This window comes from Podarcis melisellensis (assembly GCF_964234715.1).
Source record: "Podarcis melisellensis genome assembly, chromosome: 14".
NCBI classification, from domain to species: domain Eukaryota; kingdom Metazoa; phylum Chordata; class Lepidosauria; order Squamata; family Lacertidae; genus Podarcis; species Podarcis melisellensis.
In genome coordinates, this window is record NC_138546.1 from 42,590,671 (window position 1) to 43,099,894 (window position 509,224).

The 509,224-nt window shown below is 43.9% G+C and overlaps 8 protein-coding genes and 2 long non-coding RNA genes across 26 annotated transcripts in view; 4 read left to right on the forward strand and 6 right to left on the reverse strand.

Annotated features, from left to right (window-relative positions):
• Positions 1 to 8,124: 8,124 nt before the first annotated feature.
• ARPP19 (cAMP regulated phosphoprotein 19) lies at positions 8,125 to 17,411 on the reverse strand. Its single transcript, XM_081888833.1, has 3 exons — positions 17,101 to 17,411; positions 14,371 to 14,493; positions 8,125 to 11,306 (listed from the first exon to the last, which is right to left on the reverse strand). Exons 1-3 carry the CDS (start codon positions 17,143 to 17,145, stop codon positions 11,136 to 11,138), a joined length of 339 nt encoding a protein of 112 aa, XP_081744959.1. The 5' UTR covers positions 17,146 to 17,411; the 3' UTR covers positions 8,125 to 11,135.
• A 3,617-nt stretch (positions 17,412 to 21,028) lies between these two features.
• On the reverse strand, positions 21,029 to 73,728 carry ATOSA (atos homolog A). Its single transcript, XM_081888471.1, has 12 exons — positions 72,849 to 73,728; positions 40,346 to 40,530; positions 39,348 to 39,550; positions 38,618 to 38,743; positions 36,534 to 38,376; positions 35,284 to 35,394; positions 33,437 to 33,516; positions 31,170 to 31,278; positions 28,703 to 28,861; positions 24,251 to 24,319; positions 23,434 to 23,633; positions 21,029 to 22,035 (listed from the first exon to the last, which is right to left on the reverse strand). The coding sequence occupies exons 1-12, from the start codon at positions 72,862 to 72,864 to the stop codon at positions 21,882 to 21,884; spliced, it is 3,255 nt and encodes a 1,084-aa protein (XP_081744597.1). The 5' UTR covers positions 72,865 to 73,728; the 3' UTR covers positions 21,029 to 21,881.
• Positions 73,729 to 124,198: 50,470 nt separating this feature from the next.
• On the reverse strand, positions 124,199 to 127,641 carry LOC309356968. Its single transcript, XR_014162975.1, has 3 exons — positions 127,489 to 127,641; positions 125,991 to 126,423; positions 124,199 to 125,515 (listed from the first exon to the last, which is right to left on the reverse strand). It is a non-coding gene; the product is annotated as an uncharacterized lncRNA (long non-coding RNA).
• Positions 127,642 to 127,808: 167 nt separating this feature from the next.
• PKM (pyruvate kinase M1/2) lies at positions 127,809 to 149,475 on the forward strand. 2 transcript variants are annotated; one of them, XM_081888599.1, is made up of 11 exons: positions 127,809 to 127,953; positions 133,218 to 133,378; positions 134,368 to 134,459; positions 137,935 to 138,066; positions 138,671 to 138,857; positions 139,133 to 139,403; positions 139,814 to 139,964; positions 141,266 to 141,418; positions 144,783 to 144,949; positions 147,540 to 147,721; positions 148,395 to 149,475. In XM_081888599.1, the coding sequence occupies exons 2-11, from the start codon at positions 133,237 to 133,239 to the stop codon at positions 148,499 to 148,501; spliced, it is 1,584 nt and encodes a 527-aa protein (XP_081744725.1). In that variant the 5' UTR covers positions 127,809 to 127,953; positions 133,218 to 133,236; the 3' UTR covers positions 148,502 to 149,475. The 2 variants fall into 2 exon arrangements, with proteins under 2 accessions (XP_081744725.1, XP_081744726.1); XM_081888600.1 differs by lacking the exon at positions 144,783 to 144,949 and adding an exon at positions 145,474 to 145,640.
• Positions 149,476 to 158,374: 8,899 nt separating this feature from the next.
• On the forward strand, positions 158,375 to 230,303 carry GRAMD2A (GRAM domain containing 2A; the record flags this gene model as incomplete). Of its 7 annotated transcripts, XM_081888684.1 has the most annotated exons (13): positions 158,375 to 158,456; positions 158,745 to 158,859; positions 197,526 to 197,621; positions 206,692 to 206,752; positions 207,807 to 207,879; positions 209,510 to 209,613; positions 213,555 to 213,653; positions 216,644 to 216,715; positions 220,922 to 220,984; positions 222,346 to 222,502; positions 225,956 to 226,055; positions 226,166 to 226,273; positions 228,014 to 230,303. In XM_081888684.1, the coding sequence occupies exons 3-13, from the start codon at positions 197,536 to 197,538 to the stop codon at positions 228,015 to 228,017; spliced, it is 927 nt and encodes a 308-aa protein (XP_081744810.1). In that variant the 5' UTR covers positions 158,375 to 158,456; positions 158,745 to 158,859; positions 197,526 to 197,535. The 7 variants fall into 7 exon arrangements, with proteins under 7 accessions (XP_081744810.1, XP_081744807.1, XP_081744806.1 ...); XM_081888681.1 differs by lacking the exon at positions 158,745 to 158,859 and having other exon boundaries at positions 158,388 to 158,456; XM_081888685.1 differs by lacking the exons at positions 158,375 to 158,456; positions 158,745 to 158,859 and adding an exon at positions 160,739 to 160,982.
• A 12,177-nt stretch (positions 230,304 to 242,480) lies between these two features.
• Positions 242,481 to 252,173, reverse strand: SENP8 (SUMO peptidase family member, NEDD8 specific). Its single transcript, XM_081888791.1, has 2 exons — positions 251,843 to 252,173; positions 242,481 to 243,512 (listed from the first exon to the last, which is right to left on the reverse strand). The coding sequence occupies exon 2, from the start codon at positions 243,468 to 243,470 to the stop codon at positions 242,835 to 242,837; it is 636 nt and encodes a 211-aa protein (XP_081744917.1). The 5' UTR covers positions 243,471 to 243,512; positions 251,843 to 252,173; the 3' UTR covers positions 242,481 to 242,834.
• Positions 252,174 to 252,369: 196 nt separating this feature from the next.
• MYO9A (myosin IXA) lies at positions 252,370 to 427,293 on the forward strand. 10 transcript variants are annotated; one of them, XM_081888335.1, is made up of 45 exons: positions 252,375 to 252,592; positions 254,723 to 254,804; positions 288,679 to 289,591; positions 296,465 to 296,559; positions 300,009 to 300,071; positions 300,823 to 300,922; positions 302,902 to 302,958; positions 305,116 to 305,213; positions 306,980 to 307,106; positions 315,766 to 315,855; positions 320,554 to 320,670; positions 321,012 to 321,146; positions 322,987 to 323,108; positions 326,328 to 326,469; positions 327,597 to 327,792; positions 333,193 to 333,300; positions 338,286 to 338,361; positions 338,518 to 338,661; positions 339,564 to 339,603; positions 340,512 to 340,634; positions 342,270 to 342,350; positions 343,579 to 343,689; positions 344,712 to 344,834; positions 345,904 to 346,053; positions 347,357 to 347,676; positions 348,235 to 349,872; positions 350,935 to 351,022; positions 351,792 to 352,007; positions 364,080 to 364,192; positions 365,768 to 365,928; positions 366,653 to 366,861; positions 368,260 to 368,376; positions 369,101 to 369,289; positions 371,025 to 371,072; positions 372,444 to 372,555; positions 373,124 to 373,185; positions 376,173 to 376,365; positions 377,054 to 377,182; positions 378,633 to 378,738; positions 379,404 to 379,535; positions 382,969 to 383,092; positions 384,278 to 384,331; positions 387,837 to 388,039; positions 388,370 to 388,512; positions 399,054 to 402,378. In XM_081888335.1, the coding sequence occupies exons 3-45, from the start codon at positions 288,749 to 288,751 to the stop codon at positions 399,536 to 399,538; spliced, it is 7,983 nt and encodes a 2,660-aa protein (XP_081744461.1). In that variant the 5' UTR covers positions 252,375 to 252,592; positions 254,723 to 254,804; positions 288,679 to 288,748; the 3' UTR covers positions 399,539 to 402,378. The 10 variants fall into 10 exon arrangements, 9 of the variants coding, with proteins under 9 accessions (XP_081744468.1, XP_081744467.1, XP_081744461.1 ...); XM_081888341.1 differs by lacking the exon at positions 254,723 to 254,804 and having other exon boundaries at positions 252,373 to 252,592; positions 399,058 to 399,173; XM_081888334.1 differs by lacking the exon at positions 254,723 to 254,804.
• Positions 334,239 to 338,275, reverse strand: LOC309356963. Its single transcript, XR_014162967.1, has 2 exons — positions 337,473 to 338,275; positions 334,239 to 337,114 (listed from the first exon to the last, which is right to left on the reverse strand). It is a non-coding gene; the product is annotated as an uncharacterized lncRNA (long non-coding RNA).
• NR2E3 (nuclear receptor subfamily 2 group E member 3) lies at positions 415,280 to 423,494 on the reverse strand. The gene is made up of 7 exons (XM_081888844.1): positions 423,326 to 423,494; positions 422,834 to 422,937; positions 421,876 to 422,154; positions 420,845 to 421,026; positions 419,352 to 419,592; positions 418,880 to 418,985; positions 415,280 to 418,616 (listed from the first exon to the last, which is right to left on the reverse strand). The coding sequence occupies exons 1-7, from the start codon at positions 423,439 to 423,441 to the stop codon at positions 418,484 to 418,486; spliced, it is 1,161 nt and encodes a 386-aa protein (XP_081744970.1). The 5' UTR covers positions 423,442 to 423,494; the 3' UTR covers positions 415,280 to 418,483.
• A 40,192-nt stretch (positions 427,294 to 467,485) lies between the features above and the next one.
• Positions 467,486 to 509,224, forward strand: part of AP3B2 (adaptor related protein complex 3 subunit beta 2) — a 59,518-nt gene continuing 17,779 nt past the window's right edge. Inside the window, exons 1-20 of the mRNA XM_081887519.1 lie at positions 467,486 to 468,031; positions 475,021 to 475,096; positions 476,768 to 476,842; positions 478,261 to 478,356; positions 480,399 to 480,559; positions 481,838 to 481,904; positions 483,775 to 483,957; positions 486,400 to 486,576; positions 487,762 to 487,859; positions 491,571 to 491,625; positions 491,880 to 491,951; positions 492,063 to 492,125; positions 496,073 to 496,205; positions 497,124 to 497,233; positions 497,362 to 497,538; positions 499,841 to 500,027; positions 500,853 to 500,971; positions 504,891 to 504,947; positions 506,892 to 507,003; positions 509,186 to 509,219. Of these exons, the coding sequence (XP_081743645.1) occupies positions 467,796 to 468,031; positions 475,021 to 475,096; positions 476,768 to 476,842; positions 478,261 to 478,356; positions 480,399 to 480,559; positions 481,838 to 481,904; positions 483,775 to 483,957; positions 486,400 to 486,576; positions 487,762 to 487,859; positions 491,571 to 491,625; positions 491,880 to 491,951; positions 492,063 to 492,125; positions 496,073 to 496,205; positions 497,124 to 497,233; positions 497,362 to 497,538; positions 499,841 to 500,027; positions 500,853 to 500,971; positions 504,891 to 504,947; positions 506,892 to 507,003; positions 509,186 to 509,219 (2,288 nt within the window). The 5' untranslated portion in view covers positions 467,486 to 467,795. The remainder of the gene's footprint in view (positions 468,032 to 475,020; positions 475,097 to 476,767; positions 476,843 to 478,260; positions 478,357 to 480,398; positions 480,560 to 481,837; positions 481,905 to 483,774; positions 483,958 to 486,399; positions 486,577 to 487,761; positions 487,860 to 491,570; positions 491,626 to 491,879; positions 491,952 to 492,062; positions 492,126 to 496,072; positions 496,206 to 497,123; positions 497,234 to 497,361; positions 497,539 to 499,840; positions 500,028 to 500,852; positions 500,972 to 504,890; positions 504,948 to 506,891; positions 507,004 to 509,185; positions 509,220 to 509,224) is intronic.

Here is a 509,224-nt window from a genome sequence, read left to right on the forward strand (position 1 = left end):
CCAGGGCCTGATTTAGGTTTCATGAGGCCCTAAGCTACTGAAGGTAATGGGGCCCTTTAGATGTCCAGCTGTCATTTGTCAACAACAAATTGTCGCTGTTTTTTGTGCTGAATATATGCTATATGGTCGTTTATGGACCTAATAAGTATATAAAGCCATTTACGCATGCAGAATGTAGGCACCCTATATACAAAGGTAAAGGGACCCCTGACCATTAAGTCCAGTTGTGGCTGACTCTGGGGTTGCGGCGCTCATCTCGCTTTACTGGCCAAGGGAGCCGGCGTACAGCTTCCAGGTCATGTGGCCAGCATGACTAAGCGAACCAGAGCAGTGCACGGAAACGCTGTTTATCTTCCCGCCAGAGCGGTACCTATTTATCTACTTGCAATTTGATGTGCTTTCGAACTGCTAGGTGGGCAGGAGCTGGGACCGAGCAACTGGAGCTCACCCCGTCGCGGGGATTCGAACCACCAACCTTCTGATCCACAAGTCCTAGGCTCTGTGGTTTAACCCACAGCGCCACCCACACCTTATATATAGAAATGAGCAAACCTTTGATATTTTAGAGAGCCGGTGGGCCCCATTACTTACATCATAGGAGCCTACACAACACAAAACACTGCTGCTGCATGTAGGTTTTATTTTATTTGTTTTTTATCTTCTATTTTGGAAATGTACATCCAGGTTATTTTCCTTTAATTTTTGGGGGGCCGCCAAGAGAGTGAGGCCCTAAGCTATAGCTTGTTTAGCTCATGCGTAAATCTGGCACTGTCCATGAGGCTCAGCTGTGCCTTACTGCGCCCAGATAAGTTCAGCAAGCAATGGACGGGGCCATGCGGCGTCCTTGAACAGACCAAAAAGTACAGTCGAGTCATTGACTGCGCTGTTTGCATTCTGTTGCCATTTGATCCCCTGGATGCTGGGAGCCAGCGAGAGTGGCTGGGGCAACCCTGTCAGATGAGTGGGGTTCAAATTTATTATTAATTTTTATAAATATATTTTTTTTCTGTACACTCATGCCTGTGTGTGCTTGATGGATATATTTGTGTTTTTATCTTGTATTTTTATGCTGTGAACCCCCTTGATCTACGGTTGAAGGGCATAATAAAGATTTAATAAATAAATATGCATATGCACACACATCTGCCAAGCGAAGGTAATGCTTCATGCAACTGATGAAGGGAACTCCAGGAAAAAGGTGGGCTACAATAAATTGGTTAGGCCTCAAGCTGTCACAAGACTCCTTGCTTATCTTTCTGCAACAGAAACCCAGCTAGTCTTTTGAGAGTTATTCCCAAGTCTGTGTGCATAGGGCTATAGATGCACAAACCACAAAGCCTAGGGCTTGCCGATCAGAAGATCGGCGGTTTGAATCCCCACGACGGGTTGAACACCCATTGTTCGGTCCCTGCTCATGCCAACCTAGCAGTTCGAAAGCACGTCAAAGTGCAAGTAGATAAATAGGTACTGCCACGGTGGGAAGGTAAACAGCGTTTCCGTGTGCTGCTCTGGTTCGCCAGAAGTGGCTTAGCCATGCTGGCTACATGACCCGGGAAAACTGTCTGCAGACAAACGTCGACTCCCTCGGCCAATAAAGCGAGATGAGCACCGCAACCCGAGTTGTCTGCGACTGGACTTAACGGTCAGGGGTCTCTTTACGCATGACCTTTAAACATGACCTTTACGCTTTACTGAAGACAGTGGCATTTATGAGTATACCTGGTTACATAGTATTACTCTGTTACAGTGGAATCCTAAGGATATTTACTCAGGAATAAGTTCCAATAAAATTCATTTCCCAGGTACATTTAGGATTGCAGTCTTTTGAGTGGGGGATGCTTTCAGAAACCTGTTAGAGTCAGCTTTAAGCAGTTACACAAAATGTTAACTTCAACTAGATCTGGGCAAGTTTCTGCAAGATTTCAGCTTCATGGAGATAATATTTCATCTCAGGAAGTTGGCTCTAGTCCACTAAAGTGTATGCCATACTTAGTAGATTTGTTACAGGACATTCTTAAGCATTTTACTCAAAAGTAAGTGCCATTGAGTATATAGAGATTTACTCCATACTAATAAGCTAACACTTGCCTTCTAATAACTATGCAGTCCAAACCCACCAGGTTGGAGAGGATTAGGCTATGGAGCAACCACCCCTTCCCTTGGCAATGGGGAGCCCCCACTGGCAGAAATACCCTCACCCTAGCAGTGGAAAACATGCACAATGTAGAAATCCATTCACTTACTGGCAGACAGAAGTCTTGCCTGCTTGGAGTGATGTCGAAAACAAGGAGACATGAAGGGGATGCAGCATGCACAGGCGTGAGGGATACATACATATTAAAATCCTGCTCAGACTGCTGCCATGTCATTACAGCCAGGCAGATCCATACTATCCAAAGGAGGGGCATATATGGACATACCCCAGATAAAATAATGGGCTGGGCCTGATTCAGGCCCCTGCCCCATCTGGTGGCCATGTGTATGCCAGCATGAGAACCTTTTCTGGATGTTGAGGGGGCCCCACAACCCAAAATGCACAGCACTGATAGGACATAAACCCCATATCACCAGTCACAAATACTAGCTGCCCCTTGCAGTGATTCTGCTCTTTTCTGGAAGGCTGGTCTCACCTAAGTGACATCAAACAGATGGTGGCTATCAGTGACAGGACTTTTTTTAGTCCAGATAGCAAGATTGTGGAATACCTTCCAAGCAGAAACCCACTAGGCACCTCCTCTTCTAGCTTTCAGCTTTATGCTTAAAGAGCCTTTATATTTCAATGCCATGCTTGCCGTTTTAAAAAAAGTGTTAGATTTTTTGTTTGCAGAATTGTTCTTTATCTGCTTATTAATCCTTTTAAAATTTAGTTTTTCCATACTATTTCCTTATTTTATTGTTTTGTTAACTCTTGGAGGTGGCTTTGTGTGTGTTTAACAGAAAAGCAAGGTAATAATAATAAGCATTTATCCCCAAGTAACTGCACATATAATCATAACCGTTGCTGCTTCCTCTTAAGAACCCTCTCTGATGACAATCTCCAAATAACTATCAGATCCTGTGTTTCATCAGTACGTTCCATTGCTGTCAATGTGGGCTTCCTGTGGAAGTATATTTTGAATTGATCACTGCGTAAGATTACACACTACAGTTGCAATGCATTTCAGGCATGCAGACTAATCCTTTGCATGCTTACACAAGAGCAAGACCCCGTGAGTTCAGAAGGCTTTCTTCTAGGTAAGTAGTAGCGGGTCAGTAGTAGCTTTACATCCCTTTCATTTCAGCTTAACTTACTCCCAAGTAAACCTGCCTAGGGTCAGGTTGCAAAATGTCCCACTCCAGTCAGACATACTTCTTAGTAAACAGGCTTGATATATAGCCATGTGTTTAAGAGCTCAGGGATAGCACAAAATGTTAATGGTATAGTGAATATATAGTGGTTGCCTCAAAATGGAGAGGCATTCAAATAAGCTGTTGTGGGAAATTAAAGGAGCATCCAGCTGCTGTAATTAAGAGGGGGTTTATGTCCAGGAATACAGCATGCTAGCAGTGAGAGTGGCTATAAAGCATATACCTACTTAGGGAATCGTCAGTTCATGTAATTTAGAGAAATGGAGACTTGAGGAGCATCCAGTCGCTGTAAAAGACCAGACTTAAGACTCTTATGCTAGATATGTTTAAAATCCAGTCCTAACCACTTATTCGTAAGTAAATTGGGCAGAAAGTGGCACTTGGAGGACCCTCTGCATCCTATTGGTTTCAGAGGGACTTGTTTCAAATACAGTATGACCAGGGTTGTAGCCATGCAGCTTATTCCGAAGGAGAAGGATGTTCACTTCATAGGCCTTTGGACCGTATTGATGGAACTGTCTTTGAAATGTATGTTATCATGATTTGTTGCTTTAGGTAGTAATACAACACTCAGGGTGGCACTGTGGTCTTAGGTAGACTCCAAATGCTAAAAGGGAGAGCAGATTATATAGGCTAATCATCCAGTTCTTCTATGTGGAGTTCAACTGCATTTGTAGGAAGCAGGCAGAAGATCTGGAGAGATACAGGTAGAGCACAAAGGCGGCATGGTCTCAGGTTTCCATAGTGAGGAAGTTATAGGATAAAGGCACATCCAGCTATTTTCGGAAGCAGAGAGAGAGGTAGTGGGTATCAAGCCACTACAAGGAAAATTGACATGTTCTTAGGACTGTTTATTTAGCAGTTGGGCGTCATTTGTTTCATTTCTACCATAGAATTAAAAGTACAATATATTCAGTTCCTAGATGGTCTCTTTTCAGAGCTTCTTAGCTTCAGCAAATTTGGAAGACAGCTGTTTATAGTTTGTTTTGTAACAACTAGCTGGTTAGAGAGAATGTGTGTGCACCACCACCTTTTCTATACAAGCTTATGTATTTATAGAAGTCTGTTCCTTTTAAACAAAATATGAACTTTCGCAGAGATCTAAGCATTTTGTATCGTCACATACATGTTCTGTGTGATGCAGCAGTACTGAAATCCAGTGACATCAAAATGGCTGGAAAGTAGACCAAGCAACAACAGGGCTCAGTCTGAGTGGGAACTTCCTGGGGGGGGGACTGCTCCGGAAGTAGTTACCACTGTGCAAGAGATGCATCCGATAGAGAAGAGCTCCACCTAACAGCATCAAGGCAACTTATTGTACCTGCAGTTTGTTCCTTGCATTCAATTGAACTGGGGGTTCAGGAACTGTGAGACACTCTCAACTTACCTTCAAGGCAGAGTGCAGAAAGTATATGGATGCATTTTCTTGGCTGCCTTCTCTTAATAACAGAATGACAAGAGTGTTTAAATATTAACTTGCATAGATTTAAGGATTTGCTTTCATGCTGGAACCAATCCCAACCATGTCTGACCTACCCAAGGAGGAGGATGAAGGATGTGTGCCATTTACAAAGAAGGATTTAAAATCATGCCTTTTTTACTTTACACCATGAAATGTGTTGCCCCCTTTTTAAGAAAAATGTATTTATTATTCAACCTCTTTAATAAAATGCCTTCCATATAGAACGTGCTTGGAAATAATCTGCGTTATCATATAAAACCAGGCTAGAATGTGGTTAATCTTTTCAAAACCTCTCTCCAATCCCCAAACACATTTTCTAGATTTACCTGGAATAATTCTTATCAATTTAGATGTTTTACATGTGTAATATGTCGCAAAGGAACCTGGTCTCTTGCCCCATCATTTCTCTAAGCCAGTTTCCAGTTCTGTGGAAATGCACCAAGGTACCATATTCAGAAAGCCTACTTGGGAGAGCTGATAACCTATCTGACTGGCTGTCATTGGCCAGAAAGAGCCAAAGGACATCAAACGGCAGGGGATAGACTGAGCCTTTAAAGGCAGATGTTCCCAGAGCCCCCTGACCTCAGAACATGGGAAGATACCTCCAAAAAAATTCATAATTTGGCATATTTGGACTGTTTGATTACTGAATATGTATAATTTGGAATATTTAATATTGCTTGATTGGATTGTTAAAGTGGAAAATTTAATAAATAGTATTTTTTTAAAAAACAAAAAACTAAAGGCGGAGGTTCCCTTGCAGCTTTGTTCACTTTCTCACCAGTAGGCATCCAAGCTGGGTCTTCCAGGCTTGATATTCCTCCACTTCAGCCAACTGATAAACAGACTAGAAATACCATACTACAGTGTATAGGCCAGGACTAATCTTGTTTTAGAGCCACAGTGCTCTGGTTTATCTGCTTTATCACTACCTTTGATTTCTAATGAAGTTTCAAAATTGTACAAGTGGCATCAGTGTGTGATTGCCAATATTGGGATTCTGCAAATCCCATGTGCCTAGATTGCTTTTGGTTCCACTATTGGAAGTCTAAGACTATAGTGGGAAAAGTCAGGAATTTGTCCTATTCTCAGTGATAAGCAGAAGGCTGGAGAGCTGGTTTTATGCTCGGTGAAAATTGCAAGTGATTAGCTGGAGGCACGAGGTAACGTTGCTCTGGGATCCCAAGATTAAACGTTTAAGTGCCTATCCTCAGTTTCCCCCTTTACTTTTGGGGGGCTTGGTGGCAACTTCTACCAGGAAGATTTAGCTGGCAGCACTGCAGGGCTGTAGTGCAGCAGCAGTAGGGCAAGGAACAAGGGTAACAGCTGCCTTCAACTCAACTATAAGATTCTGAAAGACTATGTAAGCTTTGGCAGACTACTGACAAAAATAAGTCGTAGCCAGGATGACCAAAAATAACACGCCTAGCGTGAGTTGTGGTGGAAAGCAAGGTTAACACAGATTATTTTGCATCAAGGTGTTTGAGATATTAAAACTAGTCACTGATAAGAGTGTTTGTGGTTTAAGTTTTTACTTCTTGGGATTTTCTCCAGAAATGGCAAATCCTTTGGGGGGGGATATATAGACTGGCATTTTGATACCAACATCATGTAGATGCTGCAAGGAGCATAAATTCCACAATAAACACCAATTTGCAAGTACTCTATGATGATATAAATGCTATAAACCCCTCTCAACTTACCTTTTGTATTTGGCGTGCCTCAGGCCTTTTAGAGTTAACGATAAAGCCTCCAAGTCTGATCAGCTCAATCTTCCCATTATAGAAACTTGTTCATATAGCTATATTTAAACAGTGTAGGTACAGTGTACATCTATTTATAGAATCAAGCCCAGAACTGTAATACACCATTTCCTATACCCTGTATAAAAAAACCAAGAGACTGCTTGCATCAAGTGGCGTTTCACCAGGTGCAATGCATATTATATTTTAGTCAAATTGTAATAAATGCTTGGGGTATGAAATCAATCTAGTCCTGAACTGAGTTTGTAAGTTTATCCAGGTACTTTGAGATATTGATACAAGACGGCTGCCATCACATGGCTATGCTCTGCCCTACGCAAAGCAGCCTTACTCTGTTGTGTTTAGCTATTTTGGTCTTGCTCCCCCAACAAAATATATTGCATTGTGAGAGATCAATCACTCAGTTGGCAGCATGAGTGTGTGCAAGACTGTGGGCACTAAGCATCTCATACAGGTGTCTCAGCCTCTGCAATAGCCTCTGCTGGGGAAGGTGTCATTGACCCAGTTTAGAACACAATAAGCCTGCTGGATCAGACCAAAGGCACATCAAGGCCAGCATTCTGTTCTCAGTGGCCAACCAGATGCCTGCGAGCAGGACCCCAAGTACAACAGCACTCTCCTTGTGATTCTCAGCAACTGGTATTCAGAGACATACTGATTCCCAACAGTGGAGGTAGAATAGAGCCATTGTGGCATAAGGTAAGGGCTGGCTGCCATATTTCTTCATAATGGTATCTCTACTATTCAGGGCTATAACCTGTATTTGGTTGACCAATACAATTTATTAAAGAAATAGGTAATCATTGGGCAGCCCAGGTGGACATTACTCAAACAGCCTTACAAACCTAAGTTCCATTGTAAACAACTGATAGACCGGAAGGCGCAGGAGATGAAATGCGTTCAGCATGGCAGAGAAAATGTGCAGTTGCTTTCATGCTTTGAATGCAAGTTCCAGGTTCAAACGCCATTGTGCCCAGTAAAAATATAACAGTCGCTACCAGTCAAAGTAGACAAGACAGGACAGATAGAACGCAGGTTGGATTATGTTCTTCGATTGTGAGCTGAAGCTGCAGTTTGCAGATGTTTGCATTCTAAGGCAGTCTTGGTGATCAATAAACTTCCAGCCAAGTTGTATGCTAGAGGTTGTTGGGCACCTTGGTTTTTGTATTAGAAAGCACCAGATTAACTAGGCATTAAAGGGCTTCTCCAGCTCCTGCTTTAGGCCCTATAATAAGAATCCCATCTGAAGGATATTACTGTTCAGTTACAAGTTCAGGTTAATTACCACAAACAACACTTACATCTCATAAGCATAGAAACAAGCCTATTATGGAATTAAAGTCAAACAATAAGCTTTAATACTGTTATTAGAAAAATAGGTACTGATGTATATAAAGGTAGTTACAATAAAGTATGTTATATTTTTGTAGTTGTACATACACTACAAAAACAGGCCTAGTCATAGAAGTGCAAAGCAAGTTCTACTGGGACTTTTTAAGCTAAAAGATTAAATGAGTTGTGGAAGTAAACACAGTAAGAGACCAGACAAACTTCTACAGAGCGATGAAAACTAATTAGATGAATTTATTATGCATACTATACAAGGTGGATGTTGGTAAGGAGCAACTAAAATTTTCACCACTTCAGCATCAAAAATGCATTAAGGAATATATCAAACCAAACAGTTCTTTGTGGCCTCTGCACACACACTCTCCTATGACAATGAATAATGAATGGATGGGATGGGAGTGAGGGGAAGAACACTTCTGAATCACTTAATTACTCCACTAGTTAACTACTGGGAAGAGTTTGGGGGTTACAACATACTGTCTTCATTATAGACGTACTCAAGCACTACTAATCACTGCATAAAGCTGATCGATTGCTAGACTATAGTGCAGATAGATCTCTGAAAAAGGTCATTTTATCAAATAGTAAAACTCATATTATACAGTATGTACACAAGTTTTACAGCTTTATCTTGTTGGAGTAAGCTTAGAGTTGAAAGTTAGTAATCCACTTGCTCTTCTATAAAATGATTGTTGATCTAGCTCCTTGTCCCCTTCACAGCATAGATGATCAAACTATCTTCAGTTGAGGTTTATCCAGAGACACAGGTCCAACATCAGACTGAACTGGTTGGTACTGTAGTATATATTCTTATGGATCACCAGCTTATGTTCTCTTTACAGTCTTTAACATTTTAATTCATTGGTGGACACGGAAAATTTGCACAGTCACAACAATAATATAAAATAGCAAACTGTAACTGGGGGAATGGAATGTTTAGATTTACATGGCTATTTATACCTCCCTATATGTCAAACCAGCTCATCTAACTATGATCTGTGGTGTAGTAGCAACTAGGAAATATTCCAAGTCATTTGCTGTTCAGAACTACTACTTTTAGGCCAGTCACTTTTCAGAAAGCCTAGCTTTTACTTATTTCTACAAAAATAAATTGTGAATGTACATTAGCAGCCTTCAATAAAAAGCCACTTAATGTTACCTTGTTCCTCTTGCATTAAACAGAGGGCTGTTCTCCTCAACTTCACTTCACTAATAACAAGGTATTAACTTCGCTATTAAGTCTGTTTCAGTGAATATATTCATGTTACAGGGAGATGAAATCAAAATTAGATACAACCAATTACTGAATTACTTCCCATAGACAAAAACTGATATGCTAGAGACTTTGCAAGTATTTTCCTCATTTAAGACAGAACAGAGAATGAAAAAAACAGCCCTAATCTCCAGTATATCTAAACCTATCACCTAAATATTTTAATATACCCAATTTTTATATGGAAACGAGGTTAAGATTTTTTAAAAAAAATTAAGAGAGATGAAGACAACGGGAGTTAGTAGTAATCAGTACCTTTGAAACCAGGCCTCTTGATTAGTATTATAGGTCAGAACCAACATGATTATATTATTAGCTGTATTGTCTCAAATTTGCTTTGTAAAGGGTGGGGGCTTTGCAATACAAAAAAGGTAAGCTCTTTTGACAACTTTCCCCCTCCCCCCAAAAAAGAATCCTCTTGGAAGAAGCCAGCAGAGTCTTGTTTCTTTTACAGTGAAGGTGTCAGGCAAAAAGAATATGGAATTCCTTTAGCGCAGACAAAAATACCACCATAGATGCTAACTAGTTTTAACTGTCATTTCTATCCAATATGCAAGACAAATAGGTCAATTCACTGAACCACTCCTGCTGCAGTATTAATAACATGCTCTGACAAATAAAGACTTTGAATGTTTATCATGAATCACTACAATATATGTAAAAAAAAATTCACTAGCACTTCCCAATCCAAATGTATGGATTACTTAACAACTACTGAATTAGATGTTCTTTTATGTGTCAGAGACCTCTAATAGCATCAAAATATACCCATATTTTCACATTCCAAAATATCCTGCATAGATTTTAAAAGATGCAAAAGTTGTAGTAGCTTTGGAATACCCTAGTTATCTACAAGTTGCTTAATGTGATATACTTGCCTTTAAACTAATTTAGCCCCCTTGAAGTACTTTGCCTTAAGGTATACTAGCTAAAGTGTTTTGTATCTATAGTATATATTTAGACTAATCATTGTAGGTTACTGTTGACACAGAGAAAGGATATACTAGCAAAGCCTTTCTATTATAGTTCTTTTAAGTGATTTCCAGATTTTAAACGCAGAAGTCTGTTATTTTCAGTAACATAGTTTGACTCAAATGAGGATTATGACTTTCAAAGGTACAGAATTATTTGTGCTTCCAGTTGGCACATTTTTTAAAAATGTAAAGTTAACAGATATTTGCAAAAGTTGTGCAAAACCATCTTATTTACAGAAATGGCACAAAAGTGAATTCAGTCTATGCACATGCACACTTCATTCACTTCAAAAATGTGTTCTACACTACAGGACCAAAAGGAATACCAGCTTCAACAGGCAGTTGTCGATAAGCACGAGTTTTACAAGAATTACACCAAAATGAGCAAATATTGCCCAAGTAAAAAATCTATTGTTAAAGCTGAAGTAGGTTTAAGGCCATTCAAGTTCAAGAGCAGATACACAAATTAAGTCAGAGCCCCATCTTTTTTTTCTTTTTTTTAAATACATGCTTTACCTTCTAGCAACTTGCGGTCTAAAACCTCTAGTTTACAAAACCAAACACAAGAAACACAACAGGTGGTTGTATTCAATAGAAACATACTATGCTGTAACTAAGGTGAACTAAAGAAAGCAGAAACATAAAAAAAAAAATTGTCAAACCTGCTATGTCACTTGCTGGAACCAGCCCTACACTAGCAAATAGGTAATATGTACATTTTTCAAGTAGATTACTTTACATTGCTCTAACAAAACGTGTCCTTTTTTTAAAATCAGTGCATTGTTCTCAATTCTTCCATGGACTACACAACTTAATTCTTAACAGGACTCTCTTACAATAGCAGCACAAGCTACCACTACCTGCAAAGCGGTCAGTCAATGACTTAGTGGAAACAAAAAATGTGAGAAGTAACTATTAAGGAAATATTAAGGGAATGAGAAGATTCATGCAGTTCTGCCATCTAGTCAGCCAGCCAGCTTGCTAGCAACAAGAGAGGGTTTCCGCTGTGGAAGGTCCTGTGGAGTGGGAATGTGGTCACCTGTAACTTCGGTCTTATCAGGAGCTGCAGTAGGGAGTTGCTTATTCTTCATCTTTGCTTTAGCCATATTGTAATCCCCAGAATCAAAGTACTTTTGCTGTAAGGCAAGAAAGAATTGGTGAATTGAGTACAACAGGGACACACACTAAATATACTACTTTCCCCAAGAATTACCTAACTGTGTGACATTCTGGGCTTACTCTAAGAACAGTCTACTGCAGGGGTCTGCAACCTTTAAGACAAAAAGAGCCACTTGGACCCGTTTCCAAAGGAAAAAAAAAATTTGGGAGCCGCAAAACCATTGCGACATTTACAACAAATATATCTCCGGAGCCGCGATCTGACAGCGGGCGGGAAGGTGACGTCGGGACGGTGAGTGACTAACGCACGCACCGCCCCCATGCGACGTCACAGCCAGTACAGCGCCCGCCACAGTGGGGAGTGTCGGGGCGCACAATGCGCCTCCTCCCCTCGCTAGTATCCGCCCCGGAGCCGCAGCAAAGGTGTAAAAGAGCCACATGCGGCTCCGGAGCCGCGGGTTGCAGACCCCTGGTCTACTGGATCAGGCCATCTAGTGCAGCATCCTGTTTGTTCTCGCAGTGGTCAACAAGATGCCTGTGGGAAACCCTCAAGAAGGTTTTATATAAGTTGAGACAGGAAAAGGAAACTTATACCTGATCAAATAGTTATGACCCATCAAATGTAGCCTGTTAGTCCAAGACCAGATATGTAAAGGCTAGGGAAGTTTAAGAATATCGCTTAAAGCATGTTATCTATCTTAATGAACAAGACAGGCGTCTTTACATTGCAGCCATGTGAGTAATTAGCACCTATGAACAAACAGAGCAAAGTCTGAATAAAACTATTTCAGCCTTGCAGAATTATAAATAGAAATAATATTCAAAGAATATTATGGGTTACATTTATTGCTAGCATTTTCTTGCCATCAACAAGTGAAATTGTTGTCTATTAGTAAAGGTGTTAAGCATTACAAAATAGGCTTCTCTTAATTGGCACGTCCACACTTTTAAGACAGATTATACTACCGTAGAATCCGGCGTATTATGCGACTGGGCATATTAGATGACCCCCCAAATTGGCAGCTGCCAATTTGGGGGTTCTTCTTATAAGCCCAGTTGCCTAATACGCTGGGCAGCTCCGAGCCGGGAGAAAACCGACCAACGCGGAGCGGAGCCCGCCACCCCTGCTGCTGCTTCCAAAGCAGCAGTGAGCAGGCTCCGCGCCAGGCTACTCTCTCATGGCACGGAGCAGGGGGGGGAGCGGCTCCGCTCTGCGCCGCCCATACCCAGCGTATAAGATGACCCCCGGCTTTTTAACCTCTTTTCCGGGGTTAACAAGTCGTCTTCTACGCTGGAATCTACGGTATTTGTTTAGGAAACCATTTGTTTATATTTCAGACAGTCCTGGTGGTGAAGGGGTTAGTATTGACATATGACTACAGCAAGTATGTTTCTAGAGTACAGGTCCCTGACGATTGGCCATGCTTACTGAGGCTAATGATAGCTGGAGTCCAGAGGGTCGCAGGCTCCCCATTTCTGAACCAGAGAGATGAAGTTTTGAATTCCTGCTCAGACACTACGCTCACTGGAATGTTACATTGCATTTCTTGGTTCTACCATGGTTCTACCATGATTTATTATCTTCTGCTCATTTTAAATTAGATATAATCCAATATATTTTAGAAAACATATTTGGTTTATTTTCTGTTAACTTTTTTCAAACTTTGCTCTGTTTAATATTTGCTTTCAACCAAATGTGATTAAATATGTTCTTATTTGTATAAACTGGGGGAAAGGAAGTTGGCACTGTTTAATAATCTGAAAGGTTATCCTGTAGCAAGTTAAATACAATCTAATCTTAAGGGGTTGTTAGAGCTGTGTAGTAAATTTCTTGGTGATGGAAAACAAGAGTACTTGCCAGACCTTTTGAAAAATGCTGTATAATGTTCTAATTTCAGAAAGCCTTTTTTAAAATTCACAGTATTGCTAAGGCATTGTCCACCACAATATTAATGTCACTTTTAGTACTGCTGCCCATTTGTGGTTTATAAATATTTGCTTTAGACATTTGCTTTATGCCTGTTAATTTTTTTGCAGAGAGACAGGACAAAAAGTTCATGTATAATTTAAATAAATGATCACTAATATTGAGTACGTGAACACTTGAGCATGTATGCTTTAACTGTTCCAGTTTAACAATCCCCACCTTCACAACCAAGTAGGCTACAAAATACTCTGTGTTCCCTAAAGCCTTATTAAGTCTTTAAAACTAAAGGAGAATCTGTACCAATGGACCAATTTTAGTTTTCAAGTTAATGTAACTCAGTGTTTGAAACTAAGCAGGCACCAGTCACATTTCACGATTGGCATCTGGCCTTTTGTGAGCAAGTGGAGATGTCTGGTAGCCACATTTGCGCCTAACATTTCCATCTGGCTGGCTGGTACTGCTGCGATGCTTGCTGGGCAGCTTGCACTAAAATACACGACTCTTTTGCTGATGCTCTGCCCTGCAAATCAGCTGGCTTGCAACACCAAAACACGCTCCAATGTAAAGAGGCTGTTTGCTGGATGCCTGATCTGCCGCTGCAGGTGAGTGAGGGTTAATGCTGCCTTGCACACCTCACATGTAGAGGGAGAACACAAGGCACTGCCAGGTACAGCCCAAGGGTAAGTGTCAATGGTGGGGACTGAGGCAAACCAAGGCAGAGATGCCTTGGTCCCAATAATGGTACTGCCCAACTGTGGATGCTGGTTTTTATTTTCTTGTGGATCAACAGTTACATTTGCTTTTTATTAAACTGTGTGTTCTTGAAGAAACAAGTAATTCACGCAACATATTTTCACAGCTCTTTTAAGCAAAGTGTGAAGAATGCCTACTTTTAAAAACACAGATTGGAGGGAAAATGTCAATTTAGAAGGCACCATGCACCATTTGTGGGCTCTGATATGAAGTGAAGTATGCTTTCACTGAATCACAACTGAAATCGATAGGCCTTTACTGCCCAGAAAGTATGATTGAGGTGTTGGTTTCAAAGCAAACTTCTCATCCATATGAGCAAAACCGGCATCATTGCAAGCAGACAGATTAAAAGGCTTTACTTGCTTAAACAGACTAACTACACATGGTTCAAGCTTACTCACTCCTTTCTGGAGCCGCTTTCTCAAGAAATCTGAGCCCCCAGGCTTTTGTCCCAGATGAGGATATCTGGCCTTCAACTTTGCTTCTTCAGCTTTCTCAGGACTAATCACCTTGTCTTCCATTTCCTGAAAACACAAGGAATTAGTATTTCTACTACATTACTTATGCCTTCCTCTGAATAATCTTGCAATTTCACAAAATGCCCATCTTTAAATATTCAACTTTTATTGGCTAACCAGCAATATATGATGTGATTAGCCCTATCAATTTTCACATCCAACATATACCACACTTAATAACTGTTTTCACTAACTGAATAATACCAGGGTTACTGCCCATTTTACAAAAATATGTACACTGCTTTTAAGTTGGGTAAAAATGCATGAACACCTAGAGATTAGACCTGTATATTTTGTGATCCACCCAGCTGAATAACCCTTCAAAAGATGTATACCCCATTTCTCAGCCAAGAATGGTTCTCAAAGCAGCTTACAGACAATTACAACCACACACAAAGGTTCAGTATTTCAATAATACTTTGCCTCTTCCCTCACTCCAGAGTAAGAGTAAAAGGCACTGCAAGTGGACTCAGAACCCGGCTAATAGCCCTTCCACTGACACGCATGTAGCTCTTCTGCAGCCTACGAGAGGTACAATAACCTTGGTCTGCAAACATAGGGGTTGTCAAACAAGCTATAATACAGCTTTGTAGGTCACAAGTTATTTGTACCCAGCCTACATTTATTGTCTGCTATTTGAGGAATCAACATGAGCCACAACCTGGGATTATGTGGCCAGAAACAGAAAAGCATCAGAATATCCATGTGCTGACCCCTCAGATAACAAACAGATGCTGGACAGTAGTTTTCAATTCAGTTCCAAAGCTTCACTCTGATAATGACCGCCTGTAATATAAATGGTGCTAATATGAACACATGGAATAATAAGGAAACAATCCAAACCATGAAGGTATGCTTAGAATCCACTGATTTATTGGGTTAAAGCAGGCTTCCTTAAACTCAGCCCTCCAGATGTTTTGAGACTAAAAATTCCCATAATTCCTGACCATTGGAGGGCTGAGTTTGAGGAAGCCTGGGTTAAAGTATCTTCAAGTTGCATGTGTGAAGATATTGTTTTTATTAAAAGTCAGTAAACAAAATGCAAAAACAGTTAATCGTTTTATACTTATAATACATAACTCTTAAAAAGAACCCAGACCAACAAACAACTTTATATCCCATGGTAAGACTTCTTCACTGCAGGCCAGTTCAGAACAAAAAAAAATTAGTTACAAGGTCTCCCCCCTCCAATGCACTTTCAGCCCAATCCTACGCATATTTCCTCAGAAAATCACACCAGGTTTAATTCTGTCTACTCCCAGGTATGCCCGTGTAGAAATGGCATATTGACCCTAATTTTTGTTCTTTATAGGCTAAAGCAGTATTTCCCAAACCTGGCAATCCAACTGTTTTTTGTTTTGTTTTTTTTGGACTACAACTCTCACCATCCCTAGCTAGCAGGACCAGTGGTCAGGGATGATGGGAATTGTAGTCCAAAAACAGCTGGAGACCCAAGTTTTGGAACACTGGACTAAAGCATAAAACCGGTCCATTACAGCTTCTTTACTGCACTAAAGCAGCATCAAAGCCTGCCTCTTTCATATATACCAGCGATGGCCAAACTTGGCCCTCCAGCTGTTGTTGGGCTACAACTCCCATCATCCCTAGCTAACAGGACCAGTGGTGAGGGATGATGGGAATTGTAGTTCCAAAACAGCTGGAGGGCCAAGTTTGGCCATCACTGGTATATACGAAAGAGAATGCTGGCAAAAAACTAAGGTTCACACCCATGACGTGTTTTCCAAGCTGGGCGTGAAGCGAGGCGGGCTAAGGGGGCTCACGAGCCGCGTACGCGGCCTCCACGCTGCACGTTGCGGGGGAGCGAGCGAGCGTGATGAGGGGCCGATGTCGTCACATTCACGCCGCGCTTTCCCCGGCTTGCTGCAAACCAGACAATACGGGCCCAAGGAGGCGCTTGCGCCCTCGCCGGCGGGCACGCCCACCCCGGGCTCCCTCCCTGCAAGCTCGACACCGCGAATGGGGGCAAGGCGACCCGGGGGCCTCATCAGCCCGCCCTATATGGCCGGCGTTGGGGAAGCACACCGTCCCCGCGGACCAAGGGAAATAATAAATAAATGATAATAATAACAAACGTGAGGGGAAAGTGGCGGCGCCGCCACCACACGCGCTGCGGAACAAAACGCCTCGGCGGCGCCCCTCAGCTTTCGCCCGCCCAGCGCAAAGTTTTGTGGCTCCTGCTGCGGCCGTTTCTCCACGAAGGAGGGAAACTCGCCTGCCAGGAGCGGGAAGGGAGGCTCTTGAGGCGACGGCAGGGATACCCACACTCGCACCCACCACGGAAAGTAGCAGCTCACATACATATACATACACAGAGAGAGAGGCCTTTCCCTAGACTTTGCGCCATATAACGCGCGCGCCAGGCGGCTGAGGTGAACCAAAGCTTCTCTCAGGAACCGTCCCCCTAAGCCCCCGATAAAAGAATTTGGGCCCAGAGAGGAAGGCAAGCCGGAGTGTGAGGGGAGACTCCCCTGACTAAACTTTCCCCCTCAGCCAAGTCGCGGCCTAAGCTGCCTCCGCCGGCTCCGGACATGGCGCCTGAGATGCTCTCCTTCCCTCTCGCACCGCCTCAGGCCCGGCAAAGCAACGCCTCACCTTCTGCTCCTCCGCCGAAGCGGGCTCCGGGCTCTCCGCAGACATGGCTTCCACACAACCGCGGCAGCAACCCACCGGAGGAGAAAGGCCTGGAGCCGGCGATCAGCTGCTGCTGCTGCTGCTCCTGCTGGTGGTACCACAACCGCACACAAGATGGCCGCCCGCGGACGACGGCGAGCCGGCAGGCTCAAATATCTGCTCGCGTTCCCAGTTGCCCCGCTACCCTGCCGCCCCGCTGCAGAGCAAGTGGATGAGGCCGGAGAAGGGCAGGCGCGGGATATGCGGCTCTCTCGCAGGAGGATCACGGCTTGCAGCTTGCGTGCGTCACATTGCGCTCCCCTATGGGATCCCGCTCGTCCGCTGTGGCATTCTGGGAGATGTAGTTTATTGGTGCTTGGGGCTGAGCTTGATGTTCTCGGCAGCTCTCCTCTAATGTAGACGCGGGTGTTGAGAAGAAGGGTGCCGTCCTAACCCCAATTACACGGGAGTAAAGCCCGTTCTTGGGAGAAAAGCAATGACAAACCTAGACAGCATCTTAAAAAGCAGAGGCACCATCTTGCCAACAAGGGTCTGTATAGTTAAAGCTATGGTTTTCCCAGTAGTGATGTATGGAAGTGAGAGCTGGACCATAAAGAAGGCTGATTGCCAAAGAATGGATGCTTTTGAATTATGGTGCTTAAGGAGACTCTTGAGAGTCCCATGGAGTGCAAGATCAAACCTATCCATTCTGAAGGAAATCAGCCCTGATTGCTCACTGGAAGGACAGATCCTGAAGCTGCGGCTCCAATACTTTGGCCACTTCATGAGAAGACTCGACTCCCTGGAAAAGACCCTGATGTTGGGAAAGATTGAGGGCACAAGGAGAAGGGGACGACAGAGGACGAGATGGTTAGACAGTGTTCGCGAAGCTACCAGCATGAGTCTGACCAAACTGCGGGAGGCAGTGGAAAACAGGAGTGTCTGGCGTGCTCTGGTCCAGGGGGTCACAAAGAGTCGGACACGACTAAATGACTAAACAACAACAACAAAACTCCATTCAGTTCAGCATAATCCTAACTTGTAGAGTTGGAAGGGACCGCATGAGTCATCTAGTCCAACCCACTGGGATGCAGGGATATTTTGGCCCAACATGGGACTCAAACCCAGGACCCTGAGATTAAGAGTATCATGCACTAACGACTGAGCCAGCCCAGTTTGGCTCCATCCATTGGCCGGCAAAGGATGAGAAACAGCAGCAGCCTCAAGGAGTTTGCTTCCCCGCTCCCTGCCTAAAAGAACGCTTGCAATCACTTTGTGGGTGCGGAGTTGGCCTTGCAACACCACTGAACCCTTTGAGAAGAAGTTGCGCCATTTCAAGTGGGGCTCAGAGGACAAAACCTCCGCCATAGTAAAAATAAATCATGCTAGTGCAGGCTGCTGGAATTGCAGCACTTCGTTCCTCCCGCTATTGCTATTCCTATACTGGGAAGGAAGAAAAAACACTGCATGGCTTGTTACTCAGTAAACATATATTCACTTCCACTTGTGGTTTGTTCTAAGAGAAACAAATCATAAGCCCAGATTCCATGTAATGACAAGCCAGATTATGGCTTGTTTCTTCCCTTGGCAGTAGGGGAGGAATGAAACGCCTGCAATTGCACATCTGCTTGTCCATATTAGACCATAGTTTAACTGGTTCAATGTGGTGTGTGAACCAGGCCAGTCTCATAAGTAGTCTAGGAGGAGGAAACCAAAAACCCTTCAAAATTAGCGTAACATGAGCATCTAAGGGAGCCCCTTGGTGGCTGTGTTTACAGGGCTGTGGGGAAATTTAATAACTTGCCCAAAGGAGTAACACCCTTTGGTATCAAAGCAGTGCTTCAGTTCTAAATTGAGATGTGTTGATTTTCAGGACTGCTGGTCACACCCCTGACCTAGAACCTCAAATTGCCCTAATTTCAGATATGGGTGTGGTAGCTGCAGTTAACAAAGATGAAAGACACTCTTAGGCCAGTTGGTACTATTACAGCTTTCATGTGGAGGCAAATTTAAAGTAATGTGCTTAGTGAGCAGTTGCCACATGGTGAGCTGTTTGTATGCAGTAGCTTATAATGCCAGCTTGGTTATTTCTTTATATGTATTGCAAAACCCCAAAAGGAAGAACCAGTTTATGGTCATAGGCGGCTGCACGCAGATTGCTATGAGTGAAATGCAACAATGTCTGTCTGCCAATGGAATAGACACTATTAGCAGAATAGATTCTGCAGCCTTCCCCACTCCTCCTAATCTGCTCCAGAGGGCTGGGAGACTCTTAGGAGTCAGATTTGGGGGCACAAAGGACAAGAAAGGGAAGTTCTGTTACATGAGCAGAAACCAACTTTCACAAGTACGGAGCTACAGTTGGTAAAAGTGTAACAACCTTGAGTTTACCTTTGTGTAATTGTTTGTTGAGACCAATGGGGCACTTTCCAATAAATTTAAATGACATTAATACAACACACACAAAAAGCCTTTGCTACTAACTGATGGTTAAATCATTGGCATTAAAATGCCTATCAGCAAGCTATTTTTCAAACAGTTTATTGAACTCAGAAAGGTTTCAAAGCCATCTTGAATCTGTAGAAGGTATTTGGGTTGAATGATTTACTTGAAGAATTCAGTTTTTTTCTGCATATGACATTTCTGGTTTTTGTTCCTGCCACAGTTCTAGCACCACAGGACTCAAGTTCTTTGGAGGTACTGGCTTATAATCTGTTGCAGTTTCCTTAACCAGCTCCACACTCTGGAATACTGTACGTATTTTTTGGAGACTCCTCACAATCCATACAACTCCAACCACAAAATTCATGGTGATTTCTCACTCCCTTTTCAAAAATATCTCCCCCTCCAAATACTCAGAATCCTGATTTTGTGGAACTGTTGCACACAAGCAATATCCCACAATGCCCTTTATTGTGTTGGAATGTCTGAACATTTATTTGCCAGTATTAGAAACTGCTTTGCTGGAGTTTCTTGTGGGGGAAGATGGAAGGAGATCCTAGTGTCTTGGAGATTGGTGAGTGAATTGTTTCAATTTTTTCAAGGTACAATAAAAGGGATGACTTTCTAGAGCAGCTTTGGGGAACCTATGAACTACAGGCCAAGTTAGGCCCAGCAGGGATTCATATTTGACCTGCAATGTTGTTTTCCCAAAACCGCACCCAACAAAGAGAAGCCTCAAAATGCTTGCTGTAAGTGCTGGTCAATGGATTGGTGCTTGCAGCAAACCTTACCTGCCAGGGAACAATCAGGAGCATCAAAGTGTGCTCCTGGTTGGTTTCCAGGAAACAATTGTTTGACCAGCACTTACAGCAAGCTTCAGAGAGACTGACTGCACTATGGAGTTCCCACAGTGGCACTTATTCTAAGCCCTGCAGGGAAAGGCTTCCTTTGCCCTCGTGGATATCAATCAAGTTGTTCAATGGTGGCTACAAATCTCACTTCCTTTTCCTCCATGGTTTGCTTCTCACAGTGGGCAAGCAGATGTCTACTCGCTGGTTTCCCACGGACATCTGACTGGACTAGATGCGCCACTGGCCCGATCCAAAAGGCTATTCTTACATTCTTCTGATTTATGCTGGCAAAGGAAAAGGCTTCATCTGCAGTCAGGTGATGTCAGATGACTGAAGGGTGGGCAATCCCACCCATCAAAGTTGTCCATGGGTGCTGGGAAAGGTCTGGATACAGCCCACCGGCCAGGGCTTTTTTTTTCCAGCCAGAACTCACAGGAAGTCAGTTCCAGCACCTCTCAGGTGGGTTCCGGCCCCTCTTTTTCTGGAAAAATGACACTGCCGCTGGCTACCTCCAATCCCCCACCTCTGTTCTAGACTCAGCTAGTGGCCTATGGTGGACAAAAACAAAACCCTATTAAGAGCACAAAGACCATCTCAAAATAAAACCAATACAAATGTTGCTGTTTTCACATATATTTAAGATATAAATACTACTTTGTTTTCACAGTACATCTTTTTTTTTAAAAAACACAGTCTGAGAAAGTCAGGTATGGGACAGCAGTGTTATGTAAAATTTTGATACTGATTAGAACAATGTGAAAGGCTTTGATGAGGGGGTCTTTTAGGAGGGAAATGGGTGCTATTATAGGTTGGGTCCATGATTTGAATGAGTAGTCCCACAGTTTTGAAGTATGGTTTCATGTGTTATCATGGGGTGGGGGTGGGGAATTAGCAATATGGTGGGGGGAGGAATACACAACCCATCCTGCCCTACATGCTTGCATAGTATGATAATGCAATGGAAGTTTAAAATCCCATCCTTATTTTAAGCAGCTTACGTATCACTTAAAAACACATCACACAAAGTAAAGACTTCTGTATATATTTCAGATTTCAATAATAATGTCAAAAATACGTAGTATGATTTTACATAGGATTTGTGCTACATTAGAACAGTAAAGACAAACATCACTTAAGTAAAAGAAACATTAAATATTAAATAACCAAAAAATAAAATAAGGTGTAAACACTAAACTAATTTGGGAATCTGCTATTGCAACACGTCCAATGAAGTGGTTTATAACCAGTATAAAAAGATTAGGACTAAGTATGTTCCAGTCTACTTGGAATACACAAAGCTCATTCCAGAAGCATTTTTTAAAACTGGTCCAAGAGCCTAGAAGAGCTTTGACTCTCATTTGACCACCACCTCACTTTCTTCACTTTTAAACAGTTTAGTTTATGCCAATTGTTCATCTTATTCAATAGTAATCTGGTAACTGAGCAAATACTTTTCATTGTTGCATCTTGCTAACACCGGGGAGAAAACTGAGGGTTTGTTGGAGATTCAGTGTAAGATTTGAGTTCGTATGCAGCGCCACTGTCAACTTCCATGGATTTTCGAGAGAACAGGAGTCTTACATCTCTGTAGAGGTAGATCTTTCCAGACTTAGAACTCTGGAACCTAGGAGAACAGATGTCAGTATTAGTCATTGCTGAATAAAGCACATGTAAGAAATGTCACAGAAGAACGAAGCTTGGAGAAGAAATTTCTTCAATAGTCTAAACTGTTACTTTTTATCTAGTTCAAAAGGAAGTAGGTGTTTTTCCATTTATCCTTATATAACCACTGCTTGAGGCTTGTACTCTAAGGATCAGACTGAGACATTTTATTTGAAGTAGGAAGAACAGATGATGAAACAGTGACTGCAATTTTCAATTATGTTTATGGCACATTATTGAATCAGAACACATTAGTGCATATATTTAGGGTGATGAGCCTATTTGTTTGATATTTTTATAGCCTGTATCTCATTCTTTCAAAGCCAATGAGAAAACATGATAAATCTTTACTGCAAAACTGAGCATATCTCTCAGATTAACATCCTCTTGGAACATGCCAAGAAAAAGTGTTAAAGGATCTAAGCTAAATCTGGGCATGAGCTTGTTTAAAAATCTTACAGAAGCTGGCTAGTCTCTAGACAGGCAGCTATGGTTTGCGTATCAGCAGAATGTTATCCATCTCACAAGAGAAAATTATAGGTTACGTTTTCAGTCACATAGGCACAAAGTACAAAAGCAACCTGCCAAAACTTACAGGAGTTTTGATGAACACACAAACATGGACATGAAAAAATGAAAAAGCAAACTGACCCTTAGGTTTTAAAGGACTGCTTTTGTTTTTTAAAAGTCTGAATGGCAAGTTTCAGCCCTAGGCAAATGTTTCTGCTGACAACCTCTTGCTAAGGGGCTTTCACAATGGAAGCGCTGACACAACTTTAATTAGGGCCTTCTAAACAGATGCTGCCACAAAGCAGTTTAGAGTTGTATGACTTCATTTGTTTGGGAGAGAATGTGTATGGTTTCAGCAACTAAAACTTGAGTCACTTGTTTCAAATCTATTGTTGGAGCAAAGAATGAAAAACCAATACATGTGGCCCATTTGACTTTTTATCTGCATAAGCAAAAGGACAGTTAACAGGGTCCCTGTGCCTTTTTCCAAAAGATTTTTCAGCACTAATTAAAAAAAAACCAAGCTGTTGTTTTGATTCAAAGAATTATCTGCACTAAGTAACACATAAGAACATTGGGATATATCCAACATAGCACTAAGTCAAAATCACTTAGTAGGGTATTTCTTCCGCTGGTGACATGCAGGATGTGGTTGCAAAGAGGATGCCTAAGCAGGTTGCTGTTAACTTTGCCCAATCTGTTGCACAGCAAGTTTCCACTAGCACAGCTGCAGTGCTGGACTCCTCTGCTGCGTAATATTCAACTCCCAACCCCCCGGTCCTCTAGTGCAACAGCCCTTGCATTAGCAAAAAGAGAACGTTGGATACAGCCCTTTGCTCAGCAGCCTTACCTCAGATGAATGAGGTAGCGTAGTAGTCGTTCTTCAGTATGTCGAATATTTTCTTTATTAATGCTTCTCTTTGTTTCTCGTCTCACAGGGACAGAAAAGGTTCTTTGCCGTAGGAATGTTTGATGATTGGCTGGCATCTCTCGTAAGTCATATATCACCACAAACATCTTCACCACAGTCTTGTTGGGATTAAATAAGGTCTGAAAAGGGCAAACAGGTGCTTCAGAATGGCACTATTCTGTCGAACCAACAAACATTTGAAAATTCATGTGTCTTCAGTAACTGCACTTTCATACACAGCTTTTGTTTCTGGAAAGAGGAGACTAAGAACTAATAAGCTTCTCAATCACCTTCCATATTATCCAAAAGTGACTGAGACAACCTCTGCAGTTGCTAGGTAACTGCTGGCTATCTTCTCAAATATGATCTTTCCAAATACTTTCTGCTCTTCTAGCCTGTGGCCTTTGGACAAAGAAAGGAGCTATCTAACAGCTCATATCCAAGAGGTCCAAGTGATTAGCTGTACAGTGGTACCTCGAGTTACAAACACCTCAGGTTATAAACGCTTCAGGTTACAAACTCCGCTAACCTGGAAGAGTTACCTCGAGTTGAGAACTTTGCCCCAGGATGAGAACGAAAATTGTGTGCCGGCGACGCAGCAGCAGCAAGAGGCCCCGTTAGCGAAAGCATGCCTCTAGTTAAAAACAGTTTCAGGTTAAGAACGGACCTCCGGAACGCATTAAGTTCATAACTAGAGGTACCACTGTATGTTGGAAAGAGAATTGTTAATGTAACTCTTATGTCACAAAGTACATACCACTTGTATCGTTCCTGAAGGAGGTACCCGATAACCCCTTTTACCAAGTGACTCTAAAGCAATTACACCCTGTAAGGATCAAACAAGAAATGGAAAATTACAAATAGGCATCTTAATGTAAGCATCAGTATATCAAAGTGTTTAACTTTCAAAATTATCTGCAATAGAAATTTCAAAAAGTTTTTTCACATGGGTAACACACCAGTTAAGTTAAGTTAAAGGTAAAGATAAAGGTACCCCTGACAGTTAACTCCAGTTGTGAACGACTCTGGGGTTGTGGCACTCATGTTGCTTTACAGGCCGAGGGAGCTGGCATTTGTCCGCTTCCGCAGACAGTTTTTCCGGGTCATGTGACCAGCATGACTAAGCCGCTTCTGGCGAAACCAGAGTTGCACACAGAAACACCTTTTCCCTTCCCAATGGAGTGGCATCTATTTCTCTACTTGCACTTTGCAATGCTTTTGAACTGCTAGGTTGGCAGGAGCAGGGACCGAACAATGGGAGCTCATCCCGTCGCGGGGCCTCGAACCGCCGACCTTCCGATTGACAAGTCCAAGCAGCACAGTGGTTTAGACCACAGCGCCACCCGCATCCCAAAGTTAAGCTAGGAGTGCACAAAAATGTGGCTTGTAGATGACAGTTTAGTCTCACTCACTCACTCTGGTACGTAGTTTCCCCTTTAAGCATCTTTTCAGGACGGACAATTTATTATTGTAACATCTGCATTTAAATTGATCATCAAAGGTGAACAGTATTCGCATACCCCTAACTTGAGGAGTAAAGAACAGTGTCAATTCCACAGGATAATAATCACAGTGCATTTATTTGCAGGTAGGAAGACAGGACAACCACAATAGCTTCCTTTCCTAACTAAAGTGACTGGGCTATAATGGGGCCCACATAGTCTTTTCAATTCAGTCCAAAGCAGTTCATGTAATGTATATTGGATGTTTTGGCTGCCACAGGAGTGGGAACCAAGAATACTTTTGGGTACTGTATATGTGTTTTCTTTTTGTGAACGTACGTACCTATTTAGTTAGGCTGGCACACAGGAGACAAGTGAATATAACTTATCAAAACAAGATGTTAATTGGTAGCTTATATAAAGGGCTGCTTCACATATGATACTTTCCCCACAAAAACAAAAATGTGCAAAACTCCAAAGGAGTTATGTAAAGTTGTAAAGAAAAACAGAAGCCACCAAATGGTGGAGGTTGGTATTGCAGTCTTACTGTAAGGCACCCAAAATAGAAAGGAGCCTCATTTGAAAGTTGGGTGAAGCTGCAACATATCCTTAATGATATGTTAACCAACAAATGGGTGCTTGGGACACCTGTGCCTCCTCCCCAGCCACCTTCAACAAGTAAGAAAAGTAAGGGTCTGCTGTTACACTCGGAGCACAAGGGGCACTCAAAGTACAGGGTAAAAGATCTGGTCAGGAAAGGAGACCAAGACCAGGAGTCACTTTCTTCCTTGTGAAGATTTAAAAGCTAATTCAAGGTGCATCTTGTCTAAATGTCTAAATGAGCTGCCCTCCCTAGACCAACTAGCAATGGCCTTACTTATATCATAGGGAAGATCTAAAGTGTTATTTATAAATGTTTATATTCCTCCAACTAGCTTAAATATTGACACCGATAGCAAGTGGCAAAGATTAGAAACCTTCGTTAAGTTGCTGATTTTGGATTATCCAGGGGAAAAGCTCCTGCTGGTGGGTGATGTAAATGCAAGGCTAGGGCCAGATGACTCCAGTTTAGCAACCAAATACAGGTGCAAAATCAGGTTTCCCGAGACATCTAGCCCAGAAGCCCACCAGACCCCAAGGCTATCTAAGGACCATTATTCAAGCTATGCCGGCACCTGCCTTTTCAAATTTTCGAGGCAGCTAAGTTTACACATTCTAAATGGCCGCACAAGAGGTGAGATCCCTGGGGAATATACATTTCTGTTAGGGTAAAAACTAGCACAATAAAGTACATATTGGTCGATAGCGAATTATTAGCAAAAGCTAATTCGGTGCTATAGTTCTGCTGAAGGAGAGATTTGCTAACCTTTACAATAAATATTTTACAACTCCTTTTGGCTGAAATTATGAGCAAGCAAGTTCATCCTACCTGGATGAGATCAGTTCTAGGATGTGACGTTTGTAAGCCAAACCAGCTAATAATAATAATAATAATAATAATAATAATAATAATAATAATAATAATAATAATTTATTATTTATACCCCGCCCATCTGGCTGGGCCCCCCCAGCCACTCTGGGCGGCTTCCATAGAAACCAGGAAACACTAAAATATCATACATTAAAAACTTCCCTGAACAGGGCTGCCTTAAGATGTTTTCTGAATGTCAAGTAGTTGTTTATCGTTTTGACATCTGCTGGGAGGGCGTTCCACAGGGCGGGCGCCACTACCAAAAAGGCCCTCTGCCTGGTTCCCTGTAGCTTTGCTTCTCGCAATGAGGGAACCGCCAGAAGGCCCTCGGCACTGGACCTCAGCGTCCGGGCAGAACGATGGGGGTGGAGACGCTCCTTCAGGTATACTGGGCCGAGGCCGTTTAGGGCTTTAAAGGTCAACACCAACACTTTGAATTGTGCTCGGAAATGTACTGGGAGCCAATGTAGGTCTTTCAAGACCGGTGTTATGTGGTCTCGGCGGCCACCCCCAGTCACCAGTCTAGCTGCCGCATTCTGGATTAGCTGTAGTTTCTGAGTCACCTTCAAAGGTAGCCCCACGTAGAGCGCATTGCAGTAGTCCAAGCGGGAGATAACTAGAGCCTGCACTACTCTGGCGAGACAGTCTGCGGGCAGGTAGGGTCTGAGCCTGCGTACCAGGTGGAGTTGGTAGACAGCTGCCCTGGATACAGAATTGACCTGTGCCTCCATGGACAGCTGTGAGTCCAAAATGACTCCCAGGCTACGCACCTGGTCCTTCAGGGGCACAGTTACCCTATTCAGGACCAGAGCTACTGGGCTCTGATTGATTGGCTGACGCTGCAAGGCCAAAATAACTACAGGAGGCTCTTTGTAGCCACAATCTGATTGGAATATAAATTTACTGCCACCAATGATTGGCTGCAGTCATTAACTACTGACACCTTGCCATTGTGTTCATGTTAACTGTGCTAAAGTTTTTGCACCTTTGTGCAAACACACAGCATGCCACTAGATTCAGGTAGGTAGCTGTGTTGGTCTGACGCAGTCTAAATGAATGAATGAATGAATGGTCCAGTAGCACCTTATAGACCAACTAAGTTTGTTCTGGTATAAGCTTTCATGTACATGCACACGTATCTGAAGAAATGTGCAAGCACACGAAAGCTTATACTTATACCAGAACAAACTTAGTTGGTCTATACAGTGCGACTGGACAATTTTTTTTATTGTTTTGACAGCATGCCACCTCACTGACTTCATTCTTGAATTAATCATGGGAAAGGCCACTAGCACATCTAGACCCATTGAAGAAGTAGACAGTTTTGCATTTTGTCTACGTTGCCAGTCTCTTGTTAATGCAGATGTTGTTTGTTAACTTGAATAAATACTGTTTAGCCATACCAAGCTGAAGTCCCAGGTTTTCCTGGGTGGAGTCAGGAGTCAGAAATGAGTACAAAAGGATACTAACACCTAGAGGCTGAACTCATCCCTGTGCGCTGATCAAAGAATTATAATCATTTCCTATCTTTTAAAAAATTATTTATAATTTTTATTTTACAAGCAAAAAGCTCTTAAAAATCAATTTGTTACATTTATCATATTTAGACTCTCATTTCCCTCTTTCTGCAGCTTCTTATGTTTACAATATTTTTACTGCATTTCCAAATCAAATTCATGCATTATCACATATAATCAATAGTTGTTTCATATCACTGCATGTTTTTACATTAATCCTGCTAATGTCTTAATCTGTTCACAATATTTTTGTAAATATTCAATAAATGATTTCCACTCTATATTAAAAACTTTTTCCGTCCTGATTTCTTATTCTTCTGGTAAGCTTCGCCATTTCTGCATAATTCAATAGTTTCTGTTGCCATAATCATTCCCTATCAGCCGAAATGAGTTACAACAGGTTCTTATTTTCTGTATAAATGCTGAGATACATAGGGAGTGTCAACAGCTGTAATCATGCATTTGCATTTAAACTGCTGAGATTCCACACAAGAATGAACGGAAGTGGTTACTAGGCAAGAACTAGGTTGCAGTCTCGTGTTTATTGCAGGAAAACCCAGCTTAGCTGAACACGTAGTCTGCCATTAAAAGTTCAAAAAGTAAAAGTGTGCACAGGGGACAGCAGGGACTACGAACTGCTACCAAAGCTGTGGTTCTGTGCATGCAACAGAAGTATGCTTTGGATCCAAGGCAAGCCAACTATCTTTACAAATGTATCAGGATTTAATTCAGACATATAAATGTATTTCCATAGCTAACTGTAACGTTCAAATGTTTACCATATATGGAGAGGGTGCATTGTCATCAGAAACGCTGTAGAATGAAACTTCAACCGGAAGAGTCATGTGCGTTGGACAAAAGACCCCACTTGCTCCCACTTCAGCTGTGAAGCCATCTACAATGCCCAGGGGATCCAAACGATAGTTCAGCACAGACTCCTGGAAAAATGGAAAAAAACTCTGTTGAAAAAACTACCTATGAAGTGTACAAATGGATGACAGGAAGATGCCCGCTATCAGGTCAGATTACTTGCCCATCTAGAACAGTATGGTCTACGCCAACAGACTTTTTCACATCACCTGTCATTGGACTCTTAACTAGGGATGAAGGATTTCAACCTGGGGTCTTCTGCATGCAAACCCAACACTTCACCACTCGGGTTACAGACGCTTCAGGTTACAGACTCCTAACCCAGAAATAGTACCTCGGGTTAAGAACTTTGCTTCAGGATGAGAACAGAAATTGTGCTCCAGCGGTGTGGCGGCAGTGGGAGGCCCCATTAGCTAAAGTGGTACCTCAGGTTAAGAACAGTTTCAGGTTAAGAACTACCTCCAGAACGAATTAAGTTCTTAACCCGAGGTACCACTGTAGTCCCGATGTGGCAAATGTTATCACTAACCTAGTTAACGCCAAGCTGCCATGTGAAGCACACTGACTGGAGTAGAGATTTGAAATGCCTGGCTTAAATTGACTTAAGTCAGTGGGTTTTTTAATTTACACATATTGGGCCGGATTCAGTATAAGCCCTGCCCAAGGACTTCTGCCTGTGTGATGGGGTTGGCTCTGGGGGGTTGGCAGAAAATATAGTATTGATTCTGTAAAACCCAGAAGAATTGTTCAAATTGGCTTAAAGATACTAAATTTAACAGGGTTTGGCAGAATTTTGGCTATAAAAAATTAGCATTATGCCCCAGGTCTTGTTTTTATTTTTAACCATAATGTTATAGCTGAACCTAATAAAAAAATGGCAAGAACTTCTGCTTAAATTTATTTGGGCAGATAAAAGATCTTGAGTTACATCACAAACTCTCTACCAACAGAAAATATGAAGAGAAATGGCCTTTCCCAAAATAAAATACTATAATAATTCTTCTATGCTTAAGTCACCAGAAAATCTGGTTTATTTATATATGCTTTAGCCTAATACAAAAAAAGGGGTTTTTAAATTATTAATGCAAATCCTCTCACACAAGATATATACATCATGGGGTGGGGATCAAAAGTAAACATAGTCCAGGTCTATAATCTCAAACCACAGTTTACTACAACAAGGAATGCAAAAAAAAACACCAAAAACCTTTTAGGAGACATGTCAGAGTGGGAGGCAAACAGACAAAGCAAATTAGGATCAATGATGAAATAAACTTTAGGCAAATTATACCATCAAGTAATCTATGAAATGGGGCAGCAGCAGGCAGCCCTGAATTCAATTCTGTAGATGCAGCACATAATACTATCTTGGGATCTTCGGATGAACAATGGTATACAATTGTAAATAACAACCACCACCAATTAAGAAGATTTTGTACTGTTGAGGAAGCACAAGATTTGAAATTTTAATTTCAGAAAGTGACCAGTCAAAAGGAACCTTAAGACAAATATATAAAATAATTACAGAACTAGAACCAGCTCAGGTATCAATCAAAGTGGAATGCTGATATGCCTAGCAATATATGCCCGCCTCAAAATGGACCTGGGTCTGGAAATATGTTTTTAAATTTACACTTTGTATATATTTAAAAGAAAATTCCTATAAAATAATGACTCCAGCTAGGCTAAATAAAATATAGTCATCTGTTTGAGATGCAGAGCCCCTGCTCTGCCCCTCTTCTGGCGCGGTTTTTGGCATGCATGTCAGCAGGAGCACCCGTGCTTATTGCATGCAACTTTTGAGATGTCTGAACAACTATTTCTGTACTTATCTATTCATATTATATTTATTAATATTTTTTAAAACTCTGCAAAAAAACAAAAACAACTACCCCATTTATCTTTAATTAAAAGTCTGTACACAGCCATTTGCATCTGGCACCAGAAAATGAAAATAACAGGCACTAAGTGAGCTGAGAATCACACTGGGCATATCATAGTAGTGCAGGGGTCAGGAAACTTTTTCAGCAGACCTGTCCCTCAGACCTTGTGGGGGGCCGGACTATATTTTTTGGGGGGAAATGAACGAATTCCTATGCCCCACAAATAACCCAGAGGTGCATTTTAAATAAAACCACACATTCTACTCATGTAAAAACACCAGTCAGGCCCCACAAATAACCCAGAGATGCATTTTAAATAAAAGGGACACATTCTACTCATGTAAAAACATGCTGATTCCTGGACCGCTCACAGGCCAGATTTAGAAGGCGATTAGGCCGGTTCCGGCCCTCGGGCCTTAGTTTGCCTACCCATGTAGTAGCGCATCAATACATCAATTGCAAGAAGTAGAGTATTTTAGGAGCATGTACATACCTCAAAGTTTCCAAGGAGGCTAAGACTTGTTACAGGTGGTGCACTGGAACTCAGAAATGGTTTCTCGTGAACATCTGGATCACTCTCTCTCCTTATACACCCTCGTGGGCTATTTAAAAAGTTTTTTTAAAAAATAAACCAAGAGTCACTACTTATAACCTCCACAGTTACCGTATTTTTCCATGTATAAGACGATCTTTTTTCTGAATATTTTTTTGTGATAAATTGAGGGCCGTCTTATACACGGGCTAATATGCTAAGGGGAGGGACACAGGTGGCGCTGTGGGTTAAAGCCTCAGAGCCTAGGACTTGCCGATCGAAAGGTCGGCGGTTCGAATCCCTGCGGCGGGGTGCGCTCCCGCTGCTCGGTCCCAGCGCCTGCCAACCTAGCAGTTCGAAAGCACCTCCGGGTGCAAGTAGATAAATAGGGACCGCTTTCTAGCGGGAAGGTAAACGGCGTTTCCGTGTGCGGCTCTGGCTCGCTAGATGCAGCTTTGTCACGCTGGCCACGTGACCCGGAAGTGTCTTCGGACAGCGCTGGCCCCTGGCCTCTTAAGTGAGATGGGTGCACAACCCCAGAGTCTGGCAAGACTGGCCCGTACGGGCAGGGGTACCTTTACCTTTACCTTTTTAATATGCTAAGGAAGCGAGGGCTGGTGCTGCGACGGTAGCAGGGAAATGTCGCAGAGGAGGCTGCTTACCGGTTTTCCTGGCTTAGGAAGTGTATTTGGTGAGTGCCAGTATGCGGTGTATTACGGCACCAGTTCCGTCAGCCAGATCGTCGAAAAGCTGCTCAACAGCTGGGCAAACTTACAAAAAAAGCTCAACAACTGTTGAGGGCTCCCAAAATAGAGGTCGTCTTATACATGGGGTCGTGTGATACATGGAAAAATACGGTATATGCACACAGACATTTTGCATTAAAGCTGCCAAGTTTGAACTACGTATGCCAGGAGTGACCAACATGTGGCTCTCCAGATATTGCTGGACTACAGCTCCCATCATCCCTTGCCACAGGCTATGCTAGCTGGGGGCTGGTGGAAACTGTACTTCAACAATATCTAGAGGACTACAGATCAGCCCCCTCCACTGTCTTATGCTTTGAAGTTAAACTAATGTACATTTCAGAATGTATAAACACCAATTAAAGCTACTCTTTAAAATGGCAGTTTGACACGAACTTTTCATAGATTCTGCTTCCACAGATTTGAAAAATTGCTAGTTTGACATTGCACAAGGTAACAGTCTAGCATATATCATCTAGGCATCTTTCTGTGCAATCACTGGGAAGTTCCCAAATGTTTGGATTCATCAGCATTCCACAGAAGGCCTGTGTGCATTCAGCAACACAAGTAAGGCACAAACTTGTCTTAGCCTGCCAGTTGTCTTAGCCTGCCAGTTAAAACAATGACAAGATACCCAGGCCGTATTGTTGAATCTGGGAAATGCACCATTTTTGCCAAGAAATTAAATAGGTGTAACTAAGTGACTATACACTAAGTGATCGTGATTAAGTTGTATATATATTGTTGAAACCGGGACGCGGGTGGCGCTGTGGGTAAAACCTCAGCGCCTAGGACTTGCCGATCGCATGGTCAGCGGTTCGAATCCCCGCGGCGGGGTGCGCTCCCGTCGTTCGGTCCCAGCGCCTGCCAACAGTTCGAAAGCACCCCCGGGTGCAAGTAGATAAATAGGGACCGCTTACCAGCGGGAAGGTAAACGGCGTTCCGTGTGCTGCGCTGGCTCGCCAGATGCAGCTTGTCACGCTGGCCACGTGACCCAGAAGTGTCTGCAGACAGCGCTGGCTCCCAGCTTATAGAGTGAGATGAGTGCACAACCCTAGAGTCTGGCAAGACTGGCCCGTACGGGCAGGGGTACCTTTACCTTTATATTGTTGAAATAAATACATCTGTACCTTTTAGAAGTTTTTTCTAAAAAGAATTTCATGTCTTGCTCAGGGTTACCTTTTTATTCAGTTGGTTTTTAAACCAGCTAGATTTTAAATCAACTAGAAGGTTGCAGTGCTAGTTACTGTATGCATAAAATTAATATAATAATAATAATAATAATAATAATAATAATAATAATAATAATAATACATTTTATTAGCTGAGTCCGAGGAGATCTTGTTGAAGATGCACATTTGTGCTTTCTTCGTAATACTCTCTCATGCACACCCACAGTTACAGATTACATTGTAAAAACATACAAATATTATAAACCTTTTTGTAAAAGGTTTTTGGAGGACAAACATTTGGAGGACAAACCTTTTGGAGGACAAACATTTCAATTGTAATAATGATGTATCTAAATCAAAGCATCCCGATCGTGTTTTTCTTTCAGGAACCTCGAAGGAAGGAGATTGGGGAGAAAAACAGACTTAGGTTTTGACCACAAGACCTTAACAGAGTTTGAAATCTTAGTATCAAACATTTTAAAATGTTTTAAGGGCATAATGGAAGCAAATGGATATAATGAAAGCAGAGTGTATCCAGCCTCCCACCATTGGCCAGCTGGTACATTTGTCCCAGGCATTAGAACAGAAAATGAACTCTGTAACAGGGGTTCCCAAATTGTGCCCATGTGGACCACCAGTGGACTGTGAACTTCATTCAGGTTAATGGTTGTAAAACATTCTGCGTCATGTTTGTGAAAATGCAATTAAAAACAATACTGCCTTATAGCACAGTGTGTTACAATCGCTGCAGCAGACAGAAAAATAATTTAAGTGGTCCTCCAGCACCTTTATTAATATTCAAGTGGTCCACAGGGGTATGGGTGACGAATCACTACTATATAATCAGTAGTTTGAATAATATTTATTGGCTTGCTTTTTGAATTAAATCATTTGATATGGCAGATAGCCATCTGTGATGCAGATAGGCTCTCTCAATTTAAATTAATTGCCAACAACGCACGTAAGCAGTACGTGCAAATTCGAACACAAATGTATTTCCACATCAGAGTGCAATCTAAATCTAACATTATGTAGTTAAATCTAAAATTATATAGAGAGTTAAGCTAACAACAGCCCTAAATGTGCAACAGAAAGCTCCAGTTTTCTTGACTTTGATCTATTGTAACCGTTTTTTAATATTTTGCTTTTGAATTGTTGTAACCCACCCTGGGACCTCATGGTATAGGTATTATTAATAATGCTGAACAAGAAGTATTATCTGTGTGAAGCTTATCTTTTTGGAGGAGATCCTGTTTAAGCAAAAAAGTAGCATGCAAAAAAAGAATAAAAGGGACTATCTCTTACATCCAGTGTCTGGGATTACATACACACAATGACCCAATGTTGTGTGCATTTTGTTCAACAAGTTACCATGATACTGTCACTGACAGTAATTTGTACGGGAGGAAAACGACCCATTCAAGTTTTCTCCTTTCCCAGCAGGCAATCAATGCTATCTAAGCTGATTGCATTGACAATTCATTTTGTAGGAAGATACTTTTTTTTGGTAGTGTTATCTATGGATCAGAACTAGGGTCTATGAGTTTCTTCTCAGTCGCTCCTCCCAGACTTTGGAACCCTCTCCCTAGGGAAGTTAAGACAGGCTTCCTTCTTGATGTCCTTTAACCAGAGAGTGAAGACCTTCTTGCACCAACAGGCTTTTGGGAACTGACCATTTTAAATGATAGGGTGGGTGCTGTGATTGTCTATATGTTTTTAATAGGTTATAAATATACAATATATAGATATATAATTGTTTTTAACAATTTCTCCCCTGTGTGTTTAGCTGTTCTTCTTTATCTGTAAGCTGTCATGAGTCCCTGTCAGGGAGAAAGGTGGGTTATGAAGCAGCAGCAGCAGTCCATGTGAGCTAAAAATATGCAGTCTAAATTCTGATCCTTTTTTGGTCATTTCACAATGCTTTCATTTGCTCTCTGAAGCTATAAAAGAGACGACTATAATTGTTATCTCCCACCCACCAACTGAGGCTAGCTTTTTCTAATTTATTGCTTTGTTTCTACGTATAAATATTTTAATAGGTAAATGCCTTAACAAGGGGTAAAAATAATTTGCAGGCAAAGTATCTAAAATACAGCACCTTCTGAGTTTTTAAAATATTATTATGAAACATAACAAAACTATGTAACGGCAACTTACAGGACTTGAAAGTAGAGGCAATCCAGTTCGAGGATGGAAAGCCTTCGTAGAAGTCCCAACCAAATGGTGAAAATTGTTCCTATGCAACACATGTTTGAGTGGTGCTGTGCGCTGTCCACAAAGGAAAAACAATCAGTTATAAATAGGAAACCTATCAAGTTCAGTTCTCTTGCACATTTTAAATTATATTTGCACAGGTGATTTCTCAGGGAAAATGTCTCATCCTAAGTACACTGAGCTTCCAAAATTTGTAATTAAGTGACAAGTGCAACTTACTCCATGCTGGTTCTCCATATGTCAGGGCTACAGACATATGGCAAAAGTCATATATCGGGAGCAATGACAAATCAATGCAGGTAGCATCTATAGTACAACACCAGTAGAAATCCCATTAAGGCAGGCATCCCCAACCTTTGGCCCTCCAGATGTTTTGGACTACAATTCCCATCATCCCTGACCACTGGTCCTGTTAGTTGGGATCATGGGAGTTGTAGGCCAAAACATCTGGAGGGCTGCAGGTTGGGGATGCCTGCATTAAGGGATTCTCCAACAGCAAGTTCCTTGCTTTGGGCTAAAGAAGAGCCTATCTCCATGTTTCTGATTTAGAACTAAAGAACCAGACTGAAAGCCTAAGAAAGCTCCTTTGCGGATGTGCCTTCAGCAGCTCATTTTAAGATTACAGCTCAGTTCAAACAGCTAAATTGTCAAATTACAGTTCACAGAGCAGCTCACTTACATTCCAATCAAAGTAGATACTGCATGCTGACTTGTTTTTTACTTGCACTATTGCACAAACAGGCGTTGTTTATTTGTAGAATCAAGCATGCATTATGGAGCATTGATGCTAGGGTAGCCGTATCAAAATTAAGGGATACAATGGAATCAAGGCGCTTTCCCTTGGGAATTAAAACAGCTTCTGTTTTATAGCAACATAATGTTTTGGAAAAATAGATAATCTTCTAGATAGAATAAGCCACAGCGGGCAATCAGAGTTTTGGTACATAAGTGCATTATTAGCAAAGATTATAAAGAATCTACAGACATTCCACATCACATGCAAGGGTACAGCATGAATGTGCTTTTGACTGAAGTACTGTCAACTATAAGGATTTCAGTTGACCCACAAAACATTGAAAGTGTCAACTTCAGGACTTTATAGTGGGGCCAAGTATGATAGAAATTAAATGTATGAGTAGTCGGATACGTTTAAAAAAGCAAAAACAAAAACATGCAAGTTAACTAACACCCACCAGCATCTCTGCATTCTTCTTTTGTTCAAACAAAGCCACTGAACCTTCTTCAACCAGCTTCTTCTGAGAACGTTTTTGCACTTCATAGTCTGTTGGGTCTTCATTCTCATCGTGTTCATTTTTCACTTTGTCTTGTTTATTCTTGCATTTGAAACTTTCATGATCTCTATGTAAATAATTTTCAATACTAGTCAGTTGGGAGCTTTGTTCACAAATATTTGGTTGTTTAGAGTCTTTGTTTAAGCGCTTAAGTTCATTTCTGTGCAAACTATCCGGTGCCTGTGTTACAGTCACTTTTATATTTTCAGGTATTTTGGACTGATCCCACGGTGGATTTGAACAGTCTGGGGTGTTGTTTTCGCTAGTGATTGTTTTGTCCTTATGTTTATCTGTGCAAACTACTTCATCAGTGCTACTGAAATCAGAACATTGCTTGGCAATACCTTTCTTTACTACTTGAGATTTATGGGAACAACCAGAAATCACAGATTCTAATTTATCTGCCAGTTCAGATTTATAATCTTCTTTGCTACATGATTGGTTTGTATAGGTTAATGGACTTTTATTTCTATTGACAGGAGAAGGCTGAAATGTGTTTTGGACTACTTCATTAGGCTCTGCTAGCAGGAGTTTTCTTCTTGCTTGGGATTTTGGAGATAACTTCATTTCAACATCGTATCTAAATGAATTCAAAGGGGTTGCTGGTGTTTTACCTCTTGTTTTTTGGTTGTCTTCCAAGAAAGTCAATTTTGAACTAGAGAAGGAATCTGAAAATATTCCCTTTCCTTTCTTCAGTGGGCTGTCCTCTTCACAGGAAGTGTGAAAAGTCTTTGGATTAACTGAACTAATTTCATGAACATTAAACACTGGATGACTAACATGAGACACGGGTGGATCACAGTGAATCAGGTGTTGGGCAATCCTTGCTATGACCTCCTGCCGCTCTTGAAGTAAGGAGCTTATCAGAGGGTTAGTTTCCTCTACAGTTTGGCGAGAGCACTGGTTCATTGGAACATAGGCATCACACAATGGTGTTTCTGGTATTATTTGAGGTTTTCCAACATTGCTATTTTCTGATGAAGGAAGTTCTGAATTAGCAGTAGAAGAAGAGAACAATTCTCTTCCTTTCTTCTGCAAGCCCTCCTCTTCGTACGCACAACGTGCAACTTTCGAGTTAACCAAACCTGCATCATTTGTGTTGAATGGCCGCCCTATGGTGGGTGACGTTGCTGGATCACAGTGAATCAGATGCTGGGCAATTCTTGCTATAACTTCATGCCGCTCTTGGAGTAAGCAGCCTATCAAAGGAATAGACTCTCCTAATGTCTGGCGGGAAGAGTAGCCATTGTGTACGTGGGAGTCAGCTAAACAAATTGATTTTAACGTTCTCTCTGAAGGTTCCTGCGGTAACCTCTTGCTGTCAACAGAAGCCGTGTAGCACTGAACTTTAGATTCCGATGCCCCAGAGTCAGACACAGGCCCAGTTGGTGGGTAAAGTTTCATATTTTTAACAGCTGTACTAAACTCAGGGCCTTTTCTCACACCAAGCAAACCTTCAGTCCTCATTATTCTGCCACAAGCACGCTGTGAGGTGGGCACAGTGCATTGCTCTGCCTTGATGGAATCACAGTGCTGATGTACATTATGATCTTCTATCCCCTTTTCATAAAATCCAAGGTTGGTGTGAATACTGCAGGTCAGGACTGGATAGTTAGATTGTCTAGGCAAAGACTGGACACTGACTTTCAAGGCCACGTTGTGAGAAACGTTGGGAACAGGGAAAAAATGCTCAGTTGGGGGCTGGGAAAATGTCCACTGAAGATCCACATGTGCCGCACTTACTCTGAAAAATTAGAAAACATATGGGATTTTAAATGCCAACCAATTCTTTATACACAATCCAATATAGTTGTGGGGGGGGGGGGGGTTTCTCAGCTCTCAGCAGACATATATTTTCTTTAAATAAAAAACCTCAATTTTATCCCAAACTAGGTCATACAGAGAAACACAACTAGAAAAATCATTGCTTCTCTCTAATCACCAGATGTCTGCTAAGTGAGAGGTAATGTCTCATTAAGGCCTACCTGTAGAGTATATTACGAGGGACTGCTCCATGTGATACACTCAGCCAAGCGCTTAACTGAGAAAAGAACACAAAAGAGCGGACAGCCAACAGGAGGGTCTTCTCTTCAATAAATCGATCACCACTTCTAAAAATACATAAAATATAAACAAACATCTGTTTATTAAAAACATTGTATGGAAAAGAAAGCAAAGCATTAGTTTGGCTTTGATTAGATTATCCAAAAAGAGAGTAAAAATACCCTCCCATACACACTTTTGCTACAATGATTCCCTTCATAAAGGGATTATTTTGCATCTTGCTAGAGCTGCACAAGGAACCAGAATTATTAAAAGCCAATAGCAATGAGTAGCAAAATCAAGCCTGCTTTCCAATTTCTACTGTACCTACAAAATATATCATTAAACACTAAGGTAAGAAATTACGCACACCCTTTCAGTGTCATCAAGAATAGAGAGCCTTGTGAATTCACTGAAATCTATTCTAATTACTCACAATCCATTAGCACACAAAGCTGGAATGCACTATTTGCAAAGTCAATGAGTATGTAAAATTACAGAAAAGTAAAAATCAACTTCAATTTAATATTTTCCTTGTACAATAGAAACAATCTGACAAAATGTAACTAATGCCCAAACCAAATAAATGAAAACATAAACACAAGACTGTTGTAGACTTAAGATTCTATGCCAATTGCTATATATTTCCCCAACCCTCATATATAAACTTACTGTCGTGGAACTGGCTCCAAAATCCACCTTTCTAGTAACAATGCATCTTGCTTGATTGCAGGATCATTTAAGTCATTTCCTTCTGTAGTAGACCCTTCATCACTATAACAACAGTCTGGAAGTAGCATAACTTCTATCATGATCGGAATATTGTTCTTCCACAACAACGTAACCTCGGACCTAGTGCGCCTAGCTTGACGACACTTGAAAAAAATATGAGAAAGCAGTATGTTAGATTTAAATCTGCTTCTTATGTACAAGACACACTTCTGTAAGATACAAAGTTTATAATGTGTTTTTGAAAAGGTGACACAGCTTAGCAAAGCTCTTCTTGAGCTATTTCCAATTCATCCAGTTTCCACTTCATCCTTGATTAAAGCATGCAAGTTTCTATGGCCAACGGTACCCAAGAGGGTAACATGGCCAGAATCAAACGCTATAGCTTTCTAAATTCAATGACTTGTTTAAGTTTTAAAAAAGTGATTAAACTAGCTCAGATCCAATAAATGATAAGCGCTGAACTCAAAAGCATTAGGAATACAGTCATATTTGCTCAACAACATGGCCATTGTATATCTCCACTGTATATTTGATTTTTGCTACTCTTTCAGTTTCTGATATTCTACGGCCTCTTAACTATTTGAACGTTAGGACATTAGAACAGTTTATTCCCTAATCAAAAGATGCAAATTAGAATGTTCTATTCTCTATTTCTCTCCTGCAAGTTGGGGGAGCTACTATACACTGATTCTGGTTAAAACAGATAAATCTTATCAGAACACCAACCAATATTTGACTATTGTGCTTTAAGAAAACTAGGGATTCTAGCATTTTATTGAATGACAAATACCGATAAGATTTAAGCAAAGTGTCATTGTACTATATAGGTGATTTTTTTAAGGCATTAAATACAACACACACAGTAATATATACCATTTGCAATTTAATTTATTGGAAGAACAACTTTAAACTGTAGAAGAGTCTATTGATCATTATACCTGGGCCAATTTGTCACTGCATTCATGTTTAGTTGTTACGGGCTGACTTGATTGCGCTGGAGGGCAGTGGAAGCCTTCGGTCCTACCCTTCACAGAATATTCTGGTGTTCTACCTTCAGTAATCAGCAAGGCTAAGTTGACGAGGAATTCCTCTGCTTCATATTCGAAGTATTCGTCCAGAGTGTCTAAGAGAAACCAAAACATCCACTTATATAAGAATACCAATATGCACAAAAGTTCAAAATCTATTTCTTTGTTACATACACACACTTTACTTTGACAAAATTCAATCATATTTTTAATTCTTTTTAAAATTATAGTATACAAACTGCATCATAACACTCTTTTTGCACATCACAGAATCAGAAATTGTGTTCTAAATGTCCTTCTAAATTTTGCCACTAGTTCCAACAAAGGCCAAGCAGCTTTCTGTATCCCAGTGCTGATTGGCTACACAGAAGCAGCCTTTCCGCTGGACTGACAGGGAAGTATACAGGGCCAATGTCAAAAATGAAATTTGTACAGTTGTATGAAATAGTTCCCACAATATCATTTCTGCCATCTAAGTTTTCAGTCTTCTCATGCTTGCATATGCACAACAGTGGCTATCAGAATATTCTGAATAATGCTAAGGTGTGCAGATGGGAACTAATGGGAGGGAAAACTAAGGTGGAGAGAAGTAAAATTCACAAATTAGCCCAAACTCATTGACATTAAACTGAGAGATTGAAAGGAGGGGCATGACAACCAGGTGACAAGTAGGAATGGGCAGGAAAGGAGGAAAGGACACAAAGATATAGAAATGTAGATTTTTTACAAATCTCATCACCTGGATAGGTCATTTCCTGGTATATACTAAGAGGTTATTATAAATTCTTCTTGGACGAGAGCTGCTCATAGACACCAAAGAGAAAACACAAATACCTCTTTAAAAAGATCCCAAAATGGAGAAAGCCAAAATAGGTCAACAAGACCAAACCCAATCAGTTGGTACAAAATGCTGACTAATGAATAAAATTAAAAGGAACATGGCGGGGTGTGGAATAGCATTTTTGGGACTCTGAACAGGAGCACTCAGCACAGCAAATAGTCTGCTGCTCAGCCCCCACTCGTTTACGATGATTTTTATTATGAATGTTTTAAAATCTTTTGTTCCTAAAAATCTTTCAAAGAAATATAAACTTCAAAAGATTTCTCTGAAGAACTTTTACTGAAACCTGGTATTTCTGATCCCTCAAAAAAATTACTATATTTTGCTGGATTAAATTGAAGTGGCAAAAAACCCAACCCCTTCTAGCCAGGAACAGCAAAAATTATTTTAGTAACACATGGCAAGTTTGAAAAACAAGCATAATTTTATAACTTCTCCTGAAAACTGCCTTTGCTTCTTACATTTGAGAGGCATGGAATGTGTGACTATGATACTCTTGGATTTTATGTCATCTTACCATTTCATGAGGGAAAGTTTTGCTTTAGAAAACAATCTCACTTTTCTTAATGAAACCCTTCAATGTTAACTTGTTCCTTGTTCAATTCTGCTTTTTGAGCAGAGTGGATAAAAATAAATGATTTTTTTTAAATAAAAAAAATCAGATTTTTTTATTTACGGTAAATTGGATTTTTTAAATTTAAATTGGATTTTTAAAAAATTTAAATCGGATTTTAAAAACAAAATGCTTTGGGAAGAAAAATCTTTCTAAAGAAAGTTTTCTATTTAGGTTACATTATAGTCCAAAGGCTATTCATCACGAAATAAGGATTTGTTTTAAGTTTTTCATGTGTGCTAAGTTGTTGTTTTTTTTAAAGTTTAACCACATCAGTTAACAAACATGGATACATATGCTATAATGTTATTGCTTTAGTTAAATAAATTGTTTAAATTGTTAGTAAGGAAATGATTATTTTTCTCCTTCCAATAAAATACTGCAGAAAAGTTGTCCAAATATAAACAGTTAACTTATTAAACCTCACAATAATTTCATAATTACCGGTATCTGTCTATGTATTTCTAAACAAACAATCTTTATTACGGTCCAGAGACCAACAAAACATTACAAATCAATACAGAGTTCATACAGCCTACCTCCAGGTTAATCAAGCACTTTGTTTGGAATATAGGGCTCATTTGTTCTTGCAACCACCAATAAAAACTTTGCCACTGCCAAAGTTCTAGCTTTTGTCCGGTCTTCCAGTAGGAACCTGACATAGTGAGCCTCTGACTTTCCCGGGAAAGGCACCAGCAAGGGTAGTATCAGTTCAGCCCTGGCATGCTCATACTTTGCACAATGTAACAAAATATGATTTATGGAATCGATGTCTTGAGCACACGAGCAAAGTCTGTCCTGGTAGGGAACTCCTCTCAACCTACCATCCAGCACTGCAGAGGGGAAGACATTCAGTCTGGCCTTGGTGAAAAGGCTTCGATAGGTACTGTCAGGTTTTTGATGTAAGGTGTTAACTCAAAGACATACCCATACAGTGGTGCCTCGCAAGACGAAATTAATTCGTTCCGCAAGTCTCTTCGTCTTGCGAGTTTTTCGTCTTGCGATGCACGGTTTTCCATAGGAATGCATTGAAAATCAATTAATGCGTTCCTATGGAAACCGCCTTCCCCCGACCTCTTCTGGCGGGCGGCATTTTAAAATCGCCCGGGACAGCGGAGGACTTCTCCGCTGTCCGGGGCGATTTAAAAGCCCCTGGGAAGGCAGGCAGGGGGGACAAAGACTTTTGCCCCCCGCCTGCCTTCAGAAGAGGTCCAGGACAGGCTTCGCGGACCTCTCCGCAAGCAGCGGGAGCGCTCCTTGCGGAGAGTTGCCAGCGCGCCCAGGCTTCGCGGCCCCGCCGCCGGGCTTCAGGGCATCGTTCCGAAGCCGGGCGGCGGGGGGAGGCTTTCCCGCCCCGCCGCCGGGCTTCGGGACATCGTTCTGAAGCCGGGCGGCGGGGGGAGGCTTTCCCGCCCCGCTACCCGGCATTGAGACGATGCCCCGAAGCCGGGCGGCGGGGGAAGGCTTTCCCGCCCCGCCGCCCAGCTTCGGGACATCGTTCCGATGCCGGGCGGCGGGGGGAGGCTTTCCCGCCCCGCCGCCCAGCTTCGGGACATCGTTCCGATGCCGGGCGGCGGGGGGAAGCTTTCCCGCCCCGCCGCCCGGCATCGGGACGATGCCCCGAAGCCGGGCGGCGGGGGGAGGCTTTCCCGCCCCGCCGCTCGGCTTCGGGACATCGTTCCGATGCCGGGCGGCGGGGGAGGCTTTCCCGCCCCGCCACCCGGCATCGGGACGATGCCCCGAAGCCGGGCGGCGGCGGGAGGCGTTCCCGCCCCGCCGCCCGGCATCGGGACGATGCCCCGAAGCCGGGCGGCGGGGGGAGGCTTTCCCGCCCCGCCGCTCGGCTTCGGGACATCGTTCCGATGCCGGGCGGCGGGGGAGGCTTTCCCGCCCCGCCACCCGGCATCGGGACGATGCCCCGAAGCCGGGCGGCGGCGGGAGGCGTTCCTGCCCCACCGCCCGGCATCGGGACGATGCCCCGAAGCCGGGCGGCGGGGGGAGGCTTTCCCGCCCCGCCGCTCGGCTTCGGGACATCGTTCCGATGCCGGGCGGCGGGGGGAGGCTTTCCCGCCCCGCCACCCGGCATCGGGACGATGCCCCGAAGCCGGGCGGCGGGGGAAGGCTTTCCCGCCCCGCCGCCCGGCATCGGGACGATGCCCCGAAGCCGGGCGGCGGGGGGAGGCTTTCCCACCCCGCCGCCCGGTATCGGGACGATGCCCCGATGCCGGGCGGCGGGGGGAGGCTTTCTCGCCCCGCCGCCCGGTATCGGGACGATGCCCCGATGCCGGGCGGCGGGGGGAGGCTTCAAAAGCCGTCCGGGGGCTTTTAAATCGCCCCGGACAGTCCCGGGGCGATTTAAAAGCCCCCGGTTAGGCAGGCGGGGGGGCAAAGACTTTTGCCCCCCGCCCGCCTTGGGAAGAGGTCCAGGACCTCTTCCCAAGGCGGGCGGGGGACTTTTGCCCCCCCTGCCTGCCTTCAAAAGCCGTCCGGGATAGCGGGAAGCGCTTCCCTGCTATCCCGGACCGCTTTTAAAATGCTGGCGGTGGGGAGCAAAGCCTTTCGCCCCCGCCGGCCTTCCTGGACCTCTTCTGAAGTCCGGAGGGGGGAAAAAGGCTTTGCTCCCCACCGCCAGCATTTAAAAAAAGGTCCCCGAGATTTCCCTATGGGCTTTCGTCTTGCGATGCAAGCCCATAGGGAAAATCGTCTAGCGAAGCGTCGCAAAAACCGAAAAACCCTTTCGTCTTGCGAGGCATTCGTCTTGCGGGGCACCACTGTATTGAACTCCTGCTGCCAGTGGACTACAGACTGCATGTGATCGAGATCGCAAGTCACTGTGTGCATTGTCCCATAATCTTTGCTTTAAAGCCTTTTGGGCGCCTTCATAGCCCAGGTAATACAGATGGGGGGGGAGACAGACCAATAGAGGTGGCTTTTTTAGCCATGGTTTTCTGCCATTTGCTGACAAATTCCTCATTGGTCAAATGTTGGTACAGACCTTCCCTAGATTAAACACTGAAATCCTGAGCCAATGTCTTAGGGCAGCCCACCACGCTCTAGCTGAAATTGGGCATTCACCAGCTTCCAACAGAAGTACGGAGTTGGGGACGCAGTTAGGTACCTGCAGCAGAGATCGTATAAATTTTGCCTGAAAGCCATCTAGCTTTCGCAGGTCCCCATTATGCCAGACATTTGCTGCATACAGGAGTTGGGAAACGGGCTTTGCGTTGAAAACCCTTAAGGCTGCTGGAACATATTTGCCGCCCTTTGTGAAGAAGAATTTATGTATGGCTAGCTTTGTAATCTCCGCCTTTTGAAGGGAGGTTTGCCAATGGTGCTTCCAAGATCTTGTATGATGGAATGTGAGCCCTAGGTAACTGAAGTATTTTACCTGTTCGAGGTTATGGCCATCCAGCACCCATTTAGACTGGGAGAATCTTCTTTCGAAGACTAAGATTTTAGATTTTTCATAATTAATGGATAAACCATTTCCAGAACAGTAATCAGAAAATTTCCTCAACAGATAATTCAAGCCCGGCCTGGAACGCGAGATGATGGCTGCGTCATCAGCATACAACAACAAAGGGGTCCTTCTCATTCCTATTTTTGGAATGTGTCCATCTGGGTCCATTAAGTTCTCTTCTAGGTCATTTAGGAATTGGCAGAACAATGTGGGGGCCAAAATACAACCCTGTCTCACCCCCCTAGTCATCTCGATGCTGTTCGATAGCTGTCCCTGTCAACCGCATCGGACCTGCAGTTTGGTTCCATTGTACAGGGCTTTTATAAGAAAGAGAAGTCGTTTGTCCTGCAAGATCAGACTCAATTTGGACCATAGCTGGGATCTGGGGATGGAGTCAAATGCTGATTTCAGGTCCATAAAGGCCACAAAGAGTTTACCCTGTAGGTGTCTGGTATACTTCTCAGCTAGGAAGGACAGCATTAGACAATGGTCTGTTGTTGAATGATTCTCACGGAAAGCTGCCTGGGCTTCAGATAGTATATTATGTTCATTTAGAAAAGTTGTCAATTTGCTACTGAGGAAATGGGTATATAGTTTCCCAATTATTGAGAGCACGCTAATGGGCCTATAATTGGAAGGTACATTTGGGTGGCCTCTCTTAAATATTGGGACTACTATAGCATGTTTCCAGCTATATGGTACCTTACCAGAGTTATTTACTACCGTAAAGAGTGCTGCCAGAAGCGGGGCCCACCAGTGCTGGTTTGATGTAATCATCTCAGCTGGGATAAAGTCTTTCCCCGGAGCTATGTATTTCTAATAGTATAACCAAATCAGTGATGTTTGATATAACTGTAAAAACTACTCTGAAAATTTATTATTCCAAAAATGATACCATCTGGTTGTAAATATTAAGATTATACCAGCAAGAATGAATCTTTCTGTAAAAAAAAATGGCTGAAATCAAGTCTTACTGACCAGTGATTTAAATCAAGTCTTACTGGCTAGCGATTTAAATCATGATTTTAATTGATTTGATTTAAATCAAATCCACCCTGTTTTTGAGTAAAGTTTTATAAATTTAAAGAACTATCAAAGTGCAGCAAGTTACACTGTTTAAAACCTAGGCCCAAGAAATACTACTAAGTTTTACAGAAGCATTAATTCCAGACTGGAGATTTGTATTTGTATCAGTTTGTTTACAATCTGTCTTTTTTCTTCATCAAACGATTCCAGGGCGGGAGACAAAAATGTCAGTGTAATCATGTATAATTGAAACACAACTGAAAAAGCCTACAAACAACCCATTCCGTCCCACCTCTTTTTGTGATATTTTTGTGATGTTTTCAGGTCACTTCCAGGTTTTGCACAATGTGCGGTCACGCAAATATTGAACATAAAGAAATGGGGGGGGGTTGCCTGTATGTGCATTACAGTATTGTATATATTGTTTTATTGAATAATTACTTTGCAAAATTCGGATAAATTCAAATCTCAAAAGACACCAGTGTTTTGATTTGTGTGTTGGTTTGAGAAGTGAAAATTAGATAGTTTCTCATTAAAATGTAAATAAAATCTAATTCCTTCACCATCCCTAGTTCCATGCTAGGGACAGAAAGCATTAGACTAAATAATTAATATTCACTGAGCAAGAATCAGTACATAAGCTTAAAAAAAATTCTTTTGGATAGGTTTTGAAGAGCTTCCACCCCTATATTACAGAAGAATTTTTTAACAGCAGCTTCGAATAATGGACACCTCTTGTGCCAAGCAAGATTTACAAGGAGCACACAGAATATGCATTGTTACAGCACAAGTCCAGGCTAAACTAGTATAAAGAATTAAAATTCACCAACTCTCAGTAGATAAAGCAGCAGCTGGCTGTGCTCTTCATAAATTACACTTACTTGATTTCAGCAGATGCATAATGTAACAAATTCCCTTGTTTTATGCTTCTATCACAGAACTCCCCATTGTGAAAAACTGCAGGCCTCATTTGCATTCTGCTTCAGTGGTACTGTGTCCAAGCATTTTTAAAGATTACAACGTTTAAAATGTAAGTTTATGTTTCACAATGGTTTAGTTACAGCAAAGACCAAACCCATCTACCACCCACTTTAGCTGAATTACCAAAGTTCAAGCTGAATAAATAGCAAAAAAAAAACCCCAACAACCCTATTTCCATTTAACTTATATAAGGAAATGTTTTTTAAAGACTTGCATCTTTAGAAAACATTGAGCAACAAGAAGGAAACCCAAAACAGTAGTTCAGGTTTTAGAAACTCAGGCATTTGAATAGTTACTCAACCACCAAGGTAAGTTTACTGAAACCTATAGCTGAAGGCTGAAACTTTGTTCAAGAGATATTCTAGAATTTAGTTTCGGGGAAGAGGAATGTAAGAAAGGAGACCAGAGCAGCAAAATACTTCAAATTTGCTTGTGCCTTTCTAGAGTTCTCTTTCCTTGGAATAGTCAAAGAAGACTGAGTTTTCTTTAGGATATATGGTTTTATTTACATACATATACAACCTGAGCATACAATGGAAGAGCTCACAACATTAACATTTCAACAGATATTGCCTCCCTATTAGGTTTCCAAGAACCCAGGAGCTACAGCTTTGGGTTCCACACAGATCAAGACAAGCCTCTGGCTATTATTCTTCATCCTAGGAAGATGTGACACCCAGCTAAGTTAGGTGGGCTACCTCTTTAAGATGCTAAGGACAGGTACTTAGCTGAGCTGCTAAGGCCATTATCTTAACAAAGGAACTAGTTTGACTGCTTCAGCAGGTTTCCTCTTATAGATTCTTAACTCACAAATATAGGATCAAAGATTTGGAAAGGATCCATGGGTATCATCAAGACTGACCCTATAACTAGTGAAGTTTTTAAACAGACAGAATCTCTGAATGGTAAGCAAGGAATTCATTGACTGTATGGAAACTCACAACTAGAACATAGGAAGTGGCCTTCCAATTTTTGTTCTATCATTTATGTAGAACAAGTTTGGACTGAAGGAATTTAGAAAGGAGCTGGTGCCTCCCCTAGCAACTGTGAGACAAAATGAGACAAAAATGAGACAAAATGAGACAAAAATATACGTTTTGCCCATTTTTACAACACCATGTTATTCATTAATGTCAAAAGCAAGCAGCTTCCAGAACATCAAGGTACAGAAAATAAAATATGCTGGTACAATTAGACAAATCCATTTCCCTTTTGAGTGACTTTGTGAGGGGAAGAGAGAGGGATAAACCAAGTCCACCTGCCCCCCCCAAAAACCCTTTGAATTGTGTCTTCATGATTATTTGTGTTCAGGGTAATATTGGGGTGGCTGGGAGACAATGCCATTTTCAATACTGACTGTGCCTACAAAAGTTTTGGGGTGGTCATACTGCTTTGTTTTCAATTGGTGACATCCTTCAATTTTCCATACCACTGTTGTTTTTTTCTGTGTGTGTGTGTGTCCTGCTTCTGTTGCACTACAATGCAAGAGTGGCCCTCCAGATAGAAATAATGCAGGAATATTGAGGAAGTATTGCAGAAATAATCAAGTGGAATGATGTATGAACAGCATAGTATAAAACTACCACTAATGCACTATTGTTGCATCAATGACATGTTGCAGAATACACCCGTCTAAAAATACCAGTTTGTAGGGGCCCTCATGCAACATTAAAAAATTAAAGCTGGTGTTCAAAATAGGATGATACCCAAAACAAGGAGTTGCTATATACCTCAACAACACATAACATTCTCAGCTAACACCCCTTTGGTTCCCATTACAACAAATATTATGTCAAGCATTATCCAAGATGCCATGCACACTATAAGATACTAAAATTTACATTTCTATTTAGCAAGATCTAAATCACAAACAGGTCTCAGCAATTCAACAGGACTTATAGTGCAAAGGCAACTACCATAGTCCAACTAACTAAACAAATTCACATACTTTGCAATGTTTACATGCTGGGATTTTGTCAGGTTTGGCGATTATTCTGGTTCAAAATAATTCAGAATATAAAATAGTTTGCAAATGAGTAAAGCTAGAACTTGCCCAATGCTTCTGTCTTTTGCTAGCAGTTATACAATGGAGTTATTAGAGATTTATGCAGATACCCGCCCAATCAGGCACTTGCCAAAAGTGTGTTTTTAAAAACTTTCCATTAAAACAAAGCACTATGAAAAATATTACAACATTTAAAACAAAGGGCAACAATTTGACAATATACTCCCTCGACAGTACTTGGGAATTGAGGTGGATTTCATAAAGAAGTTCCATGGGCAGAAAAGGATATTTGATAGAGATTCAACCTTGGAAGGCACTGGTTGTGAGCTCAGCTTTGGTAAAATACCTATGTTTTGTAATCAGGTCATCAGACATGTTGAGTCCCCGACAGCTACAACTAATGAAACTTGAGAAGGTCTATTTTAAATTCTGTAACTTTAGACTATCAGTAAACATACACAAGTTCAAAGTCAGCACAGCTTAAGCTCATATCCCAGGATAGAGTGTTTTCAGTACAGTATGTTTTACTGGAACTGTATTACAGATCCAGTTTTTAAGCAGGTGGTAAAATATTCCCACAGAAATTTTATCTATTTGATTCTAAGAACAACTTTTACTTTCTTGATTAGGTGAAAGTTATAGTCTTTCCGCGGTCTATATATAGCTATATATGGCTAAAGTGTTAACCCATATATGGTAGAAACTTTAGGCATATCTACTTGACTGTCCCAGGAGTCAATGGAGCTGCCGTCAGGTAAACATACTGAGAACAGAATACTAATGTGCATAAACATCAAACTAACAGACAAGGGAGTCCTTTACATAGGTATCATTTAACCAGTGGTTAACAACTCATACATTTGGTGAATGTATACTCAGTGTTTTCTTTAAAAAAAAATCTTTAGGAGTACTCTCATTTTCCTACTCATACTGAAATACTGCCCCACAATGAGGCCAAACTTAGATTCACAAAATGTTTAGGGGTATGCGTACCCCTGCGTCCTCCCAGGAAAAAGCACTGTTTATACTTATTTATAGCATTTGTTTATTGCAACAATTTTACTCCAAAGAGGACACGGTGTGATTTGCAACCCAAAACCCTAAAATCCAGATTGTAAACACACAGACACAAGAGTACATGAAACAGTATTTAAAAGGAGATAATTGCATGAAATATAGCATTATCTGGAGCCACAGAATGTGCAGGCTGATCTCCCATGGTATATTCGCACAGCTCTGACCTAGTTTCACCCGTTATCCCAGAGAGTTATCCCAGTTGCAAGCCTCTCCTGAGGGGAGGTTATTGTTGCATGTGTATTTTGTAACAGCCTGTACTGTGTATTCTTAGAACATATTTTTTGAGGGCCAGGATTCACAGCTCAAAATATACAACTCCAGCGTTAGTCCCACCCCCGCTCCCTTGCAATCAAAACAGTTTAACAGCTGCATGGCTTTTCTAATAAAGTGCTGCATTCTTCCAGTCCTGAATAGGGAAAAGGAAAGGAGACCCAGGCACAATGCTGATATAAGATCTAATAAGGAAGCATTAACATGGGGGGGGGCAGGTTCTCTTCCTAATAACTACTCAAGAAGTTTCATATAAAAATTGGATTGAATTAATATTAAGGCAGACAATGGCCTAAGTTTTTTTTTTTTTTTTTTAGGTCTTTTGCTGCCAGTGAGTGCTTTCCTATGACTATCAGGTTGGGCCTAAATGCAAGGCTGTTCTACATTCTTACACATAAGACTCTGAACATAGGAACAGATTTCATGACTACAGATTCAGCTGACAGTGGGAACCTCTTGTTTTGTGTGTGCTGCTGCTTCGCTCCACTCCATACTATGCTTGTTTCTCAAGGCTTAATACTGAGGGGAAAAGACAACATACTGGGGTAAAATTGATTCCAGTGCCTTGTTCCCTAGAAGTCTCTAGCTCAGGTAAGGGAAACCTTTGGCCATCTAGATGTTGCTGAACTACAAAGCTGATCATCCCATGCCATTACTCATGCGTGCTGGATGGAACCGATGGGAGCTGCAGTACAGCAGCTCCTGATGTGCATTAGCTTCTTGGGACAAGGGCTTAAAAGAATAGCAGGCCCACCATCAGTAGCAGTACCACCAAAGAAGCCACAAAGGATGAGGGCACCAATCCCCTGTGTCTCATCAGTCTGGTTTCTGGGTGAGAGGCAGAAACAACCAAAAGGGGAGGCATGGACTTAACCCAGTTTGTCGGTAAAAGGTGGAGTGATGGGGAGTGGTGACCTAGGAAGCCATTCATGGACACATACTCAGAGTACATAATGATTACGGAACGGGTGCCAGTGTTGGAGGCATTTCTTTTGGGTCTTTATTCAGGGTTCTGGGTATTCAGGATGTACCTGGGTAGAGGTAGTAGAAGGGTCAGATTCCCTTTCTTCAGGGGGTAAGGTAGAGTAATCAGTCAGATGTAATTGCATACAAGGACATGGAAGCACTTCCACAAAACTAGCCAATGCTCTTCCATCCAGAGGACATGTCGCTGTGATAGAGGGCTCAATCCCAGAAGCCCCAGTACAACCCGAGCCTCCCCTGCTCCTTCAGACAAAAAGCCTGCTAGAGTGGGCTGAAACCTTTTAACTGAAAAGGCACGTGGTTGTCTCTGAAGAGTTTGCAACTGGGCCAACCGACTCAAATCTGCTGCTCTCATACGGGGCTCAAACTTAAGTTTGTTGCTAAAGCAACATTTGGGTTCTGCTTTCCTATAGCCTTGTTGGAGTTGAGGTCTGTGGCTGTAGGACAGGGAGACCTACAGGTACTGCAACTGGACATAGGTATGGGTAGGTCTAGATGACTACAAAGTGTCTCTTCTACCAGCCCTATCTGTATCTCACAGGTATCTGGGTTGCGGCATCTATGGCAAGGTGATATTGCTTTCAAATGCCAGGTCAATTCATAGCAAGATCTTGCTCATCTGTGACATTCTTATATAGACGAGGAAGCTGATGTGGATGGGTGGGCTGGGTGGAGCTGATCTGATTCAGCTTTGCCCACCCAAGTACTTGGTGCAACATCAACCTTGGCTACAGGGGAGGGTGGAGGAAGTTGTTGTGGTCCATAAAATTTCCATATTGCTCACCATAAAACCTCTCCACCCTGTGCCACACCTATCTTAACCTCTGCACATCAAATGCTGGTCTTAACCAACATAGCTTAACATAAATTGCAGGTTTCGGATGATGGACTGAGGGAACCAGATCCTACAGATATCAGAATATTCAGATACAATGAGAGAAGTCAAGCAACGTTACAATTGACTGCACTGCTAGTTGGCAGATACTGGAAGTTTATATTGATCTCTCCCATTTGATGAGATCAGCCCCACTGCCAGCCCTGTATTTCCAACTAAATGTCTGCTTCACATGGCAATAGGGATGAAAAGAAAACTTCTGTGGTAATCTATCCCAAAACCTCTCTTGCAGCCAAAATGGATAGTGGGGTACCATCCTCCTGGATGCGTTTAGAGCTGAGAGTATCCCACCCCAAAGGGACACTCACATTAGGGCTGCTAGTGGCAAAAGATTAGTTGGTACCCATTTCTGACACCTTTGAGTGTCCACCAACACACTGGCCCTGTGGTAAGCTCCAGTTCAAGGAATGCAAAAGCCCTTCTTCAATTGGTTAACTGCATCCCCCCTCCCCCGGAGGATAATCATGGAGGGGAAAGAGCCCCAAAGAAATGTATGAAATAAAGCACTGAGAGGCTTCAAATATCACTGTGAAATGTATATAAAGGACTGCCTCTCTGAACAGAAATAAGACTAGGCAAAACATTTATTTTGACTATGTTGACTTTGTCCCAGAGACAGTTGTGTCCACCTGTCAAGGTCTAACCTTGCTTACACAACTATTCTTTCCACTTTTACCTTTCAATTTCTCAGTATGTTAAGGCTGTAGGATGCAAATAAAATTGCCAGGAATCATAGAGGCTTCAGGGTAGGATTTTGTTTAAGGTCTTGAGTTCTGATTTAGACCAGTTAATGCTATAGCTCAAGAGCAATCAACCTTATCCATGTGGTTTGGATAGGTATCATGCTTTCTGAAAGTAGCATGTCATCTACATATAAGATAATCTTGTCTCCTCTCATCCAATGTACATCCCCTTGATGCAATGGTTCATACAGATTGCACAAACCAGTGACTCTAAGCAGAGATTTAAAAATAAGACATGGAAGAAGGACTACATCTCTAAAGCAAAGGAAGAGAGCACTCTTTTAATCATCACTCGCAATGTGGGTACCAAACAGTAAAGTTCCACCCAAATTAACATTTCCCAACATACTAACCCAAAGGCCTTCTATGCACTAGTGTCTGCAAAGGGCCAGTGTACTCTAGTGAGTGCTTTGTCTGCATCTGGCAAGATGAGGGCTGAAGGGGAATCCTTACATTTATTCAGAGTCACAAATATAACATTATCAACCCCCAGGTTGAGTTTTAGAACTCTCACCTGATTTGGGTGGTTTAGGGTTGCTATCGCCTCCTATAACTTATCCTCCAAATCACTGTAAAATTTTTATCAGCATTAATCAGTGACATTGGCAGACAACTTAAAGTACAATATTTGCCTGGTTTAAGAAAGAGATGTGTGCCTTATATAGGGAGAGGGGTAAGACTTCTGTTCTACAGCTCCATAGTAGGCTGAAAGTAATATTGGTGCTACTGCTATATGCCTTTTGTACCATTCAACTGGAAACTTCTCCAGACTTGGCGCTTTACCATTTTTCATTTGCTTAATGAAGGGACCTGCAAGAAATATCAACTGGTCTGCATTCAACTGTGGCAGCCCCAGCCACACAAGAAAAGTCAGTTTGCTGACACTATAATTCAAAATAAATTAAATTGAGCACTAATTTCCTTTGGTGAAAAATGTGCCTTATTATATTTATCTTTGATTAGAAGAATGTGGCTTTTGGGGGGCAGGTGGATGCCAATAGGTGGCTGAGATGTCATGTTCTTGCAAGGGATTAGAAATATATTCCATGAGTAAGGTTTTCACCCTCTCACCCACACTTGGCAAGCCCTTTCTTTCTGTTTATAGGGGATAGTGTGGCCACACAAAGACTTTGCTGGCGTTCCATTCTACTGCATAGGATATTGTGGTGCCTTTCTACAACTCCTCCTTGGAATTTAAGTGCTAGTGGTAGTTCTGCTGCAAAAGCTTCTTGAAGGAAACCAGATTACCTGTGTATTGACACATTTTAGTCTGGGTTTTGGTTTAAGTACGTGTTATATGGAAGTTTCCTATATTGTTGCTGCTTGCCTTTTGATATCTCCCCTCACGCCATTGGAAACCTTACTGCTTATCGGGAGTTCCTCAATCGGATCAGTTACAGCAGACAAGTTCAATGAAATACAGCTTCCCCACCACTACTGATACTCACTTCCTACCCTGGGCCTGGTGTGAGCGGAATGGGCACCCTAGAATATGCCTCTTGGCATACATTCAGCAGTTCTCTGTGGAAAGCCTACTCTAAGATTAAGATACAGGAAGTTTGCATATCATTTTCATGAATATATGGAAGCCCAAACCACAGCTGGTAGCTTTTACTTGACTCTTTAATCTGGAATTAACTTCTAATGTAAAAACTGCGACAGCTGCATTAGAAAAGATTTCTAATGTACTTGAAAACACACGACTATGTTTAGAAGCCTTTCTATTTGCCACCTTGAATCTGAGTGCTTCTATTTTCAGACTTAACTAAAAAAAGGCATACTTCAAAAAACCAAAACAGAACGTAACCAAAGAATGTTTTCTTTAAAAAACTGATTAAGATTAGATTCTGAAGAGCCCACTCCTGTGGAGCATTGAAGTCTATGTTTGAATAATGGACAATTACAGCACAACCCACATTTTCTGTCTAATCATGACTTGTGGAATATATTAATTCCACTGTCCTGAGGTTGATATGGAAAAGGCACTGAATCATAATTTTCAAAATCAGAACAGGCACATCCATGTTTATCAAACTAGGATACTGATATGTTTTCCAGTTCCCCACAAATTACAGGTTATTAGGCAAAGATTCCAGAATCAGAATGTGTTAAATTTGTACCCAATAATGCAAAGCCGTTGTACAAGGAATAATGAAATTATATTAGTTGAGTTGAAAGGGAGAAAGCCAATAATTGACAACGTTCTTGCTCCTGCTCCCTTTCCCATCCACTATTTTGCATTTTTATTTACTATTATTTATTTCGCTCAATAATTGCTTCGTATAAAACAGCCCAAAGTGATTTAACAAGAAAAACATTTCATCTAATACCGTTACCAACTGGAAAAAAGCCTCTAAATTCCTTTTGAAAAATGGTTTTCAATGAGTGCTGAAAAGACAGGACCGGTCCACCCATGAAAAGGGTGAAGCAGCTGCCTCAGGCAGCGGAAGTCCTGGAGGTGGCACCCCTCTCGCCCCAGTGGGGTACTTCCCATTTATCCTCAAATGGTAAAATGGGATGTGTGGCCCTTGTGAAAGGGTAACAGTGACAGCACCTGCCCAATAGGCAATGGCAAGAAGTTGTAAAGCAGAGTGGTTCAACACACAATAACACAAAGCCTTTTTTGGTAGCCCTTGGCAACATTTGACTCGCACTCCTAACACCTGTTTGGTAAGATTGAGTGATCTGACAGGGTCCTTGAGTCTTCCTGCCTCCTTCCTAAAGTCTAGTTGGCACTTTCTCAGCTTAGGGAAGGAGGACGGAGAGTTCTAGGACCCTGCCAGAGCCTCATGCCTCCTTCTCAAAGCCCTCGCTTAGCTGGTTTTGGGAAGGCAGTATGAGGACTGAGAAGGGAATCAAGTTTTGGCCTCGCTTCCCCCATGCGACAAGGCAGTGTGTGGCCCACAGGTTCCCAGTCAAAGTACTCTTGTGGCCCACTTGGTATGACAAGTTGGACTGCCCGGTTCTAAAGGACAGGTGTTACCACACTATAAGCCCACTTCCTACATCATACAGAACACTTCTCCTGATGAGGGGATATTTGCAGAAGGCCCTCTCTGGCAGAGCACAGTGACTGGGCACAGAAGGGGTGAGACAAAGCTTTTAGATATCCTGGTCCCAAGTTGTAGAGGACTTTGTACACAAATACCAGACCCTTAAACTGTTGGCCATTTGAGGAAGCATCCTTGCATCTCAAAGCTGCTATTTAGCGGTAGCTGAGCCTTTTACAGTGGTACCTCGGTTTGCAAACTTAATCCGTTTCAGAAGTCCGTTCTTAAACTGAGGCGTGTTTTCCTGCTGCCGGTACCCCTCCACCGTTCAGCTTCCATTCGTAGACTGAGGTAAAGTTTGCTAACCAGAACACTACTTCCAGTTTTGCGGAGTTCATAAACAGGGCTGTTCTTAAACCGAGGTACCACTGTACTTGAGATTGTATGGCTAGCATCATTCAGTAGACGTACTGTCATGAATCTCAATTTAAACAAATAAACTTTTGATTATAGCTCCCAGGTTCTTGCTAAATGACAATTCACTGTTTTAGGTAACTTTCTAGCTAACGTGCACAATTTTAAAGCTTCCACAGCTTATTGAATTAAAATTGGAGTTGCTGAGGGCACATACATGGGGTGGGGAGTTGTTTACCCAACTCAAATTGCTGCACAATGATTGGTATACAACTATTTTCAGTCCGGTCTTTTTCAAGTACAACTCCAATGACAAGCACATTGGAATCTGCATTACAAGCAACTTTTGATTGATTTTAATTTTAATACGTTCTCCAGGGACCATGACGATATCTAGTTGCAGGAGGATTTACAGAGTGCCTTGTCAAGGTAATATGATGGCTTGGATTGGTGGCACAATTTTATGGTGCCTTCTGTATCGTTCCTGGAGGATGGATCTCAGAATGTAGTACCAATGGCCTTTTAGGTTCTAGAAGGATCGTCTTGTTCCATTTGTTAATTCTCTCAGCCTTTCATTTAATTATTTAGGTCATCTGGAGTACAGTGTTGTCAGCATGCTCATCACTCCTCCACCCACACTCTTTCTACCTAGTTCCAGGGAAACTGTGGCAGTTCTGAATCCATCTGAGGTCAACTGAGGACTTGATGTGGCCTAACAAATTAACCTTAATCCAAATAAGATGGAAGTACAGATGGTAGGAGGGAGGGCAGATCTGGATAGTGGTACTAAAACAGTTCTAGAGGGGGCGGAACTCCTCCTGAAGGATCAAGGATGCTGAAGGATCAAGAACACTAGGTCTTGACCTTAGTCCCAGACAGAGAGGTAGTGTCTGTGTCCAGAAGCACCTTTGCTCAGTTTCAGCTGGTGCATCAGACAGCCTTTTCAAGGGTGTGGGAACCATGATCCTGCCACATTCCCTGATCATATCTAGATTACTAGAATGTGATCTACATTATGCTGCCCTTGAAAAAGAAATGTCCAGAAGCAAAAAAATGCAATAGTGGTGTTATTGACAAGAGCCTAGCCTTTTGACTGTATCACATCAGTTGCATTATCTCCCTACTCAAATAAGAGATTTCTCAAATATACATCTGTGTTTAGTCTTTTATAGCAACTACCGAGGTAATAATGATCCGTAGGATTCTAAATCTTTTCATACCTTGTGGAAAACTGTAGCGACTCCCACAGTTAACAAACCATAAACTCTTTGAGACAGCATGAAACCTTACTGTTTTTATTTAAAGTTTTCTGGGCACAACCAGAACAACTCAATCTGCCCAAGCTGCAAAGATACAACTGAAATCTTGCCGCTTAAGAACATACTATCCTTACCTGGGCAGTGTTTTGAGAATTGCTTTTAGCATACCTGCAAACCAAACACAAGAGGGAAAGAAGAGTATACCGAAACACATGTAGACATATTGTGATATAGAACTTTGGGTTTTTTTGCCCAAAGAAGTCAGTCACACTTATTGGTGATTCCATTGCCAAGTCTGTTAATGTTGCCCATGCTTCAGATAGAAAGTCCACTTTAAAATATTATTCTGAGTGCCACCTGTACTTTATCACCTCAAGTTTAATCATTGCTTTAGCAACAGCAAAAGTTAAAACACTGCAAAACTGCTCCAGTGAGATAGGGAAATGTCACAAGCCCCAGCCAATCAGCACTGAGCACGGCCTGCTGCTGAAAGCTAGGAGAAACAGTTTCCCCTGAACTTGTTCTGGCAAAGAATTAGGTACACATCACATGTAGCAAATACACTGTCAAGAGTTCAGCAACTCCTCTTGTGTGTACATCTGCATACAGCATTTGCTTGAAAATGCTTAGCTGGAAGAATACAAAACCCACACTTCACCATAGTAGTTTTCTTTACAAAGAGGTTATTATGAATAAATATCTGGCCTCTATTCACTTTTAACACTCGTTAGTGTGCTGTTCAAGAGACTTGTGCTCGCTACACATTTTTGCCACATTTTCCTCCTACAAGACTCTTGGCATTACAATGATCAGAGAAAAAGCGCCTCATGGGATTTTAAGATTTCATCTTGCAAATCCTTTTGTAGAGGAGTCAGAGAGTCAAAGTTAAATCAAGCAATTGCTACCAAGTTTTCAGGGAGTTGCTTTTCGAATTAGTTGCCTTTGGATTGAACAGTACTATAGGAAGTGTATTAAGCATTGCAGGTGACTATTTCTGGAACAGGTATGATCTGCCTCAACCTATATCTAAAGACATGAAACATGTTCTTATCAATATGATCTAATAGTTCCTAATAAAACTAAATATATACATTGTATAGGAAAGATGCTTGTCATATATAGAAAAGATAATACTATCACCAAATGGACTAGACCGGAAATGGGAAGAACCTGTGGTTTTCCAGGTGTTGTCAGTGCCTGGAGGGGTGACTGCCTGGGAACAAGTACACTGTCTTGGGCTCCATGGCAGAAGGCAGGTTATAGATGTAATAAAGTAAAAACACAATTCGCAAGTGATGTAGAGTCTAGAAAGCAGCATAGTTAGGAGAAAAAGAATGTAACTAAAGCAAATGCAAAGGTTTCTGAGGAAAGGAACCATTAAAATAAAATAACTGGAAAAAGAGGGAGGGTAACTGGCTAACCATGACAGATGATGTGACACTGAAAACAGGTCAGTGACTTGAGGCTAATGCCATTTTAGATTATATACACAAGAGAATAATAATAATAATAATAATAATAATAATAATAATAATAATAATAATAATAATAATATATCTTTATTGTCATTGCCCCCTCTCAGGGACAACGAAATTACTTGGCTGCTCCATCCACCCAGATAGGGCACTCCACTCAAAATCAGAACAACTATAAAAACACTAATTAAAACAATATAATATAATACAGCAAGGAAGATTAGATGACTTTCAAAGTCCAGGTTTCCCATTCAGGGCCGAGATCGCTCTGGAGAAGAAGCTGTTCTTGAGACGGCTCGTTCTTGTCATCATCGTCCTGTATCTCCGTCCCGATGGCAGGAGCCATTTTCAAGACTTGAGAAGTAGTAGGAGGCAAAAGATTAAAGCTTCGGTAAAAAGTCTCCCATTTTGGCCACGACCAAAGGGCAGGTATGTGAAAAAGTGAAGAAGAAAAATAGTTCAATTGGAGTGACGGTGGGAAGCATTACCCACATTCTGAACTGGATTCATGTCATCACAAAGGTGTTGTAGTATCAAACTCATTGCATGAATAGTAACAGAATGAGACCATTCAGGAATGGATGGAAACTGGTAGCAGAGAGGAAGAACTGTTGAAAACAGAAAAAGATGCAAAAAAAAATTTCTCTTCCCCTAGAAGCCCCCCTTTTGCCCTACAAATGATGCAGACAAACATTTTGCTCAGGTCTAGTACCATGTTCACTATTGGTTTGTTACCCTCAAATATGCATTTCTCATGTGATGCAGAAATGCTTGGTCTTCCCTCAAGGTAATAAAGCAGATCACATCTCTACAAACCTACCATCCCAGGAATCTTTAGTTTATCCTATTGGTCACTAAGGGCATGTAAATTATTTAAAAACTACAGAGGATGTTAAAGACATTCCTAATCATCATGATAATTTACCACTAGAACTATCATATTGCAGCTTATGTAAAAAGAAAAAGATGCATTGGAAAATGGTACCATTTCCTTCCTTGGAGATTTTCCAGAAAAGTTTGGGCAAACATCCACCATGAATGGTTTAGATACAGATGTTCTGCCTTAGAGCAAAGAATGGTCTTCATCAGAGACAGAAAGCATGCGTTCTTTCAAATGTTGCTGGTCTCCTAACTCCCATCATCCCTGACCACTGGCCATGCTGAGTGGGGTTGATGGGACTTAGAAAGCCACAAGTTCCTTGTACCTGGTCTACATATACCTTCCAACTCTGTGAGAATTATATAAAACCCAAATTGTATAATCTATGTGTAAAATGTGAAAAGATACATATATTTTAGCTTGAATTCATATATTTTATTGTATTTATATCCTGCATGATTCAATCAATTTCTGAAACTAGCAAGCCTATTTCTTTCAGTTACAATGCATAAGCTTGCATAAAGGCAAGTATAAATTGATTTGCAATGACATTTAGGAGAAATCCCCTGTGAAGGTTTGTGAGAAACAGAGCATATATACATACAGATCACTAAACAAGGGTTTGTTGCCATTCAGTCTGGCTATTTTAAGGGATACTGTATCATAGAATTTATAAAAAGGGACGCAGGTGGCGCTGTGGGTTAAACCACAGAGCCTAGGCCTTGCCTATCAGAAGGTCGGTGGTTCGAATCCCCACGACAGGGTGAGCTCCCGTTGCTCGGTCCCTGCTCCTGCCAACCTAGCAGTTCAAAAGCGCATCAAAGTGCAAGTAGATAAATAGGTACCGCTCCGGCGGGAAGGTAAACGGTGTTTCTGTGCACTACTCTGGTTCGCCAGAAGCAGCTTAGTCATGGTGGCCACATGACCCGGAAGCTGTGCACCAGCTCTCTTGGCCAATAAAGCGAGATGAGTGCTGCAACCCCAGAGTCGGTCACGACTGGTCCTAATGGTCAGGGGTCCCTTTACCTTATATCATAGAATTTACCTTTAAATTGCCTTCCTCAAAAATGTATTTATTCTATTTCTAAATAATTTCCCATGAAACATGTACAATGTACTTACATATTTTATTATATTTATATCCTGCATTTTTGCCATTATGGAATGCAAGGCAATATGTAAGGATTTCCCATTTCAGCACTGACCAGACCTAGACCTAACAAAGGAGTCCATCATGTGCCCTTAGACCACAAGTGTGCATATACTGAGCAATGATCCATAAGGTGGCCATAAAACTGCTATTTTGTTTCTTTCTAATATCTTTAATTGGCTGGCCTGATTCATGGAGAATTTCTTGTAGCTTTTTCTTCTTCATATGAGTCATTCTGAGACTTTATAACTAATTTGAGAAGTGGTAAAAGCTCCCAGAAGTTCCACAACAGAAAGACACACACACATATACATTATTTTTATTTGTTTGTTTATATAAAGGAAGTTGATATAGATACAGATAACTTCAAACAAGACAGCATAACATTATAGAGGAATCCACTATAAAAAGTGCTAAATCAGGGCTGGCCCAACTATTAGATAACTGGGGGAAAAGAACAAGGAGCTGGAATAGCAAGTGTCGAAGGACAGAGATGTATATGCAATGTGGCCTACCCTGTATCCCCATCCCATTGCTACTTTGACCTAAGATTCAACTATCAGTCCCGTTAACTTTTGTACATGAAAAAAAGTCCGCCAACATGTCTCTGACCTCAAGGCAAAATCTCTTGAAGCAACATTGGGTGTTTATCGGAACATTATGGCCTGGTCCAGTTATTTGAGCACACTCCAATATGCATATAGAACTCCTGTGTGAGTGGACTTTGCTTTCTTCTAAGGAAGTCAAATGGCAACTCTGTTCATGCAAAGGAATGGGCATGCAGAGTTGCCCCACTCAGTAAATGGAACAGGAAAACTGCTTCAGGGCAGAACTATTTGTTGTGCACATTGAAGCTTCCAAAATGAACTTCAAGCCTGATCACGTGTCCGCAGTGACCAGGGCTACACCCTCTCAAATTTACCATAGTCTTCTATGGAGAGAGAAACTAATCAGGTGTGTGATGCACATGTAGAACCTCCCAACACCTCCCCACCCAACCCCCCCCCCTGAGAAATCCATGCTCCTGTGCCCCCTTTCTATTGCAGGATGATAACTCGGTTTTGGAACTTATCTATAAATATGCTGGATAGCTTTAAAGAATAGCTACTCTGAAAGAACCTTCAGTCCCCTTTGCTATCCCTAGCTGCAACATTCTTTCATAGCAAAGCATAAGATTTTCCTAGACAAAAAAAAATAGAGCCCAGTGAGAACATTCTTCTTCCTTCAGAGGGCATGTTAGATACCACCATGATCACGTAAATCAAATGGTTTTCCCTTTCTAGGCTATCAAGAGATGCTCCAAATACAACTAACATCTGTGTTACCAGGTCACAATTAGACTCTTGTGTTTCTCAAAAACCTCATCTGACTCACAATAAATGAAAAATGGTGAAAAATGGTGTGGGGGCTTTCAGTGTTTTGTTAACTGGCTTTGCAGAGCAGTAGCTTAAAAAAGGTACATATCACCTTATTTAATTCCAAATTATTACTGTTTTTTTATTAGTATCATTAAAATTTGCTTCTCAAAACGGCCAAATGGCTGGGTGTTATTTTTATAACCTCTCTTTGGACCAATACAAGCAAATGGCAAGAGATTGATAATGCTGTATTTACTAGCACTAGATATACTAGTAGAATAATGTAATCATTTCCTTGTGTTCTGAAAGAACTTTGACCTATATGAACAAAAAGCACACACAAAAGAAATACATTGTCAGCCAAGTCTTCCATTTTCACTGTGAACAATAAAGCAAGCATTATGCCTGGCTATTAGGGGGTCTTCTATGGCAAGTAATATACATCTCTGATATCCAGTATAAAATGCCATATAACAGGGAGGATATGCCCAAAATTCTGATACTTTTAAAGTTATTCTGAAAACCTTTAGTTAGTTTGAAAAGGTGCATTACTGGAATACTACAGGAAGAGAAAACATGAAGCCATGCAAAATATAAACTTAGTATATGGTAGTATAATTTTCATGGCATTAAAACTGAATGAGCTTTGTGATCAATAATGGAGCTGTTCAATAATCAAACACACAGAGACTAAATTTCACTACAGTACCTACTACTGGAAGTGGCTTTTTTTGTGAAGTGGTAAGTTCCTCTCTCTCACATATCATTTCTCCTTTTTCCTTTCCACCTCTGTTCGGAATCAACAATTAAATGATTTTCATTATTGTTTATCACCACAAGTGAGTTCTAAAACTGGCACAAGGAAATTATCCCTGTGTAAGATTTCCATGCATACAAAAGACAAACTGCAGCTTATAACACCAAGTATACAGAATAGGGAAGAGAAAAGAAGAAAAACAGTCAGGGTTCATAAACAACTTAAGAACATTTAAGAATTACTCCTTTCTTTTTACACACCTTCTCTGTGCAGCCCTTTGTTTCCACTGTAAACCATACTGGAATCGGGCGGAAAAAGTAGTTGCCTTCTGGCAGCAAAATGGGCTACACTGTCAGTATCTCGGGAATCCAGATGTCTGCAGTGGCTAACACAAAAATGTTCAGCTTTGGCTACATATTCAGCCTCTCTGTGCAAGACATTTTTTCCACAAAGAAGGCAGAGTAAGAGTGCACATAGCAACAGAACTCGCAGCTGATTGGACGGAAGGCGTGCTTCAACCCTTCACTGCTCACAAGGTCTACTACAGTTTCCTGTCTGTTTGGCAGTAGTATCATGTTTTCTTTTCTCCTCTTATGAACCCAGCTGTGTTTGGGCAATTTGAGAGCAAAGAAAAGCAGAACAACAAGAAGCAGGACACACTAAATGTGGCACTGAGTTGTTGCTATTATTACAGTTCAAATATAAAAAGATAAATGGCATTTTTAGCTCAACGTACCCAAAATGTGTACATATGACAAACACAAGACCATTTGTTTTGAATAGTAGTTTTGCTCACAGTATGTTAATAGTTAAAAAGAGGGGGAAACAACACATACACTGTTGAGAGATGTCAATTGAAACTACTATTTCTATTTCTACTCGATTGGAAATTACTTCTACATGAATGTAAAGTTAACAAAGTTTGTTAAAGGTTCTTCACATTCTAAACAGCCAGGATTTTTCCAGAGTCAAAGACTGAGGAACAGAAACATGCCCTCTCAGTGTACAGAAATTTTAAGATTTTAAAATCACACAACTTCATATAACATGAAGTCTGTAAAATTTAGAAAGTTGCAATGTTCTCACACAACAGTTGCAGCTTTTAAAGCAGGCATCCCCAACCAGCGGCCTTCCAGATGTTTTGGCATACAACTCCCATGATCCCTAGCTAATAGGACAAGTGGTCAGGGATGATGGGAATTGTAGTCCAAAAGATCTGGAGGGCCGAAGGTTGGGGATGCCTGTTTTAAAGTCACATGGCCAGATAGCCAGGATGAAGAACAAGCCTCTAAAATTTGGTTGCAGTTGAGAAATCATATCATCGACTAGACATTCTGTTTTGGTGCCCACAACCCAGGTCCCAGAAGCCATTTGGCTCCTAGCCTTTCTACCCCGGTTTCTACCACTGGCTGGAGCAGATGACAGCTTTCCATGTGGTACAAGGAAAGAAGGGCCTTTGTGAATCTTTTATGTCCAGGGCATCAGTAGATAACAACGGGGGTGGGAGAATAATGCTGAATCACCGTCAAAAACCTTTATCTTGTTAGGATTCAGTTTCAATTTATTGGGCCCCATCCAGCCAACGACTGCACCTAGGTACTGATTCAGCACCTGCACATCCTCACCTAACTCAGTTTGTAGAGAGTGGTGGCAGTTCACTTCGAACAGCTTCACATGGGTGTTAACACAGCAATGGGGACAGAAACAACTTTGCAGAACCCCACAACCCACGTGCCATAAAGTGTCACTCACTGCTACTCTCCGATAACAACCCTTCATGTAGAACTGCTGCAACACAGTGCCTCCAACTCCCATCCCAATGTATCGCCCCAGGAGGATATCATAGTCAATGCTATCGAACATGGCTGAGAGATCAAGGATAATCAATAGGGTCACACTCTTTTGTCTCTCTTCCAGTCAAGGTCACTCATCAGAATGACCAAGGCTGTTTCTGTCCCAACTCTGACCAGAACCCAAACTGTAACAGATCTAAAAAAAAATTTGCTTCTTCCAAGATTATCTGGAGTTGTACTGCCACAGCATCTCAAATACTTTCTCAAGTAGCAACCAAGCAATAGTTGTTGCAACAGTGTGGCTGGTACAAAACCAGGTATAGCCCCCCAAACCCATGAAAGGCTTCATGATCACCGTACTCAGGTTGTCGAAGCTGGGTCAGATCAATGATCCAAGTCACTTAGTTTATGAACAACACCAGTCCTAGAACAGAAACCTGCAGCGCCCCACATTACTTTTTGACAGGGCAGTGAGGAACATTTGTTGGTCACTTTTTAAGTTTGGTCAGTTAACTAGTAACATTGTCCAGGCCACATTTTACTAGCTTCTCCAGAAGAATATCATGGAGGACTTTGTCAAAATCTTTACTGAAATCAAGATACAGTACATCTACAACATGCCCCTGATCCACCAATATTGTAACTCTATAAAATAATAATAATAATAATAATAATAATAATAATAATAATAATAATAATAATAGTCTGGCATGAATTGTTTTTGAGAAACCCATGCTGGTTCTTAATAATCAAAGCATCCCTTTCCAAGTATTTGCAAAACAACTGTTTAATTATCTGTTCTAGGAACTTTCTTGGTATCAGTATCCAGCTGACTGGTCGGTAAAGTAAAGGGTAAAGGGACCCCTGACCATTAGGTCCAGTAATGACCGACTCTGGGCTTGCGGCGCTCATTTTGCTTTATTGGCCAAGGGAGCTGGCGTATAGCTTCCGGGTCATGTGGCCAGCATGACTAAGCCGCTTCTGGTGAACCAGAGCAGCGCACAGAAACACCGTTTACCTTCCCGCCAGAGCGGTACCTATTTATCTACTTGCACTTTGACATGCTTTCGAACTGCTAGGTTGGCAGGAGCAGGGGCCGAGCAACGGGAGCACACCCCGTCACGGGGATTCGAACCGCCGACCTTCTGATTGGCAAGTCCTAGGCTCTGTGGTTTAACCCACAGCGCCACCCGCGTCCCGACTGGTCAGTAGGTCAATATAAAATACAGTGGTACCTCAGCTTAAGTACTTAATTCGTTCCGGAGGACCGTACTTAACCTGAAACTGTTCTTAACCTGAAGCACCACTTTAGCTAATGGGGCCTCCTGGTGCTGCCGCGCCGCTGGAGCACAACTTCTGTTCTCATCCTGAAGCAAAGTTCTTAACCTGAAGCACTATTTCTGGGTTAGCAGAGTCTGTAACCTGAAGCGTATGTAACCTGAGGTACCACTGTAATGGCAAATGATCTCTCATTCTAAAAAAAGCCAGAAATATGTTTTAGCAATAATTTTTAAAAATAGATTAAAGAAATAAAATTATAAAATGGTACCTTAACTCAGACTGCAGTAGACTTTTGATGATGAGCTGCAAATCACCCCTATATCATACCTGCTGATGTGAATATCACACTGCAGGATATATACATAGAAAAACTGCAATACAGTCAGACCTCATGTTGCATCCGCTTCAGGTTACGTCTTTTTAAGTTGCGTCCTGTGGCAACCTGGAAGTACCTGAATGGTTTCTCCGGGTTTCACCACTTGCACATGTGCAGAAGCTCTCAATCATGCTTTGTGCATGCACAGAAGCACTAAATTGCGCCACATGCGCAGACGTGGCGCTTCTGAATGCAAAGGCTTCAAGTTGCAGACATGCCTCCGGGATGGATTACGTCCGCAACTCGAGGTTCCACTGTACTGTACTCCCAATAGCATGGAAAGTAGATTGCAATTCCACTTATAGCTTACAGCACTAGAAGCCACATATCTGGAATCATCTTGCTTGATAAAGGACAAACTAAAACTGGTTAAACAGCCTCTTCCTTTGACATGTGAATCAATCTGTGTCAGAGCTAGGGACTAGGTGTTGCTGGACTACAGATCCCAACATCAACCATGTTTACTGAGGCCAATGGGGGTTAGGAGTCAAACAAAAGCTGGAGAGCCACATGCTCCCCAGATCTGGTCTACACAGTGGTCTGAAGAATATTTCAATTCCAAGGCATAAGAGTAAATTTGAAAGCATCTGGGTAACAGAAAATGAGTCACACACATTTACACTGTCATGTGAATTATGAGTTTCTTGCCCATTATTGTTTGAAGTATCCGATTCATTACTATTCTAAACTAATTATTTCACCTTATTATTAATTTGTTTTTATAGTTAGCCTTTTTGTTGCTTCCCACAATCAAGGAAGTCTCAAAGGTGAAGTCATGGGTTGTTTTTTCATACTATTCACTCTGAAAGTGACGGATCAATATCAAGTCCCATTGCTCCCAGAGGCACTTGTTGTATTTTCATTCAAAGTCCAGTGTGGCACCATAAAAAACTGATTTTCAGAACTGAAATATTAGAGCGGTTTCTGACTAGATCATGCTTAGAGCCGACCCACTGAAAGACAGTGGACAACTTAAGTCCATTGGTTTTTCAATGGGTCTACTCTTGAGTATGGCTTATACCACTCATGCCTTTTTCTACCAACAAAGATGGTTCCATTCAAGGACTACAACCATGAATCCAGAATTGTGACAGGACTACTGCCATAGATCCAGCTAGGCCTCATATAAAGCCATAAAAATTAATCAACTACAAGGATGCACTGTTGAGTGGAAAGAGATAGGTCACAAACTTAACAGCTTAAAACCTTAACTGAATAAATTACAGTTGCTATTTCCCTTTTTACTTTCAGTACAAGATGAAAGCACATAATTACTACTTTATTATAGTTTGTACTTCACTTAAGATGTTGTCTCTAGTAAATGCTCAATTATATTTTAATCCACATCCTCCATTTTCCACCCAAGATTCTTCTTCATCATCAAGTTTTCACTTAATCTTTGATTACTAATAAAAGGTCAGTAGTACTAACAACTATGCAATTTTGTTTGGCAGCAACAGAGCAGGTGAAAATTAATTAGGAACTGAAACACCAGAAAGTCCTTCATCTACACACACAAAATCAAAGCAACTTACCATTCTTTTGTCTGTACACTATATACTACAATGGCACATCTGTTTTTCCCATAATTAAGGCTAGATTCCCCACATCATTATCCAAACCACCAAACAATAAGATTGCCATCTGAGCCATCTTTTTCTAGGATTTCCTAATCCTCACATTTCTTATAAAGTAATCCAACAAACATCACAGATCTCTCCCTTATATTTACTTTTCAGGAGTACAATCCAATAGCAAGAAAAACTGCCAGAACAGCTTCCCTGCTAGAACAGGATGCAGCATCACTACCACTTCATTGCCTCATCCCTGCATTTACCTGCGGCTTCTATAACTAGAAGCACAATTTAGGCAATCTTCAGAACAGCTGCCGCCACCCTACTAAACAGGAAGTAACATCACCTGGAGCACATATGCCTCTTGTTTATTATTCATCATCCTAAACTGAATTTTGCACCTCTTATCTGCAAAGATGAACACAATCCTATGCATGTTTACTTGGGAGGTAGTCCTGCAATCTTCAAAACAAGCTTACTCCCTGCTAAATCTATCAAATATGCCTGTTGGCTATTTACAAAACTCTCAATCTACAATTACAGAGTTTCGGGTTGTATGGGATAAAAGTTGGAGATGATACATCAGTGGGCTGGAGTTGGAAAGTTTCAGTTGTCATAAGCAGTTTTACTTACAAATTAATGGGACGTATTTCCAAGGAAGGAGCTTTAAGGCTTCCCTGACACATGACAACAAAAAACGAGTCTCCACATTTCCACAGTAGGTAAACCATCTATTTCCAGCAACATCTGAAGATGGGTGATAACACTGCCCAGGACTTGTTATAGATATGCATATCCACTTCTTCCCTTCAAATTACTAGATATAGTAAGTAAATTGGAACTAGTTTTTTGTGGAAAATATTGTTGGAGGAGGGAGGGGGCCCTATGGGAGATGAATGGTGACAAATCCCCAAGTTTCTTTCTTCTCCCCTCAGGGCAAAATGAATTAGGCTACAGTCTTATACCCTCATATCTGGAAGTAAGTCTCATAGAATCATAGAGTTGGAAGAGACCACAAGGGCCATCGAGTCCAGCCCCCTGCCAAGCAGGAAACACCATCAGAGCACTCCTGACATATGGTTGTCAAGCCTCTGCTTAAAGACCTCCAAAGAAGGAGACTCCACCACACTCCTTGGCAGCAAATTCCACTGTCGAACAGCTCTTACTGTCAGGAAGTTCTTCCTAATGTTTAGGTGGAATCTTCTTTCTTGTAGTTTGGAACCATTGCTCCATGTCCGCTTCTCTGGAGCAGCAGAAAACAACCTTTCTCCCTCCTCTATGTGACATCCTTTTATATATTTGAACATGGCTATCATATCACCCCTTAACCTCCTCTTCTCCAGGCTAAACATGCCCAGCTCCCTTAGCCGTTCCTCATAAGGCATCGTTTCCAGGCCTTTGACCATTTTGGTTGCCCTCCTCTGGACACGTTCCAGTTTGTCAGTGTCCTCCTTGAACTGTGGTGCTCAGAACTGGACACAGTACTCCAGGTGATGTCTGACCAGAGCAGAATACAGTGGTCTCCATGAACTCAATGAGATTTCTGAGTAGAAATGTATATATATGACTGTGATGCTGTCAGCGGTACTTTAAAAAGTGGTTAAACTTTGAATGATTTAAAAGCAAAACAGAAATGTTGGCAGTTCCCCAAGTCTGGAGACTAAGATCTACTAAACTCAGTGATGCTTAAGGGATGCAATGGAACACTATTTACTGCATACCTTAAGCTTATATAGTACAAGCAGTTGGGGGGCAGAGCGCTCTCTCTGACCCTGACCCCTATCTTATAAATATAAGATACCTCATACATTTTGAATAATGTTAACCGATGCCCTTTATTTCAGAGCCAAGTTTCTAAACCTCCATCAACCCATCTTTTCTGCTACCAAATCAATGAAAATGCTTCTCAGTGTCACTGACAGAGAATTAGCAATAAGTGCCCCCTTTCACCTGAATACAGGAAGTTATCAGATTCACTAGCACATTGTTTAAAATCAAGAGTTTCATTCTATTTTTACTTCTAAATGCATGTTTTTCTACCCAAAATCCTAGATCGGACAATCACTTTGAACTTAAGTTCAGCTATTACTACTACTACTACTACTACTACTAATGAAAAAGACAAAACTGCTACTGATTAACCAAGAATATCATCTGGAGAAACAAACAAAACATTTCTCCTTTATAGTCAAGTGCAGCACAATTTTCCTCCTATCTGTCCAGTATTAAACAGACTGTACTGCAGCTTAGTTAAATGCTCTGTTCATCCTGTGTCCTTCACTATTAATTTGCAACTAATGGAAGCAGGTGATTTCATGCTTCCCTGTGGTGCAGCTGCTTTTGAGTGGAGGGGGGGAATCACATGTAAACATTTGCATGATTATGCCTTAACAACTGCATTGGTAGGATGAATATGGCATTTAGGCCACAGTTTAACCCTTTGTAGATGGTTCACAAAGAGTAACAATTTGTGGAGAGTTAAAACAATGTGCATTGGAATTATAGTTCTTATTTGCTTTCAAAACTGCAACTGGCACTTAAAGTTCCAACTTCACCTTGCTGCTGCAAAAAGTAAGGCAATTTAAAGCACATTTTGCTACTGTTACGCGGCCTGATGTGTCTCAGAGACATTATAATTTCAATATATCAAAAGTTGTTTTCTGCAAGAAGCCTTCATTCACCTTTATTTCAACTGCATTACACTGGCTGACTACTCTACAGCTATCTCACCATAAATCACCACTGTCTCATATCAGATCTATTGTGCCAAAGCTTTCATAGTGTGAAAGGAGTTACAAATACTGAACTTCTGCTTTATCTCAGTATATTTAGTAATTCCTGCTTTCCCTTCGAGTATTTAGGCTGCAAACCTAAGAGCACTTATTGGGAGTAAGTACCATTGAATACAGTCAGCTTTACTTCAGAGTAAACAGGTTTAGAATCATATTGCACACGACACAACTGAAGTCAAATAAGGATTCTGCAAGTAGTTGTCAATACACAATGCTCCTTTGTTTGACCGTATCCCACCAGTTTCTTTTCTTTCAAGATCAAGCAGTTTTAAAACAGCCATGACACATGTACTTTTGTACATTCACTTATTTAATATATTAATCAGAAAATAACATACTTTTTGTAACAAAAAAAGGATACTCAATAAGCAACCATCTCAAAAAACAAAGCACTTCCCAGGTAAGTGCCTATAGGATCACAGCCTTGATACTTTTACACATCCTCAACCACTTTAATATATAATCTTACATGCCTGAAATGATTCATATAGTAACTGACGGTGTATTTAAAGTTATGGAAGTACAATACAGTAAAGCAAAGATATTACTCCCGAGTGCTCATTGCTCCAATGTGAGATATGAAATTTAACCTGCAATCCTGCAGATGCTTGAGACATCGGTAGTACTTACTTCTGAGTATACATGCATAGGATTGCACTGTTCACTTAAAATAATGTTCAGGCTAGTTACAACAGTGAAATACATTATTGCAAGCAATAACTAATGATGAATACACAGTTAACATTAGAAGTCAGGACTTGCTTAACTCTAGTGGCGTGAACCATTTTTACAATAGCTACACAAGTTCTGAATCAGTAGAACGATGCTATCTGACCCACTGAATTTAACTACTAGCCACAAACACAATTAAAGGAACTAGAGCAGATTCTACTAGAAGTGGTCAGGAGAATATAAATAGAATGAAAGTTTTAGCTGCTTTGCATGAGTTTCAATGCTGTCCTAACCTGTGTTTATATCATCCATTTATACAGAGATTGAGTTGCTAACAAAATTCCTGATAGCAATCTCTGACAGATTTTTTTTTTCATGTTGCAATTGTATGATAATAGCCTAAGCCTAAGCACAACACTGTTCTGACATTTAAAATGATCCTCCCAGGGCAAAGGGTATTTTTCACAATGAGTTTCTGTCTTCCAGTTCTTGATTGATGAAGTAAACCCAGCTCTTTATTGACAAAGTCAATCCAATAAATTTTCACAACCTCCTTAAAAAAATAACACTACAGACACTAACAATAATTATCAATTTCAGGCATTAATCCTTCCAAAACCCTCACTCTCCCCCCCAAAAAATGGACCCAGTACCCACCTCATCACAATATTATCACCACCCATTAAAAAAAAAACATCTATCCAGGATAAAAATGTTAAGCATAGGATTTTTTATTGACTCATTTACCTCGGTCAGGCTTCATTTTCAGTCCAAATCTTTCTTCTTCTTCTTCTTCAAGGAAAAGGGGGGTGGAAGGGCTTATCCGGGCTATTTTCTCTCCCTCTTCTTTGTAGTCTCACTAATGCTGTCTGCAGCTAATTTCTCTCTCTCTCTCTCTCTCTGCTATTGTTACAGGAATAATACAATAAAAATCCCCCCCTTATCCTTAACAGCTCACAAAAATCTGTAGCAGCTAGGCCTCCTCCTAGCATTTATTGTGGTGGCAGCAGATGTCTGCTGGGAGGGGGGGGAGCTAGACCCGGCCAATGCCTGCCTTCTTCCCTCCCTCCTTCTCTCTCTCTCTCTGGATCTTGCCAGTGTGTCCTTCTTTAACACGGCGTCTGAACAGGTCTATTTATAACCTGCCTGGGCCAAAGCTCAGACAACAAAAAGTTAAAACTTCCCCCCCCCCCGACGCGTATGCAACACACTCGCCCGAATCCAAAGGCTCTGAATCACAGAGCCCCAGGGCAGGGTCAACCCAAGCTGGAGTCCATTGCGTTTTACCTGTTCTACGGAGCCAGGCAGGAAGGAGGAGGAGGAGGGAGAGGGAGAGAGGGCAGAACTCCCGACCTCCTTCCCCCAAATTCCCTGCTCGCGCGCCGAGACTAAATAAAAACAGTCTGACAACAGCCGCCGACGCTCATTGTCATAAAAGGAGGGAGGGCTTTAAAAAAAAAGAGGAGGAGGAGGAGACGACGGGGAAGCCGCGCAGCGCAATGGTCCACTTTGTTCCTTAAGTCCTCGGAAACGCGCAACAACAAAAAAGCCTTGCGCTTTTCGTGGTAAATTAAGCAGCACCTGGATTGAGCTCCGCGCAAGGAGAAAAAACAACAACCACCACCTTCCTCCTCTCCCTTTTTCCTTGGCTCGGCTCGACCCTCACCTTACACAACCCGGCCGAGAGGGGGATAGAGGGGGAGGGAGGAGAGAAGAGGAGGGATGGAAGGAAGGAAGGAAGGCGACTTCTTCTTCTTCTTCACCGCCCCATCGCTCAAGTCCCGTGTCAACGGCAACCGCCAGCCCCTTTCGGCGCTCCGGGCCCTCCGAGACGCCCGCCTCTCGCGGCGCGAAGACCCGCGGAGATCCCGAGGCGCCCGAAGGTGCCTGACGCGCGCGGCGGCGGCCAATAAAAGGCTCCCGGCTGCTGCCGTCGTCCTCCTCCTCCCACCCGGCCCCTCACCTGCCCCGCATGAGCCTGGCTCGCGGTCCCGCTCTCGCGCGCGCACCTCAGCGGGTCAAGGCAGGCTGTCGCAGCAGCAGCAGCCGTCGCCGCATCGCTCCCGCTCTCTCTCCTCCCCACAACCCGCGGCGACTCCGGAGAGGGAGGCGAGCGGACACCCGCCGGGGCTGCTGCTGGGCCTCCTCAAGCCCTCACGCAAACAACGCGGCGGCGGCGGCGGCGACGCCACCCGGACCTGGCCGCCTCAGTCCAGTCTCGACGCGCAGGCTCTCCCTCCCCGCCAGCCGGGCTGTTGTTGCTCTGGCGGCGGCTGCCGAGGGTTTTCCATGACTCCGCCGTGCCCTCCTCCGCTGACTAACTCTCCTCCTCCTCCTCCTCCTGACACTTCTCTGCCTCCCAGCCAAGCGGGCCGCCGCCGCCACACGCTCCCCAGTCACGGGCTGAGGCGGCGTCGTGCGAAGCGGGCGAGGGAGGAAGAGTTGGGCAGACAGACCCGCACGCGGGGAAGCTTAACGCGCGAGGAAGAAGCGGGGTGCGGGGAGAGTCGCGAGGGTCTCTGCCCCGCCTCCCATGCCCCGCGCAGCTCTAGGACCCTCCGGGAAGCCGGCCTCAGCCGCCCCTCTCCTCGCCTTCCCAGGCGGGCATCCCTCCCTCCGTCCGCCCGCTCCCCTCCTTCCTCGCTGTCGCTATCTGGTTTATTTTGCCTTGTCAAAAAAAAAAAAAAAAAAGCCACACGAAAAACACGGCCGACGTCACGTGGCCCGCCCGTGGCCAATCCATTTGCAAGCTGCTCTTGCCTTCCACTTGTTTCTAAGCCTGGCGAGGAACTGCGTTGTTATGGCAACCGAAGCCCAAGTAAAAGTTGGGCCTGTTGAGTAGTGAGAGACCAAAACAGGCCCTGTATGTTTTTTTTCTTATTTATACAAACGCACGCACGCACGGCCGTATTCCCAGGATCATAGGAGAAAAAAACTAAATGCCGATGACGGCTTTTCCTTTCCTACTTTTGTGGGTTTTCGCCTGAAGCTGAACAGAAGTTGGGAAAGTTCTAATGCAAACAGTGTTTGCCGGTGCAAAGTTCCGCAGTCTGAGCTCTTAACTTGGGGCAGAAGTCATTGTTCTTTAACTTCCTTACTCCTGCGTGCAAAAATCATCCAGACTTCCCATGCCCTCTTCAGTGTCAGGCTTCATTGGGAAATCTTGACGTGAAATAAAGTCCTCGTTTTACATGCAATCATCTCTTCTCATTCTAGTTCTAAAACCCAAACCTTGGGGGTGCAATTGCACTCTTTAGCTGTACTGCTTATACAGAAGTAAACCTACTGTGCAAATTCTAGAACGTTCTCACTTGCATAATAGTGAACAATGTCCTCAAATTTCAGCTGCTTAGCATTCAGTTTTCTTTCTGTTTATAAAAAGGGTACTGAAAAGGCATGGGGCAAATAAAAGCCAGAAAGACCATTGATTGTTTTCCATAGAGGTGTCATTGAGTTCCGAAAATAACAAAACCTGATGCAAATGTAGGTGATCAGTTTTCTTTTTTGAAAAGTGAAAAAGGGCCTGGGCCAAAAAACACACCCAAAGAAATCATTGTCACTGTGGTGATTTCCCCACCAGTTATTATTAACATATTGGGGTTTTTTTAATCTCCTGTGGTATTTTTCAAACAAAAACTGATAGCAGTCTGAATTGCCTTTCTGCTTTGGGACATTTTACATCTCCAAGATGCACTGGAATTTAACCTGAAGTAGAAAAATGTCTCAGTTTTTAAAATAATGTTTTGTTGGGGTTAATTGCATTTGACATCCTCTGAATAATAGTTTTGTGTTTGGTAGCTCTGGAACACTTTACAGAGAAAAATGAAATGGCATAGACAGCCTGATTCTATGCATCTGAAGAAGGTATCTGAAGAAGTGTGCATGCACACGAAAGCTCATACAAAGAACGAACAGTTGGTCTCTAAGGTGCTACTGGACTTTTTTATATATTTCTGATTCTATGCATGTTTACGCAGAGGTAAGTCTCACTGACAATTCAATCTTATGCAGCATTTAGCACACACAAACCTATTAAAATAAATTAATTCAAGTTCACCCAACTCTGCATAGGATCTAAAGGAATTAACTGTGCATATATAAATAAAAAACACCTTTCTACATGGCAACATGATTTCCCCATTGATGCTATCGAATCAACAGGACTGCTGAACATCACACAGCAAAAAATTAAAAATCTTGTGTGCCTATAGTTCCAGAAGTGTAGCACTATTAACTAGACAAAATGTAAATAATATATACATAAACTGCAATCCTAAACACAGTTACCTGGGAGTAAGACTCATTTTTTTCAATAGGTCTTACTTATGAGTAGACATTGTTACGATTGCCCTGATAAATATCTGATTCAAAAATCCAAATTAGGATATTAGGCATCACATGTATTTTTTGTGGAGGTGGTTGGGTGGGATGAAACATACTTGGAGTGTAGGAGCTGCAGTTGTACACTTGGAAACAATTGTATTTCAAAGGGAGATAAGGAGAAGGGTTGGGCTTTATCTCCTGTGGGATCTTTCTTCAAAATGTGGTAAACAATGTACCTGACTATCTAAGCCCCCTTCCCCCCATTAACTCCAATCCAATCTAAAACTACCCAGCTGCATCACTGCCCTGAGGGAATGCACAAATTGCTCTCTCCCTCTCCAAAACTGCCAGCTGCCCTTTGGTGTGCATATGAGAATCTGCCCCCTTCCCTCAGCTTACTTTCTCCAAAGTTTAATAGGTATCTCACTGCAAAAAAAAAAAAAGAGCTTTCCAAGTATAAGGAGACAGACTACTAACCACTAGCTCCCATTAATGAAACATCCACTGAGGATCTTCCTGGGCTATTTACACACCTAACAAAGAGGGATTGAAGCAGCCCTATTCATCAGTGTACAGTATTGTGTTTCACTTCACCTATTTGCTCCCCATATGCTGTAGCAATTTTGAAATACTGTTACAGGGTTGGAGGGTTACTTTTGATGATGGCTATGAGGCCCCTCCAACCCTGTGGTTTGTTATCTTTAAGATGGGAGTTTGCAATAGAAAGGACCTCTGATTTAATCAAACCAGGCTCTTTGTTAAGGTACTGATGCTCTTCCAGGAGGGCATGGGCCTCCATCCCTCACCTGACTGGATACCAGTCATCTTAGGGGTAGTAGAACAATAGGCCAAGAACTACCCATAGTCTGGGCTGGACCTGGGAAAACACAGAAGTTTGACTTGCTCGCCTTGCTAAATACAAAGCTATGGCTTGGGGGACCCCACTAGAAACCTAACAGGGAAGTGGCGTCTCTTAGAGTGTTGATCTTTTGAGTCCTACCATCTTATGCTCAAGTTGTATATGTAAAGGTAAAGGTACCCCTGCCCGTACGGGCCAGTCGTGTCCGACTCTAGGGTTGTGCGCCCATCTCACTTAAGAGGCCAGGGCCCAGCGCTGTCCGGAGACACTTCCGGGTCATGTGGCCAGCGTGACGAAGCTGCTCTGGCAAGCCAGCACCAGCGCAGCGCACGGAAGCGCCGTTTATCTTCCCGCTATAAAGCGGTACCTATTTATCTACTTGCACTTAGGGGTGCTTTTGAACTGCTAGGTGGGCAGGAGCTGGGACCGAAAGACGGGAGCTCATCCCGCCGCGGGGATTTGAACCGCCGACCATACGATCGGCGAGTCCTAGGCACTGAGGTTTTACCCACAGCGCCACCCGCGTCCCCAAGTTGTATATAAGTTCAAGTAAAACCTTATGTTCTAAAGAAACAGCAGTCTCCAAAGAACTTCAGTCCAAGGAAACCAAACCCTGGGTTAGCCCTGGAGTCTCTCGCTGCCCAGAGATTGAGCTGCATGTTACAACACCTTTCTAAACAATATATCACTATGTAGAAAGAGTTCACAGTACAACCCTTCAGCATCAAAGCACATTGCCAAACACACAAAACTACTATATTTCTCCAGCCTTTCATGCAGTGTTCAGTTACAGTGACTGGAGGTTTTTATATACCTCCTAAATAATTAGAGGTGTGTGACATCATATATGAGCATAACCTTTCTTCATCCCAAAACTCTTTACTGCTTTTACCATCATCCTACATCCTGTAATCAGCAAGTGCAAAAAAAAAGGAATCTCACTGAGCAACAAGGATTACAGATGTATGAATGTGACTATACTCTCTATGAGTCAGCCACCCTCAGAGGGCTTAATATAAAGAGTGACATCCTTTAGGATAGGGCTGATTAATATTTTTCAGACTGAGGAATGCATTCCCTTTTGGTTAACCTTCTGGGAACCACATGCCAGTGGTGGGCAAGGCCAGAAGGCAAAAGTGGGCAGGGCAATGAAGAGAAATTTTATATTTGTATAGTAGGCTAGTTTCTACACATGTTCACACAGCTCTCTAGCCACGCAAACAAGAGTCATCATTAGAATGCAAGGACACATTCCGGCCAGGCAAAAACATTTGGGGTACAAAACAGGGACAGTGGTCTACCTGCATATGGGACCTTGTTGTATCAGCCATGCTAGACTGCAGTGGGCATGACTTGCAAACACAGCTCAATAAAGGCATTTAAGGAAGCTTGGGGGAATTTGGTCAGATAACTAGCTTTTAAATGCTTTGCTCTCAGGAGTGAATATCAAGGGGGGGAAATGGGTGCTTCTGATCCCTTTTGGATTCCATTCAGAAGAGTCAATCCCTTTAGTTGACACTTATTCAAGGTCAAAGCAGAGTTCACTTCTGGAAAATAATAATAGCTACTTTCCAGAGTTGGCTATCTTCCAATTCCATATAATACAGAGCAGGAAAATGCTCAATAGGCATAGTGGCAATTTTAAAAATATACGGTACTTTAACTGAGTGCAGTCTGCTCTTGCCTTAATTGTTGGCCACACAGATTCTGTAAGAAGAGCTGCTGAGATTCTTGGTGGTAGAGAGTATAGCTTCCAGGTGGAAATATTCAGCTCAGTTGGTAGAGCATGGGTCTGAGCCCCACACGGGGCAAAAAGATTCCTGCATTGCAGCGGGTTGGACTAAATGTCTCCCGTCATGCCCTCCAGCTCTACAATTCTATGATTCTATGACCCTTTCAATGAGGCTTTCATTAAAGAGTATAGCCAGGTATCTAAATGAGTTTGTTCTATAGCCAGTCACCATCTATACCTAGGACTGTGTCTGCCCAAAATCACAATCTTGGTATTAAATTTATAGGTAGGTTTTCCTGTTTACAGTAAGTAGGGGCACCGGCTTGCCCCCCCCCTCCCGTAGGTGCCCAATGTCAGTGCACAATGGGCCACACCATAATGATGTTGCAATGTGACGTGATGCCATCACGTCACGTTCTCATGACAGTGCGGTGCACATGCTCCAGTGCCACAGCAGCGACTGGACTGGGGGGCCCTGCTGAGTTTCCTTCAGTTGATATGAGCGTCTAAAAAACTTTCCTTATCAGCTAAATGCTACGTCAAGTCAAAACAGCTGCTCTCCCAGTGCCTGTCCTCCAATTAAAATATATGGCTTTCAAGCCCACATAAAAGTAAAGCAGATAAAGCAGATATGCTCCTTGCCAGCATGTTGCAATTAATATTAACAGCTGACCCAACTGACTTTAAACTTATTCAAAATAAAAACAAATTTAAACAGACTGTGGAGATCAAGAACAAGCAGCCTTACTCCTCGCCCCTGTGAATCTAATAGCAACCTCAGCAGGAGGATATAGATTAGATAAGCAGCATGGAGAAAGGGTTTGACCAATTACATGGCTGCTCTGATAAATTTCAGATTCCCATGCACCTGTTTTAAAAGGTGTTTGTTTTTTAAGTCAGGAAATGTGAACACAGATCTCCTTTGTGTAATTTGGTCCTGTTTCTCTGGATCATGTCAAGTGGCCAGAATGTGCTCTGTGTTCTCCCACCATACACACACACACACACACACACACACACACACTCTCTACTGAAATCATTCAAAGGTTCATGATGTTTTGTCCACTTTGATTCATAAGTTACATTGGCCATAACCTAAAATCAAGACTGACATTAAATCCTCATCATCTTTGTAAAAAGAATGCCTGAATCTTTCCTTTTCAGAACTCATTTTCTTCTGGCCACTTATATGTAATTTGTTGAGTGCTCTATTTCAGATTCACTGCACTTGGGCACATTCAAGGAAATGACGTACAATGTTGTAGGTCTAGATTCTTGTGATTCCGAAGGATAATTGCTCCTTCTTAAGTGATGTGGCGCTTGGAGTCAGAGTTAGTATATGTCTGCTGGCAGGGATAGACAAACTTTGAAAAGGTACTTTGAGATGATTTGCCCAAACTTCACCCCCAGCCTCCTCACAGTAGTCTGACTTCCTGGTCAGTTGAATCCATTGCAGTTGCTGTTTCATTTGTCTTCTTCTGCTTCTCCTCTGCTCCCACTTCTAGAACATTCATTCATTCATTCATTCATTCTTTAATTACATTTATAGCTCACTTTTCCTCCAAGGAGCTCAAGGCGGTATACATGGTTCTTTCCTCCCTGTTTTTATCCTCTCAACAACCTTGTAAGGTAGGTCAGGCTGAGAGACAGTGTCTGTGACCCAAGGTCACCAAGTGAGCTCCACAGTTGAGTGGGGATCTGAACCCAGATCTCCCAGGTCCTAGTTCCAACACTCTAAACATTACACCACATGGCTGTGCACAAGTAAAAGGTAAAAAAAGGGGGGGGTAAAGGACCCCTGAGCAGTTCAGTCCAGTCAAAGGCGACTATGGGGTTGCAGCGCTCATCTTGCTTTCAGGCCAAGGGAGCCGGCGTTTGAAAGCTGTGCACAAGTAATGTGCAGTATACAAAGCACACACAGAAATAATGTGATCAGACCACAGGTGTTCTTGAAAAAGTACATCTGGTGGTTGGACAAGAAGTAACCATGTGCTTTAAGATTTTGATTGTACCTGAAGAAAAAGAACTTTGATCTATTCCATCCAGGTACAAGGTACAGCATCACACTGCAACGGCCCCAACTCAGCGGGCACAAACCTTGCAATCAAAATAAACACTGGTCTTTTTTTTTGTAACAAGGCAAGGCAGAGAACTGGTAGGGTTTCTGGCCAGTGGGCAAACATTGCATAAGGGAAGTGGGCCTGGAGTGGAAACACCTAAAGGCGAATTTTTCACAACCCTGTCCTACTAACCAAAGTGAATGTGAATCATCTTCTTTAACAATTCAATTTGATGTCTGCAGTGTTTTTCTGCTACCTAGTAACTCCAACTTGTCACTGTCTCGTGGGTTGCCTCTCTAGAACAGAGATAATCATAGAGTTGGAAGGGACCACACGGATTATCTAGTCTAGTCCAATTGCCTGCAATGCAGGAATCCTTTGCCCAACGTGGGACTCAAACCCACGACCCTGAGATTAAGAGTCTCCTGCTCTACTACTTGAGCCATGCTCCTTAAAAACACTCCTTTCATTCTTCTTTTTGAAAAACCTAGGAAGCACCAGTTTAAGTATTAGACTGTTAGAATGTCTACAACAGGACTGGCTCCAGGGCTGAAGGCTCCCCAGCAGTGGCAGCAATTACACCGGGATCTGTAGGATGTGGCAGCATTTAAACTTCCCAAATTGCCCTGGATCAGGCATAGGCAACCTCAGCTCTCCAGAAGTTTTGGGACTACAATTCCCATCATCCCTGACCACTGGTCCTGTTAGCTAGGGATAATGGGAGATGAGTCCCAAAACATCTGGAGGGCCGCCGAGGTTGCCTATACCTGCCCTGGATCAACTCTCTATATCTGAGGTATTACAGGTAATCAAATGGATGTCTCAGAGATCCAGGCACTCACATCGACAGACCCTCCAGGTGTCCCTATTTTCCAGGGACAGTCCCTTATTTACAGAAGCTGTTCCAGTTTCTGTTTTGAATGGATGCCAGGAACAGATACAGGCTTTAATCTACAATCTTATCATTATGACATCCCATAGTACACATGCACTGCTGTGCTAGATCTGGCCAAGGTCAATATAGTCTACCAGCCTGGTACCGGCAATGTCCAACTAGATGCTTCAAGAAGCTGAATACGAAAGTGGATTGCTTTCTCTTGCTGTTTGTCCCAGGCAGCGATTGGTATTCAGAGAGGTGCTGCTTCTGGACGTGGATGTTTAATTTAACTTTCCAATAGACACGTCATCCATAAATTTGTTTAAAATCCCACTTTGAAAACAGGGAAGGGAGAAAACTATTCAGATCAGAGTGATGGTATTATACATTGCCGCCGAACACAGCAAAGGCAATCAGAATGCAAAAATAAAAGTCAGTTGCTATCACCCCACAAGAATCACAAATCAATATATTTTAAGGGCAGCAGTACTCTGTTTTAGAGAGGGCAGTCCTCTGAAGGGCTGTCTGACCCAATGAGTGGGAGAGCCAGTGTGGTGTAGTGGTTAGAGTGCCGGCATAGGACCTAGGAGACCTGGGTTCAAATCCCCATTCAGCCACGAAGCTTACTGGCTGACCTTGGGCCAGTCCCCAACACTCAACCCAAACAACTTCACAAGGTTGTTGTGAGGATGAAACGGAGAGGCAGAGAACCATGTATGTCACCTTGAGCTCCTTGGAGGAAAGATGGGATACAAATGCAATAAAAAAATTGGTAAAAAATTAAGAGGTGCAAGAAGGGAGAACAGAGACATTGAAGTTGCCCATTTGGGCAGCATACGGAATAATAATTAATTAATTATTATTATTATTATTAATAATAATAATAATACCCCAGCCAAGGCCGGGCTCAGTAAGCACATTGGTGGCCTGACCACAGTTTTCCCCACTATGGCAAGATGTATTTTATTTCTGTTAAAATGATATTGGTTATTTCTAAATCTTGCCTTTCAAAATAGCATATGTAAACTGGTATTCCATTTTTTCCGCTTTTTTTTTGGTGATGCATAAGAGGCCACCCTAAATATATTTAAAGCCAGAATGTTCTTTTGTTGGCTTGTTTTTTGCTTGAGCATCTATATACCATACCACATGCTTACCATGTAGAAATTGTGACCAGCTGAGAGTTGTTCAATTGCTTTGCTGTTTTCGCTTGTGCTTATGCTATTATGGAAGACTTTGCCATAAGAAATAAAATTGTATTCATATGGCCTGTCTGCTCTGTAAGTGAGGCAGCTTATAAACCTGAAATAAGAAAAAATCCTCTAAAATGAATGTTTATCATGTGTATAGATTTGAGTTGTGTTCCCCAGCACACATTATTATAATTGCTATTGATTTATTAATTGCCTTGTCTTGAGGTGACTTACGTATAAGATCATTAAAAACAGTTAAACACACACACCACACACAAAATAAGTAATAAGAACAAGTAATAAGTTCACACTCATGGCAAAGACCCCATTTATCCAGCTGGGAAAGCCCATCAAAACAAAAATATATTCAGGTGTAACACCTATTTGTGTTGCACCAAAGGGAACAAACCACAAACCCAGCAATTGCAACAAGACTTGATTAACAACTGTGAGAGTTTCCAGCCCCTCACTAGGGATCCCAGGGATCTTCAGAGCCCTAGAGGTTCTCTGGCCTCTAGAAAACACCTGGTAAGCTCTTCCCCCTGGTTGAGTTTAGAGTCCTTCTGATATGTCTATTTAGGCAGTCTGGTTTCCCCTATAATCCCTCTCTTATCAAGTGCATCAGCGTTGTCTGACCTACTTCAGCAAACCCATTCCTTCCTTGGCTTGCCCCTGAGGTAGCTGACCCTAGAATTGTCACCTTCACCATTCTCCCGCCCTGTCCAAAGTCAGCGGGCAAGGCTTGCCCATAGCTTAGCTCTTTACTTTTTTCTTTTTCTGCTGCTCCTCCTCCTCCTTCACCCTCGTTCCCTCTCTGCTTTGGACTTACCATTGTCCTCTGGCTGGTTGAGCATCTCTCCTTCTCCAGCAGGGCTGTTGTTCTTCTGGTCTGTTCAGCTCACCTAGCCTGCAGCTGATGGTGTGAGGAACTGCAGCACTGGGCCACTTCCTATAGTCCTCCTGGCCTGGAAAGTCAGGTGATACTGGGCGGGGTGGGCAGGGGGCATCAGCACAAAGGCTTTCAGGCTTTCTGATGTCCTCATTTCAGGCAACTTGTTGCTGGGGGGTGCCATTATCTGGTTTTCCCATTGTGTACCTGCTATCATCTTTCCGTCTGCCCACCTCCAAGATACCCATCTGCCCTCAGGCCTGTAGGCCTGACTATGCCTTTGTTGCTGAATAGTCACATGCTGCCAAAACAGCAACCCCACCTTGGGGAATGCTGTATATATCCAAACACAGAGACTTTAGTGTGGGAACTGCATGTATGGTTACCCATAGTTCAAGGAGTATTGCAACGTCTGTAACTCCACGTATGCCAATAATTTAAAAGGAGAAAATGAAACAGGCTGCTTTCCTTTGTGATGGGGAGAATGCCCAAATCATCATAATAGATTTTAATAATAAATTTTATTTATACCCCACCCTCCGCGGCCAGAGCAGGGCTCAGGGCGGCTAACACCAGTAAAATTACAGTAAAAACATAATGGGGGGAACCAATTTAAAATACAGGTTAAAATGCCATTTAAAATGCAGCCTCACTTTAAAAGTAGCCCATAAATTGGCTATTTATCAAGCAAACAACTAGTTTTGGAGCAGATTTTCTAGGGCCCCTGCAGACTGTAGTGTTGAGCACCTTTCTTCAGTGTTTCAACCAGCCATGCCCTATGCCAGGATACTCCATTCCCTTTCTCTTCCCTCCCTGGTTTCCCATCTCCCACTCCCTGAGAGCCAGCCAACATTTTATAGCCCCTCATGGGGCTAGTTTCGTGGTCCTGCTCCTCCCAAATATTCATTGTTGTTCTACAAAACTTAGGGTTCTCCCAGGGCCCAGGCCTACTTATAACCCCTCAGGTGTGTGGACGGTGCCATTTGTGGTTATCCATGCTCAGATAATGAGTTTGCAAGCACAAAGTCCCAGGTTTAATCCCTGACACCTCCAATTAAATGGACCTCTGAGTCTGACATAGACTCCTCTGTGGCTGAATACTTGGAAAGTCATTGTCAGAGTAAATAGTGTTTGGGTAGGTGGACCAACAGTTTGACTCTGTATACGAAAACTTTGTTTTTTTCTTCTTCAAAATGTTTGCTGCTGCTATGGAACACCCTGGTATTTAAAGGGCATGAAAAGCCAGTGCTACAAAGATGCATTCTCAAAGGAGAATAAGTGTGTGTCACCGGGGAATTATCTTCTGACCACAGTTCAGTTTTCAACCCCTGGAAATTTTGCAAGCCTATTGGGTGTGTTTGTTCAAATGAGGCAGGTTAATGATCAGACTGTTGGGTAAACAGAAAGGGGTTCCATACGTATTGGCATTAGTAACCTGCCAAAATTTGTGCTCCTCACACTCTCTCCCCAGCCTCAAGGCTTCTAGCATCTGCTAAACTTTGGAGGCACTGGGATTACTGCAGGGACTTGCTCCAACTTCTCCTTCCTCCACCAGCTCAGACTAGGGGGCCTATTGCACTCACATTTGGAAGTGTCCCCAGCACATCCAAGAGCCAAAATAATTCTGGAAACAAAGCCCCCTTGCAACTATTTCCTGCTATGCTCACCTTCATTCTTACCAGAGAGCCATTGTGATGAATGAATTTCTGGACCCTGATTACTATTTTCTTTTTCTATTATTGACATTATTTGTATCAGCCAACCTGGTGGCCTCCATCTTTTTGGGACAGCAACTCCTATCAGCCCTAGGGCTGGGCTAGGGCACCCGCTGGGGCTGATGGGAGTTGTATTCCAAAACAGATGGAGGGCACCAGGTTGACAAAGACTCATTTATATTTTCGCTTACAACAAAAATTTTCTGGGTGACTTAGGTTGCAACATTAAAACAATAACAGTACTTTGAAAATGCAATAAAAGCAATCAACACAATCATATCAATAGAATAAAATAAAACATTATTAATATCATTAGAAATAAAAGCATAAACCTGATCAAATTAAGGAGACAGCACTTTAAAAGGCACATGATCAGGAACTGGGCGGGGGAGGGTCACATAATTAGCTTTGCTAACAATTTGCTTTGCATACAATTACAGGTAATTCATTAATCTGATCAAGATTTCCTGCTGCTTCTTTCCAAATCTGTTCACTTTACTAAGAATAGCTTTGTTCTTTGGGGCAGCGGCTGTGAAAAGTTAATTGAAGTGAGAGGTCCTGTTGTGTTAACCACTTTGGAAGGCTGTATAGTAGAAGTTTTCAGGCTGACAAAACTAATCTTCTCCGTCTTTAGGCCACTACTGAAAAATCAACAGTGGATATATAGCATTTGAAATATGTTCCTCCTCCTCCTTCTTCTGTGATCACTCGTAGTCAAGTAAGATTGTCTTCCATAAACACGGTTTTAACAATGAGTCTGTAAGTGACTGTGGAGTCCAATTCTGGATCCACACGTCCTTCCACAGTGGGGACATTGGTTTCCAGGCAGGAGTTGATCACAGTGTGGATTTGCCAAGTGTGCCTTCCTCTTAGCATGTTTCTCCCTTGTGTCCTGAGTTCGAGTGTCTTCAAAGCCCACGACACCTTTGGTAAAGGCTGTTCTCCAATTGGAGCACTCGCGGGCCAGTGTTTCCCAATTGTTGTTTATACTACATTTTTTAAAAAATTGCCTTGAGACAGTCTTTAATCCTCTTTTGTTGACCACCAGCATTACGCTTTCCATTTTTAAGTTTGGAATAGAGTAGTTGCTTTGGAAGACGATAAGCAGGCATCTGCACAACATGACCAGCCCAACGAAGTTGATGAATGGTTACAGGGGCAGGATCGTGAAATATGTACCTAATGTAACCATCTTTGCAGTTCCCACATGAGCAGAAGAGAGGTCATTATCCTGCCAGTTCATGGATTACCCAATTTGATGCAGTGACCATTGGCTGAGTACTAGGTTGCTAGTACTAGGAGACACAGCACACCAATATTGCCTGTATGATTTTTTTAACTGACTTAAGTTTGGTTCACTTTGCAAGGAGGTTGCTTGAGACCTGATGGAAATTCTGGACACAAAAGTTGTTGAGCTTTTTTTAACAAAGTTGTTTGTTTGCTTTTGCCTAAAATTTGTGAGCTTTTCTTTGCAAAATGAAGTTTTTGAGCTATTTTTAAGGAAATTCACCAAAATCTATACTTCCGATGTGGGTTGCCATACATCCAGATTTTCCTCGACATTAAAGTAATTTCCACCCAGGCGCTGTTTCCAATGGCCAAAACCTGATTATGTCTGGGAAATTCGGGACGTATGACAGCCCTAGCTTAGCCATGTCACTCCCTCTCACCTATCTTTTCCTTTTATTGTACCATGTTGTCAGGGACTGGTTGGATGAAGAGCAGCAGTGGGAGGCACCAGTCAAAGAATCCTCAAGGGAACCCCCAGGGAAGAAGGCTCAGAGCCAGGGGGTTGTGGTGGGACACAGAGGAGAGGTCAGAGGGAAAAGAGTGGGACGGCTTGTTTCATGCTGAAGGGGCAACTTCTCTGACAAACTCTACTTCTTGCTTGCTAACCTGCATCCGACTCCAGCCCTGACACATGTGAACCCCTGCAGGTAAAGGTCTGAGCTGGTTGCTCCAAGCTCCGTCCACATGGCTTTCTACAAATCATCTTTGTGTACCTGTACAAATAATGGGACGCGGGTGGCACTGTGGGTTAAACTACTGAGCCTAGGGCTTGCTGATTGGAAGGTTGGCGGTTCGAATCCCCGCAACAGGGTGAGCTCCCGTTGCTCGGTCCCTGCTCCTGCCAACCTAGCAGTTTGAAAGCATGCAATGCAAGTAGAGAAATAGGTACCGCTCCAGCGGAAAGGTAAACGGCGTTTCCATGCGCTGCTCTGGTTCGCCAGAAGCGGCTTAGTCATGCTAGCCACATGACCCGGAAGCTGTACGCCGGCTCCCTCGGCCAGTAAAGCGAGATGAGCGCCACAACCCCAGAGTCGTCCATGACCATACCTAACGGTCAGGGGTTCCTTTACCTTTACCTTTACCAATAATTTAGGAACTTTCATCACTTTGGAACTAACCTAAGTTTTGCTGCCTGTGCTTTCTGAGTACTGTATGGAAAGGCGTATGAATCTGACCTCTGAAGAAATTGTAAGTAAACAATTTTTAACTTCTCAAACATGTGGTCTTTTTCTATGCTGGGGAAGTGGGAAACTTTGGAAGGAACTTAAAAGAGCACATTTTAAAAGTTTAACAGCCTGTAATTTCATGCTTTACTTTGCTGCATGTTTTCTGATTTTAAATCTCTGCTAGGGTTCTCTCACCAAAGAGTTCTTGCTCCTGGATCTTGGCACGCAGGAAATTCTCCATTTTATACCATTTTTTCCTTTGCCAACCAACACGAGTTCTAGGCCCAGGGAAGTAGACATGACTAAATTCTTTTGTTGTTGTTTAGTTGTTTAAACGTATCCCGCCAGGCACTTCTGCTTCCACTGCCCCCCACAGTTTGCTCAAACTCATGTTGGGGCTAAATTCTTACTCCTTTACCATTTTAATTGGCACATAGTGGGGACACAAGGACTGTAAACACCACAAGCAGCCTCATAAGTACTATTAAAGAGGTAACAGAAACAAATAATAGATATCTGAAACCTTGAAGCAGTAGTAACATCATCCTTTGCCTGCAAAGAATTCACTTGGACTGGCATGTGTTGACAGATGGATTTATTTGTCACATGCCTTCTTTCCAACTTGTCCAACCTCTCACGGCTTTGGATCAACACCTTTTTAAAAATGACGCATACACTGTGATGCATATTCCTCTGCAGGTATTTGGCACGTGAGCTGGCGTGCATAGCTGGGTACGGATGATTCAGATTGGAAAATTGATGCCTAACCTGAATTAAGGATGACATGTAGCTGAAATTTGCAGAAGCAGATAACTTTTAATGCAGACCAGCGGTCAAGTTTGTATAGATTTTTCCTTGCCAAGAAAGTTGGGGGTGGGGAGGTCTTCATCTGTTGTAGGTGGCTGAAATCTTGGAGGGACCTCTGTTCTGTAAACGGCAACAAGCACACTTACAATGGGATTCATATTACAGGCTCTACATTTTAGACAGATGATGCAGCGAAGTATATAATACAATAGACAGAGAGTTTATAATGCTCAGATACAACAAATCTTGCCCTGGACTCCTTTCAGGAAAGGTGCTTCAAGAAACTGATCCTGACAACCGTGGTCAAAACACAGGACAAAGGTGCTGGCTAGGGTTAAATCTTATTTAGCCTGATTATTTCAGAAGCAAATTAGATGCCCATTTCCCATTTTGATTTTTTTTAAATAATGGTTCTAAAAATGAGTGCAAACAAAACCATACAACACCAAAGAAAAACAAATTGTAGAGTATCACATCAACGACGGTTGCAGTTTAATAAGTCACATTTCAGAGTCAAATGAGCATCTGTTACATCTCATTAGCTCTCCTGCATATGAGTCCTCGCAGAGGAACACATGTGAAAGCAGACATGGGGGTACATGGCTAAGTTTCTCTTCACAAAACTATGGAAGGAAAACCACACCTTTTCGAATTGGGCTTGCTTTCCCAAACCTTGAAGCCAGGGATGGAGAACCTATGGCCTTCCAGATGTTGCTGGACTACAACTCCCCAATCCCTGACCACTGGCAATGTTTGTTGGGGCTGATGGGAGTTGTAGTTCAACAATATCTGGAGGACCAAACGTTCTCCACATCTGCTTTAAGCACTCCACCATGTTGTATTATACATTCAGACCTTGCTATTTCCCATAAATAGTCCACCAAACCTTTCACTGGGAATCTGCCCTAATTGTCCAGTGCCTTGCTATCTCCATATAAGCAAGCACAGGGCTGTAAGTCAAGATCTAAGACATAATCCAGAGACTAGGCCCAGTTCAAGGTCAAATGGGGAAAGGACGCTAGGAGCAACGAAGCAGAGGGACACAACTTGGAAACTAGAACTCTGCATTCTTCCCAGAAACTGGAAAACTTAAGAGGTAGGCCCTGAATACTCTAGCCTTGCTCTCAAGGAGACCCCTACTTTGAACAATTGGGTCACATGACTCTGGGTCTGTAGTTGGGTCTGCCACCAGGGAGTACCCTGGCATGCTTAGAATCTTTCTCATGATTTGGTCCCTGACTTGTTTGTGATCTCATGTCCCCTCTCCACTTTAGTGTACCCACGTTCATGTTAATGCCCCAGCAGGGCTGATTGTCGCAAGTGCACAGGGCCATCTTAAGCATATGCGGTGCCAAGGGGCAAAGATCCACCCGGCGCCCCCTTCCCCAGGTCGCCCAGAGTTGTCAACCTTTTTTTATAATGCTGTACTGTTTTTAACACTCAATTGAGAGCCGCCCAGAGTGGCTGGAGAAACTCAGCCAGATGGGCTGGGTATACATAATAAATTATTATTATTATTTAGGGGGGAACCCCAAAGAAGTTGTTGACCTTTTTTTTAGGGTGGGCTGGCAAGGCACGCATGGCAGAGCTGGCCTGGCCGGCTGTCTCAATAACCACAGAGGAACCTGAGGCAGCAGTGGCAGCAGAGCAAGGCCAGGGCCTGGGGCCTGGGAGGGTGGGCAAGCAGAGCCCAGCACAACAATGGTCGAGCCTCAGGCGGTGGCAGCGACTGAGCGAAGCCGGATGCCTCATGTGAGCAGTGTGCACTGAGCGAGCCTCTTAACGTCCCGCCAATCCCAGGCCCGCAGGATGGTGGAGCCGGACGACTTCCTCAGCGCCTCACCCACCCGCAGAAGAGCAGCGGTGCACCAAAGGGCTCTGCTCTGCTTGGCAGCGGCTGTTGGCTCTTCCCAACCACCAGACTCCAAATCTCGGCCCCGGACTCTTGGCCTGGCGCCCCTGAGAGCCCAGCGCCCTGCACTCCTAGCACTTATGGGTAAGACGGCCCTGCAAGTGCAGCAGAGTTTAACCAGAAAATACATTCCTTGCTGTCCTTTCCGGACTAGAATGTCCTGGTCAGGGCTAGAATGGAGCCAGGGATATCTGTTTCTGTGTGCTTATCATTGTGTATATTTCTATAGCCTATCCTTCACCAAGCGGACTGAGGGTTTCATGCAGCTCGCTGCAAGAAATATAACCACATCATGCTTATCTCTAAGCCAACAATAAAAAACAGCACATTTTGGAGCGATCAAGTCAGCAACAGCACTGCAATAGGGAATATTTTTCCCTAGATGGGGTTTGCTGCAAGTTGTTGTGACTAGGGAGCAGACCTAACATGTTATCCATCTGATTGATGCTGCTCCGAAAGGAAGATGGTTGCTGTGGAGTCAGTAATCAGGTCGAGGCTGAAGAATCAAGGTCAAGCACTTTGACTGAGGGCGAGGCGAGGTACTGAAGTAATGCAAGATAACTGAACATACAAACCAGAACTGCAAGAGTGAGGGAATCAGGAAAGGAACTGCTCTGCTGAAGAGGCAAGGACTGAAAGCCAGGTTCCTTGTATTGGTAGAGGCCTTTTATTGGCTGCCTGTAAATATGGTTAATATTGGAAATCTTTGTACTTTACTAAGCTTCAAGGCTGGGGGTGGTTTACCTGGTTCGCTCTTAAGGCTCTGTTTGTTTGCCTTTAACACTCAGATGAGGTAGAAAATGAGTGCTAAATCTCAGCCCAGCTATACAGTGGCATCTCAGGTTAAGTACTTAATTTGTTCCAGAGGTCCGTACTTAACCTGAAACTGTTCTTAACCTGAAGCACCACTTTAGCTAATGGGGCCTCCTGCTGCCGCTGCGGTGCCAGAGCACAATTTCTGTTCTCATCCTGAAGCAAAGTTCTTAACCTGAAGCACTATTTCTGGGTTAGCGGTGTCTGTAACCTGTAGCGTATGTACCCTGAAGAGTATGTAACCCGAGGTACCACTGTACTTGTTTTGCTGGAAGCCTGCTGCTTCCTTTTGGGGGCCATGGTACACAAGAGGTCTTCATTTTAATCCACAGGTCAGCATTCTTCTAGTAGCTACAAACTGACAGGTACTCGTCTCCAGCAGTAATGTCACTATGTAGATACGGTTACCACTGCCACCTCAACTATGGCCATTGATTTAATTGGAACTGGAGCATTAGTAATTTATTACATTTATACCCCTCATTCCCCCCCCCCCCATAGTGTGACTTCCCTCCATAAAAATCATACATTAATCACGTTTTTAATAGGTGAAAAAGTGGACTTTAAAATTGATTTAAAGGAAACAGTGCTTTATATGTGGGGTGCTTGCCTAAAATCGTATGATCAATTCTAGAGTCAACTACATCTCAAATGTCTCATCTGAGCAATCCTACTCAAGCCATTAATCATCAAACAAACAGCAATTCTGTTAATCATCTTTTCAAATTAGTGACCCTGGGGGCTGCTTCTCAGAACATTATTTCCTGCACCAAGATAATCTCTGTACAAGACATCATGTGTACAATATAATGTGCAACGTTTAGCATGACATTTCAGTCCACTTCATTTATTTCCTGTATTTCGGAAGTAAGATGTTGTTGGGCTCCAGTTCCAGTCAGCCCCAGCCAGCCTGGTCATGTTGCTAAGTGCTTAAAAAATTCAACAGGCAAGCACATGGCACATTTTTTCATAAAATTAACATGTGCAAATTTTCATGCATAGATTCCTCTGGGAAAAGTAAAATGGTGGATAACTGAGACCAGTGGCGTAGCGTGGGTTGTCAGCACCCGGGGCAAGGCAAGTAATTTGCGCCTCCTAACCCGTGGATTTGCGCCCCCTAACCCTAACCCCCAGATGTTGCTCCCGGTGCGGCCGGGCCCCCCTGCACCCCCACGCTACGCCACTGACTGAGACCACCAGAGCTCTCAGGGTTCTTCCTCAGAGAGCCCCTGTGCCACAATGCTGGCAAACACTGGTGAGGAGGAGAAGGAGCAACAGTGGTGATGCAGCATGCAAATTTATTGTGACATTCCTATAGTATTTCAAGGGATTCAAGGAACAAAGCACATATCCAGATATAAGGCAATACTGTATTACAAGGCAGTAATGAGGCTGCTTTAAACCTGCAGTTTATCCATGGAGTTGGCAGATCAGGGTTTGTAAGATGAGCATCAAGGATAGTGCAAATTTATTCTGACTAAGCTGCTGGGTAATTATTTCCTATGTTCTTCCAAAGCCCTTTCATTGTGATGTTATGCCATTCATTTTTTATCACGCTCATCCAGATCTGCTAAATGTTGGATTTTGTGCATCCAGCTTTCCTTATCCTTGCATTTGCAATAAAAAAGTTGATGAACTTATAAGAGCAATAAAGCTGGCTTCACATCACACCATAGTCGTGTTAGATACATAGTGCTGAAGGATGTTAGGGAACAATAATAAACACATGCAATCCTGATTTCTTTTAAATTAATATGGCAAACTGGAGATCACATTTCATTGGGCTGAAAGTGTTTATACTGGAATCGTGCCTTAAACTGTGGACTATTTTTGGAACCCTGTTTGCAGCATTATTCGTACTCAGAAATGATTAGTCATTGCAACTCAGCTTTTCCCAAACCTCTGATAATTTCTCATTTCTTTCTGAATTATAACTGAAGGCAGTGCTTTTTTTCCTGGGGAAACACAGGGGGTTTCATACCCCTAAACATTTTGTGAATCTAAGTTTGGCCTCATTGAGGGTCAGTATTTCAATAGGAGTAGGGAAAAGAAAAACATTTTTTTTGGGGGGGGGGAGTACTGACTGAGGGTATAATTCATTTTTACACCCTAAAAGGTTTACAGGATATTCTGGTGGATTATTGGAAGACTGGCAATAGATTGCCAAGCGCATATGCCTCTCAATGTAACAACAGGAATAACTCCCCCTCCCCCACAAAATTAGGATATTAGCATCCCTGCTCTGACCTCAGACACAGATTTGTACTTGTATATGCAGGTCACTGAAATGTAAGGGTCATGAATGGAAGTAGGCAACTTCTATTTAGTAAACAAGCAAGCAAACAAAAAAGCATGCAAGGCCCAATTTCTTGCTTAAAATTGTTGTTGTTGTTGTTATAATAATTGTATACCACCTGTTAAGTTGTGGGTGAACATATCAGACGACACAGCGATTCTTCAAACAGCTCTTGTTTATTCACAGACTAGGACAGAACTGAACTGAAGGGTTCAGTCAGCCTGCTTATATAGAGCTCCAGTACAACGTTACTGTAACAACTTTCTAAAACTATTCAATCACTGAATGTCACTTTCGATCCCTTATTTGCATAACTATCTACAGTATCCCCCTGCCGGCCCAGGGTGAGAACTTCAGTACATAACACCACCCTTCATCCATAGATCTCAAGGTGGTTCATAACATAAAAATACAAAATAAAAACACAATATATAAAATAAAATGAAGAACAAAGAAAAAACACAAACCGGTAACCTCCCCACCCCCTCCCACAAACACATTTAAAAGAGTATTGGATGTAAATCAGCCAAAGGTCCGGTTGAAGAGGAACGTTTTCACTTCTCTGGTGAGAGCATTCCACAAACAGGGAGCCACTGCAGAAAAGGCCCACTCTCGTGTTGCCACCTTCCTGACTTCCTGTAGAGGGGCCATACAAAGAAGGGCCTCAGATGGTGTTTGCAGGGTCCAGGCAGGTTCATATGGAGAGTGGAGGTCCTTGAGGGATTGCGGTCTAGTTTGGCTTGTGGAAGTAGAGACAGGTGACATCCATAGCATACGTTGTTGTTGTTTTAACGGCTTTCCCCTGGAAAGTGTAGTTTGATAGGGGTCTGATAATTGCAGCTCTGTGAGGGATGAATTACAATTCCCAGGTTTCTTTGGGGGAAGTCATGTGGAGGTAACTAAAGCTGTGAGTCGGCCTGCCTCTATCAACCTTCATGTTGACGTGATACTAAGGATGAGATCGGGACTTGAATACTTATCAAGCACGTTCTGTTGCAGGACCTTTTCCTAAGGTTCTACTGCCTTGTTGCAGCAGTGCCTACTTGCCTCTATTTATTCTCCTCTTGTAAATAAAGCAAAGATTACAGGGGCAGTGGGTCCCTGGATGCCAGTTGCTGGAAATTACAAGTAGGTAGTGTTGCAATCAGGTCCTGCTTTGGGGCTGGCCACTGTGAGAACAGGATGCTGGACTGGGTGGGATCCTGCCATGATTCAGCAGGCTCTGATGTTCTCAGCCAGTGTGGTGTAGTACAGTAGTCTCGTAATCTGGTGAACTGGGTTCGCGTCTTCGCTCCTCCCCATGCAGCTGCTGGGTGACCTTGGGCCAGTCACACTTCTTTGAAGTCTCTCAGCCCCACTCACCTCAGAGTGTTTGTTATGGGGGAGGAAGGGAAAGGAGAATGTTAGCCGCTTTGAGACTCCTTAAAGGGAGTGAAAGGCGGGATATCAAATCCAAACTCTTCTTCTTCTTCTTCTTCTTCAGGAAGATGTATCGTGTCCACTTTGCTCTAATCCAAACAGACCCCGGTAGCCCTGAAGATAGAAAAGTGGGGAGTGGTAAGCAGCTAGTACAGTGGTACCTTGGGTTACATACGCTTCAGGTTACAGACTCCGCTAACCCAGAAATAGTACCTTGGGTTAAGAACTTTGCTTCAGGATGAGAACAGAAATTGTGCTCCGGCGCCGTAGCGGCAGCAGGAGGCTCCATTAGCTAAAGTGGTGCTTCAGGTTAAGAACAGTTTCAGGTTAAGTAGGGACCTCCGGAACGAATTAAGTACTTAACCCGAGGTACCACTGTATTTATTTAAGTAGGTCAGAAGAGTTGCGTTACTGTGAGGTCCACTGTGCTTGACACAAACACACAGTCACCAAGCTTGTTTCAGTTTGTTCTCACAACAACAAAGCCCTTGGCTGACATCTCTTCCTCCAGTGTGACTCACAATTTAAATTTTTAAATCTGCTTTGAGGTGCTCAGTATAAGCAGCTCACACCCAAAATGGTATCCCCTGGTATCTCCTCTTACTCTTCCTCATTGCTTACCCATATGCCTTTTATAATTTTAGAACTGTAATCTAAAGAATGCATGTAAGTCCAGTTCAGCAGAACTTACTTTCAAGTCAACAAGCGTACACTTAAGATTGGAAATATCCTAAATATGAAGAAATCTGGAATGGATATTTAAGCGATAAGGCGGGTAGTGGGGGGAAGTGGGGGGAGGAGAGAGAGGTGGGAAAATATTGTTAAAAGGGTGCAGTCATAGGTATATCAGTGTATTTAAATTTGAATTGTCAAATTGTGTTATTATTGTTATTATGGTTTGTTGTTGTAGTGACTTTTGCGGTTGTTGTTTGTATCGAAAAAATGATTAAATAAATAATAATAAAAAGATTGGAATATCCTGAGACGTATCTGCCCCAATAAGCTAGTCAATCCTTCTACCACTGCCCCAGCTTTTCTTATGTTCTCCTTGTCACACTATAGACCCAACTTTCTCAGCAAAGCCACCACAGCCAGGTAAGCCGTCCAGGAGGTGGCTCATCAGAGAGTGAGCCAGGAAAACCTAAAACCCAGAGCTATCCTTGGGCTTCCTGTTTGAGCGAGGGTTTTTCTTGGGCAATATAAGTGTTCTTTGTTCTGTGTTGTGTTTCACCTTTGATTCCTGACTTTGTTCGCAAGCTCTGGGTGCCAGTTTTGGCCCTCTGGCACAACTCCTGACATGTGACTCCCAGCTCCTGTCTTGACCATGACAACTGCCTAGAGACTGGCCCTGACAACCTGTCCATACAGTTGCCTCTTGGCTATCCCAGCTGAGTTACAGGCCTACCAGTGACCCTGCATGTCCCTAAGGGCCAAGATAATAATAATAATAATAATAATAATAATAATAATAATAATAATAATAATAATAATAATAATAATATTTATACCCTGCCCATCTGGCTGTGTTCCCCAGCCACTCTGGGCGTCTTACAGCATATATCAAAACATTATAAAACATCAAACATAAAAAACTTCCCCATACAGGGCTGCCTTCAGTTATGTAGTTCTTTATCTTCTCCTCATCTGAAGGGAGGGTGTTCCACAGAGAAGGCACCACTACCAAGAAGGCCCTCTGCCTGGTTCCCTGTAACGTTGCTTCTTGCAGTGAGGGAACCAGCAGAAGACTCTCGGAGGAGGACCTCAGTGTCTGGGCTGAGCGATGGGGGTGGAGACGCTTCTTCAGGTATACCGGGCTGAGGCCGTTTGGGGCTTTAAAGGTCAGCACCAACAATTTGAATTGTGTCTAGAAAGAGATACCTTGGGCAATTCTATGCATCTGCAAAAACACGTTCACATTTAGCATTTTTTCGGTGTACGCTCAAAACATCTTAAATATCCATCTAAAATGCAACACATCAAGTATTCCTTGTGAATGTGGAGCTTGTTCATTGTTAGAATGCTTGAGGAATGATGTGAATTTGCCTGATTTGCACCTTGAGGAGGAGCTGTGCAGCTTGGAGCATCATTATCCTTCAGATTTCACACTTCTCCAAATTCTGCAGTGCAGTTCTCAGCTAAACTGCCCCCCCCCCCCAGAACAAAAATCATTAAGAATTCATATTTCAGAACAGAACATGTTTAGAAATATATCAGTTGAAATAAAATATGTATCTTATGCAGCGCTTTTTTTCAGGGGCTACTCAAGAGTATGCAATGCCAGCACCTCTTTTTGTTTTTGTTGTTAAAAAGTGTGGCATTTGTTGTAACAACTTCATGGAGAATACCGGCACCAGTTTTTCTAGAAAAAAGCATTGTACCTATGATAATATACTGTATATATATTTATATGCAAATTTGTGCGTAGATTCTTTAACAAGTTGCAGATTTACATGAAAATGGAATGGAACAGACTTATGAATGAACATTTGCAAAACTGACATGGACTGGAAATAAGCTAATGTGTACTGTATTTTTCCATGTATAAGACAAGGTTTATTTATTATTTAAAAATGTTAAAAATTGGAGGTCGTCTTATACACGGATAGTGCAGAGGGGTGGGTGGGCGATGTTTGGCAGCCGCAAGCAGGAGATATTCAGCGACGATTGGGCGGGTGATTGGTGGCTTTGGAGTGACTGTCATTAATCTCCCCCAAAAGAAGCTCAACAACTCTGTGCATTCCCCCAAAAAACAACTCTGGGTAATTCCCCACCCAAAAAAAGCTTAACAACTGTGGGCAATCTCCCCCCAGTTTCTTAATTTGGAGTCCCAAAAAAATAGGGTTCGTCTTATACACGGGGGAGGGTGTTGTACGTGGAAAAATATGGTATGTCCTTAGTTTATTGTAGGTTACAGTAACATAATTATTATTATAACATTACAGGTTCCAAAGTTGAGCCCTAGTGTTGACAACAGTTTTTGAGGCTGAAATCAAGCCCTGGATAATATATTAAGGAAAGTCTGACTAGGGATTATAGGCAGGGAGGGAAAGGGCAGGATATGATTCATCAGACAAGAAAGGAGTTTCATAATTTCATGGACTAGGTTTTCCCATGTTGTAATGATTTCCTATTTTGATGACAACTTTAATTGACAGTTTTTCAGTTTGGATGGACTGCCTCAGATAAACTGGCATATCCTTCTACAGAAACCATAATAAGAAGGATATTCCAAACACCCATTTTTGAAACAATATTAATATGCACAAATCCTATATAGCAGTGGTGGCAATTCTTTAGAAAATAAAAACTGTTTCATGATCTACATTATGTTTTATATTTTTCTACACACTTTTCGGCTAGTGTCTGAATGCAGAGCAGTTTATAAATTCTCAGATCAATCAATCCTTATGCTGCATATTCAGGCTGAAACTCTATAGTTCACATTCTCAAGCTTGATCTCTGTACAGTGGTACCTCAGGTTAAGTACTTAATTCGTTCTGGAGGTCCGTACTTAACCTGAAACTGTTCTTAACCTGAAGCACCACTTTAGCTAATGAGGCCTCCTGCTGCCGCCGCGTAGCCGGAGCACGATTTCTGTTCTTATCCTGAAGCAAAGTTCTTAACCTGAAGCACCATTTCTGAGTTAGCGGAGTCTGTAACCTGAAGCGTATGTAACCTGAAGCGTATGTAACCTGAGGTACCACTGTACCTGTTTACCAGAGGGCCAGGAGCTATGTTAAAATACAGAATCTCCCTTGATGTATCACCATTAAAACTTGTGTGTATATGGTCATAGTTTTCCATATGAAGTTTGGACGCCAGAGCAATTGCCTGCCCAGCCACCTGTTTTACAGCAGGGGAAGAGAAAAAATCTGATACAGTGGTACCTCGAGTTACAAACGCTTCAGGTTACAGACACTTCAGGTTACAGATGCTTCAGGTTACAGACGCTTCAGGTTACAGACTCTGCTAACCCAGAAATAGTACCTCGGGTTAAGAACTTTTCTTCAGGATGAGAACAGAAATCGCACGGCGGCGGGGGCGGCGGGAGGCCCCATTAGCTAAAGTAGTGTCTCAGGTTAAGAACAGTTTCAGGTTAAGAACGGGCCTCCAGAACGAATTAAGTATGTAACCAGAAGTACCACTGTGTAGTGTTTCAGTGAAGTGAAACCCCCTTGAACCATAGAAATCAATGCAGAAATGCAAGAATTGCACATACTTCCTGGGGCTGGAAATAAGTGTCTCCCTCTCAAACCTGCCTTCAAGCTCTAAAATGGAGAAGGAAGCTTCAGAACAGCTTGTTAATGGCCGAGCATGCTGGGGGAGCATGAAATGCTAATTGATGTTTTGCAAAAGGGGGGGGGGGAGAGAATGGATTGCAGGGTCTGGAATTCTGAAGAGAAGCTCTGCACACTGCAACATTTTGTTGCAAGACCTCACATTGAACAATGGATGCCATTTTCTTGGGAGCAACAGCAGGAGAGGACCATTACCTACAAATCCCATTTGGGGACTTCTCAGAGGCAACTGGCTAGGCACTTAGGGAAATAGGATTAGATCATGGATTGGGAACCTGGCGCCTGCCAGATGTTGTTGGTCATAGGTAGGCAAACTAAGGTCTGGGGGCCAGATCTGGCCCAATCGCCTTATAAATCCAGTCCGTGGACTCTCCAGCAATCAGTGTGTTTTTACATGAGTAGAATGTGTCCTTTTATTTAAAAAGCATCTCTGGGTTATTTGTGGGGCCTGCCTGGTGTTTTTACACAAGTAGAATGTACCCTTTTATTTAAAAAGCATCTCTGAGTTATTTGTGGGGCCTGCCTGGTGTTTTTACATGAGTAGAATGTGTCCTTTTATTTAAAATGCATCTCTGGGTTATTTGTGGGGCCTACCTGGTGTTTTTACACGAGCAGAATGTGTCCTTTTATTTAAAAAGCATCTCTGGGTTATTTGTGGGGCCTGCCTGGTGTTTTTACATGAGTAGAATGTGTCCTTTTATTTAAAATGCATCTCTGGGTTATTTGTGGGGCCTGCCTGGTGTTTTTCACAAGTAGAATGTGCCCTTTTATTTAAAAAGCATCTCTGAGTTATTTGTGGGGCCTGCCTGGTGTTTTTACACAAGTAGAATAAGTAGAATGTGCCCTTTTATTTAAAAAGCATCTCTGAGTTATTTGTGGGGCATAGGAATTCGTTCATTTTTTTTCCTTTCCAAAATATAGTCTGGCCCCCCACAAGGTCTGAGGGACAGTGGACCAGCTCCCTGCTGAAAAAGTTTGCTGACCTCTGTTGTTGGTCTACAACTCCATTTGCCCCAGCCAACATGGTCAGTGATCAGGGATGATGGGGGCTGTGGTGCAACATCTGGAGGGCAATTGGTGCTCCATCCCTGGACTAGATGAATCTATCTGACCCAGCAGACTCCTCTAACCCTCTCTACCACCTTGTGCCATACCAAGACTGTCTTATTTTATTTGGTCCCTGTGTCTTGAACTATCTTTTAAAAAAATATTTTTTATTATTTTTTCTGTTTTCCAGTTTAAAGTACTCCTTTTTACATCCTTCAGATATCAGTGACTTCCCTTCTTCTCTTTCCATGGTTCATTTTACATATAAATCCCTGCATATTTTACAAAAACTATACCATTCAGTATTCCATTATTGCAGCCATCAAAACTCATTTACACTGTTGAAATTATCTTAGTGCTGCCAGCATTTTCAGCTGTACACAGTTATTTCTCATATATTCAATAAATGTTTTCTGATCTTCTCTAAACGTATGTTCTTCCTGTTCTCTTATTCTATATGTCAAGTCAGCAAGTTGTGCATATTCTGTCAACTTAAGTTGCCATTCTTCTTTGGTTGAGACCTCGCTCCTTTTCCATTTTGGGGCTAATAAAACACAGGCCGCATACATAAATAACCTTTTTTGACACCTGGGAATTTCAGTCTGAATTATCCCCAATAGAAAGGGCTCTGTTTTTTGGGAGGAAAGTACTTTTAAACACTTTTTTCAATTCATTATGGATCATTTCCCAATACTCTTACCCTTTTACAAGTCCACCACATATGAAAAAAAGTTCCTTCTAACTCTTTGCATCTCCAGCCTGCGTCGTGAACTATCTGTGCACCATGTACAACTAACAAACTGTAGTTTAGTAAATTCTGTAATGCGTTTATTAAATTGTTTCTGGATATGCTACAAGATTATTTATAGGAGAAATGTAAAAGCCTGGATTTCTCTTATTGGTTCGGCTACTGCTATCAAGGTGCAACTAAGTGGTCTACTAAAACTGATTATCCACTACACTAAAACAAAGTAAATATGATACAGTCTTAGAGTGTGTGTGTGTGTGTGTGTGTGTGTGTGTGTGTGTGCGCACATACCACATTTTTGCTGCTTTTACGGATTGTTAACTTCTTATCCTAGGATGGTTACACAACAAATAGGTGGTGTTAAATTACTGGTAGGGGTGTTTTCTTCTGTTACATAAATACAGCTCACTGGAGTTTCAAACGGAGTAAACAAGGTAAGAAATCTGCTCAGAAGCAACACTGACTAAAAGCCCACAGAGATTAAAAATAAATCAATCTTAATGTTACACGAATTGCACAACAAAGGGCTTGCTCACATAAAATACAGAATGACTTCACAGGCGACACAAGGGACAGAGTGGAGCTACAATTAACATGTGGCTTCTGCTAAACATGGCATCTCCGTGTGAAATCTTTTCCTCACTTTTGTAAGATCACTTATCCTGTGTTGCTGTGGCTAAGGATGGAAAGACCTGCCAATTTTTGTTCTCTTGGCTTATCATTTTCCCAATCTCAAATTCAGTTTCCCCCATTTCTGCAGCAATTTGATAGTTCTTGTTTTTTAAAAAAACAAAACAAAACAAATGATCATGAACCACATTTTTTGGTTCTGTGAAACACCCTGAGACTACCGGGTATAGGGCGATATAGAAAGTCAATAAATAATAAAATAATAGTAATAATGAAAACTTGTCAGAGTTTTAGGGTGCGTTTCTCCTAATAAACACATTTTTTTTGTACGCAGTTTTGCCTGACATACACACATTTTTTGTAAAACAATTTCTCCCAATATTATGCATCTCTGTATTTTATTTTCACTAATAGATGCATTGAGAGCTGGACCATAAAGAAGGCTGATCGCCGAAGAATTGATGCTTTTGAATTATGGTGCTGGAGGAGACTCTTGAGAGTCCCATGGACTACAAGAAGATCAAACCTATCCATTCTGAAGGAAATCAGCCCTGAGTGCTCACTGGAAGGACAGAAATCGTGAAGCTGAGGCTCCAGTACTTTGGCCACCTCATGAGAAGAGAAGACTCCCTGGAGAAGACCCTGATGCTGGGAAAGATGGAGGGCACAAGGAGAAGGGGGCGACAGAGGACGAGATGGTTGGACACTGTTCTCGAAGAGAGCAGCATGAGTTTGAGCAAACTGCGGGAGGTAGTGGAGGACAGAGGTGCCTGGCGTGCTCTGGTCCATGGGGTCATGAAGAGTCGGACACGACTAAACGACTAAACAACAACAAAATAGATGCATTTACTTAGGTGGAGAACTGTGTTGCAAATTTCAAGGAATGGCTATGTTTTAGGAAAATGTGGATTTGGTAGGTTCACTTTTGAATGTGAGCAGGCACCATGACATTGTGTTCATCGCTCATCACTGGCTGATACCAGTGGTGACAGGGTGGTTCTGGGAGACACATTATGTGATGATGCCGCAACAAAGGACTAGTTATTATTCAATTGATTCTCCATGTAAGGAAAGAGACAAAGACAAAAAACGGAGATACAGTTTTTCAGTAGCAGCCCTATCTGGAACCTCCGTAGAGAGAGCATTTCAAAGTTGAGTTGCCACCACAGAAAAGGCCTTGTAGATACATAATGCACTTCATCAACTGATGGCACTCAGAGAAGGATCTCATTTAAAGAATTTAATGCATGAGCAAGCTTGTATGGTCTGAGGCATTCCTTCAGGTATTTGGGTCCCAGGCCATGTAAGGCTTTAAGGCAGGTCTTGGCAGGGGCATCGCAAGAGGCGTGCGGGGGGCGCGGTCCGCCCTAGGGGGGTGTGACAATATCCCCCCGAGCGGATTGGTGTGCAGGCGGATTTTTGCAATTGTGATTATACAACATATAGAAGACATCTGAAGGCAGCCCTGTATAGGGAGGTTTTTTAAATATTTAATAAAAATAATAATTTATTATTTTCTCCATCCATCTGGCTGGGTTTCCCCAGCCACTCTGGGTGGCTTCCAACCAAATATTAAAAACAATACAGTTTTTACATACGGGTTACATACGCTTCAGGTTACAGACGCTTCAGGTTACAGACTCCACTAACCCAGAAATAGTGCTTCAGGTTAAGAATTTTGCTTCAGGATGAGAACAGAAATTGCACGATGGCAGCGTGCATTAGCTAAAGTGGTACCTCAGGTTAAGAACAGTTTCAGGTTAAGAACGGACCTCCGGAACAAATTAAGTACTTAACCCGAGGTACCACTGCACAGCGTCAGACATTAAAAACTTCCCTAAACAGGGCCGCCTTCAGTTGTCTTTTAAAAGTAAAATAGTTGTTTATTGCCTTGACATCTGCTGGGAGGGCGTTCCACAGGGCAGGCGCCACTACCGAGAAGGCCCTCTGCCTGGTTCCCTGTAACCTCACTTCTTGTAGTGAGGGAACATAATATTTTATTATGTTTTTATATATCTTGGAAGCTGCCCCGAGGGGCTGGGACAACCCAGTCAGATGGGCAGGGAATAATAATAATAATAATAATAATAATAATAATAATAATAATAATGGAATGGGACATCCCTATTTTCATCGGAGAATGTTGGAGAGAAGGGAAGCTACCTCATTTGCAGTCTGACCACTGTTCCACCTTGCCTAGCACTTTCTGTCCTGAGGAGTTATAGTTCTCCAGGGTCTCAGGATGAAATTTGTTTGGATACAGGTGATGAAATGTAGAACCTGATACATGCACAGCACGTGCCTTTTCCAAGAGGTATGGCCCTGCCCACAAAAGCACTCAGCACCAATCTTAATAAGAGGTTAGGCAGTCTTTTAATTAGATCTCAGCACTGTGGTTGAGTGGCAGGAAGGTGTGTTCACTGATGATACAGGAAATAGGAAATGAGACCAAAAAATAATCCATTGCAGGCATGCATGCCATTCTTCTTAATTGTTTTTGTGATCCATCTTTCACGAGGAGCAGAAGGCTTTTGAGCCTCACAACAATGCTATGAAGAAGGATGGACTAAAGCAGAGGGACATGTTTTTAAAGCCACCAGGTGAGCTTCATAGCTGACCAGTGATTGGAACCTGGGTTTCCCACATTCTGGTCTAGGAGCCTAGTCGCTGAATCACATTTGCTTTCACTAGTAAATGCCACAGAGAGAAAGAGAGCTGCTTAAGGCTGTATACACACACTAGGTAAAGGTAAAGGGACACCTGACTGTTAGGCCCAGTTGCAGATGACTCTGGGGTTGTGGTGCTCATCTTGCTTTACTGGCAGAGGGAGCTGTGGCCAGCATGACTAAACCGCTTCTGGCGAACCAGAGCAGCGCATGGAAACGCCATTTACCTTCCCACCAGAGTGGTACCTATTTATCTACTTGCACTTTGACATGCTTTCAAACTGCTAGGTTGGCAGGAGCTGGGACAGAACAACGGGAGCTCACCCTGTCGTGGGGATTTAAACCACCGGCCTTCTGATCAGCAAGTCCTAGGCTCTGTGGTTTAGACTACAGCACCACCCGCGTCCCTTGTGTACACACACACTACTGTACCTTTAATAACAATAATTTTATTATTTATATCCCACCCACCTGTCTTGGTTTCCCCAGCCACTCTGGACAGCTTCCAGCAAGATTCTCTCAAATAATTTTGGGCTTGTAGTCTTTACTTACTGACCCTTGATATGAGATGTATTTATTATATATTAATTTGGTGCATTTATAGCTTGCCCTTCGCCAAATCGTCCAAGCATAGGGGTGCATATAATATCAAAGCCACAATCAAAAGCATTTCTAAAGCTAAAATGTGGAACATAAAAACACTAATATAAATCTGCATGGCAGCAAGGAGGGACAAAAACAGTTAAAGGAGTCGTTTCACTTAAACCAGGGATGGGGAGCCTGTGGCAAAAGTTGATGGACTTCAATACCCAGAAGTCTCAGCCAACAACACGGCCAATGCTCAGCGATGGGAGTCAAACTTCTGTAGCTTTTGGAGGGCCGCGGTTTCCTCAGCCCTGATTTAAATGAAATGACTCGTCCCTTGCTAAGCATGTTCATTTGGAAATGGTGCCATCGATATCAATGGGACTCCTTTCTTCCTAGGTCAGTGTAATTAGGTGTAATTTATCATTTATGTGTGGGCAAGTGTTTGTGTACTTGCCTGGTTTCCTCATTGAAACTTGATCCAGTGACATACATTGTCCTCTTCCACCATGAAGTATGCCGTGTTTGCCCTCTGCTGGCAAAACTACACGGTTGCACAGGAAAGATCCTGCCTCACTTCTGAGTTTCTGTTTCTAAATCTTTCCAGAAATTGGTTAGGAAGGCTTCCCATTACAGTGGTACCTTGGGTTAAGTACTTAATTCGTTCCGGAGGTCCGTTCTTAACCTGAAACTGTTCTTAACCTGAAGCATCACTTTAGCTAATGGGGCCTCCTGCTGCTGCCGCACCACTGGAGCACGATTTCTGTTCTCATCCTGAAGCAAAGTTCTTAACCCAAGGTACTATTTCTGGGTTAGCGGAGTCTGTAACCTGAAGCATATGTAACCTGAAGCGTATGTAAGCCGAGGTACCACAGTATCACAAACAAGAAATGTTCGCAAATTATTTTCCTGTGTGACCCACATTGCTCATTTTTATTAACATTAACTGTTAATGATACGGTAAAAATAAAACCTCTGTTCTATAGCAACAAATTATCCCTTTTTTTGTTTTGTCTAAGCTGGCATTTTGTGCACGTGGGAAGTGCTGCAGATAATATTGCAAGGAAGAGTTACCAGCTGCATACTTCCTAAGATTTCAAAGGGAAATGTGAGGTTGGTATATTCATTTATTCCTTCACCGATTCAAAAGCCATAGGGTGTTTGTTTGGGGAAGGGCACTGCATCTATAGATAGCCAACACCTATGAACCTGCCCATATTTTAAGATCAGTTTCCGAGACCCTCCTTGGGTGCCTGCCATTAAGATCCATTAGGGTGGTGGGCACTATAGGCAGGGCCTTCTCAGTGCTGGCTCCCACCCAACATATGCAGCTAGTTCCTTCATTTCAGGTTTTATACAAAGTTCTAAAAACTAATCTGTTTTTGTCCTTGGCTGTTCAAAATTGTTTATTTATTTATTTATTTCGAAGTAGAGTACAAAAGTACAAAATCAGCTGTCATACATCAATGTTATATCTATATCAATGGTTACAATTCATTTTTGCTCCATCTTAGAACTGATGGGAAATGAAGAAAAGAACGCACCTGCCACGCACAAGAAAATCAGCAGACATTTATATCCATGTGATCCAGGAAACAAAAAGTTCAACATCCAATTTGGGTTAAAACTCTAAATATACAACGACTCTTTCCTTCTACCCCCTCCCCCCAAAACCACTGCATGTATCCAAGAAATACAACTCAGGAATGCAAATGGAAGTTTCATGGCGTGCAATTTTGTGTGGTATGTGAGCAGTGCCGGATTTACGTACAGTGGTACCTCGGGTTACATACGCTTCAGGTTACATACGCTTCAGGTTACAGACTCTGCTAACCCAGAAATATTACCTCGGGGTAAGAATTTTGCTTCAAGGTGAGAACAGAAATCGTGCAGCGGTGGTGCAGCGGCATCAGGAAGCCCCATTAGCTAAAGTGGTGCTTCAGGTTAAGAACAGTTTCAGGTTAAGAACAGATCTCCAGAACGAATTAAGTACTTAACCCGAGGTACCACTGTATAAGCTAAACAAGCTATAGCTTAGGGCCCCAAGACAGTGGGCCCCCCTAAAAAATTAAAGGAAAAAAGCCCTGGATGTACATTTCCAAAATCTAAGATAAAAAACAAACAAAATAAAACCTACATACAGCAGCAGTGTTATCTGTTGTGTAGGCTCCTATGATGTAAGCAATGGGCCCCGCCTGCTAGCCTGCTCCCTAAAATATCACACATAAAGGGCCCCATTACCCTCAGTAGCCTATGGCCTCATCAAACTTAAATCCAGCCCTGTATGTGAGAGATAACAAAGAAAAGAAAAATGGGTTGCAAATAAGAAACAGTCCAGCCCTCAGAATTCTAGCATAAATTTCTGCTTAAAAACCTCCAGGGAGACCCCATTACCTTCTTCGGAAATCCATTCCACCATCAAACAGCTCTATCTCACTGTCATAACATCTATGCTATGTTTTCGTTATGGATTGGGCTCTCCCTACTGGTTCTCTTTCTGACTCCAGATTTTTGTGGGGCGGAACTGCTCCTTTTCTTGCAGCCTCTTGCACTGCAGGAGTTTGGACCAGATGACCCTTGCGGTCCCTTCCATTTCTGCAATTCTAAGATTAACAACACAGTTCTAATCATGTCTACTCAGAAGTGAGTCCTATTAACTTAAGCTTTACCTTTACTCAGAGGTCGTTGTGCTAGGTTTGCAGCCTTGTTGTTGTTGTTGTTTAGTCGTTTAGTTGTGTCCGACTCTTCGTGGCCCCATGGACCAGAGCACGCCAGGCACTCCTGTCTTCCACTGCCTCTCACAGTTTGGTCAAACTCATGTTAGTAGCTTCGCGAACACTGTCCAACCATCTCGTTCTCTGTCGTCCCCTTCTCCTTGTGCCCTCCATCTTTCCCAACATCAGGGTCTTTTCCAGGGAGTCTTCTCTTCTCATGAGGTAGTCAAAGTATTGGAGCCTCAGCTTCAGGATCTGCCCTTCCAGTGAGTACTCAGGGCTGATTTCCTTCAGAATGGATCAGTTGGATCTTCCAAGAGTCTCCTCCAGCACCATATTTCAAAAGCATCAATTCTTCAGCGATCAGCCTTCTTTATGGTCCAGCTCTCACTTCCATACATCACTACTGGGAAAACCATGGCTTTAACTATACGGACCTTTGTTGGCAAGGTGATGTCTCTGCTTTTTAAGATGCTGTCTAGGTTTGTCATTGCTTTTCCCCCAAGAAGCAGGCGTCTTTTAATTTTGTGGCTGCTGTCACAATCTGCAGTGATCATGGAGCCCAAGAAAGTAAAATCTCTCACTGCCTCCATTTCTTCCCCTTCTATTTGCCAGGAGGTGATGTTGAGCTTCAGACCATATTTTGCGCTCTCCTAGGCATCAGCTATGTTTAAACCACTAGGTGTCAGTATCAACATTTTAGATGCCTTGATAATCAGGCAACTGGGATTTCCCAGGCTAGGAAAGTATGCAGAGCTTTCCTTCCCCCTCTGCAAAGATTCACTGAGCTTAGTCAAACAGAGATCTCATGCGGTACTATAAGAATGACTTCCCTGGGGAACAAGCTTGACGCTTACAACAAAACTTTCCTCCAAGGTGTGCATAGCAAAATCCCCAAAACTACCAAGCAAAGGTTCCAATGGAAGAGCTTGTCTGGGGACGATAAATTGTGCAAGTTGGTTTGAGAGATTTGCCCGAATTAAATAACAGGAACAGAGACACAATTTATGTGACTCTACTACATTCCGTTTCCTAGCTTTGTTTTCGTGAAAGGCATCCTTTGTTGTATTTGCATCCAGAATTGAAGTTCTTTTTCATTCATGCCTAGTAATCAGGCCAAAAAGTTTAAGAGAACTGCATATCCATATCAAATTGGCAAAAGCTAAAATAAGCATAAACAGCACACAAGCAACAAAAGCTAAAACAGATAAACTGAACAAATGTTTATCTATAATTAGATAGAAGCAAAAATAGCCATAGTGGTGTCCTTTAGGAATTTGGCAAGGAGGAAAAGGATGGGGCATAACTAGAATGAGTTTGGCGCCACCTACTGGTGACCTCCATTCTTTTTGCCCTACCAGTCCCAATGGACACCAATCCCCACTGTATCCAATGAGCAGCAGTTATTCGTTAAACCTATTCCCTGCTTTCCAGCCAAGAATGGCTCCCGAAGCAGCTGACAATTAAAATCCAAATGTACAATATAATTTGGAATGTATTGGTGTGTGTATGACCCTATCAGTCCTGATGGACACCAGCTGCCGCCACAACACCTGTTCGCTATGCCCCTGGATTTGCTTTCTTCTGTGTTGTTAGAAGACTGTCTCTTTTTCCAGCCAGGTCATTACTGCTTTATAGTACATTTACTGAGCCTTTCCTACATTAGGCCTTTAGAGTAGCATATAGAAATTTAATAAATTCAGCCCAGACACTGAGGTCGAGCACCAAAGGCCTTCTGGTGGTTCCCTCACTGCAAGAAGTGACGCTACTGGGAGCCAGGCAGAGGGCCTTTTTGGTGGTGGCACCTGCCCTTTCGAACACACTCCCATCAGATGTCAGGGAGATGGGTAACTAAATAACTTTTTGAAGGCATCTGAAGGCGGCCCTGTATAGGGAAGCTTTTTAATGTTTAATGTTTTATTATGTTTTTGTAGATGTTGTAAGCTTCTCAGAGTGACTGGGGCAACCCAGTCAGATGGATGGGGTAGAAAATAATAACAATAATTCTGCTGAGGCAGTGGGGGGGGGGGAGGAATGGAACCAGGGGGTCTCAAGATAAACCGTGGAAAAGTTGGCCAAGCCTGCTTTTGGCTTGCAGATCTTTGTACTAAACATCTGCAGTGCCGAGAAGTCCTTTTCAGAAAGAAGACACAGAACAGTCAAACCCACAGACCTGCTGCTGAGAGAGAGAAAGGCAATAATCAAAATGATTCAGAAAAAGACTCGGGAAAGGACATGAGCATGAGTCATAGATAGACTCAGGATGACTGTGTTAGCTGAGCTGTTCTCCTAAACCTTCAAAGTCCTGTGATGATTTCAGCGCTGAGTAAAAGAAAACGCTGGTAGTCAAATTTCTGTTGGTGTGAAACTTCTACATTCTGAATTGTATGGTCCTATGGGAAAGCTACACATCCCCTTGGTAAAGGCAAGTTTCCATTTAAAAAAAAAAAGAATAAAATTTAATTTGTTTTGCTTTAGGCCAAATGACATATTGCATTAACTACATATCTGTTGCTGTATCCAATGTAGCGCTAAGCAACCTTCCTGTCACTGCAAGGATTTAAACTTGAACAATAGGACTCCTCCTGCTGCTCCCTCACATTCCACACCCTCTCCAAATCTGCTCTGGAGGGTTTATAATAATAATAATTAATAATTTTATTATTTATAGCCTGCCCATCTGCTCTGGGTTTCCCCAGTCACTCTGGGCGTCTTACAGCATATCTAAAAACATAATAAAAACATCAAGCATTAGAAACCTCCCAATACAGGCTTGGGAGGAAACCGCCAGAACAGATTTTAGGAGCGCATGAGAGGACAAGGTGAGAAACGGCATTGATGGGATGGCTCCACAGTGTTACAGTGACTACAAGTCTGTGATTTTAAGTGCCGGCAGGGATGTACCTTGGGATGCGGGTGGCGCTGTGGTCTAAACTACTGAGCCTCTTGGGCTTGCCGATCAAAGGTCGGTGGTTCAAATCCCACCGATGAGGTGAGCTCCTGTTGCTCTGTACCTGCTCCTGCCAACCTGCTCCAGCGGGAAGGTAAACAGTGTTTCTGTGCACTGCTCTGGTTTTGGTGTTCCGTTGCGCCAGAAGCAGCTTAGTCATGCTGGCCACATGACCTGGAAAAACGGTCTGCGGAGCGGACAAACGCCGGCTCCCTTGGCCTGTAAAGTGAGATGAGCGCCGCAACCCCAGAGTCATTTGCAACTGGACTTAACTGTCACGGGTCTTTAACCTTTTTAAATAATGGAATGCTGTATGGTATAGTTTTTGTAAAATATGCAGGGATTTCTATGTAAAATGAACCATGTGACTTTTATCAGTTTCTTTCCTTTATATTTATTTTTTTATAAATAAAAATAAAAAAGAAACCCAATTATCTTTAAAGCTATTTTTTATCCATTTAAATTTTATTAGAATTTTAAGTGAAGAGTGCCTGTGTCCATTCAGGTCCATGATTCTAGAATGATCATGGGCTGGTTCCATTCAAAATGGAGAGTTTATGTCTAGCCAATGTGGCGTTATGTGACTAAACCATTCCCAACCCCCCTCACAAGCATAAAACCACAACCTCAAGGGTTTAATTGTTAAGGAGGAAGTGACTGGGCTTTGAATAAGATGGGGGAATGACTATTATGTAGAAGTGGAAATATTTCATTCTGAGCTCATTTTCAAAAGTAGCATCTGAAAAGGTTTTCAGTTAAGAGAAACAGAGCTGGATATGGTACTTGAGCCCCATCTGCAGTAAAGTGCAGATTTAAAGCAGTATCATGCCACTTCAAGCACACATGGCTTCTCCCAGAGAATCCTGGGAACTGTAGTTTGTTAAGGGTTCAGAGAGTTCTTAGAAGAATTCTATTCCCCTCCCATAGCTAATTCTTGGAGTTCCCTGGGAAGTGGACTAGGCTCTGGGAGTTTTAAAAGATAAAGGTAAAGGGACCCCTGACTGTTAGGTCCAGTCGTGGACGACTCTGGGGTTGCAGCGCTCATCTCGCTTTACTGGCCGAGGGAGCCGGCATACAGCTTCCAGGTCATGTGGCCAGCATGACGAAGCTGCTTCTGGTGAAACCAGAGCAGCACACAGAAACGCCGTTTACCTTCCCGCCGGAGCGATACCTATTGATCTACTTGCACTTGGTGTGCTTTCGAACTGCTAGGTTGGCAGGAGCAGGGAACAAGTAATGGGAGCTCACCCCGTCACGGGGATTCGAACCGCCGACCATCTGATCGGCAAGTCCTAGGCTCAGTGGTTTAGACCACATATAATGCCCTCCAGATGTTGCCGAACTACAGCTCACATCATCTCTGGTCATCAGCCATGCTTGCTGGGGCTGAAGTTGTAAATTCAGCAACATCTGGAGGCCCAGTGGTTCCCCACACCTGGGTTAGCGGATTGGACTAGGGCTGGAGGAACCAGGATTAAAATCCTCACTCAGCCACTAAATTCGTTTTGTGCCCTTCAACCAGACCTTAGCTTAATCTACCGCACAGGATTGCTGAGACCACAAAAATGGTGGAGAAGGGAAATATGTTCTCTGAGGGAATGCTGGGATAAAAACACATATACTTAATATAATTATCTTATATGATATACTTAATATATGTATAATACTAAATCATCCAGGGGTCCTTCACTTTTACCTATAATACATATAACCCGACCATACCTTATTCACACTGCAGTAAAAAATCATGTTTATTTTGAAGTAAATCTCAGTGAGTTTAATAGAGCCCCCACCTTTTCATAGGAATGCAGTCTTAACTGTCCAATCCTAAAGGTGCTGAATCAGAAGAAAAGTCCCATTAAGCTTATTGAAATTTACTTTCATGGAAGCAGGCTGTCAGGAGCAAGCCAGCAATAAATCACATGGGGTACGTGAAGTTAACTCTTTAATAAAAGAAACAAGATCTGCTCAGGAGTACCAGGTCTAATGAGCACAGCAGCTCTTCTCTGTAGGTTTTACCCCTTTGAGGAAATTGTGGGGGCCCACAGTAGCCAAAGGCTACTCCTCTCCTCTTCTGCCACTCTCAAATGTTTTTTGGGGGGCGGGTTTCGAACCCTAAGTTGTGGAATTCCCTCCCCACAAAGATGCACCTGGCACCTTCACTGTACAGTACAGCATTTAGTGAATGTTGAAGACACACCTCTTTATCCTTGCATCTGATACCTGAGCAGAGTTAGAAACTGAGATAAATGGCACCTTAAACCTAGGTTATGGGCGCAACAATGGAATGTCTAGGTGCACTTTTTAATAACAATAATACAAAGCTGAAAATGAGTGAACTGCAGCTTATACGGTCATACAGTCTTATACAGTCATACCCACCGAAACCCGGAAGTACTGGAACGGATTACTTCTGGGTTTCTGCAGTCGTGTATGCGCAGAAGCGCTAAATCGCACTTTGTGCATGTGCAGAAGGCCAAATCGCAACCTGTGCGTGCACAGACACGCTGTGGTGGGTTGCAAACACTGTGGGTTGTGAACGTGCACAGATCACGTTCGCAACCCGAGTATCCACTGTATTCATTTTTCACATGGTCTAGTCCACGTCTGAAGATTGCAAAAAACAAAGCCATGCTTCCCCTGCCTGCCTCCCCCCCCTAATATTCTTAAGAGGGTCTCTTCTCCAGTCTTCAGAGAATGGCTGGAGGTGGGGAGGCAGAAAAAGCTCCTCCTTTCCTTCCACTCTGCAGTTTTAATCTAAAATCTTAGACTCAGTACTGCGCCCAGAGCTCAGAAACTGCTCACGCTAATGAAATTCCTTGTTGCAAAACGTGCCTAGAACAATGTGTTGTAAGAAAATTTCTCTGTCTCCCTTGTTGGGTTTCTAGAGCCCCGTAGAGAGTTCCTCACAAAGGTCTCTATCGGTTGGAGAGAAGAAGCAGAGGCCAACCAGAGTATATGGAAGCAAGGCGGCTATTAAGCCTGATCTTTATTAATAGAAATAAGCTGCTGCTAAAGGTCCCCACGCACCACAAGCAGGAGGGAGGAGAACCCAGAACAAAATAAAACCATAATTTGTATACCTTTTGATCCACAGGCAGATCTTCCTGTGGCCCGCCCAGCAGTGGCGTAGCGTGGGTTGTCAGCACCCGGGGCAAGGCAAGTAATTTGCGCCCCCTAACCCGTGGATTTTGCGCCCCCTAACCCATGGAGCTCGCCCCCCCAGATGTTGCGCCCGGTGCGGCCGGCCCCCCCTGCACCTCCCATGTTACGCCCCTGCCGCCCAGCAAGAATGTCAGTCGTATATCAGAAATACAGTACATCATAGAAATATCAATAACATGCTAACAATTACTTGTTGTTGTCTTTTGCAGGATCAAACAGTGGAGAGCACATTCTTAGGAATGTGAAAAGGAAGTACCAAAGGACTTGGAGTTTTTCTAGCTTAACAATTTATAGAATGTTGTAGTTTAATGTTGAATTTTGGATATAATGGAGATGTAAGAGATTTGGATTATTATAAAAGATGCAGGAGGAAATGGTTAACGAAAGGACCGACAAAGGGGAGGGCATCATGCAATGTGGGGCGGGGGGGGGGGGAAGAAACACCACTTAACAGCTTATGAATCCAATGCATGAAGTGGACTGACATTGTGAACTGGTGTTATTCATTACAGACACAGTAGATGTCGCTGTGTAGCTGTCAGAGCTCCTTCGCTGCTTCTAAAAGGAAAAAAACCTGTTTCTTACCTTTTGCCAGATGCAACCTTATACCCAAGTATCAATTATTATACCTAGTTTCATTTGGCTTAAGATAGTTTCTTCTAACAAATGGGAGTTTTGAATGCTGTGCCCGAGATATGTGCTTTCAGGGCCTGCCCTATTCCGGTGATTGTAATTGTTTTAACTGTTTTTAATACCCAAGTTTAAATTGTTGTAACATGCACTGGGACCTGCTGGTGAAGGGTGGGTAAGAAATTATTATTAATTTGAATAATCAGGGCTATATTTCTAGAGAAAGAGATGCCGGAACTCACCATGAACGCCTCCTTTGTTCTCTGAGAATGGCAATGGCGCCCACCTGAGAGGTGCCAGAAATGAGTTCCGGTGAGTTCAGGCTGAAAAAAAGCCCTGAGAATAATAATATTAATAAGAATATTTGGGATTCAACTACAGTGGTACCTCAGGTTACAGACGCTTCAGGTTACAGACTCCGCTAACCCAGAAATAGTACCTCAGATGAGAACAGAAATTGTATGGCGGCGGCACGGCAGCAGCGGGAGGCCCCATTAGCTAAAGTGGTACCTCAGGTTAAGAACAGTTTCAGGTTAAGAACAGACATCCAGAACGAGTTAAGTTCTTAACCCAAGGTACCGCTGTAATGAGTCCTGTCAGTGGTTGCCCAGTGCAAGGACTTCCATTTGCGAGACAGGGTTCCCCCCCCCCCATATGTTCCCCTCAAATTGGCCCTGTGGTGGTGTCAGGGAACTGCCATCGGAGCCAGAGGCGGAGGGAAGGCTCCAGAGGGATGCCGGAGAGGGTCCCAGTTGGGAGAGAGGCAGCCCATCTGCTGGGGAAGGAAATCAGCGTAACACCGGTGGAGAAGGGGGGCAGATGAGGGAATCGGTGAGGAGGCTCCAGGACTCTTCGCCGGAGACCAGCGAGGAGAGCACGGGTCCTCCGCTGCCCACACCCTCCCTGCGCAGAAGACTTCCGCGCAGGGAGAGTAGGAGGAGACTTGGCGTCAAAGAACTTCTTTGCTGGAAGAAGTTCAAGAAACGCCCACTGACGGATTCTGCCAGCGACTGAGACAGCCACGGGTGTGAGGCTGTCAAGACAGAAAGGGTTCAACCAGGGAACCTAGCCAGGAGTGGCAGCAACTTATGCACGAGCAACCCCTAGAACCATTACAGGTGGGGTCAAGAGAGCTCCTGGAACAGCACACAAGGGGAGGAGAGGAGGATCATTTCACCTGGCAAGCTGAAAGGTTCGTGATGATGGAACAATCCTCGAATTCTTCCTCCTCCTTTCCCCAATAATAATCAGTGCTTCCAATCCTTCCTTGGCAAGCAGAGAGCCACTGGAACCGGCTGGGATCTGAAGCTTTCCATCAATAACTCCCTAGTGTAGCCAGGGAGGTTCTTGGTTGAGAGCCATTCTTCTGAAGACCCATTTGCAAGTGGTTTGTAAGCCTTAGTTCATGGGTAGGCAAACTAATGCCTTCTCATTCTGGCCCATGGACGGTCCGGGGATCAGCGTGTTTTTACATGAGTAGAATGTGTACTTTTATTTAAAATGCATCTCTGGATTATTTGTGGGGCATAGGAATTTGTTCATTTCCCACCAAAAAATATAGTCCGGGCCTGCACAAGGCCTGAGGGACAGTAGACCAGCCCCCTGCTGAAAAAGTTTGCTGACCCCTGAGCTTAGTTTATAGATGCATGGCAAAGGACTTAGCAAGGTTATAAAGTTTATGACCACACTAAACTCTTTTTGTTGTGCCTCTGCATTCTGCCCTCCAGCATCTCCTGAGGGAAGAATACAGCTACACAATGAGGGACTTAAGTTGGCTAGAAAGTTTATAGCCATACTTAACTCTTTGTTGTGCACCCAGGCCTTCTCTCAAGAAAGGTTGGAAGACATGCACCTGAAGCAGTATGGGGGTAGAATTTCAAACTGTGGTGAGAAAGTGGTCTGTGTTGCGTTTAGCCAGCTCTATGCAGCACAATCCCATCCATGTACCCTCAGAAATAAGCCCAATTATGTTAAAAAGCAGAGACATCACCTTGCCAACAAAGGTCCGTATAGTTAAAGCTATGGTTTTCCCAGTAGTGTTGTATGGAAGTGAGAGCTGGACCAGAAAGAAGGCTGATCGCCAAAGAATTGATGTTTTTGAGTTATGGTGCTGGAGGAGACTCTTGAGAGTCCCATGGACTGCAAGAAGATCAAACCGATCCATTCTGAAGGAAATCAGCCCTGAGTGCTCACTGGAAGGACAGATCCTGAAGCTGAGGCTCCAATACTTTGGCCACTTCATGAGAAGAGAAGACTCCCTGGAAAAGACCCTGATGTTGGGAAAGATTGAGGGCAGAAGGAGAAGGGGATGACAGAGGACGAGATGGTTGGACAGTGTTCTTGAAGCTACTAGCATGCGTTTGACCAAACTGTGGGATGCAGTGGAAGACAGGAGTGCCTGGCGTGCTCTGGTCCATGGGGTCATGAAGAGTCGGACACGACTAAACGACTAAACAAAAACAACATGTTAAATAGGGCATTCTCGCAACAGCCCTATGAGGTAGGTATGGCTGAGAGGAGACTTCAATCCAAAGCCTTTACGGTGGAGATCTAAGATTGTTCTACAGTGGGCTGTGGGAAGACAGGTTTGGAGGGGATCCCAGAATCTGGGGTTCTTTCCTGTGTCTGAGTCTCTTCCATCCTACCTTAGACTCTCCTGCAGTCACAAACATTTACATAGGTGCAGGCTTTGGGTCTACATTTCTGCATCTTCTGAAACTCTTCCGCTGCTCTGAGGCTCTGGGAGTTGCTTCCTTTCATGGAGGAAGGCATTATGTGTGTTCTTTGCAAAGGAGGAACATCCTCTCCGTCATGTATGACTCAAGCATTTTGTCTGGTTTGGTTTCCACGTCTGAGATATTCTCTTTATCTTGTTGATAAAAGAAGTCTATTGTTTAAACAGGTCATGCAGTTACAAGGACTTTTCTTTCATAACCTCAGACATAATTTTCCATCTTGTTATATAACTTTAATTTATTCTTCTGCTGTGAACTGACCTACTGGACTGGAAAATAAGACTGTAGGATGCTCTCCCACTTCCCTGGCAGCGAGGTGCTCCTGGGACAAGGATGCCTGATCCACAGTGTGATCCCATCTTTGTTCTTACAGATATAAGTCCCACTGAGTTCAATGAGACTGACTCCTTTCTTTGGGTCGCAGCCTGAACAGAGCAATTTTGGCATCTTTACTTGAGGGCAAGGGCTGCTCTTATTCAATAGTGCTTGCTCCCTTTTCTTCCATTCGAGATTGCATTTTTACAATGCAATCCTAACCACGTCTAATCAGACAAGTAAGGCCTATCAAATTAAATGGGAATTGCCCCCAGGTAAATGGGGCCAGGATTGCAGCCTCAGTATCATTCAGATTAGAGGAGACTAAACGTGCCTTTGCAATGTTACACACAGCACAGAGACTTCAGGGGTGCCAGCACATACCCCGGCTTTGATTTCCTTGGAATTAAGGTCACCATAGACTGTGGTGTCTTTGGGGTGTATGGTTTTACCTACACAGATACGTGAGCTGAGTGTATGATGAAATCTTCATAGAATTAGCATGCCAACAAATCTTGCTCCCCCATTAGGTTTCTAGGGGGGGTTCCCAAATATAGTTTTGGGTTCAGCACAGAATGCAAGGTCTTCCCAGCTCCAGAGGAGACCATGCAAGACGGGCCTCTGGCCTGTTGTTTTCCTTTCACTTGGAATGACCTTGCCTCCTGCTAGGGGAGAGGTGAAGACCTGCAAGTCCAGCAAGTCTAGGTGCTGTATGGTCCCAGCTCCAGAGACTAGACCAGACTCTGTTGGTCCGCAGTAGGACATCACCTCCAGCCAAGAGAGGAGAAGGAAGAATCACATGTGTGATGGCCAACTCTTTAGTCATATAAAGAGATACTTTATTATGAAACCTTTAAGATAATATTTTAGTTTCCTATTAATTATGTTGCTTTGAACGCATACATATTTGACTTCTTTTGTAATGCTTTATTCTATATTGTTTTATTTGATCACAGAATCATAGAGTTGGAAGGGATACCATCTAGTTCAACTCCTTGCAATGCAGAAATACTGTCCACATCTGTCTCTGGGTGGGCTTGAAACACCAACCTTCTGGTTCACAGCCAGACGCACTAAACCATGGTGCCACTGGGGGCTCCTTAAATGATGTCTTACTGTAAACCGTTTGAGATTTTTTCTTAAAAATATAAAGCAGTATATAGTGGAACCTCATGTTACGTACCGTCCCCCTTATAAACGTTTTGGGTAACGAGCTCCACTAACCCGGAAGTAGATGCTCCTGGTAGCAAACTTTGCCCCAGGATGTGAGTGGAAGTCGTGTGCCAGTGGCGCGCCAGCAACAGGAAGCCCCATAGCGAAAGCGCGCCTCATGTTAAGAATGGTTTGAGGTTAAGAACAGACCTCTGGAACGAATTAAGTTCATAACCGGAGGTACCACTATAGAAATGAAAGGAATATGATGACAATGACTAATGCTTAATGGGTTTGGCTACACTGGTTTGACCACTGCAGCAGTTCATTCTGCTACAAGAATCCATTTTATATACATAAAACCACAAGTTTGGATGGGCCCAACAGACAGCATCCAGACTAATCCCCCCCCCATCCTATTTGCTTTATTCACACAGCTACAAGCACAGCACAGCTGCATGCAAATATTTTTAGAGGGGTCTCTGTGTTAGTCTCTTGCAACAAAAATAACAATGGGTGTTAGCCTTTAAAATGCCACAAAACTCCTGGGATTTTTTTTGGAAGCAAAGAGCCACTTGAAGGACTGTTTGTTACCTTAAGTCAGACCCCGAGACAGAGTCCTGCACCCACAAGGTGCCTTTAGACTTCTTACAATTCTTTCTCTTTCTCTGAGATTTCAAATGCACCCCAGCTCTGCAGCCGCCACTGCTTACTGGTAACTGAAGTTCTCCAAACCTCTGCTGGGGTATCTCATTCAAGAAACAAGACACTTTGAACTGTGAGGAAACCATCACTGACCTGACCATTATCCCCCATTCATTAAACATCCTGGACCATTAACCAGGAATGTGCCTAATAGAGCCATGAGACCTTCAACAATACTCAGTTAGAAAAGGAATACAAAGGAATTAAGTGCCCTTCTTAAGCTCTTTTAACATAAGTACAAAGATGAAGCCTCTGAGGAGGAATCCCTCTCCTTCAGAGATGGGGGTGGCTTCCTGGGGAGTGGGGAACAATAGCATAATAAGGGGATGGGGAAACTGTGTCTTGCCACTTGCTGGACTGCAACCTCTGCCACCCCTGTAAAACGGCCATGCTGACTGTTGAGGCTGCTGGGAGATGGCATCCAACAACATCTAGAAGCCCAGAAATATTCCCTCCCCATCATGGGCATAAGACATAGTTTTTGGGTGGGTTTTTCTTTCCTATGGACCAATGCAGCTGCCTTGGTAGGTGTTTTGTTGCTGCTGTTATTTTGCAAGTGAGAGACTGTTTTTCACCCTTCCCTCGAAGTAGATTCATCCCAGTGCTCCTTCTTAAGAACATGAGAAGAGCCTCTGGATCAGGCCAATCTAGTTCAGCATCCTGCTCTCACAGTCACCAACCAGATGCCTATGGGAAGCGCAAAGGCAGGACCTGAGCGCTTTGTGCAATTCAAGGCAGGAAGCCACTACCTGCGGCGACAAGGAGAGACATTCCTTCTCTGGGTAAAAACAGGGCTAGTGCAGACACACCTTAAGTGAATACCGTACATCCTGTGTTACATGCAACACTGGGGTGCTTTGCCTCAAGAAAGCTGCACCCAGGTTTAGTTTATTAGTTTCTGCAATGCATTACTGGGAAGACTGCTTGCCAACTGCCATGATACATTATTACATTATCCTTCTAAAATATCACTTTTAAATCTCATGGGGAAACAAAGCATCCTTATGTTTTCCAACTGTACAGTAATTTTTCAAGGAACAATAAACCCTTTCTGGTTCTGCAGATGGAAAACAGACCTTTGTGGCAGATGACTGCCATTCATTCATTATATTTATCCTCTGCTTCTTTCAGCCAAGATTAACTCAGCTGAAAATCCACACATATGTACAATATTTTTATGAGGATTATTTTGGGGGGGGGGGGGAAGTAAGCTATATTCCTGAGTCCTCTAATGAAATCAATGGACATTATTTGCATCCTGGTGATTAACTGGATGGGTCTACCCTAAGTAACACTTTGTTGAGTGCCATCCCTGGTGCCCTTCAGATGTTTAGGACTACAAACTCCTATCAGCAGGGAAGCTGAGACAGAACATCAGCTGAATCAAGTCAGGCTGCTTTATGGTGGTAAGTAACTTTTAAATCCTTTGACTGCTAACAGAATAAATATATTTTAAAATTCCTTCCAGTAGCACCTTAGAGACCAACTAAGTTTGTTATTGGTATGAGCTTTCGTGTGTGTGGTATGAGCTTTTCGTGTTTCTAAGGCAGTGGTGTAGTGTGGGGGGTGCAGGGGGGGCCGGCCGCACCGGGCGCAACATCTGGGGGTTAGGGTTAGGGGGCACAAATCCACGGGTTAGGGGGCACAAATTACTTGCCTTGCCCTGGGTGCTGACAACCCACGCTACGCCACTGTTCTAAGGTGCTACTGGAAGGAATTTTTTTATTTTGTTTCGACTATGGCAGATTAACACGGCTACCTACCTGTAACTAGAATAAATATATGATACTGCCACCTCTGTGCACCTTAAACCTCTGTGCACCAGTCTGTACATGGAGGCAGGTGATCACAAGGAAGGAAGCAGACACAATTTCCTTCTTTAGAAACTCTGGGGCTACCCAGCTGCTCCATATGGTAAGCAGCTCCTTGCTAAGGAGAGCCACTTGATTTATCTCCCAACTCCTGACAGATGATTCTCCTCTCCACCCCCTCACCCCCCGGCACCCATAGCAGTGCCACTTCCCTTTGCCCATGGATTACTATTCTGGAGTTGACATTTTGCTGGCCCATGGATTTAGCAGCTGCTTATCTCTGCCATCTGAAACTGCTGCTGCTGCGGGGAGTCTGGCCTTAGCAGATGCAGGAGGCAGTGCAGCCAGGGACAGAACATACGGATATGAGACTAACCCAAGTTGTCTGTTTCTGTCAGGATTGTTCTGTTGTTATTTGTAAGGTGCTTAAAATCCCCGACACTATATAAATAATCTAAAACGGGATCCCTCCTCTAAAAAACAACAACAACAACAACAACAGCTTATAAGGTAAAGGCAAAGGACCGCTGGATGGCTAAGTCCAGTCAAAGGCGACTATGGGGTTATGGTGTTCATCTTGCTTTTCAGGCCAAGGAAGCCAGCGTTTGTCCACAGACAACTTTCCAGGTCATGTGGCCAGCAGGACTAAACCGATTCTGGAGCAATGGGACACCGTGACATAAGTCAGGGTGCATGGAAACACTGCTTACCTTCCCACCACAGCGGTACCTATTTATCTACTTGCACTGATGTGCTTTCAAACTGCTAGGTTGGCAGGAGCTGGGACAGAGAAATGGGAGCTCACTCCTTGCAGGGATTCGAACCGCCGACCTTCTGATCAGCAAGCCCAAGAGGCTCAGTGGTTTAGGCCACAGCGCCACTCGTGTATAGTAAGGGAGGGCAACCAGAGGCCTCTGGCCTAATTTCTCATGGGTGGCAATAATGGAAATATGGTGCAAAGCAGTATGCTTCTGGATACCTGTTGATTCCTAGCAAGACAGAGAGGCACTCTGTGTGAGAGTTTCCTATGTTTGAGAAAATGGTCACTTGTACCTCCCCTGAAGGAGAAGGTTTGCAGTCTTGGCTCCAGACTGAAGGGCCAGGCCAGTGGCGTAGCATGGGGGGTGCAGGGGGGGCCGGCTGCACCAGGCGCAACATCTGGGGGTTAGGGGGTGCAAATCCACGGGCTAGGGGCGCAAATTCACGGGTTATGGGGCACAAATTACTTGCCTTGCCCCGGGTGTTGACAACCCACGCTACGCCACTGGGCCAGGCCATTTCAGTGGTTAGAATTGACTTTTACCAGTTGAGACTCGTCCACCAACTACGATTGTTCCTCAGCCAGGAAAACCTGGTAGTTCATGCACTGGTTACTTCAAGACAGGATTACTGCAGTGTCCTCTTTGCACAGTTAGTGCAGGATGTTGCTGCCCGATTGCTGACAGGAGCAAAACCCTGTCTACTGCTGCTCGAGAGTCCTGTACTGGTTGCTGTTCTGCTGCTAGGCCAAGTTCATGGTGTTACTGTTTATTATACGAAGGCTTTAAAAGCTCGGGACCAATTTACCTGTGAGATTGCCTTACTCCATACATGCCCACAGGACTACAGTGCCCACAGGAGCTGGCACTGTTATAGGTACCACAAAATACTCATTCTGTGTTTGTAAGAAATTGATATTTCAGTGTAGCAGTGCCCAAACATTGGAATTCCCAGCCTTTTGACATCAGGTATATAGATGCTTTCACTGTACACTTTTGGGGATCTGCTAAAAACATTTAAAAATATATAGCCTATCCAGACAAGTAGAATGTTAATATGTGTTTTCATCTGGTTTTTAGTTTATCATTGATTATAATTATTTTTGAATGCTTTATAGTTGTTGCTCTTACTGATGATTTTAGTGCTCTATTCCTTTTGTAAATGACTTTAAGGCTTTATTACAATCCAGTGGTATATCCATCTTGCACAATAAAATAAAATCAATTCAAGACAGATGCCAACAGGGACAAAGATTTTAATAACTATTGTTGAAAGAGGAAAGTCTTTAGCAGGTGTGTGAAAAGACAATGGACAAGACACCTGTCTGATATGCAAAGGGAAGGTAAGTGCCTTCACACCAACATCTTTAGTGGGTAGGATTATCCAAATAGCTGGTTTGCAGGAGATTCAGGGCAGGGAACAAAAAGTGTGGTGCATAACAAATGCATAGAATTAGCTGTCACAAGATGTGATAATGGCTATTAGCTAGGGCTGAGGAACCAGTGGATAATAGCCTAAAGAATCTTGTAGTGTCTTAAATATTAAGTCTGAAAATTCACCTTCCTGGGAGTAAGCCCAGTTGAATTCAATGTCTTACTTGAGCACAAAGAACTAGAATTACACCAACACATTTAAAGTGGCGTACTCTTTAGTTATCAACAAATATTTCTTTCACGATTACCCAGTTAACTATGACCACTGTCTGTACTTTTCTGCATTTCATTTCATTCTTACCTCACTGTTTATAATTCCACACACACACACACACACACACACACACACACACCTGCAACTCAGGATAACACTTCATGCGCATGATGAAGCATGGGGCAATTGTTTGAAGGAGTTTTCTAGGAACTCAAAAGGCCGCATTAAGAACATGTAAAAGAGCATTTTTAATAATTTTACATTCACAATTATTTTAATAGTAAATGATTGCTATTTGAAGAAACTTGGCATTTAAAACTTAACAATAACAACAAAAACCCCTCTACAACTCCAAAAGGTGGTTTGTTTTTGTTTGTTTGTTTGTTTGTTTGTCAAAATCCCACTCAGCATAAATCTTTGCAACAGGCCTCCTGTCTCCGGTTGAAAGGAAGTGGACAACAGCAGGCCAGGGATCATAATAGGCTGTACCAATCTCATTCAGAGCTATGTTTAGCCCTACATTAACAACCATACTTGTTCACATGCCATCCGCCAGTAGATTAGGCAGAGCCACAACTCTTTCAGTTTGCCCTCAGTGGGGTGGTTTTTTTTTTAATTGCTGACAGTTATGGGCAAATAGTGAACATCCTAAATCACTCCCACATGGGAGATGTGGCGCTTCAGAAAATACTTGCCATTGTTTGCATGCATCATCTACAAATGCACCATCTATCCCTAGGAAGACTCTGGTGCCCACTATAAATCCTGCTTTCGCAAACCATGTGAGTGATTGGGTTGATAGCAGGTATTGGATATTATTATGGTTCTTTATTCATTGCCTTCCACATATATGTCTTAGGGTGATGTGAAAAAAATAACAGAAGCAGCTAAAAACGGTATAAAACAGCACAAAATGAATTTAAAAACAATGCAAAGCAGACCCCCATGATACAGACCTATCCATCCATCATGGGAAAGCATGTCAGAAAAAAAGTCTTCAATTGTTTCCAGAAAATGCAGATAGCAGGTCTCTGTCATATCTCAACGGACAGAAGATTATCCACAGACAAGTTCTATCCCAGGCTTCCTCAACCTCGGCCCTCCAGATGTTTTTGGCCTACAACTCCCATGATCCCTAGCTAGCAGGACCAGTGGTCAGGGATGACAGGAATTGTAGTCGCAAAACATCTGAAGGGCCAAGGTTGAGGAAGCCTGTTCTATCCTATGTTCCCCTATGGGCAAGCATAGTCTCCCAGAGCAAGTGCCTGATGTAAAACCTGGCAAAAGCAAGCTCACACCTCTGATTTTGTATGCATACTTAAGATACATATGTAAGAGACTCCTTTATCATTATGTTTTGGGAATGATTCAAGCTTTTATGTAGCTGCATTATTTTATGTTTTCTGGCTGTCCCTTGATCATATTATAAAGGAGTTGTGTTCTATGTTATAAATCAAGTACTGTGAGCTGCTTCTTTTGAATGTATTTCTTATCATTTAAAAAATCCTGAAAGTGTGAGAGTCGGTGGAAGAAGATTGGAAGAAATTCAAAGACTATTTGCAGAAACATTGTAAAATTAATGAATGTTAAAATGATGTCGGATTGAAATGAAGCGGCCTTAGCAACAAGGTTAATAAGAACATGTAAAAATGGATTGATAACGGATGAAAATATAAAGTTATAATATGTTAAGATATAGAACTAAGATAAAAACAAAGAGGGTAAGGATTTGCTGAATTAACCATGTGAACTGGAATACAAAAAAGGGAGGTGTGAGGAGGTCAGGGAAATAAGTAAATGAAATCTAAGATATGAAAAGATTGATTTGTTTTTAACAGTTTTCTATTTATTTTCTTTGTATTTTGCATTTTTTTTCTATGTATTTTTGTAATTTTTGTATTTTTCCGTTTCCTTCTTCTTTATTCTGTAACTTTTTTTCTTTTTGTAAAACTTTAATAAATATCTTTAAAAATATAATAACCCTGAAAGTGTGGCCCAGAGAAAAAAGTTTGTGAACTGCTGCTCTAGATAAATCAGTCTCAGACCTGCAGTTGTTCCACAACCATCCGCTCCACCACCTTTGCCAAGAAAGGGGTGATGGTGACCAGTCTGTACTTACTCTGTTGGGTCTAGGGTGGGTTTTTTGAGAAGTGTACACACTGCTTCCTTTTTGAGGACAGTGCAAAAATGTCCATTGTGCAAAAATGCATTTACTACACCTCCAACCCATTCAGTTGCCCCTACCCTGGCTAGCTTTAATAAGGCAGGGTAGACAAGGATCTAATGAAACATCACTGAAAGTTTCTTCTGCAGGCCACGTTAACTGGGGATGATCCCACAATACATGCCTTCAAGGTTGCATTGGTTACCTCGGCTGGTATTGCTGCAATCATGGCCACTGGGCCCATCACCTCCTGGCAAATAGAAGGGGAAGAAATGGAGGCAGTGAGAGATTTTACTTTCTTGGGCTCCATGATCACTGCAGATGGTGAAAGCATTCATGAAATTAAAAGACGCCTGCTTCTTGGGAGAAAAGCAATGACAAACCTAGACAGCATCTTAAAAAGCCGAGACATCACCTTGCCAACAAAGGTCTGCCATGGTTTTCCCAGTAGTGATGTATGGAAGTGAGAGCTGGACCATAAAGAAGGCTGATCGCCGAAGAGTTGATGCTTTTGAATTATGGTGCTGGAGGAGACTCTTGAGAGTCCCATGGACTGCAAGAAGATCAAACCTATCCATTCTGAAGGAAATCAGCCCTGAGTGCTCACTGGAAGGACAGATCCTGAAGCTGAGGCTCCAATACTTTGGCCACCTCATGAGAAGAGAAGACTCCCTGGAAAAGACCCTGATGTTGGGAAAGATGCAGGGCACAAGGAGAAGGGGACGGCAGAGGACGAGATGGTTGGACAGTGTTCTCGAAGGTACCAGCATGAGTCTGACCAAACTGCAGGAGGCAGTGGAAGACAGGAGTGCCTGGCGTGCTCTGGTCCATGGGGTCACGAAGAGTCGGACACGACTAAACGACTAAGGTAAAGTTAAAGGGACCCCTGACCATTAGGTCCAGTCGCGGACGACTCTGGGGTTGCAGCGCTCATCTCGCTTTATTGGCCAAGGAAGCCGGCGTACAGCTTCCGGGTCATGTGGCCCGCAGGACTAAGCCGCTTCTGGCCAACCAGAGTAGCGCGTGGAAACACCGTTTACCTTCCCGCCGGAGCGGTACCTATTTATCTACTTGCATTTTGATGTGCTTTCGAACTGCTAGGTTGGCAGGAGCTGGGACCGAGCAACGGGAGCTCACCCCATCGCGGGGATTCGAACTGCCAACCTTCTGATCCACCACTCCTCTGTGGTTTAATAAACGACTAAACAACAACAACAAAATTGCTGCGGAGCTGAACAACTTTATCCTTGATTGCATCTAATTATCGGGTACTCCACAAAGGTCCTCCCCACCCCCCGTTTGAAATTACATTTACAAAGAAAAGCGGGGTGCCAGCAACTGATGTAACTATATAACTGATGGGCTGCAGCACGACAATCCGGCTCGTGTTTTTCCTCCCACGGCTGGCCTTTATCACGTCCCCTTTAAGAGCCGCTTCATCACGTCCCCTTTAACCGGCCGCTGCCGTTGTCATTCAGGCGCCGCGTGCCCGACGGCTGGCCGTTACCCCATTGGTCCGTTACTTTCTCTTGTCTGCCGATTCCTGCTACGCTGCATCTTATAAGTCCGCCAAACGGAGAAAAAATAAGTCCAGTCGTCCCGCCTACTACGGAATCTTTACGCGGGATTGGAGGGCGAAGGAGGACTGACGTCTGGCGGAAGGATCTTGGGGGCGGTGATGTGCCCTTGCTCTCAACTACCTTAAACGCCGTTACCGGCAGCTCGGCTGCTCAGAGAGGTCGAGACTCTCCGAGGTGACTGACATTTGATAGCCGGGCAGGTAAGGCGGGTAGGGCGGGGCGGGTTATCCATCAGCCGCTGCACGTAGCTCCTGCAGAGGCGTGAGGAAGAGTCTTCCTCTCTCACCTCTCCCCAGCGCCTCACTTCTTTCTCTGCCCCCCTTTTATTCACCTACGACATAATTCTCCATCTTTAGAGCCGCCTCACCCAAGGCAATTTAACGTGGGTTTTTTTTAAAAAATAAAAAACCTAAAGCCGTATGATATATACTTCCCCAAAAAGAAAAGCCTTATTGGGCTTGCGAGCGTATGGGGAGCATTCTCCTCACACACACCCCTGAGGGCGCGGGGCTGAGGGCGGTTAGGTAACGGCCTGGCACGCGGCCTAACTGTCTGGAGGAAACCCCAGGAAATGAGGGGGAGCTCCTGAGGCGCCGAGGTTTGCGAGGCACAAAAGTGGCCCCCCCTTTCCGTCTCCATAGAAACGCGGGGGGGGGGAGAAGAGAGGGCCAGGAAGCACGCACGTGGGGGGGGGGTAGCTGCGCAGGCGGGAGCGCACTTTTCGAGGTGCCCATCATGGCTTCCTTCATCTCAATCTTCACGCTCTTCCTACCTACCCCCTTTGATTTACTTCCTCGTTCTTTTTCCACGCTCTCTCTTTCTCTCCACCCCCTCCTCCCCGAAAGCCGCCTCTGCGCATCCTTGAGCGCCGCGGATTCCACCCGCCGCCCCCCCTCCGCCTCCCTCTCTGCTGGTGGAAGCGGGAGGTATCGAGTTTCACCGCATGCCAATTGTGGCCGGGCTATCATATTGCCAAGGGCCTGGTGGTTTCATGAGCGTTATCGGGTCGCACCGATAAGGCAATCGGAGTTTGCTATTTCTTTGCTTTCCTCCCGGATCTAACCCCAGTACCACGCAGGTTTACGCCGCTAAATCACAGTGGGTTGTAACCTAAGTTGTATGCAGAAAAGGTCCGTTGAAATTAATGGGCCCGGGTTACCCGCGTTTTAAAATGGATCAGCCCTTGAGAAGGACCAACACCCCATAGTGCTTACTCATTAAAAAAAAAAGCATGCGTAGCATTTGCAGCCTTATTCTGACCTTCTCGAGTAAGGATGCTTTTCTCTAGTTGCCTAAGGTGGTATTTTAACTCCCGCGTGCCTTAGAGTGAGTGCAGAGAAGGCAAGACTTCCTTGGGAGCACAGTCTACCATGAGGCGTTTCTCTAGGGTGACCTTGGCTATTGCAGCAGCAGCAGCTCTGTGCAGGCCAAACATTTCACGCTTGCGGGAGTAGGAACAAATACTAAGAGATTCCATCAGTGTGGTTGCCTGCACCTATTGTTGCTTTTGTGACAATACTGGGGTGGTTTTTGGAAGAGGCATAACTAAGGAACCATAGCGTATCAGGTTTTTTTTATCTGGAAGCAAGTTTCACCTTCATACTGGTTTGGTGGGGAATCAATAATTGCAGCTTGTGATCAATATTTCTCAGAATAGCAATAAATAGTGCTGAATGAAAACAATAATGGGCACAGAAGTTGTAGAGAAACCGTTTCACATAGGTAAGGTTGTCTGAACCATAACAGGGTAGGAAGCTGTCCAGTAGTCACAGTACTGCTGCCACACCAGAAATAGGTTCTTTATTGTATTCTATACGGTATTCTGTACAGGGGTCCACAAACTGGCTACTAACAGCAGGTATTGATTTAATAGCCATGCTTCAGGCAGAGGTTTGGTGGTGCTTCCAAGCAGTATCTCCAAATCTTGATGTGAAATGAGATTGCTTCCCATTTTTCTGAGACATGAAAATTTAGAAGGGGAGGAGTCATTACTAGCTGCTCAACTGCTCAACCCGAGGGCTTTTCTACAGATGTGATGTAATTTCCATTTACTGGAAGAAGGAAATGACTGAGCGATTAGCACAGTTAATGGAAATTTAAGTAACTAGCTTAAGTTGTTGCTTCTTATTTCAATTCTGCCTGCCTGCTGGAAATACTTTTAGATAAAACAGCTAGGGGAACAACCATTTATTTCAGTTTAACACGTTCTCTCGGTATCATAAAGTAGTACAAACCTGTGTCTAACCTGTAGCAGCTTTCCCTTGACATTTGTTGCCATCATGTACAAACATGTCCAGAAGCAGACTCTTCAGAGGGGAGAAGCTTTGGCATGCAAAATAGGGTGCTGTAGCCCTTTTATTTGGCTATAATTTATTTGAAATCTCTGTAGCTGAGTCATCTTACATTGCCAAGGCCAGTTGGAACACATGCAGTTGGTGCAAATTTTTTCAACCAGGAGATGACTTAAACTGGAAATGCTCGTATATGGAATTAGCTTAGTTTTTCAGGGAACAGAATTAATGACAGTAGCTTTATATATGTTTATAATTGTTTTATTCAAATATGTCTATAGATGTTTAATCAGACATATTAAGAACTCAGCTTTTCCATGATGCTGTTGGCTTGCTGCAGTATTCTGTGACTTCTAGCACGTAGGATTTGAATGAGACTGTAGTAACAGCCTATCACCACTACTGTCTCTGTGCGCAAGAAAGCTTCAGGCAAATGATGCAGCCAATGAGGGCCCAACCAATGTGTCTAAATTTAGCTGAGGGCTTACACTTTTGACTGGGAATAAATTCATTCATTTCACTTGGTCAGCAAAGTAGTCTTTCCTTTCTGAAAATGAAGGACCATTAAAGCAGCACATCCTAGTGAAGTGGTAGTTTAAAAATTATGTTGGAAGTTGATAGAGATTAGATAAAGGCATATTTTAGATAAAGACATATTTTAGTGAATAGTGCATCTGTTCTTAAAATAGTGATGATCCACCTTTTTGCAAAAAGAATAGCATGGGGCTAAAATGTTTAAAACCACTTGCCCTGGGATATCCCAATCTTATCTGTTCTCACTAACAGCTCACAATATACTTAGGTTTAAAGCTTATCACATAAATAAACCTTTCTTTGTTAGTGAGGTTATATTAGATTATATTGCCCTGCCTGCTTGTTCATCTGTTCTGTTTTGTGTTGAGGGCCCATGTGATCCTCCATTTAAAATTGATCTGCACTAAATTGAAATCCATCACCTTAAGAGTTGTAGACTACAGATAACCTGGTTGGATCAGAGTATTTAAAATGATATTTGGGGTAACTTGAAGTGTGCGTTTGGTGTTTTGGCATTGGTACATTTCCTAAAACTATTGGAATGTGCTAACGCAGTCAGGCTACTGTCTTGTACAGATTATAGGGAAGCATTTATATACTGCTTAATCCACTAAGTTTTTGGTAGATAAAATGTGATAAGAATTTAAGAATTAGATTCTCTAAATTAGGTGATAGACGTGATGGGGGGGTCACCTCAGTCTGCAATAATGAAGAGTGTTTAAAAGCCCGATTATGAGTTGGGGTGACATATAACTCTGGAGTGGCATAATTTTTTGAGGTCTAGGCAAATTCCAATACGTAGCTGTCAAATTTCTTGGATACATTGATTTGATTATCCTGTTCACTTTAAAACAATAGTCTCCTTCTACTTGGCAAGAAAAGAAAATGTGGATTCAGGAGATTACTGTTAAAGTCTTTATTGTTTTTATAATGTTACCTTATGTCTAATTGTAACATACATTGTAATTGATAGGCAGCATGTTACATTCCTTGTACAAATGACTGCTTTAATGTCTGGATTTAGTAAACATACTGTACTAGGACCACCTTCCTAATTTTCAGAGGGATGCTTGTTCTACCCCCAAATATTATATAATGGTTTTGTAGTTAGGCCAGCATATGTTTACTAATGTATGGGAAGGTGCAAACTTTTATATTTCTTTATTGAAAAATTAAAAGTATAAAAAAGGGCACAGGGTAAAATAAGATGTGAAAAGAAAAAAATATGTAAAAAACAACTCATTAGTTTTGTGTCGTGTATTGAAAAAGTGGAGCAGTACCAAATGTGGCAGTAAATGGAGAGTAAGAGTCCCAAGTTTCTTAATACTGTTTCCCATTGCAGTGTTGTGCCAAAGTTTTTTGAAGCCCAATGTAAACTGATGTCATTGGAGTAGGGGGTGGCCTCCCCAGAAACAAGATGATAGTTTACCCCATAAGAAAAATGCTAAGCTAGACTAATTTAGTAAAGAGTTGGGGCAAGCTTAAGCTGAAAGAGTGCCATTTTAATAATACTTAAATAGATATTTGCAAAAGGTTGTATAAATATGAACCTGGTTGCATAAGAATCTTCCTGTGCTGGGAAGACATTGGTCTGCATCACTGCAGCAGCTATTTCCTGTCTCTCTCTCCCCCCAGCATACTTCTGTTAATTTGAAAGTGAGTCAGCATCTTCACTGAGGCTAGAGCTTGTATTTCCTCTGAGAATTGGCTTATTCAAAGGGAAGGTGAGGGATGAGAAGGGAGAATGATGCTTGCAATAAGCTGAATCTGAATCGCATGAGTTAAAGCTCTGACTACGAGGGAAGCTGCACGTACTACAGAGGTCCTAACCAGAAAGGGTGGAGCTAATGCACATAACCTAAAGCTGCTGGGAATAACTATACAACAAAAAGGGGGAAAGGTTTTACTCTTTGAGAATAATTAGTATAAATCAGAAGTGCTTGCATTGTAGCTTGTTGAGCACAATATTAAGAACACATTTCTAGTGACAACCATTTGTTCCAAGGATAGCATGTGAAGCCAACATCTTGTATAGTCAAAACACATTGAGTTCAGTGGTAGGTCTTTTTTCCTGGATGCCTGTCTTATTTTTTTTAGCTAGCTAGCTATGCGCAGAAGTTAAATGTGTGTAAGTTGCAAGTTACTTATATAGGCTGGCTGCCAAAGTGCAGTATTAAGTGTAAGTCTATTTAGTTCAGGTTTACTGGGTTAGTTTTAAACTTCTATTTAGATTAATCCATTATATGTTTGGTAGTTCCTAAACATTAGTTAAATAAGTGTATGCAATATTGTGGCTCTTTTATGATAATACGGAGCAGCAAACACTCAAATTGCTCCCTCCTTGGTTGAGCACGCATTAATGCAATACTGTGCATATGTGCAGTTTATATACACTCCATAGTAGTAAGTTGATTTGCTGGCTGGGACAGACCTCAGCCTGTTCAGTCTGTCTCTTTTCCAGTCTGAGCATGGGCTGAAATCTTTCCCTTGGAGTTAATCAATTTGCAATGAAGGGCTTCAACCTATCATGTAAGAATCTCTTCTGCATGGCTACATCCCAGGAATGTATTAAATGGGAAACATGTTCAGTTGATTGCTGCAAGGTCAAGCAGATGTATTTCCTTTATTTCTTTTTTTAGATACCAAATCTCAGCAGCCATGTCGAAACAACACGATGCTTTCATCCAGACCCAGCAGTTGCATGCTGCTATGGCCGACACATTCCTGGAACACTTGTGCCGTCTGGACATTGACTCTCCCCCAATCACTGCAAGAAACACTGGCATTATCTGCACAATTGGTAAGTGGAGTTCAACCACAAATTTAACAAAATTTGAACACTATTTGCTCTGCCATCTTACGGTTTTTACTAGCCTACTCTACATATCAGCTAAGTCAATTGCCTACCTGAGTAAAGTTTTGAAAGAAGCTTTCAGATAAGTATTGGAATACAATGGAACCCGGAAGTAAAATGTTGCGGTACTTCTGGGTGCGGTGCGCAACCCGAAATTGCATAACCTGAAGCATCTGTAACCTGAGGTACCACTGTACAAATAGATCTTCATATTAGTTGTTTTTATGATATTTTGTACATAATCTCAATATATGTATGGAAGGCAAGTAACAACAACCACAATAACCGCTGCTATAAAAATGAGCATATTTTCCAATAGATAATTTATGTGTATTTCTTCTAGCAGTATTAGTGAGAAGTGAAAAAGTAATGAATGTAGCTAGCAAACTAGAAGATGGGAGTTAGTCAGGTACTTAGCTGTGTTTGAACAGCCTCACCCTTGCCCTGCACAAGATTAAGGAAGTAAAACCCTGTATGCTGTGGACAACTTACTTATTACATTTATATCCCACTCTTCCTCCCAAAGGAGCCAAGGGGAGCAAAGAACAAATAATAAATATTTTATGGCTGCTGTGAATATTTTAATAGTTAGTTGAGAGGCTTTCTCAATAAACTTGATCATTTTGGCTATATGCCCCTCTTCATGTTATACCAGCTAGAAGGTCAAACATAGGTTTTAAAAAATGTTTTTAAGACTTAAAATGTGCATTTCTAACCTATTATTGTTTACTAATAGTTATTTTGCAGACAAGAAGACAAAGGCGTAAAGTAGTAGAATAGTCGTCTTAAGTAGCTCTGGACAGTTACCTGGACTAATACGCTGTTAGCAATGATTTCAGTGGATCTGCTCTAAGTATGACTTAGTTGAATACCACCCGTAGACTTGTAGCTATTAACTGGCATATGCTAAAGAAACTTCATTTTCAAATCTCTAGGCCCGGCTTCTCGGTCAGTGGAAATGCTAAAAGAAATGATTAAATCTGGAATGAATGTTGCTCGTCTCAACTTCTCTCATGGAACCCATGAGGTAAGAGCAGATTTGAGGGCAAATATTGTACTCACTTGAGAAAGAACTGTTCCCATTAGATCAATCCTATGTTTTACCTTGGGGCTAAAGACTTGAGGCCTCATTTCTCCAGTCTGCTGTTAAAAAACACACACACTTTAAACCAAACATTCAAACAAATATGGATGCTAAGAGGTTTGTATATCTAAAAGTGCTACTGAGTCCTTGTTAAAAGGCTGGTAAAATACATTTTCTTGTTGGTCTTCAACTTTCAGATAAATGTGGTAGTCCAAACCTTAAATGAACAGTTAAAACTGCATGTAGCTGGAAAGCAAAATGATGAAGTGAGTTAACCAAATAATTTCTCCAAGAAGATCGTGGCCATCTTGAATACAGAACTGTGTCCATGCAGCCACTGTGCAGACTTTGGAGACAGAGCAAATGTCAGAGGCTGTGGATCTCAAAAAAAGATGCCTGTTACAAGTACAGCGTGTCCATTTCAGTATTCACTGAAAGTTCACCTGTTAAAGGTCACTCCTCTGTTACCAGATACTGCTGATGCATGCCTGACTTCCAAACAAGATCTTGAAACATGTTCACCCTTGTAGCCACAAACATCTCCTCCTGTTAGGAGTGGTTAAATGAAACTGCTATGCTCTGGTTCATGGGGTCTGCTCAGGTACAGTGTCATTTGAAGCTGCTGCTCCTTTATTAAGGTTATAGCAGTACCTATATTAAGAAAATTTAACCAGCATTACTTTTTAGTATATGTTCTAGTTATTTCCCTGCAAAATTATGAGATCTGCAGGGAGCCAGTTAGATATGACTGAAATGGAGTTGCCAGTCGGGTAAGATACAGCATGTCTGCAAGGCTTGCAAAGTAAGATTTGGGAATAGAATTATGTTGTTAGGATTTTGGCACTTTAAAAGCAGAGTGCTTAAGGTCACAAGACTTGCAAGTAACTTGTAGTAGAAGGCAACCCCCCTTCTATAAATAAAGCAGCATTCTCACTATTGCTACAGGATGGGAGGCTCGCAGGCTCCCATTCCCAACTGCAACTTTCCTTAAAGGCCATCTGAATGCCTTTGGGCTGGCTGCTGTTAACTCTTTGAAAGGTCAAGCTGCAATCTGGGCAGCAGCTTGCAAAGTTATGTTAGCTAAGAAAGTGTTTTGGCCTCTTCTATTGGTCTTCTCTTTAAAAGGCATCATGCTGAATGTGCATAAAATACATCAACACTCCTAGACTGTTTTATTTTAGAAACTACTGTATGTGATGAATTACAAGTGATCATTTTTACGCGTGCACACACTACTGCAGTATGTGCACATAAGTCTTATTGGTGGTGGTATTATTAAATTTCTATACCAGTCTTCATTTTAAAATAAAATGGGTATGCTTTTAACAGGCAGTGGAAGCTCACCACAGTAGGTGTGTGCCATATCTTAAGTGGGAGAACCATTTCACAAAGTGGGCCCCTTTGGAGAAGGCTGCCTTGCACCTCACAATTCTGCAAGACTGACCCAATAGGTTCACTTCTCGAGTTCTTGGTGAATGAGCAGATCTATATGGGAGAAGGTATTCTTTCAGATTGCCTGGTCTTAAGTAGTTTAGGGTTTTATGAATTAATGACAAAACCTTAGACTTTGCTTGCTAGCAGGGTCATGATCAGTTCAATCTCTAGCACAGGTGTTATATGTGCATGGTAGGATGCTTCACTTGGTAATCTAGCTGCTGCATTTTGTACCACGCAGCTTCCATACCAGCCTTGAAGGCAGCCCCACCTTGGAGTGTATTGCAGTAGTCCAGTCTCGAGGTTATCAGTGCATGTGGCACTGTAACTAGGCTATCCTCTTCCAGCAACAGTTGTAGTTGCCACATGACCTAAAGGTGCAAAAAGTACTGCTAACCACTGAGCCACTTAGATCTCCAATAATAAAAGTGGAGGAAGGAGTTCCCTCATCTAAGTACCTATTAACAGAAATAAGGCTGGCTATCACCAGCATATTGATGGTACCATGCTCCAAATCCCCTAATCCTGTTCCCACTTGCTTTATATAGATATTAAAGAATGTTGGGAACAAGATGGTTCACTGTGGCAGCCCACAGGACTACTGTCTGGGAGTCAGAAACAATCACCAAATGCTCTCTTCAGCTAACACAGTGCCTCCCAAGCAATGGAGACTGTGTGGAGGATGCCATGGTTGATGGTATCAAAAGCTGCTGTGAAAAGCAAGCAAGAGTAGCAGATCACACTACCTTTCATGAAAGGCACCCATCTGGCAACAGAGTGAGATTTACTCCCCAAACCTGATCTGAACCCAGTGTGTAATGGGTCTAAATAATCAGCATCCTCCAAGACCATATGTAGCTGAACTGCAACTAGTTTCTTGAACTCTTTGTTTTCAAAGAGCTACTCAGCAGTGGTAGCTGAAAACTGGGTTCAGGAGCAAACACACTACTGTCTTCTTACTAAAGTTTCACCTGGGATCCTAATGTCCCACTGTTAATGCAATTACAGTACTTAATTTCTGAACCTGTGTTAATGCTGATTAGTTAAACTGCTGTTCTGTATGGTGATCAAATGAGCTAGTTAGCCACTTCTCCTGTTTCTTCCTGCAGAAACTTAATATTTGGCATGGCATGGTACCTTGCTGCTTTCTTTTAATAGCTGTAACAGTAAAAGTTTACATAACCTTGATTGCAAACTTTGCCTGTCTTCTATTGCTGTTTGATCAAGATAAGCAAACAGTTTTCATAGGCTAATCTGTGAAGTGAAACCTATCTGTTAGTGAGGATTCAGCTAATCTGACTTTGACTAGAGGTGAAGGCTCTTTTCAGCAGAGCCCTGTGGAACTGATAATTCTGGTGCTAGATGAAGATGAGAGCTTGGTTACCACCTAACTTCAGTCAATCAGTCAGATCTTTATTACAGTCATAGACCAACATACACCTAACTTCATTTGCAGTTGGCTGTATCTGTCTCTGATATACATTGCTGTCATTGAGCAATGGATGAAACAAACTGAGTTTGTAACTCGCAACTTGCATTTTAACTTGTGTGCATTCAGCTTTTAAGCACTTAGCAACTTAAGGGTAAAAAATGGAAAGGGGGAGAGACTTTGTCAGTCCCACCTGCCTTTAAATCCAATGTGTTTTGACTATACAGTTTTGGTTTATGCACTATCCCTGGAATGTAACACTTGTAAAAGTTGAGAATCTCCTATATTGTGTTAAGTTTTCAAAATAAAATGTGGAAGTCTTAGGCCATATTTGCCTGTGCTAGAAACTGTTCTTCATCATATTTGACAAGATGGCAGTAAAAGTTATAGGATGTATTAATAATGAATATATATAATTGTCCAGCTTCTAGACAGAGCCCAGGCAAAACAAATTGTAGTGTCCATTGCATCTAGTTAGCCAGACCTAAGGCAGCCAGCTCTGTGTCAAGGTAAGTGATTATTTCTGTTCTGTAACCATTGTATCTTCTGTATTAGTACCATGCAGGAACAATCAAGAACGTTCGAGAAGCTACTGAGAGCTTTGCTTCTGATCCTATTTCGTACAGACCTGTTGCTGTTGCACTGGATACTAAGGGACCTGAAATTCGCACTGGACTCATCAAGGGGGTAAGTGTGTCACACTGTTTTGTTCTTTGTCTTATTACTCATTGTAACAGATAAGATCACTCCCTTTCAAGAAACATCAGTAATAGACTCCCAGATGACAATGCTGCAGTTTCTTATAGTATTGTGCAGTCTGCTGCTCCATGCAAGGATCTGTAGTCAGGGGTACCAATCAAACACTGGTAGCCAAAGGAGAATAGAACAGTTCATTTCCTACCCATCTAAAACCATAACACAACTGTATTTAGAACACAAAGTTGTTCATTCTAAATCAGGCCAGGATGTAGTCTTCCCCACAAATCCAACAAGAGTCATCTGCCAGAGGGCATTCATTCTACCTAAGCCTTGGTGGAAGAAGGGAAACTTAATTGAGGATCGTTTTCTGCCCTTTAGCTTCATGTTTCCGCTTCCGGATGTACAATGCCTGGTTTCAGTACTTGTTCTGAGATTATTGTTGAAAATTGAGGGAATTATAGGGTTATCCTAGTATGGTTAGCCTTTCTGCTGCACTTGTTGCATTTAAACCGTGGCAGCAGTCAGGATGGCTTGATTCTGAAGGAAGGGGATATCCTCTGGCAATGCCAGTAAACGTTGTTTGTCCTTCCAGAGTGGTACAGCAGAAGTGGAGCTCAAAAAAGGTGCAACTTTGAAAATGACCCTGGACAATGCCTTTATGGAGAAGTGCGATGAGAACACACTTTGGGTGGACTACAAAAATCTCATCAAAGTTGTTGATATTGGCAGCAAGATCTATGTGGATGATGGACTCATTTCCCTGAAAGTTAAGGAGAAAGGTGTGTTTGGAAGGCATTCCTGTTATTGTGGCCATACCTTAAATAGGAATACATATTTATGTAGTGATGCTACTTGTTACAACAGTGTGGTATTTAGAAACTGCATAAACGTAATTGCTTTCAGCATATTAGAAACTGATACAAAGAAACCAGGTGTCTGCATCTTGACAGATTAGGAAAGAAATTGGGCACAATTATTGTGGACACAAGGGGATAATTATTGTGGAAATGAGGTTATTTTGAGTTATAATGCTGATTCTTGGAACTCTGTGCAGGTGCTGATTTTGTCATCACTGAAGTTGAAAATGGTGGGCTACTAGGCAGCAAGAAAGGTGTAAATCTGCCAGGTGCTGCAGTAGACCTTCCTGCTGTTTCTGAGAAGGACATCCAGGATCTAAAATTTGGTGTGGAGCAAGATGTAGACATGGTGTTTGCTTCCTTCATCCGAAAGGCAGCCGATGTTCATGCTGTCAGGAAAGTGCTGGGAGAAAAGGGAAAGAATATCAAGATCATTAGCAAGATAGAAAACCATGAGGGTGTACGTAGGTAAGTTGGTTATTAAATTTGTAACATCCATTTTGACACGTGACTTTCCTTGGAGTTAGATATGTTTCTTGAAAAGTGAGCTGCATGCCAGGTTGCACCTCCTAAAATGGCTCAGTAGCTCTGTACTTGCTGTTGAATGTTAACAGTACGCTGTGAAGGATGCAGATTGTGAAATTCAGTGCTTAGAAGCATCCTCCTTGTGTGCTCAAATACAAGGTGGCAGATAATTCTCTGGAAGTGGGCTTGTCAGTGACTTCTTTCTCTTGATATCTGTGACAATGTGTGGTTTTGGTGTGCTACAGTATTCTGGAAACTCCATATAAGGTAGATAAGCAGTTTGACTCTGACCCCTTGCACCCGCATTCAGTATCACTTTCACAAGAAATAATTTTGTCTTTTGTGCATTTCAGGTTTGATGAGATCATGGAAGCTAGTGATGGCATCATGGTAGCCCGTGGTGATCTTGGTATTGAGATTCCTGCTGAAAAAGTCTTCCTTGCCCAGAAAATGATGATTGGTCGATGCAACAGGGCTGGCAAGCCAATCATCTGTGCTACTCAGGTACTCGAAGAAAAGTTGACTCTGAAGGCCTGTCCTTCCTACACATATGGGCTATGTGAAACCTGAATTATTTTATGGTATTAAATGATACCTTCTGTCACAATCAGTATACATGGAAAATGTTAGTCTAAAATGCTGAGGTCGATTCCAATCTCTGATTGGATCCAACACTGTTTGAAGAAAGCTTCTTGAAGCTTCTTGAAAATCTTAATCAGAATTTTTACGGGTACTGCAACAGTCTAGTTGTAAAAATGGTTTAAAAATGGAGGCTATAGTAATTGGAGTAGTTACAAGTACTAAATAAATTACACAGTTCACCATTGTTTTCTCCTGCTGGTTTTGAACAAGTTAGTTGAAAAAAACTTAAATGCGTGGTTTAGGAAACATAACACATCATTTTGACAAGTCTTTGAGCAAGCAGAATTGAGATTTGATAGGTTTGCATTTTTGTTACAGAACATTCTGTGATTAAACATCATAGAAATTGTTCTTTTATAGAGTGTATATGAATACTAGGAACTAATGTGAGTTTGGATACCGAAATAATTGCAAGCAAGAGAGCATGTTCCTGTGGTGCTTTCATTGGAAGCAAGTCTCAAGGAGTTTGCTCTTCATTGTGCAAATAAGATTGCAGTTACCGTATTTTTCGTCCTATAGGACGCACTTTCCCCCCACCAAAAATGAAGGGGAAATGTGTGTGCGTCCTATGGGGCGAATGCAGGCTATCCCTGAAGCCTGGAGAGCGAGAGAGGTCGGTGTGTACCGACCCCTCTTGCTCTCCAGGCTTCATGAAGCTATCCGCAAGCCTTGGGAGCCCGCGGGAGTTCCCTCCGGTCTCCCAAGGCTCGCGGAGAGCTGCCTGCTTCCTGAAGCCCGGGGCGCGCTGAGAAGTGCGCTCCGGGCTTTGGGCAGCTCTTCAAAAGCCATGGGAGCCTGGCGTGACTTCCCGCCGGGCTCCCACGGCTTGTGGATAGCAGCCTCTTCGGGGGGCTGGGGTCGGGGGAATCTCAGGCTTCCCCCGCCCCTGCCCCGCACCTGGGGGGGAAATAAAAATTATTTTCTTCATTGCCCCCCCCAAAAAAACAACTAGGTGCGCCCTATGGGCTGGTGTGCCCTATGGGGCGGAAAATACAGTACTTTTAGTTTCTTAACATGTCTTTAACCTCTGGATTTTATAATGTTGGCATGGTTACCAAGGATTCTGCCTTGATGAACAGTACAGAAACAAAGCATTTCAAGTTTTATGTAAATAAGATGATTATCTTGCAGTGAAACCTATTAACTTCACCTTGTCTCATTAGATGTTGGAGAGCATGATTAAGAAACCACGGCCAACACGTGCAGAAGGGAGTGATGTAGCTAACGCTGTCCTGGATGGAGCTGACTGTATCATGCTTTCTGGAGAGACTGCCAAAGGAGACTACCCTCTGGAGGCTGTCCGCATGCAGCATCTTGTAAGTGATAACCATTCAGTGTTAAAAGACAGTACCTGTATACCTAGAAATATTAGCATAGCTTATTCCCTGTTACCCAATTTCCCATCTGCTCAAATACCATCCAGGTCTGGTGGCTAGCTTAATGTGTTATATATGATGTGGCTGTTTTCTCACTATAGCTTGCTATATGCCATAGGTCCCTCAGGCTGCCATAGACTTCTTTAATGGCAGTGAAACACAAAGTGCTTTCTTGCACTGGCTGCAAGTATAAAACTTTTATGCAAAGGCAAGTGGAACAAATTCTGAACTGTAGTGATTAGTTTTTATAGCCTTAAGTGTCTGAAATTGTCCAACTTAGTGTATATTATATTCTGAGACAACTTCAGATACTGTATATGGGATTCCAATTATTGAATTGTATTGTTTTGATGAATTTGTTGTTTGATTTATTTATATGCTGCTGTGTTAGATATTATAGTGATTGCAATGCTTGTTTTTTTTAATGCTACTGTGATTGTTGTGAGCTGCTTTGAGTTTAACATTTGTTGTTGGAAAAGCAGAATACAAAAATTAAATCAAAGCCGAGACAGATCAGGAGTGGGCCTGGAGTATGTTCTCCGTTTCACTCCTCATAGGTAAGAGAACTTGTGAATTGGGGACCAGTCTATATTTTAAGTTCTGTAAGTGGCATGGGGGAAAGAGTGTGAGCCCAAGGCCCACTCCCAATCTCATCCTGAAGGGAAAAGAACATCTGATTCACACTCTGTAATTTACCTTTGGGGTTGGAACAGTTGTTTTATGCACAACAGTTGTGCCCTTGGAACAGCGTTTATTTTTTTTAAGTGCATGACTGACAATTTTTACATGTTTAAACTGCCAGAAAACTCTCTGCTCTGCTTTTGGAATTCTCCAGTTTCTCATTGACAACATGGCACTTCGTGCCAGAATTAAAGTACTGATTGTGTTGACGGTCTGCTGTGAATTACAGCCTTGATAACCTACTAGTTTGAGAGCTGCAGTTCAGGTTAGCTAGCTTACTCCGAACAACTCTCACATAATAGTATGCTAACTACCTCTTTGCTTGGACTCATCCTTCTGTAACCTGGTCCATACTGTCAAGGAGTTGAGGGAACCAGTTCCTGTGAGCTGGTGGCAGATAAGCATGGTTGTGTTGTAATGCAGCCTGATTTCTAGCCATCTTGAACTCCCTTTCATTGAAAGGGTTGACTTTACTGGCCTTTGGTATCTTGCCATTGTACTCATACCTTGCTATTTGCTTGAAGCATGACTGTCTGAAAAAAATGGGGTTTCGTCAGTGCTCTTTAACAGCTACAAAAATTACGTATTAAAGTGTCTTCAAAATGCCTAGATAAACCTGGTTTTCCTGTGGAGTTCAAATGTTCTTCTTTAATTTTCATAATGGAGCTCACCACCATATTAGTGCATGCAGGATCCCTGGCTGACTTAGTAGTTCTTGATGCATTCTTCTGAAGTAGCTAAGAAAAATGGGATACCTGGAAGTTGAACCTGGAACATTGAAAAGATCAGAAGTTAAGTTCAAGACCCTGTCCCTGCTACTTGAAAAACTAATACATGCAATTAATAGATGTAAAGAATGCCTTACTTTTAAGAGCACATGCATATAATTCTAAACTTAACCCCTCCCAATTATAAGCTAGATTTTAAACCTCATTTGAGAAATGTACAACAAGGTTGTAAGAGTGTTCCATGCAAGATTCAGCCAGTACATGCTGAAATGGACTTACTATTGGGTCGTTCTTGGCCTTCTCAAAGCAGTTTTGCCTTTTTATGTTACCCTAATGACGTTCTTAAGTATTCCGGGGGATTTTAAATCAAAGTTTAGTGCAAACAAACTTCTTCCTTGATTCCCATTATGTCGGACATATAAATGTTGACATAGATGCCCTTCTGGGGGAAAAATAAGCGATACTTTAAATAGGAAATAAGAGGAGGGGGAAGAAAGATCAGTCAGCTTTGTGTTGTGCAAAGCATCTAACATAACTTAACTACTAACCCAGAATCTTGTTCAAGACATGTTGCTCCTTGTTTTTAGTGCTTGGTATGTGTCTGAGATATAGTTCTTACAGATGGGGTTGTAAACCTGTTCCTGGACTGTACCTAGAACAATTTTCACCAACACGCCAGTTTTCTACGTGGGATGAATTTTTCTTCCGTATGGAAGAGCATTCAATCATGTGAGCCTCCATCTGCTGAAGACCTGGGTTTACCATTTCATCTATGAAAACCAGGGCATACTGTTGTGCCACACTGCATAAGATCCCAAGTAACATGCTGCAGCTATGCAACACAGTATTCATTGATTCTGGTCATCTAAATAATGATGGGTTCTCTGGCTTTGTACTTTCTTTCACGTTCACCTACTGCTCTTCTATAAAATATGCCTAATACTGCCTAATGGGATTGAATGGGAATAAACTGCACTTCTTGCACAGGTGGTCCTAGGAAAGTATCCTTAATATGCCATGCTCTTAACTCCATCTGATCTTATCTAGACTGTCTAGATGCAATAATTCTTGCATAGACCTGTCTGCATGCTTTAAAAATGCTATGCAAGTCTCTGGCTGGTAAGGACACATGTAGCCCCCTCTATTGAAATATGACGGCGTAAACCAGTATATGCTGGTAGAAAGCACATTGAATTCAGTGGTATTCCTGAGTGTACATAAGATTGTACACTCAGTTTTCAATCCCAAGAAGTTCCATCTGAACCCAATGTGGAGCATATAAGCCAATAACCTGGACATTAGCAATTATCCTACATGTTGCCTTCCAGCTAACACTTACTCGATTATACATGAGACTTGTATTGCCAAATGTGAGAGATTTTATTTCTAATTAAAGGGTAGGGTGGTGCAGCAAAAGAATGAAGCTGTCTGGAGTCAAACCATAGAGGCATTAGCTACCAAAAACCGAGGATTATAAGCTTTGACCCAATTAATTGATGTAGTGATTCTGCTTCTATAATCTTAACAGTGCTCAGACCTGCAGAAGCAGAACTTTGAAGTCATGGTCTTAACAGTTGGGGGCTTCTGTCTTCTTTCTCTGCTTGACAGAATAAAGAAACATGTTTAAATTATGAGGCAGGATGCTTAAGGGCTTTTTCCGGATGACCACTAATCTGTGCTTATCTTACATTAGGCCTGTATCATGTCCAAATTATGGCTCTAGTGATTATTGAAAACCAGGTAGTTGCACCACCCTGCCTTTAATCTTGCATGACTGACAAATAAGCAATTAACTCTCCTTGCAGATTAACTTTTATCATATCACTCTGGTGAATTTCTTTCCTTTCTATGTTGCTCCTCTTTTTTTCTTCCCTCCCTCTTACTCTGGCCTACAGATTGCTCGCGAGGCTGAGGCTGCAATCTATCACCGCCAGCTGTTTGAAGAACTTTTCCGCCTCACTGCTAACAACAGGGACCCTCTTGATGCCATGGCTGTAGGCGCTGTGGAGGCCTCTTTTAAGTGCTTAGCTCCAGCTGTGATAGTTTTGACAGAGTCTGGCAGGTAGGGTTCAGAGTTAGGTACACATCTAGGATTTGTAAGGTAACTCATAATTCATTCTACAGTGGCTAGAGGTTTTAAAAGCAAGCAGTTGCTTCAAACCTATACTTGATAAAACCTGTTCCTCATACGGCATTCTTCCAAAACCAAACCATCAGTCTGCCTTCATCTTTCTATCAAAGCAGGATTTGAGGTAGGTAGAAGCAGAGCAAGAGTGACTGGCAGTTGCGCATGGATGAGTGTAACGATTTTGGCAGAATGGAGTGGGGGCGACATGGCAGGTGTTGTCTTCAGAAGGGAAATGTGTGTGCCCAGTGGGTGCAGTCCAAATAGCATGTGCTAATTTTGCTTTTGTTGATGGTGCGCAAACAGTATTCTTGGCTGAAGTTCCCCATCAATCGCATTACTAGATGCTCATTTGGGTTTGCTGCTATAAGCACTCTGCCAAGTCCAGACCCCACCTTCACTCATGCCGCTAGTGATGACAGATGTGAATGTTGTCTTCCGAACGCGTGTTGCTCTTATAGATTGCTCGCGAAGCAGAGGCAGCCATCTTTCACAGGCAATTGTTTGAAGAGCTCCGACGGCTGGCCCCGCTGAATCGGGATCCCACTGAAGCTGCCGCTGTTGGCGCTGTTGAAGCTTCCTTCAAGTGTTGCAGTGGGGCTATTATCGTACTCACCAAGTCTGGAAGGTAGGAGGTGGAAGGTTCTGGCAGAAGTCACACGGACTTCACGTGTTTAAGTAACACACAACATGAACATCTGTCTCGATCAAATACTGTATTTTTCATTGTCTGTGTGGAGGAGTGTCTGTTACATTACTACTTACTTGGATTTACCCGGACCTGAGTAGTTAATTGCACATTAAACGTTTTTATATTGTCTTTCCAAAGGAAGTCTCAAGATAACTTAAAGCAATTAATTTAAAATAACTTTTATAGGAAAAACTAAAAGCAACACCCAGATTCACTCTACTGCGAGAGCAGTTAATACTGAAACAAGATTGTAAAAACAAGAACAAAATCAAAGTGCAAACCTCAAATTATATGTAAAGCCAACCAGCCTGTAAGTTGTGGGCTTACTGTACTAGAATTTCTCTGGCACAAAGGAAAATGGGTGGGAAAATATATGTATGCCCCATTAATGTGGGTTTGGCACTAATTCTATATTTTTGACACATATTGAATCGGTTGTCAACGTGCAGATCAAAGGCTTTGTGCAATACTAAGTAGCTTCTGTTTTGCCTTTAAATATAAGGTTCCTTAGTGCCTGGCTGCCTGAATGTTCTGTAACTGAACCAGACAGCATGAGACTTTCACTTGAGTTCAGTTTTGTTTATCAACATACAGGAATTGTATTGTAAATGTACATGGCCATTTATCAGACCAGTAATATCTACATTAATTGAAGCTAGGATCAGTGCAGAGTTCTCATGCCAAATTGTGTAAGGAGTAACAACTGCACAGAAACACTAGGTTGCTCAAGGAAGACATTGCTTTGCACGTTTCATATATTTAGATCTTGTAAATTATAGGGTGCGTAAGGGGAAACAAAGTGCACACCGTGATAGGTCATTGTAGATGGTGCTGCAGTGATATTTCTGCACAGATTCTCCTTGAAATTGGGTGGAGGTTTTAAGCTATGGTGCAGACATGCTCTGAGCTGTACCCTTAATATCATTACTTGTTTGTAAAGGGTTCTTCCCAGCCTCATGCCTGACCTTTCTGAAGAAATCTGAACTTGAAACAAAATCCAGAGCTAAATTAGACTTTCCTTCTAACAGTACTGCTTAGGTCTCCTTGAGCAACTTAAAGGTTTCCAATACTGTAAGTTTGCATTTGTGAATATCAAATAGTTTGTAAAGCAACAAACTGAAAAAGGTCTAAGACAGTTTTTCTGTTTAGATTTATTAGTCATGGTGCAGCAATGAGAATATGGGGCCTGCTGAAACCATAATGTGCACATCTTAAATCTTGGGATACAACCTTTTGGTAGCTTTCTAAAGAAAAGTAAAAGCAATAGTACTTCTTACTCCATTTCTGAGTAGTGTGATTTAGTTACATTTCTTCCCTATTTCAAGCATTTACTACATGGTCCCTGTTCTGTTCAAAATGATGATCTCTTAGCACACTGAGCTCTTAGAAGGACTGAGAAAATTTATAAAGTATCTTCTTCACTGCTGCTTTTGTCACCCAGGAGGGAGCAAACAAAGCACTTTTTTTTTTTTGCTAAAATGTCTGGGGAATTGAATGAGCTTCCTGTTTGCTACTGACTTAACAAGTTTGTTTACTGTGCTGAAAATGCAAAGGCATCCTTTTATTATAACGGCATTTGTCAGGAGGCTACAGCACTAGATTATACTTGCTAAATATTGTCTGGGGGTATTTCCATATATCCAGAACTTGAGGAGTATAATACCATATAATCTAGAGACTAGTGTGATGTAGACATCAAAAGTTGGTATATTAAGTCTCTGCTTGGAAGCTGCCGTGACTCCTTTGTACGCTGGATTCATTGTACACACTGAAATAGCATATCCCAGTGATCTAGTTGAGATGACAATTGAACCTGCCACATGTTCTCCTTTGTAGATCTGCTCACCTGGTGTCAAGGTACCGCCCACGTGCTCCCATCATTGCTGTGACCCGTAATGCTCAGGCCGCACGCCAGGCCCATCTGTACCGTGGTATTTTCCCCGTGCTGTGCAAAGAGCCAACCCATGATGCCTGGGCTGAGGATGTTGACCTCAGAGTTAATGTGGGCATGAAAGTTGGTAAGTTAATAAATGTTGGTATCCTTTGCTCTCTCTGGAAGCTTCAAAAAATCATACAGTAATTTTACCTGGCAGCTGGAAATATCCCAGAGTTTTGAACCAATATTTGACAGTTTGGTGTATTACAACAATCTTACATGAGATTTTAGGGACGCGGGTGGCACTGTGGGTTAAACCACAGAGCCTAGGACTTGCCGATCAGAAGGTCGGCGGTTCAAATCCCCACGACGGGGTGAGATCCCATTGTTCGGTCCCTGCTCATGCCAACCTAGCAGTTCAAAAGCACGTCAAAGTGCAAGTAAATAGGTACTGCTCTGGCAGGAAGGTAAAACGGCGTTTCCGTGTGCTGCTCTGGTTTGCCAGAAGTGGCTTAGTCATGCTGGCCACATAACCCGGAAGCTGTCTGCGGACAAACGCTGGCTCCCTCGGCCTATAGAGCGAGATGAGCGCGCAACCCCAGAGTCTGTCACGACTGGACCTAATGGTCAACAGTCCCTTTACCTTTACATTTACATGAAATTTTAGGCTACAGTTGAAGCTATTATAGCTTTAACTAGTTTCAGAATGACTTCGTCATTTTGGGTTGTTAGGTGTTACCAAAACCATTGCTATGCAGTTTTATAATTTATATGTTTTACGACCCATTTTCTTACTGCTTTCTTTTTCTTTCCAGGTAAAGCTCGTGGATTCTTCAAGTCTGGTGATCTAGTCATAGTACTTACTGGATGGCGTCCTGGTTCCGGCTATACCAACACCATGCGTGTTGTGCCAGTTCCATAAAATCAGACCCAGCAATCTCAACCCTCATTTTGTCTCACCACCTTCCCCTTGCATTAGATCAGCAAATTGCTTGCAAATATTGTCTTAGCCTGTAGAGTGGATAGAGGCTGCCAAAAACCACCAAGTGCAGTAATTGGGGGAAGAGAGACTAAGTCTAGAAATACTTGAAATAGTTCTCTGATAATTAGAACCCCTCCCCAAACTCTCCTGCCTTATTTGTTGGGAATCAGCGTAAAATTGTCTAGTGTGGCAACTTGGGCTGCCCAGTGTTTCTTCTTCGGCTCTCTGGAGTCCAAAGAAACAGGAGGACCTTCATCCAGCTAGTAAGGCATTTTATGCAGTGGCAATACCTGCCAAGTCCCTTTTTCTGTAGTTCTGTACTGTCAGGTCTCCACGCAAACACTCCGGATTAGGATCTACATAGACCGACATAGCTCTGTAACATCTCTAGTCTTGCTGTGTCCCTGTGGGTATACAGGGGTTTTTGGTACACTGTAACCGGAACTCTACAACACAATCACTTGGATATCTTAACTGTACACTCCAATAGGTAGTGACAGAAAACATCACATGCTTGTCCCTTAAAGTTCCAGAAAACCTGGTTTTAAAAATTGGTTGCTGTATCTTATTGCCAGCACAGCTAGAGAATAGCAATGGAAAGGAGTGTCTACAGGGTTCTTTTGCTCCCAGAGTCTACTCAGGTACAGATTGCTTCAGGTTTGATATAACAACTAAAAATGGCATATTTTGTGAATGGAACTTTAAAGGGCTGAGCAGTGCAGTAAAAAATTCACCTGATGCACTCCCCACATCTCAAGCTGCTTGTGCGCCTGTTGCAGTGTTGTGTTTTGTGTTCAAGTTGAGTCGTGTTTCCTGAGCACTATCCTCTATAAATCAGGATGATTTACCTACTGTAACAGGTGTATCGGGTTGTAGAGTACAACTTTGTACATCAATAAAGCAGAGCTCACATACCTATCTGTGCGTATTCTGTTTTTCTGGTTTAATGGTTCTTTTCAACTTGCCTATGTCCTGATGCCCTGGAACACTGGTGTTTAGAAAAAATAGCTGCTGTTCTTTCAATCTGGCTTATCACCAAGGTCCCTGAGAATCGTAGCTTCTTATAAGGCCTCATGACAGATGCACATTACAGCAAAGGTGGCCCTCCACGTTTGGACAACTCCTCTCATCCTAGGATGGCTATACTGACCAGGGTTTGGAGTTCCAACATATAAAGGGACACAGGTTGGCTCCTCATTATTCTGTCCAATCCAATAGGACATTGAAAACAGCTGCAGATGTTTCCAAACCTCTATTAGAGACAAAAATCTTTGCACACACTGCTGTGCTTTTTTATATCCTGTGCAGCATTTTCCATGAACACATTTAGTCTGCCATATCCTAGAGAGTACTGGCTGTTCGTTCAAGGGGATCTAAAGCTTTGTACCAAATGTATAATTCTTAGTATTTCCTTAACACAGTTAATGATATTTATATACTACTTCACACAAAAGGCTTGTCAAAATGGTCTGGAAGCCAATAAAATTTGAGTAAGAAATTCATTGAACATACAAATTGAATGTATATATTTTTTTAGTATTTCAGTTGGGCTGGAGTGATAGCAAATTATTGTGCCCCTGTACAGACATCTCCCCACTAAACACATGGATCAACTCTTGTGTGGTTGTGTATATGTCTGGTGCTGGGAAATAAATTCAAGCTGGGAAATGGTGAGGAGACCCAGGAGACTGAAAAGGAGTTCAGCGACAGTGGAGGAAGCCCCAAAGAGACCAGAGGCACAGCAGGGCTTTCTTTAGTCTGCTCAGCCTAGCAGCGGATGCACATGGTAGCAAAATAAGTCTGTGAAGCTAGTGAACAGTTTATTGAACTGCACCTTTAAAACTACTAGGAGAGAATAAAGTTATGGTGCTAATTTTAATACAATCCCTTTGCCACTCATAATACAATTGTTTTCACATTCAACACATGATCCATGTTAGGACCAAGTGCTTTTGCACTGAATTTGGGAGCTATTTTTTCCATACAAATAAGCGTCTTCAAGAACTGGCCTCTGGGAACTTTTTCAATAAGCTTGCTGTCTCTAGTTACCTATAATAAAGGAGGCCCAAATGCCCATCCTGTTAAGAACGATCAGCAAACTCAGCAGGGGGCTGGTCCACTGTCCCTCAGACCTTGTGGGGGGCCAGACTATATTTTGGGAAGAAGAAAACACACTAATCACTATGCCCCACAAATAACCCAGAGATGCATTTTAAATAAAAGCACACATTCTACTCATGTAAAAAAACACTTGATTCCCAGATCCAGCCCCCGGGCCTTAGTTTGCCTACCCATGTGTTAGAACCTAGGAAGCCCAGGATTTCAGAAAGGGAGTGTTTTCTGCAGTTTGAACTTGAACCACTGAGCTACAGCCCTTCTCTGAAATTCCTGCCGCTTTGAATGCAAAGCCTCTAGTACTGCTAGTGGGTGCAGATTTTATATAGTCTCCCCCCACCCCCAATTTCCTTAATCCTAAAAGTGCATCAAATTTACCCCATTTTACAGTTAAGCTGGAAGCAGTGGGTCTAGACGCTACATTGTCACTGTTGGGAATTTTTGTATTTCACTGAGTGCACTTACTAAATCATCCACTAGAGGGGGAGCTTTCTCCAGAATTCCTAGTAAATATTTTCCTGCAAAAGGAGGCTTGGATTCAGAAACTGATGGCCTAGATTCAGAACTGAACTTTTTTCTTATAACTGGCAAATTACTGATGCGTCAACATATGCAGAATAATCAAATCAGACTCCAAAGTTAAAAGCACTGGTTAGGTGACCTTGACAGAACTTTTCCCCCTAGAGAAAACAAAACAAAATGACTCCAAAGAACTGTCCTTTTGCGACCTACCTGAATGGCAAGTTGTGCGGAAGACTGATGGTTTGTTTATGAATCAAACCGCTCCTGTTTAGCCAAACTGATGACAGGAGGAACAATCTGCACTGCTCCTGCAAAGGCATAAGTCATGTCAAGTCATATTTGACTGGTCTGAGAAGCTTGTCAAGTTGACAGATCCATAGCCCACCTCCCTTTATGTGCCTGTTTTAGTCAGTTGCAACACTTGAATAGGTGACAGTCCTAAGCCTCTGAGGGGTTGTATTAAGGCAGGACACTTGAATGTGGGTGGTGCTGTCGCCAGTTCGAATCTGCGACGGGGTGAGCTTCCTTTGCTCTGTCCCAGCTCCTGCCAATTTAGCAGTTGGAAAGCATACCAGCACAAGTAGATAAATAGATCTACCGCTGTAGCAGGAAGGTAAACTTTCTGTGTGCTGTGGCTTCCATCACTGTGCCTGTCCTGTTGCACTAGAAGTTGTCTAGTCCTGCTGGCCACATGACCTGGAAAAGCTGTCTGCAGACAAATGCAGCAGAGATGAGCATTGCACCCCATTGTCAGATTTGACTAGACTTAACCATCCAGGGGTCCTTTACCTTTGCTTTTTTTACTGTAATATTATTTTATACTATGAGCTCATTCAGGATGATTTCTCTGCTGTGGAATTAGATCAGAATAGGGATAAGAAAAAATTGTGTTCATGTGGTGCTTATTGGGGATACCTTTTCCCACTTCTGGCCAGCCAGGATATTATTATTATTAAAAAGTAAGCAAGGTTTTGTGTTCTCCAGAACTCTCTAGCCTTTAAGATGCGGTGTGTAAACCTAAACCTAACAGGCCAGGTTCCCCCAGGTCCTGTGCAGGTTTATGGTCACACCTAGAGAGGCTGGGATGAAGTAACTATAGTGGAATCTCGGGTTGCGAACATGATCCATGCAGGAGACACGTTCGCAACCCACAGCGCCGCATTGTGCATGCGTGGGTTGCAATTTGGCACTTCTGCACATGCGCAAAGTGCGATTTAGTGCTTCTGTGCATGCATGAGTGCCAAAACACAGAAGTATCCCGTTCTGGTACTTCCAGGTTCGGCACGGTGCACAACCCGAAATGTCTGTAACCCGAGGTACCACTATAATTGTCTGTAATGTCTGTAACCCGAGGTACCACGGTGCACAACCCTGAAGTGTCTGTAACCCGAGGTACCACTATAATTGGTTGGTTCCTTAGACCTGTCTTCTCATTTGACTAACTAGAAGATATTACTGAGGGGGGGGGGGGTGGTGAGCAGCTAAGTTCTGGATATTCGCTTTTGCCTCAGCAGCTCTTCAGTCCTGGTCTGTGGAAATCTGGTCTGATTTGTGTATCAGCCTTTCACAATGTGCTTGTCCCCCTTTGCAAATGCACCAGGGTGGCACATGTGGTTCTGTCAATGTGAAAACCTTCCATCTGGTCCCATAAGGGCAGTGTGCATATGCAGTCTGGCACGTAAGAGACTTGGGACATTCAGAAGGAATAAAGTATTCAATCTCTGGCTTTAAGTGCTTATCCTGAATCTCTCCTGTAAGTTCTGGATAGCTTTGTGGCCAGGACTTCATGCAGTCAAAGGTTCTGTGATATTATTTGTCAGGTGCCACCAATATTAGCAGAACGAGGCAAGCAGTTACCAGATTTGCAGTCTTCTCCATCATTTTAGACTTTGCTTCCTATATATCAGTTTTCCACAGTAGCTTATTTGACTAGAACTAGCTCAGTTGTCTGGCGTGCTCTGGTCCATGGGGTCACGAAGAGTCGGACACGACTAAACGACTAAACAACAACAAGCTCAGTTGTCAATACGTCTTCCTTTATATATATAAAGTAAGGCTGCCACCACACAAGCCATAATGAAAGATATACAATGCCACGTTATAATCCTGGATTTGCATGAAGTCAAGAGCGCAGTCTCCACTAAAGGATCTGTAGCACCTCACCATCAATCACAACGCTGGATTTCAGTGAAGGCACAGTTGGAGGAAGAGAGATGGCAGGTTATAGAAGAGCAGCGGCCATGACATGGAAGGGAAGGGCCCTTGAATGGAAAACAGTGGGGGAGATTTGAATTGATCGGGAAGGGAGGGTTATTTTATTTTTTAAAGGGAGAAAAAACAGAGATGGGTACAACATAGATGCTAACATGAAAAAGGTAACACAACAGCCTTTCCCAACTCCTTTCTGTACTCAAACTTTGTTTTAAACCACAGCTTTAACCCTCAGTGCTCTGCTCAAATTTCTTTCCCATTGTTCAGCTGCCTTTTGTGAGAGAAAGGATACAGAGCCCTCATATATTCCATTGTATTTTCACACAATGTATTTTCCTGGTACCCTGTTGTTTTCAACGTAAAAGTTCCAGATTTGATGTAGCAATTTATAACCAGCATATTATTAACAAGCAAATACCCACATATGTGCAACATCCTATCTTATATTCCCCCTCCCAATAATAATATTTTGACATTTTTGCAGCAATTAAAAAGTTAACAGCCATTAAAAAATGTTTATAATACACTTTAAACATTCAAGTAACACACCTTTTGGGTCAGTAGAGCCTATATTATTCCTAACTGATTCATTGTTAACCTGACAACCTCCTTGTGTTATACGAGATGCCATCAATATTATAATTTGCAAGTCCCATTATGTTTTGTGTGATTTTATTCCGGATGCCCTTCACATCCTCATATGCACTCCCCAATTTCTCTTAAATCACTTTACTTTTCCTGGGAGATTAGCAAATGGTAGAGTCTACCCTTTTGTTGCTTTGGGTTACATTAAACGAGGGAAACGTGAAGGAGAAGGCAGATTCCTATCAGAAGTACTGGCAGCAATTGGAGCTGGCCCTGCGTCCTGAGGCTTGTTAGAGCATCATTTGTTGTGCAGGAGGAGGCTGGATGGGCCATGGGGAGCTGGAGGAACTTCCCTGGGGATCTGTTAATGAGGCAGGTGTCTGCTTTAGAGTTTCCGGCAATGCTGCAGGCTGGCCCTGTAACAGAAACAATGATCTCAGCTGTGCCAGAAGAATGAGGTACACTAAACTCCCTGCTACAGACTCTCCCTTCTCACTAAACCCTGTTAACTCCTCAGCTTCCAGCACCTCCTCTTCCTAGTCTTCTCCTTCTGACCCCTCATGGTTGTCCCACCATCAATCCCTGAGCTCTGAGCCAGTTCCTCTCACCATTCCTCTGCGTCCGTGACATCAGGATTGGGCCCTGAAAACTCAAGGTCCGGGATACTTGTGCCCCGGCAAACCTAATGACAGTTAGTGAGGCCTGGTTAAGTTCCTGCAAGTTCTCATTAGAGAATAGTCTCACCTGCAGAGAAGACCAAAAGGGTTAGGAAAAGCTCACAAGGTGGCTTTGATGTCCAGAATTTACTGCCGTTTGATACAGTGATAGCCTTGGGCATGGGCGTAGACAGGATTTGGGGGAGGGGGAGGCCTTTTTGGGAGGGGCAAAACCTCAGTTTGCTTTGTTTATTGATTTTTATTGATTTGGGGGACAGCTTGGTATCTACATGCTGTTCTTTTCGTTGCCAATAAATACCATTTTAATACTCCTGGACATTTCAAACTTAATTATTTTTTAGAGTAGCATCTACTTTATTGAGCTAGTCCATTGACAATATTAAAGAACAAAATAAAAAGATATTTAATCAAAAGTATACTCAATAAATGTTTTATTTTGCCAACTACTGGAAGCCTGTGGCTGGAGATTAGCAAGACTATTGATCTCTCTAGGTCTGGACCAATGCTTTAATGGAAAATTTAGCAACACACCCAAACCCTATGCAATCTGAAAAAGGGACAACTTTTCTGAAGTTTGGCATCCATTTATTGAATACATCAAAGTTAAGGAATATGACTGCCAGCCACCCTCTTCTCATGGATTCCTATGGTGAAACAACATTGGATAATATGATTTTGAGGGACAATTGTCTAGAACTACCGTGGTACCTCGGGTTACATACGCTTCAGGTTACATACGCTTCAGCATACAGACTCCGCCAACTCAGAAATAGTACCTCGGGTTAAGAACTTTGCTTCAGGATGAGAACAGAAATCGTGGAGCAGTGGTGCAGTGGCAGCAGGAGGCCCCATTAGCTAAAGTGGTGCTTCAGGTTAAGAACAGTTTCAGGTTAAGAACAGACCTCCAGAACGAATTAAGTTCTTTGAATGCTACCACTCCGTCCTCTCTCCTCACATCCTTCCTTTCCTTTCTTGCTTTGATCTTTTCTCTTAATTGTTGTTGCTATTGCTTTGTGCATACCAGAAAATAAAAAATAAAAACAATTACCAAAAAAGAAGTATTTCATTTTTTAAAAAATTGTAAAACGAAACTAATAAGCAAACATAAATAAATCGGGGGAATTAATGAGAGAATGAATTTATACCCCAAGAATCTCCACCACACTTGGCTGAAATGGATTCTAAATATCTTTCCCTTAGGTGGGAAGCCCTCACTGCAAGAGAACAATCTTACAGTGGCGGCTGTTGAGACTGGTAGGACGGAATGCAAGGAGACCAACAGCAGGTGGCGCCAGAGCCAAATTCTGGCAGACCCAACCAATTCTAGTTTTGTTCCCATCCACCTCCATGTTATAGTTCCCAGAGAGGGGATAGAATTTAAAGCACACAATCATGAATTATGGGAACTGCAGTTTAAGGGTGCCGAGAATTGTGCCTCTGTGAGGGGTAAACTATAGTACCCGGGAGTGGAGGCTAGTCCATTAGGGCTAATGGGGCACTGCCCCACCAACAACAATCTGCTCTCAGACAACCCCCATCTGCCTGTCTTCTAACTTACAACCAGTTCATGGGGTGGTGCTGCCCTGCGGCTGCTTCACCGTCCAGCAGATATCTTCGTAAACGCAGGAGAGAGTGAAGGGAAAAGCTTCCAGGATCTCCGGTCTCCTCCTGGGTGCCTTTGATTGAGCCGATGTTGTTTTAGTGCCTCTGTGTGTGTTTTCCCAGTTTGTGCCAGAGTGGGCTTAGCAGTGCCGGATTGCGAAAGTTCATTTTCGTGGCAGATGCCCAGAGCAACAAGGCTGGGTGCTTTGTTTGTTTTAATGAATGGAAAAAAATAACATAATGACAGGCTGAAGGAACAAGAAAGTCTCTCCACCGCGCTGGCTTTGTGGGAGTACGGAGCCTGGTTGGTATCAGCACATACTAGAAGGTAGGAATGATTATCCAAGGAACTCATGGCAATGCTTGGAGGCAGCGAGGAGATTGCCTTGACCTTATTTAATGCAAGCTGCAGAATGGGCATCACTCAGAGCTGGAAGGGACCACAAGAGTCATCTAGTCTAACTTCCTGTAATGTGGGAATCTTCAGCCCAACACTGAGATTAAGAGTCTCATGCTCTGTGACTGAGCTATCTAGGTGTGTAGTCAACTCACTCAACTCTGACCTACTTTGAATTAATAAATGGGGCATGTTGTGACGTGGTTGTAGGCGTCAGTGGAATCATGGAAGGCGGTCTCTGAGGTCATCAGCTCCCTTGCTCAGTGCAGGATCTGCAGTTCAGTGCACATTGGAACAGAAACAGTTCAAGGATGGGAGGAGCCACATGTAGCTGGTTCCTCAGCAGAACCTTCTCTGCAGATGAAATGGCAGCTGCCAGGTTGGACAGTTGAGGGAGGCCACTGAATGGTCACCACCACACCACATGGAAAGCACATGGCTCCCCCACAAACAACCATGGGAACTATAGTGAAACCCTTCTCGGAGCTGTAATTCCCAGCACCCTTACCAAACTACAGCTCCCAGGATTCTTGGGGTCAGCCGTGTGGATGTGATGAGAAACTGTCCTTTTTGCATATCAGCACCCTTTAACATCTAACTTGCACACTGTTTTCTTTTACACCCATGTGCATGTATATACTATAAATATATTCATATGAGGATTGCTTTTCTGTTGCAGTGGACTTTAGTCCCCAAAGGTTCATGTCAGTCTTTATGGTGTCACGTGATTCTTCATTGTTTTTCAATGGGGAATAACCCCCATTTAACTGGCGCTGTGGGTTAAACCAGAGCCTAGGACTTGCCAATCAGAAGGTCGGTGGTTCGAATCCCCGCGATGGGGTGAGCGCCCATTGCTCGGTCCTTGCTCCTGCCAACCTAGCAGTTCAAAAGCACCTCAAAGTGCAAGTGGATAAATAGGTACCACTCCGGCGGGAAGGTAAAGGGCGTTTCCGTGCGCTGCTCTGGTTCACCAGAAGCGGCTTAGTCATGCTGACCACATGGCCTGGAAGCTGTATGCCAGCTCCCTTGGCCAATAAAGTGAGATGAGCGCCGCAACCCCAGAGTCAGCCACGACTGGACCTAATGGTCAGGGGTCCCTTTACCTTTATCTAAAGTACGTAAAGGTAAAGGTAAAGGACCCGTGACAGTTAAGTCCAGTCGTGAACCACTCTGGGGTTGCGGTGCTCATCTCGCTTTACTGGCGGAGGGAGCCCACGTTTTTCCGGGCCATTTAGTAAACGTGCACGAGCCGGATTGCGGCAGCAGGGCAATCAATACTCCTATGCATGCTTCCTTTGCTAGGAAGCAAGTCCCACTGCGATCGGACTTACTTCCGAGTAAACCTCAAAAGGCTCAGGCTGCAGGGCTGCAATCTTTTGCACACTCACACAGGAGTGGATCCCACCGAACTGCATAAAGATGCTGCTACCAGAGTGTCTCATCTGGAGCGCAAACCGACGACACGCCACCAACCCCACATTCCCTTGTCACCGGAAAGATCTCCGCCCCGTCCAGCACAGGACGCGTCCCCTTTAAGAAGCGACACCGCCGCCGCTGCGCACCCCGCCCAAACCCGGGGGGAGGGACTTCGCGTGGAAGGTCAGCGAGCAAGCCAATGAGAGCGCGAGGTTGGGATAGCGCGCGCACTCGGGGAGGGAGGGCCCCGCGGCCGCCGCCGCTGCTGCCGCCAATAGGCTGGCGAGTGGGCGTGGCCTGTGCCGGGCGATCGCGAGCTGCCGGGAATGACGGCTCCGCGGAGGGGGGATCGCGAGGGGCCGCCGGGCAGGTATGCGGGTTACATCATCCCCGTGTCAGACTGCACGTGGGAACGCGGGAGGGATGCGTGGCTGGGACCCGGGAGCGGGGAAAGAGGCTCCTCGGCTGGGACGCGCCTCGGGCAGGCGGGCGGGGGGCTCCCTGTCCTGCTGCTGCCCGCCTGGGGCTCAGGAGCCGGGGGAGCAGCAGCCCTTTCCCCGCGCCTTCTACGTGCCGAGGGTCGGCCTGGGGAGAGAGCGCGACCCGGCGGCTCCTGCCTTCGCTCTCGTTCTGATCAGCGCAAACGGTTTCCCTCCAGGCTCGTCTCTCCTGGATCGGAGCGCTGGTGGGATAGAGGCGGGGAGCTTCGCTGGCGCCTTGGCTTATGCCGTCGTCTGGAACCTTTTGGGCCAGGGCAGCCCCTCGAGGAAAGGGTAAGGGGCGCCACGCCTGACGGGGGTCGCGAGGGAGGCGCGGGCCGGGGCCAAACCGGCGTTTGAGACCCTGGGCTGGCCTTGGGGGCCGGAGGGGGAAACGGGGGCTGCTTTAGATGGTCGCTGAAACTGTGACAAGCCGCCCAGAATCGCTGCTGCGTTGCTTCTCCTGACTGCAAGCCGCTTTAAAACGCCTTTACATATTGTGATTTCCCCTTGCTAACCAGCCCTGAGACCTTAGGAATGATGGAATTGTAGAGTCGGAAAGGGGTCCCTAGGGTCATCTAGTCCAACCCCCTCGCCATGCAGGAATCTCAACTAATTGGGAAGGGTGTGTAGTTAATAATTATAACAGGTGGATCCCATTTGCTCATTCTGCCCTAAAGTCCTGCCTTGATGGCACCACCAAGTACGGTCGCTGAAGTTGCATCTGCATGACTAGGGCTGTGGCAGCATCCTGTCGGGGACTGAGCCTGGTAACAGAGGGACTTGGTGTATCTCCCTGATGGCAGCCAGAGTCTGAAGGGGCCATTCCTCCACAGCCTTGGTGTGGGTCTCTAGGCTGAGGGGCAGCGTTGCCCAGTCTTAATTCCTACAGCACAGGATAATTCCCCCTTGCCAATGGGATCCCAACTGCTGCTATAGCAGGTTTTCCTCTCTAAAGCCAGGCTGAGGGAAATAGTGTGTGGCACTCTGGATGTTGTTGACAATCAAGAATAATGAGAGTTGTTGTCTAGCGACACGTGGAGACCTGTGGCTTCCTTAGCCTTATTCTGAAGAAGGCCTGCGTGGTGTAGTGACGGGGGAGACCCAGGTCCCACCCACTTCATTTCAGTCATTTGTGAAGCCCACTCTGTAGGCTGGTCGTATCCTAACCCACCTCACAGGGTTGTTGTGATGGTAAAATGCACATGGGGCTAGAGTGGGAACGGCTACATACATTGCCCTGACCTCTTGGGAGGAAACATGGGACCGAAATGCAATTTAATAAATAAGGTTATTGTGCTGATTACTGCCAGAGTGAGTGTGAAAGCTGATTAAATTGCAGCAGGACGTTTCAGAAATTATCCCTTGGGGGTTTGGGAACATTGTTTGCACTACCTGGTGTAGTAGAATAGTTAAAATAAATAAACAAAAAACCTGTTTTGCTGATGAGAGAATTATAGTTGAGAGACTACTTGCTTGATGTCACTCAATTGGTGAGCCAGTCAATTCAGGCACAATTCTCAAAGGCCTTCTCTGTGTTGGCACCATGTTTACAGGGTGCATTCTTTTCAGTGGTACGGTTGTTGCTGATTCTTTTTCTTTTGGCACCAACTTAAGGTGGATCTATCTACTCAAGCTTTTGGAGGATGCTAATTCAGCCAGCCTTGTGATAGAAGTTAGGAGCTATGCTGCAGTCTTAAAGATTCTTAATGTTTGGTGTGTTCTGATTATGATATGTTATCCGCTCCGTTGCTTTTGTGACATGGAATGTTTGTTTGTGGTTGTCCTGGGGTCATGAATGATAAGGGGTGAGTCAGAAATATTGTAAATAACAATCAAAGCGTAAGGCTGGATCCTAACCCTTTTCACTCTTACAAAGCTAGGGCATTATGAGGATGAACAGGCTACAAGAATGAGTTCAGTTTTTGGAGATGAGCTGATGATGTCTGGACTCGAGTGCTTCTGCAAGGTAGCAAGGAACACTTCTAAAAATATTTGGATCTGGTGGCCTTTTCGGATGCTTGATCTATTGCTAAAAAGTTTATTTTAACTCTGGAATTAAAGCCTTGATGCTTCCTGTCAATGCTCAACTCCCCTCCAGGTTTAAGAGTGATGTCTGCTGTCCAGAGACACACGTCCCAGTTGCTAAAATTGCATCATACGGCTGTGTTGGGCAGGGAGAGGTTGAGTGTCAGATTTGGAAGCCGTGGTGGCTTGCCATTTCTCCATACACAATCCTGGTTTTGTTGCTGCTGAGTTGAAGAACTGAACTGACGAGGAAGCTTCTGCCGTTTCTGATTCAGTAGAGCCCAACAGGGAAGGTCACGGGAGACGAGTGAGGCGTGTTTTGCAGCAGACACATGCAGGCTTCTGTATGTTAATGATTCCCAGGTGGAAGTTTTGTAAGCCTGTGTCTGGTGAGTTAGACAACTTTTATTTCAGGGAGTGCAGTTATGCTCTCACTTCAGCTGGTGCTTGGGGAGCCTCTGCTACCCTCTGCCCCCTTTCCCTTTCGATTTGCCTCTCCTTTGGGTCATCTGCAGGTTAGATTTGCCAGGTTCCTGGGGCTGCCAGCTGACGAAGCTCTTTATGGCATGATTCTGGAAATTCTTCCCCCTGCCCTGGGTGGGATTGCGTGGATGAGACCGTCTGGGAGGCCTGCCGTTCTCTGCTCTAACAGGCCCGGCATTGTTTGCTTTGCACTATTACACATCTATCTCTGCCAGTGAGGACAGAATGTCTGATTTCCCTCCACCTCCCCTCCTTTTCTTTCCTTTTGCTGTGCTGTCTTTTGCTACACTTGGGCCTGCTAATTATTTTTGGTGTTTTGCTCTTCCCCCACCCTGCTGCTTGCCAGAGTGCTTTCTTTTTCCCCTGTGACATATGCTGGGATATGAGAAACCGGGGCATTGCGTGACCTTGAAGTTTGGAGGGAAAGCTATGCAGGGTGGCTGCAGCTCTCCCAAAGGACTGTATGTTTCCAAACATCTTGTCCACTTGGCTCTCGACTGAATGTAGCTTTGTCTCTGGATCTGTGTCCAGAAGCTGCTTTTGATGGTGGCAAGGCAAAGTAACAGAGGCTTGGAGGTGGGACTTAATTGCTCTCTGTAGGTGGGCAATGCCTCTACCCCCAGTGCTAAAACGACAGTAGGTCCCAATTTCCCAGGTTGATTTGATTCTTGGATGCCAGTCTGGTGGGTATTGTCTTGGAAAATTTGATTGTTTTGCTTGGCTGGCTGGCAAATTGCTGGTAAACCCCCTAGAATATTTGGAGATCTAGGTTTGTGGAAGGACTATTGTAGAGTACTGTACTAGAGCCACATGCTGTGCCTGAAGAAGTTCCTTGCGCTTGGTCTCCAGATAAGGCTCGGAAAAACTTCTCTCCCAAATTCTGGGCAGATGAGCTTTAACACAGATGATACTGAATTGGATCGGCCGATGCTACAAGGCAGCTTCCTGTGTTCCTAACCTGAGTATGTACCGGCTATGACGTTTGCCTGCATCAATTCTGATCAATGTCTTGTCTTTTTTTTTTTTTTTAAATTTTAATAATCCAGCAAGGACGGAGTATGTTCAGAGACCACAGAAATGTCTTGTCTTAAATGACCCCAGATTCTTCTTGAATGTGGCCACTTCCTCCCAAATGTTTATCGTTGCTGCTAGCACGTGTGTGCGGTGGATGAATAGCTTGGGATCCGTCCATGGAAGACTATAGTGATTGCTTTTTGAGAACATATGACCAGTGTTCGAAGTTCCCCAGGCGCCAGGTGTGTTTTGCTTCTGGCGTGGGTCCAGTTGCAACTACCTGGGCACTGGATTGGTGACCACAGTTTAAAAACCTTTGCATTAGTCCATCAGAAATATCACTTCAGTTTCCCCTGTGTGTGTTCCTCCTTCTTGCATCCAGGGACAAGTGAATGGTTGTAGGAGAAGGCAACAAGTCAAGCAGTGTAGCTGAGAATTGTAGAATCGTAGAATTGTAGCATTGGATGAGACCCCAAAGGTCATCTAGCTCGCTCACCTGGCGAATAGCCATTTCATTACAGCCGGTTGTGGCGGCTGTAACCTAGATTGAAGGTGCCATTTGGAACCTGGCTTATATATCTGAGTTTATAACATTGCATATAACAGGGTGAATAAAAATAAATGATTTAAATATATATATATATATATATACACACACACACACACACACACACACACACAAATCAGATTTATTTATTTAAATCAGATAATTTTGATTTATATCAGTTTTTTTGATTCAAATCAGATTTTTCAACTAAAATGCTTTTGGAGGAAAAATCTTTCTAAAGATAGTTTTCTATTTTCTATTATTGTCCAAAGGCTATTCATCAGGAAATAAGGATTTGTTTTAAGTTTTTCATGTGTGCTAAAACTCAGTCTAAGTTTTTTTTTAATATACCATTTAACCACATCAGTTAACAAACATGGATACATATGCTATAATGTTATTGCTTTAGTTAAAGAAATTGTTTAAATTGTTATTAAGTAAATAATTATTTTTCTCTTTCCAATAACGTACAGCGGAAAAGTTGTCCAAATATAAACAGTTAACTTATTAAACCTCACAATAATTTCGTAATTATCTGTCTATGTACTTCTAATAGTATAACCAAATCAGTAATGTTTGCTATAACTGTAAAAACTACTCTGAACATTTATTATTCCAAAAATGAAACCTCCGTCCGGTTGTAAATATTAAGGAGTCTTTCTGTAAAAAAATGATTTAAATCAAGGCTTACTAACTAGTGACTAGTGATTTAAAGCAAGTCTTACTGACTAGTGATTTAAATCAAGTCTTACCGACTAGTGATTTAAATCGTGATTTAAATCAAATCCACCCTGGCATATAACAAGTCCTGCTGCATTAGGTCAAAGGTCCATGAATTTTAGAATTTTTCATGGCCCTCCATTGTGATGAGAAGCACCAGGCCATGTGTCAGAAGCTTAATTACTTAATTACTCTTAATTACTCCTAATATCTCTTAGCTCTGCCTTGGATGCACACAGTGTTGGAGGTGGGGCCCAGAGGCATTTGGGACAATGAAGATGGCGATGGCCACTGTAGCTGCCTCCTCCACCCTTTTCCTCTGCCACTTTGGGCTGAGGGAGTGCCAGGAGTCTGGTGCTGGGCTGCTTTCATCATCCACTGGAGCACGAGGACCTGCCTTATACCGCGTCAGGCCATTGGTCTGTGCAGCTCAGTGTTGTCTGCATGGATTGGCAGAGGCTTTCCAGGGTTGCAGACTGGGGACATTCCCAGCCTTAACTGGGGATCCCAAGGATTGAACCTGGCGCCTTCTGCATGCAAAGTTGAGGTGGGGAACCATCTGTGATGCATCGCTGCTGCAGCCTCCCTCTGCACACACAACCCAGTCAACTTTGGAAGGTCCCAGTCATGAGCTCCTTGCTCCAACCTTCCCTAGACCAGCTGCTGCCAACTCCGTCCAGCTATCCTTCATATGCACTCATTTTTTAAGATCCCACCAAGTTCTTTGGTCGAACCAGTTTGGCAGGTTTCTGTTGCACTTCCAAGACGTACCTGAGGAAAACCAAAACGAGCTCTCAGAGGTGACCTGAGTACAGCAGCAAGAGACATTCACATTTTTGTGTGAGCATTGTGGTTGTCGCCATTATACCCATGATTGAGGCCCTCTTCTGCCGTCTCCATATAATTTCTAGTTCCTAGAGCAATTTGGTTTTTTAAAAACACCCAGAAGGATGGACATTGAAGTTATTGTGGGGTGCATTAGAAAAATGAACCTAGCAACACCTTGCAGGAATGCACTGCTGTCCAAGGACTAAGAAATCAATAGAAATCATTAGGAGTTAAATTGATTAGATCAGAAGTTGCTTGCCCATCTGGTTCAGGTTATTTCATCACTGTTTATGAAAGTGGCTAAGAGCAGCAGTTGTAAATAGGAAAGCCCAAGGAACATTCAGCCACTGTAGTGAGGCTCTGTCCTTCCTCCTCTTGTGTTTTGTGTAGTGAGGGTTATGCCTTTGGCATGGTAACAGCTAAAGAAGAACTCAGTCCCATTGCTCCATAGAAGTAACAGTCTGTACACTGCTTAGGAAGCAGGATAAATATTGCCCATCCTTGTAGCTATTGCTATATCCTATTGATGTAAGACATGCTTTGCCAAAGGTAAAGTCCTTATTTCAAAGCAATTGCTGTATTCTGTGTTCTTGGTAGTTTTAGGGGGAAGGTATTCACTAGGGGGGCCTTGGCGAAGTGTATTCTTATTTTATTAATCTGTGACTGTTAGGAGAAGACAGAAGTGAAGGCTGAAGGAAAAAGGATAAAACTCCTGGGTGCTAGATCCTCCCCCAAAATTCCTGGGTCTAGTGGGTGATGGAGTTTAATCAGTGGTTGGAGTATTAAAATGGGCTGCCAGGTGCTGGATTTAGCAAAGTGTTAAAATACAGGTGAAACCAGTTTCCCGTTCAGGAAATTGCCTGGGAGAAGAGCCATTACGGAGAACAAAAGAAAGGTAATGGGCGATTAACAGAGCAAATACTCTGTGCCAGTAGATGGGTCTGAGCCCCTCCTTCAAGGGAGAGATAGTTAGAGACAAAGCAGTTGAGTCTTGGGATTGCAGTTGGGGATGATGTGAGCTGGAGGAAAAATAGTTGCAGGCTGTAAGCATCAGCAAGCTGGAGAGAAAAGTGGATGTCTTAAATGCAGCAAGCTGAGCAGAGTCAGAGCTATGGGAGAAGCAAGACGCTTTGGAGTGTAACGCTGGCAGCCCTTCCATCGCTGGCTCAGGTTGTATATGTGTGTAAATAAACCATATATCATAATGATAGCACAGTTTCCACTGTGCCTCATTTCCAAAGAAAACACGAGCCCTGGGTAAGTGCCTGGAATCCCTGGAATCTCTCACAACTCAGAGATTGCAGTGGCACCTACAGAAATATATTCTTATTTTATTAATATCTGGCTGTTTAGGAGGAGGCAGAAGTGAGGGCTGAAGGGGAAAAAAATTAAGCATCCATAATGGGGGGGGGGGGGCTAATGGAGAATATGTGATATACTAGAGGTGGCCAACATAATGCCATCCAAATATACTTCGACTACAAGTCCCATCATCCCCAGCCATAGCTGGGGCTGATAGGGGTTGTTGTCCAATAACATCTTGAGGGGACCACATTGACTACCCCTCCTATGAGTTCAATTAATATTGGCCTCATTATTTGAGTGTGAACCTCTGTGTAGCCAAAATGAGGAAGGTGTAAGCAAGCACAGGGGAGCCCAACATTTGCAGCAGTACAACATACCCCTCAGCTGTCCTGATAAAACCAGGACATTCCAGGGTTTTTTGTGTGAGAGCACGGCGGCCATTTTGGGCGCCATGACCTCATGCCATCTCACACCGTAAAAGTGCAATTTTCAGGGCTGCAATCTCAGGTGGTGACCCAAAATGCGCATTTTTGAGTGCCCTGAAGAAAACACACCTTTTGGGGCTGTGATCTCATGTGGGTCATGTGACTTGTGCACCAGAAGATGTGTGCCCTGTTTTTTCACCTCAGCATTGGGGAGAGTATGGTATAACACAGGGGTGGTTGGATATTGGGGCTGTGGCTCCAATCTGGTGGAACGCTCTGTCACAAGAGACTAGGGCCCTGCAGGACTTGACATCTTTCTGCAGGGCCTGCAAGACAGAGCTGTTCCACCAGGCCTTTGGCCAAGGCACAGCCTGACCCCCTCCTTTGATAATTCTTCACAGAACTCTAGCCCAATGGTTGCCATCAATTTGATTTGGACTGATTTTATAATGAATTGTTTTTAGAATGCTGTATTATTTTACTGTTGTTAGCCGCTCTGAGCCCGGCTTCGGCTGGGGAGGGCGGGATATAAAAAATAATTTATTATTATTATTATTATTGCCTGGTAAGAACAGAGCATGCTCAGTAAGCTGGAATACAGACAGAGATTTGGGGTGGGGAGAGAAAACAGGAATGAACTGGGAATATCCTGAGAAAGGTAGTATTCATTGGCTGGCTGGCACCCTGCACAGACTCATGGCATTTTGTTGCAGACCCACTTGCTGTATAATATTTTTCTTGTCTGCCTCAGATCCCTACAAAAAGGGACTTTGCTTAGCCTTTTTCTTCCTTGCTAGCATAGCCCCACCCCCTGCAACACCCCCCCCAACTCCCTGTGAAATAAATATGACTCAAAAAGCTGCCTTTAGCATTTTAGTTATTTCATATTTGCCGTGCTTTAAGCAGGAGCGCAGTGTGACTTGTCAAGTCTTCACTGCCTTCGTTCTGAGCATGATTTCGCCAACAAAGGATGCCCTTGCTTGCTGCGTGTGTCTGTCTGTGTCCGTCCCCCGCCTCCGGCTGTAGAGAAGCGTAGCATTTCTCCGAATCCGCACGCAAACAATTTCCACTGGAATGCAGGCTGGGGCAATGCAGCCGTACCCATCTAGAGCAAGGAAATGAGGTCACTGCTGAATGAGGGCTGTGTCTCGGAAATTCAGGCTGGCTGCGCGAAACTCTCGGGACCTGGCGTGGGCATTCTCCAGCAAACCTCTCCTGGGAGTTTGACTCAACATGCAGCAACGTGACGGGCTGCCTACAGCTTGACTGGGACTCTGTCGGGCATGTCTCTTGCATAAGCTGCCTTGCTAAGTTCTCGGAGAAGCCAGGGAGGATGGTTCTCTGATGAGGAGCTGCTTCCCACATTCATTTTCTATGGGTGGCTAACCCATGGTTAGGGACACGGGTGGCGCTGTGGGATAAACTACAGAGCCTAGGACTTACCGATCAGAAGGTCGGCGGTTCGAATCCCCGCGACGGGGTGAGCTCCTGTTGTTCAGTCCCAGCTCCTGCCCATCTAGCAGTTCAAAAGCACGTCAAAGTGCAAGTAGATAAATAGGTACCGCTCCAGCGGGAAGGTAAACAGCGTTTCCGTGCACTGCTCTGGTTTGCCATAAGTGGCTTAGTCCTGCTGGCCACATGACCCGGAAGCTGTACGCTGGCTCCCTCGGCCAATAAAGTGAGATGAGAGTCGGTCACGACTGGACCTAATGGTCAGGGGTCCCTTTACCTTTACCTAACCCGTGGTTCCTGGACTGCAGCTCCCATCACCCCTGACGGTTGGCCATGCTGACTGAGGTTTTCAGTGATAGAAGATAGCCAGGTGCACTTTGTGATGGCGCGGGTTCAACTGCGACCACGTGGAGATCTCTGGATGCCAGGCTGGCGACTGGGGAAAGCAAAATGTCCTTTCGAGAAGGATCTGAAATATTTTCCTTGAAGCTTGATTTATTCTGGATGGTTTCATTTGATGTTTCAGTGTGTTATAAACCGCTTTGAGATCTGTTCTTTAAAATATAAAGTGGTATAGAAATGAAAACACAACAACAACAACAACAACAACAACAACAACAACAACATTATTGTTGAAAAAAAGGCACTTAGACATTCTGTTGTGGCTACCATAACCCAGGTTTAAGGTGCCATTTGGCAATTAGATTGTATATCTGAGTTACTAACACTGGCTGGTGCTGTTCTGTTTTTATTGGGATTCTTGGTTTTCATAGACTTTATATATGTACAGTGGTGCCCCGCAAGACGAATGCCTCGCAAGACGGAAAACCCGCAAGACGAAAGGGTTTTCCGTTTGCGAGTTGCTTCGCAAGACGAATTTCCCTATGGGCTTGCTTATGGGTTTTTTAAAATGCTGGGGGTGGGAAGAAAAGCCCTTGTCCCCCCCCCAGCCTTCAGAAGAGGTCGGGGGACAGACTGTCCCCGGACCTGGTCTGAAGGCGGTTTCCATAGGAACGCATTGATTGATTTTCAATGCATTCCTATGGGAAACCGTGCTTCACAAGATGAAAAACTCGCAAGGAGAAAAAACTTGCGGAACGAATTAATTTCGTCTTGCGAGGCACCACTGTATATAATTTTACTTTTATCAGTATTTAATTGTTTATTAATGATTGTTTCCCCCGGTTCTTATAAGTTGTCTTGAGTCCAATCGGGGGTATATAAATAAATAAATAAATAAATAAATAATAAAAAGTAAATTAATTACAACCTTAACTGCTGCCCTACTGGATCCACCCCAAAAGTCTGCCTAGGCCATGGTTGTTCAGACGCAGCTGGACTAAGACTCCCCTCAGACTTGACCCTGGGGCTGATGGGAATCTGGAGGGCCACTGGTTCTCCAACTCTGAATGGGCCCTCCCAGAATATAACAGCCATTCAGGAGTGAAACCCTTGGTGCTCATCTCCCACCTGCAAATAAGAAATGGTCACCAAACCCCCCCACTAGCAGCGTAATCTTAGTACCACTGAATTTGTGGGCAGGGCTTTTTTCCAGCCGGAACTCCCCGGAACTCCGTTCCAGCACCTCTCAGGTAGGTGCCATTGCCATTATGAGATGAAAAGGGAGGCGTTCATGGTGAGTTCCGGCACCTCTTTTTTTCTAGAAAAATAGCATTGTCTGTGGGTAACTGGTTTTTTAAAATCCAGGTCCTAAATGCTCATAAAGCGGGCGCCAGGAGGCTTGCTGTGGAAAGGGAATTTCCACAAGTGGACATTGCCACAAGGAAAGCCATCTCCCTGGTAGCGAACGCTCCTAGTCCAAACCTCTGAGCCGACCTAGATCACATCCCCTAATACCCAACTTAAGATTCGGGTAGGTTCCTGCGGGAGCAGGTGGTCCTTCAGATTTGGGAAGTGAGTTGTGCATCTTCATCTCCCTGTGGGAGGGGGCCATCTGTGAATCGGTTCTGAAATTCTTGCGGGCAAGATGCAGCGACGAGGATGGGTATATTTCGAGGGCTCAGCCATTCAGCCGGCAGCCTTTTGCGGAATGAGGCCAACAGCTGTTGGCCTCCTAATCAGGATGAACTTGGTGTTCTAAAAACGGGGAAAATATATCGGCCTTCGTTTTAAGCCTTGGTATGTCTCTGATGTGTTTATGTAACCACATCACCCTTGATTTCGGGTGGCGTTTGGGGGCTGATGGCATTAAATTGCTACTGTTTTAGTGTTGTTGCTTTTTTTAAATAATATTTATTACTTTTAAAACTTACAAGAAAAAAAGAGAAGAAAAAAGACAAGAAGAAAGAAAAAAAGAGAGAAAAACAAAGACAATACAATACAATATAAACAGTACAAAACATAACCTATACACACTAAATTAAAACAAAGCAAAACAACAACATTTTAAAAAACCATACATCATACCATTTCATTACTCTATCTTTCATTCCCTTGTTTCATCGACCTCCTCTCACCTCCCTTTTTGTATTCCACTTCTATTAATTGTTTCAGCAAATCCTTTCCATCTTTCTCTATTTTTTGTCATAAAAATATCTTAACATATTTTTAACCTTATTTTCCATTAATGCTAAAGTACTTACTTATGCTTAACTACTGTTTTAGTGTTACAGAGTTTTGTGCGTGGTGAAATGTTTTTGCCAGTTTTTGAAAATGAAAACCAGCTTTGCTTGGCAGAAAGGGAAATCTGAGCACAGAGGTCACAGGGATGCTCTCAAAGCAAAGAATGAGCGAGTCATTCTTGTAATTGTTTTGCATTTTTTAAATTATATATTGTGTTACTTTGTGTTGTTCTGGGAGGCTCTGAGGCTGCCTCTTGTGGCCAGAATGCTGTCTAAAATGGTACTTCAGGCTTATGTTCAGCTTGGAATCACCTAAGACCACCTGGACAGCCTTTCTGGAATCCAATAGTTTTGGATTCTGGAATCCAAAAGAAATTAATAAAATAACAAGAACAACAACAACGGGAAAGTCTAACCAGAATAAGCTTTATTAAATATATTTCTAGACAACAATCTGGATTCCCATAATAAAGAGTTAATAAGCCATTTATTACAAATGACGAGACCCAGCATAACCAGATACTGTACTGGAAATGCCTTTCTGGCACAACGATCGACAACTGACACAAAACAGTTTGGGAAACAGCCCTCCTGGAGAGATTAACAAATAAAGTGTGGTTGACACGTGAACAGATCAAGAAAGATGGCTTTACCCCTGTGTGATTTAATTGCATAACATATGCCAGTACTCCAGAAAATGAACAACCCCCTGCCTCCCACATTTGGCTCAGTCTGGTTGATCCAAATTACATTTAAACATAAATTATTATATTTGAACCCCACTTCCATGTTCATCAATACACCAGCACTTTACAAGCAATGACCGTTTTGCACAGGAGTTGAGTTCCTGACCCACACGCATATAAACCCATTCCACCCTCTTACGCCTCGCCCTGCCCCCTTTCCCAGCCACTTCTGGTTGAGGCGATGTCCGCATGCATGGTTGTGCATTCTTTGAACGTGTGCAAAATGGGAGTTTCCTGTATATTGTTTCCTTAGTCACATAAGAGGAAAAGTGACTATTGCTCATACTTAATCTAAGCACAATCACAAGGGCATTTAGCTATGCAACTGGGCGTTTAGCTATGCAATTTTGAATATTACCCGTTAATTCTGTTCTATCCTGTTTCCCCTTTGTTTTTGTTTAAATCAAATGACAAACCAAGAACCTATACATTGACCACTAATTATGCACCAGATGTTGTAGATATTGCTGAAAATTCATTATGCTATTTTTGTTATGTACAACTGATGTGAGATTTCAGTGTTTATTTATTATTCCTATGGTCTTTGTTTATAAAACCCAATAAAAAGTTACTAGATCCTTTCCACTTACAGGTAGGCCAAACTGCATCCCGCAACATTTTTGATCATCTTGGTTGCCCTCTGCACACATTCCGGCTTGTCAACGTCCTTCTTAAATTGTGCTGCCCAGAACTGGACACAGTATTTCAGGTGTGGCCTGACCAAGGCAGAATAGAGTAGTACTATTACTTCCCTTGATCTGGATACAAGACTTCTGTTGATGCAGCCTAGAATAGCATTAGCTTTTTTTGCTGCTTTATCACACTGTTGACTCATGTTAAGCTTGTGATCACTAAAACCCTCCTTTTCACATGTACAGTCGTACCTCCACTTTCGTATCCCTTCGGTTACGTAAATTTCAGGATACGTAAATGGCAAACCCGGAAGTATATTTCTGGGTTTCTGCCACGCGCGCATGTGCAGAAGCAGTCTCTCCGGTTGCGGAAACCTTGGGATCTGACCGGAACGGATCCCATCCCTGTGGAACGCCCTCCCACCAGATGTCAAAGAAAATAACAACTACCAGACTTTTAGAAGACATCTGAAGGCAGCCCTGTTTAGGGAAGCTTTTAATGTTTGATGTATTACAGTATTTTAATATATTTTTGGAAGCCGCCCAGCCAGATGGGCAGGGTATAAATAATAAATTATTATTATAATTACAGTGGTGCCTCACAAGACGAAATTAATCCATTTCGTGAGGCTCTTCGTATAGCGGTTTTTTCGTCTTGCGAAGCAAGCCCATTGACAGCTTAGCGGCTTAGCGCTATTAGCGGTTTAGCGGCTTTTAGCGATCAGCTGTTAAGCGGCTTATCAGCGGATCAGCTGATAAGCGGCTTAGCGGCTTAGGAAAAGGGGGGGAAAGGGAAAAAAACCCGCAGGAACTCGCAAGACATTTTCGTCTTGCGAAGCAAGCCCATAGGGAAATTCGTTTTGCGAAGTGCCTCCAAAACGGAAAACCCTTTCGTCTAGCGGGTTTTCCGTCTTGTGAGGCATTCGTCTTGCGGGGCACCACTGTACTATATCCGCAACTGGAGGTACCACTGTACTACTAGTAAGCCAGCTGTCCCCCATCTTATATTCTTCCTGCCTAAATGCAGAAGCTTATATTTGTCCCTATCAATGTCAAGTTCACTGGTTGGTAGTTTCCTGGGTCTTATTTCCCTCCCTTTTTGAAGATGGGGACAACATTTGCCCACCTCCAGTCTGTAGGGACCTCCTCTGGTTTCTAAGATTTCTCCAAGATCATAGGCAGAGGCGCTGAGCTTATATTCGCTATCTCCTTTAGTACCCTTGGGTGAAGCTCATCAGACTCTGGAGATTTGATTTAATTTATAGAAGCCAGGTGTTCCCTTACCATCTCTCTTCCTATCTTGGGCTGCAGCTCCCTTCTTACGTCATTTATTATGTTATTGGCAGGTTGGGCATTGCTCTCCTTTTGGGAGAAGACAGAGGCAAAATCAACACAGGAATTACATTTGTAAAACATAAAAAGAAAGAATATCACACGTTGGGTTTTTTCAGGCTGGTGTCCCAGCTTGCCACGAGGGTTTTAAACTTTGATCATAGCTTGTATGGTGTTAGCTGTCCTCTCCTATGCTAATTTGTTAAGCACCCCCCATGCCCTCCTCCAAGCGGTTAATTTAAAAAAACAACAACACAGGGCCTGACAACGGAAATATCCTCCTGGTGTTTGTGTGAGAAGAAGTGGTCCTGGATAGTAAACGCACGGCATGACTGGGCAAAGTTCGTAAGCTAGAAATGGGCCATCTGGAAGAATAAAGCGAAGGGTTGCCAGCATAGAGAATTGAGTTTTGCTGCAAAAGGTGATGGACTGTGGAAAAGTGTCACATTGAAAAGGTACTAAAGGGCAAGTCTGTGATGTACTCCACACACACACACACACACACACACACACTGTTGTTGATTACAGCTTGTACAATTAAAAAAAATAATACAAATAAGTGCTTTTAGAAAAGCGCTTGGGATTTGAAATGAGGGCAAAAGCCGGCAGATGGATTTGCAGTTTGATCAAAAAATGGTTTCCTGTGCATCCAAGGCCACGTTAAAGACTTGTTTGTGTAAGTATTCAGATAGCTCAGAATGAGGCAGCCTTAAAGTAGCTTTTAGGATAGAAACGAGTGGCTTTTGGCCCTCCATATGTTGCAGAATTTCATCAGCCCCAGCCAGCATGGGCTTGTGGGGAGGAATAGCAAAAGGTCAAGGCTCTCTCTGCTTCGTGTTGTTGTTTTTGAATGCGTAAGGTTTTGTGCTCTTGTTACTGGGGGTTTTTAAATTTTAAAATGTGGCCTTGGGTTGGGCTATTCTTTGGCTAATTTTGGCTAAATGGAAGTACCCAAAAGAGATTCAGTGGGAGCTGCTAGTTGAGGATACCGCCCCAAACCCAGGCAATCTGTGTGCTGATTTTACTTGGCTAGAGATCCAGCGTTGACTCCCTCCCTCTTCACTGGCTTCCTGCCTGGGAAGGGAGAAATGAATCTTCTGTCTCCTGTGGACTTACCTCAGGACCATCCAAAGTGAATGGAGTCTTGTTCTTGTTTAACCGTTTCTAAAAATACAAGGAGCCAGGAAAACGTTCAGTGCAATGAATAGGCTCTAGATTTTAAGGAGAAGAAAGCAAAGCGTCTTCCTTCAGTGCTGGGGATGCAACGGCATCCTTCGCCATATGTGACAGCAACTGGCTGGCTCAGATAATGGGTAGGCAAACTAAGGTCCAGGGGCCGGATCCGGCTCGTAGATGGTCCGGGAATCAGCGTGTTTTTACATGAGCAGAATGGGTGCTTTTATTTAAAATGCATCTCTGGGTTATTTGTGGGGCATAGGAATTCGTTCATTATTATTTTTTCAAAATATAGTCTGGCCCCCCACAAGGCCTGAGGGATAGTGGACCGGCCCCCTGTTGAAACAGTTTGCTGAACCCATGGTAGATAGAGGGTGCATGGCAATCCGCCATTGGCCCACAGATCTGTTATCCAGCACCTAATCACTTTTCCCCAATGCACATCATCTATTGTCACTTTGCTTAATGGTAGGGCTGGCCCTTTGAAGAACTGTTGTAGAATATGACTTGTGGTGTGGCGACCAGTGGTATGGCACTTTCAAGGATTGTTTGAATTCTTGCAGGTTAGGAATAATAATAATAATAATAATAATAATAATAATAATAATAATAATAATAATATATTATTTATACCCCACCCATCTGACTGGGTCTCCCCTGCCACTCTGGGCGGCTTCCAACAAAATATTAAAAATACAATAAAACATCAGACATTAAAAACTTCCCTAAACAGGGTTGCCTTCAGATGTCTTCTAAAAGTCAGATAGTTGTTTATTTCCTTGACATCTGATGGGAGAGCGTTCCACAGGGCGGGCGCCACTACCGAGAAGGCCCTCTGCCTGGTTCCCTGTAACTTGGCTTCTCGCAGTGAGGGAACTGCCAGAAGGCGCTCGGAGCTGGACCTCAGAGTCCAGGCTGAACGATTGGGGTGGAAACACTCCTTCAGACCCAGTGTGGTGTAGTGGTTAAGAGTGGTGGACTCGTAATCTGGTGAACTGGGTTCGCGTCTCCGCTCCTCCACATGCAGCTGCTGGGTGATCTTGGGCTAGTCACACTTCTCTGAAGTCTCTCTTAGTCCCACTCACCTCACAGAGTGTTTGTTGTGGGGGAGGAAGGGAAAGGAGAATGTTAGCCGCTTTGAGACTCCTTCGGGTAGTGAAAAAGCAGGATATCAAATCTAAACTTCTTCTTCTTCTTCTTCTTCTTCTTCTTCTTCTTCTTCTTCTTCTTCTTCTTCTTCTCCTCCTCCTCCTCCTCCTCCTCCTCCTCCTCCTCCTCCTCCTTCTTCTTCTTCTTCTTCTTCTTCTTCTTCTTCTTCTTCTTCTTCTTCTTCTTCTTCTTCTTCTTCTTCTTCTTCTTCTATACTGGGCCGAGGCCATGGGAGGGGGGGCTAGGGAGGGCTGCTATTGGGCAGTGACTGGTGGTCTGACTAGCTAGCATGGGGGCACCTTTTGTTGTTGGTGTATTGTTGCTCTACCTCCAGCCTTCCTTTGAGGAACTCAGGTTGTGGGTCTCCCTCTTTTTTATCTTTATGGCATACGTTGGATAGAGAAATGATGATATTCTCCCCACTGCCAGCTGATCAGGGATTTGAACCCAAGTCTCCCTAGTCCTAGTTTGGTTTTCTAGCCCAGGGTAGTCAACATGGTATTCTCTGATCTTGTGGACTACAACTCCCATCAGCCTGGTTACCTCTAGCAACCCAACCTTTCTGGCTGTTGCAGTCTATGCATTCCAATACCACCACAATTGGTTCAGCAATCTGGAAAGCTGCAGGTTCACAGCTCCTTCACTAGGTAGTCCTAGGCAAGTCACCATTGTCACGTTCTCAAGCCCTGCTCTGTAAAATGAGGATAATGATGTCGGTCTGCCTTTCTAGGCTGTTGTTAATGGGTTCCTGCCTGAGAAACTGGACATGAGGCCGTTTGAGCTGTCATGGAAAATGCTGCATAAACGCAATGTGTGCTTTTACTCTTACGATTCATTATCCATGCTAACCTTTTCCATGAGGGAGATCTCAATGCATTCTTTGTTCAGATGTACATATCAAATTGTCATATTGGTACAGGAACAAGGCGTGTCTCTCCATCTCTGCCCACTGCCTTAATCAGATTGCCTGGTGATCAGATTAAGGCTCTTTGCTTTTCTCTCTAGCATGCCAAGGTGGCGGATTGTTGGCAGCCATCTGGATTTAAGCCTGATAGAAGTTATACTTGATATTTGCCCTATATAGCCAGACGCGTACACCTCTTTGCAGCACACTGTGCTCAGATTGACACGTGTTAGATGTGCAGGGCTTTGGAAGCAACTTTCGCTGGAGGTTCTTGGCTGGCAGGATGATCAGCGCTTTGGGACAAGCGTGGGATCTGTCTTACTGCCACTTTCATAGGTGCCGCCTAATGTTCATCTCACGCTTGCAAGGAGTGAACCTTTAGTGTGCAAACACCTACACTATGGAACTCCCTGCCCATTTATATTAGGCAAGCGCTTTCACTGTATTGTTTTCAGTGCCTGCTAAAACCCTTTTTCTTCCAGCAAGTCTATCCCAACATGCAATTTTAACATATGATTTTAGCAAGTATAAGTGTTTTAAAATAGCTGGTTTTATTTTCTATTTTAAAACTTATATTTTAATTTATAAATTTATAAATAATTTTATTAAATTTTGAAATTATATATGTGTTGGAAGCTGCCCAAAATATCAAATATTAAAAACTTCACTATACAGGACTGTCTTCAGATGTCTATGAAAAGTTATATAGTTGTTTAACTCTTTGACATCTGCTGGGAGGGCGTTCCAAGGGGCGGGTGCCACTACCAAGAAGGCCCTCTGCCTGGTTTCCTGCAATTTCACTTCTTGCAATGAGGGAACTACCAGAAGACCCTTGGAGCTTGACCTCAGTGTCTGGGCTGAACGCTGGGGTTGGAGATGCTCCTTCAAGTATACAAGCTGTTTAGGGCTTTTAATGGTCTGTGAAGATGGGTAAAGGTAAAGGTAAAGGTACCCCTGACAGTTAGGTCCAGTCGCGGACGACTCTGGTGTTGCACTCTCATCTCGCTTTAGTGGCCATGGGAGCCAACGTTTGTCTGCAGACAGCTTCCGGGTCATGTGGCTAATATGACTAAGCTGCCTCTGGCGAACCAGAGCAGCGCACGGAAACACCGTTTACCTTCCCGCTGGAGCGGTACCTATTTATCTACTTGCACTTTGACGTGCTTTTGAACTGCTAGGTGGGCAGGAGCAGGGACTGAACAACAGGAGCTCACCCCGTCGTGGGGATTCGAACTGCTGACCTCCTGATCAGCAAGCCCTAGGCTCAGTGGTTTAGACCACAGCGCCACCCGTGTCCCATGAAGATGGGTATTGGATCTCAAAACATATGGAGGGCACCCTTTTCTCCCCTGGCTCTTGATACCTATAGACCAGGCGGTGCTTCGTGTTCCTGAGCCCTTGGCACCCTGCTGTCAGTGCCCTGCCTTGCACATGTTGGAGAGGGCATTCTTCTGTCTGTCGGTGAGCAGCTTAAGGAGATCACCCAAAGGCTGTGGGTCTTGAGGTTGACCTGCCAGGAATGCTCCTTTTTAAAAGTTGCCAGCTTCCTGATTCAGAGCTTGTATACTTGCCGTTGCTTGCCGACACAACGGCAGCCTTCAGCAGCTGAGTCCGGCAAGCAAGGAGGCGCCATGGAGAATGTCTCTGCTCTGGGCAGGTAAGGCAAACTGCTTGGAAAGCGCCACTAAAGAAAACGTCTGTAGTAGGGAGAAGGGGAGTTAGCTGGAGAGAAGGAGGGATTTGGATTTCAGAAGGCGCTGGAGGGAGAACTGAATGAACGAGGGCAGCCCACAGCTGAAGATGGGCGTGTTGGCAGCTTCTAAGGAAAATAATACTCATGCACACAATGTTAGTATTATTATTATGATTTGCATGCAGGATTGTGTGTCCAAAACTTAGGTTTTTTTAAAAATAGTTTTTAAAATTGATTTTTCCAAAAAGATGCAAATCCAAGAACAGTCAAACAATACAAAACAAACCACAAAAAATCAAAACAATACATTCTATAAGTACATTTAAGGGGGATTGGGTGGCAGAAGAGCTGGTGGTCCCAGACCCACCCAGTGCTCAGACGTACAAGCAAATAAATCTGTACATGGAGTTCACGCAGGTGAGAAATCCCCATCTTCCTTGTGCTTATGGAAGATCACCTTCTCATAAGCTGCCCATCAAGTCATGTCTTCTGTCCATTGTGTGACTGTGGGGTGTATTGAAGCATATTAGACATTTAGCCATAATGAAAGCTAATTTTAGGCTGCATACATGCTGTACCTTTGAAGCACATGCTTTCCTTCAAAGAGCTGTAGTTTATCACTTCTGGCCAACCTTAGCAATCAACAGTGCCTAGCATTCTGTGTGTGTCTCTGTGTGTGTGTGTGTGTGTGTGTGCGTGCGCGCGCCTCAAATGTGCCATAAAGTGTGTACGCAACTCAGATTGACTCTTGTATATCTGCCTCTTGCGGTTTTGTGCATAATTTGTGTATTAGCCCTTGGGGAGATACTGCCAGGCTAGCCAGCTCATGTGTGTGCTTCTCCCTTTGTGTGTGTGGATGTTGAGGCTTCATTTTGCCTTGGGGTTGCTCAATGGGCCTCTGTTCTGGATGGGAGTATGTAAGGTGAAGGATGGATCCTGAACCCTCCTCAGTACACTGCCTCTTCCCTTCCCTGCTTTATAGCTGTGGAATCCAGCCTTTGCCCAGACAGGCAAATCCTTCTCTTTATCCGCTCTTGAGAAATCCTAGCTTAAAGTACGCCTGAGCAAATCTCTGCCTTGTCTGTTTGAGGCAGAAAATCCACTTAAGGGATGTGTGTGTGTGTATGTGTGTCTTTGTCTAAGCAGACCTGGGCAGTTGCTGCTTTGTGGGTTGGGGCTTCAGAATGGCTTAGAGGGTCAACTTGGCACTTTGAAAGCAGAGGAACTGCGAGGTTCACAACTCCAAATCTTGTCTTTATTTCTATGATGTTAGATTTGTGGAGTTGGGGTGAGCTGTTGAGCAGATGTGTCACACGTATTGGCCTAAGAAGGACCTGCAACCATATCAGCAGTGGCATAGCATGGTGGTGGGGGTACAGGGGTGGTTGCCCCAGATGCAAAATTGTTAGGGGATGCAAAATTTCAACACCTGGTGCTGCCTCAATACAGCTGCACACTTCCGGCCCTGGGCTCCATTGAAAACTGCTTCTACGTGCAAACCAAGAAGTGACCTCTCCAGACAATGGAACAGCTCTTATTTTCTTATTGCCACGGCTGCAATCTCCTGGTTGTTATGGATGCCATTAGGCAGTTGAATGCACATGTGTACTCCATCCTTTTCCTCCCGCTCCTTCACATGATCCCAGGCACTGGCAATCCACGCTATGCCACTGCATGTCAGAGTATTAGTGGAGGCAGGGATAGAAAATAGCCAGGTGCCAGGCGCACTTTGTGACTGGCGCAGGTCCAACTACAACCACGTGGAGATCTCTAGATGCCAGGCTGGCGACTGGGGAAAGCAAAATGTCAGGGAAGGACCTGAAATATTTTCTGTGAAGCTTCAATTTGTTTTATTCTAGATTATTTTAGTTGATGTTTTAACGTGTTGTAAACTGCGTTGAGATTGGTTATTTAAAATATAACTAACATAAAGTGGTATAGAAATGAAATCATCATCATCTTCATTGGAAAAAGGCACCTAGACATTCCATTGTGGTGACCATAACCCAGGTTTAAGGTGCTACCTGGGTCCTAAATTTTGTGTGTGTGTGTGTGTGTGTGTGTGTGTGTGTGTGTGTGTGTGTATATACACACACACACATACACACACAGTGGTACCTCGGGTTAAGTACTTAATCCGTTCTGGAGGTCCGTTCTTAACCTGAAACTGTTCTTAACCTGAAGCACCACTTTAGCTAATGGGGCCTCCCGCTGCTGCCACGCCATCGCGCAATTTCTGTTCTCATCCTGAAGCAAAGTTCTTAACCCGAGGTACTATTTCTGGGTTAGTGGAGTCTGTAACCTGAAGCATATGTAACCTGAAGCGTATGTAACCCGAGATACCACTGTATGTATATGGGGCAAAAGCTAAATAATAATGGTGCTATATACACCTTTGTTCAGGAGGGAATTTTTAGCTTAGGGGCTGCCACAGAGAAAGCCATCTCCTGAACCATCACCACCCATAACTTCTGAGGGTGGTGGAATTACTAAGAGGGCCTGTCTCTGATCTCAACTCCAGAGGCTATTTAGGGAAGAAAGCAGACTTTTGGAAATATGGGGCTTTAAACACTAAAGCGAATTGAATTGGAGCCAGAAACAAGCTGGCAACCAGTGATGTCTAAAGTTGCCCCTCTCCCCAGCATCTCCCCCGTCTTGTCTGGGTTCAACTTCAGCCTGTTCGCCTTCCTTCACTTTCATCTGACTACACTCCCAAGCTAGGAGTTACCAGCACAGTGTGCAAAAAATAAAGGCCGTTCTTAATAGTATTTCTTGTTTATATAGCACCAGTGATGTGCCTGTGCTTCATAGAGCGATACAAGGAGAAGACTGGTTCATGGAGTATTTACACCCTGACAGACCCTTAGGATAATACGCCCTTACCTTTTGTTCCACACTTTTCAGGCAGAGGTCCTCAATTTAAAGCTCTGTGTCCAAGCGCTTCCCCGCTGCAAAAATCTGCTCTTTAAAGCTGAAGTAGAACAAATAGCAAGAAGAGGAAGAGGAGAAGGAAGGTGTGCTTGGACAAAGAGCTTTAAAGCTTAGAAAATGCCTGGAAAGTTTGGAGAAAAGGTAAGTAGGTGTGTCAAGTTCCAAAGAACGAGAAGCACACGCCAAAAGGAAGTGTATTATTGCACCAGTCCCACGTTCAGAGCGCCTAAAGGAAACGGTTGAAATTTTGCAATGCTCTCCCAAGTGCAGAGAAGAGAAAACAGAAAGTAAAATGACCGTTAGGTGGTCTGGGCCATTGCTTAATCAGTGAAGTTGAATGCTTTTGTTCTTTTTTAAAAAAAACAAAGCACCAGGAAGTGGCTGCACTTAACTGGATTATAACCCAAGGGGTGGAGTGGCCCCGTTGCGTGGTGCTCTCACTCTCAACAATGTCCGTCCCCTGGAAACGCATTCCTGTGCCAACGCTGGAGTGCCAAACATAACATCCAAAAATAAATGCAACAGTCAGGCTACACAAGAGGTTGACTTTCCCCCTCTGAAGCCAATTCCGTCTTTCCTTCCTACCTCACAAGGTCATGTGTTGTTCTTTAATGTGTGTGTGCCTGTGTGTACACACACACACACACACACACACACACACACACAGTTCCTAAGGACTCCTATCTTGCTTCAATTCTGTCCTCACAATGACCCTGTAAGGCTGGTTAGGTGAAGGTCAAGGTGAGTTGCCCAACAGCTTTGTGGCTCAAGAAAGACCATAGCCAGCTGCTATTTATCCACAGAATTCTGTCCGTTTTGTCCATAGTTAAGCTGCCATTTGTCCAGGCTTACGTGCTCTGACCGGCAGGGCTGCCTTTACCTGTTCAACTGCAAGGGAACAGCCACAGCACCAGGCAACAAAATGCAACCAGAGTGTGTGTGGAGACAGCTTGGGCACCCATAGTGGCATGCACTGGAGGCCTATGTGGACCACAGGCAGCTCATCTGTGCCTTAGGATCTCAGGCACAGAGGTCCATAGCACCTGCTCTGCATGCAGAAGGCCCCAGCTTTGACACATAACATCTCCAGGTGTCTCCTTCCTGAAACTAGTGTAGACCAGGTTGGCAAGGTTTACCTCGCCTGGGCTGGTTCACTCCAGCGGAGATCCTTCAGTGGGCTGGATCGCGCGCCTGCCCGCGATTTCCCACATCTGCGCAGACGTGATTTTTGGCATCTGCGTCCATGCAGACACGATTTTTGGCACCTGCACATGTGCAGATGCGATTTCCAGCACCGCAGAAGTGAGTCCCCATGCCGCTCCATGCCGGTTTAGCGCAGCACATGGGGACTAGCTGAGCAGGCGGCTCGGTTTGGGGGCAGCTTGTGGGCTAATTAAACGACCCCCGTGGGCTGCTTGTGGCCCATGGGCATTAGGTTGCCGACCCCCGTTGAAGGCAATAATGAGCTAGATCAGTGGTTCTCAACCTGTGGGTCTCCAGATGTGGTTGGACTACAACTCCCATCATCCCTGAGCTCTGGCCTTGCTTAATCTCACGGTCGTGGGTTTGAGCCCCATGTTGGGTCGTGGGTTTGAGCCCCATGCATCGCAGAGGGTTGGCCTGGATGACCTTCATGGTCCCTTCCAACTCTGCAGTTCTGTAGGCTTGGATCTGATGTGCCCCAGCTAGCTTTTAGGTGGAGCCACCAATGCCTAATAGAGTGAACTTCCCATCACCTGCTTTCCCACCACCGTGGCCTTGTTTCTGTAAACAGCAGTAACTCAGGTGTTCTCTGATAAGCTATGCAAACATCTGTGCCATTGGGGAGAGAGGCTTCATGGAGGAAGCGTTTGGATGGTGGTAATGGGGAGGAAACTAGGCATTTCACACATCTTCTTGTTAGTACTTCTTGCGTAATGTATGAATGTTTCACCTTACTATAGTGAGATGCGGAAAGCCTGCCCTTGTTTGTAGCACAAGTCCCATCTCAACACCATGGCCTGGGAGCCGTGATTTCATGCTTACATGAATGAGAGAAGGGCAGCATGTCTCTGGACCTTCTGGAGAGACTGCCTCCTTCCCCAGTTGCTAAAACGCCTTGCTCGGATGTTTGCCTAGGACAGGTATGGTGAACCTTTGACCCTCCCAGTGTGGCTGAACTAGACAGCTCCCATCAGCTCTAGCAAACATGGTCAATGACCAGGGATGATGGTTCAGCAACATCTTGAGTTCAAAGAACTACCACACCTAGCTTCATAGCCGCTTGGGGATTTGTACTGTTCATGCCTATGGACTTCCTCCCCCTTTCCCTACTTCTACCCAAAGTCTCTGAAGTGCTGTCCTTTTGATCCCCGGGGCCATATCCTGGCAGGGCGGATGAAGCAAGTCCAGTTGGTGCATTCCTTTCCCAGTCTCAACATCTCCAGGACGAGCTGAACTCCTCTTGCTGACTTGGCCCTGGGAATGGCTAAAAGTAGCAACAAAGCTGACCCAGAAATAGCTCCAAGATTTCCAAGAAAACAGCGGCATGCTTGAGATCAAAAGATTTTTCTCTCTCTCACTCTATTTCTCTCCCCCCCCCTTACAAACCTCTCTTCAGATTGTTCTTGATAGAGAAGTATCTTGCATTGCCCTGGCTTTGAAACAGTGCAGTTTCTGGAAAACAATCAGCTTGGGGGTTTGGAGCAAGGAAGGTGGCATGTTGCTGAGTTAAACCATGATTTGCTGGTCCAAGTCTCCAAACCTGGTTATTGCATCTGCTGCTCATGCTGCATTGCACACTGGTGTCTTGGTCCTGGGTGCCACGTGCCTGGGATGGAAGCAGTCGTGGCCATCACAATGTGCACTGGCTGAGAAGGAGGCTGAGTGATGCTTAATAATAATAATAATAATTTATACCCCGCCCATCTGGCTGGGTTTCCCCAGCAAATTTGGGCGGCTCCCAACATAATAATAATAATAATAATAATAATAATAATAATAATAATAATAATATAATGTGATCAAACATTAAAATCTTCCCTAAGCAGGGCTGCCTTCAGATGTCTTCTAAAAGTCAGATAGTTGTTTATTTCTTTGACATCTGATGGGAGGGCGTTCCACAGGGCAAGCACCACTACCGAGGTCCTCTTCCTGGTTCCCTGTAACTTGGCTTCTCTTAGTGAGGGAACCACCAGAAGGCCCTCAGAGCTGGACTTCAGTGATGGGGACAGAGACGCTCCTTCAGGTCTACTGGGCTGAGGTCGTTGAGGGCTTTAAAGGTCAACACCAAGACTTTTTGAATTGTGCTCAGAAACATACTGGGAGCCAATGTAGGTCTTTCAGGACTGGTGTTATATGGTCCCAGCGGCCACTCCCAGTCGCCAGTCTAGCTGCCGCATTCTGGATTAGTTGTAGTTTCCGAGTCACCTTCCAAGGTAGCCCCACGTAGAGTGCATTGCAGTAGTCCAAGAGGAGATAACTAGAGCATGCACCACTCTGGCGAGACAGCCTCTGGGCTTGAGCTTCAGGCCTTTTGGAAGAAGTAATTTGACTCAGGGGTAGAGCATCTTCTTTGCATGTAGAAAGACCCAGGTTCCATCTTCATCCATCTCCAGGTAGGGCTGGGAGAAAGCCCTGTCTGAAATCCTGGAGATGGACCATTGGTTCTGATTCTGTAGAAGACAGCTTCCTAGGCTCCCCATATTTGCCTGCGTGGGGCTGTTTTGTTCTCCTTCCGCACGAGTGAACAAGCCAGGAAGTCACAGTTAGCCATCGCTTCCCCATTGTGTCCAAACTAAGGAACCAAAGTTAACGGCTTCCAAGCAAGCCAGGATGCAGAAGCCAACTTTCAACCACAGTGTCACAATTTGGTTGGAATGGGAAGGTACGGTTAACAGCAGCGATCTTGCTTGTTTTGCTCAGTTGTGCAAAGTGCCTGTGTGCAGGTGCCTGAAGCTCAGGCACATTTCAGTTCGTCAGAGCCAAGATTTGATTGCCTAAACATGGATGTTGTGAGTTGTGGGGGGAGGTGGGAAGTAATGATGATAGATGAAGCAGTGAAGGACAAGGAGGAGGACCTGTAGGAAACCTGCTCCGCTGAGCCACACTTATCAATCAAGGATGTGCTAAAGCTTCACTTTAAAAATGTTGCTTGGCTGTGCTTGATTCTCATGCCAATAAGTACAGCAGGTTGGGTTCGTCCCCACTCAAGCGCTCTGTTTTGTGTGCTCGACGGCGCCACCTTCCTACCTTGTTGGACATTGCAGCTCTGGCCTTTTACTGTGGGTTATGCCTGACCAAAAGAAAAAAATGGTAGCTGTGACAAAATGTTGTAGCATGGAGAACTCCTGTTCCTGATTCCACCCAGAATCCGCCTTTTCATGCCTTAACTGGACTGTTTTAGTGTCCCCATTTATTGTGCCACCAGGTATCTTATTTGTGTACTTCTGAAAACGTTTGGGTTTCTTCAAACCTGCCGATACAGATCCCTTAGATATTAATGATGCCATCTTGCTTTTGAAGGGTGAAATCTTGGAGAATGAGTTTGCTAGATGGTTTTTATTTTTAAAGCAAGATACCTAAATCAGTCTCTCTACCTCACCTCTATGCCACCTTTCATTGTCTTCCTTTATTTATTAGACAAAGTGCTAATTCATAACTTACTGGTTAATTAAATTCACAGGATGAAAGTCAATCTGTGATTTAGTCTAGATGTGTGTGTGTGTGTGTGTGTGTGTGTGTGTGTGTGTGTGCGCGGTCCATCATTTCTCCTCCGGAATGGAATCTCTGGTTCAGTATTAACCTGCTGGAAGAATATATAGTAATCTTGGCTGAAACATTCCCTCACTCCCTTCTATGTACTTGACCTAGTTTGAAGTTCGACAAAAAGAGAAAGTGGGAGAGAGAAAGAAAGAGAAGGTGATAAGAAAAGAAGTATTGGGAAGAATGTATCATATGAGGACAATTCAAGGAGGTTATACAGGGCAAGCTTTTCAGCAGCTACAAACTTCATTATGGCTTTTTGCTGCTGCCTTGCAAGATTTTATCTTTCTTTCAGCTTAGTGGCAGAGTACGTGCTCGGCCTGGAGGAGGCCCCAGTTTTAATCCCAGGTATCTCCAGTTAAGATAACCAGGGAGCAGGTGATGGGAAGGACTGTTCTGTGCCCAGGAACTTGGAGAGCGGCTGCCAGCCAGAGCAGACAGCACTGGGCTAGGTGGGCACATCGTCTGACCTGCTATAAAGCAGCTTCCAATGTCTCAGCAACATAGGAATGTGGGACAGCTGTCTTGTACTGAGGTAGACCATGACTCCATCTCTCTGAGTATTGTCTACACTGACGGGCAGCTACCAGGGACTGAAGCTGGGTCGTTCTGCATGCAAACCAGGCCCTCTGCTGCTGAGCTACAACCCTATCCCAATAGCAAGGTGGATATATACAGCCTAAGCCCAACATATCTCATAAAATCATAGAGTTGAAAGGGACCCTGTGGATCATAGTCCATGGGTAGGCAAACTAAGGCCCGGGGGCCGGATCTGGCCCAATTGCCTTCTAAATCTGGCCCACAGACAGTTTGGGAATCAGCGTGTTTTTACATGAGTAGAATGTGTGCTTTTATTTAAAATGCATCTCTGGGTTTTTTGTGGGGCATAGGAATTTGTTCATTTCCCCCCAAAAAATATAGCCCGGCCCTCCACAAGGACTGAGGCACAGTGGATCGGCCCCCTGCTGAAAAAGTTTGCTGACCCCTGATCTAGTCCAGCCCCTGCAAGGCAGGAATATGCAGCTGTCCCTTACGGGGATCGAACCTGCAACCTTCGTGTTATCAGCATGCCTTATTTATTTCCTGCATCTCATCCAAGGTGTACAGAGAGCGCTGTTCTAGCCTCACCACAGCCCTGCAAAGTAGGTTAGGCTAAGAGATCTGTTATAAGTTTGTGCAAAACTAACCTTCAGCTACAATGCCATGCTGCGTCTCCTTTCCCCCTTAAGGGCTGCCTCCTCCGCTATGCCCTGTTGCAAACCCTGAGATCAATTGTGGGCGCCCCCTAAGTGCCCCCATGTGCCACGTTCAGAGAACAGTACTGCTGCTGTGTATTGTTGCTCACTCCCCCCTCGACAATAGGAGCCACGGTTTTCAGCAGCGGCTGGAAGTAAATCAATAGAAGAGTTGGCCGCAGTCCCTAGAGGTTTTTAATCTATTTTTATTATTGCTTAGATGGCACCTAAGGATCTGCGGTTGCGTCAGTCCGCTCACATGCTTTGTACCTGAAAATACTTAAAATAGCTTTGCCGGCCTCTGCCCCTTCCCGTTCCTTGCCTGCTTTTCTTTTGCCAGTTTTGGCTAGTCAGGCCACCTGGGAGATTTTGGCCGCAGCAGTGCAGATGTTGGGAACTTCAAGACTGACTTACTGAAATGCACTTCTGTGGATTCTGTGGAAATGGTAGTTAGTGCAGAATTCTGCAGCACGGTTGCTGACCTGAGTGAGGTCCTGTCGGCGTATTGCACCTCTGCTCAAACATCTGCGCTGGCTGCCATTTTGTTACCAGGACGGGTATTGGACTATAAAGGTTTTATTATTGGTAAATAAAACCCTTTAAGTTTACTTAAAGGATTGCCTTGCCCCATATGTTCCTACATGATGGCTTCAACCAGCAAAATTTGCACTAGTAATGTTTGTTCCACAACTGGGAATAGTTTTATTTTATTGCACTTTGGAACTTCATTTAGATTTTTTTTTAAAAATTAAGTGTTTCAAATGAAAACAAAAATATATATAAATTAAATTAAAAATTAAAAATAGTCAAAGCACCTAATAAGGGCACTGACTTTGTGATATCTTATGTCTTGCTTCCAATGCTCCTAATTCTGACCTTTATTCCATGGGATAAGGCTGCAGTCCTCAACCCAGTTACTTGGGAGTAGATTCCATTGAACTCAGCAAGGTGTCCTTCGGAGTAGACCTGTATAGGACTGCACTGCAAGCCTCTTCCCCTTTCTAGCAGTTGCTAATTCGTTCATTTCATATTTGGGGATTGAGAACTGACCTGCTAGAACCCCAGTAATTTGCATACTGGTGTGATGTAGCTGTAAAACTGATTTAAACTGAGCTGGTTCCCTCTGAAGCAATATGTATTAGTAAATCGGCCATAGCAGGTTTCTCGCTTTAAAAATAAATATTTAATAGAATTATTTAGTTCACGATGCATCTGATCATGCATATTCAGCAACATTTACTATCTCCATCTACTAACTGGGTTGTGTGTAGGTAAGGTAAAGGGACGCCTGACCATTAGGTCCAGTCATGGACGTCTCTGGGGTTGCGGCGCTCATCTCGCTTTATTGGCCGAGGGAGCTGGCGAATCAGAACAGCGCACGGAAACGCCATTTACCTTCCTGCCAGAGTGGTACCTATTTATCTACTTGCACTTTGACGTGCTTTCAAACTGCTAGGTTGGCAGAAGCAGGGACCGAGCAACGGGAGCTCACCCCGTCACGGGGATTTGAACCGCCGACCTTCTGATCGGCAAGTCCTAGGCTCTGTGGTAATTGTAATTTTGGGGACCGCCCTGTTAGATGGCAAAGTTTAATTCTTCACTTCCTTCAGAATGGGGTCAGCTCAGTCCTGCTGCTGCTGCTGCATTTAGAGCCTCGCTGCTCATTCTCCTGAGTTGGGGTGGGTGCGGTAGATTTCTGCCCCCCAAAACCTTGCTCTATGATCACCGTTCTGCCTATCTGTGTGTGCATGCATGTTTGCATGAGTGCAGACACGAAAGAGAATAATTTTGAACCTAGACAGCCCAAGGACCAGCTAGAAATTGCTCACAGTTGTGCATAACGGCAGTGGGGCACACTGCCAGCACACTGACCGTGTTCCTTCCTGAGCAACTTTCTGGGGGCCTCAAGCCAGTGGCGTGTGGGGCCATAGAGCAAAGTTGGCAGAGTAATGAGAGTGAATTTTAGCTTTGTTGAATATAGGCTAGTTTCTGCACAGACACACACATGACCCCTCTCTGTCTTCAGTCCAGCCAAGCAAGAAGCATCATGAGACACAGTCTAGCCAGGTGAAAATACTGGCCTGGGGAAATAGGGAGGTTAGGGGGAACTTTTGGCCCCTGGGACTGAGATCCCACATCTGTAGGTACTGACCAAGCAGATGAACTACTTAGCTTGTATCTCTGAAGGAGAAGTGGAAGTATTTCCTCACTGGTTCTTACTCAATTCAAAATGCAAATATATGTATTTATAGTTGTAAATGTGATTCTGGAGCTTCAGGGGTCTGTGGGTGGAGGGAGTTTTTGAACACAGAAACAGTCAGCAAGGCAAAGGTTGACACCTCCCCTGCTCCGCATAGCTGTCAACTTTTCCCTTTTCTTGCGAGGAATCCTATTTGGAATAAGGGAATTTCCTTTAAAAAAGGGAAACGTTGACAGCTATGCTGCTCCGCAACCCACCACTCCCCTCCCGCCTCTTCTGCTCAAAATTACCATCAACCACTTTTCATTTACACTCACCTGAGTACATTTTAAAATAAATAAATAAAACTTTACCCATAAAAAGGATATATCTACATAGCTAGGAGCAAACGCCATTGAACTGAATGGGACTTGCTGAGTATCTGTAGGAAGAGGCTTGCAACCCAGTTCTGATCAAGGACAAAAGAAAGGTGTGTCTATTGGTTGGGTTAAAGATGTACTAGCAAACCATAATTTTCCTATAAAATAAAAGGAATAAATAAAGGTGTGTGTATTTCTTGGGTTAAAGATATACTAGAATATACCACAATTGCCCCTATGAATTGTTAACACCCAGAGCAGCTTGGAATGGCAGGAACAGTGACTTGCAGTTCATGTGCATGCGCTAGAGGTGAACATGCAGCCGTTCAGGTCTCTTAGCTTCTAGAGATGTTAAGGAAGGCGCCCCTTAAACTCTCCCCCTCGGAAGCAAAATAGGGGCAGTAATTTTCTAGGGTCCAACAGTTTGACCCATGCAGCATCTCCCTACCCTGAAGCATTGCGTGGGAACCAACTGGAAGCAGCTCCCACGTTATGGGGATCATATTAGTCAGCCCTCTTTCTTTGTTTTTTGAAAGGGAGAAAGGCTCTTCTGCTTTGTGAGCTGCAGGACGGGTTGAAATCCAGCAGTTTGATGCTATATACCCCAGGCACTTGGGATTGCTTGTGTGATGGCATACTTCTTCCAAGCTTCTCCTAAGCAACTACACCAGGCATAGGCAAACTCAGCCCTCCAGGTGTTTTGGGACTACAACTCCCATTATCCCTGACCACTGGTCCTGTTAGCTACGGATGATGGGAGTTGTAGTCCCAAAACATCTGGAGGGCCGAGTTTGCCTATGCCTGATCTACACTGTAAATTATGCTTGTGACTAAGCTTGCTTTATTCAGACTGTTGGTCTGCACCGGGGGGGTCGCCAGCCTTTTTGGACCAGCAGGTACACTTCGAATTTTGAGGAAGTGCTGCGGATATTAATCACAACATGGCAGCCGTGAGCGGGTGTGGAATAACACAAGGTGACTGCCAAGCGAAAAGACTCTCCACAGATGAAGGCCTGTCATTTCAACCCTGCCCCGCAAACCCCTCCCCCCCAAACCCCCCAAAGTATTGTTGTTTAGTTGTTTAGTCGTGTCCAACTCTTCGTGACCCCCTGGACCAGAGCACGCCAGGCACTCCTGTCTTCCACTGCCTCCCGCAGCTTGGTCAAACTCCTGCTGGTAGCTTTGGGAACACTGTCCAACCATCTCGTCCTCTGTCTTCCCCTTCTCCTTGTGCCCTCCATCTTTCCTAACATCAGGGTCTTTTCCAGGGAGTCTTCTCTTCTCATGAGGTGGCCAAAGTATTGGAGCCTCAGCTTCAGGATCTGTCCTTCCAGTGAGCACTCAGGACTGATTTCCTTAAGAATGGAGAGGTTTGATCTTCTTGCAGTCCATGGGACTCTCAAGAGTCTCCTCCAGCACCATAAGTTTCAGGTTAAGAACAGACCTCCGGAACGAATTAAGTTCTTAACCAGAGGTATCACTGTACAGTACTTTGGCATGGAACCCATGGGCCGCACACTGCCTTGTACATTGGGGGGGGAGACAAAAAATTGAAGCCCCGACCCCAGCCCTCCTTCTGCCTTCACAAAGCAAGGCTCTGACAGGGTCCTAGAGCTGTCCCACCTCCTTCAGAAGGAGGCTTTGGGAAGGAGACAGAAGGACTCTAGGACCCTGTCAGAGCCCTCGGTTCTGCTTGCCAAACCCAGCCCAGGTTTTTTGGGGGGGCATCAAAAGTTGACTAGAGCTGCCAGAAAAGGCCCTGAGGGGCCGCATGTGGCCCTTCATGTTGGAGCACTCTGCCCCAGATTGTAAACTCTTGAGGTAGAGATTTGTCCTTTTGCACTTTGGGGATTGTAAGAACATATGTCTGTGGCTCTCTAGGTGCTTATAGTCTGAAATTCAACGCAAGGGAAATCACAAGAGGAGAGGAGAGAAAATGGACCTGGGGATTTAAAGTGCCATGCACACTGATGGCTCGATATGAATGAAAAAGAAACGAAAAGCGCTGTTTTGGGACCAGGGCCTACATAATCTTTTCTGTGTTAACACAGAAATCAGTTCCCTGCTTCTGTGAAACGATATCCTATTTGCGTCAGTGGAAAATCCCTCAGACCTCTGATATGCTCTGGCATGCTGGGGTGTGCATGTGTGTAAAATCCCTACTCTTTCTTTAAAATAAACAAGTTTTAAAGCTTGCTGTGGTGTGGTTTGCATGGGGCTGCCTTTGGAACCCACCCAGAAGCATCAGGCAGAACAAAAAGCAGCAGCTAAGCTTTTGACGGGAGTGGGGAAGGGCACTTCTTGTTGGGCATGCCAAATAATAATAATAATAATAATAATAATAATAATAATAATAGTAGTAGTAGTAGTAGTAGTAGTATTTATACCCCACCCATCTGATTGGGTTGCCCCAGCCACTCTGGACAGCTTCCAACACACACAAAAACATAATATAACATCAAACGTTAAAAACTTCTATCCCCTAAATGCCTTTATAATCCTACCTTGTCAGTCATGTCATCTGTGGAAACCTTCCTGTGGGTTCTGCCGCCAGCTACAATGAGTGTGTGTGAGTTTGTGTGGTTCCTGGCCTTTGGAACCCCCTGCCACAGGACACCTGTGTGTCTCCCTCTCTGATCTTCTCCTACTGCCAAGTGAAAAGAGTTTTCTTTTCCAGCAGGCTTTTATTCTGAGCTCCGTTAACTTTACCTGACTCTCCTTTGTTCTAGTTTATAACCTTGTTCTAGTTTATACCTGCTCCTTCGTTTTGTTTGACTCCTTTATGGCCATCTTTGCATCGTGCTGGGTTAGCCATGTGATTTTTCATTCCAAAATTGGATAGGCAGTGGGGGGGGGGGGGGAGATGAAAAAACTAAAATCCTGGGAGATCCAGAATTTGATTTCCAAATGTTGCAAGGTGATAGAGTGCTGATTACCCAGGAAGCAGTCTCCAGTTTGGAAAAAGCGGAAGCAAGGACAGAAGTTTGCACCTTTTAAAACCTTTATCTGTTATCGTAAATCTGTTTATAACCTAACACTTGTATTTGCACTGCCACAATGGTTGCAGATAAAAGGTAGACTTGGGGGAAAGAAATAGGTCCTCCACTTCCCTTGATGAAAACCTGTTTAGTGTGTAAGAGTTTAACAATCCAAGTACAGTGGTACCTTGATACTCAAACTTAATCTGTTCTGGAAGGCCGTTCCAAAACCAAAGCGTTTCAAAACCAAGACGTGCTTTCCCATAGAAAGTAATGCAAAACGGATTAATCCGTTCCAGACTTTTAAAGACAACCGCTAAAACAGCAACTTAACATGGATTTTACTATTTAACAAGACCATTGATCCATAAAATGAAAGCAATAATCAATGTACTGTACTATAAAATAAATAAGGCAGTATTGTAGATGATAAAAATTAAAAATATTTTTTTTCTTACCTGCATTGATGATAGTCATTGTTTGGATGGGGGGGGGCTTTTATCCATTTCCACAGTCACACAATCAGTCAATCAGTCAGTCAGTCAATCAATCAATCAATCAATCAATCAATCAATCAGTAGCTGAGCTGGGTTCCACACAGTCACAAAAACAAATCAACCGAAAAAGCCTCAAAAACAAAAATGCAAAATAAATAGCAAAAACAAAAGCGCCAAACTTAATCTGTTCCAGAAGTCTGTTTGACTTCCAAAATGTTCAAAAACCAAGGCATTGATTGGTGCAGGCGCCCCGGAAACAATAGCCGACAGCCGCATTGGATGTTCAGCTTCCGAAAAATGGTCGAAAACCGGAACACTTACTTGCGGGTTTTCGGCGTTTGGGAACCAAGGCGTTTGAGTACCAAGGTGTTAGAGAACCAAGGTACCACTGTAGGTGGGTTGTGACCTCAGAGGTGTTGCACACACCGAAAGGGAAAGGGATTGGTGGTTTATTGACTGCAGGTCATGTTTGAGGGGACTTGTAGCTTGCAACCTGTCTTAGATGGGGATGAAGAGTCAGGTGTGCAGCCTGGAAGTTTGTGCTCCCGGATTCGCTCCTCTTGATGGGGAGGCACTTGGAAGGAGTGGCCAGGAAGACTTTTTACTAGCTACAGCCCTCTCTTGGGGAAGGCCTTATCCATTCTTCTGCTTCTCCTGCCACTTTCCCCCAGGGAAACCTGATCTTCCCTCTGAATCAGGTTTTTATAGATTGATTTTTGCTCTGAATCAGCAACAAAGAGCAGATTTTCTTGGGGGAAATGGTGAGGCAAATGAAAAACCTGCTCAGACTTGTGCTTTTCTGAAGACGGTTCAGAAACTTCAGTTGGTACAGAATGTGCAGCAGGAATGCGGATAGGGGCCGACAGAGAGCCTAGACCAGGGGCCAGCAAACGTTTTCAGCAGGGAGCCGGTCCACTGTCCCTCAGACCTTGTGGGGGGCCGGACTATATTGGGGGGGGGGAATGAACGAATTCCTATGCCCCACAAATAACCCAGAGATGTATTTTAAATAAAAGCATACATTCTATATAAAAACACGCTGATTGTCAGACCATCTGTGGGCCGGATTTAGAAGGCGATTGGGCCCCCAGTCCTTAGTTTGCCTATCCATGGCCTAGATGGAATGTGGCCCCTGAACTGAAAAAAAATCCCCATATACATATTTTTTAAGTTTTCTGATTTTTAGAACAAAGCTGAGTTGGGGGCAGATAAGGAAGTGGGAACCACCTTCAGGATTGCCTGTCTGACTTTGCTCATCATGGACCATGGGCACCTTCCTATCTCCCCGTTTTGCTCCTTGGAAATTTTTCCTGGGTCTCAAACACAAGACAAAAGCTCTTTGAGCCTGTGGCACTTTGCTACACGGAACAGCTCTCCCTGGCACCATGCCTGGCTCCTACTGCAGGCTGTTTGGTTTTCTGGGGCCCTCTTCACCGTTTAGCCTCTCTTATCTTGAATGGTTTGTCTATTTGGGGCGATTCCTTCCCCTCTTGTGAGTTGCCGCTCTATCAAGGCAGCTTTGCTAGTCTCTCCAGTGGGATAACCTTTTGGCCCAACTGCTGTTTGCTTTGGGTTTTCCAAAAGCCTCTTGCTGACCTGGTTAACTGATAATCCAGCCTATTGCGAGAGAGATAAAGAGATGCAGGCAGCAGCAGCACTGTTACTTCAGGACTTAAGCAGCTGTGTAACAGGATAAATCCCCAAAGCCCAGTGGCTCTCTCGCCTCCCTCTATACCTGATCACTGTGGTGTGGTTTCAAGATCTTAGGGCCTTTCCTTCCTTTTTATTTATATATAATTAATTTTTTATTAGGTTTTTTTTAACATACCATTTTCAGCAGTAATTAAACATACTTTTACATCTTATTCAAATTTTTGACTTCCATCAATCCTGTCTCAGTATGCATTTCTTATCTTCCCTATTATGTTTCAAACTCATAACCAATATCTCTATCTTTTTCTGCTTTGTAACACTTCCTATATTTTTCCTTACAAAACATATTGTAGTCCTACTAGCGTAATTTGTTGATTACAGTTGCTCTTCAAATAATTCATATACTTCTTCCAATCTTCTGTAAATCTCTGGTCCCGCAGGTTTTGAATCCTTCCTGTCATTTTGTCCAATTCTGCATAGTCCATTAATTTCGTCTGCCATTCTTCTTTCGTCGGAATTTCTTCTTGTTTCAAGATCTTAGGGCCTTTTCGAGCTGCCAGCCCTGGTTTGCAACGAAGCGTGGCGTGACCACATCGACACCAAACATTACAAAATGATACTATTCCACTTGGGCAGTCATGACGTCCCTCAAGGAATCCTGGGAACCATGGTTTGCTGAAAGTTGTTAGGCGACCCCCTATTCCCCTCACAGAGCTACATTTCCCAGAGTGCCCTGGGAAGAGGGATTCCCAGCCTGGGAATTGTAGTTCTGTTGCAGGCGGGTGGATAAAAGGTAAAGGTACCCCTGCCCGTACGGGCCAGTCTTGACAGACTCTAGGGTTGTGCACTCATCTCACTTAAGAGGCCAGGGGCCAGCGCTGTCCGCAGACACTTCCGGGTCACGTGGCCAGCGTGACAAAGCTGCTCTGGCGAGCCGGCACCAGCGCAGCGCACGGAAACGCCGTTTACATTCCCGCTATAAAGCGGTACCTATTTATCTACTTGCACTTAATTGTGCTTTCGAACTGCTAGGTGGGCAGGAGCTGGGACCGAACGACGGGAGCTCACCCCGCCGCAGGGATTCGAACCGCCGACCATGCGATCGGCAAGTCCTAGGCGCTGAGGTTTTACCCACAGCGCCACCCGCGTCTCAGGTGGGTGGATAGGGGTCTCCTAATAACTTTCAGCATCTTTAACTACATTGCCCAGGATTCTTTGGGGGAAAGCCATGACTTTTGAAGTGGTATTACCGTGTGGCCCGCCAGGGGGCTGCATCCAGAACCGTTAGCCACAATCACATCCCCATACCTATGCCAAAGTTTTGTGCCAGAAATCTCAAGTTCCACAAATCCTTGGAATAGTTATTGAGGGAATATTGGATATCAGGTGGGGTTGTAGTTAACGCAGCTGTTGCAGCTGACACCTGACTCTCGGTGTGCCTGTAGGGTTTTGCACTCTTTCCAAACAAGTCTTTGCCTTAGTGGCTGGTACATTTTTAGGTACATGATCCAACTCCCATTTTGCTTGTGTAAGGTGGAGGTGTGTCTACAGGTGGCATGTGTGTGTGGCTGGGGGGGGGGGGAGAAGAGGTGAGGTGAGGGAGATTCCCTCTCCCCAGACAAGTAGCTTTCTTTCATAGGCAACAGGAAGACCCTCATTCCCTGTAGCTGAGGGGCAGACCATCTGCTTTGCATGCAGAAGGTCCCAGGTCCCTTTTTTTAAAAAAAATAATATTAAAGTTTTAAGGGTTACAAAAGTAAAAGTAAAAGTAAAAACACCATATTAGACAAAAACAAGTCAACACATCACAATGAGTAAAAAAATAAAAAGAACAGAAAAATACAAACAATTAAAAAAACACAGCAACTCTCCCTATAACTAATCTTTCATTAGCTTGTTTCCTTGACCTCCTCACACCTCCCTTTTTTGTATTCTAGTTCGGTTAGCTATTTCAGCAAATCCTTCCCATCTTTTCCAATTTTTGTCCTTTAATTTATCTTCATATTAATGTAACTTTACTTTCCCTCCTTTCACCAATTAACAGTCTGTTTTTTCCTAGACCTTTATAACATTTCTGCTAAAACCACATAAATTCATTCCAACATCATTCTAACATTCATTAATTTTACAATGTTTCTGTAAATAGTCTTTAAATTTCTTCCAATCTTCCTCCACCGACTCTTCTCCCTGGTCTCGGATTCTGCCAGTCATTTCCGCCAGTTCCATGTAGTCCATCACCTTCACAGAAGGTCCCAGGTCCAATCCCCGACAATCTCCAGGTAGGGCTGGAAGAGACTCCTTCCTGAAACCCTGGAGAGATGCTGCCAGTCCGTGTATGCAATACTGAACTAGATGGAGCAATGGTCTGACTTGGTACAGTCATACCTCGGGATGAATACGCTTCAGCTGAAATATTTTCGGGTTGCGCTCCGCAGGGACCCGGAAGTAACAGAGAGCATTACTTCCGGGTTTCGTCGCTCACGCATGTGCAGATGCTCAAAATGACGTCATGTGCGAAAGCAGCGAAACGTGACCCACGAACACATAGTCGCGTAGTCGCGTCTTACATTCGCTTCAGGATGCGAATGGGGCTCCGGAAGTGATCCCGTTCGCATCCAGAGGTACCACTGTATAAGGCAGCTTTCCCTATTCCTATATTCCTTCACCTCATTCAGCCAACATCTCTCCCCCTGCTTCCCTGACCACATCTTAATCTCCCAGGTACGCTTCAAGAACAACACATGTAATGACTTAAACTCAGCCTAGTATTAGTGTGCTATTTATTGATTTTGTTTAGGTTTTGTTTTTTGTTAGATATGCCAATTCCCCTTTGAAACAGCAAGTGGATTCACCTTGGAAAGAATAGATTTCCCTTCTGATTTATTTCTTTTGTTTGTGTTAACTCTTGGAGTACCTCCAGGTCCCAACATCAAACGATCCCTAGAACTGAGTGTCTGGATTGCATGTGAGAATTGCAGGCATGTGTGTACACTGCACACTTAGTAACTCTTGGCAGGTTTTGTGTCGCTGAACATAACACGGGCTTCCAGCCGGAGCATTTTGTAACCTTGCTTTCTGTCAAGATCTAGGGATCTAGGCCCTAGTGGTCGTGCATCTGCTTGGCATGCAGAATGTGTCCCAGCCCTCCGTTCCCAGGTGGGTCTGGGGAAGGCCCCCCGCCTGAAACTGGACAGCTGCCATCCGTCTGCCTAGACTCTTATGAGCTGGACGGGATAGTGGCTTGGCTGTGTCCTGTGTTATGTGCTATGATCACCACCTAATGGCTGCTTTTTCGCTTGGGATACAACCTGTATTATTTTGTGTCTCCCTCCCCTTCTTTTTCTGCAGCACGAAACCAATGCATGAGAAAGCAGGGCTCATGCACAGCCTGGACAAACTGGAGGCATTACACAAGGGAAAGAGCTTGGATTCTCCAAATGGCAGGTGAGTGCGGTTGCATTTATTTACATTTTGCTTTGCTTTTTAGAGGGACTGAGTTCATCTCTCTCTCTCTAACACACCTACCCACACCCATCCACACCCACATTGCTTTCCCTTCCCTTTCTGCTGGGATCATATCTAATAGCTACCATCTGGGTGTTTGCAAACTGAGCTCAGTTGACATTAGGCGTCAGTCTGATGTGCTCTTACTTGGGAGAGAGCCCCATTCAAGCGCATGTGTCACGGCCACCCAGGATGGGTCCCAGCTCACAAGAGACCTCACTCCGTTGCAGTTTATTTACAGGAAAAGTTTATTGAAGATTTCTGCTTCTCATACAGTTCAGCATTGTGGCCGTACGTCTGTCACGTTAGACCGCTGAAGTCCCCTCTGACTCCTCCCCTCTTCCACACCAACTTAATAGCCTGGCTCTAGACCACCTCTTCCTCTCCTTTCTTTTCCGCAGGGTCTTCCTGCCCCCCTGGGTTCCCTCTCTCCGTGACTCGCCTGAGGCTGAATCCTCTGCCGCCTCTTCCCCCCTCCTTCTGGCTTTGGGGCCGGGCTCCTCCCCTGAGCTCTCTCCACTTCCGCGCGCCTCTACGTTTGAACTTGGCGCGCGTACGTTGCTCCTGACCTTTCTTTCGACCGCTACACCACCCTTTGTTCTGCTCTCCACCCTTTCCGGCTGAACACCTTGCTCCAACCCCCTTTCTCTGTTCTCTCCTAATCCTGCTCCCTCCGAGAGGCTGACGACTCCACCCCCTTTACTCCGTTCCAGCTGAGACGCCTCTTGCTGCGTCTGTCTTCCACTGGGCTCCTCTCCGCTTCTCCCTTCTCCTCCCTTTTGCTTGATTAAGGTAACCCCCTTTTGAGAATCCTCTGACTCGCTGCTCAGACTCGTGGATTCCCTTAGAATTCCGTCATCTTCTTCCTCATCCTTCTGCCCCTCCTCCCACTCGCTCTCCGTCTCCTCTGTCATCTCCTCCTCTCTCCCAGAAACCCTGACATCCATCCCCCCCTCGAAGCCCCCCCTTCCCCCCTCCCGCTCGCCGGGTGCAGGTTGAGGAAAACGTGGTTCTTCCGGGGTCGGTTCAGGATACAGGTTGTCCACTTCAACGTTCTCCTCTGGCAGCTCCGTATATGTGTGTTCGAACTCGGGTTCCCCACCCAAAGACATCACAGTCTCTTCCTCCATCACTGTTTCTCCTGGCGCTGCCTGCCAAGGACCTACCATCCATCTCTGACTCCATGCCTCCCTTGGCTGATCCACCCACCAACAAGGGCCTGTCTCCTCCCCCCCCAGTCTCGGATCCCTGGTCGGGCTTGTTTCGGGCGTATGGCCCTCGGGCGAGGAGAAACCCTCGAACGTGCTGTCCGACAAAGTGGGCGTGAAAAGCCAATCATCAAAATACTCCTCGGGCATGGGCTTGTGCGGAAAAAGTGCATGGAACTCCTCCTTCAACAGGGGTTCGTCCAACGCGTAACCCGGCACCCAGCTATTGGCAGAGGCCGGAGTGCCTTCCCTGGCGAGAAAATATTCAACTCCCTCCTCCCCCCATCTCGAGTCCAGTATCTCTGTGACCTCGTTAAGAGGTTCTGGTCTTGGCGATTCCCCCCTCTCAGGCGCCCTCCTACGTGGCTCTGGGGGTGCTCCTGACTCTTGAAACCTGTGTGGGGTTTTGTAGGGAGTGAGCACCGACCTATGAAAGACCGGGTGCACCCTGGAACCCTCCGGAAGGGCTAGACGAAAAGCCACCGGATTGATCTTAGCCTCAACTTGATATGGCCCTAGCTGCCTGTGTCCTAACTTCTTCTTGGCCAATGACCTGGCCGGCATCGCGTGGGCTGCTAACCACACCCAGTCCCCAACCTGGATGTCCTCTCCCGCCCTCCTGTGCTTATCGGCCTGCACCTTATACGCCTGTTTTGCCAGCTCCAAATGTCTCCGCAGCTCCTCGTGCACCTCTTGCAACTCCGCTGCAAACTGGTCGGCATCTTGAGGCCCCCCCCCTCCTGGTGCCGCAAATCTCGGGAAGGTCCTGGGATGACGGCCATTGTTCGCGAAGAAAGGCGTCACCCCGGTGGATGCGTGTTTCGTGTTGTTGTAGGCGAATTCAGCCATCGGCAGATAGTCCACCCACGCCGCAGGTCGCTGGTTGGCGTAGCACCGCAGGTACTGCTGCATGATCGCGTTGACCCTCTCCGCTTGACCGTTGGTTTGTGGATGCCTCGCCGATGTCAGGTTGATTTTGACGTGCAAGATGCCCAGAAGCTTTCGCCAGAAAGTGGAAACAAACTGGCGCCCCCTGTCGGACAAGACGGACTGCGGAAGTCCATGCACTCTGAAGACGTGATCGATGAAGAGCTTTGCGGTCTGTTCTGCCGTCGCCACCTTGGCACAAGGGATGAAGTGCGCCATCTTGGTGAACAAGTCCACCACCACTAACACCGCCGTCTTACCTCTGGAGCTGGGCAGGTCTGTAACAAAGTCCAACGCTACCCTCTCCCACGGTTGCTGCGGTGTCTCCAGCGGTTCTAGCAATCCCGCCTGCTTCTGGTGCACTGGTTTGGACCTCTGGCAGATATCACACCTGGCGACGTAGTCCGCCACCTCTCCTCTCATCTGGGGCCACCAAAAGTCTCTAGCCACCAACTCCATCGTCTTCTCTTTGCCGAAATGGCCTGCACTAGGGGCGTCATGCAATTGTTGCAGAACCTTGGCTCGAAGCTCGTCGGTGGGCACGTAAAGGGCACCCTTACGAGTCAAAAGTCCATCTTGCAATTGAAACTCATCGTTGTCTCGCGACCCTCCGCGTAGCTCCTCCATCTTAGACTGTGCAAACTGATCCCTTTGCAACGCGCGTCGCACCGCGTCCAGGTCGACTGCGATGGTAGCGCACGTCCACGCCTGCGGTGCGAAAATGTGCTTTGCTGCGATTGGAGCTGCTTCCTCCAAGTATTGCGGCTTTCGGGATAGCGCGTCTGCAATAACATTGGAGTCTCCTGGGATGTATTCTATTTTGAAGTCGAAGTCCGCGAAGAACTCCGCCCAGCGCATGTGTCGCTGGGTCTGCAACTTAGCCGTCCGCCAATACTCTAAGTTCTTGTGATCCGTGCGGACCTGCACCGTGTGCTTGGCTCCTATCAAGAAGTGTCGCCACGCTTTGAAAGCTGCATGAATGGCCAACAACTCCCTGTCCCATATGGTATAATTGCGCTCCGTCTTGCTGAGCTTCCGGGAGTAGAACGCACCCGGTCTCCAGTTGCCTTGTGAATCCTCTTGCAAGAGAACGGCCCCAACCGCTCTGTCTGACGCATCGGTCTCTACCCGCATGGGTCTGCCGGGATTCACGTGGAGCAGCTGCTCTTCGGAGGCGAAAAGACCCTTAAGCGTCCGGAAGGACCGCTCCGCTTGTTCGGTCCAGACGAACTTCTTCTTCTTGGAACTGAGGGTGTCAGTGATAGCCGCCGTCGCGTTCGCAAAGCCTTTAATAAACTTGCGGTAAAAATTGGCAAAGCCGATGAACCTCTGGACCTCTTTCCGATTTCGAGGGCTTTTCCAGTCCAACAGCGCTTGAACCTTAGCCCTGTCCATGGCCAGTCCCTCGTCGGACAACTTGTAGCCAAGGAAATCAACCTCTCTGACATCAAACTGGCATTTTTCCAACTTGGCGTACAGCCTGTGTTCCTTCAGCCTCTGCAGGACCTCCCTCACGTCCTTATCGTGATCCTCCGGCGATTCCGAGAAAATCAGGATATCGTCGAGAAAGCAGACACACTTTTTGTAGAGGAGACCTGCTAGCACGTGGTGCATAAATGCTTGAAAAACGTGGCTGCCATTTTGGAGGCCGAAAGGCATGACTCTGTATTCGTACGTGCCCAGAGGGGTGAACATGGCGGTCTTCCACTCATCCCCTTTCCGGATGCGGATGAGATTGTAAGCTCCACGTAGGTCCAGCTTGGTGAAAATCTTGCCCCTCCTGACGGTCGCTAAAAGGTCGTCAATCTTGGGCATGGGGAAAGCTTTGGGCTTAGTCAAGCTGTTTATGAACCTGTAATCCACTATAAGCCTTTTTTGGGGCGTGTCTTTCTTCTTCACAAAGAAAACAGGGCTGCCTCCCGCTGCTTTAGATTCCTGGATGAAACCGCGCTCGAGGTTATGGTCTATGAACTCCCGAAGCTCTTGCATTTCGTCCTCCGACATGGAGTACAGCTTGGCAGCAGGCAGTTGCGCCCCTGGCACTAAATCAATCGCGCAGTCGTAAGGTCTGTGAGGCGGCAACTTGTCAGCTTCCTTCTCACAGAAAACCTCCAAGAAGTCCTGGTACTTGTGAGGCACTGTTTGCACCATACCCAGATGCAACTGCTGCTCGGCTTCTCCTCCCTGATCGGTCTGAAAGCAATGCTGAGCACAATACGATGAACAAAAGGTGATCTGCCGCTGATACCACGCAACCGCGGGACTGTGCCTCTCCAGCCAACTCATGCCTAACACGATGGGCGTGTCCGATAAGTGGGTGACATTGAAACTAATAAGTTCTCGATGGTTGCCAATCTGCATCAGCATGGGAGGGGTTTGCTGCACCACTTGCCCCCCCAGCAACTTCCTGCCGTCTACCGTGACCACGTTCAGAGGCGTCGTTGCAGGCAGGAGCGCCATGTTGTGCTGCTTAACGAACTGCAGTCCCACGAAGTCGGCGTTGCTTCCCGAATCGATCGTTATTGGAACCTCGAGGAGTCTCCCATCAGGCAGCTGGAGTGTTGCTGTGAGCAGAACTGCCGGTTTGGGAGGCAAAGGGTCCACGCTCTGCGGCGATGCTGGGGGCTTGTCTACAGATCCGCCTGGCTGAGCCCCAGGAGCTCTGCTTCCAGCCAGGCACTGTCGTTTCCCTGAAGTCGCTCCCCTGGTTGCACCTCTGCTGTCACAGTTGCCAGTGCCGCAGTGTGCTTCTGGAGCCTCTGGGGGCACTCTTTCGCCATATGGTGCGCACTGTCACAGATGTAACACTTCCTGGTTCCTCTAGGAGGCTTCGCTTTGGCTGCACCAGGGACAGGGCTCTGGGATGGCTTCTGAGCCCTAGCACCACCAATCTCCATTGGCTCCTCGCTGTCCTTCCCCATTGGCGAGGGGTGCGCACGGCTGAAATCCCTGTGCACAAAAGGGAGAGTCCTCGCTTGCGCACGCGCTTGGGGCCCGTCCTCCTCGTGCCACGGACGTCCCTCATGTCGAATTCCAATAGCTAAAGCCCGTTGCACCACGTCTTCTAGGGTCTGGGGTCTGTCCCCTCTAGCGATCTCATCCTTGATGGGGGGGCTCAATCCCTCCCAAAAAAGATCTCTGACCGGTTTACTGTCCTTTGGCCAATCTAAGGCGGTGAGCAATGCAAAAAATTTAGAGTGGTATTGGCGCACAGTCGCTTTCCCCTGCCTCAGCCCGTGCATTTGACGGCGCGCAATGTCCACATCCACAGAGGATTGAAAACAAGAATCCATCGCTTTGATGAACGCAGTTGAATTGCGACGGGCCGGTCCATCTTCGCGCCACAGATTGCGTAGCCAAGCCCTGGCCTCCCCATGCAGGTGCGAAACAATGAACCCCACTTTCTCCTCCTCATCTTTAAAATCGTGACGGAGTAAATGCAGTGCATACACGACGTCCGCTCTGAAATTGGGATAGTCTTGCAAGTTGCCATTAAAATGCGGAACCAGGGCACCCCCCCGCCGTCCAAGCGCAATGCCCTCCGCTCTGGATCCTGGGGCCCCCGCCCTGTCCGCGTGTTCCCACCTTGCCTGCAAATCCTGGCACGTCTTCTCCAAGTCGTCATTCTTCTTCTGCGAAGCAATGACTGCCGATGTGAGAGCGGTAACCTGATCCCGCAGTGCAACCAGCTGCTCCTCAGCGCTCATGGCTGCTCCCGTTCGTGAGCTTCGCAAAAAAAAAATTTTTTGCTTTCAGTGAGGGGACTTACTGTCACGGCCACCCAGGATGGGTCCCAGCTCACAAGAGACCTCACTCCGTTGCAGTTTATTTACAGGAAAAGTTTATTGAAGATTTCTGCTTCTCATACAGTTCAGCATTGTGGCCGTACGTCTGTCACGTTAGACCGCTGAAGTCCCCTCTGACTCCTCCCCTCTTCCACACCAACTTAATAGCCTGGCTCTAGACCACCTCTTCCTCTCCTTTCTTTTCCGCAGGGTCTTCCTGCCCCCCTGGGTTCCCTCTCTCCGTGACTCGCCTGAGGCTGAATCCTCTGCCGCCTCTTCCCCCCTCCTTCTGGCTTTAGGGCCGGGCTCCTCCCCTGAGCTCTCTCCACTTCCGCGCGCCTCTACGTTTGAACTTGGCGCGCGTACGTTGCTCCTGACCTTTCTTTCGACCGCTACACCACCCTTTGTTCTGCTCTCCACCCTTTCCGGCTGAACACCTTGCTCCAACCCCCTTTCTCTGTTCTCTCCTAATCCTGCTCCCTCCGAGAGGCTGACGACTCCACCCCCTTTACTCCGTTCCAGCTGAGACGCCTCTTGCTGCGTCTGTCTTCCACTGGGCTCCTCTCCGCTTCTCCCTTCTCCTCCCTTTTGCTTGATTAAGGTAACCCCCTTTTGAGAATCCTCTGACTCGCTGCTCAGACTCGTGGATTCCCTTAGAATTCCGTCATCTTCTTCCTCATCCTTCTGCCCCTCCTCCCACTCGCTCTCCGTCTCCTCTGTCATCTCCTCCTCTCTCCCAGAAACCCTGACATCATGCTTAGGATGACACTTCAGCTGTAAGAAGTCAACACAAAGGGCCGAAATAAGTGTAACGTTAATTGCACAAATGCGATTGGGTGCTTAGCTTTTGTAGAAATCTTGTGTTTCGTTTTTCCCATCTAAGGAGCAGCTGCAGGGAGGCAGCACAGGATCAGGACCGTGGCACATAGGGAAGGAGAAATCAGTCCTCCTTCCCCATGCTTCATTACCATTCTGCCCTGCCACCAAAATTGGTCGGCCCTGGGAGGGGAGACTCTGTAGAGCCAATACAGAATATAGGGCTGTCGCTGGCCACTATTCACAAGGTGTATGTCTGGACCCACAGGATGTGGGTCCAGACCACATGTGGATCCAGACCACCACCCACATGTTCCCTATGCACACATCCTAGAGATTTAGGATCTTTTGCTGGAGTCAAAATGCGCATTCCTTACTAATGGGTGTTTTTACTCATGACCTTGTGCCTAACAAAGGAGTTCACGCACCAGGAGAGAAAGAACGGTTGGTTTGTTACATGAAATAAAGGAAGCAGCGAACACAGATGCTGCTTTTTTCTTCTTTTTTTTGCTGGATCTCTTTTTTTAAAATAATTTTTTTATTAGGATTTTTACATTACAAAATAGAAAAAGAAAAAAGAAAAAGTACAAAATAAAAGTTGTTAAAAACAATCAATCTTTCCATCACATTATTTTTCATTTACTTGTTTCTCGGACCTCCTCGGACCTCCCTTTTTTGTATTCCAATTCAATTTATTTGCTCAGCAGTTTCTTTCCCTCTTTATTCTACCCAGATCTTTAATCTTAAATTTTTATAACCTTGAACTTTTACTTATAAAAAACCATTTTTTCATATTCTTTTATACCATTACAGCTAGAAACCACTTAATTTCAATCCAACATCATTCTAAGATTCATTAATTTTACAATATCTCTGTAGATAGTCTTTAAATTTCTTCTAGTCTTCTTCCACTGACTCTTCTCCCTGATCTCGGATCCTGCCAGTCATTTCCGCCAACACAGATGCTGCTTTTTGACAGCCTGGTTGCACATAAACAAGCAGGGAGTCATACACAGTACATACACACCTTAGATCTAAAATGGATTTCTAGCTACCCAAATGCCTGGAGAGTAGGCGCAACAATCTTCCCACAGACCCATGCTAAAGAAGGAAGAGGAAGGGGGAGTGTGTACCTGTCCTGAAGTAAGTGGAATGTAAGTTAGGGGTCAGAGATCTCTGCCTTCCTTGCGAGAGTTATGTGGCCCCCATTAATATCCTGTACAAACAAAGCTCCAGCATCTCTCTCACCTGTTTTCTGGTCCAGTGAAGCTGGTGTAGCTTGTGAACTACCCAACCATGCAAATCTGAAGTTTAAAATACTATCTGGGGCAAATGTAACTACGAAGAGGAGAAGGATCTTTGTGGATGCATGTGTGTCACAACATCTTCATGCCGCTTTTTAAATTTCCCTACAAATTCTTAGTGGCTTGCTATTTTGTTTGACGTGGAAAAGGACACAGCCCTCATGAGATATGACTAACAGGAAACATACAGATAACCTGTTAGTCATTTCTCACGAGGGTCACATCCTTGCAACTTCAAACGTGACTTTACTTTTGGGAGGAAGATTCCATTGTCTACGCGGAACCCGGTTCTTTCTTACAGGAGGTGATAGCGAAACTTTGCCGGTAGAACGTAGGACTAGTGTGCTAATCTTTTACAGTAAGGGTTAGGGGGGCAAAATTAATAACCTGCCTTTTCAGCACGATACGGTCAAACAGAACAAAATGCAGCATAAAAAAGGAATGGAAAACAGAAAGACGGAACAGCAGCCAAAAGAATTGATTAGGTAAACTGAACGTCAGAAACCTGTCATGAAAGTGCAGGTCTTTTAAAGCCTGTCTTAAAAGAACCAAGACCTCTAATTTGGCAGACCTCAGTGGTACCTCGGGTTAAGTACTTAATTTGTTCCGGAGGTCCGTACTTAACCTGAAACGGTTCTTAACCTGAAGCACCACTTTAGCTAATGGGGCCTCCCGCTGCCGCCGCGCCGCTGGAGCCCGATTTCTGTTCTTATCCTGAAGCCAAGTTCTTAACCTGAAGCACTATTTCTAGGTTAGCGGAGTGTGTAACCTGAAGCGTACGTAACCTGAAGCGTATGTAACCCGAGGTACCACTGTAAGTTGATTATGTTTGCAGACCCCAGAATGCCCTCTTGACAACCGCCACCAGCCTAATTGAGTTTTGAGCGGGATCTTGATAAAAGTGCAGGGTGTTTTTGTGAGAGTATGGCCGTAGGGGTGCCCATCCGTGGAATCTCCCTTTGTCTTCCAGCCTGCACCTGAGTGATGCCATCAAGGAGGAGGAGTTAAAGAAATGCCGCAGCGAAGTCACGGTGAGTCGGGGAGGGGCAGGCTGCTGGTTTCCAGGGCTCTGCAGCCACTGCCCTTGCTCAGGGGCAAACTGTCTGGCCGGATTCTGCTTGCTTTCCCATTGTAATCTTTCCTCCCTGCTGGACTGAAAGCTGCTCTTGCCTCCTGGTCCTGCTGCTCCACCTTCTGCTCTTAGCTTAAACTTCACAGGAACTCTGGCCTAGTGACACCTGCTAGATACAGTATTTACCTTTGATGGGCTCTCTGCATGCATGTTTTTATTGTTATTGTCATCGACTTCTCTCTTCAGGTGCTCTTCGGCGGGGGGCGGGGAGGTGTCTAAATCATTGTTAGGCGTTGCAGAAGGAAGCAAGCTTTGAGCAAACAGCACAGGAATCTTACCATATAAAGCAGGAATGTTTTCCAGCTCAGGGGCCGCATTCCCTTCTGGGCAACCTGCTGAGGGCCACATGCCAGTGTGGGCGGGCCAGAGACAAAAGGAGGCGGAGCAACAAATGTCATTGTTACCTTTGTGGAGGAGGAGGAGGAGGAGGAGGAGGAGGAGGAGGAGTTTGGATTTGATATCCCGCTTTATCACTACCCGAAGGAGTCTCAAAGCAGCTAACAATCTCCTTTCCCTTCCTCCCCCACAAGAAACACTCTGTGAGGTGAGTGGGGCTGAGAGACTTCAGAGAAGTGGGACTGGCCCAAGGTCACCCAGCAGCTGCATGTGGAGGAGTGGAGAAGCGAACCCGGTTCCCCAGATTACGAGACTAGCACTCTTAACCACTACACCACACTGGCTCTCCAGTGTAGACTAATGGGTTTTACTTCCCAACACTTTACTATCCGGACAGTGTGTTCTTTGTCTCTTTTCTGAGCTCTTCATAACGGGTCCTGGGAGGAGGTGGACATGATGGTGATGTTGATGATGAGGATTTAAGTGAAAAGGCTGCAAGAATGGTAAACCTGTGGTCAGACTATTTTGCCCAATATCTGCCTGCTGCCAGTACACTCGGGCATGACCTCTTTGATATCCTGAGCTCTTTTTTATGTCTGTTTTATTTTTTTGTCTAGCCTCCTAATAAATACAACTCTCAGTACCACAAGTTGTTCAAGGACATCCCTACCGAGGAGAGTGTGCTGAAAGGTGAGTGGTAAACATTGCTTAAAGGGAGGAAGCGAATCGTAGAGATGGAGGTTAGTATTGGAGCCTGGCTACTCTGGCCTGGCTGTTAATTTCTGGACGAGGCTCTCAACAGCCAAAGTCATGGTTTTTGAAACAGGCTTGTCGGCCATTGGCTGGCGAAATCAGCTGGCTGTATTCTGGCTGAAGCCCCCTCCTAGAGGGCAACCTTAGCCCAGAGTGTCTAATCTACCTGGTTTTCTGAAGGCCAAACTCGATGCGACACAAGGGCTAAGGGAGCTGGGCATGTTTAGCCTGGAGAAGAGGAGGTTAAGGGGTGATATGATAGCCATGTTCAAATATATAAAAGGATGTCACATAGAGGAGGGAGAAAGGTTGTTTTCTGCTGCTCCAGAGAAGCGGACCTGGAGCAATGGATCCAAACTACAAGAAAGAAGATTCCACTTAAACATTAGGAAGAACTTCCTGACAGTAAGAGCTGTTCAACAGTGGAATTTGCTGCCAAGGAGTGTGGTGGAGTCTCCTTCTTTGGAGGTCTTTAAGCAGAGGCTTGACAACCATAGGTCAGGAGTGCTCTGATGGCAGGGGGTTGGACTTGATGGCCCTTGTGGTCTCTTCCAACTCTATGATTCTATGACAATAAATGTAATTAGTAATCACTCGAATGCTTTTTAAAAAGTAAATTGCAGGAGCAACATGGACCTGGATCTTGGAATGGGGGCTTGTGGTTGCCAGTTTTGCCCATCACTGTATCCCCGTTGCAGCAGGGGGAGAACCTCAATTTGCCTTGTTGGTGAGAAAGAACAGGGCTGAGGAAACTTTGGTCCATAGGCCAGTCTTGGCCCATCAGGAAGTCCAAGCTGACCGTTGAGGCTATTTCCTCCAAACCACACCCACCTTCCAATCAGCTGGTGTCACTGGGTGGCAACAGCTGATGGGGTGCTGCTTTTCCAGCAAGTTCCCTTGGGGGAATGAGATGGTGAAGCAGACTCTGCCCCATGGGGGAGCTTTTGACCACTGGGTGGAGCAACCCACCTATCAGTCTCCTGATGTCATTGTGGCAACACCCACCTGTCAGAGTAAACCTGCAGTGGTGGGGAAAGATAAAGATCTGATTCCTGCCTCCTGTAGAATAATAACGACACCTTCCTTAGAACTAACAGAACATCATAAAGTAGTAGGCAAGTTTCAAGTTCCCTTCCATTGTGCCTTTTACAGTGGTACCTCGGGTTACATACGCTTCAGGTTACATACACTTCAGGCTACAGACTCCGCCAACACAGAAATAGTACCTCGGGTTAAGAACTTTGCTTCAGGATGAGAACAGAAATTGTGCTCCGGCAGCGCGGCAGCAGCGGGAGGCCCCATTAGCTAAAGTGGTGCTTCAGGTTAAGAACAGTTTCAGCTTAAGAACGGACCTCTGGAACGAATTAAGTACGTAACCAGAGGTATACCACTGTATTTGATTTGTAACCCCAGTGGCATATTCCGAATCTCCTTTTGTTTATGTACAGCCGCTGCCACCAGCAGGGTGCATTGAATCTTGACTGGGGGCAAACTGCTTTGGGAGGTGATGTCCCCCCGCAAAGCAGGACCAGCACAGCCTTTCACACGATGCCTTTTCTCTTTGCAGTCTGCTCCTGCGCTCTCCAGAGAGACATCCTCATCCAAGGTCGCCTCTACATCTCCCCAAACTGGCTCTGTTTCTATGCAAACCTTTTTGGGAAGGATATCAAGGTGAGTCAGTAAACATTAGCAGACTAAAAGAGGAGCGTGTTTGACGGAGATCAAATGAAGTGGCAACAGTAATAAAAACCACCCACCAAATGCTTGAGCACAGGAAAGTCTGCCTACTTGCTTTTTCAAACTTGTTGGCCAGTCAAACATTGATTGCAGCATTGGGCGTGCCTTCTCCAAGTGTTGCCTCTCAACTGCAGAATCTCAAATGTAGCACAAATTTCGGGGGAAATCTGATTCTCTTTCCAAAGCTATTCTTGGAGCTGCTGGCTGCAGGGTGGGGGGAAGCCTTTTTCAAAATATATATTTATTTTTGTTAGTTTTCCAAATTACTACAAATCCGTCTGAATTACTTTAATTTAATACAATTTCTTAAAAATCAGGTTTCCCGCTTCTGTTGCAAACATATGTTCATTTCTTCCTCATGTTGCCACATCTTTAATTTCCATTTCAGTCATTACGTCTCATTGTCCATTCTTACAGCAGCCATATTTTCCTCCTCACCGACAGCAGCTCTGTCGTCTCTTATAAATACAAAATCCATTTTCGCGTGTGCACTCTTTCATAATCTTCATGCTGTCTCAAACCTAGAGTGCTGGAAGAGTTGAATATTATCTTCCTTTGTTCATTCTTTGCAGCACATTCAATCTAAGGTCCCAGGGTGCGATGTTTGCCAAATGTTTACATTCCCACTTCCACTGCCCGCCCCTTAGATACAGGCCCTTGACCCCTCATGGTTTGCGGGTAGAGACTTGTCCTGCCTCTATGCTTGACAGGTGCTCTGAATTTGGGGTGCCCCTTGGGCTTGGCCCTAGAGGCAATTCTGTTCCTCGGCTTCTTTAATTCAGACAGGAGGCCCAGCTCTGTCTCTGCTCCGAGCTCAGAACACCACTTGGGTCGCTAGAGGCCACCTCTGCTACCTGAAGACCTGAGCTGAGGTTGGCTTTTGGGATGCACACCAGCTTGCCTCTGCCTATAGCTCCAGATTTGAGATCTCACTCGCCTGAGCCCGACTCCCCACTTGCCATGGCGAGGGGGAAAAGCAAAATGGTTGAACCCAGCTTTCTAAGGTGCAAGGACATCTTATGGAAACAAATGTCGCTTTTTCGTTTCATTTTGTTTTAAATCCTCCAAGCAAGCTGCTTTGGAGGCAAGGCCTGTGTCTGTGGCATAAGAGAAACCATAGCTGAATCTGATAACGGTGGAGAATTCCTGCTGCTTTCCTTGATTTACAGTTCTGGGGTTATCTGGTAAACACTGCCGTTGATGGGTAACGCTCGTCCATATTTAGAACAGACTTCCTTAAAATGGTGCCAAACGGCTGAATTATTTATATCCTGAGCGCTACCTATTTAAATAAACATTGCTCAGGAAGAAGGCTGCTTCCAACTCCACAACATTCAGCCCATTTAGCAGGACTCTTCTGTCGTTACATTGCAATTTATCTAACTGCAGCCTTAAACTTTTCCCTCCGACTGTTTATTTTCCTTAGATTGAGGGTCATGTCCACAATCCGTGGCATGTTCTTCTTTCTCCCTCATGTGCTAGGCACTAAGTAAAGGAGATGCCTTTTCTGCCTTGATGTCAGGAGCCAGAGTCAGGAATAGCTCAGCAATAAAAACAACAACACCGGAGTCAGTGAAGTTAACTCTTTATTAGAAGAAACCCAAACAGCACAGGCCTAGTGATCACACCAGCTCTTCCCAGTAGGTCTTGTCCCAATGAGGCAGTTGCGAGGCCTGAAAGTCCCCACCTTCCCACCGCTCTCTAAGGCTCCTCCCCTGGTTCCTCCCCCAGCAACCTAAGGCTCCATCATCTTATCTCTCGTTGCTCCTCCCTCTTCATTCCTCTATGTGTTCTGGGAGACCAGGGGGGAAGGGAGCTGGTCCCAGCAGGAGGGGGAGACTCCCTGGCTTCTTCAGCAGCCTGTCTCATCTCTGTCTCCTAGCCCCACTCCTCTCCTGCCTCTGATTCTGCACCGCTCTCTGCCACAGCCTCTTCCTGCTCACTAAACCCTGTTGCCTCTTCAGCTTCTTCCAGTCTCCTTCCTCTGACCATACATTTGTCGTCCAACCCCCTGTCTCTGAGCTCCTTCCCCTGGGGGTTCTCCAGCTAGTGTCTCCCACCACTCCTCTGGATCCAGCCTGCCCATGACATTTGAGAATCTTCCTAGGCCTATGGGTACGTTTGCTGAATGCCAGCCCCTCCTTTACTGCATCTGTGGTGCTTGCTCTGACCCAGCAGCCAGCATAATGACAGCCGTACAAGCCCAACGCAGGAGAGAGGAAACCTTGCCCTGGGAAAGGCTTGGTCCCTTTCTTCTAATCTCAGCCATTTCCCTGGGGCTGATGTGTCACTGCCCTGCACTCCCAGGCTGCTGCAAGGGGCTCCCTTACAACAGCGATGCCTGCTGGGGCCCTTTGCCTGCCCGGGCTTCTGCTGTGGGTCCCCAGCAGCTTCATTTGTGGTCACTGTCCTAATTCTTCTCAAACGCATTGGTCTGGAAATTGCACCATTACAGAGCATTTGTAATTTGTACCAGTGTGGTGTAGTGGTTAAGAGCGGTAGTCTCGTAATCTGGGGAACCGGGTTCGTGTCTCCGCTCCTCCAGATGCAGCTGCTGGGTGACCTTGGGCCAGTCACACTTCTCTGAAGTCTCTCAGCCCCACTCACCTCACAGAGTGTTTGTTGTGGGGGAGGAAGGGAAAGGAGAATGTTAGCCGCTTTGAGACTCCTGAAGGGGAGTGAAAGGCGGGATATCAAATCCAAACTCTTCTTCTTCTTTGGAGACAACAACAACAACAACAAATGGCCCTGCCATGAAACCTGGCATCCCGCACATGCTTATTTATAGGAATTCTTGGTTTCCCCCCCCAGGATACATAGCAATCTGCCTCTGCACTGTGTCAGACTATTGATCTATCTAGCTCTGGGTCATCTACATCTGCAGCAGCTGTGCAAAATTTGGGAAAGGAGCCTTTCTCAGTTCTTCCTGAAATGGGGGCCTTCTGCCTGCTCTGCCACTCAGCTATGGTCTTTTCCTGCAGCTTGGAATTACTGTAAGAAGTTGCATAACCGATTTCATCAGAGCCCATGATGGGGCAGAAAACGTGTACTGCAGGCAAGAGCAATTATCTGATGCTTCATTTCAGCCTCTGCAGTGCCTTCTGCTTCATCTGTTCACAGCCTAAGTATTTCCAGCCTTTGTTGACAGTGAGCAGAATGTGGGTAGGAAAAGCTACTCGTGGGTTGTTGTTGTTTTTAAACACCAATGTTTGACTGGCCAATAAGGTTAAAGAAGCAAGTAGACAGACTTTTCTGCTTGCAAGCATTTGATGGGTGGTTTTTTTTAAAGGTGCCCGGAGTTGTTAGGTGACCCCCATATTCCCCTCAACAAAGCTACAATTCCCATACTGGTTTTAACAGCCACTCCCTCTTCCCAGGGAACTCTGGGAATTGTAGTTCTCTGAGGGGTCTCCTCACAAGTCTCAGCACCCTGAACAAACCACAGTTCCCAGGATTCTTTGGGAGAATCCACAAATACTTAAAAACTTTTGGATGGCAGGAGCTGTTTGACAGTGGAATGAACTCCCTTGGAAGAAGTTGGGTGGCCATCTGTCGTGGGTGCTTTAGTTGAGATTCCTGCCTTGCAGGGGGTTAGACTAGATGACCATCGGGTCCCTTCCAACTCTACAGTTCTGTGATGCTAGGAAAGTGAAAGGAAACGGCTTTAAATGCATAGTGGAAGTGGGGTCTTACTCCCAGTTGCGCAAGCCTCCTCTCGTCGAAATCTATGTGGCTTGTTTGCAGACTGGATATGGTTAGGACTTGGGTGATGATTCTGCAACCAGAAATTAATAACCCAGGGAGTTATTGTGTGTGATCCCATGACTTCAGCTCTTGGCTCACGCACAAACTACATCCATTCTTCTCTGTTTCAGGTTGTCATTCCTGTTGTCTCTGTCCAGCTGATAAAAAAGCACAAAACAGCTCGCCTGTTGCCGAATGGACTCGCTATCACCACCAATGCCAGCCGAAAGGTAAGAGACGCAGGCAAGAATCTGTACTATTTGAGGTCAAAGCTGTGAACATTTTCACCTATAAATACTTGGCCTTTTAGCCTCTACAGCAATAAATCTGATGTATTTGGGAGTGGGGGTGGGGGGGGGTCAAGGACATTAAATGCCCATGTGCAGATATCCATGTAATCTGCATCTAGGAATGTACGGAGTTGCCTTATGGCCCCGCCCACTCCAGGCCTGCAGCTTCTGATAGGTTACTCCCAAGGGAATATGGCCCTTGACAGAAACTGGCCTAAGGAGTGGGAGCTTGTGGCATTCCAGGCATTGTTGTGTTCCAGCACCTATCAGACCCAGCCTTCATGACCGACAGCTAGGGATGATGGGAGTCGTAGTCCAACAACCTCTGGAAGGCCACAGATCAGCCACCCTGGCTTTGAGCCTTGGGGCTGCAGCGCAAATCAGGACCTCTCCACATTTCCACCCAGCCCTTCAGAACTCCCCCAGTGCGAATCGTGTCCCTTTATGATGTTGGGTTCAGTCCCAGCTTGCCCTCTTCATGGGTTACGTCAACTCGGAAAGGAACGGGAAGTTGCTGGTTGTATCAGCAGAGTCTAGTAGGCTCCACGTCAGCGGCTAGCAGGTTCTAGTGCACTTGAGGCACCCGTCGACTTTTGCTGGTGAAAGTTTATGATGCAAATAAATCTGTTCGCCTTAGATGTGTCATGCAATTCCCCCCCACTTCATGTCCTTGGCATTTAGGTCTGGAGGCGATGATTTCCCACTCAGTACTTATACTGTATACGTTTTTTCTTTGTGTGTAAAAACCTGCTGCGTTGTTAATTATTATCTAGTGCCCTTTACTCCTTGTGTCACATCGGGGATGGAGAAGCTGTGGCTCCCTGGATGTTGACTCATCAGCCCCAAGCAGCATGGCCCAACTGCCCAAGGATGAATCAAGCTGTAATCCAGCTTCTGGAAGGGCCACAGCCCACCCATCCCTGCCCCACATGAAAGGATTGCCAGCACTTCTACGGTCACTGTTTCCTCACCTTTGGTTCTGCTAGCACACCCTCTTGAAGGCGGATGGGCCTCCTTACATCGCCTTGCCGCCATGCTTCCTCAAATCTTGTGCCATGTTGAGTTCAGTTGATATCTTGTTTGAGATGAGGAAACTGGAGCTGGAGCTCCCATCTTCAGCCTGTTCATGCACAATGTACCCACCTGCTCCCTCTGGCCAAGTGTGGTACTAGTTTGCCACCTTTTCTTGGACAGGGTGCGTGTGAGAAGGGTGCTCGGAGCACAGAGGGAAAGGCAGATGGAACTACTACAAATGTGGCTTGCTTCTCCGGTGAGAGCAGGTGCTCACAATATTTATTCGTTTAAAACAGGCTTGGGACTCCCAATGCCCACCAGCCCCTGCCAGCATCAGGGATTTGGGGAACTGTAGTACTCCGACTGGGGCAGGGAACCTTATTCCTCCAAATGTTCCTGAACTGTCTGTGTGCTTTCTGAGGTTCATGGGAGTTGTAGTCCACCTACATCTGCAGCATCAGAGGTTCCCCACGCCTGCCATACAACATCTCACGGGACACAGGTTCCCCATCCCTGGTTTTAAAACATTCTAACCCTGCCTTTCGATTAAGAAGAAGTTAAGTTTTGTGGCAACAGCTTACGATTCAGAATAAATAACATGAAACAATGTCCATAAAATTGCACAGAAACTTGAGCACAGGAAATGAAGGCTACGCCTCTGGTTGAAACCCTAGAAGAGCAGGGGTGGATGGAATGTGGTTTTTCGAACTAGGCATGTTCACCACGGCTAAATGAACTTTTGCTATTTTGGCAGCCGCCTGATGGGTTTTCCAAAACTGAAACCCATGAAACTCTTCCAGATGCATGCGTGGCTTCCATTTCAAGCCACCCATTGCGGACGGGCTGCTGGCATTTCAGAAAGAGGCCCTAGGAGGCCTGGCGTAATGCAGCCTTGCTGCGTGGGGCCTTGGCCTTCTGGAGCCTTGCTGGATTTGCCAGAGTCCCATCGCAGGCTCAGTGAGCCCTGGTGATGTCCTTGCAGGGCAGCTGGTTACAACGGTCCCTTGGGGGTAGGTGACGAAGGTGGCAGGTAGTCATGGGCCTATTGCTACTTGGGTTGTTGTGAGGATAAAATAGAGGGGAGCATGTTCCCTGAGCTCCCTGTGCGAAAGGCACCATTAAAAATAGAATAAATAAGATATTCTCTCCATCAGAGCACTATGACAAACTTTAGCCCAGGGGTCAGCAAACTTTTTTTAGCAGGGGGCCAGTCCACTGCCCCTGAGACCTTGTGGGGGGCTGGACTATATTTTGAAGGGGGGGGGGGGAAATGAACGAATTCCTATGGCCCACAAATAACCCAGAGATGCATTTTAAATAAAAGCACACATTCTACTCATGTAAAAACACACTGATTCCCAGACTGTCTGCAGGCCAGATTTAGAAGGCAACTGGGCCAGATCCAGCCCCCGGGCCTTAGTTTGCTTTAACCTGTCATGGCTTTCCCCCAGAGAATCCTGGGAAGTGTAGTTTGTTAAGGGTGCTGGGAGTTGTTAGGACTCAGTGAGAAATCATTCCCAGAATTCTTTGGGAAGAGGGATTGATTATTAAGGCACTCTGGGAATTGTAGGCATGCAAGGGGACTAGGGAGTCCCCTAACAATTTTCAGCATCCTTAACAAACTACACCTTCCAGGATTCTGTGGGGGAAGCCACGACAGGTCAAAGTGACATCATAGCGCTTGAAATGTTTGTGGTGGATATGACCTGTATAAAAGGTTCTATGAAACCTCTGAAGCTTGCAGGCTTACCAGTTCTTTGCAAGTGCCCTCTGAAGGGGGCATGTTAATATCTGTGTGTGTGTGTTTGTGTCTTTAAATGTGCAAATGCTGAATCAGCCTGGCCAGCTGCCGTGCTTCAAACTTTGCTGCTTGCACCATGATTATTCACTGCTCCTGATTTTTGTTTTGTTTCCAGTACATCTTCGTGTCCCTGATCTCTAGAGACAGTGTGTACGATGTGCTGCGGAGAGTCTGCACCCACTTGCAGGTACTTCCACTCCCTCCCTGACGGCCCTCATGGTATCACTTAAAAGAATTGGTCAGCTGGTCTCAGCAAATGGTCAAAAGATCCAGGTTATGGAGGAGCTTGCTTTTAAAAGTCTGTCCATTGGGTGTCCTGAGAGGTTGGTGGCAACAAGAAGGGAGAGGGTTTTCTTGGTGGTGGCACCCCCAAGTATGGAAACCTCTCCCTGCTATCCTTTCTGTTGCCAGGCAAAACCCTTCTTATTATACCATACCTTAAAAAAACCCAAAAACCATTTCTGTTACTTGATGGTTTTGGATTTACAGAGTTACTGTATATTCTGAATTGTGGTATTGTTGTTAGTTTGGTTTCGCAAGCAACAATTCTGCAAAAACTTAAAAAACAAAATCAACGTTTTGTTATAAATGTTATACAGGATTCAAAAAGTTACAGGGTTTGAAAATAAAAAGAGATTACTGAGTTGGGATCACTTACTGCATGTAGCCCTTTTGCAGTCATTATATCCATGGGATTTTAAAAAAATCTTAGACATGATTTTCCTCATTAATGGCTTCCCCAAAACTGTTGCCCAAGGTGAGTTGCGTCTCTCTAATAGAAGGGCTAGCTTTGAAAGCATGGCACTTAATCAGTTAGAGCAGAGCGGGGGGACCTGCTGCTACAGGACACCTCCCATTATCCCTAACCATTATCCACACTGAATGGGGGTGTTGCTGGGAGTCCAACAAAGATTTGAAGGGCCAACTAAAGGCTGTTTTTGTCTATTTGCCACTCCTCGTAAGTTTGCATTTGTGAGCCCCGTGCAGCTATCTCTCTCCATCCTGGGTAAAAAGTAAGTGGGGATCACTTTGCAGAAGCAAAAACAACTATTTTAAAACTCAGGTTTTATCCCAAGACTCTTCCCCCACTTCCCTCTCACGATACCCAGAGAAGAACACACAGAGTCCTGTAATCTTGAGAGAGAATCAGGAGTTGGTGGCGATGGCATCTTGCGGGATGCCTTAACAACCCAATGTTTGGGTTGCACTGGCCTGAAGGTCTGCTTTCGGTAGGTAACTAGGCAATTAACGCTCTAAAAGTCTGTCTGATTTGTCTGCAGTACATTTCGTTCCTTGCTCGGCCGGCAGAAAGAGAGGGGGGCACTTGGCTAACATTTTGTCTTTCCCTCCTTGCTTCTTCGCCGGCCTGTCTCTCAAACGGGCACTGTGCCATTTCCTCACTTCACAATCGGTAGTCACAGGACGTGAATTAGATAACTCTCGTCACAAGCTTCAGCTGGATCTATTTCTGGCTGATGTTGTGGCAGAGAAGCAGATCGTCTTACCAGCATCTTAGGATCAGCCCCTCGCTCCTCCCAAGCAGTCCTAGGGTGTTTTTGTTCAGGGAAAACTCTCCTTTTGTTTGTCTGGATGAGGCTTTTGTTTTGAGGTTTTCTTGAAATACAGCCAGGCCTTTCATGACTACAAAAGCATGCTAGCTGGGCGACAGAATGCACGGGAGACACTTTAAAATGCCTTCTGAAGGACAAATATTACTTTTCCAACTTTGCTCTTGATGGCCATGTGAGTGCATGGAATTGTCAAGTTGTAAACAAAATCTGCCCTTTTTCCCTTATGGGGTATCCAAGAGCCCGTATAGAGTCCTTACGTGGGTTCCTTATTGGTAGGAGAAAATAACAGAGGCCAACCAGAGAATATTGAGAAGCAAAGCAACTAGTAAGCCTGATCTTTATTGAACTGTTGCAACAGGGTGCTCCCCTCACACGCAGGAGGACAGAGGAGGACCTAGAACTAAGGTGTGTCTGCCCTTATATAGACATTTTAAATTCCCTGTCCTGGAGCTCAATACCACCCCTCCATACATCATACATACATCACAGAAGGGGTGTAACCCAAGACCACCCCCACAAACATCATACTTTCAACACGGAAAAGGTGGTCTACAACAGAAATTTGAATGTTGTTATTTTTCCTGTCTGCCAGGTTATCTGATAATGCCTTATCTGATTGCCTTTCCTGGTAGTCTGCCCATTCCTTTGAAATAGTGATTACCCAATTCCTACCCTCCCTCCTTGCAGAGAAAACATTTGGTCAGTTTGGGAGTCAAAATGGTTTCAGGACGGTCTTCCTCTGCTGCTCCAGACATGGGGTCCACATATTTATGTTTGCGCTTGGCTGGTACATTTACGAACATTTATTACATATATTTATTACATACATGAGACCTTAAATTTATTATTTTGTTTACAACAGTCAAACCACCGGACCACCTTTGGCCCCACCCACACCACCCATTTAAAGCACATGAAACCCCCCCCCAAGAATCTTGGGAGCTGTAGTTTGCTAAGGGTGCTGCGTATTGCGGCTCTGTGAGGGGCAAATTACAGTTCCAGGGATGATTTGGGGGAAGCCAGGTGTGGATGGAACCACAGGGCTGTGCGTGGCAGTGGCTCTCTGGGGTCTTAAGAAAAGGGGTGTCCGATTCTCTGGTCCTCCTAACTCAGGAATGGGGAACCCTTTTCAGCCATTTTTTGCCTCATGGACATTTGGGGGGGGCATAGGATCCAACTCCTAGGAGCCGAGGTACCTTTGGTCCCCCCAATAAAAGATTTGAGGGGGTTGCCCCCCAAGTTAATTGCCATTGCCATTCAAATGGTATGCATGTGCTGCATCTTGTGATCGATTGTGCAGGGTGGGGTCTGCCAGCCCCCCAATATTTTATTCAAGTTAGCACCCCTGGGGGGCAGACAGGCACATGTAAATGGTTTGTGTGGCCAGAGGCAGAAGTGGGTGGAGCAACCAATTCATTGCAGCACCTTGTAGAGGAGTCAGCACTGCAGCTATGGAAATAAGTCAGATTTCGGCTCACACACGCCCTCTCTCCAGAGGCATAGTTCAAGGTTCCATGTCAGCCAGGAAACAGCACTCAGGAAAATCATGGTGCAGGGCTGGGAGAGGTGTGGCCGGCGAAGGGTGTTTGTGATCTGAGGAGAGCTCTGAGGGCCACATGGAGAGGCCTGGAGGGCCACATTAGTTTCACCTTGCTGAGGTTTCCTCCACTCCTGGAGTTGCATGTGCTCTGCCACTGAGCTGTGGACCTCTCAGTTCAGGAGCTCAGCATGGCTTTCTTTCAATTATTGCTTACTGGATTTGTGGTGCAATAATACAGAGACCAGTTAAAATGCAAAAAAGTATAACTCAAAACAAAGGCAACTTTCCATGACTTTCTCTTATGAAACAACGAGGACTTTTGTTAAGCCTGCTAGATACTGGGCCATGAAATAGTTTGTGCCCCTCGTTTAAGCTAGACAGACCCGTTCTGAAGTTACCGGTCCTACTCAACGATATACCTGGGAATTAAATCAGTATTTGAGGTGGTTTCATCTGGTGCATGTGTGGAATGGCAGCTTTGAGAGGGGGGTGATTTTGGGCAGGGAAATAGGACAGAAGGAAAAGTCAACCCTTCCTCCCCGTCTCTGGTCCTGATCTGGATCAGCTCTCCCTGGCTGATGATTTTAAAAAGAAGGGCAATAATGAGAGAGGTGATGTCGAGGTTTATCATTGCAGCTAGAGAACTAGCAATGTTACTTGCACTGCTTTCTGGGCCAGATTTATTACATACACTATATAGTCTGTAGGTGCAGCACAGCCTTGGGTGCAGAAGGGGAACGATGCTGGTATTTTCCTAATGTGGCTAATAGTTAAAATGCTACGAGTCTTAAGAGAGATACCGTATTTTTCGCTCTATAAAACGCACCAGACCATAAGGCGCATCTAGTTTTTGGAGGAGGAAAACAAGAAAAAAAATATTCTGAATCCCTGAAGCCAGAACAGCAAGAGGGATTGCTGTGCAGCGAAAGCAGCGATCCCTCTTGCTGTTCTGGCTTCTGGGATAGCTGCACAGCCTGCATTCGCTCCATAAGATGCACACACATTTCCCCTTACTTTTTAGGAGGGAAAGAATGAGCCTTATAGAGCAAAAAATACGGTATGTGGGGTTAGGTCATGACAAGAATCTTACAGTCCCTGAGAACTGGTGATGCAATACAGGCTGCTCAGTCAGCTCTTGGGGGCAGAGGGAGTGGTTGAAGCTTCAGGATCCAACCCACGAGAAACTGCCCTTCGGTTCGTTTGCACATCCTTCCGGAGACCCTTAATGCAAGTGGTGCCTCCGTAGAGAAACTCATCTGTTAATGCCTCATTCTCTCTGCAGGTCTCAAGCAAAAAGAGCCTGAGCTTGAAGGAACTGACTGAAGAGCCTGACACAGTTTCACTGGTAAGATGTTCTCTTCACTCCCCACTACAGTGATGAGCTCCCATTGCTCTGTCCCAGCTCCTGCCAACCTAGCAGTTTGAAAGCATGCCAGTGCAAGTAGATAAATAGATACCACTACAGTGGGAAGGTAAATGGCCTTTCCATGTGCTCTGGCTTCCATCACAGTGATCCGTTGCACCAGAAGCAGTTTAGTCCTGCTGGCCACATGACCTGAAAAGCTGTCTATGGACAAACGCCAGCTCCCTCAGCCTGAAAGCAAGATGTGCTCTGCACCCCATAGTCGCCTTTAACTGGACTTAACCGTCCAGGAATCCTCTACCTCAGGGGTCAGCAACCTTTTCCAGCCATGGGCCAGTCCACTGTCCCTCAGACCTGGTGGGGGACCGGACTATTTTTTTTGGAGGGGGGGATGAATGAATTCCTATGCCCCACAAATAACCCAGAGATGCATTTTAAATAAAAGCACACATTCTACTCATGTAAAATCACGTTGATTCCCAGACCATCCGTGGGCCGGATTGAGAAGGCAATTGGGCCGCATCCGGCCCACGGGCCTTAGGTCCGTGCCCTACCCCTGCTCTATCTTTACTTAGGTCCAAACCGTACCATACCATGATATATACAATCAAGACATACTATCTGGATATAGTAAGAATATTTAGGATGGTATTCAATGCTAGTCCTATTCAGAACAGACCCACTGAAGTTAGTGAACAAGCCTCTCTTAGATCCATTAATTTCAATGGGTCTACTCTTGTGTAGGACCAGCATGGGATTATGACCCATACTGTCTGAGTATGCTGTATATATATGTTATGAGTTGTATCCAATGCCGTGCTAAGTTAAATATACTGAGTTGTATCCAGCATTAGTATTACTCGGCGCAGAATCATTGAAATAAACGGGCATAATTAACATAGACCTATTGATTTCAGTGGGTCTCCTTTGAATAGAATTTTAGTTGGCTGCAACCCCATTAGCAGCATACTTGTTTTGCACAGGTGAGCCCGCCGACTGCTGCTATCTCTGAACCACGTTTATTGGCATAAATGATAACTACTAAAGCCAGGGCAATGCTTGGCTAACTGCATTGCCTCAAAGTACTGAAGGGCACCTTCTTTAAGGGATTGAATTTGGGACTATCTGCATGCAAAACCTGTGCTTGGCCACTGAGCGATGACTTCTCAAGGAGAAAGCTCACAATGTCCAGGAGGGGGCAGTGTTGCACTGGGAAGAACTAGCCTAGCAGCCTTTGTTGACAAACCTCTTGCTGTGTTAGCTCTGCCTGTAGGTTGACACGGCAGTGAAAGATTGTGGCTCTTTCCTGCAGCCAACTAACCCGCATTCCATGCCTTCCACAGGAGGTGATTGTCCCAGAAGTGAAGTGGAGGAAGGGCTCGCCGGCTTCGTTGTCCCTGGCCCTCCCAGATGCAGGCTTCCAGTGCATTCACCGGGCATCTATCAGCAGCCTCAGCACAAAGGAGAGCTCTTGTAACTCGGAGGAGCCCCTAGTCTCAGGTACGGGGCAGCAGGAGGCTGGGAAAAGACCCTTGGTGCCGCTGCATGTTTTTTGTCTGGCACCTGTGGACTCTCTTTTTTATTTTTTTAATTCAAAATTATAACAAGACATATTATCCAAAAACATGTTTCCCCCTCCTTGTTTCCCCCCCCCATTTTTCCTCCCTCCCCCTTCCCACACAAAACCCCCCCACCCCCACCCCACCCCCCGACTTCCCTCAGTTCCAGTCTTTGGTTTCTCTAAGAATGCTGTTTTCTGCATGTTACACAGTTGTATAGATCCTCAAACTATTTAGCTGATTATTATCAATAAAAGGTTTGTGAATGTTTATTCAAAACCTGCCAAGGAGTCCAGTTCGCTTTGTTGCGTCTTCAGATACTTGTAAAGGGTTCCCATTCATCCTTAAAGTCACAGTTATCCTTGTCCCGTAGCTTGTATGTCAGTTTTGCCAGTTCTGCATAGTCCATCAGTTTTTCTTGGCATGATTCTTTAGTTGGGGTTTCTTCAGTCTTCCATCCTTCTGCTACCAGAACTCTCGCGGCCATTGTCGCATACATGAAAATGTTTTTCAACTTTTTTGGCAGGTCTTTCCCTACAATCCCCAACAAAAATGCCTCGGGTTTTAAAACAAATGTTAAATGGGACATTTTCTTCAATTCGTTGTATATCATTTCCCAAATTTTTAAAATTACCTTACAATCCCACCACATATGATAAAATGTCCCCTCCTTTTCCTTAGAATTCCAACATAGATTTGAACTAGTTTTGTACATTTCCCCTAACTGCACTGGTGTTGTGTACCATCTGTACATCATCTTCATGTAATTCTCCTTCAATAGGGAACAATCTGCAGACTCTCAGGCAGAGCTTCCTCTGCCCTGCCTGATCTAACAGCTGTCCTGGCAGCAGACCAACTGTTCAGCTGTCCCAAGGACATAAGCTGCGTCTCGATTGCCCCATGTAATCTCCGTCATGCCAGCCGCCCCATCACGTCCCTCCTGAGTGCATCCATGTGTCGGCTGCGCACAGATGGCCATGCTCTTTGTTCATGCTCTTCTTTTCCATTTCGCTTCAGATGCCTGGGGCAGTTCATCCCATCAGCGGCCACATGGATGCAAACAAACACCATTTCTTTCTCAGAATTCTTGTACAAAACTTTGTTTTAGATGGCGGGTTGTTACTGTCCAAAAACATATAGCCTTCATGTGGGCCTTACTTGCGCCTTCTGAAGCCCCAGTGACCTTTGCCCAGTAGTAGGGACGGCTACCATCTCTCCCCCCCCCATTATGTTTGTATTGTAATTTTACTGGTGTTAGTCACCCTGAGCCCAGCTCTGGCCATAGCTGTCAAGCGTCCCTTATTTGGCGGGACAGTCCCTTATCCCAGGGCCATGTCCCGCTGCTGTCCCTTATTGATGATGTCCCTTAAGTAAGCTACTGAAGGTAATGGGGCCCTTTCTATGTCCAGCTGTGCTTTGTCAACAACAAATTGTTGCTGTTTTTTGTGTGTTGAATATATGCTATATGGTAATTTATGGACCTAATAGGTATCTAAAGCCATTTGCACGCAACAAAATATGTATTTCATCAAAGTAATTGTTGATCCCTTATTTTGGCTGCTGATCCCTTATTTTCAAATCTGTAAGTTGACAGCTATGGCTCTGGTGGGGGCGGAAGGGTATAAATATTTCCAGTTACAGATAGGTAGCCATGTTGGTCTGCCATGGTCAAAACAAAATAAAAAAATTCTTTCCAGTAGCACCTTAAAGACCAACTAAGTTAGTTCTAGGTATGAGCTTTCGTGTGCATGCACACTTCTTCAGATACACTGAAACAGAAGTCACCAGACCCTTCTATATAGTGAGAAGGTGGGGAGGGGTATTACTCAGAAGGGTGGTGGGAATGGGTGATTGGCAGATAGCTGTGATGAGCCTGTTGACGACTCGTAACGACTGCAATAGGTCTTACAGGAAAAAGCAAGGGGTGAGAAGGTGAAAAATGGCTTTGTCATGTATAATGAGATAAGAATCCAATGTCTTTGTTCAGACCAGGTCTCTCCATGGTTTTAAGTTTGGTAATAAGTTGCAATTCAGCAGCTTCTCTTTCCAGTCTATTTTTGAAATTCCTTTGTAAACTAACTTAGTTGGTCTTTAAGGTGCTACTGGAAGGAATTTTGGTATAACTATTATTATTATTATTATTATTATTATTATTAGTTGCTGGGTAGCCCACAAAGCAGCCTTTTCTACCAGGGCAGAAGCACCAGTCGGAGTTTCTACCCAGGCACAAATGCAATAGTTGGCTTTAAGTCTCTGTGCTGTGTTCTCAGCTGTGTGCAGCTGAGCTGCAAATGCACCCCTTGGATCCACCAGGAGCTGTGCACTCAGTATTGTGGGCCCAATTTTATGCAACAACCTTTTATTGTTATAGGTAGCTTTTTAAATTTCATCTCTAAACTATTTTTGTCCCGTGTCCATGTCGTTCAAAGGCAAGCAGCAAGGCAGTATTAACTGCTTGTTGAAGGAGGCGTGCTGCGGCAACGAAAATTCAAATATTTGCTAGCACATTTTGATTGGCTTTTTAATATTCTGCATATATAAACAAATTCCTGTCTGAAAGATAGGATTTAATCTAATTAATCTCTACCTTCTGTATTGCTCAATGTGTAACCAAAACCATGCAATGGGTATTCTAACCGCTGTTTTACCCAGTCTTTAATTTGGTGAACCTCCACACACTTCCATGCATGTGTGGAACTAGCCCACTGTTGGACTGCTTGCAATTTCATTTGGCTATAGTTAAAAAAAATAAATCTGAAAATAAACCTCTCTTCAAAAGCACACCAGTGCAAGTAGATAAATAGGTACTGCTGTGGCAGGAAAGTAAATGATGTTTCCATGCACTCTGGTTTCTGTCACGGTGTCCCGTTGCACAAGCGGCGGCTTAGTCTTACTGGCCACATGACCCAGAAAGCTGTCTATGGACAAACACTGACTCCCTCGGTCTAAAAGTAAGATGAGCGCCACAACCCCATAATCGCTTTTGACTGGACTTAACCGTCCAGGGGTCCTTTACCTTTTACCTTACTCTTCAACAAAAATATTTCCCCAGATCTCAAGTGTCTCCTAACCTTCCAAAGCAGATGTTGCAGGGGCATAGAAGGCATAAAGGTCGGAGACAACAGCCCTGTTGGGCTAGGGCAGAGATGGTGAGTTTTTGCCCTGTCCGCGCATCAGATGTTGCTGAACTACAACTCACATCATCCCGGGCCATAGACCATGCTTGCTGGGGCTGATGGGAATTGTAGTCCAACAACCTGGAGGGCTAAAATTTCCCCAGCACTGTGCTAGCAGATGCCCACTCACGCTGCATTGGATCTCACCCTGTATGTGTGTGTGCATTATATATAGTTTTAATTTTCGAGTACCTGATGCCTTTTTATTATTATTCCAGAAAGTGCAATAAACACTGAAGAGGAGTTGGAGGTGGAGCAGAGCTACCAAGCAGAGTTGAGGCCATCTGATTATCAGCTGCTGAAAATCTTCATTGTCTTGTAAGCCTGCAGGCACCCCACCCCACCCCCCCAATTCCTATCCTATCTCCGGGTTGGTTTTCTGACACTGAGCTCAATGGTGCCTCTCTGTTTTGTCTCTGCTTCCGCAGGATCTGCCTCCTGGTGGTCTCCTCCTCCTATCTGGCTTTTCGCATCTTCCGCCTGGAGCAGCAGCTCTGCTCTTTGAACCGGGACTATCTCTCGCGTGTGCCCCGGAGGTAGGAAAGCCTTACGAAGCCCAGCGAGTGTCTGCAGAGGAGCCCTTTCTCGGGGTCTGGAAGATGGGATGGATACCTTTCTCTTCTCATTATGCCAATATTGAAAGATGCCCTTGGTCGCCACATGAGGAAGGGATGGGGACCCTGCAGGGGTGGTCTGGATGCTTTTGGACTTCAGCTGCCATCGTGCATGGCCAGTGGTCAGGGATGAGGGGAGATGAAGTCCAGCGACAGGTCTGGAGGGCCCCTCAGGCTTCCTATTTCTGCTATAAACAAAGGTTCAGCATTGCTTAATGTAGCTTGTGAACGTCTCTCTTTTTTAAGGGCCAATTGACACCAGCTTTAGTGGCAGCAAGGGACGCGGGTGGCACTGTGGGTAAAACCTCAGAGCCTAGGACTTGCCGATCGCATGGTTGGCGGTTCAAATCCCCGCGGCGGGGTGAGCTCCTGTCGTTCGGTCCCAGCTCCTGCCCACCTAGCAGTTCGAAAGCACCCTTAAGTGGTACCGCTTTATAGCGGGAAGGTAAACGGCGTTTCCGTGTGCTGCTCTGGTGCCGGTTCGCCAGAGCAGCTTCGTCACACTGACCACGTGACCCGGAAGTGTCTGCGGACAGCGCTGGCTCCCGGCCTCTAGAGTGAGATGAGCGCACAACCCTAGAGTCTGTCAAGACTGGCCCGTACGGGCAGGGGTACCTTTACCTTTACCTTAGTGGCAGCAAAGCGTGGCCCATGGCCAGCATTACTACTACTACTACTACTAATAGTTGGTGACTTGTGGAAGCCCCATGTTGGGCAAAAGATCCCAGCATTGCAGTGGGTTGGCCTATATGGCCCTTGCGGTCCCTTCCAACTCTACAATTCTACGATTCTGTTCTTCTGCTTAGACTGCTTCTAAAAATCCCAATTCTGCAGTTAGAATATCCCTATCTTGGCTGGAATAAATTGTGCACATTTCAATGAATGTTTACTGGATTCCTGCTCCTGCCACTGCCAAAAGGCAATTCTGCATCTGGACTTGTTTCCTTTTATGGACTGGGATGTGGGTGGCATCATATTCCTCGAGGTGGGAGCACAGATGTTAGGCATGGACAAAGACTTGGGTTGTACTGAGTTGAGTTGATTACTGGAATTTCCCTCTCTCCCCCCAAGTGAGCTTTAGTTCCCTTGAATGTATATCATTAATTGCCTTAAGAAGGTCCTTTGACTTGAGTCATTAACCCTGGAACTTTCTTTTAATGCACATTTGTCCATGCCGGACTGGTCCAAAATATTTTTGCTGCAGAGGTGGAGCAGCAAATTGGGACATATCTCCCTTGTTTTCACTCTGAGTTAAGGTGCAGAGAACTCAAGGCTAGCCAAGTTGGTACCTTTTAGATATTGCTGTTGTCTTGTGGTCTTGCAAACCACCTTGATTTTGCTTTGAAATGAAGGACGGTGTACAAATAACTGAAGTAAGTAAGCAAGCGATGCCATAGGCACCTCTTCCTTCTTCGTAGCAGTAAAAATGCAATAGTAAAAAATTAAGTAACTAACAGCTTGATGCCTTTTCATGGTGGCTCGCATCAGCTTCATTAAGCAGACACTTCACTCTGCCTAATATTAGGGCCGGCCCTGAACACACACAAACAAGGAGCTGCGTTAAATCAGGAGAAGTTCTCTTGCCATTTGTGGGGCAGTCAGGTTTCCCAAAGGATTGGTTCAGAGCCTGCTAACAATGGCCTCTTTGTCTGTTTCTGACAGGTGACTGTGGGCTCCATAGAGACAACAATGGAGAAAACAGCGCCCGCATAGATCTGCGCTGTGTCCAAGGAGTCAACACGCCTGCTGTGAAGCCAGAGCAAATGAGTCCCATGCTCTGTGCTCCTCCTGGACCAAAGCTCCTCTTCCAGTGGCAAAATCTAGAAGTGTTTTCTTGCCATCAGCAACCCATTGGGACGCTTGGCCAACAGTAGCCAATGCAGCAGCTTCCAGATGTTGTTGGGCGATGACATCCATCGTCCCTGGCTGTTGGCAGGAGTCCAGCAACATCTAGAGGGGACCGTGCGGCTGCCGAACTGGCTGTACATGGGCAGCAGTGGTGCTTGTGACAGTTGCCAAGGGTTGCCAGTGCAATAGTGTCTCCATTGATGGTGTCTCTGGCCATACCTTCCAAAGGCTCTTCAGCCACTGAAGACACTGGGTAGCTTGCTCTCTAGAGCGGCAAGAAAATTTGGAACTGCAGGGCTTCCTCTGAGGCTCCCCTTTATATTTCAAAACTGCAATGTCTTCCCGGGGCTTTGCTCCAGAAGGGCTGACTGTTACCACCAGCTATCTGTTGCGGCTGGTCCTCTTTCGCATCCTAATGCATCCTAGCAAGGTCTGAAGAAGTAGCTGGGTTCTCTTCTAGGAGGACTCTGGACTGCTGCTAGTTCTCATTGCTTTCTTTCCCCTGGAGGAAAGGGGCACCAGGAGAAAGTTGGTGTTGGATTTTTTTTGCTGCAGCGAAAAGCTCTGCCTTGGAAGGAAGACGGAAGTATCCTTTGCCCAGGGCAGTGAAATCATCTCCATTAGAATCCATCTTCTTGCACTAACTGGATTCCTGTTGCCCAGGGAATGCTGCTGGAGCAATGCTTGTGGCCCTGCAAAATTACTGTAACCGCTGCAGCAATGTTCAGCTAAGGGACCCTGTGAACTTCCAGGCAGGCCCTGAACACTCATGGAAAGACGCCACGGGTATGCACTTTCTGGGGACAGATATGACTGTGGCCCTCAAAGCACTTTACGTGGGTCTGCCCCACTTAACCCAAGGGCTTTGCAGCTTGGCACTGACATGAGGAAGCAGAGTCCGGGGGCTTGGCTGGGAGAAAGCAAGCTGATCGCTCCATTTCTTTGTCATTGGGGAGGTTTTTGGCCCTTTGCAGATGCGCCAGCTCTCTCCGCGGAAGCAGGTGGGGCCAAGGCCGTGCCGCCTTCCATCTTTCTGCAGCACAACAACACAAGGCAGCTCTCTGAACCCCAAGCCCTTGAGAGGCCAATTCATATGCAGGCTTGGAGTCAGCCATCTGCATCCCTAGCCATGGAAGCCTTGAATAGCTTGTATAGATGACTTGGGCTGTGGTTGGGGGCAGGGGGAGAGGGTTTGTCTGCTCCCATCAGTGCTACTGCTCTGGACAAACTGGGAGAGTTGGCCAAGGGTAGAATCATGGAGGCAGAAATCCAGGGAGCAGTTAAGAACATCGGAAGAACCCTGATGGGTAGCTGTGAGAAGCCCCACAATGGATCACCAAGAAGCCAGGATCCTGGCCCGTGAGAGTGAGGACTATGCTGAAGAAGCTGGTTGTCTTCACAAGCAAAGTTCTCCAAGGTGGACTTGGCCCCATGAAAAACGCCTCTCCAGCACAGACTGAATGAATGAATGAGTGTGTGAGCTAGTGTGTGGCCTCTGAATATACAGAGCAAGCAGACCACTTTGGGAATGGTCCCTTTCAGGAGGATGTGGGCCCTGCCTGTGGGACGTTAAGGGATCTCGGACCCTCTTGGGGTTTAAGGGCATTGCTTTTCAAACTTCCTGATTTCTGGGAACCCTTTCCTTGTGGTCTGGCCTGCCGGGAACGTTCCTTCACATCTTCCAGAGGACCACTTTGAGTGCCGTGTAAAGATTTCGGTGCATGTTCCTGGCTCATCTCGGGTGACATGTACTGGTCTCAGGGCTCAGTGTGGCGACTGTGCAGCAAGCCAGAGGAGCTGCTTGGGGAGGGGGCAGAATTTAGCTGGGGGTGGGGGTGGGGTAGATGGAGGCAGGGGGGCGTGTTAGCCCTTTGGGTTTGGTGCTTCGCTTCAGATAGCAACATCTTGGAATTGCACCAGAAAATTGCATCCACGTGCCAGCAACTTGCAGGGAAAGGAAGGCCGTCCTCTAGCCACGCTTGATCTTCTTATTGAGGGAACGCCTGGGTCCCGCAGCACACAGTTTGAAAAGCACTGCATTAAAGGAACATGTTCTTATACCTAGGGGTTGTTCCAGGTTTGAAGGGGCTGCATTCTGATGGGAGCCACATCCGCACCAAATCCTTTTCAGAACTATGATAGCAGTTGTGGCTTCCCCCAAAGAATCCTGGGAACTGTAGTTCGAGCACTAGAATAGGACCAAGGCCCCTCCTCCTTCTTATAGAGTTACTGTTCTTAAGAGCTGTTTAACAATCCCTTTCCCCTAGGAATTCTGGGTAATTGGAACTCTGTGAGGGGAACAGGGGTCTCCCGACAACTCTCAGCACCCTTAACCAACCCCAGTTCCCATGTTCCTTTGGGGAGGAATCCTATAAAGTGGTATTAAAGTGCTTTACATGTGTGGTGCGGATGTAAAGGGCCTGAGTGTGTTTATCTGGCTGTGGCGGTGCTTGGATCAGTGACAGAGCCTCTGGAAGATGCTGTCGAAATTTCCCAGAATGCCCTGGGGTGACACTGTTGTATGTATTCTCGTGAGTGTGTCTGTGGGAAATGGAAGCTTTCATACAGTGCTGACCTGATGACTAGGGATTTTTTTTGGTGGGGGGCAAGGGCAGGTATTGTAATTTCTGCAGCTCCAGGACTGCTTGAATGAGCAAGAATGGAGGGTTCAGGAGGCCCAGCAGGTCTGGCTGTGGCATGTCGTTCCGAAGAAGCACACCGCGTCTGTGTTCTCCTCTTCTTTCCCTGCTCCCAGTGCCAGAAGTTTACTGGGCTGCTGGACAGCCAGTTGGCTTCTTTCTTAGCAATAACGTCTCAGGTGTTCCTCTTCTTTTTAATCAGATCTCCCATCTCGTGGGAGGTAAATGTAATATTTGTGCTGATTACTGGAGAGTTGTCTTGACTGTGGGGTCCTGGGGCTCTCGGCAGTGGGCACCACAAGGTGTGTTTGTGTGTCCAGGGTCTGAGGGGCAGGTGGAGCAAGCAGGCCCAGGAAGTGCCAAGAAAACCCGATTTCTAGCAAGGCGGTTGTGCGCTGCATTTTCTATCACTTCCTGCAAGTCTGTGCTCGGGCATAATGGTTCGGAGCATGAGCTATGAGCCACAAGGCCGCAGTTCAAATCTCAGCTGAGCTATGAATTTGCTGGTTGGCCTTTGGTGAGCTGCTGTCTCTCAGTTCTTGGGAGCCCTCTTTCTTTTCTCTAATTTTGGGAATAACAGTACTGGCCTACCTTACAGGGATGTTGTAAGGATTTCAAGGTAATGTAAAGCGCTTTGAAAAAGCGCTCTATAAATACTAAGTATTATCATTAGTGTTATTCAGTGTAAGCAACGATTCTATTTTTCCTTGTCCTTTCCTTTTCTAAAGTTCAGAACAATTGCACAAATATCCTACAAGCTTGTTGTTTTCTGGCTTTGTTGTCCTGTAAGTGACATGTGTTCATAGTTGTGGGAGGATATAAACACCAGCAGAGGCACAGCAGACCTTGAAGCCTCTTTAGTCCCCTTGGAATTCTCATTAAGGCAGTGGGAGGGAATATGTGGCTCTCTAGGTATTGTTGGAACTGCAGCTCCCATAAGCCTCTGCCAGCAAGGGATGATGGGAGTTGAACATCTGAAGAACAGATCCTTGGTCAGCAATGAAAGTGTTAAGCACATACACACGCACACCTCCTCTTGTTTCTTTTACCCTTCTGGACACAGCAGCTTTTCCTGCTTTGAAAAAGTACCCCATGTTACACAAGTTACTTCAGTTGCAGATAACTCGTTTATTTATCATCAATCCTTATTTGTTTGCACAAAGTCGGAAGGGTACACCCCGGGTGTTTATTGAGCATTCATTCTGATTCGCGTGTGGGGAAGGTCCCCACATCAAGCGATTGCCATTCCACACACTTTGTGCCTTTTTGAGTCACTTTCCTTTACAGCAAAAAAAGAAAAAAAGTGTTGTTTTGTTTTGTTAGTAGGTGTGTTGCACAAGATTGCCAAACCCACTTTAATCACATAACCAGAATTTCCTGGCATGTGATTTAATCCCACCTGCAAAAGAGCAACATCTGGAAGCACCTGCAAGCCTGCCTACGCTGTCTGATTTGGCCCTGCAAGAAAATAGGGAGTTTTTCGGCAGTATCCGGGCACATAGAACAAAGCTTGAAGGTGTCTGGCAAAATTTACCTGGCAGCACAATGTGACTCTGATTTGCCCATACATCCACAGCCCCGATTTCTGATTTGATCACAAAAGATAATGTGATCTTACTGTGGGCCAGCTTCTACTGTTGACTAGCTTATTCACAGAGTTGCAGGCCCAGATGTCCGTCATGGCACCAGCCATAACCTGAATCCACCTGTTCTATTAATGGAAAAAGCAAGGCTGCTGAGAAATGCTCAAAAGGTTGAATTATCTGAATTGATCCCAGAGGCACGGAATTGCTCTAGGCAAGGAACGGACATCTGCTTGGTTGTCACAGAGCAGGCATGTTGCACCTACAAGCCTTCCAATTGTGGTTTGACAAAAAAGTCCCGTTTTCCCTCACCAGTGGATATTCGTGGCTGGAAGCTGACGTCCAGTCCCATCTGGAGGGCCACAGGTTCCACATCCTGGAAGAGCACAGGAGTTAGGCTTTCCTGATTTCAGCTGCCATTTGCAGAGCTGTGATCATGGCACTGCTTTTGCTAAGACAGGAGGGAAATGTACAGTCAAAGGTCTGTGTTGGTTTCCCAAGCCTGTGTGCATGCAGCTAATTCCATTTTAACGGCTTGAACACACAGCTGTCGGGAGTTCAGGAGTTCACATTTCAGCTGTTGAGAGCTGAAGTGTTGAGATTCTCTTGTGGGGATGAGCCAGGAACCTCTGCCACCCAAGGCCAGGAGAAACAGTCCTTTAGTGTTTTGTAAATCCTTTTTCGCATGTGCCACGTTCCCATCGAGGCAGAGGCATCACGGATCAGCTATGCTTGAATGGGACACATGCCTAGCAGTCTGCCACTACAAGCTATGCATATTTGGGCAAAGTATTTCGGATGTAGGGCAGAATGAATGCTGCTGGGAATTGTGGCAGCGCTGGCTTTCGCAGCAATGCAAGTTTGACACTGAATACTCCTACCTCTGCCTCTTGCACAGTGTGCTGCTGACGCATTTTTGCAACAAAGGCTGACTCTCCAGTGTGATTCTCCTGAAAGATAAAGGTGTTGTCTCGTCCAACCTTGACTCCCAGATGCTGTGCTGCAACTTGGCAGTGTAGGGTAAACCACCTCACCAATATCTTAAAAAGTATTGATGTCCTCAAATGTCTGCAGTGCTTCAGCAAAGTTTTGGGTTGCCAAATATTAAAATGCAGGCAGTGTTTTTTGTTTTTAAAACTGAATCTTATAGCTGAAATTGCTTTGCCTTCCAGCCTGGTGATCCACAGGTCCCTTTGCCCCTCCATTTCTTTGCATGCTTAAAAGGTAAAGGGACCCTGACCGTTAGGTCCAGTCGTGGCCGACTCTGGGGTTGCGGTGCTCATCTCACTTTATTGGCTGAGGGAGCTGGCATACAGCTTCCAGGTCATGTAGCCAGCATGACTAAGCCGCTTCTGGCAAACCAGAGCAGCACATGGAAACGCCGTTTACCTTCCCGCTGGAGCGATACCTATTTATCTACTTGCACTTATCTACGTGCTTTCGAACTGCTAGGTTGGCAGGAGCAGGGACCGAGCAATGGGAGCTCACCGTGACCTTTTGATCAGCAAGTCCTAGGCTCTGTGGTTTAACCCACAGCACCAACCGCGTCCCTTTGCATGCTCAGGATACAGCAATTACCGGTATGTTCTGCAGAAGAAAAATGTGAACAACAGGAACAATTGAGAAACCGTGGCCCTCCAGGGGTTACTGGACTCCATCAACCCCAGACAGCATGGGCAGTAGCCAGGTGTGATGAGAGTTGGGAGTCCAACACCTAGAAGGCTGTAGGTTCCCTATCTGTGTCTTAAAAGTACAGGTACAATGGTTTGACATATGACAACCTTCTGCAAGAATCTGAGATGGGTCCTTTGCCAATCTACAAGCCTAGGAGAAGCTAGCCCATGTGACCAACTTCTAGTGAGGACTACGACAGAGCTGACTGATTCCTAAGCTGACTGATTCTCCTGAGGACTTTTGGGGGGCCTATCTGGAGCTCCCCCGCCAAACAGGAAAGCTGCCATCTGGGCATTTCCCGATTTGTGTGCACCAAACCCCCAGGTCTTGGCCTTGTGGCTTAATCAGCTTGGTTTTTGCTGGGGGAGAACTGCAGGTTACGACTTCTGAGGTTCCGCAATTGCAACGAGGACAGATTAACAGCATCCTCTCCTCCTGCTAGTTCAGTGCCAAGCAGCTGCTGAGCTTTCTGACCCCATTCTGACTGAAAAGCTCCTGTGTTTGTGAAATTGCAACCTGGTAACATCTGCTGCCTTGCTGGGGCGGTGGGTGGGGAGGGGCTTGCCTGGATGGTGGTGCTGAGAAAGAGCTCAGAGCACTTAGCAATATTTCATAGAATTGTAGAGTCCCCTTCCAGGCTTATGTTTGAAGTGGAGAAGGTTTCCTCCAGATTATTCAGTGCCAGGGAAATGAATGTCCTCCACTATAAAGGGCAGCATGGGAATCTCCCCCCCCTCTCCCCCAAGTATTTCCATGTTTGGCCACAGAAATACTTCCATAATCCTCTTATTCTAGTTTAATCACTACATAGTCTGTGGTAGCAATTGCAGAGATTAGAACTGTCACTCTGCTGTTTACTCGTTCTTTCAAAGGAAGGCTGCATTTGTGAGAGGATCCAGCCAAACATAAGGACTTGGCTGTGTATCACTTACATAGGGATGAGTGGGGAACCTGTGGCTGTTCTGGTGTTTGTTGGACGTGAGCTCCCATCAGCCCCAGCTAGGGTGGCCAATGGTCCATCAACATTCTGGCTACTCCTCAGTTAAATAATCTGTTGCCTTTCAGCACGGTTACAACTCCAGATGTTGCCCAGCATTTGTCATGCTTAAGGGGTCTAGAAGCTCCCTTGTGTCTCTTGCTTCCCACAACCATTTACTGTCTAATATAGCAAAGTTAAGAGAAGAGGAAGCTGCCCCTGGGCTGAAGAAGGAGGATGCCTGCTGCTCGTTTTCTCAGGATGCTTATGAACCAGCTGTGTCCCTCCAGGGTCCCTGATCTGTGCCACTTTGTGTGTTGGCTACGGGGCATTTCCAGGGGGAATAGATTGCACTCGCTTCCTGTAGGGTGAAATACTGTTTCACATAAAAACTCAACATTTTTCGTAAAATGCTAGAGCCAGGCAAGCAGCTGTTTTTTCACTGTGCTGCAACACTTATGCTGTACAAACGAAGGTTAATAATGCTGGATGCTACCATCTCATGTGTGAATGATACACATCCTAATCTCCTGTAGTCCCTTCTTGCCTTGAAGACCTTGCGGCAATTCAACAGGATTCTGCAAAGCAAGGGCTTTGGTGCTTAAAGCATGAGGTAGGAGGGGAAAACCTCTCTGATTGTTGCTAAATATCAGGGACCATTGTTGATTTCTCATTTTCCTTCCCTGATAAACCACTGTCTGTGTTTTTGGTTTCGGGGAGTGCCGTGTTAAAATGTTGATAGCGCACAATGCTAACACTGAGTTGAATCCAAGGTTTTTCATACTCGGAGACCAATTACAATTAATGGGCATGACTAATTTAGGTCCATCCAGTTCCATGGGTCTGAGTAGAACTTAGCTGGATACAACCAATTGCTATTTTTCAGGCTTCGGCTCTCTCCCCAGGGTCCCTACAACACCTTTTAAGTCTCAGTTTGAAAGCTCCCATGCACGAAACACTCCCTGGAAAGGCAGTCAGCTTAAAATGCCTCTTACCGCTTACCCTTAGAGCCCCCTCCCCTTTCACTGCCTCTGCATTCTGAGGTGCTAAAATCTCAGAAGCACTGGGAGACTTGCCTCCCCCACTACCAAATGCTGCAGCAAAAAAAAGCACAAAAGCTGTGTGACCCTTTTTAAAACCAGAAAAGTAACCTAAATGAAGGAAAGTGGAAACGAGAGTAAATGTATCAGGTAGCAGATGCAGGGAAAGACTGGGCCCTGAAACTCTAGGCAGCTGAAGCCAGTCAGAGTACTGTACTACTGAGCTAGACAGATAATTTTCTTGGCCTACTATAAGGCTGGCTCCTGTGTGCCTAATGCAGATAAAAAGGAAAACAGAACTGATCTGGGCATGGGGATGTTTGGTGTATGTATGTCATAAAGACAGCTGCTTTTCTGGGGTAGATAATGGCAAGAGGCTCTAGCTCAGTGCAAGGGCAGCTATTTTGCTTGCAGAATGTCCCACTCCCAGCTTCAGTCCCTTAGCATCTCCGCTGAAAAGTTGGGATAGGGGGAGAGAAGGTGTTTAATGCTTCCTCTACTGTGCTGTTTTCCTGATTTAAATACCCTGCCCAGCTGCCACTGATGCCTTGGCGCAAAAGCTAGATGTACTAGCTGGCTCCATCAATTGCGTATTCTTCCATTTATGTGACATTTAAATGCGAGAACAGTAGACAGGCCAGGAAGGATTTTAAGAAACAACAAGTGTGCTCTATCATATAATGCTTTAGGTACTGCTAAGACTCATCTCTTTCCCTGCCCCATTTCCCCCTCTCTTTATGTCTTATGCCTCATTTCACCACACACCAATTATGCTGCCGGCCGTGTGCTAGCAAATTTAGATTTAGCACGGTTAGAATGAACTGCAGAGAGGGTAGATTTCAGGGTGAAAATGTATGCCTGCCAATGATAACTACGAGCTTTCTCATGATTACAAATATAACACTAAATCTGCTGCAGCCCTTGCAATGTGGGGAATCTCTGGCCCTACAGTTCAAAAGCTGTGCTACAACATTTCAAAGTAACAAATGTGGGGACATCATCATTAATTAAAATAAACCATTAAAGCTCCACCTGAACAATAAGAAAGTGGAAGAAAACTAGTGCAGCAGAAAATCTCCAGCATCAGTGAATAAAATTGTTTAAGTATTCATTCTGAAAGGTCTGGGCTAATAAAAAGGCTCATCATTAAGCAGGAATATTTGCCACTCCAGCACCAGTATGAGCCTGCCTGTCCGTCTATCCAGAGACTTCTCTACCTTTTCCACAGCACACTATGTGCTGGTTCTTCTTGCTGCTGTCAATCACCACATCAGGAGACTTCCAAAGGAAAGCACTGGGAGCACTGCAAGCCGTTTGTTTTCCTTAGAGGTGTTCAGCAGTAAATGCTTAAATGGAAGTGTTTTATCATTCTTATGTACACAAGAGGGCAGTAAAATCCTCCACGCGCATGCAAAAGGGAGGGGGGATACCCTGAAGAAGAAGAAGAAGAAGAGTTTGGATTTGATATCCCGCCTTTCACTCCCCTTCAGGAGTCTCAAAGCGGCTAACATTCTCCTTTCCCTTCCTCCCCCACAACAAACACTCTGTGAGGTGAGTGGGGCTGAGAGACTTTAGAGAAGTGTGACTAGCCCAAGGTCACCCAGCAGCTGCATGTGGAGGAGCGGAGACTTGAACCCGGTTCCCCAGATTACAAGACTACCGCTCTTAACCACTACACCATACTGGCTCTCAAGGGGGGAACATCACAGCCAAGCTACCATCCCCAGCCTAGATGCTGTTTCCATTCTGCTGTCCAGTTTACCTAAAGAATTAGCAGTGCTGGAAAGTAGAGAAAGGTAGCTTGCTAGTGTGACAACTGGAGAACATGTCCCATTTGAGCTGCCCCTGGTTTTCTCCTGAAGGAGCTGTGCTTCTGCAGTGCCAGTGAGACACACTTTGCAATCTCACCCAGCTTATTCAGCAACGACTATCTTTGCAGTAACTACAAACAATAAAAACACATGCCTGTGGAGGAGGTGGGAATTGGGTGGGCTTCAATGAAATAAGCAAGATCTATAAAATGTTACCCATTGATTCTACCCTCCCCCCTACCAACTCTCTCTCTCTGGAACCTGCCCTCTGTCTCCTGCAAGTGATAACTTCCCACTTCATTATGAATGCCTTCTTTAGCATGGAGGCTGTGTCATCCTATCCCAAGCCTGCCACCACACCAGCTTCTCCATATAGTTAACTCTTTTGTAGTGGTGAGAAATTGTCCAAATAGCACAGGGAAATATAAGTTTGGTTTGTATCTTTTTCACGCAGCCTGCAAAAGTGCTTTAGCCTCTTTGTGGCTTTTCCAGCGCTAGCTGCTTTAGCTACCGTGTCCTACCAAAACGGGGTTATGCGCAGATCAGAGGCAGCTGCTGAGTTATACCAAGTCAGATTGTTTCTCCAGGTATTGCCCACTGTGATGAGATCTGGCTTTCCAGAACCTGTCCCATCTCCTGTCACCCTGGAGACTCACTTTCTGCATGCAGTGTGTGTCCTTGACCACTGAATTGTGCTCCTTCTCCATATCCTGCAAAGCAGGAAAGGGCCTTGATGTATTTGAACCAGCACATGCACAAAACATCCATATGTAAATAAGGAATTCTGAAGATATCTAAATGAGACTTGACAGACACTCTCAAAAGGCAAGCCATAATGTTTTTGTACATCTATGAACTTCGCCTGAGATTGTCAGCATGTATGATAGGTGCACAGATAACAGCAGCTGTAGCCAACTCCTCTATGATCTTCTGTACCGTTTGGTTAAATGGCACAACTATCCACTTTTAGCATTTCAAAAAGTTGCTGTGACCAAGTCAGGGCAAGAGGTTAGTGGAGCAGTAAAAAGGTAAGGTAAAGGTACCCCTGCCCGTACGGGCCAGTCTTGACAGACTCTGGGGTTGTGCGCCCATCTCACTTAAGAGGCCAGCGCTGTCCGAAGACACTTCCGGGTCACGTGGCCAGCGTGACATCGCTGCTCTGGCGAGCCAGAGCCGCACACGGAAACGCCGTTTACCTTCCCGCTGGTAAGCGGTCCCTATTTATCTACTTGCACCCGGAGGTGCTTTCAAACTGCTAGGTTGGCAGGCGCTGGGACCGAGCAGCGGGAGCGCACCCCGCAGCAGGGATTCGAACCGCCGACCTTTCGATCGGCAAGTCCTAGGCGCTGAGGCTTTAACCCACAGCGCCACCTGCGTGGAGCAGACCTCTGGCTTAATCAATAAACCAGATTAAGAGCTGGTGTTGTGTGGGTGCTTCAACTCCCTGCTCACTCGTGCAACTCACTGGCTGAACCTGGGTCTGTCCCTACCTGATCTCGGCCTGATCTGCTTCACAGGGTTATTGTAAGAAAAAATGGGGGGCGGGGGCGGGGGGACCAGGTGTACAGCCTTGAATTTTTTTGCACTAAGAGCAACATAAAGTATCTAATTAAAACACAGCCCTTCCTCTCAATGGAGGAAATAGAATGGTTAGGGTCCTGCCCATCCTTTTCCCTCTCCCCAGCTGTTACATCAATATTCCATTAGAGATGGCCCTGGCTGCACCCAGAAAAGAGCAGGCCTTTGGCCTTAGCTCCAGTAGCTGTCCAGCAGGTTTTTCTGGCACTGCGAGTATGCTATAGATTTTTAAGGCTATCAAAAACACAATGCATGGATTACAGTGTTTACAGACTGGGCTTTAACAATCCATTCATGAAAAGTGGAATAGGCTAAGGGTTAAGAAAAGTGGTAGTGCAGTTTCCTGGGTGAAATTTTTCCGCGATCAACATGACACTTTGAAAGATAAGCCTGCTGGTATGCCCAACCCCCTGTCCCACTCCAGAGGAAGAAAGGTGTGTAGATCAGAGGTCAGCAGAAAGCCTCCAGAGGTTTTGCCAAGATATCGGCTGGAAAGCCAAGTGGGATTTTGACACTCCCAAACAGCAAAGTTGTTTCACTTACGTTGGTAGAAAGCCTTAGCTTTTCCTCTATTCCCCTGTGCAAGAAGTCTTTCTCCAGTTTCCTGAAAAGCTGCTCTGCAAGATTTTTTTTAAAAAACGTGGGAAAACAACTCATTCCACACTTCATGCACACTGAAACTGCCTCTTCTGTATTTAGGACACATGCCACATATAACGGTTGCTATGAGATACCAACTACAGACAATTTGGGATTTTCAAATTAAAGGTTCTTTGAAAAGATGTTTTTTTCCCATTATGTCACTCTTTAGAGAGGAGGCATGTAAGTTTTTTGAACACCTACCAAATTGGGTGCAACCCAACGTGCTAGTCAGCTAAGTTTATCCTTTATCAAAACAGGGCTGGCTGTAGCACACAGCCAGATTAGATGGATACCTTGAGCAGCAGAATACAGGCTTCCTGTTTCAATTTGGAGATTATTGCTCATACCTTCCATATCTATATACAGTCCTTAAGCCAGCTGCATGTCTAAAAGATGTGAGAGGTGCTTTCACACCTTCCCTTTCTAGCAGCCTCTTTGAGCGTTTCCACAACCTCCCTGAGCAACTTTTTCCATTGTTGATCTGTTTAAACGGTTAAGTTCTGAACACTGAAGGCTCCCACTGGCAAAGCATCATATGGCAAGCAGTGAGCAATCTTAACTGGATGCACCGCTGCTTCCCTCTCTCCCCACCCACACATCACACCAACCTTTGTGGCTTATCTGACAAACAGTATATAAGCAGCTCCCATCTTACAAAAAGTGTTTGTCTTTCTCTTTCTACTTGTTGACGCCCTTGCTATTTTGAAATTGTTTGCTTTTCTCCATATATAAAGAGAAGTAGTTTCACCTGAAGGCTACTGTACTAAACCTCTCTAGGCATATTTACCTTGGAGAGAGTTCCATCAAATATGGTGAGAACTACTTCTGGGCGAATGTGCATAGGACCACATTGCAAGTTTCCTAGTCTTCTGTAGTATGAAGGGAGAGATGGGAGAAAAAGAACCTTCCCCAATGCTCAGGATCATGTCCTGCAGCATCAAGCATTTCAAAACAAACAGCTCAAAGTCACCTAAACCTTTCTTGGCAATTTCTTGTGAAAGTTTTATCCCACCACCAGCACCTGTACTTACCTTCCTAGATGCTAAACTCCTGCTGCCCCTTCTTCAATCCCAAATAATTCCATTAGCAGCAACTGGAATCAAAGCAGAAAGCAGACATGTGGAGGAACATATAGCTATTTACTAAACTTTTATTAAGTCTTAATTTGTTCTGAACATCCTCCCTACTGCAAAAATGAATCATACACTTTGCTTTCACTGTGATTCAGTTTTTTATGTTACACTACCGTTTCACAAAAATTTTGACAGGCTGCTAGATAGGCTCCTTTTCTTTTGGGGTAACAAGAAACAAATGGAAGGGGCTCGAGTCTAATGACTTTGTTCTAGCCAGGCACAACAGCAGGTTGACAGCAGGTATGCACAGAGCAGTTGTTCTAGGGATGCTTGCTCCAAGACCTTCTTTCTCCTCCTTCCTGTTATGTATGTATCCTGTGCATCCTTTGCTTATTTAAGGGAGCTACGAGAACAAAAGCCCCCATGATAAACCCGAACACAACTCTTTGAAGTGACAGTTCTCTTTATTTTTGGCTGCAGATTTTCCCAAACAGAGTAAAAGTCATCAGGCCTCCTCTCTACACATGTGCAATGAAAAAACGATTAAAGCTTTTCTGCCCCAACAGTGCCATCACACACTTGAATAATTGAAGAACTTGTTTGCTGTGTTTCCTCGTGCAGCATTAGGAAATAGGACGTGCGGCTAAGGCATCATTCCTTGGTAAATAGCAAAATAAATTAAAAGCTAGCAGGAAAAACAAACGATACAGCCATTTAGGCTCCACCACCCACCAGGGTATGCTATCCAACAGGACAGGTCCACTTACTTTTTTAAAGCAAAGCTGCATGTTTCACAGAAGGAAGCAATCCAATGTTACCCAGCAATAGAAGAGTTTCATATGCAGCTGAGGATAGTTCCCCTACCACCCCACTTATTGTTACTGGTGAAGATCAGCTGCAAGCAGGAGACACATCAAGAGGACTAATGAATCCATTGCTTCCTTTTGTTACCAGTATGCTGCTTTTCTAAGTTGCAGATTCCCAACTTACTCCCCACAAGGCATAGAGCAGAATGAAGCAAGGTGCTGTGCACTTGCTGTTGTAGTGGAAATCAAAGCCAATCACAGCAGAAACTACCGTATTTCTTGCCAGCAAGGTTTACAATATAGAAATTCTTTGTCATCATACTGATGTGTACAGTTTTCTCAAGGTAGCCAAAACATTTGATACAACAATCCTTATTCAGAAAAGCAGGAACAATATTTTGGGGAGTTCTGAAACAAGATGGCTGGTACCATTATAACATCTTATCTGACTTCTGATGGTTTCTGCATGAGTTTTGAAAGATGGCTGAAACAATTGAATAAAGGCAGAAATATACAATGTCACTGACATCACTGAAAATTGATCATACACAAAGAATTTGGGTGTGTTGTGAGAATTTTTTGGGATATTGGAAGGGGGTGGGATAAATGGCCAAAGCCAGAACTGCCCAACACTTCAGGGAAGACATGTAACTTTCCTACGACTCAGCTCTATTCTGATCAGCAGCAGAATAAGGCAGTGCAGAAACACAGAGGTAAATACATTCCTTCTGTTGGGAAAACCCTATGTACAAGCTTCCCTCCCCTCAGGCACTGAGAGCAAGACAAGAACAACAATAATTGGAGATTGGCAGGTCACTTCTGGGACAGCTTAGCAATGAGTTCCTTCCATTCTTCTCTCTTGCCTGTTATGTAGGAGGGAGTAAGGAGCTGAAGCACTGGCTCCTGCTGTCCCCGGAAAAATTCCTGACACAGAGCTTCTGTGTTACAGATTACGTACATCCCACAGTCATAGCTATTCTGCTGGGCAGGGGCCTTCTCCTCTACAAAGGCAACTTTGCCTTTCTTGCCGAGAAAGACCTCCAAATTCCCTGCTACCCGTCTGGCATGGGCAGAGTTGCTCCTGGTGTGGGAATCATAGTGAGCAAAGCGGTTTTTGTCTTGGAAGTAAACTAGTAGGCTCCAGTGTGTGCCGCCAGCAGCCTGGCTGGAGTTGTCGTTGATGGCCAGGAACACTATTTTCTTGTGGAGGAGGTTCAAAGGCTCTAGAAATAGGGCCAGCTCCTCTTGGCTGCTCGTGCACTTGATGAACTGAGCCACCTCGGGGCCAACGAAGCACACTTGATCGGAGAAGTCTTGGAACTGGTCGCTGGCAAAGTACTCAAAGGCAAACCCGATGATGTGGTCGTTGAGCCAGCAGGGAGGATCCAGCAACAAGACATCTGATTGTCTCAGCAAACTGTCCATGTAACTTAGGACAACAGGGTCCATTCTATCCAGGCAGACTCACGGCGGCCAGAGAAATACCAACGCCTAAAATAATCAAGGGTGAAAAGAACAGATTACTATTAAAATAGGTTGGGCTTTTCTCATTGCTGAAGACGACCAACTCAGTCATGGAATTGTGCCAGTTAACCTGCTGAGGGTCGTCTTAGCCTCCCTACGTGATTATGATCGCCACCAAACATCCCCCCCCCAAGTTTTCTGGCACATGCAGAAGAGGAAGAAACAGCATTTAGTCTCCCTGAATTAGGGAAAAGGTAAGAAACAGTGAGAGAAGAATCCTTTTCATACTCAAACCTGAGCACAGGTGAGGGAAGATCCCGTCCCCCTCTCAAATTCTGGGAGCTTGCTGGAGAGCTTGAGGGTACTGTACTGGACTACAGAGAAGGAACAAACAGCACAAGACTCTGCTGTTTCTTGCCTTCTCTAAACTTCTGCTTAAGTGGGACTGGATATGTGCAGTTAGGCATCCTTCTTATTAAAAGACCAGGGATTCTTTCCCCAACCATCATTTTTGTGGATGCTTGTAACTGATAAACATAAACAGGAGAACCAATTTGTTCAGCTACAACCAAAATAAAAGGGACAGGTTCACCTACAGTTGCCATATTTCAGCCTAATCTAACTTGCAGGGTTGTAGTGAGGATAGAAAAGGACATGTATATCACTTAAGGCTCTTTGGCAGAAAGGAGGAATAAAAACTTAAATAAACTACATACCAGAATAACAGACCAAAGAAACAAGCCTAAGTATTGCAAATAAGGCCATGTAAAACGGGTGGCGCTGTGATCTAAACCACTGAGCCTCTTGGGCTTGCCGATTGGAAGGTCGGCGGTTCAAATCCCCGCGACGGGTTGAGCTCCTGTTGCTTGGTCCCTGCTCCTGCCAACCTAGCAGTTCGAAAGCACATCAAAGTGCAAGTAGATAAATAGGTACTGCTCCGGCGGGAAGGTAAACGGCGTTTCTGTGCGCTGCTCTGGTTTCACCAGAAGCGGCTTAGTCATGCTGGCCACATGACCCAGAAAAAGTGTCTGCAGAAGCAGACAAACGCCGGTTCTCTCGGCCTTTAAAGCGAGATGAGCACCATAACCCCAGAATCGTTGGCAACTGGACTTAACTGTCAGGGGTCCTTTACCTTTACTGAACTATGTAAGTACCACAATACACCACTATAAGCAGTAACAACCCATTACAGTCCACGGGAGGGGATGAGGTGCAGCTTCTATTTTTAAGCCAATACTAGAATCTGCAAGGCTGTATATGTTTTGTGCCTAGTACCAGAGACACTACCTGTACACTTCCTCTAAGATGGACAAAAAGGCAAAAGCAGGGGAAAAGTCACAGGTATCAAACCACTTTAAAGTAAGTAGTTTTATGGCATAATTTACCAGCTAGATCTGAAGTAAGATATGATATAGTTGATGATGCACTGATTCAAATACCAACGCTTGCTTAAATAGAACACATCTACTTAGTCGATCACTAAGATGGCTCCTTTAAATATCCAAAATTATTTTTAAAACACAAGAGGACAGCCCATGGCACTATAGAATATACCCTAGCAAGTGATGGACTTATGATGCATGGTTTATTTAAAAACAATTCCAGAGAACTTTCCGCCTTTCTTCTAACAAACCCACTAGGCAGCAGGAGAGAAAAATTCCACAACCGCCTTCTCTTCTGTTCAATAGACTTTTTCAAGATTTGCCTTCAGGCTGCAACTAGACATTATGCCAGGCATGGGGCTGCTGCTGAAAATGACAGCCCCATGCAGAGTCTTCTCTCAAGAACATTTATGCACACTTACAGATACCTTTCCTCCATTTCTTCAGTTCCTGCCAAAGCTGCCAGTTGTATGGTGCAGGAATGAGGAAATGGTGGCATGCTGCCATGTGTAAATGTACCTAAGGAGTGCAGGACACATGGCTGCAGTTTTTAGCAACTGTCCTGTATCCAGTATAACTTCTAGTTCCATATTAACTGTGGCATCCAACATGCTCACGCTGCTTCTCTAAACTGAACTGTATTTCCAGATAAACTGGAAGGGATTCTGGAGTGCTCTCGTTATGAGTAAGGTTGGCAAGAGTGCAATAGGAAGTGAAAGCAGAAGCCAGGTAGGAAACAATAATCTGATATGCAGGGTGCTCCATGACAGGTGGTCTAACATCAACTGGACTTGAGAGCATATTTTTAATTACCAGTACTAATCAGCCCCAAATTAGCCCTGAAATCAGAGACTTGTAGAGTTCAACAGAGCTTACTGGAAAATTAATGTAGCCGTGAAATTATTTGAGGCTTCATGTTCTGTAAATATCAATTCTTTATCACCCAGGATCTGGTCCAGCCTTCTGAAAGCACAGCCTGCGCACTGCAAACACTGTCCCTCTGGCATGACTCAGTGCAAACCAGGGAGCACCCACCCAATTCAGCAGGAATGAAATCAAATGTGCTGGTTTATTTACTCATCAGGAAGGAAGTGGGACGCTTCTAACTGCAGTATAAATGATTATGGGACAAAGAAAAGTCAAATTTACCCACTACTTCTTCAGATGAACCAGTGAACCTTGTCAAGCTTTGTTAGGTCAAAAATTAAGCAATATCCTTTTAAGATCTGAACAAGGAAACTAAAGTGATATACCGTACATGAAACATACTGGATGCATATACCAGTGGGAGGGAAGATCTCCAGGGAACCATTTTTTTTTTTTTACTCTTTTAAGTGTCTAGAATTTTCCACGTATGTCAAAATGAAATGTCTTACCAACCAATGCACAAGGCACTGATCATTCCAGTTGAACGTTATCAAACATATAATAATAAAATATAAGGGGAGCAGTTACAGTTACCTAACACAACTTGACACTCAGCCAGCTCTATTCTTAATCATCCTTGAGATTCAAAATAAGAAAAAAGGCAGGGCTGGTTCTGATGTTTATGGAATTATCCTTTGGCTGCAAAACATCCTTTAATACACATGAGTAATCCTCAGAGTTTGCTAGCAGATAATACTGGAAACTACTGCTGGAGTCCTGAACTGCTGTGCCTTATGGAATCGAACACAAGACTATCTATTCTCAATTTCCCCCCTCCCAACCACTTGAAAATTGTGGAGGATCTTGGTGGATTACTCAATCATCTTTCTTAATGCTGAGTGCACATATTCACAGGTGAAAAACAACCCAAAGCAATCTCAGAGAAGGGGTGCTGACCTCACTGTTCTTTAACTCTCTTTGCAGGTGAGGATATGGGTTCCACTGAAAGTCCAAGTACCAGGTGGGTTAAAGGTCTGAGGCAGATGGCTGAGAGTTAATCCTGCAAAATTCCTCTTGTGCCTCTCCGCAGGCTGAGAGTTAGACCAACTTGATCGCCCTGTGGCTATGCACAGCTACTCAAAATCATCAGCAGAAACCCCGTTGCACCCTTAGCCACCAGGGATTCCACAGGTGGTTCAAATCACATGACTTCACTTAACGCTGGGGTTTAGTACTGACCGGTGGAAAGACAGGGCCAAGGGAAGGAATAGCTAATGTGTTCAGATGCTGGCTAACTTACTGACATCTAGCTGTCGTCCCCGCCCCCTCCACTCCTGCAGACCACCTGAGTGGAGCTCGTGGACCACTGGTGGTTTACAAACTACAGCTTGAGAACCCCTGTTCTAAAGAAAGCTGAACAAACAACCCATTTCACAAAAGAGGTTGTTTCCTAATTGCAGCCATAAGTGTAACTTTCAAGACAAGCTTTCAGTTTTCAAAATCCTTAGTTCTTATTCTCCCCGAGACCAGGCATTTTGCACTAGGAGAGGATCCCTTAATTCTACCACAGCCTGATTTTTGAACAAAATACTTCAGGAATATCTAATGGCAATGGTAGAGTACTTAAAGTCTAAAAAGTGATAGGATACAAACCCTTACCATTAATCCAAGATGTGACATTGTTATTATTACTATCATTATAAATAAGATGTGAGATGCCTGCTTGCCACTACATACCAATGAAAGATAAACTACACACATTTTTAAAAGCATTATCAATGCTATGTGTGTCTTGGCTGTGAAAACTGATGAGGGACACTGAGCAATGTGTGACGATCCAGAAATAGAAACATGAAAGCAATTAAGTCTTCCATGGATGCAAATATGTTGTCTTGGACCAGGCCCCAAGAAATAATTATCAACCTTACCAGTCTTCACAATTAAATAATCTACCATTTTCCAAGACGATTTGAAAGGGAACGTCCGGCATTGAATCCTAGAAGATTATGATTACAATCTCTTCTAATGTATGAGTAACCTTGAAATGCCATTATAATCTATTCCTGTGTCAAGTGTGGTGAAGAAGTCAAGTCAAGGAAGTTATTAGAGGCAAGAAGACTTCCTTCAGAAAATGGAAATCTTCCCTAAATTAGAAGAATAATTGAACTACAAATATGCACCCGCAAAAAGGTAAGCAGGTAATTAAGGATACAAAAATAGAATTTGATGACTATATTGCTAAGATCATTAAGACCAACAATAAAAATTAGTTAAAAACAACAGAAGCAGGAAACACTCTGGTGAGGTGGTTAGACTGCTGGACAAAAAGGAATTTAAAAGTTGTGCTGAAGGAGAATAAAGACATTGAAGAAAACCTGATGAATTATTTGCCCCTGCCTTACATCTTGTGGAGTATGAAGGGCAGATACCCGTACCTGAACTGACTTTTTGGAGGATGGGAGGCTGAAGAACTGAGGTAAATAGTGACGACAAAATAAATGAACTTCTAAACCTTATTGACAAATTAAAAATTAACAAGAATCACTCCTGGGATTTTGTCTTTTAACACTTGCTTATAAATGATTTAGAATTAGGGATGATCAGTAATGTAGCCAAGTTTGCTGACAACAGAATTTTAAAAATAAAGAGATTGCAGATTGCCCCTAAAGGATCCTTCCAATTTGAATGAATAGGCAATAACATGGCAAAGATGTTTCAATATAAAGTTAAGTGTAAAATGATACACACTGGGTCAAAAAGCTCCAATTTCACACACATGCTGATGGAGTCTGAGCTGGTGATGACTGGCCAGGAAAGGGATCTTGGTCATGTGGAGAGTCCAAAGAAAAAAATGCACCAGTGTGCAGCAGATATGAAAAAGGTTAATTCCAGGCTAGGGATTATTATGAAATGAATAAAAAACAAAACTGCCAATATTGTAATGCAATACAACTACGTCTCAAAAAAGGATATTGTAGATCTGGGAAAGATGCAGAAAAAGGCAACCAAGATAAAATGGGAGGTGGAGCAATTCCCATATGAGGAAATGAATATTTTGGGGGTTTTAGGTCAGAAGAAAGGTGCGAAAGGAGGAAAGATGTTAGAGATGTGAAATTATGCATGGTATGGAAAATGTAGATAGAGAGTTCTTCTCTGTCTCATGGTAGGAGATTCAGGTCAGACGGAAGAAAGGAAACCATTTAGAGGTTTTCTTACAATCAAGTGCTATGTACATTTTGTTAAAGAAAAATAAGTAGCACTTCACACGGCACATAGTTAACCTATAGAACTTGCCGCCACAAGATATGCTGATGGCCAATGGCCACAAACTTCAAAATTTAACCACCAGGCCTTGCACAGCTACAGAATTAATCTGCATTCTGTTCTTTGCTTAAACACCTGCAAACTCATGTTTACAGCAATGCAGTAGCTTTTCAGTTTTCTCCCAGAGCACATAACTGGCAGTCTTTTGCATACATTTGTTCCCAAAAGCAAAGAAGCACTGCTCATTCTATTAGCTGTTACTTGAAACCTCTTGACAGTGACTCACCATATAAATCCCACATCTAAAGAAAATCCTTGTTAAACACCAACTCAGTTTCCTGGGAGATGTGACAAAGCATATGGTATATGCTATAGAACGGAGAGGAAATGGAGCCTACAATTAGCAAGGGGGAAAGCATGCCAGGGGCTTTTTTAGGCCCAGCAAGTTTCCCACATGATGGCAAGGTAGAAATGTAATTGTTGATACCTAAAATTGAGCCTGGAACCTTCTCCAAACAAATCTTAGTTTCAAACACTGAGCTGTGGCCTCTTTCCTAACAGGTAGCTCTTACAATACTTCTGAAAGATGCTCAGGCCACACTCCCTCAGAAAACACAAGTTGATAGGCTGAGGGTGTTAGTAGGTCTACCTTTGTCTTTGGAGACTAAAGTATATTCTGTGGCAAGAAGTACCTTCATAAGTTGGGTTGAAAACACCGGTCATGGCCCTTGGGGACAGAGACAGCCTGGCCACAGTTAGCCATACTTTGGTAGCATCTCATTTGGACTACCATAATAAGCTGCCCTTGAAGACTGCTCAGAGACTGCAGATGGTTGAAAATGTGATGGTTAGATTGCTAAGTAGGGCCAACAGAAGGGAACATACCCCTCCAGTTTCAAAATGACGATATTTGCTCCCAGTCTGTTTCCATGAACAATCTAAAGTGCTGGCTTTAACCTTTTCCAGAGAGGTAATTATATTTGTTGGTTGCAGCAACAAAAAGGAAAAAATAAGTATTGTGACAAAGATTTAACAGATTTTATTACAGCATATGCTTTTAAGGACTAAAAGCCACTTCCTCAGTGAAAGTGCCACAAGACTCTTTGAGGTTCAAACCTATCCCAACTCTGTAAGTTAAGATGGGTGGTGAATGCAGAAATGACACCAGAGGAAGAAAAGCTCTGTTTTTCAGGGCTCTTTTTCAAATTTTGTATATAATACCATAACTACCAAGGGAATATGGCCCAACTCAGCAGAGCTTACTTCTGGATGTAACACAACCCTATAGGTGGTTGCTCAGATTAGTCTGTCACAGAAAAATACAAATCAAAAGTATTGTGTCACTTAAAGATTAAAATATTTATTATGGTACAAGTTTATACCACAACAAACTATTAACATGAAAAATGGGTGCTTCTCTCCTCTTCAATCCCACTGCTTGTTCATTGTTAAAAAACAAAACAAAACCATGAGTTCTGGCACCTTAAAATGCCAATAGATTTATTGTGAAAGTTAAAGAAATTGGAGTTCTTGTTGAATTACACTTTATATTGAAACTTTTGGCCAGAGCTCTTGGTATATCCTTTTTAGTGAATAGATTTATTGTGGCCTGTCAAGAGCATTTATATGCCATAAGAAGCTAATATCTAAGGATGTGATGCTAGTTATACTTCCTAGAGAGCAATGTGTAAGATTGCATTGCTAACTTCATAAGTGGGCCAACTTGATTATGTTTTTTTACTTCCATCTTTTTGTGCATTGCCAAATGAAATTTTGTGACATAATGTGTGACTTTCTTTAATGTCTCCTAAGCATGGCTTCTTAGGTTACCTTCAGTTTATTTAAGAAATGTAATGAGTTACAAGAGGTGCAGAAAATAACCAAAAATATATAGGGGCTGGAGCACCTCCCCTATTAGGAACAAGCACGATGTTGGGGGCCGTTTTCTATAGAAAAAAAAATGCAAATACGGAAGGACATGATCAAAAATTACACAAACCACTGCCACTAGAGGTAGTTAAACAAATTAATGAAGGGAATAAGTCTGTCAAGAGCTACTAATGAAAGCTATACAGAAGCTCCATTGTTTGGGAACAGAACCAGGAGAGGGCTATGCTTTTCTGAACATGCAAAAAATGGTCCTGTTTAGATAAGCCTACCAAGATGCTTAGAAAGTCGAGATAATTTTAAATCTGTTTCAGCATTTTAACTTTTGTATGCTCTAAAGTAGGGTTATGAAGTTTTCTTGATTTTACTGCTTTATCTTTTGCAAACAGCTCTGGAGGTTGAGTCAAGCGGCCTTTGACTGGATCTGGTACAGCGATTCCTAGGTCCATGGCCTGCACCAAAGCTAAAGTATCGCAGCAGCAGCAGCAACTAGGTAACATCACAAAATCCAATTGAAATGCAGACTGGCTGCGGCTACTTATGCACTGATATCTACGTAATGAACATTAGAAATACAGTTTCGTTATTGGCGGACATGAATCTATTCATGCAGGTTTCTGGAATGATTAAGTCAAACTTTATTTCATTTTGGAAACCAGCATCCTGGAGGCCAGGGGATCAAGCTCTGGCAGCGAAAGGCCACCCCACCCCCACCCCCGCCCGGCTGAGCGGAGGCTGCGACCACCGACCACGGTCCCTGACACCGAGGGACGGAGGGAAGCGCTGCCCAGAGGCCGGCGGGGGGAGGGGACCCTCGCGACCCACCGCCCACCAGCTCTCTCTCTATCGTCCTCCTCCTCCTCCATAATATTCTACCCCAGAGGCAGGATAACTCCACACGCGGCGGCGGCGCCGTCGCTCCCCACTGACACACCTCACGGAGGAAGAAGACCTTACCTGGCGCCGGCCTCATTCTCCTCACGACGCTCTCGCGGTGGCTGCGGGCGGCCGTAAAGCGCGGCGGGCTTAGCAACCGAAGGGCTGTCAAACAGGAAAGCAACTTCCCCTTCCCTTTCCGCGCGGTAGTGGCAAAAGGAAAGGGGAGCTCATTAACATACGGGACCAATGCGCCCCAGACTGTGGTGGTGTGGGGGGAGTGGGAGGCGCAGCTGCTCCGGCTCTTGCCGCTCGTGCGCCCCCTCCCTCGCCCGCCTTTGAGGTGCGTGGGCGGGGCTTAGCGAGCGGGTTGGGCTGGGGCGCGGCTGTGGGGAGGGAGAACGAGCCTCGCTCGCTCGCTCGTGCGCGCGCGCGACTTGGGCGTGTTCTCCTCACAGCTCGGCGGAGGAGGGGGCCCGAGAGGGAGCGAAGGGCGGGGATTGATGAGGGAAGACGAGGCGTGATTGGAGAGGAGGGCTTTGCGCGTGCCTTCGTGTGTGTCTGTGTGTGTGTGTGCGCGCGAGGGAGGGGGCGGGGGGCAGAGGAGCGAGGCGAAGCGGCGTCTCCCTCACAGAGCGGCGGAGGGTGGGGGCGAGGGAAGGGAGGCTGAGGAGCGCGGACGCGAGGCGGCAGCAGCAGCAGCAGGAGGAGGCGGAGACTGCGGCGCGGCGGTGCTGGCGGTCGTCGTCGTCGTCTTCCCCTCCCCGCCTCTCGCAGCCCGTGAGGGGGCACGATAAGCGGAGGGATGCGGCGGCCCCGCCCGACCCACAGGTGAGGCGCCTTCCTCTCATACCCCGGAGTCCCCGGGCTCCCAATCCTGCCGGGTTGGCGGCTCTTCCTTCCTTCCTTCTGCTCCTCTCAGTGCAGCCGGTTATGAGGCGGCGGGGGGCTTCCTTTCCCCTCACGGGCTTCCTTTCCCCTCACGGTCTCCGGTCGCCGCCTCGGCACCTGCGGCTGTGCTAGGCGGCCGCCTCTGCCGCCCCGATGCCTCCTGCTTCCTTCGTAACCTGACGGGCGGGAAGATAGGAAATGGTTGGGAGGAACGGGGGAGGGGAGGGGGGACCTAGTCCTAATCCTAATCCTGATTCTAATCCTGACGGAGCGGGTGGCTGGGCAGGTTTCTAGTCCCTTGCGTCCTAAGCGGGGTGGGAGGGAGCTGCGGGATGTTCATTCATTCCAGGGCATCGGTAGCCTTCCTTCTCCCTCTGCCTTCCGGCTTGCTGGTTCTGTCCACCGTCAGGGGCTCCCGGGTTCCTCGGCATGTTTCTCACGAAATGTATTTAAAAGATTCCTCCCCCAGCCCCCCTTCTAGATATTACCTTTTTTCCCCTTTGGAAACTGCTTGCAAGGTCATGGAGCCTTCTGCTTCGCTACCCACCCCCATCCCTGCGGTGTGGATGTAGTATGAGATCATCCATTTTTGGAACCCTGCTACAGTGTCTTGTATTTCTGGCACTGTTGGGGAAAAAAATGATGGTTGCTGTTGCATTGCATGTGTCTGGGGCTGAAATCTGGGCTACAGCTGCTCCATTGTGATCCAAATGAAAAGATTCCTGGCCAGGCTGGCTGATAAAAGAAAAACCAAAAACACTTTCTCCCTCTCCTACACGAGATAGAAGGGTCTTTTGCCTGCATCTCTTAAATTTCAGAATTCTCCACTTCCTTAAGACTTTGTCAGTGAAAACTTTTGTATTTCAGTTTTTTTCTTTTATTCTTTGCAGCTGTGTGTACTTGATAACAAAGCAACCTTTTCTTATACTTCAGTGTAATAGCAGGATTTCTGGAAGTAGCTATGACTCTTAGTTTAGTCTGTGGGTTTGCTGTGCAGTTAGAACACTGCAGTATGGAGACAAATCAGTACATTCTGTCACATCACTGCTAAGCAGTGTTGGACTGAAACATCACTGTAAGCTATAAAGGATGCACAGAATTTGTTGTGGGTATGTTTTCCTCAAGGGTATTTTCAACATGACTCTGCAGTGTGGATAGCATTGTATATAGAGCTTTTGGGCTTAAATGTAAAAATCCTTTAAAATGAAGCATCAAGTGTGAAAAGGTTTATATCCTGGGTTAGCCAGTGTTTGTTTTACTCTTTCAGTAATGACAAGCCATGCAATCCCCACTCTTTCTTGTGTCATGTTGTGCTTTTTTTCTAAGCCTTCTTAAAAGCAGGCTTTAGTGACTGGGTGTTTGGCAGCAGCATCAACAGAAAATTGGCTCAAAGCCGCCCTACCCCAGCCCACCCCAACCATTTCAGCAAGCTTCCCTTTTAATACACAAACACACACATTTCAGTCTGTGCACTCCACTGCTCTTGTACATAGTGTATTATGTCTCCTGACCCTTTCCCCCTAAAAACCCTTGATCAATTTTCTGCAGAAATGAAATTAACAAAGCTCCCTTTTAGAGGAGGGAAAATGGTTATACAGCAGTGTAGGAGAATGAATGTATTACTCTAAGGAACTTGCATGTGAGTCCTGCAAAGGTGAAAATTTAGCTCAGGATCACTTTGCAGGATGGTGTGGATTTTTTTTTTAAAGGAAGGGACCACAGCCTTTTCAAAGTTAAGCTCTTCTAAATCCATTCGAATTTGTGGAATTACTAAACAAGCATTTGACTTTCTTCCATCAATACCAACAGAATTGAAAAGTTATTAACTTTGGGTGGATTATGTTTAGCATTATTAAGCATGCAAGTCCATAAATAATCCAGAAAGAAGTACAAGCCTTCCATGGTAACATGCTATGGAAACAAGACCAAATAAATTATTTTGCTATTTGTCCTCAGATGTTGAAAATTTGTACAAAAACTAGAAATTGTCAGGCTCCTTAAAATGACTAGTCATGCTGAATGGCTTGCACACATTAAGCAAGATTTTTATACTTTTCTTTATCCAAACAGCTGGCCACCATGTGGTATCACAAACTGCTTTCTACGGTTCTCTCAATTCAGCCAGGCTTTCTTATGTGACATTGGCAATGAGGTAGGAGACTGTTGTTGAGAAACACAACTTGAAAGCCCCTTTGAGTACATAGAATTAGATGCACTTTGCTTTGGATCCTAGTCTCAGTTTTGTTGATTAGGAAAATTACCCAAGACTTACATAACAGGTCTGTACCGGCTGCATTTAATATTAAAGAGAGCCACATATAATTATGTACTGCTAGTATCTAGCAATGTATGTTTTACATAAATTTTATGTGATTTAGTTATCATGATGCAAAAATAAAAAACATACTTATTTTCATTCATTATATTTTCAACACAGCTGTTGAAAGTCCTTCAAATAAAATAAATACCTGCCTGTATAACTCCCCCAGTCCTTGCAGTAGCTCTGCTTTAGTAGATACTATTGAAAATGTTAGCTATAAATTGGTACCAAACCTACTGAACTCAGACAAAAGCTTTGTTAATTTTTAAATAAAGACAACCTATATTCCATATATGAAAAGTGAGGTTATAAAATTACATGGCAAGTTGTAGGAATCAGAAAAGGTAGATATGTTTTAAATGTGTACTTATTAGTATAATAAGCACAGAGTTACAAGCAAGCAGTTAATATTACTAACTGTTCATGGTTCAGGTATTTGATGCTACAATCAACTAAAAGAAGTTTCTCTGTTCATTTCATATGAATTTAATAACTGTATACCATACAGTGTTTTTGTATATGCCTGCTAAAGATAATAAAATGTGTAAATGAAACTTAATCAGCTGTGCAGTATACTAACCACAGCGACCATGTCACTAACAAGCACCACAGTGCATGAGAGCATCTGGTGTAACTTGTTTGGTTTTCATTTAATGTTGTTCATCACCTAAAAAATAGAAAAAAACTAAAGAAAGATAAGTTTGTCAACTGTATCTCCTTTACATGTGGCCAAAAGTCTTTATTCGCTGTATAGTTTGTGATGTCATACTTCACTGTTTAAAATCAAATTTGAGCATGGTTTGAGAAATATTTGCTGATATTTTGAAAATTATATATAGTAAGGTTTGTATTCATATAATTGTTTGGCTTTAGAAAAGCTTGAAAGCATTAGTTGATATCCAGCTAAGTCATACCTGGAATAGACTCATCAGGATCGATGGACTTAAGTAATTTAAGTTCCCTGATTTCAGTGTATCTTCTCCATGAATCAGCTGAATATCACCTTGTGTTTCAGTAGATATAGTAGTTTTTTCATGAAGTTATGCTTAGGAGGGTAACTTAGTATATTACTGTGGCTGTCTGGTTAAAATGTTGCAGTTTTTTATGACTTTATCATGAGAATTCATATTGATAATTCATATATATTTATGGAGTTTTGCTAATGTCTGCTCTTACAGTGTTATAGTATGGCAGCAACTTTAGGGAAAGTTGTGAAAGAATAGACATAGCAGCTAAAAATATTTACTTAACAGGAAATTGAGTGCTTTGTTTCATCTCTTGCTTTGACTAATGACAGTCACCCATCAGGTGGTTATTACACAACTAGACTTTAGTATCATTTTATCTTTGCTTCAGTTTTTACAAGAAATCTTAAGGATAGAAAGTGGCTTTTTGCTTCCCTGCCAAAGTTTATGTAATGGGGATTCTATACATATGTAATATTCTCATATACGGAGCACTGAGGCTGAGGTGCCAGATAGTAGACATGTACATCTTTATAAAGGGTCACAAAAGGTGCTTTGTCCTTAAAGATGAAAAGTTTTATTTATGCTTAACTTCCAGTTGTGTCTTACCATAAGTTGGTATTTGGTGTTAATATGAATGTAAGAAGATCCCTGCTATGTCAGATCAAAGGTCTATCTAGTCTAGTATTTTGTTCTCATGGTGGCCAACCAGATGCCTATGGGAAGTCCACAAGCTGAATACAACAGCGTTCTGCACACTTGTGAATCGCAGCAACTGGTGTTCAGAAGCATAGTTCCTCTGACAGTATCACCACCATGTCCAGTAGCCATTGATAGTCTAATAAGGCATGAATTTGTCCCAAATCTATTTTAAAATCCAAGTTGGAGGCCGTTAATGCATCTTATGGCAGTGACCTCTATAGCTTAACATTGTGCTGTGTAGAGAAATACCGTATTTTTCGCTCTATAAGACGCACCAGACCACAAGACGCACCTAATTTTTGGAGGAGGAAAACAAGAAAAAAAAATATTCTGAATCTCAGAAGCCAGAACAGCAAGAGGGATCACTGCACAGTGAAAACAGCACTCCCTCTTGCTGTTCTGGCTTCTGGGATAGCTGTGCAGCCTGCATTCGCTCCATAAGACGCACACACACCCCCTTACTTTTTAGGAGGGAAAAAGTGAGTCTTATAGAGGAAAAAATACGGTACCTCTCTTGATCTGTCCAACATTCAGCTCAATTGGATGGCCTTGATCCTGGGTTCTGGTATTAAAAGAGAGGAATAGAAATGTCTCCACTGCATGCATTTATTTTTTTACATCATCATGTCCCTGCTTAGATGCCTTTTTTAAAAACATAATTATCATCACTTTACACATGCTTACATTGAGTTGCTGTTTTAATGCCCATTCACTCAGTTTGGAGAGATGTTTTTCAAACTGCTTTCAATCCTTGCTTGTTTTTTACTATCCTGAACAATTTGGTGTTATGGGCAAACCTGACTACCACATTGATCACACCTAACTCTGGGTCATTTATGAAAAAGTTCAAAAGAACAGGACCCAATGCCAATTTTTGGGCTTACCTTTTTACATCCCTCTCTTGTAAGAACTGTCCATTTATTCCTGTTCTCTGCTTCCTGTTCCTTAACCAGATATTCATAAGATGACATCTCCTCTTATGCCATGACTGCTAAGGTTAATTGGGAGTCTTTAGTGAGGTGCTTTGTTGAATTTTCAAATTCTAGGCACACAAAGCAACTGATTCACCTTTATCTATATGCTTGCTGGCATTTTTAAAGAACTGCCAAATGTTTGTTAAGCAGGACTTACCTTGGTGGAAGCCATGCTCATTCTACCCTAGTAGAACTTGTTCTTCTATATCCTCGGTAATTGATTGATTTGATTTATTGTATTTCTATGCCAATTTTCATTCAAGTGAATCTCAAAGTGGCTTTAAAACAATAAATAACAGTAACATAGCAAAACATAATAGAACATTAAAAAATATAGCATAAATCAATAAATATAGCACAAATCAAAATATAACAGATCATCAACAAAACAATGATAATCTATAAAACACTTAGCAACTAAAAACTAAAAAATAAGCTAAACACACTTAACAACTAAAAACTAAAAAATAAGCTAAACACACTTAACAGCAAAAGTCATATTATATGATAAACAAATCAATACAGCATAAAACAATATTAACATTAACAAAATAGCAAAAACTACAAAAATAAGCTAAGCACTGTTAAGTTTATACACACACACTCCATGCCCCTATAGCTCATAATCTTTCACTCTGTTCAGTTCAGTTCATTGAAATACATTCAGTTCAGTGAAATACATAATACATGTTGTTAGGCCAATTCAGCCAGATGTTGCACTGGTTGGGGTCCTTGGGTAATGGGCCATGGTGGAGACTGGGGTTTTGGGGGGCTTATAAGTGGTAATGTGGATGTTGACTCTAGGTAGCATGCCTATGCACTGTTGATGAGGAACTTGCCCCTGTTGCTCTTAATAATCAGGAGCTCCATTCCGAAAAAAGTCTGAGATGAGCCTGTCCCTCTGGAGTAGCGAGCTTACGGCTGCACTCAGTGTAGAGGCTGTCCAGGAGGTCCAGCAGTACTGCCACGCTCAGGATAATCTTACTGTGCTACAACCCATCCACCAACAGCTGCTCCAATTTCCTCAGTTGCTCCTTGGCTGATGTGGTGGCAGAGGAGGCAGCTGCGGCTGCTGAGGGGAGCGAGTAGGGCAGCCAGCTGAGTCTACCATGCAGGAGGGATGGGCCACAATAAAGGCGGTGAGGGTGCCTCATCAGGGTTCTGGCAGCCTAGATGAGTTGCACCTTGATCTTGGCATCCAGGCTGCTGCCCATGGAAGGCGTAAAGCAGGGGTGTTGGCCAGCAGGGGTGGAGGATGAGATGTTAATTATTGGTGGGCTTCTTCTGGTTGTCGTCTGAAGTCAAATCCTTGGGCCAGTGCAAAAGCCAAGGTCCGGTAACAGTCCAAGGTCAAACACAGGGCAGTCCAGTGAATGATTAGGTTGCAGGATGAGGAGCTGGTGCAAGTATGTCATTCCAGTCCTTAATTCTATCCTTAATAATGTTTTCCACCAGTTTTCCCAAAAGATGTTGGAACAAGCCAGCTGGTCATTTCCTGGATTCCTTCTGGGATCCCTTTTTAAAAATCAGTACTACATTGGCTGCTTTCCAGTCCTCAGATACAGAGGGTGATCTTAGTGACAAGTTACATTTTTTTGTTAGAAGATCAGCAATTTCATATTTGAGTTAAGAACTCTCTAAATCTATCAGTTTGTTGGTTTTTAATTCATCAGTAAGGCCTATAATTTCATTTCTTATCACTATTTTTTGCCTCAGTTCTCACACTCCTTTCCTCAGGAAGTTAGTTAAGGCACAGGAGTCTGCCTTATACCTGCCACTGTGGACAAATGCTAATAATTTTGCTTCTCAGCAGTCCCCCCCCCCCCAGCACACCTTTGACTCCCTTGTTGCCCAGAGGTCCAACTGCTTCTCTAGTCAGGTGTTGTTGTGTTTTTTTTGCTTCTAGCATGTTACTTTCCAATCACAATTTTCTTGATCATATTTTTTTAAAAACGTTTAGCAATGTACTCAAAAACCATTGTTTTTACTTTCCTCATTGGCTGCTGGCATTTATTTTGCCAAAGATTTGAGTTCCTTTTTGTTCTCCTTTGTATGAGATATCCATTTTCTGAAGCTTCTTGCATCCTTTTAACCCTGGGGGTACCTTTCCTATATATTCAAACTGAGCTTCTGTTATTGTGGTTTTCAAAAAAAGCATTCTGAATATATTTGTCTTTTCCGCTTTTCACTTTCAACTTTCTTATCACTTCCCTCATTTTTTTGGAATTTCTCCTTTTGAAGTCAAATTTTGCTGTTTAAGACTGCCTTCAAAATTGTTAATTTACATATGTTGAATTTGATGGCATTATGGTCACTGTTCCTCATACCAGGTCTTGGGATTCATGGTCCTTCTGGTCAGTTTTATAATCTTCTAGGCATATTCTTTTAGGGTACCGATCTCTGAGTGAAATACATATTTACCCAATATTTGTGAGAGTAACAGAAGTCACTCATTAAAGCATCCGTTGGATGTATCCCTGATTTCATTATCTATATCAAGGTCACCCTGGGGATTTTGGTCAGGAGCGTGACAGTATGACTCCAATAGTGAATTACTGTCAGAGGCTAATACTACTGCCCATAGTGATTCCTGTCGAAGATTCTTCTCCTTCTCCTATTTCTAGTTTGCTGGACTCCTCTGACCTCTTTGATGTATGCAGTACCGCCACCACCAGTGTTATTTCCTCTGTTCTTCATATAGTTTGTATTCAGAGATAATAATGTCCCACTATTTTCCATTCCAGCCACTATATCTATACTCTGGTTTAAGACCAAGCATGGCACCTTAACCCTCTTGACATAGAGGCTTCAGCATCAGCATAGAAACACATATTGAAGACTGTGTGCCTTAAAATGTGTTTGATGTGTGAATTTTGCTATAGGGCCCCTTGGCCCTTTTGAATTGCTATCATGTGCCCTGCACTTTCAATGCCTAGTTCTACCCCTTCCCTGTTTTTGATAGTCATAAATGTTTTCACTCTTATCCCTTAGAAGCTGTGTGTGGAATTCACCATGTGAATTTTGCGCCTGACTATCGGCCACTTGCAACCAAGTGAAAATGCCTGGGCACCAGGATGGCACCTGATGTACTCACCATCTGGAGGTGCATGCCTGGGAATCCTTGGATCTTGCCTGTTTTCACACACTAACAACACATCCTTTAGAATTCCATCTGTGATATTTTATTTGCGCGATCAGACTGAATTTCAGGAACCAAAAAGTCATATTGAATGATTTTTGTGCCATCTTACCCCAGAATGGCAGCTAGACATTCCATTTTGGCGATTGTAGGTGCAAAATGTGTCTGGCGTCTTGTGAATTTTGAATGCTGCTTCTAACAACGCTACCCCAGTTAGTATCCTTAGTGAGAGGACATTGCTCAGCCCCCAAGGAATGGGTCTCTTGTAGGGGATCATTTCCCTCTTTCTCAGAGTGATGCCCTTCTTCCTTGAGACTCTGGTTTTTCATGACATTGGAGGAGCTGTCAGTGGTGTGAGATGCCACTATCACATCCTTGAAGGCTTCATCCACCAACCTCTTTGAGCTTTTCCAGGTCAGCCACCTTGGCCTCTAGAGAACAAACATATTTCCTGAGAACTAGAAGCTCATTGCATTGGGCACACTCCTGACTTCTGCCCGGTAGGCAGATAGGTTTGTTAGGTGATGTGCTGTGCAGTACTCTGGATAGCCCTCACACCTTTACTGGCTTTATTCCTGCACTTGTTGTTTCCTTTGGAGTCTGGGATTTGTTTGGTTAAAATAGAAGGGTGAGAGTCATCTGCCCTGGCCTATTTGCTTGGCTTCTGAGCTCCCAAGCTGCAAAACTTGCTTGTTTTGTCACTAGGGCCAATTCACTTTGTCAGCTGAAGCTCCCCTCTTGCTTGTAAAATAATCTAGAACATTATTTTCTTATTAAGCACAGATGTGTGTATTGGGCTCCTCCTTTCACAAAATATAGTATTTAAATAAATATGGTATGTGATATTTTTTTCTTTTTCTTTTTCAAAAAAAAGTTAAGGTTTTGACATGGCAATAAAAGGTAGCTTGGAAAGAGACTGAATTCCTTTCTTCCAGTTTACAGCGTCAAGTGATTTTACAGCATGTTGAGGTTCTGTTTCTGAAATCACTGAAGCAACTGCAATATCTATTAAATAGCAAAATATTTATTTTAAGGTAGATTAAAAGTTAATTTAAGTACTTTTGAGTATATTTCAAGTATATTTTTTTTAAGTTTCTGTAATTAGTATTCACAATTTTTTCAAATATGTTTCCTTTCAAAACTCTTGTTTAGAGAGGACTGTAATCTGTCTGTCTGCCAGCTGGCCATCCCAGCACTTGGACAGTCTTTCCTGAATAGAGGCAATGGCTGCCTCTTCCTCGAGCCATAGAGTGGGGGGGGGGGGGTTTACATACACTTCCCACAATTATAGTTTCCCCTTTCCTCTGTGTACTAAAAAGTCTTTAGTGATGCCAGCCCAGCATGCCTACTAGCCAAGTCCTGTCCCACCTGCTGCAGAGATTATCTGTTAATAGTGGAAGATGAGATGAGATGGATAAATGCTTCCTTGGCTTGTGTTTGTATTTGGAAGAGTGGGACTGCAATCTAAAATACAGTGGTACCTTGGTTTATGAGGCAGGTGAGACCCCTGGGGACTGCAGGTCTGCCCGAGCTCTGAAGCCTCTAGTCCCCATTTCTCCAGAGGCACAGACGCCAAGACACTCCCCTCCCTCTGCTTAAAGACCCATACAAAATGTGCGCTTTCCTGCCCAGATCCTAGAACTGGCAACTCTTCTCAGATATATTTAAGCACATGCTGGGTTTTGCTCAAAATTTGAGTTTTCCGAAATATAACCCTACAATGTAATAAACTTATAGTTTCTGTTTTGTGAAGAATAGTTAGACCTCTGTATGTACTGGAATAGCATTTAAAGACCTCCAGTAAATAAGGAAGTGAAGAGTGCTGGCAGAATCCCAAGTACCTGCCTTCCTGGTCTCCTAAAAATATGGTGCTGACATTGAGGAAACTGAATAATATATTTAACTATGTACATGGGTAGTGGTTTTATAGGGTAGTGCTAGCATCCAAGCATTAAGTATTTTTTCCAGTGTTGAATGAAATTATGTGTAGCTGTGACCCATTCTGCCAAGTTAAATGGCTCTTTGATTATTACTAAAGAATTGGTGATGAAGATTAAAAAGCAAATATTTTCAGAAACTAAATTAATTTGAAGTTTCTTTTTACTTTGTATTTTATTTTCATTCCCAGTTACAGAAATAGACACAGATTTTCTGTTTCACAAACAAACCTTTGGTTCTCTCATTATTGCCCATGAAAATCCTTGTCTATGAGGGGCAAAGCACAGGGCAGCTGTTAAATATTTTCCAAATCAAGTGAACTTGCAACACCAGTAGAGGAAACCAGTCTGTATTACATTTTCTAGAGGAAGAATTTGCAAATGGCTGTTGCCATTCCAAGACACAAATATATGCAGTGGAGTCTACAGTCATTAAAACAAGTGGGAAATTTGCTGCAAGTTAGGCAAGCCCGAGTCTGAGGAAGATAATGTGGCAAAGTTTTCTCTTTTAAAAGTGCCCTTTTATACTTTTATATTTTTTATATATTGCTAATGATCTGTAAACTAGGTTACTCATCCTTAGGATAGCGTACTGAGTAAAGATCAGTGTTAATTTTTGATAAAAGTATATAGACTTTGGACATACATTAGTTATTGTAAGTACGTAATTAGTAAAATTGAGGTTGTTTCAAACTGTGGACATGATCCCTTTGCCAGATGCATCTGCTTTATAGGAGTTGAAATAGGGTAGGAAAATACTTTAAAAAAATGTATTAAAATGCTATTTGAGAATGAAAATGCATACATTACCTGATGTGCTGCTATAGGTACCCTTTGTCCCAGGAGGTATAAGTCTCTTACCAAAACACCCACCAATGAAGGCAGGCTGAGGGCTACAGCACAGTCCAAACACAGTAAGATCAGACATAGATAATTTGTCTAGATCTAAAACAAGGCCCAGAGGCAAGATCAGGCAACTACCCAAGTTTAGTATCACAGAGAGTTCAGAGAACATACAACACAGCAAGGGGGGGGGGGCATTAGAATCGGGAACAAAGATTCAGAGACCTGTGGTGTTCCCAGAAACTGGAAAACTCAAGAAGAGAAACCTTATATGCTCTGGTTCCTAGACCCCACTCTGACCACAGCTGCTGCTGGTGGAAATGTTTCAAGGATTGCTTACTTATGGGCTGTGCAGTGACTCTGGAGCAACAGAGACATGCTATGCATGTCATTGCTCTTCAGCCTGAACTTGGGTGCTAGTGTTCCTGAGGACTGGAGGGTGGTTCTGCTCCTCTTCTCCAAGGATTCTTCATCAGGTCTCTCCACAGAAGCCTGTTTAGGGACGTCTTCGGCAAGCAGGGCACCAGGCACCTTTTGCGCCTAAAGATGCTCCATTTGCTAGCACCTCAAAAAGTCTGGGTTTCATTTTTTGTGCCTGGCTGACACTTGGGGATTACTGAAATGTACATACTTTGAAGCCTTGAAGCATATGTTAAGGATAGACAATATGTTAAGAAGTCTAACAATAAAGAGTAGAGTGTTTTGAAAACTGAAGTATGACACTAATATTTTTATTGGCAACACCAACTTAAACATGCATTAACAATTTCTGCTAAAATGTGGTATTAACAATGTGTCATGTGAATTGCTTATTAATTCATGCATATCAGAATAATAATAATGTTGCAGGTGGCGCTGTGGGTTAAAGCCTCAGCGCCTAGGACTTGCCGATCGAAAGGTCGGCGGTTCGAATCCCTGCAGCGGGGTGCGCTCCCGCTGCTCGGTCCCAGCGTCTGCCAACCTAGCAGTTCGAAAGCACCTCCGGGTGCAAGTAGATAAATAGGGACCGCTTACTGGCGGGAAGGTAAACGGCGTTTCCGTGTGCGGCTCTGACTCGTCAGAGCAGCGATGTCATGCTGGCCACGTGACCCGGAAGTGTCTTTGGACAGCGCTGGCCCCTGGCCTCTTAAGTGAGATGGGCGCACAACCCCAGAGTCTGTCAAGACTGGCCCGTACGGGCAGGGGTACCTTTACCTTTACCTATGGCAACTAGACATTCTGTTTTGGCTCCTACAACCCAGGTTCCAGAAGCCATTTGGGTCCTAGCTTTTTTACCCCAGTTTCACTGTTCAGCACTGGTTCCAGTGAACTCTGCTATCTCCTCAAGGTCCTTGACCCCTGGGGTGTCTGGTTCACCCTCTGAGGACTTCATGTCTGATACTAGGTCAGGGCCAGGCATAATATATGGCAATATTTATCAAGGAATCAAGAAGTTAAAATACTTCACACTAAGTTTTTTTTTGTTTCAGATATTGAGATCCAAATATAGCACATAGTGTCCATCCAATTGAATCTCAAGCTTATGAATATATTTGGCCCAAGGCACCCATAATGTTTGGTCCACTGGTGGTGGGGAGGGGGAGGGGAAAACACTTAACATTTTATGCAAGAGTTCCTGTTGGAAATGAGTTCCTATATAGGTGTGTGTGGATTTTAATATATTGATCAAACATTTGTTGTCTCTGAAGAAACAGGAAATAAAGCTGGGTATTCTGCATTATTTCCATGGGTATTGGGTAGTATACTTACTTACTTACTTACTACACCCACCCACACTTTCCTTTTGCCACCGTCTATCACTGGAAGCAAGGCTAAATCAGGACTTTCTGTTTCATTGTGAGATGGTTAGACTCACCCAAGACAATTCATCTAAAATGTTGTCCAGACTTTTTTCCAAAGAGGGGCAGATTTGATGAAGTGAAAGGCCGCGAGGGCCTACCAAAGGGCCAACCAAAGTTGTTGACCTTTGAAGTAGTTGAGCTTTTTTATGAGTTTACCCCAAAGTTGTTGACTTTTTCTTAGAACTGAAGTTGTGGAGGTTTTTTTAAGGATTTTACCCCAGGACATGAACTGCCACAGGGGCTGGATTAAACTGACCAGCGGGCCAGATTAGGCCCCCGAATCAGACTTGGAACATGCCTGATTTAGGAACTTTGCTTGCTTAGGGGCTTCTATTGCTTTGTGGAAGGTAATGCAACCATTCTTTATATGCTGAGAACGCAATGTGTTATATAGACTACTAAAGTTAGAGAAAATGTCTGGAGATGCATCCTGCACAGAATTGTGCAGCTGACTACTGTTGATTTTAGAAGAAAGCACCCACATAATTGTATCCTAGACTGACTACACATGTTCAAATTTGACAGAGTGCTCTCGAGAGAGAACTACAGTCATACCTCAGGTTGAAGTAGCTTTGGGTTGAGCATTTTCGGGTTGCGCTCCGCGGTGACCCGGAAGTAACGGAACACGTTACTTCTGGTTTTCGCCGCATGCGCAGACGCTCAAAATGACGTCACACGCATCCGCGGAAGCGGCGAATCGCGACCCGCACAGACACGGGTTGCGTTCGCTTCAGGATGCGAATGGGACTCTGGAATGGACCCCGTTCGCATCTAGAGGTACCACTGTATACGCTAGGATCGACATAATTATCAGACCCCATCCTAAAGTCAATGAACATGTTTCCTCAGTGTTGCTGAAAATTCTTTTAAAGCTGTCCTTCTAGTAAAAACATAACTCTATTTTGAAATAACTGCTGGCTCCTTTATTTAACTAAACCTCTGAGATTCATCATAATAGAGGCATGGCATACTGAAGCTACTGCCCATGTTTCTTAGCTAGTGGCCTTGTGCCCATTTAAATGCACTCTTGGATACGGCTTCCTTGAATAAACCTTCTGGAAACCCATTCCTGTTTTATTGCTGTGTCATCTGTCTAATATAAGCAAGACCAGCTTTTTTCTAGAAGTGTTCAGCATCTTTAAAAGAGGTGGCTTTACAGAATTTCCATAGCTGGCTCCTTTTACACCAATGTTATTTTGATTTTTTAAATTATTGGCTGCTGATGCTTATTTTTTGTACACCCTTTAGAGATATTTTTAATATATTATGTGGTATAGAAATTAATCATTCAGCTGCACTCTCCACACCCAGTTCCAGGTACAGCAGGTTTGTTGAGTTTCCCAGGGGGTCCAAAGGATGAGGAAAGTGCTCCCCTCCATTCACAGCTCCTTTTTCACCCTTTGTCCTAGCTTCTTCCAACTGCTTAGTAATGTTGGAAAGGATGGGAAAGAAGAAGTACCGGTAAGTGTCCTCAAAAGGATTCAGTATTCAGGAGGTATTGACCTAGAACATGATACTTTATTGGTGCATGAGTTAGAATTCCTGACAGGTTTTTTTTTTTTTAATAAAACATGATGCTAACTATAACTACTTTCCCCTCACTACTTGTGGATTGTGCAGGCAAACTCAGGAGAGCCAGGTGGCACTTGATTTTTTTGTTTTCATGGTCGGGTGATGAATATACACTGGGCTTTTCCATCAGAGTCAGGGTCACACTATTGAAAGATTGCAAAAATGATGATGCTTTGGGAAGAACAGCCTGTTCCCACTCTAGATTCTTTAGCTTTTCAAGACCTAGGACCCACCTTTAACCAAAATATGCACTTGGGGACCTCCCCCCCTTTATATTTTTATGATGGTAATGCTGCTGGTTTGATCACCTTTTTCCCAGTAGTGAGTCCCAACCTATCAGTTGAAGACCAGTGCTGTAGATCATGATCAGCACAGCAAGCAAAACTGCTGTGATGGGAACAGCAGCATTCACTCTTTGTGATATTGAGACCATTCGTTGGTTAGTGTGTAGCAGATATAAAACTGAATATCTGGATTCAATTCCCCATCCTTGTATACTTTGTCATTCGTTCTCCTTAGATTTTTCAAGGTTGATTTGCTCCAGAAAAGTTGTTTGCTCTTTTCTTAATGTAAATAGAGATGTGTAAAGGCAGTAGGAGAAGGTAATGAAGTTCAGTAGCAGAGGGATTAGATTTCATGTTTCTTGTTATAGAGGGAGTCTATAAGTACTGATAACACAGCCAAAGGCAGCAATTACAGTCAGGCCAATACTCTTTGTTGTCTCCAGTGAGCCTAGCCTGTAATATGCTGCACACTCATTATCTACCTCTTCACACCATGCATATGTTTCTGGCCTTTTGTCCATTTTGTTTTGTTTTGGAGCAGTGATAAACTGATGCCATGACTGAGTGGCAGTATTCTAAAAAGACCCAGCGCTCCCTGAGTAGTGTGTTAAGTTGGTGTAGCAGCACACAGAGTGCGCCATCGTTCAGTTCTGCTGATATGGCAGTACTTGTGTGCTATTGTGTGCAGATCTTAGAGTGATGGATGCCTACATCCGTATAAGAAGAGAGGGGATGCTTGTTGGTAGCAGTATGGATGGGATGGTTGCTGCTTCTGAGTGCTGGTCAGGGAGCATGTATATTTGTGTCTCTACCTCTTGTGCTTTTTAATTTCTTCCAGCTCACTCACCTTCCCACTGTGTGCATTAATCAATTGTTCTGCTCCCAGGATGTCACACCTCCCATTTGCAGGTTTATTTGCTGTGGGGGACATAATGGTGTTGGCAGGCCTATGATCATTTGTCTCTCAAATGCTTGTACATGCCTTGGATTTTTTGCGTCAGTGCATGTTTCATCTGGGGTCTATTTTTCAGCTATACTGTTGTGCTGAATGCTAAAGTTAATGTCTACCTTCCTAGCATAGGAGCCAACTCCTAGGAGCCAAGATCCCTTTGCCCCCACAAATAAGATATTTGAGGGGGGGCCCGTTGATGGGCATTGCCATTCAAATGATGTGTGTGTCTTGTAATCGATTATGTGGGGCTTACCTGCTCCCCAATATTTTATTAAAGTTGGCACCCCTGCTTCCTTAATTCCTTTGACATGTACCCCTTTTACTCTATGCAAGCTTTTATAATGTGTTGATGAGAGTATTGCTTGCATGTTTCTCATCAAGGCTTATGTTGAAGGGAGGGGTTTTAAGTTGAGATTGGTCATCTAAATGGATTTTTCAGGAAGTATGCACAAGCAGGATATTAGCTTCCTGCCTGTCCTCTTGTGTGTGTGACTTTCTTTAGATAACCAATTTCAGCCAGTATAATCTTTCTCCACGAGGAATCATTTTCAATGCATACTCATGGGAGGAAAATTTTATGGAGGTGATAATCTTCACTGATCTCAACTGGTTAAGTATTAGGTCAAATATAGGGAAGAAACTTGTCTGGACAGATTTAATTTAGAAGAAGAATTAATTACCAAAGGAGGTTATAGAGCTGCTTTTGCCAGACTGCACAGTTTGTTAACAGTTTCTGAGATAACTATCAGCTATGGTTTCAATATACTGTACTGGTCTTGTTTAAGGGCTGGGGTCTGACTTCAAAGATGTCTGTCAGCCCCAAACACTCTGATTCAAAATGTGGTGGGTTTTAGACTGTTTCTTTCAGTATCACAGTGGTTTGTATTCATTGGATGCATGCCATAGAACTTTGTGTGTGGAGTAGTGAATGACATAATCATGGAAGAATGCAGTCCCATTACTGCTGGAAAACGGCTGCTAGAATATGCAGAATAATTTGAACTGCAATATTCATTTTGTTATTGACACCAGCTAATTTGTACTTAAGTTAATTTATGCTTCACATATATTATTTTTTACATATGAGTATTGTGCCAATTATCCTCTTCGGCAAATTTGTTGTAGCAATATTTTAAAGAGAAAGCTCTGCTAGGCATAAACTTAGTTCCAAAACAGATCATGGTAGGTCAACCGCATTATGCCACTGGTTTACATTCTCAAGTAAAGATCCTCCAGTTTCCCTAACTCCTACTGAAATTGAATTTCTGGTAATATCAGTGAATTCATCATGTAAGTGCAATGCTAATTTGAATGCTAAATACAAGATCTAGTTGGATGAGATGAGGCTGTTTGTACAATAATGCTCTAGGACTAAGGCTGGCAGTGATCTAGAAGTTTATTCTGACTTTTAAAGAAATATTCATTGTCATAATTATTCAATATGATATTGGTAGTAAAGATGAAATTTTATTTTGGAGGTCTAACTTCACTGTAGCACAACAGATTGCTTGACTAAGTTGTTCCAGTTGTTTTGCTGTTTGGATATCGGCATATCTGATGATTTTGGAGTGAGAAACTCTGAGGTGGTGATGGTGTGAGAGAGGAGACAGTTGGTTGTATCACCTAGGTTTTACTCAAACAACCATTGAAATGAAAGGTTCTGCTAAGTTAGTTATGCTCATTACTTTTAGGGGTCTGCTCTAAGTATGACTAAAATTGGCTACAATGCAGTACAGTTAAGAACTTAATTCGTTCTGGAGGTCCGTTCTTCACCTGAAACTGTTCTTTACCTGAGGTACCACTTTAGCTAATGGGGCTTCCCTCTGCCGCTACGATGCAATTTCTGTTCTCATCCTGAAGCAAAGTTCTTAACCCGAGGTACTATTACAGCCTGTAACCTGAAGCGTCTGTAACCCTAGGTACCACTGCATCCCAATATGGCTTGTGTACTGCTGTGCTTTCATTTCTACATCACTCTTTCATTTCCATCATATCTTTTTTTAAACTACAAATCCTAGTATACAATTCACCTATCACAACACCACAACTTAGAGTCCTGAGATCCTTCTCATATTCCAGTTTCCAAGTCTCATCATACATGTGTGTTGGTTTGTTCCCCCACCCCTTAAATGCCGAACATTGTCAGCTGCATTTAATTTGCTTAGATTAGAAAAGTTGACCCAAACTGTCATGGTAACTTTGAACGTCATATTTTACTTCAGATTTGACACACATTCCCTCTACTCCATAGTCTCTTCCTTCAATCAATCTGCATCCTTTTCAGTTCATCTGATTAAAAAGTGGTGCTACTAGAGCACAGATCAAGTTGATTTGGGGCTGAATCGGACTCACCTGCTGTCAGTTGTCAATATCTGACTTAAATGCAATTTAGTTTATGCACAAAAACACTATGTTGGTTATACATTACTAAGATTAAAACTGCCTGTATCTCGTTTCTGCTGTTATGTGATATTAATTTTTTATTCCTTTTTAAAAAGCTATCTTTATTTTAATAGAGATGTTAATTTACACAAAAGTATTGCAAGTTTTGCAAGTGTTCTTATTGTAGTTGTAGATGGCTTCTGTAGGAGTGTTGGAACAGATGAAAGTATGAAATGTAGCCTTTAAAATTCTGTTTTTGTCATTGATGCTGTATTTGTGGCAGTATTTGAAGAAATAAAGTGCTTTGAATATTCTCTTCGTTGAATCACATAAAACTTTATGCCTGTATTGAGAAGGAAGAAAATCTGAAACTGGCAGTAGTGGATTGGGTGTGGCTCTGAAAAGGGCCTGTTTTGGGTGGTGTGTTGTGCTGAGTTTTGTCTAATTATAGACACCAACAGAGAGAGACAAGGATAGGGTCAATTAGACCATCTAGCAGTGTTTCCTTTAAATTACTAGTTGGAGCAAACAAAAGAATAGCAGAGCACTGACAAATTCCAGTTTACTGTCAGTATGCAAAATTTCTCATTTGTTGTTAAAGGATTTTGAAATAAAACATAATGCTAAATTTGTAATTCTGCTTTCCAGTAAATTGCCATTTTCATACTGTATTGCCTCCTATGCACAACCTTACCACATCTCCTTCAATATATTTCTTAAATCAATTTATTTTTTGGCAAGGTCTTTTCTGAGCCACTGTACTCTTGCAAATTTCTGTGCCTTTTATTGTATATCTATTCATTTTCTCACCCTCAGTAATGTTATTTTTCATTTTTATCATGCGTGTCTTGGATGGACTACAGGCCATCTTCATAGACACTAGGTCAGGAGTTCCCAAACTTTGGCCTGTGGACCATCAGTCGTCCATAAACTTCCTTCAAATGATCCGCTGCATGTCTCTAAAACTACAGCATCTAGCACAGTGCATTATAATCACCAGTGGCTCCTGCCTTGTAGAGCACATTGCCCATTGAAGTTAGATGGACTCCAACATGGTACAGTGGTACCTCGGGTTACATACGCTTCAGGTTACAGACTCCGCTAACCCAGAAATAGTGCTTCAGGTTAAGAACTTTGCTTCAGGATAAGAACAGAAATCATGCTCCGGTGGCACAGCAGCAGCAGGAGGCCCCATTAGCTAAAGTGGTGCTTCAGGTTAAGAACAGACCTCCGGAACGCATTAAGTACTTAACCCGAGGTACCACTGTATAGGTTCACCTTTCATCTGATACTAATAACTCTCCTATTTCTGTAAGCTTTCCCAGAAGGGTTAGTTGACTCATGGGTAGTACAGTACTGGATTCCTTTTTTGGAAAACATTGTTTCTTGTTATGAACCACTATGGTATTTGGTAACCCTTAGATAAATATTTCACATAAATAAAACACAAAATCAACATGCATATTGGTGGCAGATCTCCAGCATTGTATTTTTTGTCCATCATTATCAATTAACAAAAATGCATAAGCTATTGTTATCAGATGGCTGGAAGAGGGAATGGATTTTTATTTTGTTTTGTTTTATTTATTAAATTTGAGTACTACCCTTCATCTGGTCCAGAGAACTATAGACTTGGCAGCCAATGCAAATTCAATGTTATTTGGCTGAAACCATTATTAATGAGAAAATTATGGGTTGATACACCAGCATGGCTTCATCTGGCACAGAGAAACCAAAGTGCATATAGTAGTTGTCCTTTTTCAGCCTGCCCTGGTAGCTTATTTATGCTAGTTCAAGACATATTGCTTTCCTTCTGAAAGTATATTCAAACAACAAGCTGCATTATCTTAAAAATGTTGCTAATTTATGATCTCTTATTGTGGCCCATAACTAAAGAGTTGCTTGCAAACCTGCCTTTCTTTCCATGGCCAGAGAAGTCTGTGTAGCCTAATGGGTATATTTGAGTGATACTTGCACCAGTTTCATTCCAAGTATACTGTTAATTGTAATTGTTTATTACTTATAGCAACCCCCCCCCCTTTCAGGCTAATATTTTGAAGGGCAGGAGTTAAAAGGAAGTAAATTCTCTAAGAGTAGACAAATGAGTACTGTACATGTGAAACTAAAGAGTCATATGGTAACAGTTACTGAGATGCAGCCATCTTTTAAGGGAAGACAAGTTAATAATTATTTTCAGTCTCTCTCTCTCTCTTGGAATAATATGTTCATCTTATTTTAAGCATCTAAGTCATTCTTCAGTTCTGCTGCAGTTTTCATAATGGGTTTTCATATAAACCTGGCCCCCTCTATCTTTTTTTTTTTTTTACTCTGTTTCTGCTCCTCCCATTTGTTTTTGTGGGCAGTAAAATTGTATTGAATTTTCTAAATTCCACACAATCCCTCATTCTATTTTAAGAATTCTAAGCAGGATTCATTGAACGCTGCAAACAAAGAATGGATGGTGCATTGTGTTTCTTTTTTCAATGTTTTAGCTTTACCACATCAGTACTTTTATTCTGTGGCTGTGATAGTTTAGTGAATGCCTTGCCACTCCAGCAATAATCTCTTGGGGCAATCGTGGCTCCAGAGAATTGACTTGTGAAACATAACAATCTTGTACTTGTAGTCCCTTATATTTAGATTGTAATTGCTGGACATTTAATAATAGATTTAAAGATAGTCTCAGTTATTCCTAGATGACAATACTCTACATAGACAAGAACCTTGCAGGGTGTTTCAGCCACAACCAGTTATTGATTCTCTTATGCTTGCATCATTCTGTAGGGAATTCTGTACTTCCTCCATTTCAAATGTGAAATATCCCTGTTTCTACATGATCCCATAATGAAATGTGGTAAATCCGGAGCCTCTGACTTTGCTGGGACTTTTTCCTAGAACACTCCTAATTCAGACAAACATAAAATCTGCCTTTTATTAAGGTTAGTTTGATAGATTCAGATACACTTATTTTTAGCAAAATCATTTATTATTGTATCATTCGCGTTTACAGTAGTTATCATATGAGCAAGTAGAAAATAGTTCTGAGTTGTTTTAAACAACTGATATAAGCTGGGACTGCTAGTGTTTCATTGGAATGGATAATACAAGAAAGCCATATCATCTACAAATGCACTGGAAGATAGTTGGCTAAGAACTGGCTATATCTCAAGTCCCATTTCTAATAATTGAAAGAGGCTCTCCTCTGTTTTATCAAAAGGAACTATATGAAGTAGTATTTGGAGGGTGCTAATAAAGCACAGGGCCTTTTTGGTTGTGATCCCCTGTCTATGGAATGCTCTCCTAGTGAGGCCTGCATGACGCAGATGTTAATATCCTTTTGGTGCAAGGTTAAGACTTTTGAGGGATGGTGAGCATCACGTTTCTTGCTGTTTCTTTCGCCCTCTCTCATTCTTCTTTTGCTAAACTTGATGGCTTTTAATTATGTATGTAAGTTGCTTAAAAATGTTTTGCTTAAAGTGAAGAATTCACTGAAATAATATTTGGGTAGATCCAGAGTTTTGTTTCTGTTACCCTCTTCTCCGTTATTTCCAACAATGGAGCATGTGGGACGAGTGTTGCAGGTTGAAATACTTTATGCATCATACCAGTTATGTGTAGTGTCCATGCCAGCTGGCCATGCCATCAGGGGAATGAATGTGAAAAGAGTTACAAATATTTTAAGGGCCCTGAATGAAAAACAAGGTAAGGTGGAATAAGTTTTTGTTGATTCATAGGATCAACTTTTTTCCCAACAGTGACTGACTGCTCAGTAGTGAAGACTTTAAACCCTTCATCGTTTCTCTAGTTCCCACCTTTTTGGTATGGCAACCCACAAATCCAAATTTACTGTACTTAGTATAGCGACCCATTGATATATTGTCACATGGGGGATGTGGGTGGCGCTGGGGTCTAAACCACTGAGCCTCTTGGGCTTGCCGATCGGAAGGTCAGCAGTTCGAATCCCCATGACAGGTTGCGCTCCCGTTGCTCTGTCCCAACTCCTGCCAACATAGCAGTTCGAAAGCATGCCAGTGCAAGTAGATAAATAGATATTGCTGTGGTGGGAAGGTAAACATTGTTTCTGTGCGCTCTGATTTCTGTCATGGTGCCTTGTTGCGCCAGAAGTGGTTTAGTCATGCTGGCCACATGACGTGGAAAGCTATCTGTGGACAAATCTCTGAAAGCAAGATGAGCGCCACAACCCCATAGTCACCTTTGACTGGACTTAGCTGTCCAGGGGTCCTTTACCTTTTTTTGAAACCTATTGTTACATAAAATTTGAACCTTAGCTCTTGAACCAGAAGGTGGTCCCCAAGTGTTAAAATGTAAGACTTGAGCCTTTCTGAAGTTGGGTTACAAGTGTCAGCACATCATTATAATATGCCAACAAAACAAAATGTAAGAGGTGTTTATCATACCAGTTAAGGATTACAAGCAATAATTATTTGGGGTTTCCTTATAAAGCCTGTAGCCCACTTACACATGCTTTATGACCTACCAGTTGGGGAACACTGCTCTAGTGCTACTCCCCTTTTATTTCCCACTGACTAGTCACACATCCTCTGTATCACACATCTCTCTGAGTTGGTACTTCCCTAAATATGTTTAGAAGGGATTTGCAATAGAAGCTGAATAACAAAGTGCTCACCACTCCCCTCTCCATGGACCCTTCTAGCATTGGTGTCAGGTAGAGTGTTCTCCTCACAGGCATTGACACCAGGCACTTGAAATTACAAGTAGTTATTGCACTCTCCAAAATGTACTTGCGAGAAACCATTTAAAAATGCTCTTGACAGTACTATTTTAATCTTTTTAGTTTGTGGTTCATGTTTTTGGAGAACTGACAGTATTTCAGTACTCTGTGTCTTGTATATGTCTCAGAATGTTCAGTAGCATTTACAAAACCAGCCTTTTTATAGCAATGTGTCTGCTGTATATAACCACCACCACCATCTATCTCCCTCAAAGGAAATATCACCCTTGTGCTTGTTTGCATTGAATATCAAGCAAGTCAATCCAAAATGGATAGGTAAGGGACCCATTCCAGAACTAGCTAGAAATACTGAAATATGACATTAAAGAAAAAGAAAAAATTAATTCATGTTTCGAAGCTGCAAATCCAGAGCACATAGAAGAGTAAAAAAATGCTATTAGAGATGCTTTTGGAGCTTGACAGAGACATATCGCCAGGAAAGCAGAATTTGGGGGTGTGAAAAAGAACATGTGCAAAGTCACAAGCCAGTTACTTGTATTTTCCGATTAGTCTGGTTACTTACATATCTGGCTTATTGGTGATAGCTAATAGTTTGATTCAGGATAACACAACCTTTTTTTTTGCTACACCCTACGCTAGCACTGTTGAGCTAGGCAGGTCTTGCAGGTACCACACACCATAGCGGGCACAGAGCTGTGTATACAAGCACACACCCCCCACACACTTATGCGGGGTTACATTCTGGGCCATAATACTCAACCAAACCATGGCTAAGTATGAGTGAATGAGCACGTATATATACCTCACAGCAATAATTGTCCTGGCTTCGTTCCTTTGCTGGTTTTGCTGTTGCTGCACCACCTAGAGCTAAGCCATGGTTTGGCTTAACATTATGAATGAAACAAGGCTGGTGGTTTATATTGTTGCAGACAAACCACGAGCAGTAAGCCAAGAACAAATCTTGGCTACAACCTGTTCTTTGCTGGAGCAAAACCATGAGTCTTGCTTCAGATGTATCACTAAAGCAAATCATGGCTTAGCTCTAGGTAAAGAAGCAGCAAGACTGGAGGTGGGGGGGAGAGAGAGCATAGTGGCTGCAGTTTTTACCCACATGCTCATTTATTCATGCTTAGCCATGGTTACATGTTAACTATTTCGTTACCAACAGCAGTATTTTTAGTGCTTATGTGGTTCAGTTATTTGACGTCAGAACCACATACTGCTCGTGCAAGGCTTTGCTTTGGGGTTGAAGTCCATGCTGTGTTAAAAATATGTAATGTGCAAGCTGCTATGTTTGTAATAAGGCATATTATACATCCCTCACATGTGCTTCCTTCCCCAGGAATATGGGGGATATGTGTGGGATGTAACATACTGCAGGCAGATGCTGGATGAAAAACGATAAGTGAATGAAGAAAAAGGAAGGCACACAAAGTTCCAGTTTAAACTAATACAATCTAAATTCAGTTGTGAAATTTGAAATTGCAATTAAATTCTGCCTAATGTGTTTAATTTCATTTTCATCTGTACTTGGTTGTCTAGTACTTTCTCAAACTAGTTTGAGGAAATGAGACAGGGGTTTCCTTCTTTGTCACCTAAAGGAAGAAAAACTTCTCACTAAGCAACAATTGCTTTTAGTGCTGTGTTATAAATGTAGAGGGTATAAAAAATTGCATGGTTTATAGAAAGTGGATAGATTCCCCCCCCCCCATTTTCCCAATAATGCTTGAAAGTCAGAAGAACTGTGGTCATTCAGTTAAATTGATTGCTAATTTCATGGCAGATAAAGCACTTCACCGCAAAGTGTTATTTCTGGAATTTACTGTCTCTGCATTAAAGGCCACCAGCTGAGAGGCTTTAAAGGGGAAATAGACAAATTAATGGAAGAAGACAGATCCATCAACAGCTATTAACTGTGATAAGTATATACAACCACCATGTTAGAGGCAATATTTTGTTCTCTTTGACAAAATTTGTACACCACTTCATTGTAAAAACCTATAAGCAGTTTACAAAAATATAAAAACTAAATTTAAATTACCAATAAAAGTCAGAAGTTAAAAACAGTACCAGTTGCTGAAAGACTATTGTATTCTTGCCCTTCATGTGCACTTCCCGGAAGCATCTTTTTGCCTACTGTGAGCAGCAGGACAGTGGAGTTACATGGACCTTTAGTACAGTCCACTAGGTGTGTTGTTAGCTTGGGCTTCCTTCAAAGTGAAATGGTCAAAGCACTTCTGCAATCCAGTCAAGTTAGTTTTACCATTTCATTTGCTGGTATACAATGCGTAGAAGATTAAAACAGAACACAGTTGAAACAAACTGCCTCCCTCTCCACAAATTGTACAATTATACAATTACTGATGCAGCATAAAGATTGGTGCCAACACGGTAATAATGGGAAGTAGCTTCTGTACCACAAGGAAAAAACGCATGAAGCCTCTGACATATGCTGGCTAAGCTTCTTTGAAAAGTCAGGCTAGTGTTGAAGGTTGGGATTGAAGTTGGGTTCTTGTTCTTAAAAAAGTGGGGGGAAACTGCTCCTGAAAATCTAAACTGGTGTCATTCTGTTTTTCAGTCTGTAGTTACATTGAAAAATTGTTGTACTGCCTTTTAAAGATGACCTTTTTAATTTAGCATAACATACCAATTTAAACTACTGGTCTATTTTTTAAAAATAGATGAAGTAGAAATTACAGTAGCTTGAAATATATCCTGCTATTGTTGGGCTCATTGGCCATAGGCATACTCAAAACAACTGCTTTCTGCCACTAGGTTGTTGTCTTGTTCCTTCATACACTCTATCTGCGTGGAAAAACATGGGCCTCCTGGGGCCCAAGTAGCTTTGCCAGTTCTTTGCCTTGTTACACCTCTTCACACTGTGATTGGTCACTGCCCTTTCCTGTCTATATATAAATTTCCCCTTCCTGTTAGCAGATGCTTTTGTGCAGCAAAAGGCACGCTGCATTTCATAAATTCTCCTTTTCACTCCTGTATGTTCCTGCTTCGATTCTGTGCCCTGCAAACCTTTTCCCCTCCCCATGTTTCTGATAGTCCTGCAACCTGTGTCTGTTCTCTTCTGTCCTCCCCCAGCACATTTACTGTCTCTTCCTGGATTGCCTGCCTAAAATTGACTTCTGTTTGCCTCTCTGGTATTACAGTAGTCTTGTTCTGCTTCAGATACTGCAGTTTGGCCACCTCACTGGAAAACAGACAGATCTGCAAGTCCCTGAATCCTCATGAGTAGGGAGTATGTGACATTTATGAGGTGGGCTGTTGCAGGATGCAGGTTCTGCCTTCCTGCTTTTTTGGGGACATACGGTAGCTTTTTTTTCCAGAGAGAAGCACAAGAGTTCACAAATATGCCTTGGCTTTTATGGTTCATTTGTGCTGGGAAAAAGGAAGAAACTGAAGGATTCTGCTGCTGTTTCTTGTCTTCTTCAAACTTCAGCACAAAGAACTTGGGAGTCAGTTGCTCACTTGCAGAAAGATTTGGCTTAGATATGTTTGATTACAAAAAAAAAATTGTTGGTGCCTTTTTATTTTTATTTTATACCATCATTCAGTTGAAGTTTCCAGCATAGTTTACAATGATAAATATAAAAGCAGTTATAAGATAAAATATTATTCAATCATAAAACAAAAATATAGCACCATTAAGAACATTAAAAGGCCTGAAAATAAAATATTCACCTAACACTGAATAAAAAACCAGTATAGGTGCTAGGCAAGCTTTCTGTGACAGATGGACCAGGATTTTGTATATGATAAGCATGAACCATTGCATTCTTGCAGAATTGCAAAATGAAAAAAGAAAAACCTTGGTGCTTCAATTTGCATGGTAGTTCTGAATGCCCATCTTACTAGAAAATCTTCAGGGCTCTCTTCTGAAACTGACAAATATCCAGGAAGCCAAGCATCTGAGGCTGAGAGGTAGCATCTGCCCTATGACTGATCCATTACTAGTGGACTGTGACAGAACAGGCTGCCCACTGAATGGATCGCTTGTTCTGTTCTTTTTCCTCCGGCAGTTGCCTGCTGTGTCAAGTGCTGCTAAATGTTCCTAATTCTGCTGGTGAAATGAAGTGAATATAATTTTAAAAAACAGTAGGCTAAATTTCCCAGCATTTGACCCTCACACTACCACACTTCCTTTGGCATTAAGGCACTCTTCACTATTGCCTTTCCCTAGGTTCCAGAAGTATTAAGCAGCACAATTCAAACATTTGAGCAATTAATATTTTCAGCTGGTTGCTGTTTAATTTGTATACCACTTAATGCTAAAATAGGCACTTAAGTGGTTTATACGTATAAATGTTACACAAACATTAAAATATAGCGTTGAACAAAGTTGACTCTGGTAATCTAGAGGGCAAATTCTGGAGTGTCTCAGAGTGTACTAGTGCTTGCAAATAGTCACAATGCATTTAAATGATATAGGAACACCATCCTGGCCCCATCCGTTAGAAAAAGAGACTCTGCAGGAAGTTGGTTTTCATCCTCACTTCCATAAGGAAGACTCTTTAAGCTCCTAGTTGCCCCTGAAGGAAAACAGCCTGGCCCTGTCCAGAATACTAAGTGGTGTATGAAAAGGACCAAGGTGTGTGTGTGTGTGTATGTGTGTTTGGTACTGCAACCAAAACTGCTTGTAAACTGCTATGGGAATCATTTGATTGAAAGGCAGACTATAACTTGTAAATAAATGCATCATAATTTTGGGTATATTGATCAGCCCTTAGATATAGAATAGCCGGAAAAAAGGGCAAAGTAAACAAATTTGCCTCTGCTTCAGAGCAAAGATGGGGAACCTTTTTAAGCCTTAGTTCTGCCCTGTCACTGGTAGGCGGAGCCAGAGGCCAAAAGTGGATGGAGCAATGGATGTGACTCTTTATTTTGTAGACTAGGCTACATTCCAAACAAACACAAATAACCAGGGGTTTTGTGTGTGTATAATATACATATTTATTTAACGAAATATATATGCCACTTGATTATAATGAAACTAAATATATATATACCACTTGGTTGTAACGAAACCTCCTAATAATTTGCACGTACCTCCCTCCTTTTCTCCATCTTCCTTTCAGGCAAACATGGTTCACAGACAAATTCAAGCTGGGCAAAAGCACTTAAGGAGGATGCATAGGGCTGGAGAGGAGGTGTGGCCTTAGGGAGATGGCTGGAGGGACACTCCTGGCCCATGGACCTGAAGTTTCCATCACTTGTTTCAAAGCCTGAAAGGAAAGCTTTTCACTTGCACTAAACCTTTGAAAAATTGTCTAAATAGTAGTCACCATCATCACCCTCAGAATAACAAAGTAAAGCATGAAGGAAGCCAAAGAACATAAAAATCTTTGACCCAAATGCTATTCAGACAACAGACAAAATTTCCCAAATTCTTAAACCACTGAACTCAAGCTGATAGTAGTAACTTGATTTACAGGCATGTCACATCTCATCACGTTTCCAAATGTCTTGTTACCTCAACATACTTGGCAGGCAGGGTGTAACTCAACTCCACATTGTTACAGAAAACGATGAAATGACAATGTTGGGATTATATGGTGAAAAATTATTTCCAATTCTAACTTTTGTTTGCTTCATAGCTTTGATGTTTTTGCTAAGGCGGCACTTGTAGTTTCAGCCTATGAAATGGAAAGCTGAGTTTCTGTGTCTTGATATTGTAAGAGAAATATTATGAATACGTTGAAAAATTACCCCATTGCAGTTTAAGTATTTAAGACCCAAAGTCAACAAAAGAAATGTCTCCAACCTCAACTTTAAGGAATAGATGTAGCAAAGAAAAAAATAGAAAAAAAAGCTTTGATACCAATGCAATGATACCAGCCAAATTGTTTTGTTAATCCTAGTACTGTACTTTAGTATGAAATGATCCGTTTTAAGGCCCAAATGCATAATAATGTGCCCAGGAGCATAATCAATCATTAATGGTTTGAATAAATGTGCCACAGAAAAATCCAAACCACTCAGTTTTTAAAAAGCAAGCAAAACCATATGATACTATGCATCTGTTCTTGGAAGTCATGTGCTGAGTGTCCTGTGAGGCAGAAGTCCTTTGACAATGGAAGCATTTTCTCTTGTGAACAATAAGTATACCCTTTTTGTGAGGTGGACTGATGGTCTGACTTGGTAACAGATATTCATGTCTGGCTTGAGTTGTGCTCATGATGAAGTGATTTGAGGTACTATACTGGCTCAGAATTGGAGCTTGCCGATCTCTAGTTTAGCTGCAGAACTCCTGGCTTAAACTCACCAGTATGGCGTTACGTCACTATTCCTACAGCTTGCCATCAGTAAATAGGAATAACACTGGCCAATTTAACAGGACTGTTTCATTATTTGCTCCAATATATGAGAAGTAATTTACAAATGTAAGTGCACTGTATATATGCCTCATCCATTGCTGCTTTGCCACAAACACAGCTTTCTGTTCTTAGTGACATCTTTTGAAATTGAAGCAGAGACAGTTGAAGGCAAATTATGAGTGGAAAAGCACTAAAGGAAATGCTGTTTAGCCAGGATGTGCACAGTCCATGTTCTCAATATGTTGGTTTGCTTACTTACTTAAGAAGGAGCTTCTTAAGTAAAGGAATGCTAACCTGTTGTTTAAGGGCGAGTAACCTTCCATTGGGATGTGGGTGGGCATTGGGACGTGGGTGGCACTGTGGGTTAAACCATAGAGACTAGGGCTTGCCGATCAGAAGGTTGGCTGTTCAAATTCCCACAGTGAGATGAGCTCCCATTGCTTGGTCCCAGCTCCTACCCACCTAGCAGTTTGAAAGTACGTCAAAGTGCAAGTAGATAAATAGGTGCCGCTCCGGTGGTAAGGTAAACGGCATTTCCGTGCGCTGCTCTGGTTTGCCAGAAGCGGCTTAGTCATGCTGGCCACATGACCCGGAAGCTGTACGCCGGCTCCCTTGGCCAATAAAGCGAGATGAGCTCTGCAACCCCAGAGTCATCCGCGACTGGACCTAATGATCAGGGGTCCCTTTACCTTTACCTTCTATAACCATGAAAATCTTGATGCTGAAATTATAATCTGTTGCCTGGCTACCTACAACTGTTTTCAAAGACCTGTTGAGCGAGAATAGAAAAAAGACCATCTTTTGAAACAATTATTTTAATTTATTTCCAAACGTTCATTTTGTTTTCCAGAATGTTAAAAACGTTGGTAATTCTGTTTGATAGGACAGTACTGTACCAGGAAGCCATGAAATTGAACCTTGTTAGCTTCCAGATACTTAGATACTCAGTTGCAAACTGTGGTGAGATGTTTTGGCTCTGTTTCATTTTCTTTTTGTTATGTGTGTGCTGCCCTGAATGAACTGGAGCCTAACAGATTATTTTGGGAAGTACTTTCACTTGTAATGTACAACTTGAAGATTTTCAGGAAGTGTAATAAATGCAGACTTCTCACTATGTAGATCATGTGGCTTAGTTTCAGTTGATATCTGTGTAATGTTTAACACTGCTATTCTCTTACATTTTGGAGTGAAAGAAATGAAGGCAACAGCTCTTTAAAACTGAGGTAAATGACGGGTGGGGAACATATATTTCTTGGTATAGAGGTACAGTGGTACCTCGGTTTAAGAACAGTCTGCTTTAAGAACAATTTGGTTTACAAACTCCGCAAAACCAGAAATAGTGTCCCGGTTTGAGAACTTTACCTCGGTCTAAGAACAGAATCCGAATGGTGGAAGGGCACTGGCGGTGGGAGGCCTCATTAGTGAAAGCATGCCTCGGTTTAAGAATGCTTTTGGTTTAAGAATGGACTTCCAAAACAGATTAAGTTCATAAACCGAGGTACCACTGTATTATGGTTCCCTCTAGATGTTAGCTTTCGGGTTAGTTGACTGTGGTCTCAAGGTTTGGGCTTAAAAGCAGTTCTGTTTGGAACTTTCACACAGTACCATTTATAATTATTTTGATACTTCATTTTGTTCTGCTTTGTCAAAATGTCTTTACTGTGTTTTTGTGTGATATACAAGCCTTTCACAGTGGAGCTCCCTCAGATCTTTTGAAGCCTTCTCTATGCCCCCCTTTAAAAAAAGAGGGGTAGTGAGTTTTTTTGTTTTGCTTTTTATACTGTAAACAAAAAAAAAATCAAGGATCCATATGTAGTACAGATGTAGAGAAGCATCCTGAAAGTCTTGACCATCCGTTCTTTAACTGGAGATGCCAGGAATTGAAATTAGGACCTTATGGTTTATCAGTGAACAATGTCCTCTCTGTATTGTTGCTTTCCATTTTTGCCCTTGCTTAATTTTAAGGTTTTGGTGGTTTTTAAAAATCATACCAAACAGCTTTGGAGAGGAAGGCACTGCATTGTCATCTTTATCTTTGAGCTACTGTGCATACTTGGCAGGATTATTGTTCTTAAGTGGAGTATAATGCATTGGGTAGCATTTACTGGCCTAATAAGATGTCTTGAAGCAATTGGCTCGTCTACGTTTTCCAGTTTGCATTGAAAGCACAGGAGTTGGACAAAAATGCATGTTTTTCTTGTAGCTAGCTTCTTTCCTTTGCTAAAATGCAGATGTTGAGATCTGTGTGAATTTTAAAGCTGGTGTTCCTGGATTATTCTATAACTGACTTTACACATTTTTTGGCAAGATGGGTCACTGTGGCTCAATCATTATTTGGACCTGATATTGCTAATGAAAGCTACAAAGTGTTTTCAGGGAAACTGTAGCTGGAAACCTTTTGTTTTTGTTTAGATTTACTGATAAAAGTTATTCATATATGGGAATATATAAAATAAACTATCAGCAGCTTCATTTATAGCAGTGATGGCCAAACTTGTCCTTCCAGCTGTTTTGGGACTACAATTCCCACCATCCCTGACCACTGGTCCTGTTAGCCAGGGATGATGGGAGTTGTAGTCCCAAAAACTGCAGAAGGGCCAAGTTTGGCCATCACTGATTTATAGGGTTGTTGTTTGATATTTGGGAAACAGATGCAACAAAGATTGGTCTTGTTTGGCATTAAGAGAATGAACTTCAGGCTTGTGTACCATCTTAGATTAAGCACCCCCACCCCTGAATCTGGACAAACTATAGCTAATATTAACTTAAAGGAGCAGCAGTAATACTCAGCAAGAAAGGAAGATGCAGAGACAGTGGGAACAGTGTCCTAAACCTTTCCCTGCCCCGCTTCCCCCAAAGTGCTACTGAGATGTTTGGCCCAGTTCAGAAGCTTGCTATGGTCCATTGCTTCAAACAGTTTATTGATTCCATTAAAAGTGAGATATTTTAGCCTCATCTTCAAATTTGAGCCATGCTCTATTAAGTACAACACCATGCATATACTGTACACAGATGTGTGTCATTACAAGTACCTATATTCTTGAAGGGGTACTTCTGTTGGGCTGAATGGCTGACTCGGTACTACTACTCCTATTAGCCTGGAGAAAGTGTGTATCATGACACTTTTTCTTAAGAGTGACTTCTCGGCTAATATTATAGTAAGAAGGTATGATAACACAAGCAGCATTCTGCCCAAGCAGATTATACTGTTAAATATTGGGGACTACAACAAAGAAAATTTAGGTTTTTATCTTCGTGACAGAGGTGGATTTTGAGGGGGGTGATATGTGGAATCTTGAAGGGTTTCTGGGAGGAGTTCCAGGTGGAGAGCGCAGCAAGAGAGAACATAGGGAACAGATCTATCTTCAGTTGTCAGATAGTGGGAAATTTATAGACGTGAAAGTCACAGCAGGGATATAATAGGGTATGATGTCAGAGATGAGCAAGACTACCCTTAGAGGAATACCTTTTAAGAAATGGACAAGGTGTTTATGCTGAAAACAAACTGTCCCCTCTAGCCCAACTATGGTTCCTGCCTAGACTGTTGTGAGAAACCATGATCCCATCAGTGGCTTAGTTGAGATCCTGCTTTATGTGTTCCTACATCATGATTGGGGCTTAGAACCAGTAAGTAGCAGATCTGCAGGTGACACTGTGGTCTAAACCACTGAGCCTCTTGAGCTTGTCAGCCAGAAAGTCAGCAGTTTGAATCTGCACAATGGAGTGAGCTCCGGTTGCTGTGTCCTAGCTTCTGCCAATGTAGCAGTTCGAAAGTATACCAGTGTAAGTAGATAAATACTTGGGAAGGTAAATGGTGTTTCCATGTGCTCTGGCACTCCTCACATTCCTCTGTGCGCCAGTAGCAATTTAGTCATGCTGGCCACATGACCCGGAAAGCTGTCTGTGGACAAATGCCGGGTTCCTCGGCCTAAAAAGTGAGATGAGCGCTGCACCCCATAGTCGCCTTTGACTGGACTTAACCATCCAGGGGTCTTTACTTTTACCTTACCTAGATAGCAGATCTGCATATAGCTTTTATGTCCACTTGATGACTAAGTTTTGCCAGTGTAATAACATCATGTGGTGATATGGGAAGTATTGCAGACAGGCTGGCACCATAACGGCCTTGCTAAAGCTTCCTGTCCTCAGGAGTTTGTGATGTGTTAACAAGTGAGAGGGGTCAAACTTTTTCCGTTTTAAAGGATTGATTAAAATATGCCACGTCATTGCTGCTCATTCTTTACCTGTGTAATATTTTCCATTCCACTGCATCAAAACCACCTGGATTGAAATAATCCCAATTTTTTAATGCTCTAAAGGCACTGCATGTAGTTATTAGTATGCCCTCATTAGTGTCTTGTTTTGCTGAAGGACCACACTGAGAAGGGATTTAAGTTTGAATGACCAAAGTTCCCACTTCCTCACTGGGCTGCTGGTTAAATTTTGTTTCCATAGCCATGACTCTGCCTTCATTCCTGTTCTGGTTGCCAAATTTGGGGGGGGGGGGGAGAGAAGCAGATTAGCTTAGCTTTGGTGCTTCCAGTGGCTGATACAGGGCAGCTCTGAAGTAAAATTGGTTTTATATGGGTGTTTTAACTTGGAACTGTTTAAATTGTATTGTTTATGGATAAATTTTGATGTATTGTTTTCGATATGGGCCAATGGCCGCAATAAAAAACCCCTAAGACACAGGGCAGCCATTGCAGTGCCCTTCAAATGTTGTGGATTGCATTTTCTGTTGTTCCCAGCCAGGGTAGCCAGTTGTCAGAAATAAGGGAAGTAGTTCACAGCATATGGAGAGCACCATGTTGGTTACTTCTGAAGTATCTGGAACACATGTGTTGGTTGCCCTTGCAACAAATAGAGAATGTGTTGACCTAAGTTTTAGATATTATTTGCCTATTGTTTCTGAATTATGAGTAGCTGCAGGAAGATTGAGGGCAGGGTTGGTGGGAGTGGATTGGGGACAGTCAGTTGAGAAGCTGCTTAGAAAGGTATAGCTAATAGCTGAGGTTCTTTTGGAGTATGGCAGTAAGCACTATCTGAATAGAACTAGAAGAAATAATCAGATAATCAATCTTCAGGTGAATGTAGGAGAAACAAAGATAAGGATGCTGACAAAGAGGATGAATTGGGCAATGTGCAGGGAGGCAAGTAGCAGCAAAGATGAAAAATAGGAACATGGCTTAGGCCAAGAGGAAGCAGCGTAAGTGAACCAAGTAACCTTTTGCTCAGGAAGGGTATTATAGGCTGTCCTGGAGGTCAGCAAGGGTCAGTAAGTTGCTTTGGAGGCACAGCCACACAAAGCAGCAATCCCTTGCTATATTTAGGCTGCCGTCAGAGCATAGCAGTGGAACCCACCGGCGGAAGCCTTTGTGTAGCTGGCAATCAATCCACATATATAACTGTTTATTTGCATCAGTGAAAATCAAGAATCCAAACTCTTCTGATGCTATACAAACTGCCTTGAAAGAGAGGTCTTGTACTATTTTATGTAATAGAAGGAAGAGTACAAACTCCAGGGCTCACAGGTACAATATTTTTTTATTGTAGCTCTACATGTTTTGGTGTGGAATGCTCCTTCTTCAGGAGCTATGATCAAAGATCACAGATAACACCTGTACAGTAGTTCTTTAAATGTGATTTACTAGCTTGAAAAAGTGGCAAAGCAAAAGACTATTTCTGATCATATCTGCACTGAACCTCTGCAATGTATCACAAAGCTAATCCTGCTACTATTTGTAAAAGACATTCCAGAACAGGTATACTAAAAGTATACTTTTTCTTGCACCTTGTTATAATTTGCCTAGCAGGATTTCCTGTAGCATTCTCAAGCACTTGTTGTCCTGTGAATGGATATAATGAATAAACTGCAACCCTTCTATTGGACTACTACCATACTCTGAAAATGTTTGCCTCCCATTATGTGCTAAGAGCTAGTGACTGGCCTGCTTCATAAAGGGAAATCTGCAGGAGATAATTTCTTTAGCTTGTGACAGCTCAAATGTTCTTTTTAAAAATGTTCATTTACATCTTAATCATTTCATATTGGGGACATTAGAGAGTGCCATTATAATTTATGCAGTCTTTCCCCTCAGATGCATTGTGAAGGTTAAATGCAAAGCTTCCTGGCAGTCAGCTGGCAAGCGTGGGTATCTATATAATAGCTTCATGGGAATTGGCTTTCAGGAAATGTTTCCATTTGTTATTACATGTGAAGTATAATAGCAGTGTTCCCGATCTCCTGCATGTATCCTGAATACCTGCAGAGGGTAAGACCTTCTTGCTAAGTTTATTCTTTGGCGTGCTGTTTTTGTGGAGATGTGTATATTTAGCAAACAAGACAGTAATTTGTTTCTGAAACTTCAGCTATGTGCATGAGGATGAAGGACATAAACATAAATAAGTAGTCTACAGTGAGATGTAAGGAAATAAAACTTCTTTAAGGGAATGGATGCATAAATAATCAGAATACAGCTGGCTTACTTTTGTCACCAGTACAGCATTTGAATATTCTGTATTTGTGCGATGTTCTTTAAAAATGGTTTGGCCCATTTAAAACTGAACTGGGCATTTGCCTGAAATCTTAGACTTTGCACAGTGCAGAACGTTGGTTGACAAGAAACAAGTACTCTTGGATGAAGCAGATTACCATCTTGGTCCCAGTTTGTTTAGAATTTATCTGAAGACATTGGGAGGGGTCATTTGGAGATTTGGGGTGAGGTGTCATCAGTATGCTAATGATGCCCAGCTCTGCTTCTCTGTAACACCTAAATCAGGAAAAGCTGTGCAAATCCTGGACTTGTTCTTGGACTTGGTGGTGGGCTGAATGAGGGCCAGTTTACTCTGAATCCAGGCAAGACGGAGACATGGTGGGTGGTTCCCAATTTCTGATAATTGAACTTTGGATGGGGTCATGCTCCCCATGAAGAAGCAGCTACAAGGTCTGGGAGTGTGCCTAGATCCATCTTTGTCACTAGAAGCCTAAGTGACCTCAAGTTTTCAAAACAAACAAACAAACTTGCTGATTTGAAAATATCCTATCAATAAACTATTTTTTGCTTTCATTTTGCAGTGCTGATGCCATGGCCATTATTCAACCATTCTGAAGATGGATTACTGTTACTGATGGGAAGAAGTCCAATATGAGTGGAAATGATGTTGGAGGAAGAAGACGCTTTGAGGACAGCGAACACACACTACACATATACCCTGGGAACATTGCTGAAGGGACCATCTATTGTCCTGTTATTGCACGAAAAACTTCCACAGCTGCTGAGGTGATAGACTCTCTCATTAACAAACTTCAACTGGACAAAACAAAATGCTACGTTTTGGCAGAGGTGAAGGAGTTTGGTGGGGAAGAATGGATCCTCAACCCCACAGACTGCCCTGTCCAGCGCATGATGTTGTGGCCCCGAATGGCCCTAGAGAACCGTTTGAGTGGAGAGGACTACCGCTTTCTTCTAAGGGAAAAGAACCTAGATGGGTCAATACATTATGCCAGTCTCCAGTCCTGGTTGCAGGTGACAGAAGAGCGGCGCAGGATGATGGAACGTGGCTTCCTTCCTCAACCGCAGTACAAAGACTACGATGATTTATGTGCTTTGCCAGACTTGAATGAGAGAACTCTCCTAGAAAACCTTAGAAATCGTTTTAAACAGGAGAAAATTTACACATACGTTGGGAGCATACTAATAGTAATAAATCCATTCAAATTTCTCCCTATTTACAACCCTAAGTATGTCAAAATGTATGACAACCATCAGCTTGGAAAGCTGGAGCCCCACATTTATGCAGTAGCTGATGTAGCATACCATGCTATGCTTCAGCGTCGGAAGAACCAGTGTATAGTCATTTCTGGAGAAAGTGGGTCTGGGAAAACACAGAGCACAAATTTCTTGATTCATCACCTCACTGCTCTTAGCCAAAAAGGATTTGCTAGTGGAGTAGAACAAATAATTCTTGGAGCTGGACCAGTACTTGAGGTAAGATGAAAGTCTTGCTGCAGCTTATAATACAGCTTCCCACCCCATCATTCATAGTGTGTTATAAAGTATTTATGTCTTATGATTACCATTCTGGCCTGGAGCCTGGAGCCATTCACCCCCAACTGATAACGATATGCAAGGCTCTTCTGCTTTTGTGATTTTTCTGTGAAGACATGTGGAAAACATTACCTTGGAATTTTAAATCCATATGGATTTTTTACACCAAAGAACTATGAACAGGATCTGGCAGTCATGCTTTATCCTACTCACAAATCTTTTCTGGAAAACCCTTATGGACTATGTTGTATTATAATGTCTTCCATGTATATTCGTCATGTGTATTCATCATGTGTATTTGTCACTGAGAATCATGGCATTCCAAAACATAGTGTTGGAATTGGCCGAGTTTGTGGTACGTGTCTTGAAAAATGAGACTTCTGAATTTAAATTTGTTAGAAATAACTTCTGGGTTTCTTTCTCCTAATACCTTAGGTAATTAAATAAACTTAATTCTAAAAGGTCAGAAGTGAAGCACTGATATTACTGCAAATGGGTTTGCAGTTCCTATTGTTAGTGTTTTAACAAAGGGAAAACTTAATATTAGGTGGAGAGTGTGAGAAGTGGGCAATAATGCCACCACACACTTATTCCTGGATCAGTTCAGAGTTGCTCCTTCTACTGTTTCCCTCCTCTTTGTAAAGAGGAATGAAAGGTTTTGTTTGTTTAAGAGATTTCTTACCCACCCTTCACCATCAGGCAACTTACAATAATATCATCATACAGTATTAAAAGCCAATAAAACAAACCAAAGAATATGCAGCAGACAACAGAGGTGGCCTCATAACAATCACACAAGTCTTGCTTTTCAAAGGCCCATGTACAGAGGTGCATCTGAAAACTATATAATAAAGAGGTTTAACACACCTCTATGGGGAGGGAGTTCCACATTTTTGAGAGCTGCCACAGAGAGTTTTTTTAAGTATAAATGTTTTAAATGAATATTTTGCATGTTATGTATGCTGCAGTCTGATTTGGGAACTCTAGTAAAAAAAACCAGGACACAAATCTAGTAAGTAGTAAATCTTGCTTCCTCTGCTTCCAGACTTTGGGAAGGAGATGGGGTGGTGGTGGTTCTAGGTCTAGGACCTTGCCAGAGCTTCATGCCTCCTTCCCAAAGCCCGGCTCCTTGTTTACCTGGCTTAAACCGGCACCACAAGGGCTGGGGGAGGACATCAGCAGTGTTCGAAATTAGACAGGCACATTTTGCATCTGACTATCAGCCACTTGCAACCAAGGGAAGATGCTTGGGTGCCATGATGGCACCTGGCATCTCCATCTGTTGGTGCATTAACTGTTTTAACACACTAATACCAGATCCTGTAGAATTCTAGCAGTTATATTTTATCTGCACAGTCAGAATGAATTTTAGGAATCAAAATGTGCTTTCTGTGCAGCCTGAACAGAAGCAGTGAACAACGTTATAGTGTTGTAGCTTGTCTTCACTTACCTACTCCACTGCCTTGCTCACATTTGTGAAGAATATTCCTACGTTATGAATGGTGCATGTCACCATTAAGAAAAAGAGGTAGGAATAGGCCAATATATATGTGGACTGTTCTTGGATAAAGTGATTTTCCTTCTTTAAGTTCTCAAAGTTCTTAACCTAACTCAAGGTTATCATCTGAACTAGCCAGATGTTTAACTGATAATCAAAGTCAGTGTTCGAAACTGTCATTGTTCTAGGCACATTTTGCAACCGAGAATTTCATTAGGGCGAGCAGTTTCTGAAATCTGGGTGCAATATTTCAGATTTAAACTGCAGAGTGGAAGGAAAGGAGGACCTTTTTGTGCCTCCCCACTTCAAGCTACTCTCTGAAAACTGGAGAAGAGACCCTTTTAAGAATATTAGGGGGATGGGCATGGGAAGGACTAGACCATGTGAAAAATGAACATACTATTTTAGCTGCAGTTCATTCATTTTCAGCTTTGTATTCTTGTTATTAAAAAGTGCGCTTAGACATTCTACTGTTGTTCGCATAACCTAGCTCCTAGCTTTCATATCTCAGTTCCTAACACTGATCACAGTCAGTCAATAATTTGAAAAATAAGACTTTAGAGCCGTCTTACCCAACTAGACATTCTGTTTTGGCCACTGTAACCTTGGCTTAAGGACCCATTTGGCTCCTAGCTTTTATATACCTGAGTTTCTAACAGTGGCAAATGTTGACCTTCCACAGGATGGCATATAGAACGTAAAACATGCTCTGAACTTTCCCTACAATGGGAATATATTTTAGTTTATTACTACTGGAAGTCAGTTAAGGTGCAATCACAGTGATATTCACCAGGAAATTGCCAAGAGCTGCTTTGGATCTTGGAAATGTTTGGAAGTCTGAAGGTGTGATAGCTCAAAAAAATGTATTTTTAAGCAAAATTCCTCTGACATCTGCTCTTCGTTATTTCCCTCCCTTATACTCAATCATAACTGAGAGTGAACCTCTCCTTTCTTCACTTCCACTCTCCCCTTCCCCCATTCATGTCAGCAATTTTCCTACCCAGCCCCAGTCACACTTGCCAAGTATTTTGTTGCTCTTACCCTCCTCTGTTTCTAGCCTGCTGTTTTGCCCCATGCCCATTTCCCCCCTGTTGTGATCCTCCCTTAATCTGGGTCTCGGCTACTAGTTTTCTTTAAGCAGTCCTGTTTCACAGCCCTCTTCCTCACATTTTAAAATGAAATTACTTTTGGTGGGACTTTCCCTTTCTGTCATCCAAGCTCCAGCTGTGCTGCTTCCTAGCCAGTTTGCTTGACAGTGCTCTGATTCAGCATCTCATGCTTTCCCATTTGTCTAGGGATTTAGGGAATTCTTTGTGCTATCAAAATAATATGAAAATGCAGTGTCTGGTAGGTAGCATCTGTTTCAGTCAGTTCCAGCTATTTATGGAGAAGCAATGGACTTTCTTCAATGCTCTTTTATATTTAGATTGATTAAACCAAGTGTCTAAAAGAAGAAAACACTCATTTATTCTTTGGTAAAACAATAAGCATTCAATAAGCAATCATTGTGACAACTGGCATTTGAAATCTGCCAAAGACAATAAACTCTTCTCTGAGAAGACTCATTCTTTCTCTACATGAATCAACTGGATTAACATATGAAATTCCCTGATCTGTATACGTATAGTGACAAAGCTAATATTCATTCTACTAATTAAAGATACTCAGAATTTCTTGGAAACCTATTAACTACTCAAGAGCCAGTGGTGATCAACTGTCATTTGTGGTGTCTGATATTTTGAGGGCATTTTCATATGCTGTTTCTTCCTGTCCATGTTTCATGTGCATACATTTCTTTTCTGCTCAGCAGCACCCGAGACAACATATACTATTAAAAATGACAACTAAATGACAACAGCGGTCATACTAATGCATGTGGGATGGGGAATGATTATTATACAACAATAACAAAAGCAGTGAGCTAAACATAGAGTAAATTCAGCAGCAATTTATGCAGTCATAAGCACTAAGAGCAGCAAAGGAGCCATTCTAACTACAAGTATGATACTTTCTGCAATGTAGAATCTCCACCAACAGTCAGTCAAATCCCTTTACTATAAGAATGTATTGTATTGGCATGTGGACAGAATGCTGTCAGGTAGATTTCCTTTGAAGATTTAAAAATGACAATTCATACATTTACAGTGACCAAAATGGTTATTTGCTCAAAATGGGAGTATTTCATGCCACTGTCTATTGGTCGCTGGTTAAAGGCTGGGAAGTGGCATATGGTGAAACTAACTTTGTTAAAAATAGAGAAGGCAAACAAAGAAAAATTAAAATTAAAAATTAATGGAATAATAAAGTGCTATATCAGATTAATCATGCTCTTTACTTGGAGACGTGTAGATGTTGCTGCTACAGTACAGCATATATTTTGTTTGTAGGATTTCTTTCCTACCCTTCCCTGTAAGGTCACAGGGCAGGTTATGACAAAGCAATGGATACAATTTTGAAATCAACACTTAATAGCACATCAAATATGCCATTTTAGACAGAGAATAGAACAACTTCTGCTTAAGCAGTCCAAGAAGTCTAGCTGGACTGTTTCCCACAACTGTAGTGACAGCAACCCATTCTCAGGAGCACCAAGTGGCCACTCAGTTTTATGTGGCTTCCTGTGGCAGAGTTGATCTGACTCCAGTACAGAATGATACAGCTTGAGGAACTATAATTCAAATAGTGTCCCAAGTGTTTGTTCCTTGGTATAAGGCAAGTAGCGGGGGAGAGGGATCATGTGCCTCTTCCATGCCATTTCTTGGTATTCCCACTAGGATTTTCTATTGCTCAGACCAGTTGAGCATAAAGGTGCTTAGATGTGTCTAACTCTCTTCTCTCACTCCTTAATTTCTCCATATTCCTTTAATCAAGGTTCTTTGATGCTCAGTCCATCTTCTCTCAGCTCTAATTAACAACCAAGAATATTATTATGAGCCAGTCTTGCAAGCACAAGGCATAATATATACATGTGTAGATAAGAGAAAACGTGGAAAAATAATGACCGATGTTCTTTAGTGCTATTGTATCATGAGTAAGATATTCTCTGACTTTCCACAAGATTTGAAACTTGTTTTAAAAGCGTTGAACTGTACATTATACTTTTTAAAATTATCCTCATTCTAAATATTTCTCTGGATAATCTGCTTGTGTTGTTGATTCCATTATATTTGAAGTTCTAGCCAGTGTGCCTGTCAAAAGTGATAACAACAAATGGATTAAAGCTGGGTCTGCTGACTACAGCTGTATTTGTGTTCTGGGGTCTCTTTTATGTTAACATTCCAAACCTTTAAGAGGAAATATCTTTTATGTCAGGCATGTTGTCACTTGTCATCTTTTTACAGCGGAGTTGCATTTTCTATATAAATTTCTAGGGGTGGAGAGAAGAGGTGCTTAGTAAACATCTATTTAATGAGCATGTTACTGTTGCCAAATTAAACTCTGTCTTGGTATTTTGGTTTTAGATATGCTGGCTTGGATTTTAGCTTACATCTACCACATTCAGCAAATAGAAGTTAATAAGAACTTTTAAAATCCTATCCAACTGTAATCATGTTGCTTAGGGTGGTTTTTAACCATTTAATATTATTACTAAAGTAATAAAGAACCATACCACAAAATAATAATGGTATCAAACATAAATGTTTGAGGACTGATCTATTTTCTCAGTCCATGGGATGTCCTAGCGTTGCACCCTGTAATAATGTAAAATCTTTTGAGTGGAAAGTTCATAACAAGAAGTCACCATTTTCCTACTGCAGTTAAGTACAGTACACAAATCTCTAGGATATCAGATGTGCTGCCGTCTACAATATTTTTATATTATAATCTCATTTTGATGCTTTTAAGATATTGCTTGGGTTTCCATTCACTGCCAAATACATGCACCCATATAGACCCACACAGTCTTCTATTCATATGGCACATAATTGTGATAGAATCCGTTGGTGTGAGATCAGTTGCTATTGCTGTAAGAGTAGCCTTAGTAAAATTTGGGTTGGCATGCTTTCTGATTCTTGCCCGCATACTGTACAATATAGAGTTAGAGTTATTACAGTTAGCATTTTTACAGCTGCTGTCCTTGGTACCTCAATCTGAGGAGCTGGCATTGTTAGGCACTGAGTGACGTAAGGCATGCTTTTTGAAAAATCCAGACAATTATAAATCTATTGTGGTATTGTGGCCCCTGGTCTGCTGGGATGCCAACTGGCAATGGAAGCATCCTGATCAAATAACAGAGGGCATCTTGCTAAAGGGAAGCAATGGAAACAAAAGTTTTAAACTAATTGGTTGCAAAGGTAGTATTTGATTTCCAGTTTCATTAGGAATAGCCACTAGGATATTTGAAGATACATGACTTGAGTATTGTTCATAACATTCAGTAGCTTATGTGGATGAATTTTGACTTATGTCGTATATACAAAAAAACAGACTCAAACAGTGGTGATGACTGCCTTCTGGAATGCCCCACCCCCCAATTATCTGAGAGCTGCTGACTGCTGAGTGCTTCCCTTGTTTTTCATCTAGGCTTTCCCTGTACTGTACCCTGTACCTTTCTGCTGTGTTATCTGTGATGTTGATTTCTGTTTTAAATTGTTTTGGTATTTATTTTACCTTTACTAGTTTGAGTTCATTTAATGTAAGCTGTTTAGAGATATGATTAAATAAATAAATGAACTTCAAATAATCTACAACCAAGGTTTTAGCCTGGTATATAAATCCAGTCACAAACCTTGTCAATTTGCAGACATGGATTTAACAAACTTAAAAACCAGTTATTCATTAGCTTGCTATAGCAGTAAAATCCTCTTTGCACTGTGTTTCAGCCTGTACAATTCAAAACCAGATGCGTACTGGAATCTTTATGGACAACCAGTAAGCATGCTAGTAAGGCAAAATACTGAATTCTGGAAAAGTGAATATTTTACTCTTTAAATTTCAATAAATAACTGACAAAATGATAAAACTCTGTGGGCGGCAGTAATTTTATTCCTATACAATATTGAACTGAAGGGTGAATTACCTAGAACTGTAGACTCAGATTAAATGATTCTCCCACAGCCTACTGTTTTAAGCACTGATTTTATTTTAGGCAGATGTACTTATGAGTGCAATTTAAGTTATTAGAATAAAAATGCATGTGCTGCCTTTCTACCAAAGAATGAAAGTTTAAAATTAGTATTATCTGAATTCTTATATTATTATTTTTAATTTCCCCTCTCTAATTTCATACTGGAAGCCACATATTAAAAGCAAGTCTAGGATGTGCAAATTGTTGAGCCATTTCTCAGTTCTTTTATATCTCTTTATTTCGGCAGGCATTTGGGAATGCAAAGACAGCACACAATAACAACTCAAGTCGCTTTGGCAAGTTTATCCAAGTGAATTATCAGGAGACTGGCACTGTCCGTGGGTAAGTAGCAATGAGCAGTGACTTAAGGAACTTTAAGCATGAATGGGTTGCAGCTGTTGGTATTTGTAGATTCCTGATGGGAATGTTAAACATCCCATGTAAATCTGTTCCCAGTTACTTGTCTGTGTCATGTAGGACAAATAATTGACTCGGCACAGGTATATTCTGTTAAGGAAGCTTTAACTTCCCACATTCTTTTAACTAGAACACTGTTACTGTATAATCACAAGGGAGTTACAAATGCTAAATCTTTAAAACTTGAATTCGCTTTATTTACTGATATAAGAAATTGCTGAACAAAGTCCGTTGTCCACTTAGGAATCGGCACATATATTTCTCTGAACAACAGAGGGATTTGGTTCAAGCTTGGAGTGCACATATCGTCCACAACTGGGGCAAATACTTTGCTAAGTCAGCTTGAATTTTGTGAAAGCAAAAGGAGCACCAATTTAAGAGATTTGCACTTAAACCAAAGACCAAATTGCTTTGGATTGTTTCCATTCTTGCTTTTAATAAACAATTTGAATCCAGTTTATTAATGTGAGGATTGAAAGTCTGTTCTAAGCTACAGCTGTTGTACGCTATATTTTAATGTCTCATGTCCTGTGTTTGTCTGACTTGGAGTCCTATCAATCTGTAAAGTCTGAGAATTGTTGAAGCTAGACAAGGCTTCTGTAGCAGCCCGACGCATCTTATTATTTTGGGACTGTAGATTTTCAGTTTCTGAATGGCTTTGTCCAATCTGATATATGTGCTGCAGTTGAGCTATTTGGAATCTTTTAGTTCCGTTTAATTAAGCTCTGCTTTTTTGACTAAGGCTATAAAAGGAAGGGCAGAGTTTCCTCTTGTCTCAGTTCTTCCTTGTTTAAAGTGTGGTGTCGCTTTTCCTTGTCAGTGATTGCCCAGTAAAGAGTCATGCTATCAGTTTTTATAATGTATGTTAGTCTGTGATATTTTTCTTATTTGACTGAGTAGGAAGGAATTTTAAAAGGGGCAAGATGTAAATATCCTGTTTTGATGGATACACACTGTGTTGGGGAGAGTCATGTGTATAACTGTTCTGCTATCACATCAAGCACTATGAAATGTGTATAGTTAGGACTACCAACTTGTATTTGTTGAGATGTGAAGATGACTCCATAGGTGCTTATCTTCAGTACCATGAGAAGTTGTAGTGCCATAATTTTGACTCTTAAGGAAGTTATGAGTATCAGACCTTTTTCTTTGGTTCATAATATATTTATTGAGTTTTGCTCAATAAATAATATATTTATTGAGTTAACAAAGAAAAGCTTTTCACTGGGCTTGAGGTTTATTTAGGGTTTTTTTGAAGGGTGCTTATATTCAATAAACTTCTGCTTCTACCACTCCTTCTGCAAAGCACATATTTGACTCCCTCATGTCTCTTAGTCATACTAAGCAATCATGAGTATTACTTTACATATTTCCCGTTGGGTAATAAAACTACTGTTCATGAGCAACTGTTGTCAAGCAAAGAAAAGGGAAACGAATCCAAATTTTGTCATCATCCATTAAGTAACAACACACATGAGAGTGATCAACATGGTAATTCTAGTGAGTGCCAACAATCAAGTTAAGTCAGGATCTAGCTTAGTTTTGAAAGTTCCCTTACTTTTCTCATCTCGTTTTTCACTATGGATTTCAAAAGAATAGGCTTATCACAATTTAGGCCTTGTTTTCCAACATCTTCTGAATATATAAAAATGCCCGCTTCATAAAAATTGGATTACCTTATACAATTAAGATATTATCTCCAGTGTTAATGCAGTAACATTGATATATAGACACAGAAATATTACTGCAGAGGCTGCAAAGGTGTTTTTGTGTGTGTGTGCAGGATTAACCTAATACACCATCTCTCTGCTGAGAAGGTTGATTTTTGTTTTAATGGGCTGAGCAGAACAGAGATGGAACAGTGGAAATTAGCAGTATAATATGAGCTTGTAGAAGACTCTTTCCAGTTATGTGATTGTGATAAGGGAGGTGAGGTAGTGGTCTGCAACAATCTAGGTTGGAGACTAGTTTCTTTACTTTGTTATTTCTGAAAGATATATTTAAAAAGACCAAGTATTTTATCACTTGGTCCCACAAATGATCTTCAGAGCACCCATTCCTGCAACCGTTTGCCCTCGTTTCTTCAACATAACACAAAAAAGAGCTTTGCTTCTTGCAGCAAAACCTGCTATCATGGTAGAAACGAGTGCTATATTCCAGTGATCCCTGCAGGCCAGTACTGTGAGGTATTGTCTGTTGCTACATACGTAGTTGATAATATAGTAGCATTCCTTTTCTAAGAATTGATTGTTATGTAGCCATGGTGGTACCATCCATGTAGAAGAGGATGGTAGTATCAGTTTTGAGGAAAATCCTAAGGTTTACAAAAATACAAAAAATGAAGATAAAAACTAAAGGGAAGGGCAAAAACAGCCCAGTTGAGGACTGAGCATGCTGAATGTTTTGTGTGGGAGGTGGTATTATAGGTGGGAGGGGTAATGGGTCACATTGGAAAATAGCATAACTGACTGGGATTTGAACAGGAGCATTTCATACTGCGTTTTTGGAATGCATTCTCCAGTCTATGGGTCTGTTCAGCATAGTTCAGGGAGATTCCGTATTATAGATACAAAACCTTTCCATTGTACTTTATGTTTCCCCCTCATGGTGTAGGGAGCAGGAGGAAAGGCCTCACCCATGGTAGAATCCTGGGAGTCAAGTAACTGAAGACACCTATGTTAAAATTGCCAAAACTGTAATAGAAGTCATGCTCAAAATCATGCTCAAGTTTATACTATATTTCATTTTCCACATCCTCACCAGCTCATCTCCCTGCCCTTTGCACAAAGATTCAATTTAGGATTTGAATACCATTATTTCAAAGAAAAGTGAAAAGATTTTGGGGTACCATAGTTCAGGAAAAAACGTTAAGTAAGGGAAGGACATACGAAATGTAGATAAATTTGAACGGTTTGGAAAAAATGGAGACAGTTTCCTGCCACATACATTCAACACAACATGCAAATAAATTTATGAATTCTGTTACTGCAGGATATTCTTGCCCTTTGTTTTATTACCTTACTCTAGTGCTTGTGAGTTCTTTTTCTGAAGAAGGAATGCGGAGCTGCAGCTTAACTGCTCCAGAAAGTTCATAGACATTCAGCTAGGAAGGTTTGGTTAGAATGAAAAAAGAAAAATTTAGAATCCATTTTTCTAGAGGCTTTAGTGTGTGGTGATATCTATAATAATAATAATATCTAAATGTACCTATGACATTTTTCTTCCGTGTTCAGGCTTTTCTATCAAATAGTAACATTCCGATGATTATATCCTCATCAGTCTATGCAATTACCAGACCCGTTACTTTTTAAAAAGAGAAAGGTATAAGAATCAAACTATTCTCAGGCTCAACTAATATTTTTTTTTTCCTCTAGAGCTTATGTTGAAAAATATCTACTGGAAAAGTCAAGGCTTGTCTATCAGGAACATAATGAGAGGTGAGTACTGAATCTAAAGTACTGCTGGGAAGGGGGCGGGGATAAAGAAAGGTAAACCAAAATAATGATTAAAATAAAGTACAATTATAATGATTTCTAAGTTTTTTATGCATGTATTTTGTAGTTTGATATATATGATGTTAGATTAATCTGTCATGATTAATACTGACAGCAGTTCATGCCCTGGGTTTGAGAATGTGCTCATACAACACTATTCCTTTCTTGAAACTCAGGCTTAGAGGAAGAAAAAGGATGAGAGCAGCTATGAACTCATACATTTCTACAATCCCATTAAGCCATAGTTTGGATTGCTATGCCATGCAAACCAAGCAGTAAATTACCAATGGTTAGTTTTTCATCAGCTTAGCTTCCAGTTGTAGGCTTCTGGAGAGGAGATAGTGGTCTCTTTGGTTCTCAGTGCATTTTGCTGCTATGTTGAACTAAGACATGGTTGAACCTAGGCTTGTGATTTAGCACTCTCTAAACAAAGCATGAGCTGTAAGAAATATTTGCCCTATGTTTTATAACTCATGGTTTATTTGGGAAGAGCTAGATGAAATGTGAAGCCAAGCCATGTTCTTGCTAAGCTATCATTTGTTTTAGCATTACATGCAAACTGGATGTCTGTGTATTTGATTTGTCAAAAAAATAAAAATAAAATACTAGTGTTATTCATACTTCCAATGATTCTTGCTAACATTTTTGTATTGATGGTGATGGGACTTTTAACACCATTTTTATTTGTTGCCAGGAACTACCATGTATTTTATTACCTTCTGGCAGGAGCAAGTGAAGAAGAGAAATCAGCATTTCATCTTAAACAGCCTGATGAATATCATTATCTTAATCAGGTGGGAATATACCAAGCAGTTTTTAACTGAATGTATATATTTGTCCCTAGAGCAATGAACCACTGTTCAGGTGCTGATGTTTTAAAACTAATTTTATTGTTACCTGTGCATGGATGTCCTAGCACAATAAATTTGTATGTTTGGGGAATGCAACTAAGTAAGAAACAATGTTTTCAAAGCACTTTTTTCTTGCCTTATGTGGCCTATAGAAAATATAATGTGTTTTTTGGATTGCAGTTTTCCTAAAGAACATGAATGATTTTCTAATAATAAACAACTAATAACATTCATCTGGAAAACCATATTATGATATTTCTACTGAAGAAGAGACAAGTCCATTTACAAATGTTGCATGATTTTTGCCATCCTTCCTGATAGCATGATCTGTTTGTACTTTAACAAATAAGGCTAACCCAAGTCCATTAATTCCAACTATGGTTAAAGAATTGAAATTATTGGGGGGGTACTATATCTTATACTAATACGCCATTGCACTTATATAATTTGTTTCCTTCAGGATGCAAGGGTAGCTGATGCAATAGAACAGAGATGGCAGAAGGGAAGAATAGTTATGGTGATGGCAGGCACTCTCTGCCAGAATTTCCCAATACAGTGTTTAAGGCTGAATCCTAAATAAAAGGCTGAAAATATATAGTGTTCATATAATTGCAAAGCAACATGGATCTTCAAGCTTGAGATCATGTGGGATCATTGCGAAAGGTTTCTCTTCAATGGTTTAGCTATTTAAAAGGGGGGAAAATATTCTGACCGAGGAGCGAGGACATATCCCTCTTTATATAGCAGAAGCTGGATTATTACTTCATTTTTTATGTATAGCTAGTTATAAAACATCAAGCAACATTTCACACAAGCTTGCTGTAGATTTCTTTTAGGATTTGGTTAATCATTAAAATAATATATCTGTTACTGCGGTTAACAAAATAATTTTTGATTTATGTGGCAAAATGTTCCAGGTTCTGCCTTCATAAGCAGTTCTGATAAAAATGAAAATATGGCGTGGCAGTCTAGCACTTTGAGGACTGAATGTTCAGAAGGGCTTCCTTTGCTGAAACTAAGTAATGTAGGTACTATTCTCCAGGTTGAGGAAATGTCTCGTTAATATGCCCAGTGTGTAACATCCTATAATGATAACAAGGAGGGAGAACTTCTGGATGTACACACTGAGCATATTAACATTGTATGACCTCAGTCTGGAGGATAGTACTAACAACACTTGAGCAAATGAAGCCCTTTTGAACATTCCATCCTCAAAAATCTAGAACTGCCTTGGAAATAGCATATTTTCATCAAAACAGCTGTTTAAAAATAGAAGCCAAAATATTTTGCTACACAAGTAAAATCTGTTTTGTTAATCACAGTAGTGTGTGTGTGTGTGTGTGTGGTGTTGTTATTGGGGGTTACTATGGTATGTTTGCAAAAAACCCTTAAATATTGCAGATGCTTCTTGATAAAAGAAATGAGTCTGAGCAATCATGATAGATTTGTGTGGAAGAAAAATCTTCCATCTCACATGCAACAATAAATGCAATGTATACGACGTAGCACTCTTAGTGTTGTAAAAATTCTAAAGCATCTTAAATTGTACTCCTTTCTCCTTCTAAATTGTCACTTTGTGACAATATTCCCAGTGGCAGTATGACTCATTTATTAGATCCAAACTTACTGAGCATAGCTGCAGTGTTTGGCAGCCAATAGAAGTAGATTTCTAAGTTTAATTGTAAGGTTAGATAGGCTTCTTTTGTAACATGAAAAAGTAGCATGATGTATGTGCATCCTCATATCAGATTTCATAAGGTAAGAAGAAATGGAGAAGGTGGATCCTAGCCATCATTTTCTAAAATGGGAATGCTTGTAGCTTAATGGTTTTAAATAAATGCTTAACTTCCTGTCTGTAAAAGTGGGAAGAGATAGTGGCATGGGATTTGGAATGCTATTTACCCAATCTGCCTTACTTTCAGATGACAAAGAAACCTCCCAAACAGAGCTGGGATGACTGTTACTATGAGTCTGAGCCGGTCAGTACGAGTACATTCATCCATTCTGGGTTACTGGTGACAGACACTTCACTCACTCTGGCTTTGCACCAAATTGTAGGGCAAATACAAAACCATTTCCATTTGATTACTGGCAACACAATTTCTGTGTCTTCATTGGTTTGGTAGATTATTTGTCATGGTATACTATTTTTTTATTTGTATAATTTTTGTATAGAGTTATTTTGATAGGTTTTGTTAAGTAGCTGGATGATGTTATTATGTATATGAGACACTGCAAAAAGCATAATATATACATGATGAAATTGTATTCTACGAGCAAGAGAGAGTGAGAGTATGCAATGAAGCTTTTGCCTGGATTAAACTATTCAGGATAATTTTTGATATAGCATATTCTGGGTTTTTTAAAGCATAAATATAGTGAATATTAATTCATTAAACTAGTGTAATCTTTTCCGTTTTCATGGTCTACACCAGATTATTCTGTGGGCAATTACGGATTTTTTTAAAAAATATATCAAGCAATTTAGTTAAAGGTTCAGTAAAAGTGTCATCTGAAAGGAAGAGGTTTACTGCCATGTTTGTTTACAATGGCCAAAAAAGTGAAAGAGTCTCCCCACTCTTGTGTGAAGTCAGATTATTGTATTTAAATTGTGGGGTTTGTCTGTCTTGATATCACTCCATTTTAATCTTACCTCAGAGAGCATGGCTATTCTAATTGCATGTTAACAATTCTAACTTGGATTTACTATTCCCCCCCCCCCCCGCTTAATATCATTCAGGCAAATTTATTCTTGAGTGTTATGTTTGATTGTAAGAAGGTTCACAAATGAATTTAGGCATTTTAAATTTACTTAATTTCTATTAGTTTTATTGCTTTATTCTTCCCCCTCAGAAAAGAAGCTGTAAGTACAAAACGGTTCAATAATGTAGCAAAAATCTTGAATATTTATTTCATGTGAATGTTTATTTCCTGTCTCTTTTATTTATTTTGATGATTTATGTACCGCTTAATTTACAGACATCTTTAAGCAGCGTAGAGGACCAATGATTTAGATTTGTCTAGTCAACAGATTTATTGCAGAAAACATACCGGTAGTTTGAATATTCTCCCATAGCTTGCCTGAAGCGATTATGAACACATTGGTAATAGCTTACTTAAGCAGAGTGATGTGGGATACTTGCCCATCTTGAGCAGCTGAACTTTACTTTTTGGTATGGCAGACTACACTGAATTTTTCAGACACTGATAAATTAAAGTGGCTCCACTTGAGAGGTTAATACTGTGTTAGTAAATGCTGTTATTACTGCTAATCCACTCTCCGATATGTTGATGCTATTCTGCTAATATTTAATTTGCTGTTTCCACATGCCTACAAGCTGTCCTTATATAGATTTCCACTTGCCCCCTTTTCCTATCTGTACCCTACTGTCCCAGCCATTCCTGGTTAGGACTCACACTTCCTAATACACTTCTGTATCCTCTCACATATTCAAAGAGCTTCCTTCTGGGACCTAGAGAACTGGGTCCTCTTTTTCACCTGTTCCCTAAGCAATCAACTCTGACATGTGTTCTTGTCACATAGAGAGGGATCTCAATCACTTTTGAGCTGCTTGCTGCTCTCTTGTAGACTCAGTGGGGGTCTGCAGAATTATTGAGACCATAAAAACAATAACTTATGCCATATTTGGAAAATACTATTGAGGGATTAAATTCTATATTTGGGAATAATAATTGTTCAAAGAGGGAGTGAAAATGAACTCTTGTTCTGGAAGCAGAACAAAATGTTTGGGTATTTGTGAACAGATGGAAGATTTTTCCTGCAGATTTGTCAAGTAATTTTATAGAACTCAAAAATCAATTTATTCATCTTTACACAAATATAATCTATGAGTGCAGACAGCAGACAACTTTGGCTTTCTATTTTAAAATGTAGATCATGCTCTCTGTAGAGTGGAACTTGATTATTTTGCAGTGATGGAGGGCCTAGGCTACATTTACTGTCCAAAGAACGAGGTCATTTTTTAATTTAGGTGAAGGTGCCTTTGGTGGTTGGGAGTGATGCAGGCAGCTTTTTCTCCAGTGTCTTTTGCATAGTGTTTTCATGGGTGGTTCCTTCCTTTCTTTCTTGATGCCCATCTCTTCTAATAATTGCTCCTCATATTTGGCCTCAATAGGATTGCTTCTCTGTTGAAGGGGAAGATCTGAAGCATGACTTTGAGCGTTTGCAGCTAGCTATGGAGATGGTGGGCTTCCTTCCCAAGACTCGCAAGCAGTAAGTTGATGTTCCTTATAACAGTGCATTATTAAGTCGTGGATTGGTGTTGTGAATCCTGCAACATGTGTATTTGATTGATGCTCAGCCAACACTTTCTGAAGTTTTTACATGATTGAATGAGTTGCAGTCATAATACTGTGCATCTGTCAGGGCTTTTAGGAGCAGAAAGCCATTGAAGTCAGCCAGTGCCATTACTGTTTTAAAAATGTTAGTGTGAATAAGCTCCAACAGAACTCTGTATGAATTACTATTGCTTTGGTTATTAGCAACTTTATTTTTGTAGCCTGCTTTGGATCTCTGGGCTTGAGTAGGCTAAAAATCCCAAACACAGAACCCAATACATATTATATAGCTATACTTAGATTGCTTGCTAATTAGTTAATTGTACATGTCACTAAATCAATAGGTTGCTAAATGACCACAGAAACATTCAGAACAGATTTGCTTAATAACATTTTGTTTGTTTTCGTATCATTTGTCCCTTTATTTTTTAAATATTTATGCCTCATAGCCAGACACTGGAGAGACCTGTCAGGAGTAAACATGGACCAATGGTATCAAATTGTATGGGAATCGGCCTTACTAGAAAAGCCAACCAATAAACTGAAACTGACACGGGGACAAATAGAAGAGGACACCTTAACTCCAGTCTGGCTCCCCTTTATCACATACACAGCCCAACAAGACAACAACAAGAATCCACCAACAGCATACGAATCAATCTGGCTTACCTGACCCAGCAAGCCTTCCCCCCCCCTCACAAACAAGTCCCACTGCAGCCAACCACAATCAACCACACCCTGCCCCCCAATACCTGTCACTACCAAGGAAATGTAATAAACAAATAGAAAGGGAACATACCTAGTTGACACTGACACAAAACCCCACACGTACACTATACAAAATAATATAAGTTTCACCACCCCACCCCTCCTCTCCCTACTCTTCTTCCCCAACCTTATACTGTACTCAACTTTAATGTCTCACAACAAATGTAACTTATTGGTAAGAAAGACTGTACAGTGGTACCTCTGGCTACGAACTTAATTCGTTCCGGAGGTCCGTTCTTAAGCCGAAACCATTCTTAACCTGAGGCATGTTTTCGCTAATGGGGCCTCCTGCTGCTGCCATGCAATTTCTTTTCTCATCCTGGGGCAAAGTTCTTAACCTGAGGTACTACTTCCGGGTTAGCGGAGTTTGTAACCCGAGGTACCACTGTATAACCTGAAAAAAGAGACCAGGCCTGTACTTTGGTAAACCAAGAAAATCTTATACAGTGGTACCTTGGGTTACAGACGCTTCAGGTTACAGACTCTGCTAACCCAGAAATAGTACCTCGGGTTAAGAACTTTGCTTCAGGATGAGGACAGAAATCCAGCAGCAGCGGGAGGCCCCATTAGCTAAAGTGGTACCTCAGGTTAAGAACATTTTCAGGTTAAGAACGGACCTCCAGAACAAATTAAGTTCTTAACCCGAGGTACCACTGTGTATCAGCTTGTCCCTTTATAAGTAATCTTAATATAATATCTAACAGATCCTAGTAAAACAGGAAAAGCTGTGGCATTGTATTACTAGGTGAGTATATTTGCCTAATAGCTGATAAATGCAACACATTATATGTGACAATATGACAGTATATTGAAATGCTGCTTAATAAAGTCTGGCATACAAAGTCACAGAGCCCAATATGTAGTGAAATGTGGGTAAACTTGCATTTACTGTGAAGAAAAAGAAAGAGAAAATGTGTTGTTTTATGCCCATAGGATTTTTTCCATTTTGTCTGCAATACTACACTTGGGTAACATCTGTTACAAGAAGAAAACCTACCGAGATGATTCCATAGATATCTGTAATCCCGAAGTTCTTCCTATTGTCTCGGAGCTGCTAGAGGTAAACCATGAAACTTTTGACATGATTTACTCAGTTCTTCCCTTTCTTTCAGCTTGGGTATTTTTGGAGGTGGGGCTGGGGAGAAACTCAGTCTCTTAAAAATGTATTATTGATAGTGAAACTATTCGTTTTGGTAGTTTGGTTCATTGGTCTTCAACTGGTGGGTCAGGACCCACTGCCAGGTCACAGCCTGATCTAAGGTGGGTTGCAATAGCAACACTATCATCAGCACCATCCAGCTATATGAAAAGAGAGTTCCATTGTCATGTTGCTACTGCCGCACTCTGATGACCTTGTCTCTAGTTACCAGCTCCTTATCTGAGGGGTGGGGACAAGGGAGGGTTCCGGAGTGGATTTGAGTTTCTAATATGTATATTTTAAACCACACTTCATGGTGGGAGAAAGTAGGTGCTTATAACACTACTTTCCATAACTTTGAAGTTGTCATCAGAGGCACCTGTGATTAAATGAATCAAATGAATATAAAGCTTTCTTTTTTAAAAAAAAACCCAAAATCCCACACCATACTTAAAATAAGGCAGACTGGTGAAGTTCTCCCATACTTCCATAATAGTTTTTGACTTTGATCACTTGCAGTTTTTACTTCTCGCAAAATGCTCATATAAAATAAGTTAGGTTTGTAGTAAGTTTCATTAGCATCTCTGGAGTGTTTTCTGCAAGCGTTACAACTGAAATAGCCCTGTGTACTTTCTAAAAGTGCATCAGAAATGTACTTTCCCCCATGTTTCTTTTTCAGGCAACTAGAGTAGAATAAACTCAGTGCAGGTCAGGTGGGCCAAAACTCAGAATGAGCTCAGGCTTGCAAGAGAGGTTAAAAATAATAAGAAAGGTTTCTTCAACTATGTTCAAAGCAAGAGGAAGAACAAGCAAGTAGTAGGTCCTTTGCTTGGAGAAGACAGAGGAATACTCTTGGGGGACAGAGGAGGTGGAACTGCTCAACACCTACTTTGCCTTTGTCTTCAATGAAAAGGAAAGCAGTGCCTGACCTGGTGATAACAGAATAAATGTTGCAGGGAAGGAACTGCAGCCCAAGATAGGAAAAGAGGTGGTAAGGGAACACCTAGCCATTTTAAATGAATTCAAATCTCCAGGGCCTGATGAGCTGCACCCAAAGAGTTTACAGATGTAACCTCAGAGCTTCTTTCTGTAATCTTTGAGAATATTGGGAGAATAGGTGAGGTCCCTGCTGAGTGGAGGCGGACAAATGTTGTCCCCATCTTCAAGAGTGGGGGAAAGGAAGACGCAGCTTGACATCAATACCAGTAATGGTGCTAGAACAGATAATTAAGCAGTCAGTCTATGAACTCTTAGAAAAGGATGTTGTGATTACTAAGACCCAGCATTGGTTTCTCAAAAACAAGTTTACAGGGCTATAGCATGAATGTAACAACTGCCCTACATTTTGTCTCACAGGAACTATCTAGCATACATAATTTGTTGTCTTTGAGCCTTGAGGTTCTATACAGATTTATACATACATTCATTCATTTTTAAAAAACAAACCACCCTTCACCAGAATACATTCTAGGGCAGTTTGCAGAAATTAAAATACATAGCATGACTATACGTACATAGCTAATGGCTGCCAATAGTTCTACCCTCTATGATTTTGTCTTATTATCCTTTTAGAAGTATCTATGCCACTTGCCATTACTCACATAACACTCTTGTTTCTCCTTGCTGGTAGTTTGATTTTATTTTGCACACATATATACCATCCTTTAACCAAATTGTTCCCAGGGTAGTTCATGTCAAGATACAAAGCAGGTTTAAGACTCAAAACTTTCAAAGCCAGTGAAAATAAATTGTTTTGGTGCCAGATAAACACCAATAAAGTGGGTACCAGGTGAGCCTCTTCAGTTAGGAAGCTTAATAGGCAGGGCACCACTATTCTTTCTGGAGAGCATTGGGCTCTTCGGTTGTACCAAGAAGTTAATGACACTTGACTTCCAGCATGAAGGTCTTTGAAACAGGGGCAGAAGAGATAATTATTCTTAGCTCTTGGCCTGAGATTAGCTCTCCATTTGCTGCAATTTATCTGCTTTGTCTGAAACAGCATTGTCAGTTCTGGATAAGTAATCTTCAGTCTGTCTTGGCTTCCAACCAGCCTTTTGTATGAGTCGGGCTGCATGATCTCTGCTCTTCCTTCTGAGCTATTTTGACATTTATAGGTATCAGTATTCTTTTACTAGTCTTTAAAGTATAACTGGCCACAGCACTTCATTGCTACTTGACTTGTGGTAGATATCTCAGATCTACAACTGTGCTCATGTCCAGAAACAAATAGGATACTTCACTTTTTCAACAGAATGCAGGAGTGCAGATTTTAAATATATAAAATTTCCGAGGAAAAGGGAGCTTTAATCAATGTAAGTCATATTTCCTATTTTGAAATTTGTATTCCTTTATAAATCTGACTTCCTGTTGCATTCAGCATCTGAAACCCAGTTTCTCACTCCACCTCCCTTAGAGGCATGATTGGGTGGGGACAAGAGTATAGGCCTTTGCAGTTAAAGCACCCAGCCTATGGTACAATCTTCCCCATGGTCGTCCAACGTGCTTTTAAGACTTTTTTTGTTATTATCCAGCCTTGCCTCTGGTCTGTGCTGAGTTTCTTCTCTTGCTGCATTAATTTTTATTGTTGATTTTTATCAGCATTGCTTTTATGCATTCATTGGTTGTATAATTATACTTTTAATTGCGAGTTTTCTTGGAAACCCATAGTTCAAGATGAAAGGCAGAATTTAAATCCTGAGCAAGCATGCCTAGTAGTTGGTTGCTGTAACAAAACACATTGGTTTGCAACTAAGAATAGCTTTTATTCAACATAATTTATTCAATGTAATCCAAAACATTTTGGTAATGCAGCCTTTTTCACTTGCAAAATTATGTCTGCTAAGAAACCCACAGATTTGTTTGAGCCTCTCTAAACAAGCCAAAGATATCAAACAAGATTGCTTACTTTAAAGCTAAGGATGCTAAGTAAGCATACACTTACTTGGAATTTAGTCCAGTTCACCAAAAATGGGATTTTCTTCTGACTAACCTGAATTGAATTGGGCTGTAGAATTCAGGATCATACACAGAAACGGAATGTGTATTGTAGTTCTTTGCGTGCAGATCCTGATTACAATCCTGGTAGGGTATATATTATGGTTTCTCCTGGATTACAGTGGTACCTCTGGTTATGTACTTAATTTGTTCCGGAGGTCCGTTTTTAACCTGAAACCGTTCTTAACCTGAGGTAACACTTTAGCTAATGGGGCCTCCCACAGCTGCCGGCGCGAGATTTCTGTTCTCATCCTGAGGTAAAGTTCTTAACCCGAGGCACTATTTCTGGGTGAGTGGAGTCTGTAACCTGAAGCGTCTGTAACCTGGGGTACCACTGTATTATTATGCATCTGGCTAGTTCTTGGCTCCAGTAGGAAGTGCAAAATAGCTACAATGCATCACATGTATAATTCTGAAATGCTTAATCTCTAGAAGTCAGACATTCCCCCTCAATGGTATTTTCCCTTACAGAGACCAGGAGAGCTGTATGTAACTAAGTTCTACACTGAAATTAATAGCCCTAATTTAGCTGTGTATATTAATTTCAATTGATGTCAGGGCTGAAGTCTGATGCAGGTCAGCACGAAGAAGCAGAGGCAGTTGTCAGTGCTTTATTCAAGGAAACGGCATACAACTCAGCAACACTTCCCAGTAGGTCTTGCCCCTGCGGAGCAGTTTCCGGGACTGAACTCCCTGCCTTCCGCCCCTTCCAAGGCTCTTCCTCTCCTGAATGTTTCCCAAGCAGTCTCAAACTCTGTCTGCCTATCTCTGACCTCTGTTCCACTCTCCTCATTATCCTGTGTGTTCTTGGAGACCATGGGGAGCTTGTCACAGCAGGAGAGGGAAGACTCTCGGAAGCAGCCTCTTGACCCCCCTCCTCTGCTTCTGTCTCAAAGTCTAAACTTCTCCCTGTTACAGGTTCCTCTTCCTCACTAAACTTCCTTCAGTATCCAGCACCTCCTCCCAAGCTTCTCCCTCTGATCTCTCATTGGTTTCCCACCACCAATCCCTGGGCTCTGGACCTTTTTCTTCTGTGATTTGCCTTGGGGGTTCCCTGACTGGCGGCACCTTGTTGTCCAGCCAGCCCCTGACAATTGACCTATTTTAAGTATGACTATCATTGGATACTGGGATGCGGGTGGCGCTGTGGGTTAAACCACAGAGCCTAGGACTTGCCAATCAGAAGGTCGGCGGTTCGAATCTCCGTGACAGGGTGAGCTCCCATTGCTCGGTCCCTGCTCCTGCCAACCTAGCAGTTTGAAAGCACGTCAAGTGCAAGTGAATAAATAGGTACTGCTCCGGCAGGAAGGTAAGTGCCGTTTCCGTGTGCTGCTCTGGTTCGCCAGAAGCGGCTTAGTCATGCTGGCCACATGACCCAGAAGCTGTACGGCGGCTCCCTCAACCAATAAAGCGAGATAAGTGCCGCAACCCCAGAGTCGGCCACGACTGGACCTAATGGTCAGGGGTCCCTTTACCTTTACCTTTACCATTGGATACAACCTAAAACCTTTACCTAAGCCTGTTTTACAGGACACCCATGAGCTTTGTCTGCCCCTTTATATCCAATTTATGCTTGCAGTGGAAAACCAGGGAGAAAGGAGTCATTCCTCTTCAACAGATCTGGGAAGCCCTCTTATGGACAAAAGTGGGCTATAGCCCTGCCAAGGTTTTGAACCCTTCCCCCACCCCAAGGCATGGCCCAATCTTTCTCCTGTCACCTTCAATAGTATCAATATGTTACCAGTGACTGAGAGGCTTTAGTCCATCTTCTCTGCTTAGCTAGTCATAAATTTCACTGCTGGTAGATTTCCACCTTTCCTCCAAGGAGAAGCAGCAGTTATTTTAAAACCCAAGTTACTCTTTTGCCTAGAAATGGCTAAGGAGGGTGGGCAGGAATATTGTCCTGCTGTTTTCTCTCTCAGAAGCCATGCCTCCAGGCAGTGCATCAAACAAACTGGGAGATGAGCTGCTATGGAGGGTGGTTTGGTCACAGCCCTCTGTACACCATTGTAGCTGTTGTGCACATTATTCCCTTCTAGCAGAGGGTGAGTGTGAAGGGGGGGGTTAACATTCTTGACCACAATGAGGCAGACGGCAGGGGAAGAGCTCTCTGTACACGTTTCTTTGGTTGAGGTAAGTAAGTAAACAAAAAAGAAGTAAAATTTGTTCTTTCAGCTCATTCTGCTGCATATCTACTCCACTGCTAATATTTAATGTTTAATACAGCCATGTACTTGAGTTTCATTCATACTTCACTGTGTGTGGCATTTCTCAAATAACTGTGGACAAATCAGTTTGTGGTTCTTTCCTAAATTGGCAGGGTGTGGAGAAGGGTGACACATTGCTTCTTTCTACATGGCCACTTTAAGAATTGCAAGCCTTTCATATACTGTGAGAAAACACAACATATGAATACTTCAGATAAGTGTTGAGAGCCGTTATTTGGGCTGGCAAAGGTTTAAAGTGCTTTATTTGGAAAGCCGAGATTGCATTGGGTACATCTGTCAAATTGTTGTTTAAAAATAACCGAGTCTTGTTCAGCAAAGGAACTGAATGCTGCCAGACTGGTTTAATTTATTCCTTGCAATAGCAAATGTTGGCAATCATGCGCCTCTTATACAGACCTGAGATTTCATCCACATGTCATCACATTGAGTCTTGGTTTCCATGTTTCATCCATTCCCTAAAACAGAATATATAAGCAACTGGAATGTTATTTACTAGTAAAATATTTCACACATCTGATGGGGAGAACTATGTTGTGAAGAAATCTCACAATTTGAGTGCTCAGAGTGTTTACTTTTCAGGCGTGTTGGAAAGTTGTCTTAGCGCTTATGAGTTGCAGAAAGCTTTGGCATTAGTTCACTTCTGCGTGGAGATTAAAAGAGGGGGGCCACTGTACCTGTGTTCACTGTACCTCTCCCTAGGGTGTGGTACAGTGCTGGAAAGGCTTGGGGGACGATAGAGTGCTCTCATCCTCTGTTCCCTTTGTTATCACAACGTGCTTGTGCATTTTACAGGTTTGGTTGGAACAAAATTCTAGACAAGTGAAAATAAGAATATACGGTAGTGCCTTGTTCAGTCTGCCTGTCCATTTAGCCTGGTATTGCCACCTCTAGTTGGCAAAAGTTTTACATAGTGTCAGACAGAGGTCTTTTCCTCATCTGCTACCCGATCCTTTGAACTGGAGATGCCAATGATTGAACCTCGGTCTTCTGCTTGCACAGCATGTGTTCTACCACCAATCTATGATCCCTCTCCATTTATGAGCTATGCATGAATTGGCTTTGGTTACAAAGATAGATGTAACTGATAGCACTGTATAGGATTATTTATCAAGAATATTTTCCCCAAAGGGCAATATCCATATAGTACATTCTGAATCTCATTGTGCAGGCTAGAACCATTCTTGCTGTGAAATGTGCAATCATTTAAAGTACTGTGTGTTCATATTGGCCTTTTTGCAAGGAAATCCAAGGTCAAAGGTTCAAGATATCTTCGAGCTGGAGCCAGTTTTTGTTTTGAAGTTGGAACTGACTTGGGATCATGAGAGGGAGGCCAACTATTCTGAGACTGTATTTTTCATTTTATTTTACTAGCCTGAAAGTGTTATGAAGGCAAGGTTTATAAATGGTGTCTTTTACAGATACTGTGTTAGAGGAATGTGAACTTGTGTCCAAGTGGAATGAAATGCTTTCAGTGAATCATAACACACACACGGGAGTTTAACCTCTCCAAGTAATACAACCCCACGTAACCATTTCTGCTTCAGACCTTTAGCATGCATTCCTTTTGTGTGTCAATAGCTTTTATAGTGTTAGGGATACTTCTGTGCTTAGAGCTGTCATTTTGCCTTGCTTATGGTACTGTCATTTTCTCCATCTGCCTCAGATTGGCTCGCTTTTTTGCTTCACATCAGGAGATCTGGATGTAATCATTAGGCAGAGTTTTACATAGGAGTCACTGTATGGAAAGCAATGAGCTCCCTGTGGAACACTGAACCCTCTGTATTGAAAGCATATCTCCTTTGTTTCCTTCTCTGGACTCGATTGAGACAAGGCACTTCTAAAGTCATGGAGCTTATTACTTCATTTTACAGGAAGGTAGTGGACTGTGTTCCCTGTTCTGCAGAACTTCCAGATACTTGTAGCATGTAGAGCACACTAGAAGCAGAATTGCCTTGTATGAAAGAGCTTTATTGGTGTGTGTGTGTGTATAGGCAGAAGAAGGCAACTTATGCATCAAGAATACTGGATCTCATGTCCTTTAAACTGACACTTCACACTAGTTTATGATGTAGTTTCTCACCAAAACTTTCATTGAACTAAAGGTAATCTAAATCCAGCCCTTCCTAACCAGGTGCCCTACACATCTGTTGGACTCCAAATCCCAACATCTGCATGGGCAGTGTTCTGGGATGATGGCACCTGTAGTCCAACAACATATGAAGGGGGCTAGGTTGGGAGAGGCTGGCCTGGTCAAACATAGTTTCCAACAGTGGCCAGCCAGCTTGCAAGCAAGGCATGAAGTTGATGGCCATTCCTTGTTGTTCATTGACAACTTCTTTTAAGCAGAGGCTCTCCATATAACGGTTCCATTGAGATCTATCTATAGTCATTCACTATAGTAGCTGTTTTCTATGGTCTTTGTCTATACTTTAACAACAACAACAACAACAACATGTGAGTTGGTGGCTGTCACCACAACTTGTAATGAAGTCTATAGTTATGTATTGTGCACAGCGCTTTTTTCTGGGGGGACGCATACCCCTAAACATTTTGTGAATCTAAGTTTGACCTCATTGAGAGGCAGTATTTCAATATGAATAGGAAAATGAGAGTACCCCTAAACATTTTTTAAAGAAAAAAAGCACTGATTGTGCAAATATGTACTTTCTCCTGTCTGCTTTGAACCTATTGCAAAACTGTCATTTTTAGGTGAATCAATTTGGGGGTCAGAATGGGCTTATGCAGATGAGTTTTAGATGAGACAGTTAAAATCAATGTTTACCTATTCACAAAACAATAGTGATCTACCTCATAGGATATTGTGAGAATGAATAGAACTGTAAAGTACTTTACATATTAAATACTGTATAAATACTGTATAAATGATTAATAAATAGTAGGAGAATAAGTGTATATAAAACTTCTTAACAGATAAAAGGAAGTCCTTTATAACTACCTTAAGGAAAATCCTATGTTCAAAAGAAAGATTTCAGACTGCCTGAGTCTGTAGTCCCTGGCCAAATGCAGGTCCTGTTTCATGAGTAGTATGGACTGCCCTTTGCTATGAAGTAGGAACCTTTCATGGGCCTAGGGATAATGGAAATATGTGATCACACTAGAGAGCTATGGGGTTTTGTATAGTTTTAGCAACTGAAAGTAAGCTTTCAGATACTAGTGCAAAAGAGAATAATATAGAAATTAGGAAACAGGATGTAATATAGAGTTTATTTTGTGTGTTAATGTCAGGCTTATAATTTGAATAACACTGGTACTTGAGGCACACAGTCTAGTTCTTCTCCAAGTGTTAACCTTTATATGTTTGTAAAATTATGATTAATAGTGGACTTTTTCCTCCTTAGGTAAAAGAAGAAATGTTATTTGAAGCACTAGTTACAAGGAAGACAGTGACTGTGGGGGAGAAGCTTGTATTACCGTACAAACTGGCAGAGGTATGTGTAGCAGATGTCTTAAATTTGGGAAATTACACGAGATAGCCTAGGAAAATACATCAGCACAGTTTAGGTTCCTGGAAAATGTGGGGGTGGGGCATAGGTGACAAGGCTTACAAATGTGTAAGCAAAGATAAGACCATCTTATAACTGAATCAAAAATGAATTCTAAATTCAAATCATACTGGGCATGAAAACAGACATGGAATATATTTACAGATTTCACTGTTGGCAACTGTGTGTATTTTATTTACCATCACTACTGTTTAGCTGTTTGACTCCTCCTGCTATATTTTTCTAAACTTATTTCATCTTTTATCACAGTGTGTCTCCTTTAGCAAAATGTTCCAGTTATCTCTCTAGTCTGGGAAGTGTGCATTACTAACTTTCTATTTCAGTTCTTTATCCTCAGCTACCAAACTGAGAATAATTTTATAGTCTTTTTAGGCATGTAAAAAGTGGACAAAGAAGCAACTTTGAAATGTAGAGTTCTTGATAAGCTGTCTTTAAAATTATGACTGTTTTCTGTTCTGAAGTGTAACCCTTGAATGTGTCTTAGTAATCCTGACCCCTGAAGGAAAACATATCAGCCTACATTGTTTAGAATTCCAGTAATCTGTGGAATTCTGACAAATCCTCAAATCCCTACGTAAACTTCAAATAGAACCAGTTGCTATTTGGACAGTTCCAATTTCCTATACATGTCATCGTGTTCAGCTAAGAATAGGATGTAATATGGCAATATTGATCACCTTATCAGGTGTAATTTGGAATCAATAATGTGACTGACATTTAAACAGCCCTATGCGACCTGCAACTAAACTGGTTGGTTCAGGTGTGTCAAACTACCTACTGAAACATTAATAAACTGAATTGTTAGTAACTTGGAAAAGCTTCAGTCACAGCTGAACTGGAAGCAAACATCAAAGGATATGGTCTGAGTCCCCTTGTTGCATTAGTGCCTGCTGCTTGTTGTTACTCACTGTTGGCTGTGATGATAAATGTTTCGCTGCAAATTGGGAACATGACAATATCTGTATTTTCAAATGGCTTGCATTTTGTGCAAGGACTGCAGCTGTCTAAGTAAGCCATGAATCCAAATCTTCATCTGTCAGCAGAATGCTATCCCAGCTAGCATCCTTTTTAAGATACTGTATTCCCAGACAAGCCTCAGGGAGAGGTGGTATTTTAAATTGTCTTTCCAAAGTAATAAGGAATACCTGTGTTGAACTACAATTGTGACTTCACACAAAACATTGCTTTGGAAGTTACAAAAGATTACAAAGGATTGTCCTAGTTTCATGTTTCCTTCATGATCTCCTGTAGCACTCATTTTTGTAAATTCCAAGATGACAAACAAATAAGACTCTTAGTAGAGATATGGACTTTTTCGCTAGTGGATAATGTGAGAATATGTATAGAACATTAGCTTGACCGTTGCGAAAAATGGTGGACCTCTGTTCTGAGGATGCTATTGTTGTAAAAGGCATTTTGATAACAATGCTGCTCTTTGAATTGGGATTTGAGGGGGAGAACTGAATCAGCAGAATGTGAAGTGCATACTCTGTCCTCTCAGACTGAGGGTGTCCCTTCTGTATGCATAAGGAAGTGGTTTTGCAAGAAGCTATATTCAAAAACAAGACTCTATTAAGAAATATTTGTGGCTGGAAAATGGTCTTGAATATATCCTCTGAGTGTGCAGTTGATGATATGCATGTATTTGGCTTTGGCCATTATATTAGTAGCATATGTAAGATATGACATCAGTACAGGACTCGGAAGAAGAGAAATTGAGAGGAGGGAGCGAATATGGCAAGCATCTATTTCTTGTTTGGGGAAAAAAACCAATTATGGTGTATGTTAAGGGCTCATCTCCAGTTAAATCACACAGTTGGGATTAAAGTTGATTCGGTTCCTATTACTTTTCTTTAAAAATACTTTTTATGGAATGCATGGAAGGTCTTTTTTAAAACTTTCTCTGCTTTAGCTTATAGAAATGCAAAAAAAAAGCCTCTTGCTCTACTAACTGGCCGAGCAGAAGTATGGCGGAACTATTCTCCAAACTTCTTTTAAAATATCCCCATTTCTATCTTGTTCTCTGTTAACTTAATCATGTGACTTTAGATGTGACGTCTGATAGAGAACAGGTTATTCTGCATCCAGGGGTTCCGAATGTGAGACAAACATCCCTGGAGAAATTCAGGCAATTGTTAAGAACGTTTCTAAATTACCCCTGACACATATGACCCTCCCTTGTTTTTATGTGTCTTATCTTGGGTACTGCTGCCAAATGGAGGAGGCAAGGCAGAGGCAAAGGAGAAGGGAGGTGGATCTGTTGCAAAGGATGGCAGTAAAGTCATATTGTTGCAAGGCTGACTGAAATTTTATAGTGGTCATGTTTCACTGTAGATAGATCCTGCTGTGGTTTGCTGCTGTTCCCAGAGGCCAGTTTACCAACCACAGTGTAGTTTATTCATTTGGCCACATCCTGATGGTGCCACACAATCACATAATTGGGATTTTCGCATGGTGCACATGTACTTGGGGAGAGGGCTTTTGCCCATGGACCATAAACTGAGCAGCCTATCATATGCTTTAGCTTGCTTGTTGCTGTTGGAGAACTTGGAACTTTTTTGAGTGTCTGGTACTTGTCAGAACTTGGACACTTTCAGCAATTGCACAGTCTCTGTTGAACTGGAAGAGACTTATTTCCATTCAAAGAAGGGTGGGGAAAAGAAGGAAAAGAAGCTGGGGGACAGGAGGCGGGCAGGTGTGGAGGATTCCCTGGTCCTGAATGGGGTAACTGTGCCCCTGAAGGAACAGGTGCGCAGCCTGGGAGTCATTTTGGACTCACAGCTGTCCATGGAGGCACAGGTCAAATCTGTGTCCAGGACAGCTGTTTACCAGCTCCATCTGGTACGTAGGCTGAGACCCTATCTGCCTGCGGACTGTCTCGCCAGAGTGGTGCATGCTCTGGTTATCTCCCGCTTGGACTACTGCAATGCACTCTACGTGGGGCTACCTTTGAAGGTGACTCGGAAACTACAACTAATCCAGAATGCGGCAGCTAGACTGGTGACTGGGAGCGGCCGCTGAGACCATATAACACCGGTCTTGAAAGACCTACATTGGCTCCCAGTATGTTTCCGAGCACAATTCAAAGTGTTGGTGCTGACCTTTAAAGCCCTAAATGGCCTCGGTCCAGTATACCTGAAGGAGCGTCTCCACCCCCATCATTCTGCCCGGACGCTGAGGTCCAGCGCTGAGGGCCTTCTGGCGGTTCCCTCATTGCGAGAAGCAAAGCTACAGGGAACCAGGCAGAGGGCCTTCTCGGTAGTGGCGCCCGCCCTGTGGAACGCCCTTCCAGCAGATGTCAAAGCGATAAACAACTACCTAACATTCAGAAGACATCTTAAGGCAGCCCTGTTCAGGGAAGTTTTTAACGTGTGATATTTTACTGTATTTTTGGTTTTTATGGAAGCCGCCCAGAGTGGCTGGGGAGGCCCAGCCAGATGGGCGGGGTATAAATAATAAATTATTTTTATTATTATTATTATAAGTAAGGAAGAAAATGGCATATGGTGCGTCTTTTACTTTCCTTCCTTTTAATCAAGGTTAAACTTTGCTGATTCAATCTGCCTTCCTTATGCAAAGTTTATTTTACTGGGGGGAAAGCTCTGTTTTTAAAATAGATCATTACTGGCAGTTGAAGTAGCGTTCTTTTGTGGGTTTTGACATTAATACTATCAGTAGGAGGACTTGGTGTTTTTTGTTTAATTAGCACTGTAGTTTACAGCTATTTCATGCAATTCCCATACTTGTCAATGGATAAATAAAGTAATCCACATGGATTAAGAATGAAATGCAAAATGATGCCACTCCCCGAGAATCACAAAATATGTGAACAAAGAGAACTTCAGCAGGCCACAGTAATCCATTAGATCTCCTAATATGAAACCTTGGCTCATTTTTCTTTCAGAAATGTTTTGCTTTTGGGAGCAGAGGGTTTGTGGAAGCAGTCTTGCACTGTATGGCAGTATTTTGTCCTTTTTCCTTTAAAATTGTGCAGAAGGTTTTGAATCAAACTACATGGCAGAACAATGAGCACACTAAAGGATTTATTGCCTCCCAATATATTTTAGTAAACTCAGCAGGTGTCAATGTAATCTTTGCTTCAACCCTAGAGAATGTAATTATTGTATTAGAAGTAAAGATGTTAATCCATCCTGTTAGAGTGTTCATGGGATAAAACTGGGGTATGTGTACACACATTACTGCTTCCCCAGGATTATTCTCACCAAGAAAAATCAGGAATGGTCTTTGGGCTAATGGGTGGAAAATAACTAGAGAATGTAGTTTTGCTAGTAGTGAAGAGAGGTTTGGGGTGTATGTGAGACAAAGGTCTTCACCCAGTCTCATCCTGGATAGAAATCCTGCTTGCAAGTAAGTAATGGTATAGAGCCAGTATAGTGCAGTGATTAGTGTCAATCAAGACAGGGGAGACCTGGATTCAAATCACTTCACTGGATGACATTGGGATAGCGAGTCTAACCTACCTTATGGGGTGATTGTGAGGGTTGAATTGGAGAAATGGAGAATGTATGCCTAACCCTTGAACTCCTTAAAGAAAGGTGTAAATGTTCTCTGAAAATAATGTGAGTGACTAGAAATAATGTACTCATTCTCTTTTATTTTTAGGCTGTTACAGTGCGGAATTCCATGGCTAAATCATTGTACAGTGCTCTGTTTGATTGGATAGTTTTTAGAATTAACCATGCACTTTTGAATACCAAGGACTTTGAGGAGAGCACCAAGGTAACACCTAGGCTCGGTTTAAATGTCAGCTTAGATTCTATCCATCCTTCATTTTGCAATTCTATAAGTTTTATTTGTGTTGTCATACTCAGACATTGCATGTAGCCATTTTGGTAGAAGAAGGCTGGATTTTAGCAGTAGTTGGAGCTTGAGGACGAATCTTTGGACTTTTGTGATCAAATAGAAGCATTGTCTTAAGACTTGTATACAAAGTGTATTTTTATTTAAGATCTGAACCAAGTCTGAAATGATTGCAAGTGCTTTAATATGTGTGTTCTTGTGCAACCTATCAAATTTATGTATTAAGAGTAATATTTCTAAAACTCTCCTTTATGTTGCAGACTTTATCCATTGGAGTACTTGATATTTTTGGGTTTGAAGATTATGAAAGTAACAGTTTTGAACAGTTTTGCATTAATTTTGCAAATGAACGTTTACAACACTATTTTAATCGACACATCTTTAAATTGGAGCAAGTAAGTCTTTAAAACTACATAGTTGCTTTTTTTTTTTTTTACTAATAGTGAAGTTTCATTTATTTTATTTTATTAATAGTTTACTAATATTGAATATATAACTTTCACCTGAAAGTAATTTCACTACATTATATCCATTTGCAGGTGTTAGTTCTAGTGGTACTATTTTTCATAAAACCATCATATGTTGTAAAAAAGAAAGTATTTTGTTGGAAGTTCCTAATCAAACTGCATGCTTGTGTTCTCACCTCTCAATTGATATGAAGAATGTTGGCCTACCATCTCAGCTTAGGCTACATCTTATGCAGTGTCTGGCTAACTGTGCAGGTGAACACAGAACTTGAAATTCTAGTCTGTGGACAGTTGGAAACATTTGCTTTACAAAGGCAAGGCTTTCTGCAAACATTCATGGGTGTTTTGCTATTGAAACTTTGTACATGTTCAGAGGCCACCTGTCCAAGTTGCCAGAAATTGGGGAAATCTGAGGTGGCAGCTCGGAACAGGCCATGTGTCCAGGGGTCAGGGCTACTGCAGACTACAATGTATTTGATGCTGGAAGGCATATAATCAGAGATGAAACTCTGAAAGGCTTCTAGAAGAAATCAGACTCTATTGTTCTCTAAAAGACAGGTTCTGTAATTAAAACATTTTCTGTGTTTTCATTTAATTACTAGTTAAAAACAATATTTAGCCACTATTTGCCTGGTCAATAGAGCATTTTTTTGGCCATCAGAACTCAGGCATTCAGTGTATGAAGACAGGACTCACAAACCATCCCCTCCTTGGGGTGCACAACTGCGGGAAGAAAAACCTTCTGATCTTTCTCTAAGGCTCCTTCCTTTCTATATATTTTCCGTATAAAACTGGTCCTAAAGGATCTACATTGGCTCCCAGTATGTTTCCAAGCACAATTCAAAGTGTTGGTGTTGATCTTGAAAGCTCTAAAATGCTTTGGTCCTGTATACGTGAAGCACTCAATGCTAGAAGTGAGGGTACAGGGAACCAGGCAGAGAGCCTTTTCGGTACTGGTGCCCACCCTGTGGAACTCCCTTCCAGCAGATGCCAAGGAAATAAACAATTATTGGACTTTTAGAACACATTTGAAGGCAGCCCTATATTGATGTTTTACTGTGTTTCTAATATTTTGCTGGGAGCTGCCCAGAGTGGCAGGGGCAACCCAGTTAGATGGGCAGCATGTTGTTGTTGTTGTTGTTGTTGCTGCTGCTGCTGCTCAAACCTTGTAGTTAAGATTTATCTGAGCAACTCAGCCAGGCTCTAGATGTGAAACAAGCTGCAGGGCCTTCTGTTGGCACCAGGAGGGGGAGAAAGAGGAGCTGAATGCAGTTATTTTTTCTCAACTTGTTCCTTTAACTGGCCTGAGATGTAAGTCACCTTCTAACCCTTTGTAGGATTGGAAGGAATTGAGGCACCATCCTAACTGTGCTTTAAAAAAAGTAGGGAGATTTTTCAGTGGAAGAGACCTCCTGCCCTGTTCCCTCATATTCCCTCCCATATCTACACAGGGTGCAGAAATGTAGCAAATCAATATGCTGATAATCGGCACATTTGGTACATCTTGTGCTGCATCTTCATTATAGGCTACCCTACATTTGATGTAGGAAACACTTGTATGCCTTGACACATTAAAATTGTCTGTTTACATGGTTGCTGGAATTTGGAAAAAAACATCAAAGGAGCAGCCCTCATGCACCGGCTTCCTGAATTTGTTAGCATATGGCTTGACTTTTCACTGTGTTTAGCAAAGCAGATTGCTTTAAAATACTGCTAAAATATTATGTGGGGTTTTTGCCTTAATGAATGTAACTTGCTCCCATCGCAGGAGGAGTACCGACTGGAAGGCATCAGCTGGCATAACATAGAATACACAGACAATTCCGGCTGCATAAACCTTATCAGTAAAAAGCCAACAGGGTTGCTCCATCTGCTGGATGAGGAAAGCAAGTGAGTATGTTGTTGCCCCACTCTTGTGATTGTCAGGTTTCAGATCACTAAAGTCCTGTGTTGTTGTTGTTGTTCTTGTTGTTTGCAAGTGAGTAGCAGCTTAAAAGTGAAAACCAAAATAAGAAAGATCCCTTATGATTATATATTATCCATCCATTAATATTTTAAAGATTTCCTTACCCTTAGGGAGGAGGATGCAAATGATCAAGCTGTCCCCAGGACGAGAATGCTCACTCAAGTTAATATGGACATCTGTATGGGATGTGCTGGATCTGCAACAAAATATTACATTGGGTTGTTGTTCAGTTTGCCAACCCATGCCCTTACCCAGTGCTTTTTTAAAAAAATAAAATGTTTAGGAGTACTCTCATTTTGACTCAAGAAAATCACCATTTAATAGTTCAAATCAGGAAAAATAAATACAGTAAATGGACAAAAGTACAAGGCGTCACAAAATGTTTAGGGGTATATATATATATACTCCCCTGCAGCTCCCCCCCCCAAATAGCACTGCCCTTATTCATTTTGCACACACCATTCAGTGTCATTCCCCATCTGCCCCACTCAGTCAACATTTCATGATCACTGAGCATGTTAAGTCCTCTGTGAAATGTTTTCAAGGGTTTCTTCAAGCCAGCTGATGGCAAGGGTGGTGTCATTTTGTCTGAGGAAAGATTCCCATTCAGAAAATGAGTTTACAGTTGTTACAAGAAAAATACTGCTCCTTTTCCCTTATGGGGTATCTAAGAGGCCGAAATGTTCTTAAGTAGGTTCTCTGTCGGTAGGAGAAAATAACAGAGGCCAACCAGAGAATATTGAGAAGCAAGGCAGCTAGTAAGCCTGATCTTTATTAACTGTTGCAACAGGGTGCTCACAACCACACGCAGGAGGCAGGAGGGAGGAGGGACCCAGAACAATGGAGTGCAAGCTCTTATATAAACTTTTGAAATTGCCTCCCCTGTAGCTCAAGACCGCCCTGCAAAACATCACACATACATAACTGAAGGGGTGGTCTAGAGCAGAAAACCTGTCTGCCAGGATACCTCATAATGGTCACTGATTGCTTTTACCTGGGCATCCTGGCCATTCCTTTGTGATGGTAGATACTTTAGTTCCTGAATCTCTTACATTTATTGATAGTTTGCTCAGCTTAACAGATGCTTGCCAGACTGTATTTGCAAAGGGAGGTGTAAGCCCCTACAGTCCAAAAACAACTGAAAAGCTTTCCCCATTTCCTTCCTTCCTCCTTGCAGAGAAATATTTGAGGTCAATTTGGGACAGTCAAAATGGATTCAGAATTGCTCTCCTGTACAGTTTCAGACACTATATTTATGCATGTGTGTGTATATATATATATATATATATATATATATATATATATATATATGAGACCTTAGAATTCCTATAACAAGTTACAATATTTATATAGCGTAGATGATATAATCTATTCCATTGTGATAGGAGAGCAGGAGAATCAGTCTTGGAAATGTGTTCTGGAGATATGCATTACTCAGCACACACTCTCTTTATGTCATTATCCTTCCAGTATTTCCCCAATTTCCCATTCCTATCAACTCATACTTGAGTCATCAAGTATGACATACAGTACTTTCCTTTCTTGCATCTAAAAGAGTTCAACTTTTCTGTGAGACTTGATGGACATGAAAATAGCCTTTTCCTGAAAGGGTTTTTGTTTGTTGTTCATTTCACAATTAAAACTTTGTGGTCATCAAAGCAGGATAATACCTCTGTGTTCCACTTGCAGTTTTGCTATAATCATAATAGGGACTAGTCAGCATAGGCAGGGAGGTATACTGAGGACCAGTGTGCACAGACTATGGGGTCCCAAGAGAAAATTCTGTGTTGAAAGTCAATTAAATAAGTTGCAATTGAAAGTGATTATTAGCATAGGAGCCAACTCCTAGGGACCAAGGTCTCTTCATTCCGCCCCTCAATAAAATAGTTGAGGGAGCCAGGCCTCTCTAAAGTTGATGGACATTGCCATTCAAATAGTGTGCATGTGCCACATCCTGTGATCAGTTATGTGGGGCAGGGCTTACCCCCTCCCATGTTTTATTCAAGATGGCACGTGACAGTTTTGGTGCATGAAGGGATGTTTTCCCCTTGCTGAAGTGATGCTAAAAAACAAAACAAAAAATGTTCTTTCTAGGACATGCTGTTCTCACAGGAGAGGCTGGCTAGCCCCAGTCCCATGTGCAATCCCAAATTGACTGCATGCTCTGCAAGTTCTCAGTTTTGCTAGAAAGTTGGACAGTGACCCAAACACCCACAGAGCTATCACATTGTTTGAGCAGGAGTGTCTACAGCAAACAGATCAGAAAAAGGGAGATAGCACCAGTGATTTATGATACACTTCTCAGTATTCATGATCTCAAGGGAGGGTGGGAGGCTGATCTTGTGATTCAGATCTTAGATTGTGTCTGGAGGAAAGCATCCCTTAGGACAATTGCAGCTTCCACAAGGAAGAACCGGTGTGGTGAGAGAGAGGCCGAAAGGCCCCGCAGGCCAGGAATTTATCCCTGCCCTGGGCGTGGTGCCAAGTGCCACTATTGGTCACTTGGCACTGCGTCCAGGGGAACGCCCTCTGATTCCTGCCACCATTTGCCAATTTGGCAGCAAGGGGACAATCTTGCCTTCAATAGGCTGGTTCACAGAGGATGGTCAGGGCCCGCCCTCAAAGCTGCCTGCCCGAGAAGGAGTGAGCAGACATCTTCATTTTATGCTATTGACTATGATGCCAAGCCCCCTCTTTCTTTCTGCGTTACCCTTCATTTTTTCTGAATTTTGATATACATACACTGTGCGTGACCAAACATTATGTTGATTGTTCTGTTGTTTGTTTTTTCCTGTTATTGGTCTGTTTGTTTCTTTTTTGCTACCGTATGCCATTTACTGAAAGGAGGAGAGAAAAACAATAAACACTTAAGCAATAATGCTTTCTTCACACACTACTCTTTTCCTGCATGAAAACAAAATTTAAAAATCCAATTTGTTTGAAGCGTGATATGAGTGTAGTTTTTGCTGTGATGCGAATATGCTGATCAAGCCGCTACTCTTTTGTCTCCCCACTAAGCAGCCCAGAGATGCTTAGTGCCTGTGTGCTGGAAAAGGAGAGTGAAAAACCAATCAATTTTAGCTCTATAGCCATGTTGCTGTTTTAAAATCATCAACTAAAAACATTCTCTTCTCTTCATTCAGTTTCCCACAAGCCACAAATCAAACGCTGCTAGACAAGTTTAAGCGTCAACATGAAGGGAACCTCTACATTGAATTTCCAGCTGTAATGGAACCTGCTTTCATCATAAAACACTATGCTGGAAAAGTTAAATATGGTGTGAAGGTCTGTACATTGTTCACTGCTAACATTTTCTCTAAAAATAGATGCAACTCTTGCTTTTAATATTTGAAAGCCATAATAATGCCTTTGGAGGCTCTTGTTGTTGAATTAAGTGATCCTTATCATAGAACCATAGAATTGTAGAGTTGAAAGGCACCTTGAGGGTCATCTAGTCCAACCCCCTGCAATGCAGGAATCGCAACTAAAACATACATGACAGATGGTTTATCACCTGTAAAATGGGGATTTCGACTTCAGTACTGTAAGTTTTGAATCTGCACTTTTACTTTTTCTCTTCCTGTATTTGTGCCAATATTGGAACTTGGTGGATTGAATCAAGAATATATGCACTTTAACATAATCACCTATTGCCTTTGTTTTTCCTTTTTATCCCAATTGAAGCTGAAGTCTAACCATAGTTACCTGCATATAAGTTCCATTGATTTGAATGGAACTTAATGCACCTGAATGTGAGCATGTGTATGCCCTAATTTTGAAATGAAAATATCAGTTATTCTAGCACAGCCCACCTGCAGTAGGAAAAGCTTATCATGTTCATGCGCACAAACAGAGCACATGAAGAACATGTGTACATTGTCTTGAGTTTGAGATTATTATACAGTTCTTATAGGGAGGTGTAAGAGCATAAGTGAGATTCCATTGCATTCTTGTCATTCCATGATCCTATTCATATTTCCCAAGTTTGATTGCTTTCTTAGGCAATGTTGGCACTGGTGACAATGCATATTTCATCTAATTTGTAAATGCTTCAAAAAGTGCTAGAGAATAATGCTAAGCTTGAGGAACGTCTTAGAACCTTATTCGGCCAAGCATCTTTAACATATGCATTTAACAGATGTACAGCATACTATTGAGCATATATTATTGCCCGATTGTAGAAATCAAATGTTTTGGGAACATAGGAAGTTGCCTTATACCAAGTCAGGCTTCTAGTTTATCTAGCTCAGTTGTCGTACGCTGATAAGCAGTGGCTGTCTCCAGGGTTTCATGTAGGAATCTTTCCCAGGCTTACCTGAAGATGTCAGAGATTGAACCCAAAACCTTTTGCCCTGAAAACTTGTACTCTACTACTTCAGGAATACACTGTATTTCATTTCTTTCCTCTTTAGGATTTCCGGGAGAAAAATACAGATCATATGCGACCAGACATTGTCGCTCTCCTAAGAAGCAGCAAGAGTGCCTTTATTTGTGGAATGATAGGAATTGATCCTGTTGCTGTGTTTCGTTGGGCGGTCCTCAGAGCTTTCTTCAGAGGTGCAGTTGCATTTAGGGAGGCAGGAAGGCGGCACATTGAGAAGAAAACTGGTAGGTGTTGTATACTGTAACTATCTTCATATAAAATGGGTCCGTCCTCTTGAACCTCTCAAAGGTGTCTGCTGTGTCTTTAAGGGCTAGTCTCCAATTTCAGATCTTGCATTATAAGAAATCAAGGTTTTATATGCTTTACATCTGTTATTCCCCCCCCTCCCCCAAAGCTTGTGGCACATAAAAGATGAACCTCATGATCCCATGAATACAAAAATAAGATGGATCTTAATAGTTTTGGACAAGCTATTGTGTGAGCTTTTGATAGTGCATAGGTCTTAAAGTTGATTAAACATACCTGATAGGAGTGTTGATAGTTTTAACTGAGCCTGTTGTTGGCAAAGTCTGAATGCATAGAACATTTAGAGATGATTTCTAAAGAATAGGTAGATGGATTTCATTTCCAGTCTTAGCACCACAATACTACTATAGAAAACAAAGCCCTCTTCCTGCCCTTTAAGAGTAAAAGACAGCATTTCCCCACCGTTCTAGCACTGGTGTGGGAGTCACTGTAAATGCTGCCATTTCACTTTGCCCAGAATGATCTGGGCAAAGTAAAATGCAGTTTATTCCAGCCACTACCACTCCAGTACCAGAATGGGGAGGGCTGGAAATGCTTTGTGCAACAGAGGTGCTGTGTGATGGCATGTCTGGTGAGTGTATGTGGTGCATTTCTGTCTGTGTGTGCATACATTGGCCATGCCCACCACTAGCATGGGACCCTTGGTTTGAAAAAAGTTAGTCACCCCTCTATTAACTTTTATAAAACAGAGGTCATTTTAAAAGTCCTTTTGCATTTAATCATAACAAAATTAATTTCTCCCAGGCTGTTTGTTTGGGGCCTGCTGGTTACTGTGAACTGGGCTATAGTCATCTCCATGTCCTGGATCTCCTTAAAACCTTTTTATAACCTAACCTCAACCCCTTCCCCCCCAAAAAAAACTACATTCTAATGGACTCTGAATCTGTAGCCTTGTATATTTGAGGATATTTTGCTTAAGGTGCGCACAGTATTTTGTGAGGCTTGTCCTTGTTTCATTCATGTCTGCGTTTTGGGGGCCTTTTTCTTTTCGAAACTGAAAACAATTAGCTCAAAACAAATGTGTAATAGATCGTCTTTGGGGAGATTCACATTGAACATACTCAAATGCTGTTAAGTATTACAATTTGTGTGTAAGCATTTGTACTAAAAAGCATTTAAAATATATTTGGCACTTAATTGCAAGTTACTCGGGATATTCGTTTTGCAAGTATGCTTACAAATGTTATAGTAAAATCTGGCTGCTGCTAATTTAGAAATAGAATAATGGAATTGTGCCTGATGTTCTAATCTGTTTCACAATAATTTTCGTATGCTCAGCCCTTCCAAGTGTATCATGGCTACCAGTCAGTTTGTTCAAGAAACCACTGTTGCTAAAATGCAGATTTTGTGGCACAGGTACTAACTTGTCTATCAACTACATAGCTAGAAGAGCAAGAATTTGGGCTATTGCACAAGGTATTGTTTTCATGTAGGATGGTGGATGTTTTCACTACAGATATATATGACACAAATGTGTGTTTTGCTGCGAGTGCATATGCTGAGAAGCTATATTGGCAAAAATATACTCATATGTGATGGTATACAGGCTTCCCATGTTTGCTCTTCTTTCATTTTTTGGCAGGGAGGGGGGATGTCATGTGAGAAACAAAACCTAACCTGCTTTCACAAATATCCAGAGTGTTAACTGTGTCAGTCTCTTGCAGCTTTTATTATTTATAAGAATTAAACACACACAATGCAGATTGCTGTGATCTTATTCCTAAAAATGGGAAACTCAAGGGGAGAGGGGAATAAGAGCTTTCCTTTTGGACAAATGAAAATACATTTTTGCAGGTGCTAAAAGGTTTTCACTCTGGCCCAAACTACATGTTACAAATGTATAATGATAGGAGTAGCTGCTGCTTGCATGGGTGGGTGGGAAGGATTATTGGGTCAGATTAGTCATATTGATTTGTACTGGGGGGGTGGGGTGGGGGAGGATTAGCTTCCACTAAGAAAAGCAGCTTTCGGAGGGGGCATTTTTCAGCGAAATAGTGGTAAATTTTCTAGCCAACTCAAATCTAGTTGGAGGCAATGATGGTGTGAAAAATTAAACTTTGGACCCTGGAAGTTCATCTGTTTTTAATTGTTACAAATGTACGATGGAGAATATCTAAAAGCATTAAGTGGAATAGTCAGGGCTTTTAAGGTTCTTGCACCTGGTATAGCTTGAACTCCTGATGTGAGCATTCCACATCAACTCTTAGATATACTTCCTTAATCATATACTGCTGTTCTTTACAAGGGTAGCTTTTATCTACAGGTGTGTGGAACATCTCATGGACAGTCAGAAAGCAATAGGAAATATTGTCTGAGAAAGCTTCTACAGTTACATTTATGGTACATATGGAAAGTATCTCATGCCTATGTCTCGTTCGTTTTAAATCACTTTATTTTGTTCTTTCCGTGCCAGTGATGTTGAATATCGGTGCTGTGCATTAACTTGAAGTTAATATTTATTTGCAGTGTTTTCTTCTGTAGCTTTTTGTACTTCTGTTTATGTAGTTTAGCTTTTCAAATACATCTGTTAAGTTTCTAGAGTTGAATGAATGCAAAAGTTTGTGCTTTTCTTCTCCTGACTCAGCAAGTGATACTGTAGCCCTTCTACATTTATAGTAGCAAACTTTCATCCTGATAACTGAAAGTAAAAAACAAACACCACATTTTCAAAGTTCGTATTTCAAATTTTAGTAAAGAAAGATTTGCATTCCACACTAAAAATTGATTAATATATCTCACATAAAAATGATCCACATTCAAGTGGGCCTGTGAAATCATTATGAATGCAAACTCTGGCTTTTTAAATTGTAATATTTAGATGATGTAGAAAATTTCAGGCAAAGAATCTATTTCCACCATTGTAATTTCCCTGTAATAGTGGTCCTGTATCATATTTTGCTGTAGTTCTTGGTTCATCCTCTATCTTAACCATTTGTGTTAGGAATATGCTGCAAGGTTAAATAGCCACCCTTCTCTGTTACATGAGACTGTTTTAAGTATCTGGCAACTCTTTCTGTTTTGAGCTATGTTTGTGTTGCATTTAGCTATCCCATGTTACTGTCAGTATAATCCTTATTATGTAACCATTTCTGCTGGCTATTGATGGTGAAACAAAGCTAGTAGTTAAAATGGTATAATGTGAGGTAGACTGCCCAGTCAAGATCATAGAATAAATATGCAGCATCCAGTTTAAAATGAACTTTTTTGTGGTCTGTCCACATCTAGACTGCAGCTGTTCTGAAATTTATTCAGTCTAATCCATTCCTTCGGTCAGTTCCATTTCATCATCAAGGTCGCTTCCAGACAACTTGTTTGTTGAACATTCATCCTGATTTGCTTCTACAAAGTTTGCAGGGAAGTTATATGATGTGGGCTGTTAGACCAATTGTCCCTAAGCTTTTTGGTATTGCAACCCACAATTCCAAATTTGCTTGTTAGGATGGTCCATTGATTTGTTGTCACATGAATTTTGGATCTAAGGTCTTCAGCAGCTGTCAGTTTCAGGTGTTTTAATTGCAAGTTCGCCTATCTAATAACCATTATTTGAGGAATCCAAGCAAAAATTTACTTAATACTCCTCACAGTGTAGAATTTGTTGAAATATTTATAGTACTTGCAGTTATTCACAGTGTTTTATTTTTAATGGGAATCTAAGAACACCAGTCAACTGATTACAGGCTATTAATTCATAAACTATGAAAGTTATTCTAAAAACAGGTGATTAAACAGGCAGTGTCAAATATAATTAATGAAAAAGTTCATTATGGCAAGCATCATCAGTAGGATGGCTTAGTTTGCATTTTTCCAACAAGTAGGTCAATGCAATGTTTGATAGTTGTCAGCCATAGTCTGAGATCAGTATTGATAGATAGCTTGCTACTGTCTTCATAGCTGTCATTGCTGAAAAAACCTGTATTGCAAAGATAAGCACAGAGACTGATTCAACAAGCTCAGGATACTCAGTGGTAACCAAGCAATTTTGGTAATTTGAAGCCAGATTTTAAATAGCCTCACTTCCAGAAAAATATATTTGATGGTCCAATCACATGATAGTTTCATGAATTGTTCTTTTTGCACAAGTACAACTTTGTGACATCACTCAAATGTCTGTTTCTTCAGCAGAAAAGTCTTGGGCAAACTTAAACTATACAAACCTCAAATCTCCCTTGGCTTAACTATGAACTAAACATGTGGCATATCTGCTGACGATTCCTCACAAGTTGTTCATACAGAGAGTTATTTTGAGTGTCTGTTGTGCCTGCATATGAGAGATGAACTGTAATAGTCACTCAAAACAACACCCTCAACAAGCGCCTTGTGGTGAACCATCTCCAGATCTGCCACTAAAAATCAGTTCCCAAGTGTTACAGTGCAAGACTTGAGCCTTTCTGATGTTCAGTTACAAACATAAGAGGCACTGCCATTTAGTCTTTATCTTCCTGATTATGTTGTAATAACAGTAATATGAATCAAGCCCAACACAAATAATAACTCATGATGCTTAAAAGTAAAAAAAAACTGTAACAAAGAGAGCACCTAGAATAAATTATGTAGATTAAATAGTCCTGTCCTGCATTATGAGAGTCCACATGCAGAATCTGGCATATCTGATGCAGGATTTCTGCAAGACTGAAAGTACAAGATATGTAATAATTAGAATTATTGGACACATGGATTATAGTTTTCTGTTTTCAAGATTAAAGCCCTAAGAGCCACATAAAAGCAATAATTGTTATGATTTGTTTTGAATTCCACATTTCAACAGGCTATACCTAATCTGGAAATAATTCACAGCCCACATCAGATACACATATTTATAATAATCAGAACAGCTTTTTTAAAATGATGCATTAGGCAATGCCCTTTGGAAGATGTGATCCTAATTGCTAAAGGGTAAGTGAGCTCATTAATCCCATTAAACATAGAAATGTCATGCTATTTTATGAAAATGCTATGATAAAACTGTTAACACATATCATGGCCATGCATTATAAAATGCAGTGCTGTTTCATTGTTGATTCCAATTTATAATTCATTATTTTGACTGCAGCTCTATCTTTTCAAAAAATGAAGGGAAGTTGCCCAAAACCTAGCAACTTACCTTACAATGATCCAGTAAAAGATCAGTTCATCTCTGTCTTGTGCACTCCTCAGAATTGCTAGAAATGGTGAAATTACTGTCCGTAGGCAGAAAGCACCCATCACTTTTGAACTATTCTGTGTCAATAAGGCAGTTGTCCGCACTGTTCTTGACTCTTCGTTGGTTTCTGCTTATGTAATCTTTCTCTTTTCTCCATGTTTTTGTTTTGCTTCCCAAGGGCATGATGATGCGGTTTTGAAAAGTGTGGATAGTTTTAGCTTTCTCCATCACCCAGTTCATCAGAGGAGCTTAGAGATCCTGCAGAGATGCAAGGAGGAGAAGTACAGTAAGGCGCCATATCCCACCATCTCTCTGACATGACACTCACACACAGCAGGAAATGGAAACCAGGAGCATACTTAGTAGCAAGGGTGGGCAACCATGCTTGGAACCTTGTAATGCAGAACCTGAAGGCATCTTGAATGACAAGACCTGTTAAAACGTCGGAGGGATCTTAGTGCCCTTTTCTTGGGAATTTATAGGCAGGATGGGCCCTAGAGGTTTGAGTGGATGCTCTGAATCCTGTTTTTACCTCAGTCATAAAGATTTCCCCAGTATATAAGCCTGATTAAGGCATGGCGCCATTTTACCGAAGGAACTGTTGATTAAATCTCCTAGGTATCCCAAGATTTTAGTTAAAAATCTTTTCATTAGTGACACCCTTAGGCAGAGGAATAATCTAATCTGTATTTATTCTAGCTAGAATTTTTTTTTGGCAAGATTCCACCAAATTCTGGTGCACTCTTTTTTTTATATAGTAGTGTCTACATGTGGATATAAATGTATATACATCTTTTTTTAAAAGAAAACCCTCCACTTTTTGAGAACTCTAGTGCAATGTAGAAGAACTGTTGTGCCTTTGGAGGATTTCCTTCATAGAAGAGAATAGATATGCACTTGGTCTCCATTTCCTTCTCCTCACTTCCGTTTGTTACATAATGAACTAGTCCTGCATGAAAACCAGGCCCGTTTGCCTTTGATACTAATGATGGCTGGATTTCTGTTGTGGGAGGAGCAGGGGTCTAGCAGCATGAAACATAACACCCTCTGCCATAAAGAGTAGCGCATGGTGTTTCAGTGTTACAATTACATTGGGAGCCTACTGAAGGGTACCTTGATGCTAACTTGCTCATTAAACAGCTTTGCATATGCAGTAACCATTCCACCTTAATGATCAGGCGCATCACCATTTCAGACTCTTGAAACAGGAGATTTTTTTTAATAAAAAAGTTTCTTTTCAATGTTTGCCTCACTACTTGGACAGAATTGATTCAGCTTTTCAATGTGTTGGGTTCCAAGGAAGACTGAAACCTTGTGCCTTCATAGACCTCCATTTTTGCATTTGTGCTGTAATGGCTTATAGAGACGCCACATCGCTGCTAATCTTAATAAAGGAAATGCCTTTCCCTCATGTATATGTTGCGTATCTTTTGGAGTACCATCCCCCACAAAGGTTGGTGTTCCCTCTGCAATGGGTGTGGATGGTGTTAACCTATAAGAAGAGCTGGACGGATGGTGTGATATGAACTGAGTTGAACAAGTTGCATGAGTTTTGCATTACATGGATTTTCTCCATTGTGTTTGAAAATAAGAATATATAATTAACAAGAAAAAAATGTAAAAGCATGCTCTGAAATCAGTTTTGGATGGAACAGCGTAGGAACTGCTCTGCTGGACAAAAGGTCCATCCAGGCCAGCATTCTGTTTCCAGCAGCATCAAACCAAATGCCTGTGGGAAGCTGGAAGTCAACAGCCTTCTCCTGTTTGTCCTCAGCATCTGGTATTCATCTCTTTGTCCTCCGCATCTAGCTCCATCTAGTCAAGGGCAATAGTTGTTGATTAGGCCCAATGAATTTTCACCACCTTTTTTAAAAAAAGTATAGTGCTCTTCGCAATAGCTGTTGCTAACAAAATCCATAAAGTGTTTTACGTTTTGTGTGAAACTGTGTTTGTCCTGAGTCTTGTGCTAATCAAGTTCATTGGGTTAGCTCGAGTTCCAGCATAGAGAGAGGAAGAAAAAAATGCCTCCCTATTTTCAACATCATTCATAATTTTAAGTCTTTACTGTGTCTTTCCTTGATCTTGCTTCTAATTCAAAAAGTATTGAATACTTCTGCCTTTTCCCATTAGGGAAAAAGTGCTTCAACCCCACAGTTACTTTAGTCGCCCTTTGCTTTTTCAGGCTCTGCATTATCTTTTCTTAAGGTGACCAGAACTACACACAAGTGTTTCAAATGAAGTTGCACAATAGATTTTATATAAATATATTAAGATACTGGCTGTCTTTATCAGTTTGCTCTCAATAGCCATTTTGTTGCCCGTCCGTCCTATTTGGAGCTTTCCATGGGGAGAATGCAGATTTACCAAGCTGTAGCTTTGCCACAGTGTGTGTGTAACCACTTGTTAAGCCAGCCATCTGTGTGCTGGGTCACACAATGAGGAGAAACTTCCAACTCTTGCTTCTGTGAATTTCTAATCAGGTTTGGAAGGCATGGTATGATTTTACAAACAACTGGTCACCAAGTATTATTGATTGATTAAGTTATATACCACCCTTCATCCAAGCACCACGGGGCAGTTTACAATATAAAAACACAAAAGTAGTAGTTAGGTGCACACTGCTATAACTTTTACTTTGCAAATTATTTTTGGTATACATCTGTGGTCTGCTTGGGATTCTTCTGTCCTGAACAATTTGCAAACTTCTGCAGACCTCACTCCTTATTCCATGACTTTAGGTCCTTATGAATCAGTTATGCAGCAGCGGGTGCGATACAGATCCTTAGGGGATGGCATTTATTGTTTTCTGTTAATATAGTTGAATGCTTCTCTTCCCCCACAGGGGACTACTTATTTTCAGAACATTACAGTAGCATATTATGAAGCAGCCTGCACATATAACACTGGTTCTGGCACATACGCTTGTGTTTCTGAGTCTGGCTCAAAAGTGCTGGTTTTAACATAAAAGGGCCTATGCAGCTCAGGACCCTGATACCAAATGGAATACCTCCCTTCACTTGAAGATCATGTGAGAGAAGATCAGAGGGTGGCAGCAAGGGAGAGGGAATATTTACTTGTGGCCTCTAATTTATGGGATGCTATTCCCGGGGATGCCTGCTTGCTCGGCACTAACCACCTCCCAGGCTTTTGAGAGAGTGTAATAATCATGCTTATTGCTTTGGGGTGGGGGAGGAATAGTATTTTATGGTTAAAACCTAATGGTTATTTTAATTTGTATATGTAAGTTACCTAGAGACGCTTTGTATAAGGTGACTAAGAAATTGAATAAATATTATCCCTCGTTGCTCTTAAATCATGAATGATGCAATTCATGCATAGTTGTTGACAAAAGGGCCTCACTAGCAGCTCTTAAGAAAATTCAGTGGTCATGGAAGAAATAATAAAGTTTACAAATGCTAATTTAATGTTTTGAAAATGACTAGGCCCAGAGAAGATTACATTGCATGAGTGATTCTTGCCAAACACAGTCAGACTGCTCACCTTCAAATCTTGTCATCAAGATAGAGCTTTAGCTTATTGAATCACCTTAATTTATTAATATTTATTTATCTCTTCAGTAATCTTTTCATGTCCTATGGGTATACTATGACTGAAAGATTTATTATTATTTGCTCAGTTTTTTGTGTTTTTTTGTGTTTGTTTTTTTTTTGCTAATTAGGATATTTGTGGCCTTATTAAAAGCAATAAGTCTTGGCTTGACTTCTAGCCAAGTGTGTGTGGGTGTATAATATCTTATTTTTTTGTACTTCCCTTACACAAGGGTATATCAAAGGGGAACAAACCAGTAAATTTATTTTGCAAATCTAGTTACCTAAAATTTGGGGTCATTCCATACCAGATGATTGGGTTCAAAGGTTCCAGAATTGTTAAACCAATCTCATCTGCCAGTTGACTCCCTTTATAAATCCAGTTTGAGGATACTGAGTGTTCTAAATGCTGAATATGCATTATCAGCTAATCCTTAGAAAACCCTGTAGATTAGGTCAGTTCTGTATCTGATTTGTTATGACATGGTGGAGGAGGGAAATTGGAACCGAGAATTTCCTGATTCATTTCTTGTCCACTGTGCTACACCATCTCTGAATACAGTGGTGCCCCACAAGACGAACACCTCGCAAGACGAAAAACCCGCTAGACGAAAGGGTTTTCCGTTTTGGAGGCGCTTCGCAAAACGAATTTCCCCATGGGCTTGCTTCGCAAGACGAAAATGTATTGCAAGTTCCTGCAGGGTTTTTCCCCTTCCCCCCCCCTTTTCCTAAGCCGCTAAGCCGCTTATCAGCTGATCCGCTGATAAGCCGCTTAACAGCTGATCGCTAAAAGCCGCTAAACCGCTAATAGCACTAATCTGCTAAGCTGTCAATGGGCTTGCTTCGCAAGACGAAAAAACCGCTATACGAAGAGCCTCACGGAACGGATTAATTTCGTCTTGCGAGGCACCACTGTACCTATGTTATGGTTAGTAATGCAGGTTAGAGCTCCCATAGTTTTGCATTTCAGATGAGACTTTCAGACCCACTTAAGGCAAGCCATGTTTGTGTTAAATTCTGCATAGTATGTTTTGCAATAGAGGCTGTAGCTTTTAAGATGGATCAGCTAAGAAGTGTATCTTGTATTCAGTAAAATGTATTGAACCATGCTGGGCTTTTAAAAAGAAAATGCCCAGACCAAAATAGTGAACTTTGTTCCTGGTAGCTCTGCTACCAGGTTGGAGGTTGTCCAAGCACAGTATATAAGAAAGATTTCCAGTTAAGCTATTAATAGAATCCAGAGGCTTACCTCTGCACAAATTTGTGGTGTTCATATGGTCTGCATTGTTCTACTTTTATACGAAGGAGAAAGCAGCTGACCAGAAAAGAACTTTTACAGATAATAATCTTATTGGAGGTGTGGCTCTTAGTTGCAATATTTTCCTCCTATAAAAGCTTTTCCCTTTGTGTTGTTTCTTGGATATAGAGATGTGCATCTTTTAAAAAATATATTTTAAATATGGCTTTATATGTAGGATTACAAGTAAAGTTTGTGGCAAACGAGTTTAGGACATCTTTTCTTTATTTTAAGAGCTTAAGTCAAATATATCATTATTACCAGCCATGGCTCCTCGTTTATGGCTCTTCTCTCCCTCCCCCAGTTCCCAGCATGTACCATTTTCAGCACATGTTGCAGTCTGATTTTTCCCCCTCCCAAGCTGGTGCAGAGAATTTATCTAATGCTAAATAGAATGTTAATTTTTTTGTTGATATGCTGCCACAGGTATTGCCCGCAAACGTCCCAGAACACCACTTTCAGATCTGCAGGGAGTTAACACTATCAATGAGAAAAGTCAGCGGTAAGTCAGATTGTGTATAAGTGTGACTGCTAGAGCAAGAGCTTTACATATGAAATTGTGACTTTGGAAAAGTTACCTTTCTTACAAAAAAATTAATACCTGGTATATTCTTTGTGAAATCTAAGCAATAAAGTGTATTTGTTTCCCACATTGCAGTGATATGTATGGAGTTGGTTGGAACAGCAAGATGGGCGTGCGGCAGAGCAGACTCTCCAGCCAAAGCAGTTTCCTCGACAAAGATGGGATATTTGTGAATTCAACTAACAGCAAACTCTTGGAGAGAGCCCATGGCATCCTCATGTTAGTTCATATTTGTTCTTTGTTACAAAGATAAACTGATCTCTAGGGATAGCAACAAACATGGGACAAGCTGGGGGTAAGAGAGATCTCTATTACCCTTCAGCATTCATCACCCAAGGAACACAGATTTACAATTCAGAAATCCTCAAAAGTGTATCTTAAATCTGGATGATGAGGTAGACTGCAGAACTGGGACACTATAAAATACATGGAAGCAACCTTTGAACTGTTCTAGGCCCCCATTGCTCTCTTCTGGTCTTGGGAGCTGACCAGAGACTCTGATCAGTAGAGCCAGAGTTTTTATTATGAACATTCATTAAATTAAAAGGGGTTCCTGTGTTACACAAATCTCCTTTTAGTTATTTGTGAAAGTATTGTAATCACATCAATTATATTCTCTTTTATAATTTCCAAATACCCCTTCAAAGATACAGCTGGAAGAATATGGTATCTGAATTAATTGTCAAAGAATGTCTGCAGTTCTAAAGAAGCTTGTCACTAGGAGTTGAGTGGGTTTGAAAAAAAGATGTGTGAAACTTGTATTTTCAGTTCAGTATCTCTTCAGATGGATCAGGCATAGGCAAACTCCGACCCTCCAGATGTTTGGGACTACAATTCCCAACATCCTTAGCTAACAGGACTAGTGGTCAGGGATGATGGGAATTGTAATCCCAAACATCTGGAGGGCCGGAGTCTGCTATTCCTGAAACAGATGCACACACTTCCACAAGCAAGAGTGCGAGTGACCACATGAAACCAGCACTCACGATAGATTTGTTGACACTGCACTAGTACATGCTTTGCCATTACACCAGAAGCAAATGTTTTTCTCATGAAAGTTTACAAATTAGCATTAACATGTCCCTGCTGCTTTAATATGGATCTTTGTTGCTTCTTCCTAGGCGAAACAAGAACTTCAAAGCGAAGCCTAACCTTCCAAAGGTGAGAGTACTAGAGCTAAAGAACCTGAGCTAACATATTTAAATTAGATTAATTTCACAAATGATGCTCTTTTTTACAAGGCTATTCCTTTTTCATAAGAAAGCATACAGAAAGTGTACACTGTCCATGAACTCATAGTGTGGTTTTCACCATGTGTACAACTGATGTACAGTGGTACCTCTAGTTATGAACTTAATTCATTCTGGAGGTCCATTCTTAACCTGAAACTGTTCTTAACTAGAGGCGTGCTTTCACTAATGGGGCCTCTTGCTGCCGCTGTGCCGCTGGCACACAATTTCCATTCTCATCCTGGGGCAAAGTTCTCAACTCGAGGTAACTCTTCTAAGTTAGCGGAGTTTGTAACCTGAAGCGTTTGTAACCGGAGACATTTGTAACTCGAGGTACCACTGTATGAATGTGATGGGCACATTTGCAAACCAGATAAACTGCTGTGAGCACCACAACCACAGAGACTGTTAGGTTTTGAAAAAGGGGTTTTACTTTTTTCAAGTGGAGTGGGAGGGTGGAGGCAGTGGATTATTTTCCTGGTGATTTCAACTGGGATTGCATGGGCCCTTCTCCAGCTATAATCCCAAGGAAGATCGCTGCCGGCCCCCAGCAACAATTAGACTTTGAAGAGGAACAATTTCAGAGGCTTACAGCTGGAGGGTAGAGATTTATTCTTTCCTTGATAGTTGAGACTTCCAAAAGTAAACTTTGCACTTCCAAACTGCAATTGGGCTTGAAAAAAGCCTTCTATTGGCTACAGTGGAAGCCTAATTTCAGCAGGGGGAGGGTGGGGCAGAGATCTGTGAGTACCAAGCTCCACTGTTGGTTTCTTGCAAAGATTTGTGCTTATGTTGGTTCAAATTTCTCATAACCAAAGTTAGAATCTTTGTGTTTCTTAGCACTTGCTTGAAGTGAAATCGCTCAAGCACTTGACGAACCTAACTCTCCATGACCGTATCACAAAGTCTCTTCTCCACCTTCACAAGAAGAAGAAGCCTCCAAGCATCAGTGCCCAGTTCCAGGTAACTTACCATTGTTAATTTAATGAAGTTTAACTTAAGGAAAAACATGTGGGATATCTATTTCCAATGGAAATAAAATAGGGATACTAGATGGACTGGAATGCAGCCTACTCTTGATTTTAGAAAAACAACAACAACAATTGGTGGCAGTTCACATTTTCTTTATTATCCCTGGTTGTCCCATTCATTTTTACATCACAGTCTTTTTTTTCTTTCTTTTGGCCAACTAGTAAATTCTCTAGTTCCCTCTGGGCATTTCCAGCTCTATGTAAGTTAACTCGGTAACTGACTCGCATTAAAGAAAAGATTGTTGCAAGCCAAGCCATTTATGTATGGCTTAGATCTTCTTTAAAATCCCCTAGACATCAATCATCCCTCTGGGGTCATAGCTACCATATCACAGTAGTAGAATATATGCTTTGCATGCAGAATGTATCGGCTTCACTCCTATTACCTCCATTTTTTTTTAAAAAAAGGCAGAGGTAGCTCGACTGGGAAATAGAACTCTGATTCAGATCCTGAAGAGTTTCTGCCAGTCAGTGTAGACAATACTAGGCTAGACTGATTAATTGTCAGATGTGATATACAGTAAGTCAACTTGATATGATTATATGACTTTATATTGTGCATAGGCTGTGACTGCTAACTCCACAGGTGCCCATAGGAGCCCTTAATAAAGTTAAGGACATGAATTGTATGTATACAGTATACTAATTACCCATATACTTTCTGCCAAAGCTGTTTTAATTTCAGCAGCACTATGCTCTTTAAATAGCTTTAAGTAGTTTTCTACCCTTCTTTAATTAAAAGCCTTTATTTATTTATTTATTTATTTATTTATTTATTTATTACACTCATTTATTACACTTACACTTATTACACTTATTTATTTATTTATCACAATAGTCTATACACAGTGTACACTAGACACAATATGATAAGTCCAAAAATTATCTAACTGACACTAGTCCAGGACCATTTCGGCATTCCCAAGTCAGACGTTACAGAGAAATAGAGTTAGGTATCGTCAGTGTACAGATGACACTTTGCTCCCAAATGCCTAATGACTTCTCCCAGTGGCTTCATGTAGATGTTAAATAGCATCGGAGACATTATAGTTTACTTTGGCACCCTTTAATTCAAAAGCCAAGTGGTTCAGGTATGCTCATCCAGAGCTATCTTCTGAAACTGTCCCTGGTGATAGTCTGTCCCCATCAACAGTCTAACCGCAGAATTTCCACAAGCTGGAGCCTCCATTCCAGGCCTATAGGTAAGTGTTATGTAGCTGAACACCTTGTCTCTTAAGTAGATAAATGAAGCTGAATTTTGATTAAAATATGCAGCATTCCAGTAGGAGAACTGCTGACGGACATGGATGCTATTGTTCTGATCCAGTGACATGCTTTTGAAGATTTACATATATGTACTTAATGCCATTATTATGCATTGTATAGGAAAGCCATTTTCATGCCTTTGAATGTCTGCAATAAGAAGCAATATTATAACAATTTCTATTTCATATGTGTATTAAATTACAGTTTAAAAATAGCATAAGGAGAGGTTTGGCAACATGTTATTTTCTTACCAAAATAATTGTTGCAGAAGCCAACTCCATAATTTTATTTTCCACTTTAGGCATCGCTTACCAAATTGATGGAGACCCTTGGCCAAGCAGAACCCTATTTTGTCAAGTGCATTCGCTCCAATGCTGACAAGGTAAATGCCTCTCCAATCCCAAGTAATCCACAATGAAAATCAGTTTTGCTGGACTGTTACAGCCAATCCAAATAACTTGATTATACTAGCCATTGGCCATGACAAATCTGAATAAAAAAATAAATAAATGTAAAGGGGTGCCGTGCCCTTTTGATCTTTCAGATCAACAAAGCAATAATCCTCAATACCATCTTGCTATATATCAGGAGCAGGGATTCAGCTAGCAGTGGGGTAGGTGAGCTGGGGGGGGGTCACATTTGGCAACTGATGTGCCCATATAGTTTCAGATAGTACCTGGGTAGACCTGTCTGAAAACCCAGAACAAATTTTCACAGCCTTCTAGTGGCTATGGTGACTCATTTTCCAGAAGTAATGTATTTAGTGTTAACTCTGGAAGTGTATACTCAATTCTGACCAAACCAAGCCTTGCAAAGTCCATATGCTAAATATATTACTTCTGGTAAATGAGCCACCATAGCAGCTAGAGGGCTGTGAAAAATTGTCATCTTGGGGTCTCATGCCAAAGAGGACAGTGCTTTTTTTCTAGAGAAATAGGTGCCGGTACTCGCCATGAAGTTATTAGAGTAAGTGCCACACTTTTTAATAACAAAAGAGGTGCCTGTACTGCATACCATTGAGTACCTCCCCCCCCTTTTAAAATAAGCACTGAATATACCTCTCCATACCATTAGCCTTGGCAGGCTGAAATCTAGGATTCCTATGCCTCCCCAGGGATTGGGGACTAGATAAACAGACGGCTGATATTTCCTATCTAACTGCATTCTCTGGGGCTTGGGGGATACCCTGAAGAAGGCCTTTGACCAAGGACCAAGTTGCGCCAGTATCTGTGGAAGAGCCTTATTTAGGTGCCCAGACTGTTCTCTGTCTCCACTGGACTTCTCCCCTTTTCCTACTCTCTCAGGCTTTTTACATCCTCCCTGTCCCCATGCCCTTTGTTCTGCCTGAGGTACGGCAGCTGGGCTCCTTCCCTTCCATCAGGAGCATGACCGAGAGTGCTCCACCCTTCCTTTTCCCAAGTGGAGCCTCCTTAGAGGCCATTGCCTGGTTGATGCTGGTGGTGTAGACTGGGATCTATTTAAAGGGCAGCCATCAGCAAAGGACCAGTGAGCCCTGGTAGTCAACAAAGTCATCCATGGAAACTTGCTTACCTGGATGAACTTGCAGTCAATGTGTAACTGTTTGGCCCTTGTATGTTTTGTTTTTTCAGCTTCCCCTGAGGTTCAGCGACAACCAGGTGCTTAGACAGCTGCGGTACACAGGGATGCGAGAGACAGTGCGCATACGACAGTCAGGATATAGTTCCAAATACACCTTCAAGGTTAGATTATTTGAATCTCCCCAAAAAAGTATTGGTGAAGTGGACTCCAAGGCACTCTGGTCAGTTGGGCAATTCCTTGATTTAAATGTAGGTGAATGCATAAGTGTATGGAAAGTATTATTTCTGCAGCTAAAAACGATGCAACTGGCAGAACAAATAGCCATGTCAAATTAGGGCTTGCAAGCATGCAGAGATGTGGCTGGGAATATTCATTGTGAGCTCCAGCTGCTATCTGGCAAGGACTCAGAAGTAAATAGAAAATCAGTGAAGGAAAGGAGGGACCATGGGAAACACTGTGCAGGAAATAGTGATATTTGTGTAAAACATATTTGTGAATTATTATACTTTTACAAAACACATTTCCAAATCAACATGTTAGTTAAAGGAAAGGTTGACCATATTCCTGCTACACTAGTGTTATGCATCCCGGTGTCACATTTTTCATACAGCCACCAGAACAATGTGGGTGGGGAGAGCTTAATATTGATCCCTGCCCCACCCCCAGCTTTCATGCCTTTCTGATTAATTCAGTTGTGTAAACTAGAGAGCTTTGAATATAATAGGCAATTAAAACTGTTACTTTTCAGTATCCACAATGACAGCCCTTTTCAGGATTGCTATGTTTATTTATTGATTATGCATTTAGAACATTTGTACTCCACTTGTCAGCTGAAAAACCTCCCAGAGCTGCTTGCATACAATCAGTTAAAACAAAGCAGTCCCTTCAGGCTTATGATTTTAAAAAGCATGACACACCAGAGAAAGGGGACACAGAAGAAAGAGGAAAAAAGCAAACTCAGGCACCAGTTCCTAAATAGTAGTTCTTGAATGCGCAGCCAACATAGAAACAGCTCAGGGCAGAAGCTAGTCTTTCAGCAGAGCTGGTGGAATGATCCCTGTTTCTCATCTCATCTACTAAGGCAGCCTGAATTTCCATAGATACAGAGTTGACTTCAATGAACTTTCAAAGTAAAATGACAAACTGTGTTAAATAACATGCAGAGGTATGCCTAATTTTTCAGGAGTTCGTAGATCATTTTCATGTACTTCTGCCAAGAGGCATGATACCATCCAAGGAGAATATCCAAGAATTCTTAAGGAAAACAAAGACCAACTCTGACAATTATCAAGTGGGACGAACAATGGTACGTTCAAAGCCTCATTTCCCTTTTGCTCCCTGACACAATATTAAAATACATTTGTCCCTTTCTAGTATTACTTATGAGTGTACCCTGCTGCCATAGTGGTGTTTATCAGATATACAGTGACCCATTTAGCATGTATTGATAGCATAGAGTATAGACCACGGCTTATCAGTAGCAAGCAAATGTATGGGCTCCCAGAGAGGAGATTTGGGGTTTTTGCTCCTTGCCAGTCATTTTGCTGCTTCTCTGAGCTAAGCTTTAGTTTGGCTCAACATGTTGTTCAGACCTGAGCTCATAGCTTAGCTTTCTGCAGACAGACCACACACTGTAACAAAGGTTTGTCCTATGGTTTACAGCTTGTGGTTTGTTGGGGAGAGCTAAACCATGAACCCAGACTGGGACAGCATACTAAGTCAAACTGTGACATAGTTTAGCTTGGTGCAGTCCATCAGCAAAATGAGCAAGGGGGGGGGGAGCAAAGTAGCCACAATTTTAGTGTTGCATGTAAATAAGACAATGTCTGGTAGAACTCAAAATTACAACTCCCCAAGACTTTTTTTGCCACACCAAAGTTGCCCCAGACTCTAGAATGAGGCAACTCACCTTTCAGTTCATTTTCAAGTACGTGAACATCGGTTGGAATTTCTTTCTGAAGGAGGGGAGAGAAAGATTCTGAAGTAAATGTGACCCTTATTTTATTTAAAAGGCATTTTGTGGATTTGCTTCACTGTGTGTCTTAAAAAATAAAATAAAATATTTAAATTTGTGGTGATTCCCTCATCCCCTTCATTATTATTTTTTAAAGTATTCAGGCTGCAGACTTGAGGTAAACCCCCCCAAAAAGTTCATAAGATTCCATATGTTCAGCCAGTTGTTTCCCTGGATGAATATTCAGGCTCTTTTTCCCTTGCGAGTGCCGAGATTGGTGGGCAGAACAGGTTCTTCCTTTGTTTTGTTACTTACACCATTGCAATTATTTTGCAGAAATCTTTATATGTGCCTGGTGGGGAACTGACAGTAATTTGTTCATTAATAAATAGGCATTTATTATTGCTCTCCACATTGTTAGGTTTTCATGAAAGAGCAGGGACGTCAGCTTCTACAGGGCCTGTTGCATGAGGAGGTGTTGCGAAGGATCACTCTGTTGCAGAGCTGGTTCCGCACTATGCTCTACAGGAGGCAGTTCCTGAATTTGAAGCAGGCAGCTGTGGTCATACAGGTGGGTGTCAACAGTGTGATTTCCAGTAATTTCAGACATTTAGCATGCCTGACGTTTATCTCAAGACAAAAGCTGTTTCTTTTATGTTACATATAGGCCTGGTTTGTACATAACACTAAGCCAAACCATGCCTTCCTTTGCACAAGCAAATGTGTACACTCCCAGAGAGGAGATTGTGAATGCTTTGCTTCTCCTCAGTCATTTTGTTGCAGCACTGTGCTGATTTTGAACAAAGACTTGGGGTTAAACTCGCTCTAGACAAACTGCAAACAGTAACCAAGGTTTAGCCTATGGTTTGCAGCTCATGATTTCTCTAAACCACGAACCTGGGTTTGGACAACACACAGCCAGACTTAGCACAGCACAGTGCAGCAGTAAGATAATCAAAGGAGGAACAAAGTGATCACAATCTCCACCCCAGATTTTGCTCATTTGCACAAAGCCATGGTTTGGATGACACACTAAACCAGAGCTTTCCAAACCAACCATGTTGCTGACAAACTTTTTAGATATGCATCATTTTGCCAGCACACCGGAGGTTAAACTAACTCCTTATAAGAGCATTCGTGTGACATACTGCACGATCATTTGTGCGACATACTGCACACTGCAGCTGACGCACTAACGTGTCACGACACACTGTTTGGAAAGCTCTGCACTAAACCAAACCATGGCTTGGCTCAATGCAGCGCAACAGCAGAACCACTGAGGGGAAGTAGAGACCACAATCTCTTATCTAGGAACATGCTCATTCACACTAAACCATGGTTTGGCTTAGTGTTGTGTGGAAATGAGGGCATAGTTAAGTGCAGAACAGTGGCATTGTAATAACAAGGAATGTGGAAGTTTAATACATAGTAAGGCATATGTCAGTATATTTATGCACAATTAAGAAAATTATTTTCATATCATGTGTATATCTTTACTAACACTAAAAGTCCCTTCTCAATTTCATTCATACCACAAAGTATTTGTCCAGGTTGTTATTGAAAACCATGATTGCTCTCTCTTTTGCTTTGCCTTCTGTCATCTTAAATGTCAGTAAAACACCAGCTTTAAAAATGCTTGCACCTCATTATTTTAAAACTTTTCCCCCCCTGAGTACAGATTAGTCATCCACAAGAATAAGAAAATGGCTGTTCAGCCTTTCTTCCTCATTCAATACCACTTGGTCTTATTAACAGGCGAAATTGTGGTTATGCTACTGAATCTTTGTTAGATATTGTTTTCAAGGATTTTTCTTTTAAGGGAATCTGACACAGTATGGAGTACTGGAAAATATTTTCTCTCACTTTTCCCACAGCAATACTGGCGTAGTTACCAAAGAAGAAAGCAAGCTGAGGAAGAAGAGTCCCTAAACAATTCCATCTGTTTAGGCAAGGCAGCAGTTGTTCTTCAGGCCTACTGGCGAGGCTTTGTGGCAAGGAGAAGATTTCAGCAGATGCGGGTGGCTGGCTTCATTATCCAGAGCTACTGGCGGGAATGCTTGAGGCACCGGAACGCTGCGGCTACCATCGTCCAGGCAAAATGGCGAAGCTACCACACCAGAAGTGTCTACAGGGCCAAGAGAAACAAAATAATTTTGTTGCAAGCAGCGTATAGAGGATACAAAGCACGGCAGAGGTAATACTTGTAACCTTCATGGGAGGACAAAAGTGCGTGTAAATCAGGAGTTCCCAAAGTTGCCAGTATTGACCCCTTGAAGTGCAGCAGGTGAATAGACCAAGGGATTGAAAGGGAGTAGAAAAGGGCCAAGGGGTGTAAAGAAGTTTCAGTGGAATGCTGCGGAAAATTTAATTAGCAACAATGAGCTCAGAAATAAAGGGCAATAAAGGGTTAATTAAGATGCAAACTTAATTTGGCTTACAGCATGGTTTTCATACTTGTTAAAGCCCATCACACCCATCTCATCTCTTCTCAGGTATGGTATGGTATTGTTATTAATTTCACTTTTCTTTCTTTCTTTTACATTTTATTGTTACTAGTAATGGTGATTGACTTAATAATCTTGCCATATTGCTAGAGGAACAAGCTTGGAAGAAAAAGGAAAGCCTCATAGAATTGTAGATTTGGAAAGTACCCCAAGGTTCATCTATTCCAAAGCCTTGCAATGTTTAAAGAGAAGAGTGAGAAATTTGCAACAAATAATTCTAAAATCTCTTTTCTTTCTTTTTAAAAAAGGTTGAGGATTTTAAAGGAGCAAAGCTTAAGAGAGGATCCACTGAGGAATGGACTGGCAGTTAAAGAAGAGGATGGACTTGCACCAGGGGACAACCTGGATATTACAGGTTCAGATCCTTCTGGATGGGAGGATCGTTCATTTGAAGAGCGAGTGAAAGCTGTGGAAGAACATAAGTCAGTGGTTGAAAACAGAGTGGGTCAGATTGATCCCTTGGATAATTCTGAGGCTTTATTGTACAAACACTATGAGAGAGCCAACAGCCAGGGTGGAGAGAGCATAGATGAGCAAGTTCTTGTGAGAGAGAGACCCAAGTCATTGGAAGACCTCAACCAGAAGAAAGGAGTTCGTGCAAAGCGAGAGAGCCGGCGGATGCGTGAATTGGAACAGGAAATATTTAGTTTGGAATTGCTTAAGGTCCGGTCCACTGGTGGGGCTTCTCCCTCAGAAGAGCAACAGTGGTCACCAGAGATTATTTCTGAAGACATGCAATCTCCTAGGGGAACTCCAGAGAGTGAAAGCTCTCAGGGAAGTCTAGAGATGCTGAGCCATGAAGACACTCAGAAGGGCAAGCAGGACCCAACCTCGCCGCACGAGCCAGTTCCCAGAAACTCGTTACCAAACAGCCCTAAATCTGACAGTGTTAAATGCATCCCCATCCTTGATGCAGATGTAAATAGAAATGTGTTGGGTGGGAAAAGTTTGGCCTCAAGCTCTGAATTACCAGAGTGGCTTGCTGCTAAAGATGGGTCAGTTTGCGATTCTCAAGGCGTTGTCTACAACTTGCACACAAGAGAGCCACTCATTTCAAGCAGCCTACCTACATTTTACCTGCCGCCACAGGACAGTCTCAGAGCTGGCCAGTCAGTTATAGAGAACAATTTAAGGAACAAGCGAATGGAAATAGGGGGGAAGTTTTTGTTCCCAGAAGCCAAGCATACCACTGACCTGGACGGGGCGGGGCAGAGCAGAACCTTTCATGGGGAATGTCAGCCTTCCTTCAGAGGACAAGAAGGCCCTGCTTCAGAAATGCTATCTTCAGATCCAGTTATCAAGAAGCTGGAGAAGTTAAATGTGGAGAAGGAAGAGCGCCAGAAACAAAAGCAACTGCAGAACGAGAAAGAAATGATGGAGCAGATTCGACAGCAGAAGGAAATTTTGGGGAAGCAGCGTAAAGTTTTTGAGCAGCAGAACAGGGTCAGGGAGTCCTCTCAAGGAGCCTCTATCAGGTCACCAAAGAAAACGGACAAGCCTCAATCTCTCATTGGGAGTCCCCAGAGCAAAGAGGAGCCTTGTCTTACAACAAGTGCAGGGCCCACTTCAACGGTAGATATTAAAGGTCTTACTGTCACAACAAAAAGAAGCCCACCTGCTTGCCAGAAGACCCAGAAAGAAAAGACTATCATCATGATCCTGGAACGAAAGGAAGACAAGACCCCAGTTGTTCAGCAGTCTGCTGGAAGAGATCAGTTAAACTGGCAAATGGCTGCTGAATCTCAAGAAGGCTCGAGCAATCTGCCTGCAAGAGAAAAACGGTTCAGGTTGCCCCGAATTCCTCGCCAGGGTACTGAAAGCTCTTCTAATGAAACTAGAGGTGGTTCTATTTTCTTTACCCCAAAGGATAGTCATGTGGGTCTTAAGTGAGTATGATGTTGCAGTATTTCTATTTCATTTTCACTTTCACAAGGCCTGAGCTGTCCTATAAATATTAACTGCTTGGAGGAAAACCAAAGGATTCTTCCCCCAGAAAAAGCATGCACAGGAAAAATTCAAACATCAAAATGGCATTTGTTTCTTTTGTTTATCTGTAGTGTTCCTGTAGTAGATATATATATTTTAGTGTGTATATATATATGTGTGTGTGTGTGTGTGTGTATATATATATATATATGTATGTATGTTCTGTTTTTTCCATTTGTATGCATATTGACATTTACACAGGAACATGTGTGGCTTACCTCCAACCCAGAACAGTATTAACGGGGAGAGGGGTCTATATATACACCTATTGATAGCAATGAAGTTGGGAGTGTGTATGTGAAAGAATTTCACTGATTTACTCTGTGCTTAAGAAATCAATATTCTACCCCTAAAGTTAAAATTCTTCAACCTATATAAAGTATGCTTCTTAAGTTGATTTACAATATTTTATATTTTCCACAATCTAGGTCTCTGCTATTCACGGGGGGGGGGGGTAAGAACCTATTCAGAGTGCTGAAGCACCTGTGCTCTTATTTGGTCATCTTCAGTTTCAGAAACTTTACCCAGATACCGGCTATACACTTCTGAGACTGGGGGTATAGTATAGTACTGGCCGAGAGGCTTTGCTATGAATAGCAGAGGGCTCAAATCTTGCTCTGTCATGAACTAAATTGGTGGCCTCAAGCAAGCCATTCCATCTTAGCTCTCTCCTGTCCCATAATATGGTGTAATAATCCTGATTATTTTACACGCAGGATAATTGCAAGGATTTCAGCAGGGTTGCAGACAGTGTGGCCCTCCAAATGTTGGTATGCAACTCCCATCAGCCATCAGCTGGCTGAGGCTGATGAGAATTGAAGTCTAGCAACAATTGGAAGGCCGAGTTTCCATCCCTGGATTATAACAATGTATGTGACTTGAAGGTGCCTTTCCCAAACTATGCATCCTGGAGTATGTATCGGACCTGTTGTGGGTCAATCTGCAATAATTATGTTTTCTAGTTTCAGCAAAGAATCTTCAGCATGTCCATTGCTTCCAAAAGAAGAACATAAAAAACCATCAAAGGTTTCTGGACAAAGTAGGGGAGAGGTACGCAACAACCTTTTATTTCTTCGGTAGAATTTTTGTATTCTGTTGGTTACCTAATAATATGAGAGTAAAGGGGTGGAGCAGGATTTTATCAGTAGGGAAGCAATTGCAAGGTTTAAGAGTGCTCTACAGACAGCAATACAAAGATAAACCATTCACTTGGTTTTCACTGAGGTAGTAAGGGTGTTTGCGGACTGTACTACTTCAGGCTACAGGTGCGAATTCACATGAATGAATGGTCCTTCAAAATAACAAATCTGTGCACATAGAAAACTAGCATATTCAGGAAGCAAGCTAGGCAAAGACCATTCTCCCCAATATTTAGCTTTCTAGATGGAGGGAATATTTTTTAAAGAAGAGCATTCAATCATCTAAGTGCCCACCTGCAGTCTGAAATCCAGCCCAGCCACTGGATTACCATCTCGGTGAGAACTGAGTCCAAGTCCTGCCCTGAATAGACCCTTCACATAAGCTGTGTCAAAAGCAATTGTGCTGTCTGTTTCTGTCCCCGTCCCCCCCATTATTTTTATTGGCCTCCATTACAATACATTTTCTTTGTGCTGTCCTTCATTTTTGTTGCTTACTACCAACTTGTTAACTCCCCCCCCCAAAAAAACCCTTGCATTTGGAAATTAGCTTTTTTTTTTAATCCTTATGGTTGCATGTTCCCCTTTGTTTGACTTCAAACAGCAGCAGAATCACCTGTTGTCCTTTTTGTTTGTTTGTTTAAAGCATTTTCATGTTATTTGTTTTATCGTTTGGTATCAAGCAGGTTGCCAGACCAGCCCATAAAAAGAAAGCCCGCATGGCACGGACACGCTCTGATTTCTTGACTAGAGGTGCTTTTGCTGATTGGGAGGGGGATACGGAGGAAGAGGATTACGATGACAGTTTTGAATTCCTTCTCTCCCTTGACCAACCTCTTCACCCTGAGCCCGGCTGTGCAGCCAGACTTGGGCAGCCCTGTCACAGTGACTCTGAAATGGTAATTGATCCAACACACAGCTGTGTGGGAGCATCTCTTGGCTAACCAGTAGCTGTACTGACACCTTCCACTGCTGTTTCTCCCTTCTTGTAGTAGCCTGTAACCTCCGAGAACATAGTCACAAGCATGTTTCATTTTTCTCTTTACTTAACGGTATTTATATACCGCTTGGTTGCAATAAAACCTCTACGCGGTTTACAAACAATAAAAATAAAAGATAAACATTATCCTTTAATAGTTAAAAACAGATACTTAAAAACATTCAGAAGAATCAGAATGAGAAGAATCATTATTTGCATCAGCTACTAGCCATAGCAATAAAATAAAATGTACTGAAGATAGAGGTAAAAACTTAACTATATAAAATACATTTTGGAGGTTTACATCAATAAGCAAATAATAGATCTTATTCTAATTGCCCCCACTAAAAACCTTGCAGTTTTTGCTGTCACCTGATCATCTTGATCTGCTGAAAGTAAAGACACAGCGATGGTTGAGCGACCTGCCATGGACAATAATAGAGGGGTAATTCAGAGGATTTGATTCAAACAGTAGGCTAAAAAGACATGTGCTTTAATCTCAGCTTCTACATGTCCAGATAAACAAAAATGTTTTAATCAGGTGTCAAAAAGAGCACAGATTACATCAAGTTCTTGGGATGGTCTGAAATATGGGGCAGCCATATTGAGTTATAGACTATTGTTGTTTCTCTCTGTAAGTTTCCAACACTTCATCCTGACTTGGAATGACTTCATCCTGACTTGCAGGTGAAGGGACTTCTTTTGGCAAGTACATTATTGAAGAGCAATGGTTGCATCACCAGGTGCAGGGAACATGATTAACCCCCACACCAGTGGCATTCTTGACTAGCCATTCATGCCTACCCTTCAAAGAAAAACCGATTGCTCTTGGAGCACCCTTCTGGTTGCAGCACAATCTGCTTTATATCTCTGACACATTTGTTTTATCTTATTCATAATCTGCCTGCTCATAAATATCATATTTCTGTACAAATAAAATCATTAAAACCTCATAAAATGATAAAATCCTAAAATGCAGAGCAAGTGATCAAGACAGAATGAAATTAATTTTCTAAAATCATTGTTAAATAGAAATACTTTGAACAGGCAATGGACTATCAAATAAAATAGACAAATATTACTGAGAAGTGGTCTGCCTTCCAGATTTAGAGTACAATAAATGGCCATGCCTGTTCCTCAGGGAAACTGGAAATGAATACGGCAGTGTGTTCCTTCTAAAAGTGGCGGTAGAACTGTTTATATGGAACAGCCATTTCCTAATTCCCTGGAGTTCATATTCATTAACTAGCCTTCAAGGCAATGAGTGCTTTTAAGTACTGAAAGCCATAGCATAGGGGCTTCTCAAGAGAACTTATTTTGAAAACTTTGGGGATATAGTTGTGTTACAACATTGCTACCAGAGCAGCTGGTTAGCATCTTCATTGATTCACTTCTTGTGGTTTTTACACAGATTGTTATGAAGAGCCCAGTGAGAGGGTAGTGAAGTAGCTTTAAGCTTTCTCCTTTGTGCACACAGGAAATGTGCTATGTTCTTGGAGGTTTACCTTGTTACAAATCACTAGTTTGACTATCAGTAAAGCTTTTCACACTGGGAATCACTGCTAAGGTGCGAAGGGTGCTGGGCTTACTGTTTGCTTGGAGAGTTCCATCCTCGGAAGGAGTTCCATTCATGCCACTTTTCAAAATGCTCCTCGGATTCCGCTGCCATAGTTTAACAGATTTCATTTGCATGCAAGTAGTCCTAAACTCTCATCTCATTTGATATTCTCTTTCTTCCTACGCTGCCCTTCGGGCTTCACAAGCTTTCTCACTGGTAGTTTGGCACACCTTTGGGGCAGCTGCTTGCACCATCAAGCTCTGCTTTTTAGCTTATGCTGAAATACATTCCCGTTGTTATGTATAAAAACTGTATAAACATGTACATAGTTATGCCATATCCATGTGTATAAGCATACTGCATAGGTATTTAAAGCTATGTGTGAATATTCCTAACATATATTTAGTTTCACTGGGCTTAAATTCCTGCTTTCCTAAAGTTGGTAGTTTTTGACCATTGGGGCCAGTTTCTCTTTCTAATCTGGCTAGTTAGAGTAGGGTACAGTGGTGCCTCGCAAGACGAAATTAATTCGTTCCGCAATGCCCTGGAACTCTGACTTTTTGGCTCCTGAATGCCACAAACCTGGAAGTGATTGTTCCGGTTTATGAACATTCTTTTGAAACCCGAACGTCCGACAGGGCTTCCGCAGTTTCTGATTGGCTGCAGGAGCTTCCTGCAGGCAATCTGAAGCCGTGATTTGGTTTTCGAATGTTTCGGAATTCTACTTCCAAGGTACGACTGTATGCAATGTGTTTCTCTCCCTTGAGCCTAAGAGAGGGTTTAGTCCTTTTTGTTTTCAAAACTCCTTAATAACATAAGTTATTAATCCTTAGCTTGCCTGTCCTCACAAACTCCTCCAGACAGTGTCTGCTTGAAGTCACCACATTCCCATGTTCTCAGGCAAAGAATCAGCTAACAGAATAACCAATCGCCAACTTCTACCACCTTTCCCCAATACCATTTATTTTTTGTGAAATACATTTACAATGCAAATAGAATACAAATACTAGCATAGCATTGATTTATAAAATCTGATTGACAGTCCTTCTATTGCTGACTAGCTTGGCTAACTGGCCGTGGCAAAGCAGATCATGATGCACCACTGCACAAAAGAACTTAAATCTGTTCCTGGACAGTGATAAATGTCGCACAGCAGCATATACATGAATATAAGTAGAAACTTGTTTTTAAAAAAATGAAGTTAATGGTTCTCTGCATTGAACAGCACAAAGTCTCATTTTATAGCTTTTATGAGTTCTGCACCAGAAATGACATCCTTTTTTGAATAACTTACTTGTGTGGTTGGGAGATCAATCTCAAGTTTAGGACAAAGAAACATTTTTTTATGTAGCAGGAAACTTTTCTAGTCTCATGCTGTGTTGGATATTTATGCTGACAGGCATGACTACAGGTTCTTTTAAAATCTTTTATTTATTTCAACAATATATTCATCTCTAAGTGGTGTACATAGTTTATTGTGATTTATAGTTCTGAAGCTTCTGGAAAAAATTCAGGACAGAGAAGTTGGGAGATTAACATTTTATCCTTCCAAATCTCTCTTTTGGCTGCAGTTGGAGGTGCAAGCAGAGGTTGCAGTTCATCTTCTCACGAAGTATGGAGATTGATCGCATTTCACTAGCCTGCTATTTTTCCAAAGATGTCAGCAAAGCAATAATACCTATAGTGAAACCATTCTTAGTTACAGATATAGTGAAGCTATATGGTCCTTTTATCTTCTACTGCATTACAGCCATGGTGTTTTCTCCTACTTCAAATGTTTGGTTGCTATAGCAAAGCTGGGTAGATTGTACCTGTGCACCACTGGTAGGGAGCATTGTTCAACCCAGGAGCCACATTCCCTCATGGACAACCTTCTGGGGCCACAAGGCTAGTGGCGGGCAGAACCAAAGGCCAAAAGTGAGCAGAGCAAAAGATATGACACTTACTTTTGCACAATAGTTTACAATCCAGCCACACACTTCAAGAGGTTTTTATAAACCCATACAGTGGTGCCTCGCAAGACGAAATTAATCCGTTCCGTGAGGCTCTTCGTATAGCGGTTTTTTCGTCTTGCGAAGCAAGCCCATTGACAGCGAAGTAGCGCTACAGCTGTCAAGCGGCTTCCAGCGATCAGCTGTTAAGCGGCTTATCAGCGGAACAGCTGATAAGCGGCTTAGCGGCTTAAGAAAAGGGCGAAAAAAGCGAAAAAACCCCGCGGGGGGATGCAAGATTTTTTTCGTCTTGCAAAGCAACCCCATAGGGGAATTCGTTTTGCGAAGCGCCTCCAAAACGGAAAACCCTTTCGTCTAGCGGGTTTTTCGTCTTGCGAGGCGTTCGTCTTGCGGGGCACCACTGTACATACTTCTCCATGATTATCACTTTGGATTTCATAGAATTGTAGAGTTGGAAGGGACCCGAGGGTCAAGACCAACCCCCTGATAGGCAGGAATCTCAACTCAAACATCTATGACAGAGGGCCATCAAACCACTGCTTAAAAACCTCCACAGCCTCCCAAGGGAGACTGTTCCACTATTGAACAGCTCTTACTGTCAGAAAGTTCTTATTAATGTTTAGTCGGAATCCCCTTGTTTTGTAATTTGAAGCCATTGGTTAGAGTCCCACCCACCAGAGCAGGAGAAAGCAAGCTTGCTTCATCTTCCAAGTCACAGCCCTTGAGATATTTGAAGATGGCTATCATATTTCCTCATATATTCTTCTCCTTTGCGATTTCCTCTTGTTAGTGTATATGAATAACTGAGAAATGAATACAGTTATTCAGAATTTAAGCAGGGAATAAGCTTGGATATTTTGGCAAGTGTATGTGGAATATAGTAAGTTAGAATCTGCCTTATAGCACTGGCTAATAAGAGATTCTCCAGAATCTCAAGATAAGGGTCTCTTCTCCCATCACCATCTACCTGATAGTTTTAACTGAAGATGCCAGAGATTAAACCTGTGTGCCAAGCAGTGATTTTGTCACCAAACACTGGTTCTTCTCCAAAGGAAAGAACAGTAGTGCATATAAGTGATTGAACTTCTTTTAAACAAGTTTAAATTTTTCTTTAGATTTCTGGAGCATTCTTTTAGAGTTGTTATTAATTTTTTTCCACTTGAGAAGTTGAGAGACTTCAAAGAAGTGTGACTAGGCCAAGGTCACCCAGCAGCTGCAGGTGGAGGAGCGGAGACGCGAACCCGGTTCCCCAGATTACAAATCTACTGCTCTTAACCACTACACCACACTGGCTCTCAATAGAGTTCAGGCCTGGTCCAGAGCAACTATACAAGGGAAAAACTCCTTCACAACCACGCAGCCAATCAGAGCTCTAGATTGAAGAATCAAAGCATTCTGAGTGATCGCTAAGCAACACAACTGCTCACTTGCTTGACAGTTTAAGCATCAGTAGGATAATTCCTGGTGTTATACTGTACTTCAGGCAAAAAACGACTTCAATAAGTAGTTAAAGATGCTGGCTTGTCTGAATTGGGTAACTATAGTTCCATGTTTCAAATGCAGTGGGAAACTTTAGTTGACTGAAGACTTTCTGGCTTTTCACAAGTGATCACACTTGGACTGCTGTGTACATTTCTGGTTACCACAGTTCAAAGATGATATTTTATAACTGGAAAAGGTGTAGAAAAACTCAAAAAAATGTGGGCAATTTCTCTATATGGAAAGGTTATGATATTTGAGGATCTTTACTTTCTTTTTAAAATGTGAGTGAGAAAAGTATGATAGTGGTATGCAATATTCCACTTGAGAATATTGAATTAGCTTTGAAATGTAAAACTTAACTGACTGAAGTCCTTATAGTCATTCATAGTCCATCCGATAAAGCAGGTGTGTGGAATCTTTGACTCTCCAGATGTTGCTCCCATCACCACTGGCCATTGGCCATGCTGGCTGGGGATGACTGTAGTTGCAATTCAGCATCATCAGGAGGGCCAAAGGTTCCCCACACCTGCAATAAAGTATGATGAGCTTGTCTACCAAAGCTAATTCACAATAGGAATGTGTCAATGTTTAAGGGGCCAGGAGGTGCTTGCTGGGTTTTGTTTCAGCTTACAAATGTTTACACTGATGCAGCATCTTCTTTGCTCATGGTAAAGGTGTTGCATCAGGCACAGCTAAGTACCCCAAACCCTTTGGCCCCTGTCTAGCAAGAAGGAGGGGAAACAAACAATTTTCCTGTTCTGCCTTCTACACATAGAAGCCCCAATGAACCCCCTTTTGCATGAGGGCAATGTCCTGACTCTTGTGACTTGACAGACCATATCCCTTGGGAAATTATGGTTGCTAGGTTTGGAACAAGCCAGGATCCTAAAACTGTTAGCAGACGGACTGAAATAAAGCCGATGGAATCAAGAGAGAAAAGAAACTGGGACAGTAAATGCACACTGGAACGCGCTGTGGGTTAAACCACAGAGCCTAGGACTTGCCGATCAGAAGGTTGGCGGTTCGAATCCCCGCGATGGGGTGAGCTCCAATTGCTCGGTCCTAGCTCCTGCCAACCTAGCAGTTCAAAAGCACGTCAAAGTACAAGCAGATAAATAGGTACCGCTCCAGCGGGAAGGTAAACGGCGTTTCCGTGTGCTGCTCTGGTTCGCCAGAAGTGGCTTAGTCATGCTGGCCACATGACCCGGAAGCTGTACGTCGGCTCCCTCGGCCAATAAAGCGAGATGAGTGCCGCAACCCCAGAGTCGGCCATGACTGGACCTAATGGTCAGGGGTCCCTTTACCTTTACCTTTACAGTAAATACACAACTTGCAGGGGTTACATACCGGAAATCGCACCCAAAGCCAAAATTATGTACAGTGGTGCCCCGCAAGACGAACGCCTCGCAAAACGAAAAACTCGCAAGACGAAAGAGTTTTCCGTTTTTGAGTCGTTCCGCAAGACGAATTTCCCTATGGGCTTGCTTCACAAGAAGAAAGCCCATAGGGAAATCTCCGGGGAACTCTTTTAAATGCTGGCGGTGGGGAGCAAAGCCTTTCGCCCCCCTCTGGCCTTCAGAAGAGGTCCAGGAAGGCCGGCGGGGGCCGAAAGGCTTTGCTCCCCACTGCCAGCATTTTAAAAGCGGTCCGGGATAGCAGGGAATTGCGCTGCGCTTTCCCACTATCCCGGACCGCTTTTAAAATGCTGGCCGTCGGGAGCAAAGACGTTGGCCCACCGCCGGCCTTCAGAAGAGGTCCTGGACCTCTTCTGAAGGCCGGCGGGGGGCAAAAGTCTTTGTTCCCCCCCACCTGCCTTCAAAAGCCGTCGGGATAGTGGAGAAACGCGCTGCGCTTCTCCGCTATCCCGGGAAGGCAGGCGGGGGGGAGCAAAGACTCCCCCCCCCCCGCCAGCCTTCAGAAGAGGTCCAGGACCTCTTCTGAAGGCCGGCAGAGGGCGAAAGTCTTTGCTCTCCCCCGCCTGCCTTCCCGGGACAGCGGAGACTTCTCCGCTGTCTCGGGTGATCTTAAAATGCTGGCGGGTGGCAGCGAAGCCTTCGCTGCCGCCCGCCAGCATTTTAAAATCACCCCGGGACAGCGGAGGCTTTGCTGCCGCTGGCCAGCATTTTAAAATCGCCCCGGGACAGCGGAGGCTTCGCTGCCGCCCGCCAGCATTTTAAAATCGCCCGGGGCAGCGGAGAAGTCTCCGCTGTCCCAGGGGCTTTTAAAATGCTGGCGGTGGGAAGAAAAGCCCTCCTGTCCCCGGAGCTTGCGGGGCGGGAGGTGGGGAGAAGGGCTTTTCTTCCCACCGCCAGCCTTCAGAACAGCCTTCTGAAGGCTGGCGGTGGGAAGAAAAGCCCTTGTCGTCCCCCCCCAGCCTTCAGAAGAGGTCGGGGGACAGACTGGTCTGAAGGACCTGGTCTGAAGGCGGTTTCCATAGGAACGCATTGATTGATTTTCAATGCATTCCTATGGGAAACCGTGCTTCGCAAAACGAAAAACTCGCAAGAAGAAAAAACTTGTGGAACGAATTAATTTCGTCTTGCGAGGCACCACTGCATAGTCAATTATATTGGGTTCAGTGGGGGGTTGAATTGTGCAAATTTCCCCCCCCCAGACACCCACCTCCTTTCCACTCCCCTTTTAATTTATTTTTTTAAACAACAACAACTATAATCCGTCTTTTTTGCCAAACACATAAAGCAGAATGCACACGAGTTAAATGTCCATAAATTACAGGCTTACTCTACAATTTTACAGAGAGTAAATGGAACAAAAGCAGTGTATAATATTATATCTACATTACATTACATTATATAATATTTGGAGAAATAGAGTTCAGGCCTGGTCCAGAGCAACTATACAAGGGGAAAACTCCTTCACAACCACGCAGCCAATCAGAGCTCTAGATTGAAGAATCAAAGCATTCTGAGTGATCGCTAAGCAACACAACTGCTCACTTGCTTGACAGTTTAAGCATCAGTAGGATAATTCCTGGTGTCATACTGTACTTCAGGCAAAAAACGACTTTAATAAGTAGTTAAAGATGCTGGCTTTTCTGAATTGGGTAACTATAGTTCCTTGTTTCAAATGCAGTGGGAAACTTTAGTTGACTGAAGACTTTCTGGCTTTTCACAAGTGATCACACTTGGACTGCTGTGTACATTTCTGGTTACCGCAGTTCAAAGATGATATTTTATAACTGGAAAAGGTGTAGAAAAACTCAAAAAAATGTGGGCAATTTCTCTATATGGAAAGGTTATGATATTTGGGGATCTTTACTTTCTTTTTAAAATGTGAGTGAGAAAAGTATGATAGTGGTATGCAATATTCCACTTGAGAATATTGAATTAGCTTTGAAATGTAAAACTTAACTGACTGAAGTCCTTATAGTCATTCATAGTCCATCCGATAAAGCAGGTGTGCGGAATCTTTGACTCTCCAGATGTTGCTCCCATCACCACTGGCCATTGGCCATGCTGGCTGGGGATGACTGTAGTTGCAATTCAGCATCATCAGGAGGGCCAAAGGTTCCCCACACCTGCAATAAAGTATGATGAGCTTGTCTACCAAAGCTAATTCACAATAGGAATGTGTCAATGTTTAAGGGGCCAGGAGGTGCTTGCTGGGTTTTGTTTCAGCTTACAAATGTTTACACTGATGCAGCATCTTCTTTGCTCATGGTAAAGGTGTTGCATCAGGCACAGCTAAGTACCCCAAACCCTTTGGCCCCTGTCTAGCAAGAAGGAGGGGAAACAAACAATTTTCCTGTTCTACCTTCTACACATAGAAGCCCCAATGAACCCCTTTTTGCATGAGGGCAATGTCATGACTCTTGTGACTTGACAGACCAGATCCCTTGGGAAATTATGGTTGCTAGGTTTGGAACAAGCCAGGATCCTAAAACTGTTAGCAGACGGACTGAAATAAAGCCGATGGAATCAAGAGAGAAAAGAAACTGGGACAGTAAATGCACACTGGAACGCGGGTGGCGCTGTGGGTTAAACCACAGAGCCTAGGACTTGCCGATCAGAAGGTTGGCGGTTCGAATCCCCGCGATGGGGTGAGCTCCCATTGCTCGGTCCCAGCTCCTGCCAACCTAGCAGTTCGAAAGCACGTTAAAGTGCAAACAGATAAATAGGTACCGCTCTGGCGGGAAGGTAAACGGCGTTTCCGTGCGCTGCTCTGGTTCGCTAGAAGCGGCTTAGTCATGCTGGCCACATGACCCGGAAGCTGTACGTCGGCTCCCTCGGCCAATAAAGCGAGATGAGTGCCGCAACCCCAGAGTCGGCCATGACTGGACCTAATGGTCAGGGGTCCCTTTACCTTTACCTTTACAGTAAATACACAACTTGCAGGGGTTACATACCAGAAATCGCACCCAAAGCCAAAATTATGTACAGTGGTGCCCCGCAAGACGCACGCCTCGCAAAACGAAAAACTCGCAAGACGAAAGAGTTTTCCGTTATTGAGTCGTTCCGCAAGACGAATTTCCCTATGGGCTTGCTTCACAAGAAGAAATCGCCCCGGGACAGCGGAGGCTTCGCTGCCGCCCGCCAGCATTTTAAAATCGCCCAGGGCAGCGGAGAAGTCTCCGCTGTCCCGGGGGCTTTTAAAATGCTGGCGGTCGGCAGCAAAGCCCTCCTGTCCCCGGAGCTTGCGGGGCGGGAGGTGGGGAGAAGGGCTTTTCTTCCCACCGCCAGCCTTCAGAACAGCCTTCTGAAGGCTGGCGGTGGGAAGAAAATCCCTTGTCCCCCCCCAGCCTTCAGAAGAGGTCGGGGGACAGACTGGTCTGAAGGACCTGGTCTGAAGGCGGTTTCCATAGGAACGCATTGATTGATTTTCAATGCATTCCTATGGGAAACCGTGCTTCGCAAAACGAAAAACTCGCAAGAAGAAAAAACTTGCGGAACGAATTAATTTCGTCTTGCGAGGCACCACTGCATAGTCAATTATATTGGGTTCAGTGGGGGGTTGAATTGTGCAAATTTCCCCCCCCAGACACCCACCTCCTTTCCACTCCCCTTTTAATTTATTTTTTTAAACAACAACAACTATAATCCGTCTTTTTTGCCAAACACATAAAGCAGAATGCACACGAGTTAAATGTCCATAAATTACAGGCTTACTCTACAATTTTACAGAGAGTAAATGGAACAAAAGCAGTGTATAATATTATATCTACATTACATTACATTATATAATATTTGGAGAAATAGAGTTCAGGCCTGGTCCAGAGCAACTATACAAGGGAAAAACTCCTTCACAACCACACAGCCAATCAGAGCTCTGGATTGAAGAATCAAAGCATTCTGAGTGGTCGCTAGGCAACACAACTGCTCACTTGCTTGACAGTTTAAGCATCAGTAGGATAATTCCTGGTGTTATACTGTACTTCAGGCAAAAAACGACTTTAATAAGTAGTTAAAGATGCTGGCTTTTCTGAATTGGGTAACTATAGTTCCATGTTTCAAATGCAGTGGGAAACTTTAGTTGACTGAAGACTTTCTGGCTTTTCACAAGTGATCACACTTGGACTACTGTGTACAGTTCTGGTTACCGCAGTTCAAAGATGACATTTTAGAACTGGAAAAGGTGTAGAAAAACTCAAAAGATTGTGGGCAATTTCTCTATATGGAAAGGTTATCATGTTTGGGGATCTTTACTTTCTTTTTAAAATGTGAGTGAGAAAAGTATGATAGTGGTAAGTGTGGAGGAAGACGATAGTGATGTATTTCCCCCTTGTAATACTAGACCCCAGGGTCATCCAGTGAAGCTGAATGGTGAGAAATCTGGGACTTACAGGGGGAAAATACTACTTTGCACAAAAATCTATTGATTTTGCCAGCACATGACGTGGTGACGGCCACCAGCTTAGCTGACTTTAAAAGGGAATCAGACAAATTAATGGAGGATAAGATTTGCAGTGACTACTCATCGTGAGCGCCACGGGGAACAACAACAGGAGAGGGCTTTTGCTCTCGCATCCTACTTCTGGTTTTCCCAGAGGCATCTCGTTGGCCACAGTGGCAAACAGGATGTTGGGCCAGATAGATCTTTGGTCTGCTCCAGCAGGTCTTTTCTCAGGCACAAGTACAAGTCTTGTTCTTGTATCATCTTACTAAACCAAGTTAAGTTCAAGGGACAAGGCAGTGCATATAGCAACTCTGGGAGGACAGACAGGCTAGCTATGTCTTGTTGCTGATTCATACATGTATCTATTCAAGAACTATGCACAGTGAACTTCTGCCTGCAGGTCTCACCTGGCCTGAGTCCACTATTAAGTCCAGAAAAGGGAGAGTGGGGCATTATTTTATTGTTGTTTTTTAGCAATGTTACTATTTCTTCCATGTTACTGTTGAAACTGAAAATTCACAGCCCACTGATTTTGACTGTAGTGAGGACTCCAGCTCCTCTCCCTTCCTTTCCCTTATCTAGCCCTACACTCAATCTCACCAGGGGAAAAATCATTTCCAATAAACTGCTTTGTGTTCATTTCTCATATCTGAATTTCCAGTAAACTGCTAGACACTCCCCCCCAACCTTGCTGTGCCTGGAAAAGTTGCTATAGCAAACCTCTCTACCATAATCCATAATCACATCTTATAAAGAGGGTGTGAAGCATTTTCGGAAGTATAACTGGAGTCCACAGGCACCATCTGGCAGCTTCCGAAAATACATCAGACAGAAAATAAACATGGAGCTCCTTGCTGTTTTCTTTGCTATTGACTTTCTGAGCCAATAGTGGCAGGCGACTGATGTACTACATATTCCTTTCCTCTGTAACAAGGGACCTGTAGATGTTTTCCTTATATAGCTGGTTCTTTGGCAACCAAGCAGAAGTCAAGGCAAACCATTTTTCCTCCAAGTATATTTTTCAGAGTGAGTTTTATTCTCTGCAGCAGCTTAAATATCTACACCGTTGTAAGATGATTGTGTATCCTTACAATATCCAGCGACCTTGTGGGTTCTGAAGTCTTTATTGTGCTTCTAATTGTTGCAGCTGCTACAGCGCTTCTCTTCAAGTGAAGGCCAAACAACTCTTCAAAAAACCATGTCCCAGGGAGAGCTTGGAAAACTGGCAGCTGCACAGAAGACTGCAGCTGCAGATGGAAGGTATAAAATGTTTAGCCAAAAGAAGGGGAGATCCTGAGTTAATTGCGTCTGATTTTCTTTTTCCTCCATATCTGCATTTTATTTCCTGTATGTGTGGACAAATTTCAGAAAGCCATTCTGTTCATCTATATATTTTGCTTTCTCGTTTGCATAAAAGATTATACATTTTGGGGGGAGAAATTGGTGCAGATAACATATTTGACTGTATGATTCCATTTGCGGAGTTAGCTCTCATGAGATGATGAGAAATGCATCTGCATGGAATAGAGCTGTCACTGAAATGAGATCCTGTGGCATGTAGGGCGTTACAGGATTTAGTTCAAACAGTTAACCCAGGATAAATTGTTCATTAAAATCAATCTGCTGTAATTTAAGGTGAATCTGAATGACCAGAAGCATTGTCTTCAATCATTTTTGTACCGCCCTGTTTTCACAACTAATGTGTTTTCTGTATATGAGGAGTTATTTTGTAAAGGAGGCTTTTCACAGGGAGCTGGTCTGTTTGTTTCTAAGGGTTAAAGAAGCAGTTATGATCAAAGGAAAGTATGTTCATGGCATGGCAGAGACTTTAGAGTCTCTGGTGATACAGGAGATTAAGTGCAGCAATGATACAGCAACATAGAAAAATGGAACAGTGTAAACTAACACTGCCTTGCAAAGTTTCTTAAAACTCATAAGAAACCTCTGAGGAGAAACAGTATGAGTGACTATTTCAGACATTTCACACAAGTAAAGAAAGAAGGGAAAGATTACAAGTCATTAACACTCTTTCAATGTCTGAAGCTGCTCTCAGCTAAAGCAAAAGTTAATTGACTGCCAAATTTATTCTTATAGCATCCAGCACCTTTGGAAGAATGGGAAGAAGGTGCATTGCCAACTCTGGTTATAATGCTTGAAAGTGATTGGCTGGAATTTGATAGGAAAGGCAAGACCATCTTTTGGTCCCACCAAAAGATGCACAAAATATGATGGGTGGGGCAGGAAGCGATCCTCTGTTTCTCTGTAGAGAGACCTGCATCACACTTTGAGCACTTTAGTTGTACTACAAAGGTTGTTTTTAATTCCAGACTGGCAATTAAAACAACCTGATCTTGTTGGAGGATACATATGACTAAATTCTATATAAATCTCTAGTAGCAGGCAGCATTCTATAATGTGCTATTTAAGCACTGTAGCATTAGTTGACTTGGTTGCTTGACAAATCTTCCTGAGAGCTAATGACTTAACTTAGGGCCAGTTCAGAAGCATGTAATTGAGATGAGAATAATGCAGTTAACCACATTTTAAAATGTATTTCTCATAGGGTTGTTTGTTTGTTTGTTTAACATGGGGGTGCTGTAAAACAAATCCCATATTTAAAAGCTGAACTGATGAAGCCTTTGTATGAAGCTGATTGTGATACAATGTGGAATTGAATTAATTGGGTTGAATATTCATACTCACATTACTTTCCTCCTATTTTCCAAATGACAATTAGAAAATGTTTAGGAGGGGATATTTACATTGCAACAAGAACATACGGGATAAAACTGGCAGCCTGACTTGAAGCAATTTCTCTTTTCATTTGCCTTTTAGCAGGCCTCAAAGAGCCAAGATGAGATTTTGGGGGAAAGGGAGACAAGTTGAGAAGAAAACACACAGGGAGAAGCTTGCTACCCAGTCAGAGCTGTTGGAGTTGCATTCTGATCAAGATGCACCAGGAAGAGAGATTATTTCAGGTCTACAGCATGAAGAAGGTAAGAGAAATGGAACTATTGCATTTTTATGCAGATTTCAGGTAGTGAGAGGTTACATATGAGACACAAAGGAAAAAATAAGCAGTGAGGGATTTCATACCAGTTTTGATCTATACTGTTTAGAGGGAGGGAAATTCTGACACAAGTGCTTGATACAGAGTGACAATCTCTGGGTTATTTGTGGGGCATAGGAATCTCTGGGTTATTTGTGGGGCATAGGAATTCGTTCATTTTCCCCCTCCAAAATATAGTCTGGCCCACCACATGGTCTGAGGGATGGTGGACTCGCCCACGGCTGAAAAAGGTTGCTGACCCCTGTTCCATACTGTTTCCAGGGGGAGGGATTCTGACATAGGTGCTCGATACAGGGTGGCTGCAGACAACCCTTTGCCAAATCATAATATACCACCCTGTAAGCTAGTTGTCTCTCTTGTCTTGCCTAGTAGTGAGGAGGAACTTTCCCAGTGGTTGCAAGCACACTGTACAAAGTTACCTCTTGGCAGCTGTATTCAGTATTTGCCCATAATTTGCCTTAGATTTCCTAGAATAATCCTGACAATGCAGTGGGTTGGGAATCCTTTAGGCATGCAGCAGCTCCTTGCGCACACGTCGAGGTTCCAGGGGCATAAAGAACCTTTGAACTGGAGCATGGATGCTTGCAATAGATGTCTGAGCTGGAACACCCTGCTGCTTGATGTGACATGCATTGCTTTGCACTTTTTAGAACTGACTCCCCCAAGGAGTCCTGAGTTGTCTGGCATCTATCGAAGGGAATGTAAGGAGAACAAAGAGCCGTCTCCCAAGGTGAGGCGAAAGCGCAGCCTGAAAATCAGCAATGTGACAATGGAACCTGCACAGTGGCAGAATGACGCCCTTCAGATCATAACCAGCGTCAGTGACCTGAAAAGCATGGATGAGTTCCTCTTGAAAAAGGTAACTGAACTTTAAAAATGGACAGCCCAAGAGTCCTGCATCTCATATCTTTTATAGAGGAAAATTACAAAGGGTAGTTTGGCACGGCCATTAGCCATTATAGATATTATGAAGGCAACTGAATTCCAGTTAGGCCACAAAAGCTGGGTGGAATGCACTTATTGCCTGTAGCCCTGTTTTGTGCTTTTCATGGAAGCATCTGTTGGACTTTGTGGGGAACAAGAAGTTAGACTAGATTGATCTGATAGCTGGAGCAAGCAGAGCTCTTAAGTTATAAATAAGTAGAATTGCTTATAAGATGGTCTTTTAATTGTGGGTATATTACTATTCTGTGACAGGTGGCTTCCGCCTCACAGCGGGGGCATGTTGCGCTCTGGCCTCCCGAGCACACTTCTTCCCACCTCAGCATGGGCGGGACTACGTCCCACGTCACGGTGAGGTATCCAGGCCACGTCACAGCACCGAGCACCCAATCAGGAGGCTCAGGGGCGTGGCTGGGATGATTTAAACCCCGGCGCAACGCCATTTCGTTCCTTTTTGAACTCTGATATTGCAGTGAGGATGCAGGTGCACTGTGCCTCTGTTTCCTCATGGTACAGAAACACACTTCTTGTCAGTGGGGCAGGCACCACCAGTGTTGTGGGGCTGGCGGGCAGGTACCTCTCCGCACCCCATAATAGCATCTCCAAGTGCATTTCTGAATCTTCAGAGGTGTGCAGGCATTCACTTTATATGCAAGAAAGCTCTCAAAGTCTTAATGCTCTCAAAGTCCACGTTTGGCATGGGGCTAAGTCTACTCCTTGCCCCTAGTGAGAACAAGTTTAGCTCCATTTCAGCTATGTCCCAAGTTGTAATTACCATATTTATTCAAATGTAATGCGCACTTTTTTGGACAAATTACGTTGCGAAAATTAGGGTGCGCGTTAGATTTGATGGCGCATTTACATTCGCCAGCAAATAATTTTTTTGTTTAAAGGTTTTGAAAATTCAGATGCGTACAGTGGTACCTCAGGTTACATACACTTCAGGTTAAATACGCTTCAGGTTACAGACTCCGCTAACCCAGAAATAGTACCTCGGGTTAAGAACTTTGCTTCAGGATGAGAACAGAAATCGTGCTCCGGCGGCGCAGCAGCAGCAGGAGATCCCATTAGCTAAAGTGGTGCTTCAGGTTAAGAACAGTTTCAGGTTAAGAACGAACCTCCGGAACGAATTAAGTACTTAACCCAAGGTACTACTGTATTAGATTCGATGGCACATTCAATTCATGTAAATATGGTAGCTCACACCAGAGCATGATGGAATTAACCTTATCATTCCCTCCACCTCTCAGGTTCTTTTGCTCATTAGCTATTGAAATTTAATGATATGGTTTAACTTTATTCTGTTGTTTCACAGATGAATGATCTTGATAGTGAGGACTGCCAAAAGGATACTCTAGTGGATGTTGTCTTTAAAAAAGCCTTGAAAGAATTCCGACAAAATATCCTCAGTTTCTACTCATCAGCTTTGGCAGTAAGTTGCAGGGTTCCTATGTTATGAAGTGAAGAACTTTAGCTTGTAGGCTCTTGGTTGCTATCAAATTTCAAAACTTTGCAGGATCCTTGAAATATCTCATTATTATTGCATACCAGGGTGACACATTAGCTCTCTTAAAAGGGGGAAGTGAATTAACATCTGACAGCTTCTCTAGGTTGACTACAGCTCATGGTTTGTCTAGAGCAGGGGTAGTCAACCTTTTTATACCTACTGCCCACTAATGCATCTTTCTTGATGGCAAGGTTTCCTTACTGCCCACCAGTGCTCAATGGAAGAAGCATTCAGCTTGTGCAATAGAACCCCCTACTTGCCTACTGCCTATCTAGAAACCTGAAACGCCCACTAGTGGGCGGTAGGGACCAGGTTGACAACCCCTAGTCTAGAGCAAGAAAACCCATGAATCCAGTTTTGGACATAACACTTAGCCAAATCATGGCTTAGTTCACAGCAGTGTGGCAGCAGCAGGACTAGAGGGATGAGCAAAGTGGCTACAATGTTCTGTTCATCTATGTGATAACAATATGAAGAACAAACAAAGCTAATTAAGTTTATTACTTATAATTTGCGTTTGCACTGTTGCTCTACTGTTGTTGAGCTTTGATTTAAACTGATACTTGCTTTGTATTGCAATATAAAAATAAATAAATTTGAAATGTTGCAGATCGAACTAAATCCACTTTCACTTCTTTGTTCCTTATAGATGGGTGATGGAAACTGCATCCGGTACAAAGACCTACATGCCCTCTTTGAACAAATTTTGGAAAAAACTATGAGGCTTGAACAGAGGGACTGGCGTGAATCGCCTGTCCGGGTGTGGGTGAATACATTCAAGGTTTTTCTGGATGAATATATGATGGAGTATATGCCGTCAAATTGCACTGCCTTAAAGGTAAACTGATCTGGCACATCCTACCAAATTATTACTCTTCTATTGCACTGGAATAAGGATCACATTCTTTTTCTGTACAGTGGTGCCTCGCAAGACGAAATTAATCCGTTCCGTGAGGCTCTTCGTATAGCGGTTTTTTCATCTTGCGAAGCAAGCCCATTGACAGCTTAGCGGATTAGCGCTACAGCTGTCAAGCGGCTTCCAGCAATCAGCTGTTAAGCGGCTTATCAGCGGAACAGCTGATAAGCGGCTTAGCGGCTTAAGAAAAGGGCGAAAAAAGCGAAAAAAACCCGCGGGGGGATGCAAGATTTTTTTCGTCTTGCGAAGCAACCCCATAGGGGAATTCGTTTTGCGAAGCGCCTCCAAAACGGAAAACCCTTTCGTCTAGCGGGTTTTTCGTCTTGCGAGGCGTTCGTCTTGCGGGGCACCACTTGTGACCTCCCTCTTGTGACCTTACTGCCTCTTAAGGCTTTGTTTTGTAGAAGGGGCATTTGTTGCTGAGGTCCTGGCACTAATTAGTTTGTTAAATAACAAACGCAGTTTGAAAAGGTTAGCTTGCAGTCATCAACACAAAATTAAGATCATGAAGCATCAGTGTGAGATGAGAAGGTGAAGTGGCAGCTCTGGGAGGAGACAAGGCGTTGTGTGCATACCTGGGTAGCAGCAACTGCCAATCCAGAGCTCCCTCAAGCTCAGTGCTACATCACCCCACCCCAGTGAGTAGCGACACTACCCCCAGAAGACTGCAGCTTTACCCACACAAACCACACTCCACTGTTGCAGAGCATAATGCTTTACTGGAGATGGACATCTCTTTTACATGGTAAAACCCTTGTGCCTGGGGACTGCTCATCTCTAGAAAAGCACATGGAGGAAGATAATTTTTGGAAGCTATTGACTGTATCCTTCACTAGTCCTACACAGAATAGGCCCATTGAAATTAATGAACACAACCAACTTAGGTCCATTAATTTCAGTGGGTCTACTTTGAATAGGACTTAGTTGCGGGGCCAGCCCACCCATGAGGCAAGGTGAGGCAACCGTCTCAGGTGGCAGGATCCACAGGGGCAGCAGATCCTAATGCAGATATTTATTCAGGGCTGGCCCACCCATGAGGCAAGGTGAAGTGACTGCCTCAGGTGTCAGGATTTACCGGGGCAACAGAACCCAATGTAGATCTTCCCTCACCCCTTCTTCCCTGGCAGGGAGGGGGACATCATTTGGGGGTCTTTCTCAGGTGCCAAAATGTATTGGGCCAGCCCTGATTAGTTGAATACAATCTCATAATTGTGTGCTCACATCTTTTAAATGGCTGCCATTCTAGAATAGAACCAAGTCTTTTGGACAGAGCTGGAAGCATGGAAAAACATTCAGAGGGCAGCTGTTTAGTACTAAAGCAGTCAGGGCAGGATTCTTCCTTATCAGCCCGTTTGTTGGGTATCTGGTATCACCATGGCAGCAGGATTCTAGACCCCTCCAACCACCCTAGAGCTAACTGAGCAGTGTCTTAGGAATTCTAGAGTACTGAAGGCTTGAAGTGAAATGGCGGAGGGATGTACTGGGCAGGGGAGAAGCATTATGTGAGATACCAAATGTCCTTCTGACATTAATTGGGCCCTTGAAAAGTGCTTGTGAAGGATTGAAAGATACATGAGGAGGCAGAATGAACCGGAGGGGTGACTGGGAGAACAGATTCTGAACCTGTTAATTTCTGATTTAGCTCCTTCTGTTTCAGGCAACCAAAACAGAAAGAAAAAAGAGAAGGAAGAAGGAAGCAGATGTTGTAAGTTGAAAACTTCCTTCTTTTATTGTTTAGTTTAAATGCACTATTCTGCACCAAGTATTTAGGAAGGTCTGTTCCAGGAGTAGGGAACCTGTGACTCTCTTGATGTTGCTAGACTACAACTTACATCACCCTTGACCATTGGCATTGCTGACTGGGGCTGACTGGGGGTTATATGTGTGAAGGGCACCAGGTTCCTCACCCCTGGACTCAAACACTACAACTACTGGTCCACAAGTTCATTAGATGTTGCTTGTGTGCCTCTTGAATCCTATTGGCTTTTAGTGTCGGAATGCAAGCACATCATTCTGCTTTGATATAACAGTCAGAGAATGGCTGATAATTTTGTATGAGCCATAGCTGAAGCTAGGAATCACTTAACAGGCCATGGGTCCTGAACAAAAAAGTTACATTCTTGTAGTCATAAAGTAATAAAGTACTTTTATATATTTCAGAAATTAAGCAATCAGCTTTGTAACAGTTGTTCCGCCTATTGAAACAACCCAGAGTTATAGATCAGGAACAGATCTTCACAAAGGACAGTTTTTTTGGCTAATTTTACAGTGGCTATAAGACAGCATTCACCAACTTGGTGCCCTCCAGTGCCAAGTGTTAGGAGTTGTAGTCGATAACATCTGGAGGGTACCAGGTTGGCCAAGGCTTCTGTGGAATAATGTACTAACTGTGTGTGTGGACACACATTGGTAATCTTAACTGAAATATGTAGAACATTGGGGCTTGCCTTTATGGACAATGGGATTCATAGTTCAATTTACTTCACTCTGCTTTTGGTGCTTATCCGAGTGACACTCTTCACATTAACTTGGCTGTGGTTGAATTTATAGATCTGCTTGCCCTAACAGCTATTTTTAGAATGAACTACAGACTGCAATTAGTTCACTTTATAATTTGAATCATTAGACTACTGTCCCGCTCAGCATCATTACTAATGACAAGAAAATTGGGGCTCCCCAATTGCACAGTCCCTCGTGAACTAAGATATGACAGTGGGAGAATATCAAAATCTCATAAGTGTAATTGTAAGCATCAGGGACTAGGATTCTCTGCTAGTACTCTGCTGAAAACTTTCTAATGGTTGTAACTTTCTGGGGCAGCCACAGGGTTGGATGGATTATGAGTCTGATCAAGTAGGACATTTTTATATGTTAAATTATTTGGCATATCACATGCATTCTGGGATATCAGGGAGCCAGCAGGGCCAAGAATGCGCTTTTAGCATTCCACCCAAACAGTGAAATAGCAGCTGTCTGAAATGCTTTGGTATAGCTTAGTTTAGCTTTTTAGCAGAAGGGTAAACACTCAAAACTGTTTTCAGCTGTCACTGAATGTCAAACTGAATTTTTCTTGTAGGTAGAAGAACATAATGGTCACATTTTTAAGGCCACTCAGTACAGCATTCCCACTTACTGTGAATTCTGTTCCTCCCTGATATGGATCATGGACAAGGCCTCTGTTTGTAAATGTAAGCATGAAACGTTTACTCTTACTGATCTACTATGCACTCTTCCCATCTGCACTCTTTCCTTCCTTTTTTAAAATGCCCCCCTCCCCTCAATAGACATTTGTCTTGGATCCAAAAAGCATATGGAATATAATAGTGACTATTTGCATGTCAAAGTTTTCACTGTTTTCCCTCTTTGAAATAAGTCAGAAAAAGCAGCAGCAAGTTGTAGTGTACAAACAAGCCATATTTATACCAGCCTATTTCCCGATATTAGAATTATGCACCCAATTCCTAAAATTCACCCTGCCACTGTCCTCCTCTTACCCCTTCCATGACACAAAGTAGTTCAGGATGGACACAGGTCAGCTCTACAGTTGGTTGCCAACAGTGAACACCAGAAGGTTGCATGTTCTGAAGGCCCTCCAGGTTTTAAATCCTGCATTTGCCTCTTGGTGCTAATGCTGGAGGGAATCAGCAGGTGTGATGGGGTGCTCAACCAATTCCCCCTTTTTAAATGCGTTCCTGTCAGCGTCAGCCACGATACAGCAGCATTCGAGTGTATTAATTGTTGTGTTCCTGATTTCAGTATGCAAGCATGCTTGCCACAGAAAGTGCTGCCTGAGGACCACAACCAAGTGCCCCAAAAAGGTAAGGTTTCTTTCATCTTCAGCTTGCAGTGGTTTTCCAACATTCCCTTCTATAACTTGCATTATTGGATAGTGAAGGACCTCAGTTTTAGGTATGGAAAATCCAGATTGCTATGGCAAAGTGAGTCTTCTACTAGGCTCTCATCTTCAACTCTGCAGCATAGGTTCTTTGTCAGCCCCGCTTACCACATGGAGAAAGCTGTTCATATCTTCCTCACAGTATAAGGATAATGTAGGACCTGTGTTGCAACTGCCATAACAATATTGATTTTCTAAGGCCCTTACTATAACTTAAGTGGCTTAGTATTGACCATTTGGTTCCACAACACCCACTAATTTTATACTCCTACTTTCCAGATAACTGAATATTGAATATGAAAGTAAGAATAATTAATTTAGTTGCTGGCCTACCTCTAAACTGTTCCTTTTCATTTTTCTGTGTTTAGTTCATTCAGTCAGTGGCTGATGTGACTTGGGGTAATGTATTAGGACGTAGCATGGGCAAAACTGTGATATTTGAGATATCCTTTGAGATATTCTCAGGGTATATGTTTTTGTGAACCAGGGTGGCTAACTCTTTCTGTATGTAACTAGCAGTCTTTTTCTTTTCACCGTGAAGCCTGGAAATACATTTGGATGTATTTCTTTGAAGCAGTTTCGGTTTACGTTGTCTCTGGTCTGCCCAACTCAACCCCAACGCCCCATCCCCTGGATTGTGCATGTGCTGTGTTGTGAATAAACCAGATTTGCACAATTTCTGATAAACTGTAGATGATAGGTCATACACAGGGTACCGATTACTCAAAAATAAATAGGATTTTATTTCTAATAAATAGTATAGCCATCTTAATCTAGCTCTTTTGCTGGGCCAAAATTTGCTGGGCCTGCTGTCAAAAAATTAGCAAACAAGAAATGAGGGTATTCGATCCAAGTAAAATCTAGATAATGTGAGATTTTTCCCATACTAGAAGCTGTTTGCTGCTTGGATCTTGTGTATTAAATGTTTGAATCCAGAAAAGCAAGCTTAGAAAGAATAATAGTAATGCTGGAACAATTGGCTTGAGATGATTTTGTTATACTGTTGTGGTATCACTGAGCTTTTATCTTCTTTGAGTCAGGGTTTTCCATTTTAAGAATGTTTCAAGTTTTTCAATGGTTACATGAAAATGTAACATGAAATGTGAAAGAAAAAGTTTATTGAAGAATTCAGCCAAATCTCATGACTTCTGTGGCCTTGGGGCCTACCTTGTTATTTGGAAACTTTTTGATTAATACTTCCTGGCAATTTCAGTCTAAAGCAGTATTCTAATGCCAGGATGGTGCTTCAATTCAGGAATGTATTGTTATGCCGAGTTTAGAAAATATTAGTGGATCTCAGACATTCTCTTATCTCCTGGTCACTTCATTTTAGGAGGGCTGCCTATTTTCCTCCCTTTCAATGGCAGCCTTGTAGTTTTTTAGTGATAGTTTGCAGTGACTGATCATTCTTATGCCATAATAAAGAGTGCTTACAGGGCTGTCACAGCAAAAGTTAGACCATGCTGTATTCCTAAGGAGAAGAGTCTGTAATACCTCAACCCACTGTTTGACCCATTTTCTTCAGGTGCATTCCTGCATGGAGAGCCTTATCCAGTGAAAATCGCTCCCTTTTTTCATGTGTTAATTGTCATGTTGAATGAGAAAAAAGATAACCAAATGCTGGAAGATCCTGGTGTTGTGTCCCCTTTCTCATTCATTCCTTGGGTTGGGAACTCTTTGCACTTATGATCCATGCTTGCTTTAAAGCCCTGCACTTTTTCCCTCAGTCAGAAGCTCTTGTCTAGGTGGAAGTGTGGTCTTAACTGTTGGCTGCTGAGTCTTTAAATGGTACAATATTAAAAAAAAGCATGTCCAGGTCTTCCAGTAGCCTCTTTGCCTGTGTCACAGCCTAGTCATGTTAATTTCTCAGGCTACTGATGGTTTATTTATCTCTGCACTGAGAATTCCTACTGTTATGCATTCACCTGCAAAGCTGAGGCTTGTGAAATGGGAGTCCTGCACTTCAGCAAACCAAGCAGGAAAGCCTAGAGAGAAGGGCAGAGTCAGGAGCAGCCTTGAATGGGGACTTCTTTACAGAGCCATTTTTTTGACTGCGGTTCCACTTTTAGCTCTGAGTTTTCCCTTTGCTGTTAACTGGGACTGTGGTGCTGCTGCTAACACAGTGGTGTGAACCCAGGAGTATAACAAGAACAACATCTATCTAGGAAAAGGTCTTTCCTCTGTCTCTTTTTCTTATTCATACTATGCAGATTTATAGACTTTTTCACAGTATAAAGCCAATGAAGTAGTGCACAAGATAAAAACAGACTAAAACTAGGTGCCAGGCAAAAAGCTATCCTTTATAACCAGCTCTTTGGCCTTTGACTATCTGTGGGCTTTGTAGTGGGTGGGATGTCTTTAATGCAATTGTTTTCTCCTGAGAGAGTGGGGGGGGGGGTACCACAGAAATAATGTAGTTTGGCAAAGGAGCCGTGGACTCAAAAAGGTTGAAAACCTCTGCTTTAAGGTGCTCCCTCCGAGTTTTAATGTCTCTTTCTAGGGTTGGTTGTAAGTCACTTTGAATTGCCTTGGCAAGAAAAAGTGACAAACAAATAAATACATAAATAATAATAAAACTGACAAACACAATTTCTAAAAATAATATCAAATTCTAAAAATAATATCAATTCAACAAACTCTAAAAACAATAAAAACCATCTATATACAAACTGTAAAAGCAACAAAAGAATTTCATCAGATAAAGGTTTTAAAACTCCACGACTGTCTTTCAATACCTTCTCTCATAGGTTTGAAAATTTTGCAATTGCTGTTTCTAATGCTATGTGCTTCTCTCATGCTTGAACCTGTTACCAGGATCCATCCTAATGCATCCTAGGTTCACTGAACTGTGGACAGTATTGATTTGTTGCCTCTTAAAAGACACTGATAACCTCATCTCTGTTCCTCTAGTACGATCCTGAGCTTTCCTCGCGGCAATTTGGGGTTGAACTCTCCCGTCTGACCAGTGAAGAGCGAACAGTGCCATTGGTATTTGAGAAGCTCACCAGCTATATAGAAATGCACGCACTGTACACAGAGGGCATTTACCGGAAATCTGGTTCAACCAATAAGATCAAAGAGTTGCGGCAGGGACTGGACACAGGTGAGGAGGCCTTCTAGAAAAGAGGAATCCTCTTTCTCCTGATGACATGCAACACAGATCCACACTGTTTTTAGAGCTATAGGCTCAATTTGTACATCACTCCTAATTATGGTTAAGGAAGCTTGACCAGACTTTGGCATAATAGTTGAATTGACAAATAATTTTTGACTATCAGCCAGCAGACCAGAACTGGGAATGTGCTTTGAAGTAAACCATAGTTTGTGCCAGCTTTTGTTCACTGAATGGATAAACTATAGCTGTGGCCATTGGGTTGTCACCAAGGGCTTGTGGATTATAGAACTGGGTGTGCTAAACATAAGGAAGATGAAAACAGATAAGCAGGTCTTGACAATGTGTTTCTGCATGTTTGCAAGCTTGGAAGCTCAAACATTGGTTTGAACTCTAAAATCATAGTTGGCTGTGATATTTGAAGTTGACTTTTTTGTATTGTATATAAGGGTGACAAAGAGCTCAGTAGTTTCTGACCCATCCCCACAAGCAAATCCTTGAAAGTATCCTCTGTGCTGTGTCCATATGATTTTGTAACCTGTTCTTAGGAAGAGGGTTTTTGTCTGCCTAAACTGTTACGTTAGCATAGAGCTGTTGGCTTGATCACTAAGAGGCAAAATATAATTTCCTTCTTAACAATTTTCTTCCAATCTGCTTGCCTCCCTTCTCTTTTAACTAGATATTGAGAGTGTGAATCTTGATGACTACAACATCCATGTCATTGCTAGTGTGTTCAAACAGTGGCTGCGGGATTTACCTAACCCTCTCATGACATTTGAATTTTATGAAGAATTTCTGCGAGCTATGGGTAAGAAAATGTGTACTTGCAAATAATGACTGCTAACAACCTGCACAAAAAAGAATGCAGTTCTACTTAGAGGAGTTCAACCTCTTTTTAAAATGCTGAACTAAAAAGTTTCATTTCCCACAATAGGATTGTACTGTATTGTGTTCTCTCCCAAATGATAATTTTTACAGCTTGCTTTTTTGTCCAGAAGGATATTTCCACGCAGAAAGCTTGCAAGGTTGTTGTAGTATATTCCACTAGGACTAAACTATAGCAACACATTTTACATGGGGCTGCCTTTAGCTCAACAGCTGTCACCATTGGAGTATGCCACTTTTCCATAGTTAAACCATCCTCAGAGTGGTTGTTACATAACTACAAAAAAGCAGTCAAAACCAATAATTGAAAACATCACTGTAAGTATGCAGTGCTTATACAGTGCTATAAGCATTCCCCTCATAACTAACAATAAAGGTACAAAAACATACCAATAATTAAGCATATTCAGAGTTGAATACTGACCCTGACCCAAACTCCTAAACAATACCCTACCCCAGAGGTTTTCAACCTTTTTGAGTCTGTGGCTCCTCTAACAGAATACATTATTTCTGTGGTACCCCCATGGGGAAACACTCTGAGTTTCAGGAGCACAATTATACCTGCAAAGCCATCAACCCCTCACCCCTTTTCAGACACCCTCCCTTGTGGAGGCCTCCCTTAGATTCCTCTCCCATCTCCTCAGGAGCCCTCACCTACTTGCTTGCTTACTCTAAGGCCACCTCAGCTCTTGGCAACCAGCACCCCCTGGCCAGCCCTAGAGGCACCATTTGCCTAGGGAGCTTGTAGCCTTTGGGAGGCAGAGACATGAGAGGGCATCTGAGGGAATAGGGAAGAAAGGAGGGACGGAGGCCTGTGCTGCCTGCAGTACACCTGACCATCATTCAAGGCACCCCAGGGTGCTACGGTGCACTGGTTAAAACCACTGCTCACCCCAATAGTCTCTAGACATTCTGAGCAGCAGGTTTTGCAGGCAGAAAGATAAGATTGGCCTTTCACAAGCAACAGCTTTTGTATCTAGACTCAGTCCTCCCTCCTCCCGCCTGGGCTAGTGGAAATAGGCTAGCGAAGCAGGGAGGTGGTCTATGTATGCGTCACTATATGCTAGCTGGGTTCTTTCTTTGCACTGCAGACACAAGTCAAGTGCTGGTTTTTAAGTCCCTGTGCTATGCTATCCCTGTGCCACATTTGGATTGCAAGAGCACTTCCTCTCCTAGGAGGCTCACCAAAACCTGAGCATTAGGCAGCTTCTGAGACACGTTTGCTGACATTTGGAGGGCTAGAGTGAAGCCGGTGGGTGTGAGAATGGGATGTCTAGCAATTGGATCTTAGATTTTAATTTGAAGAGGACTTTGTATTATTGAAGAATTCTAGTGTGTGTTCCAGTGAATTGAATTAAATGTGCTTTCTGCAGGTTTGCATGAGAGAAAGGAGGCCATTCGTGGGGTCTATTCAGTGATCAGCCAGCTTTCTGGTACTCATCTGAGTACCTTGGAGCGACTGATCTTCCACCTTGTAAGGTAATGAATGATAATAGGATTTTTCCCTCTTTCCCTCAATGTATATCATCATGTAACATATATGTCCCCTATCTTCCTGTAAGCATCCTTGTGGTGGCAGACTGCATGCTCAGAGACTTGTGCATGTATACTGTAGCCATGCAGTGTGGCAAGAAAGCTACCTTGGATATCATGTTCTGTGTGTCGTTGACTTGCTTAAAATCACACTGATTATGATCTCCCAATGAGCACTACAATCCAAGCACACACAGCAGCAGCAGCTAGTCAGATTGTTCTAGGTAATTAGCCGTTGTTCTTAAGTTCTCAAGCAAAACCTTGTGGTCCTTATGTTAGTGGGAAAATATTATATTATTCCTTTTCTAACACACTTGCAGTGCTGAATGTGACCAGCGCCTAACAGGCTATAGAAATTGGCCCCTTTGTATGCCATCAGTGCTGAGGTCATAAATAGAAGAGGCGTGGCAAAATGTAGCTCATGAATTGGCCTCTCATGTTTTAAGGAAGAACTTTCCCCACAGTCTTTGAGAGTCCTTTCCCATATCTCTTTACATCCCATCCCCAGCATATTTGGTTTTGTTTCTCTTTAACTTGTGTCCAAACTTTGTAATTTCCAACTTTGTGCCTTCTCACAAAAAATGATGGTGTCATATTTTGGTGCTGTTTAGAATTGCCCTAGAGGAGGAGACGAATCGGATGTCAGCTAATGCCCTGGCAATTGTGTTTGCTCCCTGCATTCTCCGCAGTCCAGATACTACTGACCCTCTTCGGAGTGCTCAGGATGTGTCTAAAACAATCAGGTAAAAAAAGACATGCTGCATTGTAATTTCTGAAGCCTTCTCTATAATGTGAGCCTGCCAGCCTTTTTCTGTTGTGCTACTTTGCTTGTGTGGGAAGGGAGGTACCCTCTGAAAGCTGAGAGGGTGGGAAAGAATAAATACAGTGGTGCCCCGCTAGACGAATGCCTCGCAAGACGAAAAACCCGCAAGACGAAAGGGTTTTTCGGTTTTTGCGACGCTTCGCTAGACGATTTTCCCTATGGGCTTGCATCGCAAGACGAAAGCCCATAGGGAAATCTCGGGGACCTTTTTTTAAATGCTGGCGGTGGGGAGCAAAGCCTTCCCCCCCCTCCGGACTTCAGAAGAGGTCCAGGAAGGCCGGCGGGGGCGAAAGGCTTTGCTCCCCACCGCCAGCATTTTAAAAGCGGTCCGGGATAGCAGGGAAGCGCTTCCCGCTATCCCGGACGGCTTTTGAAGGCAGGCAGGGGGGGCAAAGACTTTTGCCCCCCCTGCCTGCCTAACCGGGGGCTTTTAAATCGCCCCGGGACTGTCCGGGGCGATTTAAAAGCCCCCGGACGGCTTTTGAAGCCTCCCCCCGCCGCCCGGCATCGGGGCATCGTCCCGATGCCGGGCGGTGGGGCAGGAAAGCCTCCCCCAGCCGCCCGGCATCGGAACGATGTCCCGAAGCCGGGCGGCCGGGCGGGAAAGCCTCCCCCCCCGCCCGGCTTCGGGGCATCATCCCGATGCCGGGCGGTGGGGCAGGAACGCCTCCCCCAGCCGCCCGGCTTCGGGGCATCGTCCCGATGCCGGGCGGTGGGGCAGGAAAGCCTCCCCCAGCCGCCCGGCATCGGAACGATGTCCCGAAGCCGGGCGGCCGGGCGGGAAAGCCTCCCCCCCCCGCCCGGCTTCGGGGCATCGTCCCGATGCCGGGCGGTGGGGCAGGAACGCCTCCCCCAGCCGCCCGGCATCGGGGCATCGTCCCGATGCCGGGCGGTGGGGCAGGAACGCCTCCCCCAGCCGCCCGGCTTCGGGGCATCGTCCCGATGCCGGGCGGTGGGGCAGGAAAGCCTCCCCCAGCCGCCCGGCATCGGAACGATGTCCCGAAGCCGGGCGGCCGGGCGGGAAAGCCTCCCCCCCCGCCCGGCTTCGGGGCATCGTCCCGATGCCGGGCGGTGGGGCAGGAACGCCTCCCCCAGCCGCCCGGCATCGGGGCATCGTCCCGATGCCGGGCGGTGGGGCAGGAACGCCTCCCCCAGCCGCCCGGCTTCGGGGCATCGTCCCGATGCCGGGCGGTGGGGCAGGAAAGCCTCCCCCAGCCGCCCGGCATCGGAACGATGTCCCGAAGCCGGGCGGCCGGGCGGGAAAGCCTCCCCCCCCGCCCGGCTTCGGGGCATCGTCCCGATGCCGGGCGGTGGGGCAGGAAAGCCTCCCCCAGCCGCCCGGCATCGGGGCATCGTCCCGATGCCGGGCGGTGGGGCAGGAACGCCTCCCCCAGCCGCCCGGCTTCGGGGCATCGTCCCGATGCCGGGCGGTGGGGCAGGAAAGCCTCCCCCAGCCGCCCGGCATCGGAACGATGTCCCGAAGCCGGGCGGCCGGGCGGGAAAGCCTCCCCCCCCCGCCCGGCTTCGGGGCATCGTCCCGATGCCGGGCGGTGGGGCAGGAACGCCTCCCCCAGCCGCCCGGCTTCGGGGCATCGTCCCGATGCCGGGCGGTGGGGCAGGAACGCCTCCCCCAGCCGCCCGGCTTCGGGGCATCGTCCCGATGCCGGGCGGTGGGGCAGGAAAGCCTCCCCCAGCCGCCCGGCATCGGAACGATGTCCCGAAGCCGGGCGGCCGGGCGGGAAAGCCTCCCCCCCCGCCCGGCTTCGGGGCATCGTCCCGATGCCGGGCGGTGGGGCAGGAAAGCCTCCCCCAGCCGCCCGGCATCGGGGCATCGTCCCGATGCCGGGCGGTGGGGCAGGAACGCCTCCCCCAGCCGCCCGGCATCGGGGCATCGTCCCGATGCCGGGCGGTGGGGCAGGAAAGCCTCCCCCAGCCGCCCGGCATCGGAACGATGTCCCGAAGCCGGGCGGCCGGGCGGGAAAGCCTTTGTCCCCCCTGCCTGCCTTCCCAGGGGCTTTTAAATCGCCCCGGACAGCGGAGAAGTCCTCCGCTGTCCCGGGCGATTTTAAAATGCCGCCCGCCAGAAGAGGTCGGGGGAAGGCTTTTTCCATAGGAACGCATTAATTGATTTTCAATGCATTCCTATGGAAAACCGTGCATCGCAAGACGAAAAACTCGCAAGACGAAGAGACTTGCGGAACGAATTAATTTCGTCTTGCGAGGCACCACTGTAGTGGATGGGAAAGAATAAACTTTTACATAGGAGGGAAACCCCCCAGTGCCTCTTTCTCCAGATAACTACATAGGGAGATAGTTGCTTTTTACAGTTTTAAGGAGTCATGAATAGCCTTGTGAGACACCATCAGCCATTACTCCAACCCCACTTTAATCTTAGACTGATGAGCATGCCTAGTAATAATCATACTTCACACCAAGGAAACAGATGAAGGCTGCTATCTGTACTGGGACTGGGAACAAAGATCCAAGGCTAAATTTGGGCATGTAGAAGTGAATAGCAATTAACACAGTTGTTGTCTGAAAAGGCAACTGAGTGATGGCAATATAGAACTCAGATGTGCAGTTTGATAGGAAGAAGGTCAGAGGTCAAGAGAAAGAACGGCAAGGCAAAATCAACTGTGAAAGAAAGTGAGATCCATCACTTTCCTACCTGCTCAGCTTCAGGCCATCTTTATGGCCCAATTTCTATATGTATGTTCAGTCTGGTGTGTATCTTGCTAGTGCTAAATTATTAGTAAACATGGAAACTTTTGAAAACCCTTCCCCTGAATAGACTGAATATGTGCAGTGGGGAGCAATTTTACACTTTCTATCTCCACCCCAATTTATTGTGTTCAGCCAGCAGTCTCAAAGAGACTTCTATGTGTATTTAATTGTACATGATGATGAAAATTTGCATTCTTACCTCCAATGGAGAGAAGGGATGGGTGGGAAGTGATGTTTTTTCTCTCCCTATTGCAGTAAGCATCAACACCCTTCTTCTGAAATGCTTCTAATCACACACACACTTGCAGAAATTCCAGGGTTGCTGCTTTTGAGGGGGCAGCCTTAGTACCTGCATACAATACACTGTGAAATTGTGCAGAATGTTTCAGGGGAATCTCTAAAGATGACCCATAGTGAGACTGGCCCTGTCAGTCATGTTGGTGGCAGGCAGGCAGGGAGTACTGCTGTAGAAATGAGATCCCGGAAATGGCAGTCATCAGAATATACTTGGTTCCAGTTTCTCAGTCATAATGTTCAGAACAAGAAAATTTTCAGATCTATCTCCTTCTGTATACATCCTAAAGTCAAATGTAGCTCAGTTTCCCATCTTAACACGTTTTCTCTTTCAGCTGCATTGAGCTGATTGTTGTAGAGCAAATGGACAAATATCGGGCTCGCCTTAAAGACATCAGTAGCCTCGAGTTCGCGGAGAACAAGGCCAAGAGCCGGCTCTCGATGATCAGGAGGTCTATGGTAAGGAGAAAGAGTGGATGAATTCCTGGCTGACCATCATAACAGGAAGAAATTTATACCAAGACCCATGGTCTTCCTGTTCCCCAGTCAGCCCACATTTGTTAGTGTAACTTTCCTCTTCAAGCAAGAATTTGGAGTTGATAGATTGTGTGTGTGTTTCAATGCCACAATTGTTTAACAGCAGATTTGTTTAATACAGTATCTTGGAGCTGAGAACACATCCATGTCTCTTCTCTCTCCCCCCCCTCTCTCCCCCTCTCTCTCCCTCTCTCTCCTCTTCCCACTTCCCCAATCTCCTCTTCTTCATGTCTTTCCAAACCTTACACATCCTCAGAACCTTTTAACACACAGTTGGGTCTAGCACATAAGCTAAAGTTTGGCTTTATCCTGGATTGAGTCTTCAGAGCTGCAGATGTGTACAAAGCAAAAACTCAGAGAAGGTGGGAACAGTGTGTCTCTGGCATTATCCCACAAAGACCAACCCATTAGTTCCTTGGTGGGGGTCTGATATTTTTACTTCTCGTGGTTGCCTTGGTGAAATTGGGCCACTTTAGCTTGTGTGTAATTGGCCTTCCTCCGTGAGCAACCCTTCTTAGCATCTGGTTCTCCTTAATCCTACAGTGCTCTCATCTGACACAGAACAGGCTTCCATTTGCTTTCCTCCCTCATGCACGTGCCAGTGGGAGAACCTGTGGTGAAGCTGCCATGCATATTTCAGTCCAGCTCATGCTGAGCTCCTTTTAGCAGGTTGCTTCCTCTTGCCTCGCTGCCTTTCTGAAATATGAAAAGCTTGCACACTGTTAGCTGGGCTGCTGAGTTGAAAGGCAGTCTGAAGTGGCCTGTGTTTTCCTCTGTTTGGAGATGAACACATGGCAGGCTTTGTAATGTGTCACATTATCTGCTTATATAATAGGGCTTGGCTAGTCATGTGGCAGGTGACCCAGTTACACTGCTGGAAGCAAGCATGGGCACTCTGAGTCCTCTCAGCATGCTGTATTGAGAACACACAGTCAGCGCTAATCCACCTCTTTTATGCAGCACACAGTGGCTTGTGGTTTACTTATGCTTTCTCACAGTTGCAGCTGAGACCTGGCTTCCGTTTGAAAGCCTAGCGCCTCTTTGAGAAGGGTGATGGCACGTGCACTCTAACCTACTCCTTTCCTTTTCCTATCCTCTCTAATCCAGAAACCTGTACTAATTGCCGTTAGATTTATGAGCATAACCCGCAGTTCGATCCCGGTATGTATCAGAATTGCATTGCACTGACCTTGTGCTGTAACCTTCCACTCATTTCAGTGCTGCTGCATGCTCCATGCCCCAACACACTTCATAACTGTGTGTGTGTGTGTGTGTGTGTGTGTGTGTGTGTGTGTGTTCGTTTGTTCTCCCTTAAACTGTCCTTGGGTTCTTCTGGTAGAAAATAGGTACCAACAGGAAGCACAGATGAGGCCAGTTTTCCACAGGGGTGGCAGGAAAGGACTCTGAATAGTGACTGAGGTTGCAGTGAGCCAAGTACCGTATTTTTTGCTCTATAAGACACACTTTTTCCCTCCTAAAAAGTAAGGGGAAATGTGTGTGCGTCTTATGGAGCGAATGCAGGCTGCGCAGCTATCCCAGAAGCCAGAACAGCAAGAGGGATTGCTGCTTTCACTGCGCAGCAATCCCTCTTGCTGTTCTGGCTTCTGAGATTCAGAATATTTTTTTTCTTGTTTTCCTCCTCCAAAAACTAGGTGCGTCTTGTGGTCTGGTGCGTCTTATAGAGCGAAAAATACGGTACGTTGCTTTCTTCCAGCATCTGATCTGCAAGTGGTCTCTAGAGGAGTGTAAAACACCAGCCTGTCTGCTACTGATGGAACAGCTTTCCAGTCACAGATTGAGGCTGGACTTCCAGGCAGTTCCAAACAACTAAAGCAGGGATGGGGAACATATGGCCCTCAAAATGTTGTTGGACTCCAACTCCCGTCAGCCCTAGACAGCAGGACCCGGTGGTCAGGGATTACGGAAACTAGTCCAGCAACATCTGGAAGGCGCCACATTGCCTGTCCCTGAACTAAAAGTATATCAGAATAAAGCTAGTTCACTTGGAAAGTTGTGTTTGTGATTTGTGACCTTACCATTCCCTTGAGCTGGTTTCCTTACATTTTTATTTTCTCCTTTTCTGCCTTCTCTACTAACCCTTTATTCTAAGTGATTTTTCTCTTCCTTGTCTTGCCCGCTTGATCAGTCCTTTTTTCATTTTAAGATCCTAAGCAACATTTGCTTGGAAGAGGGCAAATTCAAATCCATCCTTCTGAAAAGCTATTTCCCCATCCAACTTTTATTAAACCTAACAACCACCACCACCATAGCTAGAATTCTCAAGAAGAACCAGAAAACAAGATATCATCCATTACCTTACCAGAGAGGGGCAATGTAGGAGTCTGCTTTCCCCCTCTTCTTGCTAGAAGAAATGCCAATGGTAATTATGAATCTTCCTTGCAAGTAAATGAACATAGGAAGTTGCCTTGCAGAGTCAGATCTGTCTAGCTCAGTATTGTCTCCAGGAACAAACTGCTGCTCTCCAGAGTGTTTCACTTTATCAGAAGTGGGGTACTGCCAGTGTTGGTTCATCTTGACTGGTTTGTTTGCTCTGACCATCAGTGGCTCTGTAGGATCCTAGGCAGGGATCTTTCACAACACCTGTTACTCAGGATGCATTTAACTGAAACGCCTGGGATAGAAGTTGATACCCCTTAGGCATACAAAGCACATGTTCTATCACTGAGATACAGCTCAAATAATTGGATTCAATTGGATAGTAAATATAGGTAAAGGTACAGGGACCCCTGACCATTAGGTCCAGTCGTGACCGACTCTGGGGTTGCGGCACTCATCTCACTTTATTGGCCTAGCGAGCCGGCATACAGCTTCTGAGTCATGTGGCCAGCATGACTGAGCCGCTTCTGGAGAACCAGAGCGGCGCACAGAAACGCCATTTACCTTCCTGCCTGGAGCGGTACCTATTTATCTACTTGCACTTTGACGTGCTTTTGGACTGCTAGGTTGGCAGGAGCAGGGACCGAACAACGGGAGCTCACCCCGTCACGTGGATTCGAACCGCCGACCTTCTGATCGGCAAGTCCTAGGCTCTGTCATTTAACCCACAGCGCCACCCGCGTCCCATATACTAAATATAGTCCTGTTAATTTTTTTTCAACAACAACACCAGTGGGGCATAACCACATTAGAGAATCAAATATATTTAAATTTAGATAAGCATTCAGACATTACAACCTGCCCCACACATACAAATTTAACACAGGCCTTTTCTGGAGGAGGTGGAGCTCTGGGGGTGGTAATTCTGTGCAGAGGAGCAGTGGAGATGAGGAGTGAGTGGTGTTTCATCTACCTGCCACATCCCTGCCTCAAATCGCTGCTCCCAAACAGCTTTTCCTTTGGGATTTCAAGCACATCTTTCTGAGAGTGCACATCTACAATTCTTTAGGCAGAAAAGCCGCTGTACAGATTGGAGTACAGATCTGGCAGTCTGAGAGAGGGATTCAATGCCTTCTCCCCACCACCTTTCACAAGAGCTCTTTCACTTGAAGCTGCTTTGCCCTAAGAAAAACAATTACTGGACATTTTCTGCACCTGCACGTGGGTGTACTGTGCAATTGCCTTCATGCCCTTTCCAAAACCAGCTGGCAGGGTGCTGAAGTAGATGGGACCATTTCCTCTGATCCATCAAAAGTTGTGTTTCTATGCAGATTCTCAATGGTGTACAGAAAAAGATCTTTCACTCTCCATTCTCACTTTTGCAGTTTTTCTTCTAGACTTAAATGCAATCTTGCAAGTGTGCAGTTCAAAGCCTTGACTCTTAAGAAAGCAAATTGTATCAAATTTGCTTTCAGCGCTTCGTTGGGTCTTCTTGCACAGAGGCGCAACCTTGGGATATTTTCTATTTATCTGGGAGTACGGCACACAGTGTCCGCCTAAGAGGGAAAAGGGAATTCTTTCCTGTTATAAGAACGTCAGCTCCACCCTTTCAGAGGTCCAGGATTGCTTCTCTAGAGCAAGCTCATTCAAGAAGAAAAGAGACAGCACTAAAGGAAATTGTATAAATTGAGACAGGTGTGATCTTGTAGGATCCAGTTCCATAGGACAGTCTGGAACTGCCTGATCAGAATTTGAATATTTCATGGCACTGTCTTCAGGGATAGCTACCCTCATGCACTTGTTAGTCATGGAATTTCACTACACAGTGCAAAATGGAGGATAATCAACTATAGGTGGATTTATCTCTTGTTCTCAGACTTTCCACATAGAAAAACACAAAGGTTTCTTACAATATTGTGTGGGAAGATTTTATATAGTACAGTATACTATATATAGTATAGCATAATAATATACTATATAGTATAGTAATATATGTAGAAATCCAGATATTCTCTTCTTGCACAGATGCTTTGGCCAACAGACTGAGGTACCTTTGTTGTAAACTACATCTGTAGAATAAAGGAGTGACTTCTGATATCTGCCAAAATTCTGCTCATCATCTATAATTGAAATGTTTTTTTTTAAGAACCTCTGAAATAATTCGTGTGTCCTTAAATGTGTATTTGCTCCCTGTTTTGTCTTTCTCTGCCAGTCACACACAGGTATTGTTTGTTTGCTCGTTATATTGCATACATATATCAGGGGTGTCAGTAATTTTCAGAGTGGGCTTAAAAGGCCGTGCTCCTCATTAGCGCTACTGTGCCTGCAGGGTAAAGGTCGGCTACATCGTGGGGCCTACCCAAGTCCTTCATCTCCAGCTCCTCTCCGGTTGCCATCTGCCTCTGATGCTTCTGAAGAGGTCCTGAGTGGCGAAGAGGCCATGGAGGCGGAGGTCTCTGAGCAGCAGAAAGTTGCCATGCAGGAAGAAGAGAGAGTTTTGACGGAACAGATTGAAAACCTTCAGAAAGAAAAGTAAGTGGATGAGGGGAACTGAGGAGCAAGGAGGGTGGTCAAGGTTGCCACGGTTCAAGAAATGGAAGCCTCACATAGGAGCTGGGTTGCACATTCAGATTGGGAGCAGGTTTGTGATAACCAAATGCTTTCTAGAACCATCCCAGCTGTAAATATCTTACAATGTATCTTCAGTTAAAATTGTTCGGTTTCGTTTGCCCAAAAATGTTTGCTCCAGATAATGTTGTGTTTTCTAGTGACCTAAATACTCCAGTACTTCCAGACTCCCTGCTCACGCTGCTGGTTTCTCTTCTTCCCTTTAGTCCAATTGTTTTTTGTTTGTTTCCTCAGGGAAAACTTAACTGTTGAGATGCTGGTACTAGACCCAAGAGCCTCTGATGATGAAACTCTGGAATCTGAGGCCTCCATTGGCACTGCCCACAGCTCTGAAAACCTGAACGTTGGTTATGAAGGAGACACTTTGGACAGAGCAGGTGAATAAAGACTGTTCCTAGTTAATTCGTCCATACGCACAAGATGGGATTAACTATCTTTGGGTGTCTGTCTTTGCTTATACATTATAACTGATGTGTCTGCTTTACCATATGCAAAGTTTGAAATATAAATCAGTTTTTGTTGTTGTTTTTTAAATTATTTATTAAAGATTTTCTTGTTTTACAGAAGTATGTGTAATGTCTCTCATATTTTTTCCATGTAACATTTTTACAAATCCGTTTCATTTGTTGAGACATTGGGGAGGGGGAAAGGGGGTGGAGGGAGGGAAGATGCGTGGGGGTGGGGTTGGGTGGCGATGTTTCTGTTATGCTTAATGTATGTAGGGTTTGGTGTCAGCGCTCTTTGTTTTGTTCACTTGTGTTCCTTTGGTGGTAAGAGAGGTTGGGGTTGGCCTAGGATGTGGTTGTTTGTTTGTGATTGGATGTGGTGATCTTTGTTTTTGTGTGTGAGTGGGGTGGGTGGGTGTTTCGGATCAGGTTAGCCATATTGATTTGTATGCTGTTGGTGGATTATTGTCGTTGTCTTGTTGGGCTGTGTATGTGATAAAGGGGAGCCATACCGGGGTAAAGGCATCTTCTTCTGTTTGTCCCCGTGTCAGTTTCAGTTTATTGGTTAATTTTTCTAGTAGGGCTGTTTCCCATACTATTTGGTACCATTGGTCCATGCTTACTCCTGACAGGTCTCTCCAGTGTCTGGTTATGGTGTTTCTGGCTGCTGAAAGTAGGTGGGTTATGAGTTCTTTGTGGTGTAAATGGGCATTGTTGTCTTGGAAGATGTTTAGTAGGGCCAGTTCTGGGGTGAAGTCTAATACTTGCTTAGTTATTTTACCTATTTCTTGCATGGTTGTTTTCCAGAATAGTTGGATTTTGGGACACTCCCACCACATGTGGAGGTATGTGCCTGTGGAGGTGCACCCTCTCCAGCATTTTGGTGAGGTTCCTGGGCGTATTAGCACTAGTTTTCTTGGTGTTAGGTACCACCTCTAGGTGAGTTTCAAAGTGAGTTCTTTTCTTTTCGTTGATATGGATTTAAAGGGGGGTTTAGACCACATTCTGGTCCATTGAGTGGGGTTAATCTCATAGCCTATGTCATTCTCAGATTGTTTTTTGATTGCGTCTAGGGGGTTTGAGGGATTTTGGAGTAGTATTTTGTATATTGCGGATACCGTCCCTTTACCGTTTCCCTTTGTAGTTAGGAGGTTTTCAAAGGTTGTCGGGGGCCTAGTTGCTGCTGATTTTACTGTTGGGTTGTTTAAGAGGGCATGTACTTGGTGTTGTGTTAACCAGGGCATTTGGGTGTCTTCTAGTTTGTCTTGTATTTCTTGTGTTGACAAAGGTTTTATAAAAGTCTATTGGGCGATATAAGCCTTTGGTTCGCCAGGTTTTTAATCTGGAGGTTTTGTGCTGCATGGTGGAATAATAGGTGGTACGCCAGGGAGATTAGTGTGGATGGGGTTGGGGATAGTTTGCCTATTTCTGTTTTCCATGGTTTGAGCATGGTCTGTGTGTTGTGGGAATTTTCTTTAGTTTGTTTGGGAGGAGTGGGTATGCTAGGTTATAGAGAATATCCTATATGTAGTCATATAGGTGTTTGTTAGGGGTATTTTGGGCCATATGGCGTTTAGCTGGTTGGTCCTGAGTCTCAGCTGGCGTGGATAGCCTAGTTCAGGGGTAGACCATCCTCCCTGTCATTTGCGATAGGGGGTGGTCAGTGACACAGTGTTAAGCGTCTTTGTGACGCCAATGTTGGGTATAGGGTTCATAAGCAGTGTTGCCAGTGTTATTAGCAACATGTTATTAGCAGAATGTTGGGGTGGGGATGTGGGTGTTGGTACGCTCTGGTGCCACCATTGTGCTGATTGTGTCAGATTTTAGCCTGTTTGTGGGTTGTTGGGTGGTGGGGAATATGTTTTGAAGTCATCTGGACTGGCGTTGGGGTGGGGATCTGTTGGGTTGAAATAACGACAGACAGGTAGCGAGTGTCATCTGGGAGGCATCTCCTCGAGCAAGTCCCAAGGAGCCTCTTTTATTGATTATTACAGCATTGCCACATATGTGCTTATTGCTGATTGGTTAACACAAGTACAAAGCAAAGGTTGCATTAATCACCAATAGATTAAAGACTGGGAAAGGGAGCGCAGAACTAGACAGGCATGAAAACCTCCTAATTAAATTATAACCAATGATTAATATAGTAAGACTTAAACAATTACTAATGATTGATATAGGAAACTTAAAAAAGCATAACAAGCACGTTCCGTAGATGTGATCAACTATGCATATAAGAACAGGTCAAAGGACAATGTTTTCCTGAACTCAATGTGAACTGAACATTCTAAAGTGGTGAGTGAATGTCTTAGTATTAGGATGGTTTGTGCAGCATTATGTACAGAAGCGAAGCTTAGGAGCAAGACTTCCCATCAGGCCACAGTCATGTGCAAGACTCATAGCATCCCATCATCTCCCCCTTTCTTTATTTATTTAATGGTGAGAAATACATCAGGATACGTGGTTTGCCAACGCATACCCTAAATAATTCTGCCCACCGATGTTGTTAAGTGAGTTCAGGGTGAATGGGACAAAAATACTTTGGGATTCGTGGTTTGCCAGCGCATGCCCGAAATAATTCTGCCCACATCTCCCCTAATGTTTACTGTTGGTGCTGCCATTTCGCAAAGTAGGCAGCAATGATTTTATTGGGTGGCTGAGGAGAAGAAAAACACTGAGACCAAAGGCGTATGAGACCAGGGATGCATTGGATGAAGCAACATAGCAAAATTAATATACATACTATGACAATAGCATATTGGAAAAGATTGCGAAGCCAATTCAGATTTGGCAACCAGCCAGTGAGCCACTGGGTAAACGAATCCCAGAGGCCAGGAAGTCCAACGTCCTGTTTGATGTGATGTGCGAGATTTTGCAAATGAGAAATCTGTTTTTGAATAGCCTTAGAATTGTCAGTAATATTAAAACAGCGCACATCATCCACTTGTTCGCATCCATAATGATGAAGCATCAGCAAATAATCAATTGCAGCGCGATTCTGTAAGAGTCCATGTTGGAGCTCACTCTGCTCTTTATTCAAAAGGTGAAGGGCTTGTGAGGTAAAGTTCAGAGCTTTTGCTGCAGAGCAAGCTAAAGAATTAATATCCTTGCTATTCCGTACAGCCAGTCCAGGGACTCCTGAGAGACAGCTAGAGAAATATATTCAGATCTGCTAGGGAGAGAAACAGAATCATCACAATCATTAGTCAATTCTACAGAGCGTTGATATCGAGAGCGAGATAAATGATGCTTCTTGGGTAAAATGATGGACAAACGGCTTAAGCAACAAGGTGTGCCATGGCTGATGTTTGCCGGAATATAATTGAATGTATAGCCTGGGCACGACCAGAACCAGCCTTCAGGCAGCTCTGTATATTTATATATATATGAAATATTTACATAATTAGAGCAATTAAAATTGTTATCCTTGCCCATTTTCACACAGTTGGTTTTAGTGCAATTGACCATACGGGCACAAGTGGCATTAGAGGAGGCCACGTATTGGGTTAACAAATCAATTGCCAGAGATGGGCGTCGACGCAGTTGGTTACCCCAGTGATGGTAACCGGAATAACCAAGGGTGCGAAGGGAATCATTTTGGGGTAGGGATGAATAAAACCAGGTATCATTTTGCATATCAAAAGGGTCATGGTAAACAGGGATAAGGCAAGAGCCAAGGATTTCACCTATTGATACCTGTTGAGTTAGGCAAAAGGAAGAAACATTGAGGGTTTTTGCAAAAGATTCCCACACATTTATTGGTGTGGAATCACCGCTGTTAGGAGCGGAAGCAGAGAGGGGCAAAAACAAAACACTGAAAATGAGCACTATCATGGAATTTAAATTAAGGCATGAAATGAGGCACAGAAGCAAATTATCAGGGGTTGCTTTTCCAGGTGCTGTTCCTTTCTAAACTGTTCAGCTTGAAGTGAGAGTGATTTTATTTGGCCCCACGTCACTGGTCCATTACGATTTCCCCGTTTGCGAGTCCTGGGGGGGCCGGGCGTTGCATCCTGAGCGATCTGCAGTTGACCGTCGAACTGTGGTATCAGATTCTGCAGGGCCTGTTGCCAAGCCATGATAGATGCAGATGCAGCATGCGGGAACCCAGCGAGCACCCTGTGGAGTAGAAACTGCAGCATAACCCTTTCCCCACGTAATCAATTTCACTGGTTCACTCCATTCGTTGGAGGGTAATATTTTATAACAGACCAGCGGGGCTGGAAGTATTTCTTTCTGCTGAAAATGCTTTTGGAGCCGAGTAAAGGATTCATCATGATCCTGTATGGAAACATTCAAATGATTAAGAGTAAAGAGAACACTAGCCAACCAACCTTCCTTTTCTGAAAGTGAGGCTGGGACTCCGGCCTTTTTTTCCTGCCGGATTAAAGCAGTTTTCAAAGTGTGGTTAGCACGTTCAACAGTAGCTTGGCCTTGAGAATTATAAGGGATGCCAAATAAATGGTGAATATTCCAAGTTTCACAGAATTGAGCAAAGCTTTTTGCGCAATACGCTGGGGCATTGTCAGTTTTTAAAGAATGGGGCTTGCCCATGACTGACATGATACGAACAAGATGATTGCAAACGTGTTCAACTTGTTCTCCCCTTTGAGGGGTGGCCCAAATGAAACCAGAGAACGTATCAATGCAGACATGTATAAACTTCCAAGGTGAGAAAGGGGGAAAATGAGTCACATCCATTTGCCACAACTGGTTGGCGTCCAGCCCACGGGGATTAACACCAGGGCTGGGGTGGCCAATCTGATTAGAGCATTGAGGGCATTGTTGGATAATTGCACGAGCCACTTCCAACGGAATTTGGAATTGGCGGCTAAGAGCTTTTGCATTTTGATGATGGAAAGCATGACTTTCAATGGGGGAGACAGGCAAAACCCTGAGTAGAGTCTGCTTTTGCATTACCATCAGTGAGAAAGCCTGGGAATGGTTGGTGAGAGCGAATGTGCACCACAAATAGTGGATGGGAGCGATTTGAGAGAAGCAATTGTAAGGACAGAAAAAGGCTCAATAGATTGTCATCCAATAAGGGACTTACATAGCTGCCCTGCAAACGAGTTATAACGTTTGCTACATAAAGACTGTCCACCACCAGATTAATTGGCTGTGAAGAGAAATGATGCAGAGCTTTAATAGCAGCTGCCAACTCAGAACGCTGAGCTGATTTTTGTGGGAGAGTATAGAGACTGTGCCATTCCCCATTCTGTTGCCATGCAACTACCCCCCTGCAGGGGGCTCCGTCAGTAAAGACAGTAGGGGCATCCAAAGGGGCAGGAGACAATATAGAAGAAAAAGACAAGGAAAATTGTTTGCCCATCTGCAGGCGAGGGTCGGCGGGAACATGACATCCCACCTGGCCAACAAAATCTGCTAAAGCGCACTGCAAATCCATGCTAGTGGAAAAAACAGTTTCCCATTGTTCTAAGGGCATGGGCACAATAATTTGGCGGCAATTGATGCCAAAGAGGCTTTTGCATCTGCTGATGAGCTGAGCAAGGAGGTCCACTAAAGGAGTCACCGTGTTCTTTGGCGTGGGATGTAAATACAGCCATTCAATTACGTGAACTTTTGATGGGCCTAACTGAATAAGGGCCGCAAAAGATTGGACAGAATCTGTCATTATGACTACATCTGGCAAAACATTAACAAGTGCTCGGTCAACCCAGTGGACACATATAATTTCCTTTAACTGGGCAACAGTTTTCTGTTGAGAAGAGGTCAAAGTAATTTGCTCACCAGGAGATTGATGGCCTTTTAAGGCTGAAAAAAGTGGCCGTAAAACTTCAAGAGGGATTTTAAAATATGGTCTTATCCAATTAATGCTGCCCAGTAATTGTTGCAGTTCTACATATTTCATTGTTTTTTGGAGCATGAAGCTCTCGGATTATGGGAATGGAATAGCTAGCTATCATTTTGTGTCCTAGATAATGAAAAGGAGAGGATTCCTGCACCTCTTCAGGAGCGATTTTCAAACCATAAATTGACAAGCAGGCTACCATATCCTGTTTCCATTGAGGGGGGAGGTGGGGGCCGTCAGTAATATATCATCCATGTAATGATAAATTAGGATGTGTGGATACTGAAGGCGGAAAGGCTGGAGGGCTTGATTCACATAATGTTGGCACATGGTGGGGGAATTCAGCATTCCCTGCGGTAAAACTTTCCATTGATACCGTTCCGTAGGTTGGCTATTATTTAACACAGGAACAGTAAAAGCAAAGAATTTACGATCCTTTTCCTGTAAAGGAATGGAAAAAAAGCAATCTTGCAAATCTATGATAGCCAATTGGTAGGAATGGGGGATTACATTTGGATTAGGCAGACCACACTGCAAGGGCCCCATGGGTTCAAGGATTTCATTCATTTTCCTTCAATCTTGGAGAAATCTCCATTTTCCACTTTTCTTTTTTATGACAAAGATAGGAGTATTATAGGGCCTAACAGAGGGCTCAATATGATCTGCCACTAGTTGCTCATTGACCAATTGTTTTAAAGCAAGTTACTTTTCCCCCGTTATGGGCCATTGTTCTACCCATACAGGGGTAGCAGATTTCCAGGTAAGGGGGAGTGCAAGCTTACTCATTAAATTGAATGGTAGCTTGTAATTGTTGCAGCAGGTCTCTGCCCCACAGATTGAGGTGGATTTTCAGCACACAGGGCTGGATATATGCAATGGTTTCAGAGCTATCAGGCAGAGAAACAGGCAGCCACTGTACGCTTTTAGAAGAGGTTTGAGGTCCACCCACACCCCAAACTGCAGAGGCAGACTCAAGGGGCCACGTGGGGTCCCAGCAATTACTGGAAATGACAGAAATGTCTGCGCCTGTGTCATTCAAGCCTTCCAGAACTTTGCCATTGCTTTTGTACTTACGAAGAAGTTTCTGTTCACCAATCCTCTGGATTACCGCTAATAGCTGTGGAGAGTGAGGAGAGAGCTGGTGCAAATTACTATCCATAATAGAAGCAGTAGGATGAGAAGGGAGCACTACCAAATGTGCCCAAGACTCACCCTTTTTTAACTGCATGGGCATATGGCTCCAAAATTGAACCATGATAGTGCCCACATAGTCAGGATCTAGGACTCCTGGAATAACCTGGATTCATTCTTTGGCTGCAGAGAATTAGGGTAAAATTAAGCCTGCGACCTTAGGTGGTAGTGGTCCTGCCATTTGGGTGGGCATGAGCACAATTTCCCCAGATAACGTCGGGGTGAGCACATGTTGGGTTGAAATAACGACAGACAGGTAGCGAGTGTCATCTGGGAGGCATCTCCTCGAGCAGGTCCCAAGGAGCCTCTTTTATTGATTATTACAGCATTGCCACATATGTGCTTATTGCTGATTGGTTAACACAAGTACAACGCAAAGGTTGCATTAATCACCAATAGATTAAAGACTGGGAAAGGTATGTGTATGTAGATTTTAGGGTTAGGAGGGTGAGACAGACTAGAGAAGCAGACTAAATCAAAGAGGGAAAGCGGGGGGGGGGGGATCTGAAGATGTTGAAGTTGTGATGCCTGGCAGTAGTATTTGTATACCAGAGGTAAAAGTATTGTAGAAATGAAAATGTATAGAGAGCCCTTTTGAGAGGGGCAAATTTAATATAATAATGTGTATGTGTTCTTTTAAAAAGGAGGGGGCAAGGGGAGACAGAGAATGAGAGGGGAGGGGGAGGAGGAAAGGAGAAGAAAGGAAAAGAAAAAGGGAGGGGGGAAGGGCACCAGTGGCAGTAGCACTGATATGGGGGGGGGAGTATTTTTATTTTTATTTAATTTTCAGAGGGGCTGGTAATATTGTAGTTGCAGGACAATGGGGGGAAGGTAAGGCTCCCTCCTCAAAAACAGACAAACTAAGAAACTAAAGGGGGAGTAAGAGGAAATGAGGAGTAATAGTAGTAATAATAATAAAAATGATTTTTTTTTTAAAAAAAGAAGTAATAATGATGATAAAAAATAGTAATTAAAAACAAAGTGTTTTCCCCTTTTTTCAAAAAATAGAAATGAGGGTAGAGACTGGGGTGAAAATAAAATGAAATACAGAAAATAGGGAAAATATGTTAGTGAGGGGCAGCTTGTCTGGTAAAAATAAAGTAAAAAATATTGGGAAGGAAGGAAAGAGGACAACAGCAAAAGCAAAAAGTCCCCTCCCTTTTGGGGGGATGGAAAATGTGTTTTTGGGTAATATATGGATGTATTTTTAAAATGGTGGTAATAATAATTTAGCGAAAGGGCTGAAGATTTAGGGAAGGGGGGGAAGGCGGGTTGGTTGTTTTTTTTAAAAGGGGGTTAAAAATGCATATGAAAAAAAGGGGGGAGTTTTGTGTATTAAAAAAAGTAGGGGATAGAGTTAATGAGAGTAATATAATATTAAAAAGTTGGTTGGTTATATCTTGTTTTTTTAAAAAAATAGAAGAATAACAGGGGAGGTAAAAAACACTCACACAAAAAGGAAGTAAAAAAAAGTAATAATAATAATTGAAAATTGAAAAAAGCAGGACGGGTGTTTGCGCAGCCTTCCTTTTGCTTCTGTTGTAAATAGAAATATGCCCTTTTCCCTTATGGGGTATCCAAGAGCCCATCTAGAGTCCTTACATAGGTTCCCTATTGGTAGGAGAAGATAACAGAGGCCAACCAGAGAATATTGAGAAGCAAAGCAGCTAGTAAGCCTGATCTTTATTGATTTGTTGCAACAGGGTGCTCCCCTCACATGCAGGAAAGGAGGAGGACCCACAAAAATGCTGTGTGAGGGCTTATAAAGACTTTTGAAATTCCCATCCTGTAGATCAAGACCACCCCCAGAAACATTATACATACATCACAGAAGGGGTGTAACCTAAGACCACCCCTCAGATACATCACACCTTCACAAAAACAAGCTGTCTAAAACAGAACATTTGCATGTTGTTTTTCTCCTGTCACAGTTTATCTCCTGTCTGGCAAGTTACTTGATTGGATTGCCTTGGGAGCCTGGCCATTCTTTTGTAGTGGTAAAATACTTATATCCTGGGCCAGGTCACAGGCTCACACCCTATTCATATCTTAAATGTGTCCTTAAGACAGGATTTGTGAGGAAAGAGACAATGGGGAGACTTTTCCAGTTTGACCTTGCAAAGAAACATTTGCTCAGTTTAGGAATCAAAAATGGCTTCAGCTCAGTCTTCCTGTGCTGATCTATGTACGTGTAGTTACGAACATTACCATATATCTAGGACCATAAAATTCCTATCACACTTCCTAGCCAAAGTTGGGGTCAGGCTCAGCCATGTGATTTTTCACGGCTTCCCATGCCCTCCTGGGGTACTTTCCTACCTCTCCTCCTTTCCCTTCTCAGCAGCAGCAGCCTTGCCGATAGCAGCAGCAGCAAGGTCGGGGCTCCGTGTTTGTTTTTTGGTTGTCCCCCCCCCCTCTCCTCTCTCCTATTTGCCGGCTTAGGTCTCAGGTCACTCGGCTCAGCCTGGGGGGAGGGGTCGGCAGCTCTCTTAGTTGCTGCGCTGGGCTCACCCGGTTCCTTGTCGGTTCTGGCGGCAGCGGCAGCAGTCCCAGCGGTCCGGCGCCAGCCAGGTAACCTAATTGATTCTGGTTGGCTTCAGGAGCTGCTCGCTGCTGTGGCTTCCACCATGATGCCTCGCTGGAAGTCCAATATAAATCAGTTTTGATGTTGCTTGGAGAAAATGGCATTCATTGCCTCCGGTGTGATGAATTCAAGAATCCCTCAGAAACCTGAGTATTGCAACTTTTGTGTTAAAACAAAGTTCTAGACCTCATGGCTGCAGACAAAAGTATGGGTAGTCAGCTTCTGCAAAAGTTGACTGTATCGGAGAAAGAAATACCCCCTAGTCAATTCTGCATTCTAATAATGGTGATGATCCTAAAGGTCTTCCCAAAGTAATACAATGGAGAATAACCAACTCCAGCCTTTCCAAATACCTCTGTAGTTTGCACACAACCTGCTCTGTGCAGCTCTCCCAGAGGTGATTTATCCCATTGGGTTAAATAGCAGATGAGAACAGAATGCAAGCAAGAGAACTATTGATAGACTGGGTGGCCTTTGCCATGGTCCATGAGAGGCAAGAAGAACAGAAGGGATCACCAGTTGGAGAAATCAATGAGTAGGGAGCACAATGTATTACATGCACCAGACCCTGGGAACAGTTGGATTTGGAAGCAGGGAATATGTGCTCACCGCAAAAAAAGGAAGGCTTAGTTACAGTTCCATTATGGAGCAGTTTGTTCCAAGTAGTATTTATTAAGGAATGTAAGAAAAAAAATTCCCAAGATAGTTTTACAAACAAGTTGGGAATCCTACCAACATGTGCAGCTGTCTTTTTGTTTTGGGTGTGCCTTCCCATTGTAGTTTTCCCTGATTGTATTCTGTTTTCCATACAACTCAGTAAGATATGTGCATTTTGGGATAATGCCAACACTTCTTAACACTTCTCTTGTATCTCTTTTCTGCCAGATAGAAATTTAGCACTTGGCTTCGCCAGACCCATCAAGGCAGACACCATCACTACCAGGCCTCGAAGGCATCTGAAGAAGCAGCAGGAATCTGTGGAGTCGGTAGACTCCTTTGTGTCTGCTCCATCTCTGTCACCCTCCCCTTCCTCTTCCTCCTCCTGCTTACCTCATGTAACTAGGAAGCGATTCCAGATATACTCCAAATCGCCTTTTTACCGGGCAGCTCCCTCTGGGGATGCCTCAGCACTCGAACAAGCGCCAGGGCACCTCAGAGGTTTGGATGACAAGCCGCAGTTCACCACTAGAGGGACTTTCAATCCCGAGAAGGGCAAGCAGAAGCTGAAGAATGTGAAGAACTCCCCACCAAAAGCCAAAGACCTCCCAGAGGCAACTGCCGGGCCAGGCCAGAAGAGACAGCCAGATGCTGCCAATTACAACAATGCCCAGCAGCTGGTGCTACTTGGAAACAATGAATTTATGGTATGAGCCGCGCCAGCTGATCTCAGCAAAATGGTAACATCTCATCCGTGACATCTTGCTGCTTCTTCAACACCGTCTGCTGCCACCGGCGTTCTGGAACTCAGTGTGTTGGGACTCTGTGTGTTCCCTCAGTAAACCTGAAGGAAGGGCCGGTGAGCTGTATCTGCATAGTCTGTCAGTCCCCAGTTCTGTCTGTGATGGGCAAGGGAATGTGCAAGCAGACAAGAACACCAGAAGACAATTGGAGTTCAAGAACCTCTTCTTGATCCCAGCTATCAAAGCAGCCGACTTTAGGGACTGGGTTTTTGCACGGATTCGTAAGCAAGGGCCCTCTTAGACGGACCCGCAGCATAAAGGAGACCAAGCTCTTGTTCGAAGCTATTCCTTATTTGCTTCATTGTGTTGTCAGATATTTAAAAATGTTCATTTCCACCCAAGCACTTCTCAGACAACCGTCAGGTGCACACCTGTTGTGGAAAAGAGAGCTTTTTGACTTTTTAAAAAGGTCAGAATAACAAATGCCAGTTTGATTCCAGGTAGGTCAATGCCAAATATTTGTGCCGAATGTTCAGTAGCCATAACCACAACAGGTGTTCTGTTTTCAGGGTACAGGATAGGCAGCATAAATAATAGGAGATAGAACCCTTTGTTTTTCTGGCTATGCCCTGGACACACTCTGCTGCTAGATGAGCAAAAAGCTCCACAAACAGACTGACGGGCAGGAAAAAAGTCACTCCCACAATCACTTTACTCAAGCAAAATGCAGTTGGGTGGAGAAGCAGTAAGGAGGGCTGCTGTCACAATCAGTCTGTTTAAAATGTGATTTAACATCACCTTTTTGCTGAACATCAGTATTAAGCAAAGTCAAAACAAAATCAGAGACTACTTGAAGCTCTTTGATAGTATTATGGTTACTGAAGTTCAATGTAAATATGTTTTGTTTTTTAACTTTCCCCCCACAATGTGGGACTTAACTTTTTCCCCCTTTAATGTGGGACATTTATGCCAGGAAGGTAAATGGGTGGGTGGAGGAAGCTAGAATTAGATCTGAGGTCTTGACAGTGTGAAAGGTAGTCGTTTTTTGCATCCTTATGTCATGAGGTAATTCCCACCAGTACCTTGCATTTGGAGCTTTCAGGACTTTGTCTTTGTGATGAATTAGCTGTGAATGTGTGTGGGAAAATTTGCTCCAGTTCTTGACTTTAGCAGTAATGTATGTATCTTTTAAAGTGGACCTTTGGGGAGCCCCATTTTTTCAGAGCATCACTGAGGATAGCAGAAAATATTAAGATGGCTAAGGTTTGCCCAGCTGCTTTGTACCACCCATGCAAATATAGCTGTAATTTAGAAAAAAACTTTTAATATAAAAAACTACCAACAGGGGCAGTCTACTGTGATTGTATACATGAGAGCAGGAAATCTGATAACCTTTAGTTACCAGCTTTTGTTAGTGATTGTATGCAGGTCCTACGCCTCATTTCTAGTCTGAGTGGTCTGACTGGCTAAGAATCAGTGATGATTTGGTGGTTTAAAACCAAACATGCAAGCAGCCCCTTCCAAATTCAGGCCGGGGTCTCCGATTACAAAAAAGGGGAGCAATTGAAAATTGCAGCTCCATTTGTGTGGGACTCGTGGCACAAACCAGCTGGACAAACTTCATCCCACTCGATATCTACTTCCACTTTACTCTTTTGCACTTGCCCTGTTAGTCAGACTTTGTCTGGCTGCTGACACAGGAATCCTCATCTGTGCTCCTCCTGCTTCAAATTACCCTTTAAGAAAGAGAGGAAAAGGAATAAAGCAATGTAGGACACCCACAGCCAGAAAGGGTTTCCCTACTCTCTGCACCCACCTCCCTAAATGCTAGTATGTTGCAGACTAATAAGCTGCACTCCTCTCCTCCCCCCCCCCAAAAAAAATCCTGCTCTTGGTCCCGAACTGCATGATAGTCATTGCATTTCCCACACACACATTAGATGCTTGTTTCTGTTTGAGCCACACTCAGCAAGTGCACAAAGATCCTTTGGAAACTTATCTTCTGGCCCTCATTTTGACTAGTTGCTCTGCTGGGAAGTGCTAGGCTCTGCATACACTCCAGGGTACTAATTCCCATTTCTTCCGGTGCAAAGCCTTCCTTTCAGCACTGGCCTTGTTGGGGGAGGAGGAGATAAAATTTCATAATTCAGATGGGTCCAAGCCAGAGTTTTGGTTGTTGCACTGTTTGTTTTGTTTTTGATACTGGCAACAGGAAGAAAAAAAAGTATTTCCATTCATTTCCACATCCATATTTTTGCCTGATACCTGTCTTCCAAGATAGCAGTCTACTCTCCCCACCTGCACTCCCTGACCTTGTGCAATCTGTAAGTACAGGGTCTTGGATTTTTCTCTCCCCACTCATGGTATTAAGTGAATGTACTCACCACTAGAAAGGACGTTGGCTGCATATAGTTATTTTTAATGGATTTTTTAAAAGTAATTTATAAGTATACTGAGTGTAAATTTTAAAAGACTTATGTATTGTAAAAGGATATATTGTCCTGTGTCATACTCTATAAATCTTACATGTTTAAAGAAGAATTCTATAAAGGAAAATGCTTTATTTTGCTCACTGAACCAGCTGGCTTGCAGTTACGCAGTCAGCTGGCACATTGTAATTTCATGTCTGGAGGTTTCTTTAGTTTTTTAAATTAATGTTATTTTTGTTTCTCTTTCCTGGAACAAGGCCGTCATATTCAAAGTGCAATTTGTGTAATATTTTGTAAATATGATACTATATGGCTGTACAAAAACAACTTTATGAACAAATAACTTCTAGCTTATTAAAGAAGAAAACAATGGAAAATAAAGTGAAAGTCGCATATTTCTTCCGCACATGCTGATGATCATAATCAACCATCTAGACAAAGGCTTTTGTGTCTTCGGGAGACAGGGGAATATTGAGAGCATGGAACCTAAGTTAGAAGCAGGGAAGTTGTACAAGGCCATATCAATTATGTGGTTCTGGGACTATGCCACTTCAGACTGCAAGGGCACATTTTAATCACTAGGGGCAGAAGAGCGCACTGGGTGGGTGGGTGGGGTGTTAAGGAAATCTTGTCATATGGGAAGAGAGGTCAGGGATCCCCTTCCCTAATGTGCTACTTTTCTACACACAGGGAGGTTGCTGGGTATTTTAATACAGAAAACTATTCGAACGTGATTCCTCATTAGGATCATTAGATGGTCTGCAACGATACTTTACCATGAGAAGTCTGCTGTGTAGTTTTTGCTGATTGTGTCGATTGGCTTTGTGTATGGGGCTAGGATAGTTATATTTGCCACCCTAGCAAATGCCTTCACCAAAAGTGGTGGAGATCTCTCTTTCCCTGCCTCTCACTCAGGGTCTTACACCAGCCAGACATCACCTTCGAGTGCGTACCCTCTTTAACCCAGAGCAGAGGACACCAAAGAACAAAACAAAACATAAACAAAAGCAAAGCAGATAAAAGAAGAAAGGAAGATAAAGATAATTTTAAAGTAAAATGAAAAAGAGAGACGATGTCCACATGTTTCAAATGGCAACAAATCCAGGGGAAAGGTGGGGGGGGAGGTAAGGAGCTTGGTCCCCCATTGCAGGACCCCTATATTTACTTGACACACACCCTCTCTGTGAAAGAGCAGTTCTCCATGGACTCACTTCCATCTGTTGACAGAACTGGAATAACAAAATGTATGTGTGTGTGTACACACACACAAACGCGTGTGCACACTCACACACACACACAGAATGGGCTGTATCCCGTGTTCTTGTCCACTGGCCCAGGGACAGACAAGCGAGTTGCACAACAGAAGAATCCAACACAACAGTTATGTTCGAAGAAACTGGTGCAACAGATTGCACAATCTATTGTGTGACAAAGTTACTAGCCACCTGCTTATGCATTTTATACAACAGTCCACTGGTGGGAAATACACACACACAAAATTTATTTCCCACCATTCATCACAGGTCCCAAGTGAGGCTACAACAGGTAAAGCAGTTACAAGTTTTTTTAAAAAGTAAAACTAAAGCAAAACACAGCATTGCACCTTGTACTTCCTCATGTATACACCTTTGTAATTTCCCCTTTTTAGTGTATATGAATAACTTAGAAATGAATGAGGATACAGCTATTCAGAATTTAAGTAGGGAATAAGCTTGGCTATTTTTGTAAGTATGTGGAATATAGTAAGTTGAAATCTGCCTTATACCAGAACAGGCTGTTGATACAGCACTGACTAGTAAGACATTCTCCAGAATCTCATGATAAGGGTCTCTTTTCCCATCACCACCTACCTGATAGTTTTAACTGGAGATGCCAGAGGTTAAACCTATGTGCCAAACAGTGATTTTATCACCAAACACTGGTTCTTCTCCAAAGGAAAGAATAATTTTACGTATAAGTGGTTGAACTCTGGTTAAGAATTCTTGGAAACATCTACTTTTTCTTTAAATTTCTGGAGTGTACTTTAGAGTCATTATTTTTCAAATTAACTTTGAAATGTAAAACTTAACTGACTGAAGTCCTTTATAGTCATTCATATTCCATCCGATAAAGCAGGTGTGTGGAATCTTTGACTCTCCAGATGTTGCTCCCATCACCACTGGCCATTGGCCATGCTGGTTGGGGATGACTTTAGTTGTAATTCAGCATCATCAGGAGGGCCAAAGTTTCCCCACACCTGCAATAAAGTATGATGAGCTTGTCTACCAAAGCTAATTCACAATAAGAATGTGTTAATGTTTAAGGGGCCAGGAGGTGCTTGCTGGGTTTTGTTTAAGCTTACAAATGTTTACACTGATGCAGCATCTTCTTTGCTCATGGTAAAGGTGTTGGCATCTGTCCTGCAAGAAGGGGGGAAACAAACAATTTTCCTGTTCTGCCTTCTACACATAGAAGCCCCAATGAACCCCTTTTTGCATGAGGGCAATGTCATGACTCTTGTGACTTGACAGACCAGGTCCCTTGGGAAATTATGGTTGCTAGGTTTGGAACAAGCCAGGATCCTAAAACTGTTAGCAGACGGACTGAAATAAAGCAAATGGAATCAAGAGAGAAAAGAAACTGGGACAGTAAATGCCCAACTTGCAGGGGGTTACATTCCAATAATAATAATAATAATAATAATAATAATAATAATAATAATAATAATTTATTATTTATACCCCGCCCATCTGGCTGGGCTTCCCCAGCTACTCTGGGCGGCTTCCAAAAAGATTTTACAATACTGTGATACATGAAACATTAAAAGCTTCCCTAAACAGGGCTGCCTTCAGATGTCTTCTAAAAGTCTGGTAGTTGTTCTCTTTGATATCTGGTGGGAGGGCGTTCCACAGGGAGGACGCCACTACCGAGAAGGTCCTCTGCCTGGTTCCCTGTAACTTGGCTTCTCGCAGTGAGCGAACCGCCAGAAGGCCCTCGGCGCTGGACCTCAGTGTCCGGGAAGAACAATGGGGGTGGAGACGCTCCTTCAGATATACTGGACCACGGCCGTTTAGGGCTTTAAAGGTCAGCACCAACACTTTGAATTGTGCTCGGAAACATACTGGGAGCCAATGTAGGTCTTTCAAGACCGGTGTTATATGGTCTCGGCGGCCGCTCCCAGTCACCAGTCTGGCTGCCGCATTCTGGATTAATCGTACCCAAAGCCAAAATTATGTATAGTCAAAGCATATTGGGTTCAATGAGGGGTTGAATTGTGCAAATCTTTTTTCCCAGACACCCACCTCCTTTCCACTCCACTTTTAATTTATTTATTTTTATAAACAACAACAACTAGTAAATTACAGGCTTACTCTACTATTTTACTGTAGGTAAACAGAACAAAAGCAGTGTATAATATTATATCTACAGTATGTTATATAATATTTGGAGAAAAAGAGTTCAGGCCTGGTCCAGAGCAACTATACAAGGGAAAAACTCATTCACAACCACACAGCCAATCAGAGTTCTAGATTGAAGAATCAAAGCATTATGAGTGGTCGCTAGGCAACACAACTCTCTTGTTTGAAAGTTTAAGCACCAATAGGATGATTCCTGGTGTTATACTTCAGTCAAAAAGTGACTTCAATAAGTAGTTCAAGATGCTGGCTTTTCTGAACTGTGTAACTATAGTTCCTTGTTTCAAATGCAGTGGGAAACTGTAGTTGATTGAAGACTTTTTGACTTTTCACAAGTGATCACACTTGGACTACTGTATACAGTTCTGGTTACCACAGTTCAAAGATGATACTTTAGAACTGGAAAAGGTGTAGAAAAACTCAAAAAAAATGTGGACATTTTCTCTATATGGAAAGGTTATCATATTTGGGGATCTTTATTTTCTTTTTTAAATGTGAGTGAGAAAAGTATGATAGTGGTATGCAAAATTATGTGTGGAGGAAGAAGATAGTGATGTATTTCCCCCTTGTAATACTAGAAGCCAGGGTCATCCAATGAGAAATCTGGGAGATACAGCAAAAAATACTACTTTGCACAAAAATCTATTGATTTTGCCAGCACATGACGTGGTGACGGCCACCAGCTTAGCTGACTTTAAAAGGGAATCAGACAAATTAATGGAGGATAAGATTTGCAGTGACTACTCATCGTGAGGGCCATGGGGAACAACAACAGGAGAGGGCTTTTGCTCTCGCATCCTACTTCTGCTCTTCCCAGAGGCATCTCGTTGGCCACAGCGGCAAACAGGATGTTGGGCCAGATAGATCTTTGGTCTGCTCCAGCCGGTCTTTTCTCAGGCACAAGTACAAGTCTTGTTCCTGTATCATCTTACTAAACCAAGTTAAGTTCAAGGGACAAGGCAGTGCATATAGCAACTCTGGGAGGACAGACAGGCTAGCTATGTATTGTTGCTGATTCATACATGTATCTATTCAAGAACTATGCACAGTGAACTTCTGCCTGCAGGTCTCACCTGGCTTGACGTGTGGCTCAAGCGCGCTGCAGGCCCCATGATGAGTGCCACCCAGCATTTTGTCACCCCCCTCAGTGGTGACACCCGGGGCGGTCCACACCCACCACACACCCCTTCCTCCGCCCCTGAGTCCACCATTGTAAGATGATTGTATATCCTTGCAATATCCAGTGACCCTGCTGGTTCAGAAGTATTTATTGCACTTGAAATTTTTGCAGCTATTACGGTACTTCTCTTCAAATGAAGGCCAAACAATACTTCACAAAACAATGTCCCAAGGAGAGATTGGAAAACTGGCAGCTGCACAGAAGACTGCAGCTGCAGATGGAAGGTATAAAATGTCTAGCCAAAAGAAAGGGGGAGATCCTGAGTTAATTGCTTCTAATTTTCTTCTCCATATCTGCATTTTATTTCTTGTATGTGTGGACAAATTTCAAAAAGCCATTCCGTTCATCTCTCCTCTGAGGAGAAACTGTATGAGTGACTATTTCAGACATTCCATACAAGTAAAGAAAGAAGGGAAAGATTGCAAGCCATTAACACTCTTAGTTGCAATGTCTGAAGCTGCTCTCAGCTAAAGCAAAAGTTAATTGACTGCCAAATCTATTGTTATAGCCTCCAGCACCTTTGGAAGAATGGGAACCATGCACAGATTTCTCACCAATGGGAGAAGTGAGATTAAAATTAATACAAGTTCATGGCGAAAACTTTATTGTGGCAAGTTGCACAATCTCCTTTAGTTGCTGTATATAAGACAAGGCAGTAGTTTAATTAATACATATTAACTGTACAGATTATATACACAGTGTATAAATGCTGTTCTGTGCTTAATACTATGCAAGTGCTTCGGTGCACTTAGACACTATGACATTTCTCTAAGTGAAGAAAGGGAAACAGAGGCTTGAAGAAGAAGAACCTCGCCAGAGTTCCGAATTACAGTAAATCTCTTTTTTCCTCCTCGCAGCTCTCCGCTTCCCCCTTTGCTCCTCAGCTCAGCCCCGCTCACCGCCTTCTCCGGGTGACCCACGCGTGCCTAACCTGACAGGAGGAGAGACATATCTAAGAGGGGCACTAGCCGTGCACACCAGAGGGGACCCCGCGACTTGCCCCCTGTGGCGTAGCAGCGCTTGCACCCCCGGTGGGCGGATTTGTGCGATTGGCATGATCGCCATCGTGAAAATCCAACCACTGATCACCAAATATGCCCGGCCGCCGGGTGTATTTGCGCAATCGGCGGTCAGATTTTTGTGATTGGTGGGCGGCGCTGGCACACCCGACGGGCAGTGCTTGCCTCCCCTAGCTGGCCAGCCAGGGGTGCGAGCACTGCCCACTGGGGGTGCCAGCACCACCCCCCAATCGTGAAAATCTAATCGCCGATCACATAAAACTACCCGCTGGGGGGTGCGAATGCCACCTGCCAGTGGGTGCCAAGCTGATTGCCAGGTGTATTTGTGCAATCAGTGGGCGGATTTTCACGACAACTATCATGCCAAACGTGAAAAACTGCCCACCGGGGGTGCGAGTGCTGCCATGCTGATCTGCCTGAAAGGATTTTGTCACCCCCCCAGGCATGACACCTGGGATGGACCGCACCCCCCTTGCAACACCCCTGTCCAGTACAAAGACCTATATGTCCTGTTTGAATAGATTCTAGAGAAAACAATGAGGCTTGAACATAGAGACTGGCATGAATCGCCTGTCCGGGTGTGGGTCAATACATTTAAGGTGTTTTTGGATGAATACATGATGGAGTATATGCCTTCAAATTGTACTGCCTTAAAGGTAAACTGGTCTGGCACATCCTACCAAATTATTACTCTTATATCCCACTGGAATAAGGATCACATTCTTTTTCTGTACCTTAAGAGCCTCCCTCTTGTGACCTTACTGCCTCTTAAAGCTTTGTTTTGTAGAAAGGGCATTTGTTGCTGAGGTCCTGGCACTAACCACTTTCCTTGCAGTTTGTAATATGTCTCATAGTCTCCCTAATTAGTAGGTTACCGTAAATAACAAATGCAATTTGAAAAGGTTAGCTTGCAGTAATCAACACAAAATTAAGATCATGAAGCATCAGTAACTAACTTAGGTCCATTCATTTCAGTAGGTCTACTTTGAATAGGACTTAGCTGCAGGGCCAGTCCAACCACGGGGCAAGGTGAGGCAACCATCTCAGGGGGCAGGATCCACAGGAGCAGCAGATCCCAATGCTTCTTTTTCTTTGGCAATCACCTGTAGCCGAGTAAGATTGTCTTCCATGAACACGGTTTTAACAGTGAGTCTGTAAGTGACTGTGGAGGCCAATTCTGGATCCACACGTCCTTCCACAGTGGGGACATTGGTTTCCAGGCGGGAGTTGATCTCGGTGAGGGTTTGCCAAGCATGCCTTCCTCTTAGCACTTTTCTCCCTTACATCCTGAGTTCAAGTCTCTTCAAAGCCCACGACACCTTTGGTAAAGGCTGGTTTCCAGTTGGAGCTCTCGCAGGCAAGTGTTTCCCAATTGTTGGTGTTTATACTACATTTTTTTAGATTTGTCTTGAGACAGTCTTTAAACCTCTTTTGTTGACCACCAGCATTACGCTTTCCATTTTTAAGTTCAGAATAGAGTAGTTGCTTTGGAAGATGATAATCAGGCATCCGCACAACATGATCAGTCCAACGAAGTTGATGTTGAAGAATAATTGCTTCAACACTGGTGATCTTTGCTTCTTCCAGTATACTGGTATTAGTTCGCCTTTCTTCCCAAGTGATGTGTCAAATTTTTCGGAGAACCCATTGATGGAATCTTTCAAGGAGTTGGAGATGGCATTTATAAGTGGTCCATGTTTCACAAGCATACAGTAAGGTTGATAGTACAATAGCTTTGTAAACAAGCATTTTGATTTCCCTGCGAATGTCCCGGTCCTCAAACACACTGCACTTCAATCGGGAGAAAGCCGCACTCACAGAGCTCAGGTGATGCTGGATTTCGGCATCAGTGTTGGCCCTTGTGGAAAGATAACTGCCCAGGTAGGAGAAGTGATCAACATTTTCCAACATTACACCATTGAGTTGGATTTGTGGTGCTGCAGAGGGGTTATTTTGTACTTGTTAGTGCTGCACTTTGGATGTTGAACAATAGGCCAAGATTTTCGTAAGCTTCTGCGAAGATATTTACGATGGTATACAGGGCATCTTCTGAGCATGCACACACTATGTTGTCATCAGCATACTGAAGCTCTATGACGGAAGTTACGACAACCTTACTCTTTGCAGATATTTATTCAGGGCCGGCCAATCCATGAGTAAGGTGAGATGACTGCCTCAGGTGTCAGGATTTATTTTCTGATGTTAGCTGCCCTGAACCCGGTTCTGGCCAGGAAGGGTGGGATATAAATTAAAAAAAATTATTATTATTATTATCCTTGTGGTTGCAGACTGCATGCTCAGAGACTTGTGCATGTATACTGTAGCCATGCAGTGTGGCAAGAAAGCTGTCTTGGATATCATGTTCTGTGTGTCATTAGCTTGCTTAAAATCACACTGATTATGATCTTCCAATGAGCACTACAATCCAAGCACACACAGCAGCAGCAGCTAGTCAGATTGTTCTAGGTAATTAGCCATTGTCCTTATATTCTCAAGCAAAACGTTAGAATTTGAGTCTTTAACCTGTGGTCATCATGTTAGTGGGAAAATATTATATTATTCTTTTTCTAACACACTTGCAGTGCTGAATGTGGCCAGCACATCTTTTGATGTGCCTAACAGGCCATAGACATTGGCCCCTTTGTATGCTATCAGTGCTGAGGTCATAAATAGAAGAGGTGTGGCAAAATGTAGCTCATGAATTGGCCTCTCATGTTTTAAGGAAGAACTTTCCCCACAGTCTTTGAGAGTCCTTTCCCATATCTCTTTACATCCCATCCCCAGCATATTTGATTTTCTTTCTCTTTAACCTGTGTCCAAACTTTGTAATTTCCAACTTTGTGCCTTCTCACAAAAAATGATGGTGTCATATTTTGGTGCTGTTTAGAATTGCCCTAGAGGAGACGACGAATCGGATGTCAGCTAATGCCCTGGCAATTGTGTTTGCTCCTTGCGTTCTCCGCAGTCCAGATACTACTGACCCTCTTCGGAGTGCTCAGGATGTCTCTAAATCAATCAGCTAAAAAAAGACATGCTGCATTGTAATTTCTGAAGCCTTCCCTATAATGTGTCACACCTCTGTGGGCCTACCAGCCTTTTTCTCTTGTGCTACTTTGCTTGTGTGGGAAGGGAGGTACCCTCTAAAAGCTGAGAGGGTGGGAAAGAATAAATAGTGGATGGGAAAGAATAAGCCTTTTACATAGGAGGGAACCCCCCCCCCCCCCGTGCCTCTTTCTCCAGAGAATGACATAGGGAGATAGTTGCTTTTTACAGTTTTAAGAAATCATGAATAGCCTTGTGAGACACCATCAGCCATTACACCAACCACGTTCTAATCTTAGACTGATGAGCATGCCTAGTAATAATCATACCTCACACCAAGGAAACAGATGGAGGCCGCTAACTGTACTGGGACTGGGAACAAAGATCCAAGGCTAAATTAACATCGCCTTTCTACTGGGCAACTCCCTCTGGAGATACCTCAGCACTCGAACAAGCGCCAGGGCACCTCAGAGGTTTGGATGACAAGCCGCAGTTCACCACTAGAGGGACTTTCAGTCCTGAGAAGGGCAAGCAGAAGCTGAAGAATGTGAAGAACTCCCCACCACAGCTGTCAACCTTCCCTTTTTTGGCGGGACATTCCCTTATTCCAGCGCCACTTCCCACCGCTTTCCGCTGCTATCCAGGATTGTTAGATATCCCGTAGACTGTCCCTGGGACAGGTGAGGCTGCTGATCCCTTATTTTCGAGGCTGCTGACCCCTTATTTTCAAATCTGAAAGTTGACAGCTATGCTCCCCACCAAAAGCCAAAGAGCCAGGCCAGGCCAGGCCAGAAGAGAGCCTGATGCTGCCAATTACAACAATGCCCAGCAGCTGGTGCTACTTGGAAACAATGAATTTATGGTAAGAACCGCACCAGCTGATTGCAGCAAAATTGTGACATCTCATCCATGGCATCTTGCTGCTTCTTCAGCAAGTTCCAGGACCTGTTCTTGATCCCAGCTGTCAAAGCAGCCGACTTTAGGGATTGGGTTTTTGCACTGGGATTTTGTAAGCATGGGCCCTCTTAGAAGGACCCATTATATCCATTATATCTGTGAGATTAATCTAAGCACAAACAAGTATTGTTTTCGGAACCATATTTTGTCAGGTAGTTTTTTAAGCAATCCAATTCCTTTTTTTACCTTGTTGCCTGAGTGATTTCTTATTAGTTCTGTCATTTTGGCTAGTTCGAAGTACTCACACAACTTTGCCACTCGTCTTTCGTTGGTATTAACTCGTTTTTCCAGTATTTTGCTATTAGCATTCTAGTCGCTGTTGTTGCATAAACACTCTTTTATTTTAATTTGGGATGCTTATCATTAGAATGCCTAATAGGAAAGCTTCAGGTTTCTTTAAAAATGTGTGTTTTAGCATTCTTTTTAGTTCCTCATAGATCATGTCCCAATTTTTTTGATTTGGGGACATGTCCACCACATGTGAAATAAGTTTCCTTCATTTTGTTTACATCTCCAGCACATATTGCTGTTATTTTTATTTATTTTTGCTAATTTGGATTGGGTTGGGTACCATCTATAAATCATTTTCGTAAAGTTTTCTTTTATCAGATATCATGCAGTGAATTTTAAGGGTTCCCCCCCCATATTTTGTCCCATTTTTCCATCTCAATTGGATAGCCAAAATCATGTGCCTACTTCACCACCACTTCCTTCACCTCCTCATCCTTAAGTTTCCAATCCAGTAATAATCTGTATGTTTTTGACAATATCTTTTTGTTATTTAATAATAGTTCTTTTTCTAAATCTGATATCTTTGTGTCAAATCCATTTATTTTTTGTCTGATTTTAAAATTTCGTTTAACTGGTAATGTAGCCAGTTCATACCTGCCTTAGTTCTTCGTATTTTTAAATTTTTAATTGGTTGTTTTCTTCTTCTAATATTTCTTTGTATGTTAGCCAATTAATGTCCATGTTTTTCTTTTTCACTGCTGTTGCCTCTACCAGTGACAACCACCAAGGGTAATTTGTGTAATATTTTGTAAATATGATACTATATGGCTGTACAAAAACAACTTTATGTACAAATACCTTAAAAAAGAAAACAATGGAAAATAAAGTGATTGTGGCAGATGTTTTCCATACATGGTGATGATCAAAATCAACCATCTAGACAAAGGCTTTTGTGTCTTTGGGAGACAGTGAGGGGAATATTGAGAGCATGAAACCTAAGTTAAAAGCAGGGAAGTGTTAACATGGCCATATAAATTATGTGGTTCTGGGACTATGCCACTTTAGACTGTAAGGGCACATTTTAATCACTAGGTGGCAGGAGATCTCTCTCTCTCCCTCCCTCTCTCTCTCTCTCTCCCCCCCCCAGGGATCTCCTCCCCTAATGTACTACTTTTCTGTAAGCAGGGAGGTTGCTACGTTTTTAAACACAGAGAACAATTCAAACATATGATTTTTCATTAGGATCATTAGATATTCTGCAATGGTACTTTCATAGGAAAAGTCTGCCATTTAGGTTTTTCTGTTTGTGTCAATTGGGTTTGTGTCTGGGGCTAGGATAATTATACTTGCTGCAATGGCACAACAGCCCTTTCTCCCCCTGGTACCGTCGGGCCATCCCTCATTTACATATAGTGCAACCACCTCACGGTACACCAATTACACAAACTTCTTCAATTTACCTCACATTATCTAGTAGGGGACTTGTATGAGGGGAAACTTAATGATTTGGAGTCTCAAGCAGGATTTGATAAAATAAACAAGAAAGGTTTTATTAAACAAAGTAAGTTTTTGACACAAAGTGGGTAAAACAAAGAGTACTTCAGGTTGTAATGTTATTTCAGGTAACTTTTCACCTAATAACATTTATACTAAATCTAACTGATGTTATGGTCTCTTAATCAAGCATAGCTTCTTTTAAACTTCAGTTGCTTATGTCCTCTTATTTCGCCTCAGGTAGAGATTACAGGTTTTTAGACTAAATGGTAAACGCTCAGCTTATTTCCAGTTATTTCACTTCAGTTCTTTCTCAGGTGTTGCATGGCTGTTATCACTTAATACTTTGGTTCTTAAACAAGGTGGCACTTTCTGTCAGTTACACACCCCTTTGACAGTCCTGAGGTACTCCAAATAACAGACCCAAGGGATTTCCACACCCCTCTTAACTGGTTTGAGAGCCTTCTCTTTCTAGAAGAATCTCTCGCCTCCTGACTGGAATGGGACCTAAGTAGACTGTCTCTCTTGCAGTTTCTACTTCTCCTGGCTCAGCCTCTGAGTTATTTCTGGCCTATTACTCTCACAGGACACCACACACTGTCCTTCACACTAAGCTCAGAGACTCCTTTCTGTAGCTTTTGATCTGTTCCTCAGAGTGGATGTTTCTGCCCAGAACCAACTCCCTATCTCCCAACCTCTCAACCTGTCTCTCAAAATCCTCTCCTTTTAAACTGCCACCCCTAGACCCCAGCCAATCAGACGCTGCCATTTGTTAACTGGTTGCTGGCAGGAAAAAGAAAAGAAAGAAAAACACTTGGTGACCCAATTTGCCCAACAAACAAACTTTTCCGTCACACTTGCCACCCTAGCAAATGCCTGATGCCTGCAGTAGCAGAATCTTGTGGGAATTAGACTCTTGTTCCCATTTGCAGAGCTATGCGAAAGAAAAGACTGGGTTGTTTAACCTTTTAATTAGTTCCCTTTCCCCTCCTATAAAAATTACACAAGACACTCTCTTTTTAAAGTTTAAATAACAAATAATTTTACTCAGTGTACTTGCACTTGTTAGATTAAATGTACAAGACAGGCAGGTGTAATTCAGGTTACTAATACATCTTACATAGATTTGTATCTAAGACAAAAACTCCTACAGAATGACTAACTCTGAGGCAGACACCAGCTGAACAGACCGACTGCTCAGCTGCTGTCACACATAAGACTGTTCACAACTGACATAACTGTACCAACTACCTCTGGAAAAGAGTATATGACATCCCAGAATCCTATCATGGCATGCTATAGCCCTTGTGAACATTAACCCTTTTCTTTGCATGTTGGATGCTTTCATCTGAGTGTGACTGCCCTTCCATATAAACGTCTTATCTTTCCCCTACTAGAAAACCCAAGAGCAGGGGAACTGGTTAAATTCTAACATCTCATCCATGGCATCTTGCTGCTTCAAGTTCAGGGCTGTCAAAACAGAATTCAGGGATTGGGTTTTTGCACTGGGATTCATAAGCAAGGGCCCTGTTAGAAGGTCGCGCAGCATAAAAGAGACCAAGCTCTTGTTCGAAGCTATTCCTTATTCACTTCATTGTGTTGTCAGATATTTAAAAATGTTCATATCTACCCAAGCAATTCTCAGACAACTGTCAGGTGCATACCTGTTGTGGAAAAAGAGAGCTTTTTGGCTTAAAAATAGGGGGAAAACATCAGAATAATGAATGCCAGTTTGATTCCAAGTATGGTAGGGCAGTGCCAGATATTTGTGCTGAATGTTCAGTAGCCATAACCACAACAGGTGTTCTGTTTTCAGGGCACAGGATAGGCAGCATAAATATTAGGAGGTAGAATTCTTTGTTTTTCTGGCTATGCCCTGGACGCTCGGTGATGCTACATGGGCGAAAAGCTCTACAGACTGATGGGCAGGGGGGAAAAGTCACTCCCAGAATCACAAAGACAAACTCCAAATCCAAGGAACTGGTGGGAGTTGCCTCATAAGGATGCAAAAAATGGACTACCTTCCATTGTTTAACACTGGCAAGCCCTCAAATCTAATTCTAGCATCCCCTCCCCATTTACCATCCTGGTTTAAATGTCCCACATTAAAGGGGGGAAAGTTAAGTCCCAAATTGGGGGGGGGGTTTAAAAAAACCAACATATTTACATTGAACTTCAATGACCATAATACTATCAAAGAGCTTCACGTAGTCTCTGATTTTGTTTTGATTTTGCTTAATACTGATGTTCAGCAAAAAAAAGTATTGTTAAATCTTTGTGTCTGGGGCTAGGATAGTTTATACTTGCTGCGACGGCGCAACAGTCCTTTCACGGTACACCAAATACATGAACTTCTTCAATTTACCTCAGATTATCTAGTGGGGGACTTGTGTGAGGGAAAACTTAATGATTTGGAGTCTCAAGCAGGATTTGATCAAACAAACAAGAAAGGTTTTATTAAACAAAGTAAGTTTTTGACACAAAGTGGGTAAAACAAAGGGTACTTCAGGTTATAATGTTCAGGTAACCGTTTACCTAATAACATTTATATTAAATCTAACTGATTTTATGGACTCTTAATCAAGCACAGCTTTTCTTAAACATCACTTGCTTATGTTCAGTTAATTTGCTTCAGGTAGAGATTACAGGTTTTTAGACTAAATGGTAAATGCTCAGTTTATTTCCAGTTATTTCACTTCAGTTCTTTCTCAGGTGTTCCATGGTTGTTATCACTTAATACTTTGGTTCTTAAACAAGGTGGCACTTTCTGTCAGTTACACACCCCTTTGACAATCCTACTCCTGAGGTACTCCAAGTAACAGACCCAAGGGATTGCCACACCCCTCTTGACTGGTTTGGGAGTCTTCTCTTTCTAGAAGAATCTCTCCCCTCCTGACTGGAATGGGACCTAAGTAGACTGACTCTTACAGCTTCTACTTCTCCTGGCTCAGCCTCCCAGTTATTTCCTGGCCTATTACTCTCACAGGACACCACACACTGTCCTTCATACTAAGCTCAGAGACTCCTTTCTGTAGCTTTTGATATATTCCTCAGAGTGGATGTTTCTGTCCAGAACCAACTCCCTATCTCCCAACCTCTCAATCTGTCTCTCCAAATCCTCTCCTTTTAAACTGCCACCGCTGGACCCCGACCAATCAGACACTGCCATTTGTTAACTGTTTGCTGGCAGGAAAAAGAAAAGAAAGAAAAACACTTGGTGACATAATGCACAACAAACAAACTTTTCCGTCGCACTTGCCACCCTAGCAAATGCCTGATGCCTGCAATAGCAGAATCTTGTGGGAATTAGACTCTAATTCCCATATTATTATTTACAGAGCTATGTGAAAGAAGAGACTGGGTCATTTAAAATTACGCAAAACACTCTCTTTTTAAAGTTCAAATAACAAATAGCTTTTACTCAGTGTATTTGCACTCGTTAGTTTAAATGTACAAAACAGGCAGGTGTTACTCAGGTTACTAATACATCTTACATAGATTTGTATCTAAAACTCCTTCAGACTGACTAACTCTGAGGCAGACAGCAGCTGAACAGATGGACTGCTCAGCTGCTGTCACACATAAGACTGTTCATAACTGTACAAACTGCCTCTGGAAAAAGGTATATGACATCCCAGAATCCTTTCTTGGCATGCTATAGCCATTGTGAACATTAACCCTTTTCTTAGTATGTTGGATGCTTTCATCCTGCTAACCTGAGTATGACTGCCCTTCCATATAAACTTCTTATATTTCCCCTTCTAGAAAAACAGGAGCAGGAGAACTGGTTATAGGTTTTCATTACTCTGTCCCTAGCAGAATGCTACACGCTTTCTCTCCTTATGCCTCTATTCCAGGCATTAGTCATAGGTTATAAAAAGAGTTTGTTCCTGACATTCCGGCAAGTTCAGTTTGTTGTCATCTGTCATCAACAACCTTATTGATTGTCATGAAATCGAAGCCTAACCAAAGGGAGCAGGGGTCTTCCACAGAACTGGATCATCAGTTCTTCAATATAAATGATGTTCTCCAATTTGCAGTCTGGCAATCTCTAGAAAGACAGTGGGTGTCCGCTGTAGTAAGTCTAGGATTGGATTGCAGTAGAAAGGCAACACTCTCAAACCCATCTGAGCCCCAATCCAGGCCTGAAACTGGATCTGTTCAGCTACATGACTTTCCACATGAGGTGAATGGGTCAGAACTGCAAACAGTAAACAGATTTCAAAAAAATAATAATCAAAAAGTATACAAGCTTCCAGTTTATTAATACTTATACAAGCCCAAGAGCCAGCAAATTCAGCAGCCCCTAAGAAAGGGATTCTGCCTTCAAACTGGGCTCATTTGTCACATAAAAAGTTTAGAGCTAACATCTCCCACTTAGTACGAAAGGGCAGAGTCAAGTATTTCTGTTGGCTTAGGGCCAGGCATGTGCCCCAAGCTTCTCTTTGTTTCGTGTACAAGTTGTGGTGTGCCTTGATTGTCCTCAAAACTTACTTCAATACAGGATGTTAGCCAAGAAAAATCTTAATTTTTAAATAATCAGGAATCCCCCTTTTAGAGGCTGCGTTTTCCAATCATTGTGTTCTTACACTTCCATGGTGATCTCCTTTAGTAAGGTAGAGGAAAATGCCCCCTTCCACTGTGTTTCCTCTTCTATGAATTGTAGAAGTACACTTGATTGTCTTTAAAAGAAAATGTGCTACTTGTTCATTCTAAGCTTTGTGGGCTAGAAGCACTTTACAGCACTAAGGAGCGAGTTTTATAGTTAAAATTAGAGCTGAATTTGAGTCCAAGAACCTGTTTTCAAGGCCAAAACTCGGCCATGGAAACAATGGTGAGTTCTCTGAGCAGGTACAAAGTGCATCTCCATGCATATGCATACATACATACATACATACATACATACATACATACATACATACACCCAAACCTACTGCCTCTTTGGAAAGAATAAGAAGGGTCCCATAATATAATAAGAGGGTGTGACTTCAGGCAACTATTAACACTCCTTGTAAAAATTCAGTGTTTGGGTCCTAGCGACTTTCCAAATGCCACCTTCCAGTCTATGACAAGCCAAAGCCTATTCACGAGGAAGCATTTGCTTGTGTCTTGTGCTTGGTTCAAGGTTTTTAAAATAGAACTACTGGCATTCTGGAATCTTGGAGGCATCAATTCTTGAACATGTCACAGAGCAGCTTCTCCATGGGAGTGTTCCCGATGGTCCTACGAAAAAAAAGAAGCTCAATGCGGTCTGAAGAAATAACTTTCAATGAAGGCAGAAGCAGAAGCAGCTTTCCAAACCTGGGAGGAGGAGACAAAAGTTTAGGTTAGGTTAAAATTATATCCGAAAATTTTCCACCACATTTGAGAGCAGAGAAATGGAGATGACCTTCTTCCAACAATTTCTAGTGGTCAGGGATAATGGGAGTTGTAGTCCAACAACAGTTGGAGAAACACTGGCTTTAGTTAGCACTACTATGTTGCCTGGGCTGGGTTGGAATGAATGCATTCAGAAGGAAGAATTGAGAAGATAACAGCAAGGAGGAGCACTCAGCTGTAGGTACCTGACTGGCTGGCTGGGGTAATGTAATTGGTTATGTTGTCCCAGCATCACTTGAGACTGATCCTGCAAATTCTCAACCTGGTCTGGATCCTTCAGACCTCGTGTTTCTGCAAAAGAAAAGAAACAGAAAACTTCTGCTTAAGGAAAATATGTGTACACCGACACTGCTCTACTGGAGATCTTAAAACAGGATTAGGATCTCATGGAATATTTTGAAGACAGAGGATGCAGCAGCCTTGAAGGAGGATTGGAAATGGACAGTAACTCATTTGGCACACCATCTTGAGCTTCTAGCTTTCATGACTAAGCACAAGGAGGGGAAAGGAGCAAAGCCAGGATAAATTATTCAAAAACAATTATGTAATTTGCATGAAAAACATTACTGGGGTGGCACTTTTAAATTATAACTGTAATTTTGAGGAAATGCACAATTTTCTCTATGATTTACATGTTCTTCCTGACAGCCCGCTCACCTGGTTTGAACAGTATAATTGCCTTCATACAGGCAAATTCAGTGGGATCTACACCAAGCGCTTTGAAACGTGCAATTATTTCCTGCAGGACACGAATGTCCATTCCTGATGACACGACCTTTCCATTGAGGGTGGGGGTCAGCTCTGACACAGAGAGGAGGGGGCAGCTTTCCAGTGGCAAAGACCACTGGATGGCACACAGCAAGAACAGCTCACTCCAGGCTTCCTCCAGTAAGATCACCTGCAAAGGACAGGACACCCTAGATTAGACAACAGATTATGGATGCTCTGTGTTCACAGAAATGCATTTTACACTTCCAACAAGCACCAGTTTTCACAAAACCAATTACCTTGTTGTCTGCCTTCCTTAGTCCTTACATAATGTGACAACTTAGCCAAAATGCCTGTGCCTTATTTCCCCATTTTTAATAAATTGAACTGGAGATCTGTGGCTACCAACTCATTCATCCCTGCCAACTGGCCATTCTGGCTAGGGCTGATGGGGGTTGGAAGTTCACCACCTCAGTTATAGATAAAGATACATCTGGTTCTAAATTTGTCAATATCACTGTATAGCAATATATGTAAATTTAGGCTCAGCTGAGCATTGGTGCTTACAGAGTGCTATGTGCAAGTCTCTGCAGATGCCATTGATCAGCGGTCACTCCTGCAAATCACCTTTAGCCCAGCTGTGTATTCAACTGCCCCATACCTGATGTCATATATAACGTCAGGTACATGGCAAGTTGGTGTGGCTTAGCCAAGAGGGCCTCATGGGCCACGGAGGGGGGAGCCTTCAGAGATTCGCCATCCCGATTTAGAGCATGTGCTATTTTTACCTGTAGAAGTTAACACACCGAGCTAGTATTTTGGTACAATTGGATGCTTCCTGGTTCAGTGAATAAGCTCAAGTAGAAGAGAATAAGAGCCAGGAACAAAAACAGAACAGAAAGTTGTCTTATACTGAATCAGATCATCCATCTCAGTCTTGTCTACCCTGACTGGCAGACACTCTCTGGGGTTTCAGGCTAGAGTCTCTCTCTCTCTCTCTCTCTCTCTCTCTCTCTCTCTCTCTCTCTCTCTCTCTCAAACTTGTTTATTCAAAAATTACAATAAAGTTTTGTCCACTGCCATAGAATCAGAATGGTCACTCCAATCTTCAGTCCTACATCACTGTCATATTGGCTCGCCAAATACCCTCAATAGGAGCCCAACTACCGACCTGGTTTACTAGACATTTTCATCAATATATCCCCTCCACAGACACCTCTGTGGTGATGATGGCATTAAAATATCCTGTTCTTCAATAAAAGAGAAAAAAGGAGATTCTCTTTCTCAGCCCAACCTAGAAATGCCAGCAATCAAGACCTTCTGCAGGCAAGGCAAATGCTCATCCACTGAATTACGACCCCTCTTCAACACGTTGCCAGTCCCCACCCCTGCCTTAGCCTGAGCCCAAGTAATCCACAACTGGACTTGGCCCAGGAACTCACCTGGTCTCGGAAGGGCAGGTTTGAGAAGACCGGCAAGTTTTTCGCCCATTTTACAGCCATAAAGAGTAGCCGGGCGGAGGTTTCATAGACACTCTCGGAGCTGGAGGGGGGATATGGAGACACGTGTGCCTCTCCTGCTGGGCGCTCTGGCTCGTTACTGGTGACATCAATGTTCTCCTCAGCTGCAGAAGGGAGAATCGTCCTGTCAACACTGTAGAGCTGCAGATTTGCAAGTTTAGAGACACATCTGGTCTGAAGGAAATGTTCGCAGAGGGCGGCCACTTAACACATCGCCACCCGAGATCACTTGGCATAAATGCACAGCGTTGATGGACAATTTCAATTATGGTTCTTCAGTTGGTCTAAAAGCCCTTCTAACCAAGCTCTCCTCTGACAGCACTCCAGATAAATGACTGCATAAAGCAGTCCTCCTATTAAGATGGACACCTGGCCACTGTAACTGCAGAGACTAGAAGCTTCAGTGGACAACAAGGCAAAACTAGGAGGAGCTGGAAGCCCAATTGAGGCAGTATTATCAATGTTCACTAGGGGGCAGCAGAGGAAGGTCTCACGGGCTTGGTTGAATCCCGTACAGACACTCAAAACCAGCCATGGTGTGTATCAATGCATCTGCACCAGCTGTCTTCTGTGGTTTTAAGGAAGCTGGAAGTAGGATGTAATCAAGGCCACATGTTCAGAAGCAGCAGTGGGGAACCTGTAGACCTCTAGTTGTTGTTGGACAATGAGTGGGGAGCAGTGGCGTAGCGTGGGTTGTCAGCACCCGGGGCAAGGCAAGTAATTTGTGCTCCCTAACCCGTGGATTTGTGCCCCCTAACCCGTGGATTTGCGCACCCTAACCCTAACCCCAGATGTTGCGCCCGGTGCGGCCAGCCCCCTGCACCCCCACACTACGCCACTGGTGGGGAGGCTGGGAGTTGTAGTTCAACAACATCTGGATGACCAGAGGTTCCCTATCACTTCCTTGGCATACTGCCTGCCTCCCCCCTCTGCACCCATGCCCAGCCACTGACCATCTTCTGGCTCCAACTTGGCACAAGTCTCGGCTGTCATCAGGCTGGCCATGAAGCGGTGGTTGCTGGGAGGACTTATGGCTCGGTCCCTTGGAGCCTCCATTGCAGAGCCGGTGGTTGGGCCCCTGTGGCTCGGCAGGGAGGGGCAGGGTGGTGGTGGTGGTGGCAGCAGGACATCCCGCGTTGTGGTCAGGTGTTCAGCTTGCCTGTCGGGATCCAAGTCAACGGCATCAAGTCTCACCTGGGCTGTGCTGCGGGGCTGGCGTTCGTTCTGCACAGCTGAGGCAGGACAGGCAAGAGGTCAGCAGCAAAGCAAACAGATCAAAGGGTTGGCAGCAGAGCCGTCTTTCCCATAGGGCTTAGTGGTGCGTCGCACCAGGGCGTTGGCCTCTCTGGGGTGCCCCAGCAAGTGGGAGAGCTGCGCAGCTTTGCCAGTGGCCTGCCCTTTCCCTACATGCCTGCCAGCTGCACACTACCAACCATAAGGCTGGCGGGTATGCAGCTTCCCTCCCAAGCCTCCTCAGCCATATAGTTAAGTCCAGTCAAAGGCGGCTATGGGGTTGCGACGCTCATCTTGCTTTCAGGCAAAGGAGCTGGCATTTGTCCACAGACAGCTTTCTGGATCATGTGGCCAGCAGGACTAAACTGCTTCTGGCGCAACAGAACACTGTGACAAAAACCAAAGCGCACAGAAATACCGTTTACCTTCCTGCTGCAGCAATACCTATTTATCTGCTTGCACCGGCATGCTTTCGAACTGCTAGGTTGGCAGGACCTGGGACAGAGCAATGGGAGCCCACCCCGTCGTGGGGATTCGAACCACCAACCTTCCAATCAGCAAGCCCAAGAGGCTCAGTGGTTTAGACCACAGCGCCACCCACGTCCCCACAAATAATGTATTATGCATTGGTAGCCCAACAGGTGAGAGCCTTTTCCTGGTCTCCCGGTCTCTACTCACCATCCTTGTTCATTCCAGCCTGCAGGCATTTCTTCAGCCGGCAGGCTTGGCACTGGTTCCTGTGAGCTTTGTCCACTGGACACATACCTGTGCCAGCTTGGCACCTGTCAAAAGGAAGGATGCAGTGCACTGGATGAGGCGGCAGATCAGAGGTGAGGAACATGTGGCCCTCCAGATGTCACTGAACTACAATTCCCATCGTTCCTGTCTATTGACTATGCTTGCTGGGGCTGATGAGAGCTGGTGATGACTGTGGTGCAGTGGCTTGAATGCTGGCGTGGGTCTGGTAAAATCCAGATCCCTAATTCAGATCAAACCTGGAGCCCCCATAACTGTCTTAAAGTAGAGAAGGGAGGGAGAGAGGGAGGAGTTGAAAGGGACCAGCCCTACCATTAGGCAGAAGGAAAGATGGGGGTATAGATGCAATTAACACATGAATGCATTGACACACTAAATATTCTGAGCCCTACTGGGGACAGATGTCGCCCTTACCTGTAGATGAGCTTCCTGCGGACGCTACGCTTGAAAAACCCACTGCAGCCATTGCAAGCATAGATGCCATAGTGCTTTCCACTGCTGGTGTCTCCACACACCTTGCACAGCAACATGGGGCTGCCAGCTTTGCTGGGAGTCAGGTTCAGTCCTATTAGCAACAAACAAGAGAGGCATCAGGGGGCTGGACAGATCACGGAATTATAGAACTGTAGAGTTGGAAAGGGGCCCTGGGGATTTAGCCCTCCTGCAACGTAGGTATATGCAGCTCTCCGATACGGGGATCAAACCTGCAACCCTTGTGTTATCAGCAGCATGCACTTATCAATGGAGCTATCTAGGCATCTTAATGGAGCACCACACAATGAAACAGGGGCATTTTCTCCACACATGTTTTGAGTTTTCTGCATAGATTTTTATTGAAACTTTTCACCATAAAATACAATGAAAAACAAACTAAATAAGAAGAAGAATGGGAGGGAGGAAAAAAGGAAAGGAAAAGAGAAAGGGGGGGGGGGAGAATACAAAGCTCTCTCAGAGGTAAATCTTAACCCTTGTCTCTCACCGAAAGTGGTGGAGATCTCTCCAGCCCTGCCTCTCACTCAGGCTCTTACACCAGCCAGACATCACCTTTGTGTGCATACCCTCTTTAACCCAGAGCAGAGGACACCAAAGAACAAAACAAATCATAAACAAAAGCAAAGCAGATAAAAGAAGAAAGGAAGATAGAGATGATTTTAAAATGAAATGAAAAAGAGAGAAGATCTCCACATGTTTTGAATGACAACAAATCCAGGGGAAAGGTGGGGGGCAGGTAAGTAGCTTGCTCCCCCATTGCAGGTTCCCTATATTTACTTGACAGAAACGCCCTCTCTGTAAAAGAGCAGTAAAAGACTCACTTCCATCTGTTGGGGACAGAACTGGAATAACGAAGAAAACGTGTGTGTGGGCTGTATCCTGTGTCCCCTGTCCACCAGCACAGGAATGAACAGGTAAGTTTTAATATTGCACAACTGAAGAATCCAACACAACAGTTGTGCTAGAAGAAACTTGTGCAACAGATTGTACAATCTATTGTGTGGTGAAGTTACCAGCCACCTGCTTATGCTTTATTTTGTACAACAACAGTCCACTGGTGTGAAATACACACACACACACAAACTTTATTTTCCACCCTTCAACACAAGGTCCCAAGGGAGGTTACAACAAGTAAAACAGTTACAAGTTAAACAAGAAAGAGTAAAACTAAACCAAAACGCAGCATTGCACCTGGAAGGTAACCAATAGGCAGCTTATCTTTTAAATTTAAAAAACTTTTTAAAAAATTGAGTTTCTAATATACCAGAGATACAATTAGGATTCCCCTCCCCCGGGTCAACAGGACCCATCCATCACATATGATATTTCACTATATCAAAGTACAACTCAGAGAGCAAAGTAATAACAGGCAGCTGCTTTTCCTGACATCATTATCTTTAGTTATCAGACTGTTAATATTGTTTATTCTACACCACACCACAAACTGAGTTTATACTTCCCCACCAATTTCTAGGTTTGTTCAGTGTATCTGATGGGTCAAGCCATAATAAACTAGCTAGGTAACAAAACACTACTTCATATTTTTTTATCTTCAGATTTATTTATTTTTAAAATCTTCCTTTATATATCCTATTTCACCTGTAAAAGAGTTCAGCGTGGTATACATTGTTCTCCTCTCATGCTCTCCTCACAGCAACCCTGTGAGGTACTCCAGGCTGAGAGATATTGACTGGGTCCTAAGATGGAAGACCTCTTTGAACCCAAGTCTCCCATATCGTAGCCCAACACACTGATCACTAGTCTACTTTGGCTCTCAGGATCCTAAATTTACCTGATAGTTTAAGAGATAAGTATTTAGCCACTCTGGTCCACCTTTTTTTTCCAGGGGGTTGTGGGAGAGTTTTGTTTAATCACTCATTTGTTCAGTTTTATCCGAGTGCTAGAAAATTGGCAGTTTGAAATGTCCACATCTCTTAATCATTGGTCCCTTTATTGGGTTGGGGCCTGACTTAAGATGGGTCACAACAGCTGTACCACAACCATACAAATTTATGGTAAAAAAATATATTAAGAAATGAGTCCCCAGATGAAAACTGCTGCTCTAAATGAATTCATTACGTGCAAATAAACAAAGACCACTCCTCCACATGTGGTGGCCTTGAGGATTAAAGGCGTCACCTGGACTGAAGTTTTCATAGTTTCATTTGTGGGACTCCAGTGACCTCCCTCACTTTCTGATTCTTCAGAAGAGGTCTGGCTCTTGCTCAGTGACAGATCGCATGCTTTGTATCCAGAAGATCTCCTGTTCCATCCCTGCCATCTTCAAGTAGAGATGGCAAATACCCATGTCTTAAATCTTGGCAAGCTGCTACCAGTGAGTGGACAATTCTAAGGTAAAAGGAGCAATAGTCTGCCTTGGTATAAAGTATATTCCTATTACTTTGCTCCAGGAAAGCCAGATGAGATGAGCTCACCATCTGAGCTCAGAGATAAAAACTATGGAATCATGATGAGAGAGAGGTTCTCTTTGGCTTTAACGCTTACTAGCATCATCAGCCACATCCATTGCCACAGCTTCCAGTGCCTTTGGTACCCAATTGCAGTACCCGTTGGTGCCCTTCCAGTCCATTGCAACTAGGCCTGTTCCAAGGAAGAAGACGAAACCTCAGACCTGAATGGAAGGGGCAGGGGGAAGAAAGAAACATGGTCCAAAGGGCAGCGATGCCACTTACCTGCCTGGCTGCCCTCCATCCGTTTGCTCATTGTTGAGTCTGTAGGGGAGACAGCCATGCTGGTGGCTGATCCTGTTGAGAGGCTGGATGCCTCAGCTCCCTGCTTTCTGCAACTTGTCCTTTGCTGTGTTAACTAATCCAGCCTCTTGCTCCTCAGGTGTTGGCCCAGAAGCAGCTGCATCCAGTCTGTGGGCTGGCCACGTCTCTCCAATAGTGACTGGACTCTTCAACCCAGCCAAGAATCTTCCATGGGCAGAGCTCTCCAGTCTAAGCCTACCAGGTGTCCTTTGACAAACCATGGAGAGCCTTCCTCTCCTTGAGAGTCTCTGGGGTAGTTGTGCATGTGTGCATATTACGCCTGTGTGAGAATCCCTTCTCTTCAAGGCTCTTGCAGTATAGCAGGGCAGATTAGCCCTTAACGCTGTGTAAGCAGATGCCTATTTGTCATCCTCTTAATCTTTAGCCTCTCTCTCCAAAGGTGGAACCATCAGCCACACGAGAAGAGGCGAGGAAAGGTGCTGAAGACCCATCAGCGAGCCCGGGATGGTGCCAGGATGCTGTAACCAAAACCCACCTGTGACATTGAATCTGTCCGCACCATTTCTCTCCAATGCAGCTTTAACAAAACTGCTGCCAGGCCCTGCTCTCTCTCGGTGCTGCCATTCCCCAGGGGAATGATTACAGCTCATTTGTTCAGCCATCAGCTTGGAGGCCAGAGAGATGAAGGCTGCCTGTGTTCTCCAGACATTTGATCTACCTCTGCCCTGACCCCTCAACATCATCAACTTTTGCTCACGCCCTGAGACTCGATAGCAAACCTTTTAGGAAAGGCAAAGGGTCGGCCAACCTACAAAGGCAGCTGCTGATCAGAACTGAATATTTTATGGGGCATTTTCCCCCCAGGCAGGTGAATGCCCTGGATCCACAAGTAGACCCTGTGTTACTGATGGAAGAAAAGGTGGTACATGAGGAGTCACACCAAGGAGATCACATGGGAAGGAGGCCTCAAACTGAATTATGGAACTCCTGTGAAATTCTTGGAATGAAGCTCAACTGCAACCATGGTGTGGTTCACACTTCAGTCCAGGAAATGGATACTTTTGGTCCATCAACTCCCATCATCCTTGACCATTGGCCATCCTTGCTGGAGCTTATAGAGTTATAGTTCAACAATAATAGATGGCCACAGATTTCCCACCCCCTGTTTTACTTTTGCTTTATTTAAGGAGAAGCATGCACACAATTTTCCGCTCAATTGCTTGTTAATGAATCCTTTCTATGTCCTGGTCAAAACATGCCAAAGAACTGGCTTGATTGACAAGCACTTGAAATATTTTCTTTCCCCACCCCTATTTGATTTAATATTAACCGTGATGAATTAACAGTGAAGCCTTATGCTTAGTTGCCCAGAACTAATCCCCAGTGTGTTCAGTGGAGCTTAACAGTACAATCCTGTGCATGTCTACTCAGAAGTAAGCACAATTAAGTTCCATAGGACTTATTCCCAGTTTAAATGGTTGTGGGATTCCAACTTCAATCACTCTGAAACCTGCAAGTCTGGCTGAACTTAGGTTTTTGATATTTCACTTTGACTTACATGGTGACGATATTCTGGTGCTCGTCTTTGTTTAGTTTTTAGCCTCTGATGCTATAGGAAAAATCTAGTGCAGGGAAGGCAAGAGAAAAGGGTGAGGGGCTATCACCTACACTGCTGCCACCAGCCAGACCTCAATATCTCTTCTCTGCAATCTGCCAACTAATCCATTTACTCTGTGTAAGCAAGGAGGGGGGCAAAAGATAACAGAGCAGGCCTGTAGGGAGTCTGCTAGTTTAACAAAAACAATTAGCCCCAGGATTGAGATAGCTGCTCTGAGTCAGTCAATCCCTGTGACCAGTCAGAGGCCAGATGGTGATGGATGCTTCATCAGCCATTAGTGACAAGGTCATAATTAGTCTGCAGCCCTGATCTCTCCCTCTCTCCCTCCCTCCCTCCCCCAACCCCCAGTGATCGCTCTCTTCAGGAGATGCCCAGTCTCACATGGCTAACCCCTTGTGAACATTTGCACTAGTGCAAAACAGTTGTCTGGCATGGTGCCATGAAATGTAGTCATTCAGCTATTGCACCCCCCCCAAGTTGTTCCATTTGTTTGATAGGCTCACATGTGCAAATAAGTTATTCCACGTACAGTTTCTCAATCAACTCCATTCTGCCACCATAACATTTCCAATCTAAGAGAACTAGGACACCAGTGTGATAATCCAACATGGTGTGGTAGTAGTATTATGTTAGTGCAGGATCTGTGTTCAAATCCCTACTTGGTCATGAAGCTCACTGGAGTGAGCCTGGGCCTAGGCTACCCCACAAGGTTGTTGTGAGGATAAAAAGCAGGCGAAGACCTGGAGCTCCTGGAGTGGAAATTAGTATAGAAATTTAAGAACAAAATGTAGCAACAACAAAAAAAAAACCTCACAATCTGCAAAATGCCTGGCTTTATTATGCACATATTTCAGCCCAGATATACACAATCCACACCAATTTCTTCATGTGAATAACTGTCCGCAAACCCAAGGCATGTGCTTGTATCTACCTACATCAAATTTGTGGTGGAGATCTATTACTCGATTGCAAGCTTTTTTCTACAGCTCATATGCGAATAAAGAGTTAGCTCCAACTTGAACAGTGTGATTTTCTGCTAGCTAGCTCCTGACACTTGACCCCCAGAGAGGTCACGTCAGTGTTGCTAACGCAGCAAAAACAACGCATGAGGCATTTACAAGTTACCAGTCTCTGCAACCACAGCAAGTGTTGTGATTCTCCAGAATCTCCCCATTGTCTCTCAAGGCAGATGCTAACAACAAGGCTTGCAGTCTCCCATTTCGGCATTCAGTCAAGCAAGGGAACTGTCCATGGTACGAACCGTTGTGAATTTGATGTTGAGCAAGAGAGCAGCTGGCTAGAAGCTCGCCAGGTCTAGGGACTAGTCTACAAAGGTTCTTCCACCAGCAACTTCCAAGCAATTCCAAGGGTTTCAATTCTTAGCTTGGTTGCCCTGTCCCTTCCTGGAGAACTAAGGTCCATGACCATGAAGGTGATGACCTACAAGAAATGTCCTATGAACATTGCACTGCCAAGTTTCCATTCAGGTTCACGCTATGGCACATTTTGCTTCTTGGGGACCAGGTAGTCATTGTCAGGGGTGAGCCCAGTTGTGGCAAATAGCCCCCCAAAATGCTGCACATTCCCCTGAGTGGGGTACAACCTTGGGGTGTGATCTCAAGGGTTCTCTACAGGTTCCCTATTCCCCCCTATTCCTGGCTCCTGCTAGCCCCAATATCCAGTTCTCTATTAATAAGGAGGTTTTGTCTGTTTCCAGCTCTGAAAGGTGGCAGGGCCTGACACTCAAACTAGCCTACCTCATAGGGTCGTTGTGAGGGCAGAAAGGGATAATCCTATAATCAAGAAGGACACTGACAAACTGGAACGTGTCCAGAGGAGGGCAACCAAAATGGTCAAAGGCCTGGAAACGATGCCTTATGAGGAACGGCTAAGGGAGCTGGGCATGTTTAGCCTGGAGAAGAGGAGGTTAAGGGGTGATAGGATAGCCATGTTCAAATATATAAAAGGATGTCACATAGAGGAGGGAGAAAGGTTGTTTTCTGCTGCTCCAGAGAAGCGGACACGAAGCAATGGATCCAAACTACAAGAAAGAAGATTCCACCTAAACATTAGGAAGAACTTCCTGACAGTAAGAGCTGTTCGACAGTGGAATTTGCTGCCAAGGAGTGTGGTGGAGTCTCCTTCTTTGGAGGTCTTTAAGCAGAGGCTTGACAATCATATGTCAGGAGTGCTCTGATGGTGTTTCCTGCTTGGCAGGGGGTTGGACTCAATGGCCCTTGTGGTCTCTTCCAACTCTATGATTCTATGATTCTGTATATGTTGCCCTGACATTTTGGGGGAAAGGACAGAATACAGCCGTCATAACCCTAATTGACAATGTGATTATCCCACTCAACCACTTCCCATCCTCCCTGACCTAACTCTGTCCAAGACATGTTTGGCTATTTGTTCCTTTGCACTGCAGGCTCCACCAGACTGAGCTATTCCCAGATTAATATAAGCCCTATTGAGAAAGCCTCCATGAATTCTCCTCTGTCAGTCCTCTTGCAGGGGCATGTAATGAACAGAGCCCTGCTGATACCTCAAGGAGTTCACTTCTTTTTTCGTTGTTTATTGAAAGCTGTGGATTTTTCAGTCCCAAAAAATCATGAACCAGTGTCAGAGCCCTATTTGTGAAGGCACGCAGGGGAAAAATATAGAGAGTTGAATGTATCAGTTGCTTTCAGTGTTGGCTTTTTTATGTCATTGTATTTGAATATTGTTTAATATTCCTATTTTTGTGTCATCCCATACACAAGGTGGCACACCAAAAAATGATACTTATAGAACCAGATTTATCTATCTATTTTTGTGACCCTGGAATAGTCCCCTGGTGGATCCCTTTGTGGAGAAAGATATTTTCCCCTGTGGAGGAGCCAAAGGAGTGAGATAGGTGACCCAATGAGAACCAGGAAGGGTGCATAGCAGGTCTGATGCACCTGAGAGGAGTCCTGCAGGCCAGGTGGAGATGCTTGGAAAACCACACTCAGTCCCTGACATAGACTACAACATTGTGACATGCTTAGCTAGTTTAGTTGGTTAGAGTGTGGTGCTGATAACACCAAGGTTGCAGGTTCGATCCCCATAAGGGACAGCTGCATATTCCTGCAGTGGACTAGATGATCCTCAGGGTCCCTTACAATTGTATTCTGTGATTCTGTGTGCACCCTTAATGGAGAAGATATATTCCATGATACGACTGATGCTTTTGTATTGTATGTGCTCCAGTTTGCCAGGGTCCTTCAGACACACCCCACCCCCTGGACCTGAACACAAGACCCTTGGTCACTTGAACCCGGGCCAGCCTTCTTCCCAAAGCTGGCTGATCTGTGCCACTTGGTTGCGGCAACAGCAGGCAGCCTGTGCAGCAGGGCAGGATTGCTGGAGTAGAATTATCTCTCATTACATGGAGAAGTCATTAACTTCCCTTCTCCCTCCTGGAAGGGTTGGTAATTAATTGCTTATGGAGGGAGCTTGGGGGAAGGGTCCTGGAGGGGTCTTTAATTACCACTTTGTGTTATGCTTCCTAAAACCCCTTAGCGCTAGGGCTTAGTTGCTTAAAGGGGCTTTAGCTGGAAAGAGTGCCCTCCCTTCCCCATGTTTCCAGATTTGTTTTAGAGAGCACAGCACACTCCTGTGCTTTGGAATGAAGGTTCCTGCACAGTGGAGGGTGAATGGAGGTTAGGGTACACAGAGCAGCCTGGTCAATATACAGACAGCTGCCGCTCCAATTTCCATACAAATTAGCAGAGTGCTCTTCCATCTTTGGTTCACAGATATTTGCTGGACTACACCTCCCATCATCCGGAGTCATCTTAGCCAAAGTGAGGGATGATGGGAGTTATAGTCCAACAATATATGGGGGCTCAAGTCAAAGCAAACCAATTTCGTGACATAATAATAATAATAATAATAATAATAATAATAATAATAATAATAATATCTTTATTGTCATTGTCCCCCCTCGGGGACAACGAAATTACTTGGCTGCTCCATCCACCCAGGTAGGGCACTCCACACAAAATCAAAACAACTATAAAAACACTAATTAAAACAATACAGTATAATACAGCAAGGAAGATTAGTCCAGGCTTCCCATTCAGGGCCGAGATCGCTCTGGAGAAGAAGTTGTTCTTAAGACGGCTCGTTCTTGTCTTCATCGTCCTGTATCTCCGTCCCGACGGCAGGAGCTCGAAGAGACAGTGACCAGGATGCGATGGATCTTTTACTATGTCCAGTGCCTTCCTATGGTACCTTGTGGCATAAATCTGCTCTAAGGTGGAGAGTGGGCAGCCAACAATGCTCTCTGCTGCCTTAACAACTCTGCACAACCCCATCCTGTCCTGGGTAGTAATAGGGGTGTGTGGAATCCCCCAGAGAAATCTCACTCGGTTAACCAAAGCTGTTTGTTCCCACTGTCTCTTTATCTACCTGCAGTGTAGAGATGAGAGGGTCAGGCTACAACTGGCGAGACCCATGGTCAAATCCTCACTCAGCCGTGACACTCAAAAAGATGATTTTGGACCAGTCACTATTACCCAGGCTGGCCTTCCTCACAAAGTTGTTGTGAGGATAAAGTTAAGCGGGGGAACCACGCCACCTTGGAGAAAATATAGGATAAAAATGGAGTGGTTTTGTGGGCCATCTCTCCACCATCAGTTTTCTTTCTCATCTTTCCTTCCTCAAACAGAAGGGAGAGGAATAGTATCCTGACCAACAGTTCCAACAAACAAAAGAAAAGTCAGGGTGACGAACATGAATTCTACTTACAACATATACACGAAATGTAATATGGTATGTTAAAATCATACCTACATACACAGTAATAAAATATCACATCAAAAACTTCTCAGTCATCAACCACAAACATGAATCAACTAGTTCATATAATGTCCTTGCCTAACTGAGAGCCATGAGCTCTCTTAATGGAAATTACCAGACATATTTCGACTAGAAGTCTTCTTTGGTGCATACCTTAAAATAGATCCAGAAGGGGTAATAGTTCCAGCCTGCCTCATATATAGCAAAAGAAATAATAGAATCATAGAAATGTAGAGTTGGAAGGGATCCCCGAGGGTCATCTAGCCTGACCCCCTTCTATGCAGGAATCTCAACTAAAGCATCCATGACAAATGGCCATCCAATCTTCTGCTGTTTAGGTAATCAGGTAACAAACAAATATTATGTAATATTAAAAATATCCAAGCCTCTTCTACTCAGACAGTGGAGTTTGAATATGGTACTTACCTTATTTGAATATTCAGATAACAAACATTCCTTCAGGAATCTATATCTATTTATATGTGTTTCCTGCTACCTTGAAGTGCTGACTACATGATGATGATGATGATGATGATGATGATGATAATAATTTTATTTATACCCTGCCCTCCCTGGCCAGGGTGGCTAACACCAGTAAAATTACAATAAAAAAAAAAAATAAATCAATTTAAAATAGAGGTTGAAATATAATTTAAAATGCAGCCCATAGATCAAAACCATAAGGGGAGGGAAACATAAGGGTCAGACTGAGTCCAAACCAAAGGCCAGGTGGAACAGCTCCATCTTGCAGGCCCTGCGGTAAAGATGTCAAATCCCGCAGGGCCCTGGTCTTGTGACAGAGCGTTCCACCAAGTTGGGGCTGGTACTGAAAAGGCCCTGGCCCTAGTTGAAACCAATCTAACCACCTTGCGACTTGGGACCTCCAAGGTGTTGTCATTTGTGGACCTTAAAGTCCTCTGTGGGGCATAGCAGGAGAGGTGGTCCTGTAGGTACGTGGGTCCTCCAAATGTTAGATTACAACATCCATCATCCCAGACCATTTGGCATGCTGGCTTGGGTGATGTAAACTGGTGTCAAAAAATCTATAGGGCACCACAGGTTCACTGTTCTACTTAAAATAAGACTGGGCTGTAAAAATGCTTAAGTGTGGCCGGATCGTGTCCCTAGCATTCCGTGTTTTGAGATGCACCAACTCAAAGGCATGTCAGAGGTGAGTCAAAGCCAGGGAGCTGTGCTGCTCCTTCCTGGTCAACAGCAGCCCCCACCCCACCCCGGAGTCCATCCACTTGCAAACAGCAGCAGGGTTTATTTACAAGAAGATAAGACTATCAAAGCTCTCAAATCTCAAAATGTGCTAGGCTGTCAGAGCTGGTGTTACTGTCATAACCTGTTACATCATCATCAGGGACACCTAGGTGTGTGATGGCGGGGGGAGGTAGCGGTAAATAGCGGGGAGGAGGAAGAAGGATCAAGCTTTGGCAAAGTGTTCGTGTCAGCACTTCGGAAACAAAGGAGATGCTCTATATATACACACCAGCTTAATTTCACGAGATCCCTGCCTCTTGATAGCGCTGCACCTCATGACCAGTTTTGATGAGGGCAGAACTCCATGCTTAAGTGCAATGCAGGTCTACTGTCAAGAGGAACGCCTCTTGGTCAAGTTATCCACATCCCTCTTTCTGTAATGCAGGGGTGGTGAAGGACCATTCATGGAGCCATCTGTGATGGAAGCTTGCCTGATTCGTTTTGCAAGGATTCTGACGGCCCGTGGGAGGACCAACCGGCCATTTTGCACAGCAACTTCTCCCATCTTCTCAGCAGCCCTGTTCTCTGCAACCCACCCACCTCTGTCCCGGCTGCAGCTCTGCCGTATGACACAGTAAACTGGGTGCCCCCTTCACCTCCTCCCATGAGAATTAGGCCCCTCTGTGCACTGCTCCTGACCTAGATCCCCGGCAGCCACCATCTGCGGCCGCAGCCACCTTCCTGCCCTTCGCAGAATGATGGCGGTGGGTTAATTCAGGGAGGAATCAGCTGTCAGCTTCCTCTCCTCCAATCCCTTTGATGGGGCTTAGGCACTCTGAGATAATTTAGAACACCCAGAGACCCACAGCCCCTCACTCCCTGCTCCATCCTGTCAAGACCCCAGGGATGCGGGGTGGGAGAGGAAAGAGCAATTTCTTAGGCTGCGGATACATTGCCGGCTGAGAATGCAGCTGTGTCCTTCTTCCTCCCCAAATTCAATTGAAGCTGGTCTGGGAAGGGAGGAGAACATGACAAAACTAGGCATTTACTTTTAAAATACGATGGGATAGATGCGGATTGCAGTTAACCAGCGTACACCACTTCCTTAATCCTAAGCAGTCGGTGTAGTGTAAATGGGTGTATGTAAACAGCCTTAAGGGATGCGGGTGGCACTGTGGGTTAAACCACAGAGCCTAGGACTTGCCAATCAGAAGGTTGGCGGTTCGAATCCCCGCGACAGGGTGAGCTCCCATTGCTTGGTCCCTGCTCCTGCCAACCTAGCAGTTCAAAAGCACATCAACATGCAAGTAGATAAATAGGTACCACTGCAGTGGGAAGGTAAACAGCGTTTCCGTGCGCTGCTCTGGTTCGCCAGAAGCGGCTTAGTCATGCTGGTCACATGACCCAGAAGCTGTACGCCGGCTCCCTCAGCCAATAAAGCAAGATGAGCGCTGCAACCTCAGAGTCGGTCATAACTGGACCTAATGATCAGGGGTCCCTTTACCTTTTTACACAGCCTTAATGTGTGCACTTTCTTTTCTGCATTTAGTCTAATGTTGAATGCACTGAGGGCCTTTGGTCATTGGCACATCTTTGTTCAATGCAATATATGCACAGACTCAATACCACCCTTTACCTGGCATAGATGCCCATGTTTAATCAAACAGTGAGAAAACACTGGATGCTGTGGACACGATTCAGCCAGTATTAAGCATCCTAAAGGTAAAGGGACCCCTGACCATTAGGTCCAGTCACAGACGACTCTGGGGTTGTGGCACTCATCTTGCTTTATTGGCTGAGGGAGCCAGCGTACCTTAGCATGACTAAGCCACTTCTGTTGAACCAGAGCAGCGCATGGAAACGCCATTTACCTTCCCGCCGAAATGGTACCTATTTATCTACTTGCACTTTGATGTGCTTTTGAACTGCTAGGTTGGCAGGAGCAGGGACCAAGCAATGGGAGCTCACCCCGTCACGGGGATTCTAACCACTGACCTTCTGATTGGCAAGCCCTAGGCTCTGTGGTTTATCCCACAGCACCACCTGTGTCCCTATTAAGCATCCTATGCATGTCTATTTAGAACAAAGATGGGGATGCTGTGGCCCTACAGATGTTGCTGAACTCCATCTCCCATCGACCACAGTCAGTGTGGCCAATAGTCGGGAATCATAGGAGTTGTAGTTCAACAACATCTGAGTGCCGCAAGTTCCTCACCGCCTCCAGAGGTGAATGTTTACATTCTCAATAAAATGCATTCAAAAGAACTGAATTACCAATGATTAAAGAATCATTTTGTCTCCATCATCACGTTATATATGACCGCTCTCTCTGAACAGACTTTCTAGGCATCCATAAAAATCTGACAATTTGCTTCTATGATCACATATAAACCTTTGTTGGTTTCCGTGTAGTGGGTAGCATGAGCAGATAATGTGCCAGACCTTCCACTTTTTTTTTTTGTCCATAAATGCTGATAAACTCATTCACTCTTGTATTTTTCATCCAATAATGCCAAGATGATGGCTTGGAAGCCTAACACGTGAACGCTTTTCTCAAACATAATAGGTTCTAACAATTCTAATAAATACCTTTAGAGGCAAATATTAACAGTTAAGTTCACTAGCAATGGTTTATTTGCAGGGCTGTTCTGACTCTTAACAGCTTTGAAACAGGCAGAAATTCAGTTGGTGAAGCTTCTCCCATCATTGCATCTCCATGTTGCAGGAAAACCTTACAGGGTAAATTTTTGCTTGCTGAAATTGGAATAGGAATCGGTGGCCCTCCATATGTTATGGGAGTCCAGCTCCCATCAGCCCCAGCTAGCATAGCCCATGGTCAGGCATGATGGGAGTTGTAGTCTAGCAACATCTGGAGGCCCACAAGATCCCTGTGCTAAGCGCTGCCAGAAACAAAGGTGGTGGCCTTTTCCCAAGACAAATGATGGCGTAAACAAGCCCTCGGCAAGACCTCCTTCCCATTCTGCCTTCTGAATTCCTGTGCTAACTAGTAGGCCGCCTTTGCTTAGGACAGCTTTGTACAGCTCTGCATTACATGCTGACTTGGCTAATTTGTGCCCTGGTTGATCTTACCTCAGCTCAGTCAGTAAAAAGCCAGCTCTAGGGTGGGGATTTGGGGGGGGGCAAGGGATTAGCATGGCCACCATCTGTCACTAGGCCAATAATCATCAACTGAAGCAAATCCAATCATCTTGGAATGAATATATATATATATATATATATATATATATATATATATATATATCGGGGGTTTTGGTGACAGTACTCAAGTCATCAGTGGGGAGCAGCTCATGGAAGCCATTTTGTGCTGGCACCCACGGCACTTATATCAATCTATGAGCACCGTCACCTCATTACGGTGTGAGGACAGACATGAGATGAGATACGACAGGGACCAATGCTGCCCTTGTGCCTTTTAAAAGGAAGCTGACTGTGAGCAGAGATACTCGCACTGGCATTTTGTCCTAGAGTTACAAAGCAACTTTGGAAGACTTGGAAAAGCTGCTGGTCAGTGGCAGAGCATCTGATGTGCATGCAGAAGGTCCCAGGTTCACTTTCCTGACATCTCCAGGTTAGGACTGAGAGAGAACTCTGCCTGAAATCCTAAAGAGTCACTGGCAACCAGTGTGTATGTAGACCAGTGTTTCCTAACCTTTGGCCTCTAGCTGTTTTTGGACTACAACTCCCATCATCCCTAGCTAGCAAGACCCAGTGGTCAGGGATGATGGGAATTGTAGTCCATAAACAGCTGGAGACCAAAGGTTGGGAAACCCTGATGTAGACAATACTTGGCAAGATGGATCAATGACATGACTCGGTAAAAACAGCACTCTGCTTCCTAGGAAGCCAAGTAAGATTGTCTTCCATGAACGTGGTTTTAACAGTGAGTCCATAAGTGTCTGTGGAGGCTAATTCTGGATCCACATGTCCTTCCACAGTGGGGACATAGGTTTCCAGGCAGGAGTTGATCACGGTAAGGGTTTGCCAAACATGCCTTCCTCTTAGCACGATTCTCCCTTTCATCTTGAGTTCAAGTGTCTTCAGAGCCCATGACACCTTTGGTAAAGGCTGTTCTCCAACTGGAGCTCTCGCAGGCCAGTGTTTCCCAGTTGTTGGTGTTTATACTACATTTTTTAAAGATTTGCCTTGAGAGAGTCTTTAAACCTCTTTTGTTGACCACCAGCATTGCGCTTTCCATTTTTATAAGTTCGGAATAGAGTAGTTGCTTTGGGAGACAATAATTCGGAACTCGGTTTTTGCATAGCATGCATACACGCATCATGATTCGCTATATCTTTCCAGGTCAAAAATTATGAAACCGATATCACAATATAGACTTCAGACCAGTTTTGGACAATATATCAATATTTTGCCCTGCCCTAGAGTTAAGCACATGACACCAGCATGCACAGGATAGTTAAACTCAATGGCTGTGCAGAGGCAAGTCAGCACATTGGGGAATGGACCAGCTTTTCCCCAGCGAAAACCCACATTCCCTTAGGGGTAACCTGGGGGGGGGCATGTAGGCTGGTGGTGGGCAGATCAGAAGCCTGGAATGGGTGAAGCCAGAGTCAGAAGTGGTCCTGGCCCCCTCTCTGCTCTCATTCTGCCACCCTGTTTCTCTCTCTTGTTTTCTGCTACTACCACCCTCCCACGCACCCTCCCCACCCAGCAGACTGCCAGAGGAAGAACAGATGACAAATGACAAATTACAGCTACAAATTGTAAAATCAATGAAAAATTATTTACAAAAAAACCCCACCATACATCTCTCCTGCTTATCCAGTGCTTGGCCAAAGAAAACGAGGCCTCCTTGGTGGGTTTTTTGAGCCCTGAGCGGCCGCCGAGACCATATAACACCAGTCTTGAAAGACCTACATTGGCTCCCAGTATGTTTCTGAGCACAATTCAAAGTGTTGGTGCTGACCTTTAAAGCCTAAACGGCCGCGGTCCAGTATATCTGAAGGAGCGTCTCCACCCCCATCATTCTGCCCGGACACTGAGGTCCAGCGCCGAGGGCCTTCTGGTGGTTCCCTCACTACGGGAAGCCAAGTTACAGGGAACCAGGCAGAGAGCCTTTTCAGTAGTGACACCCACCCTGTGGAACGCCCTCCCACCAGACGTCAAAGAAAACAACAGCTACCAGACTTTTAGAAGACATCTGAAGGCAGCCCTGTTTAGGGAAGCTTTTAATGTTTGATGTATTACAGTATTTTAATATTTTTTTGGAAGCTGCCCAGAGTGGCTGGGGAAGCCCAGTCAGATGGGTGGGGTATAAATAATAAATTATTATTATTATTATTATTATTATTATTATTATTATTATTATTATTATTACTGAGCAACCCTTCTGTTAGAGAAGGCATCTCCTCCAGGTGTCTGAGCACTGCAGACCTACATAATCTAACACTGAGGCAAGGGAGCAAATGTTAAATCCAGCATGTTGGTGGGGTCACGGCTGATATTTGTGACAGACTCTGGGGCAGATGCTGCAGGATTATGGAGCCTAAAACTTCCGAACTGGCTCCTGCAGCCGGCAGAGAAAATTTAATTACTAATTTACTAATTACAAGGAGACACCCCTGTCAGCTGTTTCAAAAATCACAGCTTGGCCCTGCTGGTGCCCTGGCGTGTGGTTCAGAGAGCAGGAGGAAGGGGGGGGGGAGTTGGGTGGCAAGGGGCAGACTCTGCCTTCTCAGGGTTATATCTTTGTCCTTGAAAAACACTTCCTTCCTACTTTATGTTCTCTTTCATTTTGTCAGGCTGTGCTGTGCACACACAATACCTTTAGAGCACATTCAAGGCACAATCTTTCCCTCTGAGAATTCTGGGCACTGTAGTTCATTAAGCATTGCTGGGAATTGTGACTCTGTGAGGAGCAAACTGCAGTACTCAGAATCCTTTCAGGGGTAATGGAATATGCTTTGGCTGTAAGGTCTTTAAGGTTTTCCCAAAACTCCTCATTTTTGTGACCTGCATCCCCTTGTTTCTTTTTTATAATTTTATTACATTTTCTGTTTTATCATTTAGAATATTCATTTAGCCAACCTTAAAATATCAGCGACTTCCCATCTTCTCCTTCCATGGTTCATTTTGCATAACATAAATCCCTGCATATTTTAAATAAACCAGGCCATTCAGTATTCCATTATTACACCCACCAAAAATTATTTACACTGTTGAATTTATCTTAATGATGCCAATGTTTTCAGGTGTACACAATCCCCCCCCCCATATATTCAATAAACATTTTCGAATCTTCTTTAAACGTATGCTCTTCTTGCTCTCTTTATATGTTAGATCCGCAAGCTGCACATACGCCATCAGTTTAAATTGCCATTCTTCTTTAGTTGGGACCTCGCTCGTTTTCCATTTTTGGGCTAACGAAACACGGGCCGCAGTAGTGGCACACACAAATAACCCTTTTTGACACCTGGGAATTTCCATCTGAATTATCCCCAACCAAAAGGACTCTGTGTGGGGTTTTTTTGGAAAAGTGTTTTTAAACCATTTTTAAAAAATTCATTATAAATTAATTCCCAGTACTGCATCCCCTTGTTTCACGTGGAAGGGCTGTGGCCACCACACCTTCCATTGTGGAGGAAGCCCTGCTAAGAATAGCCTTTGGTGTGAGAACTGGGAGCAGGGTTTTACTGGGGATGGCCCCCTCTTGTTGCCTTAATTATCAAATACCTAGCATTCATTGCCAACAAGACATGGCACAGCCTTTCCTGCAGGTCTTTAGGAAAAGATTCAACATCCCTTTTTAATTCAACCAGACCATCAAATTTTAGACCAATGGCTATAAGGCTACCAATGGCTATTAGCCCTGATGGCTATATTCTCCTTTCACTGTTTGAGGAAGTGGTTGGGAATTGCTGGAGAGGAGAGTACATACTGATGTGCCCTGGATATGGGTTTCCATGGCCACCTGGTTCGCCACTGTGACTGCTGAATAGTGGAAAAGATGGACGAAGGACACAGCTCTGTTGGATTCACAGCTCCTTATTATAGCAGTTAGAACTGCTCCTGGAATCAGACTGACTGCAGCCTAGCTGGCTGCTTTATATAATACAGTCATACCTCAAGTTGAATGCGCTTCGGGTTGAACAAGTTCAAGTTGGCTCCGTGACAACCAGGAAGTAATAGAGCACGTCACTTCCTGGTTTCACCACTTGCGCATGCGCAGATGCTCAAAATAACGTCACACGCATGCGCGGTAGCGGCAAAACGCAACCCACGCAAGTGCAGACACGGCGTCACATCTTGCGTTCCATTTGGGATGCGAACGGGACTCCGGAACAGATCCCGTTTGCATCCCGAGGTACCACTGTACTAAGTGAGTTGAAACAGTAACAACTCACAACTAGCTAACCAATCAGGAGCGACAGTTTTCAATCCTTCATTTACATACTGGTGGCCCTGAGTGAGAACTGCCACTAATCTTAATACATAACAGTGAGAATAGGGAAACTGGACTAGATGGTGCTTCCAGCCTGAGCCAGTAGAGATCCTATGTTCTAGATCAGTGTTTCCTAAACTTGGGTCCCCACCTGTTTTTGGGACTACAACTCCCATCATCCCTAGCTAGCAGGACCGGTGGTCAGGTATGATGGGAATCATAGTCCAAAAACAGTTGGAGACCCCAGTTTGGGAAACCCTGTTCTAGATATATTTATAACCATATCCTATCCTGTCTAGTTGAGATTTCTGCATTCCAGAGGATTAGACTAGATGTCCCTTCTGGGTCTCTTCCAACTCTGCAGTTTATAAGTCTCTGAAACTGGCGCATCCTCCAGCCAGCGATATTTGCCAAAGGTCATACACAGCCTTGTCCTTTCTGCTCTGAAGGACGGTCATGCCCTCTGTCACCCTCAGCTAAGCTGCATGTCACCCGGCTCCTGTTTCATAGATAATTAGGTCTCCTTGATTGCTGAGATCCTTTTCCCTTTATCCACCTTGCTCTGCGGCAGAAGCATGCTCTCCTGACATGATCAATGGTGTCTCCTGCACTCCGTGATAAGTGAATGACAGAGGGCTGAGGACGAGCGCTGTCAGCTCCGCTCCTGCCACTCCTGGGATCAGTGGCTGCCAGGTCGGACAAAGGCTCCAGTGGTGCTTGCAGTGCTTGGAATTAAAGTTTCATGATGTCCCAAGCATGACCTGGTGTCATCCAAACCTACTCTTTGAAGGCAAGTGTCAGCCTGGCTGCGAGGCTCCTCTTGACAGGATGACCCGGGCCTCCCTTAGTGTTCGCACTGTGCTATCTTCAGTCCCAGGAGAGGGAAAGGAAAGACAGCTGGGCTTTTGATTGGCGTGTTGTAAAGTGCTTCGGGGTGGTGCAGCTCCATGGGGGATGTTATGTACTGAAGTTCTCCCCCTGGGCCAGCAGGGGGATACTGTAGATAGTTTTCACTCAGGTCCACATATGCAAATAAGGGACTGAAAGTGACGTTCAGTGATAGTTACAGAAAATGGTTACTGTTGCGTTCTAGTGGAGCTCTATACAGTGGTACCTCGGGTTAAGTACTTACCGTAATTCATTCCGGAGGTCCGTACTTAACCCAAAGCTGTTCTTAACCTGAAGCACCACTTTAGCTAATGGGGCCTCCTGCTGCTGCCGCGCCGCTGGAGCACAATTTCTGTTCTCATCCTGAAGCCAAGGTCTTAACCTGCAGCAATACTTCTAGGTTAGCAGAGTCTGTAACCTAAAGCGTATGTAACCCGAGGTACCACTGTATAAGCAGGCTGGCTGAACCCTTCAGTTCAGTTCTGTTCTGGCCTGTGAATAAACAAGAGCTGTTTGAAGAATCGCTGTGTCGTCTGATATGTTCACCCACAACTTAACAGGGGACATAGGTGCCGGCTCCAGGGGGACAAAGCACCGTGGGCCCCCACAATGGGTTTTTTTAGGGGTCGGGGGGGGCATTGTTGAGGCCGGGTGCAGAGCAACGTCAGGACATCATGTCAGTCCCCCCCCCAAGTGCTTAAGGATATGGTGCCTCTAGTGGTGGAGCTATGTGAGCAGAAGGTCCCGGGTTCAAATCCTGGCAGGAAGAACTGGGAAGCACCCCGTCGGAGTGCCCGGTGAGCTGCTAACAGTGTGGATTAGGGCTTCCCAAAGTGGGGTCCACACAGACCACCTGGTGGTCGACAGCGGTGACTCTGCTGAGCTGCAAATTCCTCTTCTTGTTGGCATCTGTCTGTCTCAGGAGACAATGGAGGGTGACGTCATACTGTTGGAAGGTTGCAGTGTCTGCTGAGGCTGCAGAAGCCAATACGGGAGAGACATGTTTTGTTGCAGCTGGGGCAGATGGAGGCGTCCGGTTGTGCTGCTGCAGGCACACCATGGTGTATCTTCTTTCTGCACGCCTCTCCTCTGGGAACTCCTGGTATAAACAATGCTGAGCTGGATGGTCCAATAGTCTAATTTGATGCAAGGCAGATCATTTGGTAGAGCATGGGACTCATAATCTCAAGATCATGAGTTCAAGCCCCAAATTGGGCAAAATAATTCCTGCATTCCAGGGGGTTGGACTAGATGACCTGTGTGGTCCTTTCTAGGATTCTTACTTTGCCCTGCTACAACTTACTACTTATGCACTTAGTTCTACAGTACTTAGACCAAGCAGGGGAGGGGTATTTGCCCATTTTTGAGCTTCAGGACAGGGATAGGCAAAATTTAGACTATCAGGATCTACTTTGCTGCTGTTGTTTTGAAGCTAGAATCAATGATGCAGTGGTAAATTTTGAAGGGCAGAAATGCAGGCAGTTGTGTTGCCCCATTATTGCACACACACACACCACTGAGCAGCATTACATAGGCTAATGCCCAATTTATTATTATTATTAATAATAATAATAATAATAATAATAATAATAATAATAATAATTTATTATTTATACCCCGCCCATCTGGCTGGGCCTCCCCAGCCACTCTGGGCGGCTTCCATAAAAACCAAAAATACAGTAAAATATCACACGTTAAAAACTTCCCTGAACAGGGCTGCCTTAAGATGTCTTCTGAATGTCAGGTAGTTGTTTATTGCTTTGACATCTGCTGGAAGGGCGTTCCACAGGGCGGGCGCCACTACCGAGAAGGCCCTCTGCCTGGTTCCCTGTAGCTTTGCTTCTCGCAATGAGGGAACCGCCAGAAGGCCCTCGGCGCTGGACCTCAGCGTCCGGGCAGAATGACGGGCATGGCTTCTATTAGATATTATAGTGATATATATATATATATATATATGCAGGTTTTGGTGTCCTCGGGTGTCTTCCCGTGTAAAAGTTGGGGTGTCTAGGCGACGTTTCGACGAGGTCTCACTCGTCATCTTCAGGCTGGTGCTTTCGGCTTCTTGTTACTGGAACAGAGCAGGATCTCAGTGTTTGAGTTCCTATAAATACTGTTGAGGGGGTGTGGTGTATAGCCTCCAATGTTCTGGGCAGAGAGGAAGTTCCCAGGCTAGTGTGCCTTTTCTTCTTTTGTTCCTTAATTACTTGAGGGATATCTTGAGTGATTTCTTGAGTGATATCCTGAGTACCACTTAGGTGGGTCATTAGGTGTGGATTAGTTGCTAAAGTCTTTGTGTCTTGACCTCTTGAACTTTGTGAAGAGTTTTTCTGAGAAGATGGCTGTACTGCACTTAGTTGTGCTCTGGCTTGGCTTCGTGTATAGGGGCGAGCTGTGGTTTTGTGGCCTGTGTCAGCCAGATCTGTGTAGGGATTGCAGGGGGGTGCAGCATCCGGAGGTGCCACCATGGTTTGGCTACTGGATGGTGTCTGTAATTTATCTGTGGAGAGGGTCTGGGTTTGGGTCTGGTGTGGTTGATTGGTTGATTGGTGATGGCGTTCTGTGTGCCTCTGGATCTGGTGTCAGTTTTTGTGGGGAGGGCTACCAAAACCGAGGACACCAAAACCTGCATATATATATATATATATATATATATATGCAGGTTTTGGTGTCCTCGGGTGTCTTCCCGTGTAAAAGTTGGGGTGTCTAGGCGACGTTTCGACGAGGTCTCACTCGTCATCTTCAGGCTGGTGCTTTCGGCTTCTTGTTACTGGAACAGAGCAGGATCTCAGTGTTTGAGTTCCTATAAATACTGTTGAGGGGGTGTGGTGTATAGCCTCCAATGTTCTGGGCAGAGAGGAAGTTCCCAGGCTAGTGTGCCTTTTCTTCTTTTGTTCCTTAATTACTTGAGGGATATCTTGAGTGATTTCTTGAGTGATATCCTGAGTACCACTTAGGTGGGTCATTAGGTGTGGATTAGTTGCTAAAGTCTTTGTGTCTTGACCTCTTGAACTTTGTGAAGAGTTTTTCTGAGAAGATGGCTGTACTGCACTTAGTTGTGCTCTGGCTTGGCTTCGTGTATAGGGGCGAGCTGTGGTTTTGTGGCCTGTGTCAGCCAGATCTGTGTAGGGATTGCAGGGGGGTGCAGCATCCGGAGGTGCCACCATGGTTTGGCTACTGGATGGTGTCTGTAATTTATCTGTGGAGAGGGTCTGGGTTTGGGTCTGGTTCATGTTCACAACATGAACAAGCGTGACGACACATCCCGCTTGCCAGACATCTGGAAATTAGCCCTCCCCACAAAAACTGACACCAGATCCAGAGGCACACAGAACGCCATCACCAATCAACCACACCAGACCCAAACCCAGACCCTCTCCACAGATAAATTACAGACACCATCCAGTAGCCAAACCATGGTGGCACCTCCGGATGCTGCACCCCCCTGCAATCCCTACACAGATCTGGCTGACACAGGCCACAAAACCACAGCTCGCCCCTATACACGAAGCCAAGCCAGAGCACAACTAAGTGCAGTACAGCCATCTTCTCAGAAAAACTCTTCACAAAGTTCAAGAGGTCAAGACACAAAGACTTTAGCAACTAATCCACACCTAATGACCCACCTAAGTGGTACTCAGGATATCACTCAAGAAATCACTCAAGATATCCCTCAAGTAATTAAGGAACAAAAGAAGAAAAGGCACACTAGCCTGGGAACTTCCTCTCTGCCCAGAACATTGGAGGCTATACACCACACCCCCTCAACAGTATTTATAGGAACTCAAACACTGAGATCCTGCTCTGTTCCAGTAACAAGAAGCCGAAAGCACCAGCCTGAAGATGACGAGTGAGACCTCGTCGAAACGTCGCCTAGACACCCCAACTTTTACACGGGAAGACACCCGAGGACACCAAAACCTGCATTCCTGTACCCGTGAAAATCTACGAAAGCAAATATATATATATATATATATAACATAAATCTGTGCAAGAAAATATAGACAATATAAGCAGTATAATGAGAATTATTGGAAGTTTTGTATTTTAACCCGTTATTGTAATATACTGTATTTTTTCTTTTTCTATTTTTTTCTTTTTCTATTATTGTTTTTCTCTATTTGTATTGCTTTCGCTTTGTATGATTTGTTATTTATTTATATATGTCTATGTGGGAAATAAATATATATCAGCATGGCTTCAAAGCTTTCTCGGAGTAAGCTCCATTGAACTCAGGGGTGTTTACTTCTGCCTATGCAGGTCCCAACTTCGCAAAAGACATGGAGCTACTTTAACAAAAGGTCTCCCGACTACTGAAATGCAACCTTGAGCATTTTAACTGTCTTGCAAAGAAGTATTGCCTTTTGAACTGCTAGTGTGTAGTAGGAATCCCGCATCAAAAAAAGGAAATGAAAACGAGATGTAGGTCACAACATTATGATGGAAGATTGGGAAAAATTATGGAAAACTGATTTAAAATTTACAGATTGTTCCCTGTTGAAGGAGAATTACGTGAAGATGATGTACAGATGGTATACGACACCAGTGCAGATAGGGAAAATGTACAAAACTAGTTCAAATATATGTTGGAAGTGTAAGGAAAAGGAGGGGACATTTTATCATATGTGGTGGGATTGTAAGGTAATTAAAAAAATTTGGGAAATGATATACAACGATTTGAAGAAAATGTTCCATTTAACATTTGTTTAAAAACCTGAAGCATTTATGTTAGGGATTGTAGGGAAAGATCTGTCAAAAAAGCTGAAAAACATCTTCATGTATGCGACAACGGCCACGAGAGTTTTAATAGCACAAGGATGGAAGACTGAAGAAACCCCAACTAAAGAATCATGGCAAGAAAAATTGATGGACCATGCAGAACTGGCAAAACTGACATATAAGCTACGGGACAAGGATAAATGTGACTTTAAGGATGAATGGGAACCCTTTACAAAGTATTTGAAGATGCAACAAAGTGAACTGGACTCCTTGGCTAGCTTTGAACAAACATTCACAAACTTTTTATTGATGATAATAATCAGCTAAATAGTTTGAGGATCTATACAACTGTGTAACATGCAGAAAACAGCATTCTTAGAGAAATCAAAGACTGGAACTGAGGGAAGTGGGTGGAGTGGAGTGGGGTGGGGGTGGGGTGGGGGTTGTGTGGGAGGGTGGGGGGAGGGAGGAAAAATGGGGGCGGAATAAGGATGATATGTTTCTGGATAATATGTTTTGTTTAAATTTTGAATAAAAAAGTTTTTTTTAAAAAAAAAGGAAAGGAAAATGAAAGGCAATTTTGCATCAAACCTTGACTATCCTTCTCCTCCTCCGATTTCCACCATGTCTGATAATCTGTCGCAAAACGAACTTGAAAGCGTCATTATCACCTCATTCATTTGCGGGAGAGGGGAAAGGCCTACAGCTTCCCTCGCTCTGCAACGGAGCATCATGTCATTGATTCCGCTTTGCAAAAAAATTTAAAAGATATTGAGCTGCACTCCCTCGCTCCCGCCACCCACGACTGCCTGGGAGCAGTGGCGTAGGATGGGGGGTGCAGGGGGGGCCAGCCGCACTGGGCGCAACATCTGGGGGTTAGGGTTAGGGGGCGCAAATCCACAGGTTAGGGGGCGCAAATCCACGGGTTAGGGGGCGCAGATTACTTGTCTTGCCCCAGGTGCTGACAACCCATGCTATGCCACTGCCTGGGAGACCAGAATTCAAATCTTCCCTAAACCACGAGACTCGCGGGATGACTGTCAGTCGCCATCATTCAGCCTCGCCTATCTTCCAGTGGGGTTGTTGAGGGTAAACAGGATGCCACCTTTTGCTCCTGGTTGGAAAGGCAGGAAATAAAGGTAACAATGATTTTTTTAAAAAAAACAACAACAAACCAAACCCAACTAGATTCCAGAAACAAGAAACCAGTGCAGAACTCCAGTGCATAACTTGACAGCTGTCAGAAATACCGTTTTCCTAGGCATGAAGGCAAATTTACAAGTGGCACTAACTACCCTGACCTAGGCGAGCAGGGTGGGACTTGAAACTTGTAGACCTGGAAAAGTCTTTAGGGCTGTGAAGGCCACCCCGCCCCCCCAAGAAAGGAAAACGACTCAGCCAATGTGGGATTATCAATGCGCATCGCCCCCTGCTGCTTATGATGGCAATTGCCACAACGAATGCCCTTGCATTGTACACGCTCTCCCAGGGAAATTTTCGTTCAGGCGGGGGGAATCCACAGAAGGTTTCTATCTCCGCGAGAAACTATGTGTGTATGTTGCTTATGCAGGAAAGAAATATCAGCAGTGAGCCAGAGCGATTAGCTCAGGAGTGGCATCACTCAGGAGTGGAGCAACCTATTTTTGGACCATAGGCACCAGGCAGCGCTTCAAGTCTTTCTGATGCTTTTTGAGGCTCACCCATCAGCGCAAACCCTGTTCTCAGCCACTCATCTCACGGGCCCTTCTCTACAAGTGTTTCCCTGTGTTCTTCAATTTTGACAATGCTTGTCAGTTGTCTGGATGGAAGATAGAAAGTTGTGTGTGTAGAAACTAGCCTACTATACAAAAATTAGCATTTGTTGCCTCGCCCACTTTTGCCTCTGGCTCCTCCCACCACAGGATGCGTGTGGCGCTGTGGGTTAAACCACAGAGTGTAGGACTTGCTGATCAGAAGGTCAGCGGTTCGAATCCCTACGACGGGGTGAGCTCCCATTGCTCGGTCCCTGCTCCTGCCAACCTAGCAGTTCGAAAGCACCGCTCCAGCGGGAAGGTAAACGGCATTTCAATGCGCTGGTCTGGTTTGCCAGAAGCGACTTACTCATGCTGGCCACATGACCCGGAAGCTGTACGCCGGCTCCCTCGGCCAATAAAGCGAGATGAGCGCCGCAACCCCAGAGTCGGCCACAACTGGACCTAATGGTCAGGGGTCCTTTTACCTTTACCTTTACCTCCCACCACAGGCATGTGGCCCCTGGAACAGGCATAAGCAAACTCGGCCCTCCAGAGCTTTTGAGACTACAGTTCCCATCATCCCTGACCACTGGTCCTGTTAGCTAGGGATGATGGGAGTTGTAGTCCCAAAACATCTGGAGGGCCAAGTTTGCCTATGCCTGCCCCTGGAAAGTTGCCCAGAGGTGAATGCGGTCCTTGGGGTGAAAAAAACCTCCTGCCCCCAATCTCAGGTATTAAATGACTTTAATTCTGTGGGAGGAGGTGTAGCTTCCTGGTGAAGCTTTGCAGCCTCCTCATGGAAAAGCACTCATTTTTGTGTGGAAAAAAATCCTTCCTTTCCCCTTCACCTGGCACAATCAAACCAGGCAGGTGAGATACCTTTTTTCCTGGAAAGCAGGAAAAAAGCACAGCTGCTTTTCTTAACAGCTGTATGTGGCAGGCTGTATGTTTGCAAGAGTGACATGCCGCTTCACCTGTTACATTTCTGCTTGACAGGTAGTCCCTTAAATTGCCAGGAGCCTCGCTGAAAGCAACAACTTCCTTATGCAACGAAGGACCAGACAAGGAGTTTTGCACATCTTTTATGCCTGGTCTGGCCTGCTTTTGGGGGCCTGGAGTGTGTCCTATAGTAAAGGTCCAACAAAGGTCCATATAGTAAAAGCTATGGATTTCCCAGTAGTGACGTATGGAAGTGAAAGCTGAACCATAAAGAAGGCTGATCGCTGAAGAATTGATGCTTTTGAATTATGGTGCCGGAGGAGACTCTTGGGAGTCCTATGGACTGCAAGAAGATCCAACCTCTCCATTCTGAAGGAAATCAGCCCTGAGTGCTCACTGGAAGGACAGATCCTGAAGCTGAGGCTCCAATACTTTGGCCACCTCATGAGAAGAGAAGACTCCCTGGAAAAGTCCCTGATGTTGGGAAAGATGGATGAAGCTACCAGCATGAGTTTGATCAAACTGCGGGAGGCAGTGGAGGACAAAAGTGCCTGGCGTGCTCTGGTCCATGGGGTCACGAAGAGTCGGACACGACTAAGCGACTAAACAACAACAACAACACTTTCTCAGAGATTGATGTCAGCGAAGCCTCAGGCGAAATGGAAGAAGAAAGATGGGGAGAAACGACTAAACAACAACGGTGTGTCCTATCAGCAAAGAGGTTCGATTGATGTTAGCGAGAGACGGCAGGGCCTTTTCCGTGCAGCATTCCAGTATGGAATTTCCTCTACCAGTGGCAGACTTTGGGCTTTAAAATTCCAGCAGCGCCCTGCGCAGCACCAAAATTTGGCACCCCGCCCCCCTTCCTCTCACCTTCTGTTGTTTGCCATTGTTGTGGCAGCCCCTACAACGCCCTCTCTGTTCAGCACCCATTGCGGGGAAAGCATTCGCACTCCCCATAATCCACCTCTGCCTCGAGGGCAGTGGTTTTCAACCAGGGTGCCGTGGCACCCTAGGGTGCCTTGACTGATGGTCAGGGGTTTCATGGGCTCTGTCCCTCTTTCTTTCCTTCCCTCCCTCTTCTGATGCCCTCTCACATCTCTGCCTCCCAAAGGCTTGCACAGCTGTTTTTTGCAGCAGCCCTGACTATAAGCTCCACAGGTGATTGGTGCCTCTGGGAGTAATCTGGGGTGGGGTAATTGGGGGGGGATTTGGGGTGGGGGCAGCTCAGAGACCAGGAACAGCAGCAGCAGCTGCCTGGAGGACTCCCAAGGAGGGGGGAGCAGTGGCGTAGCGTGGGTTGTCAGCACCCGGGGCAAGGCAAGTAATTTGTGCCCCCTAACCCGTGGATTTGCGCCCCCTAACCTGTGGATTTGTGCCCCCTAACCGCCAGATGTTGCGCCCGGTGCGGCCGGCCCCCCCTGCACCCCCCACGCTACGCCACTGGGGGGGGAGGCTGAGGGAACACTCCCAAATGGAGGGTGTTTGAAAAAGAGTGAAATGCTGCCAGCTCTGCAGGCAAGGGGCGACATCACTGGGCTCCTGAGCCCCACAGGGGTGCCTCAGAAAGAATGTAGTTGGTCAAGGGAAATGTGGACCCAAAAAGGTTGAACACCTCTCCTCTAGGGAGATTGGACTGGCCCCATCCCTGATGACTTTTAGGCAGGCATCGAACCCATCTTTATTTCGCTTGGCTATTAACATTTATTTTCCTTTAAGGTTCACACCCATTTAAACACACATACATATAAAGAATCTTGGGAACTGTAGTTTACCACCCACAGAGCTACAATTCCCAGTACCCTTAAAAAAAATTGATTAAATTTTCCATTTTAACAATCCAATCAAATCACATTAAATATTCCAAATTATACAAATACATATCATATAGTCCGAATATTCTGCCAAATTATAGTTTTTTATTGGGGCTTCCCATGCTTCAAGTTCCGGGGGCCTCTGACCATCTTATATCTCTACTGCCTTGAGTTTCCAATAGTTCCTTTCAATCTTCCTGTTGTTAACCTGCAATTCCCAGCACCCTTAAACTACAGTTCCCAGGATTCCCGGGAGAAGGGGGAACTCATGTGCTTCAGATATCAGGTGTTGGATGCATTAATATTTGTGAGGGTTTAAACCGGGTCCTTTGGGGGCGGGGCGTTGCCTTCTCTTTTATTGTGCATCGACTTGAGAGCCAAAAGGCGGTATAGGTTTTCAAAATGGAATGAGCGAGCACCGGAAAGGGAACCCCCCGCCCCCAGCCTCTTCCCTCGGCGCGGGCGGCGGGGTCGTGTCTCTTTAAGGGCCGGAGGAGGCGTGCCCAATCCTGGCTGCACCAGCCGCTCCCACATGACACTGACATCAGCCGCAGCCGCATCCCGGACCCGCCGTCGGGGCTGCCATCGCCCCCCCCCCGCCAGCTCCAGTCTCCCCCCGCCATAAGGCGCTCCAGCCAGCCCAGCTTTCCTCCCCGCAGCCATGTCCGCCGGCCAAGCTTACAACGAGGAGAAAGGCGGCTCCTCCAGCCTGGGGGAGCCCGAATATGGGCACGATCCGGCCAGTGGAGGGATCTTCTCCTCGGATTACAAAAGGTGGGGCTGTCGGGGGCGCGCCTCCCACCCGATCCCAGGCTGCGTGTGCGGGAATGAACCTGTTTCTCCCTCCCCTCCTTATTTTATTTTATTTTTTGGGTGGGGGGGAGGAAGCAACCATAGCTGGCTTGGACGGGGGGGGGATCAGGATTGCTCCCTTCCTGCTGCGGCCAAAGGCAGGGCTTTCCCCCGGCCCCGGGTCCATCCGCGCGCGCGCGCTCCCGCTTGGCGATTCTCTTGGCCTTTGTTATGGATGGCCCAGATTTCTCTCTCTCCGCTTCTCCCTCCATCCCGGGGATGACGCGAGAGGCGCTGAGCCAACCTGAGCGCGCCACCTGCGCCCAGGCGAGGCTGGCACCGGGCGACGTGGGCCCGGAAAGCTTCCCCTGCCTTCCAGCCTTATCAAGATTTTGCCCGGGGGAGGAAGAGCCGGGGCTCTTTGGGCAGCACCTGCCGGGTTGCTACCGCGGGGCCCCCACCTGCCGCCGGCCGGCCTTCTTACTTAACCACCAGGGCGTGGCACCAGCTGTCAGCTTCACGGATGGGGGTTGCCCCCTGCAGAGCTTAGGGAGGTGGCGATAGAGAGAGACAAGATTAGAAACCACCTGGGCTCCGCCTGCCATTGGTTACCCAGTGCCGTAGCAGGGGTTGCCGGCGCCCCAGGTGGGCAAGTGTTATCCCCCTGGTGGAGTGAACGGAGCCGCCCTCCAGCTGGCTCCCCACCTGCTCCCTCCATCCACCTGCCCACTGGACTGACCCGCCTGTCACTGTGCCTTAGCTGCCAGGCTCGTGCCTGATTGTGCCCCTCAAAAATGTGGGCCCAGGGCCCCCCTGACCCCTCACGCTACTCCTCTGGTGCCCCCTACTGTTGGCCTCCCTTTTTTCCAGGCTACCAATCCCAGGGGGCATTGGCAGCCTCTGGGAGGATGAGACCTGGCTCCTTATTCCTTGGTATGTGGGGTGTTGGAGTGAGATTGTTCCTGTGGACAGGTGCTCTTTGCTCGTGCTCAGGGGTGCTCTTTTCTGAGGGTTTTTCATGGCTCACGGATGTTGGGAGTTGTAGTCCAAGGACATCTGGAGCGACACAAGCAAGCTGCTCTTGTTCCACAGGGTTTGTTTCTCAAGATGTTGCATTGGGCAGGGTGTGGAACTAAATGATAGGTCTGAGGTTCCTTTTCAGCTCCGTGACTCTATGACCTGCTTCCAAGTTTCCTAACCCTTACAGAGGTGGCCTAACATCTATTGTTAGGCTGTTACATGAGCATGTGCAATAATGGCTTGTGGCAAAGATTTCAGCCATGCTAATATGCTAATATGCTGCAGTGCGAGTTCAATTGGGGAAAACATTTCTCAGTTTAGGTCAGGGAAGGTTGGCCCCACCTACATTTGTGCCGCATCCACACCATAGACTTGCAGCTCCATGACACTACTTTAAACACTTATGGCTTTTCCCAAAGAGTCCTGGGAACTGTAGTTTGTTAAGGGCGCTCCTTAACAAATTCTGCTCAAAGAGCTACAATTCCCAGAGTTCCCTGGGAGGAGAGTTTAACCGTTAAACCACTCTGTAGCTCAGTGTGGGATTAGGGGTCTCCTAAGAGCTTCCAGTGCCTTCAATAAACCATAGTTCCCATGATTCCTTGGGGGAATCCGTGACTGTTTATAGTGGAATCAAAGTGCTTTAAATGTGCAGTGCGGATGTGGCCTTGGTTTATGGCCTTTCATTGGCTAGGTGGGCACTGAGAGAAGCACCTAGAAGCAAGAGACTGGCTCAGGTGCAGTCAGGTGGAATTGCTTCCCTCTGGCTGACAGCTTCCATCAGCTCTGACTGCCAAAGCTTACGTGGCACTTCTGCACCTTAGGAGACCAAATGCCCTCCAAAGTTAGACCTTTATTGGACCTGCCCAAAGTATAGCCATGTATAAACTGACAGCTGCCTTGTTCTTGAAGCTTTGTGGACGCAGACCTGAGCGGTACCCAAGGCATGCTGCTCAAACCCTCCCAGAATAAAAGCAGTAACTATAAAATAGTTTGGCCAGTGAGAGTTGGCTGAGGAATTTGCACCCCACTGGACTCTCCTGAGTACTATTCACATGACACTGGCACTACTGTAGGTTTAGTAAGCCTGTATGGCAGGGCCTGGCAATCTGCAGCCATAGCTTGAGTCTTAAAGCCTTGGGTGTGTGAAAATGCTCTCTGCAGATGCCTGGTAATAATCATCTGTTCTTCCTCTGGCAGTCTGCTGGGTGGGGAGGATGAGAGAGAGGGTGGTAGGAGCAGAAAGCAAGAGAAATGGGGGTGATCCAGAGAGAAACAGGGTGGCAGAATGAGAGCAGAGAGGGGGCCAGGACCACTTCTGACTCTGGCTTCACCCATTCCAAGCTTCTGACCTGCCCACCACCAGCCTGCATGCCCCCCCCCCAGGTTACCCCTAAGGGAATGTGGGCCTTTGCTGGGGAAAAGCTGGCCCATTCCCCAATGTGCTAACTTGCCTCTACACAGCCATTGAGTTTATCATGTGCATGCTGGTGTCATGTGCTTAACTCTAGGGCTGGGCAAAATATTGATAGATTGTCCAAAACTTGTGTGAAGTCTATATTGTGATATCAGTTTTATAATTTTTGACCTGGCAATATATCGCAAATCATGATGTGTGTGTGTTCGCTATGCAAAAATCACAATATGGGAAAAACCGTGAAGCTGGCCAATGCTTCTCTCGATTCCTGCAGCCCTTGTTAGCTCTGCCAGCTCAGTTCTCCCCTGCCATCTGCAAGGGGCAGCGAATCACAAGAGCAGGCGCCGGCAAAAATCACGATGCAGGAAAAGGCGTGAAGCCAGCCAGTGCCTCTGCAGAGCTTCATCCTTATTTCAGACATCATGATATATCAGTATATTGCAATGTTTAGCTGGTGAGATATCAGAATGCTGTAAACCAAATATTGCCCTACTTAACTCATCATGGATTGGCTTTTGGCACCCAATCATAACTGCAGTTTGAGCATTTGGAGGTAGTGCCAGAAACTGACCTGTAATGAGTCCAGCCCAAGGGGTTGGTATGTACACAGCTGACTCTTGTCTGTGGTGCTGCATGGATAAAAGCTGGCTTGTAGAGCAGCATCTGCCATGGTTGAAATGGGTTTTCCTTGGTTCTTAGAGCATGATTCTAGCAGAAGCTAATGGATGTTATGGGAGAGAAACTATTAACCTGAATCAAGCCTTCCAGGCAAATGAGCTTGTGGGTAATTGGGTCTCTGCTATTCACTTGCAATCTTTACACTCAAAGTGGTTGTCTAGTTACTAACACTCTAGATCAGGCGGGAGCCTTTGAACTACAACTCCCATCAAGCCCCAGCAAACCTGGCCCAGTGAGGTTCCCCATTCCTGACAGAAGGGGTTGCAGTTTGTGCTTTTCTGGCTGAACTCAACCTGGGGTTCTCGGGATTCTTTGATCTCAAAAGTTGCAGAAAGGTGGCATGTTCAGGACGTGCATCATTTGTGTGTTCTAAGCATGTTGAGATTCTTGCACTGCAGGGGGTTGGTCTAGATGACCCTCATGATCCCCTCCAACTCTACAATTCTATAATTCTATGTGATGAGCGGCACTGGGAACCCATGTCAAGGGTTGCCCACAAAGAGATGCTGTCAGTGTTTTCCAACACTAAGGAGAGGTACCGTATTTTTTGCCCTATAAGACTCATCTTTTCCCTCCTAAAAAGTAAGGGGGGATGTGTGTGCGTCTTATGGAGCGAATGCAGGCTGCGCAGCTATCCCAGAAGCCAGAACAGCAAGAGGGATTGCTGCTTTCGCTGCACAGCAATCCCTCTTGGTGTTCTGGCTTCTGGGATTCAGAATGTTTTTTTCTTGTTTTCCTCCTCCAAAAACTAGGTGCGTCTTATGGTCTGGTGCGTCTTATAGAGCGAAAAATACGGTATATTCCTATGCTCTCATGCAAGATGAGCAACAGACAGGGCACTGTAAAACTATGGTCCTTTAAAACTGGGACAGGTAACTTTTTAATCCTGAGGGCCTCATTTCCTTCTGGGCAACAATCTGAGAGCCACAGGCTGGTGGTGGGTAGGGCTAGAGGCAAAGTGTGGAGAGGAACAAATGTGCATTTTAGCTTCCTAAGGTAGACTAGTTTCCACACACACAAACCTCTTTAGACTCCATCTGAAGAGGCAAGATGCATTATCAGAGTTCAATGACATATTCCAGTCAGGCAAAAGCATGTTGGCTATGAAGCAGGACCAGCGGGGATTGTGGCTTGGGGGGAATTTGAGGGGCCAGGCAGAGGGGCTTGAGGGGCTGCATTTGGCCTCCAGGCCTGAGGTTCCCCAGCCATGCTTTAAACTTATGGCAGTGCCCTATGATACAAGGTAGGTCTTGGAAAATGCAAGATGCAATATGGATTTTCTTCTTTAAAGCCCTACCCAGAATTACAATAACTGAAATATAAAAAAGAATAAAATACAATGAAATAGATTGCAGTGGATTGCACAGCAACTGGGGGCATTTGCTGCTGATCTATACAAACCAGGAACCCCTGGGTACACAGAAAGGCTTCAGGAATTCACTGAAACCACAATGTTGTTGCTACCTGCCTAATGCCTACAATGAACCCAGAGTGCTGAACGCTTTGACCAAATGGGACGACAGGGAGAAGGCGACCTTTTAGTATCCTGGCCCTAAATTGTTGGGAGCTTTGTAAATAAAAATCAGAACCTTAAACACGGCACAGTAGCATATTGACAGGCAGTGTAGTTCTTTTAACAGTTATGCTATATGCTGGCAGAAATTAGCTCCGCTCAGCAAGGAAGCTGCTGCATTCTGCATCAGCTGCAGTTGCCAGACCAACTTGAAGAGCAGCCCCACTCAGAGTGCATTGCAATAATGCAGTGATGAGATTGCTAATGCCTGAATGCCTGGTCATGTTATCCCTGCCCCAAAGAGGTCGCAGCTGGCCATACCAGCTGAAGCTGCTAAAAGGCAATCCTGAGTGACGGATTGAGGATTACACCCAGACTGCAAAGCTGTGCCTACGGAGAGAGTGCAACCCCATCCAGAACAGGCAAAGGACCAAATTCACCTTCCACTAGGCATCACTGCCTGCCGCTGGAGAAAAAAACACAATCCTACACATTACAGGAAAAACTCAAAAGGGGTGTCAACCCAAGAATGCCGTCCGCTGCATCAGGTCACATGAAACATTTAATCTCACCCTGCCAATTAAATTTAAGGAAGATTGTACATGTTAGGGACATGGGAAGCTGCCATATACAGACTGAGGCCATTGGTCCGTCTTGCTTCTCACTATACTGAGTGGCAATAGTTTTTCAGGGGTTCAGACAGAAATCCTTCCATGGAGATGGCAGCGATTGAACCTTTAACCTTCTGCATGCAAATCACATGTTCAACCTTTGAGTGAAAACTCTTCCCCTGCCTGTTGTTTAAATCTGCATTAGGCAGATTTAAGAGGTAGCACCTTACTGAAGTGGTGCTTCTTATTTAGGGGATTTGTGTTTTAGGGCTGCAATGGTGGCAGTTGTAGCTCTGTCTCATCCACAACTGCTTCTGGGTGTGGGGAACCTTTGGTCCTCCAGATGATGCTAGACTACAATGCCCATGATCCTTAGCCATGCTGACTAGGGGATGGGAGTTGTAGTTCAGCAACGCCTGGAGAAAGTTCCCCACACCTACCTTATATAATAAAAAGTTGCATCTGGGAGCATTTGTGTGTTCGAGATGCTCTGCTGTTGAAGCTGATTCAGGGAATTTTAGTGCAGAGATGACCGAATGAATAGGAGGGCATGTTGTGTCTGTTATTATGGAAACCCTCTTTGTAGTACTATAGAGACTTTCTGGAATTATGCTGCCTGGTAAATATTAACATTTGTTTTCAAACAATCTTGATAGACGGAATGCTGTGTGATCCATAGTCAACATCTATGATGCTTTTTGCAGAATGCATTTGGCTTCTGGAAGCTACAGGGTGGGGCAACCAGCTCTGTAGGCTTCCTGCCACCCTTGGAACAGAGGTTGCTGGATTCCAGCTCGCATCAGTCCCAATCAGTGTTATGCTGCTGGCTGCTGCTAGACTTCTGTGTTCCTTATTCAAAAATCCAGATTCACCCCCTTGATTGTTCTGCCTCCCAAGTTCTTGTTTCGCAGCATTTCATATTATTTCCTCGGAGCCTGCAACTGCAAGCACAGACTAACCACTTTCATGGTTCGGGTAAGAGCTGCTCTGGTACATTGGACAGCTCACTGCTTCCAGAAAGCGCGCCTTGATTTGATTTGCCTGCTTGTTCCACAGCAGCAAAATGACAGGAAGTTTCCTCCTTCTCCATCCCTTCCCTTTGCATTTCGGCGAGGAAACTGAGCTTCTGTTATGGAAGTGGGATCTTCTGCAATGTGGTGTGTATCTTTGTATGTGTGTTTTGGGCCCCCTCCACTTTATCTGATTAACTTTGGAGGCTGTTGCTCAATAATAATAATAATAATAATAATAATAATAATAATAATAATAATACTTTATTTATACCCCGCCCATCTGGATGGGTTTGCCCAGCCATTCTGGACAGCTCTCAACAGAATATTAAAAACATGATAAAACATCAAACATTAAATACTTCCCTAAACTGGGCTGCCTTCAGATGTCTTCTAAAAGTCAGATAGTTCTTTATTTCCTTGACATCTGATGGGAGAGCGTTCTACAGGGCAGGTGCCACTACCAAGAAGGCCCTCTGCCTGCTTCCCGGTAACCTCACAATGAGGGAACTGCCAGAAGGCCCTCAGAGCTGGACCTCAGTGTCTGGGCTGAATGATGGGGGTGGAGATGCTCCTTCAGGTATACTGGGCCAAGGCCATTTACGGCTTTAAAGGGCAGCACCAGCGCTTTGAATTGTGCTCAGAAACGTACTGGGAGCTAATGTAGGTCTTTCAGGACCTATGAGCTGCAGATTGAGACAAAAGCTTTGGATGCTGCTGAGACTGTAAAATCATCAACAAACAGCTAACTGCACTAATATCCTCCTTAGGGCACCCCCCCAGCATGTCGTGGACTGATAATGTGGAGGTCTGTACTGTTCCCTCACTAGCTAGCAGCATTCTTGACAAGGTAACTGGAAGGGACATCACTCATGTGGACATGTGTTGGGTTTTCTGTCACCAGGGACTGGGATGGATAATGCTACTATTACATGGATCATTTGTGTTGCCTCGAAAGACCATACACTACCGCCAGAGATGGCCATAGTTGAAACTTGCCACATGATCCAGAGGTTTCATGTAGTAAGCAACATCATGTGCCACAGATCACGCATGAAGGAGGCAAGGAGCCATCACATAGTAGTGTTGGGGCGGGGAAGGTTGCAGCTTGTGCCCGCAGATGGTAGTAAATATTTCAGCACCAAAAGCATGCATTTGGAGTCCCTGGCATACAGAGAAGTATAGAGGCATAGTTCAGAACAGCTAGATGGCGGCAGGGCAAAGACCTCTGTCTGAGACCCTGGAGAGCCACTGTCAGTCAGTCAGCAGATATACAGTGGTACCTCGGGTTACATATGCTTCAGGTTACAAACGCTTCAGGTTACAAACTCTGCTAACCCAGAAATAGTACCTCAGGTTAAGAACTTTGCTTCAGGATGAGAATAGAAATCGCACGGCAGCAGCGGTAGGCCCCATTAGCTAAAGTAGTGCTTCAGGTTAAGAACAGTTTCAGGTTAAGAACGGACCTCCAGAACGAATTACGTTCTTAACCTGAGGTACCACTGTAATGGGAAAGGGTCAGAGCTTGGTGGTGGAATCATAGAATTGTAGAGGTGGAAGAGACCCCTGCAGTACAGGAATCCTGCCCACGGCAGTCTCTGGTGGGCTCGAGCCACCAACCTCCTGGTTAACAGCCAGACACGCACATGCTCTGCACATGCTCAGAGGCACTTCCCTAGCCAGTGAGAAGACAGACATGGTGCAGCTCTGGAAGGTTTCGTTTCCTTTGGATAAGACCGCCAGGACCATATAACACTGGTCCTAAAGGATCTTCACTGGCTCCCAGTACGTTTCTGAGCACAATTCAAAGTGTTGGTGCTGACCTTTAAGGCCCTAAACGGCCTCGGCCCAGTATACCTGAAGGAGCGTGTCCCCCCCATCGTTCTGCCTGGACACTGAGGTCCAGCTTCAAGGGTCTTCTGCTGGTTCTATCACTGCAAGTAGTGAAGTTACAGGGAAGCAGGCAGAGGGCCTTCTTGGTAGTGGCACCCGCCCTGTGGAACACCCTCCCTTCAGATGTCTAGGAAATAAATCACTATCTGACTTTTAGAAGACATCTGAAGGCAACCCTGTTTAGGGAAGTTTTTAAGGACTGATGTGTTTATTACATTTTTAGATCTGTTGTAATCTGCCCAGAGTGGCAGGGGAAACCCAGCCAGATGGGCGAGGTATAAATAATAAAATTATTATTATTATTAGACAGATTGAGACTTTTGATGCCTTTCACTAGGTGGGGCTATTCATCCATCTAGTCCAGGCATAGGCAAACTTGGCTCTCCAGATGTTTTGGGACTACAACTCCCATCATGCCTAGCTAACGGGACCAGTGGTCAGGGATGATGGGAGTTGTAGTCCGAAAACATCTGGAGGGCTGAGTTTGCCTATGCCTGATCTAGTCGAACCTTGCCCGCACTCACTGGCAGCAGCTCTCCCTGATCCCAGGCACAGCTCATTTCCTATGACTTGATTCTTTACCAAGGATTGAAGCTAAGACCTTCTGCATGCAAGACGCATGCTCTGTCTGGGCTGTGGGTTCCTCCCTTACCCTCTGCACTTCTAAAGGATCGCCTCAAGATGGCAGTGTTCCCTGCCCTTTGAATACAAGAGAGGAATAATAGAATTGTAGAGTTAGAAGAACTCTAACCGAGAACTCCCAGAAGTGCAAGCTGAATTTAGAAGAGGCAGAGGAACCAGAGACCAAATTGCAAACATGCACTGGATTATGGATAAAGCTAGAGAGTTCCAGAAAGACATCTACTTCTGCTTCATTGACTATGCAAAAGCTTTTAATTGTGTCGACCACAGCAAACTATGGCAAGTTCTTAAAGAAATGAGAGTGCCTGATCACCTCATCTGTCTCCTGAGAAATCTCTATGTGGAAAAAGAAGCTACAGTTAGAACTGGATACGGAACAACTGATTGGTTCAAAATTGGGAAAGGAGTACGGCAAGGCTGTATATTGTCTCCCTGTTTATTTAACTTATATGCAGAATTCATCATGCGAAAGGCTGGGCTGGATGAATCCCAAGCCAGAATTAAGATTGCCAGAAGAAATATCAACAACCTCAGATATGCAGATGACACAACCTTGATGGCAGAAAGTGAAGAGGAATTAAAGAACCTTTTAATGAGGGTGAAAGAGGAGAGTGCAAAATATGGTTTGAAGCTCAACATCAAAAAAACTAAGATCACGGCCACTGGTCCCATTGCCTTCTGGCAAATAGAAGGGGAAGAAATGGAGGCAGTGAGAGATTTTACTGTCTTGTACAGATGGTGACAGCAGCCACGAAATTAAAATATGCCTGCTTCTTGGGAGAATAGCAATGACAAGCCTAGACAGCATCTTAAAAAGCAGAGACATCACCTTGCCAACAAAGGTCCGTATAGTAAAAGCTATGGTTTTCCCAGTAGTGATGTATGGAAGTGAGAGCTGGACCAGAAAGAAGGCTGATTGCCGAAGAATTGGTGCTTTTGAATTATGGTGCTGGAGGAGACTCTTGAGAGTCCCATGGACTGCAAGAAGATCAAACCTATCAATTCTGAAGGAAATCAGCCCTGAGTGCTCACTGGAAGGACAGATCCTGAAGCTGAGGCTCCAATATTTTGGCCACCTCATGAGAAGAGAAGACTCCCTGGAAAAGACCCTGATGTTGGGAAAGATGGAGGGCACAAGGAGAAGGGGATGACAGAGGATGAGATGTTTGGACAGTGTTCGTGAAGCTGCCAGCATGAGTTTGACCAAACTGCGGAGACAGTGGAAGACAGGAGTCCCTGGCGTGCTCTGGTCCATGGGGTCACGAAGAGTCGGACACGACTAAACGACTAAACAACAACAACAAGAAGAAGAGTTAGAAGGGACCACAAGGATCATCTAGTCTTTTGCCCAGCGTGGAGCTTGAACCCATGACCCTGAAATTAAGGGCTTCATGCTCTACCTATTGAGCTAGCCAGCTTCCTTTCCCTAGGTCTATCAGTACATAACATCTGAATTGGGAGAGGCCGTGTACAGGTCCTGGACCACTGTGGTGGGATGGATGAAGGAACATAAGCTGAGCTTCAAACCTGGCAAGATGCTTGAGGCACTGTAGGCAAGTGGTTCTCGAGAATTTGGTTGATTGCTTGACCAGGTCAGGGTTACAATTCCCCTGAAGCAGCAGGTATGCAGTTTGGAGGTGATTCTGGACCCATCTTGGAGCCCAGGTAGTCTCAGTGCTTCTTATCAGCTGTGACTGGCCCAACAGCTATGGCCTTTCCTGGACTTTGGATAATTTGCCCACAGTCGTTCAGGCTTTGGTAGTTTCAAGTCTGGATTACTGCAATGCACTGTACTTGGGGCTTCCTTTGTGCTTGACCCAGAAACTGCAGACCATGGCAGCATAGAACACCTCACTTGGAGGCCTGCACTGGTTACCAATTTGTTACCAGACCAAATCTGAACTGTTGCTGTTGGTGTATATAAAGCCCTTAACAGCTTGGGATGAGTTTACTTGCAGCAAAGCCTTGACCTCTTCGATCTGCAGAACTTGCATTGTTATAGGTGCCTCACATTACCTGTTCCGTATTTTTAAGAAATTGTTATTTTATTCCTGCAGCACCTAAACATTGGAATTTCCTGCCTAGAGACAGGCACCTCCACTGTATTCTTGCCAGCATCTGCTTAGAATGTTTTTGCTAAGAGAAGTCTACTCAGACCTATAAGATGTTGATGGGTTTAAATTTCTTTTTAGTTTACTGCCGGTTTTAATTGTCTTTTAAGTGTTGCAACTACTTGCTTTTCTCTGGCTTTTGGTGATAATTTTAATTTATTGTAAACAAATGAGAGGTTTCATTATAATTGAGCGGTATATAAATTGTATTAAATAAATAAATAAGAGCGTAAGAGGGCCATAGAAGAAAAGATTGAGGTTCACCACCCTGGTCAAAAATGTAACACAAGGGAGATGGAGGCATACCGTATTTTTCGCTCTATAAGACGCACCAGACCATAAGACGCACCTCGTTTTTGGAGGAGGAAAACAAGAAAAAAAAAATATTATGAATCCCAGAAGCCAGAACAGCAAGAGGGATCACTGCGCAGCGAAAGCAGCATACCCTCTTGCTGTTCTGGCTTCTGAGATAGCCGCACAGCCTGCATTCACTCCATAAGACGCACACACATTTCCCCTTACTTTTTAGGAGGGAAAAAGTGAGTCTTATAGAGCAAAAAATACGGTAGTTTACACAGGGATTACTCATTCCAGGTTAGCTACTTCTTACCTTGCTTTATGCTGCAGTCCTGTATGTTCAGGGATGGGGAGCCTGTGATCCTCAAGATGTTATTGGACTTCAACTCCCATCAGCACCAGCTGCTGTGGCCAACAGTGAGGGATGATGGGAACTGTAGTCCAATATCTGGAGGGTCGCAGGTTTCCCACCCACTAATCTACTTCCTATGCCTCCCCTGGCAATACCTCATGGAACTTCTTTGTTCTAAAACCAATTATTGTGTATTTTTTTTTAAAAAAAAAGGCTGCTGTTTTGCACGAAGTACTCTGAAGTCAGCTTTGGTCATATATAGGCTTAAAGGTAAAGGGACCCCTGACCATTAGGTCCAGTCGTGACCGACTCTGGGGTTGCGGGGCTCATCTCGCTTTATTGGCCGAGGGAGCCGGTGTACAGCTTCTGGGTCATGTGGCCAGCATGACTAAGCCGCTTCTGGCGAACCAGAGCAGCGCATGGAAACGCCGTTTATCTTCCTGCCAGAGCGGTACCTATTTATCTACTTGCACTTTGATGTGCTTTCAAAGTGCTAGGTTGGCAGGAGCAACAGGAGCTCACCCTGTCGCGGGGATTCAAACCGCCGATCTTCTGAGTGGCAAGTCCTAGGCTCTGTGGTTTAACCCACAGCGTCACCCGCATCCCATTACACAACATTTAATACGAATCCATGCAAGATTCCATGCATTTGGGGTTATACCCTTGGCCATCCACCTCCACTTTCAGTAGCAGCAATAAGAAACTTCTAAATACAGAAATCCTACATTGCTGTTGGAGAGGAAATTCAGAGCCCAGTCCTATGCATGCCTAATCAGAAGTGAATCCTACAGTTTTCAGTGGTACTCACTCCCTGATTAAGTGTGTTTAGGATTTCAGCCATAGGGTGTATTGATGGAGGAGGTGGGGGGTGTCTAAAGCAGGAATGGAAAACCTCTGACCCTCCAGCAGCTGCTTGGACTCCAACTCCCATCAGCCCCAGCTGCCATGGACAATGTTGAAGGATGATGGGAGCTGGAGTCCCAACAGCATCTGAAGGGCCGCCGGTTCCCCAAGCCTGGTCTAAAAGCTTATCACGTTGAACGGGGCAGAACAGCACATGTCGAGATATGTAACAATCCACCAACAAAGAGAAGTGTGATCAGGGAAGACGCTTATCAGCAAGTTCTGTGTTGCATCAAGTGTAACATCAAGATTTTGCAAGAATAAGTTCACACACTGTGTAGCCTTGAGGCTTATGCTTAGAGACTGAAGGCCTGGGGGAAGAATTTGAGCGGTTTCCCTTCCCCATTTTTACATCCTCACTCCTTCAGAGCTTTACTTAACATTGATTGAGGCTGAATGCTTTGCTACTCCCAATGTTGAGCTGAAAGCTCCGGTCCTAACACCGCTTACCTGGGAGTAAGCTCTAGTGTATTCCACAGGACTCCTGAGTGGACACAGTTAGGATTGCACTGTTAAGTAGAGGTAGATTTGCTTTCCTGCAAAGTTTGAATGCATGCTGGTTTGAAACAGCGGTGAAGATGATTGACTGTAGTCTGGAGTTAACAGTTTTATGGAGAGACCCTCTGTTGCTGGCATCCGTCTGTCTAGGGAGACAATGGAAGGGTGTGCCTTTGGGAGTGAAGTCACATTGTCGGAAGGTTACAGCACCTTCTGTGGCTGTAGAGACTGATATAGGAGAGACATGTTTTGTTGCAGCTGGGGCAGAAGATGATGTTCGGTTGTGCCTCTCTCTCTGCTCTTCGCAGAGGTCATTCCCCTCTGGTCGCTGCTGTGGATGCCTAATCTGACTTTATGTCGCCAAGCACTGCCATTGTGCATAAGGGATTCCCATACGGCAGCGTTAATGTTGCTAGCCTTTGTGTCATGGAGGAGATGATCTGCCAACAGGCCTGGTGTCTAAAGGCAGCTCCCCGTAGAGCACGTCCTTATGGATCCTGCCATCTTCCCTTCTGTGGACATGGCAATGCCAGCATGGATGTCACCAAGACAGAAGTGCAAACATTCTAGGAATGTGGGCTTGGGAGAGCACATCTTTGAGACTCTGTCCTTTGAAGGTGACCCGGAAACTATAACTAATCCAGAATGCGGCAGCTAGACTGGTGACTGGGAGCAGCTGCCGGGACCATATAACACCTGTCTTGAAAGACCTACATTGGCTCCCAGTACGTTTCCGAGCACAGTTCAAAGAGTTGGTGCTGACCTTTAAGGCCCTAAACGGCCTCAGTCCAGTATATCTGAAGGAGTGTCTCCACCCCCATCGTTCTGCCTGGACACTGAGGTCCAGCGCCGAGGGCCTTCTGGCTGTTCCCTCACTGCGAGAAGCCAAGTTACAGGGAACCAGGCAGAGGGCCTTCTCAGTAGTGGCACCCACCCAGTGGAACGCCCTCCCACCAGATGTCAAAGAGAAAAACAACTACCACACTCAGAAGACATCTGAAGGCAGCCCTGTTCAGGGAAGCTTTTTAAATGTTTAATAGGTTATTGTATTTTAGTGTTCTGTTAGAGGCTGCCCAGAGTGGCTAAGGAAACCCAGCCAGATGGGCGGGGTATAAATAATAATAATAAGTATTAGTAGTAGTAGTAGTAGTAGTAGTAGTAATGTGGTAAACCAGTCTTGCTGTGTTTGGGGTGGAGGGCTCCTAATTCTGCTGAGTGAGGCTCTGCCCCAAATTCCTGCCCTGATGGCACCTCTGGCTTAGAGAAAGGCAGTGGAGGGTGTTCCATTTGGTTGAATGCAGCACTGCCTCACCAACCTCAGCCTACCCCCAGCCAGGCCCTGCCTGCCTGCCTTCTTCCAGCGGGGTGTGTGTGTGGCCTTGCCTTTATATATCTTCAGGAAGGAGGATATGGGCAGGGTGGAGGGGTAGATAACTGTTTGGAGGATGGATGGTCCAGGAATGCAATAAGTATTCTTTTGCTTATTTAAAATCTTTCTTGGCAGCCTTTCATCCATATAATAGATTATATCCATATAATAGATTATATAGATAGAGGTTAAGGGGTGATATGATAGCCATGTTCAAATATATAAAAGGATGTCACATAGAGGAGGGAGAAAGGTTGTTTTCTGCTGCTCCAGAGAAGCGGACCCGGAGCAATGGATCCAAACTACAAGAAAGAAGATTCCACCTAAACATTAGGAAGAACTTCCTGACAGTAAGAGCTGTTTGACAGTGGAATTTGCTGCCAAGGAGTGTGGTGGAGTCTCCTTCTTTGGAGGTCTTTAAGCAGAGGCTTGACAACCATATGTCAGGAGTGCTCTGATGGTGTTTCCTGCTTGGCAGGGGGTTGGACTCCATGGCCCTTGTGGTCTCTTCCAACTCTATGATTCTATGATTCTAATACATAATATGGCAATAAATCATACCGTCAGCCCCATTGCAGCCACCTTATTGAAATGCATTGCATTTCTTTCCTCCGAGAAGCAAAAGTCGCCTCCACATTTCATCGTCACAACAACCCTGCGAGGTAGGTACAGCAGAGAGAGAACGACTGGCCCCAAATTCACCCAGGAAGCAGTTCTGGAAAAGCAGGCATTTGAACAAAGGTGTAGGAGTGTCGCTCCCCATCTCTAAGCTAGTTTATCCATGCCCACCCCCGTACAAAAAACAAAGACGAAACAAACGATCCTATTGGTTGGGTTTTTCGCCCACGGGGGTTTGTGGGCTCCTTGCTCACGACGCCTTCCCTCCCTGCGGGAGCGAGGGATTCCCGTGGGCGTTGCCTGGCTTTTCCGCAGGCGGCCGCCAGGTGGCGCTGCTCCTGCCTTCGCCGCCGCTTCAGCGTCCCGGGCGGGCGTCTAAGAACCAGCTGCTGCTACTGCGGCGTCTGGTTTCAGGCGAGAAGCGGCCGCGGGAGGGACGGGGCCGCTGGCTGGCTGGCTGGCTGGCTGTCGTCGGAGTGGTTGGGAGCTCCAAGAAGACCCGCCCCCAGCCCGGCAAGCCAGCGCCAGCGGCAGACGTGCTAACGTGGCTGGCCGAGCAGGGGGAAGCTGAGCTTTCGAGGGGGCGCACGCCAGGGGAGGGGGGACCATGCTTTCCCTGGCCAGCTTTCCGGCTTCAGCGACCCCCTGAGTTTCGGGACTTGGGAGCTAAGGAGCAACGGGAGTGGGGACTCCCCCACCAAGCAAACCTTGGCTCAGCCGTCTAGGGTCGCCCGCTCTCCCCGCTGCTGAAAGGCGGTCCGTGCGCCCCGCGTCCCTTTCGGAGATGCAGAAGCTGCTGCAACAGCTGCCCGCCAGCGCGGCCAACTTGGTGAAGTCCCAGCAGACGGGGGCGGCGGCGGGCGAGGAAGCCAAAAGCCCCGTCTTGGTGCCCGACGGCGCCCAGCAGAGTTGGTACAGCACCTTGGAAGGCGATGAATCCAGGCAGCTCAAGGCGCCCGAGCAAGACGTGGTCTCCCAGCACGAGAGCAGCCTCGACGGCAGCGTGGTGCAGCCGCTACGGTAGGGTGGGCTGCTGCCTCGGGGGGCGCGTTCCCCGCGCCTTCTGCGGCTAAAGGGGCGAGGTTATCAGTAGCCATCGCCGTCGGTGAAGGGTGCTTTAAGGGATGCAAGCAAGCAGGCTCCTCCCCTGGAGGTTGCAAGGGGTAGGGAGCCCTTTGCAAGCCAGAGGCCGCATTCCCACCTGAGCAACTTTCCAGGGGCCACATGCCTGGGGGGGGGCAGGGACAGAGGCAAAAGTGGGCGGGCCAATGAAAGTAAATTGTATCTGTGTTCTGTAGGCTGGTTTGTGTGCACTCTCTCACGCCCTTCTCAAAATCTCCTTCTGGGAAAGCAGGAGGCACTTATTAGTGTTCAAGGACACATTCCAGCCAGCCAAAAACACTCAAGGCGAAGCAAGCCAGAGAGGCATGGGCACAGGCAGGGGGCAGCAGCCCCCCCCCCAGCCAAATCAAGTACAGTGGACTCTCGGGTTGCGAATGTGATCTGTGCGGGATGCATGTTCGCAACCTGCAGTGGTGCATGAGCGGGTTGCAGTTTGGTGCTTCTGCACATGCGCAAAGCGCAATTTGGTGCTTCTGTGCGTGCACGACCTCTGAAACCCAGAAGTAACCAGTCCCGGTACTTCCGTAACCCGGAAAAACGCAACCTGAAGTGTCTGTAACTCGAGGTAAATAAATAAAAATACTTAACTAACTGACTAATTGCATCACAGATAACTCTGTACTGCCCCCCACAATATAATGCTTGCCTCCCCTAAAATAAATTCTGGCTACGCCCATGCAGAGAAGGCTGCAAGCTTAGGAGGGGTGAGGCATGGAGGGAGAGCTAGGTAGAAGGGCTTGGAGGGCTGCATTTGGCCCTAAGATTCCTCACCCTTCATGTAAAGCAGGGTTTCCCAAGCTTGGTTCTCCAGCTGTTTTTGGACTACAACTCCCATCATCCCTAGCTAGCTGAACCAGTGGTCAGGGATGATGGGAGTTGTAGTCCAAAAACAGCTGGAGAAACTAATTCCTATCTTGCTATATGCTGCACTTCCGTATAGTCAGGGGCTGAAAACCTGTGGCCCTCCACCTGTATGTTATTAGTCTTCAACTCCCATCAACCCCAGCTGGTATGGCCTACAGTCAGGAATGATGGGAGTTGTAGTCCAACAACATCTGGTAGGCTAGTGGTTCCCCCTTCCCATTGCTAACCTCTCATTGAACTCAGTGGGACTTCAAGCAGACATGCAAACCACCTTTTTGGTATTCAGGTCTTTTTGCAAAGATTTGGGCTGTTATCCCTCCCTTCTACTCTGTGGATGCTTAGGGGAGAATAATTGTCAGTGTAGTAGCTATTTTGGGGGAGTTAGGGCTATCCCGCTCAGTTAAAGTAATGTTAATCAATTAATTGTGTGAGCTTTGAATGCACAAATTAAGATTTGTTGCTTATAAACAGAGTTTGTCATAATGGAGATGGACATAACAAATGAGATGAGGGATAGAACAAAATTAAACTTTTTTTAAAAAAACAACTTTGCTAAATTGGAGGGTTAACCCAGAGAATACAATAAGTACTGAGGCCACCTTAACCAATTATAGACTGAAAAGTCCATCATATCAGTTTTTTTTATATAAACTATTAACCATGCGCAAATTAGATATTCAATATTTCTAAAGGGAGGGGGGTGTACTTTGTGGTTTTTTAAATCCTAGAATTGGAGAATGATGGAATTGTAGAGTTGAAAAGGACCCCAAGGATGTCCAGCTCCCTGTAATGCAGAAATCTCAACATGTAGTTCCCATCCAATCTGAAACCATACCAGACACTGCTTTGCTTTGCAAATGTGCTAGCACTTTTTTTGCTGCTGCTGCACCACCATGTATGCGTCTGATTCAGCAGGTAGTATGTTGCAAGAATGGTTCTCCTATTTATTTACTAATGCCTCTGAATGCCCCTTGCTGTAACTCACAAGTATGGGGAGTGCTGCTGTGCTGTATTCTTGACCTGTTTGGTGGCTTCCCAAACATATCTGGTTGATCACCATGAGAGCAGGATTTTGGGTCTTTGGTCTGATCCAGCAGGGCTAATCTTTAAGTTACCTTGTGCAGGAAGGAGTGCAAGTTGCCATATGTCTTCTACAGTTCTTCTTAGTACTTGGATTACGGTAACAGGTTTTTTTAAAAAAATCTCTTTGGTTAATTGAGCACACTTCTTTTAGCTGTTCAGAATATTTTGTATGTAGTACGTTAAGCTAATTCATTGACCAAGGTTGCAATATGCTGACCACACTTACCCAAATGTAAAACTTGACTTCCGAGTAGAGGTGGTTAGGACTGCAGTCTAAAACTGTAATTCTGAAGTTGCTTACATGGGAGCAAATCCCATTTAACACTGTGATTGAATTCTTGTTTTGTTTAATGTGTCATAGAAGGGTCCAGTCCCTGAATGTCTTAGCTACTGGTTTCCTCTATCTTCTACCAGCTTGGTCGGCTCTTACGACTGGAGAGATGCTTTGGCATGATGGGTGAAGCCTGGTAGAAACTCCCTGTGGTCACCCAAAGCACACAGCAAAGGGAATACTTGGGGACCGCAGGTAGTGGTGCAATTTTAGACAGACTGAGGGACTGGATCATTATCTCTGCCCACCCCAGGTAGGCCAAGTTTGAAATCAAACTCTACAGTGCTTTGCAAGCCCCATTGAAGCTCTAGCAAAGCCCTGCGCACCAGACTTTGTAAGCACCGACAATCGGCTTTAGACTGGACATTGTTTGACCAGGATAGCCTTCCAGGCCAAATGGAGAGTCCCAATGAGGCCCACGGGCTGGAGGTTGCCCACTACTGTTTTAGATCCTGGGCTTAATGGTGCTATTGGGTGGCGCTCCTAAGATGGCAATGTGCATTACATGCTTCAAAATGTGAGCAGCCAGCTCTGCTGTGTTTGAAGGGTGTCCTTCTGCTCATTCCGCAGAGTGGGCCTCTGATCTTCTATCCCAAAGTCCTATCCTGATGGTACCACTGGAGGCATATATAGGAAGAGAGACTGAAACGCAACTGGAAGGCTTTTGCATAGATGTGGCAAAAGCTGAGTCCTACCGGCTGGCCAGTGTTGTGCTTCCTCCATGGCTGGGGAGATAACCTGTAGCCTCCACCTAAGGAGGCCAGCTGGCTATGCATGATCTCAGCCTGGAGTTTAATGCCTGGCGTGGACACGTTTGTGAAATGCCTGGCATTGATGTTGCTGTGGCAACTGCCTCTGAGCCACGGCTCCTTTTTCAGGCTGCTGTGAATAAATTCCGGAGGGGGATAAATATTTCACAGGCTGCTGTGGGTTTGGATTCCTTTTGTGCAAGCGGTTTGCCAGGATCGAGTTTCTCTCCCTGCCTCTGTTCCTTTTGTGTCTTTGCTCCTTCAGTCTCCACTGGAGGAAGGGAGGCTACCAGTGGCGTAGCGTGGGGGTTGCAGGGGGGGGCCGGCCGCACCGGGCGCAACATCTGGGGGTTAGGGTTAGGGGGCGCAAATCCACGGGTTAGGGGGTGCAAATCCACGGGTTAGGGGGTGCAAATCCACGGGTTAGGGGGTGCAAATTACTTGCCTTGCCCCGGGTGCTGACAACCCACGCTACGCCACTGGAGGCTTCCTCTGGGAAGCAGCGTCTGGAGGAACTCTATGGTATGCTAATGAGCTGTGGCCCTATGAGGAGTGGGGTTATGGCTCAGCAGCCCTGCCCCATGCATGTGTGGGCGTAGCTGGGCTTCCTTTCTCAATTGGCTTTGCCAAAGACTTTGTCTGTTGACCCTCCTGTGAAAAGGGCAGATTCCATGTTAGGGGTCATTAGGAAAGGAATTGAAAATAAAACTTTCAATATCGTAACGCCATTATACAAATCTAAGGTACGACCACAACTGGAACATTGTGTACAGTTCTGGTTGCCTCACCTCAAAAAGGATACGGTGGTACCTCGGGTTACAGACGCTTCAGGTTACAGACTCCGCTAACCCAGAAATAGTACCTTGGGTTAAGAACTTTACTTCAGGATGAGAACAGAAATCGTGTGGCGGCGTCACAGTGGCAGTGGGAGGCCCCATTGGCTAAAGTGGTATCTCAGGTTAAGAACAGTTTCAGGTTAAGAACGGACCTCCAGAACGAATTGAGTTATTAACCTGAGGTACCACTGTATTGTAGAGTTTGAGAAGGTTCAGAAATGGCAGCTAAAATGAGTGATTCTCCTATGTTGCAGTTTTTGGCACGTTTTAGTTTAGAAAAAGAAAGCAAGCATCAGGTGACGTGATGGAAGTTTGCAAAATGACGCCTGGCATAGAAGAAGAAGAAGAGTTTGGATTTGATATCCCGCTTTATCACTACCCAAAGGAGTCTCAAAGCGGCTAACATTCTCCTTTCCCTTCCTCCCCCACAACAAACACTCTGTGAGGTGAGTGGGGCTGAGAGACTTCAGAGAAGTGGGACTGGCCCAAGGTCCCCCAGCAGCTGCATGTGGAGGAGCAGAGACACAAACCCGGTTCCCCAGATTACGAGTCTACCGCTCCTAACCACTACACCACACTGGCTCTAGAAGACCTGAAGCGACCATCTCGTCCAACCCCCTTCAGGAATATGCAGCTCTCCCATGAGAGGATCGAACCTGCAACCTTGGCGTTACCAGCACCACGCTCTAAGCAACTGTGTCGCGCATGATGCCATGCTAGCTCACCAAGCTCCACCCCTGAGCCATCAGCCACTTCCCTTTAGCATTGAAACTAGACACGGGATGGAGGCAGTGGACAGAGAAAAGCTCTTCTCATGACGTTAGAACTGGTGGACATCCCATGAATGCTAGAACTGTAGACCTTACTCCGAGGCAGAGATGGCCACAAACTTGGATGGTTTAAAAAAAGGATTAGGCAGATTCATGGAGGAGGGGGCCGTCAATGGCTACTAGCCATGATGACTGTTCTCTGCCTGGACAGTCCTAGACTATAATGCTTCTGAATGCCAGTTGCTGGAAAATACAGGAAGGGAGAGTGCTATTGTGCTTAGGTTCTGCTTGTGAGTTTCTGCAGGCATCTGCATGGCCACTGTGAGAACAGGATGCTGGACTTGATGGGCCATTGGTGTGATCCTGCAGGATCTTCCTTTTTTAAAAAAATAATAATTTTTATTTGGTTTTGCAAATATAGAATTATAACAGTACAATACAAAATACATATCCATATTTAGAGATTTGTCTGAATCTCTGGACTTCACACCTTCCCCTTCATGGGTCTTATTGTCATCCTTTTCAACTGCATATTATTTCATAATCCACATATCTCTCTATTTTGTCCATAATATTTGCTACATTACAAATGTTATTGAACTCCTGCTAGTGTTTTCATCTGCTTACAGTGGTCCCTTAGATAATTTTTTTAAAAATCCCATTCTTTGTTGAAGTTTTGATCTTTGTGGTTCCTGAACTTTGCATTCAGCCTTTCCATTTCAGCACAGTCCAACAGCAGCTTAATTTGCCATTCCTCTCTGGTAGGGACTTTATCTTCTTTCCATCTCTGAGCTAGTAGTATCCTTGCGGCTGTTGTCGCATGCATAAAAAGTCTTTTCTGCTCCTTTGGAATATCAGTACCCACAATTCCTAATAAAAAAGCTTCTGGGGAAGAGTATGGTTGCTCACGAGTAAACAGCCAGGACTCTGACCTGCCTTTTTACAGGTTTTATTTGGTGCAAACTATGTACAGTGCAGACACCCAAAGTTCATGTCTCCCTCAGTTGCTAGCAGATTCCGAGAGTGGGCTTTTCCTGTCCCCCCCCCCAGCATAAGAACCTCCACACGCCCAGTCTGCACCTTTTTCCCTTATGCTTGACACCCCTGCCCAAACTAGGCAATGGAAGTTGCATCTCTGCGTCCCTTTTTGCCTCCATGGGATCGGTGCTGGGGCTCTCAGATAAGTCTGTGAGCCTTTGCCTCCCCTCTCTCCACCTTTCTTCTTCCATTTTGCCTGAGGCTTCACTGACACCAGTCTCTGACGAAGTGTTACTGCTGATCAAAGTGGGAGACTCTCTGTATGTTCCTACCTTCCTCCCCCCTCTTGATGGCAGTCTCCTGACACATTATATATCATTTCTGGGATCCTGCAGGCTCTTCCTAATTTCGTACATGAGAGTTGTTATTGTACATGAATCCTGCAGGCACCTGGTCTGCCACTCTGAAAACAAGATGCTGGACTGGATTGGGTCACTAGCCTGATCCAGGAAGGCTCTTCTGAAGTTCTTATGGAACTCTTATACAGAGAGATGGATCTGCCTTAGAATTCAGTAATGCAAGGAGTGCTATGCCAAAGACCCATTTAGTCCCACCATCCTATTCTCACCAGTTGCCTGTGCGATACCCACAAACAGGACCTGAGTGCAATATTAGCATGGGCACTTTTGGATTTGTTAGGGTTCTGGTCATTTCTCTTCCCTCGGTCCCAGATCAGTCCCCCTGCCCTGGGAGAGAGAAAGGGAAAGGTACCATATATACACTTCGCTTTTCCAGCAGATCTGGATCAAAGTTGAATCCAGTAGAACCAGTCTGAGCCTTGAGAAGTGCATAGAGCTGAAAGAGGAAGTGGAAAACTTCCTCCTTCAACTTTCATGTACTTTGCGAGGGAGAAAAATATAACCACCCTTAGTGCCTCATAACTAAGAGGGAATTGTGTGGGTTGTGGTGGATCTGAGGCCTTGTGGGTGTTAGAGGAAGACCTCAAGGAGACCCTTGCACTGTGTGGCAACCTCTCCATGTTTCTCACTGCTCATCAGATATCTGGCAAAGTGGTCTCCAACTTACGGAAGCACCTGCATGCTTACCTGGGAGTGAGCCATATAGAACTCAGTGGAATTTTTATTTTTTTTAGTAGGATGGTGCTGCAAATCTGCTAGCCTTAAAAGCGGCTGTAGATCCTGCAACAGTGAGCACCGCTACCGCCTCCCTGGAACGTATCTGTGCCCATGGCATGATTTTTCTGTATGTTTTGCAGACACGATGACCTGAAGGAGATGCTGGACAGCAACAAGGATTCTCTGAAGCTCGAGGCCATGAAGCGGATTGTAGCGGTAAGTTCCCCGCTTGCGACTTGGCTATGGCGTGAGAATAGGGAATTGTACTCTTGGGGTGAAACCTGGAACAACCAACCGAGCTTTGCTACTGACAGTCTTTGCTGTGCATGCTCTCTCAGTGCTTGGCAAAAGGGCCCTGCCATCCGCTTGTACAGTGGTGTCTTGGTTCTCGAATGGCTTGGCTCCCAAACAAATCGGCTCCCGAACGCCGCAAACCCAGAAGCAAATGTTCCGGTTTGCGAACGTTTTTTGGAAGCTGAACATCCAACGCGGCTTCTGCATGACTGCAGAAAGCTCCTGCAGCCAATCAGAAGCTGCGTCTTGGTTTTCAAACAGTTCCGGGAGTTAAACAGACTCCCGGAACGGATTAAGTTTGACAACCAAGGTGCCGCTGTATTAGGCCCTGGCACTAATGCCTGCAGCGTTGCCCTGGCACTTAATAGGTTGTCTGTTCCTTGTACACAACTGTGAGTACCACTCCCTGCCCCACCCAATACTCCAAAATTTTGATTTGAGGCCTCGATCCTGAGAGTCAATCCGGACAAGATATAAGCAATTGTGCACATTAAAAAAAAGTAATTGGCAGCTGTGGAGGGCCCATGATGCTGTTTACATAAAACACACATTTGCACACATGCTGACTGAGTGAATAATGTCAGGTCCAGAGGCCCAATTTGTACCATCTTTGCTATGCATTTAAAGCAGGATCTTGCTACTTTAAACAGTCACGGCTTCCCCCATCTATGGGAGAAGAAAAGGCTAAGGACTAAACCCTACACAAATCCAGATTGAAGTCCCTAAGAAGGTTGGATGGCGCCTTGTATGCCTCCTTCCAGCGACTCTTGCAGTCAAGCTGGGGCCAAAGGTATTGCCTTGCTTTCCTCTGGACCACATGAGTGAGGCTGAGAGAGGGGACTTCTTGTCTGGGTAGCCCAGGACCTCCATCCACAGGCCTGTGTCCCAGAGCAAAAACTTCCTCCAATGAATCCTGGGAACTGTGGTTTGTTAAGGTTGCTGGCAGTTGTTAGGAGACCCTGTGCCCCTCACGCAGTTCCAGTTCCCAGAGTGGTTTCACAGTTAGTTGCATTTCCTAGGGAACTCTGGAATTGTAGCTGTGGGAGGGGGGAATCAGGATCTCCTAACAACTTCCAGCATACTTAGCAAACTACAGTTCCCAGGATTATTTAGGGGGATGAGACAGCTTTAAATACAGAGTGCAGGTGGGCTGTCTGATTGAATTTTTGAATTGAAAGATCCACAGTCATCTGGTCAAGCTAAGTGCAGGAGTTTTGTAATTCAAGTGACAGATGACCGTCATGGCTCTGGTTCAGCATAGGAGAACCCACTCCTCATTTTGTTTTGAGTTTCCAGGCCCCATCAGCAACCAGTCCTTTCCCTGAATTTTATGGGGGTTCATCCTTTCTCTATAGCTCCCCTGTACTCTCTTGGAGAGGAACACCTAACTGCTGCAATTTTAATGGGCTTCTTGGGAGGTCAGGAATAGCAGTGGGCAATGTGTAGTTTGATGTGTTTCCTACTATAAAGATACTGGAAGTGACGGTACCAGTGTACACACGGGAGGGGTGGTAGCAACTGACCAATTAAAAGTGGGGGTGCTTAGTTCAGATTTTTTGACTAGCTACCCCACTGCTGTTTCTCTTCTCCCAGATGATTGCACGAGGCAAGAATGCATCCGATCTCTTCCCAGCTGTGGTAAAAAATGTGGCTTGCAAGAATATAGAGGTAAGCTGCTGTTGTTATTACTTTCCTTTCTTTTTATATGCTGCTCAATGCTAAAATAGGGAAAATATCATACAATCCCTTGCAGACAATGGCAGCAGCCTGGGGCAGTTTCTCCAAGTCTTTTTCTTAAGTGGCTGCTTTTAGCTTGTACAGATAGTCTGGAAGAACATGGGCCCTCTGAACATTGTTGGACTCCATTAGTCTAGATAAGACTTTCCCCAATCTAGGGTGACTAGAGAACAGCTATCCAGCCCACATGAGACCTTTAATGCATTGATTTCTGTGCAACACAGGAACTCTCAGAGAACTGCTATGGTTTCCTGGAAAGAAGGTTGCTGGGTAATTTGAGCTGGAATAGCAGGGATTGGGAACGTGTGTCCCTCCAGATATTGCTGGACTACAGCTCCCATGGGTCAGGCTGGCTGGGGCTGATGGGAGCTGGAGTGCAGCCACATCCTGAAGGATACAGACTCCTTGTGATATAATGTCATGACTTAGAATGGGAGCAACAAGCCAAGGTGTCCCTGGTTCAGTTCCCCATCTCCACTCCTGTCCAATCTATAATGCTTGCCCTACCTTACAGTGTTGTTTTACAGATTGCTGAGATCATGTACTAAAATATAAGACTGAGTCCTCAAGGAACATCTCTTTCCCACCTCCAACATTTAAGATTGACTAATGTGTCTCTGCTTAAAATCTCATATTGCATGGAGGCTGACCACTCTTCTTTGTGGTAGCCCCAAACTCTATCTCACAGGAAGCCCACTGGGGTCCTTCCCTTTTGTCTTTAGTTATGTCTATTGCTGGTTCTAATTGTTTTGAATTTCTTTTTGTGTTCTGTTAAGATAATTATGATGTAAAATGCATTTAAGTAGATTGTGATTCAGTTGTCTTCTATTTATCTTTATGCACCCTTTTGGAAACCGGCTCCAAAATGTTTCAAGTAAATAAAAAAGGAAGAAGTATTTTGCTTTAGAAGTGCCGTTGCTGTCACCGTAGAGACAAGGTGACCAGCCAATCTCCCCCTAGGCATTGAAAGTGATTCCAAAGTGCAACCACATTGGGCACTATAATAGATGGTCTTGAGGAAAGTATGGCACAAAGGATTCTGGGAGAAATCCACTCTCCTGGAATGCTTTTTCAATGGCCAGACATTGCTTATAGTGCTAAATTGAGGGTGGGACACTGTGGTCCTCCAGATGCTCCCGAACTTCGTTCCCATCATCCCTGACCTTTGACCATTGTGGATTTTGCTTATTTTCCTCTTCCCTCCCTTTTCCAGGCCAGTGGAAGGTGCCTTGCTGTATCAGTGCTTCCTCCTTGCTGTCACTCAGAAAGCCTTCATTGTAGGGTTGGGGGGGGGGAGCAAAAACTGGTGGCTTGCTTAGTTCCAACTAAGGATGCTTTTCGTCTGGCAGGTGAAGAAGCTTGTGTATGTTTACCTGGTCCGATACGCGGAGGAACAGCAAGATTTGGCCCTGCTCTCCATCTCTACCTTCCAGAGAGGACTCAAGGTTGGATGCTTTTTTTGGGGGGGGGAGGCAGAGTCTAAGCTTTGCTTTTGTCATTGAGAGTTGCTCTAGGGTGGAGCGAATACATGACAGACTTCTCAAACTGCTTCCTGAGGTCCAAAGTGGGCACTTTCCACCTTGCAAATAGCATGGAGGTGGGGAGCGTGATTGGGTGTGTGACAGGGCAAAGGCTTTATGCTCCCCCTACAGTGGAGGCCGGTCCATTTGGATGAATGGAGCACTGCCCCATTAACCTCACTCTGCCCTCCTTCAGGCCCTACCTGCCTGCTTACTACCTGGGCACCTCAAGACCCAGGTTAATTTCAAATAGTTATTTATAGAGTTAGCTGGATTGCCTATTCTTGTCAGTTTCCCCTTCCTAAGTCTTGGTAGTTCTCTTCAGCAGGAAGAAGAATGGTACCAAACTAGAATCAGTTGATTCTGCTGGTTATTGGCTCTAGCGCCACCTACTGTTGACCTCCCTTTTGCCCCACCTCTCCCAATGGCCGCCAGTCATCGCTGCCCTGCTCCCAGCTATTGCTTTGTTTTCATTTTTACAAAAGGCAAGTGTACAATGCCAAGCTCCATGGCAAACATCGCATCTAGTTTGATCATTAGATTATTCTGTGTTTTCAGAGGGTAACCTCCCCTTGCCTCCCCTGCCCCACATGTAACATTTCCTCTTTGCCAGGATTGCCAAACTAGGCTTCCTAAGATGCTGCTCTTTTTGTGAGTCAGGTTTTAATCTTCTACAACCATCATTGCCAAGGAGACTTGGGAGTTCGTCTCTGAGTCTCAGCTGACAAGCTCAGGTTTCCTGCTGGGATATAATTCAACCAGGCAGGGCTGAGTTTGACCGAAGGGAACATGACACTTGCAAACAGAAGGAGAGACCTCATGAAAGAGATCTGGAGGAAAGGGGGCTTCTTGATGTTGCTGGGCTATTTTACATTGAACTGGCTCCCATGTAGCTTGAGAGAATTCCTTGTGAATATAGAAACACAGAAAGCTGATTTACACAGAGTCAACTCTTGGTTCATCTAGCGCAGTTTTGTCTACACTGACTGGCCGTGGCTCTCCAGGGTTTCAGGCAAGACTCTTTCAACCCTACCTAGAGATGGGCTTTCTGCAAGCAGGGCAGATGTTCTGCCACAGAATGAATGAATTTTTACTGCTAAAAGCTATAAGCCATCACAATTGGTCACAATGCATAGGATACAAATAATTGATTTAAAACTGAACAACAGCAAAGCAAGCATATAAAAATGCAAAAATCACTCTTGCATAAGTTTAGGATCATTGGACAGCCAAAGGTTCCACATCTCTGGTCTAATGTAAGGAGACGGCAAGAGGAGGAACCAAGCTAAAAAAAGGTAAAGGGACCCCTGACCATTAGGTGCAGTCGTGGCCGACTCTGGGGTTCGGCGCTCATCTCGCTTTACTGGCGGAGGGAGCCGGCGTACAGCTTCCGGGTCATGTGGCCAGCATGACTAAGCCGCTTCTGGCAAGCCAGAGCAGTGCACGTAAACACCGTTTACCTTCCCTCCGGAGCGGTATCTATTTATCTACTTGCACTTTGACGTGCTTTCGAACTGCTAGGTTGGCAGGAGCAGGGACCGAGCAATGGGAGCTCACACCGTCACGGGAATTCGAACCACTGACCTTCTGATTGGCAAGTCCTAGGCTCTGTGGTTTAACCCACAGCGCCACCTGCGTCCCTAGCTGTATGTAAAATACAGCTCAGTGGTTTTATTCTTTTGCCTCCCTAACAAGGAGTTGTCTCTCCCAGGAACAGATGGTGTTGTGGCTTAGGGGCGAGGAACCTTTGATCTTTCGCTGCTGCTGAACTACAACTCCCATCAGGCATGGCAAGCATGGCCAGTGTCCACAGGTTGATGGGAATTGCACCTGAGCAACATCGGAAGACCTAGGAGTTCCCCACACCAGCTGTAGATTTATTAGGATGGAGGTTATCCTGAACCCCTTCCTGGTGGAACAAGTGTGCTAGGCTTGAGTGCCTGATGCAAACCTCCTCTTTGCCGCAGGATCCCAATCAGCTGATCCGAGCCAGTGCCCTCCGCGTTCTCTCAAGCATCCGTGTGCCCATTATTGTGCCCATCATGATGCTAGCCATCAAGGAGGCGGCTTCTGACATGTCCCCCTATGTACGCAAAACGGCGGCTCATGCCATCCCCAAGCTGTACAGGTAAGTGGGAGCCTCTTCCTTTCACTTCCAGCCTCTTTTTAAGGCCCCAGAACCCAGACTGCCTTTACAGACTTCATTCATTTGTGCTATTGCAAAGTGAAAGCAGCATGCTGTGTTTGCATGCCGGATTTGCATGGTGCCTTTTCCTTTTCCTAAAGCTCCTTTTGCACTATTGCTTAACTAAGGTAAAGGGACCCCTGACCATTAGGTCCAGTCGTGGCCGACTCTGGAGTTGCGGCGCTCATCTCACTTTATCGGCCGAGGGAGCCGGAGTACAGCTTCCAGGTCATGTGGCCAGCATGACTAAGCTGTTTCTGGTGAACCAGAGCTGTGCACAGAAACACTGTTTACCTTCCCGCTGGAGTCGTACCTATTTATCTACTTGCACTTTGACACGCTTTCGAACTGCTAGGTTGGCAGGAGCAGGGACCGAGCAATGGGAGCTCACCCTGTCGCGGGGATTCAAACCGCCGACCTTCTGATCAGCAAGTCCTAGGCTCTGTGGTTTAACCCACAGCGCCACCCGCGACCTCCTAATTCCTGTTGCTCAGGAATTGTAAACAAACAAACGAAATCAGGTGCAGTTGTTAATGATTCAGTTTGACTTCCTGATTCAAAATGGCATCCAGTTGTATCCAAACATAGAGGAAAACCTGCTGCTTCATCTCAGGAGCCATCATGCAAAATCTGGTTATGATACCTTTGGTTGGTTGGTTGGCATCCATCTGTCTCAGGAGACAATGGAAGAGTACGCCTTTGAGGGTGAAGTCAAACTGTTGGAGAGTAACATCGCCTGCTGTGGCTGTAGAAGAGACAGTTTTGTTGTGCAGACGCATGTGTACTGTTAAGTTGTGGTTGAACATATCAGAAGGTACAGCGATTCTTCAAACAGCTCTTGTTTATTCACAGGCCAGAACAGAACTGAACTGAAGGGTTCAGCCAGCCTGCTTATATAGAGCTCCACTACAACGTAACAGTAACCATTTTCTGTAACTATCCAATCACTGAACGTCACTTTCAATCCCTTATTTGCATATGTGGACCTGAGTGTTGGCCCAGGGTGAGAACTTCAGTACATAACATGTACCATGGCGTTCCTGCTTTCTGCGCTTCAACCTTACGAGTTGGAAAGCTAGGCGATAACTCAATTATTTTCTCTTCATCAGGCTATAGGATATGCCTTCCTCCACCCCCAGAGACAACTACATTGAGTGCCACCTCCTGACTGAAGTGTATAATAACACTTACTGACACTGATTTTGTCTTTCTTCTTTTCAGCCTTGATTCAGACCAAAAGGACCAGTTAATAGAGGTCATTGAAAAGCTTCTGTCAGATAAGACAACTGTGAGTAAGCAAGGCATATCTGAAGCATTTTTTATTTGGGTGGGGGTGAACACGTCAAAAGCACTAAAACCCGCAAAGGTCTTGTCACACCTTAAAGACCAACCAATTTATTATGGCATACATTTTTGTAGACTAGAGTCAAATGCAATTCTCTAACCCAGCAATGGGGAATCTGTTGCCCTCCAGATTTTGGACTACAACTCCCATAACCCTTTACTGGCTGGGGCTGATGGGAGTTGGAGTCCCAACAAAGACTGTAGAGATACAGGTTCCCTTTCCTTGGTTTAGTTCATGAAAACCATAGTAAATATGTTGTTTTTTAAGCTGCGGCAAGACTCCTTTTGTAGATTTTCCTGCAACTAACCCACCCAACAACTACCCCATGGAATTATTATTTCAGGACCTCTTTCCTCCAACTGCTCCCGTCTCCCCAGTACTTAAGGCTGTTGCTGAATTTTCTAAGCAGGCTGGCAAAGTTTAGCCTGTGAAGGGCTGGGTGAGGTGCAAAGATGCTTCACCTTGCCTATTCATCCTATTTTTTACTGTTGATTTGTTGCCAGCTTGGCACCTGCGTTTCCATGCCAGGCGGGGGATCCTTGTTTCAGTGACCCAGATCCTAGGTCTGCAAACCTTGCTCCTTTTGGGGTTGCATAAGCCTCGCACAGTCTCTGCCTCAGTTCGCCTCATTTTCTCCTCTTTGTTTTTTATATCTATATTTTTTTATTAATTTTTCTGTTTTACAATTTAAAATACTCATTTTACATCCCTAAGATATCCATGACTTCCTTTCCTCTCTTTCCACGGTTCATTTTACATATCATAAATCCCTGCGTATTTTACAAAAACTATACCATTCAGTATTCCATTATTGCAGCCATCAAAACTTATTTACACTGCTGAATTTATCTTAATGCTGCCAGCATTTTCAGCTGTACATAATTATTTCCCATATATTCAATACACTCATACCTTGGGTTGAAGTTGCTACGGGTTGAGCATTTTCGGGTTGTGCTCCATGGCGACCCGGAAGTAGCAGAACGTGTTACTTCTGGGTTTTGCCGCTTGCGCATGCGCAGATGCTCAAAATAATGTCACACGCATGCGCAGAAGCGGGGAATCGTGACCTGCGCATGCACAGACACAGACGTGGGTTGTGTTCTGCTCTGGATGCGAACAGGCTCTGGAACAGATCCCGTTCGCATCCAGAGGTACTATTGTAAATGTTTTCCAATCTTCTTTAAACGTATGTTGTTCTTGTTCTCTTATTCTATTTGTGAAGTCTGCAAGTTGTGCATATTCCATCAGCTTAAGTTGCTGTTCTTCTTTGGTTGGGACCATGCTCGCTTTCCATTTTGGGACTAACAAAACTGTCAGGGAACTGACATCGGAGCCAGAAGTGGAGGCAGGGCTCCCAAGCGATGCCGGAGAAGGGCCAAGCAGGGAGAGAGGGAACTCATCGGCTGGGGAAGAAAATCAGCGTAACACCAGGGATAAAGGGGGACGGATGGGGGAATCGGAGAGGGGGCTCCAGGACTCTTCGCCGGAGACCAACGGGGAGAGCACAGGTCCTCCACTACCCACACCCACCCTGCGCAGAAGACTTCCGCGCAGGGAAAGTAGGCATAGACTTGGCGTCAAAGAAATTCTTTGCTGGAAGAAGTTCAAGAAACACCCACTGACGGATTCTGCTAGCGACTGAACAGCCACGAAGTGAAGGGCTGTCCAGCCAGGAAAGGTTTAACCAGGCTACCTAGCCAGGAGTGGCGGCAACTTATGCACGAGCAACCCCATATAACCATTACAAAAACACGGGCCGCAGTAGTGGCCTACATAAACAACCTTTTCTCCTCTTTGTGTTTCCCTTGGCCAGCTGGTGGCTGGCAGTGTTGTGATGGCCTTCGAGGAAGTCTGCCCCGAGCGTATTGACCTCATCCACAAGAACTACCGCAAGCTGTGCAACCTGCTGATTGACGTGGAGGAGTGGGGCCAGGTGGTGATCATCAACATGCTGACGCGTTATGCTCGCACCCAGTTCCTCAGCCCCAACCAAAATGTGAGTGGAGCAGATAGGAGAGAAGCCCGTGCATTCGCTTGCCTGGGTTCTGGAGATAAGTTATCCTGAATCTGGGGCACGGCTGTTGTCGCTCAGAAGGCCACAAGTGCAGCCCTTGGTTATATTCAGCAGGTGGCATTTTCTATACACAGATACATTTTTTTGGAAGGGGAAAGATAATAGCTCAGTGGTAGAGCATTGCATGCAGAAGGTCCATAATCTCCAGCATGTCCAGGCAGGGCTGGGAGAATCACCTGCCTGAATACCTGGAAAGGTGGTTCCAGTCAGTGTAGGCAGTACTATTATTATTTTATTTATGATTTTTCTATTTTATACATTTCAATAATTTTACGATCATTTTAACATTTCAGAACTTGACTTCTCTCCCCCTCCTTCTTCAGTTGCTTAGGTAAATTTTTAATATTTTCTGCATATCCAAATTAGCTTAATTTGCTCATTTATTCATCTACTTTAGGTCTATCCTCTTATAAAACTGCAGGTTATTACAATAATTCTGCCAATGTTCTTATCGGTTTATACTTTATTTGTAAACAAACTATTTCCATTCTTTTATAAAACGTTTGTTACAGTCATACCTTGGGTTATGAACACTGCGGGTTACGCGTTTTCGGGTTGCGGACAACGGCGAACCCGGAAGTACCAGAACGGGTTACTTCCGGGTTTCGGCACTCGCGCATGCACAGAAGCGCAAAATGACGTCATGTGCAGAAGCGCTGAATTGCGTCACATGCATGCGCAGACACGGCGCTTCCAGCTGTGAACGCTGCAGGTTGTGAACGTGCCTCCCGCATGGATCATGTTTACAACCTGAGGTATGACTGTATTTTGATTTCTTATTTTTGCAATTTCTGCATATTCCATATTCCATAGGTTTTTGTATCCATTCTTCTTTTGCTGGTACTTCTTCCATTTTTGGCTGTGCCCTTTTCACCATATTTAGCAGTGCTCTTTCCACCATATTCTGGGAACCGGGCTTTTTAAAAAAAAAATGATCCGCACTGGTGCCTCTGTGATGTAGAGTTACCGTATTTTTCTATGTATAACATGCCCCCGTGTAGAAGACGCCCCCTATTTTTGGGGACTCCAATTTAAGAAAATGGGGGGAGATGGCTCAGAGTTTTTGGGGAGAATTGCCCAGAGGAGTTGAGCTTTTTTTTTGGGGGGGGGGGAGGACGACTAACAAAAATCATTCCCACGACTGAAAAACGCAGCCAATAATAAGCAATGCTGGAACTGCTAAGTGTCTGCCCACTTGCAACTAGCAGCCGCAAATTGCACGCCCAGTTGTCTCAGCGGCAGCCAATCCACAACAGCCCTTGCCACAGCCATCAATCACCAACCCAATCGCTGCTCACAAGCTCCCGTTTGTGGCTGCAACCAATCGCCTGTCCCCTTTCTGCACTACCCATGTATAAGACGACCCCCGATTTTGAATATTATTTTAGAGTAAAAGAACCTTGTCTAATACAGGGGAAAGTACGGTAACTGTTTCAACTCTAGGTGGCAGTTACAATGAAGCTGTCCCTCTGTTAAGCAACCGTTTTTTGGCCTGGCCTCTTCTCTGAAACTACTCTGCGTGGGGCTACCTTTGAAGGTGACCCAGAAACTACAACTAATCCAGAACGCGGCAGCTAGACTGGTGACTGGGGGCAGCCACCGAGACCATATAATACCGGTCTTGAAAGACCTACATTGGCTCCCAGTACATTTCCGAGCACAATTTAAAGTGTTGGTGTTGACCTTTAAAGCCCTAAATGGCCTCGGCCCAGTATACCTGAAGGAGCGTCTCCACCTCCATTGTTCTGCCTGGACACTGAGGTCCAGTACTGAGGGCCTTCTGGTGGTTCCCTCACTGTGAGAAGAGAAGTTACAGGGAACCAGGCAGAGGGCCTTCTCGGTAGTGGCGCCCTCCCATCAGATGTCAAAGAGATAAACAACTACCTGACATTCAGAAGACATCTGAAGGCAGCCCTCTTTAGGGAGGTTTTTAATGCGTGACATTTTAGTATATTTTTGTTCTTTGTTGGAAGCCGCCCAGAGTGGCTGGGGAAACCCAGCCAGATGGGCAGGATACTACTACTACTACTACTACTACTACTAATAATAATAATAATAATAATAATACCATGGTACCTTGGGTTAAGTACTTAATTCGTTCCGGAGGTCCGTTCTTAACCTGAAACTGTTCTTAACTTGAAGCACCACTTTAGCTAATGGGGCCTCCTGCTGCTGCTGCTGCCGCGCCGCCGCTACACGATTTCTGTTCTCATCCTGAGGTAAAGTTCTTAACCTGAAGCACTATTTCTGGGTTAGCAGAGTCTGTAACCTGAAGCGTATGTAACCTGAAGCGTATGTAATCCGAGGAACCACTGTATTATGAAATATCCTGACAGCCTCCTCTCCTTCCCTTGTGCCTGGCAGGAGTCCCTCCTGGAAGAGAGCTCTGAGAAAGCTTTTTACGGTTCCGAAGAGGAAGACTCCAAGGACGACAAAGCAGAGCCGGCTTCCTTGGTGAAGCGCAAGCCGTACGTCATGGACCCTGACCACCGCCTGCTTCTGCGCAACACCAAGCCCCTGCTGCAGAGTCGCAATGCTGCGGTGAGGACCACCATCTCTAGCACCTCCCAGTGCTTCCCCTGCGGGGAGGCAGAGTTCCTTAGGAACGACAGCACCCCTTGCCACCACGATCTCTGAAATGGGTGCAGGCAAGAGGAATGTAGGCCACTCATCTCTTCCCAAGGGCAAGCAAGGAAAGCCCACCATCCCCTCTGCAGATTTGCATACAATTTGCATATCTTAATTGATATGTATAGATGCATGTTATGCATACTCAGCTACTCTGTAAGTAAAGTTTTCAAAAAGAGGGGAAGGGGTAAAAGGTCTTTGGCCCAGTGCAGACGACCTGGGGCTTGGAACAGTGCTCCTGGTGGTGGATTTTATTTTATTCACTTAAAAGCATACATATCCTGCTTAATCTAGGGATGCGGGTGGCGCTGTGGGTTAAACTACAGAGCCTAAGATTTGCCGATCAGAAGGTCGGCAGTTCGAATCCCCGTGACGGAGTGAGCTCCTGTTGCCCGGTCCCTGCTCCTGCCCACCTAGCAGTTCGAAAGTACGTCAAAGTGCAAGTAGATAAATAGGTACCGCTTTGGTGGGAAGGTAAACGGCATTTCCGTGCACGGCTCTGGTTCTGCTAGAAGTGGCTTAGTCATGCTGGCCACATGACCCGGAAGCTGTACGCCGGCTCCCTCGGCCAATAAAGTGAGATGAGCGCTGCAACCCCAGAGTCAGTCACGACTGGACCTAACGGTCGGGGGTCCCTTTACCTTTTTATCCTGCTTAATGTTTCAAAGATCTCTAAGTGGTGTACAGTCTAAAAAAGAACAGGCAATATATCATTGAAGCAAAAATGAAACGTAAAACCAGTAAAACAGCAATGTAAAGACCTATAAAGGCATGTAGTAGCGAATAAAGCAAATCCAGAAGATTCAGACATATAAAACGGGGTCTGATCTTATGGGTCAGCGATATCCTGGGCAAAAGGAGAAGTCTTCACAAGGCATCTGAAGCAACAGGTGGTTGCAACTTCAATTATAGCAGAGGGAAGGGCATCCCTCAGTTCAGGGGCAATGGCAGAAAATGCCCATTTCCAGGCCAGATGATCTTAGTGGTCTTCCAGGTCTATACAGGGGCAAGCAGTCTTTCTGGTAGATGCAGCAAGCACAAATGAATCCTGTTTCCTTGCTTCCAAGGCCATGTGGCACAAACCCTTTCTCTCTGCAGGTAGTGATGTCTGTTGCTCAGCTCTACTTCCACCTTGCTCCAAAAGCTGAAGTTGGGGTCATCGCTAAGGCACTGGTGCGTCTCCTGCGGAGCCACAGGTCTGCAAACACCTCCCCTCCTCCTAGTCTGTCTCTGTCTCTCTCTCTCTCTCTCTCTCTCTCTCTCTCTCCTTTTCCTGAAGTTGCTCCCTCTTACTTGGAAATATCCCAAGGACAGGGCAGAGCAGAGCTGTGCATTTCTGTGAGCGGTTAGGAAACCAGCTAAGCTCTTCACCACGGTTCATTATATTTCCTGTGTCTGCAAGGGACGTGTGAGATCTGCAGCAAAACATTACAGTGTGGCACACTCCTGTTCAGGGTTCTAGCCAGCCTGTGCCTTTTTCTAGAATATCGCTGGATATATAACTGTTGAGATGAGTCAAGTGAACAGAGCCAGTCCAAAACCAATACAGAGCTACAATTCCAAAGTTCTCTTGCCAATTTGATGTAGTTGGGTGAGATGTTGGACTAGGACCTGGGAGACCAGAGTTCAAATACCCGCTCCGCAGTGAAGCTTGCTGGGTGACCTTGGCCGGCTGCAGACCCTCAGCCTAACTGTTAAGTTGTGGGTGAACATATCAGATGACACAGCAATTCTTCAAACAGCTCTTGTTTATTCACAGGCCAGAACAGAACTGAACTGAAGGGTTCAGCCAGCCTGCTTATATAGAGCTCCACTAGAACGCAACAGTAACCATTTTCTGTAACTATCCAATCACTGAACGTCACATTCGATCCCTTATTTGCATATGTGGACCTGAACTATCTGCAGTATCCCCCTGCTGGCCCAGGGTGAGAACTTCAGTACATAACACCCCTCCACACCGAGATACGGCGTTAGTTACAATCATAATGGTTTCCTTATATACAGCACTACACATAATGGTTCAATTAGGCACAAAAGCATATCAGTTACATTTCACCTACTTCCATTAGACCGGCAGTATTACATGTCCAACAACATAGTCCTTTAAATAAGTTGGGCGCTTGGAGGTAGCAGTCGAACCGAGCGAGGTAGGAGTCCCATGATTCAGAGGCTGGCACAAACAGCGGTAGAGGCACAAGTGAAGCAATGATTCCGATGCCGGCGTGAAGGGCGATGGATGGAGCACAGTGCTCTAGTCAGAAGGGTCAGCTCTGAATTGGTTCTGTTCAGTGATTTCACTCGGTGTTTCAGCTCAGTGATTCAGCTCCGCTCAGAGAGTGGCTGCATCTGGCTGTGCTCTGTTGTCCATCGATCCCACCTTTGTCACCAGTGTTAAGTTGTGGGTGAACATATCAGACGACACAGCGATTCTTCAAACAACTATTGTTTATTCACAGGCCAGAACAGAACTGGGCTGAAGGGTTCAGCCAGCCTGCTTATATAGAGCTCCACTAGAACACAACAGTAACCATTTTCTGTAACTATCCAATCACTGAACATCACTTTCGATGCCTTATTTGCATATGTGGATCTGAACTATCTACAGTATCCCCCTGCTGGCCCAGGGTGAGAACTTCAGTACATAACACTAACCTCTAACTCAACTTTGCAGGGTTGTATGGAAGGTAAAATGGAGAGGAAGGAGACAATGCACAGCACGTTGAGCTCATTGAAAGGAAGGTGCACTGAGCAGAAGCATATTTATTAGGAATTTTGAATAAGGATATTCCCAAAGATAAAATTAACATATTTCTGTACGCAACAACGGCAGCGAGAATGTTGGTAGCCAGTCATTGGAAAGGAAATTATATTCCAACAAAGGGAGAATGGTTAAGTAAACTTTGTGAGTACCTGGAGTTAGCAAAATTGACGGATTTAATAAGGCATAAGTCAAAAATTTTAATTCAGAAACAATGGAAATGTTTAAATGATTATTTATACAAGCAGGGCTCAAATACGAAAGTTTGGTTGTGTCTAGACTAACCTTGTGAAGAATACAGAGAACATAAAGATTTGATTGATTATGAAAGAATCCAAGGCAGGGAAATGATTGAAGAACAGATGTAAATGCGAGCAAGACAACTAAGAGATGTGTGGTGAATGCGGTGGAAGTCTTTTATAATATTTTAACTAAGATTTATATATTGCAGTATTTGAAGCAAGAATTTGGTAATATTTCAGGTTATGAAAAGTATTTTTATTTTCTTGTGTCTTTTTTCTTTATATCTTCTATTTTTCCTTTTTTTTATTAGTTTTCATTTTGGAAAATATGTACACAAGTGTGTTTACAGTGTAATGTATTGTTCTTTGTTTAATTTCTATTTCTTGAAAAATGTAATTTTAAATTTTTTTGAAGGAAGGTGCACTATAAATGTAATAGTAATGAACCATCGTGCCCTCAACTGCCTAGTGCAGGACTGGGGCCTCAGGACCCAAATGCTGTTGAACTCCAACTTCCATCAGCGCCAGCCAGCATAGCTAATGGTTGGTGATCATGGGAGTTGTAGTCCTAAAGGCTAGCCCTGTTTCAGGGAGATGTTATTTGTGGATTACCACAAAGCCCTGCCTGAACTTGGGGGTTTCCGTGGCTTTTCAGAGGCAGTCAAGTTTCTGAATACCAGAGACTGGAAACCGCAGGGAGAGGAGAGAGCTCTTGTGCTTGGGTCCTGCTTGCAGGTTTCCTACAGGCAGTTGGTTGGTCACTGTGAGAGCAGGATGCTGGGCCACGTGAGCCATTGGCCTGTGCCAGCAGGCTGTTTCTACGTTCTTACAGTTCTCGCTTAGCAACTACCGACAGACGTCTATGGATGACTTTGCAAGCAAGCAAAGCATGCTGGGCATAGCTGTCAACCGTCCCTTATTTGGCGGGAAACTCCCTTATCCCAGCGCCGTGTCCCACTGCTGTCCCTTATTGATGATGTCCCTTAAATTTCCTGGGTTTCAAAGGAAGCAGTTCCTCTCCCTCCCTCCCTGCCGGCCAGGGAGGAGGGAGGCTCCAACCATGTTGCTTGGCTGCCCGCCCCACCCCCCTCCGGCCTCCTCTCATCAGCCTCGGCCCCCGGGAGCCCCTCCCCGCCAAGACTGTGGAGCCTTGAGAGGAGAGTGAGGGCAACCATAGAGAAAGCAGTTCAGAGAGAGGAGGCGGAGGAGCAGGCAGGTGTTTCAAGGGCTAACCATAGAGGGGGAAAGCGGAGGAAGGACTGCAAGCGCTTCTCCCATAGATTTGTAGTGGTAGACTAGCAAAGATGGTCTGATCTGCAGGTTTACTTCGGGTGCTATTTCCCCCCCCCTTCCTCCCCCCCTGCCTGATGGAACTTAGAGCTGCAGATGGAGCACGAGAGAAAAGATACAGAACTGCAGTAGCATCTTCGTAGCTTGGACTTCGTTTTGATCAAAAAGTGGTTGCTGCTTGTAGTTATTTAATTGCAGTGTTTCATCGGCCTGTGTCTTGAGCAGCAACCTCTGAAAACGAAGGGCAAAAAACCGGCGTTCCTCTCCAAAATTATCTGGTCCCTTTTAACTTCGTATTTCAGTTCGCTGACTAAAATCCCTTATTTTGGCTGCTGGTCCCTTATTTTCAAATCTGTAAGTTGACAGCTATGATGCTCGGGGGGGAGGGAAGCATTCTCTCATTGTTTGTCCATGCAGCCACTAATCAGAGGCATACTGCCTCTCTGAATACGGAGGGTCTGGTTTTGTCTCTTAATGACCACTGGCAGATCTGAGCTTCATGCATTTGTCTAAACCTTTAAAGTAAAAAAGGTGGTCATCTTTACATCTGCTGGCATTGAATCCTGCAGTGTTCCTGCCTCATTGACAAGTCCTTGTCTCTCTTGTTATGGCAGTGAGGTCCAGTATGTGGTGCTTCAGAACGTGGCCACCATGTCAATCAAGCGCAGGGTGAGTGCCTGTTTCCTTTGTTAAATGGGGGTTGGGAGGGATTCACCTGGGCTGGGAGACGTGAAATGCCAGGACTCTAGATGTCTGCCACATTACTGCTGCTTCTTCTGCTGTACTTGAACCAGTGATGGGGAGCAGCCCAGATGGCTTGAAAAGAGGTTTTCTGGGTCCTTCTGTAAATCCAGAGCTTACCATGGCATTTCCCCAAGGATGCTGCTGCTGCTACTGCTGATCCTGCTTCTTTCTCTCGGCAGGGAATGTTTGAACCATACCTGAAAAGCTTCTACATCAGATCCACAGACCCCACCCAGATCAAGATCCTCAAGGTGTGTGAGATGCACCCATAGATGGGTGCTAGGCTGCACAGAAGATAACAGCTTTTTTGTTTTTTGTCGTCGCCTAGAGTAACTCCTCCTTTTTCTCTTCTGCCCTGCTAGCTGGAAGTTCTGACCAACCTTGCAAACGAGACCAACATCTCCACCATCCTGCGTGAGTTCCAGGTATAGCATGACTAATGGGCTGGAGGAAGGTCTTAGCAAAGGAGCTGAAGGTGGAGCAATATGTACAGAGCCAGGAATGTCTCTGTATTTGCTAAATATCTAGCATCCTCAGTGACAAAATCTAGTTCCTAACCCACAAGAAGGTCAAAGCACATCACCCGCCCCAAACAAGCCACCAACATTTAAAAACGTATTCTCGCACTGCATTCTGTAACCCAGTTAAGATGGAGCATTTGACTTTAAATTGGGTTTGAATGCCACTGAACTCGTCAACCCATATTATTAAATCCAGTTTTAAAATGCAAGAATTACATTACACAAAGGCCCCATTTGCACTGTACATTAAAAAGCGGTATACAATGGTACCTCTGGATACGAATGGGATCCGTTCTGGAGCCCCGTTCGTATCCAGAACAGAACTCAATCCGCATCTGTGTGTCGCGATTCACCGCTTCTGCGTGACGTCATTTTGAGCGCCTGTGCATGCGCGAGCGGTGAAACCCGGAAGTAACACATTCCATTACTTCAGGGTCGCCGCAGAGCGCAACTCGAGAACGCGCAAGCTGAATAAACTTCAACCCGAGGTATGACTGTACTGCTTTAAATGCATACTGTGGGTGGGGTGTAAGAGTTCATCTACTACAATGTATTGATTCTGGGAGTGACCAGCTAAAATCCTCACAATATTTTTTTTAGCTACCCTTAAAATAATTATTAAAAGGTGAATAAAATTATTAAAATTTCAAAAACCAAGATGGACAACCAAATTACATGTCTTTGTAATCTTGCTGAATTACAAATAGTTTCCTGCTTGCGTCTAAAGCGATAAAGCAAGGGCACCTGGCTCATATCAACAGGCAGGGAGTTCCAAATATCAGTTTCTTGCAAATCTGTTTGTTTTTTTAAAATAATAATAATATTTATTAAGGTTTCAAATGATTACAGAGATAAAAACAAAGAAAAAAGAAAAAAGAGTAAAAACAACAATTAAAAAAAAGAAAAAACAAATCAGTCTTTCCATACCTTATCTTTCATCTGCTTGTTTCCTTGACCTCCTCCAACCTCCCTTTTTTGTATTCTAGTTCAAAAGTTATTTCAGCAAGTCCTTACCCTTTTTGCTTTTATCTTAATATTTTGTCATAATATATTATGGGTTTACATTTTCACATGTTAACAATCCATTTTTACATACCCCTTAAAAACATTACTGCTAAAACCACATAACTTCATTCCAGCATCCCTCTAACATTCCTTAATTTTACAGTGTTTCTGTAAGTAGTCTTTAAATTTCTTCCAGTCTTCTTCCACCGACTCTTCTCCCTGGTCTCGGATTCTGCCAGTCATTTCCGCCAGTTCCATGTAGTCCATCACTTTCATCTGCCAGTTTCTTGCAAATCTGGAAGACTGTTGTGTGGCAGGTTCTGCAGTTCAAGGCACACATGGGGCAAGGCGCTGTCTTAAGTAAATTGGTCCCAAGCCACAAAGGGCCGTATATATATATCAATAGTAAAACCTTGAACTTGGCTCAGTAACAAATTGACAGCTAGTGCAGCTGTTTGAGAAAAGGCATTATATGCTGGCAGAATTTCAATCCTGTCCGCATTCTGCGCTAACTGCTGCTTCCAGATCAACTTCAGGGAAGCCCCACATAGAATGCACTGCAGTAATCCAGTCTTGAAGTTCTCAGTGGCTAAACTGCTATGACCAAGGTATCCCAGTCCAGGGACAGTCACAACTGTTTTACCATCCCAAGATAAACTAGCTATGCCTTGTTGTTTGTCCCCAGCATCCTATAATCACAGGGCAAACTGCTTCAAATCAAGACGTTTCTATTTTTCTGGTTTAAAGGGTTGTGAATGAGGTCATTAGAAAGAGACTTTGGTGACAAGGGGGCTTTGCTTTTGACACATTAGGGGAGACTGTACAGTTTCATTAGCTGAGTCTCCTGGAAGTCACAGAAATGCGGCTTAAGGAAGGAGAAAAGGGTGGAATTCTCGGAGCTGTATCCCAGCTGTTGTGATTCCAAAGTTTATCTTAAAGACCATTAAAGGTGCCCTTAATCTAGCTGTCCTTGAACAGCGGTTGACTTCTGTTCTATTTTTGCAACTCTCTAATTTATTTGCTTTTCTTTGTTTATAGCAGGTGTGGGGAACCTTTGGCCCTCTAGGTGTTGCTGAACTACAACTCCCAGCAGCAGCAGCAAGCATGGCCAGTGGCCAGGGATAACAAGAGCAACATCTGGAGAGCTTAAGGTTCCCCATGCCTGGGAGAGCAAGAGTGTGAGAGAGCACTAGAGCACAATTCATGCATGTTATAAGGAATAAGAAACTAGATATGGACATAAAGTATATAGGAAAGGAAATGAAGACGGGGGGGTAGCCTGCATATTTTACAGTGACTTTTCGACCAGTATAATGCCATGTGCCTTACTGAATGGGCATTGCCAGTGTAAGTACATACCCAAAAAGGAAACTCTAATAAGTTGTCTAGGAAACAAAGGAAGACACCTTATAACAGCTCAGATAGCTTTGTCCTATTTAGTCCAGCGCTGACTGTTATTTTTATTTATTTATTTATTTATACCCCACCTTTCCTTCCAAAGGAGCTCAGGGTAGCAAACAACAAGTGATTAAACCATAAAAGAAACATTTAAAACAACGTGCAACATTTAAAACAGATGCAGATTTGGAAAGATCTCTGCTGAAAAAGTTGTTGGGAGTGGAAGCTATCCAGTAGTCACTGAAAAGGCAACAGAGATGGTGTCTGTCTAATATGGTAGGGGACGGAATTCCAGAGGCCACCTGGGACTCTAGTGACACAGATGGATCCAGGAGCACCTCCAGACTGCTAACATTCTCTTTAATGGGGAGTACGACCCCATCCGGGACGCAGGTGGCACTGTGGGTAAAAGCCTCAGTGCCTAGGACTTGCCGATCGAAAGGTCGGCGGTTCGAATCCCTGCGGCGGGGTGCGCTCCCGCTGCTCGGTCCCAGCGCCTGCCAACCTAGCAGTTCGAAAGCACCTCCGGGTGCAAGTAGATAAATAGGGACCGCTTACCAGTGGGAAGGTAAACGGCGTTTCCATGTGCGGCTCTGGCTCGCCAGATGCAGCTTTGTCACGCTGGCCACGTGACCCGGAAGTGTCTGCGGACAGCGCTGGCCCCTGGCCTCTTAAGTGAGATGGGCGCACAACCCCAGAGTCTGGCAAGACTGGCCTGTACGGGCAGGGGTACCTTTACCTTTACCTTTACGACCCCATCCACAGCTGGCAATTGACTCATTATCATGGTTTGGGAATCGCCTGCCCACAGCATCTCCATCTTGCCAGGATTCAGCCCCTTAACCACCATCATCCAGCCCACCACTTCACACCCACTCCTGATTCAAACAGACGCAGAGCTAGGTCATCAGCAGAATGTGGATGAGACCTCATCCCAGATCTCCTGATGACCAATCCCAGCAGCTTCATATAAATGTTAAAACAGCTCTGGTAAAAAGGATGGTACCCTGCCGCACTCCAAAGCACCCCCTCTTTCAGGATGGCCAGGACCACCTCCTCCCCCAAGGATGCATTGACCACACTGTGCACCTCACCAGGCCACATCAACTGAAACTGATCCCAGGAAGTTTGCAGGTGCTGTAGTGAGCATAGATGTGGCATCGAGATTGCTATGAAGGCGAGCAGCCTTACACTCAACGTACTTGTAAAAAAATCACAGCGGGCTTCCGACTGGCAGCTGTTCTCCAAGGTCTCAGGCTAGGGTATTCTCCCTCACCTGATGCCAGGGAGGTTGTGCATGCACCACTTTGCCACTGAGCTATGGTCCCTCCCGTTATAATTATGGTGCATTTGGGGGCTAGCATGCAGCCCGCATGGCACAGGTCCAGCCACACCCATCTCTGCATGGGCATTCCCAGACATCTCCTTGTGTCTTTTTGTTCCCGCAGACTTACATCCGGAGCATGGACAAAGACTTCGTGGCAGCCACCATCCAGGCCATTGGCCGTTGCGCCACCAACATTGGCAAAGTGCGTGACACATGTCTCAATGGCCTTGTGCAGCTGCTGTCCAACCGAGATGGTGAGAGCCCTTTTTCAGTGCGGTATAGCTAGGAAAATAGGGGCGTGTGGTCCAGAGGGTGGTGGCTTGAAATGCAAGAGCTCAATTCCTAGTGTTGTTGTTGTTGTTGTTGTTGTTGTTGTTGTTTAGTCATTTAGTCGTGTCCGACTCTTCATGACCCCATGGACCAGAGCACACCAGGCACTCCTGTCTTCCACTGCCTCCCGCAGTTTGGTCAAACTCAGGCTGGTAGCTTCGAGAACACGGTCCAACCATCTCATCCTCTGTCGTCCCCTTCTCCTTGTGCCCTCCATCTTTCCCAGCATCAGGGTCTTTTCCAGGGAGCCTTCTCTTCTCATGAGGTGGCCAAAGTATTGGAGCCTCAGCTTCAGGATCTGTCCTTTCAATGAGTACTCAAGGCTGATTTCCTTAAGAATGGATCAGTTTGATCTTCTTGCAGTCCATGGGACTCTCAAGAGTCTCCTCCAGCACCATAATTCAAAAGCATCAATTCTTCGGTGATCAGCCTTCTTTATGGTCCAGCTCTCACTTCCATACATCACTACTGGGAAAACCATAGCTTTCTTAGTATACACATTTGCATATAGTTTGTGAAATTTTTATTGGAGCAGAACTATGTGGAGCACTAAAGCTCTACTTTATGGCTGTGAGATGGGCTACTCACCCCTGAGTAGAACTTTGGTTGCTTATAGAACTTAGTTTCTTTTGTTGGAAATTTTTAATCTGAGGTTGGAAGGCCACCTATCAGGGTTCCTGTAGGAGTGGATTTCCTGCATCAGCACAGAGTTGGACCACATGCTCTTTGAGGTCCCTTTCAGTTCTGTGATTCTACAAAACGAACACGGCCACTGGGGAGATGAAAGGCAGACTGAGCATCCTTGCATACAGCCTTAACACTTTCCCCATCCTGTCACTTAGAGCTGGTTGTGGCCGAGTCTGTGGTTGTCATTAAGAAACTCCTGCAGATGCAGCCGTCTCAGCACAGCGAGATCATCAAGCACATGGCAAAGCTGACCGACAACATCCAGGTGGGGGCTTGAGCTGGCAGAAGATGCTCTCCTGATGGGTGGGCTCTGATGAGGAAAGGGAGGGAGGGAGTGGGAAAGGCTGGTCCAGGGATCTCAAGAGGAGATGCAGTGCTGTTTCTTGTGCATAGGTACCCATGGCTCGGGCCAGCATCTTATGGCTGATCGGCGAGTACTGTGAGCATGTGCCCAAGATTGCCCCTGATGTGCTGCGTAAGATGGCCAAGTCCTTCACCAGTGAGGAGGACATTGTGAAGCTGCAGGTCATCAACTTGGCAGCCAAGCTTTACCTGACCAACTCCAAGCAGGTAAAGATCTTTCCGAGAATTAAATAGGAGTGGCAGCTTTCCCATTGAATGCAATTAGCAGGGTGGGTAGGATTGCTGTCTGCATGCCAAGGGCACATATTTAATATACTGTAACTCTGGTTACAGTATATACAGTGTGTGTGTGTGTGTGTATAACTCTGGTTACAGCGGGTAGCGCTGTAGGTTAAACCACAGAGCCTAGGACTTGCCGATCAGAAGGTCGTTGGTTTGAATCCCTGTGACGGGGTGAGCTCCCGTTGTTCGGTGCCTGCTCCTTCCAACCTAGCAGTTTCCTGCTCCTGCCAACCTAGCAGTTTGAAAGCACGTCAAAGTGCAAGTAGATAAATAGGTACCGCTTTGGCGGGAAGGTAAACAGCATTTCTGTGCGCTGCTCTGGTTCACCAGAAGTGGCTTAGTCATGCTGGCCACATGACCTGGAAGCTGTACGCCGGCTCTCTCGGCCAATAAAGCGAGATGAGCGCCGCAACCCCAGAGTCAGCTGCGACTGGACCTAATGGTCAGGGGTCCCTTTACCTTTACCTCTGGTTTTGTGCTGAAGGTGTTAATCATCTCAAGGCAGAGGAACATTGGACTTGGGGCTGGGGCAAATGTGGCCCTCCAAGCCTCTACTTGGCCCTCAAAACTCTCCAGTGGCCCTGCTTCACATAGGCGTTGAGTGTTTTGCCTTCCTGGAATCCTATAATGTGTCTTGCTTGACTAGATAGGGGATGAAGGTGTCTGAGAGAGGGAGGGAGGGTGGGCAGGCCACAGAGTCTTAACTGACTTGGGCAGTTCACCTCCCCAGAGCTGGAGATGAAGTCTGGGACTCATTTTGCCACTGTGCTTCTGAGATGCTCCAAGCACCTCTGGAGCGCAGCTCTGAAACAAGCCTCAGCCAGTTAAGTTTTAACACACGTATGTTATTTATGTATTATTTCAGAACATCTCTCTCCCACCTTTCTCGACATAAATAGATTCCCCAATTCTCTAGTGACTGAATATGTATGATAGAAATAATGAAAAGCCACACATCCCGCAGCTGTAAAAACAGCAAGAGTGGCATTAAAATATAATTTGTGCAAAAACACAGGAAAATAATGTGGCACCAAAAAGTAGGTCCCAAATGAGTTCCATAAGAAGGGCAAGCCACAATCAGTGGGGCTACAGTCAGGGGGCTGTCACCAAGAAGGTCCTACCTTTGGTCTATCTGTTCAGTGGCGTAGCGTGGGGGGTGCAGGGGGGGCCGGCCGCACCGGGCGCAACATCTGGGGGTTAGGGGGCGCAAATTCACAGGTTAGGGAGCACAAATCCATGGGTTAGGGGGCACAAATTACTTGCCTTGCCCCGGGTGCTGACAACCCACACTACGCCACTGTATCTGTTTCCGCTGGACCGCTCTTCTCTCCCAGCTCCCCCTAAAAGGGGGGTTTCACCAAACACAGAGAAGCAAGAACAAGAACTGAAGCTTCAGAACGATGCCGGTTTTCAAAAGATCCATTTTTTTAATATATAAATTGGTTTCTACACATACACACACACCACTCCTTCCAGGCAAGCAAGAAACATTGTTCCAAGTACAGGGATACATTCCAGCCAGGGAATACACATGAGGAGGGTGTGTCCTGGGCATTGTTCCAAGGGCCAGTTAGAGAGGCTTGGAGGGCCACATTTGGCTTCCGGGTCCGAGATTCCCCACCTTTGAGCTAAGTTCATAGTAGACCCATTGAAATTAGTGAATCTAAGGCGGCCGTGCCAATTTATTTGGACACCAAAAAACTGATCTGACTGTGTGGACTGACTAGTGTTTGTTTTGTGGAGGGAGCAAGAGGCAAAGAACATGCCCCATAGGTGCAAGAATTCACTTGAGTGCCGTATTTTTAATATTCAGTTGGAAGCCGCCCAGAGTGACTGGGGAAACGCAGCCAGATGGGCGGGGTATAAGTAATAAATTATTATTATTATTATTATTATTATTATTATTATTATTATTATTATTATTATTTTCTGTTATGCCCCTATTTTATTTTAACATACTTCTTAATGCCGAAATAGGCTTCTAAGAAATTTGCAAGGTAAAAAAAAAACCAGTCGCACCAACATTAAAATTTAAATATTCATAATTAAAATACGCAATGAAGCAATCCCATGAATGCATCTTTTTCTTAAGCACCCTTTTTGCTGTAGTTCTGTATTGGTTTGTTCTCTGCCTCTGGCCTAAGAGACTCTTGGGGAGGCCACTGGCTTGCCCAACTCTTTGCCAGGGCCCAGTTCCTCTAGCGCAATGCGGTCTTCTCTGCCACAGAGCAAACTGCTGACCCAGTATGTACTGAACCTGGCCAAGTACGACCAGAATTACGACATCCGGGACCGTGCCCGCTTCATCCGCCAGCTCATTGTGCCCACCGAGAAGAGTGGGGCCCTCAACAAGTACGCCAAGAAGCTCTTCCTGGCCCAAAAGCCCGCCCCAATCCTGGAGTCCTCTTTCAAAGGTAGAGTGAGGAGCCGCGTATAAAAGGAGCAGCCGAGGGAACAGGTCATGGGTGTGTTGATAGTAGCACAGCACGGACAGTGGCGTAGCGTGGGGGGTTCAGGGGGGGCCGGCCGCACCGGGCGCAACATCTGGGGGGACGCGCTCGCACTCGCAGCTCTCTGCCCCTACTAAAATCCACGGGTTAGGGGGCGCAAATTACTTGCCTTGCCCCGGGTGCGGACAACCCACGCTACGCCACTGAGCAGGGAGAAATAGGTTCTCATTCAGAATTAACCTACAGGTTATATAGACAGAATTTATAGCTGAATAAATGAGTAAGTTAATTTGGAATATGCAGAAAATATAAAAAAAAAAATTAAGGAACCGCAGGAAGAGGGGAAGGGAAGTCGAGTTTCAAAATGTTAAAATGATTGTAAAATTATTGCAATGTATAAAATTGAAAATGATTTTTTAAAAAAGAATTTATAGTTAGCCAACCAAGAGGGGTGTTGGGTGGTGTTGCCTAGCAACCGGCATGATCCTTGCTGAGATAACTCTTGCTCTGATTGGTTGTGTAGTTCTGTGGGAGTTTCCCCCCTGTAAGTGTAGTTGTTGAACGTCTCCATGCTATGAATTAGGCCTGTAAATAAAATGAACCCCCTCTGTTTCTCCTCGCATTTTATACTGTTTTTGACCAGTTTAAAGTATTATCAGGATTTATGTTCTCTCTGGGCTCCACTTGCTTTACTCAAATCACTCTGCCTAACGAAGGGCCACGGGTGGCGGGGAGGCGGTGCTGTTGGGTGGGCTTGTGTGGATGCTGATGCTTTGCTGCTCTTTGCAGACCGTGACCACTTCCAGCTGGGCTCGCTTTCGCACCTCCTCAATGCCAAGGCCGTAGGCTACCAGGAGCTCCCGGACTGGCCCAGCGAAGCTCCTGACCCATCCGTGCGCAACGTGGAGGTATTGGCTTCCCCTCTGCCCAGGAGTAATGGGAAAACTGGCGTTTCTCTGAGAAACATTGTGAAATGGCTTGCCAGCCCTTTGCATCCGAAAGGGAGTCACCAGTCCTTGCTGACAATGGCTGCCAAGACAATGGTTCTGCCGGCCCTGCCTTCCTTACAATGGTCATAGTAGTAGTAGTAGTACAGGTGAAACTCAAAAAATTAGAATATCATGAGAAAGTTCATTTATTTTAGTAATTCAACTTAAAAGGTGAAACTAATATATGACATGCAAAGCAAGATGTGCTTCCACTTCTCAGAGGTTCAATCTTGCTCCATTTGCAATCCTTGTTTTGCTGATGTCCTTGAATATTCTAATTTTCTGAGATGGTTAATTTGGGGTTTTCACCAGCTGTACACCATGATCGTCACAATTATAGCAAATATAGGCTTGACATATCTCGCTTTGCATGTCACAAATCTATCTCATGTATTAGTTTCACCTTTCAAGTTGAATTACGGAAACAATGGAACTTTTCCACAATATGGCATATTTTGGAATGGCTTATCTTCCACGATAAGGCTTGGCATATCTTGCTTTGCATGTCATGAATCAATCTCATATATTAGTTTCAACTTTTAAGTTGAATTACTGAAATCAATGAACTTTTCCACGATAGTCTAATTTTTCGAGTTTCACCTGTAGTAGTAGTACAGAAGTTGGGCAATAGGGGCAGTACAGGATTCCTACTGGTGTACCGACCTCCCCGCTGCACCAAGGATTCCCTGCCCGAGCTGCTTCAGGTCGTGGCGGATATGCTCCTGGAGACACCTAGCCTGGTTGTCCTGGGGGATTTTAACATCCATGCCGACACGACCTTACAAGGGGCCGCTCGGGACTTCGTGGAAAGCATGGCCTCCATGGGGCTGTCCCTGAATAAGTCTGGCCCAACTCATAGCCACGGACATGCCTTAGACTTGGTGTTTACCTCTACGGATGCTGGTGATCTGACATTAACTAAAAGCGAAACAAAAGAAGTGCCATGGTCAGATCACTTCCTGGTGCAACTGGACTTCTCCGCAACCCTTCCCCTCCGCAGGGAGGTGGGACCGATTCGGATGGTCTGCCCCCGCCACTTAATGGATCCAATTGGCTTCCAGAGAGTGGTAGGGGATGCTCTATCCCAAGTTGATGGCCTTTCAGCTGATTCCCTGGTGGCCCGCTGGAATGCGGAGTTAACCAGGGCTATTGACTGTCTGGCTCCGAAGCGCCCTCTCCGACTGCATGGAGCCCGGACAGCCCCGTGGTTTTCCCCGGAGCTGAGGGTGATGAAACAATCGTTGAGACGGCTAGAGCGCCGGTGGCGGAAAACTCATTCTGAATCAGACCGGACACGGGTTAGAGCTGAACGTCGAGCCTACCAAGTGGCAATGGCGACGGCGAAGAGGGCCTTCTTCACCGCCTCCATTGCATCTGCAGAAAACAGCAGCAGGAGACTTTTTCAGGTGGTTCGCAATCTATCAGAACCACCTGTACCACCGGGGCCTGGTAGGGACCCCAAGATCTCCTGCAATGCTTTTGCAAAGTTTTTGCAGATAAAATCGCTCAGATTCAGAAGGAGGTAGACTCCACCGTGGGAGCAGGGCCAGGGCGGGAGAGTGCTAGAGTTCTGTCTGGTCCTGTTACATGGGATCAATTCCAATCTGTTACCTCCGAGGATGTGGACAGGCTGCTTGGACGAGTGAAACCGACCACCTGTCTCCTTGATCCTTGCCCATCCTGGCTGATAAAAGCGAGCCGGGAAGGGCTGGGCGATGGGCTCTGCGGGGTGGTGAATGCTTCCCTCTGTGAGGGAGCCTTCCCAGACCCGCTGAAAGAGGCGGTCATTAAACCGCTTCTTAAAAAAACATCTTTAGACCCGACCAATTTGGCCAACTATCGCCCAGTCTCAAATCTGCCATTCTTGGGCAAGGTGATTGAGCGGGTGGTTGCTGAACAACTCCAAGCACGCCTGGAGGAAACGGACCATTTGGATCCTTTCCAATCGGGATTCAGGCCTCACCATGGGACTGAAACTGCCTTGGTCGCGCTGGTTGATGATCTCCGGCGGGCTAGGGACAAAGGTGAGAGCTGTTTCCTAGTTCTGCTGGATCTCTCAGCGGCCTTTGACACCATCGACCATAACATCCTTCTGGACCGTCTAGAGGGGCTGGGAGCTGGGGGCACTGTTATACAGTGGTTCCGCTCCTTCCTCCTGGGCCGTGTCCAGAAGGTGGTGGTGGGGGGTGAGTGTTCAGACCCCTGGGCTCTCACTTGTGGGGTGCCTCAGGGTTCTGTCCTCTCCCCCATGCTTTTTAATATCTATATGAAGCCGCTGGGAGAGATCATCAGGGGGTTTGGACTGGGTGTTCATCAGTATGCAGATGACACCCAGCTCTACCTCTCCTTTAAATCAGAACCAGTGAAGGCGGTGAAGGTCCTGTGTGAGTGCCTGGAGGCGGTTGGAGGTTGGATGGCGGCTAACAGATTGAGGTTGAATCCTGACAAGACAGAAGTACTGTTTTTGGGGGACAGGAGGCGGGCAGGTGTGGAGGATTCCCTGGTCCTGAATGGGGTAACTGTGCCCCTGAAGGACCAGGTGCGCAGCCTGGGAGTCATTTTGGACTCACAGCTGTCCATGGAGGCGCAGATTAACTCTGTGTCCAGGGCAGCTGTCTACCAGCTCCACCTGGTACGCAGGCTTAGACCCTACCTCCCCGCAGACTGTCTCGCCAGAGTGGTGCATGCTCTAGTTATCTCCCGCTTGGACTACTGCAATGCACTCTACGTGGGGCTACCTTTGAAGGTGACCCGGAAACTGCAATTAATCCAGAATGCGGCAGCTAGACTGGTAACTGGGAGTGGCCGCCGGGACCACATAACACCGGTTCTGAGAGATCTGCATTGGCTCCCAGTACGTTTCCGAGCACAATTCAAAGTGTTGGTGCTGACCTTTAAAGCCCTAAACGGCCTCGGTCCTGTATACCTGAAGGAGCGTCTCCACCCCCATCGTTCAGCCCGGACACTGAGATCCAGCGCCGAGGGCCTTCTGGCGGTTCCCTCATTGCGAGAAGTGAGGTTACAGGGAACCAGACAGAGGGCCTTCTCGGTAGTGGCGCCCGCCCTGTGGAACGCCCTCCCATCAGATGTCAAAGAGATAAAGAATTACCTGACGTTCAGAAGACATCTTAAGGCAGCCCTGTTTAGGGATGTTTTTAATATGTAATGCTGTATTGTTTTTAATACTGATTGGGAGCCGCCCAGAGTGGCTGGGGAAACTCAGCCAGATGGGCGGGGTATAAATAATAAATTATTATTATTATTATTACAATTTTTCTAGAAAAAGAGGTGCCGGAACTCGCCATGAATGCCTCCTTTGTTCTCTTAGAATGGCAATGTGCCCACCTGAAAGTTCTGGCAAGTTCCAGCTGAAAAAAGTTGTTGTTGTTGTTCCTGCTGCTGCCCTAACCACTCTGGGCAGCTCTCAACAAAATATTAAAAACACAATAAAGCACCAGCCATCGAAAACATGCCTTCAGATGTCTTCTAAAAGTCAGATAGTTGTTAATCTGTTTGACATCTGATGGAAGGGCGTTCCACAGGGAGGACCCCACCACCTTGAAGGCCCCTGAGTGTGGGCCACTCTCATTGTGGACTTCCCATAGGCCAAGGGTAGGGAACAATTGGCGGCCCTCCAGAAGTTGCTGAACTGCAACTCCCATCCACCCCAGCAGGCATGGCCGATGGTGAATGGGAATTGTAGTTCAGGAACATCTGGAAGGTTCATCACAGCTGCCACAGGCATCTGGTTGGCCATTGTGCTGGGCTTGATGGGCCTTTAGCTTGATCCAGCTCTTGTGAATCTTACCCACACCCCTGCTTTTTCGCCCCTCCTCAGGAAGAGTCAGTCGGCCCCATGGAAAGCAACATTGGGCTGCTGGGCGAGCGGATAGAGGTGGTGTTTGCTGGTGCAGTGATGTTCTTCCCCTCTTGCTCTCATGCTGCTATTTCCTTCCTGTTCCTCCTCCTCCTTCAGTTTTCTTCTCTGCACTATAGCTCTGACTATGCATGCAGTGTGTTCAAACTAACCTTTAATTGACCAGTTAGGACTAATGGATTGATATGCCTTTTCTTCAGCTAAAGATTGCCCCTTTCAAAAACAGCAGGTGGTAAAGACAATCTTAGCAAAGGTATTCTCATGTTCTCTCTCCCCCGGGAGGGAAATGCTTTTTCTGAGATGGTGACTTCCATGATGTGTGTGCCTTTATTTATTTTGCTGCAGAACTGTTTGGTTTTACCCCAGTGCAAATCTAACCCAATTTTAAGGAATCCGTTGAACAGCTAAGCTGCATTTAACTGGGTGACAGATTGCCTTGAGGCTTTCAAGCAATTCTGCCGTCTCCAGAAGTGCGAGCCAGCAGGGTCAGGTGATACATGGTCCAGTACTGGGTGTAGATCAGCAGGGAGCAGAAGAAATCATTTCAAGGCCTTACTCAACCATGGAACTTGCTACAGCTTCCTTCCCTTAGATGGAGCCTACCTCACTGCGTTGTTGTGAGGAGAAAATAGAATCAACTCATGTTTGCTACTCTAAAGTGGAGGGAAGATAGAATGCAGAACCTCTAGGTACATGTACAGTGGTACCTCGGGTTACATACACTTCAGGTTACATATGCTTCAGGTTACAGACTCGGCTAACCCAGAAATAGTACCTCAGGTTAAGAACTTTACCTCAGGATGAGAACAGAAATCGCGCGGCGGCAGCGGTAGGCCCCATTAGCTAAAGTGGTGTTTCAGGTTAAGAACAATTTCAGGTTAAGAACGGACCTCTGGAACGAATTAAGTACTTAACCCGAGGTACCACTGTACACATGTCTTCTTCTGGCCATCTCACCAGAGCAGGCCTTAGGGAAAGGCTATAACTTTCTGTGCAGAATGACCCAGATTTAGTCCTTGCCATTTCCTGTTAAAAGGGTCAGGTTGCAGGTTATGAGGAAGATTTTGGAGAGCTGCAGTCAGTCACAGGAGACGTAGTACTTTGATCTTGGTGTAATATGCAAGTTCCTGTGTTGCACCAGAACCTGGACAGGCTGTGCTTTGCTGCAGTGATTCCCGCCTGGATATTATCATCACCATCAGTTTATTGATATACCACTTTTTAGCTAAGGCCCCTGAAGCAGTGAACAGATTAAGAGAAAATAAAATATAGTAAAACTGCAGTCAATACACAAGTACAGTAAATCAATAAAAATATAAAATAGCAAAAACCCAGGTGTATCATGAACCACACTCTGGGCATTCGTGAATTGGATTTGTGCTGTCACTGCAAATGCTAGCACAAACAATAGGCCTCTCCCTGGAAACAACTGCAGTTGTGGCAAAGTTCTTGCAGTTGCTGTCCATGAGTGGGACTAGCTGGCTCAACCTGTGAATTTCCTGCCATAGAGCCATGCGCGCTTTGAGTGCATCAAGCATGATTCCGAAAACCTTGACTCATCTTGGCTCACCCTTCTGAGGGCTGCTCCAGACAAGGCTGTATTCCTACATGGATATCAGCGCCATGTAGAAAGTGCACATCACATGCCATGTGCACTCCTTATGTGCAACAACTGCATGTGTCTCTGTTTCACCTTGTGCTCACATGGCATTAAACAACCTGCCTTCAATTGCAACAAATAAGCACACTGCATGCTACAGTGTGACATTGCACACTTATTTTTTATTTTGTCTGATGCAGGAAAAAATTAACTCCCTTTGGTATGATGTGAATCTAAGTCTCTCATTCTTCTGAGCTGTTCTTTCTGGTCCCATTTCATTCACATGTAGGCCTTTTTAATGTGCTCACTTCTGTGTAGTGAAATCTCTCTCTCTCTCTTTTTTTTCCCCCTGCTCTGGCCAGGTTCCAGAATGGACCAAGTGCACTAGCCGCGAGAAGAGGAAGGATAAAGTTGAGAAGCCCTTCTATTCTGATTCAGAGGGAGAGTCCGGGGCAACAGAATCTGCTGACAGTGGTGAGAGGAGAAGGGGCCATTGCTCAGGGTTAGAATACTTGCTTTGCATGCAGAAGGTCTGACATATTTGAGTTTAAAAGAGATAAAATAGCAGGTGATAGAGAAGACCTGTGTCTGAGACTATGAAGAGCTGGCAGTGATGAACTAGCTCAGGCATAGGCAAACTCGGCCCTCCAGATGTTTTGGGACTACAACTCCTATCATCTCTAGCTAGTAGGACCAGTGGTCAGGGACGATGGGAGTTGTAGTCCCAAAACATCTGGAGGGCTGAGTCTGCCTATGCCTGAGCTAGCTAGATTAATCCATCTGGTCTACTATAAGGTAGCTTGCTGTATTCCAGCACTTTTCACCAGTTTGTAATGGTGAAACACCAGCACACAAACACTAGAGGGTGCAGTTTTCTTCAGTCAAATGCAAGCACTTTCCAGACTTTATTTCATACTGTCTTGTGTGTTGCCTATCAGTGGAAGTGGGTGATCAAGCTTAAACCAGCAGCTCTGACATGCGAGAAGTTTGGAATTCTGAAATCACCACAGCTTCTGCATGTGGGCACTATATTAGGCTCCACTCTTAAAGGGAAGGGACGTAGTATTGGTGTTTTGCAACTTTTTGACCTGTTGCAGGACCTTAGCCAAACCTTAGCAGAGTATACGCAGAGTTCACGAAAGCAATCGGTTGCAGGCAGGATGGACGAAGCAGGAACCAGTAACTTGTTACTTATAGGTGTTTATTATTTACAGTGGACTTCAAGTTACTATTTACAGGAACAGAACAGAACACGGATCTTTAACTAGCTCTCTCACCACACGACTCTCACACTAACTCTTAACTCTCAACACTCTACTAACACATTCCAGTCTGTAGGCCATAAATCATTATTCCTGTGAGTGAGCTTGACCAGTGAGAAAGCTGTCTCCAGGTCTCTATATCTCCAGGCAGATTTTACTTCTTTACAATGTCTTGGCTGTCAGCCAAACTCCTAATTGACTCGGTGTGAAGCTGCACGTATTCAGATTCCCAGCACGTAGTTCAGTGGTAGAACACATGGCTTTGCAGGCAAAAGGTCACAGGTTCAATCTCCTGCCTGAAACCCTGGAGAGCCTGCCACTGGTCCATGAACTGAGCTACGTGAACCCAAAAGTCTGACTTGGTATAAGGGAGACCAAGGGAGACCAAGGAAAGGAGCTGGGCACTTGGGCCACTGAAGATGCAGGCCAGTTGCCAGTAGTTATTTTGAGAATTAGTTGGATTGCCTATGGGACACAAGGATGGTTCATAGTAGTGCAGTGGTGGCAATGCCCCACCAACCTCAGTCTGCCCTCAGCTAGTTCCCACCTACCTATTTACAGCTAGTCCAGGGAGCAGCCCTGCCTGTCATCTTCCCCTTGCATCGTCTCAGAGGAGGACAGGAGCAAAACTAGAATTGATTGGCTCTGCCTGTCATTAGTCCTGACACCCTGCCTGCCCTCCAGCCACCCCACCAGTCTCAATGGGCATCAGCTACTGCTGTAGGTGTTCTAACACAAGGTGCACCCAACTGCAATGTCTATGAGGATGTGAATGACTTCCGTGCAACAGGGAGGCAGCGTCTTTTCTGTGGCGGTGCCCCATGTTTATGGAATTCCATCTCCTAAAACAAGACTGGGGAACCTCAGGCCTGGGAGCCAATGGCAGCCATCCAGCCCTCTCTGTCTTGGGGCTCCACTCACACCCTCCCAAGTCACACCCTCTAACCTCCTCTAGTCATCTTACCTGGTTGGAATGAGCCTTTGACCTGGGCTAATATCACCACCTTGCCTTGGTGGAGGATGGTGTGTGTGTGTGTGTGTGTGTGTGTGTGCAGCTACTTTGGCCACCCCCACCATGGTACAAGGCCCCCAGGACATTACTCACAAGTGAATGTGGCCCTCAGGCTGAAAAAACCCAAAAGGTCAGCCTGGCACCCAACCTGCATAGTTTTTAGGCTGCAGCTCTTTGCAGTTATTTTTTAGCCAGATCTTTTCATCGGTGCCTTCATCTTGAGTTGCACCTCTTTTCCTGTGTTTTATGGTTACTGTGATGTATTTATTTATTGCATTTATACAATAAATGCCCCCACCCCTTTTCCTGCACAACCTGTTGCATGTGTGTTTGTAAGTGTGGGGCTCCTTCCCCTCTTTCTCTCTCTCCCTTTTTTTGCCAGAGCCTGAGACGGTGAGTGGGTCTGAAAGCGAAAGCGGCA

What these genes read in the sequence shown, in the direction of transcription:
- SENP8 (XM_081888791.1), bottom strand. Translation starts at nt 243,470, where the DNA reads ATGGACCCTGTTGTCCTAAGTTACATGGACAGTTTGCTGAGACAATCA.
- NR2E3 (XM_081888844.1), bottom strand. Translation starts at nt 423,441, where the DNA reads ATGTTGCTGTGCAAGGTGTGTGGAGACACCAGCAGTGGAAAGCACTAT. An exon ending in CGCAGGAAGCTCATCTACAG is followed by an intron (nt 422,938 to 423,325) that starts GTAAGGGCGACA and finishes TCCTTTTGACAG; the next exon opens with GTGCCAAGCTGGCACAGGTA. An exon ending in CAAGTTGGAGCCAGAAGATG is followed by an intron (nt 421,027 to 421,875) that starts GTCAGTGGCTGG and finishes TCCCTTCTGCAG; the next exon opens with CTGAGGAGAACATTGATGTC.
- ATOSA (XM_081888471.1), bottom strand. An exon ending in GCAGTGACAAATTGGCCCAG is followed by an intron (nt 39,551 to 40,345) that starts GTATAATGATCA and finishes ATTTTTTTCAAG; the next exon opens with TGTCGTCAAGCTAGGCGCAC. An exon ending in ATGCACCCTCTCCATATATG is followed by an intron (nt 24,320 to 28,702) that starts GTAAACATTTGA and finishes TGATCCTTACAG; the next exon opens with GGTGTAATTGCTTTAGAGTC.
- MYO9A (XM_081888335.1), top strand. Translation starts at nt 288,749, where the DNA reads ATGAGTGGAAATGATGTTGGAGGAAGAAGACGCTTTGAGGACAGCGAA. An exon ending in ACTTTGAGGAGAGCACCAAG is followed by an intron (nt 320,671 to 321,011) that starts GTAACACCTAGG and finishes TTTATGTTGCAG; the next exon opens with ACTTTATCCATTGGAGTACT. An exon ending in AGGCAGCTGTGGTCATACAG is followed by an intron (nt 346,054 to 347,356) that starts GTGGGTGTCAAC and finishes CTTTTCCCACAG; the next exon opens with CAATACTGGCGTAGTTACCA.
- PKM (XM_081888599.1), top strand. Translation starts at nt 133,237, where the DNA reads ATGTCGAAACAACACGATGCTTTCATCCAGACCCAGCAGTTGCATGCT. An exon ending in AACCATGAGGGTGTACGTAG is followed by an intron (nt 139,404 to 139,813) that starts GTAAGTTGGTTA and finishes TGTGCATTTCAG; the next exon opens with GTTTGATGAGATCATGGAAG. An exon ending in CAATCATCTGTGCTACTCAG is followed by an intron (nt 139,965 to 141,265) that starts GTACTCGAAGAA and finishes TTGTCTCATTAG; the next exon opens with ATGTTGGAGAGCATGATTAA.
- ARPP19 (XM_081888833.1), bottom strand. Translation starts at nt 17,145, where the DNA reads ATGTCTGCGGAGAGCCCGGAGCCCGCTTCGGCGGAGGAGCAGAAG. An exon ending in CTTCGGCGGAGGAGCAGAAG is followed by an intron (nt 14,494 to 17,100) that starts GTGAGGCGTTGC and finishes TTGTGTTTTCAG; the next exon opens with GAAATGGAAGACAAGGTGAT. An exon ending in GAAAGCGGCTCCAGAAAGGA is followed by an intron (nt 11,307 to 14,370) that starts GTGAGTAAGCTT and finishes CTTGCCTTACAG; the next exon opens with CAAAAGTACTTTGATTCTGG.